This window comes from Netta rufina (assembly GCF_964035555.1).
Source record: "Netta rufina genome assembly, chromosome: 7".
Classification (NCBI taxonomy): Eukaryota; Metazoa; Chordata; class Aves; order Anseriformes; family Anatidae; genus Netta; species Netta rufina.
The window spans coordinates 22,340,811-22,899,718 of record NC_140130.1 but is presented as its reverse complement, the minus strand read 5'-3'; the positions used below and the strand labels follow the sequence as shown (position 1 = coordinate 22,899,718).

At 36.1% G+C, this 558,908-nt stretch overlaps 6 protein-coding genes across 6 annotated transcripts; 5 read left to right on the top strand and 1 right to left on the bottom strand.

Annotated features, from left to right (window-relative positions):
• Window positions 1–29,095: 29,095 nt before the first annotated feature.
• On the top strand, window positions 29,096–68,196 carry LOC311211658 (gamma-aminobutyric acid receptor subunit pi-like; the record flags this gene model as incomplete). The annotated part of the gene is made up of 9 exons (XM_084290553.1): window positions 29,096–29,151; window positions 35,104–35,207; window positions 44,053–44,120; window positions 45,558–45,775; window positions 46,426–46,508; window positions 51,165–51,302; window positions 60,936–61,088; window positions 61,952–62,145; window positions 67,680–68,196. 9 exons carry the CDS (start codon window positions 29,096–29,098, stop codon window positions 67,989–67,991), a joined length of 1,326 nt encoding a protein of 441 aa, XP_084146679.1. The 3' UTR covers window positions 67,992–68,196.
• A 63,602-nt stretch (window positions 68,197–131,798) lies between these two features.
• Window positions 131,799–404,613, top strand: LOC311211169 (adhesion G protein-coupled receptor A3-like; the record flags this gene model as incomplete). The annotated part of the gene is made up of 19 exons (XM_084289723.1): window positions 131,799–132,034; window positions 174,979–175,050; window positions 227,265–227,336; window positions 231,160–231,231; window positions 241,052–241,123; window positions 241,940–242,103; window positions 258,620–258,833; window positions 270,550–270,714; window positions 274,105–274,303; window positions 275,679–275,828; window positions 279,137–279,298; window positions 284,567–284,779; window positions 349,105–349,312; window positions 350,254–350,462; window positions 359,885–360,012; window positions 360,930–361,053; window positions 369,196–369,341; window positions 400,047–400,142; window positions 403,392–404,613. The coding sequence occupies 19 exons, from the start codon at window positions 131,799–131,801 to the stop codon at window positions 404,611–404,613; spliced, it is 3,924 nt and encodes a 1,307-aa protein (XP_084145849.1).
• A 52,360-nt stretch (window positions 404,614–456,973) lies between these two features.
• Window positions 456,974–517,108, top strand: KNDC1 (kinase non-catalytic C-lobe domain containing 1; the record flags this gene model as incomplete). The annotated part of the gene is made up of 30 exons (XM_084289933.1): window positions 456,974–457,072; window positions 461,486–461,684; window positions 464,303–464,361; window positions 477,803–477,949; window positions 479,655–479,772; window positions 480,147–481,159; window positions 489,106–489,220; window positions 491,173–491,244; window positions 491,347–491,408; window positions 493,609–493,767; window positions 494,127–494,204; window positions 494,413–494,506; window positions 494,682–494,844; window positions 494,932–495,773; window positions 495,887–496,031; window positions 497,658–497,749; window positions 499,962–500,365; window positions 508,301–508,394; window positions 508,513–508,610; window positions 508,883–509,094; window positions 510,363–510,476; window positions 510,882–511,029; window positions 511,293–511,469; window positions 512,041–512,256; window positions 512,584–512,666; window positions 514,145–514,295; window positions 515,587–515,709; window positions 515,809–515,868; window positions 516,481–516,638; window positions 516,877–517,108. The coding sequence occupies 30 exons, from the start codon at window positions 456,974–456,976 to the stop codon at window positions 517,106–517,108; spliced, it is 5,727 nt and encodes a 1,908-aa protein (XP_084146059.1).
• An 11,333-nt stretch (window positions 517,109–528,441) lies between these two features.
• Window positions 528,442–529,386, top strand: LOC311211468 (uncharacterized protein; the record flags this gene model as incomplete). The annotated part of the gene is made up of 3 exons (XM_084290201.1): window positions 528,442–528,655; window positions 528,753–528,967; window positions 529,075–529,386. The coding sequence occupies 3 exons, from the start codon at window positions 528,442–528,444 to the stop codon at window positions 529,384–529,386; spliced, it is 741 nt and encodes a 246-aa protein (XP_084146327.1).
• A 7,289-nt stretch (window positions 529,387–536,675) lies between these two features.
• Window positions 536,676–538,096, top strand: LOC311211467 (homeobox protein vent1-like; the record flags this gene model as incomplete). The annotated part of the gene is made up of 3 exons (XM_084290200.1): window positions 536,676–536,913; window positions 537,070–537,311; window positions 537,719–538,096. 3 exons carry the CDS (start codon window positions 536,676–536,678, stop codon window positions 538,094–538,096), a joined length of 858 nt encoding a protein of 285 aa, XP_084146326.1.
• A 3,099-nt stretch (window positions 538,097–541,195) lies between these two features.
• Window positions 541,196–542,191, bottom strand: LOC311211466 (homeobox protein vex1-like; the record flags this gene model as incomplete). Its single annotated transcript, XM_084290199.1, has 2 exons — window positions 541,196–541,564; window positions 541,697–542,191. The coding sequence occupies 2 exons, from the start codon at window positions 542,189–542,191 to the stop codon at window positions 541,196–541,198; spliced, it is 864 nt and encodes a 287-aa protein (XP_084146325.1).
• Between the last annotated feature and the right edge of the window lie 16,717 nt (window positions 542,192–558,908).

Here is a 558,908-nt window from a genome sequence, read left to right as displayed (position 1 = left end):
TATGTATTTAGATGTTGACATATCACTCTCTACACCTTTAACAGAGTGTAGTGGAAGCTTCAAGAAAAACTGTGTGTGTAAACACTGACCCTAACAGAGATAGGCTGAATACCCCTCAGGCTTTCCCAGGTTTCTAGCCCTGTGTGCCAGTTGGTCTCACCACCCACCAGCCAGAGCAGCAGCCCTGGGAAGGAGGGCAGCAGGTATGCAGCCCGCTACTCCCCACACCTCTGCACCAGGCAGATAAGCAGTTAAGGTTTCCAAGAACATGGTAAATTGCTGGCAGTACAGGGAGCAGAATTTCCTACAAAGGGAGGTTGCTTTGAGCAATTCAGACAGCTTCCTTTTGGAAAGGGAGGCTGAGAAGAGGGGGCAGGCATTAGAAAGACAAATTACCAAAAGCACTGCTGGTGCCAAGACACTTTTTTCCCCCTCCAGCTTCAGTCTCCTTGGCCTACACATCCCACATTGCAACCCCCCCAAACATGACAGTTTTCACAACACAGTAGGTCAAATTCTTCCCACATCTCTAGGTTTATCTGCAATAGATAATGTCCAAATGCTTAATTTGAATACCCCAAACGCTTTCTTCATGAAAACCAAACCTCTTGCATGACTTCTTAAGAAACAGAAGAAAGCAACAAGCTCTACAATGTTTGCCTATTTGTACACTGAAAATGATCAGATCACTGCATTCTTTATAAAGGAGAAATTACTATTGCAATTTAGGTAAAAAAAGATAATGACCTTCACCAACAAGCATCATTCCTTCCTCTACTCCTCAGCATTAAGCTTATGAAATGCATTATCTGTAAAGATGCCTTAAGTTCCTTTCTTACATGTTAGTTCCTTGTTTTGGTTTAAATATTTGTAATTGTCACAGGATATCACTATGTTGTCACCAATACTCTTATCTCATCACCCAAAATCTGCATATCATCTCTATGATAAACCTTTTTACTGCATTCTTGTTCACTTATTACTTTATTTTTAAATTACTTATTACTTTATTTTTTTTTTTAATCCATCAGTAAACATTACTATCACTTCTACCACCCAGTCTTAATATCTACAAGTCCCTTTCATTTATTTATTTATTTTTAATTTCTTCACTGTTTCTTGCACCATACCACATCTGTATTGCTGGCTTCTTTTCTACTTCCACATAATTTCCTCAGAAATCCTGACGCTATTTTGTTATCAAGTTCAACAGAAAAACATCGAACTTGTCTGCTACTCAACCACTACCCCGTCATCAACTTTATTGGATGCATTTTTCTCCATTCATGTTCAGATTTCATAGCCTTTGGTCAACTGAACTCTTTTAGTGACGCAGGGATCATAGTGCTCAGCAGACCCATTAGTTATCTACTGTTTGCATGTGATGTCTACAGGACTGATAACAGAGGAAATTACGTTCATTGAAACAGGTCAAAAAAGAGTTCCTGCATTTGTTTGTAGAGGTGAATCAGTTTTCTAGTTGATTTATTAGGTTTGTTCCTCTAAACATCACAGCCATTTAGCACAAATTGTTTAGTTTGTTTTGTACAAATACAAGTTAACACCCTTGTTGTTAAAGATACATAAAACTTCAGCAAATGAAACGTATGAAAAAGTTTTCATACAGCCTCTGGATGACAAGCAATATGAACAATGGATGGACACTGAAATATTTTAAAGCAGTACCAAAGGCCCATGCTTAAATATCTTGAGCTGCCAATCTATTTTATATGTTCATTAATTAGCAAAGTGCCCAACTCCATAACAGGCTTGCAATACCATATCGTATGGATTCAATATACTTTCAACGCTATTATCTCATTTCATTGAAAATCCTCTTGCCACTTTCATTTCACTTAAAAATATATTAACATACTAAAAGTAAAACCAATTCACCTTCATAAACTCTACATCTTAGTATAAAAAAATATACTCTAAAATGTTAATGTGTCACAGGGTTCATTAGTTAACCACCTAGTTAACAAAACACCAACAGCTCTTTCTGCTCAGGTTATTTCATATTCTTTCATATTCCATATCAGCTGTAAATATTTTAAACCAAACTCCAGAGCATCTTACTTTACTTGCCAATTTTAATAAAAACAGTCACAGTCCCAAACAAGGCAACACCCTGCCCTGTAAGTCTGCTTCTTGTATCATTACCCATCATGTTTATACAATGCATCATACTCCCCTGCTGGAGACAGAGCTCTTATACCTAGTTTCCTGAAAGGAAAAACAAGTAGTATTACTGCTTTTGAGCAAATATGCTAGCGTTGGTGGAATTTTTGAGTATTTTATTCTTATGCTCTGCATCTTTTAGTATCTTCTTGTCGTTTTATCCAGCAGAAGTGGCAGACACTCTTATATTAGCTTATCAAAGCAAAAGTTTCCATCTTTTCCATAAATTTCCATCATTCCCATAGAGCAGAAGCACTTCTTGACTACATAGGCCATAGCTCTCAACCACCTTAATCTCTCAGGTCTCACTGTTCATATTATTGGGCCACTAATACCTTGAAAAGAAAGGTGATCCGTAAGGCAAAATAGGTAAGACTTATGATGTACTATGCATTGTGTGTGTGTATAGCTAAATATCTATATATAGAGAGAGTGTACTAAGGCACAAGAAAAAATGAAGTAAGAAAAATACTGAAGAAAAATATCCTCAATGGCCTAAGAGGATTATATCAAGAACAAGATAGAGAAGAAAGAAATATGAGAAAAGTCTTTAGTACTCATCATATATTGAAATGGGACAGTGAGTACCAGTTGCCAGTCTAGTAAGCAGAACTTTACAATACCTCAAATTTAAATTGCAGAATGAAAAAAGAAAAATAAATTGTCAATATGCCTTTAGGTCTTGAATAATTACTATCTTACGACTGAAGGAAGGAGGAAAGTTTTGCTACCAGCTCTTCTCTATGGTTTATGACCAAAGTTAAATTAAGATTTAACAAGACAAAAATTATCATGCAATACATTGGTAGCTAAGACAAAGATAAATATAAAAATAACCCCCAAACCAGCTATTTTTGAAAAAGAACTGTACATATTTAGATCAGATTAAGTCACTATTTTATATGATTTTTTTCAGATAAGAGTACACAGAATGCAGGAAATATGCATAAAATGAAAAAAATAACTTTAAAATAAATGCTTTAAAAAAAAAAAAGAAAAAAGAAAAAAGGCTGAATTCAGCCTGACTACCCACTCACCCTCTGTTAAGTGATTTGTTCTTTATTAAGTGAGTGTCTGCAGAGGAAGACCAGTTGCAGCACACAGACACATTGACCATCAGCAAAAGAGAAGTTGACTGTATCCATCCAGAGGGACTATCTGAAGATAGTGTTGAAAACGGAGATAGCTTAAAATTCCTGAGTATTTTTAATTTGCATATATTTGTTAGCCATAAATACACACATGATAAATCATCCCTCCTACTTTGCTGTGTTCTTGAAACAAAATATTCTCCCTTCCAGCAGTTACAGAAAGTAGGCTTTGCCATGGGAGATCAGTAAGCATCAGTTTGTGTTGGACCATTTATTGCCTTTTACCAAAGAGGAATGCACTAGATCTTCACAGCTATAAAACCTGTTGCCTTCTTTACACCTCACCTAATTTCCATAGGTCTGTTCTGAGTTTGCTCATGTCCTATGCATGTTAGCGCTACAATGAACTGTCTCTAGAGATAAGAATTTAAGATACTTTCATTCAGACTTGCTTTCAGATTCACACTATGAGATATTTCTCCACATGAATTTATATGTGCCTTACATCACTTTAAATAAAAGCATTTCAGTGTGGTCATCTTATTTAGTCTCTGTGAAGTTTCATGTTCTCATTTTTAGTTTTGTACTTCAGACTGCTAAAAATGGAAAGAAAAAAGGACAGACTTCAAAGAAGCCCTGAATTTCAGAAAACACTGTATCTTAACTCACTGCTTCCACAGGTACTAGTACTTTTGGTTTACAGAAAGTCTTCACCACATTTTGATTCTCTTTAAGTTAACAAGTTAAGCACAACAGTTACTTCTTTCTGCTAAAACTTTTGTGTACTTGACTTAATTTAGAGCTTGTGGAGAAAAGGTTAAGCTTGATGATTTCCAGTTGTATCAAGCTTCACATGAAATCCAAAGTTGGAAGCCTAATTTGTAATTTTATGAGTTTGTGCATGTATTAACAGAGATTAATCACTTTGGGGTCTAAAGACTCATTTATATCCACTTCATGATATAAATAGCTCTCCAGTCCTTCTATTAGTTGTACTGGCTGGCTTCCCCTTTTTTCCTCCATCACCAACTTCAAGTGTCACATCTTCATTACACAATCTATATCTAATACATGTACAGATTTTTTCTCTTACTAAATACACCTGTATAATTTCAGATCATATTTAGCGTTTTCTCCTAAACATATGCTTTACTTGTTCAGCACGCAGGTAACATCATTCGTCTCACTTTTTCCATTAACACGCCTCCAGCTCCATATCTAGTTCAAATTGTCATTTGCATTGTTAGTGCTCTCCTGGACAAGCACAAGTATCTTCACCTACTTAAATGAGTAGGTACGTTTTTATCTGACAATCTTGCCTTCAGGAATAGCCTTTCTACATCTCAGCATTATCTGATAGCTGAGACTCTTCAATCTGATATTTTTTCCCCCTGAAGTTAAACATCTCAGCATCTGTCATTAAATCATTAACTCTTCAAACCTTCAACTTCCTTGACTATGAGTATACCGATAAATTCTATTAAACAGATTATTGTACAAATTAGTTTGTTAATTACTTATATTCCTTCCTGCCCCCCGCATCCTTTGAAAAAAGGAAGTTACAAGAGGAATGGAGTTCTGTGAATACATGAGTAAGGAGATATTTAAGTCTGAAAAAAATATTCTCAACTAAAAAGATTCATACAGTACTAAACAAATATACTCAACCATCTTTAAGGAATTCCTGCACGACAGTTTCTCTTTTAAGGGAACTATCAGTTTTTAAAGTCTCTTGTGCAACCCACTTTTAGGTAGAGAATCTCACAAATTAGATATGTTAACTAGCTTAGTTACAGATTACTAGGCTGTATGATCAGTCCTCAGTTGCAGACAAGACCCTGTTTATACAGTTCCACACTTCCCAAGCATGCTTTCTGTGCTTGGATAAAGAAATTAGTCACCTGTGCATTTTACAGCGGCACTTGAATTCAGCAGGTAAGAAGCTTATGCCATCACTGGCAGCCCTGGATGCCAGGACACTCAGGTAGGGAAGGTGGCATGGTTGGAGCAAGATCAGTGTAGCACTGGTCAGGAAGGGATGCGAAGCGAAAGGCAAGACATCAGCTGCCACCTCCTGGCTCAGCTCTCACCAGCACCACTGGATCCAGCAGCAGAGTCACTACTAACATTCAAAAGCAGTCAGCTGCAAATACAAGTTTATGGGTTTTAGTCCATTTCTTAAGAGACTTTAGAGTAAGAAACCAGTTTAAAAAGTAGAATCAACAAATAGTTCTGTTTTCAAGCCCATTAGGGAATGTCAAATTTGAAACTTCCCAACTCAGATTTCAAATTTCAGATTTCAACTTCCTTATTGAGCATTCTAAGCTTCTTTCAATAAATTGATAGCTGGTCTTTAAAGACCTGTGAGTCATTAATCAAAATTTCTGGACTAATGCTGGAAGCTGCAAAAGAGAACAACTGCCTACAGAAGTTGCTGTATTTCTCTTTTACTTTTCACTTTTACATGGAACAGACTTCCTCTGAACTCAGCTATGACTGCTGGAATAAAATTACATCACACTAAAAAACCAGCATGCTAAAAATATAACTTGTAGGTATAATCTTAATTATGCCTAGGTTAGAAAGATTTAGTAACCTTGGAGATAGAAAACAGTGTAGAAACGATTATTTTTAGCATCAAGGAACTTCTCCAAGCAACAATGCCACACAGTACAAAAATATACCAGGTCAGTATGTTCTGGAGATTTCAGATGTTTCATCCTCTTATGGCCTAAACCATAGTACTATTAAACTATATTACTCTGGAACAACTTTATGCTTTTTAGACTTCTGTTCCATGTGACTAAACAAGTTATCCAGACATGCTAAGATGTAAGAGAACTTTAAGTATAACATCTTTACAAGTCAAAGCTAACTCAACACAAATAGCTTTCCACTTGTTATCAAGGGAACTATCCACTGTCTTCAAATTTAATTTGCCTCATAACTTGAGGCTACCAGACTGTAGTGACAGGCAGAAGCAGTCTCACCTAAGAGTGCTGCCGGAAAAAAAGAAAAGCTATGTCATTTGGTGCTACAAAATCATATTTGTGTGCTGACAGTCCTCCCCATGCTCCTCTTGGTTTCTTCTATTATGAATATTTCTATTATGTACATGTCAAACTGGCCTGCTGGAGCAAGCACAGCAGCATGCCAGCCTTTTCTACCTCCTCACTGGGTAGCGAGAGCAAATGCATGCCTGTGTGTGTTTGCATGGGACTGTAGAAGGAAATGACTGAAAGCACCGTGTGAATAGTATCTGTTAATAACAGATTATATATCTATTATATTAATAACAGCTTCACTTCTATTAAATGAAGTAGAAATTCTTCAATAATTGCTTGAGATCTGTCTCTCTCCCTGACTTGATGCCCTACCAGTGAAATACACCTCATAGGCAAGTATCATTATCTTGTTAACTATGAAGAGAAGCTCATACGTACATAAATGTGCACAGCAAATTAAATTGAGTTTGAACACTTAGTGTCATAGGCAATATGAAAGCAAATATACTGAACACCCATTAATAAGATTTACCAGAAGGCCATATGCAGATATCTGTCATTAATATCCAATGTTTTCCAAAATGCCCAGATTTCTCATGGGTTTGTTTCCTCTCATGTAGTACCAACTCTTAGGTGCTAAACACACAGTAAGGTCTCACAATCCCAAAAGGCAGATTGCACTCTCCTCCACTGAAATCAGTGCAAGCAGGCTGTGAAAAAGTGAACAACCCTGAAAAATCCATATTTCAATTCTTCTCTGGAGTTGTGCCACTGCACACTGCCACATTAACCAGCACATGCTTTACCATAGTACGAAACCAGAGTTTAAAGACAGCTTGGCTTAAATGCAGGCAAAATTAAGTATTTAACATTGGAACAATAGGGTTCTTTGTGGCTGGGAAAAATGTTTTTTTCCCCTCCAAGTGTTGGCAGATTAGCCCCAGCTTATTCTGCTTCTTTTACTCTGAGCACTTTTTTTTTTCCTGTACTGTTTCAAAGAACAGTCTGGAATTCAGAGAACTGCATTACCTACCGCTGTGATACAGGCCTGCCTAGCATTATGAAATTGGAAAATGCATTTTCCCAAAGTAAACTCTCATTTAAACTTACAGAGATCCTGGAGTACCTGATGGGGGCTACAATAGCATGTACAAATGCAAATACTGCCAACCTCGATGTGTTAGTCTTTTCTTACATAGTTTCTTTGCTATTTTTAAGCCCCTCCCCTAGCATTCATTTTTTCCTTTTTCTTTTTAAGTTAAAGTTTCACTTCTTTTACTCCCTTCCTCCATCTGAAGCTTGCTCTTTCTCTTTTAAGAAGTCCTTCCTCTCACTTCCTAATATTATTCCTTTTCTTGGTATAATAATAAAAAATCTAATATTTTTACATTAAGCTATTTTATCTGAGTTTTTCATATGTTTCTTTTCTCTGGAGAAGACTTCTTACAATTGGTGTGCTTTTGTGTCTAAGAAATTCTAAACAAAATGCTGCTAAACTAAGTTTAAAGCATGAAGACTGGTTTTACTTTACAACAACCGTAATAACATCACTTGAAATTGTTCCCAGATGTAATCTGTAAGACTATGTTAAAGATGACAACATTTACTAATTAAAGTATGGCATGATTTATGTAGTAGTCTCTCATTGCTGCTCCTCAAAATGACTGCCTGTAACTAAAATTTGGCAATCCTTTTGCACATATTTAATATATTTTAAGACACAGTAGTGATAGCAGTGAAGGACAGCAGTGACAAGCTGAAGATCTACTGCAGAATGGGCTCATAAGTGCTCTTATCTCCATTTCTTATATAGCAAGATTTATATACAAAATACATTAAAAAGCTACTTTGAAATGATGGTAACAGCCACCTGCAGAAAACTAGCATTTACAGTCTTGATTTAGTTTTTGAAGTATTAGCATTCTAATAATTGCACTTGTTCAAACTACGGAACATAAGGTTTTGATCCTTATTGACAATTCTTTATTTGAAGAAGACATAAGCATGGTTTCTGATTTTATTTCCCCCCACTTCATCCTTTTCACCCCAGATTGACCCTATCTCAAATCGATTGCTCAGATGACTGTTCTTGACAAAGGAAAGTCAAAATACAAGAGTGCAGTATATATTTTGAAGATCTATTTTTTCTTTTATGTATATTTATACACACATCTGTACAAATTACTAATAAAAGAACTGTAATATGATTATTCCAGGTAAAGTTCATCACCTCTTTCTAATGGAAGTTAAATATTTGTCATCCATCCCTTAACTTTGATTTAATAAGGATAGCTTAGCCACCAGCATTAATTTATAGGAGGAGTAGACAAGCCCCCTCTCTGGTAATGACTGTTACCTCTTCAGACTCACCCAACTCTGTTCACAATCCCTTTATCTTCTTACTCCCATTTCAATGTATCTTTCCGTGTAGTTTTCTGTGTCTTTATTTTACTCATGAACTTGTCAGCCAAGTAAATCTCGATGAAACTATCTTCCTTGAGCCCTTCCTTCAATCATCTTTTTAATAAGGAAATCTATAAATCTACCTTACCCTCCAACAAGCTGTTAACATGACTATAAAAAGAATAACTGAGGAGAAGACAAGCAACAAAGGAAAACCTGCAACACAAAATCTCAAACACCCTCAGGCACTTCTCATTGAATCCTGGTCTTACTCCTTCAACGGCAATTCAAGAAGTCTGAGTTCAAGAGCAATTTGGGACTCCAGCCAAAATCCAGCACGAGTGAAAGAACACCCAGTCATTCAGGCAAGAGCTGAAAACTCAAAACAAATGGCAGCCAAGTCACCTCCTTTGAGTGCCACCACATAAGACATTAACTATATTAACTATGCTTCTGCACGGCCACTGAGGAGCAAGCAGACCAGCAGGCGCTGAATGCAGATAAACATTCAAACATTTAGAAGCTGAGGTTCACTAAGGTTCAGAGATATACAAGGAGTATTTCTCTGTAGACTACTTGAGATTCTTGGCAAAAGCCAAAAATCTGGGATCAAACCATGCTTTGATTGCCTGTTTCTTTAGTCTCCTAATTCAGGGTGTTTATAGACCTTAGTTTCTCCCACAGAAAAGAGAAAATAAAACAAGAAGCAAGAGAACATTGGGATTTGTTGTTACAAGACCACGAGTCTGTACCAAGCCTGTGGTTTCCTCAGAGGGAGGAAGAGGTGGGATTGTATTCAGGCACAGTGCACCCAAAGCACAGTGCCTTTCAGGGTTGCATGCACGTCCCTTGGTTGTCCTCACCATCACCAAAATGTTCTTTGTATTTTTTAATCAGAGCAGGATTTATGCAGTTTCTTGGAAACAAACATCCCTTTGGGACTGAAAGTACTCAGGGAAACTCAGACAGCACTTGCCCAAGGCTGTGCACATGAGCATCTGAGAGTTAGCAGGCAGCATGCCCTGTGGGCTGTCCCTTATGTGGCCAAGCAGCAATGAATGGGTTAGAAAGGCATGGGAGAGATCTATCCTGACATATACTCTGAGTTTGTACCATGGCCTGCTTCTAAAAGATGTCCTGTGCAAATGGAAATAAAGTTAAAGAAAAATCTACAGATGCAAAGAAGTTAGAAATATTTCAAGAATTTTACTGCAAATATGACCATTTCTTTAAGGAAAGTAAACAAAAATTCTGTCACAGGTAGAATGACTTTCTAGCCTATCCAAATTTAGGCAGCTGTGGTGGCTTAAGGCTTTGAAATATAATTAGCAGAAAACATTCAAACAAAGAATTTATAAGCAGAGTGAAACCCAAGGTTTTCAGTTATTTTGAAAACATGTTGGTCATTGAATGCTAATTTACCACTTCGTGCAAGGTTTGTTTAGTTCATGCATTCAAAGCTAGTCTTTGACGTGCACTACAGCAAAAATACTTGTTTTCTTTGAGAAAGTAGTATAACAATTATGCATGTTCACCTAGTGATCACACTGCAGAAACAGGAACCTAAAAGTTCACAATGAAGTTCACCTAACCCATTTAAGCACTTTTAACATTTTTTTTTCCCCATTGCCAAGACTGCAGTATTCTTGTTCTAGACTGAATGCAATGACAGCTCACTTAATCTCCAGAGATGTTTGTATAGCCTCATTACTAAGCCGCTGATTTAAAGTGTCAAGGTGACATTGCACATGTCAGTTAAAGTTTTAACTAATCCAACAAACTAATTTTTTAGACATAATTTTGAGATTAAAAAAATGTCTTCACTAACACATTAAAATAAATATTTAGAGCTTTATCAGAGCATTTGCTCCAACAGAACTTAAATCTCAACAACTTTATAGAGGCAACAGCCCTCCAGCAGCAGCTCTCCCAGCAGGGTGACGCCAGGTTCAGGCTGCCAGCACCACAGCAGGAAGAGCTTGAGCTGCAATTAGGAAGCAGGGCTGGCTGCCTGGGGCTACAGGTCTTGGGTATCTTAATTGCATGGGGTACATTAATAATTCCACTATTTAAATGCCTTGGCTAGCATAAACAGCACTGGCACTTACAATACTTTACTTAAATAGTGTTTAAATGTAGTAATATTGCTAAAGACCTGGTTTAAAGGTAACAATATAAATATTGATTATAAAGCTCTTAAAGCACTTGAGAGCTACCCAAACACTGATCAACATTCAAACAGCAGAACTGTTCACAATACAGAGAACTGATTAGATAAGGAGATAGGTAAACAACTACCAGGAAATCCTTGGTTATATAAAGCCACTAGCTGAAATAAGCTATTGTACGTGTAAATAAAACATTGATGATAAACAGAATTCATCAGCAGTCAATAACGTAGATACATTCTACATATTTTCAAAAATCAGTCCATAGTTAAACAAAGAGTCATCACTATCCTGTCTACCTGCCTCGCTCCTGCGGGTACATCAGCCATTTTCAACAGAGGTGTGTCAGTGCTTTATGCAAGCTTTTTAAGTTGTAGGAGCTGTTTACATGTACTGGCAGGCTGGCTTCAGACTCTCCACAGCTGCAAAGCCACAAACCCCTTATATCCACCTTGGGAAAAGCATTTCCCCTGCAAGCAAAACAGTTGCTCTTTCCCTGGGGGTGGAATTGCCATCCCTGACTGTGATAATCACCCCCCCCCCCACACACACACACACCTTGCTTTGGCCAGTCTCTCTCATGACTTCACTGTATTTACAGATGCTGTTGTATGCACCTCACCCGAGTTAGGCCTCATTATGTTAGCTGTAATTACTGTGAGCCAGCCTCCTAGGCTGCAGGATTTATGTGCACCTTCACCCCACAGTGGGGATTGCTGAAGCAGAGCAGGGTTTTCCTCGTTCTGAGGATGATACCACACTGCCACCCTCAGCAGGAACAGCAAATCATCATTAATGCGAGCATTTTCCTCCTTTCAAAAAAAGAGAGCCTCAAGTGATCTTGATTTCACTTTGAGACATAAACCTGTCTCCCATCCACTGTGTGTTGCTATTACAAGCAGCGTTGCATTTGCAGGAAATAAAAAGTTGAAGCACCTACACCAGTACAGTTTGCAGTGTTCTGCTGAGGCTCCTCTTTGGATACAGGGAGACAGTATGTAAAGACAGACTGACAAACAATTACAATGGTAAATATTCTTAATGAAGAAGTCTGATATGTCTTTTTCATAGATATATACTGGCTGAGAAATCAGAACCACGTAACTTTCATTTTCCCCACTGGATATAAGCATACCAAAACAGTCTACAAGAACCACTTTTGTATAACATATCTGATTTTAAAATGTTACAGTTCATGTTTTGCTGGCATACTTAATGGACACTTTAGCTATCATTACCCTCTATAATTTAAATACTTATATATTTTCTTACCTTTAAGGCAGCTCTTGAATCGGTTCAACATAGTACCTGTTTTAAAGTATCTACCTTGGAATCAATTGTGATTTCTCACTCACTCAAGTTTGTGTGATCGGCTTAAGAAATACAAAACCCATAATTTCAGAAACACTTGGGAATAGCTTTTACTTATATCAAGACCAGATCTTCTTCTCTGTATAATCTGTATTCCTTTAATCAATTGATCATGTTCAGGGTATAAAACAGTACAGTCCCCATCTCCTGTCCATGTTTATGTCTGCATTTGCTCAGTAACAAACATTATATACCCTTCAAGAAGACGATCATAGAGATGTAACAGCATCAAGGTGGTAATCCTTGAATAAAGGTGACAACATTTTTTTTTTTTTTTTTTTTTTTTTATCTGAACCCACATTTTCATTTTCTTTTCACATTTGTCTGAAAGTGACCAGGAAAATAACATCCTAGAAGAAAATTTCACAAATAGTACTAACTGACTACACAAAACTAATTAGACTAGAATTGCAACTTGAGCCCAAACCCTCACATTTTATATATGTTACACCGTAAGCCTAAAATATATTAATATATTGTAAATAAATTGTTTTCCTTAACATTTGCTATTTTATATGATTGGCAGTAGATGAATTCATTTAAGTAAATTTTACTCACAGAAAGCAAACAGTATTCTACATTATTTTACCTCCAGGAGGCAAATTCTCAAATTTTTAGGTCCGTAGCTACTCGAAGTAGTTGCAGATAATATATTTCAGTACACAAAGTACAGAAGAACATCACATGCAGAATTGACTTAGTACAACTTTAAAAGTTACCCTTATTTTAAATTTTAGCTTTTCCAAGTGCTAAAGGTGTACATTGTTTTCATTTTTAATAAAATTCCCAAAAAGCTTTAGTTTACTTCAGAGATAAAACTGATGCTTCTTCAAAAACGTCAGCACATTAGCTATTGAAATTATATTTTATTCTCTTGACAGTGTAGAATTGACATTATGTAATCACACTGTCATTACAGACCTGACAAAATCTTAAATGTTTTATTTCACTAATCCTGCAGTTTTGAGTTTTCAATCTAGTTGTTTAAGGAAATAAAATATATGTCATTGCCTACACACATTAGCCTCAAAGTTCCCAGTAATTAATTTTGAATACACTAATTTGACAGATGATTAGTTTCAAATTTATAGTGTTATTCAAAAATAAACACAGAAGGGAAAAACAGATCTTTCAGTATCCTGCCTTCTTCCCAGAAGAAAGTTGGAATCCTGAACTTAACCTTATCTGGCCTTTAAGGAGCACAAACTTCAAGAGTTGTTGCCGATACCCCAGTTGGGACAAAGCATCAGCACAGAACCCAGACCCCTTTTTAGACACCAGCTATGGGCCAAATACAGGAGCTGGGCTTTCATAATCTCGCTCCTCATAATTTAGGTACAAATAGTTTCCATTTTCCAGCTGTCTACTCTCATCCCAGAGCCAAGCATCAAGGCTTGTTTTTCCTCTGAGGTGAATACACCAGCTATGGGTATTTGGCCAATATATGCTGTTTTCTAGGCTCCCCCTTCAGTGCAGCACTGTAGTATTCCCATAGTCTGGAAATGGAATTGTAAAATTATCTGTATACAACTTTGTTACATCATAATGTAAATTAGATCAGGAGTTTAACAGTAATTCTTCAACTTGAGGTATTAAAATTTCAATGCAACTTTGCAAGCCTTTAATAAAATACACTTAAGAGCAGAAGATAAAGAAAATGCAGGACAAACAGTACTGTAGAATAATAAGAAAACACCAGGAGTGATTAGACTGGGAAAAAACACACCTTCTCCTCCCTGCCTCCCCCCCCCAAAGAAAAAACAAAAAACAACACCCAAAACTATATTTGGAATAAATAGTCTTAAGCTAAAAATACAAATACTTTCAAAAAAGTTGTGGCTGACAGCTACAGTTCAATTTTTAGATGATATTTTTAGTCTTTTACCAAATTTAAGAGTACATATACAGCTAAAGGTATGCTTTTTAAACATGTAAGTGATGTGTAATGTGAGCACTGCACATCCCAAGGAAGGTTCATTTAGTAGGCTTGAACTTCATTCTCTGCTGAGTTTTCTCCGCTGAGTTCAATAAAACAGACACTGAAGATAATTCACTCCATTTCCATCAATTACTGTATGATTTTAAATTCATGTGACACCTAAGACCACTGTAGACGTTGACTCACATTAATTTCTACTGAAAGATTTTAGTACACGTATATCTAACTCCTTTGAAACTGCCTTTGGCATTTTCTGTTCTCAGAATTATTTTTTTATTCTAGTTTAATAGATCGGACATATTATATATTTTTTTTTTTTGAATTAAAGTAACTCCACATGCATTCTTGAGGAAAATTGAAAGTGATTTGAACATAATTATACATTTCTCACATGGTCTTTTGGCAATTTAAAACACTTTTGCCTTGAGGATAATAGAGATAACAGTTTCTCCTGTGGAATTAAGGTCCATTGTTACCCAGATTAAAGTTTTGCTTCTGATTTAAATAGGAACATGCGGAAGATGTGGAAGTCCTCTTTATTGACCTGAAGTTCAGATACATTAAAACATGACAGAAATCTGTCAGATCCTTTTACGTTTTTTTAAAATATGGATATTTAGGTTTAGGATTGTAATCTAGCCTGATACTCTGTACTTATTTCATTCACTTGTGAGCTAGCAGCATAGCCTGTGATTTCAAAAATCACAGGAATTGAGGCATAATTTCCATCCATTGCACAAGAATCTGAGAAAGACAGAACATCATGATAGTGATTTCTTTATACAGATCTGAAACTATCAATCTGAATAGCTCCAGGAATGCAGAGACATAAGTATGCCCCAGTGGTTTAAAAAGAGACTCTTATGATGTTTTTCTAATGAAGACAGATCTCATCTGAGATTTTTCCACTGCTGTGTTGCTTTAACACTGCCTAGGCTATATCACCCTGCTTATTGCAAACTATAGCAGACATTTAATGCTGAATGGATTGTCTGTGTCCTCCCCAGAGGACTACGGAAGCATCTGGTGAAAAGCGTCAGCACCTTTGCCCAACACTTTTCCACAGGCAGGATTCAGCATGAGTACTACAAGTGCAGTTGTGTGGCACTGAAGTATACCTCTAGCAAATCATGTACTTGAGGAACCTGCTGCTCCAAACTTCCATAAAGCCAAGCTTATGTATTTATGGATTTATTTCTCTGTGGTCTATGAATTTTCCCCTAACAAAGCTTTTTAGAGAAATTAAGGAATTTTATTTTGAGGTTAAAACGAATTTTCTTTTCCTGGAAATCCTGCTATAAACTGACAGCCTTACAAAGAGTTATTCCGAATCAAAAAATAATGTTGTCATTGCCTACATTGGAAAAGTTTAACTTCACCAGCTATTGGCCTAAATACACAGTACGGCTTAGAATTTCTACATCATGGGGGGTCATACACAGCATATTCATAATGCAGACAAAAGCAAACATTGCATTTTAATTTGATAAACATCCTTTAAATTACAATCATATATTTAGTAGGCTATTGTCTTATTATTCTTCTTGTATGCTTTCATAAGTGGAAGTCTAACAAGCACCTGTTAGAAACAGTCTCCACATTCGTAAGTAAATTTTAAAGTAAACACTGTTAAACACCTTTTCTGTTTATAAATAGCCTAACTCTTAATAAATGGTACATTAAGAACACAAATAGGAGTTTGATTATGGGGTAGTGCACAGCCAGCTTTAGAAACAAAATTTGTGTGGTTCCTCAATTTGCTTTTCAAACTTGGGAGTACATTAGCAGTTGGAACTCATAGCTCATGCTGAAAATAAAGAAAGAAACAAAATAAGTTTTTTATTCCTTGTAAAAGAAACAAGCTTCTACGTGATCTTCTCAACATCATGTCATGTGTTGACAGATTACAGAGGTATAAACTAAATTGTAAACAGATGGACCCTTGGGGCATATAATCACAGCACAGTGCAACCCCATTTGAGCTGGAAAACAGTATTTTTTGTTAAAGCAGCATTTCAATATTATGTCATCAATCCTTTTCATCTTGCTCAGATCACACAGCAGGTAGGGCTTAAGAAGCGAGCCTTTGATGTATAGTTCTTAAGTTTTTAGCATGTCTCATACCTGCGTAGCTGATGATAGAAAGTGATCATGTACAGTCATGAACATTGGTGGCATCTTTAGGTAGACAGAGCATAAGCAGGAGAGCGCAGAAAGCGTCACTTCTGAGAACTACTTTCATAAAGAGTAGGAAAGGTTCAATAACCACTCCAGCTTTGGGGAAGAAAGGTCAACCATTTTCCAGTGATTTGGCCATTACCACTAGGACTGCATAACAGCAACTCAGTGAACTTGTTTGGCCAGACAGTTCCCACGTCTGGTGCCTCACACCTCTTCCTGGTTCTACTTACAGCTGAGGTTTCCTACCTATACTCAAGTGTATTTATCATGGCCCAGGCTAGAGACGTTATAATGATGATGTAGTGCATTAATATCTATACAGTTCCCTGCAGTAATGGGGATGGTGAAAACTGTGTCTTGATGTTTCAGCAATGCACTAGCTTGAGGCTTTTTAATCGATAGCTGAACAGGTACATTCTGCTCACAATTAAAAATGAGCATTTTGGGCTGGTAAAAAAAACCTGTCAAGCCAGCAAGACGCATCACAGCCAGAGGCTTACACATTTCCACTGCCCTAATAAACTGGAAAATTGTATATGATGCAAGGCTAGCACAAGCCTGTCTGTTCTTGACAGAATCAGTTAATCCACCTGGCCTTTCAAGCATTGACAGAATCATACAAAGAAAAATCAATTACCCGAGATAATCAAATCCAGTGTCTTCATTTCAGCTCTTTCACTCATTTCATCTAATTCTTAAGTATTGACATTATTCTGGGCATAATGGAAACATAAGTACTTCATTAAAGCCAGCACCTGGACATACTCAATAGTGTAGCAAGAGCTAACAAAGCTATGCCAAATACATCCTTACTGCTGTAAAGCAACTGACAAGTAATACAACCCAAAATATGTGCTTTTCAAAACAGCCTTTAGAGAAACAATGGTTTCAGGTGAAGTTGCCTTGCCCTTGGGGTGGTATCCCCTTGGAGTGCTTTGACACTACTTGTGAGGAGTAAAGGTTAACAAAAGTGCCAGAATGCTACAACCTGAGCTGAAGGTGTTCACATGTGAGATGCATCCTGGCTGCAAATAGTGGCATCCATTGAGGTAACAGAACCACAGTGCTCCAGGCTGAAAGGCAGGGTAGTAGAGCCCCAACTTCAGTAAGAACATTTCAGCATATGAGTAATCCTACAAGAGGTCAAGCGAACATTAAAGCAAGCCATTAAGCCCCAGTGACTTCAGTGAAACACAGAGGTGAGAAGTGAAATACAAAGTTTGCTTGACAAGTAAAAGCTTACTGAGAGCAGAGAAATTTCAGTCCTAGATAGGTCTAAAACAAAATGTTGAAAACATCCAATACTCAAACAATGATTGTGTTGTGTGTCTCTTCCTGCAGGTAACACTCAAAAATTCCTTTCTGTATGACTGGTCAGCAAGATACAAAAGGGAAGACTGAATTCTTACATTTTGAACTATTTTCTATTTCCTTTATTTTCACTCAAATAAAGTGGAACAGTTGCAGAGTACGTGGCCTTCAGGTCACTGAGAATTATAATAATCACTTCAATGCAACTATTCATGCAGTCTGTACTAGGTATAAGAATTTAGATTTTCAGGGTCTATACTCAGGTAGGAATGTTTGTCCATATATTTTAGGACACTAACTGACTCTCCCTCTATTTCCAATATATAATAACCAGAAAACTTTTTCCTAAAGAATTCTAAAGATGGAGGATGTTTTATTGTGTTATTTGCATCCATTCCATTACACTCACTGGGGCACTCTATAATGAAAGAGTAGTTCATACTAATATCAAATATTCTCCAATTAGCAGATTTTGTAAGTCCTCAACATCAGTATTACATATTGGCTCATTAAAGTTGAAAGATTTAAATCAGTTCTATGTGTCACTGGGCATTCTCAGACTTTTTTGTTTTGCATTTAGCTTAGGTACAGAATTATATTATTTGGTCTCACTTTCAGGTCCTCACAAATACTGCTTTTATTCAGGACTGGCTTAGTTAGAATTCCAAGCATTTACCATTGCATTAACATCTCAAGAATGATACTAATGAAATGTTAATGTAATTAAAAATGGGGATGTTCTGGTTTATGATACATCACTAAGTATTTCGTGTATCAATCTGATTAAATGATGATGATATTGGCTTATTTATAAGGGTAATCTATTCTTGAGCAAGCAGTTCAAGCAATTAAAAACCCATAGCCAGCCTGCTGATCACAATTTAATACATCTCCAGGATTCTCAGGGATATTAGGATTTCACTATATTTTCTATTATTCTTAGCATGACAGCTATTGAAAGTCATTACAGATTATAATGCTTTTTAATCAGCAATGCAGATTACAACAACCCCTGAGGTTGGTATTTATAATGAAAAACTACTAAAAAACAACTTACCCGATACGGATGCAGAGGGCTAAATGTGTAGAGTTAGATGATTTCTTACTGTGGATAGCCAGATTTTGTGTGTGCTCTGAAACAATTTCATTAGTCTTTACCAGCCTGAGGATGGAGTCAGCTGATTTTCCCAGCCTATGAATGGCTCTATTCAAAGACTTGAGCTTTGGGTTAATAATTGAGCCGTCCTGCTCTGGGACTAACTCAAGGGCAGGTGACAGGGGTTTGGCACCTCAGAGGTCCCACTGTTACAATGGGAAAGGGCACGGGCTTTGCAGAAGGAGGGAGCACAGCCCTTGCTGATGGTGCAACAACCACAGGCACTCTGAAGGACCTGACTAATCCGGGGTTAGACAAACCAACATGAACTTTAGTTTTATATTAACAGACTTCATTGACAGCCTAAAACCTTATGTTGGTTTGTCTTGGGAACTGAATTCATTTTTAAGACTGTCATTTACCTGCTTCTCTCCAGCAGACACCGTCACACTGCTCATGGCCTGGGTGCTATTTCAGGTGATCTCAAGTCCCAGTGGCAGCTACTGCTCCGTGTTCTTCTCTGGAGGGAACGCACACTGCACGGGGTTGTCAAATGCATCTCAACTGCCTTGATGTCTTTTAAAAAGCTTGAAAGTCAGACAGGTGTCTATTTTCACTTCCTTGAAAGTGGATTACTTTTCAGATTTTTCCATTTGAGTGTTGACAACTGAAACAGCATGCTTCAAATTTTCAGAGACTGTTTTCATCCTATTTAAATTATGACCTTTAGTTAGTGGGAACTCGAAATAGGTTTTAAGATTTAGATGGGAGAAGTTCCCTAGAATTTTCAAAATTTCTGATACTATCCATTAGATATAATCTGTTCTTGGAGTACTATTGGAAATAATAAACATCAGCATTGTTTCTATGCCAGTTGGTAATAGAATAGTCTTTAAGGCCATTTTCTCAGTTCTAATGCTATGAAATGCCACATGGGACCAAGTTTGCTGATTCTCCTACTTGCAGCTGCTCTGCAATAGAAACAATCAGGGATTTTTTTTTTCCCCCACTGGGTTTCAAGCTTTCTGCTTGACTGATTAAAGATAAACACTAAACATGTTACAGTTAGAGTGTGTTCAAACAAGAGATATGGGGGGGGGAGAGGGGATTACTCCAGAGCAGGCACACTCAGCACATATTCTTGACTTATAATTGGATCAGCGTTCAGTTTTTTGCAGAGAATGTGGGATTTTACATTTCTAATTTCTCCTGCCCACAGATGCAGTAATAAATAAGAGCTTTAGGCAATAACAGTAACAGAAAGGCACAAAGCAGCAAGGAAATACGCTCCACTTTGCCAGAGATGTGCTTTTCCTTTCTGCACGCCAGCCCTTTCCATGTCGTGTACCTTGGGGCGAGCTTCCAGCACAGCAACAGCAGGCACGTGGTGTCAAAGCAGCCTCCTATAATGAGGCATCACTTGCCATTTTATAGAGAAAGTAAAGAAAAAGCAAACAACACATGCCTACTGAACTGAGACCAGCACACACTAGAGAAAGTGAACTAAATCTGAAGGTACTTACTGCTGGAAGATGCAGGGCTGGGATCTCTCAGACTTTGCCTTTATCATCAACATCAAAAAAAAAAAAAACACAACACAATGCTAGTGATTGAAACTGCAGTTGTCAAAACCATCTCTCCTCCACAGCTTGGACCAGCAATACCATATTTTGGTACTGCTGATAGTGACCCTGTCAGGAAGGATTTCTTTTGCTCTTCCTTATATCTTAACTGCAGGCAGTGGTTTCTGACATATCAAACTCTGACAGAATTTACCTCCCCTAATACAGCCTGGTGTGGGAATTTCGTTCTCCAAGTATTTTCTCATCTTGTGCTGCATGGAACAGCATTACCTCAAAGTGATACTTCTGGGCACATGCAGGCTGCAGACAGCTCCAGAGGTAACAGGTCAGAAAGGAAAGCAATGGCAAAACTATTTTTTTTTCCATACAGTCACTGCTGGAAAGACTCAAACAGTGTTACCTGAAACCTCCAGAACATCTTTACATCAGATGGAAAAGAAGAATGGAAGTTTCATCCCGTGGTAGCTAGGGTGCAACTATTGCAAGAAGGAAAATGAGAAAATAAGTTTGAGGCAGTAAGTTTGATGCAAGCTTTGGTACAGGGCCACAACACAAGCAGCATGCTGGGAAGTGCTGCCCTGACTCTTTTGGCAGACATTCCTCACCAATTCTCCTTCTAGCACAGTTTACCCAAAGCCCACTAGAAACTGAACAAGGTGAGAGCAAGCAAAGGAGTGGCAGTAGGAGGACGAGGCTGCTTAGAGGAACCTACGAGTGCGTGTGTGTGCATGTGTGCGTGCGTTAAGCCAGTGCTAGCAGGGGGGCCCCCCTCTCCCAGCGCCCACCCACCCCCTCTGGCCGGGGGCGGGCTCGAACCGGCGGCGCGGCGGCCCCGCACTCCGGGCCGGCCGCCGGGCTGCACGGAGCCGGCCGCAGCGCTCCGTCCTCCGCCGCCCTGCCCACAGGTAAGGCGCGCCGGGAGCCTGCCCCAAGCGCTGCTCCTTCCCCGGGGTGCTCTGCCCTTCCTTCCCTTCGCATTCCTCCCCCCTTAGATTATTATGGTTATTTTTTTAAGTGTTATTCCCCCTCCCTTAGGTATTAAGATGCATTCTGCTGGATTAAAAACAACAGCCAGAATAACTCAAATTGCCATTAGGAAGATAAAAGTAAGAACTGAGGAGTGATTTATGCCCATTCTCCCTCCCTAGAAAAAAAAGCCTACAAAAACTTGTTTTAAAAATGGTGAGTGGCATATAGGGAAGCATCTCCAGGAAGGTTAATTCAGGAGCCAGCTTCCATCTTTCCTCCAACTCACCATGAAATCTGTGTGGCTCACCTCAAATCAATATGCAGATCGACAGTGTGCATGTGCTTTAAAACGTGTGCCATATCTAAAGGAAAACAATTTGTTGATTAAACCGGTTATTGAGTCATGATGGAAGGAAATATTTGAATTAAATGAAAGCATTTCTTTAGCACACTTTCTAATTATAAAAATCACCCACCTATACACAATTTCAGTGTCTATTCAAACTTTATAAATAGGGTTCTTAAAGGTTACTTTTTAGCATGACAACTCTAGGTAATTCTAATGACTTGTCATAGAATAAAGCTAATGCAGTATGTACTTAAAGAATAGGAAGACCTTGAAATAGTTACACACTTAGCCATGTGGGAAAAATCAGCCAAATCCATATTAGTGGGGAAAAAATCCAAAATACATGTTTTATTGAAAAATACCACATACTGACAAAGTCCCTTTCGTGATTTCCCCTTAGAGTTCTTGCTGACTTGGAGCTCAGATTTACATTTGTTAGAATAATGCCTCTGACTTTACTCTTGGCAGGTACAAGTGTCCAACTGAGCTTAGGGCACTGAATTTCAATATTGAATATTCTGTTTATGTATAATTAGGAGTATTTCTTCCTGTGAATATCATTCACTAATGCATATGTTTCTACTAATTTTAGTTACATTAATTTGTGCCAGCTTGTTTCGAATGCATCAACTTTATAGACAGCAAAAAACAAAGCTGTTCTAAAATTTGGTTCTCTCCTTCCCAGTCTTTCATCCTTTTGCACTGCTCAAAACAGCTATCTTAGAAATCTCCTGGTTATAGGACACTTACTAATTCAACAAGGAATTAAGAACTTCAGACTCAAACTGATGAGCAGGTGCAGAGTGGCTTAGCATCTTCAAGAAAGTCATTCTTCATGTAGAGGTTTTGACTACTCTTACATGAGTGAGAAGGAAAAAGATAATCTGTTGTTCAAAGTCATATTTTACATGGACAACAAGGCAATGTTAGGTTACATCCTCTCTCTCTCCCACCCCATCCTTTGGGACTACAAACAAAATTAATCGAAACCAAGGGGCTAATTTTGTTGTAAATCTCAGAGGAACATCTCTCCTCCTGTCTGAGAGACATCCATTACAACGATGGAGATAGCTTTAGACCTCATCTGCTACTGCAGGGCTCAAGCCTCAGGCATGTGTTTGGTGACATACAGAGAGATGTCCCTTATTCTCCTGTGCCACAGGCTGCATGGATGGAAGCTGAGGGCACACTGGTTGGGTCCTGAATAGTTTTTGCCACACCAGAATGCTCAAGTGAAGCCCACAGACATCAGTGTCTATGTGGGGGAGACTCTCTCCTCCAGGTCATAAGCCAGAAGATCCCAGCTTTTAACTTTCATGAGGAATAATAATTTAAGATGACATCAGAAAGACATCGTTTCATTTGTCTTTTCAAATCAAGTTACTACTTTCTTAACCTGAAGCAGCATATTCTGTCTAACTTTTATATAAATAGCTGAGAATCCATAATCATATCTATTTTGATAGTGCCCAAAACTGTGACTTCATTTTGCTACAGGCTACAGAAACAAGCTGATTTGTGTAACTACTGAGGTATGGTATCAATGCTGCAGTAGCACTGTATCTGCTTTCAAACCACACTTGTAGGTACCCCTTAGAAACCTGGTGACCCAAAGTGGTCACCCAGGCAGCTGCCAGGTCTCAGGAAGCCAGCAGCTGCCACTCAAGAGATTGGTGTTCATTAAGAGAAAGCTGCTTGCATCTTCCGTGCAAGTCCAAAGTGCCTCTGAAGGTTGCCTAGCTCTTAGATTTAAAGATTTATGCTTGAAACGGCACCAGAACTAAGAGCAGAGAGGCACTCAGCTGCTGTGGTGGCAGGAGGTGAGCCCTGACCATCTACAGGACTGAACTTCAGAGCACCTTGCATTGTTGGTGTGTACCTTTAAAACCAGCAGGGACTCATTTTAAAGATGCAATTTCATACAAGACAACCCTTAAACATCCACAGATGCAAGTAGAAGACCAACAGCATGGATAGGAGAACTGAGATGTACCAAGTGAAGTATTTAAATGAATAAAGCATATATGTACACATAGATAAACAACCCCACAAATGTTTGATTAATTTGGATAACTACAAATCAGTAATCATGACTCAAGCGCCACTGATGTACTGGACTTTCAGATGTCAGCTGTCTAAAAGCAGATTTAAGAACAAAGCGTAGATAAATTACTTAAATCAATTTTTTTTTTTTTAATACTAGAAATTGGCCTTCATGGCACGCATGCTATAGAATTTTTTATATATGAGCAGAGCCTGTAATAAATACCATGCTTAAGCTATCACAAGCTACACTTAACTGTATTTATTAAACTTACTCTGATTGTTCATTACTATCTCCATTTTAGTAGATTCTTGAAACACTGTTTACTGTGAATATTAATGTTTCAGTGTTAAAATGCTTGGAAGTAGGACACCTGATGTTAGGATGCTATAACATAGGACATTACTCCTTTGTTTCCTGAAGATGTTCCCAGAATCATAACATTCTAAACACCCAGTTGTTGTCCATCTAATATAACACTAAAATTTCCTACCAGTTATCTTCCAGATAACCCAAGATACACATGAAACTATTTAAAATGCACAAAAACAGATAAATATAAAAATTATGATCCTGTTCTGTTATATAAATAATACTGATGTTTATGAAATAGATAATGCAGAGAACCTGGTGAGAAATACAGACTTGAACCTAGAAAGGCAAGTGTCTCTAACAACTGGACAGTATTAATTATTATGAAAATACTGCTAGTTCTTACTCCTTTAGATTTCTTTGATACAGCTTATGGTCTTTCAATTAATTTTTTTTTTTTTTTTTTTTTTTTTTTTTTGAAGACAGCAACTTTACATCTCAACTTCCATTATCTGGGATCCTGAAATATGTAATTGAGTTGTTGATACTGTCCAAAATCTTGTCTAATTATTTTTAAACCAATGTACCTTTTAGACATAGATTTATTTAGGATCATTTTTTAAAAACTCATACAATGCCCTATACACATAAGCAACACTTCAGTATGAAGTTTCATTTACAGCTGCTTTTGCTACACCAGAGAAGCAAATTCAGATTTTCTTGTCTGGTGAGTCTTAAGTTTCTTCTGCTTAGTTTAATAAGACCTTCTGCTGTCAAGCAGTATCTTTGACAAAAAGATCTTTTTTGTGGGGTGTTGTACAGATTGGAGGAACATGCTGAGTGTTTCAGTGAGAAAGCAATAATTTTAGCCATTATTTGTATTACCTGGCACTTGTGGCAACTGTATTGATCAGAACAGAGCATAACTGGAATCTGGCATCTCACTTAGGAGCTATCGCTGGGAATATCAACAGTAGAAACTGAATACTCTCCCAGCTCTTAAGATAGCACTTGACAGCCCCCATACTGGCTATCTCTGAAAAGACAACAAGACAAGACAGCTACTTTCTGTGGACCATGTAAATCTAACTGTTTACTTGCCCAAGGAGACTCTGCATGGTTTGTGTCCCTGCGAGGTTAGAGTTTAGAAACAAGCTCGCTGGTATGCCAGCAGCCAGCTTGTCAGCTGAATGACTGGGGGCCTCTTCTCACAGGATGCAGACACATGCATTGGTCCACTTTCAGTCAATTCCCCAGTTAGACCTGCTGCTGCCAGGCTTTATTCCTTCTAATTTGACCCATTTAATAAAAATAAGAAAACAGATCTTATCTGCAACACTTATACTGATTTACCATTTTTCCACTCAAGTCTTGCTCTCTGCAGTGTTAATCGATCTTTACCTATTAAAAATAATCTTAGTGCGAAAATTTTGCATTTTTTTTTTCTCCTTTCACAACCTATGCATTTTAGGGAGATTTAAAAAACACCATAAAACTGGGGCTATTACAGACAGGCAGCCTGATTAACATGAATGCTTCACTGCATTCTGCATAACGCTGTCAAAGACCACAGCCCAGTTGTGTGCAGTTCACTTTTCCTAGTGATGTGCAAAAGTTAGCCACTGTCCATTTTTACTGTCTGCTTGTACACAGGCAAAGGAAGAGGGGTTAAGAAAAAAATTCTTATACAGCTTGGAAATTAGAATAAGGAAGACTGCCCACAAGAACTGGAGAAGCAGTAATGTCAGGTGGCAATGCATAAAAACAAGGTCAGGAGTGAAGAATGAATAAAGAGCTTGGAAACGACAGTGACATTCTGGGGCCATATCCCATGGAGTTTTCTCTACCTATCTGTCTCTGTACTTCCAAATCTTATGACTGCCTTCCATACACCAGCTCCAAGTGCATTTTTACTGTTTTCAGCTTTCCATCATTTTCCCCACAATTAATTCACGCTATTCTAACAGCCAGGGGATGGAATAAAAAGCACACAGATCTGTAGCTGTGACGCAGCTGTAGTGGACAGTGTGGGCAGGGCAGTGCAGGAGAGGTAGCTGGCTACCTTCTGCACTCCAGTTGAATCCCTCAGTCAAACACTTAAAGGAGGCAGTCATTCAGCAGTTTGGGTGCAGATGTCAAAAGCAACTGCGATGACAATTCAGCTTATGCTATCTATAAAACTGCTGCTAACATTTTTTTTTAGATAGTTCTATATACAGTTTTAGATGCCTGCAACAGCAGCCATGGGAATTCAGGCATATGGCCATTACCATATGACATAGACTAAAAATTACTAGATGCACTTTCTCCACCCTTCTGCTTGTGGATAAGATCCTGCAGTATGAAGCATTTCATCCTTTGATTCATCTGCACAAAATCCACTTCCAGTTAAATTTTGAGATACTGCTACTACCTCTGCCAGCTCACTGCCTCATCCCACTTCATTCCCAGAGGTTCATGAAATGCATATAGTTCTCTTTTCCTCTCACGCTGAGATAATAAACACCAAGTTCTCCAGAGAAATTCCAGAACTTTAGATACTATTTTAGTCTTAATCTGATCTGAGTCGAAGTAGAAATCATTGTTGCTTGATCATATGGGAAACGGGCAGATTTGTTACCTTCACCTCAATTAATTCATGGTATGCTTAAAACATGAAGGTGTGTCAGTATGTGCACAATAGTCTGTTAAATCCAAATGGCTCAATGTTCCATGCAGAGAATGGGTTATGGATATTTTTCCAGGCTGTGGGAAAGAGGAAAATACTGTGGTTCTTGCTGAATTAGCCTTAATACCAATAATTAATAAGGTCCACTTAAGCAGGAAGAAATCCTGCTGCAAGCATTTAGTATTTGATAATTGCATGACAGAAGTCCAGATGTGCAAACATGCCAAGAGGCAGGATTTTTAATGGAACAAAACAGTTCAATAAGCCCTTTTAAAAAAAATGGACAGCACAGAAAGCATGCACAGATGCATGTACGCACATGCAGAAGTGATTTACACATATATAAATATAACTTTATAGATGGCACTTAATTTATTTAAGAGTTCAGTAGCTACCCAAATCTATTTTTCAGCTGGCAGGAAATGTCCCTTTGCAGTGATGGGGTGCCAGTCAATATGGCAACTGGATCTCTTGGTCTTCTTACACAGAGAGATCTCCGCTTCCCATCATTTCTGTCTTTTCCCTTCCCTGGCATACAAAATGAATTTACCCAGCACAGAATGAGTTTGACCTTTTGTGTGTTAGGGACCAAATAAAATCCCCCAATAAAATTGCTAAGTTGCAAGACATCTGAAGGTGAACCAGTTGCTTTAGAAAGATTAGTGATTAATTCAGTCATTTTGATCTGCAGCACTGTAAAAAATAAAACAAGTACAGAGATATCCACAGTTTTCCTTAATCTGTTTTTAAAGGATCTTAAGAAACATTAGGGGCTCATAGTAGCAATTCAAAAGCTAAATATAAAAGAGGCTTTATGAAGTCAGTAAGAGCTTTCCTGGGAAACCAGAGAGGCAACACTTATTTTTGGTATATTTTCCTGTGAGATAAAGATAGCAAATCTAGAAAGTAACCACCCGGAACAAGATATGCAACAGAGATACCGCAATATGAAGCGGGGGTGTTAGAGAATCAGCATTTAGAGAGCAATGTTCTGACAACACCATCTGCTCATCTGTGCTGTGTCTTCTTATTAAAGGCTCTCTTACTGTCTCATGCATGATTTTCTGTGGAAGTTGGTGTAGGAGCGCATGATTTATTTTGACATTAATATTTACCAGGCTGGTGTATGCTTAAAGTATCTCAGATGCTGAATGTGAGTACTTAAAGTCATTTGAGTGGCTTTCATTTTTACTTGCAGATATTAGCACCTTATTTTGTCATTTCACCACTGTTACAGGTCAGATACCATTCAAATTGCATTAAATCAAGCAAATTCCAATAGTACTACTTTTACTAGGACTGTGGACTGAAACAAAGGTTACTTCAGTGCAAAAAAAAAAAAAAAGTTTGCTAGCATCGCGTGTTGGTCAGCTGAAGAAGAGTAAAACAAAAGCTTCAAATTCTTTATTGTTAGTAATTTACTGTGAATTTAAAGTGCAAGACACTTCCGTAAAATTTGTTCTGGACATTGAAAGTAGTATTGTTAAGTTTTATGAAGCAAATATCAAAGAGATTTCATTTGTATTTATTAACATTTAGTAATTCTCTCAGATTCTGAGTAGGTAGCATTCCTGTAATTTTTTTTTTTTTTTTTTTAGTGTTTTGAAGCAAATCTTACACACATCTCAGTCATTTGATGATATATAGTAAGAGTTGGCAGAGCACATCAATTTCAGATCTGTTGAATGACTGCATTAAATTATTTTGATTGATACTATTTTCATCCAGAAATAGATTACAGAGCTGACAGATTACTTACAAATAACCATTATGGTTGTGAATCACACTGACAAGAACAAAGAAATTCCATTCAGAAAACACCTTGCCTCAGTCCAACGTTCTGATGTAGATATTTATATGATTATTTATATACAGTTAAAAGATTTCCTCTGTGACAACTTTCCCTTGTTAACTAAAGGCTTACCAAAGATGTGCATCCTAGGTACTGATACTGCACATGTACACAAGATGTTGCTCTGGAACAGCCCTACATTTCAAAATGGTAGTTTTGTGTTTTACACTGAGCACACTGAACTGTACTCAGTGGATCTAGTACAGGCAGTGCTCGGTGTTTATGATATTAAGCTGCACATGTCTGCAGTTATTTTTCAAAACAATTACTTTCACAAATAATTAAAGGATACAAAAATGAAAGTGCTCTAGTATACTGGAATGTAATTTCTATTGACACATCACTGCTGATACCATGTCTTTTTAAATGTAGAGTTTTAACTATTGTAGATATTTCCTAATACGTTTAAGCAGCAGTTCCTAAAGGTACCAACCCTTCAGTTTGTTGAAAACCCTGAGAAACTTATGTATTTGTAATGCAAATGCAAATATGTACTGTAAAACATTACCACTGCATTCTTTTTTTTTTTTTTTTTTTAGAAGCTGCAAGACCTTCTGAAGCCAGACCTAAAAATGTGCATTCTTAGATGCTGCAGTTTAAGAGTGCTTTTTCTATTGGTGCTATGTAGGTAAGAAGCATTTGCTTAAAAAAAATATCCTCAATATATATAATACCATTAGCTTATAGCTAGAAATATATCTGATCAAGGTAAACCCAAATCCACCCGACAGCAGAATCTTACCTCTTACAAAGATTAACCAACCTTGATAATAGTAACAAAAACACAGGACCAAACCCCATGAATCTGCCTTGATTGAGCTGCAGATATTTTTCACTAAGACCGGTAGGGGAAAAAGAAAGGAATTCAACTTAAGCAAATGATCCTTCAGATGAAGGATTACTGTGTGAGTGTGAATATCATACTAAATGCTTAGCAGATTTAGAAGGGCACATGGTCCTTGACTGAACTATTATACTTCGCCCAAGGACAGCACAACTACATGTACTACAAGCTGCAGGTAGCAGAATCATCTTCATGCATTCATTGTTAAAGAAGTGTTTTAATTACCTGGTTAAAATGTATTCTTAATATGCTTTGCAGGTTAAATTGTAAAACCTTCAGGAAAGCTGAATTTTTAGGCTGGAAGGTGAAACTGATCCCTTTAATGTACAAATAATCCTGTTAACAGCACAGTTACCATAACAAAAAAAAAAAAGAAATAGAACACTTCAAAACAAAAAAGTTGTTGTTTTAGAAGGAACATTTTGCAAGCAATTCTAATAAGAAAATGCAAGCATGGACAGCTTAAACAGCCTTGTCACCACAATCTTTAGTTACCCAAAAGATATTTTAATTCTCTTTAGCCAATTCTCTTTATACCTAACCCATGTAGGCTCCCAGAGAATTCCTCAAGATAAGGTTCTGCCTGAACTTTACTTTCAAGTTGATGTGCAAACATAAGTTTTTAGATAAAACCCCACTTGTTTGTGAGGGCAGATGGCAACTTCCTGGAAGGAAGTTTAAGACCTCCCCCTCCCGTCTTCTGCAGTGCTATAAGGATGTTTTTGTCCAGAACACACAGTTGCTCTGATTTCACCTTTCTTCCTCATCAGTTGAGACATGCTGTACACTATAGTCACTGAGTAACACTCATGGCTTTGCACTAATAAAACTACAGAGAGACCAATAAGATCCCAGAAATACCTAAGTAACAAGGATGCATGTCATGTCCTCCTTCCTTCCCCCCTTCCCCAGAGTTTAGCCTTCCTTATCAGATGGACCTTGTGAACCTTCTCTTACAACTTAAAAAGGTTGAATGTCCAGAATCAGGAACAGTTAACTCCTGGATGGCATCCATGGAAGCTGTGAGCGCTCACAGCACCTGTTTAGCTAGGGCATGAGTCACAGCATCAATCTGACATGCCAATATTGCACCCAAAGCTGAGCAGGTGCTGAGTGGAAGCTCTACCCCTTGTCTAGCTCACTGCCCAGGTGATGCTGAGGTGCAATGATGTCTTTTTCCAGTGGATAGGATATGGTGAAAGTGCTGTTTAAATCAGAACTATACAACTTTACACGAGAACTGAGAAATAATATTTAACCCTACCACAGCAGAATCCACAGTGAAAGAGCAAGTATTTATGAACGCCTCTGCTTCCCTAGGGAGAGCTGTTGCATGGCTTTACTGCCTAAATTGTGGGAAACATCAGCAACTTTGAGGTTGTTCCTCAGTCACCCTGTTTCTGGCAGATCTCTTAACAGTATCAAAGGAGCACTGAAACATGAGCTGGAATTATTTGTTCCCCAAATGGTCTAGTAGCTAGCATGTTTGCATAAGCTCTGGCTAAAGTTTGAGCACAAGCAGGAGAAGGATGGGGTTAGAAAGTTTTCTCTACTGACTGAAATAGTTTAAACATTTAAAACATTTTGAAAAAGATTGAGACAGCCATAGCCTCATCTGTCTTGCCACATAGAGGACATGATCTGTCACAACCCACTTGTTAACAACATCACACCAGACTATCAGACTTTATATGTTACATTATAGACGCTAAATGAGGATTCTTAATGTTAAGTGCTGAAAGTGAGGTTAAGTTACTTTATAGACATGCATACTAGAAATCTGTATCTAGTGAGTTGCCTGAATGGTCACTTGCCCAGAAATATTTTCATTAAGAAATGGAGATGAAAAAATGTAAGGCAGATTTATCAAAGTAATCAACTTGTGATCAAATTCAAGCTTACAGTTTGAATCATTATCAGGAATTAGCTTATATATATGGTATTTGATCCCAAGAACAGCTATGATTCATTTCAGGAAAGATTTTTCAAATTAAAGGGTAATAGGCAAAATTTATAGGGTTGGATCCAGAAGATTGTGGGATGTTGATGTTTTCGCCAACTTAAAGAGTATTTGCATTATTTAAGTATTTTATCCAATATCTGGGAAGTGATAATGTAATGCCACTGTTTCAGCTGTGACAGTTAGCCAAAAGTACAGACTGTTTTCGAAGTGGAGAAATCAATAGTGATGTAGGTGATCCTGCAGCAGTTTGTCTATGAAGGCAACAGAAAAGCCTATCTCCTTAAACGTCAGGTGTGAAACAAAAAGCAACGCCTCTGTTTTCCTGTGCAAACCCCTCACTGCCTGAAAGAAGCTTTTGTCCCAGTTTTTCCTGAGGGGTGCATTTCAAAAGCTTTCTCAGACTGTGTTTGGCATTTTACTTCTCCCTCACTCAGCTCTGAGGTGTTTCTCTGTCTTTCACAATACAGAGTCTTGACAAACATAGCCAGGGAAAATATTCCCACACACGTGTCTAGAACGCACCTTTGTTTTAAGCAGTGATATGTACTGCTGTTTTAGAGCAGCATCTGTCCCCCTCACCCCAGTTACCCAATTCTGTTAGCTTCAAGCTAGTGTCTCTATCTTAAATAACAAGCTGCAGTCGTACATTCCAGGTTTATCCCATCCTGTAAAATATGAAATTTTCTGAGTCACAGGAATAAAAAAAGGAAATTTAATCATTAGAGTTCATATTTTACAGAAGCAAGTACAGGTCACTGAACCCAAAGAGTTTAACATGTTATACATTGTCAGCCCAGAACAGATATGTACTCCAGGCTGTCAATATTCTCCATTTTCTTCTGTAAAAGCATATTCCCTCCAGTGGCTGGAACAGCAGTTTCAAGGCAATTCCATATTGTGGTGTGTGCCAGGGTATATTTAAATACATAAAATAGAGGAAATAAAACATAGCTGTATTTATAAATATAAATACCAGGTAAAAGAAAAGCTCAAGTGATGTGATACATAGGCATAAGAAGAAACCACCCTAGCTTTTGCTTTTATCTTTTGTGATCCCTGCACAAGGCAATGGCACAGATTTTTTTCCTACAGGCAGCTATGAGTTCACTCTTGCTTAGTGACGAACATTGCATGAGCACTGAAGAGCACTTTAAAGGCATCAGACATCCTCTTTTAAAACATAGATAAGCAAAATCACTTAAGGCATGTAGCATCTAGAGGTTCTTCGCCTTTTAACAATGACAACTTGTTTCTGGGTATGCCCAAAGTTACCAGAATAGGATCTCACAATACAGTGTGCTCATATTTAAGATACAGTGAGTTCCTCTTGTGTAGGGACTTGCTATTATAGGAGTTCTCAAAGATTGTATGGCAAAATAGCATTTAATGGGTCAAGCCATGTTAATTCACTGCATCAAGTACTGCACAACAGCTTTCTCTTGGCAGAGTTTTTTTTTTTAAACAAAGTCTCTAAGAGAACAAAAATGTAAGGCTACACATCACATGTTGTTAAGGGGAAAACAAGAATTTTCTCAGAAGAATTGTCACAGGTGCTTTAAGCAAGTACTCATATACCTAAACAATACTAAAAATTCAAGTCTCATTTCAGCAGATAGCTGTTAACAAGGGCAACACAAGACCATTCTGCAACCACATGCTGATCCACAGAACAATATTATACCCTTGCAGTGGAAGAGTGGCAAGTTTTCTTTACTGTTTCACAGTACTTGAAAATTATGCAGGAGAAATCCAGTAAAGCTGAAATTAAACTCATACAGCTCATTGAACACTTCAATGAAATTAAATGTAAATCGCAGAAGCAGAAAAAAATCTGTTGAAAGTACAGTATTTAAGACATGAATAAAATTAAAATGCATTTCTAATTCCCACACTTCTGTGAAATATAAAGACTAACATTCTTACTCACACACACACACTTTAACTCAGTGTGACCACACTAGCTTTTTCAGGAAGAAACTGAACTTAAATGAAAAGCATTCCTTATTTCCATGCTGTCATTACCTAAGACCATATTTAATTGACCATTGAGCAATGACTTGTCTCTCTAAAAATAAAGAAATAAATGCCTAATATAATATAAGGGAAGTAAACAGGGTCATCCAAATATGCAAACTATATAAGATCAAGGCTATTAATGAAAGCCAGCTACTTACTGGACAATTAGCTCTAGTAAATAAAAGAATTAAGTATCAGTGAAACCGAAAGGCAGGGGACACCACATCTAAAACCACAGAGTATTTTGTTCGCAGGTATTCAGTAAGACTTTGTCAGTAATTAAGAGTATCTTAGTATAGTATCATACCACCTTGAGATACCCAATACACCACCCTAGCAGACAAAAATCCACACTATGGCAGAGCCACTAAAGCTCTCTCAGAAACAAAGCAATATCCCAATAAACAAGACATTTCTGAAAGGCTACCAAAGGCCCAGAAACATAGCTGGAAAGAGCAAGCAGGGATTTCAGGAGCAGCTCTGGGAAGGTTAGGAAGAGAAAACTCAGAGAGAAGCTCCCCCAACCATAGCTTTATACTTACAGCTCCTCCCCAGGGCCAGATTGCTACAGCTTTCATGCCTGCTGTAGGAGAACTATGAAATAAAGATGGGCTGGGGGAGGAAGAGAGACCCCTATCAGTTATAGCCTGGGGAAGAAAGGTGGAGGCCCTCTCTGCTAGATACACAGGTGGCTGCTCTCCATGAGAGACAATGCCTATGCCCACAGCCAGCTGAGCTTCCTTCATCATGCACACCAATTGCTTGTTTCTGACCTAAATAATTAAACAGAGGTCACACCTCCACTTTTCTCAGATCACCGGCAATGAGCAGTCAGTATCACTTGCGTTTTAATTCCTGAGGAGCACAGCCTGCTCCCACTCAGGGAGTGCTGCTGTAGGGGTGAAGCAAAAATTCAGGGCAAAACCATGTTCGTGCCAGAGCAATAAATCCCAAGGGCCTGGCTGTCCCTCCCACAGCTGCTAAGTATCAAGACTTGTGAAAGGGGGAAAAATAAGAGTCTTCACATGGCCTAAGTGAGGGATCATAACTTGAGTGTGTGGCTTCTTCAGTCCTTTCACTAGTCTGCAGCCTCCATGTGATGTTACTGCAAGGGCTGTAGCACAAAGATAGAGTTTGCATGTACTTATTTGTGTTTGACTGCTATATATTGTATTTGCAGTTGTTTCTGAGTACAGGGGTGGTGCGTATTCTTGTACTTCACTGGCTTGGCCCAACAAGGTTATTTCTGTAACCTGTTTAAAAACGTTGCTGTAAAAGCAGGGTATTAAAAGTGTTTTTACGTGCTAACCTCTAAGGCTGGTTTCTGTCTCCCTCCAGGAGCTAAATTGAATGTATTTCATTATGTAAAAAGAAGCTTAACTTTAAATGCTGAAATAAACAATTGACATCCCTCCCATGTTCCTAGATTATAACAATAGTGTCCTATTTACAGAGAAAGCATTAATGAAGATTGAACTACTTTCTCAGGTGAGGTATTAAGAAATACTAGACTTTGAGGTACAAAAGCAGCATTTTTTGTGAATAAGGGATTAACAGATTGATAAATTTGTTATCTTCTAGAATAGTATTTTTTCTGCAGTGTTGTGAACTATAAAATGCAAATATCTCATAAGTTACCCATTAAGCAATAATCATTAGCAGTCTTGACGCTAACACAATATTGGTCTGGAACGTTGCCTCTGCTACATTTTGTTTTGTTTTAAATCATTTCTTTCTTTTCTTTCATTTTCTTTTAGGTCGGTGCAAATTTCTGAAGCTGAAGGAAAGGGTCAAATTCTTCCCCCAACTATACAAAAAATAATAAAAGGATACAACAAGTATCTACGTCCATTTTTTGATAGTAAGTAGAAAAGCTGTGACTGTTGTGAGTCATGTTTGAAAACCAGCAATAAGAGCAAATGTTTTTTTCCTAATGCTTTTTTCCCCGTTGTTTGACAGTGACTCCTTTAAATCTACTTAATGTCCTAATATATAATAAGACATAACATAATGCTTTTTGTGGCCAAAAGTAAAATCCATATATTCTAGATATTCATAAGTGATAATTCCAGACTCTGTTAGAAACTTGTGTGTTGGTGTTTACATGTCCTCAGTGAAGCAAACTGCAAAACCTCACTTATTTAAAAGTATAATTTACCCTGATTTCCTAAATAGCAACTATGCAAAATTTTAGTTAAAGATAAGACAGCTCTACATACCAAATTGTTCATAAAGGCATTGGTAAGTCTTATTCTATATCAAGTATTATGTGCATCTACAAGAGAATTAAATAAATGCTTTTTGCCTTGGGTCTTAAAGGTCACTGAACTGGTTCATTGTAGTACTGTAAGGGAAAATGAACTGAAAATGTCAGATCCCTGTGTCACACAGTCACAGTCACCAGGTTGGACGACCCACATTGTCTCTGGCACCAAGGCTGATTTTAGTGCCCTGCAGCACAGTCAGCTATGCACACTTAAAACCTCAGTAATGAACATCTTCCTTGCCTGTTTATGGCTATTGTGTGTATCACAAACAGTAGGGAGTTGCAGAGTGGGGAGCGCAGATCTCTGCCTGGATTAACTGCAGAACTCTGACACAGAAGATATCCTGCATGTTGAAAAAAATGCTAAGCTTTGTGTATCTGTCAGAAAACAAACCTAGACAATAAATGTTAGGCAATTGTTCCTAAATTAGGAATTCAGAAACATTAGGGGGTTAAAAATGAAGGCTTTTATATCCCTTTATATCCCACTTAAAAGTGATTGACTAAAGAGATTATCAGACCATGTTGTTACCTCTTGCTATCTAAACACCTGGTGAGGGCATTTCATGCTATATGCAATTTCTGAATCAATTTCCTAAAACATTAAGAGAAATCTATATTTTAGGTTTAAGAGAGAGGGGAAAATAATTATTTCATCTGTTCATTTTTATTGGAATTGCCTCAACTGCTGATAGAGTATTTGCGTAGTCATTAAGAAGATTATCAGCAAAATAAAAGTAATGACAACAAATAAACTAACCCCTTCTGATTAGAGGTAATATGCAATGAAAAATATAGTAGTGATCACTGAACTTAGAGTTATTTCATTCATTGCTTTGTGCTGGTAATGGAAGCACATTGGCACTGCCATTATGAATGTGTATTGTTAGCAAATGGAATTGGAATTTCAGTATAACATCTTGTTACTGTAATTGTGACCAACACTAAAACACTCTTGAGCTATGAATGTCCTTTTTTTAAAAAAAAAAAAAAAAATAATATATATATATATTTAAATATAGACAGAATATTTTCTCAGTTATTGGACAGCAGTAAATCTATAGCTCTTTTTTTTTTTTTTTTTTTTTTTGGCCTGGAACTCCCAGAGGAGCTCAAGCCTATGTCGTATGCAGAGCCAGTCAAGCACTTCCAGACAGTGTCTGAATCACTGCATATGCTCACCACAGTTCAGGCATGAAAATACTTGTGTCCCAGAAATCTTTGATGGATGTGTAATAGCTCAACTGCTGAAGGAATGGGATGGGACTCTGAAAAATACATTTTACTGGTGCCAATTGTAAACACAGAGTTGTTGGTTTCACAAAAAAAAAAAAAAAAAGGCAGATATGGGGTGGCCATAGCTTTCCTGTTCTTGTTCTGTGTAATATTTTGCTTATTTCTATGGGTATGCAGAAGGTGTACATCATATCTGTCCTTCATCAGAAAGGGTTTTTTAGTGTAATTGCCTTCACTTACAATCATATCAGTGGCTACAAGACATTTGCTAAATACTTGATGAAACTGGAGTTTAGTCCCTTACACCTCATCTGTGACTTTTTTTTTTTTTTTTTTTTACCTCCTTTGTCCTCCCTCCACAGCGGATTGACAAAAAAATGAACCTGTTCTAACCTGTTGCTTAGGATTTAGTAGGCTAATGAATGAATGCATAATAAAAAAATAACCAGGGATGTTCCGGTAGTGGTGACGATTATCAGCCTCTGTAAAAGTCTGCTCACTTCTAGTTGCATCAGTGCTGATTTACTCTGAAGAGGAAACTTGTATTTCTAGAAATATGAACAGAACAGGATGCGTATGGACATTAACCCTAACATCAGTGTTTGCTGTCTGAAGTGCATGAAAAGTTTCGCATAAAATGGGAAGAAATATACTAAAGTAATAACCTGAAGTCAGCCTTTCCAAAACAATGGAATCCCTTTTGGGGGCTAAGATTACTTTTGCTTTCAGAAGAGTGCATGGTTTATTTATTTGTTTGTTCAGTTAGATGTGAGATGGCTACAGGTTAGCTTGATTTCTAGAATAATGTAATTCAAAGTAATTTCCAAGTTCTATGGCCTTGATTTTTTTTTTTCTTTAATCAGGAAATGGAGATTTTTTTTTGAAGTGATGTTTGCTGCCAAGACACAATCATACCCTTATAAAATCAGTGATGCTGAACTCCTTAATATTTAGCAAAATGGATTTTTAGTCCAGAAAAGAAAGCGTTAGATATAAACTGATGATCATAAAATGAAGGTTGCTTTTTCCTAACGCTGCAAAAACAAGAAATCTTTATTAGTCAAGGAAGTATTATGACAGTTTGTGTGTTCTTAGTTTGTGTTTGATCCTTTTGCTGGGGCTGGCAGGTGGCTGAAAATTATCTAAGTGGATATAACTCATTAAAGAGGATATGAAGATATTTTTCTTTTGAATTAGATGACTATGCATAACAACATTACATCGTCTTCTCTTGAATGATTAGATTTTCCAGATTTCAACCCTGGGTTAAATTTACCTTACTTTAGACTTACTTTTTGAGTTCTGTCCTCCTTTACAGACCCTTGCTACCAGAACACTGCCACTTATGCCCATCACAGACTGTCATTCCCATTTCTTTAGGTCTTTAGGGACCTAAATAGGGTGCGTACAGTTAGTTTAGATGAAGCCAGGCTTAGTACCTGAAGAGCAGACAAGTAAAATGGACCAAACATCTTATATTTGTCTGTACTGGGTGTCACACAACAGTTAGAAAATCACAGGGCTAATTTATGCAGTGTTTGATACACAGGAATCCCAGAAGGACTGGTTACTTGTCTCTTCTACCATCTGAATATCAATATTAAAATGTTCCCTTTTCTTACCTACAGCATTTTAATGTTCTTGTTTGAGCTGGTTCATCAAGCAAGTCTAAATAATTTGAGCAGATAGATCCTGGAAGTTCTATTAAGAGATTAGAAGACTACCTGATATAGAATGATCTTAGCTATTATTTGGACTGTAATATGAAACGTTTTTATATTAGTATTAGTAGATAGTGCCCCTTAGTGTAATAATGTCTATCATAACCTTCTAGATAGATGTGTAAGTCTTCTGTAGAAAAGTTGACATGGGATTTAAAAATACACAGTTATTTTTCTTAAATGTACGATGAAGTGTCAGGGTTATGTAGCACCAAGACAAGCGGATTTTAACATCAGGTTTTCTGCTGCAAGTGTGTAGACCAATTTTTTACCTTAGGTGCTGTGCCAAACCTCTCCGAATTAATGAGCAATTCCTGCTGACTTCAGTGAGGCTTGGATCAGGTTCACATGGTTGTTAAGGGATGCATAAAATCTTGTAAATAAGTTTATACAAATAGATTTTGTTCTGTGATTAAATGTGATAATTTAAGTGTTCTAATTAACAAGAGAGAGACTAGGAAAAGGTCACAGCTAAGTGTATTTGAATATGGAAGCTACTTTCAAGTGGTATAAAAAAGTACCATGCTTAAATCAGTTAGTCTAAACCACATTTAAAAGATCATTTTCCTTAGCTTTCTAATGAGAATACATTTCAGGGTCTATTTCAGGGTCTCAATGTTTATATTCAAGGAAAACAAATCTTCTAGTCCAACCTTCTCTATAAGACTGGTCACCATATTTTTCCCAAATGTTGTTTATATGAAGTTCACAGAGTTTAATTAGATAACGGTAGCTTAAATCTCAGGTTTACGGATTACCCTCAAAGATACATGTATCAGGCTGTTCAGCGTGTCTAAAACTTTTTGATTTAATAAGACAAGCTCACATGGTACGTAAGAAATACATACCAAATAATTGCCAAGTAGATATTTTATGCACAGCTAGCTTTCTGCTCTGGTGTCTGCCCACAAATACAACCAATATCTAATCTTTCGTCGAAAGGCAAAAAGCCAAGGATATGCGTGGCCACTTGTATATTAAGGATTCCATTTTTTTTTTTCCCTAAGATTTGTGATTTAGTAAATTGATGACTTGGTACTTGTAAACTTTAACACACAGGTGGTGATGTAGATTTTCCTTCTTTTATGGCAATCAGAGACACAATGAGACTACCACTGTCATCAGACCTAACTTGCTGCATTCACGACAGATTTTCTTCTTACTAAAATGCTGAGTTCTAGAGGTTCCAAATGATGAATTCAGTTAGAAAATGATTCAGTTAGGAAAAAATCAACTTATTTGATGTTTCATGTTGTCTTCATTTTGTATAAACTGGGGCTTTGCTTAGTTTTGTCAGCAAATGTGTAGTATTGTACAGCTGGGTATCTTTTCTGTGTTCCTCTGTCTCCTCTTGGAGGAGCTGAGTAAATACTGTTCATTAATTTTCATGTTGCAAACTTTCATATTACCGTTCCAGAGTTTTGCATCTTCTGGAATATTTCTCTCTCTCCATTGAACCCTTTCTGCTGTTTACATGATTTTTGAAATGTAGGAAACAAACCTTGTCATGGTAATCTAATGACAGTCTTGCCAGTACTTGTCTAGATTGTAAAATAATGTAATTCTGTGTATTGCTCTCCATCGCAATAGTGTTTTTGCCAAAGCATAATACTGAAAGCTCATGTTGAAATAACTATCTGAGATGATCTCTAAATCCTTCTCAAAGACACTGTTTGCCAAGATAGTGTCCTGTCCTGTATGTACTGTCTTGTGTTATTTGTCCTCATATTAGTTGCTTATGTTTGGTTGTATTGTGTTTTTTTGACAAACTATTTAACAAGCTGTTGTTAGTAATATCCCCGCTAATTTTTATCTCATCCATAAACTGTACTATCAAAGATACATCACTGTCTAAAGATCATTGATGCGAACAAATGGAATTGAACCCAATTCCTGCTAGAAATGGGTCTGTCTTCTGATGTCTTCATATTAACTATTACAGTTGAATTCTGTCAGAAGGCCTACATTAATCTGTCTAGTCATTTCATATAACATGTAATTGTAAAGAAAGATTTAGGAAGTTAAATACGCTGAAAAAATTCAGGTGCAATGTACCCCTATACATGTATCTAAAAGTCCCATAATATTCTCAAACAAAGCAAAGAAGAAAATCAGGAGGACAAAAACATTTTAATGAAAAATATAATAAGTTACTTTAGTTACACTTTTGCTTCTAATTCTCTACGTTTTTTTTTTTTTTTTTTTCTGTCAAAGTCCCTGCAAGAATGAGGTGTTCTTTCAAAAGACCATCCCTTTCAAGAAATTTCTGAATGCCAAATTTGTTTTAAGCTTTCTTAAACTGAATAAAGAAGAGCTAGCACTAGCTGTTCATTATATTGTTGATTGTAACTCACCATTTAAATCAAACCTACCATTTCAAGACCTACCATTTAAATCAAACACATACACGACTCAGTGGTAGTTGACTTTGTTGGTATGAAGTTTACCAGGCTGTGATCACTACAGTGGTCCAAAGTCAGTTAGCTATTTGACTCCTTATAGTATGCCTGTCACTATTCTGGCTACTTTCCCACATGGGATTACTGTTAATATCTGTAAAGTGCATAAAATAACCACCCTAGTACATAACATAGACTTTAACTTTTACTGAAATTTAATTAGACTGTGTACCCATTGCTATAACAAAATATACAATTTGGCATTTCTTTGGCAGTTTTTAAGATTCATTTATGGAGGACTTAGTCTTCCTCTGAAGATCAGTAGATTTCTTTGGAAGTTGTCATTATATACAAAATTCTGCCAAACATATGGAATGTAGGAACTGGCTGCCTCATCTGGCCTACTGCCCTGTTTTTGACATTGTCAACAGGAAACCTTTCAGAGGAAGGTCAGAAGAAACTCTGGTGGATAATTATGAAGATAGGATGGAAAGATTCATTCTAACTATTATTAATGCTTTGCTTATTTAACAAGTCACCATAAATTACATTTAGCCTTAACAGTTTTAGCTTTTTTTTTTTTTTTTTTTTTTTTTTTTAACTAAGAATATTGTTCTGATTTAACTAACTGTTAAAGCCCAGCTGTTCTTGAAAGCCTGTGATAGTACAGACTCCTTCCATAGTTTTCTTTCTGTACAACCCATCCTTGGCATGTTGTACCCTACTATCCTCACAGGCTGGAATATGTCTGAAGAACTGGAGAAGAGGCAATTATTTTGCTTAATGAAAGCTCTTCTGGGCAGTACCCAATGATGCCTTAGTTGCCTTGTTGGATTTGCTATTTTTGCAGTAGAAGCTCTACTCTTGAAACTGCAGCAAGTGCTTGTGATTTCACTCATGATCCTGTTCCTTCACCCTTGATGTTCTGCACAGAGAAACACCCGTGCCTTAGCATCTCAATCTGTTATAGAGGGTGAAGCTAGCTGGGATTGTTTTCACAGAGTATTGATTTATGTGCCTTACCTGTGACACATGTCAAAGCCACACCTTCATGGAAAAAATCTTTCTTCTTTGGCATATGCTCCCACCTCCTACTTAAATGAGTTTCCTGATAACCCCAAAGATCAGAATTGCAAATGTGGAATCCTACAGCCATTTCCAGCCAACAGCATTCCCACTGTCCCCTCATCTCAGCCACATCTGCCAGCCCAAGTGTGAAAGAAGGAGGCCCTGAAAGCTAGGACAGAGGATTATAATGATCATGGCCTTCTGGTATGCCCTTTGTGTCCCACTGACCCAGAAATGCAATCTTGTAAGGGAGATACTCTTTTGGACTCTTTTAGATCTTTTGATTGAAGGCAACTGACATAGGAACACAAGAAATTATTGTTAAAGTTTGTGAAACTATGCGGCTTTTTTGTTTGTTTTTACTTTGACTTGTGGTGTATATGTCTATTAAATATCTGAGGGAATGTCGTGAGTTCTCATGAGTTTTCATGAAAGCTTGACTCAAGACAGGCTGGATGCACAACAGAAGTGTTTGGGCTGTGGAGACAGGCAAGGATAGCAGAGCAGGACAGTATTGACCTAACTGCACCACCACTTGTTAGCACTTGAATTGCAAGGCACTTGTCTGCTAGGACAGTCAGTCTGAGCCTGAAGGACATCTTATACAAAGCTAGGTATGTGTCACTTGATAATTTCTTCTCATTCCTAGTTACAGTTTATAGTCTATAATAAACACACAGATTGCCATCAAGGGATGCTGCAAGCCTATGGTCCTGCTTTAAGCTGGAGCTTTATATTTTAACTTTCAACTGAGTCCAGAAGGAATAATTTATAGATTTTTTCAGGAGTGCCAGGTTTCTGGGACTCAACAGCTGTGCCAGACATTGATACTTTAACACTTGCATTGCAAAGGATAATTATTATGAAAAAAATAAAATCACAGATACCTTTTAGAGTGACACTTTATTTATTTATTTTTTTAATGTTGTTCGAATGGGATATCTATCTTATCTCCTCTTTCTGATCTCTACATGCTGCATAGGGTCATATAAGAGCTACCTACCTTGCAAGTGGCCTCAGTAGGTTTCAGCAGTGGGCTTGTGGTTTCTGGGCACCATCAGCTGTACAGATTGTATCTAAACTATTCCTTCCTTTTCTAAGTATTGCGTTCTCAGCTTCTTGTAAGTACATGGAAAGATGCACGTATTTAATAGGAATTTCTATGTGTATCTGCTTTGTTATATATTCTGCACATATTCAACCACGACTAGTGTTATGTTTCCATGAAAGCTCTGCACAAATCCTGTTTTTTAAGAAGCACAGCTGGTGATCTTCTGACACTGTGAAATACGCATTCACAAGGAAGTGAGAGCCTGTGCATGCTAACACTACAATGACATCATGACAACTACCTAGGTGAGGTATTTAATCACACTGAATAAATGTTCAGCTGATATTATTATTAAAAGGAGTACAAAGTGACTAGCTTTCTTCATAAATGTAGGTATCTAAGTCACAAGCTAACCGCCAGTGGACAATGTTAAAATCAGTGACACGGTATAGACAATGTATTCTTAAACAGGCAGTAAATAAAGTCACTCAGATATCCCATCTGCATATTAAGCATGTGACATTGCCAGGAGCAACTCCTTTGTTCACCAACATCTGATGGACCAGATGTTGCAACTGGAAGAATTCTTTCCACTGCTCTGCACCTCAGAGCAGAAGGGTGTGATGTACCACAGGGATTGTGCCTTCCTCACCTTGTTCTGCAGCATTTTCCACAGCACACTTTTTAGGGAGTGAAGAAAAATCATATAAAAAATCTTAGGAAATAAAACATGTTTGTTAAAACCAAGGTAATGTTATTCTAGTGGTATTAAACTTTGGTTATGAAATCATTAAAATTCTTTCATAATCAGAATTTTAGTGATACTTTCAGAAAAGCTGCTAATCATTTAGAAAAAGATGGAAAATGTCATGGAGGATTGTGTAGCCAGTTCTTGTGAACACCATGTATTAAGTCACTGTGTGCTAGGTGCTGGCTGACTTTTTTTTTCTTTATTATTATTTCAGATGGTCCTGTGTCAGTTGGAATGAGTCTGGATATTGCAAGCATTGATACAATATCAGAAATAAATATGGTATTGTAGATTTTGCATTTTTTTGCTTGTTGGTAAGATAATGTCTTGTGTTTACAGCTACTGGCAATATGAATTTGAGTTCTTTTTTTCCTTGTGCAGTCAGTATGAGGTAGGAGAAGGATTAATTTTTCACTACAGACAGTAATTATAGCACTATAATAAGTACTGAGTTTCTTATGACTAGATTTCTAGACGAATACTTGTATAGAAAAGCAGACAAATCATACCTCTTGTAGATACAAACATAAGTTTGCTACTGAGTATTAATCTTAATGAAAGGTATGTAAAGCAGTGTTTATTTTCCAAATGAAGTGTCTAAATCCCTATCCATGTCAGAAAATCAAAGATATATTCACGTGACTTTGAAGCTACTCCTTTCCCTTATATTTAGACAGCTGAAAACATTTTATTTTTCTGTTACTGTCATATATTTATTCCAGCTGTTTCATTACATTTTGTATCAGTTTTTTTTTGTACAAACAATGAAATGGAATATACTTTTCTAATGAAATATCCAACCTGCCTAAGTAGAACCAAAAGGCAAAAATCATTAGTCAGATATTCAGTACTGGAAAGTGTGTGTGTGTGTGTGTCTGTCTCTGTGTGTGTATAGAAATTTACCTCGCTCAGGTTTCCAGAGCAATTGAATCTTAAAATCCCTTTTGTACTCAGCAAGTATTCACAGGTATTTAAGAAAGAAAAAGTAAGGACAGAACTTAAGATGAACTTATACTGATAAAAAACACACCATAAAATCAAAAGTTGCTTAAAAAGGTGCGAAGAAATTGTGTGATTTTAATGTAAGACAAGGCATACGTGAATTGAAGGTAAATTGGGCTGAGAGCTATCTTCAAGGTCTCAATAAATTTGGCACTGCTGTTTCCCTTGTCATGTTGAAAAGATAGATTGAGCTAGAAGATGATGATGTATTTGTTATATTTCCGTAACTTCCTATTACACTCACTTCTTTTGCCACTATGCATCTGAATTTATGCAACTTTTCCTAAAGTTTTCTTAAAAATATATTATTTAGTGGTTTATGTGAACAAAATGCTGTTTGCAATCACTTATATAAATCATTCTAAGATTTAAAGATTTACAGAGCCAGATTATGTGCTGACAAAACTCTGATGACTTCAGCTGATTTATAGCTCCAGGCTGAAGCCCTCAGCATTTACTGTAAAATTTCAGTGACCGTAAGAACAAAATCTATTCAAGATAATATTTCTTAATGACATCAACATCACATCTAGTGCTGGAAAATTTGGCAGAATGAGAGCCAGTACAACTGTGATCTATTTGAGTGCCAGCACTTAGGATTGGGACACAGAGTCACAGGCTATCTGTGCTCAGTGGTTGGTTCCATGCACTTTTTAAAAACAGAATAATGGTGGCTAGTTCTGAATAATATATATATATATGTTTTTTGTATTTCAGGATTACACAGCTACCATATTTTTAAGGCAGAGATGGACTGATGAGAGGCTATGTTTCGATGGTAATAAGAGTTTAAGTTTAGATGGTCGGCTTGTGGAAATGCTTTGGGTACCAGATACCTTCATAGTTGATTCCAAAAAGTCTTTTCTTCATGATATTACTGTTGAGAATCGTCTTATAAGAATATACCCTAATGGAACAGTGTTGTATGCTATACGGTATGTATATACCACATACCAGCCTTTGTACTTGGTTTCTATGTACATTTTAAACTTTTCAGTTCAGCGTGATTTTATGCTTAAGAAACTGGTCTAATTCAGAAGTAGAATATTCATGGTCTTGTAATTTTACAAATACATAATATGACTGACTAATATGATTAAAATTTTAAATTTACTACTAGGTCTCAATTTCTTCACAAAATAGCTCCTTTTGCTTTCATGTACACAAAATACAGGAGCTGCATCTTGGTATTCTAGTTTTGTGTTGAAATCACAGAGGAAAGAAAGATACAGCGACTGATTTGTGTTTTTTATTGCAGATTATTCTTTACAATAGATTTTGCTAAATATAAGATTGTTACTGTTTTGCAATTTATTTTACAGCAAAGGGAAAAGGTATGCTATATGTGAGAAAAAAGAAAAAGTGCCCTTTTTGGCTGCTGCTAAACTCAGTTGTTTTGGAGTCCTTTCATGTTTTGAGTGCTGTTAACTTGTATCTAATGTGAACCAGTAAAATTTAGATTTATTTTCTCTGCAATAGATACTTGCCTACAAATATTAGTTACAGAAAGTTACATAGGTCATTTTTACTTTTACTGATGAACAATTTTATCCCATTAGTAATCAGCATTACTATGTTTTTCAAGGATCACCACAACTGTGGCATGCAGCATGGATCTAACCAAATACCCAATGGATAAACAGACATGTACCTTGCAACTGGAAAGCTGTAAGAGAAGTTACTCTTTCTATTTTTATACAACTAGAAAAATGTCTGATTTTATTTCCCTAGGCTACTGGATCTATCAAAGAGGCTGGAATATTCAAAAAAGCCATGTGACAGAACGTTACCACTCTCTGTTGAATTACAGTAGTATTTGTATACAAAGATAAATTCACAAGGCTTCACCGAAAATAGCATGGCAGTATTAAAAAGCTAACGATAAATGAAACTATGGAAACGGATGAAACTAATCAGCTGTTTTGCAGGATGTCCTGTAGTTATTCTGTCGGTCTGCAGGGGGAGTTCTTTGAGCAGGATTTTCCAGGAAAGGCAAGAAAATGTTTTTTGACAGATTTGCCTCTCTTCTCTCTTTCAGGATACTGTGATTTATTTTTTTCCCCCTAAGGCGTGATTCCTGTAGGAAAGAAAGAAATTAGAATAAGGCTTATTTGTAAGGCATAGAGTTCATATTTAATTAATTTACTGTCTTCATATTGAAAAAAAAGTAATTGCATAGACAGTTCTGTTCTGAGATGGGTATAAACAGATCCTTCTATGGCTTAGTTCTCTGTGCCAGTGCTGTGGGAAAAATGTCATAAATTGAAGGACTGAGACTAAATATTCTTTATAGGTTCTCATTTTATTAATCAATGTCCTCATATTTTTCATTAAAAATGTTCCCTAATACATTGTAAACATAGTTGCTTTACAAATACCCAAATGTGCATGTTTAAAATTAATGCTTTTCTGTTATTCATGTGAATAAGATACTAGCAAAATATTTTATAATATAATGTAGGAATGATGTGGAAGGACACCTAAGAGATGTCCTACAAGATGAAAAAATATTTTAAAATATTTGTCAATATATATTCAGAATGTTCTTTTGGAAGGTTTTTCAGTACTTGCTGAGTTTTATTCTTTAGCGTTTCAGAAGGGTGTGTGTGTTCTTCATTTCTTGTTGTTAACTAACAGAAGATGATTGCAAAATTTCATTTTAGACTGTAAAACAAAGGGAATCAACCCCCAAACCTTCCTCACACAGCAGTTCCTCTAGAAACAGCTGTTTTTTAAGGATAAGATCTGTTTAATGGTAATTTCAATAAGAATTTGGATTCATCTCTAATTTATTTTCCTTTGGAAGAGCATATTGGTAAGCCAAAATACATGGATTTACATTAAACACATTGCTTAATGAGTCACTTAATATTTACTCTAGTTTCAGAATGAAATATATGTCTCACAGGAACATGGGGATTTAAAGGAGTCAGGATTAAAAAAAAAAAAAGAATTCCCTGTGTAATTAAAAATAAGCTTTGCTCAGAATGATTCCATCTGCTTTTTCAACAACGCACAAGCGTCTGCTGTCCAAGGGGAAGACATGGTAATGTCATCACAAATGCTCCCATGTCATTTGGGTTTAGTGTTGAGGAAAACAGCTAGAAATGATGATTACACAAGGAAAGAGTATGCCTTTAGCCATGGCCCTGTATCTTCAGTGCACTTCATGCTTTCTTATGGGTATGCTGGAAATGGTGTTTGCTCCCTCATGAGATAAGCAATGTTAATTTATAGGCAAATAAAGACATCATCCTAGAATACTGCTTGCAAATACCATTATGTGGAATTAAGAGTTGTGAATGTGAGCATGCACACACGTCCACACAAATACACATCCATAAAAATACTCATAAATAAAATGTAAAACATGCAGCAAATATTTCAGCTGAATCGAAGTGCTAGGTGTTTTATTAAATGTTTACTAACGTAAAAACAAGTACGACATGACATTATCAAGTACTGGCTTTACGCAGTAAAACATCCCTCGTGGCCTTTACAACATGCTCTTCCATTACTAATAGTTAATAATGCTATTTGAATTCTACATTCTACACCAATACATCTGAGCCCCACATTTCTATTGTTTATTTCCCTGTTACTGCATCGCTTTAGGGGACAGTAGGGCACCAGTTAGTGCAGTGGGGGCATTGTCCTCTCTGACATGTGGGAGGAAATGCTGCCAATCATTCACACTGTGTTGAGGTCATTTCCCTCCCTTTTATACACACGCAGGCCAGTCCAGATACATATTTATTTTTGGGCCCATCTCTGAAATTTTATTTTCTTTTTGAACTCATCCCTTAGCATTTACTCAGTGAAGAGCCATGTGAAGGCACTTAACTTGTGCTTGACAATCAAGGGAAAATAAAATTAGCAACAGAATGGTAAAGAAACTCATTTGTATTAGGCATTATGAATGTTTAATCCCAAATTTACTATTCCTGCAGTTAACCCTGTTGATATTAGCTGTTTACGTTGTATCAACGTTGATATTGGCTGCTTGCGTCATATCAACAAAGCACAGGAAGGAAACATTTTGGGCTTGAGGAATTAGAGAGGGTGGTTGCACACTGGAACAGGCTCCCCAGGGAAGTGGTCACTGCACCGAGCCTGTCTGAATTTAAGAAGAGATTGGACTGTGCACTTAGTCACATGGTCTGAACTTTTGGGTAGACCTGTGCGGTGTCAAGAGTTGGACTTGATGATCCTTAAGGGTCCCTTCCAACTCAGGATATTCTATGATTCTATGATTCTATGAATTAGTGAGAATGAAAACTCAGTATCATGTAAAAATAAGAGATTATTTGTAAAAGCTTAATAGCTTAAGAATCTCATTGATATAATTTTTTTAAAAACATTTTATAATTAATGAAGTATTAATCCCCTGAATAACACTATGCAGAGGGAGCAATGTGCTATTTAATTTTACTCTCTGCAAGACTGCCCCCAAGGAATTTCTTCACAGAGTTTTGGAATTAGTATTTTGAAGGTATTTTCAAATGGAGGATGATCAAAACCTGCTAATTATTCAGCTAACAAAAATACTTTGGAAAACACAATAAAAATGGTTATGTTAAAGCAAAAGAACCTCCATTTGGAGATATATTTGTTATTGCCTAGCTGGGCATTGAAATTTCCTTGCATTTCATGCTACTTGAAACAATCAATATCTAATAATAATAAAAAAAAAATACTGTGGTACTCTGTAGTTCTAGACTTTATCTGCAGTTCATTTAAGAGGAGAATAAAATGAATTTGTCAATTGTGCATAAAAGCTGTTTTACAAACCTTTTTATTTTGACCAAGGACCATGTAACCATTTGTTTATAAGAACGTTATTTTATTTTTCATTTCCAAAGTCAGAGATATTTCCCAGAGTGTAGTCTTAGAGAATCAGAATTTTAGCTTGGACACCTATGCTTTTGGCTTAGTCTTTTAACACAGCAGTGTTTTGGCTTTAATTACTTTAAGTGTAAAAAGGAGAGCAGAGATCCCTGGCCATGATAAATTTTCATAAAACTTCCAGTGATAGAGAAAAAAAGACTTAAAGGATGGTCAGGGAAAGAATTTCCAGGTAAAATTGTCATTTTAATTGGTAAACAGCACATTGTTTCCTTGAAATGAAGTTTCTGAACTCCTGTTTTTCCTACATTAAATGGCTATAAGAAATCATTTTTTTGATATTGCAAGACCCAAAGCCATTATAATAGAAGTATTAAACTCCTTTACTCCTTTTTTATTTTAATACATCTCTATTTATATGATTCTAGAATTCTGTTCTTCTTGCAGCATATATCCTTGTGCAATGTATTGCATTATTGTCTCTCAATGTAATTTACTTACAATTGACTGGAGTCTAAAAATAATCATCTACTCGGGGTTCTGTTCCCTAAGCTTAGCTATTAACTTGCACAATAAAAGTCTGTCATATACAAGAATGATTGATCTAAGCAAGCTAAAGGAAAAGATGTTCAAATGCTCCCTGTTAACATGTAAATTACATTAACATAATCTTGAATTAATCATATACACTAGTCTGAAAATTGCCTGCCTTTTAATATAATGGGAAAAAGCTATGGAGGTATTTTAGTTATGATTGTGACGCATATTGACAAGCGTGTGCAAAATACAGTTACCTTTTGATAGATGATTCGTGTCCCATCTCAGCTTCTAATTAGCACTTGAAGGTTAAGAGCAAATCTCCTGCGGCCCCTGAAGCGTACCATGCTGTTGAGCCTGCAGAAACACCAGCTTCTAGGCTGATGCCTCTGGGAAGGGTCCAAGCTCCCAAGCCAAAATGCCATCTGAGGGATGTCCCAAACCTCACTCAGAGTGCAGCTCTGGCATACGTGTCCTCAGCCCTTCATGTCTGCTGATGGGAAGACCAAATACACTGTCCATCATCTGACTGACTAAGAAAGAGCATCCCAGCATGTAACAAAAGGCATGCTCAACATTTAGTCCAAATGCTGTCAGTGCTCTAGTTCCTAAAAAAAAAAAATGTAATTCTTTAAAGCTTAATAGCTTTTGCCTTTAAAATACCATATGGTACTAATCTCTTTTGTTTGTTCATATCATTTATGTGAGAAAAAAAGATATAAAAAAAGACCACCTCCAAACTTCTAAATGATAAGCCTTTGCACATTCAGTCTTTGGGAATTTTATTGTGAACGAGCATTTTGTTCTGCCGGAAAAGTCGGTGTTTATGTCTCATTGTACTTTCAGGCAGACAAATAAGAAACAGCTGAACCATAACTGTACTCTGCACAAATTAACTATTGTGTAAAATAAACACTTTTGTTGGCTTATGTATCACTACAGGGGGTTACAACATCAATGATGTCATGTTTTACTGGACGAGAGGAAATGATTCAGTTCGAGGCTTGGACACACTTCGGCTGGCACAGTATACAGTAGAAGACCACTTTACCTCGGTATCTGAAGCGGTATATGAGACAGGTAAAAACACCCTTATAACACTTCCTAGGTACACTTTGGAATATAGCTCTGGAAACTGAACAGCATTCAGAAGCTAGGCATGATGCTTTCTCTTTGGGTGACATTTTCATTTTCTGTTGGATTGCATTCTGGAAGCCTTACGTGAATCTCTCAGATGTTACCAGCAGAGACCCAGCTAATTTAAGGTTGGAAGTTTTTAAGTATTTTCTTGGACAGTATTATTTTGGAGGCTACATATTGTCTAAAGAACAATGAACAATAAATGCATTATTTAGCTGCGTAATGTCAGGAGGAATTCTTTTAAAGGAAGAAGGACCTGTAAGTTGAGCTTTTAAATTTGAGTGAGACCATGGAGTCTGGATGCTCGGTTCAGGACAGTTCCCAGCATGTCTGGGATTTCCATTCTGGTTTTATTTGACAAAGCGAAAGCCTTTATTTGACCATGGAAATTTCTGTGATTATGCTGGGTGCTCTTAGAACACCAAGAAGTTGTGCTTTATTGCTAGTGCTTGCAGGAATAGCTCTTTGTCTGCAGCAGCCTCTGTCCAACCTGGTGGGCAGCAGAGTGCAGGTTGCCTGTCCTGTGGTTCCTCTGCCCAGGAAAAGATCTGAAGCATTTCCACAGACCTGCTGTTCTGCTGATCTTAGAAAACAGCTGTAGAAAGTTTCCCCTCACTGCAGGACTTGACCTCATTAAAGAGTCTGCTCTTCTTGTTGTTGTTATTATTATTATTATTATTTTATTATTTTTTCCCTCTGAAATTTTGACAGTGCTTTTGGAGAGTTCAAGACGTGCCAAATGTGCTTTCTGCTCCTTGAATTGCTCTTAGATCCTTCATTGCTATTCTTCACTGCATATTCAGTTTCTCTTCTGCCCAAGCCAACATACCAAGGAGAATATGCAAGGGGAATCCTTAAATGAGGATGCAAACATCCTTCAAAGCTGTAGTTTCACCAGATTGTATGCTACTAAGTCTGAATCACGGATCTATCATTCTGATATTCCATTGTTGGGTATTTCTATTTTAACAATAGGACACAGGGAAACTTCATGGTCTGATTTCAGGCATTAATTTAGGCTGAAAGTCAAAGTTCTCTAAATGGATATAAAAGTAGAAAAGAAATATATAAGAGCAGGCTCAGGGATCACAAAGTACTTTGCTACTTATATAACTGACATCTGCTTGCCTTCCTCCTCTTTATAGCTTCAGGCTAAGCAACATCAGGTTCAATCAAAGGAGAATAAGCCTTTACTGCTGTTCTGCCCAGAAGGGTATTAGAACCTGTTCACCATACAGGAAAGAGGGAGAGGAAAACTGCCTAATTCTTACCACCTTCTGTCACAGAGTCCAGAGAGTGCCAGAAAGCCAAAAAAATTTCCATTATTTTTTAGCAGATGGAATAATTACAACTGAAGTGGCATGGTCAGATAAATTGTGCTCTTTTTTTTTCAGTTAATGATGCTGTCTTCTCCTTAGGTTGGCAATAATCATATATATAACTGCACTTTTTGTTTTAGTGTCTTAACATATGCAACTTGATTTGATTAAAATTTCCCACATCTGCTTGTTTCAGTTCTACTGCCTGCATAAGAAAGCCACATTATGAAGTGCTATGCAGTATTTTTACATGAAATCTCATAATCCTCTTAATTTTCTACCAAGTCTATGGTTTAGGTGCTATTTTCTACAGATTTTTTAGGAAAGCAGTGCCTACTGTAGCCCATAATAAATGCGAAAAAAGCAAATAAATTATGGAACTATGTAATCAATTTGGAAGGGAAAAAATATATTTTGGATTTCCTTAACGTGATTAATAGATGTCTGAAAGTATTTTATAAATAACGGTTATGATTCACAAGGGTAAAGCTAAAGATACTACAACACTGCTTTTCTTTAGTATTTCCTAACCCAGCAAAAAAAGCAATCAGGATTTGAACTTGAACAGACAGTACAGCTGTTGTGCAAGTGAAATATTGTACAGTGATACAAGCCCAAGTTCACATGTGACCACAGACAGAGCCAAGATTAGAATGTGGTCAGCAAAATTCCTGCATAAGCAACTTCAGTAAATTTAAGAAAAGAACATCGTGGATTAATCTTGTTTAAAGAACACCATGTATCACATAATAGTAATGATGTTATTATAATCACATAATAGTAAGTTACTTTGTATAACATTAACCATGTTGTTGGCTAGAATTTTGTGTTGATTTTTTTCTTGACACAGAATAATTTAATTTTGGACATAGGTGAATTCATTGCTAGAACTACTTTCTGGAGGTCTTTAACTGTAATCCTTATTCTGCAGACACTGAAGCATACTCTCTTGGACCCCAAAACCAAGTATGTACATCAGTGGATGCTGGGTTTTTATTTTAGCTGTCTAGCCAACACCACCTGCATTCTCAGAGTAATAAATGGTGATGTAAAAAGATTGCCTTTTTTACTGGAAAAACATGAAAGAATTAAGGACTGTTACAGTCTAGCATTTTGTGTAAATAATAATAGAAATAAGGTTCACTTAATCTATTCTAATGTCCCAAGATAAGATCATCTATACCAACAGCCAACTTCCTAACAGATGTTTTCAGGAGTAAATTAGACAAACCTCCAAAGTGTCTACTCCTTGGCCTCCCTAGATGATTTTTTCTGGTGATTATTAAAAGCATATTTTCCTTGTATCTCATCTTGATTTCCCTTGCTGCATTTCAAACCTGTTATGCTCTGCATTGTCTATTGTGGATAAGGAAGACAAATTTCCTGCTGTTTTTCAGCAGCTCTTTCACCATTTCAAAAGAGGTACATCTCTCAGACTAGCACTTTCCCTCTCTTTAATTCATACAAACAGTTTTCTAGATCTCCTGTCTTTGCTACTGTTCTTCTGTAGACTTTCTCTTGTCTTTGTTGTATGTGCACAAAAGCTGGTACCCTGGGTACCCTGTTCCTATCTGATGTCCTCTGTAAATAAATGCATCACTTCATGCATTAAATGGATTACTTCATGCATTTCCTCTTTATCCATTCCAGGTTGATATTTGCTTTTCTTGCAGAAAATTCCTGTGCATTGTTGACCTTGTTCAGCTTGCAATTTCAAGCTAGTAATTCCTGTCTGAGGGTAGTAGTTGCTTCTTGTTGAATTGCATCTTCTTCTACTCAGGCTTTTTCTGATACTTTTTGAGATAATTTTGAACTCCAGTTTTTCTCTCCAGTGCACTATCACTGCTTTCTGTTCAGTGTCTCTTAAAAGACACTCTGTATGCCATGGTATGCCATCGTATTTGGTAGCGAGAAGTTCTGGACACAGCGTGGACTCCTGTGTGTTCCCACTCAATAAATTCTTCTATTTTCACAGTAACTAATAGCTTATCAATCCCTATTTATATTTTTAATCAGAAAAAAAGCAGAAAAGGGATTTGATACTTGAGGGTAATTAGCTGCTGATAGCTTTTCCTCTTTTCTGCCTGGCATCTTCCTTACTCTCACTGCAGTCTTCCTGCCAAATTTTCAGCAGAATCAGGAGAACTGAGGCTCAGTTTGCTCAGCCTAACACAGAGTCCTCAACCCCTGCCCAGAAGCCAGGGAGAGCTTTGTCAGGCAGACCTCCCCTCTTAGAAATCATGAAGTCAGCAAGGTGGCACATCCAAATGGTATTATTCTGGCAGAACAGAGAGAAAGAAGAGACAAAGCCTTCCGTCCTTGATGCACAATGATAATAAGGCATTTGCCCTCCTGAAAAAGCCTGCAATGGGAGCTGGCTGCTGTTCCTTGTCTGAAGTCTGTATGCAGGATTTTTCACAGTTTTTCTCTCCAAATATAGAGGCATTACCTTGCTCAGTCCTCCAGGACCCTCTGCAGTCCCCCAAGGAGATTTCTTCTTAATCAGCAACCAAACTTTTCTAGGATTTTCAGGTCTTCTATTTCAAGGTGCAGTACACTGAATAACTTCTATCATTCACTTTATCAGTTTTTTTATAATTTGTAATTGCTCTCCAAGTGTTATTTCTGATAATATTGTCTTTGACATACAGGTCTCAAAAACAATCCTAGAACTGTATTTAGTATAATCTTATCTGGGGACCTCAGCTAAGATTCAAGCAGTTACATATGTATATGTATCTGTTACCATGTATGTTCAACTTACCTATCTGAGCTCTTCACTCAGATAATCGCTTTTTCTAAGTAAGCCTTTCCACTTGAGTTGAGGTACAGAAGTTTTCCATCATTAGTTCTTGTTGTGATGTTTCTGCAATGCTTCACACTCTTTACCAAAGCCAGAACTGTTCAGAATGAAAACAGTTATGAAAAATGCACTAAAAAAGTTACAGTAGCAGAAAAGCATGTGGAAAGGCTGTGGACTGGATGAATATTGAGGACACTGGTAAGAGGATTTTTTTTTTTATTAACTTCAGCAAAGTTCTTTGTTGTACAGACATATATACAAACATATAGAAAATTTCCTGCGGCATAATTGTCTTTAAGTTTTTTTTTGTTTGTTTTTGTTTTTGTTTTTGTTTTTGTTTTTGTTTTTTTTTAACAGGTAAGCTAAATAGAGATATACATGTATATCTGTACACAACTACGACATGAAGGAGTATGTTTCCTTCTTAGGAAATTTGAATTTCAAACTCAATTTTTGTAAAGCATTTTTGTGAAGATGAAACGCAAAGCCCATCCTGATCTTTCATTTCCTTTTGTTCACTTCTGAAGAACAAATAGGAAAGGAAGTAGATTATAAGATCCTGACTGTGAAGAACAGAAAACTATGATTATTTTCTGAAGGAGGGACAAAGGAGTTTTGATACTACCCATGTATACTGGTACCCTTAGCATCCTACGAGTCAGATAAATTGCTTTACAGCTGCACAACTTGTTTGTTGGGTAAAAACGTAAACAGTGCTATTTCTTAAGGCATATTTATGTTATAAACAAGTAAAATTGCATAGTGAAAACTACAAATTCAGCACGTAGGTAAGGCAGTTAGACTTTCTCCTGTACTGTCCCCTTAAAAGGTGAAAGCAGGGAAGGAAGTGATACATTGGTATCCTGCACAGGGGTGTGCAGTCAGGCACAAAGAGTACATTCTTCCCTATCATGAAATATGTATGCCAACCCCTTGGGTGCCAGATAAAATGTGTGATGTACATCTCACACAAGCACGTCAGTATAACTCTACCAAAGTGCTGCTTCTTACATAAAGAGTAACGTGGAGCTTTCTTTTACTGGAGTAGAGTTCTTCACGTCCATAAGAGGTAACTGTGGGAAGATGCTCCTAAGTTAAAATGGGGATGCTGTCTGTAGAGCATCAGTTCTTTCTTCAGGCTCCTCTGCTGTGACTGTCTGCTGTTTTGGGGGGAGCAGAAAGTGCAGCGAGGCAGCATTCTGCCATCAGCCAGGAGCAGACACCCTAAAAAATGGTCTTGAAATGATTTTGGCATATCTAAAAAATGGATGATCTAGGGTGATAAGGAAGCCTGTTCTTTTTTTTTTTTTTTTTTTTTTTTTTTTTTAAGGTTTATTTCTCACTGTCTGTTTCTCAGTCAGTGCAATAGTAGTGTTGTTAAAATCATCAGTATTATGTAAAGATCTAACAGTGTCAGGTGGGCTGTGCTGTAAATTAGAATATTGTTTTAGAAGTGAAAACCAAAAGCCAAGTTATAAGAGAAATAAGCTGTGTTTTCTTGCATTCAGAAAATTCTGCCTTAGACTTAGACCTATGCCTGTTTAGGTAATGGGAAAGAAACTGGTATAATTTTTAGGATGCTAAACCAGAAGTAGTCATCTAGAACCACCTGAAATTTGATTTTGTTCACTTCCTTCCATTTTTTCGGGTGCTCTTTTTTAAAGCAGTAGAGAGAATTGGGAGTATATATAGAGACTGTAGTCTGCTATCTGGATATGTACTTCATCTGTCAGCTAGAGCTACTATCTAGTTTTGTACTTCTGCCCTCTAGTAAATTCTATAAAGCCAAAGTAACTCAGCTTAATCTTCTTTCACTGTTGGGTAACCTGAGTAGGATTATCTCACCTTTTGGCAGGTTAAGAATAGGTATATTGACAGCCATTCAGGTTCAACTCGTATTTGACAATCTATTAAACACAGTGATTTGATGCTTTGGTAAGTGCTAAATCTGTGCCTTCACTGCAGAATTAACTATCTGCACAGAGATTATTTCCATTGCATAATCAAATTTAAATTGGGGCACTCACATACTGAGGTGACATCCATCATGGGCCAAAAACGTGAATAAAAAAATATCTTTAATGCAAAGATTTTGTTCTCAGTATCACTCAAGCAAGGGGCAGGCTTGACAGTTTTCAGGAGTTAACTTTAGTAAAGGCAGGATTAAAATTGCATGCACCTGTTTCACTTTTGATCTGATTTATAGCATCACAGTCTTGGATGTGCAAGTGAAAGCCAATGAGATAAGGTAGTTGTGCATCATTACTATCTCATATGCAATGCATATAACAGTAGTAGCAAATCTGTTTCTTTTTAAACATAACTTTTGATACACATGGAGTGTAGAGGTAAAAAGGGCTGTAGTAGTTCCTTATCTTTATTTTATCTCATTGGTCATTTGTTTAGGATGCTACACATGCATTACATACTATTTTTTGCCTCTTTTTCCTTTGGTTTATTACGGGAGGAGTTCATATGAACTCTATATATAGGTTTCTTCAAAATTTCCATTATAAAAGCTCTTTTGAGCTCTTTAGGGACACCATTATTATCATGTCCATGATGTGCCTTTGGATTTTGGCAAGCAGAAAGCCTTAAGGTTAGAGAAATGCCTTTTCTTTGTTCCCTGAAAACCACTCAGCTATAAGCTGTTACATCTCTATTTTTCTTTGTTGTTCACATTACTTGAGAAATTTCTGGCATCAGGAAAAATAACACAAAAGAACATGGGAACATTCAAAAGGCTTGTCCATGCTTGGAAATTACAGCAAGATGGAAAATTGTGAATTTCAAGTTGGATATTTTGAAATAACTTCCCATAGACACATTTAGCTTTTACACTAAGGCAAATGGAGACACAGATGTAGGGAGCTAACCAGGAGAAGATGGTGCTGTATGACTATTCTGTATTGACTATTTCAGAGTTTTCCCTCCTGGAGGAAATCTCTGTGGCTGAACCACAGTCACTCCAAGTGCCTGTGGAACTCTGCAAGGAGTGCTGTCCAATCCCTTCACCCCATTTCCTGGGTACATGGTACCGTGTCCTTCCCTGGGGTTTGCACAGAAAGACAAGACTTTTGTGGAGGACTTGGTTCCCTGCTGATGGGTCACATCCTTCGCATTCCCATGCCAACTCTGGACTGACACCCTTCCCTCCCTCGCAATGGCCATGCCATCATCCTTTGTGTACTAACTGCCACCATGCTGCAGTTAGGGCAGTGCGGGTTACAAACTCTGCAGAGAAAATCTTTTTATTTAGAAATATCTCTTTTGATTTCTAGTTAAATAGAAGCTTATTAATAATACTCTTAACTGTTTTTATGTAGGTTTCAAATGCTCGCTATTGGACAGTAGAAAGTCACAGATTTACAATTGCATGTACAAACTTAATTCTCTTTCCCTAAACATGCTTTATGCCATAGCCTTTTATTGTACAGACCCAGTGCTTTTCTGTAGCACCAGTGCTTGATTTAGCACAAGAACAAATGCAGACAAAAGTAGAAGTAATGTTGCACTGTCAGCAGTTGCACTTCCTAATTGTTGAGTGGTTTACTTTGGTCCACTAAACACTTAAAATCAATTTTGATGGGTGAAAACTTTAAGGAAACAGCTATATGTGTAAAAATTACAATATCAATAGGTTTACGTTAATTTAACATTCCTCTTTTCATACAAAAATGACAACAACGGTATAAATAGTCTTTGTTCCTCCTGCCTCATGGACAGAGAAAGTCTGTCTATCTTTGTATCCTTTTTTCTACCATTAGAAGCTTGTTGAATTTACAAAAGAGAACCGTAAATACAGTGTATTCGTACCTTCAGAAGGAGAAAGAATTGCCTACCAAAGGACTGTTTAATCCAGTAATGAAAAGGCAGAGACAACATGACAAAAAGCTGAAGTCAGGTTAAGATTAGAAATTAAACATACATTTTTAATAGATAGAATGATTTTAATCCACGTAACAGATTATTTGATGAATGCTGCTTGTCTTGATATACTGAGATAAAGTCTAGATGTCTGTGTAAAAGGTGAACTTTATTCCAGACAAAGTGAATGAGTTGAAAATAAGGGATAATTGGGAATACTTAAATGGCCTGTGATTAAGGTCAGACTACATAGTCTACTAATTTTCTCTGATTTTAGGAATTCTAGCAAATCTTATAGTTCTCTAGATTCAGTTTATACAACACTGAATTTTAACTATCCATTTTCTAGTCTGGCAGCAATAAGGCATTTCTTGACATCCATTACTTGTACTTCGAGCTTTTAAAAGTGCTTTTCTTTGACTCCATGTCTCAATGCACACCTGAGGGATACACAAATAGCCTGTCTGTGCACATGATGCTGTTGCTGAGGTGCATTCACTGTGCTGTAATTCTGCCCTGACTCACAGCATGCAGCACTGCAAACAGACATACCTCCTGAAGATCAACGTTTGTTGGAACAAAACAGATGAAGCCAAGGCTATCTAACCACAGTACATTCAAGCATTACATTCTCTCACTGATATTGTAGTACAATAATTTTTTTTAAAAGAATGTTGTTAAACATACTTAATCTTGAACTTCAGAATAAAAAGTCTGTTCTGCTCTTTAAATTAGTAAAAAGCAAGCTTTTGCCTTAATTTGATCTGTTGGACAGGTAGCAACTTGAGATCCTACACTTCTGTTGCCCCAGCATAGCTTAATTTTGCTCAGTTAGTGTGCTGGAATTCAAATTCAGACTTTGCTTACCAGTGTGCTATTCCATAATGAAACCTGATTCTGTCTTTGGCTCTGTGGGCCCAAACTTTCATCTTCTGGCAGTCAGTCTGTTAAAAGTGCCACAGCACTGTGATAACAGTGACACTGCTTAGAACAGTGCAAACACTGCACTGCTCTAATGTAAAGAAAAAATAGTGGAGATGCAAAACCACTGATTGTTTTCAAGTGGAATATGAGAGTTAGGTCAGTATTACTAGGGAAAGTACCTGTCATCTACATCTGGAACAATACTAAATGAAATGAAAATCAAAATAAGCCTGATCTGTGAGGCAGTTAAAGATAAGGACCCATGCTAACTTTATGATGCTATGAATGTTATGCTAGTTTATATAGTAGCTCATAGAGGTAACTCTTGTTAATAAACATAGCTAAATATATAGGTGATTTTAAATTTCCTTGCCTTTCCATGCATTGATGGATTAATTCTTTCCACACTAACCCCCTCTAAATTTCTAATTCGAGATGTCTTTAATGAAGCTATGGATATGAAGTGACTAGACGTCATATATATGGATTTTTCCCTTCAGTTCAATGTAGAATCTTCATGTTAGAATTTTTCAGCACAGTGTTTAATTTTTTCAAGCTTATTTGTTAATCTTTTATTGCATAGCAATATACAGGTTGATAATTTAAAAAAACTTTTTGTGAATTGTACTTTCAAAATATTTTTTCCTGCTTTTTTCACAGGACGTTACCCAAAACTAGTGTTTCACTTTGAACTCAAGAGAAACATCTTATATTTCATACTAGAAACATACGTACCATCAATCCTCCTGGTTGTGCTCTCCTGGGTATCATTTTGGATAAGCCAGTCATCAGTTCCAGCCAGAATCTGCATCGGTGAGAAGCCAATAAAACAAACCAAAACAAGGGTTGGAGCATTAAGATGCTTGTTTTATTACGCGTACGTGGCATCCGTTTCCAAAAGGTGCAAATGTTTCCAAGTTTTATGGAATTACTTTTCTAGTTTGCCATCTGCAGCACATCATGCAAATTCTCCTTGAAGCTCTGCTATTCTTCAACAAAACAAATGTCCTTGGTAGCAAAAGGAGACTTGGAAGCAGGAGAAGCTACTGGAAGGAGAGGAAAAAACAGTTGTTTTGAAAATCATTTCAAAATATTCAAACGCATGCTATATACAGACAGAATTATGAGGCTTTTGTGAGGGTGAATGATACATACTAATTAACACAGGAATAATAAGAGAATTATGAGATTAAATATAATTAATTTCAAATAAAGGAGATTCTGAAAGGGAAAAATGCAAATCAGCTCTGATCAGACTGCAGGTGGGGTAGGAAAAACACGTCTATAGAATAGCAAAGAAAAGATTGCACATCAAATGAGGCTGGTGGACAACTACACTGAGAAACATGACATCTGAAAGTTTTAAAGGAAGCATTTGCATTGCATTGCAATGATGATGAGTTAATAATATACATTCTAAAGAATGAAAATCTCTTCCATTTTAATTTCAATTTTTTTCCACTTTCCAAATATTGTTCTTGAGTATTTTCAAGCATTTAACTTCAGAATCATAAATGCATTTAGAAATCTCCTTTTCAAAACATGCCCTTTTAAATTCTGTGTCATACTAGGTGTTCATGAAGCTCAGGAAAAAAACTATCCTGGTTTCACAAATGCATTGGAGGGCCTCATTGCTATCCTTGTTTTATCAGAATTTATATTTTTGTGTTCCACAGGTGTTACCACAGTCCTAACTATGACAACGCTGATGATGGGAGCCAGGACTTCACTCCCAAATGCTAATTGCTTTATTAAGGCAATTGATGTGTACCTCGGTATCTGTTTCAGTTTCATCTTCGGAGCGTTGTTAGAGTATGCTGTGGCTCATTTCTGTACTCTGCATCGACCGAGCTCAAAGGAACTTCCAAAGGTATTTTAATTCTTCCCTTGTTGACCTACAAAGTAGACTTCTATTATATCTGCTAAAAAGAGTAAGTTATCTTATTTAGCATTAATGATAAAGGTATTTAAAGAATTTTGTATTTTAGAATAATGACAGTGATAACAAAATAACCTCAAGAAAAAAGGAAAAGGATTTGTACTCCTGGAACTTTTTGGAACAGATCAAACAAACCGAAACACCAATGTGCTAGATGTATCACAAAAATCAGGCACCCACCTTCTCACAAGCCATGGCATACGCTTTCTTACAGCTCAAAAATTAGACTGAGCAAGGCAGCTTGATCTTATTGCTGTACAGCAAAAGCAAACAAAGTTTTATCATCTACCATTTAGGAAACCTTTTGCATATTGCATGATACGTGAATCAGCTTACTAGCAGACAGCTTCATGTCTTAGGTATATCAGGTCCCTATAGCCTTCCACCTACACCTTCTTTCTGAACAGCTGCAGCTGAAGCTCTCACTGTGATTCACTTTCTGTTCTGGGTCATTATTATAGCAATGTTTTTTGCTGCTCTAATGAGCTTCCTAGAATGGTGAGATATTGTGAAATAGACTTAAAATAAAAAAGGATCAAGTCAACATAGGCATTTTTGAGTCTGGTGGTTGTCATCTTGCTAAAATAATCAGGACAGTTTCATGAAGAAGTTCTGTTATATCCTTCATCTTCAGTGTTTGGCAGTGAAAACAAAGTCATGAGAACGTTGGAAGCTGAGTGTCTTATAGCTTTTAATTATGGAACTGAGTCTAATATGCGTGACAAAAAGAAAATTTAAAGCAGCTTACAAATTTTCTAGACAAAGATCAAAAAATTCACTTTTTTTATAAAGCATGAAAAATGAGAATATGAGGAAAAACAATACAGGAAAATGATTGGTTGAGTGCTGTACAGTTAAATGGCTGGAAAAAAAGATTGTTAACAATTTAAGCAATACTAGAACAGAGCATTGCAAATGCTTAAACAAAGCTTCTCAGTAGGTTCAAGAAACAGGACACTGTCTTGAGTTCAAGTAACAAAGCTTAAAAACAATGTGAAGATCAGCTGAAATGTGTTTGTTTATGCCTAGATAGTTCAACAACTAATATGGATATGGGATTTTGGCTGTGTAAATGTGAGATGAGTTTTGTAAATGCACAGGACTATGTTCAAACAAAACTGCCATCAGATCTAGGTGTGTGAAGAAGGTTTGAAAAAGGGCCACAAAGGGCCCAGTAGGTTTTAAAAATCATACTCTAACTGGGGAATGTCTACAAATGGGCAAATACTGGTTCTGACTGAGGATTTGAGTGGGAAGCCTGAAGGTCGTTTTTCCTGGCAAGATAGCATCAGTGACAATTCCCTCTGAGCATATCCATCTTGTGAAGTAAATGGTTGTCATTTGCTCATAGAGTGGAAAAAAAGAAAAAAGAAAGCTTATTGGAGGTAAGAAAGCCAAGCGCTTGGATGATTAAGCATTTTCAGATCTGTGAAGGGCATTTATGACTGCCCTTGCCTTTGCCTACCTGTGTCAGCTTCCCTTTCATATGGGGCACAAGCACGAGTGCTTGCAGATGGAGCAAATGCGAGAACTCATGGAATTAGCTGGAGGTACAGCCCTAAACAAGGAAGGAAAACTTAATGTGCAGTTTTGTGATAGACTTAATGATCAAAAGGGGTGATCTGTTACTTTAGGCATGTTTCCTGCCTTCTTGTGCATCAGGGGTGAGTAAGTCCAGCTCACTGCTTGCCCACACAAACACAAGCACAGGGAAGAGACAGTTAGTGGGTCCTAGATCAAATCAAGACTTCTTAGAATAAGGAAAATGCCTGTCATGTCTTTCTTGTACTGCAGCCAAGGAGATAAGCACTGTTTACTGAGCAGGGTGCCATATAAAGCACACCTGGCTTCTGTTTGTCATTTCACAGTGAAAAACAAAATATCACAAAGACAGAAGTAGTAGCTAAAATGTCATGTCACTGTCTAGCAGGCACTTAACAAATTTCAGTGTGATTATCGTCACCACAAATGTGTTCTCCTCATTATCATGTGCTCATGTGGACATAGGGTAATTAGAAATCTCACCTCTCAGTTTGTTATTCTCATGCGAGCTGATATAATGTTTGCTCTCAGAATTATGTAAATAAGTTTAGGAGGTGAATTGAAAATGTAACCCTCTGCCTTGTATAGGAATTAGTTGCACAGCTTTCTGCTTTGTTCTTTAAAGCACTTGGGCACTGGCATATGAAGTTCTTTTGAGACCTTTGGGATCTCCAGTTTGTAGTAAAAACTGGTGAAACTGCTCATCACATCTATGCTCTTAGTGTTTCACATTATGTGAAGCAGTACCCACTGAAAGAGCTTCAAAACTAATGGCAAAAGCAGAGGAACCACCTGCTAAAAGGTTGGACAAAACCTGCCATTCATGTGAACTGCATGAGTTTCTCTTCTTTTATACACAGGTGTGAATTGTGCCCTTCTAAAAAGCAGAGAAATCATTCTTGGACTTCATCTGTCTTGCACCTAAACCTCTTCCTTTGGGGCAGAAATGGGAAAAGATTGAAAATTAGGTTACAAGGGCAGTGTTGTGCATTCTTGGCATTTCTGTGCCAACATTGTGTGGTCTGTATGAACACTTCAAGAAGTTCCAGGTGTGCAACACTCCTGTTTGAGATGTTTTTAATCTTGAGCATCTATTCAATGTATTCAATGGCAGTAACAACTTTTCTCAGTTCTGCTGGCTGTTAGATGTCAACAAGTACTTCAGTGAGCATAAACAGCAGCCACAGCAGCAGGTCCCCTGTAGTGTCAAAAGATGTACAGTACCTTTCCTATATTTTATCAATTTTGTGTCCAAACAGAGCCCTTCTTAGTGCCAGCTGCCATTTTCTCATTGACAGCTGGAATCCAGGGAAATCTAAGTAGTGTGACATTTAAAATTAGAGTCACAGTTGAACTCTTGTAATGCTTTTTTTTTTAATAATATGAAACATCTTAATCTGTCATTGTATTCATTTCTCCATAATGAGTTTGAAAAGTCCCTTCATAGTGCCAGTTTATAAGATTGTAGGTTTTTTTTCTTTTCTTTTTTTTTTTTTTTTTATAAACTAGTGTTCGTGTCTGTTCTTGAGATTAACTTTCCCCTTTTTAAGCCACTTTTCCTGCACTTTTGGTGTAAATACATCTCTGTTAAGCAAGAACCCTGCCTTGCAACACCACAAGCAGAACCGAATACATATGCACCACATACAGTATCTGCTGCTGAAGTTATAAATGTCTCTTAGGGAGTAGAAAGGAGTTAAGAACAGCCTAATAAAGCATCAGCCTCCTGCGAATTGTTCACATGTGGTTGTGTGAAAAGAAAAATGGTACGCACGCAATGCCCTTTCACGCTCTGCAGTACAACTAATTCTGTACCAACATTTAGCCAGCCCTACCTAAGAGACAAATAGACTCTTATCTAGAAAAATGCCCTAAATCCAGCCATTTTTGCCGTATAGATGTTCTTCTATTTTTCCCTTTCTGAAAAATGAGAGCACTGGAAAAAAAAGTCAGGATTCTTCTGACAGGTTCCTTTATTTTATTCACTTTTGAAGCGCCAAGTGCCTTCGTTAGGCGATAGCCTGGGCGCTTGCTGTGTTTGCAGCAGCGGGGGCTCCCCTGCCAGCCCTGGTGCTCTCCTCAGCCAGGGGAGCTTTCTAAAATAGGAGAACCAGGTATTTCTAACAGAGCTGGGCTCCACAGAAAACTCTGGGTTTTAATTTTAGTACTAGCCCGGGAATTGTTTAAGATTTGGACCGGAGTTTTGTGGATTGATCCTCTGAGTGCTTTACAGGCAGATTTTTGTCCTGGCCTTTGGTTTCAAAGTTCTCACAGAGCTGCGGGAGGCTAGGTGGGGGGTGAATAAGTTTTTGTAGTCACTGTATTTTTAATGTCACATTGTGATGAACTATGATTATCTCTGTCAAATAAAATATACTAGACTTTTTTTTTTTTTTTTCAAATTGAAAATGGAAAGCAATAATAATCCCTTTTTCTATCTCCATCTGTCTTGCTTCACTGACTCACAGCAGTCTGAGGACATAGTCCAGACTCCACTTTAATTTTCAAGGACATTACTAATTTTAGATGAAGAAAGGCCCAAGAACCAGGCTGTTTGCAAGTACCCTGGGCAGAAGAACCATTCTGCACCACCATGACGATCTGTCAGGTGGTTTAATGAGCGTTCATTGTCCTTATTAGCTGTATTATTTCTAAATGAGCTTTAGTGTGGCTATGCATAGGGTTGTACCTATTAACTTTTCTAAAATTTGTCCTTGATTAATCTAGTTATTTCCATGATGCAAATGGAACAAGTGAATTGGTCAGAGGAAAGAGATTCTGAATTCTGCATTTCACAAGCAAATTTTTAGCCTTTTCTTGTTTGTTTGCCACTCCCTGATGTGGAAAGTAATAAAAGCATCAGTAGACACTTAGTTAGGTATAGAACTACCTCAATTAAGACAACTCACCCTTCCAACTTTTCAAAATTAGGTTTAGGTTACATACAAATCTGGAGCCAAACTTTGTGGCTTGGATCTGCTGGTATCTGCAATATCCCAAACCAGAGTTAAGACCCCAGAACTTTCAAGAAAGTTCGCTTAGAGCTGATGTCTAATCCCATGTCCTCTGAGTCAGTGGCAGTAAACCTGCTGACTTCAAAGGGTGAAGATTTCATACACGAACTTCATGCCTCTGAGCCTTTTCTAATCAAAGAAACAAAACCCACCAGAAGGCTTATACAACATTATCCACAGGGCTGTCTTGATGCAGCAAAGCACATAAAAATGTGCTTAATCTTAGCATAGCTTTGAACTTAAAGCATGGGTTTCAGGACTTGAAACATAGTAGTATGTACTATTTAGTACTGAATTAGTTGTGCAGCTTATGCTTTTTATGATTGTCTTTTTTTTAATTGTATTTTATTTTGTTATCTTAACTAATTCTATTTTCATCATGAAGCACAAGGAATAGAGCAGCCAACTTTTCAGAAGGCATTTTGTATTCTGGGATGCTTGATTTAGGCTGCAACCAGCTTCACTAGCTGGTCTGCTAACTTCCTCTACCCCATCTGCCAGCTGGGGCTGTGCTTTACTCACTTTGTAGACATTATCTTTTGTGAGAGTTTCCCCTGAGCTGAAGACAGTTTATTTTTTTATTTTTATTTTTTGGTTTCATTTTGTGGATTTGCTGCTTTCTTAAATAAAGCTTAGCGCACCATATTTGAACACATTCAGCTTTGCTCTGCAGCCCTATGAAAGCTTCTGTGGTAAGCTATTGTTTAAATCAGTGTGTTTTACTTGTATATAGAGGCTATGAAAACTGAAAGGAGCTGTCTGGTGCCTGGGGATGCTTGCCCTTGGAATCATGGAGCTGAACCAGGGGAAGAGTTATAGGAAAAATCCTATTATTTGCTTCACTTCTAAAGTAAATAGGCAATGAAATGTGCACTTAAGTTCCTGCTGTGCTGTTTTGTTTCCAATCAGGTTGAGGATGAAGAGGCTGAAGAAGAAAGGAATGGAGTCCTGGCAGCAGTTGCTAACAGTTGCAGTGCCTCTGACAATGTGAACAAAACTGATTCAAACAAGAGCAGCAAAACCAGCATCAATGGCAAAAAGGAGAGAAGTAAACACAGTGGATGTAGTTCACCAATGTCAGTGATGAAAAGACTTTGTTGTATCTTTGATTGTTTCCACGTTAAAAATCCTTACCACATAGACAACTATGCCAGATTTTCTTTCCCGTTATCATTCATCATAATTAATATATTTTATTGGGTATATTATTTGTATTTCTAAATATTTTAAAGTTAAAAATAGCATAGTTTAAAGGTTAGAAACTGGATACAGTAGGGAAGTTGCAGTAGAATGGGAAAGCTGCCTTAGGATAAAGGGATATGAGGGGACATGCTATCTTTTCAAGCATTTATGCCAACTCTCTTGTTAACTCACTTTTCCACTATTAAATGGCTGTCATCTGAAATTGACTTTCCTTTTAGCATGCCTGTCCCATATTATACTACTTGTCAATGGACATTAAATCCTTTTTAATATTTTAATGGTCAACTTTGTAAAATAAAAGCTATATTATAGTTGTTTCTGAACTGTGTTGAATATGTTGAAAAATAAAGACATTGAAGTGTTGTTTTCTTGATATACTTTCAGTATTCAATTCCATCTAGCTTTATCAGTAATACATAAGTTTTCCAGTTTATATATGAAGATGGGTAATTGCAGGTTAAAGTATTTTTGCTTCATAGAAAGAAACAGTTTCGAAGGTGTGGGCTACCACCACCAACTAAACAATATGCGCAAATTTGTAAGACTGCAAATAACTATCAAGACTCTTCCTAAGTCTTCACACAGAACTCCCAAAGGCATCAGTAGCTTTTCTGAATATGTGCATGGCAGAATATAGAAGTGGAGTGGAGCCAAGAAAGTTTAGATCCAAAGAATTGTTGTCCCCAAGTGAGGAAAATTTTAGGGGCTGGCCAATCCTTAGTGGAATATGGCCATTGGTGCTGATGTTTGTACTCGGCACTCTGCTCAGTTACAACTGCCTGAGTAACTATTATGCAGAGGAAAATTTTGATATGCTTCATTTTCAGCTTAGCAAATTCTGCTTCAGTCACTTGCTATTAAAAATTTTGTGTAAAGATGAAAAGGCTTACTTCCAAAGCTGACAAGAAAACCCCTGGGTATGCAATAACTCTTGATGAGAAGAGGGAAGGTTTTACACAGATAAACTTACAACCCACATTACAGAATGATTACACCTGATGAAAAATGATCACAGTCTTTCTGATTGTTGACTTCACTGACAGATGTTACAGAAGTTACTGATCTGGCAACCTGTTTCCTGTATTGCAGTTTGGAAGTTTAGAAGCACTTGTTGCACTTTTCCCTTACAGTAATAAAAGCACCAGTTGCATGTATATGCAACCTTTGAGGTTCCTTCCAACCCAAACCATTCTATGTATATGTACAGATGCGTATATGTGCAACTTAAACTGCGTACCTTGATATTTATGATGATATGCAACACTGCACATGTAGAAATACATTAGAAATCCTCCATAACATTAACAGTCTTTGACTTAGCTTCTTGGCAGTATGATGCCTGTGAAGGTGAACAATATTATGAGAAGGAAGAAAGCATGAAATATTAGTGAGTTTGATTTGCCCTCCCTTGCAGCAAAATCCATAAGAGGTGTAAGAAACAAGATGTATTGTGTACTTGTCTTTAAATCGTTCTGCTGTTGCAGATTTAATCTTAAACTTTGTATTCAGAAACAGATTATGGGAGTTTTGTTTCTTTTTATTTTGGAAATGAGTTGTAAAACTGGATTTTGATAAGTTTTTCCAGTTCTTTCCACCATAAAATTCACAGGAAGCATAAGTAGAGCTCTGAATTTAGTTTCCTAAATCTGAAGTTTACATTGACCCTGAATATTTTTAAATAGCTCACGCATATGGTACAAATTATCTGTTGTGTTCACACTAAATTTAGGATTAACATTTACTACAGTTGTAAAGTAAGCATCGTAGTTTCCAATTAATTTAGAGATAATTCATCTTTCTGGTGGTTTGTTTCTTAACAGAACAGTAAATTATTGTGAAAATAAAATTATTTGTTGAGCTATGTCTTACAATACCACAATATATATATTTTTGGAGATTTTAGACATTTGAAGGTATTAGCAATTGCTGATTTTTCTCTTTGTCAATTATTTGTTGTCTTTCTCAGAGTCAACTATATTTTAGGTAAGTATCGTGCAGCCTGCTTAGTGAGATGCTGGTAGGGATGTTATGACTGTATCTGAAATATTCCACCTAAATCAAAAGGCACATACTAAAAAGATGACGTTTTGGAACAGGCATTCACTAACTCATAAACCAAGGTGGCACTTTAAATAAGTATAGAAAGTTTGTTTTAACATATAATTAGACAACTAAATGCCCTATCTGAATTCTCCAGTCAACACATATTGCAAGCACAAGACAAGGGCATCCCATCCATCTGTTGGTCTGAGTAGCCATATTCAGCACCGTGGCCACCTTTATGATCAATACAGCAGTAACCTACATAGCTCTGTTCCTTTCATTGCAAGTCTCTTCATTGTATGTGATAGTTATTTTAAAAGAACGGTTGTGTCTTTTGACATGTGATATGTATTAAAAGAAATAACATCCAACATTTTCACCCTGCAATTCAAAAATAAATTTAAAAAAGATTGGAGATTAAAGAAAGCATACTTCATAGTAAAGCCAGTGACAGAAGAAGAAACAAAAAGATGTAGATCTTCTGCTTTCCACTAACAGTTCTTGCAGTGGCATAGTGCAGCAGAGTGCAAAAAGCACCACTGGGGTTATAATGTGGAGAGGCTACTGAAGAACTGACACTACTGGTACAATTCACTTTATGCAGCAGTAGAGGGAGCTAATTAACTACTCTTCATTATTGAATGAGCAAACTTAAATGGCTAGTTAAGGCCTCTAGAGAAAAGCTATTAGAAACTGACTTTTGTGTTATGGTAACTAGGTCATGTTTTCAGTAACAGATTAATTAAAACCAGACAAAACAGTGTAGTCAGGTGGACTGTGTTTTTCGCACTGAAGTTCAGGCTTCTCAAACCCAGAGTGCCATCATTTTAGCCACCTAAATCAGTAGCATATTCTGCCAACCTGTGAAGTAACATCACAACCACAGTATCTTGTGTTCAATGCCTGACTTTTCTATCCTTAGGTTGAGGTTTTCTCCTGCAGGTTATAATGATTCAAATCAAAGTATTACAGTACCTCAGTGTTTCAAGACAGGCAGACTAGTGGCAGTACCTATGATTTTCTCATCAATATTTAAAAATCATAAATAAATATTCACAGGTAATTTGTGGGCACACTGCTAAGAGTTAACACAAGCATCAAATTAATCATAAAAGCCAGTTCAAATCTTTAGGAGAAGTTTCTCTTGAAGATGGGGTTTGCTGAAGTGGTGGGAAATGAATCAGGGGGAGTCTTCTGGGCTGATTAAAGATGTCACTGCAAGAACAAGCTCTCTCAACCTGAGTGCTGAAGACTGGGATGGACGCTGCTCACTGTAGTAGGGAACTGGGTGCTCAACAGTGTTTGTAGCTGATAGGCTTGACATGACTTTGAAGACTGTAATGGATTTGCCATTACTTCATATATTATTATATAACTTCATAATTAATACCAGCGTGTAGTTTAATCATATTGCCAGTTTCATCTTTTTATCAGTTTTCATCTGGAGACATTTTTCTTTCCTAGTCTCATCTAGCAGTCAAACTTTCCATCCTCAGAGAGAGAAAGATTTTAGGGGTATTTCAGTCTTCTGATGTGAACTTACTCATATAATTTGGGTTCTGTGTTTGCTTTCAAACTGGAATGGACCTTATTTTTCTATTCCAGATGAAATACAGCTAAAGCTTCAGAAGACAAAAAAAAAAATAATAAAAAAATAGCACCATAATACATACACACAAACCACAGCCCTGATTAATTTTCAAATTCTGCTCTGCATCTGAATTTAATCCAGATTTAACCACTAGATAACTTCGTATGTATTAATGCACAAACAGTTGATGATGCTTTCCTTGCTGTAGCAGGTTTTGGAACCTAGACAGTAGAAAGATTTGATAGTAACTTTATTTGATTTCTCAGAAAGGAGGGGAATCTCACTATGCTCGTTTAAAGGCAGATAAGGAATGGATCCAGGATCTCATAGCTCAAGGTCTAACTGAGGCCTAGCTGCTTTGCAAGGAAAACAAGCTGGCAAAGTTAGGGAAAAAAATAAAATAAAAACAAAAAAATAGAAGAATAAAATGGATTTCAAGCCTGAATTACATGGCATAATATTCTCAGCTTGCATGCCCCTGACCCTGATGCTATTGTTAATGATGCTACTATAAACATCCCATTTCAGAAATAGCAACAAACTGGTGAGAAGATTTGCCAGTGGGATTGAAAGGATTGTCTCCTCTATTTTTTTTCTTTTTTTTTTCTTTTTTTTTTCTTTTCTTTTTTCCCCAGTTTCTTTAAGAACCAGTTCACTCAATCCACTTCCAGTTTTGCTTTGTCAAGCAGCTGCTTTGGACGAATGCCACTACAAGACAGACTGCCTGCATCTTCTTTTACCTCCTCCAGAGGTCCACAGTCTCTGGAATCATATTTTCTCCCCAGAATCAACATCAAAATATTATTGGATATGCGCATTCAGGAATGGAAACTATCAATATTTTCCATTCATGCTCACAGTTGATTCATCCTTTATCTGTCTTTACCCACATAGCTTCTTTCACAAATGGTATTGATATAATTCTGGCCATCTCAGTGCTTCTCCATAGCAAAAGACCCACCTGTTTCCATCCCAGGTTCTTTCTGGCTTAATCCTTGTCCCATTGTTATACCGATGATCTCCCTACTGAGGATCATGGATAAGTTTCCAAGAATGGTCACATAACCATTACGTGACTGTGGACAAAAGTTTCAGCATTTTATCTGCCCATCTGTTCACCATCTCCTGCTATCTTTTGGCCATGAAAGAAGGAATGAAGGGGAATCATTTAACAGTGCATTAGTCTCTTCTAAGGAAACCTTCTGTACGTTTCTATGCATTTAAATACTAGTCCATTAGACTCATAAGCTGAACTAGCTATGCATGTAGCTAATTTAGTCCTAATCAAAGTGATCTCCATTCATAGCAATATGGTTTTGATTATATTTAATGGATACAACTGTCCTTTCCTGAGACAATTTTCTTCCTTGTGAAGAAAACTAGATCTACAAGAACAGCTTCCAACCTACATTATTGGTCTGTGAGTTGGCCATAGGGATCTAGTCCAATCTTCGTGATAGTTTTATAAGGCTTGCCTTGACAACCCTTAGTGCATTTCTGACAAGTAGTTACATTGTTGGCCTCTCAAAATTGCATAATCTTCAAAATAATAATATAGGAGATTAAGATCTGTGAGTAGCTAAATATAAGTTGAACAGAAAGATTATGTTCATCACAGAAAATGAATAAGATATTGAGCATAATTTCTTCATCTTTCCCCATTGTTCTTTATAATTGTGTAAGTGTTGTGTTCAGGTATGTGTACCCCAGTACTTCCTGAGGTTCTTTCATAATGAAAGATTCAGAGATCCTACTGATCCTACTGATCCTACTTTTCTTTTAAAAGAAAAATCTGAAATATGATGTGCAAATACTCTAAAGTCTTTGAAGTCTGAGGCTTCTTACATTTCAGGATAGTTTTAATTCTGCTGAATAACCTTTTTATACACTGCTGGTCAACTTTTGCTAATCTTGATAAGTGAGAACTGATAACTCTAGAGATTTCCATTCATTTCAAAAAAGATTCCCATGTGAATGCCAAATATATAGCAGACTCTGCATCATTTCAAACTTCATGTGCTCACAAATACTGGGATCTTATTTCAGGTGGAACAAATGGCCAGACTCAAAAATGCAGATTCCTTGTTCTGTCACTGTACTTCCCAGCACATTCCAGCTGCTGGGTAAAGCCTCACTAAGGGTTTTCAAAATTGAGGAAATATAACATCCATTATGCATTATGGTAGTTTTTTTTTTTTTTTTTCAATAAATCAGTCTCTCTATGCACCTCCAGCCAAAAACATTGTAAGAGACCACAAGGGAGAGACAATTCCTTTATTTCCAACCTAATATCCTATTTTGTAATGTGCCACTTCTGGTCCAATAGTTTCAAAGCTGTATTTGCTTTGGGTTGCCATGTATTACTTTGGAGTCTTTGAACAGTATTTTACCTTTGTTTCTATAACCCAGCTATTGGTTACCTTTTCCATAAGAAAGTGCACATAATGGAAAGAACTGGATTTCTCTTATTGTCAGATTACTTGAATTAACATGCAACTTTTTACCACTAGAACCAAAATGTGTTTTGGTTTCTTCCACGTATCTGCATAAGCCTCTATTTAGTTCTAGCATTTCCCTTCACTGTACATTGTTTTTGATAATGTCAGGTCTTCAGATGCACTGCTGTGCTGTATGAAAGTTAACAGGGGGACAAGCCAAAATCATCAATTTTAATGATATTTCAACATCATTCTTGTCTTGTGTCATTCCTGTGTGCACTGCAGCCATCAATCTGTATTTGTCTAAAATGGTCTGTGCCAGAGCCTTAAATGTAGAGAGAGCTGAAGAGGCTAATCTGTTACAATTTGACAAGGTCTAGCCTCATCTGGCAATCCAATGTGGCTGAGTGCATCTGGTGAATTGTGCATCCACTTTCTCAGATCCAAATTGCTCTGTTAGCTTTCATGACCCTCTTATCTCTCTGCTGTCTCTGTCTATCCTGGCTTCCTTATCATATAATAGGATTCTGTTTGTATCTTCCAATTTTATCTCTATTGGCTTTCAACATGCACGATGCTGAGAGTGTATGCTGGTGTGTAAATCTCCCTCTCTGCAGGTGGGTGCTGGTAGCAGCACGGTGACTTACCCTAAAATGTACCAACTCATCCACAGTGCAGGGCTCTCTTTAGTCATGGCTGCTGGCCACTCTTGTCTTGGTTCATTTCTCATGTGAACCACTACCCACACCAAAGGGAACCTTTACCCAAACTTCTGCCTACCTAGGGCCCCCTACAAGAGGCTTCAGAGACTTAAGTAGATGGGATGAAAAATACATAAGGCCAGATATATTGATATATCTGCCCACTAGTCCATGCTACCTAGTTTTTTGAACCCATTGTTATATTTTTTCACCAAATGTAATGGAAGAATAGAAATCCCTGAGACAGGACGTTCTTAGGAGCTTTATGAAAGGAGATGTCCAAGTCAGAGAGACATCTGATTGCTTCCCCACTGAGAAAAAGACAGCATGAGCTCAAACTCTTTTAGATCCCAGAGAATACACACTAAAGAGAGCACATCTAAATGCCTTAAATGTGGGGAAAGATTCAATGACAATTTACATCTTCTAGACTTGAGAGTCAGTCAACACAGAAACACAAATCTGGAGAAAATCAGGCTTCATTTGCTCTAACATTCATGAACAGTTTTTCCTCTCTGGTCCTCAGAGACTGAATGTGAGGAAAAAGGACAGAGGCACTGCTTCCTTTGCTTCTTTCCTAAATTACAGAGGGAGTTAGAATTTATGATTTTAGCCTGTCTTTTGTGAGAAAACTGTACAAATGATGCAATGACGCTGCTATTACTATAGGAAAATATTTATGTTACTATCCCCCCCCTCCAATTTCCTTATTCTTTCATCTTTTTAAATGCTCTCTTTCAGTATTAGACTTTTTTTTTTTTTTTTTTTTTTTTTTTTTTTTTTCAGCTGAATTTAAATCTCTCTTATTGACATGAATTGAGTAAAAACCCAGCCTTCCCCCTTCACTTCCAACCCTGGATGGCCTCACTGACTTTAAGCTGGAGTATACAAGGGGAAGAAGTTACTAGAAGAAATGTCTTTACTTTTGTAAGACAGACTAGTTAAAGCATTTTTTTTCTTTTCTTTTTTTTTCTTTTTTTTAACTGAAACAAATTTATTGTATTAACCTCTCTAACATTTTATGTATTTATAATCCTGATTAAAGTCCAGGTCATAGGAATTTTACAACATATGCAGAAGATATTTTATTTAGAACCTGAAAAATAAAATAATGATCAGAAGAGGGTGCTCTCAGCTCATGCTGTTTTGCTATTGTTCTGAGCATTTTTTGGAAGTCTGCAGAATTTTTGTCTCTCTCTGTTGAGATTAATAAACTTTTTTTTTTTTTATAATATTTTTATGTGTTTTTTTTACTAAAAATTTTGTCCTTTGTATTGTACCATGTGTAAAATATAGGTTCAAGTCTTCAATTCTAGAGTTTTTATATCTTTTGAATGTTTTCTGTAATATGAACTTGCTCCATTTGGGCCTAAGCTATTTTAAAGTTATGTTCATATTCTCATGCAGCCACTCTGGTGACCTTAATATTTACAGGAAATGAATTTCTAACACCCACAACAGTGCTGTGGAAAACTTAAAATTGCAAGAGGAACAACTAATTACAATAACACTTGCATTTTTCTCCAGGCATGAAAAAAGGAACAATAACATATAACCAAAGTGATCAATTTCCAATTATTAAAATATCCAGAATATTGATGTATTCACAAACATGTGATTACTTAATCTATAAAGAAGAATTTAATGAAAATTAAGTGCTGCCAATAACGAGTTTTTAAATCCTGATTCAGTAAAGCTTTTAAGCACAGAGTTCTCTTCAGGGAATATGTTACATCAGAAAATACTGGGTATTTGATAAATTTTATTAAAAGTGTTGATAAAAATCACAGATAAAAATAAGCTTTATAAAAGTTCATTGATAAAAAGACTGCAGCCAGTCTTTTGAGGTAATGAAACTTTACTATACGTTCAGCACTAGAACACAGGAGTAAGTCACAGCTCTAATACTCAACATTTGCAGACTCAGCTTGCTTGTAGCAGAGGGCCAGTTCAGGTAGGAGGAAGGCACCCTCTGTTAGCTGGTACAGTGGAGCACTTAGCCCTGGAGTAGTCTGCTTATAGAAGAGACCTCTCTCACTCTGATTCCTCACTATTTCTGTTTTTCTAACAATACTTCCACTTATAAAGTACTGTGTAGTCATTTTTTTTTACAGGCACATACAAAAACTGCCTGGAGGTGGAGGCTCACATTTCTTGTATTTAACAGCAGTGATTGAAGTGACTTGTAAAAGGACTCTTGCTCTGAGTCTGTGTGCATATGTATATCTATATATGTCTATACATATGTACAAATGTTTCCTGGAAAAGCATGTTTTTATGGGTTGGTTCCTTTTGCACTTACGAGACTGTATTTCAATAATGAGCATCATCAACTGTCAGATCAAAAACCAAAATAAGTAATAAGCAGGGCTCCTGCAGGTCCACGTGCAAAGAGGAGCTGCTCCCCAGAGCAGCCTTTTGGGAAAGAATTAAGAAAACAAGCAGAAGAGAAAATAGGCTCCCTGCTTCACTGAGTCTGTTTAAATTGGTGGGAAAATGGCTGATATTTGCCAGGACTCTGAATAAGGAAAACCTCTCTTCCACCATTTTAGATGTAGGTTTATGATGTTTGCTGTTTCTCAGAAAAAAAAAAGGGAAGAAATGAAAGTGACACAGCAGCAAGCATAAAAACGAGCAGTTTTCTTATGAAATGTTTATCTGAAAACACCATATGACAAAAGAGGTAACCTGTCACTTCTCTTCTAATGATTTCTATTGAAGTGCCTGCTGTTCATGCACTCTTCAACATGACAGGTTAAAAATGAAGGAACCACATAGCTGGGCAGCACTGTCCCTGCTGCTGGGAGAGAAGATTATTTCTGCGCTCACATGGATTACTGTAAAATGGGATTCAAAGGCATGTCAGAGAAAAAAACACATGAAATATCGGATATCCACCACATACTGAAGAAGGAAGACCAAAGACCATAGGTCACTCCTGTAGCTACTTAGGATGAGAGAGTGTCTGGAGGGCCAGAGAAGAGGGTGCATTAGAAAGTCATAGGAAAAAGCAGAAACTGAGCCATCAGGTCAGCAGTAACTAGTACAAGAAGAAAGGCAGTACATACCCTCTAATCACACTGATTGTGAAGGAGGCACTAGCATGAAGAGAGCAATTGCAGAGGGATGTTCACAAAATCATATCTGACCGCTCTGAGACTTGGACAGGGAGAACAGATATTAGCGATCTGCACTGCAGCTAAAACACTGCAATGCAGGCAGGAGAATTGTTTTACCCTTAAGATCCAGCAAGTATTACAAATACAAATGTGTGTATAGTGTGACCTGAGAGATGGTAACACACTGGTTCCATTGCTGCTTAAAAATTCAGATTTGTCTAGGGAACTATTCAGGTGTTAACATCAATCACTCAGTTTCTAAATGCCTGGAGGAAAACTATTAGAGGTGTGATGAGAGCCCCACAAGATGACACTTTGGAAAACATGAATCTATTTCACCAAATTCCAAGGCAACTTTCCACCCCAAATTGGATCACTGTAATAAAGAAGGAGAAGATCATCCCAGAACACTACCATTTCCCTCTCTGAATGCTTTTGCAGTTGATGAGATGTAAACTGAACAAAAGAAGAACCTGAAGTTTTGATTTTCATCAGATTTTACTTGACAAACCAGCATAAGGAGCCCTGTAGCCTAATAGATTGAGATTTTGGTTACTTCTGTGCTAGTCCTCCTGATAACTCTGTTAGTGTGCTTTAATTTTTAGCTGGAAGTTCTTCACCTTCCACGTGAAAGTCCTTTGTCTGATAATGCAAGCTGTTATCAGCAGCTATATGTTACTGTTTGAATAAGAGAATAGATTTGTATAGTAGGACTTCAGAGACTCTAGTCTTCTGCATTTGGGAAAAGGATCTGGCCCCATCTTCAGGCCCCATTTCTTTGACTCTGTGGTGGTCTTTGTTATCAGGGCAAGTGAAGGCACAAAGAAATGTGTTTGTAAAAAGTTATATAGTGATGATATGTTTGCTTTTTATTAACACCATTATCTATTCAGAAATATTTCAAATCCAGAGAGACTCCATGTATCATTACAAGCTCTGAATCACAGCTTTTTGGATGTGGAAGGCCAACAAATGTGAATATATTATGTAAAGCAATTAGCTGCAAACTGTTCTGTGTTAAAAAAACTTTCCTGTATTTAAAGCAAATTTAAATCAGCTGTCTCAGATAAATCCACATAGTTTTTATAGTTCAGTGGAAAAAGATAATTGCTTTTCACAGGGAGTCATCCTAATATTTTTTCTGTTTGATACCTCAGTCTGCAAAGAACCAGCTGACTTATTCTATTTCTGAAAATATCTAAGGACAATGGGCTGTTTTTTATAGGTCACAACAAAGAATTTATATTCAATATTTCTGCTTTGGTTTGTCTCTACCTCCACCAGCACTTTCAGAGCCAGCAAATGAACTGTAAACAGCTGCTCCTCTGGCCCCAATATCTGAAGGAGCAGCAAGCTGTAAATTGTCATGGCTGCACGTATTCTTAGACATTCACATTTGTTGCTTGCATTGTTATTTGGCCTGCCCCTGAAAACCTGACCTGATTATATGTACAAGAGTAGATCTCTGTTTATTGCCTATTGCTATTCAGCTAATGATTTAACCACACATAATTTTTGTTTAGCTTTATTGTTCACTAATAAATATTTTATTGTTCATAAAAATCCATGGTCTGAAAGCTGTTACTAAGCCTGACTTACCTGCATTGATTAGCAATGATTTTACATAAAAATAAAAAAATAAATAAATAAAAAAAAAAAAAAAAGGAAGAAGAAAAGAAAAGATCACCAGTGTATTTGTTGCATGGATATTTAAGGATATTCTGATTATAGATACACAATTAATTGTAATTGTTACACAGCTGCTTAAATTGGTTATTCTGTCAGGCTACTATAAAGGTCTACATTTACTTCTCAACTTTTAGATCAATCCTTAATCAGTCATTTTTGAGTGACCAGCCCTTTTCTGCAAGTGGGGTACCATAGAACAGCTAGAAAGTATCCTGCTCATTTGAATAGCCTGCATCAGTGCTTCTCAGGGGGAATCTGGAACTCTAATGAAAATATAAGCAAGAAAATTGGAGAAACCCTACAAAGACTTTGGAATATAATGCATTTAAAAAATCAGCATGGATTTCTGCAGCAAAACTAAACCCAAGAATATATGACTGATCCTGCACCTTTTACCCCCTGTTGCTGAAGTCGGGGGATTCATCTCAGATATTTTAAATAGAAAAAAAAGAAACTGTAAAAACAACAGCAATTTGGTTTTTGATTTAAAACAGGCATTTTTACATGCTGTTTTTCTTTTCTCCAACAACAACAACAACAAAATGAATATTTTATAGTTAAAATGCATTTATGTGTAAAGAACCACAAAGTTATTTCCTCATTGCAATGACTATAATTGTATTGCTTCAGATAACCCACAGACATCTCTATAGGACAGAGAACTATTCAGTACCATGTGAATTCAATCCTTTTCAGAATAATCACAGCTGGTGGATAGGGAATAAATGACTGAATGAAGGTTTGCAAAACCCTGCCCTATACTGACACAGTAATTTTAGCTATTCATGGGGTTAGTTCTGGGAGTCTCTTTATCAAGTAAGATATTTGATCTGGAAAGACTTTTCAACAATCTTGTTTTTAAGAGTGTAAGTGTACTTCTTGTTTCACTTTTGAGATATATTTAAAGTCTATGTCTTTAATGCTGACTTTATGAAGACCAAGTATCTGTATGTGATGAACTTCAGGATTGAAGTTTGATCCCTACAATTACACATTTTGCTCAAATAGGTGGATTTAAAATATACTTGCTGTTCACATGCAAGTAGTTCTCTAGAAATCTTCCCTGTGAGAGAACTGTATGCTTGAGTCTATTGCCATATGGGATAAGTAAAAAGCAAACTTGTTGTTTTAGTTTATTAGTAAAAGCAGTATCTAATACTGATAATGCCTGTGTAGACTGGAGAATTAAAAGGACTAAAGTCAAGAGTTTTAGCTGTTCCCATTCTTCAGGTTCTACATAATGAATATGTCCTTACTTCTGCCCTGATATGTTATTTTTACGTGAGTTGAATGCCTCTGAAAATGAGCCATCAAAATAAAACATAACATTTTGTATTTTATTTTATATTACCTTTAATTACTGGGAATGCTATACCTGGCTGTAATCAGGTGTGAAACAGGTCCTGAAACCTTATGGCTAATATCTAAGAAAAGGCCTATGGAAAAATACTGAAGGACAACTTGATTCCTCAGCAGCTATCATCTACAGGCATTGTATTTTGAACCCAACTCTGTGGGTGTGCCAAGAACAAATCAATTTCCAGAGCTCCAATGTGCTATCCTACCTATGGCTGAGCTGGATTTTCTGCTGTATCTCCCCCTCTGCTGCACTGGATGGGCTTTGGGAGGGAAATGGCGAAGGTGTGAACAACAGTGTTGTGCAACCGAGTGGTGGACCCAGCCATAAGTGTCTCCCAGAGGCTTTGTCTAGCTGCCTCTGTAGAAGAGGCAGAGGGAGAACATGGAAGGAGGGGAAAAAAAAAGTTAAGAAATGTTGAACCAAGGTATATGTGAACGATACTTTAGGAATAATGCTTAAAAAAGCAAAAATATACTGTAGATGCTATAAGTGTATTTCATTTATTTGTGTTGTAGCATTTTATGCTACTTCTCTGGCAGACATCCAGTAATTCTGTGAGTCTTAGAGAAAGGCTGACAAAAAAGTGATGCAGTGGGGATTTCAATCTTACTGATTTATAGTCTTGGTTATACTGCTTGGTTAGTGGATCATTATTTCTTACAAATGACAAGTTGCAGAAGCAGGTAATATTTTTGTCTGATTTTCAACCTTGATTTAGAATGCATGCTCACTTAGTATTTTGTGGCTGTTAATGTTTTAATTGTCAGTACTTTAAAAATAAACAATAACAACAATGGAGAAATAGAACAACAAAGCAAAAAAAAGAAAAGCAGGGGTCGTGTGTGATGGATCCCATTTAGTAGGTACTAGCCTGGGGAGACACCCAGACTGCAGCACTTGTCAGTCAGGGAAAGTGCTGCCCTTGCCACCTAGCCCAGACAGCAAGAACAAAGGCTCCCAACAATGTTGCCCCTCCTGGGCTAGAGTCCAGACTGCAAACAGCCCTAATAAGCAAAAAGTGGTGTACTGTCATTAGTTATGCATAGACAGATGTGAATTTAGTTTAGGGGTTTCTTGCACTCAAAAGAGGAACTTAGATTTTGCTTTTCTCAGGAAATAAAGTAGTATTGTTTTGCAAGTAGACCCATAAACTGCTTTCTTAGCTTCCTTCTCTGGATATTTCTTGCTTCTGCAGTTGGCATTGTAGGCTTAGCTGTCCCTTTCAGCTGAGGTCAGGTTGGTGCTTCAGTGTGGGTAAGGGATGTTTGGACCGACACTTCTCGGTGGCAGCAAAGGAGCAGTGTAGCAGAGCTTTGTCGGACTAAATCTCAGATTTGCTTTCCTCTTCCTCATGTGCAAAATCAGGCACAGGACATGCTTCTTGCAATGCTTCATGAATGCAGTTTCCAAATGCCAATTAGTTACTACAGAGAAGAATTTAATGCTCTTTTGTTCAGTCACTGGGTGGAGGAATCATCTCTTTTTCATATGGGGAGAAATGAGATGATATCCAGTAGGTTACACAGGGAGCCAAGGCTCTGAGGAGAAGGGGTGGATTTGCAGGAAGGCCTGCCTAAGGAAGGGTTTGGACCATTGATACATGTCATTGTTCTTATTCACTTGTATAAACATATTTGATGCACACTGACTTAAAGACTTGGATTTCTCTTTGCAGCCTATCTTAGTGTTAATGAGAAAATAATTCTTACAGGGTGTTTACTGTATCCTATTTAAATAATCTTCTAATGCACATAACTCAGTGCATTTACTGAGCCAATACATATCATCCTCTTTATTGAAAACCACTGAGTTTAATAACATCACAAAAAATGCCAAGAATTTTGCTTATTACATCCCAAACTTTTCAAATATTATTTCTCATACCAGTCATTCAAAAGTTAGCCTTAGTCACAGGAAATGTGGTAAATAGTAATATAAGGAAAAATATGACTGATTATGTCTCGCTCCGTGTTATTTGCAGGCTAAGTGCCTGATTGAATTTCTAACAGAGCTAACGGAAATCTTTGTTTGACTTCAATTAAAGTTTCATCAAGCTCTCAAGCCACCAAGCAAATTAAAATATGTGGAAGGAGTATGTTAATGTGAATGGGCAATCCCTTGCTTAAACTTCTGAAGTTTAAAGCCTGAAAACAGACAGAGGTTATTAAATCATTCTGATAGACAGAAGCCAAAATAAGCTGTCAGAATTTATTGTTTTTCCAGATAACTAATAATGATAAATATAAGATAAGTTTGAACTGGTCTTGGTAGAAAAAAAAAAATCTATAAAAATCTATCTCCTTATTTTTCAAATTACAAATTATGATAACCTGTTAGCATAAAAGCTCTATGTACATTATTGCAGTAATTCACAGAATATCTGCAGTCATAGAGTAAATTTCTTATCAAAACTGATATTAAGGATCTACTGTTTTTATAGCAAAATTGTCACTATGGGTCTTTTTGGTCTGAATATTCTGTGTATTTTTATATACATGTATATATTGCAATATATAAGCTATTATGAGATGGCTGGAAAAAAAAACACACATTATGAGCTTGAAACCATTTAGCCCTCAGAAAGTAAACACTATACTAACCTTTTCAATTAACATATTTCCTTTCTATCACAAACTGAATGTATCACTTCATTTTTAAGTAGAAGAGAATCTAAAGACTTTTCTCCAAATCTGAAACATAAAGGGGCAATACCAAAGACAAGACTCTTGATTGTGCACAACCTTATGGATTTATGAGAATACTTTTATGTATTTTTCAGTTAAAAACATGGGGAGGAAAAAGGCCTAGTCAGAATTTTTGTGCAAGTATTTGCAAAACTATATCTCCATCTGGCATTTTTGATCTGGATTTTTTTTTTTTATAACTTCTACATTTGGGAGAATAATTAATTTATTTTGACAGCAGAATATTCTCCCTAATCTACCAGATTTCCAAATTATACCAGACATATGGCTTCTGTGTCATCAGCTCTTGATGCTTGTTCTTGGTTACTTGAGCTGGAATGGGGTCTCAGCAAGCATCTTCTTCTAATCTTTCCAGAAGGTACAGCTTTGGGACTCATGCCAGTACCTGGCAGCACAGTGCTGATTAGATAAGATGAACTCTATACTGAAACTAACAAAACCAAGACACCAGTGAAGAGGATGAAGCAGTTAGTCACCTTCTGTAGTCCAGTTTCCACCTGCTCCTGCCTTGGCTTTTCTGTTCCAATTCCATAGAGATGAAGACTTACTGACAGCTGCAGAATGCTTACTTTCTATATTAGAAAAGATTTTGATAATAGCTATGTTTGTAAGACTGGACTAGGCAAGTGAGGAACACTAACTAATTCCCTCTGAAGACAAATGAGGAAGCTTTTGGTACAGTAAGATTTTTCTTCCATAGGTAGGCTTAGCACTCTTTTCACTTGTGCAGAGACAGAAATGAGGAGAGCCTTACTGTAAAGGATTCTGTGTGACCCAAAGACTTGCATGTATGGCTTAGTTTGAATTAATTTCCCAAATGCACTCTTCTTATCGCGAAGTGTTCTCAATGGAAACCTTCATAAGCCTTGTCTTAGCACTTCTTGATTCCTGTGTGCACAAATGCATTGACAACATGAGTCAGTGCCATGTGTCTCACTTGTTCTGAAACTCTTCTCTTTTATCTGTCTTATCCAATCATATTAAATCTTACCCAATCATATTAATAGTGGTGGAGATGCTACTTAATGTGTTTATGTACTCAAATGCTATGTAATTTTTTGCCTCTGTACTAAAGTGAATAATTGGCCTTTTTTTTTTTTTTTTTTTTTTTTTTTTTTAAATCCATGATGCCCAATAATATGTTCCATTGTTAAATGTCTGTGTTAGTCTCCAAAAGCTAATTAACCCACTAGTGAACTCTTTGAGGAAATTAAGGCTGCAAGGCATTTCTTCAACCTTGACAGAATGCTGAGAAGCAGCATTTGGGTAACCATTCATGTATAACTGATGCAAAAGTTATATACTTGAGTATCTAGAGGAGGCACATGTGCCTGCCTATTTCAGCTTGAAACACATGAAATGATTTCATTTCTTGGATCCGCTCAGGCTGGCAACATTTCACATTAACTCATTAAATTTAGTCTTTGGAATTTCCAAAGGATGAACAATAATGCAGTGACATTTACTGGAGGACTGGGAAATCCAGGTATCCTGCATCAAGAGGTGAAAAGATATTAAAGGAAAGTTAGACTTTCTTCAGAGTTCTACATGTTCATATGTTTAAGTCACCTTCTCTTTTGTAATTAGGTGTGAATGCCTAATTATAGCATGTTTCAGAGGTGTGTGACCTTCATGAAATAATTTAGAGACTCTCAATTTTTCAATAGTATCTTGTCATTTTCAGAAATAACAATTCATTAAAGTTCAATAGAATCATCTAATCTATCATTTTGCAAAATGATGACTATTTTGATAGTTTGGGCATTAATTGTGTTTGTGATGTCTTTTCATTTACCAGTAACAAGAAATTATCCCATTAGTCTGTGGGCTTTTCACATGGAGTCACCATGCAACTTCTACTAGAACAAGTGCACAATGGGTGCTCTGTGAACAATATGTGATTACTGTTTAGAGTGCTAGAAGGAATCTAGCTCAAAGATCAGTCTTCAAGCAATTAATTGTTGTGTGTATGCAAGAAGGACTTGAGGAGTTACGTCACTTTTTTCATCTGAAATAATCTAACAGGAAAACAAGCTGCAGATTGAAAATTTTATTGACAATAGAAATCTGTTTAAATATTAGTTATGCAGGTACGTACAGCATCCAAGGGCATGTGAGGCTAGTTCACTGTGAAATGTGTGACTTCAGTTCATAATGTTCATAACTACTTAATTTCAGAATAATTGCAAATGTGTTGTGTTTCCTCTCTGCCTCCTCCAATTAATCAATCCTTAGCACGTTTGTTGTGGAACTTTATTGGGAAAATATCAGAATCTCCTCTAGGTTTTCCCACATTCAGAGAAGTCAGTGGTAGCATATCACGGGATGTCTTTGGGCTTCAGTGATTAAATTTAGAATTCTTGAAGTAATTGTTTTCATTTCTGCTTTAAAGGCCAGAGTAAAAATAAGCAATGAAATCTCTCTTCTATTTACATAAACAAAAAGATGATCAGGCATAGGAGTACTCTTGACAGTACAGCCCTAATGAATTTACAAAACCAGTGTTTTGAAGTATTCCACTGAGTAATTTTAAAGATAAAGTAAACTTCAAGGATTTAGGTAAACTTGTTTTAATGCTGATCTGTGACCTTTTAAGATCTGGAACAAACTTACCCAGCACTTGGTAATCATAGTTTTCAACAAATAATCTTACATAGGAACCTAGCAAATGTAGGTGAAAATAAGACCTCTCACGGCATGAAACCTATTCAGGAAGGTTAAACTATCTTAAATTGTCCTGTTTTTATTATTTTCTAGGGACGTATACCTGGGCAGTCATAGCTGAAGTTTCTGTACCCTGAAGAACATGGAAAATGTACAATAAAGCTAAGAATAAAACAGTGTTTCTCTGTGTTCAGTCCACCCTCCTGTTGCGTTCACTGGATAGCTATTATTACAGACTGTTGTGGATAAACAGATGTTTTTCTTCTTGGATTCAGTTTCCTTAAGAGAAATAGAGAAATTAATAAACCTGATAAATCCCCTGCTTCCCTATCCCCACCCCCCCCCACCCCCCCCCCCCCAAAAAAAAAAAAAGGGGGGGGGGGGAGTGAGGTGGGGACAGGACCCAGCAAACCAACCCAAACTCGGATAACACACACCCCTGTCCCTGTGTGTTAATGCTATTTAAGGGTTGGCTGTCCATATACCTAAAGTTCAAACCACAGATACTCAGTTCAATTTCCGGAGAAACCACAGCAAACTTTGTACAGTGAATTTCTTGTATGGCATTAGGGCTTCATGCTATTTCTGTTATTTGGCAGGATTAGTTCTATGGGATTGCCGTTTCCTTCATATTGTATTTTCACATTCTTGCTGACTATACACATAGATGTCTGTTCTCTCTCTCTCATAAAAATAGAAAATGTCCTCCATGAGTTTTAAAATAAATAATACTTTAAAACAAGTTAGAGTTGTCAAAATATACGGAACTTGCTTCAGCTGACACAAACTGTGGTTTAACTTATAAACAGTGAGGCAACTGAGTTGCCATATCTTTATCTAATCTGAAATATGCTTATTAAGCATGGGAGAGGAGATAATTGTTGCTGTGGGGTCAGAAGGTCTTCAGGAGAGAAAGGGGCAGCAGAGTTGTCAGTGAAAAGAAGAATGGCTCCAGTCTTTTGTGTTTGGGTAAACTCTTTTCCATGATATATGTACTCTAGCAATGGAAACAAGGGTATCCAAATCTGCCCATTATGGTTAGCAAATGCATAGCTTGTTTGCGATTTTTTTAAAATCACTAGATGGAGGTATTATAAATGAAACAATTTGGTATAAATACTAGTTTCTTATTAAACTTACCCCCTCTTTCTGGTAGCAAAATATATTATAGTTACAATGAAAATGTAAGTTTCTACTATTTTTTAATTGATAAATTATATAGATTGTGTTACTGTATATGAAACCTTTACCTTCCATATGGATTTCATAGCCAATGACAATTAATACAATGGCACGTATATGAGAAGCTAATGTAATTCTGATGAAGTTTCTTAAAATTAAGAAAAATGTTAATTATATTTGTATTTAATTGTAACAGCCATGCAAATACCAAGTTCTGATATAACAGCAACCTAGCATTTTCGAGCAGTAGGAATTGTGTATAAAACATAATCAGAGGCATAAAGGTGACATATTATGTATTGGAACAGAATCTTTTTACTTGATACTGCTAGTTGGTATAATGGGTACACAAACCTCCAGGAAGGACACCACTGGTGATTCACTGCAGCAGTGGAGAATGGTGATCCCCTGCTGAGGGGTACCTGGCAGTTGAATTGCTTTAATAAGTGCAGTGTGTGTGTGGTGGTGGTGTCACTGCTGTTTGTTTTATAAATCACAGCAAATCTCATGGAATTTTCTGTTTGTCTTGTGAAAATGGTGAACCCAGGTATCAATGAACTTTTTGGTCCTTGGCATCCTGCAATCAGTGCATATCACAGAAGCAATCCCTGTTGAGAAAATGACTAATGCTACTTAGTTTTGCCTCACGCTTTAATATGTTTTAGTCACCCCTTCCAACTATTTTATTTATTTATATATATATATATATATATATTTTTTTTTTTTTCCTGAGAATTCTTTTTCACACTTTTATAGCCCAAAGGTGTGCTAGTTGCCTTGCTTTACATGGAGAGAGGCAAGCAGTAAAATCCTATGGAGCAAAACTACCTTTATACTCAGCATAACTAGGAGTTTCATGCAAATTTCTATCTGTAAAGAGCATACATGTTAATTTTGGGCAGAGTGCAGCAACAGAGAAAGTTTCTGTAGGCAAAAACAAAGTTAAAAGATATCAGAGTGGTTTAATTTAGACATTTTTCATGTGCTGATATCCTTTACAAAAAATCTTGCAAAACAAATCTTTAGCAAATCTTCTCCCCCCTGATGAAGAAACAGATCTTGAGGGGACAGAGTAAAAGGGCAGAGGCCTGGCCCAGTTCCAGTTGTACTGCATAGATTGAAGGCTAGAGAGAAAAATAAGGCCCTTGCTGGATTACATTTCCAATGGCTAACATTTTTACATCTGGAGCCAGATTATCAAGTCAGATCTCAGTCCTGGGAGAGTTTTTGCCCACAAAGCCCACCCACTCACAAGAACGGCTTCGAATGTAAAAGCCAACTGAAATCTCAAGCTGTCAGTGGTATACAAAGCAACCTGTAAGTCTTCCCTTCATCTGCGATTCTAATCTGCAATGTAAAATTGACCCTTCAGCTACACTCATGCACTTAGAATGTTGTTTTATCTGACACTCTGTGCTATAGCATGAACAGAAGTTAAATAAACCTACGGGTTATTTTACTATTTTATCCATATAGAAATCGCAAACCATTACTTTTTTTTTTTTTTTTTTTTTTAAGTACAGAAACAGTACCCTGGCTTTCTATTCATATTTGCAATAAAATCAGAAATACTTTTCTGTTAAACGTTTGAAAAGATATTAATTTTAAGAGATTATAGGACAGCTCTGGTATTCTTCAAAAGGAGACAGAACAGTAAACAGACATAACTCCCCTTTCACAAATGCACTCACTGACTATCATTTTTAAACTGTGTTGATGGAGCAATTCCTATTCTATTTCCAGCATCCCAAAGAGCAATGACATACAGCACTCACTACAGTGCTCCTCACATCAGGAATAAAAGGAATAAGAGCAAATAAAAGTGAGCATGGATAGACTTTCCATTACTCCCATTTTCTAAAGAAAATCATTTTTCTCTCTTATGATCTGCCCCTGCACACAGCTGATAGATGAATGCTTCCCCACACTTTAGCTGAACCATCTGTGTTAGCAAGGTTTGCAAGAGAGACCTGTTCAGCCTCTAAGTAATAGTGCTGGCCAAAAAAATACACTTGGCTTTCATGAACTATTTTTTATCTAACTTCTCTATTTCCATTACCTCTTGGAGTATCACATTTTGTACTCTGTAAGCTGTATAAACTGTTTCAGCTCTATCGGCTCTAGGAGTTATTGAAGATAAGTGGTCAAAGACCTGACTTTGAATAAGGAATTAGATTTTCAACATTTCTGAATTTTCTGTACTCTGCAGGATTTTAGAAGAATTACATAATTGTATTGTAAAACTCTAAACATTCCATTTTGGACAACACTTAAGTATTTTATGTTACGTGTTTTCAGTGTATCCAAATTATTTGCTATGCTTTTAATGCTATGTTGTTTTTTTCAAAAGAACTTAAAATTTGAACATTAAGCTGATAATTAGAATGTTCCTTTCAGAGCACTAAACACATTTTTGTCTGGCATGCTTTACAGTGAGCCCACTGTATATGACATTGTCTCAGTACAAGGCTCACCCTGTCTTGTCTTCCTGATTAATTAGAAACAGATTGTAGCCAGAGTTTTGACTGGTGGAAAGTGATTGTTACACAGCCAGGGACAAATGATTTTCCCACAGAGTCATTCCAGCATTCTAAAGCCAAGTTTAAAAATATCACAGCATTTTAATATTTACATTCATCATTGAAAAAAAAATGAACACATGGAAGAGTCTGTAAGATATGGTATAACAACAGCCATTGTTCACTTTATGGCACTGTACAGAAGCTGATCTAATTCTTCAGTTGTTACAGCTGGCAAACAACCAGTCTCAGGGCCAAACTCTTGCAGCATCTGTGTATAACCATCCAGTACAAAATTGGCAGTGCAATGCAGTTATACAGGCAGGAAACTGTTTATGCCCTGTTATTTTCTATATGGTTTCCTATATAATGTTTGCGATCATAATTTTAGAAGCTCCTCTCAGAACCACACTGAGGGGGGAAAAAAAAAACACAACAGCCTCCCCACATCTGTCTTTTTGTTGTTTATACATTCAGTCCCTCCCCATGAGAAGAAAAAGTTGTAAGAGTGTTTCATTTTGGTATTACTTCCTCTTGTTTTTATTTCTATGTTTGTGTTTATATTTATTTATACAGAGGCAGAAGAAATTTTCTTAGCTTTCTTCAGTGCTAGAAGAAATCTTTCCATCCTGAAAGCAGTTATCCTGCATCCAAGAGGAGCTTCACATCTACTTTTTCCTCCTAAAAGGAGACTGGCCTGATCTTCATGGTGAGTTGTGTGGAGACAGAGTAAAGGTTTTGATTAGAAAATTCTTTTCTTCCTAGATTTGCAAGGAAAACTTCTAGATTTTCTGGCTATAGATCCAGAAGCCCTAGAGATAAGGAAAAAACTTGTATTAAACACCCCAGGTTACTTATGTGACCATCATCAGGTCTGTAGGCTTCATCTAAACTCCAGAGCAGATGTGCCCCATGAGTCCTGGTGCATTGGTTCCTGGGCTGCCTGTTAATGAGGGTACAGAACTGCATCTTAATCCCTTTCCTTGCCGTTTCTGGGAAGCCAGGGCATGCAGAGAACAAAGCTTGTTCTGGGGGTATAGTTAAAACCAAGAGATAAACCAACATCTGGAGACAGGTACTCTGGGATCTCACAGGTTACACACATCCATAGGAGCCCTTGTTTATTTTTCCTTCATAAGAGAAAAATACAAATTTCCCAGAAGTGTCTCAAACTAAACTCAGATATATGTTCTGGCTGCTGGACACCAAGTGGACTAGGCCTGTAATATAAATGTTCAGCTGCAGGGAATATTTCTCCTTGGTTGCTTATACCAGATCAAATGACCTATATCACTAGATACGATAATTGCTAGGGTATGTTTATTAAAAATGTAATTGATATGCCTATTATGAGTGGAATTCAGGATGCGAATAATCTCATAATCTGTTCCATTTTCACTGCAGCTTCTTATGTTAATTTTTTTTGACCATTGCTACATTTTCAGGACAAAAACTCATCACCAGGATTATATGTTTCATAAGAAATAATATAAATCTGAACAGTTCTATGAGAGGACAATTTATTAGATGATTTTATAATTTCCTCCTTCTTAACCCCATTGCCTAACATTTATTTAAAAGATAGTTGATGTTATTTTTAAAAAGCTTTGAAAAGAGCAGACACTTTCTTAGTTTGTGGCATCTGAAATTCATGGACATTTGCGTCTCAGTATGATAGCTATATATTGTAGTGGATCAGTCACAAATGGGGGTATATAATAAAAACAGAATGCTCACATGTTGTAGAACATAAAATAAAGACCTTTACTTCTGAAATTCCTCACACGTATCTAAAATATCAAGTGCGGTATTTCTGGGACTGCGTATCTTTGGTGTTTATTTGAACTAAAATTTTCCAGTGGAACTGAGAAATCTTTTACTGCATATAAAAATAATTAAAAATATACGTATGTGGCACTTAACAGAGGTATATTTTGTTCTTTTTGTTTTAAAAACACTTTGTTTAAACATGTTACAGTACTTTGGAGTAGATGCTTGTCAGTTAAATTAAAAGCATTTTGTAGCTGGCACTTGTGTTATGCTGACAAGCATCTACAAAGAATAATACATTTGCACAGCAATAGCTGAAATTATTTGAGAAAGACTGCACCTTTCTCCATCAGGTAACAGAAATGTCAACTTCATTAAAAACAAAAACAAAAACAAAAACACATCAAGAAAGGAAGTTTATAAAGATATGTTTCTATGTCTGATACTTTCATCAGGTTATCAGGTTTTGGACCAAGTCCCTCAGCTGTACTCCTGGTGACAAAATTACATCCTGTTCTGTGACTTTCAAATCTCAAATGCAGATGTGCCATTCCTTAGAAACATCACAGGAGTTATTTGCTCAGAGAGAAGCAAATTTGTGTGAATTCATTAAGTCAAACAGGACCATAAGTATGCATGATGAACCATATGTTTGCCTAAAGAAGTGCTGAATCAAGTGAACGAATGTTTTCACAAGTAAATAAATGTGTACACAAATGACATATCATACACATCATTAACAGAGATATTACGAGTCCCTTCTAAAATCTAATCCCATTTTCTATCCATAAACTGGAGAACCAACTTAATTAAACTGTAGTAAGTTACTTTCCACTGAAAATCAGTTATGAATACAACCTCCTGCCACAGCCACAAGTTTCAAAAAAATGAGCCCTGAACTGTCACATAAGCCTTCGATTAGGAAAAGTAAATACACATACACACTAAAACTAAAACAGACTTAGCTTTTTTTATAAGCTTTTATAGTCTCATCAAAAATACAGAAGCAACAGCTGGGAGTTTTAACATATGTCCTACTTACAGTGCACAGCTTCCATTCAACTGTAGAACAGATATAATTATGTTCATTAGGTTTTGTGAGATTTAATTAATATTTGTATAACTCTTTGATATACCTAGTTATAAATCAGGATTAAGGTCAGAAGTTTTAATTACTTCATCTTCTCTCATGGGTATCTTTCCATCTTATTAAGATACTTTCCTTCTATTCCGATGAGTATTTGAAATCTAAAAGATTAGGGGCTCCAGCACCTGTCTGCAGGATACCCTCTCTAGTTTCAGCTGATATCACAAATATCACACTCATTAAGCTAAAAATGTGCCCAGTTTTACTTCAAAAGAGCAGATGTTTTAGAATTGGGACTTTCCAAGCTCCATGTGGCATTAGCCCAACAGTAAATTCTTTATCTACAACTGTGAAAGCATCATGTTCCTGGGAGAAGTTAGAGGACAAGGGAAGTCTGTGGAATGAAGTCTGAGATGGAAAGATGTAAAAAATGATCATACATCCGTAAGTAAGTATATTTGCAAACTGGAAGGAAACACATGTATAACCACCACTTAGTCCCACAACTCATTTGTGTGTTAGCTTTTATCTGCTTCTAGGATTTGCTGTTGTATTTTATACAAGTATATGCATTTTGGAGACTGGTTGTGTTCACATTCAGGTTGTTGTTAAGTATAGGAAAATGACAGCAGCTGCATTAGGTAAAGTCAAAGATCCGTAGCATTTCGCACTGTCTCACACTGCCTAGAGAAAGCAGATGTCCAGAAAATAATGCAAGACAGGGCAAGCATATTGCATACTTCTCTCTGAGAGCCTCTAGCCACTTGCAATGCTGAGCCAGACATAATTTCTGTGTGTTTAGTAATCCTTGATGGACATTTTCTTCTTCACCTTCAATGTGTCTGGTCAATTTCAAACAATGCAAAATTTCCCCGAACATTGGAGGCTGCAAAGATTGAACTACTGTTCCACTCTAACAAGTGAGAATCCTGTTTTACTTCAGTGGTAGAAGTAGAGTGGTTTAGGCTTTAAATTACTCTAAGAAAGCAATTATCTGCTTCTATATCAAAGGCCATAAAATAATTATTTCTATTCAAAATTTACTGCACACAGAGAATGTCCAAATAGATTAACAGTATTTTTTTTCATACTTGGAATAGATATTTTATTTTGATTAGGAAGCATCTGCTATCTATATGGTATAGTGGATGCACTGTAACTTGATAATGTATTGCTGTAATAGCAATAGGTATCATCAGTGATGTATACATACTATATGAAGGAAGAAAATTGGCATGGCTCTAAAGGTTGATGCGTCAATTATGCGTCATCCCTGTGGATGGAAATTCTATTCCTATGTAATAAAATATAATAACAGTGCAATGTGACCAGGGTGGGGATGGTGACCAGGAACAGAACCACAGAATCACAGAATTTCTAGGTTGGAAGAGACCTCAAGATCATCGAGTCCAACCTCTGACCTAACACTAACAGTCCTCCACTAAACCATATCCCTAAGCTCTACATCTAAACGTCTTTCAAAGACCTCCAGGGATGGTGACTCCACCACTTCCCTGGGCAGCCTGTTCCAATGCCTCACAACCCTTTCAGTGAAGAAGTTCTTCCTAACATCCAACCTAAAACTCCCCTGGCGCAACTTTAGCCCATTCCCCCTCGTCCTGTCACCAGGCACGTGGGAGAACAGACCAACCCCCACCTCGCTACAGCCTCCCTTGAGGTACCTAAAAAGAGCGATAAGGTCACCCCTGAGCCTCCTCTTCTCCAGGCTGAACAAGCCCAGCTACCTCAGCTGCTCCTCGTAGGACTTGTTCTCCAGGCCCCTCACCAGCTTCGTCGCCCTTCTCTGCACCCGCTCAAGCACCTCGATGTCCTTCTTGTAGCGAGGGGCCCAAAACTGAACACAGTACTTGAGGTGCGGCCTCACCAGAGCTGAGTACAGGGGGACAATCACTTCCCTAGCCCTGCTGGCCACACTGCTTCTTATACAAGCCAGGATGCTGTTGGCCTTCTTGGCCACCTGAGCACACTGCTGGCTCATATTCAGCCGACTATCAACCAATACTCCCAGGTCCTTCTCCGCCAGGCAGCTTTCCAACTGTTCCTCTCCCAGCCTGTAGCTCTGCTTGGGGTTATTGCGCCCCAGGTGCAGGACCCGGCACTTGGCCTTGTTGAACTTCATGCAGTTGACCTCAGCCCATTGGTTCAGCCTATCCAGATCCTCCTGCAGAGCATTCCTACCCTCAAGCAGATCGACACATGCACCTACCTTGGTGTCATCTGCAAACTTACTGAGGGTGCACTCAATGCGCTCGTCCAGATCATCGATGAAGATGTTAAAGAGGTCCAGCCCCAGCACCGAGCCCTGGGGAACACCACTAGTGACTGGCCGCCAACCGGATTTGACTCCATTCACCGCGACTCTTTGGGCCCGGCTATCCAGCCAGTTTCTAACCCAATGAAGCCTGAGCCAGTCCAAGCCAAGAGCAGCCAGTTTCTTGAGGAGAATGCTGTGGGAAACGGTGTCAAAAGCCTTGATGAAGTCAAGGTGTGGTGGTTTTACCGTGCTGGGCAGCTAAACCCCACAACCACTCTCTCACTCCCCCTCCTTTAGATGAGGAGGGGGAGAAGTAAAGCAAAGAACAACTCACGGGTTGAGATAAGGATAATTTAATTAAAGGGAAATAATTATAATAATTAAATAAAGACTACCATGAACTAAACAATTTAACTAAGGGGAAATAAAAAGGGAAAGGGGAAAAGGGAGGGGAAAAAGAAAAATAAAAAGAAGGGAGGAAAACAAACAAACAAAATAAATGAAGGCTATATGGAAGTGCAGAGGAAAGAAATTACTCTCTACTTCCCACAAATGAGCGATGATTGACCACGTCCTTGAAGCAAGGCCTCAACGCACGCAGCCGGTGTTTGAGAGGAGGACCGATGTTTCCCAACAAGAGCCCACCCATCCCCTCTTCTTCCTGTTTCCACCTTTTATTGCTGAGTGTGACATCACATGGTATGGAATATCCTTTTGATTGGTTTAGGTCAGCTGCCCTAGTGATGTTTCTCTCCTCACTTTTTGCCCACCCCCTAGGAGGGTTAGAGAAAGGCCCAATGCTGTGCCACTGCTGCTCAGCAGTAGACACAACACTGGTGTGATAACACTGCTGTTCCAGCTACAAGTACAGAGTACGGCACTGTATGGGCTGCTGCCGGGAAAGTTAACATTCCAGCCAGACCCAGTACACAAGGTAGACCACATCCACAGCCTTTCCCTCATCCACCCAGCGCGTCACTTTGTCATAGAAGGAGATCAGGTTCGTCAAGCAGGACCTGCCTTTCATAAACCCATGCTGACTGGGCCTGATCGCCTGGTTGCCCTGTAAGTGCTGCGTGATGACACTCAAAATAATCTGCTCCATGAGTTTCCCTGGCACTGAGGTCAAACTGACAGGCCTATAGTTCCCCGGGTCTGCCCTCCGGCCCTTCTTGTAGATGGGCGTCACGTTTGCTAGCCTCCAGTCAACTGGGACCTCCCCCAATAGCCAGGACTGCTGATAAATGATGGACAGTGGCTTGGCCAGCTCCTCTGCCAGTTCTCTCAGTACCCTCGGGTGGATCCCATCCGGCCCCATCAACTTGCGCACATCCAAGTGCCGTAGCAGGTCACCAACCATTTCTTAGTGGATAGTGAGGGCGACAGTCTGCTCCCCATCCCCTTCTGCCAGCTCAGGGTACTGGGTATCCAGAGAACAACCGGTATTGCCGCTAAAGACTGAGGCAAAGAAGGCATTAAGCACCTTAAACAAGGCATTTAGCAACCTTAGAGGACAAAGTAGCATACATGTTGAAGGCCTGAAAAGTCAGGCCAGGATTGCAAGATGTAAAGAACATCAAGAAGGAGAACAGAAAAAAACACATGTGAAAGCAAAAGAGCCAAATGAATTAAATTAATCTTTTGCACTGGTGTCTATGAAAAAAGGAAAAATGAGCTTGAGGAAGGGGACCAGAAGGGGATAAATTTGAGGAGTTTTCAGCTTACAGTGTCTATAGAACTTATTTAAGAACAAAATAGCAAAAGGAGTAGTAATATATTCTGACAATTAGGGAGGCCAAATAAAGTTGTCTGGCATGAGGCCCAAAATAGACAAAAGGAACACTGTTTCTCAGAATATATAACGTAACTTTGGAACTCACTGTTGCCCCACTTAGTAAATGCAAAGTTATTAATGGGTTTACAAGGTAATTATTACAGCGATAAAAGATACCCACTGAAGGCTATTAAGCAAAGTTGTACTGATGTAATCTCAAACTCAAGAAGTGTCTAAACCATAAATAGATGAACGTTGGCAGTATGTGCCACAAGAATCATCACTCTACACTTGCACCATTTCCTAATCATCTACTCATGACCATCACTGAAGACAAGATGGTGTGTGAGGTGTGTCACTGGTCTGATACAGTTCAGCTGCTCTTGTGTTCCAGGTACTCCAGCAAGAGGTAGATGGTGCCATCATTTTTGCAATTATATTCTTTGTAACAAGTTTGGCTTATTATAAAGAAAAGAGGCCTTTTATATTTTTATCTCTAAGATTAATCTGTGCAAGAAACTTCACATAATTAATAATAGAAGATACAGATTTCCACTCTGATGGGCTCTGAGTGTCATCATTTCTTTTAAAAATAAAGAATGTATTGTACATAGAGGAAGAAGAAGGCAATTAAGAGAGTGATTACTTCTGTTTGTACAGTAGTTATAAATTGCCATACAAATATTATTTGTGATCTTCATTCATACTGTGCTGGAAAGATACAGCTGTTACAACAAAGCAGATAAGTATGGAATGAAATAGGCAACAGATTTTCTGGGAAAAAAGTCAAAATCTATATTATGTAAACTGAATTCACTGATGAGACGAGCTTCTTCTTCCTCAGCCAGCCCTGTTTCATTTTATAGGTTTTTTTCAGTATCTGTAGTCAAACGATGACTTTTTGTTTTATGCAAACAGTATGTATTCTAGTATGCAAGATCCACAAATATTGGGCTGGTGTATATGAATATAGGAGACATTTGTGTGTTTTGTGTTAATGTGCAAAGTACTGAAATGTTTCTACTGAGACTTTGAAGACAGATTTCAATTGGCGGCAGAGGTTTTTCATCTGTAGTCTATTAAAGAAAACACTGAGTTGATTTCAACTCCTAAACAAACAAACAATTATGATTAAATTTTAAATTGACTTTTTGTTTGGCAACAGTAAACAAGTAATAGGACAGGAAGCTTGTGGTTTGCTAGATTCTCCTTCTTGCCCTTCTAGAGCATGAGAGTGGCATCTCTCTTTACCTCGTCACCAGGGATCTCCCTGACTGCCACAACCTGTCAAAGGTGATAGAAAGTCACTCTGTGATGGTGGCAGACAGTTCTCTCAGCATCCTTGGATGCAGACTTGTAGATTTGTGTTTTGTTCAGTTTGCCTAAGGGATCTACAACTCAATTTTCACTTACTGTGGGTAGTAATTCATCCTTTGGACTTTGCCTCAGGCTTCTTAGAGCTGGAAGGTCTGAGGGAAAGCCTTGTCAATAAGGACTGAGACAATGAAGGTAATGAGCAATTCAGCCTTTCTGTAACCTTTTCATTAGGTCCCCTGCTCTGTTCAGTAGCCTTATTTTCCTTCACCTTCCTCTTGCTGCAGTACCACTGTAGCAGTTTTCCTTGCTGTCCTTCAAATTCCTCACCAATTTCACCCTCCTCCCACAGAACTTTGGCACCTTCTGTGCCTCCCTATTTTAGTTCTAGCTTTGCATGCTCAGAGTACTCTTCTGTAGTCCTTCTGGGTATCTTGTCCCCAGCTTTTACCCTCTGCATGCTTCCTATTGCATTTAAATCCAGTCATGAGTCCCTTGTATCTCCTGTCAGCCTCCTGTGCATCAGGACAGTCTATTCTTCTGCTCTGACCAGGCTGTCTGTAAAGAATGACCAGATCTCCTGGGTCCCTCTGCTCTTCAGGGCAGCCTCCCCTGTTTGGTCAGTTCCCTGACCAAAGCAAAGTCCTCTTTCCTGAAGTCCAGGGCCGCTTTGGAGCTATTTGCCTCCCCCCTTTTCCTCTGGATTTTGAATTCTACCATCTCATGGTCACCGCAGCAAGTCTGCTGTCATCTAAGATGCTGATGACTGATTCTTCTTTACTTGTGGTGTCCAGCAGAGCACCTCATCTGCTTGCATTGGCTGACATCTGTGTCAAAAATCCTCCTCAAGGCACTCCAGAAATCTGGACTGCATCCCAAGTCATTGCTCTTTCAGGAGAAGCTTGGGGCATTTACAGGCTCCCAGAAGAACCAAAATTATGCATGCAGTTATGAAGATCCATGAAATCTTCTTGGTTTGGCAATGTAAATGAGACATCTACTGTATCCCCTTTAATGGCCTCCCCTCTGATCCTGATCTGGAAGCTCTGAACAGAACCATCACTTTTTTCACAGAAAGTTGCATGTACTTGAGCACAGTATTCATATAGCGAGTTATCACCCCACCTCCCCTGGTCTCACCAGACTGCCCTTCCTAAAGAGCTTGTGTCCTTTCATTACACAGCTGTATTCCTCTGATGCCAGTAGTAACAGTCCTTGAGACCGTGCACAGTCTTGTAACTCACATTTGTTTCCCATGCTGTGTATTGGCACTTGAAATTGGTCCCCAACCATGATTCCTTCTCAGTGGACGAATGACAGTTTCTCATATTAGGTTGTCCTCCAGGATACCTTTTCTTTTCCCCTGATTTTCTTTGGACTTGGGTCTCCATTCGCCCTCAGAAGTGGTTTAAGCCCTTCAGTTAGTTGGGAAAAAATGGTCTTGCACCTCTTGGTCAGATAGGTCACATCTAGCATATTTTCTAGCTTCAAGGTCAATAATTAAAACATGCAGAAAAACATCTGATCTTTACCTTCAACATCTCCTTTGAACTCTTGCCCTCTCTGTTTTATTCTTGATCCCATGCATCTAGGCTCTCTATTAAAAATACTTTAACAAAATGACATCTGTATGCAAATCTGTTCTATATGTTTGCTCTTTCTTTTTCTGTATCTCTGTAGTTTTATTGGTCAAAGAGCAAGCAATATATATTTTCTTTAACTTTTAGATCTGTCTCCTACCTACACAGTCTCCACCTTATATGGCCTGCTTCAACCCATTTAATTTTCTGCATCTTTTCTTCTGTTTTTATTTTCATTTTAAAATATTAAATATCTTGTCTTAAATATTATAGTTTGATGTTCAAATTGTACCTCATTATTGATGATGGAAACTGGTTTTTATATTTCCTGTTGAGGAGCATATAACTATATGGTATTAGTACCATTCTAGTGCAGGGTTTGTAGTTAAAAATGTCTTCCTATTGTTCCTGATAGAATTTATTTTCATGACAGGTTGTATATTTAAATATGGGTGAGGAAAAAAATCTCTCTCAAAATAACCATAACCTTTTTGTTTATTGTCAGAAACTGTCATTTACCATGAGGTTATCACTTTTTCCAAGCTCCTGGGCATACAGTATGGTACAAGTAAATTGCTGCAGCCCATTGATTCTAAACGGCTGAATTACTGGTGTCTAGCACAGTATTCAAATGGGTTTGCTTTCAGAGAAACTTTTTTTTTTTTTTTTTTTCCATTGCTGAGCCCTCCGAAGTAAATGTAGATTAATAATTTACGTTTCAAACACTCCCAGCGTATTCAGTGGAAAAGCTCTCATTGCTTTAGGGACAGCAGGATCCTGCATCCTACCCAGGGTTTGGGGAGATTGTGGTGTGGGTATGGCTGAGTGAATTAAAAGTTTCCTTCAATATACCAATCCATGTGTGACAGCATTGTGAAGAAAGCACTCTTTTATTCACTAACTGACAGTAACCAGACTTATTCAGTTGAGAACATTTAACGAGAATGCAATTGGACAGATCTTTCGTCATTCTGACCAAGGCTAAATTTAAGCAGAAGCTCCAGAAAATATAGGTCACTGATTAATGCACTGAGATACTGCATTCTTGCTCTGGAATAATCACTTAATGACAAGTTACAGCAAATGCTTCAATGTGATAATTAATTCCAGTTACACATTATTAAGGTCAGAGGAACTAACAGGTTCACTAATGATTTCTATTTTAGAACATGGGGCATTTCAATCAAGAATATATAAAATAGTAAATATAAGGGAATTTATCAATATTGGCTTAGTACATGATTAAACAGAGACTCTTGCTCACCATATAGAGGTATTAAGTGCTACCATTCTATCAGGTGGGAGATCATATTATTCCTGAAATAAGCACTTCCAAAACTTTTATTCAGTTTAGTTATAGTTTAACAAAACCCAAACCGTACATAGTTAATATAGTAACAGACAAAATACTGTTTCCTGACTTCACTGATATTGGAATAACCTACCTATGTAAAGACAAAACTGTTGCTTCTCCAGACAAGATGCTAAAGCAGGGGAAAAAGTCTAACCTTTATAGTTTTCTGCTATCTGGTGCCTGCTGGAGCCTGGCAACACGTGAAGGTTCACTCACTTAGAAAAGCCCTCTTCTCAACTTCTCATGCATCCCAGAGCTGTTTGGCAATCTAAGTGGAAGGGACTGTAATGGCAAGGTTACCTCAGGTAGCCACCATACAGGAAGGCGTCAGAGAAACCTGTATGCAGAGATCCAGACCACTGGGAACCAGCAAAGCTTCATGCATAAATAACTATTATTTCTTCCCAAGGATTTCTAGCAAACTTATTTTCTTCTTTCCTGCTCTTGCTCTTCTTCTTAAAACTTTGCAGATATCCTAGTGAAAGATTTTCATAGATTTAAGAGTAACAAGAGCATGCACTTGAACTTCTTGCACATTAACTGCTGGGATATCCCTTCCCCAAAGATTTAGGCACTCTCAATGAGTAGGAGAAAGGAAACTTACATTTCTTGGTAGTCTGTTTCTTACTTGAAATATCCACTGAAATTACTGGAAGTTTTTCTAAACCAAAATCTCAGATGGCAATCCTGAAAAATCACCATTTACTATGAATGTGTTATTAGCACTACTACTCCAGTAAGTTGTCTACCTAATTAATCATAACATGGACTGAAAACTAGCATCAGCCCCATCAATATTGGTCATATTTAGCTCTAAAAGGCAGTGTGAAATATTTATTAATCTCATTGAACTGCTTATTCTTCTCACTGACAACACTTCCAAATCACATGTGATTATTTATCCATCTGGTTCCAGTGAGCAGAGCTCTCTCAGTTTTAAGATGCAAGCTGGAGATGAGAGTACTCCCATCTTACTGTTCCCTAGTAAACAGCTGCAGCACAAATTGATACTTATGGAGACAGGAGTCAAGGAAAGTGCTGAGAGCTAGAATACTTGCAGAGAAATTGTGGATATTGCAGATAGTGATTCCATAGCAAAAATGGGAAGGCAAGCTGGAATTGTTGGGAAGGTCAGGAAGTGCAAGACTGTGGGACAGAAGACCCTAAGGAAGATGGGTTTCATTAAGTCCACTGTTTACACAACAGCTTGGTAAGCTCAAGATACTTGTGTAGATGCACACAATCCTTTACCTCTTTCTTATTTCTTATTCGTTATTTAAATTTCTGGACTGTTTCCTGGTATTTGCATGTTATAAAGACCAAACTATTTATGCTACTCTTAGCTAAATGTTCAAAAGGGCTTAAATCATTTAAGCAACATAATTCAGATAAATTAGGGTAGTTTGGACAATAGAAAACAGTCCAAATTTTTTGTTACTGTCTGGCAGGAAAGTTCATTAAAGTTCTTCATACATAAGGTCTGTCTGTGGCTTTCATGATTTTATATTAGCCAAAAGTTTTAGTATCCTATAGTGTTACCCTATTCTCCATTTGCAGCATGGGTGGATTTGAATTAATAAAAACCTAAACAAATTGGCTGGTGTATCATTTATTTTGATGCTTAATCAGAAATTTAGTTCAGGCTTGTGTCATCAATCAACTTTAAATGGCAATAGAGAAAATTATTATTTAAAGAAATATTTGGAAGTGTCAGATGTAATAGCATAGTGATCTAGCCTTTGCAGGTATTTTAGAAATATCTGTTTTTTATTGTCAAATTCCACACAATATAAAGTTGAAGTAGAAGATTAAACCTCATGTTTTTCTACATCCTCCCTTCTGACATTTAGTAACAAAATTATTTGTACAATGACCTATGCACGGCCTGCTTTTAAAACTCAGAAAATATGTTAATGGGATCCCTTTTTTTCATAGCATATTTTTATTGGCATATATTTTTATTGCTACAGAATCTCCTTCATTATCACACCTCATGCAAAAATCTACTTTTCTTTGCATCTATGGCTTTTTCTCCATTCACCTTGTACTCTTTGTTATTTCTCTGATTCAAATTACCCATCTGTTTAAAAGGGTTATCACAGGTTGTAAGAAAAGAATTTAAATCATCCCTTCTGACTACAGAATAACTACAACTAATTAACCAGTGAAGAAGACACACAATGGGCAACCATACTCATAAATGCCAGATTTTTTGTTTTGTTTCTAGTGATGTTGCAAAAACGAAATGAAATAAAATAAAATGTGCTCATAGTATTAAAATCATCTTGTTATACAGACGTGTACATTCTATAGCAATTTTGGCTATATTTGGCTGCTGAAAGTTTTCCTTTGCATCATCATACAAAACATACTATACTTTAAAAACATATTTACTAAATAGACCTGATCATAAAATTCAGTTTGACTGTACTTATGCTGCATTCACAGTGAGGGTTTTTTTCCTGAACAAGAGTTGATAGCCAAAATAATAAAGTTATCTCTAAATGAACATCTTAAATCTCTTAATGCAAACAAACATATATATTACACTTTAAAATGCATTCCGTACTCTTAATTTACAACATCTAGTCAAATGAGCATTTAGAAATGAAATGTTCATGCAATTCAACAGTGTCTGGAGAAAGTTGTAGGAGTGTGAAAGCTTTTCTCCTTAGCTCTGCTCTGCCTCTCCAAATCAATGTGTTTATAAAACAAAACCATGGCTTTGACATCATTCAATTACTCTTGTGACCTATGATTCTTCTAATGTACTTGTGTTAAAAGATTTGTTTCTCCATGCATGTGTTCATGGACACGCAGAATAAGCCTAAACTGGTATTCCACTTACAATAAATGGACAGAAGGTTATTTGAACCTGTTTTCCCTCAGTTTGTTGCAACTCAATCTAGTCATAAATATTTACCGTCGGAGGCATTTGCTGTCTCATATAATAAACTTCAATCTCTGCCATTCTCATTTAATGATTCATAAAATACTGTAATTTCTTTTGAGTGCATTACTCACACTGTCTTTTGCTGCTAAGACATTGAATTCAAAAGAAAAAAAAATCTGAGAAAAGGAGACATCAACTAAAGTCTCATTGGGGAAATGGTGGCATCTTGGATACACAGGCAGAAAACTGCATTTCTACCATAACCACAAAATTAACCTTGTAACTTATTGTTAGGTGAAAAAAGGAACTTCAAAGTTTCCCAGTGAGGGATAAGTGCGAGGGATAAGTGCTAGAGATAGCATCTTGCCTGACAATTTACTTTTTGTCAGTTCTTTCTTTCTCTGAGGAAGGGGCACTTTTGTATCACCATAGATGTCTTGTAGTTCCCATAAAAAATGAAAAGGGGGATGTTTAAGATGTAAAAGCAAGTTTCTTATATTACCCAGCAAGACCTTCAGAACAGAGTAGATATTCTCTGAGATTTATTACATCTTATTCCAGGGAAAAAAGTCAAATCTATGTTGATTCATGTAAAAACTGTGTGTGTGTATATATGTGTGTATATATATATATATATATGTATATATATATACATATTATTTTTTTTCCCCAATGAAATTGAAGATTATGATAGGCAGAAAACCATTTCTTACAGCTCTGTATCAGCTCTTCTGCCTTTGATTCATTCAATCTTTTTGGATCTAAAATAATTGTAATAAGTCAAACTCATGAGTTTAAGGTTACGATACTGTGACATGTGTTTCAACATTTTGTCCTATGATCTCAGTAACTAACTCAGTCTTGTCTCAGTACTTTCAGAGTCCACAATTTCAAACTCCACTCTGGTCAGACCAGGACAAGGCATTGCTGTTCAAATGAAGACTGAGACTCACGTATTCACAGGACACCAGAGACCAAGCTCTCAAACAAAATTACATACATTGACACCACAGTTAAACCACAACTTGCAACTATTGCAATAAAAATCTTCATTGTATGTCTACCTCAGCTTTCTCCTATGTATAGGCCACTTTTTAGATCTATTTTCATGTGCAGAAGGGACATCCACATCCTCTGTCACTTGGAAGCCAGTTTCCTTAGTCAGTACAAAATGACTCTTTTGCCCTTTGTGACACGTAGCCATTTATAATGGCACTATGTAAGTACGGGACTGAAAGAGTCTTGATATTTTGCAAATCAGTGATGATGGCATTGTTCAACTGCTTTTTCCTTAGAATTTTATCCATTGGTTTATTTAATTGTGTTGTTGATTTATGAAGATTGATCTACAGGCTTGCCATGAAATATGATAAAAGCCAGTCAGAAATGAAAACTAAGGAATTCTTCTGGCATAGTTTATTTGTCTGCAAGGTGGTGATATAATTTTTCTCTTAAAAAGTGAGACAGTCTTATCAATAATTCAAGCAAGTTCCTGCATGGAAAAATTGCATAAAGAAGGAAACTTTACAATGTCCAAACACTAAAGTTAGTTATCAAGGATCTGGGTAAATAAGGAAAACTCAGATGAATCCAATTGGATCTCCAAGTTATCAGGGAAAAGGTAAGGTTTAAGGAACACTTTGCTTCCATGCTCAGTGCTGTCCTTGGACTTCCTGACAGTAAATAACACCCACATTCATTTTCTAGCAGGCACTTTGTTAATGAAAAAATAAAAAAAAAAAAGTGGATCAATTATTTTAGAAAACTAGTCGGTGAATTCTTCACTCTGTTAAGTGCTCTACCTATTTCTTTCTTGAGAACTTTTTTTTTTCCCTTTCCCTTTCCCTTTCCCTTTCCCTTTCCCTTTCCCTTTCCCTTTCCCTTTCCCTTTCCCTTTCCCTTTCCCTTTCCCTTTTCCTTTCCCTTTCCCTTTCCCTTTCCCTTTCCCTTTCCCTTTCCCTTTCCCTTTCCCTTTCCCTTTCCCTTTCCCAGTAGACCAGTGTTAGCTCTCAAAATTTCTTCTCTCTGTTGTTACGTTTCACTGTAGACGTTATTGCAGACATTTTTGGAATGATTCCAGGAGCTGTTTGCAGGTTGTTTATTGGGGTGAAGCCCTGATGTGAAGGCCCTAAGTGGCCTAACCTAAAATTAAAAACCAAGGATTGCTTGCATCTCCCTCCCTCCCTCCCTCCCTCCCTCCCTCCCTCCCTCCCTCCCTCCCTCCCTCCCTCCCTCCCTCCCTCCCTCCCTCCCTCCCTCCCTCCCTCCCTCCCTCCCTCCCTCCCTCCCTCCCTCCCTCCCTCCCTTCCTTCCTTCCTTCCTTCCTTCCTTCCTTCCTTCCTTCCTTCCTTCCTTCCTTCCTTCCTTCCTTCCTTCCTTCCTTCCTTCCTTCCTTCCTTCCCATTCTTTGTAGTGTATTGCACATACATGTATATCATGCAAGAAGTCTATTAATCATATGCTGAAGCCTCTGTTTTGCGTTCAGCTCATACACAACCTATTGCTCAGTGTGGTGTGAGCCATGCACTCTCAAACAAAATTCCCTTTTCTGAACTTCAGTTTGAAAAGTACACATCTAAATGAAAAAGCGATTGACAAAAATCTTAGCTGAAATAAAATCTGTCAAGAAAAGGCATCTGTAAGAGAGCTATCCCAAAGATACATTTTTCAATGTCTAATTTAAAGGATAGCTTCTGGACTTAATGAATGTTTTCAGTCATAACTGACAACAGAATAGACCCAAAACATTTCAAAAATATCTAACAAGCTAAGGCTAAGAGGGGGAAAACAGTACTAAGTAAACATTTATAACGTTTTTGTGGACACCCCAGATACCTAAAACACAACCTTTTTATTAGTTGAATCAATCTGGTAGAGAAATGCATGGAGAAATTTCAGACGAATAAACAGTAAAATCAGGAAAAATAGGTAATCATAAGAGACAGCTAGGTTTATCAACTTGAAAATCCACTCAGAGAGCTCTTGTAACACATGAGACTGGGGGATAAGCTGTCAACTCTGATGCCGTTTGGGTCATTGTGATTATGTGGAGTTGAGAGTTCACCATCAAAACATGCCTTTTGAATGCTGTAGTATCATAAATGTCAAACTAATGAAACCATTTAAGTCTGTGACTGATGTAGATAGCCACCTCGATTGCAGAAATGAACATTAACCAGCAAACAACACCAATGAATCATCTGAACTTTTCTTCAAAATATTCACTTCCACTGCGTGTAGGTTTTTCCCCATATTCTTTTTCTTCTAGAGTCACAAGAAAAACTACTAGTTGCTTCAGTATAAATAAGCAATGGTTCTTGATTAGTGAAACATCTAAAGTAGACATTTACTGTCTGAGTTTCCTGTATTTGGGCATAAATACAGGATAGTCTTAAAACACACACACAAATCCAAACCATAAGAACCTCCTGAATGCAAATAATTTAGTTTGATTTCAATAATTTCTCATAGTTAAATAAATAAATAAATAAATCTAATTAATAAATATACTGATGGAATAATTATAGATTTTAGTGAAAACCAAGTTTCAAGTGATTAGAAGGTAATAGATTGTCTCTGCAGTGCTCTCCTGCTGGAAGCTTTTTTTTTTTTTGTTAGATGGTACTGTTTTTCATATAATCAGAAAGAAACATTAAGCAGATCAAAAAGCTCAAAAAGTCAATTTAAGTATCTGGATTTATTTTATTTTATTTTATTTATTTATTATTATTTTTAAGAATTTCTTATAAAATAACTTTCTCTTGGTTAAGGTATATAATGTGCTTCCTGAAATTCACTCTTATTCCTGGTGTATAGACTCCCAGAAATTTAGGAGCAAGTGCAAAACTTGGAAAGTTTTCTTCTATGGGAAAGACAGCATGCAAATAAACGGACTAAAAGATAAACATTACAGTTTGAAGGGCATGAGTAAATATTTATTCTTTAATTATTAAAGCATTCTACCAAGCTGAAAAGTTGACTCTCACTACTTCATAAATTTTTCAAGGTGGCTATAAAACTATTAGCTGTAATGAAGCATGAGTAAAATGATTGATTTTGCCAATCACTGGAAATGTACCAGACCTTGTGTTATGTAACATGCATCACAGGTCATCTGTAGATTTCATTAATCATATACAACCCATTCATTCACAGGGAAATATGATGAATTACTGTCTGTGGAAGCCTAACATTAACCTCACTAACCCCATGGAACTGCAGGATATGTTGTAAGCTTTATTTATTTATTTATTTATTTATTTATTTATTTCCTTTTAAACATGTCAGAAACTGTAATCTGTAATCCTGCATGACACTTTAATCCATGTAAGCAGATATTTACACCCCATGGAGCCCCACTGATTTGAGTGGCGGATGCCTAACCTTGTCCAATTACAGTATAGTTTTCCTGCTGTTGATATGATGATACAGATCTGTATATATAAATAACTGAGTAGGGAATTCATTTCACCCAATTTCAGCCTACTAAATTTTGGGCCAGTAATCAAACCACAGAAGGTGCAGAGAATGCACTTCTGCTTGGGTTATTAAATATAGGTAACCGTCCTGCTATAGCAGTCATGTTATATAAAATGGATCAAAAGCAATGCTAAAAATAGCTAGTTTGGGCTTCAACTAATCTTCTTTTGGCGAGCTGTTCAGAATTTCTCTTCAATCGTGGCTAGAGACTGCCCATTGACACTATTTATTCCTGTACTAATAGTGTCCGATACTGTAAAATCCTCCCCTCTTCTAGTGTTTACCCATGACTATTGTAGCATGATTATTGTTGTATTTATAGACAGCAATGTTATCTCTGCATTTTATTAGGCAAAACAGACAAAGAGCAAACCTTCTAATCCTTTCTCATGAAACAGGATCTTAGTTTCCTTGACTATCTTCAGGATAACCTTAAACACTGATTACAAGAACCTTTGACTTTTTCTAGAGGATGTCTCATGAGAGGCATATTGTGTCACTGTAGATGGCAAATCATTTACTGCTTGTCCTAAAAAAAAAAAAAAAAAAAAAAAAAGTTGTGCTGGTGATGTCCTTAAACCACTACTTTATAATGCTGTTTTGTCTTGTCATCCTTGCACTTTATGTCTTTCTGCTTTACTGCCTTTAACTTTTTTGTTTGTCTCTTTTCTTTTGTTTAAGACTTCTGCAATTTGGGTAAAGATTTTTTGTTTGTTTTTGCAAAGTGCTGAGTACAGTATAGGTATTCCCATTCAGCCCTAAGGTGATAGTTATGGTAATAATATCAGCAACCTGAACATATGCAATTTCATACTCTTAATATATCCCATAAAATTGTCAACTTTTTTTTTTTTTTTTTTTTTTTTTTTTCCCCCTCCATCTAATGGTTCTGTGTAGTTACCACAAGCAATAGTTGTGAGTCATTACAATTACATGCCGTCTGAACCTCTCTAGTACTTAACTCACACTTTAATGGACATTTCATTTTCCACAGACTTTAGATAACTAATCCATTCCAATTTCTGTCTGCAGTCAGAATGTACTACAAAAAAGAAAAAAAAAAGTCTACAGGTCTACAGTCTGAAAGATATGTACCTCCTTTTTTACTGTATTGATAAACAAAAGTGATTTCACTGGCATGTGTTGTAGGGCCATTTCTTAATGTGAACAAACCCAGTCTCATTGCAAGGACTGGAAAAGGACCTCCTTTGCACTCAGACTTGCTTTTCTGATATATCTGCATACTCTGAGACCATTTGTTTGCACATGTAAATAAAAGGAGGCTCCAGACCGACATGTGTAAGTATTAGTGTTATCTTATCACCACAACCATTTTTAGATTGTTGGTGAAAGACATTGCCTCCGGTAATCACTCATGCAGTAGAATGCACATTATATTGCCAACTGACATTTAACAGCATCTAATATGCATTCAGTCACTACTGGAAAAATTTTATGTAACACTTTTTAGATTTTGATTTAATGTACAGATTACAGAAGAGATATGCAGTGTACTGAACAGCAATCGCCACAGCAATTGCATTCACTTTAGGAAGAAAATGGTGATATTTGCTTACATTCTTGAGCAGAAGAAATGATTGCAACTAGGATAACAGCTGAACCTACAATGCTATCTTTTAACCTTGTCTATATGCAGATTTAGTAACCGTTGCAGAAAATCACAGTTCCTATTCAAACTCATTTCAGGTTTAATGTTATAGGAACTTTTGACTAATTCACTCACGCAAACCCATCCACCCACTAGTACCACAACTAAAGTGAGAAGGAATCCCAGGTCAAGAAATTTGAGAAAGTATTTATTTGTAATAAGCCAAATATGCCATTCTTAAACAAGCAGACCAATGTAATTAATGGATTCACCTGAGATTATCTGAATCCAATCCAGCTTGCTTGGATTTTGAGCTGAGACTATTCAAAGCACTCCTGGGGCTTTACATGGATATTGGTTATTGAAATTAAATCCCTTGGACTACTTTGAAAACTCTCAGCTTTGAATTCCTGCAGCCCACATGGGAAGCAGACTGCTTTCAATTACAAGCAGGCATATGTGTCAGGCAATGCAGGTGACAGGAAGACTGCAGACACCAAATAATTGTTTATGATACTAATGAGTTAGGAGCTACTGGGCCAATGGACCGTATGATAAAATTGGACAATTAGAAAGTGAAGATGTAACTGGAAATATGATGTCTGATCCTCTTTTCAATGAAAAATCTCTCATGGGACTTATTAGTTATGTATATTGTGCTGCCTCCTTAAGGGATTTTCTTAAGAAATATCTTGAAATTCTTAAGTTTTATCTATTTAAATGTAATACATACTCTTTCTACTATTTTTCCCCATTGTGCTTAACAGTATACAAGCCATAATTCTCTGTATTTACTTTATTTTTTTTTAATGGAATTATTGATTCAGAAATATTTCAGTATCAAAATGTACAAGGTCTAATGTGGTAATTTTAATTTTGTTTTCTTTTAAACTAACTAAAAATTAGTACCCCATTCAGTTAGATGCAGTTTGACTGTATAACTTTACAATTATTTTTTTTATAGCTTTGATAGGAAGTAGAGCCTTCTTATAGTTCTTTAAATGAAGGGCAGGTTTATCTTCAAAAAAAATGGAAACCTCTGCAGGTGGATAAGGAGCATACATGCATAAGGCTCCTATTAAAAAGTTCAAAACCACACGTGATCATAAGTTAACACACAACCATAATACTGCACCCTTGTAATAAAAATAAGTTTTTAAATAATTATCTCCCTATATTCTGCAAACCCAATATTTCTCTGCTGTTAACCATGATAGCTTGATTTAACCTCATTCATACATTATTGCATGAGCTTGCTACAGTTGTGTGCAGGACATGTCCTGTGCCATACAGGACAGCTTAAAGGAATTCATCATTTTAGGAAATTAATCTCAGGTGCATTAGGCTGAAGTCTGATTCGGGGGGCAGGGAAAGGAGCTTTTATTAGGAAAGCTAGAGGAAGCTCTTAGGACATTGATGTTATATTGTGTAATGGTGAGTTACACTACTGAAGTGGTGAGTTTGCTTCCTGTATTTCTGCTATTGTCAGTTTTATCCATTCCATTATCTGTGTTTATTTATTTATTTAATTTTATTAATTCCATTAGTAGCTGAAAAATGAATGACTCAAAAATCTTTCAATATACCTTTATGAGGGGTTGATGGAATAACATTTCTTAATAGTCTTTGAGGAAAACGGTTAAACAGCATACAGGAAATAGTGCCAAACTAAAATGTTTTCATGAGTAAAACACTTCCTCTGATGTTTTAGTATCATTTTGTTTCCTACTGTTTTAGCTAGGCATTATTAACTTTCTATTGTTCTTAATGCAGAATTTTATTCTAAACTTGAAAAAAATGCATAGAAGTAGAAATGTCATTTACTCCTGTACCTACAGTCTGAGAGTATAAACTCTGAGGCTTGAACGTCTGACACTTGTATTTTCTGGTGCAGGATATAAGTTGCATATAGATTTTAATATAATGGCAAATTAAACACTGTATTTGCTTCCTTGTTGATAGGAGAAAGTTTTAAAGAAATTTTGGGGGTAGGGGATGTCCTGTGTGAAGGAAATATTTTATAACTATCCATAAAATGGTAAATAAAATAATTCCTACTTTATTGGGTTTGGAAGTAGCTTATTTTGTTGTTGGTGGTGGTGGTGGTGGTGGTTTTTTTTTTTATTATTTTGTTTTTTGTTTTTTTCCTTCCATAATTAGGGAAATTTGGGCTCCTCTAGAAATCTTTTTCAGAAATATTTGAGTTAGAAATTTGGAGTAAAGGGGATGCAAAAACATCAAAGACAAAAACATAGGTTTGGAACTTAGATGATGAATGTGGTGATGCTCACTTAAACCCACTCCAAATTCAAACCTTGATGATTTTTTCCTCAATGAGGGAGCAGGGCCAGGAAAAGCAAACAAGAACTGACCCTTACATTAACTGTGGCATTTCTGAAGCATTTTAGAAATGCTGTCATTATTATAAAGGTTTCTGAGGAGAGGTCTACAAAAAAGATGGTGAGAAGGGCTGATACAGAAAACTCAGATGCAGAGTAGTTAGGACCAGCCTTTCCTCAGAACTACAGTTTCAATGATAAATTGGTATGGCTACCTTCCCTCTAGTGGCCTGTAGTTTAAGCAGTAGAAGAGGGTTGTATTGTTTTTCACTTACTAATTTACTTACTAGAATAAAACTCCAGTTCATATAACTAGTGACAATGACAATCAGATTATGGCTTTTCTTTGACATCCTGTCAAAAGGCTGGTTTATTGGAAGACCATGACCAGCTGAGAAACAGGGAGAGGTATGTCTATTGCAGAGCCAACTCGGCAACCTAAATGATCATCAGTGGTGTTCCTCACTTCAATAAGACCTTCTTTCCCTCAGGGAAAGTGGGTTGCTTTCCCATCTGACTTTATCTTCCATCTTTTCCTTCTTCAATTAATCTAACCAGATGTTTATATCGCAAGTCTGACCTATTCTGTCCTGTTTTAATTCCTACAATGAAATGTGCAAAATCTCCCAGTACAGTGATGTATGTTACTACTGTGTGAGGGCCCAGAACCAGCTGAACCAACACAGAGCCTTGTCAAAGAGTAACAATTTTATCTCTGAAGTATTTATAAAAATGACAGACCCCATTTCTTTGTCCCTATTGCTTCTTGCAGACCTTTCTAGTTCTTTCCCTGGGGATTTCTCTGATTCCACTACAGACCTGTTGGGGTCTTACAGCTGAGATCCTTCCAGGAACAGAGAACAGGCTGACTGGGATTCTCAGATGCAGTAGTAGAAAGAGAGAAGCATTAGGTTGCTATAATCTACAGATTTTCTAGAAACTAATTGACTATTTCTTGACTAAATACTGATAAGACTAAAATCTGTCTTCTTGACTTCTTCCCTTTCCTCTCCAAAGAAGAAGTAACATTAAATATAGCTCAGTTAGGCATCCTCACTTTTATGACACACCAAATGCAAAAATCACTGGAATAGTTTTACATTGGCAATAGCACAAACTTTTGGTCTCCATCTTCAAACTGACTAGTTTATTTCATAATTTCTCATTCTCATTACCTTTGGGAGTCTATGCTTGCTTAGCCTATAGTTAAGTGAATTCATCTATTAGTATCTCTTGAGATATTAATATTTCTTTATTCAGAATGAGTTAACTATCTTTGTGGCCTGCAGCTTGTCTGAATTTACTTCCTGTCTTTGGTATCTCATAAATGGTTTTAGAGTGATTGAGTAAAACCTTCAAAGTAAAAGAGTAAGTGGCTATTCACCATTTTTTTTCCTGAATAAAAGGTACTATGAACAAAAATAATATTGGTATTGCACACTGCAACTGCTCCAGTTCACATCAGCTGCTTCTCAGCTTAGTCTTGTTTTCAATACTAAATCTGATTTCCTTCCTCTCCCCCACCCACCCATTCACATTCCTTTCTACTTCAGTTCTGGAATGTGTGGTCTGTGGCCAGCTGACAACTTTTTTTTTTTTTTTTTTTAAATAAATTTGAGGATATTTAAACAAGGCATTTTAAAGATATATGGGTCATGAGCAGGGAGATCTGGAACAGTCAGTAGCAGAATGTTTGAATGGTTTCTCTTCCCCACCCTGTATTTCCCATCTATGTTTTAGTAATGAAACTGGCTGTTGTTGACATTTCAAAGTGCTTTAATAACTTCAGCTAATCAGTGGTGCTAGAGATAAATACCAGAAGATATATATATACATATATATATATATATATATACGGTGCATTGGAGCAGACAATTGGAGCTCTAATAATGTTTGCTTAATATTAGTCCAAGTATATTAGTTTTTCAGATATCTTACACCTGCATCTACAAGTTTTATTCTACTACTGCTTGACTTAATATCAGGTGAAATCATTTATAAATTTGCTTTATTTCTTGGAAAGCTGAAGTTTTTGTGACTGAGGGTCAAAAGGGACTAACTGCCATATGACAGAAGGAAACTGGTAGCTCCCAGGAAGACATCCTTTGCAAATGATCTAGAATATAATGTTGTGGTGGTTTTACTCAGGTGGGCAGTCGAGCTCCACCACAATCACTCTCTCATTCCCCCTCTCCTCAAAGAGAGCACACAACACAAATGCAAATACAGGATCAAAGTTATGTAATGACATTTTTTCCACTACAGGACAAGTAGTGGAAATGTGTCATGTCTTCCCCCCCCCCTTCCCCCAAATTATTAACCTCAATCTTACAACTTGTATAGGAAGACCTGAAGACCTATTGACAAATAATAATCTGGAAATGGATAGCTCAGTGTCAGAAAAATCCTAAACTTCCAAAAATTGCTACCAGAAATCTTAATCCTACTTCTGCTGAGATCAAGGAGAAATTTTACACACAAACAGGAGGGATTAGTCTTAAAATCACTAGGTATGTAGTATGAATAATGACTCATTCATATCTTTTTGTGAGTAAATTGCAAAGCACTTCATAAAAACAGACATCTGTAGGTGAACTAAATCATAGATATGGAAGGCTATGTGGCAAGATTTCCTATTAAGCCAGGAACAGAGTCCTGCAGTGGTTCTGAAGTCCTGCAGTGGTTCTCAATGCATTCAACTGTAAAATATGTGAATGTGTTCCCCTTGAATTTTTTTTTGCAAAGAATTAACAAAGTAAAGCAATTCTCTTTCATCCTACATTTCTTCAACAGGTATCTTAACCTATTTGAAGAAAGGTTAATGCGGAAGTTCACATATCTAAATTGGCCAATTATTTCTAAAAAAATTAAAGCAGAATATCACATGTTTGAAGCTATGGTGTTTACAGAGTATTATAGTTCCTATGCTTATTATATCTGATGTGTTAATGTGTTAGTGTTAATAGTCCAGTTTGGAACATTGACACTGGTCTGATACAACTTCATGTGCATTTTGTAGGTGATACAGAAACTAGGGGAAAAGTTGGAGAAGTCATCCTATCCAGAATATTTCAGGTTTCTCCATTATTCTGCGTGTTCATTAACTGCAGATGATCAGCAGTCCTAAACTTCTTTTGGAATAGAATTTATTTATCTTACGCTAAGAGTTAAACAACTTTTGGGTGGAACGACAAAGCTTTTCCTCATGACCTCCAGCACAAATTCAAGGAAGCATAATGCTAGTAGATATAATAGGGAAGAGTAATGTGAACTGAAATTACAATGGTGAGATTTTGATCTTGCAACTGTTTGGCGGAATCTTGATTTGTGTTTCTCTAACAGGTTACTCTACTAAATATATATACACGCACATACTTGTGTACAAGAAAAAAATTAGATCTTCTAAAATAACTGTTCTGAATGTAGTTTACTGCTAAGATGATCTGTGTGTGACTAGGGGACCTGTTGGTGTACCTTTAATAAGAAGGTACTTACCAGTACAGTAAAAACAGAGGAAAGACATCTAAACAAGTGAGGGACATCAGGAATCTGGTTTATCTGACCTGACATAGTACTGATGAAGTCACTGTGGATGTCACTATGGGAGAAAACATGTCAGAGTTCCATCACCTTTGTGATTTTGATATTTAAGTCTTTAGTGAGACTGTTTTATTATCAACAGCTTGTGTATTATAAATATCTTATTTCTTCAGACAAATTTAGGTGTTCAGAAATCATTCATTTTGGTGAGAACGAGCAAGTGAGCAAAAAGGACTTCTTGCTCACTTCTAGACTCATTCCTTGTTGTAAATGGAGTGTTTATTTTAATTCTCATTGTGGGCTATGTGAGCACTCACTTCCATTTGCTTCTCTGTATGTCATGGCATGGGCTTTTTTCCTCTATTCCATCAAAGAAATTTCTGGCAACCAGCGGAATGCCAGGCTGCCTTGGGACATCAGACAGATAGAATCTTAATGTTGATGAGTAGATTTTAGAAACTCTGAGGCTGAGAGTTAACTCCTTGGTAATCTTGTACAGAAATTCCTAAAAATGAGCATCAGATGTCTTCAGCTTCCACAGCATGCCTGTAGAATTTTCATACTCAAAACCAAAGCTTCTATTATATTGATGATTTTTTGCAAGTATTTGTTACACATTTTTAATGCAAGACCATTTTTTTGAAATAACACAAAACCAAATTTTATTCAAATCATGTGAGACAAGATAAAAATTCATCATGTTATGCAGAACAAGGGGAAAAACTTTCATTTTTGTTTTTCCATGGATGTTTTCTTCTTGATTTTGTATCTTCTGTGATCATTTAGAAGTAACCCTTATTCATCATCCTTGCTGTGTTGATTCTTGTTATTATAGTTGTACTTCAGGAGCACTCAAGAAATATGTGCAAGTTTTAAAATGTATACCTCTTATTTTATTTCACTGATGTCCAAGTTGAGTGCTGCAGTACTGTGCACTTTAATCCATTCCAAAGTGGCACAAGGAAACATACCCTTGACCTTCTATAAAACTGTGATAATTTTTGAGCTTCCTTTTGTAGACATAGAAAAAGTTCTTAGATGTGCTAGGTGTTTTGATTCATGATGGCAAACAGGCTGAAAAGGAGCCAAGAGGACAACTGTATGGTGTTGTTATACTGTCTGCATGCCAGTGCAACTCTGCTGAAGCACCAGGCATTCCACTATGGTTGAACTGCCTTTGCCAGCACAGACCTTTCCTTTCAACCTATCACTCCCTGAAGACATCTCCATGTTCTAGAATTCCATATCAGGCTCTTGGTATATCAGCAAAAGCACCGCTGTCTTGATGGTTAAATGAAAAAAAAGAAAAGTGGTTGGTTGAGAAAGGAAAGTAGCACTGTTGTGTTTTTTTTTTTTTTTTTTACTTTCAGAAAGGATTGATTGACTCATATGTCCCGCGGAAAGATGTGACAGACTTTTACGCACCTTTTGTAAAGATTTTAAGATTGTTCAATTGATGTTGTGTATTACCATGAAATGTCGGAGCATATTGCAGGAAGGATAGAGGGATGGATGAAACTGGTAATGATGGAACTATACAGACACAAGTTATAATCTGGAGGACAGAATTTTGATAAGACTTCCATTTCATTGCTAGAAATGCTCATTGTCCAAGAGGGAGAAATAATACTTCAAAGTTTTACCCTTCAAAAACAAGTCTACTTTTTTTCCAATATAAAAATAGTCAAGAAAACTGGCTTCAAAACACATTCCTAATGCTTAAACCATTCTCTATAATATGCAAGTACTTAGACTGATGGGGGAAAGTGGAGATTAGAGAAAGAGATAATTAATAAGCATTATTTTAAGTTCAGCTGTTATTTTAACACAGCTCAGCTGTACAGCAATCTAAAAGTTTTACAACCTATGACAATGTTTGAACATCTTCATGGTCAGTGTTCACAGCTGGCCATTAGTTCATCATAGGCATCCAATAGTTTTAAATGGCAAACAAATCTGTTCTTTATCTAGCATGGACCGATAAGAAAAGATTGTTTGTCTTTGTTCAAAGCAGCTTGGATCATTTGGCTTATTTTAGAGCACATTATTGCACCTTACTGAAAGCCAGGAGAAGCAACACTCTGAATGAACTAGTGATGGTAGCAGCATTCCTTCAAACACCTGTTTAAGATATGAAAGGTTGCACCTTCCCAGAGAAGGAGCTGAACACTGCAGCAAAGCTACAAGATTGCAGCTGACCCTCTCTACAGTGGCTCAAATTGAGATTGAGTTTATCTGATGCTTTTGCAGTGGCAGCGTCCTTGTCTTTAAAACTGAAAATACAAGAAAGCTGTCATGTGACTTTCATGCTTCTGTATAATGTCTTTTTCAAATCTTCTCTGAAGCATCAAGATTAGGTCTCAACTAAGCAGCTTTTTTTTTTTTTCTTTTCTTTTTTCTTTTTTTTTCTGGCACTTCCTACAGAAAAAGATATTTTTTTTTTTTTGGAAAGCCACTTACTACAGGTTCACACAACTCATCATAAGACATCATCAGGCCTTGTATTTCTACCTTGTATTTGTTAAATGTACTTGTGCTCAGAGTTATTTATACTGTGGACCTTTTGGAATGACATCATGAAATGGTTTCTGAAAACCTTACTTCCAGGGCCTGAAGAAATAGCAACTGGATGATGCTGCTAATGAGCCTTAATAGAACTGAGCATTTTTAACAAAAGATAGCTAGGAGGTTTCTTTTCTATAATGAAAGAAAACATTGAACACTACTATTTTATTTAAAGTGAAATACAGGATTAAATCAATTTGGCAGCCATGCTAAGAATTTACTGTGTTGTGGTAACAACTTACAAAAAAATAAATTCAGGCTGTGAAATATCATTAAAATTGGGATTAATCAGGATTAACACACTTTGGGGGGTGGGGAATGCATTATTAATACTCCCTGTTGCCTTTGCAGATTTCAGGTCTGAGTTTCACATGAAAATAAATACCTCCTGAATTCCTGTAAATTTCAATAAATATATATACTTTATTGATCTGATATAGATATCCTCTTTACAACAGCAGTATTTAAAACAAGTTTGTTTACCAAATTAGTACATCCTTGTGTTATTTTGGGTTTGTTTTTAATTTGCTTGTCCCCTGACCCTCTTCCTTGTTTCCTCTGTCAATAGCTATTCCTAGCCCACAAAGACGCTCTGAACACAGAGGAACTCTGCAGTTAGCCCTGATTTAAATCTATGTATCTATTATCTTAGATGTAAATCTAAGATAATAAGTCTCCTAAAGTTAAGAAAGACTAGATGTTAAGCTTTTTTTTTTTTTTTTTTTTTTTTTTTTTACTCTCCTGGTGGCCAGTAGTAATAGTGGTTTAGATATAATATATACAAATAAGAGGAATATTTTTCTGGTATATATACTTTTTTGCTTTTCCTGTTTCCTTGTTACACAGTTGGAAGCAGGAAGCTCTTTCTGAGTTTTGAGCTGTGGTAGGCCAAAGGATATCCTTGTCTCTCTCCACCTCTATAAATAAAATTAGACAAGTTTTACCCTGCCTCTAAAAATCAGTTTGTGTGACTTCTAGGTAGTTTACAAGAAGACAGTGATGCTTGTAAGTATTTGATACATTTGCAACAAAATGGAATTGAAATATTATCCAATCATATTTTGTGGGGTCTCAGACAAATATTAGACCCCCCCCCGAAACACATGTGCATGCCCACACACACTGAGTCTGGATGTCTGATTATTTACTTCAGTTACATAACTTAACCTGCAAGGGAAATATAATAAAGATTTTGGTTAAAAAGTGTAAACTTGCTTTTATTTCATAGATGGACAATTCTAAGTCCTCTTTCTTTTCTCTTCCACTTGGAAAAATTTCCATTGCATATATCTTAATATAATCCATTATGTGTATGGGTAGGATGATCTGAAATAACATTTACCTACCTCGTTCAGTAAAGCACAGTGAAGTTCCTTTACAGTAGTCTAATTTTGGTTTAAGCTTCCTTTTTTTTTTTTTTTTTTTTTTTTTTTTTTTTTTTTTTTTTTTTAAATGGAATTTCTTTCTAGAACATCTGCTTAATCACTCAGACCAGTTTGCTACAAGTCTGCACCAAAGTGAGCGGAAATGTGTGGTTTCAAGGAGGAGTGGTATCAGCTCGGGTGTAACTGCTTGAACACCAGGTTCCCAATTCCTACAGGAAAATGTTGGAGTGGTCAGATAGGAGTCACAAGAATGGGGAGAGGATGTCAGGCTTGAATATAAGACTCAAGAGGTTCAAACCATTTACTCGTTTATGCATAGGTTGAAGGTACTTTTTTCAATCCCAAAGAAATAGTCTTGACAATGGATACCTCTCAATTGATTAATTACAAGTAGAATAAAATTTCATGTGCTGATTCTCTAGAAATTAAAATTAACTTTTACAATGACTTACATAATATGCTAGTAGTTTTTTCCATTACTGGATATGCAAAAATCAAAGTTGAACATATTTTTTTTCCAAAGTCATTTGTATTTTACTGCTATTTAAAACATAATTCAGGAAACTCCTATTGTTTTTCTTATGCAGGAGATCAGGCTGTCAGAGCATTAGTGGAATCCCTGATTACTAATAAACTTTATGCTATTTGAGCAAGATTTAGTGGGTGAAAGCCTGGCTATGCTGAGTTCAGTGGAAATACTGTCACTAATTTAAATTATATCACAATTTAGCAATATTTTATTTGTCTGGGTGATCTAAGTACCCAGCTGTAATTCTGGATTATGAATTAGGATTATGAGTTGATTTGAAATATTAGTGGAGTCATGAGATGAAAGCAAGTTTTTACTCCTCTGCAAACAGGGAAGCTGGAGGCTGTGTTCATCCATGCTGCTGGCCATGGTTCACAAGCTGCACCGTGATCCAGAACATCCATTTGGGGCTTTTGACACAGGAAGCATGAAAGGCAGCATCAGCAGATGGAGGTATCTGATTTTTGCAGCGTCTCTGGAAATTCAAAGCTTGTGTATTACCTCAACAGAGTAGTAGTTCCCAAGCACAATGGTACTGAGGGTGCCGTGGGCTGGAAATTTCTGCAGTAAAATTTTCCAGCATTCTTCCTGTTAAAGAGTGATGTTACCTTTCCCGTCAGCATAGACAAGGCTGTGTGAATCAACACTGCAAAGTGTGGTCACCTGCTGGGATAAGATTGAAGAAGGGATCTCCAAATCAAAGATCACTAATTTAGGCCTTGGACTTTGACTTTCCTTCCTGCAGTAAAGGTTGATTTTGCTTATCTTCCCTGGTCAAGAAGTAGCTACAAAAGTAGAGATGAGTTCGGAAATTCCATTTGCAATCTCTTTTACAAAGTGGTAGACATGTTCATAGGGAAAAGGAGCAAGGAAAGGAAATGAATATATTCAGAAGAAATTTGTGTTCACAGGTGGGCTAGTAACCATTCAAACAAAACAGCTGTCCTTAACTCTTCACGCCCTCTATTTTCAACCTGCCACCCAGAAACGTCAGGAGGAATGCAAAAACTTCCATTGCCCCCTTATTTGGACAACCTCACTGTCCCAGGCAGATGCACTCACTCACTTGCTCTTAATTTTTATGAGAGTCTCAGAATATTCTCCCTTTTTGGGAAAAAAAGGGAGTAATAATTCCAGAGTGAAACAGCCTCAATTCTGTGATCATCCTTTTTCTATTAGATCTATACTGCTCCACCATCTGCAAGGCTCTCCCTAAATAGGGCATCAGTTTTTCCTTCACTTCCTTCACTTCCCTTTACCAGGGAGATTTTACCTTGCCATGCAGTTACAAGGGAGGAGAAGGAAGAGCTGGGAAACCTTACCAGGATGAAGAATACACATAACCTGCATCCTTTGTTGTGTTGTGTTGTTGTCATCTTTCCCCATTCCACCCCCCAATCCCTATCTCCCCTGCACCACCACCCCCACCCCACCCCCCAAAAAAAAAAGAAAAAAAAAAAGAGGGATTTGTGGACCTTCACTGTCAGCTTCAGAGCGTGTAAAGCGATTCTGCTCCAACATGGCTTTGGGGGGAAAAAGAATAAACTGCTACTGAAAGGCACCAGCTTTATTTGGTGTTCCTTGTGTCAGGCATCGTAAAAACACATTCTAAGAATGGTTTTCCCTAAAGAATTTTAAGGCAAACAGAAGAAAATTGGAAGAATGCAGAACTGAGACATGTGGTGCCATCCACCCCCATTCACATTGGGAAACTGATTTAGCTTAGTGGCTCTTCTACTTTTTGATTTTTTTTTCTATTTTTTATATATTTTTCTGATAGGTGCACCAAGAATTTTAATCAACAACAGGTTATCGGGAGATTTAAGAGTACCTTTAATGTATTTCTATCCTGTTCACCAGCATATTGTCTAAAAGGTTTAAGCTCTACAATGCTGTTAGGGTGGCTAACTTCACACAGTAAAATCTGTAACACCTGTGAGGCATCTTAGCTCCCTGAGCATGACTGTGTACCCCAGAATCAGTTTTTTTTGTTTGTTTTGTTTTTTTGAAAAAACTAATCTGCGTGATGAACCACAAAAGCCAGATGATCAGAAAAACTAGAAAAGAAGATGTTTTAGCTTTTCTTTGGTGTTTTGTACCCATTTTGTCTAGGTTTGGTATCAGAATCTTATAGAGGAAAAAAGGGGGTTGTATATCTACAAATAAAAAATACAAACTGATAAATAGAGATGGAAAGGGATACGACAGAGTTGTGACATTTTCAGCATTTATTCTAGTAGTTAAAGCAACTCATTTTGGATGCAGAAGGCTTTTTCTCTGCCTGAGGAAACAAAAACCCACCTTACGCTGAATGGTTTGTTTATATAGGAAATGAAGACTGCCTCTCCTGTTAAGGTTGTGCTGCTGGGGGGAAAAAAAAAAAAAAAAAAAAAAAAAAAAAAAAAAAAAAACCTCACTTTGGCTGGGCTTAAAGGCAGAGGAACAGTGTGTTTTTCTGCCCTCTCAGCTGCAGATAGATCCTGGGAATGGGGAGACCTATATTAAAGGGGGCTGGGAGCTGGTAGTTGCTTTGTTTCCAGACTGTTGGATATGAAACTATTCTGATAATACGCATACAACTTCCTTCTTATTCCTCTTTCTTCTTGCAGCAGAAGTAGCTATATCCCAAGCAAAAACAATGTTTCATCCTGTCAGGCTTGGGTGGAAAGGGGAGGAGAGGATAAAACATGAAAACAATTAAAAATGTTTATTTTTAATAGTGTCTGGCAGTAGTCAGAGTTTTTAAAACTATAAATAAACAAAGGTCATAGTCAACGATGAGAAACATATGCCATACACATGTTTTTGAAAATGCAGATACGGAAAACAGATAAAAAATAGTGTTATGTAGACAGCTCTTTCCACAAGACTCATCAAAACTTCCATTACAGTTTTCAGTAGCTCCAGAAAGCAGTTGTGTCCCTTGGCCCAGTGAAGAATGTAAAACTGAGGTGCCCGTGTCTTTTTCATTGCACTACCACTGTCCTGATGGCTTTCATCTCCTCTTCCTCTCTTTAACAGTCTGGGGACAGGGATCATTGTGTGTGGAGAAGGCATGCATGGCATGACGGGGCTCAGATATTTGTACCAGCCTGCAGCTGCTTCTGTGACAAGTGCAGCATCTATGAAGCCTACTCATGTGTGGAAAGCATAAAGTTACTAACCAGTGCTAAAGGTCTGGCAGAGAGGACAGTAATTAACCTTCTGATGTTTGAGAGGAGGGCAAGTTAAAGACTACCAGCAGCCTAGAAGAGAAAGTTAATGTAAAGCATGGTCAGCAACCCCTCTCTCCATTGCTGTGGATGGGTGCAGGGATACGGCTCCAATTATCTGACCTATTTATGTGCACTTGCTTTTGGCAATCTTGCTTTGGAATGCTGTTTGTAAAAGGTTTCATACTTTTCTATTAAGCTTCTTAAAGGGCCATTATGCATTCACAAAAATCCATATCCATCTGGTAAAGAATGTTTCCTGACTCAGTTAACACTCCATGCATACCAATTGCTACCATTCTGGAGTGTGATTCATTATTCCCAATGCACTTGCATATTAAAAGAGCACGTTAGGAAACAGAGTGGGGAAACAGTACATTTTACAAGAAAATAAAGAGTTTAGTGATTGTCGGGAGTTAGAAGTCTTCATTTAAAAACCAGCCACCAGCCCTCACCAGGTTGTTTTGTAATAGGTGTAGTGTCTGATAGTAGTTAATATCTGTATGACAGACTTTCACAAAAACTGAATTATTTCAGTGATCTTTTCCAGTTGTTATATTTTCCTGAATATTATTCCTATTCCGTAGTATACTTACGGGGTTTCTTTCTTTTTTTTTCTTTTTTTTTTTTTTTTTATTTTATTCACAGATGATTAAACAGTTTAAAATTGTTTTTGCAGTGGGCTTTTTGGATATTAGATTCTCAGAATTGCAATGCAACAACTACATTCTCAACATCTAGTCCTGATATCTTGTGATAATGAGATTCATGCATAGGCGGGATCCTTTAAAAGTGGTAATATTTTGCAAATCATCTGCGCTACGCTTAACAACAATTAAGATTTGTAAATACATGTGCTTTTTATTTTCCATGCCTGTAATTTTACTTAAGTGTTTTTTTCCCTTGCAGACATTTGCTGTTGTTTCTGTACATAGTACTGTAGTTACACAATACTTTGATTTAATGCCAAAGGTTTTCCTTTCTAAAAGTACCAAGATGAATGATATAAAAGAACATAATAGCCCTTAAACAGGGGAGTGAACTACTGTGGAGGTGATAGTTTATTCCCAGTGTTTTTGCAGGAGGAGAGCAAGGCAATACTCCAGTTCTCCAAGAATGAACAAAGTATAAAAACAAACTCAAGAATTACTGAGAAACCTAAAAGATATTACAAATAGAGGGAGGATGACATCCACCTGATAAAAGAGAAGGTAAGTTTCAAAACCACCTTTGCACTGAGGAAGAGAGCTGTTTTGAGGAAAATGTAAGCTCTCCAAAGGACTCAAATATGATGGTATGTAATAGCGACTGACGCAATTTCAAGTGGCATGAAGTGAGAAATAATATAAAAATGAGACTATGCAGACAGAAAATAATAGATATGGCTTTCTTCATGTAAAGCAACAGGGACATAAATTTATTTTGACAAAAGGAATTTAGAGAAAGATGGAAAAGTGTTAAACTTTAGTTAGACTGAGGGATTATTGATATTAGTACAATCTTCTGCAGCTGTTTGTGGTAATTGGATTTGTTGGCTTTTCATGTTAGGGCTTCATCAATGGACTTTCAATTTGGCCACAAAATATGAATCTATTTAAACTCTCTAAAAAATTAGTTCAAGACATGGTATAGCGTATTTCTTAAAACTGTTCATGTGTAAAAGAATTCTCATTTAATCTGTCATTTTTTCCCTATATCTTCAGATTTTTGGCCATTTAGAAACAAATAAGTTGTTAGCAACAGTGGAAAATCTCTACAAAACTACTGTTGGAGTTCAGATGGGATACCATATAACTGAGTGACAAGGCATGTAATAGGCAACAGAATATTTGACTATCTATTTTAAACATTTACTGCATAATGAAATTCTAATTTTAACCATTGCATCTCAGTTTATAAATTATTATTTTCCTATGCATGCCCCTTTTCCGTTATGAGCAAATAAAACACCACACAGTGAAATAAATAAAGGTTATGCTAATAATGCAATTTCACTTCACTGGATGCATGATGGCAAGTAACTCAGAAATGTTCTGAATAGCCTTGCCATTAAGTTGATTAGGAAGGGAAGTAAGAGAGTAATAACTGCTTTTATTTTGCACCATTGACACATTGTTACAAGATGGTACAATCATACAAGAAACACTTTAATTCATCCGAGGGTCAGTGAGATTGCTGGGGAGCTGTGGTTTACACAGGGAATGGAAGAGAGCAGGAGGCTCTTGTTGCTGTCTTCAATTGTCTGATGGGTAATTAAAGAGAGCATGGCAGAAACTTTTTTTTTTTTTTTTTCCTAGACATGCACAGCAAAAGAAAAAGAGGCAATTGATACAATCTGCAGCAAGGGGAATTATTTTAAGAGCTAAAGAAAAGAAAATATTTGTAGCATGGGTAGCCAGATACTGTGGTGGGGCCCAGAGGCTGTGAAATCCCCTTCCATGGAGCGATTCACAGTCTCACTGGACAAACCCTGAGCATCCAAACGTACTTTTGAAGCTGGCGCTCTTTTGCCTGGGGACTTGACCCAGATGATGTCCAGAGCTCCCTCTGATATAAATCACATCAAATACTATAAAGCATATTTAAAGTCCATTAATGAGGCTACACAGATAATCATTTCTTTAGTTATTTATGTATATGATTTTTGTTATCTTCCTGACCTCAGAATATTCATTTACCATTTTATGCCTCTTCTGTAGTGAAGGAACCACCTGAGTGGTTATCTCTAGAAGGACAAGGGAAAGGTATCAGGAGATCTTTGCAACTCAGGAAGGTGTAGAAAGAGCTCATTTTACTTTCTGTATGCAGGGAGATGACAGAGAAATCTCTGAAATTTCTCTGAGAAATCAGAGAATTTTTATTCTTCTGTTATACAGAAAAATAAAACTTGAGATAGATCTCTAGCTGGAAAAGACTGAATTTTCAGTCTTATCTGTGTTTTTATTTATTTATTTATTTATTTTCCCCCTGTGATTTTTCTCTCCCTTTTCTCCTGATACAAAGTCTGCTGGTAAGTCAGCCAGAATTCTCCTGTGTGTTTAGGAATGAACAACCCTGCAAAGCACTAGCATGTGTACATCAACATCCAAAAATACACCCTGACAGCGCATCTTAAAACTGTGTGTGAGAGAAGGAGGATGGCTCTCCCAAAACCTTGTGTTCTGCAGGACCAAATGTGTGGGCCTGTGGCAGCGCTGCTCTGTCTAACTGTGCTGCTGTGTGCCTAACCCCATGCAAAGCCTCTGAAGGTACGATGTTAAAATCCCTATTCTCCTCTGGCTGACTGTGCATGAGTTGTTATATATATTTTTCTTATATGTTATTTAGGTCAGAGGTTGGACTCAATGATCTTGAGGTCTCTTCCAACCTAGACAATTCTGTGATTTTGTGATTCTGTTATTCTGCTATTGTGCAAATAAATAAAGTGGCATTAAGAGATGAAGGGTAGAATGCTCAAAAACATGTACCTTTAGTGTCATTTTGGAACAATTTCAGTCTGTTCTCTGTGGTGGCTGAGGGATTTGGTAACAGTTGGAGTTGCATTGGGTGATCACTAGAAATTTACACTGATATAAATTCCCATTCCAGATATGATTTCTATTTTTACTTTATATACATGTATATATATTGTTTGGCAATAATTCTGGAGTATTCCTTGCAAAAATCTTGTCTCAGCTTTGAGAAACAGCCTACACTGTAGGGTGGTGGTTTAATTTTCTTCCAAATAGTTATTTATTTCACTGTTAGTTTTGTGATAATTATTCCACTCTCCACAGGTAGTTCATCATTATTTGTGCATAACTACACAGCTACGTTCTCAATTTCTAACAGAATTGTTCATTGGACTCTACTCTGCTTCATAAAAACCATATATATTTATTATTATTATTTTATTTTTTTTCCAGGAAGTCTCTACACTACTTATTTCAACGAAAATTTTAATACATTTTTTTTTCTGAAAGCTGCCACCCTGCAAAGACTGAAATTTTGGAAAACATTTTGCTTCCAGATATGATATAACTGGAATATTTATAACTAATATGATACAAAATATGAATGGAGGGAAAACAATGCAATTATACTTGAGGGTTTCTTATACTATCATTTCTTCATGTAAAATTAATAGAGAGGTGTTTCTGATTGTGTTAATGCAGAATAGCAGAGATGGAAATCCTGTTCTGTCAATTCTTTCTAATAGAGCATTGTTCCCTATGGAACATTATTCACTGCTCTGATTACTGCAGCTCTGAATGACTCAGTTTCTGCATTTCCTTAAAAGATTATTCAATCTGTTAAATAGGTTCAGGACCGAGAGTCGGTTTCCTCACTCAGTTTTATCCAATTAATTCTAACGATTGGCAACAATTCTGGACAAATTTGCTTGTATTGTTTTATTATCTTTGTTTTGAGACTGCCAATGTCCTACGAGAGAACCTCATGGAAAAAGACAATCCCACCTTTAACACTGACATTTTAATTCACCTTGTGTGAAGCAAAAAAAAAAAAAAAAATCATTGGGTTCTTCGATGTGAATGCTGTACTGTGTGCTTTTATTCGTTAGGATTTTTTCCTCTATCACCTTTAAAATAATGTCTTTTCACAGAATTCCAAGTGTCCCAGTGGAAACATGCTCTGGATAATTTTTATCCCAGTTACTTTACCTATCCTTTTTCTAGGCCAAATCTCTTCCAGTGTTTTTTTTTTTTAATAAATAATTTCATTGTAAAGGCTTACAGACTTAAAGGCTTACATGGTGCCATGTAGATGTGGTGTAGCATGAGATAGTTGTTCCTGGATTAATGGTGGTAGAATACTGGGGTGCAGGAGGAAATGGGGTGAGTGAGTCCTTGTTTCACTGCTGTCAATAAAGGGTTGATGTTCAAGGAATTAAAGGGTTGATAGAGTGCCAACTTCTGGATAAGAAATAAAACAAAAGCCCTGACGGTTTGTGGCTATTAAAGTTTCCATGGCTCTCTTCCAACACTAACATACTATTTTGAAATCCTGACAAAATTCAAATTGACTTATTTACATTCTGCTTCCCCATATTTCCTATTATTGTATAACACATTCTTGTTACTTAATTGCTGTGCAATGTCCTGTGATGCTAAGCAGGTGCTGCTGCTGCTTTGTGCTTGAGAACATGATCTAAATGTAATGTAAACCTGAAGTTCAATGCATCTCCCGTATCTCTAACCTCTGATTCCTTTTTATATCATTTATCTTAATTCAGGCTAATACCGTTTTAGGATTATCTTCCTAAATTTATTTACATTCCTTCCAACATTTACACATTCAGCCATGGGATAAAATTCCTCTCTCAAGTACTGCTGCGAGGATGTAGTGTATGCACACAATAACACACCTACTGAAACTCCTCAATACTTTTGATGTGCGTGCACACACACACACACAAAAAAGTAATTTTCTTTCTTTCCCGGTCCAAGAAAATTTATCCTTCAGTTCCATTATGGAATCAAACAACAAAAGCAAGAGTTTAACTGTAAAGAAATTATTAAAATTATGAAATGCCATGTTTCAAGAAAATGTCCAGCCATGTTTTTGTCTTCCAGGAAGTTATCTGAGCAGGACTTGGCCTTCTTCTACTCCAACCATTTCACAAATTTTCTTGGTTGTGTGAGCAGAAGGAGACCACATACCACATTCTGGTTGTACCCATGTGTGATAATCTTGGGATAGATCTAAAAATATTTCAGAGAAATTGAGAGGCACGAAGGCAATTGCAATCTGCAGTTCTTATTTAACTGCAGATATTTAACTCAGTTCTTATTTAACTGCACAGACATCTGACTTCTTCAAGTGTCTTTGACTTTAATATACGTTATAAACTCAGAATTCTGATTTTGCACATACCAAAATCCATCTAAAGAGCTCACACAGTATGCTATCTACTGTGTGAGCCACCACAGGCACCCAAGCTGTAGGCAAAATCTATTTGTCTAAAACTTGCAGTTTTGGAACCCAAAAATCGCAATGTTGGCTGCTTTTAAAACTGTGGTGCCACAGCCCTTTTTCTTCCCCTCTAACAAGGGAACTTGGGATTATCCTACTTTTCCAAGAAACTGAAAATTCAGTTGTTTGCATATCATGAGAAAGCTGAAATTTCATCTTCCAAAGTCTGACAGACTGGCTCAATGCTACCAACACTGAAAGTTCTGCTGTGCTGGCTGGTGCCAACTGAAGCAGTAGTGAGCTGTTTAGGTACCCAGGACTCTTTTTTTTCAACCAGACCTCTGTTTAAACTGTGAGGTCTCAGGGCAGGAACATAATCTGTGTTTGTAAATCATACAAAAGTTACTTTTTCATGTTTAAAAACAACAATGAAGGAAGGGGTCGATAGCTGTTTCTTTATTTGTAGTAAATCAAGAAAGAAAGGAAATGTGAGATGAATGGGGAAGTGAAGAGTAAATTCTCCCTTAATTTTCATTTCTAATGTTGGGAATAATAGCTCCTTTTCCATTTTTGCTGTACGATTTGATAGATGGCTTCCACAACTCTTCTTGTGCTTTAATAAAACAATATTCTTTAAGAACTTTCAGGATCAGTGATCTAGAAAAAATGTTAAAACTCTGCTAGTATGTGTTTAGGACTGAGTTTGACTGCAAATTTCCACTCCTTAGTAAGGTTAACACCAAATGAAATTCATGCTATGTTTCCATAAATAGGTATTCTCCACTTGTGCTTTCACAAGTGGAGAGAATAGGTGAGAGAATATTTGAAAGCTGAAAAAAGTATTTGCAAATTGAAATGCTATATAGGTTTTCTTTATCATAAGGAAGAACAGCATGTAACTGTTACAATGCTGAGTGGTCTCACATAACACCATCCATTTTGCAGTCTGTCAGTAAGCCTTACACAACTTTGCTTTTAAAAATAAAAGAGCAGAGGTTGTAATATTAATGATTTTTTAAATCAACAACTGTACAGAAAAGAAGATTGTTCCTGAGAATGTTCCTGGAATTTCACAAGAGCACTAATCCTTCTATCACTTATTAATAAACTTAGCGCCTAAAGGCTCCAATTAGGTATTAAAACACAGCAATAAGAGGCATTGTAAATGGGCAAGACAAATCTCCCCTTAGGGACTATAGTATAATATTGTTTTAAAAACTAGTAACTTCTTAAAACAGCTTTACAGCTGTAGTGGACTTTGGCCTAGATCCTGCAATGAAAATGTGCGTTTTGAGTCCCCCTTGAGCAAGACAAGGCAGGGAACATGCTCCTGCTGTAAAAGCCCATTAAAAATGGAAGTGCTTGCTACAAATTGGATTTTTTGTTCACTTTCAGAAACAAACAACCAAAAAACAGGGTAGCTACCAGTTGATAGTAAACATCCACACTAAGAATTACTGTCTGTATGATGTAAAATACCATCAGAATCTCCAAAGCCATGGAGTACCATAAACCCACAAATCCAAGCAGAAAATCAAGCTGCTCATTGACCTGGATGGCAGATCAACTCTTGACCACCGATCACACTGCTGCTGTAGGTGGTGCCCACAGCGTTATCCGAGATGTTTGACCTGGGATAACTGCGTGGAGCCACCTCGATGGAGGTGGCTGGAGCCCTGTGTTGCCTCTTGGTCTGTGCTGACCTTTGTCCACAGCCTGACATTCCTTTCCCACCAATATAGGTATGAGCCCCGCTTTGCGCACACGATGCTAAAGGGCCGTGCAGGCAAAACCGGGTATTTCCAACACCAGCATCCCAACCCCTCCCCGTAATTTCTTCACCTCCCGACGTCCCAACTGGTGCCTGCCCTGGGTGCAGCCCGCACCCGGAGCATCTGCCCCCTTCCTTGGGGTTCTTGCCGGTCACCCGCTGCGGGGCGCGGGGGCGGCTCCGGCCGCCGGGGGGGAGCCCGCGGGGTCCGCCCAGCGCCGCGGCTACACGGGCTGCGGCAGGAAAGGAACGGCGGCTCCTCGGAGGAGGAGGAAGGGGGGGTCCCTCGGAGCGGAGAGGCGCGGCGAGGCGGGGCGGGGTGGGCGCAGGAGGCGTGGAGGGGAGCGTGGCTGGAGCGCGGAGCGGCGCGGAGGGGAGCGTGCCATGCGCGGCGCGGCTGCTGGCGGCTCGCTCGCTGGCTCAGCATGCGGGGGCTCTGCCGCCGCCTCTGCCTCTGCCTCTGCCTGCTGGCCGCCGTGCTGGGGGGGCTCTGCGGGGGCAGCAGGAACTGCCCCGACCTCATCGTGGACCGCTGCCTCTGCGCTGCCGAGAGAGCCAAGGGGCCCGGCCGCCCGGCGCTCCGCATCAAAGTGGTCTGCAGCGGAGGCGACTTGGTGGAAACTTTGCAGCCCGCCGTGCTGCCCAACCGCACCGTGTCCCTGTGAGTACGGCCCCCAGTACCCCCCGCGGGAGCGCCCCGGAGGAAGGGGCGCGGGGCTCTGGGGAGCCGGCGCGCATCCTTGGGGATCGGGGGGGACCCCGTGGCGCGGCCGTGCCCAAGCGCTGCCGCAGGAGCCGGGAAAGCCGCTCCCAGCGGATTATAATATAACCCTGGGCCGGCTTTTAAAAAGTACGTGAGCTTTTTTTTTTTTTGCTTTTTTTTTTTTTTTTTTTTTCTTCCTCAGTTTGGAAACTCTTGCTGGCCTTTTGGTCGAGCTGGGAAAGCTGGGCTTACCCTGATGTAAATTGCATGCTGCTCTGTGTGGTGGTTTGGAAAAATTCAGTGCTAGCTGAACTGATGGAGCTCACTGGTGCACCTTTCTGCTGGCTACGGGATGGGCGCAAACTGTCCGGGCAATGAATGGTAGCGATAATGACAAACTGCCTGCTGGAGTTGTGTGTCAGTAACTGGTATTCCCCCTTCTCTCCTCTAAATAAAGTTTGGAATTTGACGTCTCCTTTTTTAATAAGAGTTTTTGTCCAACTATTTGAAACGACTAAATCTCCAATACTGTTCTGACTTTGCTAAAAATGACTAGTGCTTTGGAGTTTGAATTCTCTCTTTCCTTTTTTTTTTTTTTTTTTTTTTTTTTTTTTTTTCTCTCCATGTGTTTTGGAAATAGGTTAAGATGTTTTGTTGCCTGTTGCACATAGGTAAACTTGAATAAATGATATATATGTTTAGTCAACTAGTAGAATTTGTATCACCAGTCATAGGTGAAAGTAATGTCCCTATAATGGACCCAAGCAGTAATAGCTCTGTGACATTTACCCTTTAGATCATGCACATATTCAACAGATCTTTTACTGCTGAATTTAGTTCTGTTGACAATTCCTGCTGTGAACATCTCTACTGTTCACTGCATTTTCTTTAAGTCAACACTTTTAGGAGACAACTGGTAAAGATAGTAATTTATAACATCTGTGGAGCTCGTGCTTGTAAATGTACAGATGTGCTGCGTATGCTTCAGTTCAGTTTCAGCTATAACAGTTGAGTGACTTGATGCTGATTAGCTGTATGCTGATTATTCATCTGGGAAGGTCTTACTTGTTAATATACAAGATATAATAACTACACTTCCTGATAAATTTTAATAGACTGTTTAAAATGATTTTATTACATTAGTATAACTCTTAACCTAGGTGGTAAATTTGCTGGTACTTTTGTAATTTATATAACTGGCTATATAGTTTTTGCCTCCCAAAAGGGTATAAAATGTCAACTTCTTGGACAGACACAAACTATTTTTTTTTTTTCCCATTTGTTAAAGTTCTGTAGCAACTCTTAAACTCAGCATATCTTCAAAGGCTATTGTTCTTAAACATTGATTTACAGAGTTTTATTCAGATTTTTTTTTTTTTAAGAAACTTTTCCTTTGACTAGGTAAGTACCAATAGATAAATTCTGCTGACCGTAAGATCAACAGAAGTATATATTCACTATGTTGAAAGTAAATACAAATATAGTACCATGTATCACCTAAACTGATCCATTTTCTCTTACTTTTTTTTTTTTCTTTTTTTTTTTTTTTTCTTTCCTTCCCATAAGGTAAATTTATTGCTAAATCTTGAAGGTAAAAAGGAAAAATGTTAAAATCTGAGTTAGGGATGTAATAACTTTCAGTAGTTGGAACATACAGATGACAAGTTGATTGAATGTGTCAAAAATTTTCCAGGAGAAACTGTTTTTGATGAATTAAATTACACTTGTGAGATTTGGCCAGCTGCAGAAAATAATGATAAAAAGCTCAAACACTAGTGCTAGTACATTTGTTTTTGTAGCTGCATGAAGAATTAGACAAAAGTGAATATTGCAGTAGACGCTGCCTGTTTTCATTCAGTTTTATGGGCCCACAGAGAGAAAGAGAGTTTTAACATACCGAGCATAACCTTTTGGCTTGCTTTAAAAATTAAGAAATATAGAGGTGAATAAAGGAACGCATGTTCAGATGCAGTCACAATTTGATGAAACAATGTAACGAACAGTTTTGGGGATTTTTTTTGGCAGATTAAATCATCTTCATATTTCTCATTTAGGGATGCTGTTTCTCACGTGCAATTTCCTTTCAGAAGGAAAGGTTGAAGCCCAACTTAATTGCTCTGCAAAGATGACAGAGGGGGTACCTTTGCATCTCTTGAGCCATTAAGAGATGAAGTTCTAGGTCTGTAACTTTTCATTTACTTGCTAGGTAATGTTGCTTACCAGCAAATTTTAAGAAGTTACAATTTGTTAGTTTAATGATTTATTTTTTTTTCAACTAACTGACCATGGACCTTGGCTGAGTTTGACGATTCAGGCTCTATGGCACGTATGCACTAAAAGTATTGCTACTGAAAGTACTTCTGGAATTTGGTAGGCAATGATTTGACTTAACATAAGCTAGTGTGAAGTCACAGAAGAAATGCTTATTCTTGACAGGTTTGGACCAATTATTTCCAGTGTATGATGTGGGAAAGTCATGTTATAGTTTCTTTGAAATCAGATGAATACTGCAGCCATTCAGTACTGTCCAAATGCTCCCAATACTATGTATGACACTAGAAATAAAATCAAAATATAAGCTGATATATGAACTCTTCCATCCCCTTTATTTTATATTAAAAGAAAGAAAAACAAACAAACAAAACAACAAAAAACAACCACAACAATGTGAAGAACCTAGTTTTGGAGTTACTGTTTTACTGTCTTTATTCAGTATTTTACTTTGGAGATGGGATTCAAGTGTTCGATCTGGATCAAAAAAACAAACAAACAAAAAAGCAACAGTAGCTCCACAAAGTATTTGCATGTATTTTGTTGAAAGCAATTCTAGCCGTTATTGATTTGCAACATAAATTTCTGTGCCTTTTGTATCATGGTGGGGGAGAAGGAAGGGATTTTTTTTTTTTCCCATGGAGAGTACCGCTATTGAATCATGAAATTATGCAAGCAGCACTCCCCACATCACTCTCAGTAAGCATGGACATGTAGACATGACAAGGAAGAATCATACCCCTTCATGATAATACAGCTTTCTCAGTCTAAATTTTATGGCTGAATACATGGGAATTCTTATATTGAATCAATACTTTACAAATTATTATTTTAAATTGTGTGATTGGATTGTTGAAGTGTAACAACAGAGAAAAAAATAACTTGCAAGTTTTTTCTCTTCTGCATTAATGGAAATTTTAGTTGTTAAACTTTTGACTGACTTGCTGAAATTTGGGTTATACAGAATAAGACAGTAAAAATGGATTAGCCACTTTTTACAAAGAAGAAGTCCTACAATTTGAAATTTCAGGAATTAGTAATTAGGTTCTGTTCTGAATTATTCCACATAAACTGGACAGTATGTCTGTAGGTTGATTACTATCTGTACTTTTTTTAATATTTTTTTTTCTCTTAAGTGGTGTCAAGAAGTTTATCATTCCAGTTCTTAGAAATTCACAGATCATTACATCTCTGGACAGAATATACTTAGATATAAATGTTGTCAGATTATAATAGCAGCATTATTTTTTTGTCCTCCCTCTTAATTCTAAAGGAAGGTTGACATATGTGAAGGTGTTATTTTTACAAATTTTGCCTACACATGCACCTGGGTAAGTTGTTTTAAACATCATTGTAGAAACGAAGAACACGTAAAGCAGTGTATGGTCATAGCAACTCGTCATATATGAATCTTCCCATTTTTATATCAATGCACTTATTTTGATTGTGAATCAAAAGTGGTCTCAAAGTCCTCAGATTATCAATTTGAGACTGAGGCTACATGACTCCAGTGAAAATCCATAGTCATAAAATGTACGTAGAGGTTTTCATCTTGAAAGCCCTTCACAAATATTACCCAGTCTTCTGAAAGCAGCATTCTCCCTGCTTTCCTCTGCCCCCAAATTACTTTTATGTCACATTCATTTATGTCATATCTACTGGCATTTATTCTAATTTATTATATTACTGTATATTTTTCATGTCCAGTCTTGCCTTTTACAGTTCAATATTATTTCAGTTTAGCATATATCAATATGATTTATAAGCATATAATTTTATATTTTTTATATTTATATAAGCATGTAACTGTAAAAAATATGCCTTTTTTTTTTTTTTTTTTTTAATGTCCCAAAGAGTTTAGACAACGAGCTAGCCAAAACAAACAAAGCAAGAATTGAGGTAAGGATGAACAAAAAAATATTATTCAGTAGCTTTATCTCCACATCTTAAATCTCACTTTTTTTTTTTTTTCTTTATTAGTATGAGGTTTCATGTAGTGTTCCTGATTTCTAAGTATTTGGGTTCTTAAAAACTGTAGGATATTTCTCATTGTAAAGATTTTCACAGACATTTTCACCTTAGTTAGCTTCCTGTGTTCACTCAAAGTGGCAGGAAAAAAAAAAAAAAAAAAGGAATAAAAACCAGGTTTCCTGCTCCATTATTGATGTATGTATACATATTTATACATGCTTTCTCCAAAAGCTCTTAAAAAAAAATAAATAAAAAAAGCAGTTTGCAGTTTGTGAAAGACATCCCTGTCATAAAGCAAACTGACACAGAAGACTTGGAAGAGCTGAGAGAAATGGTAGGGGAAGGCAAAACAAAGAGAAGTGAAAAACAGTAGAGAAAAGTTTTTAGACAGAAGTCTGAATTCCCTTGATATTTCAAGGTATTTGGCTAGAGTGGCCAGAAAATACCATAACCGAAGATATTTTTCTTCATGTTATTTCTGATAAGAGGGTGGGTACACCTGAATTCTCTTGTTTGTGTGTCAATACTGTGCAGTACTCTGACCAAATTATGATTTCCTGTTGATGAAACTGATCCATTGGCATTAATGGAAATTTTAACATGAGAGGAGCATGAAAAGATTCTTTTAATAAAACTTTACAAATAATCTCCAAAATACCATAAAAACTTATTTAATGGTTATTACATTAACTTTTTAAAGTTATATTAATCATGCTAAAGTTTCTTTCCCTATTTATTAATCTGCAAATGTCATAAATTAAAAAAAAAAGCCATGTGTCCTTGTGTTTTTAAGTTCTCAAGGTAATTTTCTCTGATGAAAGCAGTTTGTGGAAGAGAGTGAGGTGAGAATTTTTGGAAACAGGTAAAGTTGTTTCACTGTATCAAATGTTTCATTAATTTCATAGAAACCAAGTCCTTCCTGCATACTAGGGAATTTGCAGTATCTTACACTGAGTTTAATTCCAGAGATAAAAGTAAACCAATGAGATAAACAGGAAGATAGTAATACACGTGGAAAGAAATTTTATCATATATGTATATCTGATACCTATTAAGAAGTCCTAAATGAAGTTGGGGTTTTATGATATCATATAATTTGTCAGTTGGTTATCTACTGAGCTTGTTGAGCTTGTTTGCCATAAGCAGGAAGAGCTTTAGTATAAGATACTGCCTTTTTTTTTTTTTTTTTTTTTTTTTTTTTTTTTTTTTTTTTTTAGGTAATCCTGATAGTCATTAAATAACTATTTAGTTTTAATGATTAGAAGATATACGTGCAACAGAAATTTGTTTCTGAACCATAGGTATTATCATCTTGCAGTGGCCAGGGAGAAGATGATATGAGTATGTGGAATTTCCCACTATACAAAGTTGTGCAAGTTGCTGCCCTTTGAGACCAAGGGTCGGCCCTTAAAATGGACTGTTCTTTAAATTTGAGAATGTAGCAATTTTTGTTATTTTTATTTTAAGGAAGACATACTGAAATATTTCCTCAAAATATATTTTTCTTTCCTTGTCCACTACCAAATACCCTGGCAGCATCATAAGAGGTTAGGTGAGGTGAAGCAAAGATGTGGGAGGGATGTGGTAGGGAGAGAGGTGAAGAAGGCGAAAAAGCTCTTAAAACAGCTCTTTATAGCCAGAAGGAAAGGGTCTGAAAAATGTTATTAAAATGAAGCTTACAGTGTTTCATATTTATATACATTCTCCTTTTTCTGCATCTTTCAGAGGTTTAAAATCACTTTTTTTTTTTTTTTTTTTTTTTTGACTGTTTGATGCTATACAACAAAAGGGTCTGGTTAACACACCTGTGACTCTAGAAGTCCATTTTTTTCTTTGCCTTCAATACAGACCCAGCAGCTTTCTGGGCAGAAGTAGCCAGAGTAACATAGGCCCCTTACTTGGAGCCTTCTGTCATAACAAATTTTGCAGCTGTTGTATTCATCCATACTCCACGTAATCCACTCCTGCTTTCCTTGCTACTGTCTTTTGTCCTGTTTTTATTATAGAGAGCTGATATCATCTGGAAGTTAAAGAGCAGAGTGTCTTCAATGAGATAGGAATTTGGCTGTAATATCCAGTAGGAAACATATACCTGTGTCTATGTGTGCATGCATGTATATACACACACACATGAAGCTTACACACTTCCTTCATGTACATGAAAGTCAGAAGTTTCTGTCAGCTTGAATTTCTCTACTTTAATAACATCTGTGCGTGTTTTCAGAAATCTCTATTTGTGCTTTTCTGATTTTGAGGAGAAACTGCCTATTGATTTCTAAGCTTCCTCCTTTTCCATCTTCCTGATAGGATGTAGAAAACCATCACAGCTTCAAATGTGTACAAAAGGAGGAAAAGGTTGGGTGTGTGTTTCTCTAATCAGCGGTGATTAATGCTGATCAATCACAAATTTATTGTCTGATTCTAGACTTCCCAAATCTCAATTGGCAAAAAATATTACATTTAAAATAATATATTTTCCAGTTACTTTGTAAATTGTGTAACACAGAAAAAGTTCAGGCTTGGTTTATTTTTGTGGCAACATGCCATTCTTCACCCTTCTTTTAAAATCATTTCCAACTGTGTTTTCATGTCTGGGACTGATTTGAGAGTACTCTGAAGGTATATTTAGTCATTACAAAAACTCTGCTTTTGCATTTTTTATTATAGTCTTACAGCCTTGTTGATAGTTTATTTTCTGTTTTTAGTTGGATATAATCTTATCTCAACAGCACTATGTCAAATGTATAAACTGTTCTGCCAATAAAGTAAATACACAGTGGTTTATGGCTATTTACATTCATAGACCTATAAATCTGTGCAAAAACCTGAGATTTATTCCTAGATCATATAGAATTCAAATTTGCTGATAGCTATGCATAAGTAAGCAAATTCTTCTACACTTGTATTTTAAGGTTTAGGTCCTTTTGTAAATGGCTGTCTTTTGAAACGACTATTCATCAAAACTTATGAAGGTATAAAGGCACTGGCATACGTTTTCAGTGTGTATACTGTAGACTTTGTAGAACACAAAATTAAGGTTAAACAATTTTCTGTGTTATTAAGGTATCATTATGGTTTTGAGTAACCTGATCAGTCAAGGCCTTCAAATTCCAAATTATGTACAATTTTGATTTTCCTAGTTTATTGAAGAATTACTGTGATTTCTTCCTTCTAATAACAATCAAGATGATGTCTCCTCATAAAGTCCTTCTTTTTATGTTATGGCATAGATTATCCCAGAGAGTGCATTAGTGCATGTTTTATAGATAAAAGTATAAACTGGGACAGTAAAGGTTTAAGTGTACTGTAATTTGAGAAAAGAAAGAACTAAATCTTAGAATGGAAAATAAAGTTAAAAGTAGTAGTAATCAGATCAGGCCTGGAAAATTTGAAGAAAAACATTGATTTAAGAAAAGAATTGAACACTTTACTTTGCAATATATTATTAGTTCCCTGGCAACTGTTACTTGGATATCTGCATTTCAAATTATCATGCGTGGTATCAATTTCTGTGAGAGTGGAGGGGTGGAAGAAAAGCATAATCTGTTTGTTCAGAACTTTCTCAGTACAGTGACTTTAATAGATATTTAAGAGGATGCATATTGAAATGTTAGGAAAGCTTCCTCTAAAGGAATGTGCTAACAACCTGGCACAACAGGAAACTTACTAACATTTAAACAAACAAACAAAAAAAACCACAACAGACATTACCAATTTTGAGGAATCAAATTTACCAGCACTCCTAAGTATCAGTGTATTTCCTTGTTAACATGTATTCTATCAGGGTAGTATGGCATGCTAAGGAAAATGCTTAATTCTCTTTGTCTTCCATGGGTCATCCTCTGTGTGTGGAGCCATCTGCTACTAGTTTCAGAGCCTTGTAATTCTGCACTTTACTTTTATTATTACTGTTCTTATGTTGATATTTCTCCCCATTTTCTTTCTTACCTGTATCTTATTTTTGTTCAAGCCTCACGTGTACCACAAACCTTCTCTTGCTACAAATGCATCTCAAAAATTAAATGATAATAAAAAAAAAAATCTGCCTCCTTCTTGGTCAGCTCTGGTCTTGGTCCTCTGACGTGCTTCGTTCTTACTTTCCCATGTGTATCCATTTCTCTGCCAGCTTCTGCACTTTCACTGGTGTGTGCTGCTGCTTCCAGCTCACAGTCTCAGACACTTCTCTAGTCTTTCATGACTTTCCAGTTTCTTCTAAACTCCTCCATTACATCTTCCCTCATCATCTTTGGCCCTCGACTCATTTTATTCTTTTCTTCTGAACTTGCTGAGTGAAACTGAAATGAGTGAGGATATTGGTCCTCAGAGGGATCTGACTTAAGTCCTGGAGTTCAGCAGTGCCTGGAATTGGTGCCAGGCAGATGGAGTTGATCCTATTACACAACTTTCAAAAAAGAAAAATGTTTAGTTCTGCCTCCTTAAAGAGTTTATCATCAGAACTGCAGCGAGCAGCATAGAGAAGTCTGAATGTTCTTGTGTCAAGCAGTGATTTTACACTGATCCACTACTGATGGTAGGAACGAAAAGTCATGATGGCCAGGTTTGTTTTACATCCCCAGGATTGTGTAATGTTCAGGAGGGAAGAGGAAAAGTGTAATTTCTAGTTTTCTCTACCCTTTCTGACAACATTCAAACAATATTGCAACCATCCTTCCAAAACTGTGAAATGTATATAACACAAGTAATTGCAGTGATAAAGATGAATTTTTGACGTGTGCTATTAGTCTTGTTGCAGTTCTTGAGCCAAAAAACTAAACTTTTCAATGTGTAGGCAAATCTAAGCTTAAGGGACAGCATTCCTTTCTCCTGTGATATGCCTAGTATTATTCACAATGTAAGTTTATCATATAGCTCCATCTTAAATTAGATCAAGTTAATGAACTGTTCTCAACAATAGCTGACAAATCTATACTAATTTTGCAAAAGCTGTGATTTCCCATCCACATTACAAATGGGATGTGGGAAAGGTAACATGGTCAAAAAGAACAAGCTTTCATTGCTCAGTAACATGTGGTTGTTCCTGCAAGTTACATTGCTGGTCCTGGTCTCTGACTAGCATTGCTCTGTTAAGTAAGTCATACAAAAGAAACATGCTTTCCATTGCAATAAAACAGTACATGCTATTCTATCAGCAATGAGTGTCATCATTATAAGACTTATTTTCATGTTATGCACACATTTTGTGAATTGTATGTACCAACCTCTCATCATTAGATTTATTTATTACAAGAGACACTGATGAGATATATTCCCTCATCTATAGCAAGGTAATTATATGTAGATGTGAAGGGGTAGAGTTTTGTCATATTATGCTTTGAGTAATTCTTCAAAATATGATACGGTGATTGCTAACAGAATTGGATTACATAGTGCTTAGAAAATAAAGTCAATCTGTGGGCATTACAACACCACATATTCAGGTACCTGTTAAACTACTGGTGCATGCAAGAATAATTTCTGCAGTTTTCCCCTCTGTATTCTACATTTCTATATATTTATATATATTTCTCTGTATTCTGTATAACAATAAGCTCTTGGAAAGTTAATCTGCACTTTCCATTGGTTATATCATACAGGAATCTTCCAGAGGGAAGTTCCGTACATTTATTAATTTATTGATTTAATGGTGCGTTTAACTTTGGGTAAGAACCTAAGTCTATCCAGTGCAGCTTGTAAGCCATGTGTAAGGGTTATTTATCTATTTATTTATTTATTTATTTATTCATTCATTCATTCATTCATGTGGTCATGATTTACTTTGTTTTCTTCTGATTTCTTTAGTTACAGACGTTAATAGTGTCACATTAAGTTTTTAGGATTTGAGGACCTGTTTTGGTATATCTGAGGAAGAGTGGAGGACTACAACATTTCAGGTTGGAAATTAGGAGAATTTTTTTCTCAGAAAAAGTAGATAACATTGAAACAGGTTGCCCAGGGAAGTGTTGGAGTCACTGTTCCTGGCAGTGTTTAAGGAAAGGTTGCATGTGGTACTTAGGGACATGGTTTAGTGGGTGATATTGGTGGCAGGGAGACAGTTGGACCAGATGATCTTGGAGGTCTTTTCCAACCTTAATGATTCTATGATTTGAGATATAAATATCAGGAAATGGTGTGACCTTAGTCACAGATGTTTGGTATTTATTTTATTTATTAGTATGATTTAAAGTATGTATTAAATGAATGCCAATTGCTGCTTGTGTAAAATAAACACTTACATGCCACATTTATCCTTGCCAATCCTCATGAAGCTATAGCAGATATTCTAGAGATAATGCCTTTAGTTTAATCAGAAAAATAAAAAATGAGATTTGCAGAAAAGAGAAAAGGATGAATATTGGAATTTCTCACATTAAATTGTGAGGGGAAAAAAACACACAATCGTTTATTGTACAATTCAAAATTCTCTTCACTTTCTGCAATATTACTTGCTTTTGCATTTTATTTAACAATGTTAAGAGTCAACAATGTAAATTCCCAAACCAAAAAAATCTATAAAAGCTAAATTAATGTAATAAATTTCAATCTTCTGAATTTACAGCAAATCAAGTTACTGCTTCATGTTTATTGATTATAAATCTGTCTAACTATTAACTATTCTTCCTAAAACAATTCTTATTAATTAATTTGTTTTTAAATTTAATAAATAGCCTATTAGTGAATTAGTCCATAAGGTGATTTTCATAACAATTTTACACATTTAAAGATTAAATTGAAAAAAAATTAAAGCATTTACTTTAGCTGAGGTAGAACAGTTATTTTAAACAAATAAAATCCCTCAAGTAATCATTTATTAAATAGCACTAGTTGTGTTTGTTTTTTCTTTTGTAAAACTGGCTGTCAGAATGGTGGTATTGAATTATATGTTGAGTATGTGGTTCCATATGAATAGGTAGTGTATAAGCCTTTTCAGCTGGTTGGTGTTTTGTTTTTGAAACTGGCATAGCTAATAAAGCTTCTTGTAGGCTGAAGAACTGGAGTAGTAGGGCTTTCCATCTTTTCTTACTAGCTGCTCTGCTGTTTTACCTAATTTTTCAGTTTTGGAATCTATAAAAATATCATATGTGAACATAAAAAATATTTATGATTCCAAGCTTTTAATTTACAGTCTGAATCTTTGATAAAAATAAGCAAGTGGCTGTCCTGGATGAGACCATACGGCCATGTAGACCAACAGCCTGTATCCAATAGCATTTAGAATCAGGAGTCTATGGTAGAGTAGCAGATATTTCTCACAAGGATCTTCCAGTCTCCAGCCCATCTAAGAGTTGTAGTTCCTGTGTATTTAATTTACCAAAGTGGATTGCTCTTCTACAGCCCTGTCCATCCCGACCCAAAACCCTTTCCAGCTCTGCATCCTGTGGCGAGAGGTACTGCAGCCTAACTGTGTGTCGATAAGGAATAGTCTCCTTCTGTTTATGTCTGAGTTTCAAGAGTTCAAAACTCTTTCTTAGTAATTTGTTTCAGCCAGAGCTGATTCAAATTTCAAATTCAGGAAATTTCAAATTCAGGAAGTTGGGCTGTGTTTTGTGCTTAAGAGGAGAGTTCGTCTTGGTGTTTTTCTAGTTGTCCTTTTACTTTTCTCTTATTATCATTAATCACTGTTAGGCAAGGAAGCTGAAAGGCAAGAAGTGATGGAATTTCAAAAACTAAATTTTATGCTATTAATATTATTCTTTCATGTATGTAAATAGAGTTTGTTTAACTTTGTGAAAAGAGAGCAATGATAAAACTTCTTAAAAATTATCTTATTTTATTTATTTATTTTCAAGCAAAGGCATTGCATTTAGTGCAATTCATGAGGAAGTACGTTGGTCTTCTAGAAAGAAAAAGGGAGCTCTCTCCCTACTTATTAATGAAAAATGAACAAAATCTTAAAGTTAGCTTTCTCATTGGCTGGCCTAGTTTTCTCTTGGCAGGTTGATAGATTTTCCTGCTTCCCTCTGTATTCCTGAATAATAAATGCATCTTCACTTTTACATGTACATTAAGGCCAATATTTTGTGGTTTGTTTAGTTATTGGTGCTATGGAAAGGAAAGGGGGTAGAAAGTATGATTGAGAGAATAACTATTGCCATAACAGCATGCCTGTGGGGGGAAAAAAAAAGGCTTTGGATCAGGTAGATGACTTTAAAAGTCACAGAGTACTGTTTGATTGGTCTCTCTCTCTCGCTCGCTCGCTTTTTTATTTTTTTAATTATTTTTCTCCTCTGCTAAAATCTTTTTTTAATGGTATTGATGTTAGCAATTTTCTTGTGCAAAAAGGTTGCAGCATATTGGTTCTTGCTGGTTGCTACTTCGCTTGTGTTAAATCTTCATTCTCTTTTTCTATGTATGATTCAGATCACAGCTCTAAGCCATGATGATAATGATTTAGTAGATTTTGTTACTTAGAGATTGAGTTATCAGTGTATGCATGGAAGGGAATAGTTAAAAGAAAACAGAAGTGGAAAAATTAAAAGTTTAGTGGCTCAGCTTTTGGACTAGGTGGGGTGGGGTAAGAAAACATGTAAAAATATTGATAATCTGATTTTAATCTGATTTTAATAATAATTATTAATTATTATTAATAATAATTCTTAGCAGATCTAGATGAAGTATTTTTGGATGCCTGCTTTCTTGAGATAGTTTTTCTATTTATCTTTCTGTCTGGGGACATGCCTGAAACTAATACTCTCAACGGGAGCTGAAGTCGATGATCCTTGTGGGTCCCTGGACTGAATGATTCTTGTGTAGGTCCCTTCCAACTCAGGATATTTTATGATTCTATAGTCTGTTGTTTTGTGTAGGTTAGCCACTAAACCTGTTTTTCATCCATGTTTCTGGACCTAAAGCTATGCTTTGTCCTTTTAGTTGTTACTTCATTCTGCACCATTTTCCTGATTTCCTGCCATACGGAGGACTACTTCATTTATGTTTTTGTTGTTTGTTTAAACTTGTAAATTATGGGAAACATCTTTCAGGAACTGGCTGTCAGGGAATTCCTGTTCCTGGGCCTTGCTAGGAGAGTCTTTGCCTCTGTTGATCATTCAGAGGGCCTAGTGTTTGCCAGACTCCCCACAAAAGGGGAGATAATTAGACTAAGATAATAATATACCTATAATTCTTCAGCTGGATTGACGCTTCTTGTGTAAGAGTGAAATACATAAAAACTCTAATCACTTCTTCCCTATATTGATCTGCGTGAATGGTTTGAAGATTTACAGGTCTCATGGAGAACATCCTGCCCAATCATCACAGATGGATCTGCTCCGCCCACCAATTTCTGCCTCTCTGGACAAAAGTGTGCATTGCTGACAGAGTTGAAGATGAGTCAGAGTTGAAGGCTATCCTGAAGTCACAGAGGATGCTATAGGACTTGCCCTCACTTCAAGGTTTCCCCAGCCCAAAGTGACTCACTTTGAGCCTGAAAATCTTCAATTATTATTATATTATTATTTTATTTTATTTTGGGGAGGCGAGGGGGTATTTTTGCACTGTAATAGAGATTTTTCTGCAGAAAAAGATGTATTGATCACTAAACAAATGATTTATTAAGGTTAGTTTGCCTGTACTTAACAGAGTAATAAATGAGGCTGGAGGGGAGGATGAGAATATGAATGGATGTCTGGAGCATGTGAATACTACATTAGCTATCTACTCTTTTTCTTCTATTCTTCAGTGAGTTTCTGTGATTGAGAAGATGCCTGATAAAATTGAGAAAAATGTCAGTATTAATAAATGCTAAGTAAAAAAGGGCACGTAGAACGTTTTAACTTTACTCATGCATTGGTTGACTTTAAACTAGATGCTTGTTTTCTGACAGCTCAGCAGTAGTCAACACAAGTAACAAAACAAAACATCTTGTTCCCACTGTGTCAGTGCACGGTGATGCATCTGCGTCTTGGATGCTGTGTACAGTTCTGGTTCTTCTATGTCAAAAAAGGTGTAGCATTACAAGACAAGGTACAGAAAAGGGGCCATAAATGTGCAGAACCATGGAACAGCTTGTGTATGAGGAATGATGAATAGCTACGGGAGTTTTAGAGTTTTTTCCTGAAACACACTTAAAAGTGAATAGGGAAGGTTATTTTTTTTAGGTTTTACATGGTATAGGATTGAGGAGGCAACAAATTATTAGTTTGGAGTTTCTAAGAGGTAAAAAGTAATTCTTCATGCCTCACACACATTAACTGCAGGGCTTTTTGCTGTAGCTTTTATATCTACAAATCTTTTCTTGATTGCTATCAAAGACAGGACAGTGATCTAAACAGACTTCTATCTGACCTGTTCCTGGTGACTTGATGCTGTTCAGTGTATTTATTCATGATCCAGATGGAAAATGTGAAGTTCTCAGAAGACAGGGTCTGGAGGAATGATTATAGCCTGGGGCAGTTCTGTGGAGTAATCAGGATCACTTGGCAAGCAGGACTTGATAGATCTACATTCATTTTAACATGGCCAAGAACATTGTCAGATATCCAGAACAAAGAAAGTATCTTGCACATGTACATTCCAGAAAGCAGTTCCAGCACTGTGTCACTGAAAAGCAGTTAATTATAATGGTGCATAATCGGTTAAACATCTGTTCTTGGTGTGATATTACTAAAAGTGCACTGATAATATCATCTTGTATCTAAAGCAGGGAATGAAAAGCAGAATCAAGGAGTTGGTATTACTTTTGTTTGCTGCTACTGGAAAAGGAGCCTACTAGAAAAATTTGGTATATTTTGACATTTCAAGGATGATTTAAAGACTAGAAAATGTATGCTGCATACTTAAGTCTTCTCATAAATCTCTTCTTTGAGATTAAAAGGTTATTTGATCATGTCCCATATTTGTTTACAAAGAAGATAGATGTTTGATATCAAAAATAATTTAATTTGGAAAAGAAATGATAGAGTCATTGAGAACTCAAACCAAATGCCTGTGGGTATAAGAATGAAAGCTGAAATTCAAGTGACAATAATAACCGTTTGGAAGACAAAAAAACTGTGGTGGATACTTCCTTCCTTAAATTAAGACTGGGTATTGTAAAAGCTCAACAAGAAATTGGGCTTGTACCGGGAGAGGTTCTTGATCTGATGTGCTCACATTGGTCTCTCCTGGGTGTTAATATAAATAAAATAGTGAAAATCTACTTCTAGATACCGACAGCTACTTACATGAATGCTACTAAAATGTGATGTTTTAGGGTAAGGGCATAGAGTTACCAAGACAATCTACTTTTTCTGCATGGGAGAAGCTCCCATTCTATTCGTATACTAGTAAATGTGTGACTCTTTTTGTTGTTTAATGCAGAAGTAGAATTGCTGTAGTATCAAAATAATTGTTTGTTGACTGTACAGTACTACACTGTGTATTTGGAAATACTCAGCACTGGAAATTTTCCAGGTGTCATTTGGCTTGACACTGGCAAACGTGTTCACCAGGTGGACTTCATCTGTGAATACTACTTCTGCTTTGAATTCTGCCAAATACTCTGACTCTAATTTAACTCTTGAGATGTCAAACAGTGACTTTAATGGTGTTTGTTATCGTTATCCAATTATTCTATTTCCCCATCAATTTTAACCCTTGCCACTTTACCTACAATGTATTGACAACAAAAAAGATGTTCAATAAATATATTAGCTTAAGAAGCTGAAATTTAAAAATAATCATACCATGTCTTCATATTTCTGTAATGAACGCTATTTCTGTTTTCCCTGTCACTGCCAGTGGGATTTTTATTGGGTAGTGGGTGTTGGTAAAAGGGATGCTGCTAAAAACAGTATCGCTCTAAGTCACTTCACAGCAGCTTTATTGCAGAGATGCAAGTCATGAAGAATTTTTTAATTTGAATATTATTATGCTTTGATCTTTAAGTTTCTCATTAAGTTTAATGATTCAGTAGTTCCCCAGTACCTTGCATTTTAAGTTTAAAGAAAAAAATTGAAAGAAAAAAGAAAATGTGATTTTGGTAATTTGGCACTGTTCCTTTTCCTGTGCTAGGAAATGTGTCATATTAAAGAATTTCCTCTGTTTTTCATAAGATTTTTTAGAATTTGTAAAACAACTACAGTAATATTTTTTATGCATATATATATATATAATTTTTTAAAAGAGTAAACAAATTTGATCTCTGCTCTTTTCATATCACTTTCAATCAAGTTTACAGCAAGTTGGAAAACCTACAGCTATGGCTTGTCTGTGTAAAATTCATATGATTTAGTTACTGAATGAAATTATAGCTATTCGAAAGAACATATTAATCACCCTGAAGATGCACTGGTAAAGTCGTATGTAATCTAGGATTATTTATGTAGTATTGATAGATAATCTCTTGTGTAACAGATATAAGCATATAGATTATATTACGCCAAAACTGTAACCCAAACAAGTAATCCAAGGTATTAGAGGAAAGGAGGAATATTCATGCTGACAATTCTTTAATCACAAATGCTTTCTAGACAGTTAAGTTACTATTTTGTCAATTTGTAAAGTAAAGATATTTGGAGGGGGGTTTATAACACGGCTTTCAGCATTCTGCTGTGTGGAACATCCCCACTCATTTGGGGATCATCCTCACTCCCCAGATCATTTGGAATTGAATGACAATACAATGCATAGCTTTTTGGGAGCAGGGTTTATTCTTTAAAAAACAACAGCAACAACAAAAGATACTTAAATCATATAAAACCAGCAAGCTTTTTTTCTCTTCTTAAAACTGACTGACTATAACCCTCTTTTCCTAGACAATGTGCAAACTATTATAAAAGTATTCAACACCAAACTCCTTTGCCAGAATTCAGTAGCAGGATCTTGAAGCATTTTTATGGCATTCATGCTGCAGGCATTAAGGGAAGTTGCTTGTTCAGGTCTCTTCACTTCATTTGAAGTGTCTCCTGAGTGAGATGGGATCTGGGAATGCTTGTTGCCCATTTCTGGACATAGGTAGTGTTTTCACAGAAAAAGCCTTTCTGGGTCACATTAGTTTAATGGCACTGTTAATGAAGTCTGTATGTGACAGTTTTATGATACCATGTGTATGATCAAAGATTGTTGGTCATACTTAATACAGTACATATTTATACAGGATTCTTATGAAGTATATAGCCAAATGCCACTGTCAATAAACCTTAACAGCAGCCAAACTGAGAAAATATAAACTGACCATAGCAGGCTTGTGTGCAAGTAGCAAAATTTTTACTTTGAGGATTTTCTTTTTTCCTGAATTGAATTATTTCCAGGACACAATGGTACAATATTTTATTTAGGTGTTTAAGTTATGGGCCTGGTGCGAGTGATAGCTTCAGATTATCATGGGACTTATGACAAGAACACAGTGCAGAACATGTTCTGTGTCCTTTCAAGGTGAATAAAATCTCATTTTACTTTTATGAATATGGAAAGGGGAAACTTTTTCACATTACTCTGATAGAAATACTTCAATAGATCCTTTTGTGCAAGATGATAGTCTGGTACTAGGTTTATTTTAATCATGCAAGTGAGAGAGATGAATTCCTATTTTATATAGTGAGAAATCAGCGCTGTGTAATTGGTTGAGTATTCAAAATCAAAATCCATATATTTTTAATAATGTCCATTGCTTTACTCTTTTTTGAAAGTACTCAAAATACAAATCTTAAGTTACCTAGAAGGACATTTTGTATAGTCTGACAAAAATGCAATACTACAGTATTTGTTTTCTGATTAAAGTACCTTGGCTGACTTAATTTTAGTATTTACCAGAATTTATATTATTGGTTTAGAGCTAAATTTATGTCAACGTTATCTGTGGTATTTGTTGTTCTGGGTGTGTAGTCCAAAACAAGTGAAAATTTTGTATTCATAATAAAATGATTTTTGGAATAAGAGTCCATGTTTTATTTTGACAGCTTAATTTATCATCCTCATGATAAGACGCATGTTGAAGTTTTTCAGAAGTGACATTTACTATTTAGGAATATTAAAACAAACAAAGAAAACCTCCAAACACTCTGAGTCAAATATTACCTCTCTAAATTCTTTCATTTTGAAAAGTATGAATTTAGGTTGCAGCACTATTATTTTTGAGAGGACAAAGGAAAAAAGAAAGAAAAATGAGAAGGAGCAATGGTGATGCAGAGCCTGCAGGAAAGCTATATACTGCTAAACATCATACAGATTCTGATGAATATTGTCATTGTAGTGGAATATCATTCTTCAAGTAAGTAACAGATAGTTCTTTAGCTGCAGAGGGAAGGCTTAATGATTCATCTTTCAGTCCTATTGCATGGTCACATCTATCTACTACATTATTACCTTTTTTCTTTTTTTTTTTCATTACAATAGTACAAAGAAGAACCATTAGGCTGGATTTCTTGAATGTGTTGTAAAGGACATGGCAAAGAATTTATTCTCTTTATGCCTAAGAAGTCATAGGTAACATGTTAAAATGGCAATGGTGCCTGATGTGCTTAATCTGTAGGGCTGGCGGCAGAGGTAGGAAAGAGAGGACTTTAAGGGTGGTCAGTTGCACAGTTTTTTGGTGTTTCCAAGAAGTTCTGTCAAGCACAGAAGCTGAGTAATATGCAAGTAGATTAACCGAGCATCTTCTGTGCGGATGCACAGCAAATGAAAGTCCCTGGACTTTCATTTGATATCCTCTGGAAGACAGAAGGATGGGGGTGTTGGCATCCAAAATGAAGTAATTCCTTGCCCTCACCACTATGTAAAATATATAAGCTACTGTGATGAAGCTTGAGGGCAAGAAGGTACAGTGCATCAGTCTGTCTGGAAATTTGGTATGAGGAAGAGAGAAAACTGTCTGCTTGGGATTACCAGATCCCAAACAGCCCAGCAGCAGGAGTGGCTGTGAGCAGGTGTGGGGCATTTTTGCAGGCCTCCTGTGCAGGCAGCACTGTGGCTGTGTGGAGTGAGATAGTTGGTGCTGAGGACTGGATATCTGTCCCATGGAGGTTTGGTTATCACTTTGGAGTAGTAAGTGCTGCTGTAGATCTCCTTTACATGTATTTTGGGTGCAAGTGGGAGTGTTTGTGTTTAATTTCAGACTAACGCTAGTCTGGTCATGCAGGCCAAATGCTCCTTGCCTTCTGAAAGGCATTAGGTGCATTCCTGGATCTGAGCCTGAACTTGATTTCATAAGCAAGAAATCCCATCAGTGTGCTCTCAGGCTGGTTTGTGCTGTAAACCAAAGCACAGAAGTGCTTTGAGCAGGAGGAAGAGGAGATTCCCTTCAAAGTGTGCTCATATCCTGAACTCAAACACCAGTGTGGGCAAACCAGGGGTGGAAAGAAAAGACTCCTGAAAGGCCAGAAGGGTTAGTGCAGATTTTGGTGCAAGTCAAACTCACTGAATTTCCAAAAACCCAATTCTCAAAAAGAAAACACGCACACAAAACAAAACAAAAACACACACACACAAAGCAAAAGAAAAACAAAACAAAACAAAAAAACACCACCAACAAAAGCGAACCTACACACCCAAATCCTCACTGACTGTGTGGAAAGAGTGACCAAATGGTCATTGACTTCTGGACCACCCAATGACCGTTAGATTTAACTCCCATTTATTTCTGTTCTGTCATAGTTAAAAGACTGAGCTTTTCTGTTGAAAGACTAAGGAGATCTTCACAGATCTGGACAACTCACAGAACTGTTGCACATACTTGAAAATTACTTGCTGTAGTTTTATCTAATACTTCAGAAATTCAGAGATTCCACTCTATTTCTGCACACAAAATTGCTCAGACTTCTTGACAGGCTGTGTAGTACTTTTGTGCATCTCTGGTCATGTCTCTGTTTTTTGACATGACTGAGCTTGTGAAGTAACCATATGCCTTGCAAGTGCCTGGGATAAACTGATTTTGGATATTTGCTAGGATCAGTTCTGAAATGTTTACTGAAACCTTTAGAAAGCATAATATGAAGTAATGGCAGTGAGTGTTTAAAATCAGCGGATTTGTTTTTGTTTTTCATACGGACAGAGCATTTTTAAATGATCAAGTTATTTGAAAAGGGAAGGAACTAGCTCTATTTTCAAAATGCTTTCTTTCTTGTAATATTACCGTTTCCTGTTACTCTTCAGCTGATAACCAAGACACTTAAGAAATTAAAATGTAAAGGCCAGAGTATGGAAGAGCAAGACAAGAAACTGGCTAAGCACAGCTTTTACGCAGGCCATCTGATTAATTCTGACTGAGAATTAGTGCATTCTCAGGACAGATTGATTTGTTTTACCTCAATTTAACACAGTGAGTTTTAATTGTAACATCATGTTATATCAGATACAAGATATGTGGAGTATTTGAACAGACACATATAGGTTAAACATCCTTCTGTTGAAGAAATTATTGTAACCAGCATTATACCATCAGATAATTCAAGACTTGTGCTGCTGCAGGTCATAATTCAGGATTTTAATATTGTCCTGGCACTTAGGGACATAGTTTAGTAGGGTGATATTGATAGTAGGGTGATGGTTGGACCAGATGATCTTGGAGGTCTCTTCCAAGCTTAATGACTCTATGTTTGAACCATTGGCAGTAACTCAGAGCTTTCAAAAGTCACTGCTGCCTCTCAGGTGTTGCCTGCAGGGCACCACTGAGGTAGGCCATTTTCCTTTAGGGCTGCATGTTCCAAATGGATAATCTTTAAATAAATACATTCATTCTCAAGTTGGTGTGAGATGCTTTTCTTGTGAAATTTCATTATCTGGGAAGGGGAGCTGATGTATTTCTGCTTCTAAAGGAATCTGAAATTCAGAGGAGATGGAAGGAAAGTACTTCCCCCCTCCTTCTCCTTTTCCACTGGAGTGCTTTCAGATGAAACTTTGTGCACTTCCAGATGGTCTTTAGCTATAGCTGGCACCAGCCCGTGTAAGCCTGGCTTACTTCCTATAACAGTCAGTCAAAGTGTTAAACTGCCAGCTACAGGTAACTAGACGTTACAATCTGTGTTGTTACCACTGTGCTGATTTTAATGTAAACTAGGCCTTTACAGATACATTAGAAACTAAACTGAGTTTCACATATGGAGAGTGGTTGTTATGTTCTGGTGGTGTTTGGATCGCAGGCCTTCCCTAAGTCTGTTTAAAAACTGTCCAGCACCGACAGCCCTGTTGCTGATAAACCTCCCAGCTGACGTGCCAAAGTTGCTCAGCTTAGTCAACAACCTGTTTTCCTTTCTCTTTTTTTCTGTTTCCTGAGGATTTTCTCAAGACCTAGCCTAAAAGTAGCAACTGTGGCAGTGTAATGGCTGCTGTGCCCTGAGAGTTTTTTCTCCCAGGAATATCATATGCATGCTAGACAATCATTCTTATCTTATGCTCAGTCACTGAAGGAAAAAGGAGCTTTGGTAGAGCTTTGGGTCCTCCTTGGTTGGTTTGAGAAGTCCATTACTGACTGGATCCAAACTGGAATCCAAACTGGAAACAGCAGCCTTCTTCAGGGTGACCACTCTCTGTATCCATGTTTTGATCTGGAGACAGAGGTTTTTGTGAGAAAATAAGAATGTGACAGCAATGTCTTTGGATGATCAGCTATGTATTAAAAATTACAGGTGTAGTCCTCAATGCGTTAAGACTAAGAATGTGATGGCTGTAAACAAATGCTGTACCAGTATGCTATGATGATTGGCCTGTTTCTGCATGAAAATCCCCTGCCATCATTTATTGGTAAAATACCCTGAAGATGTATTGGATTTCATAAATAATCTGAGAAGTAATAATCTGGGCTGGCTTTTGTGGGTAGGTGGGTTTATATTTGATGACTGCTGGATTGCCATATTGGCTCAACATGGTTCTGACATTGCCTGTTGGCCTGTCATTTTATCCCCTGAATGAGTTGCTTGGTACAGGGTATTTGGTAGACTTTGAAGGTAATGCAGGAGAATTAAGTCATCAAATACATGTGAATTGCTGTAATAACATTTTGCAAATCTGGAGACCAGAAAAAAATGATTCCCCAGAAGGAAGACGACAATTCCAATGTATTAACCCTCAAAGAAAAGTTTCAAGCTGAAGCGTAAAAATATAAGAAACCTCATGGATGCTGGCATAATCAAAATTATCTTGAAATTTATTCCTATGCAGTTGTAATAAGAGGGATTTGGACTGTTTATGTTAGGAGCGAGGAGAATGAAATGAAGGATATGTTTTAAAATACTTTAGTGACAGGGCTGTTTCTTAACACATATGAGACATTATCATAAATCATATTATTTTTGATACTTTTATTATATGTTTGTCCATTGAACCCAGAAAAAGTGCTTAATTGCTTTTTTTTTTTTCTTTTTTTCTTTTTTTCTTTTTTTTTTCCTCCTTAGGATAGGGTAGGGACAAATACCAGTAGCTTACTGGGAGGGGAATATTATCCTTGGCAGGCATCAGGATTGCAGGATTTGGTCTACACTTGGTATTCTTAAACTCTGCTCACATTTTGCACAAATGACTGCTAATGAGAAATCACTACTGGCTGTTAGGCACTCTTGAATTTTAAAACAAACTGAAACAACATTTTATTATATGCAAATTTTGAAATATGACAATATTTCTCTTTTTTTAAAAAATAACATGTCTCCATTAAAATATTTTTACTTAAGGAACTAGAAAATACAAGCTTCCATTTCTCTTTTTCTATGCTGCAGTAATGTTTTGGAGTTCTGAACAACAACAAAAAACATTGTAAAGGAAGTGAAATTAAGCAAGTAAAATTTAAGTATAGCACAAATATCACCTATGAAAGTAATATTATTTAGACAAAGTTTACCACTGCAATATATCTTAAAGAAAAACAACAACAACAACAACAGAACAATCTTAGACAAAGTTCTTTCATTAAAATAGAAATACCTAAATGAAGCAGAAGCAGTAAAGTTAGTTAATCTGAAAGACAAATTTAAAAATTGCTAAAACCAACTAATACTAATATAATCTGTATTTGAATGCAGGGACAGAAATTGTCAATGAAAGTAATATAATGCTTTAAAAGGAAATTTGGAAAAGGAACTGTAGATTGAGAAAATCTGTTTACAATAATTCCTACCTTTTTTTTTTTTTTTTTTTTTTTGGTGCTGTTTATTGCTGAAAGCAATCAGAAATGTGTTTTAAATGTGAGCAAAATGCAGGAAAACCTTCATGAATGCTGATAAAAATAGTTAGCTTAATCTGCTACAGTTGTTTTGATAATTTGATAAATGTTGACATATTAAACAAAGTTCATACCCTTTTCATTTATTGGTGCATGTCAGCTTCTGTTTTAATGTAGTGTAGGCTCAGGACAATATATGCAAGGTAATATTTATTTTTATTTTTGGCAGGTTCAGGTTGGCTGCATGTTTCGTTATTTTACTTTTTCCTTCCATCCACTTCCCTTAAGTCAAGAACCATAGCTTCCTGTAATGTGGTTTTCAGATATTCTCTAAGGAAATTGAATTTCTAGATTCAAAAGCTGCCCATCTCAAGTTCAAGAGCTCTTCTTTCTTCTTGAAAACATATTTATGAAACTATATAGCTTAAGAAAATTTTAATCAGTCTTATGAAAGTTCTTTCTCTTTAAACATAGTAGGAAAGCTAAAGGAGTTTAAAGATAAAGGCACATTGTTGAAGGTTAGAAAACTGTCTTGAAGGTTCATAATAACACCATAGGATTTAGGAATTGAAATTCCTTTTATTATAGAATCAAAACCACCCCTAAGCATATAAAATACTTTGCCTTGTTTGCAGACTTAACATTCCAAAGCAGTATGGCCAAGAGCTCTGCTTTTATTTTGAGCTTATGGAACTATTAGGAGCTCAGTAGCCTTCTCTGGGGAGTAGAGTGAATGTTGTAAAGTACCAAATCCAGTTGGAAACCAAGCTTAGTGTACTTTTTAAAGTTATGCCGCATGTTAGAAAGTAAGATATTGGAATTTTCAGTTGTTTAAGTGATAATTCATTTGGGAATGAATGAGGCTAGTGGTGGTTTGCAGTTGATTTTTTGCTGCTCATTCTCCTTGAAACTGTGCAGCTACAAAATAATGCAATATAAACTATTCAGCAAGAAATTGTACTAATCTTATGAGTGTTATATGCCTTGGGCTAATGCAGCTTATAAAATCTTGTAGCAAGCTTAAGGAAATATAAATGAAATAATAGTGCGTGCACTGGGCAAGCTTCTTGTTACAGACTCGGTCATTTAAGTCATATTGAAGCTAAATAAGAAATCTGTTAATCTTATTCTTGCATACCTCTCAAAGCCCACAATCATTTTGTACATATTTTTAAAAAATTATGTAATAAATTACTACCTAAAATGTGTAACTGCTGACTAGTCAGTGGTTAGCTGATGATTTACAGATGGGAGTGAGATGATCCAGATTGTAGGCCAAGGAGCTTTTTATAGTTCTGGTATATCATTTATATAAAATTACAACCATGATGCTTTATAAGAAGGGAGATCAAGTAGTTAAAGTGGGTTACCTCTTGTTAGGATACTTAGCCAAAATCTGTTCCTTATTCGAGTATGGTGAACACCGTGAAACTTGCTGGGGGATTCATTGCAACCTCTCTTTGTCAGACATTTCTGAAATCTAAAAAGCATGAGGGAGTGTAAAAAAATGAAATCACTTTTATAAACTCAATCTGATCCAGTTAAGTATTTGCCTCAGTCAGTTGCCTGTTGCACAAGGATGTTGTGCAGTTTGTTGCCTTTGTCTTGGATCTTCTCCTCGTTCCTTCTTCTGTCTCTCTCTGTAGACCAGGATCTCTTCCACACTGTACTTCAGGTGGTGATAGATTTTTTTCAGTTGCTGAAACAAGGGAAGGCAAGAGATTATTCTGATAACAGTTTCTAAGGCACATACATTGATACTTTGTGTTGGTAAAACAGGTACTCTCTGAGAGTGGTCTAGGTCTTTACAAAGAGTTAATTTTGGTGAACACCTGCTTAGAAATGTGAAAAAGCCTTCTAGATTTCAGTGCGACTTTCATTGCTTCTCAGCTTCTTAAAACAGGTAAGAGTGATGGACTCAAGTATTCAATCAGTGTAATTCAACATGAATGGAAGTGGCAGGAAGTATGGATTCCTTTCTCTTGTAGATGTTAAACATCTATTAAAATTACTGTTTTGATTCTCTGAAAGTACAAAAGCAGAAATAATACCTAAAATAAAAGAGATATCTTTAAAGTGACAAATAGCAAAGTATGGACTATCCCTACCATTGTTGATTTATATTCGCAAGCAAGGAAAAGTGCAACTTAAATTGTTTGCTATTTAATAATTTTACTAGCTTTATAAATATGCAATATAGAAATAACTTGAAGAAAAGAGTTCTTGCTCCAAGTTTGGCATTTTGAAAAGCACTAGTCCATTATAGAAGGGGAATAGGTGTTTGTGATGAAATCTATAAAGCCTTGAAGGTATGTGTATTGCTCTGTCAGGCAGTGTCAACAGCACTTTGAATGTTTTTTTTAATGTTTTGTTGACATTCTCCAAATGAGATTGATATTTGACTACTTTACTCATATCAACTCTAGAGTATTTCAGGAAATTGTTATGCATTAATTTTGTGCTTTGATTTTTGGGGGAGGGGGATTGGGGGAAGTCTTACTGAAAGTTGAACTAGAACAGATGCTATGGTTTTCAAGGTATCTGATTTCAGGCTGAAGTGCTAGCACTAGGTCCTTAAAATTCTGAAATCATCTTTAGAAAATAGTCTTTGAAAGGTTTACAAGAGTAACCATCTTATTTTGGAGTACAAGCCATAACTGCAAATGTAATTTCATCTACATTTAAGATAAATATGCGGTCACACAAACCATAGTAATGGTGATTTATCACAGCTGTAAAAGGTCGGTACAAGCTCAAAGCCTTATCCAATGCTGAATGTTTTCATAAGACTTATTGCCAAGGTAGCTATAGAGAGGCTTTTTGTTTATAGTATCACAAATGATTTAGTTGATCAGAGTGAGAGCAAGGTGGCAATTTATAATTGACAAATTGAGCAACAGTTTTTCAATCAGACAGTATTAGGTGTGGATGAAAGGTCAATGAATGCCACCACAGTTTTTCATAGCTTTTGGTAGCCAAGCATCTACATTAAAGTTACTGTTAGGATTTCACCGAGATAAAACTTTTTTAACCCTTCCTGGGCCAATTCCAGATGCAACTACTACAGTGAGCTGTTGTGAGTGGTGAATGAAAGTACTTATCATTAGCTGGGGTCACTTGTCATCTTAATCTTCGGAATGGCTGTGAATTTTCTACCTTGTGCCCTTCAAATATGTGGAGAGATTATCTGTGAAGAGATGTTGACAGTCAAAATCTTCCTTTCAAACTAAAGTGCTTGAAGAATTCTGCAAAAATGCCACTGAGTCCAGCAATATTTTTTATTTATTTCCTACAATGAAAAGGGAGCTGAAAGTACAGCAGGCATCTGACACCTTGATGGAGTTCTTTAGCTGCATTCTCAGGCAGGATTTGTTTTCTGCTGCCTTTAAGTTTATGATGAACTGTGTGGATCAGCAAGCAGATCTTCTTGTACTGATTTTTAGGTCTTTGTCAATACTTGGGTTGTGTTCCAATTCTTTTTAATTTTGTCTGCTCAAATTATGCTAAGCTATCTCAGAATTTCTGTCAAATCATACTGGTTACAATTAGAGAATGCTGCTTTAAAGCTCAGTTAGATATTCCTTAGTGTTTGGCAGGATAGAGCAGATACTGGTTTTCCAAAGAGGCCTGAAAAACACTTGTTCTCTGACTTTAACAGCAATATGATCTGGCATGATATCTATGAAGATAACTGCACTTAGTGTAACAGTTTTTAAGGCACTGATGTGGCCTGTATGTAACTTAATGCTGACAAAACTGGCAATGGCCATTACCCTTTCTAGGATTGCTGATGCTTGCTGAAATGATGTTCCCAGTTTTTATTGTGGCATATTCTCTGCAGTGTATTACCTGAGCATATCTCTAGGTTTATCTCTTACGAAGGTAGTTAATTTTTGTGTCAGATGGTGGAGTACTGACAGGATGAAATCAGTCTTCGCTCTGAGATTTTCTGTCTCCTAAGGATGCTGTTCAGAAGAGCCCTTTGCCATCCAGCACTGGGGCATCAGATCTCCCTGGAAGGAATCTCCACTCCCACTGCCTTTCTCTTTAGACATGGCATTGCTGACATAATGTTTCAGTTGCGTTTCACACTAAAAAAAGAAAAACATCATGAAAGCTTTCACAGAGAGATTAGCCGGGTCTTCACTGAAACAGAACTGGTTTAATTGGAATTTGTAAAATGAACATGTGAATACATTTTGGTTTCTGTATGCAGTGATTTAATAAGAAGCTCAGTCTTAGGGGTGAAATTAGCTTTGCCCTAAACAAGTGCAGCTGAACTTGTCTTAAGCTTTCCTGTGTTGGCTCATACATCTCAACCAATTCTTGCTCACAATTTTGCTCTTGTGGTAATTCTCAGCTATATAATTCTCATTCAACCTAATGCTCAGGTTGAAATCAGTGAAGTGGGAAGGAGAGTCACTTGCTCTGAGCTTCAGTCTGAAACACCGGAAATTTGATTTTGTTGCCAACTCAGCCACAAGTCCAAAACCACACAAATAATTCTCTTTCTAGTAGTTTAATTCACTGTCTGTGAAATAATAATACTTACAGAAATGGCTGTTATTTTAAGGGCAAAGCATACTCAGATGAGCTTTAAAAGACAATGCACAATATATCCAGTGCTAGGATCTTGATGAAGACCATCTCTTTTTTTTTTGCTTCTTTGACACCATTCTGGCTTTTGTCTTTGATCATAAAGACTGTGTGAATGTTTATATATTTTTGTTTCCATTATTCTTATAATTGCATTTTAACTGTGCTTGATGGCTGTTATTTTGCACTGGGAGCTTGAAATCTTGTGTTTATTCATGTCCTGTGTGCTTATCCAGATAGATTATTGCAAAATAAAAGCACTATCAGTTCCATTCTGCTAGTGAGAGAAGGCTTAGCAATGAATAATGACCTTTGACGTTCAACATCTTTTACTTTGCCATTTTAAATATCTTAAAATCTATTTCCTTAAAGAATGCTAAGGAAATACTATTGGACAAGTAAAATACCTTCCAGAGTAAGTAATGATATGTTTATATATCCTCTAGTTTGCATTATAAAAGAGAACACAAGAAAATACTGCCTTTCACTTTTCTGCAACTCCCCTTTGGCTCTGATGGTATGAAACCAGTTTAGTTTAGCACATACAAAGAACATTCTTCTACGTATAGTATGATAACTGTCTTCTCATGCACATATATATCACAACTGATAGCTGTTATGCTGTTCATTGCTGTAGATGCAAGAAACATCAAAAACAATTTTAAACTCCAGCAATCTTGGCTCTGCTGAATCCCCAGATAATGTCTGAACACCTCCACAGTAGTGTCTGAAATGTAAAACTTCCTCTCCCAGAGTGATTGGTCTGTCAAAGGAACGTTTCTGAGCTGAGTGTTTCCAGCATGTGTCAATGAAAAGAAGTAAATTTACAAATGGAGTCTTTGTAGTTAGAAGTTTCAACTGTAAAAATACCATCTAGGAAATCTATTTCCTATTTATGTAATATAGGCTTTTAAAGTTCTGGCTGTACAGAGTATCTGATCATACAGCCTTTAGTTAAGGTGTGCTTCAGAGTTAACACCCCAAATATTTTGCTGTGAGAATTGCCCTTTGGGCACTCAAAACTCAGTTGCTTGATGAGATCCTCAGATCCTTACTCTGATTCTGACTTCTGCTACCTTGAGAAAACTCCAAGTGAGTGTGAAAGTTCTGTTGGTGTGGACTCAGCCATCAGCAGCTCCTTGGTGCTTTTCCAATCCCGTATGCATGGGGGCTTTGTCCAGTTCACTTTCTGCTGCTTGCCTGCTCTCCCAGCCCTGACTTCCTTCCCTTTGCAAAGACTTTGCAAGATTTTTGGTGAGGTCCAGAGGAAATGAATGGAGGGGACTGCAGAGGTCACTGCCTGCTCCCTCCTGCAGCAGGGAGTTACGTACGTCCCTTGATATTTCAGGCAACTGTTTTTATTTCAAGGTTCCAAGCCCTTTTTTTTCGGTATGCATTTACAATGTTAGAGTTTGAAGGGCGAAGAAGACATTACTGCCAAATTTTTGTATTCCAGTCATGAATCAGGATTTAAAAAACAAAAATAACTACAAACCTTTTATTCTAAGGATTTTTCTATTTAACTAGCCAGTTTTGAACTATATGGTGCACTTAGGTCAGCTTTTTAAGCTTTTATTTTTGCATCTGCAATAGCTGGAAACTTTCTTATTTAAAGACTGCTAAAACAGACATTCAGAATTCTCAGATGGAGATGGAGATTAAAAAGTGCCAAGTTCCTCCAAAACTTCATTTCCAGAGTTGTCATCTTGAAACGTCATCTTGAAAGATGTAACTTCCATATCTTCTGCTACACCCTAAGTGTCTGTTACCCTAACAGTGTCTTGAACACAAAATGAATACCTGAGATATTTATTTGAGGAGTTATCTAAGGACCTTCTCATTTTTTGTCATTCTACTTGACTTCAAACAGGTCACACTGCTTTCCTAAAGTAGAAGAACTGCTTTTACTAAAGAAGTGTTCTTTATTAAAAAAAAAAAAAAAAAGAAGAAAAAAAAAAGAAGTGTTCTTTATTTAGAAGAACAGTTCTGGAGCAGTTTAATAAATAGTGGATTAATTGTATGTGTGTAATTGTATGGTGTGGACCAGCCTTTTCTTTAGACATTTTTCTTTTTTAGTACTCATATATCTATATCTGCCCTACCTCTTCTATTTTATTTTCTGCTTTTTATTTTTTTTGTTCTTCCTGTGGACATTCTCTGTTTTTATGGAAATGAATAAATGCTACTGGTCTCACTCTTATATAAATATATAAGAGAGAGCAATTTCTCTTCATGTCATTTCAGGCACCCCTAAAAGGTGTAATCACTTTCATTATTTATTCAAGGTTCTAAAGACACTTCAAAAACATGTTTTTTTTTTTTTTTTTTTTTTTTTTTTTAAGGGAAACTTAAAAAAAAATAAAATAAAATAAAAGAATAGGCAAACCATTAGCAATAATGGAGCTTCGTATAACAGCTGTGATAGCTTCAGGACACGATTCCCTACAAAGGCTTTGGAATTCCTTGTGGATATTGCTGCCAGACTTTATTATTGTAAAAGTGATGCAGTCAGCTACAGATACTGTAGACCTAAATGTATTGGGGCCATTTGTCAGAAATGTACTCTGGGAGGTAATGCTGAATACTTGCAATCAAGTATCAAAAAGAGGTGGTTGAATGAACTGAACTCTGACTAATATAAAGAAACAAAGCAAGGTAGGAAAAAGTTATTTTGTGATGGAAGTCAGATAAATTTTTAGGTTTTTGTTTGTTTGTTTGTTTGTTTGTATTATTTATACCAGTGTTTTGAACAGTTGTGTTGAAAGCTTTATTTCTAAGATTGCAGTTATAACTAAAATGGAAAGAACATCAAATATTGAATGACACAGCCTTGGGAAGAAAATTTTAAGTACCTGAGCTGATAGATAGCATTTGAGGCTAGGATTAAAAAAAAAAAAAAAAAGAGAGAGAGAGAGAGACAGATCATAAGCAAGACTATCACTGGCCATTTTAGCTTAGAAGCTGAGAGGTAGGGGCACTTGGAGATGATTGCTGTTGTGTTACATTTGTTACACTGGGTGAGAACTGCTTTCCAAAACTGCTTATGGGAATCTCAGGTTTTAGCCCATTTTCTTAAGATAACTACGTTGTTCTTCACCAGTGCAAAATCCACTTGCAGAGGTAAGAAACAAGAGCCTGGCACAGGCTCAAAATCAGTACTGCTAGTGAAGCAAACCGAGTCTTTTACCTGTAATAGTTCATTACTAATTCAGCGTACTTATTTGGCACACCTTAATAAGTTTTTCAATTTGGAAATTAAAAGCTGAAAGCCTAACGTGAAATATTTTTTTTTCTGAATATCTAGTCCATAATATATTAATATATTAATATGGAGACATTTTTAATCATTTTAAACATTTTTAACATTTTTAAAGTAATCTCTTAAAGTTAGTGCCAGAAACAATAGAAACTCTATAAAGATTAAGAGTAAGGAGGACTTAATAATTTAAATATACTTTCTTTTGGACTCATTACTGCTGAAATGGGCACTGAATATCATATTTTTTTCCCCTTTGTTAAGCCTAAAGCTGCAAGTGCTAGGTTCCCATCATAGGAAGACTGTGAACCTACTGGGCACATCTCTCTCTCTGTGGAGATGCTCAAAACCCAAGTGGACACATCCGTGAACAGCATTATCTAACTGGACCTGCTTTGGGCAAGAGGTGGTCCCTCATTGGAGGTCCATCATTGGATGTCCCTTCCAATCGAGGTGATTCAGAGACAGCGAATTAGCTGTAATTAGACATGTAGCCCTGCATTTACTACCTCAACCGGATGCTCTTCTGAACCTCAAATTTTAAAATTGTTTTCAAGCCATTTTCAGTACCATTAAAAGAACTGTAAGCTGATCTGATAGCATGTATGTGTTATGGAGGGATTGCTGGTTCTCTGAATTAAATATGAATAATCACCAACTATTTCACATCCCATTCTGCAAGTGCATATACCAGTAGCTGTCTGCAGTACTTTAGAAAAACTTCTTTGTCGCTCCCTTTTATACTTAAAATGTTGCTCCGATTTATACTTAAATCTCTGCTCCTGTCAGTCTTCTTTGAAACCAAATGAAGCACTAAGAAGAATGTTTTGATGTGCAGTCCTACTGGTTGAGGCAATATAGAGCAAACAACTTACATTTAATAATCTAGCTCTTTAAAATGTCTCCTTACAAGAAAAGAGTTTCTCTTAAAATTCATCTAGGAATAATTTTCTGTTGTCAGATGTGCCTTTTTTTTTCAGGCTTTCAATTTTCAGATATATTACCCAAAGGATGCAGAATGAGTTTTGTATTTTTATTGAATTACCTGTTGATATATATCATCATTTAAGAAAATACTACTGCAGATATTGCTTTTGCAAAACACAACTACAGTCCCAGAAGAACCTATGAGCTAAGATATAACCGTTATAAAAATAAACCAGTTTTGGAGGAAATCAAAATAAGTTACTACAGTGAGAAAATTTTACTGATCTTTTGGATTTATATTCCACAGGTTTACTGTTTATCTGTTGCAGTAACTGAGACATACATCTTTTTGAGACAATTCTCATCATGTTTTACATAAACTATATCATCTATTTCATCATAATGTCATGTCAGAAATAAAATGTAAAATCCAGAATGCAGTTTTAAAAAATACAAAAATAGCAAAACTAGGAAAAGCTGGTCAGGTGTTTCAGGCTTTAAAAGAAGGGAGCTGCCCTGAGTAAGAGTAACAATGTGGAAAGAAGCTAAAAGGATCTATGAGGGAAATAAGTAAAAGATAATAGAAAAAGTGTATTAAACAAGGAATGGTGACTCAGGAACTGTTAAACCTTTTTCAAAGTGACTTATAAAGGTGTAGTAAGATCCAAAACAGAAAAGGTGAAGTATTTCTAATAAAAAATTAGACTAAAGAAATTACTGAAATTTAATTAAAATTTTTTTGAACTTAAACAAAGATTCAGAACTTATTCTGAAAATAAAAAGCTACTCCAATTCATTGTAGCCAATGTGAAGCAACAGGTTTTGCTTACCTGAAAGAGCTGCAAGGAAGATTGGGATACTGATGGTTATTTGAATAAGCTGTATGTTTAATCAATTCTTACAATTAATCACCCTGGCTAATTACTTGTAGTAACCTTCACACCGTTTTGAAATGGGGATCCTAAATGATGTCCTTGGCCCACTGAAATGTGTAGAATTTCCTGTCCTAGAGGTAGGCTTCTTAGTCTCTTATTTATCTAGATGGTGCTGAGCATACTGAAATTCTCAAATCTGCACATTGTTCTTGTGTGTTGTTCACTCAGCTGTTCTGCTCCTCCTAATGTTGTTTTCACTCTAGTTATCAGTGAACTGTATAAAAATATGAATGACTAAAAAATAAGAATGTCTTTTCACCATAATGTAAACTGAGTTGAATGAAAAGCTAATTCTCCTATAAATAAAGACTACATAAAAATCATTTACATATTATACCAGCTTATTTAGTGAAGAACTTAGATTTATTTTCTATTAGTATTATTTTTGCCATTAAAAATGCATTTTAAGTATTTATATACGTGTATGTTTGCATACACGTGTATATATAAATATATATATTTATATATATTTATATCTATATGTGTATATAGATATAAATATATAGAAAGAGATATAAAAGTCTCTGTGAGGGGTCAAAGGCAAACCATGGCATGCAGACCCATGCTGTCATATCTACCTATGCTTTCAGAAATTGTGTTACTGAAAATTCAGATGTAATAATTCCCTTCTCACTGTAGAGGTAGTTTTGAATAATTCCTCTCTTTCTCCAAAGAAAATGTTGAGAGTAGAATCTTTGATCTTCAGAAACTAAGGCACGTAAATTTAATTCATATGAGCAATTCTGCTAGACTCAGTAGGACTCATCACTGAAAGTTAAACATACATAAGTATCTCTTGACTAAATATTGTGCATGTGATAGGTGTAACAGCATAGTCCAAAAGTTCACCATTTTTCAAAAGATATAATGGAAATGCTGTCTTATCAAAAGATCTTTTTTCTTTTTTGTTTTTTCAAATCACATTTGAAAGTTTTCTGCACTGAGATAAAAACTTAAAGCAAGATTTATATAGAGCATTTAATAATGTTATAATATGCTGTAGTAAAATAGTAATGATTCATCATGTTTTTTATATCCTCAGAAATTCAGTTTTTCCATGATTTCAGTGAAATAGGACTGCACACTTTTATTCTGTGTACTGTTTATTTTGTCAAACCTGTTTCTACAGTTACCCACTAAAGAAATAAATTTTTATGTGTTGAATTCCTTGAATACAGTTAATTGAACTTTAACTGTAGAATACTTTCAGTTTTCACTGACCTATAGATATGATCTTTTCATATGAGTTTTTATGGAAAAAATGCTTTACTTAAGAGGATCATTTAGTTCAGAAATTGCCAGTGCTTGACAAAAAACAAACAAACAAACAAAAACATAAAATAGACAATCATACTTCTTGTCTGAAGTACTTACTGTCCTACTAGTAATGCTTTGATTCCCGCCGCTTCTTTTCCCATTCAGTTAATGAATATCACCTTTTAGTGAAGGGAGCTTGTTTCAAAAGCTGAGAGCTCTTTAGCTCCCCCACTGTTACAAAATCATATTAAGATTTCTCGTCAAGGATGACCTTCCTGCTTTCTTTTCCTTAATACATTAATCCCACTGAACCAGGGAGAGCATAAATTGTGTATCCTGTTAGTGATGACGATAATTTGTTTTACTGTTTGGATTATGATGTTTTTTACACAAAAATGTTCTTGAATATGTTTTTAGTCAATTAAATCAGTTACTCTGATGATTTATGCAAGAACTTTGGCTTTGTTATTTTGAGTGTGATCTGGCAACCTCTTATCTCACCCAAGAGAAGTATTGATGAAAAGCCACCAGTAAGAACAGAAGAAACAAAAATAAGTATTTCACCTCTTATTTTGTTTTAGTAAATGTGAGGATATTGAACAGTGATTTTCTGCAAAAGCAATATTCTGTTTCCATAATATAAGTGGTCGTATTATGAGTGCTACAGTTTCTCTTACTGCATTCTATCAAATGTATGATGGACGATTAGTATTTCTTTGCACTTTGAACTTTCATTCACATAAATAATTACTGAGAAGTAAATTTCTCAGTTCTTATAGTTCTATCACTTCTTTTGATATCATCATATAGTGTCAGGATCTGGAAATATCTTTCAACTGACACTGTTCTAATTAGATGGATAATTAGTACATTGTTACTGCTTTGGCTATAGCTGTTCATTATTTATTTATTTATTTATTTTCACCACTGATAGCACATTTCTTATCTACACTTGAAGGTCATTTTGAAAATTTTCTTATTTCTCCAGTGGTTGGGACTGGTTATGCTGCAAGTAAATTAAAGCTGATTGCTTGACAGCTGGAATACGCTGGAATAAAACCAACTGGAATTAGTGTGTTAAATGACTACTTTGTATTATGTGCTATAACATTTTTGTACGACCCCTGTTAAAAATGTTGAAAACAGATTTAGTTGGTTTTTTTTTTTTTTTTTTTTTTGTTTGTTTTTGAAAATCAATATGATAGACCACAGTCACCTTAGGGATGAATACGTTTCTTGAGACTATTATACACATCTGTAGTATACTTATAACTTCTCTTGATGCTTCTTAAAATTTGGGTATTCTCAAATGCAGGTACTGTGGATTACTGTCTTAAGTTTTAAGTATACAGATAGTGACTGATAATGAATGGATAAATACCTTTCGCATTTTAGAAGTTTTTCCTCCTTTCTGTCATTAGAATGTGCAGGTGTCTGCCCAACCCCATTCATCTGGTAAGCAGTCAGCACTGTTCATCAGGCATTTTTCTCTCTTCAGATATTCAATCTGTTTTGTTATTATTCTACAACTTTCCTCCCAGTATATCTTTATTATTATGAACTTACTGAAGTCTTAGGTAGTAGCTTAGTTGTGGTCTTCAGTTTGGAGAAAAAAAAAAGTGCAATTACTAATGGTATTTTATGATAACTCTGTACGTCTCTACATATGCGGTATAAAAAGACAAAAAGCATTTATTTATTTTTTAATTCTTACCATTTTTCTCTTCCCAATTTGTTTTTATGGTGCAACTCTCAATGAATTATGCATGCTGTTGGAATAAACAATATTCTGGTTTACCGAGGAGGATTTCAAAACCTTAAAAATAATTTATCATTTTACACTGTGGTGTTTCAATATAAACAATTCCAGTCTTATTATGATACCATAAAGAAACGAAGTACATTCTCACATTTTTAGGGGATGTCTGCACACACTCCTTTTGTATCTGATCATATAATGACTGTAAAGAGAAGAAACAGCTTAGACTGTTACATTTCAACTGTTATCAGTTTCATCTAAAGGAGTTATTATTAGTGCTTGTATATATTTATATAAAAGTTGTTCTATTCTGCTTGAACTGAAGATAGTACGTAAGAGAGGCTGTAAAATTTAAAAAACAATTTCTTCACGCAACCCCAACACAGAGGTCCCAGATGTACAGTCTTAATGGACTGAACTTTCTATCTTTTGTCAAATTATCTTGGATATCCATCTAGCACACCTTTTTATCTAAGAAGTTGGGGGGAGAAAAAAACACAACAGAAATGAAAAGGAAATGCACAGCAGGGGCAGGGGTAGTTGCTCTTTCCTGTGTTACTTTGGTGTACCTTCAGCTGGTGTTGGAATGGACCTTAAAGAAAGGAGTTCAGAGCAGGTCATGAGCTGAATACTGGTTGTTCAGCTCATCCATCAGCTAGAAGCAGAACTGGGTCAAGTCTGGTCTTCCGGTCTGAACTTGTTCCTGGGCTGCCCAGCAGAAAATCCAATGTAATTTACTTTTTTTTTTTTTTTCCCCAAGTGAAATTTTTATTTATTTATTTTTTATTCTCTGGGAAAATTATCAGAGGAAATGCATATTTTAAGTAACTCTTCCTTCTCTGTTCAGTATGCATTTGGGAACTGCAGGCTCCATCTAAATATTTTGTCTTTCTTGGGTCTGGTTATCAGAGATGTGCTTTTTCTGTGTGGGATTCACTACTGCATGAGTTCATGCTCTTTGGGATGTGGCATTGTCTCACTGAAAAGGCTTCAGCTGTGGAATTTGTTTATTATATTGAGTGAACCCAAGTCCATTGACTTCGGGGGCATGATATAAAGATTATTTCTCTTTGCTTGAGGGGTTGCATTTGAAGTTTGTTTGCATTATGACTGAGAACTTTTTGTTTGACAAATCTTGATGTACTACAGTAGATTACCTAATTCTAGGTGTGTTTTATACCTGAATAAGACTTTGTTGCTGAGGACTACATCTTTGCACTTTTCATAGTTTCATGAAAGCAAAAGTCATGGAAACCATTTAAGGAAACTGTGATATGATTTTTGTTTGATTAACTCTAAAGGAAGGACTAGAAAGGAGTTCGGAGAAATGGGTTGTAGCCCATTAGAACAATTAATCCTTTTAGGTATGTTGGCACTAATAAAGAATAACATAAAGTGGAAGCAATGACTCTTTGATTGTCTTTGCTTCTCAGTTGTTAACATGCTTTTTGGCATGATTTTGGTCCTTGTTAGGGAGCACTATGCTGGAAAATGTTCATGCCAATGTTCTACCCAAAAAGGGAAAGTTTGAGACTCTGTCCCACACAATTCTCCAGTCCTGTTCCAGCAGGATTCCATTGGCAAATCATCTTCTGTTCTCAGGAAGCCACACACCTCCACACCAAAAATCATGCTTCAGAAACGTTGTTCTGATTCTCTGTGGCATTCCCTCCATGCTCTTTCAGATACTGTGAACAAACTGATACTTATTTTAGGATGATCTGAACACCAGAAGGGGCCAAGAAGAGATCTAAGGCCAGGAGCCACGTAGTTGGTGCCACTTAGCCTCAGGGAATGATATCTGGCCCTTTTTACGTAGTAATGCTCATGTAGTCATATAATGCACAAGCTGAAAATACCACAACTGTTCTGTGGCTGCTGCTGGAATAGTTTGGGGGTATTGGTCATGAGAGCAGGGCACCATTTGGTCTCTCTAGGCATTCAGAAAACATCGGACCAGCACCATTATCATAATAACCCTTATGATAACCCCACTTTTTTTTTTTTTTTTTTTTTTTTTTTTTTTTTCCTGAGGGAGTTCTACTTGCGCTCTGTTGGTTGCTCTGTGATGTTGCCTAGCAAATTCCTGAAGGTAGCAAGTATATGCAGTTAGATATGTGCTTGCAAATACATTCATATTTGCCTTGAATATCAAGAACTTATATATTTGTTTCACCATAGTCATCCCCTCCAAAGAAGAGGGGAAAGAAAAAAAGCTGCCATTTAAATATGAACCTGCCTTGCAACCTTTATATAGGTGAAAAGGACAAATGGAAAATTGCCTAATATTCACACTTCTTTGGGCTAGTTATCTCATAGCAGATACTTGAGGTTTTGGATCTCTATCTCCACTGGCCCTCATGTCTCCCTGATAAGCAGCACTGCTGTGTATGTGAGGCTGGTTGTTTTCCAGTGTGGTATGAATGAAATAGCCCACAGCCTGTGTTGCAGCCCACCAGAGAAGTGTGTTTGTGTGATGTATGGATTACATGCTCTAGGGTATAGCCTGAGCTATATGTCATGAGAGTGTTTGAAGGCTTCAGAGCCTGTGGGAACAGCTCCACAGGGTGGGAAAGGACAAACCTGGTGTAGAGTTACTGTCTTCTGGATGTGGTCCCTGGGACAAACAGTCCCCGAGAGCATCTTGGGAGAAGGAGACCTAAGTTGCAAAGGGATTAATGAAGTGAGATGGCAGTTCAGTAATGTGTCTGGTCAGGGGAGTGGTGCTCCCCAGTAGTATCTTAGATAGATGGATTTCGTGAGATCTAGGACTGAGTACCATCATCTGATTTATTTGGTTTGCATCTTAGGTCCGTTACTTGGGGTTTAGATCTTTATATATATTGCAAGGACAGTCTGAAAACTGAACTCTAAAATAAATACCTTCTCAAAAGGTTTCTCCAGGAAACAATTTATTTATTTATTTATTTATTAAAAAGAAAAGTAAAACATTGAATGGAATTTGGTTTAGGAAAATAACTTCACTGGAATAAAGAGTGTTCACTTTCTTAGTGTTTATTTCTTCATAATAAAACATTTAAAATGTGAGATTCTTAACACATGGCTGGAAACTGGTAATTATTTAAACCAGCTGCCTAGCTGCAATGTATAGCAATATTTATTTTATCACTATGATTCAATAGCACAGGAGAAAAAATAAGGCAATTGAAAATGCTGTGAATGAATAAAATGTGAGAAATACTTAATAATGTGTGCACAGCAGTGATTTGTTCTAAAAATCAAAATTATATTTAATCTTTTATTAAAATAAATGATTAATTTTCTGATGTGGTTAAAAGTACTTTTACATCTTGAAGTTGTAATTACAGTATAAGTTATCTAAAATCAAATGCATGACTAGCACCCTTTTCCACGTGTTTATCCAACAAACCTTTGTGCCTGTAAGTATGTGAAAAGGATGCTCTTCATGTCTTTTTTTTTTTTCCTTCAAGATTTCTGCAGGTCTCTAATTGCAAGCATCTTCCTGTATGCAGGTGACTAACTGTGTTTAAGGTAAAAGAGATGCCTAACTTGTTATGTTATAATTCATATTTTTCATTCAGTTTTTTTTCTAAAGAAGTAATATACAAAATTATTCAGTGTAATTTCAGCATCAAGAGTAAGAGCTACAATTTGACCAGGTACTGATTACTTGAAAGGGTTTCTTTTCATCATCTGTAGTTAAGCCTCATTTCTGTGTTTGTATACTGAACAGTGTAACAAACATTTTCCTTTACCTTCTAGCTCCTTCCCACAGCATGTTCTCAGAAGGGAAGAATGTTATGAATTGCATGAAAAGTTTGATTTAATTCATAACTGTAAAAAAGTAATGTTATTTAAGTTTTCCAGTGAAGTTGTTCATTGTATTCACAGAACTGGTTTTTAGTGCAAATCAAATCCATTCTGATAACAGCCCATTGCAAGGTTTTGGACTTCACTGCAGCTAATTAAAAGCAGGTGGATAATTCCCATGTAACAAACCATCTCAATGAAATGTAGATAACATATTAATTGTTAAAGAAGAATATATAATTTCTTCCCCACAGACCTTATAGGAATGCTAGGATTCTCTAAAGCCATGATCCTTTCATATTCTGAACAGAAAAACAATTGTATTTTAACTATGATGCTCATACTACTGTGTTTATTAAACCTGCATTTTAGTTGGCAGTGTAGAGAAGAGAAGGCCCTGAAGGAAACCTAAGTTTCGAAACCTGATCTCTGTGTGAAAGTCTCTGTGAAAGTATGGTATAAAGACCTGAAAGAATTAGTTCAGAAATGCAAATTTATGTAGTTAAATTCTATATTTTTTAATTTTGTGCTGTCTGTTATATTTTTCAAGAATTTCTTCTTCAGAGAAACAAAATTGTGACTAAATGAGATGGCAGTATTATAGAGCATGAGCTGTGTTTACTGACTGTTCTGTTTATAAACCAAGTGTTCTGCTTAATCTTGTAATTTATTTAGATAGTTCTCTGTAACTTCTAGGAGTTTGTTTTATGTGGATAAAAGATGCTGCTTTCAGTCTACTTACCGGGGCCACAGGGCAGGAGACCCAGAAGTGGAGTAGGAGACTAGTGTGCTGCTCAGTTGTGGGATTTTCATGGACTGTTCAGACTGCCCTCTTTTTCTAGGCATAATGAACAGAAGACCCGAAAAACAAATTGGCACCGTGAACATCTTTCAAAGACAGAAATAGTTGTATTTAAGCCAGATGAGAGTTCTGAAGTGCACGTATCTTTGTGAATCAGGCTTTGCAGAACAGTCCAAATATAATATTTATATCTAATGTCATTGTAATAGGCCTCAGAGATGGTCTCTCTGTAACACAGTATATAACTAAATGACCCAGTATGAAGTGGAATTTGAGACGTTAGTCTTTCCAAGCCTAGCCAATTTAAATGTGGGGACTTTATTTTTTCTTGACTGATCCAAGTTCTGTGCAGTCTCAGAAGATAAGATCAAGGAAATAACAGAATAAAATAATAGAAAATTTAATGTAGTTACATTTTCCAGTTTAGATATTTATAATTTTAAAACAATTACCAAATTTAGTCACAGTGTGGGTATCTAAAAAATTCAGAAAATCTGACAAATAAGACAAATTGAATCCATTTTTGATCTTTCATTATGTCGTTGTTAAAATACATTGCTAAGACTTTCCTAGGGAGTTGATTAGAGAAATACTTAATGTTGTACATATGATATTTTTTTTAATCTGAAAAGTAGGAGGCAGATCTTACGAGATGTGGAGTTTCTTAGATCACGACAGTATACTGCGTGTATATTGGAGCATAGCCATTTTTATGTTGTAAACACGGGAATCTGCATGCTTTCAGATACCTGGGTTTAATTGTTCATGATTGATCCCAAATTGCCACGTGTATGTTATAGTGCCTGGTTCTGGGTAAGGAGTAATGTTGCTGCATAAGCTCATTCAGTCACACCAGGGTGTAATAACACACACATTAGCTCCTAGCTCAGAGCTGAATTGCTCTGTTCTTCATATCCTTTGGCAGTGGGCCATCAAAATACCTCAAATTATATGCATATGTTTATTGGTAAATTTTACAAATAACTTGAAAAAATCTCCAAATCTTACTAACATTACAATATTTTTCTACATCAATTATACTTTGTTTCAGTATCAGTATTAATGTGTTTTCATTTGCATCTAGACATAAGAAAATATGTGATATGCATATGCTTGGAAAAGTGCTTACTGTTTATTTGTAATAAGAAATACTAAGAGCCAGACGAGATAAGATAGTCTTGTGTGACACATAATTTTAAAACTTTAGAAAAAAAGCAAAATGTTGGTTCACAAAGTCTCAAGCTCGCTAGTTATGAGCATATGATTTCTTCTGACATTTGGTTTCTATCCTTATGGTAAGCAATGTCTCTTATTTTGAAATGGACTTTGAGCTCTTCTATAACTTATTCTAAATGTTACATGAAAATATTCCTTTTTTTACAGCATACAACAAGTGGAATAAGATTTGTTAAGAGACAGAAATTTCTTCTGCACATTGAACAACCATTCTTTAAAAAAAAAGAAAAAAGATTTCTTGAGCTTCCAAAACAAATTGCACTTCTTTTGTATATTGTATATTTTAATAGGTAACATCTTCAGAATGACTGCATATTTGTATTGTATTGCTTCTGAAATAGACAGGAAAATATTGCAGTGCAAAATCACTAAATTAGGGCCTCTTGTGACACCAACAGAGGAAAAATAGACAACTTCTTCAATAACTTGTATGTAGGGTCAGTTTGCATGTATACTTGATGGTTGTGAATAGTACAAACTTTGCTGCATTACTGAATTTCTACTGTATAGAGGTTGAAAGAGGAAAACATTTTTGACTAAGCCTCTTTTTTTGTGGTAAAAGTCTTTTTTTTCTTTTTTTTTTTCTTCTTTTTTTCTTCTTATTTTTTTTTTTTTCTTTTCCCCTCTTTTCTCTCTTCTATAGAAGGTGAAAAGGAAATATTTTCTGTTTTCTGTCTCAGTTTTTAACATTCCCCTAGCTTCATCAGCCTTTTTGTTGACTGGGAAGTCCAGCAAATATCTTTGCCAGTAGTAATTTTGAATCTACTAGTGTTGTGGGGACACATCGATATTATACTTTCCAAGTTGTAGCCAAAGTTCATTTGTTGACATATTTCTTGAATGTGCTTTTATTTAATAAATAAGAAACTGAAGGAAATGGTAATCTTTATGTACTGCTATGATGGGAAAATGCAAATGAGGCACAGAATTTTGTGATTAGTATTTTACAGAGCAGTCATTTACTATAATTACATGTTTTTAATCAGTGGAATTATCATGTTCTATTAACCAAATTCTTTTCTGACTTCTTCTAGGATTCTGAGTAACAACAAGATCTTATGGTTGAAGAATGGCTCTTTCTTTGGACTGAGATCCCTGGAGAGACTGTGAGTAACTGATCAACCTCTTTCCACCTTCAATTAAAAAGTCTTCATATTTTAAGTGTAAAAACAAACCTCAAAAACAAAGTTAAAGTGTTCTGAACTGTGCTGCATAGTACAGTTTCTAAGCAGTTGTCAAGTTAAGAAACAGAATAGAAATGAGTGAATGGGGATGGACACTGAAAATACAGGAAGGCACTACCATCAATTTGGAACTAAAATAAACATCCAGTCAAAGACTTGTACTACGCTGTGTACACTATCATAGTGAAGACTGGTATATGTAATGGTAACACTAACGTACCTGACATATAGTTTGGATTGTTTAACTCACTGGTCTCCAATACTTCTATTTTTAATTATATTCTAGACAAAGAAATTGGACAGCATTTATCACTGGAGCAGACAGTGACATTGATGTAGCTCCATGTTTGTATGTTTGCAGTCAGCATTTAGAGGGGGTAGAGAATGAGGTTTCCATCTAATATGCTCAGAAACAACTGATGAAATAGGGAGGAAAACATTTGGAAACTTCAATGAAATAAATGCACTGTGCAACTCTGTTGTAGAAACACTGTTTTCTGTATATATAGGTCACTCGTTTGAAAATAATCACGTCAGCAAGTCTAAAAGTCTTTATAGTCTCTTTTTTTTTTTTTTTTTTTTTTAACTTCTCAACTTACTTTGCCAGTACATCTAAATGAGTAATTATATTATGCCTTATCTTAAAATATCTCCTGCAGCTTAAGCTAAATTATTTTTATGTTCATTCCTAAGAACACCTTCATTATATAGAGCTGTGGATATAAAGTAGTTGTTACATTTGTGTATTCATTAATATATTCATGTATTCTATGACAAGTGAAAGTTACCATATAGTAAAAAAAAAAAAAAAATAGGAAAAAATGTATTTAATTCAACACTAACTAATATTTTACTATGTATGTGTGTGATGTGCCTGCTGTTTATGGCTGTATATTAAGCCAGGTAATTAAGTATGTGATACTGAGATATATGACTAGTCTAAATGTAAGTTAAAAATAAACAATATATTTCAATGGAATAATCCCTTAAGCACCTTCAAGGATTAGGATAAAACTAACTGTCTATGTAAGTGAATATTATTTTTTTTCTGCATACAGTTATAGATGTAACAAATTCTTCATTTAATATTAGCATATATTAAGGAGTGGAATATTAATGGAATGGAGTAGTTCTGATGTGTGTTATTTATTGACTAGCTAATTCTCAGTTGTAACAATGATGATTTGTAAAGATGTTTGCAAACATTTTAGAGAAAATGTAGAATAAAATATAGAATTACAAATTTATTGAAAGAAAATAAATCAGAAAATAAAATCCTAATGTATTACAAATAAAGCATTGTTGTTTAGAAATAGAGGAAACCATTTCCTCTTTTTTTTTATTTCCTTTTTTTTTATGTTTAATTTGCATTTTTATACATCTGACAAGGAAACTTAAAACAAATATGCATATGGATTCATAATGAATTAGATTTGAATAAACTGGCAATTGCATTAAGGATGTACTTTTAAAAAACCTTGTTAGTTATCTAGTTAGAGAAATACTTTAACCTGAAGAGACATTGCAAATGGTATTGAAAACAGTCAGAAAACAACAACAACAAAATACCTTAGTTGTGTAGCCTCAACTGTCATCACCATCTAAACCTTATTAATTTTATAGTATTGATTTTCACAACATTACAGATGAAATGGGTGTCATCTCTGTGTATGGTAAGTGCTCTTTGGCCACACTGCTAATACAAAATCAATAAGTCATTCTTGCAGCAAAGGCTAGGAGTCAGGTGGTGACATTCTCATCAGATTCAAATGCCCTGCTGCTTGTTCTGTACCTGCACACTTCTCATCAGTATTTACAAAGATCCAGTTTCAGCAGGGAAGTTGGAAATGGCTTGGATAATCTATTTAAGAGGTGGAAGCAGTGGGTGTGGTCTGGATGAGTACTCCTAACCTTTAGACAAGGTTTCCCAACTATGCCTCACATTATACATAAACCACTTTAGAGTTACTACAGACACTTAAAATGGAGCACCAATCCAACTGAAGTAAGGTTCAGTTTACAAGATGATATGATTAGAATGTAAGCATGCTGAAGTTAAGGCTTACTCATTTAATTTAGCTTTGCACTCCTTGTGGTCTTAAAACGAACAAACAGTTAGTGAAGAGAATGCCACGGAGACAAGAATTGTGTGTCAGTAATTCTTTTGTGGTTATGGTGAACCACAAGAGCATTAGCTCATGTGGACTATAAAATCATTTAATGTCAAACTTGAAAAATTTAGAGGGGAAGTAAAATTTCAGGTGGAACAGAGTGACTTGTATATTCCGGCTTTTTCCCAGAGTGCTCAAAACCACTTTTTGAGCAGAGAGTTGTTTCAAGCCATAGTACAGTAAACTAGAGACAACTTTCACCTTATTATTTTGCTTTCTAAGACATGTCACAACAGGAATTGGATTACAGAAGTGTTAGTCCTCCCAAGTCCTGGTGATTTCTCAACAGTGTATTACACAAGTGAGAGGTCTCACTGAGTTTTAAACCAGAACTCCCCATTTTATGCAACTTTAATCAAGTAAACTGAGAAACTTCAGACTGCTCATCAACAGTCCGTTCTACTAGTAAGGGAGTACCTATTTATTTAAATCTTAAGACTATGGAAGACTGTCTCACATTGTGCATGAAATGCATTACTTTCCATTGTTTTGTTCTAATCTTAGTTGGATCTCACTTTGTATTGTTTCTGCAGGCTTCTCAGAATTTTTCTTTTTCTTTTTTTTTTTTTTTCAAACATAGAATGAGTATTTTAACTTTTTCTATTTTGAATTGTCTTAAACTGTTTTATTGCTGTAAAGGGAAATCTGATGTTAACTTTTCAGATGATGCAACCACCTGGAGGGGAAAAAAAAGAGGATACAGTTATTTCCTTTGTAGATAATAAAGAAAGAAAGACAATAAAGAAAGATAATAATCTTTACTAATAAGTATTAATATTGAATATACAATAAATGTTTGTATTAAAAACAAAACATTTAATAGTATCTGTATTAAAACATGTATAATTAATAATGATCAGAATATATTTAAGAAATGTTAACATTTTTACTCAACAGTTTATAAAAATGCTTTGAAAAAACACCATCCAACAAAAGGTGCCTTTTTTGTATTCTGTGTGTGTGAACTGTGAGTCACAAGAGTGCTCTGTAGAGGTGGCACACAGTCTCAGTACTTAGCTTGAGTTTTCTGAAACCCTTGTGGTGTTTTGGAAAGGTTGACTCACAAATGTGTTTTAGCATCTGGATCATGATGCACCTCTGTGCCTCTGGGCTTACTTTGTAGTCTAACTAAAAAGAGGTATTAAGAAGTGAATAGTATTACTTAAAAAACCATGTGGGAATAGAACTTTTCTGTAAATTTAGGATTTGGACTGTCCTTAGTTATATAGACCTTGACTACTCCCTTTGTTTTGGATGCAAATCAGAAGTATGGGTAGAAAAATAAACGTATTTGAAACAACTGTGGTAAACAAACTGTTACGACCTTGAACCCATTTTTGTGGTACCCCCTGTGGAGATGGCTTTGTATTCAGGAAGGCTGAGAGTTCAGTATGGCTTTGAATCTTGTGGCAAAGACTTGACAGCTTGTAATTATTTGGGGTCCGGTGCCTACCCTGTTGGTATTTGGTGTCTTACATTCTAGTGAGATACATTGATCTGCATGAAGTAATCATAAAGTAAGTTTTTCATATGCTCTAGGGACCATATAAGAAAGACAAAGTGGGTTTTCCAAGCCATGAGACAGTGAGGTGGTCCTGTTGAGTAAGTCTCAGCTATCCAGAAGCTCTCATTTAGTTAGTGATTTGGAGGATGTGAATAACTGATAGAGTATGAACCTATGTAGTTTGGTGGTAAAAAATATTGCATAAATTGAAACAATACATTAAATAGAAAATCTGTTCTATTGTAGTTTGATTTTATATATATATATATATATATATGTATAAACTTATGAGCAGTAGGGATAATCATTGTTATCACTTGAGGCTAGTGCAGACTGCCAAGTTACTAGCGGGTGCTCTATCATGGCAGTAGATGGCATGTAGTCTCTGAGCTACAGTCTCTGAGCAGTGTGCCACAAATATTAGTAGCAGTAGTGGAAAATATCTTTTTTCTTGACAATACTCTACCTCTAGAAGTATCTCTTCTGGAGAGTACCCTACTCCACGTAATGCTTCTGAGTACAAGAACTGAGGCTGTTGGACCAGGTGCTCCAGCTGCGCTGGACCCAAAGTCCAGATCTCAACTAGGAAATTAGATGTTTTTCCCTCATCCTGATGTCAGCTGGCAAAAAAACAGTATGCATCTGAGCTATTAACAACACAAAATTTTCTTATGCTCCACAACAGCCACTGCATCAAAATTGTGTGGATAGCTCCCCAAGCTCCTTCTACATGGGGCTATCTGTTGTGGCTTCTACTCCCCTGTGGGTTTCCTGGTACTCTAGTTGATCTAGTACTTGTGCATTTTCTGAAGTGGTTTTATGAAAGCTTTCTCTCTCTTTCATAACTGAATGTATGTTTTCATGAAGTGTATAGAAGCATAATTACCTTTGAGGCTGCTGCTACTTTTTCCCCTGTGGCTGAAACTCTTTAACAGGTTCAGAAGTTATTTAGAGGGAATCAACAAATAAAAATAAAGAAACATAATCAAACAGACCATCATTGCATAAGCAGTGTTTCCTTGGGAAATCAGGATGAAAGATCACTGTGCAATATTACACAGATTGTTTCACAGTTCACCAAGAACCAGGCATTAACAGTCACTTTAAAAGTGACTGTTTTACAGAAACTTGCTATTGCATTTCCTAGTGTTTCTAGACAATGAAAATACCACTGAAGTATCTTTAGGAATTTAGGGGTTAATTTACTTTTTGTTTTAGTTTTCTTCATTTTGTCTATTTATTTATTTGTTTTAACTATATGGACCGGACTTATTAGACTAGGTCTCACATTGTATATTACCTTTATTAAATGTTGTGTTATTGTAAGGTTACCAGCTATGCGGGCACATGTTGTCCTCATTAATTATTAGATAAGAATGCACAAAAACATGTTTTTGTTAGATTGCAGCATAATGACTTTCTGCAACAACATATTGTGCTGCGCAACTGAAATAATAACACATTAACTTGGAATGAAAGGGCAGGAAAGACAAGCACAACAAATAAGACTATAGAAAAAATTATGTTGTTAAACAGCTGGTATAAAAATATGGTATTTAGGTGGTCTTTGGCAAAGCTCAAGTGATGAAATGTTAAAATATAAAGGTTTTGCATTTTTATATACTGAAGTGTTTCTTATAACATACAATTTAAATTGTTTAAATTACTGGCCACTTAACTTTTCCTGCCTATATATTTGAAATGTATGTGTACGCAAGCAGAAACAGAAATATACTTATTTGGCAGTGTGAAGGATTGGGAATATGCTTAAAGAAATGCTGAAACAATTTAAATTTATATATATATATATATATATATATATATATATATATATAAACATATTTAAAGTTAGAAAATTCATAAGTTAAATTTCAAAATATTTGTTCTTGTACAGACTTGTTTAAAAATATATAAATACTAGTTGTTATAAGGTAAAGTTTTGTGATCCATCCAGGATTCAATTGCAGATTTTTTTTTTTTATTTTTGTTTTGTAGATGCTACATTTAAGGCATTGCATTTGATTAATAAAAGCAGATTTTTAGCCACTGTGCCTTTTACTTAAGGTTAATTACACCTTCTTAGTCATAAGTTGTATTCACAGAGAATTTTATGCATTCTATAGCAAATACATAATAGGACATAGTACTTGTATATTGATGTAAAAGAATTCTTTGAAAGAAGAGAATAAATAAAAAAGCATTTATTTGAGGCAAATGACTGAAAATCAAAGATGTATTTTTTGAGGGGGTTTTCCATAAATTGTCATTAAATCTTTGTCACATCTCTTTCTAACTTAATTTTTCATCCGCAAAATAATATTGTTTGGCTAGTATCTCCAAATTTAGTAATACTGGAGATCTCAGAGTGAAAAGATTATATGAAAAACTATGATGATAATTATGTAATGCCAATTATTTTATGTGGCAACCTTATATAGATTGAATAATCTTTTTTTTTATGATGCACTCCTTACAGCCTGGCTGGGAAGCAGTCTGAAGCAGCATGAATACACAGGTGCAGAAAGGGTATTGATGCTTAGTTGATATATTTTGTGCAGTTCCATGCATCACCAAAATTAAGTTCTTAGCTAAGTTTAGTAGTAGATTTAAACTTCAGTTTTTGGTAAGCAAAGCAAAGTCTGTTTTTGTAGCAGAAAATTGTCCCATACCAGAAAAATCTTTAGCTTGGAAGTAACTTTCTCTAAATCCCATGGAGACCATCTGAGTGTGGTCCTGGCTGAATTGCACAGTGCATGTACAGGTGTTGGACAGGGCTAGAGATGATCTTCAGTCTATAATCTCTTGTGACCCAGGATCTCTTAGTGACAAGCCTAAGGTTAGTGCCAGCACATCTCTGTACCTGAGAGAACTATGACAAATGCTAGCAGGGTTACAGTGAAGTGTTGCTGTGGTCATCCTCTTGCTGCCTTCTTGACATGCTTTTCAGTGTCAGCATTAGTCCAGACATACACGTATATTACTGGAAGAATTTAATCCGGTGTAATCAAATATCACAGGGAAAAATTCAAACAAGATGGATCATATATAAAGCATTCATACTGCTATTAAAAATAGCTAGAATCCTGTTAGCAAGTAGGTCTTCATGTAAAGATTTGGACATATTCTGTTGCTTTTTATTTTTTTAATGAATAAAAATCACCTGTAGCTTTCCTATTGAATGTATTTCCCCCCCCCTCCGTGGACAGTACATGAAATCAGAAATATGCCAAGTAAGAATAATGTAATGAACAAAAAAAAAAAAAAAAAAAAAAAGCCTACCAGAGCTTACCCCAAGCTAGGCTTTTGAGTTTGCAGAATTGATACTCCCATTCTCTGTTAGTATTTACTGGGTTAAGTGTTCTAACCGCAAAATGAGAGAGATCCATGGATGCCCTTACTACTGTAGCTTGATGAAAATGCCTGCTTGCTTACATAAGCAGCAAAACCTAAAGATTCCTTAAAAATATCATGGAACAGAAAACTGGACTTGGAAAAAGCTCTGTTGGTCCTCATGTAGAAGTCAGGGAGTACAGGTAAAACGTATTTCAAAGTAAATGTTGTTTTTGTTGTAGGTAGTATTTTAAGGAATTCCACAGAAGAAGGGTGTATTAATTTTCAATTGTTGCATAGAAATTTTGAGAAAACAGAGAAGGAGAAACAGAGGCAAGATTAATGTCACAAATGAAACTGGTGTTAACTTAATTCTGTGGTCCTTTATGGATCTTTTGGTTAAATCTTGTGAATAACAATGAATTACTCATTTAGTGTTTAGTAACACATAAGCTAAGTAGGAGCTTTTTTTTTTTTTTTTTTTTTTTTTTGGGGGGGGGGGGGGGAGAAGAAAAGCAACAACAAAACCCAACAACAACAATAAGTTACGACCTCCAAATTTTCCAAACTCCAGATATTACTGTGCCTTAGTATCAAAGAGAAACTTAGCATTTTATCAGGAATTATTAATCTATTGTTATCTTTCGTATGACTGTCAGAAACAGAAGAGTTAGAAATAAAAAGGAAAATTACATTACCCTCTTTCTAATAGGCATAGGTACTGTAAGTCTTGCAAGCATGAAGTGACTGTCAAGGCACTTGTAATGTAATCTGACAGAAAGATAATGTATTTTTTTTCTTCTAGGCAGTTGTTTTTATCCAGTACAAAATCACAATATTGGATATCACATACTTCACATTTTTGGGAATAAGGCAACAGGAAAATACCCTGTATATATACTCGTGCAGAGTTTCTATATCATGACACTTTAAAAAAGCAATAATTCTCTAAAGAAAATATATTTCCTTTGGGGTATTACAGTGCCATTTAAAAGCAGCAGCAATTAACTCTGAAAGAACAGATTAATGAAGTCAATCCCATAGTTTTAGTGCAAAGGATCCAGAACCAAGTGTGATTTTCAACTTTTCTTTCTACCTCAAGTCTGTTGTTTATCTTCTAAACATTCATTTCTCTGGGTCTCGTGTTATTTTTCCCTCTGATATTTTTACTCTCTGACAGAAGCAACATGGACTAAAAGACCATGTCTGTGCTCTTAATTCTGTTCTTCATAATGAGACATAAGACTTGCCAGGGATGCATTCACTTGCAGGCTACTGCTCATTGCCTGATGGGAATGTATGCTGAATATGCTGCTGGGATTACATTCCTCCAGTTCAGGCAAGAAGCTATGGTTTCAGCTTGGGCATGAAGTTGCCAGATGCTGGTACATATGTAGTAATAGTATTTAGAACATCAGTGGTTTGCCAGGCTCCATTTCTACACTTGTAGCCATTTGCCCCTCCCTCCCCCCCCCCCCCCCTTTTTTTTTTTTTACTTGACAAAACAGATTTCTGTTGGAAATGCTGCTGTGACAGAATAAAAATGTTTCCGGGAATGCAGCACTTTAAAGAACACCATTGTCAAAGATGTCAGTATTTCGTTTCAAGTCTATACTGTTTTGTATTCATATAGCAGAACCTTCTGTCAGTGATCAAGCTGAACCATACTACTAAGTAGTGAAGCAATCTGTACACCTTTCCTATAAAGAAATGGCTTACTGGTTGGTGAAGAAGGGAAAAAACAAGTTGTTTAAGGGCAGTTTGTATAAAGTCATACCAGCAACATGGTGGGAAGACAAGCTGATAAAAATTAGTGCTAGTTGATCAATAACTGAGCTAATCTAATGAATGAACTGCAAGATAAATTGCTAGCAGACTCCCTGTGTTCAGTATTCTGAGGTTGTGATTCCTCAGCTGTAAGCTATTTTTTATGCAGATGGAATAATATTTTCAAACTTCAAAAAGTATTATAATTATCCTTGAATTCATATGTGACGTGGTCTTTAGCATTTTTAATGTTAAAAAGGCCAAAGGTAGTTACCTCATCTTGTAGTACATGGGCAATAAAACGCGAGGGACCTCAAGTCTTGAACAGGAACATCTCTCCCGCATAAGGGTGTGCCCAGTCCAAAGTCCATCCTTCCTTCCCAGAGCTTTCTAGGCTTTACTGGTCCTTTTCAGTTTAGCTTTTTATTTCTCTCTCTCTCTCTCTCTCTCTCTCTCTCTCTCTCTCCCTCTCTCTCACTCTCTCTCTCTCTTTTCTCTTTCCTCTTCCCTCTCTCTTTCTCTGACTTGATTTCAATTGACAGACATTTCTCATTAGCTTATTTATAGAAAAAAAGTAGTATATAAATTTGTTCTATCCCCAAAAGCTTAGGTCTACAGACCTGTGAGGTCTCTGATGAACACCTATTACTCACTCATGTAAAGGTAGTGCAGAAATGTGCCAATGGCAACCAGTGACCCTTGGAGCTTGTTGCTGCCCTCAAAACTTATTGGAGTGCTTGCAGAAAGTATAGTTGATTTTCTGACTTTTGTACTTCACCAAAAATCTCTGAGAAGATTTAAAAAAAAAAAAAAAGAAAAAAGAAAAAGAAAAAAGAAAGAAAAATAAGAATGCACTTGAAATAGAAGTAAAGACTATGTTTTATGCCAATTTAATAAAAAAAAAAAAAATACAAACCCAAAATAAGTTGTCTGAAGTAGTTAGGAAAGCTGATGTAATATAACAGCTGTGGGCAGTTTTTCTCCCCACTTCTTAATATAGACAGAATTGATTAGTTGGGTGTAGTATAGTGCTGCGTGTGTCAAGTAGGTACAAAATGGTTGTTCTCACGAGAAAATTGCATGCAGACTTAGCACATGATAAGCTGTCTTGTGTTAACACAAATTGCCTCGTTCTTGAAATGGAAAGTGACTGGGAGAGCTATAGAGGATGTTTGTGTAGTCTGAGCTATGCACATATTCTGTGGAAAAAAAAAAAAAAAAAAGAATAAAAAAAAATCCTCTGTGGTCTACTCTAGAAAGTGTTTTGCTGAGGAGAATACAGAGAGAAATATTGTGCTGGAATAAAAATGTGTATTTTTATTAACTTGTGTACTTGAATGAATAAACTGAAATTATTATATGTAATGATAGTGAGCTTCATCTTATAGAAATAAGCAGTTTTAGTTAAAAATAAGCCACTTGAGTTAGCATAATGGGAAAAAAAAAAAACTTGTTGAAGCATAAATAAAATGTTTTTTCATGCTTTTATAAATCAAAAAACTGCCAAAAGGGCAGCTTGAAACTCTTCAAATCCATTCATTTCTTTCTATGAAAAAATCTGAAAGATGTTAAATCAGGAAAAATGATTGTAGTTATAGGTATCTGAAAAAATATATATATATTAAAAAGCATACCCTCTCAACCATAGCTGTAATACTTTTGCTATGATGTGGTAATTACTGGCCAATGAAAGAAACTTTTACAGTTAACGTACATTCCCCAGACACATGGTGCATATGTTATTTTCGGCAAGTGTTCTATTTTTCATTATATTTTATTTTTTGCGTTCAATATTCACATTTGTTTCAATGCAAAGTAAGTTAATACTTTTAAAAAAGACCTTAAAGACATGCCTTTCAGCTGAAACGGGAGTTTAAAGTACATTGTGATCAGAACAAAGCAGTGTTTTCTGTAATGTGTCAGCAGCTAAGTTGAGCATTTGATAGCTTTTTTCCCCTTTGTACCATTAATTGCTTTTAGGTTTTTCTGGGAAGTGCTTGTGCCTCACAAGGGACAATTCTCCCAGTTGAGTGAAGTTTAAGTACTGTATTAGGCTTTTCTACTGTATAGTTATGTGAACTTACAAAAATATTTAGGAATGTGTGACCAGAATGGATTGCAGCCAGACTATTTCCAGGGATAAAAAGAAAATTTGTTCAATGCTCCCCCTCATCATATACACCATAAACCAGCCACAGCATTAATTGCTTTCCAGCACTCCATTAAGAACACTGAAACTTCAGTTCAAAATAATGTCCCTTAAAAATATAATGTGTGAGAGGAGATGAAATTGTAATGTGACACTTTTATTTTTTTTTTTTAATTTAATTTTATTTTCATAATTTTCTTTTTATGTTTCTTTGACACTGGAACAAATAAATCCTTATCAGTTCAAATCTGATGGTTTCTTTAACCATGAGTGTGCTAGCAAGGTACACTAACACAGGCACCTGACATGTTTTCAGTGCCTAACCAGTTCAGGTTGTCAGCACATACTATGCTCCCTCTCTTGGTACTTTTTAGCATCTTAATTAAAAGGGAGGAGGAGCAGGGGTGGAACCTCCAGAAGCCACATCCTGCATCAAACAAAAAGTAATAAATAAATAAATAAATAAATGCTGGTCCTTGCATGACAGCCTTGAGAGGCTTCAGCTCTGGAGATGCAAAGATTCATGTCACAAACTGCAATTTTTAATTCTAGTAAATGCCATCCAGACATAAACCCCCCTTCCATAGCAGTTTCAAACAGCATTTTGACCAAACAAAATTGTGAAGGCTGCTCCAAATCCTTTTTTTTTTTTTTTTTCTTTTGCAATAGCTAAACATCTTTGTATTCTTTTTACTTTTTCTAATACGTGGTCTAAATGTACTAATAACCTATTATTTATCCAGTATACTACTGTTATCCTTTAATTTAAATTAAACTATTTCTCGTTAGTTCACCACTAATAAACAATGCTGTAATATTTACTTTTCTGGGCTCAGCAAGCCAAAAATAGGGTAATCTCAGTGACATCATGAAAATAACCTTTAAATGTTTATTTATGGGCACAAAATTTCAAATGTATCTAAAAGTAAGATCATTATCTGCAAAGATTTAGTCTGTATCCAATGACAATATATTCTTTTATTAATAGTCTAAAATATATTTGCATCCAGTTTATTGAATGTTCAGACAAGTAATTTTTCTGCCTAGATTAACATCCAAAAATTATGTTCATGCTGTAAACCTCTCATACAGGTCAATACATGGAAGACCCCTCTGGAGAACCTACATGCAGTAAATACCCTCTGGAAATTCACTAGGATGTTAGGGCTTAGGAGGTCTGCTTTATCTGGTCTTGGTCCAGTGCTGACCAAATTGTCATTTAAACACAGTGAAAATTGAAAGCTTCCTGCTGGTGACATTGAACTGATTCCTACTTTTCTCCTTATTTTTATTTCTATTCTCCCTATTTTCAGGCTGAATCATGATATTACTGAGTATGGGTGGGGAAAGTTTGTTTCTTTTTGCTGTCTCTAGAACTGAGAACTCAGTAAATTAATCATCTGGGGTTTTTATTTATTTGTTTGTATTTGAACTGTCATCTGCGAAGAGAAAGAGGATAAAACACAAACCTTTTGCTAAAGGCCTTCTCTCCTGAGTTCCTTGTGTTCAGGTGTGTGGGCAGAGGTCTGTGGGCAGAGGTCTGTGATAATCACTTTGCAGATTGTGTAAATCAAATGAAATGCTTTTTCTTCAGAAGCAAACTAGACATCTCACTTATTTTTCTTCTTTGTTATAACTTTGTTATTTGACAGCAGCTTCTCCCTGGTTTCATACAACTATCTGCTCGTGTATTTTATCTTACTGTCAGATGAAAAAATTCATCGTAGCTAATAGCTCTGACATAATTTCTCCTTCATTCTGCCATTTCCTACTTCTCTATTTGCCTTGTCTTGATTTACGTTAAGCAGTGGCAATGAAAGGAAAAACATCTAGCAAAAGTAGAAAAATAATATGATAAAATTATAAATATTATTAGAAGAGTGGAGGATGCACATGGAATGTCAGAAGGCACCTGTCTGTTTGGAAGGAGTTAGCAACAGCATATCATTTATGCATGATCTTTATGCATGTTTTCTTCTTTCATTCATATTGACATAATGAAATTACTGGTCTTTCCACCTTTGTGTTAGGTCACTGTGCTAACAGATGTATGTATGTTCTTGTGTTCTCATTTCAGGTTTCCCCCCTTTTGATTTTTTTTTTTTAAGTGAAATAGTCATTTCCTAGACATGTGATTCCTATAGGCTTATATATATATATATATTTATATATTTATATATGTATATATAAAAATATTTGTCACTGTATTTGTGTTCCCATATCATTTTGTCTACTTACATTGTGTGGAAATTACAAACCAAGACAGACACGTCCCTCTTGCATGAAGTATTAAATATCTGTATAATTAGTTAAACAGTTCAATAAGTGTGCATGAAGTCCTGTATTTTTCATACCATTGTCTTGTTTTTCCAGACATCCATTAAAACATTTTAGTATGAAAATTCCTCAATTAAAAGAATAAAATTCTAATTCTCATGTAAGTGAGTTAAGCCAAGTTTCTTATCTACAGCCTGCCTAATGCCTCTCAGTAGCCCTTGTCTTTCCACACCTCCGTGCTATGGAGATGCAGTTCCTTCATGCTCCACCTCTTTCACAGGAACAGCCCATGTTGCTTCAGAAAACATAACTGGCATGCTGCAGAGCAGACATTTCATTAGCAAACATTTTTAGGAAGAAAGGTAGTTTCAGACAGAGAACTGAAACAGAGTCTCTGATTGAGGTCCACAAAGAATATGATTAGTAATTTACCAAGTAAGTATACTGGTAACATGTGAAGTTAAACACACACCAGCAATCAGAGCATGAACTCTTCAGGACTCTGGCCAATGTATGCAAAAGCCTGTACAGGGATGTTATTGTTGTAGTTTTTACTTCAACTTGTGCAACTTGCTTGCACGTGGTCTGCCACGTTTTCTTTTGCCGAGCAAACCTAGCAAATACCTTTCTTCAAATATTTGGAGTGTCTTAGTAGGGCTAGGCTTCAACAGAATAAATCTCTAGTGTTTCTAATGAACTATAGAGAATTAGTTGTGTGTTTTAGCTATTTATTTATTTTAATTCTTGCATTCAGAGGCTGTAAATCTGTTGCTCTAGTGTATGCTAGTGAAGTTACTGGTGGTAGACTATGAAGTCCCAGTTTTTCTTTTAAGTTAATCTAAAAGCAGATGTGGATACTGTTTTCATTAACTGAATTTACAGGAAACTTAAAATGTATAAGATATCTGGGAAGGGTGAACAGAATGCATGCTTCCTTGTGGTCCACAGTCAGACTTTCATGAAGAAAATTTTCTGAAGCCAAAGCTTTTCTGATGACCTATTTAAGTCATTGTACAGTTACACAACATTTAAAAAATGATATATATGATATATGAAAAACAAAATCTAATGAGGTGTGGTGAGCCAGCCAAAAGCAGAAAGGATCAAGCAATGTATTTTCAGTGTTGCAGAATGAGTGAAAGAACCTTTTACACTGGCTTACAAATTTTGCTGTCATACTTTAGCAATGTGCTAATGTAAAAAGAGCAATCTATCTGCATGCTGAACTAAAACTTTAAATGGCCCCTTTTCTTGTTTCAATATTGAGGCAGTAGCATATCTGGCCACTTGTACTGATCTTAACTTTCAGAACAATCTTTTTAAATGCAATATTATTTTGGTAATATTACCTGTAACTTCATTGCTCGTAAGATGGTGTTCTGACATTAAGAATAGCACAAATTATCATGAATTTCTACCTTACAGCTACACGAGTGCACTGTTTGCATCACTTGCTCAGATAAATTCAGGTTAGCTAAGTAAGAGCTGATGGATCGCAATAATACTGCCAGTTTGGCAATATTTATTCTAGATACAATTACCTTTCATTTCCCATTGAAGTTTCAAGCTCCCTTGTGAGACAAAATGAATGTGGATTCAAAGAAAATAAAAAAGAGAATACATGTGCACATATGTATAATATCAGTGCCAATCTGCCAGCAGTGAGCCTGAAGGAAGTCAGCCGGCCTGCTCCACCACTCTCCCAGAAAGTTAGTAGAACAGTCACTCAGCCAATTACCCAGCAAGCTATCTACATCCCAGAATGCTAAAAGTCAAAGCATTTTTTTGTTGTTGTTCTTAACTGGCATTTCTCCATTTGCATGCCAGCTATTCTGGGAGTTTTCCATATGTTAGATTTGGGGATATGTCAGCTTTGTTTTCTGGCTTATTGACTTGAATTTTCCTAATCATATTTTATTTCATCTTACTTCATCATCATTGCTGAAATCAAGGGATTTCTAAGTGTTATTTTTACTAGCATATTTGCCTAGGCATTCCCATTTAATTTTATCCCACCTGACTCTGAAATTAAATCAAAGGTGGCTGCTTTACTGCTTGTTTGCATCATTCCTAGCAATGTCAAAGAAAAGACTTAAAGAAACAATTCAAGAAGGGGCTGATAGAAACACAAAGTGCAGCATTGCCAGAGGTTGCTCTCCTCTGCCCCCTTTGTTGCTTCCTCCTCCTCTTCTCTCAGAGACCGAGGCAATGGAAGTGGTTAGAGCATACCACACCTTGCAGGGGAAGGTAGTATTTCAGGCAATGAAGATACATGTATTAATATGTATTAAGCCTTGATGGCTTGTCCTTCCTGTTTCTGGTTTCTTTGCCAATTATTGGTGGGTAAACTTTGTTAGAAGATGTTTTTAAAGATAATCAGTAATCGTCGTCATAAATTAATTGACTGTTACCAGAGCCAAAAAAAAAAAAATAAATTTATCTTAACATAATCAAGTCTATGTCTGAAGTGGTGCTGGAGATGAATCTGTTCTTGAAATAACGGTTTCCATCAGCAACAAGTACATCAGCCATCATTTGATCTGACTGTGTTTTGCTTAAAATATACTCAACAGTTTATGTACATCTCACATACTTTTGGAATGTGTTGTGTTTGTTTTTTGTATACTAGGAACAGTCATAAGTTTGGATACCTATTCTTGGTTTGCTTGGTTGCATAATGAATATGGATTGTAAATTCCTTTTTCAGGGAAAACAAAACAAAACTAATTTACTCTTTCTAAATATGTTTTTTGCACTATTTTTATAGCTGTTTAATAGAATTGTATACTGTATTTTCCTGGAATATAATAGATACTCATTAAAACTAGTGTTGCCAACCTTTAGGCAAATGTAATTTTGAAATACATGTTTTTATTTTGTTCTAGAACTTAAATTACATAGCATAGTCGTATAATACTGTCTTTAAAAACCTTCCAAAATGCAGACTTAGTTTTCCAATTAAATATTTAAAAGGTTAAAACTTTAATTTTGAGATCTTTCTTTTTCCCTATAAAAAACTCTATTCCAAAAGCTTAGTACAGATTTGTTCTAATTCTGTATTTTTAATCTCTAGTGCTAATAATTTCATCAGATCTTTGGTTGCTGTTTGATTTACTTTGGGATAAGCCAGGGGTTAACTTCTTACAGAGATTCATTAAAAAGAAACTGAGTTCTTTCAGAGGACAAATGGAAAAGAAGTTTTGGACAGGATTTAAAGAAATTATGCAAAATTGTGATTTTTATCCACTTGTCTCTCTTCTCTCAACATTTTATGCTCAGACTTGAAATATTCAGACTACAAATCTGGCAGAGATTTGTCCCTGAATTTCAGATGTGGTCATCCACAGTTCAGTAATATAATCTGTTTTCATTTGGCTGAGTTGCAAAGTTTTAAACAATATCCCTCACATTTGTGAAAGATTTATATTAAACAATGAAATCAATGATCTAACAACATTCACTTTGTACATTATATGTGTATATATCATATATAAACACAGTGGAAATTCCCAGTAAAAGTCATTCTTGCAGTAACTTGCTGGATTTGAGTGCATAAAAAAATAAAATATGAGAAAAATGAGTTCAAAAATGCATACAGAGCTCTGGACAATAACTAACTATAGTGTATGTGATTGAAATGCATTGAATGGAAAAATTACAGCCTCATTAATTGGGGAATAGACTGAAAATTCTGATCGCCTAGTTGTGGTATATGATGGAATTATAATATCAGTGGTTTAGTATGCCTGTAAATGAATACCTACATGTTGTGCAATTAAACTAAATACAAAACATTCAATATGTATGTATATATATATAAATCACCTGAAAATTTAATGTAATTTGGTTACTTAAAATAAGAATTTTTGCAAATGCAGTATTCATTTTCTTTTTATTATTATTATTGTATTATAAGCAAGCTAGAATGGATGATGACAGGAGTGCCTGGATCTTAGAAGAATGAATTAAGAAATCATAAGCTTAGGAGTCTAGAAAATTAAAATTTTACCATCTATCTGTCTTTTTATCTTGATTTTACTTGTTAAAATATTTTTGACAAATAATGTTCTAAGGGTTGCTATGGTTCTAAGGCATGTCATCTTAAGGAACCTTGAAATTTTCCTCATATCTATCAAATATCTGATATTGAAAAGTATCAAATATCTTTTTTTTTTTTTTTTTCCTGTGAAATCTAGGTGTTGCAATGGGAATTGCTGTTTAGAGTATCCTTAGAGTATCCTTTGTTACAGTGGTCAACTTGATTGTCTTTGCCCATACTAGATGGGAGCATAAACATACAAATACATTTGTCATAATACTATGGAATCCCTGGTAGTACTATAATGACAAGAACACCTAGCAAACTAAGCTTATACTGCAATAACGTTTGAGAAGAAAAAACTTACACTGATCAAAATTACGTTTTGCCTGTCTTCATAGAAGTCTGTTGCTGCTACCAGCTAAGTTGTGTGCTTTTGTGACTAACATTTATTACAAGTATATAGTCTTAATCTAGCTGTGAGATAATCATGAGCATGGAAATTTGTAGGTAGAATGCTAGTACTCATTATTAATCACTAACTAAGCCTGACACAGTAGAGATGTGGTCATTCACTACAAAAATATTCTGACTTTGTGAAGCCAATAGTGAGACAATTATCTTGGGATATAAAGAATTTTATTGCTAAATAATTCTGGGGAATGAAAGTCAAACTGAAAGCACTGAACATTTTACTGATAGAGGGAAAACAGCATTGGACATATCATAATGAGAAGCTATATGGAATTAGAAATCAGTGTGTAGGAAGGCTGCCTATTTTATCAGGCATTTACATGTTCTGTACGCAGTGCAGAGCAATATGCTTTGAGCTTCTTGTCCATGCTGGAGTGTCACAGCACCGAGCCAAACAGCACATTGACCAATATCAGGAAACCACGTGTTCAACTGAACAGGAGATGAAGGTGATCACTGTAGATGGTAATATTGTTATTAAGGCATAAAGCACTATGACAAAGGCCTCTGCTGTTAAAAAGGATACTGGAAAGGTTAAAAAGAAGATAAAATATGAAATAAGAAGATAAGAAGATAAAATATAAAATGGAGTATTAGATTAAATAATAATCAAGATGGAAAGAACAAAGATGTAGAACTTAGGCTGGTAGGATAGTAGAGGTAGTTTGGGAAGACATAAATACAGGACACGTGACTGAGTGACAGGATGCTGACGTGGAGAAGGGAGGGTATCAAAGAGCTGCTGAAAAAGGAAAAAAAAAAATAAATAATAATAAAAAACATTTCTCTGAATCTGTTTAAACCACTTGCATAGTGTGTAGTGTGTCCACTTGAGTGGGTATTGCTTAAAAATAATATGCATCAGGTCTGCTTTGCAGGGCACTGAAGGGAGGATCTGGCAAAAAAAGTGGATGGTCTGCATTTGCACTGGAAAAAATGGTTTATGAGTGTCCAAAAAAAAAAAAGTTAAAAGCACGAATCCTTCTGGTGGGTAATCCTTACACAGTTATTTGTTCCACTGCAAAACTTCCTTTGTAAAACTATGCCAGAGGTCTGCTGACATGAAACTAAATCCTCCTGAAGTCCCTGATACCAGACTGGGTGTTTGTTGATGCCTACCTGATTTCTGTCTAGTTGGTGATTTTCACCAGGTGCTGATAGCTTTCTGGGAAAAAAAAAAAAAAAAAAAAAAAAAAAAAAAGGAAAAAAAAGAAAAGGGGGGGGGGGGGAAGGGAGGCAGGGAGAAAAATAAAGGAATCCCTGAAAAGTCAAACAAATAATTTGGACAACAGAAGAAAATGACAAGGATAAGAGGAGTAGAAGTATTTCACCTTTCCAGTAAAAATAACAGGATGTTTCACCTTTCCAGTAAAAATAACAGGATGTAAGATTGGCAACACTACCAGAGCCTGTGAGGCACAAGTACTATGACTACTCAACAGACTGTAGGAGAAATGGAGTATAACCTGCATCAGAAAAAAAAAATAATCTTAAAAAACCCTGCGTTCTTAAACAGCAGTAATTGTGGGCAGATTCTGCCCTAGGTTGACCTACAGAAATCCAGGGCTGACCTTTCTGTGCAAATTTTCAACTTGATGTGTGTGTGTATTCTTTCCCTTTTTCCTTCCGTAATCCTTTTCTGCTTGTGTACCTTATTATCTTTTGCTGCTTAGGAGCCATTCAAGGCACTCCTAACAGACAGGTAGGTGATTGTAGAAAAGAGTTGTGACTGCAGGTCATGGTTTCATTCTTTGTTGGGACAAGAAAATGCAGAAATTCAGAGGCAGGAAATGGACAGTAGTTGTGAATAGGCATTACTACAGACACTGATTTATTTTTCGTCTGTTCAGGTCTTTCTTAAAATGACAGGCTTTTGCAGCAGTTGTGCTTTGGTGTGTAAAAAAGCAGGTTTCTATCCCTTCTGAAAAGGCAGTCAATTAAAAAAACAGCAAAGTATCTCCTCTCATCTCTTTTCCTTTTCTTTTTAAGAGTGCTGGCTATTGAACTGTAACACTGGCCACATGTGCATTAAAACTATAAAGTCCTTATGAATGTTTAATGAGGAAATGTTCATGTGCGTACAAAGTAGATGGTTTTAACAGAGGCACCTCAGTTACTTTTAATTTTGTTTCCCTCACCATCCCCCAAATACCTCAAGGGCTCCGTTCTGCATTCCTTGCACATTTTGCTTGCTTGGGAAAGACTCTCACTCAAGTTGATTGAAAGACATCATTCCCTTCCTCCCCAAAAGAGTCCCCACACAACAAAACCAAAACACCATTTAAAACTCATTTTGACTCAGAAAAGCATATAAAGAGTTTGTTTCTCAATTTTTTCTCTGAGCTTTTGATATGGGTTAAGTAACAGCTCAAAGAATGACTGTAACTGCAAAAAAGGTAACCTTTTAGAAGTGGTCAGGCTCTGTGTTGTGATGGAGTTTGTTAATAATGTTGTAAGGTTTCATTATTGTTGCTGCTGTAATTAGGGAGGGGAAGAACACAGACTCAATGTCAGAGTGGGCAAAAGCAGGGAGTCCAGCCCCATCTCAAACAGGTCAGTGAAATGCTGGAAACAGGCTTGCTTCCTCTTGGCTCTGCATGGAGCCACAGGTCTTGTTTAGGTTCAGTATTGGAATTAATAAATGTCGATACCTTTAAAAATAGCATGGGAGGAGAAAGCTAATCCTGCAGAAAAATCTCAGAACTTCTCAGAAATCTCTTATGCAAGTAAATGTAGCATAAAAGTGAGCTAGTATAATATTAATGAAAGGATTATTTTTCTTGTTTTCAGAGCTGTGTGGTGAATGCAATCAATAACAATATGACTATATAAAATCCCATTATTTCATTAAGTTGCTTTGCTCAGGAAGGTTGTCCTTGCTTCATTGTCTGCATTTCAAAAAGTTATTCATCTTAAAATATAGAGCTTCTATTTTTAAGGAAAGGAAACTGGATAGTGAAGAGAAAAAAGTGTTACACTTGAAACTCCATGACATTTTTTGCATTTTATTTTTCTAAGTAAGGCTTTACAGTAATTAACACAATAGAGCTTGTGAAGATGTATATGCAATATAGTTAAATGCAAATTACAACAAACAAACAAACCACCCTAAACTCTTCTTTTGCCTTTGGAGAGTTGGTTTTGAGTTTATTTCTCAAATAACAAGTTGTTTGTCAAAATACCACTATGAAGTATTCTCAGTGTCTCAAAGCGAGCCATGACAATGGAATTGTTCTTTTACTGTTCTTAAAATCAGAGTCAGAAATCTGTTTGAAGTCATGGCTGTATGCAGTTTCAAACTCAGTTTGTTAGCAATAATATAGTATTCAGAGCTATACACTGTATGAGCACATTGTTTTAAAGTTCTCCCATTTCTGCCGGAGCAGATATCTGTTAAATGATTAACAAGAGAGAAACAGACAGTGCTTGTTAGTGTCATCTGATTTTGTGGGGCTCAGATTGCAGTAATAAAGTGCAACCTGTCTCACTGAACCTTCCACAAAAAATAGAAAAAACAGGCTTTCTCTCAGGCAAGTAAATCATGGATGTTTTTTGGTTTGGAAATTGGAACTGTTTGACAGTTGATAACCAAGGTGGTAAAGGACCTTCCCAGTAGGTATGGATAACAGCTGATCTGCTGGGAGAGCAGTGCAGTTACTGTGGCTGCAGAACAGTTAGTTTTTGTTAATGCCAAAGATGTCCATGTGCTTTAGCTCTTTCTCTGGCACCCTGCTGCTGTACATGCAGCCGTGTTTCAAGTGAGGTTGTCTGTCTCTGCATCTCCAGATGAGTGTTTTGAGCTGTGAGGCAGGCTGGTGATTTTCAGATATATTGGGCTTAGCATGCATATGAGCAGGTAACTCACTGTTTGTGACTGAGATGAGTACCTGCAGCCTGTGCCCTGTGCTGGTAACCACCTTCAGAAAACAGGACACCAGGTGTACCAGGTGCATATCACTTGTGCCTCTGGACAGTAAGTTGGGCACCTTTGTTTTAAAAGGGTGGATGTTAGCAAAATAACAACCTATGTTGCTTTACGAATAGATTTTTTTCTCATATTCTGCAAGTGCTTCTTTGAATCCCCTTTGGGATCGGATTATGCTTCTTTGTGGAATCAAGATTAGGTGCTGTCCAAAAATAGCTTGCAGGACTCTACCCTGAATTTGTACTAATCTTCCCCAGGCTGTTTCAGCCCTCACAGCAATCTGAAAGCCAGGCAATATAAAGATATGAAACTTTATTTGCCTCCAGACTGAATTTAGCTGTGTCTTCAGACTATCTTCTTCCCAGTCTTGTCATCTATAGTACCACAGTGTTCAGAGATGAATTTCATTTGTTTAGAAGTATATTTTGATTAAATTTATATAAAACTAGAACCAATAAGGCTTGGATTGGCTATGACTTAAAGAAATCAGTGCTTTGCATGTAGCTTCAGGATTTAAGCTTTATCTATGAAAAGAGGATAAACACATGGAGCTCAGCATGTCACAACACTGACCATAGCTAAACAGCATGACACCACATAGTAATGTATTATGCCAGCTGGAACTGCTGGCAGACAACTTAATTCAGCCATCAGATTGTAACGGAGGTTAATAGTGGCAACAACACCAGGCCACGCAGCTGCTGCTGTCCATGGAAATTTGTCATATGTCAGCAGGTTGCCTTTTAAATGTTTTGAAACGGTAAGGAGTTTGGAGTGTGATAAACCCTCTCGGGGGTGTGTTGTGCCAGGTTGTATGCAGAGTGTTTTACAAGGTATGGAAATATAACCCAGATTTTCAGGGAAGGCTTAATATTCTTAGTCAAACACAAAGGAATGAGGTCTCTCTCTCTCTCTCTCTCTCTCTCTCTCTCTCTTTTTTTTTTTTTCCCCCAAACTTCTTCATTTTCCTTTGCCTAGTGCATTTTTGGCCACCCAGGAGATAAAGCAGATACCAATAGCAGTAGCCTCACTTACAGGTTTGAGGCTTTTTCAATGAAATATTTATTTTTGTTGCTATGCTAGATGGAAGGTTTTCACACAGACAGTGTGTTCTGTTTTTCTCACATCATCAAATGTTTAATGAACGAGTTGTCTGCAATAAGGACGTAAAGCTTGTGAAATCCTTCATTATAGTGTGCTACATTTGTAATTCTAAATATTTTCAGCTCAGTGGGTGGCTTTAAACCTGATTTAAATTTTTGTTAGTTATGAACCATGCAGCTATGGTAGTATTAATTCATTTGATATTGAGCACTTTTATTGTTGTATTTGCAAAATGGTATTTGTACAGTTAGCTGACCTAAATAGTTTCCTATCTGTGTATATGCTTTTATTATAATGGATTTTTTTGAGGTGGAAATTTAAAATAAGATCCAGCCTTAAAAACTAGTTAGCTCTGGATTATTATTATTATTTATTTTTTTTTTGGTATGTTTGTTTTTAAAGTGTAGCTGTAGTGCTCTGAATCCAATGGAATAAAATCAGGACTTTTTGAATTAAAATGCACATGCGAGCAGAAACTTGCATGTTTTTCTGTTCAAACAGCTGTTTAACTGTTCAAAGCATCATAAGCAAATATGTTTTTAAAGTTTATTACATAAATTCTGATTATACGAATGTTAAGAGCATCTGGGTAAAACTTTCAGTTACCCATACTACAATAATATATGTTATATATGATTAATGTAATGGTATATATTTTATATATATATATATATATATATAAATATAATAATGTCTGTAAATAACCTATTAGACCATGTTTGTCTACCTGTATACCAATTCTATTTCTCTGGTTTCCCAATAGGAACAAGATTTACATTGACAAAGACTACTTCATTTTTTTTATTTGTACTTTTCAATTTGCAAATAAAGTTTCTGAAATGCATACAGTCAAAATTTTATAACTGTAGAGCTAACTTTTATTTTCTTGTAAAGCATTTTATCACAAGGAAACTCACCAGATATAGAAGTGCATAGAACTTCCTTTATTGCAAACATAAGCTAGTTTATAGTAGACACTAGGGAAGATGCTCACTTGTGAGCAAAACCAACCTCCTGTGAAATATTCTAAATGTCTGAAGCAGCTGTGCACCATTCGGGCAAGAATGCATTGTGTAAGTGAGGAATTTTAAATTAGTCGTAGCCAGCTCTATATGTAGACTTGCAAAAGAATGCAGTTGAGGAAGCACATGGGAACAGAGAGCATGGAGAAGCATGTGCGTATGTTCCTTGTGCTCCCAGCCACCCTCTTTGTTACCCCTTGCTATTGAACCCACCTTGTTATTGACGGCCCAGGAGAGAAGCACCCAATTATAGAAATGAAGGGTTTACTGCTGGAAAATGAGGAAAATCTTCTAGTATTACTTCACATGTTGTTAAAATTAGCTATTTGGATAGATTTTGCACTTCAGGATCTTTCACCCAGTATTCTGTTATTTTACTACTCAAGTTCAATCTGAAAGTAATGGGAAACAGAATCTTTCCTAAATCAGGAAAGGAAAAGAGGAAAAAAATCTCTAGACAGAGCTTCAGACCTGAACAAGTGTGTAGCTGTTTCTCTATAGTTACTTAACAGGCTGATTCGGTTTCAGTTAAAGTTACTGAAAGATTCTTCTATGCCAGCCATATTCAAACCACAGGAAAGCATTATTCACTGAAGCACTGCATATTGTCCGTTCTCCTCCTGATTATGTTCTCACTATAACCAATTTTTCTATAATCATGTATTCAAAACCAGCATTATAGTTGCCATATTGACAAAAGTAAATACATAAATTAAAATTAAAAAAAAAAAAAAAAAACACAAAACAAAACAAAACAACAAAAATCCCTCACCTTTCTTCTGCAAGACCTTTAAAGAAAAATGGAACAACTCTTACTATTAATAAGGACTGCTGACATGCCAGCTTTTTTTGTAACCATTTTCTTTTATATTGCTGCTAAATATAGGTATTGTTTAATAATTCCCTTGGGGGTTATTCTTCTGTTGATGCACTAAAGAACATTGTGGAATTCCTATTAATTTTCATTGGTATTAATGATGTCAATCTCAAAGAATACTTCAAACATGTAATTGGAAAGTTTATTGAGATAGTCTTGGTTATACAAGTTAATATATCATTAATGGCATTTTATATGGGAAAACAGATTGAATTCTATGCTCATTTCCTCACTTACAAAATCTGTCATGTTACCTTGGTACTGGGAGGGGAAAAACCAACAACTTTCTGTTCCCTAAAGAAATAATTCCTTTCCTATGTTGATGTACTTCCATCCCCTGAGAAAACTGTCTCTACTTGGAAAAAGAAATCAGTTTAGAGTATTTAGAAGCCTACATAAGGGAAAACAAAAAAGGCACCAAGTATTGCTCTAAGATATGTTCCCCACCACTATAATGAAAACATGTAATAATGTAGCCATCAACCTGCTTACTGGACTGGGGTCTTGGGTATAATGGAAAGTGTTGCTTTTAACGTGAAAGATATATTCTGCTTTCTGGATTTTTGGAAAGTACTACTACAAATTAATACTATGAACATTGAAGTAGATGAAAAGGAGTTGTTTCTGTTTTTTAGCCTTCACAACTGTTTTCATGGAATTTTTGTCAATAAATCTCTCTCCTCCCCCCTCCACCCCCCCCTTTTTTTTTATCCTTACTGGGGATGCCTGTAGAAAGTTTTGCTGATTTTTGAAAATGATCCCCTTAAATACGAACAGTTTTTGTTTACCCATGAGTAGATAATCTGAGTTCTAGTTTACTTCTGAAAGTTGTTTGTTCAGCCAGAGTCGTGTACATGTGTCTATTATATGTTTGATGACTCTGAGCTCAGTAGCAGTGTAACTTTTTTTTTTGTGGTGCAAAGCTTGAGCTCAAAATTTGTGCTGGATCTCTGCTGAAACTGGGAGCACTCAGAAGTGTGTTACAGAAGTAATAAATGTTCAGATGAGTGATAGCAAAGTAAATACACATAGGGATGAGTACAGTACTGTATGTAGGCTCTTCAGTCTTTATGAAAACCAGAGTCCAGGGAAGGACAATGCAAAGGCGTATGAGTAGATATGACTTATAACTCAATGGAATTGTGTTTCTCTATATTAGCATACGCTGTGTCTCACTTATTTTCCAGACTTTCATTTGACATAAATTCTGCAGCTCCCTTTTTCCTGGATTAGAGAGGCTATACCAAATTTGATGACATGTTTGTCAGATAGCTATTTACAGGACAGTAAATGAGATGCAGAAACCTGTTAAAACTAATCTTTTCTTAGAGATGGTGTTGCTTGATATCAAGTTTTTCATTTCTCATAAATGTTTGGCTAGGAAACCTCTGACTGAGACTAATCATCAAATTTTTATTTATTTATTTATATTTTACACATGGGATGGAATTTCTTATATTTTCAAAAAATTTCTATACAGTTTTGCAGATTTTCCTGCCTGTGAGCTAACACAGAGTTCAAGACTGAAAGTTTTTTAAAAAAAGCAGCTTCCTATATTTTTTCCTTAATTATTTCAGCTGATTAGTGCAAGGTCATTTTTAGTCTTGAATACTCATGTAGGTTTGACTATATTTTTTTCTCAGTTAACCGAAAGCTGAGAAGAGCAAGTAGGTTACTGATTAAGGAACAGGGTTGTGGGTGGTTTTCTATCCGTTGTGTTGCTAAACACAATGTGCTACTAAAAGAGTAGAGATGCGTAGTTAACTATCCCTTAAAAATCTTGGGCTGGCACATGCTATTGAGACTAGTTAGCAGAACTGGTTTAAAAAAAAAAAATTAATTACATTTATATAAAATTAGTCTTTTAAAACTGTAAAAGATGCAGTAGGAATGGTTCATTTATATATCCTATTTTATTGTCGTTATTGTTTTTACAAATTAAATCAATGTAAAAAAGAACCTCAGAAGTGATTGGTGCCTTTTTTTTTTTTTTTCAACATTTGAAATTCAGTCAGTATTTTATTTTGATTTATAGTATACTTTTACTATATTTGGCATGGTTATTTTCATTGCTGTGTCAAATACCATTACCACAGATGTCAGACTTGGGAGTTGGATAGCTGTATGGGAAGCTTTAGAACTGACAGAAGTCTCAGGGAGCATTGGAAAGATGCACTACTATAGCCATATTGCCTGGCTCTGTATTTTTTTCTGAAAAACCTCAGACAAAACTATGTTATGGATCCATGAACTGTAGCACATGCCCATCCAGGGAGCATGTGCTTTTGGTCTGGGTATATGAAATAAATCCAATGAGTCAAGTTTCTGGGCAGATGCTGACCTTGGCACAAGCCAAACACTGCTGGATTCAGTGTGTCCCTGAAGTGTCAGGTCTGCTATGCACAGTCTCAGACATCAAGTACTTTGAAAAAAAGAATATTCTATATAGTGCCACTTTCAGGCTAAAACAACTGATGATGTTTTTCCTTTGGCTTCTGTTCTCCTCTTCTCTATATTTTTTTATGCATATTTTAACAATGATTTCTGTATCCTGAGTCAGTGAGAAATGTATTTTATGGAAAAAGATCTCAGATGCTTGGAGGGCAGATATTGCACCTGTAACAGACTTCTATTATTTATTTATTTATTTCTCTGCAGCTCTACACTATTTACAATAACTTGAAGACTTTGAAGCACTTTTTGAGGTGTTGTTGATGCCACATACTCCATTATTGGGCAAAACTTTAGATTTTGGGGCAGAAAATTGTGTATACATAGAATGTTAAAGTAAAGAAGAAAAACTGTGTGGGAAATAATTCTTGGTGGTATGTAGTACAGAAAATATGACAAATGGGCTGCTAGATTGATTTGCGTTTCCTGATCTTTATCACCTGATGTCAACTTTGTATCCTAGTTCCCTGGTAGTGACAAATATAAATTCATGATGCTGTATGACAATATAGAACATTTCAGGCTATAGAATCATCATCTTCTGACTGTGGTTCAGACTTCTGTCATCTCACTGATTTAACTCATGAATAGCCGGCAACTGGATACCATCTGGGTAATGCTTATTTACCTTCTCCTTCAAAACCTTTTGCTACATTGAAAACTCATCCTTCACTTCCAGACAACTGCTGTTTTTGAAATTTGTCTCTCGTGCCTTTCAGTTTTCATAATGGTTTTACACCTACAAATTTTCAGATGAAATGAATGGCAGCGGCTCTTTTGCCTGTATGTAGCCTTCCAGATGAGATTGCTATGTTTGCTGCATCTTGACTTTGACTGTGAACATTCAGCACTTTTGGTTTCAGGTGATATGAAGATATATACTCTTAAGCACTTTATGCATCATACTTTGTATTTAGTGCCTTTTAAAACTAAAATACTGAAAAACTAGAAAATTAAAAACTAGTTTTTCCACCACCATAGATTTTCATCCACACCACACGTATTAGAGTTGTGATTTAAAACTTACCTGTAATTTTATAAACCAAATAATTAGTTGCATTTGAAATGTTTTCCTTCTGTTAATACAAAGGAGATAAAAAGGTCAAGATGAAGGGCCATGTTGTTTCCTGCACTGAATACCACAGATGTCTTAACTTTGTCTAAGTCATGTTCAGCTGCAGTTAAGAGGAGTTAATGCAGAAACCTTTACTAGTGTCTTATTTTGATTAATAGTTATAGTAGAATACGAAATATGTCAGTTAACTGTACACTGTGTCAGTATTAAGAGGACTGAGGAAATATTATTTTTCTAGTGTCTAAAAATGATACAGACAAAGAATTGCCTTATGTAATCATTCCACTGTTAGAATACACACGAATAGAGAAGATTTTTATGGCCATGTAAAAGCAAAGAAACAGCATGGAGTTATAAAGTAGTAACAATGTTTGTAAATTTCTGTAATAGGGTACAACAATTTTGTGTCACAATATCTGTAACAATACTAGACAATATATTAGATGTGTCACTATTGCCTATTGAAAGTTTTATACTGAACTTTGTGTTGATCTAAATGTATTCATAAAAATATTTAGCATCAGCACTTCATATTTTATTTCAGTAAAATATATATGATACATATGATTGGATTCTGAAAAAAAAAAAAAAAAAGAAAAACCAAGTAACTGATGTCTGAGAGTAAAAGTAGTGTCTATAGGTAACAATTCATTTGAATCTCAGATAATGTGATTAAGGCATGAAAATACATTCTCTTAAATTATCTTCTTTGATAAGGCAAAGAAAGAATGGCCTGATTAAATGGAAAGAAGTAAGAACATCTGTGAAAATTTCAGAGGTCTGCAGGGTGTAACTGTCTCTTTTATGCAAGACTACAAAAATGCCTGGAACCACAATACTTTTAATACTTTGGGTACTTTTTGGTAGTTTAACTGTGAAAACATCTGCTAAGTATTCAATAGGCATTATAGGCGTATGTCAAACTGGCTACGTAATTTTTGAGTTTTAAGTTGTAGAATAGCTTGGTAAGTTCTTTACAATTGAGAAAATTAGTTCTTTAAAAATGACAAGTAGTATGCCATGAATAGCTGTGTTTATACAAAGCTCTTCTATTAATTCCATAGTGTAGACTTTTGTTTCAGGCAGTTGGTTCTTGGAAGTTCAGCTCAGGGTGTTCAGCTCGGTTTGGCTGTTACTCATATAAGATGACTCAGATATATTGCACTATCATGTAATATTCTAGAAAATAAGTCCAAGCCTTAAATTGTGCTTCCCTAGGCAGAGCCACTAAAGGGAGCAGCTGAGTAAACCACATTCTAGTCCTGATACATTCCATTCTGTCGCTTGCTAAGATTTCAGGCACAGTAGATTTACTGTTTAAAACTGACTGACTTAAGATTGCTGAGCTCATACAGCTGAGAAGTTGTCAATAAAAACATTCTGATGAATCTCTTGTCAATCAATACGTAACGTTTAGTTCTCCTAACAAGCTGAAGCTGGAAATCTGTTGTGATGTTATTGGTGTATTTGATCACTCTCATTATTTAGACCAAAGTTTGAGGTATATGAACAATTTTACTTATCTGCAAAATGCTGATGGTGGTGAGGTCGGAGTGAATGGTGCAGAGGAAAGGTATACAGTTCAATATGGTACTCTTTTTTGGTCTCCAGGTGAGTAAAACTGCAGAATGGTTCTTCAGAGAGCAGTGTCAGTGAAGGACTACAGTGGATGCCATTTAAAGAGCTTATTGATTAAAAGAGAAATAGATTGAGTCTGCTTTCCTTTCCTGCATGGCTGATTGGAAAGAAACAACGAAAGTTGCCTTTTGTGCCAGTAGGTTTATTTTAATAGGATTAATTTAATCAATGTGAAATTGGATTCAGTTAATGATGATGGTCTTTCACTCTCAGAAGAGAGCCCATAATTGACTATGAAAGACAGCCATATACAATTTTGAATGTTTCTAGTAGCTCTATGATGATAAAGCATGTGCAATTGATCATCTTTTCTATATAGCTGTATATAGTAGGATTATTATTTTTTCTTAAGAAAAAAAAATCAGTAGCTGGAAAATAAAAGGTCATGTTGTCCCTTCATAGCTGTTTGATTTACTGGCCTCTAGCAGTTTGGTTCCTAGATGTTGCTGCTGCATGATGGAGGCACTGAAGTCTATTTCCAATAAAATATGTGAATTAAACAAAGTTCATTTACTGCCCTTTACTTCTCTTTCTAGGTCACAGCAGTAACCGTTACAGGGCTGCTATTTAAATATACCATATTTACACATTTTGAAATAGATACACAAGTCTCTGCAAAAATAATGAACAATGGGTTTGGGAAGAAACAGAAAAGTTATGTGTGAGTAAAATCCTGAAGAGAGTGTTGCTCTGGTCACCCCTGCTTGCTCATCATGCATTGTGTTAAGTAAGGATAAGTGGCCAGAGCATCAAAAAAAAAAAAAAAAAAAAAAAAAAAAAAAAAAAAAAAGACATTAATTCAAAGAGATTTCTATTCTAACTTTTAGTCTGTCTTTTGCAAGTGAGATACAATAGCTTTTTGATTTTGTGAGATTCGTTTGAACAGATGAATCTGAACACTTTGAGACAAAACAAATGGGATCAAAAACCATATTTTAAGAGTTATATAGTTATATAGTTATAGTTATATATTGCCAGTGATCATCATTGCCAGAGAGCATCACTATTCCTGTCTTTCCTTTGAGAAAAGCTGCATGTTACAGGCTGTGAATGGAGAAAGTACCTTCCCCACAGTCCAGCGTGGGGGAAGTTTATGCAATGGAATGAGTGGTATCATTTCTGTTTAACCAAAGTATTTGCACTGTGTGGGAGCAGAGTTGGGAAGAATGTCACACAGACTAGGAGAGCCAGCTGTGAATTCTAGGTTTTCCTTGCCTTTCGCTATGATTGTAATCCACAAGTCGTCACCCAAATAGCTGTCAACACAACACCCGCTGTTTGACTTGTTAGCCAGGTCCAAACTCATGTCATTGGTTTTGGTAGCCCATATCATCAGATTGCAAAAAATGCCTTCTTCAAAATTAGCACCACCCCTCTTTTGTAGGAACCTGGTGCTCAAGGGCTCAAGGGAAGTTTTTTCCAGAGATTTTCTTTTTTTTCTTTTTTTTTTAACATTAGGTCTGATGTGCTGGTGACCATTTCAGTGGGACAATGTTGCTCTCACCTACTGTGCTTGCTGTCATGCTTCAGACTCCCAGTAAGTGTGGGAAAAGTCATAGCAACCTCCCATTGCATCCACCTCTGCTTACTCTTCTTCATCACGTCAGCATGCTTTCTGTGTAATCTTGGTATCAGGGCATGCTGCTGTCACCTCTGGATGACTAACTGATGATGAAATAGATGTGGTGCATCCAGCTCAGAACTGGGAGAGTACACAAGCGAGGCATCCCTAGGTATCTGTTCCCTGTAAGCATGCACTATGTCCACTGCTGGCCACAATTGGATGCAGAACTAGGCTGGATGGACTTTTATTTTCATTCTGTCTAATAGTTCTTGTTGTACTCCAATTGCCCAGGAGCCCCAAGAGCTTCACTTGAGGCTCTGAGCGCAGCCAGGCATTTAAAGCCTCAGCATTTGCCTTCGTAGATAAAACCCACAGAGTCCTGAAAAAGCAGCAAGACGCTCACTGACAAATCTAATAATATCTTTCAGAAAACTGTGGCCAATGTGCCAAGTGCTATAAATGCGCTGTAAATATGAGGTTCCAACTACTCTGTCCTCTTCTTTTGGTTTTGTAAATGTCACTGTTGCTCATGAAGAGAATGAAAATGAATGAAAATACAATGAAACAAATTGCAGTTCTAGAGGAGCACATTCATCTGGGACCAGCAGGATTGAATTTTCAAAATAGAAATACAAACAAATGATCTCTAATGAAAAACTAAATAAAAATAATATCATCATTTTAAACATCTTCTGTTTTCTGTGTAGGGATTTTTATTTTTTATTTTTTATTTTTTAATTAACACTGAAATAAGCAATTATCAGGTTTGATTCAGTGTTTTAAATATAGTTGACAGTTTATTCCTGGCCCAGTTCATAGAAAACTCATGCATCATTAATATGGGATTTTCATGCACTTGGAAGAATGCATTATACACTTTTCCAGCAGAAAGCTGCCTCTTTAGCATGTACAATATGTTCATTAAATACCTTTCCTTGTTTATACAAGTGCACACATCTCCATTATTCATTCAAGCAGAAACTAATACAAAATGTGGTACATCTGCTGTAGCACATAAAAGTAACTAGATGAGGGGAGGAGGGGAACACCAAACCTTAAGAGGAGGTCATTCTGCTCACTTAAGAGAGGAATTATGATGCTTTTTTTTTTCCCCCCAATATTTGGATTGTCATCTAATTTTTGATTGATATCAGGTGACATTTGAGTCTATGTCTTTTCAAACCTCTGGGGGAAGGTATTTTCTCATTCAAAACTGACTTTTTAAAAAAAAATATATATTTATTTATTTTTATCATTCATTATTTATATTTTTATATAATTTAAATTTTATAATTTAAAATTAATTAATTAATTTATTTATTTATTTATTATAATACATTGATGGCACTTGCAGTGGGAGGGACAAAGGTTTGAAAGGGAAGGGGTGGCTGGAATGGCAGGGGATTGCTGGGACTCCCTGCTGTAAGTGAGGTAAGATGATGGTTTCTGTTGAACCAGAAAGCATTTAGTTATACATACAAAGAAGAACAATTCTGACAATCAAAACCAACAAGGTATTTGTCTAAAATCAAAGCAAGTGCCAAACTCAAGTGTTTGCCCTGCATTGGAAGCAGTGGCCCTTTTCTGTCATAAGGCATGTCCTGCATGCTGGCCTCTTAGCTCTTCCCCTCTCCTGTTTTCTTCAAAAAAAAAAAAAAAAAATAAAAAAAAAATAGAAAAAAATTGCAAGAGTGATTTTTCTAGTTTTGAATGAACTTAGCACTGCCCTGAAACCTTTCTCTTATACAGGATCTACCCAGGTATGCTTTTTGTTACAATAGCAACAACTGGTTTTGTGCTCCCAGAAACACTGAAACATATTTTTTCAGATGTTCTTTCGAGATTTGAGGATTAGGGCATTAGTCTTTCTGCATGGTTGAGGAAGAGACATCATTGAGAATGTTTTTCCATCCTATTTTCAGGAGGTAGCGTTCTGTTCTCTGTATGAAGACTGCGTGCTGGAGAGAACTGAAATGACATGAGTGATTTGGAAATTGGCCCTGATAGAGGCGAGTGTTGTTGCTCTTAGGGAGCCAGTCTGGGAGAGTCTTGCATACCAACGGATGCAGGGATCATGGGCAGCTAGGTGTGCAGACAGCCTCTCACCAGAAGGCTCCTACTCTCCCTGTTAAAGCATACATTCTGCAAGTAGAAGGCGATGTAAAATTCTTCTCAATCTCTGAGATACAGTTCTGTGCAGTAACTCAGGCTACAGCAATTGCTATAGGCATTTAGATAAACCATTAAAGTCTTGCAATATCTTTGAGCACTGATTTATTTTTTTTTTCTTTTTAGGGGATATAATCAGGTAAATTGAGAAACTCATTTTGTAAATGCAGCTTTAGAATAACACTCCATTTCACCATGCCATTATGTATATCTGCTGTCAACAGTTTATTTTTTTTAATTTGAGTTTCTTAAGTTTGGAAGTTTTCTAAATCCTGATGCTTTAATGGAGGCTGTAGATGAAATATAATCCTCATCTATTCATAACCAGTCAAAAATAAACAATTTTTTTAAGCCATTAGAGCATACAAAGGAAAAGTTCATGAACCAATCATTTGGGACTTTTGGCAGACCATACGGAACTTTTCTAACAACTATTTATAAGGTCTTAATGTGTTTATTTTCACAATAAATCTGACTTATTGCTGGATGTGTTGGTTTCATAGTAAAATAAACATGGAAGATTACAAACATAACCTTTTCTAAAGTCTTCTGAAAGCCTAAGACCTAATTTAATAAATGTGATTTTCTCTATATTGCCTGGGAAATGCATTCCAACTCTGAGAAAAAAAAAATAAAATAAACCCAGGCCCTTGGTTTAAATTACAAAATCAATTATCACCAACTTTACATTGTATCTGAGCCATTTGGCATGCTAACAAATATATTAAAAATTAATAGATCGATAATATAAACATTAATAAGGGATTAATGATAGAAGCGGTGTACCTTAGTGCTGGTAGTGAAGGGCTAGGTGGGAAGAAATGCTGTGTCTTAATAAATACACAAACAACTTCATGTAGAGATTACAGAAGTAGGCTAAGCAAATTTAAACAATTTACTAACAGAGTTACATATAGTTAAGCAGTTTTAAATTGCTCTGAATGCATTTACATTATGGCTTTTACTGGTTTAATTAGAAGAATTCAAGTCATCATGTCCTAAATCAGAATTTTAATGTAATTTTTCCAGTATTTTGTCCCTTGCCAATGCCAGGGATGAGCATCCTGTTTCACTAAAGTTGGTGGCTCCATTACCCATATTGTTGAGTCAGGATTTGGGCTCAGATGTATCCTAAAATTAATTCCCTTTCTGGAAGATTTGATAAAGAATAACTATTCCATAAAAGAAACTTCCTTGTTTTATACTGTGTCCTGAGAAAACCTGTCTGATGTGTATGTGAATGTCCTCATTAGGCATGTAATTCCTAATTCTTTTTTGTGAATCCTTCTAAGCTCTTGACCTCAATGATATGTTTCAGTAATGAGACTGTAGAGGTTAATTACATATTGTGTTAAAATACTTCATTTGACAGCTTTAAATGCATTGCTTTTGAACTTCATTAGATACTCCCTTATTCTTGTAGTATTAAAATGTATCACTACCAACTATCAAATAGACTTTTATGTTGGATTCATTATTTTATTTGTCAATTACTAAACAGGCTTCATTTTTTTCTTCTTCATAGCCAAGTCTCTTCATAATTCCATCAAATGCTTTAGCTTTCACATAATGAAAAAGTTACTTTATGTAAATTTTATTGCACGTCTTGTATGTCCAAACATATGGGTGGGAAATGAACTTGGATATGATTTGCTGTAATGCTGAACATCCAATGTCAGATAGACTGCTTTATATAACATAGCATTGTTTCAATATATAATTTATTTTCAAAAGGACTTGAATCATGGCCATAGAATGTGCTTTATGTGCACGCTTTGTTCTCAGATAGAAGCCTGCAGGATCTCAAACAATTAAAAAGAAGTTGTCATTCCAGTTGCTGAAACGCTGGTGCTTTGGGGATAGTTTGGGAATGGTTCCAAGGGACATGCCTGGGAGGGTGGACCTGGACAGCAGATTGTTTTTAAGAAAACATCCTTCTTCTGAGTGATTTTATGTAAAAGAAGAAAGAGACCATTGAAATCCATTAAAAATGCTTTGTATTTTTGGAAATGGGTTTTAGAGTTTAGAAAAAATGGACCAGCTGGACTAAGAATCTTAATACATTATACAGTAGATATCTGTTTTCTGGGTGACACTGCAGACATTTATAAATGCCAGAAATGTTGGTCTATGCCGGGGTGGTGTCGTCCCTGTTCCATCCCCCTTCCCCCTCCCCCCCCCCCCCCCCAAAAAAAAAAAAAAAAAAACGGGACAGGCTTCTGAAAATTTCTGATACTTCCTCCAATAATTACTGTCTTGTAGAGCTTTTATGAATATTTTGTCTTCCCAGTGAATCATTTAAGCCATGTTTGATTAGTTCAAAGGAAATAAGGTTATAACAATAAACATGATCATCACATTCCTCATTTTCTCTGAAAGTAATTAAGACTTTGCTGGCAAGAGTTCATGCTGTGATAGCCTATAAATCTTGTACAGATCCTTAAGTACTGGTGTCATAAATACATTACCTAAGAAAGTAGAAGCAGATTGGTTGGGAAGGAATTTTTTTTGTAGAGTCAGTATCTTCTTCAAGAGCAATCTGAGTAGTTTTTGATTATTTAAATCTTGTTCTATTTAAGTTTTCTTTCAGTTGCTACTTTGTATTTCTGGTGTATTTCAAGTAGTTATATGACAACAATTTCTTTGACTGCATTGTGGTCTCTCAGAGGTCAGTGAGCTGATCCTGCAAATGATTATATATGGGTGAGCTTATATCCAGTCACTTTTTATATATATCCTTATGTACATATACATATATGTTCAAAACAGAAAAAAAAAAAAAGGTGTTTGCAAAGCACAAAAAATCTCCTGCCCTGACTGGGACCTTCTGGAAACTTCTGTGAGATAAATATAAAATATTTTTGTTGTTCTTGTACCTGGAAACTAGTCCTTGAGCCAAAAGAACACAAAGTACAAGAATACTTCCAGTTTAAATCTTATCAATACAAATGCTGAAGTTGTTCTGGATATCATCTTCTGTATTTTATTTATATGTAAAGGGACAGATTTATCAATATAATAGAATGTTTTCATTACTCATGTCTAGCCCTGTGATTTTGGATGGTTAACTTGTAAAAGACTAGTACTACCCCAACTGGTTAGCAAATCAAGAGTAACAACTTAATCTAAATGTTGACGAAATGTTCCAGTTCTAGATGAATTGCAGTATTCTTCTGAAAAGAACTCACACATTGAAGATGCAATTGAATCACAAAAGTGGAAAATAAATCAAAGATCAAAATAAATTGTTTTTAATATCTTGCCAAGAGACAGAGTTTAAATCCTCTACTGAAATTCACGCCCTGTTCAGAATCTACTGGTTTATGGAAATTATCTTTCTTGAATTACATAACTTTGCATGCTACATGTGTAGGTAATGCTACATGTCAGGGAATTATTTTAAATGTATGGCTCCTATATGATGTTGTTTTGGATCAGTCACCCATACATTATACAGACTCAAAGTTAGTATGTTTATTTATATGTACTTTTACTCAAAATGAGAGTAAAACCTTCATTTAGAAAAACAGACAGAACAAACAATCCCACCTCACCTGTCAACATTTTTGACACTTTTTTTAATAGCAGCATTTTTTTTTATAAACAAGTGTGTTGTAATTATGAAAAAATACATATACAGTTGCAAGTAAAATATAAATTTGATGATGATGAGTGTTGCTGGATTTTAACTTTTAAATTTTGACAGGTATTTTTGAAGACTGTGTAAGAACATTGCCATTATAGCTTTTTTAAAAACAAAACAAAACTATTTTGCTTACTATGGTAGTTTCATTTCTCTTAAATTTAAAATGGTTGGAATAACGTCTGATGTTCATTTCAGTTTATATACTGCTTGTCAGGAAGGTCTTTCTTCACTTACTTTCATCAAATCAGGATCAACCTCTTAGTTTTCGGTCCTCATGGATATATGTGCTTAAAAAAAAAAAGAGGAAAAGAATTGAAAAAAGTCAGGCCTGAATGATTGCCTACATACAGTTCTATTCAAATGAAGTGTCTGTTGAACAAACTCCACTACAATTTTGTTTTCTTTTTAGGACAGTTCTCTAGTTAATGAGTCTAACTTGCAAGCAATAACAAACTTTTCTTATATTTAATTGTGTTTATAATTCATTTTTTTAGGTAAACGTGTAATTACTAAAGTGTTGTCTTTGATTTGGACATAGTTCTTCATAATTGCATTTTAGAAGGAAATGATCCTTGTTTTCTTTATGTGAAAAATATATATTGATGGATGAGCATGTAATCTCTGTGAAAAATGTTTTGTTAAATCATTAACACTAGGTTGTTTGTCTCTTGAATCAACGACCTTTTGATGGTAACAGAGATTTCACTGTGACAGTTTTTAATATTCTTCTTTTCCCATTAGGACAAGGAGCAACAGTTTTAAAGCAGCCTCTGTTTCACTTTGATATGAATAGATAAATTGTCAAAGCTGTCAACAAGAAAGCTTCCGTATTATGCAGTATGTTGTAAGCAACACTGCATACAGTGTTCTTGCTGGTAAACACAAACTGTGCACATTTAGTTGTGCAGCTCAGTTCTCATCCTTCAGCTGAATTTAATGAGCTACAACACTGTGATGAGATTTTGGAGAATTGGGTTAGTGTGTGCTGAGTGGGAGACAGATAGAGGATGACATATTTTCTGAGTTGCCCTTTCCCACCACTCATCTGCAGAAGGGAAGGGATAAGGATGGAATATATGCATAGTGCTTATTGTTCCACAGGAAGACACTGTTCTCCAGAATTAATTCTTTTTAAAATACTTTAACTGGGAAAGAAAATACAAAATCATATTTAGCTTTATGCCACGTCTTTTTTGAAAGTTAGAAGAATGATTTGTTTTCAAAGTCTTGCCTGCAGCATTTCTTAGGGATATTTCACTGTGCCATTATTTCCTAGACATTTGAGCTGCAGTCCCAAGCACATACCTTAGCTCTGTGAGCATGTGTCACATTAATTATGCTCTCAGCTCTGGTTTGCTACCACTGTCTTGTTTGGTTTTTGCTTACTGGTTTGAAGAGGAAGTTGGTTCTGGTCCTGGCCTATTTTGAAGCCATCTGAAAACAGTTAAAAACAAGCTAAATCACAGCCAAATGGGTAGTAAATAATACATACAACCCTTAAACAGGAAATTTAGCAGCTTGGTAGCTGAGGAAGTCACTAAGGCTCCCATCAGCAGCAAGATATAGTGGAGTTAACGGCTCTCAGCACTATCGTGCATAGAGCGCCAATATCTAGCTTTTGAAGTGTAATTCTCATCTATTCTTTGGAGACCTAAGCTCTTTGTGCAGCGAATGGGGAGAATTAGGTGTCTAAAAATGAGGATCCATCTTGCCATCATGCAAAGGGCCTAAAAAGGCACTCAGTAGCTTACAAAAATACTGAGGCCTGACATTATTTTTTTCCTGAGTAACCGTAATAACTCAGGCTTCTAGTGAAGCCTTTGTGGGACTGGGATTTGCAGCTGAATACTTCTGAAGTTGCTCCTTTTTATAAGCATAACTAACTCAATGTTTTCTTTTGAAACCTGGTCATAAGAGAAAGTAAAGGGCACTTGTGCTCTTTACCAGCCTGCTGGCTAGAGTAGCTGCTTGGGAAGAGAAAGCCTCATGTTCAGCTGAGAGCAGCATGCATTTGCTACCTCTGAGAGAAAGGCTTTAACTAGGATGTGGGTCTGTCTGCAGTGGAGTTGTGCCAATATGTAGTCGAGTGTTTAAAATTTATGGGACCAAGAAGAAGAGAACAGAAGCAGTCAAGTGCCAAGGGTATTTCATCAACAAGGAGAAAATGGGTTATGCTATAAACATTAATTTGATAATACACAGAAATACTGTTCTGGGGAACAGAGGCTTTTCTCTGCTTCTTCATCTCCTGTGCATCTTAAATGTAGCTATGCCTCCCTTTTGGGCAAGGACTGCACTGAAACAATGTCTTCCATTTCCCGAGCTCTAATCGCTAGGTTATTGTAGAAAAGATGGATAGCAACACCACCTCATCCTTTTGTAGTGCTCTGGGATGCTGTGCTGTGTTTTGTGTCTGTGGCCATGCTGACTACATCCCATTAACCTGGCTAGCCCTTAGGAGATCCTTAGTGTGGGCATGTCCCAACTGCAAATCCTAAAAAAGCTTTTCTATGAGACCAACTCCATCTCTGCACATGGAGAAGTTGAAAAGTGAAGTCTAAGGTATCTGTAACAGCCATGCAGACACGTGGGAAGTGAAAAGGGGGCTGTGAGCTGCTCTCTGGGACTTAGTACCTATATTCCACTGCAGTTTGGCTTCAGATGGCCTAAGTGCTTTTTTGGAGCTGGGCCAGTACTTTTACCATCATGCTTTTGGTGGCCAGTGTACATTACTCTTTCTGAGTTTGATATGCTTTGAGTATTTTAAAGTGTTCAGCATGATTTCAGCCGTTCAAGACAATTGATGGAAGATAGAATTATCAGGTTCTGCTTCTTATTTCAGTAATGTTTGCATTGCAGTTTGTGAGTGTTTTACATGATTTGACTGGCTGTGTCCCTGAATTCTTTACTAATACTTCTGGTAAAAATGTAACAGATTTATGTCTCAGTATTGGCTAAGTGAAAATAACCTACAAAAGGAAGAATCAAGCCTCCAAAGAGTGATATGTGCAATATTTATTGAGTTCTCTGGCAGCTGTTGCTAATCTGTTGAGGTGAGTTATTTTAGGCCTTTATAAAGTTAGAGTTCTTAGGAAAAAAAAAAGATGAATTGGAAATTTGGTATCAAACTTTGGGAACACAAATAATGATTTGTTAACAATTAATAGTTAATTATTACAAAAGTTATTATTACAATTATTATAAAAAGTTAAATATTAATAATAGTTAACAATTACATAAAATTACTTCATCATCATGAATGACAGAGTTATTGGTAAGGTTCCAGCTGAGAAGATATGAGGTAGCTTGGAAAAATGGCAAGTTAAGAAAGGAAATGGTATGTTGAAATGGCATTGTTTTTCCTTTAATAAATTTTTCCTAAAGCAAGAAATATTGTAATGTTTTTCAACGTGGAGAGAGACACAGCGGGGTCAGGTTTTGTTTTTTGATAAGAGAACTAGTCACTGAGGAGAGGTGCTTTTGCAGAAGTCCAGTACAGAAGTGCAAATTGTGTACTAAACTGTAAATATTTTTTCAATAAAGGATATAATTTTGTAATTAAAACAACATAAAATAATAATCATCACAGTGCTTTCTAAGTTATCCACAGATTAATATTTTTCTGTTGGTTACACTATTTGTGACTTTGTAGTCCAAATTAGGAAAGCCTCATCTGTGAAAGCTTCTCTTCATGAAGAGATGCAGGAGATACTTTGAATATATGGTTTAAAATCAGTACTTAAATAATCATTGAAAATTGTATGTAGTATGTAATTGAAATACTTGGCAGAGTTCACCATACCAATATAGTTTACTGGTGCAACTGTTATCTTCATGCTCCTTATGTCTCTCATATAAATGACTATATAAAGGCAAAAATGTCTTGTTTATATTACATTAATTATCCTTGTATCTAAACAGCTCATAGCAGGACTACAGAAAAGATCATGATTATTCTGTTTCTGTTTAATTAGAATGATATTTGCAAGTGATGTTCATAATCCACAATTCAATCATTTATTCTACTTCATAAAAATATTACGAAACTTTTTAAATTTTTGATTAAAAATCATTTAGGTCATAGTCTAGTCCTGTGATTTCTTTTGTGAATCAGTACTGGACTCAGTACTTTTTAAAAAGGCTAAACATATTTCCTAAAATAAATTTAAGAAAATCACCACTGATTAAAAGGGAGTGAATTGTTGAGGAAGAGTGAGCATTGTGTTAGACAACCGTAGATATGAGAAAAAGGTCATCATTTTCACATAACTTCTGATGTCAAGAATGAAAAGAATCCTTCCCAGGTGGTAAGTCTGTGCTAGGCACCTATACAATTAAATACCATTCTAGTTCAGCTGTAACTCTATTAGACAATAATATTACAATAATATTGCTACTATTCTAGGGTAGCAATAATTTAGATATGTTTCTTAGATGGAACAGTTATTATTATGAAAAACTCTTTTTATGTACCTCTGAAAATGTGGGAGTATACAAACACCAGATTTTTGGGGGAGTTTTGCCTGGGCAATTGCTCTTATGTCATCATTTCAATACTGTGTAAATAATAATTTTTGCTTGTAGAGTCGAATAAACTATATTTGTATACAATTTTGTATTGTCTACTAAGGTGATATGTGCTACAGCACAGTTGTGAATAGATTTATAAGGGCATTGGACAACAGAAAAATTACATGACATGATCTATATAAAATTCAGTGTTAGTAGTCAGAAATGACAGGAATATAAAGTAAACCAACTTACTAAGTTAGTTCATAGAGCAGTTTAAATTACGGATCATATGTTCGCTGTGGTGTTTTTTATTTTTTTTGGTTTTAGTTTATGTAACAACTAAAGTTTAGATGTATTTCAGGAGTTCACTTAATTGAATTTATGAGTATCTAGGCTCCTGTTTCCCATTAGGACCACAAATAGTCCAGTTAGCCTGATGTGCAGTCAGCCATCTCAGCTATATGATATACTCATCTGATGTTTTATATAGTGTTGTCATTAAGTTAACACATGATTTGTGTCAGATGCTGTCATCCTTAAAGAAGATGTCTCAAGCACAGATTTATAGATACATGTGTTAAAATAGCCACCATAAAGCTCCTTTGCTGCCACCGAAGTTTCTTCCTGAAAACTTACAGCACTAGCAGCACTGAAACACATTAATTGTGTTTGTTTCTTTGTAGGGAAATAGTTGTAGGATTTATCACATAAAGGCATGATTCTGGGCTTTAAAGTGAGATGTCTGCTGTTGATTAAGAAACACGTTTCTGTTCTCAGTATAGTACATGTGCTATATTTTGAAATGCAATCCTTAATCCACTCCCACAATTAACTGAAAACAAAATAACCTGTTAGGAAACCAGCATGGCACAGTTGGCTAGGGAGGGAGCAGAGAAAACTGACTGTGGCTTCCCAGAGCACCTGTCAGGTTTTCTGCCCCCTTCATGCCTGGACTAGGTTTAAACGAATAAAATTAACTATTTGTGGGACAGAATAGTAGGGCCCCTGACCCGGTGCAGGAAGACTGTGGAAACAAAGCATTGTCTCTGAGGGGCTGGGAAAGAGGTGATGAGAAGCATGTAGAAGAGATGCCACGGAGGATTATATAGAATAGCATGCTAGGAAAAGAAGTTTTATTATTGTATCCATTGAGAAGGATGGCAAAAAGGAATTGACATCTAGCTGAGCAAGCATATATCATTGTTCAACAGTAATTATCACCAACAATATTCTATTTATCCCTATTTATTTTTCTTGCTTCCTTTCCAGTGTCCTCCTTTTTTCTTCAGAGTAGTTGAACAGGATAATCATTAACCCTTATTTCTGTAGGAGAAGACATGCCTTCATGCCTTCTTAATGGAACACATGGTTGTTTTTTTACTTTAAATTTCTCTTAGTTTTTACCAAAGCCGAAGTTTATGGCTTTTATAACAACAGAGATTTCTGGAGAGGGATTCCTAGACTAGTCTTTCACCAAGATTTAATTCCTCAGAGCTAAACTGCTTGTAGAGAGTTCTCCTATGTTACATATATGCATTAAACTGTCTTATTTTACTATTGAACAGTTGTAAATTTTCAAGATTTCTGTGCAAGTCATGTTCCTTCTAACAATAGCTGAATTGGTCATTTTGTTTGAATGTTTTTCTTTGTTTGTCTGTTTGCTTGCCTTTTCTGGAAAAGGCTTCCTGACCTACGTGGGATATGTCTGGGCATTGCCCCAATAGGGATTTCCCCAGTAAATAGGAATAAGTGTTTTGAGCACACTCATTCCTGAAGGTGCCCATTGCAGAGTTCTCCCAGCTCCCCCAGGATTGTATACGTAAACAGTGATTATGTTCTCTGTGATACTTTCATTTAAATTCTTATTCTACTAATGCAATACAGTAATAGTAAACAGGCGGAAAGATGGCGTCTCTTCTTGACGTTTTATAATTGAATCACCTTATTTTCTGAAGTTTTCTATTTTTGTGTTATGAGGTCATTACAATAAAAAAGCATTGTAGGAAAGATGCTTTTTATTTTATTGATTTACATGAGTAGTGACCTACCTTATTTTTGGCTCAATACTACTCTAAGCTGATATACATGTCATCTGCAGGTACTTGTATTTCCTTTACTTATTTTAAGCCGTGGAAGAAAATATGTTTCTGAAGTTCAAATTGAAATTCAGTGAAGAACTGCTTATGTTCTTTCAAGTCTATATTGATTCAGGAACAGAAAGAGAGAATCAAACGTTTCCTTTAAAAACAAAACAAAAACAAAATTCCTCCATGATAAAATAGTTCGTATATTTTATTACTCCCTTAGCTTCCAAAACACATTTTCATTATACTAAATTATCAGAGTAAAAATGCACATCTTCCTATATATAACGAGTTCAGATGCACTTCTGAAAATACTGAATAATTTCCCAATATTTAATTTTAAAAATACAATTGTGCTGTTAAGCAGTGAGTCCACAGTTTGGGAGAAATTGAGAAATTCAACACTTCTCAATTCTACATTGAGAAATACACATTGCTGGAAATTTACAAATAAATGCAGCCTTAGAATGTGAAATAAAAATTCCTCCACTGGAGTTTAAACCTGTCCCAGCAGAAAGTACTTTTTACCTTTTCATTTGCTTTCTCAGTATCTGTTTTACATTGCATTTGGTCTATGCAGTTCATATAAAAAAAGAAAAAAAGGAAAAACTGTTGAGAATACTTTTCTTCCCCACTTACTCGCATTCTTAGCAAACACTTTTCTCTGCCAATAGTTACTTTTATTTTATTTATTTATTTATTTATTTATTGGTAAGGGAGTGGAGCACATGTCAAGAAACCTAGCCGACACTGAACTGCCTTCTAGGCATGAACATGCAGAGGAGTCCCAGTGGGTGTGGAAATTAAGGAAGCCTCTGTCTCTTTTCAGCCACCAAAGGTTTCTGTGCTCTTCACATCTCCACAGAGCTGGCTGAGCCATGCAGCCTCCTGGGCTTCTCCTGCACTGACTCTGGCAAGCAGATATGGGAGGGGACAGTGTGGTGGAGAGCTGGAGAAGCCTGCTAAAAGCAGTGCTACACCAGATGCTGACAAAGCTTTTAAAAATTGTACCAGGGATGTAGCTATGAACAGGCACAAGCTTTGCTATCGTAATCAATGTCATGCCAAATCTCTCATTGCATGACAGGGTATAATTGTCAGTACTCACACAGGGATTTTCTGCTGGCCCCACAGAGCTGCCTGCAGCACAGTGGAGACCAAACTCACTTTTTGTGCCTACTTCCCTTGGCATCTGTTGCCTCTGACCTTCCAGTCTGGCTTTAGTCCCATGGAACTGGTCCACAGTCCACATATCTCTGGTTCTTGTGGTGTTTTCCAGGAGAAGGAAAAATATATATGAACAGTTGTATGTGTTGGGAATTTGAATATTGAGCTGAATTTGCTCTGCTTGAAAACAGATGGGGGAAAAAAACTGGAAAAACTTAAATAATTTTTCTTTGTTAGAAACTGCATTTCATTTTGAATTATCAGTAACAAAATACTAAACTAAGAGTACTTGACAAAATTCTTTGCATCCTCATCCCATATTCTGATATATTTAGAATGAAACTAGGGATTTAAGAAGTAGTTTTCAAATATCTACGTATAGAAAAATATATAAACAAAATATTTACACTGACAATCTATCCTGCTTTACTATACCTTTTACTTACTTTTCCATCTTTGACATACTGCTCCCTTGGTTTGTATGCTCTCAGCTTTACATTCTTGCTCTATGGTTATTAAAATGAAATACATAATAACATTCTGTGGGCCACTTTGAGCGAGCAAACTGCTGTAGAGTTTATATCTCTGCTTTGTTTCAGCTGCCATTATTGACATTTTGTTTAACATTTTTAGGCTTGTTCCTAAATAAAGAGTAAATGCCAAATTACCACAGCACATTTGATGTGAATGAGTCATCATCCTTAAATTAAAAAAAAGAAAAGTGATGAATGTTCAGTTGCTTTATAGATCATTGTCACCATCCCAAGTGACTGGTTTGAAATTTCCAGTAATTCACTAGTACCTTGAGCAGCCAGCAGTGGCTTTTTGTTTGTTTGTTTGTTTTGTTTATTTGTTTGTGGTGTTTTTTTTTGTTTTGTTTTGTTTTTTTTTTTGTCCAGTCCTTAGGGAGTATTGTTTTAGGAAATCCAACCATTGTAGCCTCTGTGTCTGCAAAGGCACAACTATTCTTCATATTCCTGTGCATGTTTATTTTCATTATCTTGTAGAAATAATATTAAATATATATATATATATATCATTATATCTTGAAACTTAGCTGCAACACAGCCATATTTTTTTCAGATTCTGGAAAGTAGATTAAAATCCACTGTCTTCATAAAAAAAACTGTAAACAAAGCAAGAGCTCTGGACTTTTGTAGGAGCACCGTGTGCTTTAGTTTTTGATGGTGATACCTGCCTGTTTCTTGGTCTACAGTGTAATGCCAGCAATGCAGTTGCCAACAATGGAGATGAAAATACTTTTTGATGATATCCAGGCTGTCAGAGTGTCACTACTGTGACTGGAGGATATGTGCTAAATGCGGTCTTTCGTCATTGGCTGTGCCTCTTTCCCACCACCATGACGTTTTAAAAGAGAATCTCTTTTAACTGTCCCGAGTCTGCATTCACTTCTTGGGCAAAAGTATCATTTAGTTTAGCTGGAGTATTTAGCATGAGAAAGAAGTGGAAGATGTGACCTTATATTTTTTGCTGTTGTTGTTGTTTCATAGTAGTATGCAAAATGTGGAAAGTCAGTCATATTTCATTGGTATTTGGCATCTGCTCAACAACTGATTGCTCTTCTCAGAGCTTTTTTGGAAAGTTTGCAGCACCATAATGACAGCTTTCTAAACACAGATGTCCTCTTGGTACAACCTATAATTTTTTATGAAAGATGTATCGATGTCAGGAATTTGAACGAAGTACTGGAATTAGTCGAACATTCTTGTTATGAATATGTATTGAAAATATCTACAGTATATATATATTGTAAGTTGGGGGAAGAGCTTGCAGTGTCTGAAGGCATAGACTATGATACAAAATAGCTAAGCTTTCAGGATGTGATATACGAAAAAAAAAAATGTTTCTTTTGTAAATGCACTGAATATGTTTTAATATTTTTCCCACTACCTTTTACGTTGTACAAGTGCGTACAACTTGATGGATCAAGAATCTCAAAGACACATTTAATCAGGGATTTGGCTACAGAAGATGTCTAATAGCTGAGAGGCCAGGAGTAGCTATGAAATGTTCTTGTAAAGCCCCATCAGTAGCCTCTTCCTTGTTTCATCTACATCTCAGCTAAGCCATCAGGAACTGAGTATTCAAACACAGATTTCCCCTCCTTAACTCAGTTGCTTTTGTTGAGGTAACTCCTCTTAAATGTAATTAGTAATTACAAGTCCGTTCAAAGATTAATGTGTAAGATGATAAACTCACAGCAACTTGTGATAGTAGTAGTAAAAGACATGATATTTTTAGTAAAAGAATTCTCAGTACTTACCTGTGGGGGCATTATTTACATATACATACAAATTATCTACATACATGTAGACAAGGCCTAATGGTTAGTATAATACTTGTAAGTTCAGACTTGAAGAAAAAAGGAAACTCTCCTTTATTAACTTACTATAACCATTGAGATTTTTAATAATGATAACAAGGTCCATTCTGTGTTCTTTTTCTAGTCAAGCTTAGGTGATATCAGGGTACCATACAGCAAATACCTCTAGCAACTAAGAAAATTAGGGGGAATATACTTCAATATTGTAGTATTTTACTTTTTTTTTTTTTTTTTTTTTTTTTTTTCTGCAGCTGTGCAGCCTTGATATAAATATTGCAGTTGTTTTGACTATAGCTAACTTTATGTAGCTATCTGTAATTGTAAAAGGCTTTGATTTATTTTCAGGTCATGCCACTAGATTTTGGGTCATGCCACACCACTAATAACACGTCATTCAGATTCAGAATAGATACTTTTAAGTTAGAATGCTCCATCAGAAATGATGCAAAACCATAACTGTTAGTTATAAATGCTTTCTTTTTAGGCTTTAACTGGGTCATACTGTGATGATTCAATGTTATGGTACTTTTTTTTTTTTCTCTTTTCTTTTACTTTTGGTTGACAATAAAATCACTTGCATGGTATACATGCACGTGTGCCTGTGTGTGGCCCAAGCTGAGCTGCTGCTTGGCATGCCTTGGATCATGACCTTTTGCCAAACCTCAGCAGTAGCTCTTGGGGAAAAAATGTAAACATACAACCAAATTCACCCTGGTTGCTTTATTTAGCTTAGTGAAAGTTGATACTCATTGTTTCAATGCAACAAACTCTTTCCTAAATTAGAAAATAGGAGATGGTAATTATAATATTTCAATAAAATTAAATATGTAAAAAATACAAGTGGGAGGAAAGATAAAAGGTTCTTCTAATGTGGAAATAAATACAGCAAGTAACAGTTGTGATCATTTTATTTATATATTTTAGTCACATTTTAGTCCTCCAAGGATGACAAGGAAGGAAACACCTATTTTGTTAGGCCAGAAGTATATGGAAACATTATAGAATAATGCTAATTACTAAGAAAGTGCCAAGATTGTGGGTACTACAATTGTAATCATCTACAATTTTCTGAGAATATCCTTAGAGATATCTTAGAATATCCTCTTTTTAGAATGACCTAGGTAATTTAAGTGTAATTTCCAAAATATGAAGGCCAGATGTCTTTGTTTGGGACAGTGCAACTGATGAACACTTTTCCTTGAAATAGTCTTGCTTCTACTAACATTAAATGAGACATTTTTATTCCTGTAGAAGATAGTTTAAGATTAGGCTGTTTTTTCCTATGTGGTTACAAGTTATGGAGAAACAGAGCAGAGTTTCCATAAACTGGAACATAGAACATTTCAGTAAATGGGAGACCTTTTGTCTACGTGGTTGTTTTGACTGGCATTAAAATTTACCTGCCAACAGTCTGCCACTCATTGATTCCTTTATGTTTGTTGTGTGTTGTTGACAGTGTTGGTTATAAGAGATCTAATTCACTCCATCTAATTACAACTTGCAGAGCATTTAGATGAGCTGGTGGTTAACAGACAATGTGTGTAATTGGTGTAAAGATTAAAATTGTCAGTTTCCCCTGCCTGAAATGTGGATATTTGCTCTGAACTATGCCTCTAAGTAATTTTTCAGATGGATCCCTGTGTGAAGCATGAAATAAAGTAGCACAAATCCAAAAGGTCTATGTTATCAGGCTGTTTGTTATTGTCATTTTTTTGTTTTGTTTTATTTTGGTTTGTTTGTCTTTTAAGTTCCAATAATACAGAAGTTCAGATAATGAGAACAGTGTCCTTTCCTTCTTTTCTATGTGACTTTTCTACAAACCAAAGAAATATCTTTGACTTCTCTGACCTCCTTTAGCATACTGCATAAGGGAAAGGGTCTGCATTTCATTCTTGAGGATATTGTCGGTAGCACTGCCTAGAGAAGCAAAAAAAAAAAAAAAAAAAAAAAAAAAAAAAAAAGGTTTTGAGAGGTTTTGGCTCATGTAGTGAATAATTTCCTAAACTATCAAAGGAAAACACACTGACATATACTCACATACACTCATATCAATAAACTCTTGTCTTTGCAAGCTTATTGGACTCTGGAGAAGAGACTGCAAAAGCTTTGTACAAGTCGTTTGTTTAGGAAAAGGTATGGAAAATTCTGAGTTAGATGGTTGAAGGAATGATCACAATTTGTAGACCATATAAAAGCAGAAGAAAGATAACCTAGTAGCTGCTGCTGGTACCAGGGAGCCAAGATGAAAATGAGCACAACATTAAAACAACAACAACAAAACCCAACATTTCTTCAATGTCTATTGTTTTTGTGATATCATGAAATATCATCAACTGTATTTCACGTCTGATTAGATCAGCAACTGTCGCTTTCATCCAAATCCAGCAGGAGGAGACAAAGCAAGCAAGAAAACTGCTTTGCCTGGATTAGGGAGTAGGGCAGAGTACCCACAGGAGGATGGCTGTGGTCCCTCTTTCCTCGTTGTTGTCTGTGGAGTTGTTGTGTTCTTTGTCAGACTGTCCATAAGAACCAGTGCAAGCACTAGGTTTGTCATCTGTGCTGTTGCCTTTGTGGTACTTACTGATTTCCAGGAGAAAGAAAAGAGTTTGGACCTATGTGTAAAGTTGTCATAGAGTGTGCATCTCACCATCAAGGTCCTTCCCAAGCTTTTGCTCCTTTCTGGCACATTTATCTGGGCTCTGAACAGCTGCTTTCCTTTTACTTTCCCCTCTCAAGTGCCATCTTTTCTGTTGCTGCCTCTGGCTCATAGCGTTCTTTGCTTGCCACTCTGGGAAATTTTATGGGCTTTTTCCGAGACCCAGTAGTAACAGGGAAAAGGGAACACTTCTGGGTTTTATGCTTTCTACTGGCTTAGCATCCAGTGTTGTTATGGCTCATGTAAATAATGCTTACCTATGCAATGTAATGCATATATTTAAAATATGTATACATCTGTAGATATATATGTATATATGCACATGTTCATGCATCACTTTTTAAAAGTTACACCAGTACTTGAAAAGTGTGATATTGCATTTTTAATATTTTCTTACAACATCCATTGTACTTGTGTTGTACTCAGATTAGCATATTTTATTGGGATTGCATAATTAATGAATAATGATTTATTAATAAAAACAGCAACAGAAATAAAAGGAACTTTGGAATATCAAACAAGCTAAGATAGTCAAAACATCAAACAAGCTAAGGTAAAAACAGTAAGAAACAACCACTGTTTTTTTGGAGAGGCTATAAAGTTTTCTAAAGTGTTTCATAGCTTTATGAATCCTTTTTACTTCATTTTAAGTACTTAATCACAAACACTGTAAACAAGTAAACATGTATGGTCTGCAGTACTTACGTGTATGTTTTAGAAAGACTCAAAGCACAACTTATTGTTCCATTTAAGTTTTAAATATTTAGCTCCCTTCCTACCTTTCTCCTTTTTTTTTTTTTTTTTCCAGTAATGTCACAAGATCAGGTGCAGCATATACTCGGTTTCTGTCAGCTGTGCTTTTGATAGCACTGCATTTCTTATAGGCAAGACAGAACTTATACATAAGTAATCTGAATGTCTTTTCACCTTCTTAAGGGGTTTGAGTGTTACATGATTCAAGCTGAAAGCTGAACTTGACCTTTAATAGTCTGAGATCTCTGCTAGGGACATATCACTCATCAGCATCACCACTAAAACAAAATGGATCTGATGCAGAAGTTTTTGAACTGTATTCAAAATTGCAAAAATGATAAACAAACAAAAAAAAAATATATATATATATTATTAGGAACTATTTGGACTTTCACATTAAAATTTATCTTAATGTAAGCTAAATATTTGTGATAAAATCTTGCCCTATTGAGTGTAATCACACCTAGTGGAACTAAAATTTCACCAGTGTGCATTTTATTTGCAATAAAGTAAATAGTCATAAATAAGGTGACTCACACAGCTTCTGATACATCCATCCTTTGGCAGTCAAGCAGTTGCTGGTATGTGCTGTAATATGCTGGAAGTGGCCAGTCAGAGAAACAATACTGATATTATTGCACACCAGTCATTCCCTATGAATTGTAAATTGTCAGAAAATGAACACTGACTCTACAAGAATTTACAGCGTTCATCTCCTAGGCCTGCTTATCTAATTGCACTGAAGGCATTTCTTCAGAGTTCACATTATGAAGAGTCTTGAGACAATTCAGTAGTAAATCTCTGCGGGGACTGAATTGAGAGCAATGTCATGGCCCCAAGCACTGTGCCAAGAGCAGATGAGATTGCTAATGCCAGTGAAATATTCTTTATCTGCACAACAACTGATCCTCTGGATTGTCACCAAGTACAAAATGAAGCACCTATCTGCCAAATATGAAAATTTGCTTATATTTCAGGACAGAAACTTGACCTATCTGTTTATGTCTCATGTGCCAGCTGCTTTGCCTACATTAGGTGAAAATGAGAAATTTATTAAGTGTTAAGTGCATAGCACAATGAATAAGCAAACTAAAAGTCCCTTGTTTTGCCGACTATTTTATTCACTCATTGATTAAAACATTTTTTCCTTGGGCAAGAGTGGCTGGTAAGCTGGTTTTGAAAATTACAAATAGGAGAACAATTAAAAACATTTTATTTAGCACCTAATCTTCACTTTCTTACTTAGAAAAATATGTTTTCATAAACTGCAAATGATGTAATGCTTTTGGTATTATTATTTACAATTTATTTAAAAAAAAAAAAATTTTTAAATGACAGACAACGGTTAGAACTGCATTACATTTCTCACTCGGTATGTACAGCAGTAATATGGTAGGTAAAGTGATAATTAATTGCACCTCCTATTTTGTCTTTCTAGAGATCTGAAGAATAATTTGATTAGCACAATTGAGCCAGGGGCCTTCAATGGACTTTCAGAGCTGAAGCGCCTGTAAGTATTAATTCCATTTGAATTATTCTGAAAATTGCATTTGTATCAACATTTCTATCCTTGGGCAACTCAAATATGCCAACAAGCATATTAATAACATAAGGACACTGGCTGTAGAATAGAAAATTACACACTATACTTTTTACATTTACCATGATTTTTTTTCTTTCCCTTCTTCCCCCCCCCCCTTTTTCTCCATTTAAATGTTTGCTCTTCAATAAATATCCTAAAGAGTACATCTACAAACAAACCTAATTAGAAGAATTAAAACAAACCTTGATTTAGCAGACAAGATGTCACTTTAGACATTCATTGGAACTAAAACTAAGTGGTGTAAGTAAGCATAAACATTGCTCTTTTTTTTTTTTTTTTTTCCAAAATGTAAGATTTACATATTTTTATCACAGGCCAGTTCTGTAAAATCAGTTCCTAGAAAGGAAACTTTATATGTTTCAGAATCTGTCTATAATCTTCTTATCTCTCACATTGACTTTGCTTGATTTTTTTTTTATTAGTAGTATTTATTCATTTATTTATTCATTATTTTTTTAATTATTATTTTTAAGGAAAGAGACTAATGTAATTTATCTCCTGTCCATCATTCTTGCATTCCTCTCTCTGAAAATCTTATCAAAGTGCTTTCAGAAGTACTGCTTGATTACTAAGCAATATTTGTAAGAACTTATCAAAGTTACTACATGTCATTGAGGTGGGGCTTTTCCCTTTAAATTAACAAGGCCTAAAGACCCTCTGTAATTTTTCTCACCTTGAAGAAGAGGTGAGAAGAACCAAGAACCCTCTTCATAATTTTCCAAGTCACTGCATCCAAGTGGCCATGTACTTGCTAAGAAGGCTGACAGAGGTCTGCCTAGCCATCATGTATGCTGTCTCATGTGTGAAGAGACCTGTGAGAAAACATTATTTTAGAGAAATGCTAAGATTTAAATGAGGAGTAATGCAAATCTACAGAAAAACAAATTTACAGATCATTCTGCTTTTTTGCTCTGAGGTTAAATTCTCTAATTGCATGCTGTAAATAAAAGATTTCCAGCTCTGATCGCACACCTAGCAGTGAGTTTTAGTGTTTGATCACAAAGACATGATATGTATGAAGTCAGAGCAGAATATGCTTTTTTTTTTTTTTTTTTTAAATGCCATCAAAAAAATGAAGTTGAAACTTTCTTGCTCACTCTGTATATATGGATAACAACAAAATGAAGTGATCAAAATGAGCTCTAATTATTGCTTTGGCCGTATAGTCTAATAACACAACCCTGACCTCTGGTGGGAAAATCGTGAAACCTGTACAAGTCCTGGGTTGCACATTTGAAGACTGCACAGATGAAGCCTTAGGTCAGCTACCAAAGTCCAAGAAGGTGAAGTCATTAGCCTTTGGAAAAAGTGAGATTAAATTTCTCTTCTGCAAACAAGGAAAGGCTATGTTGCAATGTCTCATGCTAAATCTAAAAAGAAAAAGCAAAACAACAACAACAACAAAACATATTTTTTCTGGTATGAGCAAGTAACACTGGGAACAACTGAGAGACAATGAGTTGATTAATTACAAGATTTTCAAATTTCATACAAATCACTATATTTTCATGGTAAAAAAAAAAAAATAAAAAAAAATCTCTGCACTCCGTTGTGCAGAGTAACAGACAATTGAGCAAAAGCAATAAATAGTGTAAACTCTTGTTGAATGCTGAATACAATCATTACTTTATGACTGTACTTTACACTCATATCCTCTTATTTCACATATAAAATATAAATGATTCCGTGAAAAGTAGAATTTGGTGTAAATGGGCAATTGCAGGAGATACAACTATGGCAAGTCAGGCAGATAAACTGCAGGCTGTCAACATCAAAATGTTCTCTGTGAATAATTCGGAGAACTCTTATAATTTGTATTTGAATGAAAAACTGAATTATTTCAAGTGTTTACGCAAAAAGGTACACACAAAATTGATGAAAATAGAAAATTTATGAAGCACTAGAATTACTGCACTTGGTTATTCAACAGGGGAGAGTCTTGGTTTCTCTAGCATCAATTTTACAAGTCAACATTATTAAACTGAATGTCTTTCTCCTGAAAAGGAACACCAGTTTTGTACATTATGAATTGAATTATACCTAATATAATATGCATTATTCTGGAAGAACGCGCAAGAAGCAGTCTTTTCTTTTTGCTTTAAAAGGCAGGTTTTACAATATAGGGACTTCAGCCACGTACATGTTACTGTGAAAATAACACTGAAAAAGGCTTTGAGAAGAGGATATGTACATAGCCTTTTGCTTTGTTAAAAATACTATTTTGCTGTGTCATGTGTTGAGAAATATATACTTATTTTGATTAGTGTAGGTGAAATTTACTCTTCCTACCCAAATTATGCTCCACACTGTGATGCATTTCTTCTGTATGTGTTCAAACTTTGCTTAGGCCAAAAGAAAGTCACACAACTGAGAATGCTGGGTGGGTTCTTGTTTACTGTTTACCTGTTCTAAAATAAAGATAAATATATGTGTTTGCCTTAGTTTGCATGTTTAGGTCTTCTATGTAGCTTTTATTAGGAAAATTTAAAGAATAACTGCTAATATGCAATTAATGCACTATATTGTTATCCAGATTATTTTCTTCAGCTGTTGTCTACTTAATGTCCCTGATTAGCATTTAAGAAATATTTCCATTCTAATGCAATGTTTCATCGTTTAATTGCACAACAGTATATTCTTTGTCTGATGGTAGAAGCCTTAGTGAATTCTGAAGAAATTGCCTTTTCATTCTAGCTGATTGGATATGTCTCCATGAAAGCACCAACTAGATTTATCTTTATTCTCTGTTTTGATTTTTGTGTTCTCACATAGCAATAGAAAAATAGGGAATCCGCACAATGCAACAAATGACTTAGAAGACTACCTCTGGTTCTTTAAAAAAAATAAATTCATAATGTTCAGATAAATTTTAACATTTTTAGAGATATATAATAATTTAAAATCCTTACATAACTGAAATTATATATATATATATATATATATAACTTGATAAGAAGGAATACTATAGTCAAAGTTGAAAATCAAACATTTGAAAATTAAATGTTATTTCAGAATACTCCAAGGGCAGTATTTCCATTGTTATCATTGTTTATACCTATTTTTATCTCCTTTCTAGAAGGATTTTATGCATTTTGTTGTATGTATGAGTTGTACAGAAAACATTCACTCACCTTTCTGTAGACAGGAGGTACAGAACATAATGCTTTGTACCATTTGTAGTCTGAGACAGACACAGTATTTGTCTTAGAAAAGTTTGTCAAGTACTTAGCAAGACTGACCTTACTAGCTAAAACTTTAATTGCCCCCTGGCTTATGTGATTTCTTCAGCAAGAAATGATGTCTATGATTTGAGGCATTAGTAAACAGTAAAAGTGTCAATCTTGGTTAAATGTTGCATACAATAAAATGCAGAACATAACATTTTTCATTGGTAAACAAACAGGTGCAAGTAAATTTGATATGGAAAATTATTTTAAAGATAATTTATTTATTTATTTATTTGTTACATAAAATTTATTTATTTATTTATTTGTTACATTAAAACACATTTTAATGCAATTAGTTTAAATTGGAGTGCATTATGTTTAATTGTGGAATATTGCTTAATAACATTTATTTAAAATTGTGAAAGCTGTTTAATTCAATTTAAAAATTCTAATTCCTCTAATTTCTTAGGCATTAAAATTAGAGACTCTATTTAGTTATGTGGATGTGTACACAAATAACACAGAACTAATGTTTCACCATTATTATTATTTTTTAATTTCAGGGACCTCTCAAATAACAGAATTGGTTGCCTAACACCAGAAATGTTTGTTGGACTTAACAGTCTTCATAAATTGTGAGTATAATACCATTCTTGTTTTAAACAGGAGAAATCCATACTGTTACATGGCCTACCTGAATATAGTTGGCAATAAACTTACATTACATCAAAATTAATTTAATATAGTCTTCCTATAAAAACAAAGAGTCTCTGCTGAGCCCACGATTGTAATTACTTGACATTTTGAGGTTTCTATTTCTATTTGTAAATGTAAAATCTATCAGAACTCCAAAGAATTAAATCGAACATATTTCATTTTCACATTGTAAAGAGACTGAATGTGACATTTGTGTTTGCATGTTTTGGAAACAAATAAAGGTCAAGCAAAAAAATGATGATTCACAAAGTTGAGACTTACACTGGTTAGAAAATGGATTTATTGCTCTTTCTATCCATTAGAGATCAATTAGAATTTTATATATATTTTTTGTTCCTAAAAAGTATTACAGAAGAATGTAAGTAAACAGAAGAAAAAATATGTAAAGTATCAATTAATTCTGGAATATCAGGATAGTTCTGACTGCTTCAGAAATATCAAATTTAGACTGTCCATTTAAGGTATTGTATTGTGTGTATTTTTTGTCATGGTACTTTTCTAAGTCACATACAACTGCCCTAGAACATGCAATCAATTTGCATACCCATAAGCATGTCAGAGAGCATGTGTTATCAATAGATTTTCAGGTTATTATAGAAGGAGCCATCAGAAAAAAAATAAGATTATGATAGTATACCCAGGATGTTCAGTTTTAGAGAGAATCAGATGACTTGGAGGAAGGGATAAAATGTGCAATGGCCAAGTTTGCTAAGGATATAAAGATATAAGTTAATCAGAGCATTAGGTTGATTTTTGAATTAATCAGGGTAAAGGTTGATTTTGAGACAGGACAGAAGTAATGGACAGGACTCCATGACTTCACAGTAAAAAGGGAGATGAAGAAGTGAGATGAAATTTAGGTAAACATTAAGTGATATGAGGGAGGAAAAAAGACCAACAGTATGTTCTGGACTAACCATTAAAACTCATGAAAGATGTTTAGAGATTATAGTGGACAATGCCATGTAAACATCTGCTCAGTATCTCTTAAAATAATAATAATAATAATTAGGCCATATTATTAAAGGATGTGAGAACAAATAAGAGAACATGCATTCTACTACACAAAAGCCAAGAACCCACATTTTGAATAACATGGGCAATTCCAGTCTGCTCAGCTCAAAAAGATGAACAAAACTAGAAAAGGTTCATGGGAAAGAAAAAAAAAAAAAAAAAGGTGAATGCTGTGGCACAGTATAGGGAAGTACTAGGAATAAATAAGCTGGTTGCAAATTTCCTGGATGGGAAAGAGACAACTGAAAGGAAAGGAGGTATTATACAAGACTGTAAAATTATGAATAACATACAGAGACAAACAGCAACCAATTTTTTATCATCTCTCACAGTACAGAAAAAACTGTGAGGTAAATGCGGGGCAGCAGGGGGGATTTGTTTTGATTTTATTTTAACAAAAGACTAAGCTGTGGAACATGGAACATTTTGCCACAGGATGCTGTTAAAATTTTTACATGAAGTCAAGGGACTACGGATGTTATAAAATAAAAATCCCTGCAAGGTTACTGAATTTATAGAAGCCCTATCTTGTTCAGGAAAATAGTAGGTCTCAAATATTTGGAGGCTGAAAAAATAAATGGAGGAAACAATATTTTGCTATACACTTGTCTCAACAGGATACATTGACAGGATCCTGGTTTAAAAGGCCAGACCCAGGAGGGCTTTGTATTTTTATCCACATCTACCTTCATTCAGGAATGGGACATCAGTCTTGTTCTGTGTCATAGTATGGTACAAATGTCATACTTTATTCTTCCTCCCCAGTCAGTTATGGCATTTCTTCAGAAAAACAGGGAAATCTTCTCTTTCTAGAAAGATCTGCCACGAGGTCAAGATGACACTGTGTAAAAAGCCAAAATCTGGCACACCTTGCTGATCGCATTAATGAGAGTAACTATGCCAAATCTTCTCTGATGTAAACAAATGAGAACAGATTATAGGAAAAGCTTTGATAGCAAGTTGATGAATGGGTGGAGACCACCTCTCTTTTACTCAGACATGTTTCCAAAACTTGACAAGCCTGACTCACCCTTGTGGTTTGCTGGTTTTCCTTTTGTGGTGCACACTGAATGTGACTGTGACTATGAAATCAGACTATCATAGGAGATATGTTTAATTCAAACTGCTGAAGCCACCTTATTAAATGGAAGGTGCTTCTAGACACTAGGAGTAACCTCATTAGAAACTGTTCAAATCTCTACTGTCAAGAAAACATCTAAAAATTCTATTCAGTAATCTTCCAAACTGCATCTTAAAAAACAATTAGAAGTTAAATACAGACTTTCAATCTTGTGATGATAAGGAACAGAAAATGACTCACGGTGAGTGTACAGCATATGTTCTGTGACTGTGTTTGGCTGTATTATTACTTTCCTCTGAATATCAGGAATGAGTATGGCAGTCTATATCCATATCCTTTGCTTGTAGTGGAGATGTCAGAAAAGGGCATGTATGCCCACTAAAAGCCTGGTAGATTCCAGGCTGAACAAACTTCAGCACATTGCAGTTTCCTTTTGTAAAGATTTATGTATCCCTGCTCATTCTAGTATCCTAACTCAGTCCCTGTCCCAGTGTTTGCAGATTTTTTCTGAGTGTGCAGATCCAGAGTTTCATTAGTTCCCTATATGTTATCACTAACACTGTGTTTTCTTGCATCTAGTCTTTTTGTGTATCCTAGGTAAATATTTATGTTCTCCTCAATATGAGGCTAGTTTTCATTTCCTAGCAGGTATAGGCTCAGGGCATTCTTTATTGTTTTCCTCTGTGGCTCTGGTTTGTAGCTGAAATTTGAATTATACCCTTCTTAATTGTAATTCTCAGGTGGCATTCTTGTTACACATTTCACTTTGAATAATATTATTTAATGAAATTACTAGACTTCTCATCATCAAGAGCATTCACCTCTTGTACAAAATGACTTCTTGGACAGGAGGAAACAGTCAAGTTGTACCAGGGGAAGTTTATATAGGACATTAGGAAGAGTTTTTTCACAGAGGGTTTGGTCAAGCATTGGAAAATGCTTGGAACCCCAGGGAGAAGGGATGGAGTCCCCATCCCTGAAGGTATTTAAAAGGTGCAGATGTGGCACTAAGGGATATAGATAGTTTAAGGATGGGCCTTGGTGGGTCAGGTTGATGGTTGAACTTAATGATCTTGAAGGTCTTTGCCAACCGAGATGGTTCTAAGATTCTGTAGTTCTCTTAATATTGACCAGTTCTTGGTTTTGTCATTACCAGATTTTATTTTCATATGCTTACATTTCTGAGCCAGGAGCACTAGTGAAAGCACTGAATAGTCACAGGATGATTACTGCAGAACACCAGTAACATCTCACTCCCCTCCCTTCTATCCTTCCCATTATTCGCTTGCAGTGTCTTAGAATAAATGCAGTTAGCCTCAGGGTCTTCATTTCTTTCTGCATCCTTCTTTATGGATGTTATGTGCATATGTAAGTGGAAAAAATGATGATTCTGGTAGACCTGTTAGCCTTACCTCACTTGTTTTGACACAGTTACTAAGTGAGTTTTAAAAGAAAGAAAAATAGAAAAAATGTTGGGAAATTGAAAATGGAGGAAAAAATCAAAATTGAAATTGAAGATTTATCATGTAAGCCTATAAAAAGATCATGGATTTTCTAGTCAAGGAAAATTATTTATTGATTTTAGCATACATCTAACATGATACTACATAAACAGGAAAAAAATAAATATACTAATTATTTATTTATTTAATTATTTATTTTTTGACTGGGACTAGCCTAGAAGGTCTCTAACTGCCCAGCTATTTTATGGATTTTAACTAGTTCTGCAGTTTACGAGTCATCCTGTAGGTGGTTTTAGGAAGAAAGATCATTTCTGGAAGCTAATATATGCTTTTCCCATAAATGCATGTAATCCAAAAGACCACCAACAGATAGACATAGTAGTAATGAGATATATTTAGGATATGTATGATCTACTTTCTTCACTACTTATTTGTAAAAAGAATTGTTTAATATACTAAAAACCCTTGTTTTAGCAGAATTTGCAAAGAGTAAGTTAATTTTTGGTAATCATAATCCCTTTCTGGATTGTTGCTATCCTTTTCTGGTTATTATAGGATATCTTCTTTTCTCTTTATAAAAATTGAATTCTTATTCATGATTCAAGATTTGGCTATTTATTCACTTTACCTGTCTCTCAATTTTCTTATTTGGGTTTTAAATTGCCTTTATACAATTGATTATACTATTGAGGTTATCCCATATTCCAGTACATCTACTTTAATACTTCCTCTCCAGTTACTTTATTATTTTTTATTATTTTTTCAAAAGTCTGTCCTTTGGAAGTGAGAGGCCTAATCATAGATCAGTCTAAACTTCCCTTTCATCTCAGATAAATCAGTTTATGATTGCTGTATCAAAAGTTATGACTTTCTCTTTTATATGTACTGTCCTCCTTACCAAACCAGAGTCAAAAGTAGCATTACTCTTGTTGGGTCAGCGATTATATTGTGAAGAATTACAGCTATCATCTCAGTCAAGAGGAACTGATCCTTGCCATTCATAATGCTAGTTGCTCCTCACTCTCAGAAATCTGATTAATGACATAATGTTGATGATAATTATTTGAGTTGGTAATCTCAGTTTGTAATCTCTGATGTAAGAACTAGCGATTTTTTGGTGACTTCAGGTTGATGCCACCTTTCTAATGCTTTCTAGCTTTTTCCCCACCTTGGAATTTTGTACAAAAAACCATGAATCAAATTATTATAATGTGTAAAATAGAGTAAGTTACCTTTCTGTTGCTACTGATATCTCTGAATTATGTTTACTTACAATTTCAGGAGTATGCTCTCTGAAAATGGTATGGAGCAGCATTTACTTAATGCAACATCAGTGTATAGAATTATACTAAGGAAAAGAAGACAATTTCTTTAAGAAAAAGCTGGTTTCATAGCCACCAAGTATGGTTTAGATTACTAAAGGAGCACTATAAAGATATATACATATACACTAATTTATGCAGTTGTTGACTGTGGTAATTAGAGCTCTCCTGTGTTAATTTAGCAGAGATGAAGTACAGAAGGATCTTTGCAGGCTGTTATCAAAACCAGCAGGGAGAGCCGTGAGTCCACCGGAAAGAGCAAAGGATGTAAATCTTTATGCAACTTCTGTGAACTACAGAGATGAGGCTTTCTTGTACTCTTTACAAACACAAAATCAGGTGGAACAAAATGCAGTATGCTTGGCCTTGTGAAATCTAAGTCTGATTCAGCTGGAAAATAAAAAATAGTACAAGGTCAGCTCTAGGCCTGAACTGACACATTTTTAATCAAGTAATGTGATGAATATATTTAAACTCAGTAGGGTAAAGGTATGCTTAAATTCTTCACTAAAATGAAAAATGAAGCTTGCCTGAACATTGGGGAATAATGTAAGGAATTTTCAAAAGGCTTAGTGATTTTGTGCAGTGTATTTTGTTCAGGACAGCTGGCTTCTTAAATTTATGTTATATATAAAAAAATAAATAAATAAATAAAAACAAAAACAAAAACAGTATTGTTTTGAAAAGATGCACACATACAAAATCCAAAGAAAATCTAAGCTTCTTGATAATGTATGTAGAAAAAGTCTTTTAGTCAGATTGTATTCAGGATGTATATTTTAGTGAATAGGACTTGAATTTCAAGTTACTAATGAAATTTAAAATTTCACACAGCTCCGCTCCTGAAATTACTGCAGCCAGTGAGTTGTGATTATGTTCCTTGGGAGTGATCTAATTTTTACACCTTCTTGGATCTGATGATTTGTACTTGGAAAATGATTCCAAAATGCTTTCACATCATATGACAGTTGGATTTAACAGTGCATCAGACAGCATAAGGGAAGATTTGTTGTCTTCAAAGATATTAGCTTAACTTTTTTGGCTTATATATTACCATTTGGCTGTGTTTATGCTGTGATGAGGTGCACATACTCTAACTAGGAGTGACATAATTGAATGCAACAAATCTTCTAAATCTCCTTTGGCCCCTCAGTGGCCATGTTTCAGTGCTTTGTTCCAGAATGATGTATGCAAATATATTTCTGGTAGGTAACAGAACTGCCATCCTCATTAATTCTGTTTATACCTAATCTAAATATCAAGAGCTGCAGAGTACTGGGGTGGTGCCACTGTACCGATATACCAGATTTCATTTTATTAGTCAATCATGTTAGCCCTTCAGGTTCAGAAATGTTGCAGCCTGAAACCTATTTTGATAGCTACTACTGTATCTTTTGGAAGTTCAAAACAAGCCTTCCTCTTTACTTCCAATTGTTTGATTACAGCACATCTGATTTATTTGTCATCCTGTCTTTGAATCAGCAGCAGCAGCAAACTTTATGATATTATTACACCATAAATTCTCATGTGACTCTGTAGCAGTGATTAGAGCAAATAACCCCTTTGTATGGTGCCAGAGATAACGTACAAAACCAGTAACACGGTGAATTGTATGGACCCCATCTCAGTAACACAGTGAAAGCAAGCACGAGAACATTTCTATTTCTGCTGTAGATTTTTAGCCCTTGTATCCCAGTCTTTTTGCAAAGAAAATGAATCTATCACCCTTGCATTGAGCCTCTGCTTTTTAATACTGCTCATAAAAGCAAAGCATGCTTCGTATTCATATATGCCTGCTTCCACCTGTATTTTGCCTGAAAACAGTCCTTCGAGATACATTTGACTGTTTTATGGTTATGTGTTATTTATATTAAAGCTTCTGGCAAAAGTGTTTTATTAATTTCTGTAAAAACACTAGAGGTTTTGGTATATGAAAAAAAAACTGCAGGACCTTGTGCATAAAACTAAAATGGTTTACTTCTGATAGAGAGCACGTGTTTCTGTTAATGGAATAAGTTAATGGCATTGTAAGTGTTATCAGCTTTGGAGTGCATTAATTTGTTATGTTTGAAATGTTTGAAAACTAGGTGATAGAGATGTTTTTAGAAAAAATGTCCTTTTAAATCAAGCTAGAGTGGGGTTTTAATGTATCTGAAATAGTGGAATTTCACAGAACTGTGGATACGGAGATATTTTAATATAGAATATAAACAGCATGTGAACCAACAGAACTAAGAATCTGCAGCATGCTGCAGATATCTAGCTCAAAAGTGCTCAGTTATTGGGATGATTTAATACATCTGAAGATTTAGAGAAGAAGCTATTCCCACTGCTGGAGATCTAGTCTTCTGTATTGTAATTAGGTGTTTCTTGGGCATATTAGTGTATTTCTTTCTGACTTACACAGCACCGTAAAAGCACTGAAAATGCATCCTGGTTTGCGAATTAGCAATAGTAATATGGAAACTTCAAACCAAGTCATTGGCAGAAGAATATGAAAGAATCTGAAAACTCGTTTGCTGGCTCTGTGCCAACTTTAACTCAATTATTCCAGCACTTGGTAAAAGCACTGAAGAAAAGGGTTACATATTTCTCTGTCATGATAAAAAGAAACAACAAATCTGTTAGTAGAACATACATTTTTAGGTTAACAAAAGTCAGTTCTGGCTAGGTATCTCTGTGTGTTTGGTAGGTCCTATGGAAAGTACATAGATTCAGTAGATGTAGGATGGGCATCATTGGCAGGTGCATAGCTACATCTGCTATATATACATATACATATACATCTGCTCAACCCTGATGGAAATGATCCCCAGTTTTATCTTGTTTTCTGAAATATTGACCAGACATAAAACTTCGGTCCAACGAGAATTACCAAATTTTGGAGTTGATGTTCTTTTTATTTTTCTATATGAAGTCCGGTGAGCTATTTAAGGGAAAAAATGGGATTTGCATAAAATTGGAAGTGTTGTCATATTGTAGTGGGGTATGGGAGAAAAAAGAAACCCGTGTTTCTCCCACCTGACTGCCATCCATGCAAGGCTAGGCAGATTGCTTTCACTGTCCTTCAGTTCAACGTGATTGTCCTCTGCCAGTAACTGTATACTACTGTAACAGATTTCATATTAGTGGAGCTTCTTCTGATCTACTTCAACGTAAATGTTACCAGTTTCTGACTTAGCCGTTTTGAGGTCCTGGTTCACTGAGCTGCTTCAGCATATACCTAGTCAGGGCTTATGTCCAATAAGAATCAGTAGATCCATTTAATATGAAGTAAAGAGGCCACCCACACTTCAAGATATATTTGAAAGCCCTACCATTTCCAAGAGCTTTGCACCACAACTGTATTAAAGGTGCACGGTTAGATAAAATACTAGCAATGACCTCAATTATAGCAACAACTTATTGTCACTCAGTATAATGAGAAATAATTTAACTTAACTTATCTGAGCCAATTATTTTTTCTGCAATAGTAGAGTTTTGCTTTAGGCTACCATGACAATTTCAAGTGTTCAAAGTTCATTTTCATTTTCTTTCTTTCTTTCTTTTCTTTTTTTCCTTTTTCTTCTTTTCTGATTAAAAAAAAAATGCATTTCAAGAATTGTCTAGAATATGAAAATAGGATTAATTATTGTTTCAAGAAGGCTCCATAGCTTTATTGACATAATTTGCAACTTTGCAATGTATTCTCTTCTTTTGTTTATGAATTTATTTGTGTATCTGTAAATGTTTCTGTAGAGAGCATGCTTCATATTTCTGTTTTTCTCTGCTTTATGAAGTTGGTTCACATCTTTTACCTCTTGTTGGAATATTTGTCCTGATCTGAGTTTGAATATTCAATTTAATGTATGTTCTTTACCTTATAGTCATAAGTGTAGTAAAATCAGTGATTATAAAAACAAAATTTTCAATGAAAAAGTAATGAATCAATTCTCTTTGGCAGAATAAATTATTTTCTATATGTAACAACAAGTCTCCAGTGAAGAAATATGGAATTTCACCAACAGTTGAAATTTTGTAGCCATCCTTGGATTCAGATATGTAGCTTCAGGCATTGGATAGAAAGGAACATATTATCAGTATTTCAAAACTACGTAGTTCATGCTTTATGAAATGTTAAGCTTGTATTGCACTGATTTTTGGTTTACTGATATAGAAAAAGGCAGTATTACTTGATAAGCATTTATAGTTTTTGTTTGTTTGTTTGTTTGTTTTTATTATTAGGACACTGGCACAACATATATAAATATAAATACTACTAAACTAGGCAATATTAAATTACATTTGTATGCAAGTATTCAGCTTAAACTATTCAAACACCAAGACCAAAAATATAATGAAATAGTAGTTAAGACGCAAATGTCCATAAGAATTTAAGGATGGGAAAATCTGTTTATTTAAAATCCTTCACAATAAAACTGTTTAGTTACTTTGAAAACTCATTATTATTCCCATAAATTCCTTGAGGTCTTCTGTGTTATTAAATTAATATGTTTTTATTTCTTTACCTTGCAGTGGCATTCTACATGTACAGTAAAATTACAACATAGTTCTCCCTGACTAATCATTGTATGAATAATTCCATTTAAATTCTAGAATATATTACTTCTATTAAATATGTACTGGTATTCCTGTTTATTAGACAGAGTGAATTGTATGTACACCTGCTGTGAATATAAAAGGAGTAAAATTTCATGATTTGACTTGATTGTTGTTATTTATGAAAATAACAAATTTAAATATGCTTTTATTGTTGTCAAGAAAGCAGATTTTTAATTAGCATTTGGAAAATTATACTATATAACAATTTTGTTTTCTTGTACTTGTTGTAACTGACTGTAAATATCTTTTTTTCTAGGAATTTGTCAGGTAATATTTTTTCAAGCCTCATGAATGGACTTTTTTCTGAGCTGCTAGCTCTGAAAGCACTGTAAGTATGATTCTCTACATTCTGAAATAGTCAGGAAAAACATTGCAATAAATATATCAATGTTGAATATGAATTCAAAGAGGATTGTTGCCATGAATTATTTAGAAATTTATTATTAGAAATATAAAATATGTTTTGTTATCAGTGTCTATATTATTTTGTTATCAGTGTCATATATTGTCTATATGTCAGCACATATAGACAATATGTCTATTGTCTATGTCAGCACTATCAGTTAGTGCTGACAACTTGACCCTGTTCCTGACAAGCCCAGATTGGCCATCCTGACTGGCATTCCTGTTTGTTTCTCTTTTCTTTTTTCTTTATCATTCCTTTCCATGTTTGCCTTCACTACATTGTCTAATAATTCTGAATGCAAAAAAAAAAAAAAAAACACACTCATGTTAAATACTTTTCTAGAATTATAATGGTTCCCAGTTATTTATATTAAATGCACCTCTCTGAGATTTAAAATGTATATTGGGTGTTTCCATGGTTAAGTTTCTACTTAAAGGAGTTGTTTTTTTTAGTAAGGAAATGTATGTTAAAATATGACCTTCCACCATCTCCTCAAATTTAATTCAGTAATCAGTAATACTGATTACTGTTCTCTAACTAAAACCATTTTTTTCCATAATGTCTTGGAAGCCATTAAAATGGGGACAATGTCTATTAATTAATCTGGATATCTTTGTAATTACTTATATGTCTATGTATATCTGTCTTTAGAGTTAGATAATTTTAATCTAACAAGTGTTTAAGCATGTTTCTGAGAAGTGTACGTACACCAGTTGTGATGTTTCTTTGCCTTTCTAGGCATTTCAACACTGATTCACTCATTTGTGACTGTAATCTAAAATGGGTCTTACAATGGGCCAGAAATGCTTCAGTCCGAATCGCAGAGGAAACAGTTTGTGCTTACCCTAGTGCTTTACAAGGACTGTCATTTCGTAACCTGAAGGAAAACCAGCTGATATGTGGTGAGCTGTACTCTCACTTAGTATTACAAATTGAAATGGAATAGAGAAAAGTGTGTGGTTTTGTTGTTGTTGTTTTGTTTGTTTATTTGTTTGTTTTTTAGTGATGCAAAATGTTAGTAACTCTGGTTTTCTTGTAGGGACAATAAATTCAGATATACTGCACAGGAAATGCAACTAATATTTAAAGAGAATGGAAAAATTACAGTTTTCTTATTTCATCCAGAACAATACATATATTTAGAGAACACCTTTGTCCAGATTTAAATCCTAAATTCATGTTGCTTAATATATAAACATGAATATATAATGGTAGCTCTAAGCTCAGGTTTATTGCATGAACCTGAGGATTCCTACAGGGATTTAGAGAATGTTTCTTTCAGTTCCTTTCAGTTATATCTCTGACATAAGTGTCAGATATCATTTTTGTATCTTTCATTTTTATAAACCTGTAGTATACACTTTATTCATCCCCAGGACATGGTATGATTTTTACAGTGAGCTTTAGTTAGGCAAATTCTTTATGCGAATCACTTTCTAAGAAAGGTTTTCCACCATAGCAAACACGACGGATACAGTATGAGGTAACAAACAAACAAGAAAATGTATGAATGAGTAAAGAAAATTAATCTGCCAAACACTGTAGAGCAAAGGACAGACCAAAAAAAAAAAAAAAAAAAAACACCAAAAAAAAAAAAAAAAACAACAAAACAAAACAAAAAAAACACCAGAGATTTTAAAAGTAACATATAGTTCAGAGAAAATATCCTTGCCTAAGATTATGCCGGTGGATTCCATGATCAAAAATATGATTTGATGAATAAATATTAATCACAGAATCTTGACTTTCTTGAATGACAGAAAATTGCTGGGAAATATATGACTTTGCTAATGCCATACAGAAACTAAAGGGATGACACACTTTTATTCTGATAACCACAAGAGGAATTCTGTATGTTGCTAACACATTTCTAGCAGAAGGCAGATCAGGGTTGACTAGAGTCATAACAAAAAATTTGGTTTTAACAACAACCAATGCAGACCTTTACAAGTTGGGAGAGATGTTATAGGCTGTAGACCACAAATGGTCCAGCGGCTGAATTGTTAAGGAAGTGCAGATACCTGCCTGGATCTTAAGGAATGTGCTCTTGTGAGGGAAAGGGAGAAAAGTTTCCAGTAGTCTGCATTAATGAACATTTCAAAATCTGCAATCCCTCTCAAACTCTTTTGAGAGTTAAAGTGAGTGAGCTCTTACTTTACAGAGACCCAGCATGGGTATCTTAATAGAGATCCATTTCCCAGCAGGAAAAGTCCTCCTCCTGAAAATGGTGGAATGATCAGAAGAATCAATTAAGGACTGTTAATTGGTATTTCCAGGTTGCCAGTGAATGTGCCTTCAAATTTTACAGATGAAATGAAACTGAGAGCAGTTTCTCAGGATGTCATACCTGAAATCCAAATAGGACTCCCTTCCACACTTGATACAGAATTTGTAATACCCTTCTAGTTCTTACTGCTATTTATAATGTCCAGAACACTTGACAGGGTTTGTAATGACTGCCAATAACTTGACACTGCTTTTAATATCTGCAGAGAGCTTCCTGTTGATTATATACGCTGAGCATTCCACTTGCTCTCTAGGGCCTGCCACATACTTCATGGTGTTCATATCTGTTGGGCAAATCATGGTGCCTGCAACATTTAGCAATTTTATTTTCAGTAACTTAATTTGAACTTAGGTGTAATTGAAGGCTGTCTGGCACTGAAATAATAACAACTATTGAGAATGTTTTTAGAGTAGTATATGCTGAAATATTGTCGTGGTTCCGCTTGAGTGGGCAGCCGAGCTCCACCACAGCCGCTCTCTCACTCCCCCTCCTCAAAGAGGAACATGGAGAAAATATGTGAAAAGGGGCTCAAGGGTTGAGATAAGGACGAGAAAATCATGCAATAATTATTGTAACGGGCAAAACAGACTCGGCATAAGGAGATAGTAAGATTTACTGCCTATTACTAACAAGCGAGAGAAGTGAGAAAACAAAGGAAAAAGCAAATCAAAAGCACCTTCCCCCCCATCCACCCTCTTCCACCTCCTCCCCCCGAGCGGCGCAGGGGAACGGGGGAATGGGGGTTATGGTCAGTCTACAGCACTTCTTCTCTGCCACTCCTTCTCGGTCACTCTTGTCCCCTGTGCTGTGGGGTCCCACCCACGGGATGCAGTCCTTGATGAACTGATCCGGCGTGGGCTTCCCACAGGCAGCAGCTCTTCCAGAACTGCTCCAGATATGGGTCCGTACCACGGGGTCCATCCCTCAGGAGAAAACTGCTCCAACCTGGATCCCTTACGGGCAGCAGCTCCTGCCGGGTCACCTGCTCCTGCGTGGGCTCCTCTCCATGGGCTACAGGTCCGGCCCGGAATCTGCTCCGGCAGGGGTCTTCCACAGGCGGCAGCCTCCGTCGGTGCAGGGCCACCTGTTCCACCGTGGTCTCCTCCACAGGCTGCAGCATGGAACCCTGCTCCACCGTGGTACTCCATGGGCTGCAGGTGGACATCCTGCTTCACCATGGTCCTCACCACAGGCCGCAGGGGACTTCTGCTCCAGCGCCTGGAGCACCTCTCCCCCTCCCTCTACACTGACCTTGGCACCTGCAAGGCTGTTCTCTCACTGCCGGCTGCTGTGTGGCGCAGCGTTTTTTCCCTGTCTTAAATATGCTCTCACAGAGGCGCAAAACAACATCGCTTATTGGCTCAGATCTGGAAAACAATGGGGCCCTTCCCAAACATGGGGCAGCTTCTAGATCTTTCTCACAGAAACCACCCCTATGGCTCCCTGCTACCAAAACCTTGCCACGTAAACCCACTACAAATATGCATAGAGCTAATCAAATGAAGCATATCTTAAAGAAAATATTAAAAAGTAGTTTAAAAATTGAAGACTTCTGCCTGTGAACATCTTCCATACTGTCAGACATTTGTATTTAGAGTTACTGTTCTTCCTTCTACGTGCTAGTTGAGGTCATGAGGTATCATTGTCACAAGACGAGAAAAGAATAGGAGAATGGAAGAGAGAAAAAAATAGAAGGGAAATGGCAAAGATCTTCACAGGGTAGATAGGGAATGAACCAAAAAGTCGAAGTATGTGAAAGGGAATGGAGAGGAACCTAAACGGTAAAAGAAATCCTTTTACCTACAATATAGCATGCAGCTTGCCATGAGCTTTTTACATGTATTTCACATTTTGATGGGACATGAAATCATCTTTCAAATTCCTTCCTGGCAAATCTTTCTCATGCATCTGATAACTTAAGGTAGCCAAAGAAGTGACCCATTCAGCAGTTAGAAAAGTGCTTTGGGATTTTTATAAAAGTTAATCTAAATAATGGCATAGTTTGGAATTCATAAGACTCTGCTTCCATATTTCATTAACAGCTTATAAGAGCTATTTAAATCTTCTTTAACAAAAATCTCCAGCTCTTAGAAATGTGGTTATAAAGCAATTTTGACAGTGTTGGAAATAAGGCTGAAAAGCAGTTTGATGATAAAAGATAGTTTTGCATTCTTGTACTTAAATACGAGGGACTGCAGTGAATTCAAAACAGTATAGACAGAGTATCTTTCTAAAAAATGATCGTGAAATTGGCTTCATGCAGTGCCTTGTTACTGTTTCTCCATGACTCCAAATAAAACTTACTCAATTTACAGGAGGAAAATTACATTTTCCTGAATACCTGAACACAGTGCTGTAAATTCCACCTGAGGTCTGATATGTCTGCGATTTTCCCTTGTGGTCTTCATCACCAGAGGTTGATTCTGTAGGCTACATTCTTCACTGAGTGAAGACTTGTACGAGTTTTTGTCTTAATAGGATTACAAAAGATAGCTCTTAACAAGGGTTTTTAATTATTTACATCAATGAATGAAATACTAGAGTTTAGTTTCTCAGTCTCAGAGCTATATTGATGCTATTGAGCTTCAAGCAGTAAAAGTTCATTTGTTCTGCAAATTACAATTGGCAAGTAATTCTGATGCAGCCTTTTTCTGTTAGAAAACATTGACTCATCAGAACACAGATGTTTGGAAAAGTGCTGACTTCCTGTCTCCCCCAATTAGATTTTATGTAAAGTTTAAAATATTGGTAATCTTTAAATAAATGATTTGGCAGAAAATATTGTAAATATTTACTAAATTATACAAAAAAATGTTGTGAAGGTCAAAGTATAAAACTCAGTGTTTTTCTGACATTTTTGTTGTGCTTTAAAACATTGGTATTATTTACTTTCCACCAAAATTTATATATATATTTTAATTCTCCACAGAGAAATAAATATTTCTCATGTGGGTCTCCCATAAAAAACAAAAGTTCCTCCCCAGCTTTTCTGTAGGCCCTCTGTAAGTACTTTAAAAACTATACGGTCTCCCTAGAGCCTTCTCTTTTCCAGGCTGAACAACCCCAATTCCCTCAACCTGTCTTCACAGGAGAGGTGCTTCAGCACTCTGATCATCTTCATGGCCCTCCTCTAGACTTACTCTAACAGGTCCACATCTTTAGTCTGGGGTCACATCAGGCCCCAGAGCTGAATGCGGCACTCCGGGTATGGTCTCACGGAGCGGAGATGAGGGATAGAATCATCCCCCTCAATCAGTGCATGTTCTTCATGTATCCTCCTCAGTCAAGACATTTCCAGAGTAAAGAAACAAATATAATTTCAATTGTTAAATAAATTCATTTTGCAATACACTCTCAGGGAAAAATATGGTGGAGACAGAACTTGCAAAGCACAGAGTAATGGCTAACATATTGCAGCTAAGTCATTTTCCTTTCTTTTATTAACGTGAGTGGGACAGTGTATTGGTTTTATGTGGCAAAGGTGGAGGGGAGTACAGGGTTGGCCTCTCTGAGCAGAGACCAGCCCCATGTCAGATCAGAGCCAGCTCCAGCTGGCTCCAAAAGGGACCTGCTGCTGGCCCAAACTGAGCCAGTGTGTTGGGTCTATGAGGTTGGGCCACAGAGGTTGGGCCTCTGCGAGAGCAGATTTAAGAAAAGATAAAAAAAAAAAAACAACTCTGGTGCAACAGCAGCTGGGAGAGAAGAGTGAGAAACAGCCCTGCAGACACCAAAGTCAGTGAATAAGGACGGCTGGAGCTGCTCCAGGTGCGGGAGCAGCTCCTGTGGAGAGGCCTGTGGAGAGGCCGCTGGTGGAGCAGGCTGTCCCCCTGCAGCCCAGGGGTCCCACATGGAGCAGATCTCTACACTGCAGCTCATGGAGGAGCCTCTGGTGGAGCAGGTGGATGTGGCCTGGAGGAAGCTGCGGCCCATGGAGAGCCCCCACAAGGGGCAGGACCCGGGCCAGAGCTGCAGCCCATGGAGAGGAGCCCACGCAGGAGCAGGGGATCTGGGGGGAGCTGCTGCCCATGGGGGGACCCATGTTGGAGCAGTTTGCCTCTGATAGATGGACCCCAAGGTCCATCATGCATATTAAAGCAATTCTCGAAGAGCTGCTGCCTGTGGGAAGCCCATGCAGGATTAGTTTGGGAAGGATGGCATCCCGTGGGAAGGACCCCACATTGGAGCAGGGGCAAAGAGTGACTGTGAAAGAGTGGCAGAGACTCTCTTCCAGAGACTTCAGGGACTTTAGGGACTGACCCATTCCCCATTCCCCTGCAACACTCAAGTGGAAAAGGTAAAAGAAAGTGTATGGCAAGGGGGTGGGGGAAGATGTTTTAAGTTTACTTTTAGTTTTGCACTGTTCTAATCTGTTAGTGGTAGACAATAAATCTCCCTCTGGTGGGTCTGTATGCTGTTTTGCCCGTGATTATGATTGGTGAGTGATCTCCCTGTCCTTATCTCGACCCTTGAGCCCTTTCCACAGTATGTACATATTAAAAAAAAGAAAGACAGAGAGACAGCACATATATATTCTTTATGTACTTTTTCTACTTGTGTTCTTGCAGATTTATTGACTTTTTTAAGACTTTATTTCTTACAAAGAAATTTCAAGTATCTAATTTGTGTCTCTCACAATTAAATATCAGCAGATCATTAAGATATATTTGTCTCGGACCTTATGCAGCTCCCTAGTATATTTTCATAAGTATTTTTATTTGTTTGTTTTTGTTTGTAATCTTGTCTAAAATATCACACAAAAAATCAGATTTGGGATATTTTAAATCAGTTGCAGCAATGCAATTGGGTGAAAAGAAACCCTTTAGATACTTATGCAGTAGTTTATACAGTACTTCCATTTTTGAAGTCTTTTTTTGTTTGTTTTCTTGATGTATTTTCATAAAATACAGTGTGGCTTTAACTGCTTTCTCAGCAGCAGTGAGAAACAGTGAGAAACAGACCAATGTCTTGTATCCTATGAATGTGGAAATGTCCTTAGAATTTTTTATCTGATGTGCTTGCACATCATTTCCACTTCTCTAGCAAAGTGTGCTTCCACTGTTTAATAGGAAGAACTTTGAAAGAGATGCGTATACTTTTAAAATGCCAAAAATAGAAACTGGGAAATTTTATCTTTGAATGAGTACTTTTTCAGCATTTGAATTTGAGCCTGAAATCAAGAGAATGCATTTAGCTACATTCTGCATCAGCTTTTAAGAACAGCATCTAATATTTTGCACCAGGGATATTGAGTGAAAAATGAGATTCAAAGTTGCCTTTTTCAGATGGTGGCAAAAAATGAATTATCTGTATTGCCACTGGAGTCTTAAACTAACTGTATGCTTCTGCATGTAGATTATTTTTAAGTTTTCTTTCCTATGTGAAACATATTGCAATAATAAATAATGGCTCAGAGTTAACGTGGTACATTTTTCCTTCGTTTATTTCTCACAATGTTATCTGTTATTTACTTAAACTTAGGACTTTTAGGACTTTTAAACTTAGGATTTAGAACTTTTAAACTTAGGACTGTTATTTACTTAAACTTCAACCACTTTTCTTTGTTTACAAGTCATTCATAGTATATTAACATAACGTAAATATTGAACTGTGGTGTGTTTTTTTTTTTTTTTTTTTTTTTTTTTTTTTTTTCCCAATATGTAGTAACTGACTCAATTCAAAATCTCAAGTACAACGAATGATGGATTAATTATCCAGATTTAGATTCCAATCCTGCAGTTTCTTGGCAGCCTACAGATAGCCTACTGCATTCGTGCAGAGCATTGTTGTTTTCAAGAATATGCAGGATCAAGACTTCAGCTCCAATTCTGCAGGGAGTGCCTAATCATATGAACAGGTCTAATGATATTTAAATAGAAGTATGTGTATTAGTAATTAGTTTTGCAAGATATAGGTAGTGATACAGTTAGCTGTAGTTAAAGCCTCTTACAATTCTTTCTATTTTACAGGGTTAGCAATCCAGGATTTATTTAATAACAAAATATGGATAGTAACAGATTCTCTATATATCAAATAATATGACTGTAAGTTTTGGATCTTTCAAAGACTGATGTGGTAATTTTTCTGTCTGAACTAAGCAGACCATTTTAGATATCAGTTTTCAATGTATACCGTTTGGTAGCATGAAACCAATAATACTCTAACCTTTTGGATCCAAATTGTAGATTTTTCATCTAAATGTGATCATTCTCAAATTGGAAAAAAAAAAAAAAAAGAAGAAAAGAAAAAAAAAAAAGGAGCATAGTACTCTACATTTAATATCAAACATTATCTATTTTCTTTAGTGATAATTTATTACACTGCTGCAAGGTTGGGTGCACAAAATTAATAATATATTATTATTTAAAAATACTAAATGTGAAATAATAGGAGTATTGAAATAGTCATTTACATACATTTAAAGGATGAGATTTTACTACTACATGTTTTCTTGCATCTGTACTCACACATGAAGATGTAGTTGCATAGGATTCTCCACCCCTGAAATCTTACTGATTTAAATGCTGGAAGTGTACCAAATTTGTTTTTCTTCCCATAGCTTACTCTTAAAGTATTTCAGTGTTTTTTATTGTACAGTAGTGTCAGGTTTTCTACCTTTTCTTTGTCTGCTTTTTCCCAGACGCTTGCAAAAAGCTTTTTACTGAAAGGAAAAATTAGCTAACAGGTATTAAGTAAAATATTTGTGAAACAAAGCTTCACTAATCTTCAAAACTTATAGACGTAGAGACTTGACTGGCTATCTCCAAAACCTAGTTTCTCCTGAGCAAAAACAGACAGCTAGCCTTGGAGTACCCTAGAAGATATATTTATAATCTTAATGTTGCCACATTATAAATATCTTTGCCACAGATTATAAATATCTTAATGTGGCAACATTAAGATTATAAATATCTTTATAATTAATCCATCATTCGTTGTACTTGAGATTTTGAATTGAGTCATATTATAAATATCTTATTAATACATCTGTATTAAAAATATAGGTTTAAACTTTACACTAGTAATTGATAGATAAAAATATGTAAGCTTCTTTGCCAAACCTATGTTAATATTGTCAGCACTTATTACATTTTGTTGTAATTAATCTTATTTGTTCTCATGAGAAAGTTCTGTTAAAGCCTCTGTCCTTGTATCCTATTATATAATGATTTTTCACATTTTTATAGCACTTTTCAATAATCACTTTCTCTAATATATGTATAAAAATGCCTATAGAGAGCTGCAGTTACTGGCACTGTCAGCTGAGATGAGAGGGATTTGGAAAGGAAAACCTCTGTAGAGTGACTGGGGCAAATTCTTACTTCAAAAGAACTGTCACCTGTTCTGCATCTTTTATGTTTCTTATATTTCCATGTTTGACATTCTTGTAACACAGAGGGTTACTCATGCAGTCTGATGGACTCTGGGCAATTAGGGGCAAGCACTGCCAGTCTTGGGACTTCGTGTGTACTAATGATGAGAAAATAAAGAGAAAGTGGCTAGTGGTGCTTAAGGTTTGAAAAGATGAGTGCTACCCCTGCACTTCCCAGATAGATAATCAATATATTATGTAGAGCTAGGTGCTTTAGTGTTGCCACCACTCAGCCATTTTTTACTAACTGCAAGCTGTAACAAGTGTTCATAGCCATGAGCCTGCCAACTTGCCTGCCATAAGGACAATTTGAGTAATCAAAGTTAGCTTTCTAGTAATGGCTTCTGACTCTTGCCAGTGAAGGAATTTGTCTTGATGAATCTTCTAATACCATAGCTGTCAATATGTCATGGTCTTCAAGTTTTGGGATGTGTCAAACACTCAAATATTTCTGCTACTTAAGTAGTCTTCTGGGACAAATTGAACAGAAGAAATTTAAAAGTGACAGCAGATGCATTTGATAAGGAAGACACTAGTGATGAAAATACTCTTTGCCCATTCTTTTAAAGCCTACTAGGTAGGACAATAGAAGATTTGGATTTCATTTTGCATGCATGCAGATATTTTTGATTAATTAGACTGTAAAATTGAATTTCCTATTGTGGAAAGTTTTCAAGTAGCTGTTGCCATTTTACAAATTAATGTTATATTAGGCATTTTTATTAAATGCTAATGGAACCTGCTACCAGACAAAAGACATGGACCTGTTGGAGTAAGTCCAGAGGAGGGCCGTGAAGATGATCAGAGTGCTGAAGTACATCTCCTGTGAAGACAAGCTGAGGGAGTTGGTGTTGTTCAGCCTGGAGAAGAGAAGGCTGTAGTGGTCTTCCAGTACTTACAGGAAAGCTGGGGAGGAGGGACTTTTTACAAGGGCATGTAGTGATAGGACAAGGGGTAATGGCTTTAAAATGAAATATAAAGATTTAGAATTGTAGATTTAAAGATTGTAGAATTGTAGATTTAGAATAAATATAAGGAAGAAATTCTTCACTATCTGGGTGGCAAGGTTACAGGTTTCCCAGAGAAGCTCTGGATGCCCCATCCCTGGTTGGGAGGCCAAGTTGGATGGGGCTTTGGGCAGCCTGGTCTAGTGGAAGTTTGTCCCTGCCTATGGCAGAGGGGCTTGGTACTGGATGATTTTAAAGGCCCCTTCCAACCCAAACTATTCTATGATAACTGCACTGATTTTTAATCTTCTGTTCTGCGGGTATGAAGTATATTTATGAGGTGAACCGACACAGATAATTGAAAGACCTGTACCAGTGGACTGTGACAGTCTGGAATCATTGTACATAACTGAGGATGAATCCAGGGACTGCTACTTCTGTTCAGCTCCATGCAGCAGCATCTACGTTCATATCAGCGCCCCAATCCACTGCCTCTGCTATGTGTGCTCAAGAGATATGCACCCTTTCTCTCTCTTTTTTTTTTTTTTTTTTTTTTCCAGTTGACAGGTCTTCACAGGAGTCAGAAATCTATAACTGAAAGTAAAGCAGTATAATGTGCCTGAAGTTTTTCTCTTATATTACTATCTACCTTTTTTTTCTTAATTATATTGTAACATTTCAGTGTAGCACTTAGCATTACAAATTAAACTTAAAGCTATGGTTTAATTATGAGATACTGAAAAAAAAACAAACACGTCTATTTATGCTCCTGCCTGAAAAACATGTGATGGTGGAAGGGACTGATAAAATGGTGTGAAACACAAATAGAAGATTATTTTTTTTTTCTGCAGTAAATGAATATGGTCCAAAACCTTCTTGTCCCAAGTCCAAAAGACTATCTCATATAGATGTGTTTAATACATCTTGGCATCTGTATTTTCTTAATATTATGTTAAAACTGGAGCCAGGCAAAGCTTTTATTAAAACTGAAGCTTGGCTCCAGTTTTCTATTTGTTCTTGACTTAGCGCATAGGATGGTCTATGACCTTCCACACCAAACCTTTTGTTATTCTCAGAAAATTCTGCAATACGGAAATTGGCATTGATGTATTGGCACCTCCCCTTCTTGGCAGAACTGTCCCTCACAGCAATTCAGATCACTCTGTTTTCTTCAGGTCTGTTCAATAAGTATCAACAGATGTAATTTGCTTCATCAGCAATTCAATTTTTTAACTAATATTTTTCAATTTATTTTTCCTCATTTTCATCTGTCCTTTTATTGGACCTGTTCCTTTACTTTGTCCTCACTTCTAGCTTCTCCCCACTGTGCTTTCCATGCACATTTCTTTCCCACTGAGATTGTATACAAATATTAGAGCTCTAACTCACACTTTTGTCAGCAGGATGTGCCGCACTCTGTAGGCACGCTCAATTCAAATACAAAGCACATTGGCAATACAATAAATCAAGTGATTAACAAGAAGCAAAATGCCAACTTCTGTTATTTTTTGTTGTTATTACCGTTGTTTGTTTGTTTTTCTGTCTAAAGCTTGTGGTGCACTGTAGCAAACTGATTTTTTTACTGAGATGCACAGGAGTCAATGGTATATCCTTAGATGTTCACACTGTAATACTGCACAGATGCAGGGGCAACCTGGAGAGACCTGTGGATTTTCCTGTTTCTGAATGTATAAAAGCTGCCAGTATGGACAAAACTAGTTAATGAGGGTTAGAAGCTACTTAGCTATATGGAGCTGCCCATGCTACTGTAAAAGCAGGAGAAAATGCAACAAACTAGGTAGGATGTGGCTTCATTTTCTGTGCTCATGTCTCCAGCATCTTGTATTGGTCATGCTGGACAATGACTAGCCAACTTTCTGCAGTGCTGATGGAAATTTGTTGCATAAGTCAGCTTTTCTGCATATTCATCCAGGAAACAGTAATGTCCATTCCTTATAAGTGCATACACTTTAAATGTAATCATATAGTATTTAAAATGTAACTAAAATATGGATTAGAGATGCATTGTACATCTTTAATGTATTTGTACAACATAGGTACAAACATTTATCTTCCATGTATCTTCAGATAGCAGTATTTCTTTCACATTCTTCTCTTTTCCATTTTTTAAAACAATGAACAGAAAAGGTCAACATTAGAATGAAAATCAAACCATTTTTTAAAATATCAAGAAATTAAATGAATGGAAAAAAAGCAGAAAATCTGAAATACGCATCATAAATTGTTTTGTAAAGTTACTTAAGGCACAAACAGCAGAACATGTCCTCAAAGCTTCAGTGCACCTTGCTGTTAATCTGTTTTAGCTAATGGTTATTAAAAAAAAATCTATTTTATTTTTCAGCTTCATATACATATTGGGACACTGCATGCATTAAAATGTGCACAGATACACTCTCTGTGAGAAATGATACTCTGATTCAGTGGTATTTGTGCAACCTGATTCCTCCTCCATATGCCCTCAGTATTCTAGTCTAGAACTAATCTGAAATGCAAGATTCAATAGCAAAAAAAACAGGACCTTCAGTCAATAAAACCCTTTTCTGCTGAGAAATGAGAGATAAAGAAAAAGATGTAATTACTGTAATGACAAGTTAGACCTTTAGATTCATGTTGCAATCAGTGATTCCTGTGGTGCTCTGCTGCAATCATGGTTCAGAGCTGACTAGAGAGAAGACAGGTAAGGACTGTAAAACACTTCAGCAGCCCTTGATCTAAGTGCCCATAGGAGATTCACACCCCTTATTTGCAGATGGTGTTTTTTACTCCAGACCTGAGGGCAGCGATGTGGATTGTCTTGGAAGGAGAATCTTGGAAGGAAGGAAGAAAGGAAGACCCTTTAAGTTAGTCCCTTCCCTCCCAATAAAACCACAGTAATCTGTAAATTATTTTTAATTTTATGAGACAGTTGTATTTGCCTTCATTATATATATATATATATATATATATATATATATATATATATATATATATATATATGAGCCTCAGAGTTTATATGTATTTATTTGGTCTTCAGTAATCACCTAATCAAAGAGAAAATTTCTCTTGCATAGGGATATGCTTGCCAGAGCTGTTATATTTCACATGCTGTCAAATCAATGCCAAAATCATTCCAAATACTCTTAGAATCTCTGCCTTTCGTACTTCTTTACCCTCAAAGTCAAGCTTGAAAATTTATCTGCAGCATTGTTAAATACTTTGCATTGGTAAATACTTTTATTTTTATTATGAATCTGAAGGATTGTTGAATTATGGACTAAAATATATATTTTCAGTACCGATGCTGATGGAACTATACAACCTTTTCATTTGGGATAAAGGGTATTGGCCCTAATCCTGAAGCTCTTATTTATGCAATTAATCCTTGTCTCTGTGAACTGTCACGGAAGTTAACTGGAACTTTTGCATGAGTAATAGTTGCAGAATCAGCCCCAGTCATTTTTTTTATAGACGTCACAGATTAAATGCAGATGTTTTGTAGATGTACTTAAATGCACCTTCCATGCTCTGCAAATTTCATAATCCATAGAAATTTTGGTAGTTTTATTTTAAAAATTAGTTTGCAGCATTATTTGTCAATTTAGCCAAACCAAATATGTGCATTCTGAAAGGATTCAGCTGGACAGAAGTATATTCAATCCAATTGGTAAGCCAAAAGTATGTTTCATTCACTTTGCATTTTTGTTGCCACTTGGACTTGCAAAGAAAAAGAAAATGAATAGGTTGTTAATATGATTGATGTCAATAAAAGGATAATTTTCTTCTTTCTGATATACTATATTAAAAAAAAAAAAAGTTTCATTTATTTCTGTTCATTAAGTGTGAAAGTCTGCTCAGAACACTTCATTCATACTCCATTTTTGAGTTTGGTCTGATTCCCAAGGCCAAGCAATAGAAGCAAAAGCAGGAGAGCCTTGAAGATCAACTATAAAGGCAGAGATAAAGTCAAAGAGTTAGTGTTATACCTATAGCACCCACATGTCAGGCAAGTTATTTAGTTTGACTTAAAAAATATTGATACTATAGTTTGTGCTTTTACTACTACTTCATAACTACATGGTACACCGTGTCATTCACTGCCTGAGCAAAAACTTACATTTATCCTCAGTTAAAAATGAGAAATGTTTTCATGAGAAGTATTTTATTTCTGCAAGTTTTGTATATTGCTGTTGTAGCTGTGACAGTGTGTTTAATTTTTTGGACTCTGTTTTCATTATCTTTGGTTGGGGGATTTGAATGTAGCCAGAAAAACAGAACATTCAGTCAATTTACAGCTAAATTTCACAACATAACTTTTGCTTATACTCCATAATTGACTTCATGATGCAATATAAAGATTGCAGCCTTTTGGAGAAAGAGATTGACATCTCAGTCTTCAGGTAAAAACCTTTAATACAAATGACCAAGCCTGTAGCTATTATGAATGTGGTAGTAATCTGGTCTACCTTCTCTTTCCCTTAGAAGTCAAAGAAGGTATAAAAATACTTGGTATATTTCACAAAATTTTTATTAATGCATCCATGTCCACCAACAGGCACAATCAGAGGATAAACCACAGGATGTATATGCAAATAAGGAGTGATATCTGAAGCCTGACCTTTTTAGTAACAGCAGACTTGCAACATTTCAGTAGATAGCAGTTAGTCCCTTAATCCTCTGTATGCTAATGCCAGGTAGCAATATCACATATTCACTCATGCACAAATCCTGTGTATTATGCTGGCCAGCATTCTTACTCTATAAAAAAGTAGAAGTGATCCCTCTCACTGTTTATTCAAAGTAGGTGATGAACATACTATTTAACATTTAAATTCCCCAATAGTATTGAGAGCCAAAAGCTAGATTTAGAAATGCAGTTTCTCACAGTTTAACTGATCCAAAGACAACATCTGAACAGTGTAAAGAGTGGTAGAGTGGGATACTGAGTAAGGGGAGCAACAAACACTATCAGTTATACACAAACATTAGCAGTTCTAAAACAGGTGATTATGGCTTGCAATCTGGTTAGGCATGGGTAAGGTCCTCTGTGCATATGTTATGGGAAATAGAGGATTTTGAAGAAAAAGTTTAAGATAAGATAAGATTGTAGGCAGTGAAATGGAAAAAAAAAAAAAAAAGTTCAAGTACTTGTCAGGAAAATAGGTGGTTGAGATAGTCACTATTGGTGCAAATGTGGAAGAATGACCTTTCAACTGACAGCTCTGTTGGCTGGATAGATAATAATTATGACCAGTCTTTAAATTGAAGCAGAAGGAAAATAAGGGAGAAGACACAGCTTTATAAGTTCTTTTTTCTCACCAAGTTAGAAGGATTTCTAAGGTGCAGGGCAGTAGGTATTGTGTCTAAGATGAGATTGCAGTAATAAAGTTTAAAAGTGACCCAGGCTCAGTCAATTATTTTGGCATTGTATGCTGAAGTGAAAAGGTTGTATTTTAGGAATTATCATGCAGGATCACCATGGTAGTGTCTTCCTCAATCACATATGTGAGTCCTTAGTATTTTTATTGCCATTAGAATTTTTATGTGATGATAACAGTGTCAAAGGTAGTAATTTTCTTCTCCTACTTAAGGAGACTGTATCAGAAGAAAGAAAATAAGGTATTCCTTTATTCCTTATTATCCCATAAAAGACGACCTTCTATTCTTCTTTTAGATGCAGATCATCTGTTTCAATACCTTCCCTAGAATGCTTATTTTCAATCTTCTGCTATCGATTTAAAGAAATCACATTAATCTCACAATGTATAGAAAATATTTTACAGGAATTGCATTTAGGTTGTTTCAGGGTCTAGAAATAATAAAAAAGGAAGGAAAGAAATACCATGTAGAGATTCAGTCTTAAGGGATGCAAAATTCAATTACTGCCAAATCTGTGAAATTAATAGACTTTCAGCAGTCCCAAAAAGGCATATGCCTTCCAAAAGTACAATGCTATTTATTTTTTAATTGTCCTTACAAATTTGGGTATGTGCTGATAGCAGCTGTTTTTTTTGTAAGACTCTGCTTAGAACAAGAATATTCAATATTCTTCTTATTAGGGTATTTCTTGGGGAAAGACAAGAGAGAGAAAATTCATGAAGATAATGATATGTGCTGTGCTAGAAAAAGTAGGAAGACATTCTTAGATAAATATTTAATCTTGAGTAAACATCTAGAGAGTGAAGATGACTTGTAGAAGATGCAAAAGGAAGCAGGGACAGTTAAATAAGAAATCATAATGGCAGTTGAACTTGAGGGGAAAGTTTAACTTTCATTATTAGTCATATCAGTATCTAAATCCCAGGCATGAGAGATAGTTTAGGATCTCTACAGTGATTAATTTTTTTCAGTGGGAATTTCAGCCTCTGACACTGATATGATCTTGTAAATGTTAATCGTATTTATACTAATATGTTGTGGTTTTTTTGTTTGTTTGTTTGTTTTTTCCCTTTAATTGGAAGAATGATTTTTGTCTGTATTAAAGCATCCTGCTTTTGATCAGAAAGCAGCATCAGGCGCTCTCAAGAGATCCTTTTTAACCCCAGCCATGCTGTGAACTATTCTGTGAAATCCATCTTCTGTAGATATTCTAGTAATCTGATCTCACACTAATGAAAGAAATATGATCTCTATAACATCATCAGACTCAAGTGGGTAGTTTGTGGGTATATATTTTATATTAGTGCTTTCCTATTAAGATCTATGAAGCTAGAATTGTATACTTTACAATATTCATATTGTACATCTTACAATATTCATTGGAGAGGAAATCATTGTGAGAATTTTTTTCTATTTATTTTTGTTTGCTTTCCTTGCAGCTGGGCCTCTGGAACTTCCTCTTTTTGAGCTGATCCCATCACAAAGACAAGTTGTTTTTCATGGAGATCGCTTGCCATTTCAGTGTACTGCAACTTACGTTGACAATACTACCCAAGTACATTGGTACCATGCTGGTCGTCTTATTGAAACAGATGAAGAGAGTGGCATATTTGTGGAAGACAGCATCATTCATGACTGCTGCTTAATTACACGGTAAAGTATACACATCCCTTGTACTATTCAGACTTGTAGACAAGGTGAACAGATGCTGATGTGAAAAATGCAGAACAGGCTTCCGTAAAAAGAAGTAACAATTAATATAAATGATATTTGGTAATGAAAGTATTGTTCTAGTTTTGCATCAGTTTTCCCTTTAAAATCTGATTTAATACATTATTATAAATTCATTTATTTATCTTTATTTTTGGTTTTCATGATAGTCTAGGTTTGTATCTAAAAGCTGCTAAACTGTTGCACACATCCTTTTGTCCTCTGCCAATTTTCATCACTGATCAAAAAAAGTCTTATTCTGTGTAGAAGATGGAGTGAAAATAGCTATGCTAATTAGCTCTGGTTCATCATTAACTTCTTTTCACTCAATCACTTTCTATTAATATAATTGACCTGAAATGCTTCTTGAACCATCAAATGAAAATTATGAAGGGAGTCAAATTAATTCATCTCCACTGGGGTCTTTCAGTATTATTGATTTTAACTTAATCTGCTCACTGGTTATTTTGACCCCTTTTGGAGTCCTGTAGATCTAGAGGTGTGGATCTGGCCTAACAGCTGCTGGCTTTTTTATAATACCAATGTGTAGGGCTGTGGTGGATAATGAAAAAGACTAATTAGTATGGTAATGTCAAGTGCATAAGCTATTACATAACTGCCAGGTCACTTAAATTAAAGCATGTTCTTCTCATTTCCACAATATCAAAATTAAAAATCATGCTGTTAATCACCTGTTGTTTTTCTACTGAATTATATGTTGTAGTAGGTAAGCAGTTCATAGCATAGTAATATACTGAAATAAATTCTCAAATTAAAATTATTTTTTTAATTGCTGTCCTCTTTAAAATGCTATAGTACAGAAGTATGTAGAAGTATAGAAGCTTGCCTGAATTTTCCTTTATACTGCTATATTTTTGTCAGACCTTGAAATAAAAAACCTTGTCCACCATAAGATTTTAATAAGAATTAAAGATCTGCTACCTACCTCATTTAGTGTGCTATTAAACAAGCAAAGTCGATGCTTACATTGTAGTACGCAACAGGACCAGGCATTCAGAAACAGTGTTCTCTAAATACCTTGCAGCATTTGCTATTATATAATGGAAAAAAAATTACTTTACCTGTCCAAACTGTGATACGCACTGACAAAATAAGAAAAAAAACCCTTCAGATTAAACTCAGAATCTCTAAACAATTACTTAAAAGCTTAAACCATTTTCACTGCCCTTTTATTTGAGCTGTATGTTTTACTTCACAATACAGGAGGGGCATCAATGCTTCATTTATTGTACAACATGGTTCTTGTCCAGAAAAAACTGACAGTACTTAAGCAAACATGGCTCTGCCTTTATCGAGGGGCTGATCAGAATTAACTCAATGAAGGCATGGGGGCCCTGTGCTTTTGAAAGTAGCAAAAAACATAATATTTTGAACTCAATGATTTTATTTATATACATTATAGATATGCATTGTATCTTCATATTGAAAATGAGAAAACATTGGTCAAGTTATGATTGTAAAAACTCCTGAGTATTTCTTAATTTTAATCTCATCTTCAAGACCATGCTACAACTCTGTTAATATCACATTTTTACACTTTAAAATAATAGTTTGCTTATCACATGTTAGAATAGTATACATTAATATGCTTGTTACATGCTATTATACACTGTTTAGTGGAACACTGTGAAACATCAGAAAGACTATGCCCTCCCGAGGTTATCATATGCTGTACATAAGATTTGGATTTAAAAAAAAGGTTATTTAAAATCAGTTCGTACAGTGTCATATTTTCCCTTCCTATACCTACTCTTTACAGCAATTGTCTGCTCTCTGGCTTTATGTGATTGCACTAAAAGATAGGTTTTGGTTTGTGCTGGTAAGCAATTTAAAGATTTCTGAAGCTAGTTTCAAACAAAGAGGTGTAGTGCAGTTCCAAAAGCTGCTTATTCAAACATTTTTAAGTGGTTATTTTATTGGGTAGTTCCAGATATTTCTGGACATGTATTTACAACACAAACGTCATACTAAACCCTTCTGTTTTATAAACTCTCACAGGAGAAGGATGAAATAACCGTGTGTATTATTTTTCTCCTATGATAAAGGAGAATAAACTAAAATAAATGTTTTTGTTACAATAATTAAGCTAAAGTTTTGAACTGTATTCTGGCCTGTGACATTTTTCTTGGCAAAGAATATTCACTTGCAGGAGATCTTGAGTAGGTGTTTTCAATTCTGCTGTTAGCTCACATTTACCATTTCTTGCCAATGATAATAATATTTGATTCTGTTCATGTTGAACTTCTGTCATTATTCCTGTGTATAAATGTCATAGACATACATGAAAATGTGAAAGTGATATGGAACTAATTTCCTATCATCTGAGAATGGGTCAAGCTGAAATTGTGACTTTTGTTTATATGAAGATGGCTTAATTTCTTAAGTCTGTAATATTAGATTAAGAACTTGATGAAATGAAGAACTAAGAAATTAAGAACTAAGAAATTAAGAACTAAGCTGAAATGAAACAGTCCATATCCCTGAAACCACATAGATAGAGGGATTATGTAAGGTTCCAAGCAGCACAGCATCTTTCCCTACTTGCCACTGTTCCCTTTCTGCATCTGGAGCAGCTGGCAGGACAGTTATTAATATATTAAACTAAAGAAAAATATATTATATTTTAATTTTATGAACCAAGCAACTCCATAGTAGTGTGAGATTTTAATTTTCAGGAGTTGCTTATTTACCCCATACACCATAATGACTATTTTAGTGTCTTTTTAGTTCTATTCTATAAATACTTGTGCTGAGTGTTTAATAGCAGTTATGTCTGACAGCTGTAATGGCTGCTCTGGGAACATTACAGTTCACACTGGCTGTTTCTAAAAACATTAAACTGTACAGAAAGTTAAGAACCCATAGAAAATTATGTTACAACTGGAGAAACTAACATGCTCTTAACTAAACCTAGGACAGCAGGTATTAGTGTAAAATAAGTTCTTCACAAGTCATTTTTCATAGTGGTATGTAGATTTGGAAATTGAGACTTAGGTCTCAGCTGTGACACTCACCCTCCCTCCCCCCCCCCAAAAAAAAAAAAACACAACACATCCACCAACAACAAACACACACACACACACACACACACACATATATATATATTAATCAATAACTCTGTGCAAACTATTTCAGTCTTCTAAATATGGTTGCCAACTGCAGTCTTTTTAAAAATGATAATAATTAATAATAATGATGATGAAAAAGAACTAAGCTTGAATGTATTTACTTATTTATTAAAGCATATAGTACTTCCTTACATTTTGACAGCAGTCAGCTGCCACTATGGGATGTTAAAAAGTATATAATGAAAGAAATAGAAATGTTTGGGAGGCAACAGTATGGAACTACAACCAATTACTTTAGGTGTAATATTGATAAGGACATCAATAATGTAATATTGATAAGGACATCGAAGTAGCTTTCTGAAATGTGTATACACATTTTATGAATAAATATTTATATGTGTATACACATTTCAGAAAGCTACTTTGAGAAGTATATGGTTATTTGAAAATAGCCAAAACCTTCCCCTGCAAAAGAAATGTCTGATAGCAAAGAAGAGCACCAGATTACGATCCACTTGTAATAATGAAGAATCAGGGAGACAAATTAAAAGCAATACAATATTGTGGTTCAAAAACTATGGTAATATTTTTTGTAATCTAAATGTTCTTCTAAATCAGAGTAAGGATTTGGAATTTGACTGAAACAGTTTCACTAAAAGAATAAGGGTAATTCAAGATGTGGTTAGTGAAAGAAATTGAATATGAACATGTCGGTGCCAAAGTATACAGGTAGTATCATGACAAGTTGGTGATGCACACAAGCAAACTGTATAAGAAAGAAGAAAACAGAGAAATTCAGGGAGAAAGGAAGAAATTCTTTGTCTATTTTTTGTGGAAAGAATCCAAATGACCCCTGGACTCTCTTAACAGTTTATGGCAAGAATACATCTGGAAGAGCTGCAAAGCAAGCAGAAGTGGCTCAGACAAATATTAGGTTAACGAGCAGTCTGAAAATGGTATGTCAGTGATGAACACATTGGTTGCACAACTGAAAGTTCAGACATATTCCAAATCATGGCAAAATATTGCAGGTTCACTCCATGTGAGATTAAAAAAATAAGTGAGAGAACAGATCCAAGGAATCTGATTGTGGTCTGTGTTCTGTGTTCTGCTGTCATAGGCATTTGGAGATTGATGAGCAGCTGCAGGTCATACTGAGAGGCTAGGGGAGTGCAGCAGAAATTGTTTAGTACTGATATTTTGTTAGTGCACCTAATTGACTCTATTTGACCCTTAGCTGTCAAGCAGTTAGGAAAGAAATGAAGCAAAATAACCATTTAAATTGTAAATCAATGTTTCTATGTTGTTTTGTGATTACTTCAAATGCTGCAGTCAACAGTCTGTGGCTTACTTCAGGCACTGCTGGAAGTAAAGGACCAGTGACAGATGTACCTTTACCAGAAAAGTTCTTGTGCTTCAGACAGGAAGATAATATTGAAAATTATTATGAAAAGCATATGCTAAGGATTTGATTATCAGGGATTAAGAGAATCTTCATGCTAATTAATTAAGCTTAGGCTTTTTCTTTCCCATGCTTTTAATTATCTGAATAAAACCGAATGAAAGCTTTACTACAAGTCAGTTTGGGGAATAATATAAAATATAACCTGTGGAAAAATTGGCCAATAACATGAAAAGCAAAACCAGCAACTCTCTGTGATTAAAGGAATGGACATCTGAGTATTATGCTGTGCCATAAAAAACATAGGCTTCTTTTGGGGAACTGTTTAGCAAAATATGGTTGAAAAACAGAATATTTTAACAGAAAAAAATATGAGTTAGAATTTCTGCCAGATACAATGAAATAAATAGAAAAGCAGTAAGTCAAAACTATAAAGTAAATAAATAACTAAAAACATCATAGAGTCTGTCTAGAATGCTTTAAATTTTTTTTTTTTTTTTGAGACCATGCTAAGTTGCCTTGCACACTCTGTACAATAAATGCAGTGTTGATTTTGTCCTCTTATTTCCATTCCTGCCTATTTCCTAAAATTATGGGCCCCTCCATCCGTATCACTGAAATGAACTTTTAAGGTCAGCTTAAAATGCAACTGTGTAACTGAGGAGATACTGCAGTACAGCAGTGCTTTGGACTGAACATTCCAGGACAGTATTTTTTGAAATTATTTTTCATGTGAGCTCTGACATAAGGTGTAATTATACACTTTATCTCAGTCCAGGCAGTAGTTTGTAAGCCTCTGAACCAGCTGTGATTATCAGAGCAATCCACCATACAAATAAAATAATCTAATTTTTAATTGTTTATGATATTTTGATTGGCTGACTCTTGGCCATCACAAAATAACATTTATGCTTCTGGAGTAAGAATAGAGATAGTTCCTGAAGTTCTTCTATAGGAATCTGCTCTGTCTTGCCTCTTTTATTTGTTCTTCCCAAATTTCTTACAGCTCAGCCAATAAAATAATCAGTATTATAGCCCCACTACTCAAGGGTTTAATCCATTAAGTAAGTATTCATTAAAAAAAAAAATCTGTATTTGTAACATCACCATTAACAGGTAATTGACAATGGAGGGTGGGAAGTTCTGGCAAAGTCGTGGTATTTTTTTTATTATTTTTTATTTTTTGGGGGGCGGGAGGAGGAAATGGGGAGGGAGGAAAGGAAGGGGCACCTGCTCCCAGTGGCATGTAATCAAATAATCAAGACTTGTCATAAGTAGGTTAACACTTACAAATCATCTGCCAAATATTTTCCCTAAAAGGCTTTTTATGCAATTTTGACTATTGGACTGATTGTCATAGTGTTATTTTTGTCTAAGAACCTCTGCTACTGTACAGATCATAAGAGTTATGCTAATGAAATAAAGCTTTCTCTGGATATAATATTGCAGACTACTTAAGGGCAAATGAAAGGCATACAGCAGGTGTAGCTGTATTTCCTGAGAAGGCTGCAGTTGTATGCATCCTGTAGTCAAGCAGTTTGCTGTTAGAATAAAATTAATAGCAATAAACATAAATTTTAGCATCCCAAACCTTTCACTGAGTGACGAGGCAGTTCAGTGATAGACATGTGATTCATGAAGTATTTAAATAAGCCCTGGTTCAGGAATACACTCTTCATGTAGCTGTATAGCACTGTGCCATAACAGACCTGCCAGTTGCCTGAAGGTTTCTTCAGCAAGAGAAAGCTTTGGGTGCTCTACAGCTTTTGATAACTTTTTTTTCCTTCTCTACTTTAAGTTCTCTGCTAGCTGGACTGGCATATATTGACTCTAGAGTTGTGGGAGTATGAAGATAAATGCACCTTCATGCACACTGAGCAATGCAGCAGACAGGTTGTCTCTACCTGGCAAGATAGAAAAGAATCATAAAACATACCAAGTCAATTGTATCTGTTAGAGCGATTTAGAACATAGCAGACTGTTTCTGAAAATGGTATGGTATAGTTACTGTAGTATTAGCATTATTTGTTTTCAGAATTTTAAGAGACAAATTGATGGCACATAAATGGGGGTCACAGGTTCATTGACATCCACTTACAGAAAATGCATCTTACCACTGGGCAAATGTTTATATAAAAAATCGATAATATTTTGAACATTTACATTTCAGTCGATGTAATTTGAGCAACACAAAGGAAAATACAGTAATTTGGTTTACTAACTAACACAAAGGTCTTTTCTTCCATTTTGAAAGTAGATATTTCTTTGTTTTTCCTGTCAATATTTTGTCAAGAAAATCAGCTCTTTTCCATTGGCACTTCTGAAGTGAAATCCAAGTAAAATACTAACATGAACATTTAAATTATGTTTAAAGTAAGTTATAGCATGCTAAGCTTATTGCATAGCTTCTGATGGCATTAAATGATAAGTTTTGCTTTGGTTTTGTATTAAATCAGAAGAAACAGAAAATTGTGTATTTCCTGTGTGTATGACAAATTGATTTGTTAAAGAGTACCAGTTTTAATCTTTAATCTATCTTTTTTACTGCTGTTGGCCAGATAGAAAGTTTTGTTAAAGGCCGTCAGCTTTCTGAAGCTGTTTTTTCAGGGGTAAATAAGTAATTTTGTCAGAGAGATCAAACTAGCAATTGAGGTTCAGTTAAAGTGCCTAGATTTACACATTCTCCCTTAATTTTCTGTGTTTTAACCTTATATCCCTTGTGAAAGGCTGTATTCCAAGCAGCAGTGTACTCTGGAGACTCATTTTTAAAGTTTTGTGTTAGTATTAATAATTAAAGGTGGTATGTGTTGGATGCAGGTTATGCAGGCCTTCTGCCAGAACTATAGAAAAGCATTCTCTTACCTATCTGAAGAAGAGTGTTAACTGTGTTTTTGTATTTAATTTTTATTTTTTTCTCAAGAAGAGTGGTTGGTTAAGACTCATCCAGTCTTAAAGGAAATCAAGCCAGACTTTAAAACCTTTACCATGGAAAGCCAATCAAAATGTGGTGTTGAAGTCTCATCTTTATTTGTTACTGTTTCCTAGCATGCAAATGAGTGCTGGGACCTACAGTAAATGTCACTAAGGTATTACTTTAGGACATGGTTGAGTAATTTTGCATAATGAGACCTACTTCTGATTGTCTAATTAGTTATGCATAGCTGTAGCAATGCAAAACTATGCCTCAAATAGAAATCTTTTGTCTTAGGTTACTTTATTACGTGTGTATTGCTTCTGTCTGTATTAAGGTTCCTCTCTTTGTCCAATGCCACAGGCTTCTATTGAATATTATAACTTTTTCATGCAGTTGTATCAGCTCTACGTATTAATTAATTTGTCAATATGTCAGTTATTACAATTGACAAAGGAACCCTAATATGCATGAAATTTCACAGTGCAAAGAAGAAATATGTATCTTCTCTTTCTTATTTTCAGTGTTCTTTGGTTTACTGAGAAGGCCACTATGATTTCCAAAGAAAACATAAGAAAGGCTTGCTAGCCATCCTTTTGTTCCCATCAGGCAGCAGTCTTCATGTTCAGTTTGCCTTGACTCCACCTCATGAATGTCTGACTTTGTTTGCCGGTTGCTACGTCATAAATTTCCACAAAAGTAGCAGCTATCACTCCTCTGAGAAGTACTCATGATTGCTAGCGTGGAGTACTCATGATTGCTAGCGTGGAGTGAGCAGAAACTCTTTCTGATGCATAATCCATCTGTAGGAAAGCTGCATAGTAAATGCAAAATCATTTCGTTTGTGGCCTGACAGTTATTAGTTTTTGTGAGATAGGATAATCAAGTAAACTACAGTCAATGGTGCTCTTCTTTCCTAATGCTAATATGCTCTTATCAAGCTCCTAAAACACAGAGTTTTAGGAGAGTCCTCCAATGTTCTCAAGTAACAGGAGGGTTCCTGCCTTTTGTCAAGACTTGTTGACCAAGAAAGATCAAGAATGCCTTTCTACTGGCAGTACGAAAAACACTGGAAATTCTGGGGATGCTAATGTAATAGTGTCAAAACTTAAAATATGTATCCAACCTAACAAGGATTTAATGAAGAGGTTTAAAATTCTATGCAGGCCCACCTTTTGGTCTGCCAGGACTGTGGAATTGCCAAAATTATAGGCAAAGAAAGTGTTAAATAGATTAAGTTGACCTCTTTTTAAGAATTAAAACACTTTTTTTTTTTTTTTTTATGTAGTCCCTTAAATTCTCCAGGGTAATAATCATTTGTTTCAATAACAATATTATAAAACAATTTGTTTCAATAACAGTTTCAATATTAGTCTTACTATCCAAATTGTTCTAGAGGAATATAAGTGCTTCATTTATAGTGGCCAGGTGGCTATTCAGGAAGTGATTCCATGTTTTGGTCATTACACAGCTTCTTCTATATTGTGTAAACTTATTTTGGTTTAACAAACATTCTAGTTCTGAAGAGCCACAGAAAATTAATTGTGACTTTGAGGATTTCCTTATCATTTTAGAGAGCTTGGACCAGAGTTCAAGTATTGTGTTTCTAGAAGAAGCAAAAATGATGTATCAGTAAATATTTGTCTGTGAAACTGGGAAACATCATCTAATTAATTGACAGGAAATCTGTCTAGTGACAGATAAATTTGCATCAGAACACACTTCAACAATTTAAATGAATAGAAAATGTACTCATTTTCTTCATATTTATTTATCTTCATATTGTTTACCTGTAAAACTGATATCTTCAAGTTTTCCTTTACTTTCTGTCTCCATCATTTACCTAAAATCACCATGGTTTTATCAAATTTGCAGTACGATTACAGTTATTATAATATTATATTTTTATAATTATAATATTTGTATTTTTTTAATAATTTATATATAATATTATATTATAATGATTACAGCTATTTTATGTGGAAATCAAAAGATGAGCACGTTTCTCATACATTCTATGGACTTGGGATGTCTCTGGGACTTGCTGCCAGAGGTGAATTTTTATGCTGCTTATTGTTCCAGTGAAAAAGGTGCTTTCATAGATAATTGTTTTTGTAAGCTCTAGGAACATATTCTTTCTCAGCTGTCTATAAAGATGATGCAAGATGGTTGGAACATATGAAACAGAAAACTTAATTTGAAAATTTTTATCAACTGGTTAATTTCACTGAACTTTTACAGCCTGAATGTGGAAAGATAGAGATAAGCTAGGAAGAGGTAGCTAGGAGGTTGCTGTTATTGGTCTTCCTCATCTGGTACTTCTTAAGAGATTAGTTGCTGCTGTTGATATGAAAGAAATCAGTTACTTTGAGCAGAGTTGGATAGTGAAGTTTTTTCTATTTTCTCTGCAATAAAAAACGTTAGAATTCATTGTAACAATGAAACTGGGGGATCCAGGCTACTTGGAGCTCAAATCCATGCTAAATAGGTGTTAGATTTTTAAAGGTAGTTTAATCATAAATTGGACAGAACTACCAGAGAATTACAGAAGAAATCTGGAGCAATTTAACTTAAAAGAAAAGCTATTTACCACAGGTTGGTTGTTTTCTGGAGAGCAAGATAACGGTCCTCTAGTAAGTATTTGAGAAAATCATCCTTCATTATATGCATCTTTCAAAGGGAAAATTACGTAAACAGCTGTCTAATTACTTCCTACCTTGATTGTGGTGTACTTATTTATATATAAGAAGTAGTTTATATACAAGAATATTTGGTCCTTTCTTGTAGTAACGTTGATAAAAGTGGATATATAATATACAAAGATTTGAACTGAAAAAAATGGCATTTTAGAGAAGTTTAAATGAGAAAAAAAATAAACTATATATAATTTTTCTGTGTATATATTTCAAAATATCAGGCTCCTTATGAAAGTACCAAAGGCCACAAGAACAGTTTTTTAAGATTTTGTTTTATATACAGATTTGAAATCAACTTAATAACTTTTGAATTCCATGCTTCTGCTTTTTAAATGTATCTTCCTCTTTTGGACTGTACTCCATTTCTTCCCACAGAATTTCTAATTGTCTAAACCACAAAGAACATTCAGAAACCAGTCATTTGTGCAAAGCAAAATAAATACTTCAGATAACTACTACCTTTTCCTTCTTGCAGCTACTTTCAGAAGCTGTACTTTCTTTAAAACTACAGTAAAATTTATTTCTAAGCCAATGACAGATTTAAGATCTAATATATTACTTTCTTAAAATGTAGTAGTTAGCATTATTTTTGTCTGTGAGATCTATAGAATTACAGTAATTGGATAACATTCTTTCCCTGCTGAAGTTATTTGAAGAACTAAACTTTAACTGACTTCATTTGGGCCTGGGTTTCATCCATTAAAAGAATAAAATCTTCTAATTTATTTCAAAATATGCAGAAAATCCTAACAAAAATAGTTATAGGCAATTTTAAATGTTATTGAAATTATTTCCTCTGATTATGCATAGAATATTTAGCTTAGACAGCTAAACATTGGCACGGTGCAGTAATGTGCAATGTGCACATATTGTGCATATTTTAAGTGAAGCCACAAAGTGTCTCTATATTTAACATGTCTATCACTTTGATTATAAAGGGTTTATTCAAACTTAATTTATTGATATTAATAACTACATTTCACATTTGATGGGGGACAGTATGAAAGAAGTTCATGAGTAGCACACTGCTAAAAGAAATATCAGCATCTGCCTCATCTCATTTTGCATTCATCAGGAAAATTATATATGGCTTCCAATGTCAGCGGCTATTCTAGAAAACTTGTCACGTGATGCCACAGGACAGCAGATTCTGGTTTTGAAATTCCATAGGAGCTCCAATCACAGCTGAAGGGAAACAGTCTCTGAGGACTGGTTGTGTTATCAACTCGAAATGTATTTCTGACTAGTGCTTGGTTATGCAACAAAAGCAGTATTTTATAATAATAGGGAAAGGGAGAATGGGGACTGATGCATAACTGTTCTTTTGTGATGACTTACAATCTCTGTTATAGCCTCTCATGACCTGAGATGGCAGTCCAAACTGGTGTTAAAATTTTAATACAAAACAATCACATACTGTCTGTCTATATAATAATAATATAAAGCAAAACCCATTTTTATGTTTTCACAGAAAACTTCTGAAGAGAAGTTAATGTCAGGAAACTACCAACAATCTTTATAAAACTAAGTATATTCAGTAATTAATCTTTTCTTTTTATAGTGAACTTATCCTATCTAGCATTGATATTGATGCAAGTGGAGATTGGGAGTGTCTAGTCAATAATTCCTATGGAAATAGCACTAAACAAGTAGAAATTGTGGTACTGGAAACGGCTGCACCTTACTGCCCTGCAGAAAGAGTTATTAACAACAAGGGAGATTTCAGGTATGAATTCCTGGTTTGGGAGTGATTTTCACATATGGACAATATCCATGTTTGCTGATACTACAGTGTCGAGTATGAATGTGTCACTTATTTTACTTGTCATTGTCAGGTAATAGAGTAAGAAGAAGGAGTACTGTGTGATTATTATGGGAAATAGCAGCTAGTGTTTCAAGAAAAGCAATGGTTTGTCTGAGGATCCTTCAAATTCCTCAGTGTGAGATTATGGAAAATTTAAAAATTGGCACTTCATAGCTAAATGCAAGAAGGTTAATAATTGTTCTTGGTCTTTTTGAAATTATGTAATATAATGACACTACAATAAAGCATTAGACGATTAAATCTTCAGTACTTTCCTAATCTATTCCAGTTCTGACTAGTTTTATTCAGCTGAGATTAAAAGTAACAAATACAAAACTGTTACTAAAATACTTTGCTGAAAAGAATCAAACTAGTGAGTAAAAGTATTTAGTAAAAGATCGTTTGAGGTATTATATAACATGATTAGAAAACACATCCATCTTTCTGTCTGAATCTTATAGTCTCTGCACAATATTGTTGATACGTAATTTTTGTTTCATCTTTACTTTTATTGCTATATGTCATTTTTTTGTTTGTTTGTTTTTAATTTTAAAACCCCTAAACTGAAAAAAAAAATAATAATCAAGGATTCTTTAAATTTGGCATTGTTTTAGATTGGCTCTAAAAACACTTCAATGATATGCATAAAGCTCTTAAAAATAAAATATCATTACCTGCTTGACAATAACACTGATGTATGATGGCATTCCCATTGAGAAATCAGGAAGGTAATTTGTTACCAGGCGAATTAGAATAAGAATTCAGCTTGAATAGTTAATTAAAAGGAAAGTAGCTGAGAGAGGAAGCTTTTCTTAAACACCAGAACTTTCTGTACATACTTTTGACTTTAAAACTTCTAATTGGGTCTTTTTAAAGATATATACACCTTCATAGGATATATATCCTATGAAAGGTGTATATATCCTATATATATCCTTCATAGGATATATATCCTATGAAATAACAAATAATGTCATAAAAAAATCTTTTTGATAACACCTTAATGCACATGTGTGTTTTGTTTTGTTTTCCATAAAATTACATCTTTTTATTAATAAATATATATATATAAATTCTACAGACCGTGCTAACACCAGGGGCATTTTTGTCATTTTATATAAACCAAAAGAACGGGAGTGTGCTTTTCTCTCCCTATTGATCACCTTTCCAGAAGTCTATATAAATTTATTTTTAAAATGTATATTAAAAGGATGCTGAGTCCATAGATTCCTTTAGCATTTCAAGGGAATGAATTTAGAATTATAGGGAATTTATCAGGGTCAAACTTAGCATTAACACTTGAAACTATTTCAAAGGTTTACCCTCAGAGATACAGATATCTCACCAGTAATTTTTCTTAGAAAGGTCTTTGAAGTTTTGATAATGCAGCAAGTAGAAAGGGTTCCAACACAAAAGCAAAGCTAGAAAGAACAGTTCTTTTATTGGGAAAAAAAAAAAAAAAAAGGAAAAAGAGAAAGGCATCGGCTGTTAGGTTCCTTTAGTTCATCAGCCTAGGTGGTATTTATAATTGTATAACTGCAGTAAGAATTAGGCACTCTGAGTCACAATGACCTGGCCTTATGTACCAAGAGTTTTTCTCTATGATGGCCATCTTTTGCTCATATTTTGTTTTTCAGCTCACTAGAAGAACATTCTGAAATGCAAACAGTAATGTTGCATTGCCCTATTATTCCTAGTCAAAAAGGCCAGATTCTGCAATCTGTGCTACGACTTGATGTGCCTTACTTTTAGAATAGCCTCTTTTAGTTTTACTTTTGAGGTATGGTGTTACTCAGTGTGGCCCAATTGAATTAATACTATTTTTTTTACTGAAATAATATTTCATCTCAATTGAGTCAGAGTCAAAAGGAGAATATAATAATATTGTACATATTTCATTTTTTGTGACAATCCTTTCATGTTTCATTTTGCATCAACTTTTCACATCACATGAATTATTCTAGTGACAGTTAGCTATGACATAAAAATACTTTTCTTCTTACCTTTCCTTTTTTGAAACTAGGAAAACATGTAAACTTAGCCCCAAACCTGTCTGTATATTATGTAACAATGTCCAAATGGATTTGCCTCTTATAACTAACAGGGATTTATATGTATGTTTGAGCAAACCTTGACTGTCAAGGTGTGTGCCAGTGTGAGGCTGAATTTTATTTTATTTTTTCTGATTGGTTGCTTTCAGTCATTACATCAGTGCAATTAAAAACAAAACCACATCCTTTCCAGACATGCTGACTGGAAGATGATATTCTTCTGTTTTTGTTTGATTTCTTTTAATTACCTAATCCTGCTATGTCCATACTAGCCTGAAAATGGCAATGGATAATGGATTTTCTTTTTCTTTAGACAAACGATCCCAGATGTGCAGTTCAAGAGAATGCAGCAGATATAAAAATAGTAGTATTGCACAGTAGACACAAGAAATAAATAGAACAATTCTGGCTCCTCTTGAATTATTGTTTCTTTTCAAAGACTGTCTGTTTTGGCACCACAGTAGATAAATCATGTATACCTAATACTTAATTTTTGAGGGCTAACTCCTTCATAAGACATAATCTATACTCAAATTATGTTTATTGGTTTCTGATACATTCAGAATTTTTTGCTTCTCAGGGCTTTGCAGCAAAAAGGGCCTTGTGATATTGGGTCAAAATGCAAAGTAAGATTGTTGTCTACATTTTGAGCCTTTACCTTTTTCAACATTTAGCAATAGTTGTTCTATGCTTAGTGGACTTTCTGCTCTGCTTTGTGCAATCTGCAAAGGTGAATGTAAGGAAAACACATCCTTTTCTTTTTCCTTTCCTTTCCTTTCCTTTCCTTTCCTTTCCTTTCCTTTCCTTTCCTTTCCTTTCCTTTCCTTTCCTTTCCTTTTCCTTTTCCTTTTCCTTTTCCTTTTCCTTTTCCTTTTCCTTTTCCTTTTCCTTTTCCTTTTCCTTTTCCTTTTCCTTTTCCTTTTCCTTTTCCTTTTCCTTTTCCTTTTCCTTTTCCTTTTTTCCTGAACACCAAATACTTTCTTACAATTAATTCAGAATTAATGTGTGACCAGCCAGACTTCAGCCTGTATAAGTTTGACATTTTCCAAGGAAACAAAGGAATTCATTGTAGAACATAAGGAGGTGAAATTTAAAATAGCCTTTTTTTTTTTTTTTCTTTTTTCCCTTAAATATCATGCATATTATTGCTCTATTGTAAAATGCCTTTGAAAAGAAGATTTACACTGTGGGTTTTTTGTTGTTGTTGTTGTTGTTGCTGTTGTTGTTTTTTAAATTATTATTATTATTTTTATTATCATAGATGGCCCAAAACTTTGGCTGGGATAACTGCTTACCATCCCTGTCTTCAGTATTCATTTAACTCCATTGCCTTTCACAATGGTGCAGAAGAGTCTAAGGCATGGCGTAAATGTAATCGAACTGGACACTGGGATGAAGAAAACTATTCTGAATGTCCTTATTCACAAGAAGTAACTCAAGTTCTTCATGCTTTCAGTCAGGTAATGTTATGAAATGCACAGCTTCCTTTCTGTAGTACTGGTTTTACTGAATAGCTCGCAATAGCTTGCAAGGAAATGTCTGTTCAGCCACAAGCTTGTGGTAGCTGGTAGCTGGCCTTTTTTTTTTTTTTTTGAAACACGATGCTTTTTGGTAACTGATGTTGCAGTAGGAACAAGTGCACAGCACACAGCATTTATTGCTTTTATTTTGATGTCTTTTTTTTTTTTTTCTCTGTGTGCCTGGAGACTAGATGACCATTAGTAATGTTGGCAGGGTCATCAGTGTTTCATTTCAGTTCTTTATTTGTCTACCCTTCCTGCTTTTTTACTAGAAATACATTAATTTCTCTTAAGTCCTATATCAGAGTTCTGTTGACTGGAATTTTGTTTTCCCACTGCTGTTGTCCCATAATATATTTAAACGAGCTGTGGAAATGAAGGCTACTTCAGAATGCCATTTTGATATCGTCCAAGGGAAGAAAAAAAAAAAAAAAAACAAGAAAAATAAGAGCAGTAGTGTGTGATGGTTAAGAGAGGATGAGGTAAAAATGCAAATTGATGAAAATGCATGAGGATAAAAGAGCACAACAGTGAATAGCATGGAGGATGGCATAGACCTATAACTTTTACCACTTCCAATTTCCTTTGTAGTTTTTTCCTAACTAGTAGTGCTAGATACCACAGGAAGTTTGTTTTCAAGTGTATTCCTATTTAAACAGGAATAATTACTGTATTAAGAGATCCCATAGAATTATAGGATAAGAAAACAATTCTATTTGGTTTCTGCACTCCAGTAAATCCTCCTGGTCAAAGCAAGGTAAGCTATACGGTTAGGTCAGGTTTCTCAGGGCTTTAACTGCTTATATTTTCAAAACCTCTGACGATGGAGGCTGCACAACCTCCAGGGGAAACCTATTCTAATGCCTGACTATATCCTTACTGTAGAAAACATTTTCCTCATATCCAGTCTGAACTTATCTTCTTTTGGCGTAGTAAAAACTATGCACCACTATGCACCACTGAACCCTCACTGATACCACTGTTGTTGTCATTAATGATCTAATTATATAGGCAAGGCAAGATTGTAGGCTGGTATAATACTTTGAGGCCAGTTTGTTCCAGTCCAGAGAAAGCAGACATGCAAAAATTTTCAATATTTGTTGACATGTGGTGGTGTCTGGAGATGACAACAATGAAATCTGAGATGAAATGCTGAAAATACAGTATTTCACTGAAATTTATGTTTATGGTACTAGTGATGCATATAATTCCATGTGAATTTATAGAAAGCATTATACAAATGGATGGGATCTCCAGTTTTTAGAGAACAAAGGTAGCTGATTTATTACACCTAGCAATTCTCATGTATTTTCAGATGCACATCAATTTGACGACTGTGCTTGAATTTTCCCGCCAGCTGACAGCCTACACGAGAGGTGCTTCCCACTTTGCGGATAAAATGGATGTAATATATTTGGCTTATATAATGGAAAAGTTAATTGTCTTCGTGGATGAAGTTGAAGATGTAAGATATCTTCTGTACGCTGAAAAAAAATAAGTGAAGTCTTCACAGATGGTCCTAATCTTAATGTATGCAGGCACACACTGAAGCTTCTAAAATTGCTTGCTGGTATTCTGGTTGCAAACATTCTGCATATACTGCTGTGTCTTTCTTTATGTGAGACAACTGAGCCATCTCATCTGATTGACAGAGGTGTTACTGCTAAGGAATAGAATTCAGTTTTCAATAAGCCATGGCTTTAGTTTTCTTTTTCGTTTTAATTTCCACCATGACTAACATATTAGAATGAACTCAAGGTGCTTTTCAAGCTGGCCACTTCTTTACCTTTATCTAGGAGTTACTCATGCTTCTCTTGTTTTCTTAACTGAGTTTTGAAAGCATGTAGAACTTCATGTAAAGAGAAGAAAATGTGTCTTGAAGTACAGATTTCCACAGACAATTTTAGCAAAATTTATGGCATTTTTACAGGGAAGTCTAATCAGAGTATGCAAACCCCTATGGGAAAAATAAGTTTTTATAGAGAACAGTAATATTCATCATAGTTTTTACTGTTAATTGTCAGAGTAACTGCTTGCATTAGATTTCATAACCTGTATTTTTTGTACATATGATAGCTATAGTTAAAGCATTTATTTTCTTTTGATTTGGCAATGTTCATTCCATTCTGGCTTTGGGGATTGTAATAGTTAACATTTTAGTGACAATTTGAAAAAGCCTCCAACTTAAATTTCATCATTAAAGAGACCTAAAATGTTTTACTAAGTGCTCTCCAAGAATTGTTTCAAAGCTACAACTCTATTTCAACCTCCTAGTTCAAAATCCTGATAAGATCTTACTGCTTTCTGAATAAAAATAAAAATAATTTCCCACCCAAAAAGAAATATTTGGATTTATCCATAGAGTCTCTTTATTTTTCACATACTAGCAGCTGGTGCATTCCATTATGCATTAAAACTGAGCATCATCTCTAATTTCTTAGTTGATTTTCAAATAGGATTCATTTTCTGGTTTTCTGTACTAAAACAGCTCTATCACCACCACTTACCTCTACATTTCTAATTTCATAATCCCGTATTGTTTTTGTAATTTAGAACATTCTCCTCATTTGTCTCTGTTGTCCTCTTCTATTTTGAACTTTATACCTGTCTCTCAAGTTCACTAAACAGGTTCTTTGTTCACTGAGCACTTTACTAACACTCATTTCTTAACTCTCAATCATAGGGTACAAACATACATGTAAAGTTCAAGTGTCAGTAACTTCACCCATGACATTTGAGTTATGGGATCAAAATTAATTTAATGTAGGGGAACATATGGACAAAGATAGGTTAATTTGGAACCAACAGCTCAATAAATGGGATCAAAATAGGATGAAAATGGGATCAAAATTAATTTAAAGTAGGGGAACATATGAACAAAGGTAGGTTAATTTGGAATGAACTAACAGCTCAAACAACAATTACCTAAAATCATTAGAAATTAATGTAAATACATACAGGGAGGTTTTCTGTGATTTATCAAAATAGTTTTAAAACAAATTTAGATAAACTAGTACAGCTTTCTTAGTGTTTTCTGGGAAGTGCCATTCCTAGCCAGACCTGGATTACACATTTTTAGAAGACCTAGCTGTACTTTGTCCCATCTGGTGGTTAACTTCTAAAGCAAGAAAGCTTCAACTGCTTTGGGGACATATTTGCAGTATACTGCAATTACCAGGAAGATATACATGTATTAGTCAAAAATTTTGTATTTTTTTCATACCTTATACTCCAATAACACATTTAATTATAGTATAAATTACTTTCTCTTTATTTCTCATCTTTTGTATATTTATAGTCTATTGTTCTGCCCTCAGTTAATTATTGCTTAGCTGATTAGTCTATGCTTTAATCTTTTCTTATAAATCATTTCAGCCTCTTAATGTGTTTTATAATTATTCATTGTATCAATAACTCTATTTGTCACATTGTCAAATCCATCTAGAATTACCTGGTAATTACATTCTCAAAAATACATTAAATATTTCAGGAATAGTCACATAAAATTTCACACAGTCTCATTACTTCTCTTTTCTTTGAAATGCATGTGAAATGTATGTATTTTTTATTGCAAATGCAGAACTGACTTCATAAACTGTCATTCCTTAAACCTTTTTCATTATTGCTGAGTTTCTTTTTTTTTTTTTTTTCCTCACTGAATTATCTGTGCATTTGTCTTATTTTTATGTTTCTATTAGTTTGACTTTTTAACCTCTTGAGCTTTTTTTAAGCTGTATTTCTCTTGGTCGTTTTTTTTCTGTTATATAACTTTGTATTCAGGTTTGTGTATCTTTGTGTATCTTTGGCATATCTTTGTTTCTTAAGTAACCATAAACCTTCAAAAATAATGGCAATGTTAATTTTGAAATCTTTCTCAAAATAACTTTTAAAACTTCAGTGTGAAAACATCACCAAAAATATTCACAGTGGTATTTATTCTTTCTAAATGTGATATACTAACATTTTGAAACACAGGCATACTTATTGAAAACTGCAAGGTATCACCAGGCACAGACAAGGATTTATCCCTGCCTAAAAATAGTTAGTCACTTCTAAGAGGAGTTATTGCAAGAGTGACTCAAAACTCACAAAGCTACAATCCCATACTTTCTGTTTAGCCAATTTCACACAGGTTCCTCGTTACCAGGAAGACATACATGTATTAGCCCAAAATTTTGTATTTTTTCATGTCATGCATTTATTCTCCTATAATACATTTAATTATAATATAAACTTCCTCTTCTTATTTTTCACCTTTTGTTTATTTATGTTATTCTGCTGTCAGTTAATTACAGATGTATCAGCACCTGAATTAAATCTCAAATATATCTACAAACTATATCTATATGTCTATAACATTTTTTTTTCCCAAATATATTCCCTTTCCCACCCCCAAAGGTTCTTTTATTAATCATGAAACAATTCTTTAGAGAGGTTTGGCCAGTTTTGCTTAGTTTAAGAAAGAGGTTAATAATTCTGGGATTGCATTTTTCACCCAATGAGAGACATTGGTTTTTGTGGTGCATCTTGACGTTAAGCTTTAAAATTGTGAACCAAAAAGCTTTTCTTTGAAGGCAGTAACATTTTTCTTTCATTGCCATCAATTTTGCAGTCCATTTACTTTTCTTAACAGAATCAAAAGTATCTTTGAATGATGGCTACTAAGAATACTATGCCTACTTTTAGTTGTACTCCTGTGCACTTATATTCTATTTTTATGTCTTGCAGAAAATACTGTGTTTTGTTTTTTTCTTTGTTTGTTTTATCATTCAGATTGGGGATGCTCTCATTGAAATTGCTAGCAATATAATGTTGGTTGACGATCATGTGTTGTGGATGGCTCAAAAAGAAGACAAAGCCTGCACCAGAATTGTACGATGTGTGGAACATATTGCAAATCAAGTACTGACCAGCAACATTCAAGTTATATCAAAGGTATTTCATAAAATTACAAAGATTTTTTGTAAAAATATATTTTTAGATGTTATTTTTCTTCACAATTTTTACTACTGACTTGTATGCAGAGAAGGGGGGCAAGACTGTATATAAACTAGGTACACAGAATAGCCCATTTATGTAGATACACTTGGATTGTTTTTTTTTGTTTGTTTGTTTGTTGTTTGTTTGTTTTTTTTTTCTGAATATCACTAATTGTATTAAAAATTGTTTTTCCTGAATTTGATTTAATGCATCCATACAATGTTCACAACTTCATATTTCTAGTGTTCTTAGTATTCACTCAGTTTCTATTTTTCTTGTCACTGTAGTATCTGGGTTTATTTTGAAAGGGATAAATTGAGTGAAATTTTTTTAATAAGAGCAAAGATGACATGCTCCCTTGTCACCTAAAGTTTTTAATATGCCTTTCAGAGAGGAGTTTAGAGAACACATGCTTAAAGAATTGACAAAATGTTCAAAAAAAGGTGTACCTTGTCATAAAGATAATTAATTTGCAGATATTTTTAGTTATTTAGAAGCAACCTGTAGCAGAATGAAGTAACTGTTTTTTTTTTCCTTGGTCTTGACTTACATGATGAATTTGACATTTGGATACTGAGGGGTTCTCATTTGATACTGAGAAACTGTCTGTTTCAATGTCTAAAGCTTAGAAATGCATCTAAATCAAAAGCTTGAAAGTTATCTTTATCAGAGTTTTAGTTAAATATTTCGAAGTGTTATTGCTCCATGGGTTCATTTGCCTGCTTCCTTGATTTTAAACAACCTTTATTATTTTCTCACTGTCCAACGCAGTTGAGAAATGCAGGTGAAGCTACTAGAGGTGAATTCAGTTTTAGTTTCAGATATGCAATAAAGTATATAAAAAAAAAAAAAAAAAAGCTGAACTTAACAGCATAATGGCCTTAGTCCCCTCTCTGTATAATTTTAGAAAATCAATCGTTCCACTTGCAGAATAAAGTCATAAAACACATTGGATAGTTTTTTGTTTGGTTGGTTGGTTTGGTTTGGTTTGTTTGTTTTTTTTTGTTTGTTTGGTTTTTTGTTTGTTTTGTTTTGTTTTAAGAAGAATAAAATAATATGATTATTAAAATAATTTAAAAAGAAAATATCTACATAAAATAATCAAGTTTGCTACAAATATTTATATCAATGAATGATGCCTTTATGATTTGCCTTTTAGAAGTCTTTTGCAATGTTTTCTGCAATGTCTTTTGCAAATTTCCTAGGGGTTCTCTATTGCTTCATACAGAACCGTTGAGTGCAATTTGTAAATAAACAAGGCTATGAAGGTTTTTTTGGTGTTATCTCCTCAAATATCAAACACTTCTGTTCCTCCTGGAGATTAGCCAGCAAACTGCATGCAGACATTGCATCTGCTTTCTTTATTTTAGAAATCGTCATATAAAACCCCCAAATCTTAAGCAGCTACTACTTCATAATAAGGTTCCTGAAAAAATGGACCTCAATAAGCAATTATGATATACAATTGTATATCATATGGACGACTGTGTTCCCTGTATGTTGAAAAGCCACCTGGGAGTAACTTCTGCTGTAACTCCTTTATCATTTGTGAAAGACAAAAATGGTTTTCGAGTTCCATAAAGTTTTGGAATGACTAATTTCAAGGTCAGAAAAATGCCATGATTGACACCCTCATTTAGATCTTCTTAAATCTCATTTGATAGATACATTCTAGAGGTATATATTGTACATATATACTTAAAGCTACTAAAATTATACTTTATTATTACTAAATTATACTTTATTCTATTAAAATTATACTTTAATAATCATGTAACAGTTAAAAATAAAACAAAACAAAATATTATTTTTCAGTATGGTATTTAAAATTTTAGAGAAGTCCTGTGGAAAAGAAGTTTATGTCAGGGTGGCCTGAGGGCCTGGGTCTCCCCTGCGGGTGGCAGGGCTAGGCTTTGCCAGCCGGGGCCTTTTCCACTGCCCCCAGACAGGGAGCAGGGCAGGGCAGGGTTGCCCCAGCCCAGGCACATGTGTTTAGTGGTGGTGATGAGCCCAAGCAGGGAGCATAACGCTGCTAGTCCCTGTGAGGCCTGGTGATGGCAACTGGGTCAGGTCGCAGCCCTGCGATTGCCAGGCTGGGCTGTGGCAAGGCCCTGGTCAGTGGCAGGCCTGGGGCAACATGGCTGGCTGGTGGCCAGGCTGTGACACAGTCACCACACTGCTCAGGCAGGCATCAGTATTGTTCTGAGGTGCTTCTTCACTCCAGCATATATTTCTGTGTGTACCTGTCAGATGTGCAATATGAGAAGGAAGCCTTCCCATGGATGACAAAACTTAACTCTGTAGTCCTGTCAGGAGTGTGTAGCTGCCTTCAAACCAGCCTCTGAAGGGTTTTAATTTTACTCTCTGCCTGATGAAACTTTCAGAATATTTTAGGCTAATTGCAAAGTTTTTGACTGTTTGGTTGGTTGTTTTTGTGCTTTTACTTTGCTCTCTTCAGTGCTGTTCTCAGCTTACCCCTGTAAGGAAACCCTTTGGCCATTCTGCAGTGTGATGCTCTTATGTGAAACTTAGGAAATGGGCTCCACATTAGCATTTTTTATATCTGCAACACTTATATAAAATTAACTTGTGTTGTTTCCTAACACGTACCTTTCTGACTGTTGCTTGTTTCCATGGATAATTTTTCTCTGTGTTCATCTGTATCAATTTAAAGCTCGTTTTAGAGTGCTATGTAAGGAACACTGTTTTGCATTCTGTTTTATGCATTTCTGTATGCTGAGAATGGTGTGTTCATAATATTTGAATGTTGTCGGGCCTTTATAAGATTATTTGTGGAGTGAAAAGATTTATGTTTAAAGAATTTCCTACTCTTTAAAAAAACAAAAACAAAAACATGGATTTTATATGTGAAATCACCTGAATCCTCTATACACCATTATCTAGCTAACATTTGCTTATTAACCTTCATCTCACAAATGTGTAGTAGGAAACCAGTGCTATTTCCATTCTACAGCAGAAATTTGAATTTCTGAATACTTAAATGGCTATTGCCAGGGTTCAAGAACATGTGTTTCCACACAGAAGTTTTAACTGAGGCAAGTGGCTTGATTCTGGTGATGTGTATCACCAAGCTGAGTGGTGCAGTTGATACAACGGAAGGAAAGGATGCCATCCAAAGGGGCCTGGACAAGCTTGAGAAGTGGGCCCATGTGAACCTAGTGAGGTTCAACAAATCTAAGAGCAAGGTGCTGCACCTCCATCAGGGCAGTCCTGGCAATGAGTAGAGACTGTGAGAAGAACTCATTGAGAGCAGCCCTGCAGAGGAGGACTTTGGGGTTCTGGTGGATGAAAAGCTCAACATGAGTCAGCAGTGCATGCTTGCCAGCCCATAATGCCAACTGCATCCTGGGCAGCATCTACAGAGGGGTGGCCAGCAGGAGAGGAAGGTGATTTTCCCCCTCTGCTCTGCCCATGTGAGTTCCCAGTTGGACTACTGTGTCCAGGTCTGGGGCCCCAAGTACAAGAAGGTTGTTGATCTGTTAGAACGGGTACAGGGGAGGGCCACAAAGATGACCAGAAGGCTGGAGCACCACTCCTATGAAGAAAGGATGAGAGACCTGGGGCTGTTTGGCCTACAGGGTAGACTCCGGGGTGACCTTATTGCAGCCTATGAATACTTAAAGGGGGCTTATAAAAAAAGATAGGAAGTGACTTTTTGTTCAATCAGATGTGGTGGTTTTACCGTGCTGGGCAGCTAAACCCCACAACCGCTCTCTCACTCCCCCTCCTTTAGATGAGGAGGGGGAGAAGTAAAGCAAAGAACAACTCACGGGTTGAGATAAGGATAATTTAATTAAAGGGAAATAATTATAATAATTAAATAAAGACTACCATGAACTAAACAATTTAACTAAGGGGAAATAAAAGGGAAAGGGGAAAAAGGGAGGGGAAAAAGGGAAAAATAAAAAGAAGGGAGGAAAACAAACAAACAAAATAAATGAAAGCTATATGGAAGTGCAGAGGAAAGAAATTACTCTCTACTTCCCACAAATGAGCGATGATTGACCACGTCCTTGAAGCAAGGCCTCAACGCACGCAGCCGGTGTTTGAGAGGAGGACCGACGTCTTCTCAATGAGAGCCCACCCCTCCCCTCTTCTTCCTGTTTCCACCTTTTATTGCTGAGTGTGACACCACATGGTATGGAATATCCCTTTGATTGGTTTAGGTCAGCTGCCCTGGTGATGTTTCTCTCCTCACTTTTTGCCCACCCCCTAGGAGGGTTAGAGAAAGGCCCAATGCTGTGCCGCTGCTGCTCAGCAGTAGACACAACACTGGTGTGATAACACTGCTGTTCCAGCTACAAGTACAGAGTATGGCACTGTATGGGCTGCTGCCGGGAAAGTTAACATTCCAGCCAGACCCAGTACATCAGATAATGACAGGACAAGGGGGAATGGTTTTAAACTAAAAGAAGGGAGATTTAGATTAGAGGTTAGGAAGAAATTCTTCACATAAAGGGTGGTGAGGCACTGAAACAGGTTGTCCAGAGAGCTTGTGGATGGGGTGTTCAAGACCAGATTGGATGAGTCCCTGACCAACCTGATCTAGTGGGTGGCATCCCTGCCCATGGTGGTGTGTGTGTGTGAAACTAGATGATCTTCCATGTCCCTTCCAACTCTAGCCATTCTATGATTCTATGTTAACAGTATTCTGCAAACATGATAATGGAACATGATCTGCAAAAATAAAAAAAAATATATAAAAAAATCAGAAATCAATCAGTCCACACAACAAATAGCTAAGCATGTTTCTGTTTCACTTCTGAGGCAGACAGCACATCCTTGCCCATTTTTTAAATAATTCCTACTACTGCAGTTACTAATTCACTTCATATGTATATGCTTTAAATTGGGATTCAGTCTGTTGAAGCTGATAATGATACAGTCGCAAAACTGATACAAATTGAGAGACAAATTAAGTCCTTTTGTATATTTACTTGCTATCCTGTCATCTGTTTTTACTTATCCCTAAGGAATTTTCAAGCAAACCCTCTGTACTGTTGTAGAATTCTAGATCTTTTTTTTTATTTTTTAAATAAATTCAGTTTTCTTTCTTTCACATATGCTTGTGTATGGAAAGCAAATTGTACGTGTACATGTACGTGCACAATCCTTTATAACATACGTATAGTAAATACAAAGTGCATGTATAATGTAATTACGCTTAATGAGTTAGCAACATACCTGCATCTTTCTTGACAGGTATCTCATAATATTGCTCTGGAGGCCTTTATGATCAAGCCATCAAGTTTCATAGGAATGACCTGCACTGCTTTCCAGAAAATATCTGCAAATTCTGACAAGTTGGTGCATGATTTGGGAAGCTGGGAAGCAGATTCCCATTCTGATCAACATTTAAATTTCAAGTGCAACACTGGCAATCTGAATAGTTCCTTGGTGAATTCTTCTACCAGGGTAAGTCAGTACAGTTGTGAATATAACTTAAGTATTTTAATGTGTTTTGAGTAGAACCTTTAAGCAGCGTACTGATTTGGCAAATGTATTTTATGGGTTGTTGGTGTTGTAAACTGGTTTATAATTTCAACATTTAAGTATCCATAAACTAGTGTATTGGGTGCATAATATTTTGTTGTGCTAACAGATATCCACAAATATAATCAGGAAGAATGAAGGAATGCAGGATGTGAATAGAAGTGAGTAAATGTCTTGTGCATTCTGTGTCTGGGTCAGTTCTGCAAACAGTTCTGACCCAGAACAGTTCTGCAAACTTTTCAATGTATAAGCAACATATTTGAAGTAATTCAGGAATATTTGTTTTAGTGAGGTGCTCTCTGGATTTCAGATTTCAGAAATTTGTTAGTCTAGGGAAATTATCTTTACTTCCGCTAAATAATATTATATTCTCTGTTTTCTGAACTATATACAGAGGGAGAGTGTTACATAGCAGTTTTTGAGTAGTAGCCCAAGAAATAAAATAACAAATAAGCCTTTTAATAGAATGTACTGTTATTATCAAATAATGAAGTGGAACAATTAAATTCTGATCTAGCAGGAAATGGAATTTTACATTTGACTGAGCATGTTATTAAATTTAAGTATTGCAGAGTTTAATTTTTGTTATCCATCAGCTGAATCTCAGTTTAATAGGCTTATTTCTTTAAATACTTAGTATGACAAAATGATACTTTTCTGGATAATACTACCAGTGTATTGAACTTTGAAAGTATTTTGATTAAAGTTATTTTCTCTCTGTTGCATTTTAATCTTCTATAAAGATTAGGCAGTGATGTAGTAGTTTGTGCTTTCAGGGTCTTCTAGTAAAAAAGAGCCATTCTTAATAATGGAAGAATTTGTTAAAATTTGTTACCTGCAATGTAATTCATTTCCTCTGTGGACAGTGTTAACATCTCTGTCTATAAGATAACATAGACAGTTGTCTCTTAAAAGAGACATACAGAAGATGAAAACCAAGTATCAGAGATCTAAAAGAAGATTTCTGCAAGAAGCAACCCTGAAATGCTCTGCAATGTATGGGATATGTTTTGTCAGTACAGAAATATACGTGGAATTACGTAATTTGGAAAGTTTTCTTTATCATCTGTACCAATATTGTTCTTTCAGAAACTGAGTAACAGCATTTCTAGTAAATGCATTTCTTGAAAGTTTGATGTTCAAGCACTGGTGTCTCTCTCCTCTTAAAACGAATTGTATCATAAATACAAGTTTCCCATCTCTCATATCAGCATTCATATACCAAATACACAGAGCAAGGCAGAACACATGTTTGAAACCCTTTCTAAAGTGTTAGCAGAATGTTACCCTATAAACAGCTCAGTAAAATCTTTCCTAATGTATTTTGAACCTACCTGAGTTTATACAACGTACAGAAGGAAGACTACTATGTACCCAGAGGAAGAAGTTAGAATGTAGAAAGTAAACTTACTTCCATGCAAAGAAATTTTAAACTAATTTATATTTATTCTGGCAGAAGTCACGTTATTAGATAGATCACTAGTTATCACATGTGTGTATTTGTAAATTTTGTAACAGCGCATTACAGGAGATTCAACTAAATGTTAGTTTCATGGCTTTAGGTTTTAGCACTAAATGTGCTCAGGTTTTAAATGAGATATGTGAATAAATAAAATATATTCCTTTAACCAAATCCTGAAAAACAAGGGGTTTCTATTCATTTTTGTTCTCTGAAACTTTTTGGCTAAGAATTCCTTTAATTTATTCTCAAATGAGTTGCATTCCTTATGTTATTTTCTTCACTGTTTAATAGAACAATCTGTAGAAATGTAAATGCTAACAGAAAATAGGATTCTTTATCATCATCCACAAGCAAAATTATTTCTGTATATTCTCACAGACAAACAGTAAACCTACCTGATTGTGCTATGCAAAATTCAGGAAAATAGAGAATTTGTGACGGAGGTGGGAGTTCCTAGTTTCCAATGTTTGGTCACTGTATTTTAAAGTACTCATTACTCTGACTATTTAGAATGTCATTTTAGATGATGAACTTATTCTTAGAATCTTCCTCTATTTAGCACAGGATTAATCATAAAGAAGAAAAAAAATCTAGTGAAAATCACCGAGTACAAATGGTGATTACAACTTTAATTTACTTCTAATAAAAGCATAAAAAGTTGTCCTTAAAAAAGCTTATTAAATGAGAATGTTTACATTGTTTTGTGGTAAAATTCATAGCCCTCTTCAAATGTACAATATTGTAAATCATCTGCTTACTAAGCATAAACAATTTTTTATGCCGTCTGTCTTTTGATAGCCAATTGTACTAATAAATTTTTAAAAGTTCATAAAGCAATTAGTGGACAGGTGATGGGAGAGAACTGAAACAGATGATCACAAACTCTCCTAATAACACAATCAATGCTTTTATAGTTTGCCCATAGTGATATTTTCAGGCACTTGTACAAATGGATATAAATTTAGTCAGTAGCTGTCTGTTCATTTTTTAGAGTTTAGACGCAGATCTAAAATCCCATTTCTGCCATCAGTAGTTGCAGCTTTCACTGCCCAACTGGACTCCTGGATGAAAAAAAGAAAAAAAAAAAAAAGGCTCAGTATCACAGAATCACAGAATTTCTAGGTTGGAAGAGACCTCAAGATAATATAGCTTCCTGTTTTATGATACAGTGGCTTGTATTTTGATACTGTCGTCATTTCCATCTCTGATTAAATTGGCTTAATGGCATCTTCCCAGCCCAAGACTCCAGTTTAAGATCATGTTACAAAGTGCTTCCAAAACACTGTCCCATGACCTGACTGTGCTGTATGGATATCACAACAATGGCACACAAATAGGTCTGCTGTAACATTTGAACTCAGACAATGTGAGAACAGTTTATGAAATTTTATTACCACTGAATATGATTCCATCGTCTGGTTTCCATCAGACCAGTAGTCTGGACCTAATCCCTGTTCTAGTCTGATCCTGGAAATTATCTCCATTGTGTAAAGAGATCACTTATACAGTTAATCCTTCCTCTACCTCACTAAAATGTCAACATAAAGTGAATTTTTAAGCCTCCTGTCTATCACAGACAAACATGTAGTTTATAGGGGACTGTAGACTCAGTATTCACACTTGGACTTTGAGGAAATAATTTTATTAATGTAATTTACAGTTTCAGCTTCATTGCTTGTTTAAAAAAAACTGTTAAATAAAAAGTTTACTTGTTCATCTGACACAGGACTGAATTCAAAGGAGCAAACATAGCCTGTATGTATATAATCCCTAATTTCTGAAATTCAAGTTCCACATAATATGTTCCATGCATTCCGTTTAACTTTTCAATTCTGTTTACTTCTTTTATTTTTTCTGAGCCAGAGTGGCCTTTTGATTTGTCAGATTGCATTACAGGTGATGTCCATATGCTAAAATGTTAAAGGTTAAATTGGTACTATGTTTGGTAGTAGATATGCTAATCGTGAAGAAAAATTCTGAAGTTCTTTGGGAAAATCCTATGATCACTTGCTTATACCACTTTCAGACATTATACAATTTTAGAAATATTTTCGTTACTGAAAAATATACGATCAGTATGTAAATATATATATATTATTGCATAAAATCAATATGAATGTCAGATCATACAGAAAATCTATAAAATTATAGTAAGTTCATATGTAAAAGTTAATAGGATTGCCAAAAATAACTTAATGCAAGGATTTCCACTGCCAGCCACTACTTCGGGCTAGCACAGAAAGTCCCAAAGAGGAACTGTGAAGGGAAAAGTCTTAAGCTGTATAGGACCTATTTCCTAATAGGTTTTATAATGAAAGTGCCTTTCACTGCAATTCAGTGTATGTAAAATTCTCAGAATCTTTATAGATAATTAATTGTATCCATTTAGAAGCTGCCTAGTAGACTGTGCAATAATTAACTTTCTCATTAATGCAGAAACTAAGTCTTATATAAATAATAATTATGATTTATACTAGAAAAGTCAAAACCAGACTGTTAGATGTGCAGTTAGGTCACTGGGCCTGTTCAGCCTGGAGAAGAGGAGGCTGAGGGGAGACCTCATCACAGTCTACAACTTCCTCGTAAGGGGGTGTCGAGAGGCAGGAGACCTTTTCTCCATTAACACCAGTGACAGGACCCGCGGGAACGGGGTTAAGCTGAGGCAGGGGAAATTTAGGCTTGACATCAGGAGGGGGTTCTTCACAGAGAGGGTGGTTGCACACTGGAACAGGCTCCCCAGGGAAGTGGTCACTGCACCGAGCCTGTCTGAATTTAAGAAGAGATTGGACTGTGCACTTAGTCACATGGTCTGAACTTTTGGGTAGACCTGTGCGGTGTCAAGAGTTGGACTTGATGATCCTTAAGGGTCCCTTCCGACTCAGGATATTCTACGATTCTATGATTCTATGATAATTTTGGTGATTACCAGTGGATTCCAAAATGATTTGAGGTCTCTTCCAACCTAGAAATTCTGTGATTCTGTGATTTCCTATGGTATTTCTACAAAAACAAGTAGTTTTGACTCTAAGATTTGAACAGTACCTGCAGTGACAGCATTTAAAAACTTATCTTCCAGATTGTTAGATTATATATTTTCATGAACAGACATGTATATATATTTTAATTACCTGTGAACCTGTTTAAGGAAAGTATTTTCATTCAAGCGTATTCTTAGTGTTACTAACTTCATTGAGTTGCTTATACATTAAAGATACTTTTTTTTTTTCCATGCTGAGAATGCATGCGTACAGAATTTTTCAGGGCAATAAGATCAGCTAAGGAAATCTAACACTTTAAGTAATGTGTAGAATTTGTGAACTCAATTAAAATGTAAATGAAAATACTTTCAACAACTTTCACAGGAATTATCTGCTTTTAACTAGTTTTTCTGGTCCAGTCTGGACATGTTCTCCCAGTCTGGATATCTCTTCATTCACTTCTACACTAAAAAGATTACAAGAGACTGAAACACATTTGTGCAGAGAAGATTCACATAGCAATTTTGCATAACCACATACATCTTTTTTACAAAATACAACCTGAAATACCCAACAAAATACTGCTATACTACCTACAATATATCAGTTGGATCATGCTACACTATATCATTAGGATCATTCTGTACTTCTTCTTCTAGGGTGTCATACATGTAGCATGAATTATGTTATCAACATTTCCAACATGATTTTCTCTCATTTCCCAGCATACATCACTTTTTAGAGAGTATCATGGCACTTCTGTCATCAAATATGATGAACTTTGAGTATGTCTGTGTAAATCTTGTAACAGATTACTACAAGATTATCCTTTTTTTTTTTTTTTTTTCTTTCTTAATCTCTACCTTTTATGACTGCAGAAATAAATAAAAAACTGCCTAGTGGAGCAGGACACCATGAAAAAAAAAAAAAGCTATTTTCTCAGTTTACATGTATGGCATATTACCATGGCTTTGGCTCAATTCTGATGGACATCAGAATTTCATCATAGTTTATTTGGGTTTCAAAGTATCATTTCTCCAAGTATTGCAAAAAAAAACATGATTGTATATCCATACCAAGACACTTCATTTTACACACTAGAGTTTGTCCCGTTCATTTTGCTTTGGGAATTGTCTACTTTTGCCCATTTTCCTTTTTACCTGCCCTTTTCTTTGTGTGCTATGGCACACAAAGCATTTTGCTTTTCTTATATTGGATATTGATATTGGTTTGGGAATTTGCTCTGGGAACTTATTCCCATAAGTTTGCTTGGATGTAAATTCTTTATATTGATTTTAGAGATTCTAGGTCTGTTTCTTCTTACTCTGTGGATAGTTTGTTTGTAACGTCACAAAGGTATATCTTTATGTAATAACGAGATTTTAAAGTTTATTCTATTTAACCTGCTTCCATTCCTGAACATTTATTCTATATACTTTTTGTTTTTAAAAATTAGTTTTAAGTATTATCCTATAGTGACTTTTATTGTGACTTAGAATCTACCTTGACATATAGTATCTATTTATTCAATATTCTGAATGACCATATTCATTATAATTACTTTTTAAAATACTGTTTTTAGATTATTCTTCAGTCTTATACATGAAATCTGGGAGATACAGAAAAGTCCAGAAAAGTCACTGCTGGTAGCTCTCTTATTAAAGCCATTGTTTCGTTGTTTTAAAATAAAATCTGTATCAACTGGAAACACTTAGTACTAAGAAAAGATCAGGGAAGAATTTCCACTTATTTTGAATTACAGCCATGTAACATAGGAACTAGTATTTTCTGTGCAGGTATGAATTTGCTTGAAGGTGAGCAGTGATTGTACACTGAGTACTAGCTATAGAAAAAAGTAAAGCGTCTGTCATTCAATTGGTTGGGTGGGTTTAACTTCAAAATCAAACCCAAACAAGACAAACTGTCCCTATCTTTCTTCTTACAAAATCCTCAAATCAGACATTTGCATATCTGTACTTTTTACTACTGTTCCTTCTCAAAAAATGTCTTTATTTATGTCTCTCATGACATCTTCAGTATACATATAGTTTGATGTTCTGCATTCAGTATGCTTTCTTTACTCTGCACATACTGCCAATGTGTTTTATGATGTGAAAGGCTATGCTGCTATTTCTAAACATGCAGAAAATGAAATAGCTTCAAAATACTATCTATGCATGTGCAACAATGTCAAATATAGTACGCACACAGAAGGGTTTCTACAATTCTTACATTTGTTTAACATATACTAATGCAATGAATACACATTAGGTTCTTTTAAAGTAGGAAAAATGTATCATTTTTTTTCCTGTTTTATATGTGGTTTCTGCATAAAACAAACTTTAAAATGTTTCATTACAAGTTCATGTCCATCTTCACTTATCATGCCCTGTCTTCAGCAGATGAAGACTTACTCTGCAAATCACATCAGTCACCTGGATGTGTTTTCTGTATTTCACTGTTTATGGTATTGATGTTTCTGATACATATATTATGTTTAAAACTTATATATTTTAACTGATATTAAGTTCTCCATTAATGCTATGTACAGTTTAGATTTTTAATTTGTGTACCTATGAAGAAGAACAAAAGGACTTGGAAAGTTACCAATTTGTGATATAAAAAACTGTTATTTCAACTCACATTTGCTTTCCTGTGAAACAATCTTCTGTTTCTGGACAGGCACTAGTCGTATTGATTTTATGTATGCATTCAATATATATCTAAGAAAGATGCTCTCACTTTCTCATCCACCAGTTTTTCTTCTGATTTTCTGCACCATCCTTGTTATGGAAAAGTTCTCTTTGGGACTTCTCAAAGGGCATTATAAGATTAGTTCCTTTGTTAGAAACAAAGGAAGCAAAATTACCAGACTTCCTCATATGCATTACACTGTTTAATAATAGTTTGTATACTAATTAAGATAAATCTTGTAACAGAAACACATTGACACTGTAACAAATAATGCAGTACATTAATTGTTAGATTATATTTTAAGTTGATTTAGTGGCTTGAAGATAATAATAAGTATAATACTGAGAGTCCTAGCAAAATTCCTGGTTGTGCATTCACTTTTGAGAAATTATACTTGAACTCTAATTTTGCTATTATACTAATAAACTGTTCTATTTTTATAGCTCTGTAAAATACAAAGTCCAATACTTTCAGCTACTGTTTTCTAAAATCTTTTTTTAAATGCTTACTTAACTTTCACTGAGAAATTCTGAAACCTTCGGAGAGAACATACCTCAGCATCCAATAAATAGTTATAATTCATTACTCAAAACATTTTTCACCACATGTTTAACTGAGCATTACCTGTTTTTGCTGTTAGAGAAGACATTTTCAGTTTCTAAACAGATAATTTTAGTAACTATAGAAATATATATAACTTTTTTTTTTTTTCTGGGTTGGTTTAATTCCTCTTGGCTTATTTTGTTGGTTATAGATTGATTATAGTTGATTATTTGTTGGTTATAGTTTGATTTAATAAAAAAAAAAATTGATTACAATAAAGAGTTCACTAAAATAGATTACTTTGAAAATTAGCAGGTGATATGGCAAGAAATGTTTTCTGAGTGTGGGTTTTCCTTCTAGAAATGTAATTGTTTCGTGACTTTCCAATGTCCAGCTGTATGTGATAACTGGGGGAAGGAGCCAATGGCACAAGTGTGAGAGATGTTTGTGTTGGAGGATTCAAACCCTGCATGTGATATTAAGGTGCTCACTGAGAAATAATTCAAAATTTCACTTTTTAATAGTGAAAGCAGTGGCTTGAACTTCAATTAACAATCTGGTGATTCATTAAAGGCAAGTAAAACAGTTTCTGAGGTCACATATCAAATATTTTCAGTTTGTTTCTTTTTTCCCTAATTTTGTGGTAGAGTCTATGAGTTGTTTTATATATATATTCTACATAGAAAAACAATCTTCTTTATGTTGTGGGAGATTTTCCAAAGATTTTATCACAGAATCACAGAATTGTAGGGGTTGGAACGGACCTCAAGAGATCGCTGGGTCCAACCCCCCTGCCAAAGTCTGTTTCCTAGAGCAGGTTGCCTAAGTAGGCATCCAGATGGGCCTTGGATATCTCCAGAGAAGGAGCTTCCACAACCTCCCTGGGCAGCCTGTTCTGGTGCTCCATCTCTCTCACCATGAAGAATATATATATATATATATATATATATAGAGAGAGAGAGAGAGAGAGAGAGAGAGAATATATATATATACACACACATTATATCTATATCTCTATAGGTATTTATATACATGTATATCTATATATAGATAGAATGTATAGCAGAAGTCAGCAATGGAATGCATATTTCCAGTTTGGGTAGTGAGTATGTTATCTCTGCTTTTTAAGCAGAATGTAGACCAAGGGTTATGATTTATGTAGAATACCTCTTTTGAAGTAACTTATGAAGAGACTATATAAATGAGTTGATTCATGAAATTACTGGTATGCTGTTGAGCTATCTTTAGCTTCAGAAGTGTATCCATGATATATAAAGTGAAATTTGATTTAAAATATTACTGAAAATGTGACCTTATTATTTGTTGTCTATGAAGAAATTATTTAATTGGCAGAGTGTTGGTTGTGAGTGTTTTGGTCATCTTCAGTTTTGCTGGCTGAATGAATTTACCAAAAATATACTAGTGGAAATTTGTCAAGATTTTCTCTTTGGGGGGTGGGGGGTAGGGAGGTGGGTAAGGGTTTCAATATTTCCTTATTCCATTGACTGTTATTATTCTGTGGAACTTGAGAAATGTTTTGTTTTGTGGTGAATCCAGAAACACATAGCATGTTCTTATTCTTTTTGTTAGTTGATTTCAGTCTTAATATAAAAATAAAAAAAGAAAAAAAGAAAAAAAAGAAAAAGATACAAAATTCTGTGAAGTAAAACATTGTCTTGCAATAGTTGTTGATGCAATACAGTGGTAGTCACTAAAAACACCTATACAAAATAATGACGTGAGAATGTATTTTTCTCTTATTTTTTAAAATTGAAGTAAACTTCCACAGTTCTCTCCTGCACGAAATTTTTTCTATGTCCTGGAGCACACGTGCATGTACACCTACATGAAATTATATAGAAAAAATAAATTATGGATTTTTTTTCTAAGGAAGTCTCATGATTTTGGAGACTGGAGTTTTGGTCTCTCTGTGAATGGAGTTAGCAATGATTATTCTGGAAGGAATAGTGTAAACATTAGTGAACACACAAATGAGATATTATGTATTTATGGTGACTGTAAGCACTCCTATAGCTAGTTAACTCATCCATTATCTGAACTTTTGAAATCTTTTTTTTTTAATTGGGGAATGAAGTAGGAAAGAGTGAGAGAAGGAGAGTGGAAAACTAGCTAAACTGACAATCAGTTTGTTGAGATTACAGTTCTCACAAGATCATTCTCTGCTCTATTAAAATGTATGTTGTCAGAGGGTGTGGGAAGAGCAAGACATTTGGTGATGGGAGAGAAGGAGTTGTCTTTTCTGTTGTTTTCTTTAAAAAAAAAAAAACAACACTTTATGACAAGAAGACTTGTGATATCAGAAGTCTATTTTTTATTCTTGTCTGCCATTTTAGACTGTCATGTGTTACTTACTGGGACAGTAGTCATGCACTCTTACATCATATTTTAAAAGTGTATCTCAAAGACATGTTGTCTCTTGAGTCCATCTCAGTCAGAAATGGATTTTTAAGTAAACGAATGTTGATTCTTGTTCATACTGGGAAATCTTCCTCTGTATAGTTGGCCGATATTAAGAAGAGGTTGTACAGTAGTCAAACTGTTGTTCAACATATCTGTACTTTTCAGGTCTGCATTTATTATGATCATGGAATAACTACCTGACTGTAAGTTATAAAAATCACATCTTTAAAATTCTGTATTCCTACATAGAATTAACTCATTAGTCTAAATTATTTTTTTCTCCCAAACTGTCAATGAAAGAACTTGCAGGTGTTAATTGAGTTTCCAAATCATCATTGAAGGAATTTACTGGTTTTAATGCTGTATTAGTTTTTTTGTTTGTTTGTTTGTTTTTTGAAGCACTTATACTCTGTTTTAGAGAGAAAGGAATTCTAAATAGATATTCATTATATGCCTAGACACAGACAGTCATTCTAAGTAAAGTTAATTTGCTTCACTATCTCTTCTAAGGAATGAAACTCATCCTCAGCTTTGCTTTGATTCTGAGGGAACTTCATGACAGAATACAGACAATTAGATTTCTTTAATCAACTTGAAGTTAAATTCCTCCTCGAAGAGTTATATCAATTAATTAGATACGTATTTAGCACATTTTTGTTCTGTGCTGGTTCAAAATTTATTCCTTTGACATCTCAGAGTTAGTTAATTTGTAATCATTTGCAGCTTACAGATGGGATAACTCTGGTAGCTGATTTTGTAATTCGGTCATCTTGGTTTATCTTTAGCCAGCTTGGTCGAATGCGTGCCTGACAAGTGTACTAAATACAATTTAGAACATGGAATAAACTGATGATACTTAAGTTTTAGGCCATTGAAATGATACAGCTTTTAGTGGCATTTTCATTTCTCCATTCTGAATATTGAAATTAAAATGTCTTTGAGTACATGTGTTACCAGATCCACTGAAGCTCAACAATTTGTGTGTTTAAAGAAATTTTTCTTCTTTACTTTTGGAAAGTGAGTTAAATGTTTGGGCTTGAAGTATTCAATATTGATAAGACTAAAATATAACTATTTATTGAATACATCTGCTGCTGCATTGGTTTCATAATACATTATTTGGAAAGAGAGAATGTGTTGATCTGATTGGTTGTGCTGACATAAAGCAAAATAGTAACCATATTTCTCAGCATTTTACTATCCCACTGAAAATTAATTCCCTCTTTTAAATACATATTCCAAATATTAAGGTAACCTAAAAATGTTCCTTTATAAAAGTATGCACATAGAGTTCAAATCTAGTTCTGACTAACACTGTTAGTATCTTGCCTTAGGTATCTATTTGCCATTGCTTTTTCTTTGGTTTACAGCCAAGGGAGCCACCATACAGCAATCATTTATTTCCCCCATGATCCTCTATTCAGCAGACTTCGTTCAACAGGATTCCCATTCTTTCTTCTCTCTTGCTACAGCCTGCTTGAAGAGAAAAGGAAAGAAAAGAATTCCTAGAAGAATGGGATTTCTTGTTCCTGTTGAGATTCAAAATAATGACTTGGGTTCAATTCCAAATTAAGAAGAACATAGTTTTAAATAACTCTTAGTCCAGATTTTATATTAATTACTTCCATTGGTGTCACAAAGAGTTATTCAAAAGCAATTAAAAGAATAATAATCACAAGTTACTTGTGATAACCAAAACAATACAGTATTCCAGAAAGAAACTTGAAGGTAATGTTCTTTCAAACGTTAGCGTAAAGTGTTGAATTAAGGGTATAAGAGCCATAAAGGGTCAGGCAAAAGCCCAGTCTGGCCTGGTTTCCTGCCTCTAGTAGGAGTCTAGTGGCGTTGATGCTTAGGGGAAAAGACATAAAGCAGGGGAATCATATGGTTGTAGTTCTCTTTGTATATTTGCGATTGTATGGCTTATGGGCTTCCTAAAGAGACTGTATCCAGAAGATCATCAATAGAGGAAGCTGGTTCCTTCTTTGCAGAAAAAATGCTCTGAAGTTTTGAGACATCTTAATGGATTTGGTCTTACTGTACCACACGGTTTTGATGTATTCACTAAATTGTATTATTTGTGTTCTAAGATGTTGATACGGTAATCTTTCTTAGTGTAGAATAAAAGCTTTAGCACAGGAATGATGATGGTTTTTTAAAAAGCCAGCATCTGTTAACATTATCTTTTTGTGTGTGAAAATATATATTCATAGAGTGTCAAACTGCACTCCTAGAGGTTTTCTGTTATTAATCCTTGTATTGGATTTTTCATATATTCTGTGGTTTGTTTTTGTTTTTTAAGGAACAATTGTTTTAGATCAAAACAGGCTGGAGGCTATGAATTATGGATAGACAAGATAACACTGAATTGTATTCCTTTGCTAAATTTAGATTAAAGCCCCTCAGACCACAAGTCTGATGAACCAGAATTGAAAAGCACAATGGCTAATTCAGTATTTACAGGTCATACAGTAGATGTAACAGCTGTGTAGTTTATGCTTCACTGACCAGCATATGCTCTAAAAGAAAAAGTGATCTTAGGACTTGACACTTTAAAAAACAAAACAAAACAAAATTTCTGTGACATTATATTACAGAAAACCTCCTGTATGTCATAAGCTCACTTTGATCAGTACTGTGTAAAGTGTCTTACCAGATTTGAAACTCTTGCTAAATATAGTCTATCAAAGTTGCATATGCAAAGTTGCATATAATTATCAGAATCATTGAAATGAAATTATTTACAGCTACATTGTATTTCTTCAGCCTTTATCATTGCACTTGATAGTCATCTACAGAAATGTCGTAGAACATCAATATTCTATTTGAGTGGTATTGATCACTTAAATGTGTATATTATTAATTTCCACATAAAATAGGGTTCCACATGCATTTCAGACTATTTTATTAACAGCTCCTGTTCCCTGGAACAATGGTTTTCAGTCTCTGTGGACTTTCAATGTACTTGATTGATTTGGCATCTATATCTTACGCCTTCCTGTTCAGAAATTTCATGTCTTTTTTAAGTCTTCATATCTGTAGTAAGTAAATGTGTAATGGGAGTATATGTCAGCATGTATGTACTTAATCTGAAATAAAGTGCATCTTACCCTTAGAGTTTAGCTTAATTCTATCAAATAACGAATCAAATCAAATGTCAGAGTCGATCTGCAGCATTAAGTTTTTCTCTACATTGCAATTCTTAGAGTTTCTGTAAGGGAGAAACTTTCAAACAGGATCAGAATCACTTAGTACCTTTTGCTATGGTGACTCTTGTGGTTTTTTTTGTTTTGCTGCTTGTGGTTTTTAGTTTGTTTATTTGTTTGTTTTGTTTTTAATATCTAGAATATTAGTGTGGACAGAAAATGAAATGGGAATTTTAAAAGCTTTTGGTATCTCCAGTAAATACTTAGAAAACCTACAACTTGGGCCTGATTTACCATTGTATAATCCTAATGGAATCACCACACCAAAAAAAAAAAAAAAAAAAAAAGAGTATGTATTAAGCTTGGTTAATGAGCTATGAATTTCTCGAAATACCTTATCCAGTGAGTTAGTATTAGAAATAAACTGATACTATTTTATTTCTTCATCTTTAAGTCTGAAAGATGATTTTCTTAGTATTAGGCTCAAGTTTCCTGTAGTTTATGTCAAACCCAAATCAACATTTTAAAATGAATGTAAGATACGCAGTAAGTATTGGGATGCTATAAGAATGAGCTGGCAACTGGTTGCTACTGATGATTATCTGGACATCCTTCATAGATGGTACTGTTTTTATTCAGGTTTATTTTTGGATTGCTCTGTGGTAGACATCCCCAACAATCCTCCTTCTCATAATACACCATTACCACTAGGAAAAAGTAAGTTATCAATATGTGACGATTTGTTTTCCAATGTCTTCCAGTTTCAGGAATATGTATTCACTTGGTATACACTACCATATATTTGCTGACTTGTCAGTATCCCTGAACGTGGTAAAATAGGCTGCCCTCATAGTTCAGTCCAAATACTTAAATATTTTAGTCATTAATAGCAACTGAGAATAAACCTCCTCTGAAATGAAAGGCATCTTCTGCAAGAGGGCTATGAAAATCAAAAATGAAATATACCTTGTGTAGGCAAAATGTGCAAATGTGTCGTGTGTTGTTATATAACCTGAAGAGTCAGGGAGAAGATGTTTATTCAGCTCACTGAACAACTATTGGAGTGAGGTTCACAACTTTAGGACAGTACATTAAACATCAGTGCAAGGAGGGAACAGACTACAGATTTCACATACAGCCATGATGATGAAAATGAAGAACAAGAAAACATTTCTAGCAGTGTAAGGTATCATTCTAAGAACTCTTTTTCTCATGTTGTTTAGTTAATTTTGCTACTATGTTCTCCCATGAAAGCATAACGCACTGATTTGCAAAGAACTACTAGAGTTGAATTAGTGGGAGAAAACCTATGCCTATTTCTTCCTCCCTGAGTTTCAGTGCATGCATGTGTGTGTTTATATACACACATTTTAAATGCATTGAAAACGATGAAGTTCTGTGTTGCTGAATAGGATATTTCAGAAATAAGTTTGTAGAGGCACTTCACGCATCATTTCTGCATTTCCCATTGTGCTCAGTTTAAGGGTTTTGTCTCCATGCAGACACTGGGAAAAATTAATCTAAATGAATTTTGAAAGTGTTTAAGTGAAACTCTATGCAGGCACCCTTATCCAGAATCAAAGTGGCTTTAATTCAGTTAAGTATAACTGAATTAATTTCAAAATTAATTCATCTAAATTGAACTAAGGCCACTTCATCTGAAAATGAAAGTAACAAATGGGTAAATAGAGTTTATTAATTCACTTGAAATTGAGACTTTTGCTCAAATTGTTCTAACTTTTCATGATATTCCCTTGCACACATTCTTAAAAAATGCACTCTCTCCATATTTTGCCACAGTTTTTCCTGTGTGGCATAAAAGGCACATCCTATACTAATTTTGCCACGGAGAATGACCTTGTCTTTGTTTAATCTTGAAACAGATATTTTTGTTCTATCTTTTTCTCTGTTTCATCTTTCTATTGCACTCTGGCTGGGTATTTATTTTTTCTTACACAATGCAGCAAGACTGACTGACTGACCTCTCATCCCAATAAGAAATAAAGTACATAATTTTATCTGTGGAACTGCATACTGAAAAATGCTGTACTCTTTTAATTACTTGTCATTAGTAAAGCTCCAAAAGCTATACTATAGCTGAAATGGATTTTTGCAAAATACAATATTCAGAAATCACTGGGAAGGTTTCAGGTCTAAAAACATGCTCAAGCTGATTTGCTTGATAACATCTTTGAGATTTCTTTATCAAGTTTCATACTGTTATATAACAGTACATTTTTAATAATTATTTTACAATAATTAAACAAAAAAATAAAATGAACAAATAGAATTATTACTTTTTGTTTACAGTCTTTTTTTTTAAGGTTTTAAAGTAAATAAGCAGCTAATGAAGGAAAAATGCAGAGCTGAATGAAGGAAAACTTATCTGTGAGTAGTTTTGGGTAATCAAATTTTCATAAAACTGTTAACAGCGTATATTAAGATACACAACTGCTTTACTCATATCTGTTTATATTTTCTGATAGCATTGGGTCATAAGTATTTCTTTAGTAGAACAAACACGTTATAAACCTTTAGCAACAAGATAGATGTTTAGAGCTGATATAGTTAGACTCCTGTTGGTTGGGATAAATCCTGCTCCCTCCTACTTATTCACAGAAGGCTTTGCTGGCCATGTTTTATAAAGAGGCATAAATCTCATACAGTTTAAGAAGTGTATACATTTTCAGGTTTATTATATCTAACTATATTCAGACAAATTTGTTTGGAATTTGTTACATTCCCACAGGTTTTGAGACTTGTAGAGTAGGAAGAGAGAGCAGTGAATCCACCAGACAGTCCTGGTAAGAGCTGAATTCTACACTATGAAAGTGGAAATGAATATTAAAAAAAAAAAAAAAAAAAAAAAGTTGATTTACAACCATAAAAAGACTGTGATCTGTTCAGATACTCTGGCATTATGTAGTTCTGCCTTATGCAGAGAAGTAATTGAAAAGTCTGTGTTTTTTCCTAATTTTATTTTTTCTTTTTTTGAAATACAAAAATGGAGTCTGGAAGGAGCTATATTTTTCGTAATAACAGCAAAAGATTATTTTAACTGCCCAAGGTTGAAATTATTATGAATGTGGCATTTTTACTTAAAATGTGAAATATTCTAGTGAGAATTTTAGGCATTGAAAAATGTAAAAATTTTTGTTGATTTGTTTCAATAAATTTTGTTGATTTGAATATTATTATTTTTAGTCTGAGCAAAATAAAATGCAAATGTAATACTATACAAAATCGTAGGCAGACTGTATATCATCATGATACTTGGCAAATTAAAATGATGTCTGGACGGAAGAAAAAAAGCAGTTTGGCTTTTTTCTTTGTATTAGGTACTTGCTTAGCTTCAAAGAAAATAAAACACCATGCTGTCTGGTGCTTCTGATCTTGATTTTCAAAAAACAAACACAACCAAATAAACAAAAGGAAAAAAAAGGAATTCAGGAAGCCTACATAATACTTAGTATCAATACTGTTTTTTTCTTTGTTTTAATACAATATAAAACATAATTTATATTGTTATGAACAAAAAAATCTTGTCATAAGTTCCATTTCACAGGTTACCCAACTGACAAAGGTCAATATAAGATTACTGACAAAACTTTTAAAATGTTGACAATATATAAATTGGGTATTACAAGGAGTGAAGTGTGAGAGGAAGAATCAAATTAGTTCTGAACGCAGCAATATCTTTATTAGCATTCTACTAAGCAATGTATGTCTGCTTTTAAAATTGTACACGCACTTGCTAATGCATGTAAGATATATGAAGGTGTAAGTTTTAACTGGTTTTGTCAAGAGCTTTGAAAGCAGATTGCTGAGATAAAAACTACTGCTACTTAGAGGACACAAGGGAAATTTCCTGCTTCAAGAGGATGAGTCCATTTTACCTCTGGTAAATATATGGTAAACTTGGAGTAATGGAGATACTACCTAATTTTTCTTGACAAGTAACATACATCATTTTTGGGGTGGGAGGAGGAGGATTTTATTAGTTGTCTATGTTATAAGATAATGCTTTGTCAAAAAATTAAGCATTGTTTTACAAGACTTCTGAAAATAGTTTCAGGTTAAAACCTGGCTTTTAATGAATAGCAAAGATTCCCGGTATTTTCAGGGGAATAGGATGTTTTTTCATCCTGTTTTTTCAAGCCCAGAGGATTAAATAATTCTTTGAGAAAAGCGTATTATAATCTCCATCTAACAAAATAGTTGGAGGTTTTTACTGATACTGCTGCAGCAAATTTACATAAAGGGTGACCTGTGGTATTGAGTGACCTCAGTATTGAGACCACAGGTAGTATTATGAGTTAAAATATGAATTCATGGTTTTGTATACAATACAGCTAACCTGAATTTCACAGGAAGGACTCTACTAGGTAGAAAGCAAGCATCATGAATTTTGACAGACCTCAAAATTCTAACGATCAAAGAAAACTATTGTGAACTTTATCCTTAATATCTTTCGTCAGTTCTCATTTCGGGAAGCTCTATTCCTTCTTTCCATGATCTTTCAACAGCACTACCAAGAAAGTAATAACATAAGATTTTGACATGGCACAGCTATAGTAAATTCTTCAAATTTTATTGAAATCTTTGCAGCAAATTTGGAAAGACAGTCAAAATATTACCCTTATATATTAAAGGGTATATATATTTAAATATTAAAAAGCAGCCATCAATTCCCCAAACCTAGAATGATTTGGGTTGGAGAGGACCTCAAAGACCAGTTCCAACCTGTTCCAACACCTTCCACTAGACCAGCCTGCACAAAGCCCTGTCCAACCTGGCCCTATCACTTCTATGCACCCACAACTTCTCAAATTATTGGATTTGCTCTAGAATCTTTTTACTTAGTAAATTTTTATTTTTTTTTTTTTAGAATTTAATCAAGTGCAATATAAAGCATGCAAAAATAGCTCAGCAAATATTCTATTAACTTTTCATAAATGCCCAAGTTACAAAAACTATTACTACTATTACTACTAAAATAATAGAAGATGGATGAAACTTTACTCATTATATATGTTTTTTAATAGCAACATACTTCAGTCTTAAATATTTAAATCAATCAAAATGAATGCATAATTTTAGTAAAGTGGGACAAAAATGCATTCATAGTGCATTTACTCTGCAATGAATTTACTAGAAAATTATTGTAGAAGCCCTCCAAACTTGCTAACAAGAATTGACCAATGTGTACAAGGATTCACAGTGTAGTTGTGGTAAATAATTTTAATCAGTATTTGCTTATCTTTCTGCTTTTCTGTGACAAAGGTTAGTTCATATCAGACTAATAACTTTCAATTGCCAGATGTTCATGTGAGTCAGACAAAGATAAATATTAAACCTTTTATTTTCCTGATTAGTGCTAATGTGCGGGGGAAAATGACTCACTACCAACACTATAAATCACAAATCCTTTTCCTGGAAGGACTGAGATTAAGGAAGGTGTGCCCACTACTGCTTGCTATTGGTTTGTTTACATTGTTGACATTAGCATAGGGAGCAAACAATAACTCTATGCTGGTGCTTTCTGCTTCACTTATCACTGCAGGATGTAGAAAATAGAGCTCTGTTGCATCATTCATCTTTTTAGAACTACTGGCCTGACTTTTTCTTCTTTTTCTGAAACATTCAATAGACAAAATTTAGGTGAAGAAGCTAGAATGATTATTTACTTGGTGTGCTGGTGCATTTTGTGCTGACATTATCAGGATCAAAGAGATTTAATATCAGTAAGGCCAAGTGATGGGCAAAATCATGTTACATAGTAAGATATAACCTCTCAAAGTCTTAATATTCTTAATTATTATCAGAAAAAAAAAAAATCTAAGCCTTAGATATCCAGTTTTATAAGCAGTGTGAGATTTATCACTGCCTTTTGTTTCTAGAAGTATCTGCTTTCCAGTACTGAAAATCCATCGGACTCAGGTGTGAGCAGGCATTATTATGAAATCATATACATCTAAGATGGTTTCATCTTGACTAATGTCAGATAGCTGCTTTCAAGACTTACAAGAAAATTAGCCTGTACTAACAGAAAATAGGAGCAGAAAGTGTTAAAATATGCTTGTAGTTGTTAGCCTATAAATAATACATTAGAAGTGCTAGTTTCAAAAGTGGTGAATAATGGCTGTGCAAGTGAAATTGAAGTCTGTTCCCAGGGGGAGAAAAGAAAAGAAAAAAAAACCTATATTGATATAAATATCTCCCTTTCTGTTGCAGTTAGCATAGTTTTGATGAGAAATGTTTGCCCCAAAAAAATTATAGTAAGCCCTACCTACTTTGAGAGTGAGCAGCTTGCAGTCTCAGAGAACAGGAACTTTTACTGCTGTGCTTTCTTCCACAATTTAAGATTACTTCCTTGTCTTTTGGAAAGCTCAAAACACACTTTACCTTTTTTAATGCTTCATGGTTTATCATACTAAATCAAAAAGTCATTAGAAACATACCTGGACAAGGAAAGGATGAACCAGCAATTACTTGCCTTATCTGCTTGAAGATATACAATTTTCAACTTCTGCCTTAAGAATCATTGGGAAAAAAATAAATAAGTAGTCTCTTTTATCAAGATACATTGGATGGACTGAAAGTACCATAAAGTGACATAACTTTGGGGGACTTTTTTTTTTTTTTAATGTTTAAGTTCAGATGCAATTTTTTTCTTAGCATCTCATGGCAGAATCTATGTGCTTGTCAAAATGAGAGGTTTAGTCTCCGTCCACAAGAAACAGATTTGTAGATGTTACTAGTGAAAATGAGGGATGCATGGACTGAAAATGGCGTAAAGTCTGCCTACGGGTATATTGCAGGGGAAAGCAGTGAAAACAATCTACATTTGTAGTATGATTTAGATTTTTTATTACAGAACATATGTACATATATATGTGTGCAAAAGAGAGATTCTTGGAGAAAAGCCTATTCCTAAACCTTATTAGTTTTGTGCCCTGTGGTTCTAATACTGAACTCCAGTGACCTCACTAGTCACATTGCATTCCTTTTCAGTATAGAAGACCTTATTTTAGGAAGGAGCAAGAAGTGCTGAAGTACTCTAGATCTTCTGGATCATCTGCTTTTGGTCAATGGAATAAATTGTAGAATAAAAGTTTACCCTAATTTCATTTATCCGAACTTCATCAAAGCTTCATTCTAGTCTTTTAAAATATAATCAGCCTTTTTGACCGGGCCTAGGTTGTGGATGGTGGTTTGGTGTATTTTTTGTTGTTTGGTTAGTTTGTTTTGTCATGGACACTCTATCATCAGTTTCAGTCTGTTCTCTTCCTTTCATGGTTGAATTTCAGTATTATCTATCCTACTTGTTAACAGGTCAGATTTTTCACCAGTTTTGAAATAAACAATTGGATACTTTCATTTTGATGTTTAATGTCTTCCAGAACGGTGTAGATAATCTTTCTTGATGGTGAACCCATTTGGGCTCGTGTGCCACCTTTGTAACACTTCTAAGGCCATCACTGGGGTGAGTCTTCCAATGCTTTAATTTTGTTTTCTGACTGATTCTTCTTGCTGCTCTCAAAGCCACATTACAGAATAGCTTCCTTCAAAAGGCAACTTCTTTCCACACTTCTTTAGCTCTATAGAAGTAGCAGAGATTCTTACTCTTCCACTGTTTCTTGGTTTGTTTGTGGTGTTAGCCCAAAGTTTTATGGAGGGACTGATGAATCTCCTCTGACTCCCTCTTTCTTACCCTGCATTCCACTGACCAGAAGTCATCTTCCTCGCTTATGAAATTTTGTGAATTTCAAGGTGTTGCACAGCATTTTGGGGAGGAGAGGGGAGGAGTAGAAGAGTCCAGACAATATGATTGTATATATAGCAGGTAGCAGAATTTGTTATCCTAATCTCTTCCTGGTAAAACTGAGTGACAGTCTTTAATAGTAACTGACTTTTCTTCCACCATTCTATTTCACAAACCAAAGTTTTAATATGCAGGTTGTTTGCTTGCCTTTCAGTAGAGAAATTTAAAGATAATTTATTATTAGAAATTTAAAGAGAATTTATTTCAGTCTCTATCATTTAGAAGCAAAACTGGGTAAATGTTGTTGATTTTTATTAATGAAAATGATGTCATCAGAGTATTGCGATGAGTCTATATTTTCTAAAAAGGGCTGATTTTTGATGAGTCACTCATGCATTTTCTGTCATTAGTGACCTGTCAGAAACCTCTGAACTGAATTGCTCTCTACTTTTAATCATCAAACTGTAGTTGAATTTTTCCAGTCTCCCATAATTTCCTCAGGTTAGAATGATTTGAAAGGAATTCTGTTTGCCTGTAATTGTAGCCTGTGCTACTATTTGAAAGAAATTGAAGTTTTATGTTGTTACATTTCAACTGCAGAAATGTTTGTCACAAAGTAATAGAAATTGAAATCATTTGTATATGTAAAGAACAACTGACAGAGCCTATGGGCAAGCTCCTCGATATTATTCATTTCCCACCATTGTCACTAAAATTCTTGAATTCTGACCTAAAGACTGAAATGGTGTTTTATTTTTTTTTCAAATCCTTTTAATCCTTGTTTTTTGTTTTTGTTTTCTGACAAGAATGGTGGTATGGTTGCCAGATCTAATTTGGGTAATGTTTTAGTTCTGTGTGGACAAATAAACAGTAAGAATTATATAAATACATGCAAGGAAAACATGTAAGTGATTTTATGTGGAACATAGGTTGAACAGGCTAGGTGATTAAGATGCTTGGTTTCTGCTACTATCTAGATTCAGTCTGATATTAAAAATATGAAAATTACTGAATTTTCTTGATGGTGCATTCTGGCAGACATTTCTGGCAGACAGAAAGAGACAAATTCTTTCCTGAACTTCTGCTCCCCTGTTAAGGCAGTGATTTGCAAGAATAGCTGCTTACACTCTGAAAGCCCCATTTTTAATTGTAGTTATGGTCTCTAGAAATAGTGTTTTAAAGGTCAAAGTGCACTGGTTTACAAAACTTAAATTAATGCCAAATTTATATATTTTCAGATTACCAGCTTTGATATTTTTATTTAATATCTGAAATTACTGTCAGCTACATTGAATTTTTTTTTCATATAACATAGCAGTGACTGTCTTTTTTTCCAAACAACTTATATTTTTGTTACATTAAGCTTGTTTCCATAATATTATACAACTTGAAGAATTTCAGTAGAATATAGCTCACTTTTGTGGTGAGAACATAACCACTAAGAAATAATCCTTCACACAGGCTTGCTTTTTATTAAAAATCTAACTGGCAGGTAAAACAGGAAGGTAATGTACAAATTCCTCTTATAAGGCTAAGCAGGCTAAGTATTAAGGCTAAATATTCCTGTGGTTGTCCTCCACTGTAGCTACTGAACTTAATGAAATAATATACTGCAATTAATTTAAGTCTTTAATGTTTGTCGTCTTACTTGATGCTCTGGTCATTAATTGTTTTGAATTATTTATCAAGAAAATCTGGCCAAAGAGGGAGAATATTTTCTTCTTTCTTTGGCACTTGTAAATCTTGATGCCTCTTATGAAAATAACTATCTTCGGGGATCTGATCTTGGTTACAGAGATATAAATCTAAACCTTTTTAATGTATGTGATGAAAAAGCTCTTAGAAAAATACTATTCAGGAATGCTGTTTTTTGTTTGTATTTTTCTCTAGAGAAATGATCTTCTCAAGACTTTAATCAGAAATCAGACCTCTCAAAACACCAGAATTTCTTTTGTTTCTGACTTTTGACTCCTGTTTACCAATTTATTTGTCTGTAGTTAATTCCCTAGAGGTTGAGACCATCTGGTCTTTCAGTTTATTTAACTTTTTCTCAGTTTTTGTGAGCCTTCAATTAAAACTGTCAGGCTCAAAGTTTATAACCGTGATGATTTCTCAGACATCATTAATTTTAATGTTTCAAGAATCTGTCCCATTTTTGCTTTTACTCTTATCTCCCACAGGAGTAAGAGCTTGCTTTCTTGTAGAATGTGCTTTAAAAGTGAATTAAAATTAAATCAGATAATTGAGGGGAAAAGTCATTGAGTCGCAATCTAAATCTTTATAATTTATTTTAAATTCTCATATATCAAATAGCTGTTTATGCATTTTTCTTGCTTTCATTTAACCTTCCATTAAACATAGGAATCATTGAATTTTGCCAATGGGCAAACTGCCTGTAATGTTCATGGTGATTATACATAGTGAGTGAACATGCAATGGTACGTAAATTATTAAAACACTATGCAAGGGTTAACCAGATAGCCTCCCAAAGTTATTTAGAGACAAATGTGTTATTTATCACTCAATACCCCCCCCCCTTTTTTTTTAATTTATTTCTTTAAATTGAGAAGATGAAGTCTGTTTGATCTGAAGAGCATGGATTTAAGAATTCAAGCGGTTCAAGTGTTTTGCAGTCAAGATTAAAGGAGATGATCAAGCAGAGAGAACATTATTCTTCCCTCCACCCCTCTGGTACTAAAGCTAAGACAAGGCTGTGTCAAGGCTGTGTTTTTTTGTTGTTTTTGTTTGTTTGTTTGTTTGTTTGTTGTTGTTTTGTTCGTTTGTTTTGTGGTTTGTTTTGTTTTTTGTTTGTTTGTTTGGTTTTTTGTTTGTTTGTTTGTTGTTTGTTTTTTTTTTTTTCCAGAACTCCTACTTCAGAAATTTGAAAGAATGATGAGAATGATCATATGTTTCCAAAAGACAGGAGATGTAATGTATAAGCATCTTAAAAGTAATTTATATAGTCATTATAGTCCTTACAAATCCCTTTCTCTGTGTACAGACACTGACTTAAGAACACTGATGTTATCTTTCACCTCTTTCTATAGGATTTGAATTTTCAGTGTACATTCAATTAAACTTGCACATCTTTTGCTCTGCTGGCAGGACTAGTAAACGTTTACTTTTCTGGTGAGAGAGTGGAATCTTGAATATGGTTTTATGGATCATTTATGACATATACATAACTGCTGTTATTGGTTTAAAAAATAATAGTACTTTACTAAAAATAATACTTTGGAGATCATGGTCAGTGCATAAAAACTGAAGTTTGAAATATACATTAATCTTTCATTACCATATCTGTATGGATCATGACTTCATAGTGATTATTTTAAATGCCCAGAACCAAGAACTAACATAGATGAAAATGAAGTGTGTAGGTATCTGTGGTGGTTTGCTTGTATTTTTGTTTTAGGATTGTATTTTTGTTTAAAGGAAGCTTTAAACAATATCCGTTTAGAACATGGTATTGTACCACATGCTAAGTTATTGAGACTACCACATAATGTGAACCTTGGCTCACGTCATCTATTCCTCAAGTCCTTTTGCTGTCATCCCCGCTCCTTTGATTTCCATTGCTGTGGCCTGTGTCACAAGTTATCCACAAAATGAACAAGATTCCAAATGAATAAGGGATCTTTATTAAAGATCTCTGTACTTTTTCATATGGTAGACTTGCAGTTCTGTCTGTAGGCTTTTCACTTCTGGGTGTCCCAGGAACCTTGAAGAAAGGTATATTGCTTTATTATTCTTATTTTAAAACTCAAAAACTCATCTGAAGTAGGAAAAGTATATTTTACTTTTAGAAATGGAACTATGTGCTGAAATATCAACTCAAAAGTATTTCACATTACTATTAATGATTTTAGAAATGGAGGAGGGTATCAGACTCACAATTTCATGTTAATCTGTATATAGCATTATAAAAAGGAGTAGAATTGTAAAGAATATTCAGTTCTTTTAAAACACTCTTTTTATGAGAAGTAGAAGTTGTGTCAGAAACTTAGTAATCCACATTATGGACCTATTGGTGCTGTTGTAATAGCCAGTCTTATTCCTTAAGAAATAAATCAAGGAGGTACTCCCCTTCTTTAGCTAAGATAAAGGTGATCTGCTCATTCAGAGGGTAGAAATGTATACCCATGGTGTCAGAGTTGGAGGGGACAGGGCTTGTCTTTTGCAAGAAAAGCAAATTCTTTGCCCTTTCTCTCTGTTTTTAGTTCTTGCTAAACAGGGAGAACTAATAAAGTAGAACCACAAAAAGCAGCTTTGTTTCTATTCCAAGTACTGCTCAGCTTTTATTACAAAGATGTAGTTATTTGTTCAGTATCAATGCTTAGATACCAAGATACATTTTTTATTTTAATTTTTTTTTTAACCTTACATCATTACCAATATGCGAATGCTATTAATAGGATGTAAATTAGAAGTTGCTTTTTGGTTTTACAACAGTCTGGCTATTTTACTGTCCATGAAAATGACCAGAACAGGAAGGAGCTTAAAAGTAAGAAGAAGCCTGTCTTCAAACTGTGTTTGTATGACAGGTGGATAGTTACTGCATTTCTGTTGCTCAGACCAGAAGACTCTCTTGTCCTGCAGATTCTTATTTTTGCTTTATTTTTATGCTCAGTACAGTCAATTTCTATTACAGTTGGACTAGAAAAAGGAAACCTTCTAAAAGGGGACCAAGTCATTTAAGTCTGCTACCCTGTCTTTAGGAAAAGAAAATCAAAATTCTCTGCAACGGCCATGAGACTTAGAGCAAGAGTAATCTGTTACCATAAAGTGAAGCAAGTGAAAATAGGAAGGATTATCAAGTAATTCCAGTTGCATAATGTAGCCATGTTAATATCTCTGGTGTCTCTTCTGCCTTATGATGAGGAGAGTCAATCCAAGCTATACAAAAACAGCAATATTCGTCAAGCCTGTTTTACGTTTTCTTAAAACCCATGGTCAGATAAGTTAATTCATCATTTTATCTTTGGCAGGAGATTTAGTAGCAAAGTAGGCCTCTTCTATTTCTGTCTGATGTATGCTGCTCATTGCTTTTGTATGTAGTATATTCAGATTGGAATAATTATAAACTGCTATTTATACATAGCATAAAGCTTTCTTCTGTGCATAAAATAAAATTGTAGTTAAAGCCACTTAAAGAAGACCAAGTTGCATCTTCTTTAATGAAATATTTTACTTCCTCAAGCTGACTCAGTTTGGCACATCTGTGCTTATATTTTTGTTTTTATTACTTCTTTTAATCTAAAAGCCCAAGATATTCTTGATGCTACTAGCTGAGTGTTTCTTGTTTAGCAACATTAACAGTTTTCAAGAAATCTATTTTTCTTCTGTCTGTATTGTTGGTTTGCTCTGTCGTAACAATCACTTTTTAGTTCCTTATAAAGCCCTCTGTATGACCTTTCTACAAGCACCTGTTGACTTTGTTGTGCTGTCTAAGCATAATTAATGACACTGCTAGTGGCAAGGGCTGAGTGTTAATTTGTCATGGAAAGCCTGATAGAAGAGCTTTGCAATCCTTGTACTGTAACTTGAGTGCCACTGCAGCAGTACTTTTATGTTTAAAAAATTATTTCATGTTAAACGTCAGCTAAATAACATCCCTAATAAGTAAGACAGCATGGAATCCTGCCTTGTCAATTAGAAGTTACTGAAGTAATAATATTTAACATTAATACTATTGCAGACACATAAAAAAAAATAAAATATGAAAACCAAGTTCACTTGCCCTAGGGATTTTAAATTAAAACATTTTCTGTAATGAGATCGATAGAGTATGTAGAATTCCCTGTATAAGATCTTGTTTCATTGTAGATTTTGAGAATCTTTAACTAAAATTTTAGATCTTTATCTGATGTATATTTTCAGTGATGTTTATCAGTTTACACCTGTGGAAGTTCCATTTTTAAAGGCTGAAATGACAATCACTACGTTTATGCTGTATATTAAATTGTGTTTTATTCTGGGTTTGATTCCTAATTTAAACTGTTCACATTTCAATTTCAAAGAACTTTAGCCATAACCTACAACACAGTCTATGCCAACTTTGAAACTTTGGGCAGGCATATATGTCAGAGACTAGTACTGTGGTCCAGCTCACCTCTAGTATGTATTTTAATCACATTTCAGTCTGCATCTAACTCTGTTAGTTGGCTCAGCTGTTTCTTGAGCTTTGGGGTAGGGAGAAAAAATAAATAAATGCAGGAATTCTCCCAGGCCTTCCCAGAAAGGAAGAAATTGTGTTCTGTACAATTCCAACTTCCAGATTCTGTGCTCCAGCCAGAGACCAGGAAGATGGAGGAGGACTACATAACCACATGCATGGGCAGGTGTATGATGAACGACCCTCAAAACAGGGTCACTGTTGTGATGTTCCTTTAGTTAGGATTTTTCCTTACTTTTCTACCATGAACGTTTACCCTTGGGCAAAACTTAGATCTCAGGGTTTACTAGTATTCCTTTGCCACTTCATGCATTGTTGAATGATTGTTCAGGTGCTAAAATCAAAATTTCAGTAGAGTTTTAAATTAAGGATTAGAACATAGCTGTAAATTAACAGGAATGTAATTATCTACAGCTATACAAAGACAGAGAAAATTAACCCTGACTGCTAGGAATGACTGGATAGATAGTTCCCTGTTTACTTACAGTTAGTAACTAGATGTTGCTTGGAGAGTATTTCGCTGGCTTTCTGTTTTACAGGTGATAAATTATTTGTAGAATTTTAAATAAGCATTAGCTTTTTCAGTACTAAAATATATTTATTGCAATGCCATTGAATGTAATTTAAGGATATTTTACCACAAAAAGAATGCAGTTTCTGGTCCCAGGAATTTGCCTTGTTATGATTAGAAAAAGGCAACTGAATGTGCATATACAAATCCTGGGCTGTTGGAGTATTTAGATGACAAAATGCATTACTACAAAAAAAGATTGACAGAGTTGACTTGATTCTCCCATGTAGCGCCTTATTAAGCACTGTATCTCAATATTACAGACTTAATTAGCTGGAATTGTAGTTACATCACCTTCAATGGTGGGGATAATTGATGTGAGCTGAAGTGAGCCTAATAGGCTTGACCTTCAGTCAGTTACGTGAACAGTTTAGAACTTAAATGCATACTATATTTACCATCTTACTGAAGGTTCAAACTGATCAAGCCTCCCAAAGAAAGAGCTGCAGAAGTCAGACAGAGAAAGTTAAGTACAGGCATATGCATGCTTGACATGTAGCTACTACAAATCGAACTTTCTCCTGAACTTTAAAAACCTATGTCAAATATTATTGACTGGGGCATGTTTCCCTATATCTTTAGAAGAAAAAAGTAGTAACAGGTTGTCAGTAAAGAGCTAAGTAAGACACATTTATCTTTACTGTCATATTTTGAATATACCACCATTAATTATCTTCACAAAATTAAAGCTACCTGTTAGTTACTTTGTGGTTTCTGCATATAGCTTCCCTATCTGCATTTCCCTTGGAAATGACTTGATAGGTATAGTGCTTATATCTACATTCTTTCCTGAATACAGTCCACAACACTGTAAACTACAGACATGCCTGAGTGCAACAGCTGTGGTCTGGGCATGTTTTTCTGCACTGGAACTTGATGTGGATCTCTTTCACAACAGAGTATTTTCTCCTGTTCCACTGCAGGTTTTTAGAAGTCATGAGCTATACACATACTATGGGAGGAGGTAGGTCTTCTATGTGGCCTTTGCTCATTTCCTCATGTAGGATACAACCCCTGAATTTCAAAGGCCCCTCTGTAAAGGTATGATATTTGGTTTGTATAAATATCATCCTTAACTAAACCAATTCTGAACGTAGGATACTTTGGTAAAGAATAAAGAACACGCAAATAGCCCGTACTAAAGATTAATCAATTCTTTATTTAGTCTTTGGCAGTAGCTACCAGTAAATGCTTAGGGAAGAGTGTCAGAAGAGGACTAGACTGAAGAAATTGTGTCCCAGAACACTTTTCCAGATTCCGTCATTTTGCAACTCTGGGATTTCCTGTGCGATCTTGAGTAGGGGAATATCTTATAATGAATTATTATTAGGGACTCTCTTATTGGAGAATGAGACAGAATTGTGACTTAGGATAAACTGTTTTAAACATCAGGTTAATCATGGGTTTGGTGTTTAACTGTCAGAAATGTTTTTATACTTTTTCGTACTGGTGACAACTCAGCTAGAAGACTGTAGAGCGCTGTACTTTGAGGGCATTCAAAGGCTAAATCTGTCTTCATGTTTGTGTTGTGGTAAATTACATATGAGGAACTTTTTCAGAATAGAAAATGAAGAGATTTCTGAAAGTCTTACTGTTACTAATGAAAATTACAGCACTTTCAGTATTGCATAGTGCATATTCTGCCAAAACGGTGTAGTTAAGATCCCAGCAGGTGTTCAGCATCTTGTGTGATCTGATGCACTTCGCTGAAAGACCTGTCTGTAAATAGTCATGACAGAACTGTGTCAAAGAAGCTTCCTCTTATGGTGTTACTTTTTCTTCTTTTAGGACTTAAAGAAAGCTTATCATGTTTCTGTATTGAGAAATTAATTTAATAATTAATAATATAAATGAAATATTAATTGGAAATAATTGTGCAATTCTAGTAGGCCACTGGAAATGATGACTTAATATGAGTAGCTAAAAATAGTGTTTAAAATACTGCAAAATAGCTGCAGTGGCTTTGAAGTTACTAAGCTTACGCTACACTTATAAAGGCAAGGTAAAATTTCAGTCATACTGTTTCCTGAGTCCTGCAAAAGTTGTCATGCTTTTGTGTAACTCTCACAGATAATTTTATCTTAAGGCTTAAATATATATATACATATTTATAAAAGTATGATATCAGCAAAAGTGTTAATGCTTAATTTTAACCATTCACAAATAGGTGCTTTAGTAGCTTTTCACTGTAAGAAATACAGCTTTCATGATCTGTCATAGGTGAAAACTGTCATTTGCTCCATTGATATTTCATTTTGAGTTGCTGACAGCTATGATGACTTACTCATTCTGATTATATGACTGTTTTTTTGGGGGTATCTTTTCAGAGAAACTATAAGATCATGCTAGAGCTCACTCTCAGTAGAACAGGAAATGGAAAATATAGGCCCAGATATCAACATGATTATCTGATCTCATGAGAAATTAATTCAGATGCTGTGTGGAAGCATCACATACACAATTCTATGTGATCCTTCAGGTTCAAGTACCTAACCAGTGATTTTCAATCCTTTTGGTTCCTGGAACATTAGTATATTTTCACTGATGCTATAGGCCATCTTAAAACTATGTGGTATTCAGTATCAATTAATTTATTTTTCTTAGCACTTTCTTTATAAAGCTCTTAGAATTACTCCACAAATTCACAGATACCCATGTTTTGTGTTTTGAAATCTGTTGACTAAATAGTCATAATATAATTCATCAGCTAACTATGTAATGAAACTTAGATTATTGGCTTTTTGTCTGTGAAGAAGGCTCAGAAAAGAGGCAAAATTAGCTCTCTGTATTTTATTTCATTTGGACTAGCAGGTCCAATATCTTTTCTTTTTTAACATGTCAGCAATTATATGCTCGCCATACTTTTAGGTAGAGTGCTTTTATTTCTCTAGCTTGCCTCTTATAAAAGTGAAATATTTTGTATCTAATAGATGGTTGCTTCAACATATCATAAAACATGATTGCTTTTCTATAAAAATGGGAGAAACTCTTCTTTATATCTTTTGACAAATTCATTTTACAAGCAACTACAGACTACAGTGTTTCACTCTGGTAGGCCATAAGTTGTGTATATTAAGTCACAATGCCCTGACAGTGGTCTTCCATATCCAGGAAGAGAAAGTGTCCTAGCGACCAATATATAAAACTCTTCCCCACAGATTTTTACTAGAAATTGTACTTCTTGTAACAGTAGAGCCTCTTCTCTATAGCAGTAGAGTCTTCTCTGTCATCTTCTGAATCTTCTAAAGAGTATTTAAAAGGGAAACAAAAACAAGAAAATACAAATAGTTCTCTAGAATATAAAGACTGCAAATCTTTACTGCAAATCCCTGGAAGTATTCGGGGACAGGTTAGATGAGGCTTTGAGGAATCTGATTTAGTGGGAGGTATCCCTGTTCATGGCAGGGGAGTTGGAACTAGATGATTTTTAAGGTCCCTTCCAACCCAAATAATTTTATGATTTATCAAAAAAATATAATTATTTACGTAATTTATTATGTAAATTGCATTTATACATTAAAAAAGAGAAATGTTTCTCAGTGTTAGCCACCCCCCAAAATAAATAAATAAATAAATAAATAAATAAATAAATAAATAAATAAATAAATACTTCCCCCCTCTTGTGGCCTCCCATATTATTAGTGTTTATGCAACAACTTTGTTCCATTCAGTTTTTCCCACAGAATCAAATATTTCTTCTGGCACTGATACAATTATGCTATCACTGTTCTGTGATGACTTTTTTTTTTCCTGTATTGTTAAATCCACATTGTTGTTGTGTTGTTGTTGTTGTGTTTGTTTGTTTGTTTTCAATTCCAAGAGCTCTTATTGAGAGAGAATTTCATTTGTCCCACTGCGTCTTTGATTTGCTGCCTGGGGATGCAATGGTAAATACTGGAGTTTCATTCTTCCTGTGTGCCTCATATTTTCAGGGTAAGAACAGAGAGGAGAGAAGGCTGATGAACTCTGAGAAATTTTGGCATGTTTATAAATTGATTTAAGTTAATATGTATAATCTTTTCTAAGGCAGTTGCTTTGAAAGTTCTTTGACATCTGTTCGCACTGCTGATGAATTTCCAGCTATGAGATCCTTATGGTATGATGAGAATGTATTTTGAGTTGAAGAGTTGTTAAAATGTATCCTAACTGCCAAATCCTGTTGCTGTTGTAGTGTCTTCTCAATTATCGTTTGCTTGTGTGTTATCTCAAGTTAAGTAACTTACTTCTGTAATCCATTGCCTTTTTTGGTAGTATGTGAATTGCCATCTCTACAGTGGAACTCTTCTTAATCACAGACTTGCTTGTTAACTAACACAGAGTGATTATGTCTTAGTAATATCTAGGTTTTCTGCTGCATTATTCATTGTATCATTGTAGATACTTATCTACACCTTCAGAAGAATTTTGTGCTTCTCAATACATTTTTTCTTAAGTTTACATATACATACACACGTGCACACAAACATGCAGTTTGGATTTACTGCCTCTCCATAAAGAAACATGGAATGAAATTTGCACTAAAGCTAATTATTATCTTACAAGAACCCAGAGGAAAAATACTGTTTTGTTTTGTTTTATTTTGTTTTGTTTTTGGTTTTTATTATTATTATTATTATTATTTGTTTGTTTTTCAGCTGAACTAAACAAACAAAATTCTGTAATTCCAGATAAGTATAGCATGGAGATACCTTAGGACAACTCAGAAGGCTTAAAAGATGACCCCTGTCTGGAACATTATCAAACCCACCCTTCTAATCAAAGAACCAGGCAACAGTTTTTAGAGGTTAAGGACTGAAAATGTAGATAGTGTACAGCTAATCCTGCCAAGATATTTCCAGGAATAAACAAAGATCTTTTCTCAGAGCACAGCATGTTAAAAATGCTCCTTACATAGCTAATAATAATAATAAACTAATGGAATAAAAAGCCATCCTATAAAAAGCTAGTATTTTAGCTTTTAGTAAATGTGCTTTGCAATGAAGGAACTGTAAAGTTTCTAAAATAAAATGTATTTACTTGATGTGCAGAAGAAGCTGATTAGAGCATTTATAACATTGTAACAATAATAATATGGTTTAATTCCCTGTTATCTCTTCCTTGAGTAACATGTAGTCAGAAAGAGAGGTCTAAACTAATTTGTGTTAAGTGAGACACAGCTGCAAGACTGTAAAATGTAGCTAGGATATTTTACAGGTAAGACACAAAGCTGATATTAATAAAAGTGTCTTAATTAGAAATGTCTGAAGTTCTATTGAAAATGCTCAAGTTTTTGCAAAGAAGTAACTAAATGCAATAAATTATTTTCCCATGACCAGGCAAGAAAATGATATGGAACATGTCTCTTAAAAGATTAAGATACCCTAAAGAGCCATAAAAGATGTATTGAAGTATCAAAACAAAATCCATAAGATATAATCTTTTGCTTCTCATTGTTAGTTTTTCTGTCCTGGTACACAGACATAGACATAATTGCAGGTGAGATGGATTCCATTTGTTTTTGGACAGGATGGAGACTTTATGGAGAGAGTACCAGTAGTTTCACTGGTAAAGGAGACTGGTAAACCTTATCATGGCACAGAGTTTATTCGAGCAGTAGAGGGATAGCTATAGAATGAAAAGCCTGATTTTGTTCCAAGTTGTAGTTTCTACTGTGTTTTATCATTTGGCTAACTTTCAGAAAGTAACTTAATGCTTTTCATGTAAATCTGAGTGCTTCAGATGAAAATGGGGAGAGCTCTTGAAATAATCATCATATTACCTAATACACCTAAATACAATCAAAGGTTTTTTAATGTCTGAACTTGACAGATTCCCTTTCACATTCTCTTAAAGGATATCTTCAACAAATTTTAACAAAATCTGACAAATGAGTTGCATTTAAATTCCAGGCATATGGTTTATTTAGGCTTTAAAGATGAAAAGCATTGGGTTTTCTTTTTTTATTTTTATTTTTTATGAATCTTTGTCTTGACATATTTGTCAATATAAATTCTCTAATCTCCACATTTCTACCGTTAAATACACAATCAATTAAGTCTCTTGTTTTTATTTGTTAATTTTTAATAAGTATGTTTAATTTGAATACATACTTATTAAATACAACACAAGGTGGGCTATTTTAATAGAGTTTTGTACTCCATCACCTAAGAATGCTTTAGATAGACAGCTGTAGACTGATCTGGCCAGTAGGTAAGTGGCAAGGTACTGTGTATCTCTCTGAAGTGGATTGTACCTTTTTATACTTCCAATTTGCAACAATACTCCAGTTTGGGGAGTTTCATGGCAATACAAAAGAGTGACTTGCTCAACCAGGCCTTTTTGAATGCAGGGGGAAATGTTTTCTGTTATAATCTCATGTCAAAACCTGCTTTTTGCAGTCCTTATTTCCAATCTGTGCATGCTTCTTTCAGCACTGGACAGTAGAGTATAGACTATATACTATATACTATATACTAGACATTGCTGAGTTAAGATACATCATGAATATTTATTTGTTTCTTATCCACTAGATTCATTACTCTGACCAAAAAAAAAAAAAGTTTGGTTTAATATGATTTGTTCTTGACTGTTTATTATCTTAGTATTCTCCTATTCTCACGTGCTTATAAATAGATTTTTGAATTATTTGTTCTAGAAAATTTTCAGATAGCCCAATTTAATCAACTAGTCTGTAAATTCCCAGATACTTTCTCCTGTTCCTTTATACGTAAGTATTGGTTTTGCTGCCCCTCTTCCATATGTTGTCAGTTTTAACAACTGAAGGTTCTTTTTCAATTGGTAATTTAAGAGAAGTGTCATCAGATTCCCGCTGAATTAGAAATCTACATATTTTACTCTTTCCTTTTTTTCTTGTCTTCTGTGCAGTCCCTTTTCTTAAAATTATGTCAACTGCTTGGTTACAACTAGTTGTTTACACAAGACAAAAATAAGTGTACAAACTGCTTTAGCTTTCTCTTTTATCAGGGAATTTATCTTTCTCTATTGATTGACAACTTCAATAATGAACAAAAAAAATGAGGAACTTTTTGCTTCCTTTACTTGTTATTTTAATAGTATCTTCTTGGTTTGTTTGTGTTTCATTTGGTTTTTCAATGCACCTTACATGTTTTTAGTTACCACCATAATCTACCACAGGCCACCAAGATAATTTTGCTATGCCTTTATATATACTATTATAGACACTGTTGGCATTATTTATTTATTTATTTTGCTTTTGAATATCAGTCATTCAAGAAATATTGATTTAGACTCTTAAGTCTCTTCTTGTACTTCCTTTTTATCTTCCTGTTTGGGATACAATGTTTTTCTGCTTCCAACACTAGTTCTATCAATAGCTTCCTGTTCTGAACATAACAACCCACCACCACTACTACTGCCCACCCACCCCTACCCCAAAAAGACAATAATTCATAATTAAAAAAAAAAAAAAAAAAAAAAAACACTTTGAATGTCTGCCCAAGAGATTCTATCTTTTGTTTCCTTAGTTTGTTAAAGTGCAGTTTTGGAATGCCATTGTTCTTACTTTGCTGTGGCAATTCCTTCCTTCCTGAGTATTTGAGAATTCTTATTGTTTTCTGGTAACTTTCACTAGAATGGTTTCCTTATACTCTTTGCCAGATTCCCTATATAAATAAGAATTGAAACAGTAGTCTCTAGCTGCTTACTTGTCCGGCTCTCTGAATCTATTTACAGCAAATACTGAGAACTCGTTAGACAACTTGTATTTTCTAGCATTGCTTATGTATCAGAGTTAGGGTACTCAGCTCACTACTTCCTATCCTGTTAATTGCTTTGGAGAAAGTCATTTGCCCTCCATCTAGATTTGATACATCTCTGACCCATATCATGAGACTGGTTGTCTTCCTTCCCTTTCATTCTCATCCAGTGGTCTTAGGCTTTTGAACAGCAGAGAAAGCATATTCATTACAGATATATGGTGCCTCACTGCTTTCTTTTTTTTTTTTTCTTCTGCATGTCCTTTTTAATGATTTATAGCTTTTGGAGACACTGTATCAGTACAGTAGTGATAGAATGCTAGTAAGTTTTATTTTTAAAAAAAATCTGAGTTCATAAACTGAAATCTGGTGAGTTCAGTGAACTGTACTAAATGACTGGGAAGTGTGTCATGATCAATGTATTGAGTACAGCATGTGTGACGGTGAATTAAAGAGAGACCTCTTTTAAAGAGAGAAGAGAACATCATTAGTCTTCTAAGGGCATGTCCAATATTGAGAAAAAGGTGGAAACTGGAAACACACCAAGATACTGCCTGCAAATTGCAAGATCAACTAGAGAGCTTCTGACAACTAGAGAGATTCTGAACGTGGGGCATTAAATTATTGGAGACTATTGTAATGAATAATTAAAAAACAGAATTGAAATCTGAATGAGAATTGCTTTGTTGACAGAAATGTTAAGTAGAATTGGGAATTAAATGCATGTGCAGATTAGCAATAAGTATTGGCTAATTATTCAATTTATTCAGCAGATTAGAGGGCACATTTCAAATAATATCCAGAATATAGTGAAAAATGTGTGTACACTTCAGAAACCAATTATGCATACAGAGAAAAATAAAGGGAAAATGAAGATGATGTAAAAGAAATACACTGTTTAGAAGACAAATTTCCACTGTGGCACATAACACAGATGGCACTATGTACGTAAAGTTTTGGTAAGGGGGAAAGCCATTCAAAGCATACAAGGACTTCTGCGTTCCTTGTTCACACCAGGAAAATCTGTCCCCCTGTCCTCGCCCTCCATCCCCCCCCATAACAGTGAGGAGGAGTTAATGAGTTGGGTGGGGGCTGGGGGGAAGAGAAGGAAAGATGACCATTAAGGCTGTGATTACACAAATCTACTGCCCCAAATGCTTGTTTAGGGTAATGTATAACAGCTGTGGCTGCTGCTGCCTATGGACTACAGTAACGACTACAGAACAGCTGCTTTAGTGCTGTGAACCCTATGGGAGGAATTTGCTCTCCTTAACTCTGCAGTATGTAGAGCTAATTTACTTGGATTGCAAGGCTATCTAGAGTTTGCTTCTACATACTAGCTTGAAAATAAAATTTCTCTTATGAACAGAAAATTATGTATATACTGTGCTGGATCCAGCATATTATATATGTTACTATTAGACATCCAAAATTAATTACTTGATTATATCATCTTTTTTTCCACAAATATTCTTTGAAGTGTAAACATCTATTTTATAAGGTCATAAAAGGACTCTTTTATAATTTATATATGGTTTTATTTAAGCTCCCAAAAACTGATACAAATGTTATAACTATGGTGAAGAGACTGATTTTTTTATTACCTTCATTAACTTTTTTCTGAAGTGTTTTCTAGGAATTGTGGATCTCTTAACAATAAGAGTTAGGGGCTTAACATATACTGATATGTATACTAATTCATATTGTTACTCAGTCCATGAAAATCTCAGTACAGAAAACAGATACTTAAAGAAAATCATATATGCTGCATCACATAATAAATATGTAGTGTACCTCATCAGATGAGAAGCCATCTAGATTTTTGTGTTACTGTTCTTTTTTGGATAGTAAAAAATAAGGGACATGCTTAGATACTTTTTTTTTTTTTTTTTAAGACACTTTGAGAATCCTCACTGCTACCATTCTCCATTTCTTTGCCTTTTTTAAAAAATACATATTTACAGGAGTTTATTAAAAATATTTTTCAATTCTGGAGAATTCTACGTTATATCCTTTGCACTAAAGGCCATCTAGATTTGCATTATAAATTCAAACCACCCAGCGTCTTCAATTGGACTGTTCCTAGCTATTTCTGTATTTGCATAGATAATTTTTCAGTCAGAGCATAGAAACATAAAAATAGAAACATTACATAGAAACATTCAAGACTGGAGTCTCAGGTATATGTTGCTTTTATAAGTCACTTTTTGCTTTTTTACGTCACTAACGATACTGCAGCCTGTCTGTGTCCTATGAGCCACTCAGCGCTAGTAAGACTAGTTGGAGTGTGTGAGCCAATACGTCTTGGTTCTCCAATAAAAGGATGTTCAGGGTTCAGCAAGGGCCCCAGAAGCAAATAGGAGACTGGAAAAGAAAAAGGTAGGAAGCAGTACTGAAGATACCTATAAAATCTTTCTGAGTAGGTTTTTACTACAGTATCTGTTCAATTTAACACAAGGCCAAAGATAAATACAATTGTGGCCTTTTGTGTATGGTTCCAGACTACAGTGCTGAATATCTGGGTTGGATTTTTGCCTGCACCCCAACCCCATTTTCTGGATGATCATGCTTAAATCACCTGTACTTTCGGAGACCCAATTATACAACCTGAGCAATTAAGGGATAATTACTATCTTGTAGAATTATGTAAAGTGTTAATGAATCACTTTCAAATGTTTGAATAGATTACGATAAAGGAACGAAAAGTGGTTCTCATTAGCAATAGATTTTTGTTTTGAGGAAGTTTACCCCAATGTTCAGTTCTCTTTGCATTTGAATGTAAATTAATTTATCAAGAAGCTGGATAAATCAGTTCATGGTAGTTATTAAGTGTTTAAATAATGTGATTTACAAGGTCAGGCTTGCCAATCATGCAACTTTTTGTAACACTACTTAAATAGTTTTACTTCAGAATTTGGAATACAGTGTAAACTTTCTTATTTTTACTCTATGAATGTCTATGGTTATTCAAATAATGAGATAAAATTGTTTTAACTGGCAAGTGTAAGTTTTCAACAGAAATGATTAGTTATGTAAAAGTTCTATAATAGAAATTTTTCATTTCTATTCAAATGAATTCTTGTAAGTTGAGGAAAGCTTTTCTATCTATATTTGAACTATGCTTGTTTAAATTAAGTTAGTACTGGGCTGAATTTCACTCTTTTTTAATATGTGTGTTTGTTTGTTAGTTTTTCTGTTTCTTTTTTATAAACACTGTTTTTTGCAGTGAGGGTTATTTTCAGATAGCAAGATATAGGGGTGTGAATTACTTTAGTTAATTATGAGACCATGAGTTGTAAATTCTTTCCAATATGAAGTGTGAATTGAAGGAGAAAACAAACAAACAAACAAACAAACAAACAAAAAACATTCAGCAGGATGCTATTATGGGTTTTAGTCTGAATCCTGGAATCCTGTGCAGAGCTTGTGGACTTCTTTAGGGTCATTTTCTTATTATTCTAAATCCGTGGTTTTGTGTCTTAAATAACAAGACATCATATTTGGGAGACATTACTTCTGCTTTGAAGGGTCAACGGATTTTCGGTATTAAGTGCAGATTTCTTTATATTGTGTTTTGTAAAAACGAGGTTATTCTAGCTATGTCTAGTATTGCACAATGTAGTATCTAGTATTGCACAATGCCAGAAACATTGTCTTTGTGACATCAGTCTCATGATATCAGCAAATAACAGATGAAATATGTTGAGGCTGGTAGACCAGACAAATGTAGCTTCATGGCTATGAAATCCAGCCAAAGGTGCCTTTTAAATTGCCTACCCAAATGCCCAGGAGTATGACTGAGTCTTCCTATAATGCTTGCTCCAAGCATTCTCTAATGAAAAAATGGTATAGAAAAAGTATGAATCCATTTTCAAAACTAGCCTTGTGGCTACTTTTGTGCAGCAGTGTAGGTCTGAAATCTTGAAGGCAAATTTAGGTTACCTTTACCATATTTCTTGTAAATGGCTCTGAAATTGCATTAAATTCTCCTAGAAAATAAAAGAATAAAATCTCATTCTTATATTAAAATGTGTTAATATATATGATACTAGTCGTTGTCCCCGCCCCCCCCAAAAAAAAAACACTAAACCACTGTCATCTTTAGAACCAAATGTGTGTCTTTAATTGGCATTCTTTATAAATACAGTTTATTTTTCTTATTAAATATGGTTATGCTCTGAATTTTATGTGAATTCAGTGTGATTTGTCAACATTCTAATTTGTGCTAGCAAGTTCTACCTTGCAGCTGGATTTTGTTTTGCTATGTTTATTTTATTTTCATTGTTAGTAAGAGATTAGTCCTTTTGCTCTGATTTTCCTGCCTCTGGAGAAGGTTGGTCACTTTGTTCTATTAGAGTCATGAAAACATTAGATACAGTAACCTGATGATGTAAACTCTAAAGTTTGGGTTCTGTCTTCTGTTTTCAGAATTGTTTGGGAGACTTCGTCATGAAGTACTCCACATATTTCCTAAAGAGCTGCTCAGTGAGAACACAACAAATTTGGTGTATGATCAAAATTACTGTTATAAAGATCTATATCATGATTGGTTTTCTGGGTCTTCACAAATATATCATCTTTCATTTTGTATTTGAAATGTACATTTGTTCTCACCTGAGTGACAATTTCATCAGTGCTTTTTCTTCACCTTCTCTTGAATTTTTACCTTCTTCATGCCATTCTTGGTTTTTTTTTAGGCCAGGGTTGTTTCATTGATCCTTAAGGAAGGAAGAAAATATGACCCTCACAACAGAGAATTAAAAGAATTATAAAATACCCAAACTTTCCAGAAGTAACCTTCCAAGATTTAACTAACTTCCTGTTAGTGAAGGAAGCACAGCAAAATTCCCAGCTTAAAATTTATGCTCTGATCTGTGATGTTCACTTTGTTAAAAGACAAAGTTAAGAATTTCTGGCTAAGCAAATCACTTAGTTTCACTTGTCATGCCTGTTCTCTATTCACATTTTTTTAAAGAGCATATTCCAACGATCGTAACATCTGTAGTATATGAATATAGCTGCTTCTAATAAGATGGATTTCTGTGCTTGTTCTTATTGCTACTCTGGGAGTAATTGGGTGTACCAGCCTAACCATTCAAAAATTCACCATTAAATGCAAACATGTTAGCAAAACCATATTCTTTGCTGGAGATCAAGTGCGTACAGAACATACTGGTTTAACATATTCCTAAAGTGTGCTGTTGTCCTTGCATCTTCAGGACTCCTTTTCCAAAAGTAGTCTGTGATTCTTGAAAGAGTCAAGAAGGAATTCCTCTTTCCATATCCCTGTATTTTTAGAATTCTTTTTACCTTTTACTGAGTTTTAGTGGATTACTAGGTTTCACTGCATTGCTGGGTAAAATCTGTTACAACTAATTTTAAATTGAGGTCATTTTCTTTCATATATGTCATGTATTGTTCAAAATTATATCATTCGTAAGTCTAAGTTGATAAATCTAAAGCCTTTTTCTCAATTCAAAGTATTGTTCAAGTCTAGAATACGTCCAAAAACACATCTAACGTGTTCTCAGTACATCTTACCTATATATATATATATATATGTACCTATAGATATATATTTTTACCTTGGCTACACATAGTGGTTCAAACTGGTTATATAGTTGATTTGTATTTTATTCTTGGTAGCATGCTTCAGTCAAATCTTTGGTGGTTGTGTTTTGTCTTGTTTTTCTTGTATGTCTTATGGCATCCCATACCAATGATATGGGATCCATTGGGAGCCATTATTCACAATGACGCTCAACAAAGTAATGCTTTCACCAAACAAAATCTGATAGAATACTTCTCACGTCATGAACAAATTCTGTAAAAATAATCATTAAAGTAAAGAAAAAAAAGTAAGGCTTATTTTTAAGTAGCAGAAGAACATTTAGAATGTACATCATTTAGATTTTCTCATAAATAATGTATACAACTGCAGCTTTATCTAAAATTTTCCAGCTAAAATGTGAGAAATTGAGCATTTCCAAATACCCATTCTAAATGTACTTCAAGATAATTTAGAATTTTATATACCAAGTACTGGTTGGGTATGTGTAGTACAAAATATCTCTTTTCCGTAGCTTTCTACTTTTAACTTCATGCCATCCATTCTGATTTTTCTTAAGAAATGCCATATTTATTTTATGGGATAATCATCAGGATTAATGGAACATTTGAATACAATTTTTCATCCTGCACTGTTTTCATGATTTTGGATGTTGTGTTTATCACTAGTTTTATAACTGTTTTTTATTCTTTTTGAATTGGTAGAAAAAGAACACTGTAAACTGTTAATTTAGAAACATAATTTTCAGTTAGACAAGCATGATAATTTTCCCCAGGGCACAGTCAACATACCTAAAACCCATAGTTATTCTGTATAAAGTAGTGCAAGAGATTCAAACAGTGTTGTGGTGGAGATACCTGAGACTCTGAAGACAGGTAAATTTGAGCTAAGACAGAGAAATTCAGATATCTGTAGGGAAATTTGTTTAGTTTCACATACAAATGAATAATCTATCAATACCTTCATTGAACCCATGTTGGAAGAAAACAAGCTATGTAATTATCAAACCTTGAAAAACAAATGAAAAACGAGCAAAATACTGGTCTCACTGAAGCCGAAATAAAAGTTGTGTGCTTCAGCATAGCCAAGATTTCTCCTCCTCTGCTTTTTTTAGTAAAAACTATTATAGAAAGTTGTTAGACCCTATACACACAAATACAATACAAGGAAGAGAAACAGTTGTAATGTTCTTTTTGCCACAATAGTATTACCCCTAAGCTACAGAATATACATAATAATAATAATAATAATAATAATAATAATAATGTAGTTAAATTTTACAGTAAAGTTTATTCCTCCTACATCTTGGATTTGAGATTTAAGATATTTATGCACACCGTAATCACGATCTTTGCTGTCAGGTATAAAATAAGTGTGTGGTGTATTAGTTATAGAACGTATTATTGGGTGCAGGAGACAGATGGAGGAGATAGGGGCACAAAAGAAAAAATAATTCAGTGAAGGAATCTAATTGAATATACTTTGTCTGTTTCTAGCTCTCATTTTGTTGTTTAACTTGCTTAGTCCAGCTTCTGTCTTGTATGTGTCTTTTTTCATGTTCTGTTGTTTTCACTCATCCCTATTTTCAGATATGCTAGCTATTCTTTATAAAAGTGAGGATCAGTTAATGTGCTCTTGCAGCATTTTGAAGCTGTACCAAACTTTCTCTTCCCTCTAAACTAAGCCAGTTGTGAAGTAGCTTAAAGAATGAGTTTGTGTTTTTAAATCAGAAACTGTAATTTCTTAATAGAACAGTTTAGGCCATTATTGCTAATGCTGACTTAAATTATTTTTTTGTAGTTGCTACTGTACCAGTCTGGTGATGCACAAGGAAAAGCAGAAGCCAGTTTGCTCTGTCTCTTGCTGTGTTATATCTGGACTGATGACAATACAAAATCAGAAATAATGTCTTGGCACTGAAGTAAGAAATTACATCCTAAATAAACATCATTAGAGTCAAGCCGTTGATTAAAACAATGCCATTTTAGAATAGTCTTCTTTTTTATTATTATTTTTTTATTTTTTTTAGTGGAATTTCATTTAAAATACTTGTTATTGTGATGTAAAGCTGAAGTTAGCTGGTCATTACTAAAACTGTACTAAATTCATAAAGTTTTCATCTGACAAAAATTATGCTATGACAGCTTACATCTTATTTTTGAAACATAGCATATAATGAAAGTGACATCAGGGAATTTATGTGCCATACAGCCAAAGAACAATTAAAAGTTTAATCACCTCTGTGGTGGTTATGGCTGGTAAAATTTCCTATGCAATTTGTGTGAGACATTTTATAGTTCCATTTTGGTTCTGTAGGCGCTAGTTTCAAATCATTATGTTACTGAACTGCCTCGTAACATTTGGATAGCTCATTTTTGAGCTATCCATTAATGCTGAAGTAGACCATAGTGTTTCCATAGAGATGCTCTCTCTTTTATCTCATTGTAGAATCCTCCATGCAATTCATTAAATACTGTGCCAGAGCAGTGGGCAAATTCTTCTGACCTCCATCCCATGATTTTGAGCTCTGATATTGTGTATCTATATGTGAACGGTGATCCTTTGATCTATGTCTTCAGAAAATCAGAATATTGTGAAACAATATATGAACATGGTAGCAGTTTTCCCTTTTAACTGGCCCATTTTTAAATAGCTAGAAAACTGGTACTGGTTTGTTGTCACAAATTCTAGGAAAGGACTTTAAAATAGTGTGTTAGAACTTTTCATTTAAGTTAAGAATTTATTTTTTTTGTTTGTTTTAGCATGTGGGAGCTGACGGATGGGGACAGCTTAGGAAAGGGGCTGAACGTCTGTAACACTGGAGATATGTTGGTGTGATCTGCAATGAATTAATGGCATTAGTATTGAATAGTATAAAGGCTAGCAGAGCAAATATGTATAACAAATGTGATAGAAAATATCTACATAAAACCGGCAACCTTTTGATATTTGTGGAAAAACAATTGCAAATGCAAATTTATTTCAGTTCAGAGACATTTTGTTCAGAGACCCTGTTGCAGTATGAGACAAAGCCTGCAGTCCTGACATGTTTCAACTGCTCACGGTGTGACTCTGACACATGGTTACTATGAGGAGTAAGCAAACATCTGCAAAAAAAAAAACGTGACTTTCTGGATGTCTGCCTCACCTTGCAGTGTATGTGAGGTTATTTACTTCAGAATAGAGACAAGAAAATCAATTGGTCATTTACCATATGAGCAAAGAGGAGATTCTTTTGGATTGAAACATACAATAAATCTGTTCTCGAGCCTGTTATAACCCATGCATCCATCCTCTTCATCACTGTTTTGCCAAAGTAAAGAGATTTGGTTTTCAGCAATAAGTGATTTTATGTTACAAAAACTTTGGCCTTCGTTCAGTGCTTCTGCCTGTCTTGATGCCAGTGAAGTTACTCATTGATTAAGCAGGAAAAGATCTTCACTGCTTGGATAAGCAGTCCTACTGGCTGCTGAAAATTACAGCGTGTGAAAATAGTCTTATTTTGAATCATGCTATATTTTTGCAATCTTCTATGTGTTTGTTGAGAACAGAAAGGTGACTACAGCAAATGCTTAACTGCTGTAAATTAGCATAGCTGTGTAGATAACAGTGGCTGATGATCTGTCTCACTTCTGAACTGTCAATATATATTAGCTGCCATTTATCAGTATTTCCTAAATGAACAGTATGTGTTCTCTATTTAAAACAATAGATAGATATTAATTTACATGTATTCTGTTCATTCTGTTAGATAATTTTGTTTCCATATGGTATATACAGGCAAGTGCACAGTGTGAAATTGCTAACACTCCTTTACATCCAGCAGAAAGGACGTGTGCTGTACAGCAAACTGCAAAATGAAAGTTCTTTGTGAATCAGACACTGCCAGAGTAACATCTAGCTGAAGCTTTTGCTTGGTGCAAAGCCAGCTATATTATTTGACTAGAGCTTATGCTACATTTTCTGCAGAGTATCTAGTTTCTGGAAAATGTGTATTGCACTTGCCTTGTATATACAGGATTTTCCCCTGTATTTCTTCTTTAAAGTAAGCATATGTATGCTGTTTAGCTCTTCTAAGAAATTATTTTATGATAACAGATAGGATTCTTTTCACCTTTTCTGTTAACTTTCAATTTTATATTTAGTATGCCATTTTATACAAATGTTTGCTTGTATACATTCTAAAGAAATGAATTAGAGCTATATCTGTAACATTTTATTCAAATTTCAGGTGAAAAAGCCTATTGTTAAATAAAGCTGTGTTAGCTTCATAACCAATTGTTTAATTCATTAAATTATTTCCAAGGAAGCAATACTGTCTGAAAGGAAATAGTAGTTATTATATTATTATATTAATATAGTATATTTAAATTATACCTATACACTTATCAAGTAGGATTATGGAAATTGATCTAAGTAAAAATATAATCATATTACTCACATATATTTAAGTGGAAAGATGAATATTTTTTCAAGAAAAATAAATAACAAGATATAATAATTACATTAATGAAAAACATTCTGATTTGTCAGTTCTTTAGGCCTGTATACAATGATACAGTCCTAAAAGTTTAGAATGTTAATTTGTCAGGTAGAAAGAAATTTGACATGAAAAGAGTCATTGCAAAAGTGCAGGGGTGGGTGTTTGCCAAATTGGTTAATCAGACCATAGAAGTTTTCACTGGTTTGAGTCTCTCTCTCTCTCTTTCTTTCATAAAAAGTAAAGGACTCCATTAAAATTAAAACCTGAGTACACAGATAGTATTGCAGCTGTGGCTAACATTATTTCAGGAGAAAATATATTTGAAAAACATGAGTCTCAGTTTGCATATAAATAATTTTATACATATCCCAGGAAACTGTTATTTTGCCTACTTATTTGGGGAGAATGTAATCAAATTTATGCCTCTTGCTTTGAAGCTTTTTTTGACTTTTTTTTTTTTTCTTAATCCATGAGTACATTTAATTCCAGCTCAGAGAGTTGTCCTTGAATGAGACAATAGATGAGGTTGCCAGTTATTAGTCATAATGATGAGTCTACAGAAGTTCTAGTTGAACCTAAAGACTGAAATGATTGTAAGGATTGCAGAGCTATTCACAGTTTTAGAAAGAGGAAGAGGACGGGTTATGTTGTAGGGAAGAGCAGCAAGGACTCCATTTTAGCTGGCTTTAAGGCTTAGGAGAGGAGAGACTTCATTTACTTCTAAAGGTCAGGGAAGAGAACCAGGAGAGACCAGAGACACAGAGGGGAAAAAGAAATTTGTTTAAAAAAAAAAGAAAAAAAAAGGCATGATTTTAAAAATACCTTAGAAAGTAGTGCAGTGCAATATGTGCGAATCTGTGGAGCAAAACAGATGGTATTGAGAGTCTGTCATTAACCTCAAATGTATTTGAGGAATTTGCTCCAGTTTAGCTCTGCTCTGGTCCTGTGTAACTCACCAGTTATATTTTGTGATTGTTTTATCCAAATGGAATCCACATTGAGCATCATGAGACTACCGTGTCAAAGCATGGCAACAGACAGAGGAAAATTGTCTGAAAATTGGTGTTCAGATTTGAAAGCAATATGATGAAATTAATATCTGAAATCAGGCCAGTGTTCCTAATCTAAACTAAAATACTAATACATACAAACCCAGAAGTCTACAGAACTAAAGGAAAGTGGATTTGGCAAGCTTGTTCAAATATATTCTTTTAGAAAAATGCAGTGGTGAAATGCTCTATTTTTTTCCTTTGTTTAAATAGCTATGTGTTCAAAAATAATAAATGGTGCTCTATCTTTTTGAAATGTAACAAGAAAACATCCATTAATTATTAGCAATGCTACTTTAGCCCTACTAAGGCATCCTTGACACAAGGGTATAGACTCAGCCTCAGGGTAAAATGATACACATCTGCATAGATTGTCATCTTGATTTACTTTTAATTTTTATTTTATTTTATTTTATGGTATTGCATTGCAGCTCAATCTAGGAGTTAATGGATTGTTACAGATCTGTTAAATTCCAGTAACAATCATATTTGTTTTCCCACTGACACTTATTTTTGACTGTGTACAGTCTTTTTGCTGACAAAAAAAAAAAAAAAAAAAAAAAATGTTCCTGTCTGGGTTTGTGGATTTGATGCCTCAGGTTATATTTTACTCTGTTTCTTGTTTTTGGTCTCTTTTCTGCCTTGAATTCCTCTGTTTTTACATTTAAGCATTATGCACTCCCATTGTTGAAGATTGAAGTGCTATATAGAAATCCATTTCTTTTTCTTTCTTGTGTGTAGTGTTCCTGTCAGTTCAGTTTAGTGTAACCTTAAAGATGGGTTTGATTTCAATTTGTGCCTGATTTCACATTGCCTGTCACTGATAACAAATGTGTCCATGGTGATACAGGACTAAATGCATTTCTGTGCTACTTCCTTCCTCAATCTTTTAGATCACACTTATTTTTCTATCTGACCAGCACTCCCACATAAATTAAATCATTTAAAACTGAAAGCATTATTTTCAAACTCAAAATTTTCATTATTATGTATTGTCCTGAGAGCTAGGATTCAATGACTCTTAATCACAGATTAAAATTCTACTCATAAGAGGCCTCACATTCCTAATAGCCTCTGAATTTCTTAACTCTAAACACTTTGCACTGATTTGTCCTGTTTTCTTTTCTGACATGTTTTTAAGTTCTGTGATGCAACAAGTGTTATACCATGTACCAAATGGTAATCTACAGTAACACTTCATTTTGACACTTGCTTCCAGAAAAATGAGTGAGTTGAGGATGTATCATTAATACATATGAACTTCAGTATGTAACATTAGCAGTTTTTTTAGTAATTATGGACTCTGTTTAAGTTCTCTTTGATTTTTTTAATAGTTTCTTCCATGAAGGATAGCCTTATTACTTGTAGTTTGACCATACATTGCATTTTTAATAATTTAACTACCCTTATTTCAGTGTTTACTTTTTCTTCTCTCCCCACACTTAACATACACATGCACAATTGTAATTGTATGTTTTCTGTGTTGTTCTGCAGGTTTGTATTTTCCTTCTCCTTGTAATACATCCTATTGTTCTGCCAGCAAAACTGGCCATCATTGCCATTACGTACTTGCAATGACTGTCAGACAGAAATCATGCTTGGAAGTCAAAAGAACCCAAAAAATGTTGCTTTGAACTTGTGAAGCAGCAGGTGGCTGTTTCATACAGATGACCAGACATGCAAATGTATGATATTTCATCGTTGTAAATATCGTTGTAAATACGATATACAAGTTTGATATACCCTCTCTTCTTTACAGCTTAGCTGTTTCAAGACTGACTGAGCCTTCTCTTTGCATGTAAACTGGTCTGGAAAACATACAAACAAAAAAAAGAAAGCCATTAAGTTTACGGGAAAGGGAACTTATTTTGGAATTCCCCAGCTCAGAAATTATATTTCATGTTTTAGATTATTTTTCCAAATGATAATGGAGAATTGTTGGCTGATACTTTTGGAGGAACAAGAATTACACCATATTTTCTAGTAAGAATCTCTACAGTGAGCATACGCTAATGATCTTAGTGATACTACACAAGGTAATCAACACCATCATTCAAATGTAAATTTAGAGAATGATTAAATAAATATTCTAATACATTTTCCACACAAGCTTTCCTACAAATGTTATGCCTCCACTTCTCCATCTGCAATGGGCAACACCTTACCAGCATAGTATAGAGAAGGCCTTAAAATCAAAATGAAAAACTAAAATCTGTCTAAATGAGTACAGGGCTTTTATTCCATCATATGCTACATTGAGTCAGTTTTACAAAGGTGATGGACTAGAAATTTTTTAATATTGCTTAATAAAACATGGTATTGAATATTACAGCTTGCATGTGTATTGGGTTAAGAATTTCAGTTGTTCCCAACTATATATTGACAAGAAGATTACCATTCACCATTAATTTCTGACAAAAGTCAGCTCTCTGAAGAACTCCTAAGTCATACTTGGTATTAATGTATCAAGCTAAGTAATATTATGAAACTGAAAGTATTTGTTTGTTCTTAAACCATATTTTTACCTTAGGGTAATACTGAATTTGTTGACTTAAATCATTGTTAGAAATGGTCTGCACAAATTCAAACTGATGCTGTATGTGGGAGACAGCTGGTTGTCATGGTAACTGTAGTGCAGTTTTTAATTCCACTTGGTGAATAATGCTAACACAATGATGCTGAATAGACCATGTCTTAGCAAGTACAAGTATCTGGCTTTCTCCATGTCAAGGTTACAATGCAAGAAAACGCTGCCGTTCAGACATGCAGACTGTATCATTTTTGATTTATTGCTTCTGAGTAGAGACATTAAAAGAAATCTAAAAAGCTAGAGGATATCAAAACTATCCAGAAAATATTTTTGGTAAGTTCCTTAGAGAGCCCCTACAAGGTGATAAAATGAAGAGATGGACTGCAAGATATTTATAACTAGTGAATACAGTTTTGTTTTCATATAAATGTATTGTTCACTGTATTTTTTTATGTAGATCTGCTGGAGAAATATGGGAATATGAGAACTTAGAATGGCAGATGAAAAGAAACTGGCCAATCAGTTTTTATTTTTTTGTTTGTCCGGAAGAAAGTAGGACATCAATTGAAGTTATTTCGTTTGTTAATGTTCAGACATTTACTTAATGGTGTTTTCAGAAGATTACGAAAGAAAGAAAACACAGTAAGTGTAGTTGGGGAAATAGGACCAAAATCTATTGTTTTATTTTCTAAGTTAGCCTTTTCTAGTTTTATCTATACCCAGTTTGTTAGTCAAATATTTCTTCCTTATGTTAGCCAATAGAGAAGAATGGGAATCTAGTTGCTAGTGGAGTCTGTGCCCTTGGCAGCAGTGTTTTCATGTTATTGTCAATGTGCAGAGCTGCCAGGACCCAGAATTCCTGATAAGAAAACTTAAGACTTTCCTGTTACTGAGATAGACAATCTGGGACTCTGCCAGATTTTCTCAGATACACTGTCTTTCAGCTAATAATGTTAGTTATTAATTTTGTACATGGTGTTAGACCTTCAGTTGGCATGAGAGACTCAATTTTTTTTCTGTATTGATTTTTCTCTCACTTTCTCTTCTTGAGCATGTTTCTTTCTGATCCTCGCTCTTAAATAATTAATTTATATGCTCAGGTACTCATATCAGCATCTACTGTTAGCAGTAGTAAGAGTTCAGAAATGCATGTGCAGGATTCAACAAAGTACTCCCATCCTATTTAATGCAGAATGTAAAACTGCGGAGTTAGAAGAAAAAGATAGTGAAATGGTGAAAATATTAAGTTTTTATGTTAAAAAAATGAATATTGCTGATGTGTAAAGTAAAGGCATATCAGTTTAACAGGAGACTGGAAGTGATTCAGTGAGAATGATAACACACTTGGGGGGGGGAGAGGGAGGGGAGAATCAGTCAAATTTGGCAGTGGAAGCCCTTGAGAAAGTTTGAATTATACACACCATTGATGTGTCTGACTGATAAAATGAAGCCCTTAAGAATACAGGTCCTTGGTACAAATCTGTGAACACATTAAATATACTGATACCAGAAGAATTGACCTTTACTGAAAGAGATCAGAAAATTCATATAGCAAGAAAGGAAGACCAAAATATTCAAACTATTGAAAATGATTACATATAACAATGTAAAACAATTCATTTTCTACTGATTAAATTGCAAATTTGCGACTTATATAACCAATTTACAGGATTTAAAAATGAACACTTCACGGCATAGAGGCTGCTGTTTTTAATGAACATGTTGCTGTTGCTTTTTCAGGATACAGGCCCTGAAGCACTAATACTTGGAAACTTATATTAATTCATAAGCCACAAGCAAGACACTGTGCTTTCCCATCCACTCCAGTCATATATTGCATGCTAAAAACAGTTTTTCATTTGGATCTAGGAAGGTTATTTTCATTCCCTTTTGTTTGATCTAAGAAATGAGGAGAGAAGACTGGTGCAGTTCTTAGTTCTCAGTCTTCGTTTATTACTATTCTATTCATCCTGTTTAACTTTAGCTAGGTTAGCATTAGCACCTAGCTGAGCATTTAAGGGAATCTATTACATTAGGAATCAATTATATTATGGTAGGTATCTTGATTCTCAGCTGTCAATGAAAGGGATTGAGGGGTGCTCCTCCAGTGGTTAGTTCATGTATCAGTTGGGTCCATGCAGGATACAAGAAGCCTCAAGTAACCTTCATTGGGACCTCAACTCAAAGGCACACCCTTGAGTAAGAGGAATACAGTGCATACTGCCTCAGAAATATAAAAGCATCTTCACCCAATATAAATTATGAGTTTTCATGTAGTGATTACTGATGACAAAAAAAATGATAATGTATGTTAATATTTTCAACTCTGAATCTGGAGAACATCATCACTGCTTTGTCATCAATTGCTACAAAACTTGATTTGAGTACAGGATTAAGATTTTAGTTCAGTCAGCTTTTAGAAATGAAGCATCTAACACTGACTATATCAAGTGACTATTTTTGCAGTAATAAAGCAAAATTCACATATGCCAAGGTGCTTTCTCAGCATCTATGAAATTTTAATATATAAGAGTTAGGTTTCTTCCAGCCTTCTTCAAGTCATACCACCATATGAAATGATGGTTGGCGGAGATGTGATTTGAAAGAAGGACCAGACAGCCCTCACTTCCATCATGGTTATTATTGGATTTTGCTGTAGATAATGCAAGAAAATATTTTTGGTGTTTTCATAATTCTGTAACAAATCCCTTAGAAAAACTTACTAGGAAAAAAAAAAAAAAAAAAAGAAAAGACTGTCCATAAGTGCTTGCTACAGCTGAGTTTTGGGCTAAGGAATCTGTCCTGGTCAACATTTACATTAAAGACAGTGAGTGTGTATGTGATTCAGATGAGGGTAAAAGTGTTCTGGTTGGCTCTGAATGCTTTCTGACAGAACCAAAGGAATGACACAACAGATTTTCACATGAAGTATACACACAATGTGCTTATGTATCCATCTCAAAAGTTTTATTTTCAAAGCTGCCTCATGACATCTGCCTCTAGTTTACATTGTTGGTGAAAATCTATCTTGAAATATATTACTTGCAAGAACAACTTACATTGTTTCTTTCTCTAAAAAGGGAGTGGGGGAATATATCATTCCTTAGATGGCATCAGTTTGCTCTATATAACCGCAAAATACAATGGCTTGGAAAAAGCTATTCCTCTTATGAATTGACACCTTTCTTGCCGGATGGACTCTACTCCTCCATTGCTTTTCTGTCCAGTTTTAAAGAAAAGCAGAAATAAGTCTCACATCATGCCTGTGGCATTGGAATCATTAGTGATGATAACTGGATTGTGTAAATGTTGCCTTGGATAAATTCCTTTAATATCTACGGTATTTCATTTTATGCTCAAACATATGCAGTGAATCTCTTTGGTTTTGCTCTCTCTAGGTTTTCAGCAGGGCATTTGGCCAGAACTGATCTTTAAAGGTGAAATTCTGACATGACTATGCCATTGTCATACTGAGCTCACTATCTTATCTTTTGTGTTCACACAGTGCATCTGAATCCCAAAGATCCATGTGAGACTTAAGACACAGGGTTTGTGATTTTGTATGAGAGTTTTGGAGAGCAGCGACTACTAACAAGTACTGGCATTAGCACGTGTGGAGTATCTGCCCTTCATATTTAACAACTATAATTGTCTAAAATGTCATTGATGTTCATCCACTTTACCACCATGCAACTCAATGGTCTGGAGGCCTTGGGTACTTTCATCCAAATGTGAAGTCACTTTTGTGACTCAGAACCTTTCTCTTAGCAGTGTGACTACACTCACCGTTTTGCACTTCTGTATTGTGGAAGGTAGTAAATCATCTCAGTGGCTGAAATCAAGGAGACAGATTACTGTTGTGGCAAACTGGAGACTATAATATATAGATTTTTTAAAGTGGAAAACTGAGTAGGGGTAGGGAAGAAATTATATTTGCTCCTCTTGAGGAGGCATATTTTCTTGACAGTTGTGAGGATAGCAAAATTGTATTTTGTAATAGACTGAAGGAAAGTGTGAGTGTGCATAGGCTAAAGCAAAGACAACTTTACCTCTTTTTCATTGCTTAGTGGTCTCTATACAGCAAAGCAAGGGAGTGTAGGGGACCGACATTATTCTCTAGAAACATGTCTTACCTATATTATAGTTTGCAGGAGCTTTGCTAGGTCTTCGCTGTTTAATGGCTATAGCCAATAGAGATAATTCCTGAGGATAATACCTAAACCATTCAAAAATCTGCAGAATACTGAATTGTTGCATGGTTATGGAACTTTTAAATTCACTTATTCCTTGAAGTCTCTAATTGCTAAAACTGCTAAAATTTTCAGCAGTTTCAGATTTCCTCTGTTATCAGAGTCAATGTTTCAGTAGTCATCAAGCTACAGTGTCAGCATCTTATTGCAGTCACCTTTATAAAAAGTCAGCACCAGAAGAACACTTAATACTTGGACTTCTGCAAATTACATGCAATATAGCAACTCACTTTGCCTCAGGAAAATTAAATCAAAATAGTGTTTTGAAAAATTCAGAATTAATGTTTTTTATTACATTCCAAGTTATTTTACCTTATATTTATCTGGCTTAACTAAGTGTGAATACCATATCAGTGAAATTAGAAATCCTATCATGTAGTATACTTAAGTAGTTGCAATATCCGGTCATTTTGAACTACCCTATTACCTACTAGCTGCATCTGTGTGTACTCATATTCAATGAATGGATATATCCAAATTATCTAAGACTTTGGAAAAATCATAAAATCCATAATTGTATGCATTGCACTGTACTAAAATGTATATGAATTTTGTTTACTACAGTGTCTTTTGATGCATATAATATTCACCTAATATCTCTTCTTATTTTAATCTAATCATGTTTCTCAAACTTCAGAAAAATCTTTATGAATACTTTGGGTGCTGGGAAATATTAAGTTATCTATTCCCATTTCTAATAGTTTCTTTAGTATGCTAATCACTAAGCTATGGACCACACAGAAAGTAAAACTGTTACAAGGCCTACATTAACATAATTCACCTAGTTCAAAAGAGAAATTAAAAATGGGCATGTGGGAAAAAAAAAAAAAAAAAAAAAAAAAAAACATGCTGGTATACTGAAGCTAGAATTCATTTTTATTCAAAAACAGTAATATCTACTGGCTTTTAAACTCAGTAGTCAGTAAACTGCAAAAGGTATTTGGTTAGTTAGGTATTCTGTATGATTATGATGTACTTTCTAAGATCCAAGGTCATTATGCAGCTGAATGTTCCATTTAGCTCACCAGATTTATTTTGACTTCATATTTTAAAATTTTAACAATTTACATATGCCCATCCCCTCTGAAGGCACCTGTAACAATCAGAGTCACTCATTAGTATAATTTAAAAAACAAAACAAAACAAACAAAACAACAACCTAATATGCTAATCTAATCTCTCTAGAAAGATCTCACATATTTTATGCCTGAAGATGAACTGAGCCCCTAAATAAAAAGGAAAAATACTCATTCATCTCAGGCAGCTTGGAGGAAAATGTAGTATTTCTAGGAGCACATACATGCCTGAAGGGCCCAGTGAGCCAAATTCCTAAGAGGGCAAATCTTCCTGTAGAATGCACTGCCAGAAGCCATCCTTTATAAAAATGTAGCTGCAGCAAGCCTCTGTAGGTTCATAGGAAAACAATGAGAAGATACAGCGTGAATTCTGGGATATGCCTGAAATCAACACTTCAAGGATCTGCATCTCCACCTTCCTCACCTCTCATCTCCTCCCAAAAAACTTTACATTCCAGCTGAAAACTCATAAACCACCCTTAAGAATTCATATTCCCAAGAAGACCAATTTTATGCATCCCCTAGCATAGCTTTCTGCATTATGGCAAACCTAACGCAGATTCGGCTTGACTTGAAATAAGGAACCCTGAACTGAAGCAATCCTATAACACTGTTTGAAAATCTAAATAGTTTCTTAAAATTGCCTTTAAATAATAATAATGATAATGATAATGATAATAATAATAATAATAATAATAGAAATTATAACAAAATTGTGATGTATTTGTTATATAAAATCCAATTTATATAATGTTGACAAATTTTGTGCTTTACAGTGTTTTGTATTTTCTGTTTGTTTTTTTGGTTTTTTTTTATTGTCACATATGGAGAAAAGTATATTTCTAGAAAAGGTGAAAATAAGTAAAACTTGGAAATTTTAAAATAAAATTGTTGACATGGAATTTTGGAATACACAAAAATATACTAAATTATCAGTAGTAAATAACTGAAAAATGTGGATTTTAATACTGATTCTTACATTGTATCTACTGGAGCAATATGTTTGGGGCTTTCTGCAGATTTGTTGTGGTTTTGCGCCTCTTGTAGAATCATCTGTTTTAATTTACACTCAGGTTGCTTTGAAGGCTTTCTTTGCAGTCACCACAATATTATAGTCAAAGATGTTTCTATCTATGGATGGGAGATTGTATGGGAGATTGCTAGCAGATCCAACAATGTAAACAAAGGATTTTGTCTTTTATTCAAAGCCACAAGGTTAACCGATAATGGTACCACTACAGCTAGCAGAAATTAGGGATATATTCAACATCTCAGGTAGACTAAATCTGGAATTTTTATTAAAGAATAATAGTGCAGTGATTAGGGTGATACCATTTTTAGGTAATTGTATACTAGGAATGTTCATCTGAGCATGTGTCAGTAGTTAGCTGTCATCTGTGTCAGATATTGCTGCTGGACCATCAAACAGTATAGGACACTGAGCTCTTGTTACTTAAATGCTAAAGATCTCATCAATTTTAAGGACAATTTGTAGGAAGATAAGTAATAGAAAAATGTATAGGCCTTCATTTCTTTAATGTTCCAAGTCAGATCTGTATTTAATTTTCTATTTTTACATGTTTATATTAAGATTTCTAAAATAGCTGTCTGCATTAAATGTGGCTTAATTTTCAAGTTTGCCAACTGTCTGCAGCTGTTGTGTGTGCAGAATTTTTCCTTTTTTTTTTTTTTTTTTTTCAATGATATCACTTCCATGTTCAATGTTCTTTTATTGCAGATGTATGTCACTTGACACTGCCATGACTGAATAGTTTTACAAAATCTTTCTTTTTCCTGAGAACTGTATTGTGTAATTCTATCATAAAATATTCAAACGCTCTGTCAAAAGTAGGTGAATTTTTGTGTGTGCATGTCCATTCTCCTTGGAGACCATCATGTCCTTTCTGTAATAAAGGCTAGGAAGTATTTTCATACTTCACATCAGAATTTTTGCTCTTGACCAACGTCCTGCTTGTCCTTGTGTTCATGCTCACATGACTCTTCTTCCTCTCTAGATGCTATTCCTCTGGTGTTTATAAAGGCAGCAGACACAGCCTTTTCTCCTTTCATTCTGCTAGGCTGACAATGCAGAACTCTCTTCCTCTGCATTTGTAAAACAAATTATTCTTGAAAATCACAGTATTTGCCTGTCTAATGGAAATGCTTCGTTTGAAATGTTCCAGACTATATTTGTATTTTTTTTATTGTTAAATTGCAGTGGCTCAGATTCATCCATGTGATAAAACAGTGCATTCAAGTCCTTGTCTGTTTTTCAAAGTGGTTTGTTTCACCAGTTTATAACAGAAATTCTCATTATAAATATGTAAAGCATATGATTTTGAGCCTTGTCTTAGGTGATGTTCCTCTTCTTTGTTTAAAGGTCATCAGATGAAAACTGTAAGTCCCCAAACTAATTTTCATAAAAACTTCTGGTACATTCACTCCAGCCTGTTTCCTTTCAAATTCATTTTATTATGAATTTTAGCTAGATTCTTATTCACCTGACCCTATTTCTAGTGACTTAGACACTAATTCTCAGTGTCTCAATTCAGCTTTCCATATAGTATCCAGTATTTTATTGAGGGCAAAAGAAATTAGGTGACCTGTGTGTCCTTGTCTAGAAAAGTTATCAAGGACTATTACATGAGTCTGGCGTTATTTATCTGTGGTAAACCTATCCTGTCTCCCTTAGTGTTAGTTTTTCCTTTGATTTTTTTTTTTTACCCTTTCTCTTTTCCCCTCATAATATCAGATTACAAAGTCAGCTTTTGCTTGAATTCTACACATCTTACCTTCCTCAGGAGAAAAAAAAAAAAAAAAAGTATTATGTATTCTGAGTGTATTTTTACAGATGCATTAATAATGAAGTCTTAGATGCAATGAGCTGACCTATGTTTTGGAGGAATTATGCATGAATGCATAAGCAACTTCAGTGCATCACACTGGAAGTTACAAACAATGACACAGCCGTCCATATAGGCATACCTTAAGGACACCACATTTTTATGCAATTTACCAAACAACTCTTTCAGACTTGTAAAAGCAGCCTGTCTCTTGACATGGAAGCGGACAAATATGGGGATGTGGCAGCAGCAGCTGTAAATGATGCAAACTGTGCAATAAAGTCAATCATGCATAGGTCTATACTGTTTTAATTACATGCCACACTTTATTCACATTAACTGTAGATCGTTTTACAGAGAAGTCATCAGTGCTCTATGACTGACTTGGTATAATCCTTAAAAACAAACAAACAAAAAAAAAACATAGTTGTCCTCTGATTTCATGTGTCAGTTGCATCATAGATTTGCATGACATTATTCAGCCCATGTTGAATTTTACTTTAACATTTGTGGTAATTCTTATATTATTTTTCTTATAACGTTTTTCTTATTGATCCTAACTGTCTCCATGCAAACATCAACACCTTCAATGATTTTTTTCTAGTTTGTTTTATCTCTACCTGTTTCTCTCTACATAGCAACTCTATTTCTTTCCTTGTCCATTTTTTAAATATAGATCTGAAGAACTTAGTACTGTATGTAAATGTTTTGGCAGTTATCCCTGTATTTATCCATTTCTTGACACTTAAAACTACTTTTTTGTTGATCGATGGGTTTGGGTTTTTTATTTTTCTTTTCATAGTCTTTCTGATTATATTCAATATCTCTTTTGAGTTGCTTTTCCATGCTGGATCTTGTTAATCCAGGTAACTTTTATTAACAAATTTTCAGAGTTTGCCAAGTTTTAAAATTTGAAATACAAAATCCTAAATTGGAGACTGCTTTTATTTTTTACATATATTAGAAGAGGGATTAGTGATTATCAGGCTTTCAAAGATTATTTTATATTACCTGCTTTTCTAAAATGTCCATGTTGCTTGCTGAAACTAACATTTATGTAGCATGAATTCTAGAAAGCCATTCTTATTAGATATACCTTTAAATACACTTTAAGATGGTTTTGTACCTTTTCGTATAATTGCCTATATTTATTGTTACGTTTTCACTATGCATTAAAACGACATTTATGTCTGGCTACAACAAAGGTATTTTGGTGTATATACTTTGGTTTCCAGCCATTAAGATGGATGTGGGCTTCAGCATTACAATATAATGACTTTATTACATAATAATCCTAACATGAATAGCAATTTCATCCCTATAGCCAGGTGATTTAATGTCGTGTTTTTGGAGATATCTTTTCATTTCTGTCTGGGAATCTGTATCAGTTTTTCTTTTTTCTTGCTAGTCATTCCTGAGCCTTTCCAGACTTTTGTTATTCAGCAGCCTCATGGACTACAAGTAAACTAATAAATCTGGAACAATGTATACAAACTAATATTTCTGGGAATCTCCTTACACTCTCCTTGTTTTGTGGCCTCCTATTTAAAAAACAAACATCAATCCTATCTTTTTTTGTCAGGACCTGTCAAATTGCTTTGCCATTGAGTCTTATATAACCATATTTCTTCAAAGTGCCACTGTTTCCCTTCCTTTTACAGAACACTTATTTGACGTTCTCCCAGACATTCTAAATTTTTGTTTTGTTTTCTTGATGCTTTCCATGCAAGAGAGAAGTACATACATACAGCTTGACAGTGCTGGGACAAATGCCTCTCTGTATCTCTTATCTCACGTGCTGAAATAATTCCAAAGGAGTATGATTTAAATAGCAGGAGAGACAGATGAAAAAGCATTTTCACACTATTTTATTATGTTAGCCACTAAACCTTTAACATAAATTCTAAATCGATCTCTTCATTTGCTTCTGAGGAGCTACTGTCTTGTTTGAGGGCCTAACTAGCATCTATTGTATTTATATACACAATGTATTCACTTGATTTTATGATGACGACCACACTGTTAACTCAGTCAATACTTATTTAGTAATATAGGTTATTACCCGTAGAGCTTAGTTGCTACATTTTTACTGCTAATGTAATTTTATATAGGTTGTGCACACTTTAGCAACACCCTTGGATCATTAATAATCTATGACATCTTGTATTTGAATCTGTAAAACACATAATCAGTTTCTTTAAAATCTGGAGACAGTGAAGTTGCTTTTTCTAGTTGTCTGCTTGGTGTTCAGGTGATTTCATTTACTCTTTGTCCCCTTCCCCACATTTTTTTCTGATTTCTTGTAAAAGTACAGTTTTTAAAGTCGAGGATAGTGACAACTAGAAAAAAATACACCTTTCAGCTGTTCTGAGCAATCAAAATTAAATGCTTTCCTATGAAATATATTTTATCTCAAACATAAATACCATGCTCGAACTCAAAATCATTCTAGTATCAAGGCAGGAAGAACTGAAAATAATTTGATTTATACCATTCCACAGTGTTACCAAGTATCCCCCTTGTTAAGAACTGTCTGATTACAGGTATGTTCTCTCAAATCATGCTAAATTTTAGCCAAGTTGAACAAGATAATCAGGAAGCAATATAGCAAATGGGAGCAGCTCTTTTTAAAGGATCATGAAACTAGCAGGGCATACTTGGCAGGTATTGCAAAGGTACCTAAGGTGAGATGGGCTGTCTTTCCTAAATGCTTAAAAACTCCTTGTAAATGCTAGCATTGATTATAAGGAATGAACTGCAGACCAGAATAAAATTGCCTGGGGAAAATCTTCACTTTAAATCTTTAATTTTTCCTTTAAAATGTTTTTAATAAGGGTCACGCATGCATGGGCTGCAAGAAATGTCAGAAGTCTGTAGCTCTCAATATTCTGGGAACCATTTTCTCTTTGGAATGAGGTTTTCCATTCAAATTTTAAACTTTCGGGATCTGTGTTTCTGTTCTTCTGCTAGTTTGAAAAAATCTACAAATAAACAAACTTAGCATGGAAATGGAAACAAGAAATGAAACTTCAGAAATTTTTACTAATTTACTTTCCAATTATGAATTGTAGTGTTCAAAAGAACCTTTTCTTTAGCTTTTAGGAAATTTTCCCAGGTTACAAGTTTTCAGAGCTGGCAGCCTCCTGGAAAACACATTTTACTGCTTTACTGGTTTACTGCTTTGCCCTTGTTCCCTGGTGCAGATCACACAGCAGATTTGGGAATATCTGGACAGATATTACATGGGAGGTTTTGAAATTTGAATAATTTCTAACATATTTTTGTAGAAATGGATGGATCTCCGTGGCTAGCTTTCATTTTAAAACACTGTCATTTTCCAGCAGAAGAATGTTCCTTAGAAAAATCTATAGTGCTCAGAATTTGCTTTTTAATGATTGCCAGTCCAATCCAGTTAATAGGACTAAAAGTGAAATGGAGTCATGAGGGGATTATTGACATTCGGTTTTGAAAACGATCACAGAATGTCTAAATCCTAACTGGTAAATTGCTGACACATACTGTAAGCTTTTCCAGGGAAAATATAAGTTGCCAGTGCTGACCTGTGTCATTGCAAAGCTGCAGATCCCATGCAGTACATTTGGTGGTGGTTCTTTCTCTAGATCTGTTTCTCCCTTAGAGGTAGAGTGGCTTCTCAAGACACTGCCTCTAGTGCACCATTGAATGTCAATTCTTGTGTGATGTGGCAATATGGTGTCCAAATAAAATTTTAAAACAGGAGATTATTTATATGGAGTTTGAAACATCTAAAGCACAGTCATTCACTCAAAATGTAATGTTACTGTTGGTATTAGTAATAATATGTTCACATATTGTGTTTCATCTCTAGGCTTTGGAGGAAAAGAAATAGTATTATTTTTATTTCACCACATGAGGGGGAAATTGAGGCAAGAGTGGTGAACTGATTTTTCATCACAACACATAGAATTGAAGACTGAGCCTCCAGTCAAGCGCCATCCATTCTCATCTGCAATAATAGGGTTTGCTTGAGTGCTCATATTCTTTTCCTGTGAATATGACTAATGCTATTAAAATAAAGATTCTCAAATATCTTACATGTAAAAATTGTTCACAAATATTCATATTTTTAAACAGCGTTGCAAATGTGTGGGCATTCTCAGTGTGTGCATTTTTCATGAATATCCTAGCACAGGAGTTTGTTGGCAGGCATGTTGCTGTAGGAAACAGTTTGATTTTAATGTTTAATTTTAAGGAACTTCTACATAAATTAAATATTTGGTATGCACTGAGTTTTGACTTTACCTATACATTGTCACAATTTGTTCCTTTGCTCTGCCTGCACTCAAAATAAATTGGTTGAAATATCAGGTATACACAGGGGTATACACAGGGTAGTATACACAGGGTAGTGTTCAAAATTACACCATATCCCAGAAATTGCCTGTAGGCATTATTTTCCAAAGATTATTAAATAGTTAATGTTACAGATATTCATGTTTTTTGTACCTTCTGTTTGGAGAAATAGGGAAAAACCCTCTTCTGAATCTTGAAGAGGAAATAATTTTCTGTAAATGTGTCTTTTTTGCCACATGGTTAGTTAAATATTACATTGCTGCACGTGTGACATTTGCTCCATCAGTCCAAGGACTGCATACAGTCTGTGCTGAATCCATGTGTTGGCTGTGCACAGCTCTTCTTCACTGCATTAGTCTTTGCCCCTTGGATTTAAAGCTAGTCTATGGGTCTCTGTGATCAGGTTCCTTTACACTGTGTAGTTAAGGGACTCTGTATGGGCAGAGACTGGGAAGTAAAGGAGGTGAGGAGGTAGCCATCACCTTGATCATTCGCAACTGTGCAACTGTCCAGTTGCTGCAAACAAGCCAGCTCTCTGCTTTGGATGTGTGCATCCGCTGCTCTCCCCTCCCCGGTCTCAAAGTCAAGCTCTGTTTACCACACTGTATCACTGCTTTTCTCATCGGTATCAGTAAGTCAAAATAGAGAAGAAATTTGAGAGCCTCAATGAATTACACAATTTTGCCTCAGCAAAAGTGCTATAAACCAGTTGTGTTCCTCTGCCTTCTGTAGGACAGCTTTTGTCAAGTCATGGCACATTGTTGCTTATCCCAATGCCTTTAGCTGTTGGTTTCATTATCATAAGCTTATTCAGATGCTTCTAGCTTTCTCTTTTTGTGCATAATAAGTAATTAGTGTAATTTAATATGTCATTGTTGTTGCTTTTTCCAGCATAGAATAATAATGAAAATCCTATATAAATTTAATCACACTACAATTTCTCTTACGCTTTTGTAGATCTCCAGGTAAGTCAGGAGAGATTTGGATTTTGACAAATGACACTACTAAAAATTTCTGTACGTACTTATTAATAACAAATTTATGGCTAAAATGGAATCATCAGAGATTCAGCTTACAGTGATACTTTGGGATATCATAGAGTGAAATATGTCTTTTTCAGAAGCATGAGACAAAGCCAATTATGACAGCTTTAGAATCAGTGAATTAGGCAGTGGAAACAATCTAAGGATAAGTACTTGATGTTTAGCTCAGTTAATTCCAATTAAAGTCTTCACAGTTATTTTAAAATCTAATGTAAAAATGTGCTGTTGCTATTTTCTGTATTTTTCCTGAATATTTTTAACATAATTAATTTTATGAATATATTTAAGTGACATCATCTAAATTAAATATTTTTTAAAAAAAGCATTTTTTTGAGTTTCTGTTGTTAGAATCACAAAACTTTTCTGAAATATGCTTGGTGATTAAAAAAAAAATAAAAATGATACAAGCCTTTTATCTGTTTACATAAGCATCTCAGTGACATCACAGACTACTCATGATTTTCCCCCCTATTTACTGTGAGGTCACTATGTGCTTCTAATGTTTTAGTTTGCTGATCTCTGTTGTGCCTTTTATCTCTCATGTGTATTTCTCCTAGCATATGGACATATATTAACATCGTTTGTTTACATGGTTGTGAAGATTATTGTTTTTACTTCTGAAAGAGGTAGCGCACATGTACTATGAGTAAACTGTGTGATAATCTATGTAAATTATGTGCACAGAAGCTATACTTTGCCCTTGGGGGAAATGCAAATTAGAACATTTTGTAGTTTGTTTGTTTTTAAATACATACACTTTTCACTTCAAGGCTCAGGACAGACTCCCTGTTTATTTTCCCATTGCTCATCATTTGTTTTTTCTTGTAAATATCTCAGCCTTTAATGATTAGCTTTCTATTTGGTCAGAGGAAAAAAAATGCTTGATGGGTGAAGTCCTCTGAACATAATGTTTGGTGTGCTTTATAAATATGCTGTAAGCGAATTATCTGCTTGTAAAAGGGTGTATAACACAATCACAACGCAAAGCCATTGTAGTGATCTGACAGTCTTCATTCATTTTCTCTTAGTGCTATCTTGTTTTCTGTTATGTTAGTGCTTGTAATATTTTTATCCTGGATTGCTAAAAACGTGGAGTTAACTGATTTTCCATATATGAAGCAAGAAAAATATATTTATAAAAAGTGTTATATAGCACATTTGCAGTTCTTTACTGTCTTATTTAATAATATTTTTATTTATAAAATTATTTTAATACTCTTCAAATACCCCTTCAGAGAAATGTTTCAATGTTAGTTGTCTGATTCTGTTTTAAGTGAAGGAGAAAACCTGGTAGAGGTTGTCTCTTTAAATCAGATCTGCAGTGTTGATGGACCCTCTAGCAGGCACGGTAAGAACCATTCTCACCTCTGCAGCAGGGAGCTTGACCATATAGACTCACACATTCAATCAAAACGTTTTCCCTTTTAATATGCACTGTACCAATCCTATTCCCATGGTTACAGCTCGTGCTTCTTTGGTTGCTTCCAGTCTGTTGGAAAAGGAAAGCAGCATACATTTCTTGTACAGGAGTTTAAAACATCATGAAAGCAACCCTGTTGTGATTTGCATTTTAAATGTTTCTTTTTTTTTCTCGTTGTACAGAATGCTGTAGCAGTAGCTTCAGTTCATTTGCCACAGTCTGTCTTCTCTCAGTCTTCAGCCTGGCAATCTGTTGATAACTCCACTTGCAAGCTACAGTTTATTGTCTTTCGGAATGGAAAACTCTTTCCCAGCACAGGAAACTCATCAAATCTTGCAGATGATGGGAAACGTAGGACGGTTGCCACACCAGCTGTTTTTGCTAAAATAGGTGAGGAGTTGTTATGCATTATTTCCTTTAATCTGAAAGCTAAGGTATACTTGATTATGTAGAGAATAGAGTATACCGTATGCTGGGAGGCTGGGAATGGTCTGTTTCTTTAGCAGCAATGTTTGAATTTATTCCTATTTGCATCATTTTATTCTAACTCTTCTGCAAATAAAGAAATGCAACTGCTGTATGACTAGAATGCAGATTTGTGGTTACTATGTTTTTTGACTGTGTTGTTACGGAGGTTTGTTTCTTAAAACAAAGAGCTATAGGAAAAAACCTTGTTTTACTCTTTTCTTTACAATGAAAATTGCAATGCTAACACCGTAGACATTGAGAAAAATAAGACTGTCAGGGAGGGAGCAGTGCCCTGTTGCATGTATCACTACTCTCCAGTATACTTTCTGATATAATGGACATAAAACAGGTGTTAAATGTTTTTGTCTAAATGTGACATATCTTATATGCTACTGAATCATTATTTTGATTAATTATTCACCCAGGCAATTTTAATAATTTTATTTGATTCTGAGCAGTGCTCTCGTTTTATTAACATTTTTGAAATGCTTAAATGTGACTTTCAAAGTGCAGAATTTTCTCAGCTATTAATCATATGATGAAACTGCCATTTTTGCAGTTACATGGGCAATAGTGTAACACTGGCTGTAACTGAAGAATCTTAGACCAAAAAAAAACAGCTTTGTGAAGGTTGATTAGAACATTTGGACACATTATGAGACAGAAATGTTCATTCAGATTTATTTAAACTATTGCAAACTTTTCTGAATGTGAACATTACCCTTGATTTTGACTATTAAGAGTATATGTCTATTGCATTTATTTTATTTTTTTCCATAGTTTAGTGTATCTCTCTTTACACAACATTCATCAATAAAGGGTTTTCCACTCCATCTCTCTGATTCAGTTTGTTGCTTTTGCAGATGGGTGCAGTTTTGGAAACCTCACCAGCCCTCTTACTATAGGGTTGAGGCACTTTGCACGGGGTATAGACCCCATTGCAGCCTTCTGGGATTTTGACCTTCTAGATGGACATGGAGGCTGGTGGGGAGAAGGGTGCCACATAATTAGTTCTGCAGGCAATATTACCACCATTCAGAGTACACACTTCAATAACTTTGCAGTGCTAATGGTAAGTATATGACTTAGCAAATATACTTATTGCTCTCTCTTTCACCGTACTTATATGTTCTTTTTACATGCGCTTGTATCATTCTTACTTGTCAGTAACTGACCTTCTGTTTTCTATAATGTTTAGTATAAGACAGCCTTAAAGAAAGTAAGTTACTGCTAGTAAGTGAATAAACCTGCTGGTCAATTTTAATATCCAGAGACAGGCCTAATCAGAAATGACATTTAATTCAGTCTTACAAATGAAAGTTCCATCAAGGAATGATTAGTATGTTATGGTTATAAATTATGAGACAGGGTTTAAAAATGTATACTCCTGTGTGCTTTTACATCAGCACATCTCAGAGGCTGGACTGCTTTTGTTCCTGCCCTGCACTGTGTTGATCATACTAATTAGTTGCAGGCATACCGCAATGTTGAATCATTTAATAAATGGAAAGGAATAACATCTTCTGCTCTTTTAAGTAAGGGGACTGGTGTCTGTGTTGATCTTGGAGGAGTTTTAGTTTGTATACTGATTCTGATAGCCTTCTTGGTAAATTGCTGCTCGTGAAGAAAAATATTTCTGTGCAGTGCTAAGACATCAGCCTGCTTGAGTCTGTTCTCAGTCACACTCACAGTTCCCATTGCAGTTATTTAACTATCCTGTTTAACAGAAAGTTACCATAATGAAAGCAAAAAAAAATTATGCATGTAATAATGGCTTGTGGGAATAAAGGGAAATAAGGAAAGCAAATACAAAAATGATAAGGTTTCTAACATATAGAGGTGAAAAAATATTTGCACCATGAAATATTTTATTATAAATCAGTTGTAAGAAAAGATTAAACAGATATGTATTATTAATACCAAATTGATCCTAAATGCTGGTGCATAACTGTGCTGTGGATGCTGCTTGTGTACATTACAGAAATGTTTATAGTTGAGTAAATACTGTATTGTGTATATGTGTAAGGGACAGCAAACAGGCGACAGGAATTGCGAGGACGTGTGCAGAGAATACCAATCTGCTGCTGTCAGATGGAGCCCAGATGGCAGCCAATCATAGCACAAGGCTGTGGCACCCACAAGTTAAATGCAGATATTATCGTCCACTTCATAAGAACTGATTACTCTCAGAGTTACTTGAACATTTTTTCACCCATTCCAGAATTGTTCAGAATTTAAGAGCTATTCCTAAGATTTCATGACATTAAATATCCCTCATTTTCTACAGCTCTTGTGAGTTCCCTTTTTTCCCCAAGCCACTTGTTACCCTGAAAGTGAAACATAATTCTTCTTTCAGGATGCTTTTATAAATTTATTAAAGAAAGCACCTGTTGACTTTGCAGGTGCCACACCCAAAATGGCTTCCTCCTCCTTCAATGGTTGGGTTTAGCCTCTTCTTCTTAAACTTTGAGTAGTTATTAAATGCCTACTAATTGCCTGCAACCAATTCCATGTTTTTGCTGTGTTTGTGTAACTATACGGACATAAGGGTCACAATTTTCAGTTTATAAAGCCGAATGCAAATTTATATCAGATAAAAAGTAGCAGTTTGGGTTTTCCGCAACCGCAAAGACAGCTGAGGTACCTTTTAATGCTGATTTTGTACCTGGTATGTAATTCTGTTTTAGGTCTTCTGACTTTTGTTATTTTGTTACGGTAATTCAAGTTTGCTTTTCTTCCTGTGTGCATCTTTCATTTTTATCTGTGCAAGACAAGTAAATAGAATGTGAGGCTCAGTCTTTCTTTGCAATTGATAACGGTAGCGAATAATTTGTTCCCTACCTTGTATTTCACAGTCACTTTTAAGAAAAAAGATGTCTGATTTTAAATCATTTATATATTTGTATATATAATATATATATATATATACACAAGTATGTGTTCCATCAGCTTTCTGAACAGCTATTAGAACACTTCTGTAACTTCATTTTGTTCAACCATTTTCATTCAAGTATTTTAATCTATATTTTGTGGCATAAAGTCAAAGTTTGTTCTCTTTGATATAGATTACACTTTTCTGGGCAGTTGAGTTCTCATACCAGAAAATGTATTTCATTGTTCTGCTTAGCTATGATTTTATAGCATGAACAATATAAAGTGTCTATATGTTTCTTCTGAATTCACACCCACCTGTCTAATACATTTTAAAATACTAACAAATGGACAGCAAGTTCAAAATAGGTAGTATACAGTATGTAGCTGACGAAGTTTGCTAGAATAACATGATACTTTTTTTTAATCTTAATTCTCAGATCTATTAAGCTATAAAAATTCATAATTGATTATTATGTTTTGGGGTAATATCAGCAAACTAAAGAGCAGCAATATGTGTAAATTGAAGAGCGGCAATAAAGTAACAGTGAACTTGAAGGTTTACAGTGCTATCAGAATAATGTATCCTTCTGTGGAACAAGATGAAATAGAAGACTCATTTAATCTAGCTGTCCATTTTATGGCTAGTACAGCACATATTCTGATTCATCATTTTTGGTCGTCATCATTTTAAATAGAAAGACAAAGTTCACTGAACTGTTATAAAAGTTGCTTCTGCTTAGATACCATAAAAGGGTTAAAATAAAGGTTTTGTAGAGTCCTTTTTTAGAAAGATGGTAATCAAGGATTTATCAACTATGATTGATAATTAATAAGCATGAGCATGCTTCAAGTGAGAGGATTCATGTAGAGCTATTTCATTTCTCTGTATGACAGTTGTTCAAGTGATGTCAATGAGAGAGAGTACAGTTTGGCATTTGAGTTGGAAAGAAGGATATATGAGCTCCTTCCTCACATTGCTTTCACACTTTCACAGTGCTCTGAGTTGGGCCAGTGGATGGAAATGAAACACTAGTTCCAGACGTAATACAGCATTATCTTTTTTTGTGATCAGCTTTTGAATGGTATGACCTAGTGGTGAGAGTAAATACTGTGAAATAAAACTCCTGGGTTTATTCCTGCCTTTCCCTTCATATACTGTGTGTTTAGGCTAGTCCCCTACTTTGTCTTTTCTTCTGGTATCTGCAGGTTGGAAGAGAGACCGTCTCACTCTAGTTTCTTTTGGGAGGTGGCCAAAACATTCTGAGGTATCAAACTATAAACCTCTGCAATTTGATTTTCTGATTTAGAGTAACATTATGAATTGATATGTTCTGAAGCTTAGAAATATAATTTACTAAATATTGAAGATTTAAAATATCTAATTATAAATATTTGTTGCATAAATACTATGTATTTGTGCTCTTTTGTGATCAGAGCTGTATATCAATATTTTAATTTTTCAAGATAATTTATGTATGTTATAATCAATCTAGTGCCCTGTAGCCGAAGTACATGTGAGTAAAAACTCTTCAGAAGATAACAAAAATGTCCAACAGTAACATTGAACTTCAAAATTTGCTAAATATGTTTTGACATACTTTGTCCTTTGTTCTTCCCTTCATTTTTCTTAGAACAGAATGGCAATTCAATAGTGATGGATATTACTGTAATTGTGTACAGCATATCCTTTTCCCCTGACAAGACTGCTTTGTCAATAGTAATTTTCTCAAATCTGACAAATAAGCACTAGCAAAATTCTTAAGTCTATGTATGTTTCTTCTCAATTAAGATAAAATGGATTAATAAATATTGTTAGCATTTTTTATTTTAATCTTGGAGATAGGTTGAACAAACATAAAATTGAAAACAACTCCTTTCCTTTATTGTCATCATATATCTACTACGTCCAAATAACATAGGTGTGTTTCTTTTTTGTTTGTTCTTTTGTTGTTTGTTGAGTTGTTTTTTATTGCAACTGAAAGGAGTCATTCACTGGAAAAGTGGATGGCTATTGGCGATAATTACGGCTGAGGAGACGAAGCTGACAAAAATGGAGCAAATTTTCACAGAATCACAGAATCACAGAATTTTCTAGGTTGGAAGAGACCTCAAGATCATCGAGTCCAACCTCTGACCTAACGCTAACAGTCCCCACTAAACCATTTCCCTAAGCTCTACATCTAAACGTCTTTTGAAGACTTCCAGGGATGGTGACTCCACCACTTCCCTGGGCAGCCTGTTCCAGTGCCTCACAACCCTTTCAGTGAAGAAGTTCTTCCTAACATCTAACCTAAAACTCCCCTGGCTCAACTTAAGCCCATTCCCCCTCGTCCTGTCACCAGGCACGTGGGAGAACAGGCCAACCCCCACCTCGCTACAGCCTCCCTTGAGGTACCCATAGAGAGCGAAAAACCACTTTTGAAACCACTCTGGAAGCAAACCTTGTGTGAAGGTTTTCCGTGTGGAAAAATTGTGTGAAGGAGAAATTGTGGAGAGGCAACGTACTAGTAAGGGATCATGCCAAAGGAGTTAAAGGATTTTTCCCTTGTTTTATGAGCATTTCCTGAAAGACTGAAGCCTTTCCAAGCTGGGAGGATCACAGCACCACAAATACTACCTTTTCAGTATTTTCAATGTGACTGGAGAAAATTGCAGGATTTCTTTTACCTATTCATGAAGTCCACTCCTGAAAATAGTCTTCTAAATGTCCATGTTTCAGGGTTTCTCCAAGTTAAACAGCCTGTTAAACCGTTCAAGAAATTAATTCATGAGTCAGGGAAGTATTACAGAGATGTTATTTAGAAGCTTGATATAATTATGGTATTTGACATTTTCCCTATAGGAAACACGGGGTTTTCCCATAACAGACTGTTGAAAAGCCATTCAATCCTTTGATAAATCAGGCTGCTTTTAAAGAGGGAGTTTTAAGAATAAGCTTTTTGTAATTTTTGTTGATAAGCAACTATAGATGCTTCCTGTAGTGTAGAGCTAAGTTTCCAAGCTCTGTTGTCAGTCAGTGGCCTAGCAAAGATCTGCACACTCTTCACCTGAGTTTTGAGCTGGGATGTACTGTTCACACAGCAAACAGTGCTTAGGCCTAGTGCACTGTATTGAAATCAACTTCCCAGAAGGTTTCTGTTTTTTTCCAGAATATTTTGAACGTTCTAATCTTTTGTACAAAGCCTTAGAGTGAGTATAATCATAAGAGCAAGATCTCTTTAATTCTTTTCTCCTTGGATTATATCTACTTTTCATTAAATTATACTGCATAGTATGTATTTTTTTGTGTGCTGTAAAATGCATAAGGTAGCTTGGCACTGGGAACAAAAATACAGGTTCATGTCCTTCAAAATGCCCTAACTTTATAACAAAGCAGGCCTCTGGCTCAAGCTCTTTATATCTATTTGCTCTTGCTTTCTGTTGCTTTAAGGGATCTTCCATTCTCAGTGGTACAGCTTCCACAACGGTGTAAAGGGATCCAGACTGTAAAGGAGCTCAGTAAAATGGCCCAACTCTTGGGTGATAGAGATGTAAGTTTAAGCCCTAGGATCTAGGTCTTCAGCCACCTTATTGTTTTGATTGCTTCTAATGGACTTCCATTTTTTCAACATCTTCATTGTGCTGAAGCATTCCAAAGCAGACACGCTACTTGAGATTTGGTCTCGAAATGCTGAATAGAAGAGAATAATCACTTCCTTCAACCTGCTGTCTGTGGTTTTCTAATACAGCCCAATGGGTGGCTAATGGTACATGACACAGGGGCTCACCACAGATTTGCTTATTGTCTTATTGTCCAGCAATACCCCTTGATCCTTTTCTGTAAAGCTGGCTTCCAGTCACTTGTCTTGCAAACTGTACGGCTGTCAGGGTTCCTCTATCCTGAGATGGAAAACTTTTATTTCTCCTTAATGAACTTCATGAGGTTCCCGTCAGCCCATGCCTCCAGCCTCTTGAGATTCCACCAAATGGCTACTCTGCCTTCTAGCATATCAGCTGCTCCACTCAGTGTGCATTGCAGTGTTTTCAGCTCCTTGTAATGACCCAGTTCTTCACTTAATTTCCTTATTGTGGTGCTGCTAAGCATCTTAACAGACTTTGGCACCTAACTGATTTTTGGTTTGCTTAAGTATGAGGAATCTAACTCTCACTGTAACTGATTGTTCAAATGCACTTCTCTTTTTAAGTCTCTGGGGCATGTGGATATGAATTCCTTGGGGAAAACAATTTCAAGTATCGTGCTTTAAACACAAAAAACAATTAGATTATACTTTCTTAGTTATATTGTTATAAGAAATATATCAAAAATAAACATATAATCTAATATCAGTATATGAATTTTTAAAAAGTTACAACACAAACTAGATTTCTAGTTTTTTAACATATATGATTTCGTGGAAGTACCAGGTATTTAATACTAGCTCACCATATCTTCCCTTCACCTTTCTCAGCATCTGTTGTTAGATATCTCAGGGATGCCCGTGGCATGTAATTCGTCTGTACCTTTTTATGCTTCCATATTTAATTTTAAGTGATCAGGAGAGATGTGTCTATTTTAGTTGATTTTTGCATTTGAAGACTCAAGTGAAACAGTCCCACTTGCACTCTGATATTTTTGTAATTCCCATCGATGGACAAAATAGCTGATAAAATATCTTTTGTCATTAATTTCCATCACTAATTTCTATCATGCCTTGTGAGCTACCGTGGTATTTACACCACATAATGTTATGAGGGTGAATGAATGATGATGTCTCATTAGACAGTATTTTACTGGTCTTGGAGTTGTACACAGCATTTCCTTTGTAAAGGTAACAGTTTTGTGTGTATTCATTTTCCTGTAGATAATTCCCATTTTTTTTCAGTACTGTCATCATTTCGGTCACTTCCAGAAAATAAACTAAACCTGCCTTATTTAAATCTAACATGCAATAATGCTGCTTTGCATACAGCATCAAAACAAAACAAAACAAAACTGTGTTTTCTGCATGCTCTCTTCCTCGGAGGATTACTCAGGGGAAGTTGACAAATCAATAAGATTTAATTGTCATTAAAAAGCAGACAAGATGAATCTATTGCATATCTGTAATGAAATCAGTACAAAAATCTTTAAAAATATATTCTACATTGGTAATACATGTAACACATTATAATACTCAAAAGTTTTACCACTTAATTGCTGTACAAGATTAGAAAAGAGATAAAAATGAAGATTTAAAAATTGAATTAGATTTAAGTTGCCAGTTGTTCTTGGTTCTTCTGCATGCAAAACGTCTGTATTCCTGTAAAACATATGGCATTTTCTTTTATATAAGTATTAAAACATAGTGATTGGCTGATACTTGCATTTAAACTATATAAAAGATAATTCTTTAGTACACTGACTGATGCCACATGATGCAAAGTAATTTTCATTTGTTGCTAGATAAATGTGTACCTTCAGTGTGTTTCATTCTTCATGATTTTCGTAATTTTTCAGACTCTTCCAGAAGTGTCCAAGATATATATTGACTTAAATAACTTCACTATTGCAACGGTGTTATAGTGTGGTTTCTTAATACAGAGTGAAGCAAGTATATATCTAAAATTTCAACAAACTATGCTATTAGTATACCAAAACACGATTATATTAGTATACCAAAACATGATTATATTAGTAAGAGTAAACACTTTCAGCAGAGTATTTCTTGTTAAATTGTCCGGTATAACAATTGTTAATTGTTAATTAATGGTTAATTAATTGTCAAAAAAAAATGTGGTGAAGAGTTGCAAAAATATTAGGAGACAGTATAAGATTACCTCTGTGACAAGTGACTCCATCACTGACTTTGAGTCCTGGCATACTCAGCAGGGCTCGGAGAGTACTTGTGTATGGGACAAATGACTGAACAAATTTAACTGAGTTCAAACTGAGGGACACACACTAGCTGAGGAAATACTTGAAGAGTACTCTGGTACTCTGTGATAGAAGGCTGTGATGATGATTTGCTATCTAGTTCATGCTATTTGTTCATTTTGATATTCTTGTTTATATATGTTGTAAGCTGCTCTGGTTATGTCTGAAATTAATACACATCTGGTGAAACTGCTACAATCACTCTTTGGAAGTTTAAAGCTGCTACAAAGAAAAATAATGACTACTACAGCATATATTACTTGGGAGGTAAACCAAACTGTGCCTTGTTCCCTAATTTAATAATTGCATGTACTCATGAATGTTAGCTGCTTGTACATGGACAAATTCATATACACAAACGGTGCTGGAAAGCAGCTCTCTGCATGCAAATGTAATTGAAGAGAAAAAAAAAAAAAAAGAAAAGTACTAGCATTAACGTCCCAGTATCCAAGAAGAAATTTCACCTCAAGAAAATTATATTTTCTTCCAAGTGTGATGGTTTTGCCCTACTGGGCAGCTAAACTCCACCACAACCTAAAATTGAAATTTCAATTTTGAATTTTTTTTTTCAAAAAAATTAAAATAAAAAAAAAAATCAAATTCAATAAGATTAAAAAAACAAACAAATAAATAAAACAGTTTGTCATTATTTTCAGTGTTAGTATTTCCTGGATTGTATTTTAGTAGCTTTTTTTAATATTGCATTTTTCTGTGCTAGGATGTGTGTGTGTTCCTGTGTGCACAGTTCACAGTTAATGGCGTTGCCCATGGAAATTGGCATACAGATAATACTTTGTTTGCACTCGTGTGATAAGTTATGTATATATATTTTTTTTTTTCCAGAAATGTAGTGCCACAAACAGATGTGGCTTAGTGTATTACAGTGGAAATCTAATGTTTTGTTTAATTCAGACAGTGTGAAGACACTGTTTTCTGTAACAGTCTCCTGCTTTCCATCCATTTCACCTGCAGACTTAGCTCTCTTATTATTTCTTCATTGTGAGATCCAGTACTTTAGAATGGGAAATTAATATGGTTAATTTTACAAAGATATTAATGTTTTTCTTGATTTTTTTTATGAAGAATTTTGTTAGTAGACACTAGCAGGTCCAAAAGAAATACGCAGATCTTTACTTTTCTGTTAATATAGCTGTCAAACTACTTTTGAATTTGTATAGGTAGTAGAGTATTTGCTTCTAAGCATGAAGGTCACTGGGTCAGAAGGGGTGCATCAACTGGGGATGGTATTTGAATATAGGAGCTGCTAAGTCAATATTTTGGATGTAATCTTAGGGCTTTCATTCCTTTGAGTGGTTCTTCTGAAGTTGTCTGTATGCCGTTTAGAGACCTTTATGGTAATTTGATATTTTGTATTTAATATCCTGGTAAAATACATGCATAAAGTTCATGTTATCTGAAGGAACAGATATTACTAAAGCCTGCAAGATATAATATTCTGTATACTTTTTCAGTTTTTTGTTTTTTTTTTTTTTAATTAGGATATGTCTGCTTATACAAAAAGGCTAATTTCTCTTGCAAAGTGTATGCAGATGAGGAAGGAGCAGTCTGATGTCAATGTAAATTCATGAACTGTATCTACATAAAAAGTTCATCATCTTATTTTCCTGCTCTAGAGAGGAAACAGCTAGAAATGACAGGTCATATTGAAATGAAGTCTGAGTTTCACACATGCCTAACAGTGTTAAATCATTTTGCTTTCTCCATAGGATTTTAAGACAGTGCTGTCTTTCCCCCAGTACCCAGGGGAGTTTCTGCACCCTGTGGTATATGCATGTACTGCAGTTATGTTGTTGTGCCTGTTTGCTTCCATTATCACCTACATTGTCCATCACAGGTAAGAATCCAGTTTTAAAGGACTTATGTTAGAGTGATCGGAGTTACATTGAGATACTGCAATTTTTCTAACCCTTACTGAGAAGATAAATGTTGTGAATTGCTGCTGGATGGCAACATTGTCAACATGATTTAGACCAGAGAAGACACCCCCCCATCCCTACCTCCCTTCCCCCCCCCCCAAAAAAAAAAAAGTTATATTAACCTTTACCAAACTTTATCTTTCCTGAGATGTATTTCTAAATGGTCTGTGTATAGTTCTTAAGACTTCTAACTTGACAATTTAATATAAAACCACAGGCACTATCAAAGTTTTGTCTGGCAAATTCTGTTGAAATAGCAAAACAGCAGCACCTAGGACAGCTACACAGGTATTGGTTTGGTTGAAAGATTTGGCTACTGTCATTGGGTAAAAGAAACTTTCTTCAACTTTTAAGTCTTCTTGGTTTTAGAAAACTTGTGTTTTCTTTTATATAAAAGATTTATATAAATGTCATTTTAACTGCACACTTCTGTTAAAGACCATTAGCAATTTAAAAGAGTATTGTACTGTAGAAGCTGCTAAATATTAATTAAGTGAACTTAATGCAATGACTTCTGATCTTCAGCTTCCATTTAATTCTTTAGAGATGTCTTGTTAAACCTGCATATCTGAAGTTATGCAATAAGCCTTTTGCTTTTCTCACTCTTCTTTAGATGCTTGATTTGATGGAGGAACCTTTAAATTAGTAGACCCTTTTTATGTCCCCTATTTTTGACTTCAGTGCTGTATAAATTAGACTGTGTTCTATAAGCATATTGCTGTGTAGGTATTCAGGAATCAGTGAATTTAATTATATCATGTTAAGCATTTTTCCAAAGTATAATTTGCATAGTGGGTATGCTTTTTTTCATTTTTAAATGTTTTTTTTTCAACAGTACAATCCGAATAAGCAGAAAAGGATGGCACATGCTTCTCAACTTTTGTTTCCATACTGCTCTTACCTTTGCTGTTTTTGCTGGTGGAATCAATCGCATTAAATACCCAATTATATGTCAAGCTGTAAGTATGTGCCTTAATATACTTAATATAATAAGTAATTCTTATTAGATAATTAAAACTTGAAATTGTATCTTTTAACATAATATTGTTAGTTCTTTTTCTTTTCATACTTTGTCTGTGGATTTTAAGTTCTTTAGAATAAGTCTTTTCTAACCTTAATGATAAGTCATTATTATGCCATTTATCTGAGGATGGTGCTGGCATCCATAAGTGTCTGCTTGGGTAGACTAATATTTATAGCATGATTATGTCTTTTAATTACAGCTCACAGTAAGGAGACGAAGCACAGTACACTTAAGATTTATGGACTATTTCATATCTTTCATAGTTCCATTCTTTCCAGGGGTATAGCATAAAGAGATGCACAGAGCAGGTATGGCTTGTGCTACTGTAAGCATAGGGGCCATTTGGTTTGTTAAACTAAAGCAAGTTATTTCTTGGCTCACAACAACGTCCACACTTTGAATTTAAAAAAAAAAAAAAAAATCTTTGTAAAATTTCTATTATTAGAAAAAATCATAGCACTACTCATCTAAGCACTCCTGCTAATTCTCAGCAAGCATACTGAAAACAGTAGCACATAATTAACTGACTTTCTGTATTTGTGTGTAAAAAATCATCTTACAATTTTTACCTGAACACTTTCTGAGATATAAAGTTCAAACTGAATAGTTACAAGGAATAATAAACAGCAAGCTACATATCTTACTCAGAATAATTCCTGTCTAAGAAAAACAAGAAAATAACATAACTAGGAAACTTTTCAGTATAAATTGTTGTGTTATATATTTATGAAATTATAAAGCAATGAATGGTTGTTTCACTATTATTGCTTGATGCAAATATAGACAATACACCTATACTTGTTGCAGTGTAATCTTCAGGCTTTTGTGAAATCATAAATATGATTTATTTTAAAAGTTGATAGAATATTTTGAATCTTCATAACAAGTGAATGAAGAATTTTAAGGCTATTTGTGAAATAATATTTTGTACTTGTGTTATCCTGTCATTTTAAAATTTTAGAAGGTTTTAGATAAATTTGCTTCAGAATGCTGGTCTGAGTTATTACTACAATACTTACTGCATAAGAAGGTAACCTATTTATATGGGGAAGTTAGAGGAAAATGAGATACAAAAGACTAAAGGAAGGAAGTATATTGACTCCAACTTCTGTGCACTATGAAACATAAAATTAATTTTTAAAAATAGATTATATGTTCCCGTGAGTTCCCGTGATAGGCAGCATACAACTTTCAGTTTAAGAGTTATTACTCTAGTTTTCAGTGAGATGCTCTAGAAAGTTTTTGTGTATACTTGTGCATGACCATCAGTAAACAGCACCAGTAGATCTGTAAGCAGTTATAATGTCCTGTTTATAAAGTCTACATATGTACATTACATCATTTTTCATTTAACTGACACAGCTGTCCATGAAATTATTCTGAGATATTTATATCACAATATCTAGTGAATTGCGTTGTAATTAATCTGGGAGTTCTATCAAATTGAAATATCATTTACCATTGTCTTTATCTGCAGTTTGCAAGTGAGGGTAGAAGATGAGTTTGTAGGGCAGCCATGGCCATGTAATTACACGATCACAAATGACCATCTGTTGTTAGAATCATTGTCTGGTTATTTACTTTGCAGATTGCATGGTAACAATGCAGTGTTAGCAGTAATAATGAAAAATTGATTAAGATAAATGAGTTATTAATAATGTGTTGAGTAATACATAAACTACAGGAGTATCTTCATAAAATGCATTATCAGTGACAACTGTATAGTGCTATGGTACAGGGGCAGCCCTGAGATGCTGAGAAACGTGCATACTTAGGGAAACTGAATGGATCCACATATGCTTTCTAATCAGTTTCATTAAGTTATTTATTGACGTGACATCATGTCACTTAGACATTGTCAGAAGATAAGGTACAGCAAAGATACAGGACACACAAGACACACACCATTCTCTGGTTCCTGGTAGAAATTGATGGAATACAGTAGGGCTGACTGATGCAACAGTCCAAGTAATCTAAGACAAGACTCCTGTAGCTGGCAACACAGGCTGAACAAATGTTTACTACCAGAACATTGTACCCCACCATGGACCTTTTCTTGCCTAATGACATTGACTGTCTTCAAACTTCTGTGAGTACCGGTGCCTGTTTCATCCTGTGGTAACCCTGAGAGGATTACCCTGTGGTTTATCCTTCAGGGTGCCAAAGCTAAGAGAGATCAGATTTCCTAATGGTTTCCTGAGAAACTCACATATTTGAATGCTTCCCATAGTTTGCCTAAGCAGGGGTGGGATGCAAAGTGCTCCTTTTCTTCTGCCCATTGAATATAGAATTTTTTTGAATCACTCAGACCAATGAAAGGTACATCTGTGCAGCTGCTATGAGGTCATGTGTCAGGTCTGAGTTTGTGGAAAAAAGCTGGTATTAGAGTTTAAGAATATATTTATAAAAATATTATTGTTTCAAGCAGCACTAAAATGTTAGTTATACCATGCATGTGACCTCATCAGTGTTGCTCTAGTACAGGTATCTTTCCACCTGTTCAAATTCAAAACACAGCTTCTCCTTGCAGTAATATAATTTGCACTTTAGGTTTCCTGAGTGCATAAGGGAATCTTCCAAGTGCAAGCATTTTCTGACATAACAGCTGACATGTGGTGCCAAAGCCACTGAACCTTTCTACCTTTCTAATTGTAATTATTCCTAAAATTTTCACAAAAATTTCACTGCAACATTTTTACCCAAGTGAAGTAGTAGACTGGGTTATTTTTTTTTCTTCATAATTAACCAAAAAGGATGGTTTTAAAATTACTTCATTTGGATCACCTTCTCACTCTATATGATGTGGCCCAGGCTAATTTTAAGTGGCAGGAATTAATACTATAGAAATGAACCAATTTTCTCTGATAGATAGCTGGAAGAATCTTCATATCTCCTTGAAGGCAAAGTAATTGAATTAAAAAATGTATTTTTAGAGATAGTAAGATATTTATCTTTATCTGGAATCTAAAAATCTAAAAACTTACTTTTAAATCTGCATACCAATTTCAGAGAGGATTTTGTATAGACAGTCTCACTCACATATTTGCTATGCAGTCTTTACTTGCGATTTATAAAGAAAACTGATGTTAGAATGCTGGTCTGGAAGAGCTAATTGCTTCTTCACAGATTTCCTGTGTGAATTAGATTATATCTACAGACTGAGATTACCCACAAATCTGACTCTGAGTGTCACTGAATGCTGGCTGTTCACGTAGAATCCAGAGCTTTGAGTTTATGCCAAAATCATTCATTTGCAAGGCAAAGATTGTGTTAGGAACAGCATAATGAGATGATTCAGAGACACTACACTAGACAGAAAGGTGCTTGAGCCAACTGGTGGAGAATGCAGCAAATCCCTTCTATCTCCCTTGCTTAGGCCCTCAGATTACTATCCTTCAAAGGGCAAGGAAGAAGGCTTATTCCTTTCCTGTAAGGAATGAGATGGAGGCAGACACAACTGTAGCTGGATCACTCTCCACAGTGTGGGAGGCATTGGTTCTGTACCCTCAGTCTGAAAGAGTGAGGGCACCCCCTATTTTCCTGTAAAGCATCATAGCCCTGAGGCTATGGCCATGAGGGGATGAAATGGTTAGTCCCACTACACATGTTGAAGCATGAAGAATAAGTAGGCATAGGGGCACAAGACTCAGGAGACAGAAAGGTTATTTTAAGGGACAGAATTTTTGATTTTTTTTAATCCTAGTAGACTAGGTAGCATGATCACTTCGTGACCTACTGATTTAAGAAGTTAAGAGCCACAACTTCGGTGGGAGCTCTGGATACATGGATAAAAAAAATATTATAGAAAGAGGAGAAAAGAGTATTTCTGAGTATGCCATTTAGGGCATCTCAAGAGATATAGAAGTATACTCTATATACAGGATTTTGAGAGGTCTTTAATGCTGCACTGCTTAGCTCTCCCAAAAGAGGAACAGAGCTAATCATATGTTCTAGCAAGAGTATCAGTGGCTAGAAACTTTGCTTGCAGCGACCAGTGACACTGAAAGAGTTTTCATGTTGTGGAGTTAGATGTGCATGATGAAGATTGTACTTCCTGGTCCCTTCCTGGTGAGACCCATCTCATTTTTGGGTCTCAACTTCTTGCTATGAATTTTCTAACCGTGAAGTGAGAACGGGTTTGTTCTAAGGCTAAATGCTTTAAGATCACGACATATTTCCACTGGTGTTAGAAACCACAAGGAAATTTTGAAATCCTTCCATTTCACTGAAAAGATTTTATTTTCTTTCTGTGAAGGATTAATTGTTTAATCAGAATGTTAGTGAATATCCATACCTTCCCTTAAATAGAACTGGCTGAGACAGCCTTATTTATCTGAAATATTAAAAAAAAAAAAAAAAAAAAAAATAAGGGGAAAAAATTATGTGTAGGTTAGAGCTGCGTAAGGCAGTGTTTTTGTTTGTTTTTGTTTTGTGCCAGGATGTTTTGCATAAATTTGTATTCTGGTCATTCCCATGGCAATTGCATCGTGTGGAACTTCTAACCTCTGGGGTACTGAAATTTTCTGAAGGAGCACATAAAGACAGCATCTTCTTACTGCAGAAAACTGCAAACTTATTCAGTAGGCTGGTGCTTATCCCCAGTTCTAGGAATACGGTCCAGGGAAATGAGAAAATTTTCCTCATAATAACTGCTGTTATTAAGCAGATTTAGGTGCAATGCTGGCTTCAATGCATATGTCTTGATAGTTCTTTCTGTATCATTTGGCTTGTGAGTGGAAAGCCTTCTTACAAATAAGCATCATACCTTTAACATATTCAGTCATAACCCCTGTTCTGTAAGCAAAACATAGCCCTTCCCACACAATTTTAGTGAAACTTACATTGCAGTGAAGGTAAGCCCCGCTTATAGCAAAGGTAGGATCATAGAATCATGAGATGGAATGGACCCACACGTCCAGCTCCTGGTTCCATGCAGCACCACCCAAAAAATGAAACCACGTCTAAGAAGCGTTGTCTAAACGCTTCTCAAACTCCTCCAGGTTCAGTGCTGTGACCACTTCCCTGGGGAACCTGTGCCAGTGCCTGACCAACCTCTCAGTGAAGAACCTTTCCCTAACACCCAGCCTGTACCAGCTCCATATTGTTCCCTCAGGTCCTGTCGCTGTCCCCAGAGAGCAGAGCTCAGCACTTGCCCCTCCACTCCCCTCGTGAGGAAGCTGCAGCCGTCGTGAGGCCTCCCCTAGGCCTCCTCTGCTCTGGGCTGAAAAAACAAGTGCCCTCAGCCGCTCCTCATATGTCTCACCCTCTAGACCATTCACCATATTTGTTGCCCTCTTTGGATGCAAACAGTTTTATGTCCTTATATTGTGGCACCCAAAACCAAACACAGTGCTCAAGGTGATGCCACACCAGAGCAGAGCAGGACAATCACTTTCCTCAGCTGGCTAGCAATGCTGTGCCTGATCCACCTGATCCATAATATGGCTGGCCCATTTAGCTGCCAGGGCACACTCCTGACTCTCATTCAATTTTCATTGACCAGAACCTCCACTTCCCTTTTACAGTTTTAAGTTTATCGTTAGATAGTTTTAAGTGAACATTTTGATATTTCATTTGTATCAATTTGTTGGCCTCCTAAGCTTTACAGAGGCACAAATCCAGTAACAAGTTATACACGGATAAACTCATACCCTGGATCTTTAGTGCAATAAACCTAAGTTTTATGTTTGCTAATGGATCTAAGTGAGAATTTACTGAACAGAAATAACTTTGTCCTGTTCCTTTTCTGTTAACCTTGTTTTGGATGTCATGAACTGTTACCTCGTATTCATAGCATAGGGCTCAGATGTCTACCTAGCTTAAGACAGCTAGAAAGAGGTGGTCCCACTGAGGGGGGCAAGAGAGCATAAAGCCACAACCTGTAAGTGCAACAGTGCGGGAAATACATCTCCATGTTATGAGTGCTGTCAATGTGGAAATAGGGGGAAAGAAGAGTCAGAGGGCTGAGCCCACCACTTTGAAACTGAATTACTGAATTTTCAAGATGATGTGAGACAAGCATTCCTTTTCTAATGATTATTAGTTAATGAGTAAGAACAAAAATTCTAGTCCAGAAAAAATTATTTCCACAAGGAGAAAAGAGTACCCTTTCCTTTGGATTTTAGTATAAAAGCTTGGTGCACACTTCCAAATTCCACGTTTTGTTAAGTGTCCTGTATGTTTTATCTCCATATTGTCACTATTGTCCTTCATATTCATCAGTCATCAGGAGGTCCTGTAACATCAGGATATATCCTCTTTTGCCTTAAGCAAAAAAATGCAAGTGGAGAACTTTATTTTGAAAGAAAAAGAGACATACTGCTGAAAAGATATTACAGAAGCTGAACACATTTCTGTCTATTTTTTTGTGTTTGCTTGAGTTGTCTATCAGAAGCAACTAAGTTGCTGAAATATAGGCATAGTGTGGAGAAAGGTAGTGTGACTAAGGTGTGGCATAGCAATATTGTCCATTCAGTTCAGTTGTCTCCTGCAAAGTTCAATAAAATTATTTGATTATGCTATTTTAGGAATTTAATTCTCTCAAGAGGCTCACGTTTTCTGAATATATGGCTATATACACTGAATTTCACATGTTGGTGTCTGCTCACACAGAATTCATCCTTGCTGTTCATCTTATCAAGCCTTTGGCATACTTGTATGGAATAATTACAGAATTTATAATAACAGTGCTGTGCTGAAATGAGGAAGAGGTGATGAACCAATTATCTTTTTTTTTTTTTTTTCTAGTTTCTTTCTTCTGGTTTCTGCCACCTTCTTTTCACTTTCTCCTCCCCCTTTTCTCCTTCCTGTCTTACTCCTTTGCTCCCCTCAGTTCATAGGGAATATATATTCACTGTGTCCCTACAGAAATGCTGCAAGCTGCACATAAACTAAGTCCAGACAGCACTAGCCACTGAACTGGCAATGTCTGCCAGCTGATGGTACAAAGTTGTCTCGTTCTCTTATTTCCGCTTCTTTTACCTCAAGCGAAAACAGCTATGAAGGCTTTATGCTTTCTTGTCTAATGTGTCAGACAAGTCCCAGAGAAAATTACAAAGGGTATTCTGTTGATGATATTTGCTGCAGTGTTCAAGTTTTGTGATATGTTACTAAATATAAACAAAAGTCATGGATTTCTTTTTTCCTTTATCCGTCAGTTATTCTAAGTTGAGCAAAAATGAACACTGGTTCAAATAAATCATTATAATAGATTTGTGTTAGCTTTATTTAGCCAATTCTCTGTATTCCTTAACATTTATGTGGTCTCCAATTATACCAATATTTTACTTGTCACTGCAAAATGTCAGGTTATTGCTTCAAAGGTAACCTCATTTTATATAATCAGATGGAGACTTAGCTGATGTAATAAAGCACTGTAGATTGGATAAAATTCCAATTACTGTTTCCATAGTAATGAATAACAATTACTAACATAACAAAGATGGTAGTATTTTAAAGGTGTCTGTATTTTATTTTACTTTCAATGATAAACACACCAGTTTCTTGGAGACATCATGATAATAACAGTATTGAGAGTTTGCATTTCCTTTTGAGGGATGACACCAAGATCTCTGATTTAGTTTTAAAAATTGTCTGGCCAAGTTTATAAGTTCCTCAAAATATGCCTGCAAGTAATCTGCTTTTTAGGCAACTATCACTGATCCCAGACAAATAATTAGTCAATACAAGAAGTCAACCTTGGCTGTGACACACATAGCTGAGACAGAACTACAACAAGATATCACAATGTATATTGATGAAAAAATTAAAGAAAATATTATAATAGCAAGCAAAAATGCTGTCATTATTTTTTAAATTGCATTGTCACAATAAGCTAACAAAGTTTGCAAAACAAACCACATTTTGCATCACTTTAAATCCAGGTATAAAAAATTGTAATTAATCATGTTCTTTATAAATGTCTTTACAGTCTTGATTTCATAACATACCATTTGGTTTTACAGATATCTATCTATGATAGATTAATTAACAGTTTCTGCCTGCTTTTTTTTAAAGTGTTTTCCTTCTCTGGTTAGAAATACTTATTAACTTGCTTAACTATCTGCTCTTGTTTTAGGTTGGCATAGTACTGCATTATTCTACTCTATCTACTATGCTATGGATTGGAGTAACTGCAAGGAATATTTATAAGCAAGTCACAAAGAAACCTCAGTCATGCCAAAACAGTGACCAACCTTCTTATCCAAAGCAACCACTACTCAGGTATAGAATATTACATATAATATTTTTCTAAGTAGTCCTTAAGCATGTAAATTTTTAACACTTTTATTTCTGTATACTCTATTTTTATAGACTATAAATATAATCCATAAAGAACTGAGTCATTTAGAGTACATAAAAATCTGAATATTTATCGTGTGCTAATAGTTAACTATACTCAGGAGATATGCAGAACTGGTATTGGCTATGTTTAGATACCTCTGTCTCAACAGGAACAATTCAAGTGTTCTTGTTTAGTTTCCTATGGATAGGGGAAAAAATAATAATAAAAGGCTTGCTTCTGGGTTAAGGCATTATTTAATCATCAAAACTACTCTATAACAATGTTCTCTTTACCCTTATCCTTTGTTATAAATCTTGCCCACACTTGTATTGATTGCCTAGTAACCTGATAGCAACCTTCCTCATTCCACACCAGAGATCTAATGCTATTACTGGAGAGACTGGAAGTCTGGACTCCTTGTCAGCCTTCTAGATAGAACACACTAAGATGTCTCTGACAGTGTAGCAATTGTAACGCAGCATCTTGAATGTAAGACTAACTGCTCCCATCATGCAGCAAGAATGTTAACTGGGTGCCTAGCTTCAAGCCAAAATTGTACGGGGGGGGGGCGCGGCGGAACACTAAGATTTTCTACCACAGGTGTGAGAAGAGGGATTTGCCTTTTTTGACTTCAGCTATCAAAAAGTCAGGTGTTGTGTTGGCAAAAGTTATATATAGTGTCCCTGTATAGATTTTAGAGGGAGACTAAGAGGAACTTCCAGAGAGCAATTCCTTGCAACTGTCTTGTATGTTTGTGTGAAGACAGGATGAGTTATCATACAGAAGTATCTCTCTTTCCCCTTAGGTCATGGAAAAAACAGACAATTTAGTCTAAAGACATCATTTTTATATACTGACAAACAAGAAGTATTCATTCTACTCTTTATGGCTTTGCTGAAAAATCCAGATTAGTGTATTCTTTTAAACATAGTCTAGCTATTTTATTTTGAACACAAAATTTTTATTAAGCAGTCCTTATAATGGCTGTGTGAAGTTGTCACAACTTGTTAAAAGGCTATGGGAATATGAATGAGCTTTTCTGTTCAGACTCTACTGAGTGAAATCTGTATTAATACGATTAGTTCCCTGATTTTTAAATATATTCTTTCAGGGAGAAGAAATTACATAAAGTTCACATTTTTTTTTTATAGTCAAGAGAAGAGCTATATTGAATATTAGATATGTTAGGTACAAGCTAAAGGAAATACTTTCACAGAGAGTGCCCGACTTTGCTAATCCATGATTTACTATGCCATTCTTCACAGATGAGAACTTCACTCTTCCAGCCCATGGTAAAATGAATAATTGCCAATTTTCAAATGCTGCCATGTGGCTATTAAGGTAGAAAATTGTTTCAGGTTACATATATACAACATAGTGTATGTTCTTCAAATTCAAATCTTGTTCAAGCTGGAAAACAACAGGCATTCAAGTTCCAGAAAATATTATTCTAATTAGAATCCTTATATCAGTCATGTTGAGGTTCTCAGCCAGTGAAAATAAATAATAGATATTTTTAGTTTAGTAACAGAAGTGATAAACCTACTTTTAGCTGTAGAAGAACATGAATATAATTGTTTAATAACTAAGTAAAATGATTCCAGAGTTATTTTCACACTCTGGGCACCATATGTCCTAGAGACACAGCCACTGGAATGTATAATATGATTTTTTAATGGTTAGTACTAGCTTCAAAGTAGTGAGGATCAATTTTATTTCATGTAGAAAATGGGCATTGTATATGGAAAATTATAAATTGCTTTAAGCAAGAAAATGCCAAACTAAATAATTAGTAATTATTGTTCTTTTAGACCTATAATGATTATTTTTTATGGCCATTTCAGCTTTACTGGTTTTAAAAAAATTTAAATCAGAATTATTCTGTATCATAATATTTCCATAAAATCCATTTAAGATACTTACATTTCAGTGTAGTCATTTATAGGAAATATTTTAACCAGACTGTTCTTGTATCTATAAGCTGATGCCAGCTTTCTACCTATTGTGTCTTGGGTACATAAGAGATAACATCACAGTTTGTCTGGGTATGGGGTGTGTGTGGTAATTTCTGTCTCCGTCATCACCAGTAGATAGCTAAGCAATATTAAGTTTATTCAAATGAAGAATGAGTTAGGCTCTTTTGCGTATCAGGACCAACACTGCTAGAAAGAATATAATGCAGTCTGCAAGTAACTTTAAAGGAAGAGGTGGTTTGTCAGTAATCTGTGTCTACAGAACTAGTTTGGCTTGTATTCAGTTTTTGTTGAACATTTAAAAAAAAGTGTTCAGCAGGTTTTGCTGAACACATATGAATGTGTTTGGCAAGAACTGCGCACTTTGCTGTTCTCCTTCAGTCCCTTCTGGTAATGAATATATATGATAGACAGGGTTTCCAGTTCATGTATGATTATTTTTTTTTATTCTTTGTGTATGCACTTGCTATATGAAACATAAGGATATTTTTTGTGAGTCAGTAAATTGAAACTACTGCCAAAAATCAACACATAAATCTATGATATGGAATTTACCAAGAAATCGTAAAAATGCTCACACCACATTTTTTTCAAGGAGCTTGATCCACTCTAAAATGTAGCTGAAATACTGAAAATAAATACCAAAATATCTAAAGCGGATATTTGTACCTTTTAGTAGAAAACAATTTGCTTGTAGCAATTGATTCTGTTTCCCTGCCATGTTATTATTATATTATATATGTTGTTATATATATGTTATATATTATATTAATTTACTGAAGTATGATAAATGATGTAGACTTGATCTTTTCCAGCTAGTTTTTCTTGAAAAGAAAATATGTATCCTGTTATGTAAAATACTGGTTCCCTATTATTTTTCTCTGTTTTGAGATCCAGTAATTAAACTGGAAGTCCTTTTACAGCATAGTTTTACTGAAACTTGTTATCCATGACAATATAATTTTGAATATTGCCTCTTTTTATACATTAATCGTATAATATATGATATATCATATATGTTACACATCATACATTATATATCATGTCATGTATAATATATAAAAATATATATTATATATTAATTATAGAGATAAAACTGTCAGGACATACCACTTTGACTGAAAACAACTGTAACAATTCTGACATTTTTCACTAAATGTGTCTGGACGCTAATGAGATGGATCAAATTAATGCATCATTGAATTTTGTGTATTTAAATACTGAACCCTGGCACTTCAGCAGATAATGAAATCACTTCTTGTAAAATATACTCTTCAGTATTCTTAATAGAAATAAGTAATTCTGTCTGTTCATCCTCTGTGGACGTTTGTGAAACCTGGCGTTGTTTCGGCTTCTGACTAATCTGAAGTCATATTTTGCTAGCAAAGGGGCATGCAAGATTCAGCTTTTTGTATACCTGTGGTGTACAAAACTACTTGTCAACCCAAGCTGAGGTACAGGTAGCATTATTTTTTATACCTGATATTCATTCATTTTTCATGTGATAACTTAAGTGCATACAGCTTAGAATTACAGACCAGGTAGAAAATGTTTCTTTAAGGTATTCTATTAAAATCATTCCTTTCCAGAAAGAGAACAAAATTAGACTACTATCATTGTAAATACTGAGCACAATTGCACTATAAACATTTAAGAAGCTGCAGATGGGCCAGATATTGGTGTTAAGGAGACAGATAATTAAGTTACCTTTAATTTCGTATTTGTGTACAAATATATCTCCTAATTTCCTCCATCTTCTTTTATTCAGTGAACATCCTGCAAGGTTACTAATAGAGCAAACCTCAGATTATAGAGAATCCTATATCTGTCATGAAAAGAAAACCATCCAATATACATAAATAAGTCTACTGAATCGTAAAATGGATAACAAGTTATGTTACTGTCTCTGCTGAACTTCATCTTGTTTATTGTGTAATGTATCTTGATACACTTTTTGAAAGGTTTTTACTATCGCTGTGGGGCTTAGGGGGAAAATATCTTTTTCAGGGCCTTAGAAAAATTGTATATATACCATTAGTAACAATTTATGAATGGATTGTGTGTTCTTCCTTTTGTATTTAGATTTGCTAGTCCTAGTACTATGGCTCTTAAAAAATAACATGAAGAATTTTTAGGATATCATAACTCAAGCAATTTACATCAGTTTTCACAAGCACACTCAGAGCACCTACAGTCAGTATCACTGGCTTCAATTTGATTTTCTTCATTGCTTTTAACTATATTTTTTTTAAGTTAAGAATAATTTTTTAGAATAATAATTAAAAAAGCTGTTTGCGTATTTCATATCTTTTGAAATGTCTTAATGGTATTATAGAAACTGTCTTTTAACTTGCACAAACAGTAGACCTAGTCTACAATGTCACCTAGAAGGTAACAGCTGAAATGGTCAGCTGAACTCATATCTGCTAACGGATGCATATGTACATACATGTGTATGTTTCTGGTGTTCTTTATGAGCTTGTGTATGTACAATTACTGAGTGATGTCTTGGAAGAAGCAACAGGGGTCTTCCTTGTGGGTTATGTGTAGCAATGACAAACAGCCTACGACCTGATCACTTGCATGTGCAAGCGTGATAATGCTCTATTTACATCCTCCTCCTCTCTCCTACAAATGTAGCAAAAGCTCTTCAGAGTCATTCCCTGGTTCGTTATCTCAGCTACCCAAGCATTTATCAGTAGTATCCAGCTAAACAGTAGCTAAGTATATTTGTCTGTGACATTGACTTCTGTTAAATTCTTTCACAGCAAAAAGCGGAAAACATTCTGAACTTTCACATCCAGAAAAAATTATCTCCTTTGATTTCTGTTAACAAATCCAGTGATGAGCCTCTTGTCTCTGGCAGTGGGAAGGTTTTACAGACTTTTGCATGGCACCACAATGGTTATGGCATCTGCTGAGTGTTTTTCTTATAACAACCCTGCTTGTCTTAGGATGAACACTTAGGTGCTTGGTCTGGATTCTGACAAGGTAGAAACCAACTCATGGGCCTACTAAATGGATCTACTAGAGCTTGGCTGGAAGTGGTGTGACTTTCATCACAATTTGATGATATGGCAATTTTTACTGAATAAGTTACCAATAGAGTAGGCTTTTTCCTGAACTTGAGTTGCATACTACAATACTAATTACGTCACTGAAAATTGGTGTGTGATGTTTTGGCACTGTAACAGAGGTACTAACAGTACTCCAGTAATGAAGACCAAAGACATATTCACTCTTTTAAGAGTGATTATATCCTTTACCAAATAAAACCCCTATGATAAAAATAACTGATGATTTCTAATATTCCCAAGGTTACAAGTGTCTTCAACAGGTAATACTCTCTGAGGGTCTAGGAAATTTCCCTTATCAGTTATAACCAGTTGGCTATAATTTATTGCAGCATAATCACATCAGTGTAACAGGGAATCAAAATTTGACCATGATAACAAATTCTCTGTTGAATGTCAAGTTTTCCAAATATATCATGTCATCTTCTTGGCCATGTTCTTTTCTAGATCTTGAGTGTGAATCATAAGTGACTAAATTTACATTCTGACAGACACAGACATTACTTGTACCCTTGACACCAATAGCTCTGAAATGCAGTTAAGTTCTAGTGCATTTTTCATTAGCACTGGCTCTCGTGAATTCATGTCTTCTGGTGTCAAATAATGATTGAGGATGAGAGAGAGGGGTCAGATGAAAAGCATCCACTACAATCTATTGTGTTCTTCTATATGTTGTGCCCTTAAATATTAGTTCCTCTACTCTTCATCCATGGATGTTGATTCTTCCTTCCTACAGTGAACATACCAAGCCTCCTCCATAAAGTTTAAACTTAAGCTTGATTATCCCAATGATTATGAGCCTTTTTCTTAACAACTCTTTGTAGTTTGTAAATGCTGAAACAAATGGAAGATGACAGAGGACAGAATTCTCAGAGCCCCTGAGATCTCTGTACTATTTGCTGTTAAAATAGCCACAGTTCTGTCATTGAAGGGTATGTGAAAGTGATGCCCCTCACTCACACACACACACCGTGAATAGAGTTTTCACTGTTTGGGTGAATCATTGTACAGCAAGCTAGCAGTCACTAAAATATCTGCTGTGCCATGCTCATGGAAATTGGCTGTACTTTAAATACTTTATTGAATCCCTTGCTTAGAGGAAAGAATATTTTGTGGGCTGAGTCAGTCATTAGGAAGTGTAACATCTCTGATGTTATCATCAATGCCTTTTATTTTAATTATTGGAAGTTAATACTAGAAAGTTGGTTTTTTTTCCAGTGTATATTTTTAGGTCACTCTCAAATTGTGCTGTAATTAGTTTGATTCATTCCTGAACAATGGAAGTTTTTTCTATCCTCATGAGTTTGGAAGGCTGCTTATAGCCTCAACACCACAAGCTCTTAAAAATAACAAATCTGTGGTCCTTTCTTTCTTGTTTCAGTATTTATCATATTTTGCAGGACAGAGAAAGGTCATACTGCTGAAATACTTTATTTTTATTTTTTTTTTCACTTGATGAAAATGGCCACTTGCCGAGGTGATCAGCTCCGGGGCAGAAGCGTTCTGCAGCAGAGCAGGGGAAAGGACAGACAGGGCTAATTTTTCCAGCACTGAGCCCACTTGAGGGAGCCGCCAGGACCCAGCAGCCCTCGCGAGGGAGGTGAACGAGGCGAGAACGAGGTGTAGGTGGAGGCAGCAGCTCGGCAGAACGGCCTCCTCGGCCGTTCAAAAGCTGCCCCTAGGGAGCGCGAGTGACCAGGATGGGCAAACAGGGCATGGCACGTCAGAAGGGAGTGGTGCGGCAGTTAGCGCAGGCAGGGCAGAGCATTCCCCCCTGACCATATGAACACCTCCTCTAATGGAGGTCTACCACTATCTCAGCTGCAGTGGTGTACACCAGGCACAGCACACTCTCCAGGAAGTCTGTACACACCCAGACCAACTGCCTGCTCAAAACTGCAGCAGTTCAGGTCTCCAGATGCAGGGAGTGCCTGAGCCTGTTACTACCACCTGCGGGGGACAAAGAGACTGTGTGCATGATGTGCAAGCAGGTGGATGACCTGGTCCACCTCGTGGCAGAACTCAAGGAGGAGGTCGAGAGGTTGAGGGATGTCAGGGAGTGTGAGCGGGAGATAGACTTGTGGAACAACTCCCTGCACGGCCTGAAGGGCAGGTATGGGGATGAGACACCCCAAATGGGGGTGGACCCCCTGCGCTGTTGCTGTTGGGCAGAGGCAGGGGACCTAGGAGTTGAGGAGGAATGGAAACAGGTCCCTGCTCGACATCACAGGTGATGCCCCCCCCACAGGCCCCACCTTCCCAGGTGACCTTACGCAACAGGTTTGAGGCCCTGGAGCTTGAGAGACTGGTAGCTGAGGAAGAGGTAGGAAGTCTACCCAGGAGGATGCCTAGGGCAAGGAAGTCGACTCCACGCCTCAGGACTGCTTCCACCAGGACAGAAGGAAGGGTGATTGTTGAGGGTGACTCCCTTCTCAGGGGAACAGAGGGACCTATTTGTCGGCGTGACCCTACCCGTAGGGAAGTCTGCTGCCTCCCTGGGGCCAGGGTCAGGGACATTGCCAGAAAGCTTCCCAACCTGGTTCGCCCCTCTGACTATTATCCTCTTTTAATAGTCCAGGCTGGCAGTGATGACACTGAAGAGAGAAGCCTGAAGACCATCAAACGAGACTTTAGGGGACTGGGACAGTTAGTGGATGGAGCGGTAGTAGAGGTGGTGTTTTCTTCCATCCCTATGGTGGCAGGGAGGGGTACAGAGAGGACACGGAGAGCCCACCTGATAAACACGTGGCTCAGAGGCTGGTGCCAACATAGAAATTTTGTTTTTTTTGACCATGGGGCACTTTACTTGGCACCCAGCCTGATGGCCGCAGACGGGTCCCTATCTCTAAGGGGAAAATGGATCTTGGGCCAGGAGCTAGTGGGGCTTATTGAGAGGGCTTTAAACTAGAGAGGGCTTTAAACTAGGTGAGAAGGGGGACAGGGCTGAAACAAGGCTTGTTAGAGCTGTGCCAGGGGTAACAATGGCAAGGCTGGGAGAGAAGGCAATGGCCCAACTGAAGTGCATCTACACTAATGCACGCAGCATGGGTAACAAACAGGAGGAGCTGGAAGCCATCGTGCGGCAGGCAGGCTATGACTTGGTTGCCATCATGGAAGCGTGGTGGGACCACTCTCATGACTGGAATGCTGCAATGTCTGTCTGTAGGCTCTTCAGAAGGGACAGGCAGCATGGAAGGGGTGGTGGTGTGGCTCTCTGTATCAAAGAGAGTTTTGATGTCGTGGAACTTGAGGCTGGGAATGATAAGGTTGAGTTCCTATGGGTTAGGATCAGCGGGAAGGCCAACAAGGCAAGCATCCTGGTGGGGGTCTGTTATAGACCACTGAACCAGGATGAGGAGACTGATGAGGAGTTCTACAGGCAGCTGACAAAAGTTGTGAAATCGTCAGCGCTTGTTCTCATGGGGGACTTCAACTTCCCAGATATATCCTGGAGGCACAACATAGCCCAGAGAAAGCAGTCTAGGAAGTTTCTGGATAGCGTGGAAGACAGCTTCCTGACGCAGCTGGTTAGTGAGCCTACCAGGGGAGGTGCCCTGCTAGACCTTCTCTTCACACACAGAGAAGGACTGGTGGAAGATGTGGTGGTTGGAAACTGTCTTGGGCAGAATGAGTCTGCCCAAGTGGTAGAGTTCTCCATTCTCGGAGAAGCCAGAATGGGGACCAGTAAAACCACTGTATTGGACTTCCAGAGGGCCGACTTTGAACTGTTCAGGACAGAAGAAGACCGGCCTGGCTGAACAGAGAATTGTGGCTTGAGCTTAGGAGGATAAAGAGGGTTTCCAATCTTTGGAAAAGAGGGCGGGCCACTCGGCATGATTATAAGGATGTTGTGAGGCAGTGCAGGGACAAAATTAGAAAGGCCAAAGCTCATCTGGAGCTCAATCTGTCAACTGCCGTCAAAGACAACAAAAAGTGTTTTTACAAATACATTAATGCAAAACGGAGGACTACGGAGAATCTCCAGCCTTTACTGGATGCAGGGGGGAACTTAGTTACAAAAGATGAGGAAAAGGCAGAGGTGCTTAATGCCTTCTTTGCCTCAGTCTTTAGCGGCAAAACCAGTTGCTTTCTGGATACCCAGTACACTGAGCTGGTGGAAGGGGATGGGGAGCAGAATGTGGCTGTCACTATCCATGAGGAAATGGTTGGTGGTCTGCTATGGCACTTGGATATATGCAAGTCGATGGGGACAGATGGGATCCACCCAAGGATACTGAGAGAACTGGCGGAGGAGCTGGCCAAGCTGCTTTCCATCATTTATCAACAGTCCTGGCTACTGGGGGAGGTCCCAGTTGACTGGCGGCTAGCAAACATGATTCCCATCTACAAGAAGGGCTGGAGGGCAGACCCAGGAAACTATAGGCCTGTCAGTTTGACCTCAGTGCCAGGGAAGCTCATGGAGCAGATTATTTTGAGTGTCATCACGCAGCACTTGCAGGGCAACCAGGTGATCAGGCCCAGTCAGCATGGGTTTATGAAAGGCGGGTCCTGCTTGACGAACCTGATTTCCTTCTATGACAAAGTGATGCGCTTGGTGGATGAGGGAAAGGCTGTGGATGTGGTCTACCTTGACTTCAGCAAGGTTTTTGACACCGTTTCCCACAGCATTCTCCTCAATAAACTGTCTACTCGTGGCTTGGACTGGCGTACGCTTTGTTGGGATAAAAACTGGCTAGATAGCCAGGCCCAAAGAGTCGTGGTGAATGGAGCCAAATCCCGTTGGAGGCCAGTCACTAGTGGCGTCCCCCAGGGCTCGGTACTGGGGCCGGTCCTCTTTAATGTCTTTATTGATGATCTGGATGAGGGGATCGAGTGCACCCTCAGTAAGTTCACAGATGACACCAAGTTAGGTGCATGCATCGATCTGCTCGAAGGTAGGAATGCTCTGCAGGAGGATCTGGATAGGCTGAACCAATGGTCTGAGGTCAACTGCATGAAGTTCAACAAGGCCAAGTGCCGGGTCCTGCACCTGGGGCACAATAACCCCAAGCATAGCTACAGGCTGGGAGAGGAGTGGTTGGAAAGCTGCCAGGTAGAGAAAGACCTGGGAGTATTGGTGGATAGTTGGCTGAATATGAGCCAGCAGTGTTCTCAAGTGGCCAAGAAGGCCAACGGCATCCTGGCTTGCATAAGAAGCAGTGTGGCCAGCAGGTCTAGGGAAATGATTGTTCCCCTGTACTCAGCTCTGGTGAGGCCGCACCTTGAGTACCATGTCCAGTTTTGGGCCCCTCACTACAAGAAGGACATCGAGGTACTCGAAAGAGTCCAGAGAAGGGCAACGAAGCTAGTGAAGGGTCTGGAGAACAAGTCCTACGAGGAGCGGCTGAGGGAGCTGGGTTTGTTCATCCTGGAGAAAAGGAGGCTAAGGGGTGACCTTATCGCTCTTTATAAGTACATTGAAGGAGGCTGTAGAAAGGTGGGGGTTGGTCTATTCTCCCGCGTGCCTAGTGACAGGATGAGGGGGAACAGGCTAAAGTTGTGCCAGGGGTGTTTTAGGTTGGATATTAGGGAGAACTTTACTGAGAGTGTTGTGAGGCATTGGAATGGGCTGCCCAGGATAGTGGTGGAGTCACCATCCCTGGAGGTCTTTAAAAGATGTTTAGATGTTGAACTTAGCGATATGGTTTAGTGGAGGACTTGTTGGTGTTAGGTCAGAGGTTGGACTCAATGATCTTGAGGTCTCTTCCAACCTAGACAATTCTGTGATTTTGTGAAATCGAATGTAAGAGAAGCCATATTTTCCTTCAAGCTATTGGTTTAATTTTATTCATCAAAATATTCCTTATATTCAAAGTCAAAATAATTTAGTGTATTAGTATATTGGATATTGAAATAATCTAAGGAGCCATTTCAGTTTTGATTAGGTTTAATTATAAAGCTAATCTTTTGAACAATGTTATTTTTCTGAAGACAATTTTAGTGACTGACATTAAAATATGATACAGCTAGTGATAGAATGGTACAACCAAAAATGCTGTTCTGTAAAACTGTAGTGTGAGGAGAAAAAAAAAAAAACAATGCTGGTACCCTAGCCAGAATGAACAGAAAGATTCTGCCACCTGAGGAATAAAACCTAGAAAGAGCAAAAAAGCAAAACCTAAGAATACAAAACAGACTTTGGAAGTCTGTTCATCATGAACGAGGTGGAGAGTATTCTAGAACCTAAAGGTGCTTTGAAGCTGGTTTGATACATTAGGGACATGTTGGTATTACATGTTCACTCTTGAAAGGCTGATACATAGTCAAATGGAGTCATGGATTATAGCCAGAGCCATTTTATTGCTAAGCAGCAATGAAAATGAAATATCTGTATTGGAAAAGAGTATAAAATGGTGACAAGGGAAACATTTTCCTGAATTCTTCATGTTCAATTTCAGCTTGAAGCTAAATGCATTTCCGTCGAATGGAGAAAAATTATCTTAGGTCAGAGAAAATATTTAATTCAGCTTTGAACTAATTGTTTCATGCTAGCCCACTTTCATTAGAAGCAAAGTACTAAAATATGAAGCAGTTTCACAGTAGCAATATATTGTTAGTGGTACCCTAAGAAAGATGTTGCGCTTTGCATAGGACATGTAAATACTTGTTTAGACAGCATTGAATTGCCAGTAGAGGAGGCATTTTCCTGCCTGAGTCAAATGAGAAGTGATTAGAACTTTTCTTCACCTTCAAGTTGACTGAACACATCTTAAGTGAATGATGCTTGGAAAAGAGTTTCCTCATTGATTGATAACCTTATTTCAAGAGTTTGTTACAGTCCAAGTAGAAAAAGGATTTTGTTACTGCCATAAGTAAGATGCAGGTGGCATACACATGATGTTGATGCATTCCAGAGTATAAATTTAATAAAAACAAATCTTTATGAGATGTTGATGTAGAGGGCAAAATTTTTCCTCTTTGTTTAAAGAACAGTGTCTGAATTATTCCCCATAGATAAAAAGGAATAGTGTTTATTGCAAACGAAAAATATATTAACTTATTACTTATTGAACTTGCAAGTCATATATCAAGATCAAGACCCCTTGACCTGGAAGTGTCCCTGGTTCTAGTTATTCACAAATGTATCCCGCCGCCCCCCAAAAAAGGCATCTTAACAACATAATCGATGGTGTTTTAATGGTGTTTTAATGACCTGGCCATTTAATGAGGGAATGATGACTTAAAAATTAACAATATGAGTTATGGCATTTGTAAACTTACGAAGAAATGAGCTTCAGAAAGAATCGTAATGATATATGTGATATTTTCAGGTTTGAAATGCTGTAATTACAAAATACTGATCTTCAGAACTGTATTAGGTTGAATTTTCAGCTGCTTTTATCATGAGTTCACATCTAGGTGTTCTCTGTAAATTCAGAATTCTTGTCACACTACTCCTTGTCTCAACACTTTCTAGAATTCAAGCTAGTCATATACATAATTGTACAGGACAAGTTAGAGGGTAGGGTAAGCTTGATAAAATGTTCCATGCTTTGATATGCTGCTCCAGGCAAAATGTAAAACCCTGATTGGAAATTTTGCAAATTCTAAAAATCCTTGAAGATAATATATTCAAACTCCAACGGGGGCTTTGTAGAAAACTTTATCAGATTTGGAAGAGCTAAATATTTTCTGATATAATTCTCTAATGTCCTGTAGATTAAACTTGATTATGCAAAAAATCTGTAAAGAGAAATGCATAAGATAATTTCAACTCTGTCTATTGCCGTGGTATGGACAAAGAACTAAGTATTTCCATCTAGATAAAATAATATTCACAACAGTTACAGAAAACACTTTCTAGCTTTTAATTGTGGATTATTTAAGTTACTGAAAAATTTAAAAGTGAATCATTTTTTTCATTTAAATAAAGTTGGACTCCTGTAAGACACAAGTCCTTCTTATGAAAATTACATTAGAAAGATGCAACTAAAAGTTTGGCACAGTTCACCTTTGCTTTAAGTAACTATACATACACATCCAGCTTAACTGTAATGAGAACAGTGATGGTGCAAGAAAAAAATAAGATGTGAAGAATTGTGATGTTCTACAGACTTATGAACTGCAATGTCACAGAAACCTAGAACACTGCAGGCAACCAACTAGTATATTTTAGAATTGTTCAATATTCTGTAGTAACTGCAGTACAGTACGAGCACTATGCATTTAAATATTAGCGTGGCATAGATCTTTTATGTTATTGAATTTGCCAATACATTGACACTATTCCATTAACTAATTTTGGCTTAAAGATATTATAAGATACCAAGAGCAACTGTTAAACAATAAATAGTATATGGATTTTCTTAAAATAAATTAGGAACAGAAAACAAATATTTAAACAATGTTTTTATGCAATTATGGTTTTAAATGTATGATTTTAACATTTCAGATTTTTTTGTTTATTAAGGGTTGGAAAAGTTCATGGGAAGAAAAATATATTCCTTGGACAAATATGACTGGTGAAATCTACAGATACACAAATTAAATTTAGTATACTGAAGCATATTTTACTCTAAGTACCATAAATGCAGCTTCAGACCTGACTCATTCTATGCATATGTCCTGCCAAATGCATTTGATAATCTCTGTTTGGTTTATGCATGTTTGGAAGGAGGGTTTAGAAGTCTCAGGAGGAAAAGTTGCATTAGAATAATTCACTTGTTTTTGAGTTTGGCTACCACAGTAAAATACGCATATACACAGCTGATCACCTTGAGCTTTTGTATCCTAAATAATTGAAACCCATTAGTGGAAACACAGATGTTTCTCTTCTTTTCATCTTGGTCTTAAAAACTCCAAATGAGAAGAAATTAATGAGAAAATCAGTTTTAAAGCAAAAATGTTTAGTTAGCATCCTCCTGCGAAATGGAGTATTTCTTTTTCAAAATACTTTAAAGGTAGAGTATTTTAGAACTTTGTGCAGGCTTCAGATCAATTTTAGTTGTCCTTCAACTGCTAGGGCTGTAAGGACTGAAATAATCTTCAAGAGCAAGGTGTAGGTAGAAGGGCAGCTCACTGTTCAAAGCTACATTTCATACATCAATGCCTCAGAGTTTTGCCATTTACTTTTATCAGCACTTTTCCTTTTAGCATAAACAGGAAAATGAATCAGAGATGTTGAGGTTACTGCAGAGTGGGAAATGAAAGTTCTTCTATGTAACATAATTTTAGTATTCTGAATAAAGTGTGTACTAAAAAGTACACAGAGCGAATGAAGCCCTCATGGTAGGTTATATTCACTAATGATGAATAGGTTATGTTGACTGTAGGTGTTAAAGAGGAACATTTTTTGGATTAATTCAAAATTGCCTGCTGGGAGCTTCCTTACAGTAGTTCATATGTCTTAGGGGAAAGGCAGGTCTTATCTGTAGGTCTTGTAGGTCTGCAGTTCTTGTATATATGTAATATTTTCTCTGCTGTTTTAACTGAACATTTTAAACTACATATTTTTACATTTAACATTTTTACATTTTACATTAAAAAAAATAAATTTCAAGTACAGCTGCAACATATTCAAAATGGGCATTCTGTTTCCTGTGTATTGATCTGATTTTTCAACGTCTGTCTTGCATTAGTTCAGTATGCTATTATAAATTGCTGTGAGTATATGTTGTGTTTACAGAGGCAGTTGGACAATTGCCTGTGCAGAACAGCATGCATTGTAAATGAAACTCAGTGAAATAGTTGAAAGTACAGAAAATGGGAGATAAAGGCATTGAAGAGAGGCATCAGAAAAGGAAATTTTGACCTACCTGTTAGTGAGACACATCTCTTGAGAGGTTCTACATTTGAAAGGGCAGGAAAGGAAAAAGAGAATATCTGTGAGTACGATTAGAAAACTCACAATATTTCATGTTGTGCTTAGAGTTTGATTTCTGGAGTCATGTGATTTTGTTTGAACCCCTCAGCCTGGATTTGTAAAGCAAGTTTCTAAGTCCTTATTTGCAATGACAGCTGTAAAATTGAAAGAAGGAATACGTGAACTGAAATTACTTAAAAATTGTGAACTCTCATGGCTATTTATGTGTTAATAACAATGTTAGGACGATGTCTAGAATATATTAATGACAAAATTCTCTGAAAGTACTGAAGACTAAATAATAAGCTTAATTTGCAGTAGGGGGTAAATAGTTTGATATTAGGAAAATACTTTAAACTACAAGAATAGTTGTAAATTAAAACACTTCACTTGGGAAGCTGTGGAAATACTGTCATTAGCAATTTGTTAACATAGATTAGATAAACCTAAGCCGTTCTTGATCAGTGTTTAATGTGACCCTGCCTCAGAATTTTTAAGTGGTCTAGATGACCTCTTGAGGTTCATTCCTGTCCTACAATTTGATTATTCTTAAAACAAGCATTTTTCTTAAGTGTTCTAATTTTTCAGACCTTTATTTACTGCTGAATTCCTACAGTCTTGTGGAGCTCTAGAAGAATCTCTAGTGTTTTATTATGCAAGCAAATTTTGACAGAAGAGACTTTGAAACTAATGTGTTCCAAATATGCCTTTAGTGCTTGGAAATGTTATGAGTCTACTAGAAACTGGCTGCAGATCCTCCAGGTATTTTTGTTCAGGTACCACATTACTGTATAAAACATAACAAAAAATTAGGCCAACTTCTGCTCTGAGACATCCACACCCACAAAGTGTTTTCAGTGAATCAGAGGGATTTAAACACACATAACCACAGAAAAAAAAAAATAAAAAATGTTCTTAGATGAAAATTATTGCTTATTGCTAGTTAAAATTATGTAAATTTCCTGCAATTTTAAAGATAGGGATTAAAATAGTTTAAATGTATAATAGTTTAAATGTATAATATTTAACATACCTTAGCAGAACAGAATGTCCAGATGAAACTTTATGCCTATATTAATTGAGTACTCAATAAATAATAAAGGGCTAGTGCCATTATTATTGGACCACACTTGGTCCGTAGGGAATCATTCAAGATTTTATCAGTTTATCTGAAAGTGAAAGCTAGCCTAAATTATTTGTGAAAGAAAATCTGACCTTCAGAGAAAACTATTATTTATCTATTGATTATGAGAAATACCTCATTACTACTTTAGCTATTAATTAAGAGATAATAGAACTATGGTTACTGAAGATAATTAGCATTTGGCTTTCAATATTTATGAGCAGTGGATATGTTAGTAATGTTGTGGAGATTTATCTTCAAATATTCTATATGATTTTTGTGGAAAATACATGAAATGTAAGATGTTTCCTATTCTAAAATGCTTTGACTGGTAGCTATGCTTATTACAAATAATCACTTCAGTAGAAATAGATAATTCACTAAGAACGTAATCCACAAACTTATGCCTGTAAATATCTAAGTAGATGACAGTTTCTTCAGATATATCTATTACTTTTTTTCTTTTTACTTTTGCAATCCTTGATTTTATAACTTCAATGTGGAGTGTCTTAATCTGTGGTATTTGTTATCTATATGAATGGTCAGTCATAGGATCCTGCTTTTCAAATAAATAAACAAAAACCTATATATACATACAAATATAGTCAGGGTTCATTTCACATAAATATTTATGTATACCACTTTGGAATTTGATTTCTGGGGTTATTGATGTCAGTCTCATGAGTCAAAGAGATAAGGAGCAGGAATCATGGGCAAAGAACTACTACCACTGTTATTTTCAGAATAGCCACCCCCCTGATGTCTATAATTCATACATAAGGCATTTTGGACTATTTAACATCGTGTCATACTCTTGTTATTTTCTCATATAACAAGGATATTAAAATTTTGTGCTTATGCAGAATCTTAGTCTTCCATTAGTAATATCGAAGAAGCAACCAGTAAGCTATACTCCCTCCTCATGCATTTGAGTGTTTTCCAACTAGAGAGAACATTTTACTTCTTTCTGATGTTCTGACATTGCCAAATCCTATAGCAATTATTATAACTAGCAAAACTAGGCAGACTTTGACCTGGAAAGTTGAGCAATGAGATGCTCGTTGCTAATGAAATTTAGAGTTTTGTGATGCTAGCAGTGACTGCTGTTCACTGATTTTCAGATCTCTATTCTCTGCATTGTTAATGCAGTAACATAACATTCTGGAAATGGTTTGTCATTTCTAGCTTTTAATTACTATTTCTCTATTATTATTTATTTATAAAGATAAATCTCTTCCTCTGCTTGCCCTTTTCTTTCGAAGTTTCATGATCTTTTCTGGCTGAGTGTCCCAAGAAACCCTGTAAATTTTTTAAATCTTACCCTTTGACCTTTTAACATGATGGAAAAGCTTTGTTTTTGCTCCTGGTTAAAATCTGGGATAGGAATTGCCAAAATTTGATTACTGTGTATGTCAGTTTTTAAACAGAAAAAAGCAAACATTTGTACAATCATCATATATATAGTATTTACTATAGCTCAACTTAGACTAAAACCGACAACAGAAAAAAAATTCAATGTTAAAACTAAAAATTGGGGTTGACACTCATGAACTCATGCCAATTTACCTTTGTTTCTTACTTTTCAATAGGGTGAATTAAGGACTAGATGTCAACCTAAATTTTTACCATTAACTTTAAATCTCCGTGCTTTTGTGGATTCAAGTTATTACTAGAACACAGCTTGTCTGTGATTTAATACTGGTTAATTCATAATCATTCATTCATGTATGGTACTAAAACAGAATGCTTTTTGCTGCTTCTAGTTTAACTGGTTAAATTATGTAATATGAAATAGGAAGGAGAAAGTGTTCCAGTAAGAAGCCAGAAGTCCAAAATCATGAGGGGAAGTTATTGCCGTTATGTTTTAACTCTCTTCACTGGTATTTGTTATAACCAGTAACACCTGCTTGGTAACATTTTAAGTTAGCTACTTGGATATCTGTCAAGGTAAATTGTGAGTTTTAGAAGTAGATCACGCTGTAAAAATCCTAGTATAATTTTTCGCCATGGGAGAAAAAGAAAAACTAAGCTTCTTCTTTTGCAAACTGTAGGAATGAAACTTTGCTAAGATTCTTTAATGGCAGATTAGTTTCTGTAAAAGAATGCAGTTGTGTAGTACAAAATCATGCAAGTTTGTATCTCACTCATATGGGACTTTACCAAAGTTAATAGGAACACTTACCTAAGCAATGAATGCACAACTGATCTGATACAATAATAGAGAGGTTTTATATATATCATATATGTTTTTCTTTTGATGCAACTGTTCTACATTCCAGTCTCAGCTGTAGACATTGTTGGTGGAATGTTAAGTGGGGTCTCTTTCTGACCTCAGTCCTCTCCTCAGTTACATCTTAATAATGCACTGTGCTCTGCTAATGATTTCTCTCTGGCTAATACATAGTCTTCTAACTGTATGAATTTTCAAGCTATGCTCACTCACCTCTGAGTCAGTCTTCTGTAGGTAGTACATATATTTCAATTAACAGAGTGATTTAAACTAGAAGTAAGTCTAAAGAGCCCTTCTCTCAGCATTGACAACTGAAGATATGGGTGGACCCTCACAAGATTTAAAAGATAATCAATAATAAGTTAATCATTGAAACATAAAAATAATGTTTGGAAGGAATATCTCTAAGTCATCTAGTTTAACTCTTCAATTTTGAAAATCTCCAAGGACCTAATTTCTTCCTCTCATCTTCATCTTGTTTCCTTTTACCTTTCATCTTAAATGGACCACAAACATGAAATGAACAGGCTGTAAACTAGTAAGAATTAAAGCACACAAAAATTCACTCTCAATCCCATAAACTAACTCCAATGAATTTAACAGAACATCATTAAAATTCATAGTTTATATTATATAAAGATAAAATTCATAGCTGCATAATGTAAAATATATATTATGTCTATGAACACAAGAAATTACCATAAAATTACACATAGTATATCTAAGCTATTGCTGAGAGAATATAAGGTAGCAAAAGAAACTCATCATGTGGTATCCACCTCATTCTGCTTCAGCCTTTGAGGACTCTGCTTGTTATCTCCCTGGTCTTTCAGCCTTTCCAGAAGTTTAACAAACTTCTAAAAAACTGCAGGAAAAAATAAATAGGAGGAATGATTTTTCGCCCTCACAAATTGAAAATATCCCTACCTTGTAAGGAAATTAGCACCACTTGTGAATTCAAAACATCTTTTGAAAAAAGAAAAGGGGTGAAAATTTCAATATCTACTGTTGTCAGCATTCATACGTGATATGACTGACCATTATTTTTTTTTATTTTAAGCTGAGACTGGGTCTTCCCCATCACAGAAGAGTCCAGGCATCTGACTATTGCACAAGTGGTTATCAGTGAGAGGAGCAGGTTCACTTTGTATAATAATTCACTATACCAAATAAACATTCATAGCAATCTTCCTCTATTATTTACTCCCCAGCTATGAGATCTTCCTAAAAAAAAAATTAATCAAAGACTGCATTTCTCTAAATTCTTCCCAAACAAACAGAAATGGAGAAAACATTTTCTGAAAATAATACATTTGTACATCAAGAAGTTGGGTGTTGTCAAAAATGTTTTTCAAATAAGTTAACTGACAAATAGCAGTATGCTTTAAATTGTTTCCTGCCTCAGGACATGTTATGCATAATAGCTCTTTGCTCACCTTGGTCAGTGTACTCTGACCAGCCTGTCTGTGTAAGAACGAGGGGAACTTGGTTATGCCATAACAAAAATGTGATGTATTCATTTATGTGAAGGAATGATATGTGGTTCAGGCTATTGTTATTATTTTAGAAAAATATTAAATACATTAATCATTGTTACATAGGTTGAAAATGACTTGGTCCAGCTAATAAATAAGTCCTGAAAAGAAGGAAATTTAACTTAATATACTTAGTATACCACAATATTGAAATACATGGAAGTGAAGCTGTCATTACTAAGCATTCCTAAGTGACAAATGAGAGGAAGTAATAAAATGTGTCTTCAAAAATTTGGAATACCATCCAATTAACAAGACAAGGGGAGCAGTTATACACAGTTAATCAGATTAATAGGTTTCGGATTTCTAATGCTTTCTGTCTATGTAAGTCCTTTGAGGTTATAAGTAGTAGTATATATATATGCGCTCCAAATGTGGGCAGTTGTAAAACTGATCTGTTATTCATAAGAAATGTCAACATTTTTATATGTTTTCTTATTCTGAAAAGAACATTAAAGTAAATACTTAGAAGTGATTGTGTAATAGATATTCAGAAGAATTTCTAGTTGAAAAAAATTGAGATGTTTCACCTTGATTGTTTTTTCTGAGCTACATTTGCAGGTTCCTATTTAAAATTTCTAGTGCATAAATTTTCAATAACTCCAGTCTTTGTGGACTGCAAGTTAATTCTTAAGGCAGGTACATTATTCTGTTCAATTGCTCCATATAAGTACTCAGATTTATTTATTTATTTCACCAAGAGAGCAAGGAAAAGCTAAGGGTAAAAATACAAAGAAAGAAAAAGCCCTATGTTTAACTCATACAGACACATTGCACACAATAGTTTTTTATTATTGTTAATTTTTTTTTATTATTATTATTTTCCATTGTACAATCTTGGTAAACAAATTAAAAAATACTGCACTGCCTTAAGAATTGATATGCAAAATCATCTTGGATGACATATCTTAGGATGTTAACATCTGTCTGTATGGTTTTCTGTGTGATTGAAAGCAGTATTTTGTATCATTGAAAATCAAGTCTTTGATGATTTGATGATTTAAGTACTGTTTTGTTGTGGTTTGTTTGGTTGGTTTTGGTTTTAGCTTTTAGGAATTTTTCCTCTGTTTAACTCATGACCTTTGGCAAACCCTAAAAATATTAGAATAATTTGAAGAAATTAAGAGGGGTTTTGTTTTGTTTTTAATGGGAACCAAAACAAAGTACAGAGTCTCTTCCTTTACTGAATATGGACATTAGAGGAATTCAAGACCAGGTTGTATGCTTTTCACATCAGAAAAAAATCTTTTCAGGAAAACATTTCATGTGTTCTCTAAAAATGTGTTTCTGATATATTGGTGACAAAAGCTTGGTAGCTTAAAAGAATCAGCAGAAATAGTTCTGTGGTTTCCATGGATCTTCTGTGTAAATGCATCGCTATTTAAATAGCCCTCTGGGTTTGTGAGTGAATACTTCTTGTAGACCAAGAAGATTTAATAATCAAAATGATATTATTTTTATTTAGTGTGTGGTTGCTTCATGTCTTAAACAAGACTGTTTGTTCTCTCACTTTGCCTGAGGATACATCTTGCTCTAGCTGTGTGATTAGATTTTAGATACATGCAGTTGAAAATAAACCCAATTACCTAAATAGATGGAAGGTAGAAGTAAATTGTGATTAGCACATAATTGTAAACCCAGAGATGCAGAAGCCTGAAACACGAACTCTGTTTAATTTTGATGATGCAGCACCTAATACTTAACAGTATTTTAAAGATGTGGCTTTTATTACCTTATCAGTAATAACCTCAGACACAGTAAGAATTCTGTAATAATTTGGAGTTTTAATATTTAAAAGCCAGTAAAGCTACCTCCATATATATCTATACATAGACAGTAAAAATATCTTGAACATTGTGGGTGGATATTTTAAAATATGCATAGGATACACTGAAGAAATCTAGATAAAGAGATGTAATTTACCATTTTTCTGAACACTTCACAAGAAAGCAATTTATATGGAGATACTGATATATGGTACTAAATATTAAAACTATGCATGTTACACAGTGGGCAGGACATCTATAATTTTAAAGTATTTCTGAGAGTACACTGTATAATAGTAACCACCCAATCACTTTTATGCTACAAAAACCAGCTGATGCATTCAGCAGTTTTACATGCACTTATCTGTGAAGCTGTAATTTTCATTTTCATTAAAGAAAGCCCATTTTTTATGGCAGAAATAGCAGATTTCATGGGACAACGTTAAATTTCCTAAACACATTATTTTAATGACCTGTATCAATCAAATGGGCTTTATAAGATGCTTGAAATGTTTCAGGGCCAGCAGAGAAGATAAAAATGCTTTTCAGCTTGTGGTAGCTGTGCTTTCTTGCTACCATTTCCTCTCTGTAAGTACTACAGCCAACATTCACTGTTCAAGAGTAAAGAAGACCAGAGTAAAAATGGTATTAGTGTAAAAAAGACAAAATCTTTTGAAAACAGTGAATTTAAAGATTCCTATTTCTATGCTAGTTTTTGAGCCTTTGAAGTTCACATTTTTCACATGTTGTTTATAATTGTAATGGAAATTTGCTTTCACTTATATCATGGTCTCTTTAAAGACTTCCTTAAAGGTTTATTAGATCATGCAATTTGTTTATATACGTGACTGTCTTTGAGACCTTCCCACTCTATTAACTGGCTAGGTAATCTAAGATGGATAGAAGTCATTAAGTTCCTGTAAGTTTCACATGGCTAGAGGGGCAGGTGAGTGTCAAAGATAAATATCTCAGAATAAGGGAAGACTGAAATGACAGAGAGAGACTAAGTGTCGTAACTATGGGAAAGATCTCAAGAGGATCTTGCACATTTTTAGACATCAAAGGAAATCATAAGACAAAATTTGTTGGAAATCACAGTTCAGTTGTTTCCATGCCCACCTAAAAGTTCAGTAGAGAAAGCTGAAATTCTTTATCACCTGCCCTCTGGAACAGGATTTAATATTGCACAATATGATAGAAGACTTGCAAGAAATTGTGCAAATAACTATGTACTTTTTGTGGATATTCATATTTCTGAAGCATTTCTTGTATTTTTTCCTTTCTGATGAACAATTTTAATCACTCTGGAACTGTGGATAAAGGTCTTGCCCTTCATATAATATCATTTATTTATATATGAAAAAAAAAAGGAGAAGTCTATGTGAATTTAGGAGCAGAGAACTAACATGTCCTCCTTGGAGATATTTCCAAGGAGTTCTTGTGTTCTCTTTTCATAGTCTGTTTCCACACATCTGTCTTGAATGTTCAGCTGTTATTAGCAAAGCTAATAACAAGCCACCTGGGTCTACCAATAAAGTCCCTATCTTCATGACATCGATTGCTGGGTCGTGGATATCTTCTGAATCATTCTGTGCATGTACAGCAAAAAAAGTTAACAGAAAATATAACTAAGACCATTGTTCTCTAGAAAATGGACAGTTTCACATATTACTTGTGAAACTCATGCAGGCAAAACGATTCAACTCTAATGATGTAATTTAGCTTGTAATAAAAAATAAGATCTCAGAGTATCTCTTTTAATGCAACAAATAGATTTTGTTGCTGTTTTCTGATTCCTAAGACCAAATTTATGCCAAGCAGTGAATAAAGAACCCATAAATGTTCTCACCAAAGTTTTTGCTCCTCTGAAAGTAGAGAACAGTAGATTTTCAGATAATATATAAATTAGAAATCAAGGAGTTGACTACAGAACAAGTAAGTGTCAAACTCTACATCACATGAAACTCAGGAAGTTGTATTAATGAATGCCATAATTAAATATCAGATTGATATAAATCCCTTTTAAAAAATGTGATTTCAAAATTGAGTCATAGGGGATCAAAGATCAGAAACCCTTTAAGTGGCTTTCATAGCTGATCCAAATTTAAATATATTTCCTCTTGCTAGTGGTGTCATTTGGTCCCTTTTGCAGGCTTAATGAAATATGGCATCAAGTAAAAGCAAAGAAATCCATATTATCTATTTAAAATTCAAGGTGATTCTACTGACATGCAGAAAATAGTGTTAATATAAAACAAATCAGATATTAAATAGGTAGCAATATAAGGGTATAGCACTTACTGTCTTTGCATGTTTTACTTTTCATTTCACTTTCATATTACATAAAATGTCATTGTCATATATAGGCTGTTATCAGAATTTCTTGCCTTGATGAGGGTTGATAGGTTAATGGTTCTTTTATCCCCTTTGAAAAGCAGAAGGACATCTTGATGGTAATTGACTTTCTAAAGGTGTACGGCAATGCTCAGTGAAGCAGTTGCATTTGATTCAGTAGGCTGGAACTGCAAAATAATTTCAGCTAACAGCTCTACACCAGAGTAGTCAAATGCCTGGAAAAATAAGGTAGCAATGTATTGCTCAGAACGAGAGTATCAGCCATTTCTCTTCTATAAATTAACTGTGGAAACAATTGAAAAACCTGTTGTGCTTCCTAGGGATAAAGTGATTGTGCAAACAGAAAATACTCAAAGCATGAATTATTGGAAGGGTGAGGCTTTCTGCTATTATTTTTATCCAAGTATTGCCATAGAGTTTTCTCTGTGATCCCTATTCTCTTTTTAAACTTTTTAAAAAATATACATAGATAGATACATATTCTTCAAGAAATAGTGATACATTTATATTCTTTCTCATCAACACATTATATAATATTTTACTTACTACTTCAGAATTAAATTCAGCATGAGTACCTCCATATCTTGACTGAAGTTATTTATTCGTTAAGCCTGAGCAGTAGAAATCAACAGAGCTAAATTGCTGTAGGAGTCAGTTCTTTCTGATTTCCAACAATCTCCAAAGCATTCTCCAGAAAGATAAAGAAATAGATAAGAAAATAGCAAGATCTCCCTTGCTTGTTAAATGAAATACCTTTTCAGGTTGGTGTAGCTACACAAGAGACAATAGTTATCTTTTCTTCTGAATTTTCTCTTTCTTTTTTCCAAGTTTTTGGTGGTATTTTTTCTTTTGTTTGTTTTGCTGGTTGTTTTTGGTATATGCATTTTTGTTTTTCTTTTCTCTCTTCTGACTCAGGCTGGCCTACAGGGTAACCCTTTACCCTTTCTGCCAGGCAGAAAAAGAAGCTCACTCTATCTACTGCAGTGGGCTAACATGAAAGAGGCAAGTGTTTCTGAAGATGTTTGATAGGTGAGGCTTCATGTTTTCTATGACTAACATTCTCCCTCTTTATTACCTAGATTTCCATATTAAGGCCAGATCCAACAAAGTATTTAAATTCCAGTGTCACAGCCAATTTTACTTGAAAATTAGAGCCCAGTTTTGTTGAATGAGGGTCTAGACGTCTTAAGTTGAGCAACAAATCTGCAGAGAATTTTCTTAATGGCTTTGTCATTCATCTCTCTGCACTTTAGTTTCTGCCTCTAAACGGAAAAGATTATACATATTCTCACAGGGACATTCTGAAGATTAATTAATGTTTGTGAAGCTCTTAATTTGCAATTAGATCTAGAAAGAAGGGATACATATATATTTATTTATATATATGCAAATAAAATAATATCTACCTATACAGCGAGCTTTGCCCCATCAGTGCTGAATGAGTGAAAGTTCTTGTGGAAAATAAAAAGGAATGTAAACAGGTAGTTAAAATGAATAATAATATTTACACATTTAGGTGCTAGATGCAGTTTCCACACAATTCTTTGTTCTTGTATTATCTACCTTCAAGAGTTTGACTTTGCTAATAAAACTAAAATAAACTTTAATATTGCATACTGTGATCTGTTCTCTCTCCCCCCTCCCCTTTTTTTTGGTGTCACCTCCGTGTTTATATTACACTTGCAGACAGGGAGGCAACACAAGCAATAAATATGAACCTCTGGGGGGCAGGGGAATAAGAAATAAGGTTTTGTGGGTTACACCCAAAAAGCCAAGGTGTCATCCTTTTTGGAGCACAGGAAGAATTCATTCCAGTCAAGGGTCTTAATCTGGAATCAAGTTAGGGCTAGAGAAAAGCCAGACACTCAAGCAAGAAATTCATCACTGGGTAGAACTCTCCTTTCACTCAGTGACTTACTGAGTAATATTTATGGAAATAAACTTAGAAGAATATACTGTATGTTAAGTTAGCAGAATTGATGCTGCCTGCAGGCTATTGCAGTCATTCTTGCTGACATTATCCTGTTTCTATCAGATTGGCTATGTAGCTCCCAGTATTTTGTTGTAGAATTCGCTTTACAAGAGGAGTTTTTGCTGAAAGGAAGCTGGAATATAGTAAGATGTGATGTCAACACAGGGACATCACCTCAAGCAGTGTCTGCTTCTGTGCTGGGGATTTTTTGTGTTTATGTTGCTGCTTGTAATAAAATATATGGTACTCACTGGTCTCAGGCAGCTGCAGCAGGAACTTAGGGGTGCCCTCTCATGTTCAATGAGTATGATTCCTCTCCTCACAAATTACTGCACATCATTTGAGTGCATCTGCATAGTCTGACTTTCAGGCCTCAGGTGGTGCCTGCACTGCAGCTAGAAGGTGCAAATGCAGTGTGCAGAAGCCTACCATGCTAGCTTTAATCTAATTAGATTGGGTAACAACATTATTGAAGATGTGATAGAATGAGCTTCACTAAATAAATGTATGCTGATGTGAGAGCCTGCTAGGAATCCTCAGGATATCCCTGCGTGGCCTAAAACAACAATATACAAATCTTAAACTCTTCGCAAAGGCTATTGAAGCAACAGGTTGGCAGTTGCTTCAAAGTCCAAAATCACCCCACAGGTTTTATGCTCTTCCCTGTAAAACAATTTAAAAATATTATATAAATTAACTATTTGTCAAGATCAATTTTTAGATGAAAAAAGCTTTAATTTTCTCCCTGTGGTTTCCCAGTCTTTAAAGATCCGTGTGCATGGCTGTGTCAACTACAAGTCCTCTGTGTTAGCTGGCTCCTTCAAAACAGTCAGATCTGTCAAAGCAGGGATCTCCAAATAGCCCATCTTCTTTCTGCTTCCTACAGCATTTCATTACTGGTAACCTGAGTATCACCCTTCACTTCCTTGAATGGTAGAAGTGTAACACAAGTTGATGAAATTGGCTCTGAGACCTGAGTTACTGCTTGTTTTTTTCGTAGAGAAGAGGAGACAACCCACTGGTATAGTGAGAAAACGATCTCCTAAATCCCACAGTTCCAGTCTCACTAAGTCATTGGTGTAGAGCCAGGGCTTGTATACATTTCATACGAAATATCTTTTATCATGTTTACAAAAATCAGAGAAAGTAATTGAAAGATGAAAGCTGGTTACTAAGCCAAAGGCTGTAGACCTTTCAGGCTTTAAAACCAAGACCGTCATGAGAGGAAGTAGTAAATGTAAGCTAGGCAAACAGTGTCGGAGAAATATATATACATATATATATATATATAATTTTTTTTTAATTTTTTTTTTTTGAGGGGAAAAAGAGAAGGTGGAGAAGTATCTCTCCAGTTACAGCCCTTAACTCAGACCACTTGAACAGATCTGGAAGCTCCATGTATGTGCTCAGCAACCCTGTATGAAATACCAGTAGATGTTAGTGCTAGTGTTGCACAGGGAATAATCATAGAATCATAAAATATCCCGAGTTGGAAGGTACTCATAAGGATCATCAGGTCCAACTCCTGGCACTACACAGGTCTACCCAAAAGTTTAGACCATGTGATTAAGTCCAATCACTTCATAAATTCAGACAGGCTTGTTGCAGTGACTATTTCACTGGGGAGCCTGTTCCAGTGTGCGACCACCCTCTCGGTGAAGAACGTCTTCCTGATGTCCAGCCTAAACTTCCCCTGCCTCAGCTTAACACTGTTCCTATGGATCCTATCATTGGTGTAATAATAAAATAATGCACAAAAGGCTCGTCTTCCACGAGCCAAGCTTTGTAGGGAGTAACAGGGAAGCACCCTACCCAGGGAATCCATCAGCAAGGAGCTTTCTTCTTGCTCCTGCTTGAACCCCTGGAGAGGCAAACCCTGTTTCTTGGGCTTGGAGACATATACCTAGATAGTATGATATGCCCAGGCTCTTCATTTAGAGTACTAGGTGCTGTGTGTTTAAACATATGATAGGATTTAAGGAGTCTCATTCTGAAACAGGTTTTCTGCATAACCTTGAACACCTAATCTCTTCTTGTTTGTTTTCTCATCTATACAGCAGGGAAAATAGTGTTTGTTGGTCACACAGGGGGTTGCAAGGCTAAATTAATTCTTGTTATAAAGCACTTTAATTCTCTTAGATAAAAGGTTCTCTACAAGTACAAATCCTAGCTATTTAGTATCAATGTTTTCTTCACATTTTCATTCATTCATTTCATCCATTTAATTTAATTATTTTTTTTTTACACTAATCATCTCATCTGAGTGTTAAAGAAGAAATTGATAAAAACTTTTTTTTTTTCCATTTAGATTGTATTTATACTGGTCTAAATTATTTATTTATTAAGTGTAAAATTAACTTCCTCACAACTAACATCTATGTGGATTTTCATGAACAATACTTCTCCTTTTGGTGATGTATCCAGGAGCTCACACAAATGATACAGGACAGGAATTTGGCTAGATTTTGCCATGCTTCTGAAGCACCGAGTAGCTAAGTGCTTGCAGAACATCTGATGCTACCGTTGTCTTGTACAGCAGCTTGCTGAAAGTGTGAGATATGAAGTAGGTTATCTAACACCCAAATACAGGCTTGTATGAGACTTTAAATAATGATATGATTTAAATGTATGTATCTGATTTGTAAAAAGTGGCTGCTCTGCAAAAAATGAAATTATAGATTGCATTGTAGGTAAATTCTATGGTGTAATCACTTCAGATGAATTTGAAGTGCAGTTTCCTATACTTCCTTCTATACTGTTTTTCTGCTCTTTACTATTTCTTAGACAAATTGGGATTAAATTTTCTATGCCTCATTGCTTACCCTAGTCATTTCCTGAAGTTTCAAAAAATGTCATTGAACATCTTTGTTAAAAATAATAATAAGCTATTAAGCTAGCTTATTCAATATGCTCAAGTCAAAAGATACTCACAATCATTAAAATGCAGTGAATGGGTGGATTTTGTAAGGATGCAGCTTGTTCATTGGAATTTGTTGAGCTTTACAGAATAAGCCAAGTTTGAAGAAAATGTATATATTCAATGACTTTGAAGTTATAAAAGCTGAAAGGGCTTTTGATGAATGTCGAGGATGATTTTCTCTGCTCTGTTTACAGCTTAGATCATTAGGACAAAGACTGACTGTAAATGTTAACGTGAAATTTTCTGAGGCCTGGCTTCTAATTCTGCTTCCCAAGGACATGGGGGAAACAAGTGAAGAAATTTTTAACACTAATTCAGGGTTGGACTTAAATGGTCAAAGTTACTATGTCTCTGTTTCTGTAAAAATCCTGCCTTGCAGTGGCTGAAAAAAAAAATCTAATTTATGTATCACGTTTTAGAAAACTAGTGGCCAGATTCTGGACAGAATGTGTTCTTTATATTATCAGGCTCTTCTTAGTCCTTTTGGACGATGTAATATCAATGATTGGAAAGTGTTTGCATCCCTGCCTAATGTTTCCCACAGCAAAGGAATGTGTTGTAAATAAACTTTTTTTTTTTCTACTGAGAGAAGAGCACAGGTTGAAATAGAAAATCAGTTGGGATGTTCAGAGAACTAGCTGAGCTTCTAAGTTCAGTGAAACATTTTGGAGGTTGGACTCGATGACCTTGAGGTCTCTTCCAACCTAGAAATTCTGTGATTCTGTGATTCTGTGATTTGCTCTGTTGTCGCTAAGCAGCGTTCCTGCCAGCTGTAGCCTTACATGTGCCAGGCACTGGTGCTCTCCACCTCAGAGGCCACAGCAGTTGAAGTGCTGTGCTCCACGTGTAATTTCGTGCTTTGCTTATGTAAATGGAAATGTGAGGACAATATATTTTGCTGCATTTGGACATAGGAATGCAGGATGCCAACTTCAGTGAGGCATCCCCTAGGACTTTAATTTAAGCCTAATGATGATACATTGGGATGACTGCTGTTTCCAAGTAGCTCAGTGGCATTTAACCAGTTAAAGGGGTAAGAAACTTTGTGCTTTCTGTCTTCAAATACAAGTCTCTAAAGAAAGATTAACATGGAGATTAACACTCTTCTTAGATATTTATGAGATCTTGCTGAAGTTTTAGAGGCCCTCACATTTTAATGCATTTGCAAGGCTGGATATTTAAAGGTATTTAATGAACAAAAGTATGGTACATGCAAAGTGATATTTAATCCTCCTGATTGCTCCAGATTACTCCTCTGTTCAGAAAAAAAAAAATATATATATATATTTATTTTGAAAAGTTGGTTGCTTCTTCCTTCTTTGCCTAACTCAACTCCATTTCATCTGTCATCCAGGAACTAGGAAACAGTTTCTGTGAATTTACTGAATTTCACTGAGAAAATTTTCAGGTTAAAATGAAAACAGTTGTCTGTTGTCTGTATTATATAGTTTTAATAGATATTTTTAATATATAATACACATTTAATAATTACTAAATACAAATACATAGGTAAGTGAAACAAGTATTTTTATTTGAAATGTAGGTTCTTTCATTAGACAAGGTTTTGTTCTCCATATGACTGCAATAGTAACTACATTTACTAAGATTACTGATAGTAACTATTACTAAGGATTTAGTAGTAACTCTAGAGTAACTCTTCAAGACACTGAAAAGAGGATCCATTTAAGTATCAAATATTAAGCTCTGTTTGCTTTATAAACTGCAGTGTTTATTGTGATAATACTTTGGTTTTGCTTTCTGATTTTTAAGGACATTTTTAATGTTTTGGGCAATATTGTATAGTCAAGAAACTTCATGAAATAACAACAGTTTACAAAGAATTATTCAGCTACAAGTCAGGCAAATTAAAATATCAGTTGTTATCTCTCAACAGATTTTATCTGATTAGTGGTGGAGTTCCTTTTATTATATGTGGGATTACAGCAGCAACCAATATCAATAATTATGGGATTGAAGGCAATGCACCATAGTAAGTATTACAATAAATACTGTTACAATAGAAATTTTAAGAAAATCATTTTTATTATTATGCTTATAAATATAAATGACTTTGTAAAGGGTACAGACATGCTATTTGGGATGCCATTTAATATGAAATTTTCTGAATTGATAGGTATGAAAGAGTGATTTGTTAATCTGAGGCCTGCTGCTTCACATCTGCCAGTTTGACTCCATTATGGTCAATAGAGCCACTTCTCATTTATAAAATCACCTCTCATTTACACCTGAGTAACTGAAAGAATATTATGGAAGGCATGTTTAATGGGACCTTTAAGTAAATACTTTTAATTCATTAAGTTATCTGCCTTGAATTGATATTCTCCAGGATAACTTATTTAAAGTAAGTTACAAATCATTAAGTGAAGAAAAGGACAAGAAAAAATCCCCATTCCTCCTACCCCCCAAAAAAGATAAAATTTTGGATTTTCACCATATGGAAATTTTTCAGTCAACATGTCTTGCAGTCATGACATAGCTCTCCTGTGTACTAGCATATTAGTCTTCAGTGTATCTCTGCAAGGTGTCCAGGCATCATAATGTTGTTAATTCTTGGCTCGAAACATGAGAGATCAACAAAGAACAGTAAGCCTCTCCATAAAAGCATGGCAGAAAGTGAATTAGACTGTAAAGTTAAATAGATTCTATGTAAATGACCAATATGGTAATGACTGACACACTAATGGATAAATGAATCTATTAGTGCTCTGCCAGCACCTTGTTGCTTGTACTTTGGAGGATGTTACTCTTAGTTACTGCTTTGAGCATCTATTATAATGCATTTGAAGCTAGCTATGTTCTGTGTAAGAAGAGTGGAAATTGAAGCAGAATGGTTTGTAAGTGAACATTTGGCTCCTTAAAAGCATTTTTATAGGTAATTGAAATTTAAATTCTGGTAATAAATTAGTGCATACAGTGGCTAACTGTTTGCTTTGCCTAGGGCCCAACTCATATTCATATATTTATTCAAACTTATCCAATTAGACAATCACTTATAATCAACAGTATATTAAAAGGCTCAATTATTTATGTTCATAAATGTGTGAGACATTTTAGGTTTTGGCACAGTTACAGAGGTTATACTTCTTTAATGATGTTAATCATAGCCAATCAGTACATGGTACCACAATCTTTATTGAAAACAAGGCACAGGTGAGGGATGGTTTTAAAAATGAATAAAAATCATCTAATTCAACAACAGCATAGTGGGTTATATGCCTTATTCATTTTTAATAGTATTAGCACAGAAAAATGTAGATGCACAAACTTGAACTTTTTTTTACGGAACTGATTTTTGAAGTGATCCACAATGAGATTCCACTTGAAATAAGAGCATCCCAAGAGACTGTTCCACTGGGGAACATTCCATTTTCCACTTTGCATCAAATATGCAGCATTCAAATTCAAATGTACTTCAAGTATTTATGTAGCTTAGTGCTGCATGTTTATCCAATTAAATATAGGTAGTAACTCACCTATCTTTTCACAGATATTTTTCATGGAATCTTTTCATGTGCATGTCTGACAGCAAAATATATACCCCTTGGATGATTTCTAAGTTCATTAATAAATGGAATGGGTGTATGTTTTTGTTTAAGGTTCAGATTTTTTAAAAAAAAAAAAAAGGTATTTATGCTGCAGTTTGTCATGTTGAATACCCAGTGGGACCTCATCGTTTTCAGCTGAGACGTTCTCAGCTTGGAAGATAAATTCGTTCTGTCCTTTTTATAGTAAGTGGTGGATGATTCCTGGCTTGACAAGAATGGGATATCAGAAGGTTCCTCACTGTAATGGAGGGACTGCGACCAATCACGTATGCCTAAATGGGTACAAAGTGTCACACAGGGTTGCTTTTAGAGCTGGAACAGATCATGACAGATCGCCTCGTCTGTCCTTCTGACCCAGTGGGAAATTAGCTATATTCAAACTATTGCTGACAGTTATTTATCTGAGGTGTTTTAAATGCTCAAATAATGGATACACCACGCTTTATTCCAATGACTTATTACCATAATTAACCTAACAGCTAGAAAACTTTTTGAAAATTTAATTTAAACCTTTTTTTCTTTTTTTTTCTGAAGTTTGAGATACTTACTTTTTGTTACAGTCCAACAAACAAGGAAATTAACTTCTCTTTCCAGTAATCCATGCAACATTTAGAAATAAAGAACCTAATAACAGCTGTGCTAGCTTAGACCACCAGCTCAGTAGCCTGTCTGTAACAATGGGTAAAAGTAGATTGTAAAGAAGAGTAAAAACTGGGCAAATATTAATTCTTGCCCCACCCCCAACCCAAATTCTCCTAAAGTCCATCTAGGATTTCAATAGCCTGAAGTGTTTTCTTCTCTGATGTTTATCGGCTCATTCATCCTCAGGACAGTCCTGTTAGACTGCTGCTAAATTATGCAGCTGACTGAGGTTTATTCATCTCATACTGGCCAAGAACTATTTTAAGCTTCTTTGAAATAGTCATAGTTACAGTATTTAAAGCTCAGCAAATAATAATGCTACAGTAATATTATGCTACCAGTGTATTACAAAGAGGCTGTCAATTACCTTAGTTTTTCTGATAGCATTCAATAACTATATAAATAATTCATATAAATTAACTGCCAGGACTTTCAGAAAGTGTTGAGAACCCAGAAATGCCATGTAACTTTTGGGTCTGCTCACTGTGGAAATTGGTGACACTGTTCAACTGAAACACTTTTTTCAGTCTCCTCTTATTACTCAGCCAGTTCTCCCCTTTGGCAACAAGAATATTGCCTGAGAACAATCTTCAAACTTAAGAAGATGTCCCATTGAAATCTGTACATTTCTATTGCTCACGCATATTGTATAAGCTATGCCTCATTTGCTTTTTTATCAATGTATTAGAGCTGACATTTTTAATACTGGAGGTTGACATAAATAGACTTCAGTGGAATTCTAGATTATAAACTGACCTAGATTTCTTTGAAATTTTCATCCCTAATATGCTCTAAATTATACTAGACATTCTATTCTGATTAAAAAAAAAAAAAAAAAAAGGAAAGCAGTATTGCAGCTTCGTTGATGTTAAAGACACAGTCCTGTTCTCACAATAAACCTATCCAAGCTTCTGAGAAACTGTTGGGACATACAAATTAGTAAGAAAGCCCAGTTTCACTTCAGTCTGTCATGCATCACATCTAAAGTGACCTATAATATGTTCCTGACTCTCTCTTTTTGTTGTTTCCAGTTGCTGGATGGCATGGGAGCCTAGTCTTGGTGCTTTTTATGGGCCAGTAGCTTTCATCGTGCTAGTTACCTGTGTTTACTTTCTCTGCACATACATTCAACTGAAGCGCCATCCTGAACGCAAGTATGAGTTAAAGGAAAGGACAGAAGATCCGCAGAGAATACCAAGTACTGAGGTGGGCCATGGTCATATTACAGACTCTGTGTCTGTTCCCCAGGCAGCCTGCTCCATGCTTTCTTCTTCCTTATTGGAAAATGAGCATTCATTTAAGGCTCAGCTTCGAGCTGCAGCATTCACTTTGTTCCTGTTTACTGCCACGTGGACCTTTGGAGCACTTGCAGTATCTCAAGGTCATTTCTTGGATATGATATTTAGCTGTCTTTATGGAGCCTTCTGTGTGACCTTGGGGCTTTTCATCCTGATCCATCACTGTGCAAAGCGAGATGATGTGTGGCATTGTTGGTGGTCCTGTTGCCCATCTAGAAGAAATACCTATTCCGTCCAAGTTAACGTGCGCCCAAAGGTTAACATCAATGGGGACACTCAAATTCATGCACCTTGTCTTCAGGAATCACCATGTCCCAGCAAGTCAGCTGTGTTTAATCATCCAGCTGCTAGCCACTGCAAACTCACTAACCTACAAGCAGTTCAAAATCACGTTAACTGCCTTTCTCCTGTGACACCATGTTGTGCAAAAATGCATTGTGATCAGCTGCTTGATGATGAAGCTCATATTCATGTCCATAATGAGGGAAGCTTCAGACCTAATATGCACATTCATAGATGTCTGAAAAGCAGAACTAAGCCACGTTATTTCAGCCGGCATAGATCTGCAGGTGAGAGAGAATATGCCTATCACATTCCTTCAAGTATTGATGGCAGCATCCACAGTTCACATACAGACAGTCCCCACAGTACACATGATAGCCAGTCAGGTCACAGACGGGCCTGCTGCTCAAAAAGTGATCCATATCCCACTGTCAACCAGCCCGAAAGTAGCGACGCAAGTACTGTAATATATAGTTGTGCTAAAATGCCAGAAAGTGACTCTGTGCACCATCCAGCTCATTTTGAAATGCACCCACGGACACAGTCACTGCCGTTTAATACGACAAATCACAATGGAATTCTCAAGGGAAATGTGCATGAAGCCATGATATACAGCTCAGATAGTACAGGAAATATCAAAACTGGCCCTTGGAAAAATGAAACTACTGTGTAGTTCATGGGCCATCATAATGTCCTTTTTCCACCTAAACCATCGTTATCTTTGCTTTTATTCTAAACTAAATAAGATGGCTTATTTGTGTCGTTCATCAGCAAATTGTACAGCTTTTCCATCTTTATTTCCATTTTCTTAATAAGAGTCTAAAAGAAAGAGATAGTGAGTTTTAAAAGTAATTTTTAAAAGTTATAAAATTATTCTGAAAGGTAATTAGAAAATGAAGTCTAGACAACTGAATACGAGAGGCAATATCCTTTTGTTACACAGCACATTTATTTAGAAATACATCACTTGCATTCATTATTTTCATTTCTGTTCTGTAGTAACTTCAGACACTTTTTATAAGCATATCAGCATCTTAAACTTTTACTTATTTATTTTTGTAGCAAAATATTATTACTGTGCCATGGATTTTAATCAGAAGTGACTACAGTAGAAATGATAAACAGGATTTTATAAAATTACAGCTTTTTAGATCTACAAAAGTGATACTGCCTCTAAAGAACTTCTGTAGCATATGGCCTGTAAAGTCGTGTAATGTACAGTCTCTGCTATGTCCTCTTTCTTGTTGGAAAAAAGTGCTAGGTAATGTCTCTGTTACATCTATGGTGCTGTATTGGTTGTATTTTGCATGACATATGTCAGGATATACCATTTGCTGTTTTATAGTGTTACATGTGTTTAAAAAAAAATAGAAGAAAAAAAAAAGGTGTTGTACAAGGCTGTGAAAAACCCTATTGATATTAATCTAGAGCATTATAAATCTACAGAAAAAAAAAACACTCTGCACTAGTTTAAGTGGCACAATCCTTTGTATAAGGTTATATGATAGCTTTGATAAGGGTCCACTCTAATGTCTTTACAGAGCATGCACTACTCATTGTATGTGACACTGTACAGTGTAATAACAATCGTCTCAACAAGTTTTACACTTCTTTGTAAAGTATGCCTTTTGAACAAATCTTTAAGCTATTTCACAATAACCTTTCCACATCTGTTAAAGTAGAGCGGTTTTATCATTAACTCTTTGAGGACTACAGTTATTTTCTTAAAAATAGCTTACTCTAGTTCAGAGATGCTGTATATACGATTCTGTCTATTTAGTTACATGATCAATGTAGTCCAGAGTTGTCAGGAAAGAGAAAGCTCAGTCATTTTCCAAAAACATACCTTCTTAGAGCCTATTTCTTAATTTCACCTCTTGCTTTCTGAAAATCCATTTCCTCTCCCAGCAAATTTCACAGTCTTCATTCTTTAATGCAAATTTGACCTTCAGAGAAATTCTTTATGTTCATGATTTCTGCTGAATTGTAGGGCATCCCAGGGTCAGTAACATTCTCTATTAACAAGGCTTAACAAGACTTGCTATGGCAAGAAATTTTTTCATGTTTCCATGAACATCTGGACACAAAGCATCAACTCACAGTACAGAACTGCATCACAATTATCCTTACATGAAATAAAACCCCTTTTTTTTCAGACAGCAATGGTGCAGAATAATAATGGATTGCATTCAAGCAAATAGGAGCATAGAGCTGAGAGAGAAATGTCTACAGTGAAAAGTGAACAGAGCATCCATAAATAAGAGAAAAAGCACAATTCTGTATGGCCACATGAGAAAGTTTGCTGTCATGTCCTAACATGGACTTACATAATTGTTACTTTGCTGCAGAAAGGAAATAGAAAAACCCCTAGAGAAATCATCAGTCTGTGATTCTGTGTATATTTTGCAGAAATCTTCACATACTTCAACCCATTATTTTTATATTAGTACTTTATTAGTCTCTACCTTTTTTTTTTTTAATATGTAGGAATGCATTTCCTAATAGTGTACATAAAGATGACAATTATAATTGTTAGAATGTTATAAAAACATGCAAGTCAGATGAATGTGTTCTGCAGTGTTGCAGGTGGGAATTAGTACTCAAAGGGTTAATGCTCAGTATCTGAGTGCAAGAAATCTTGTTTTTCTGTATTTTTGTAAATTTGAAATATATATTGTAAACTCCAGCAGTGCAATGTATCCATCTCAGATTGTGTATTTTTAAAAGGTTAGCAAGAAGAATGCACTAGGTGGTTGTCGAGTTTTAAGCCAACATACAAGTTTCATGACTGCTTCTTTAGCAAAGAAAGAAAGAAAGAAAGACAAATGTCTGAGCTTTATTATGTATATGCTGTATATGCTTGAACTCTCTAAACTAAAATACAGTATTTTTCTTTGTTTGCATAATGGAATATTTTCTGTTTAATAATTATTTTCTTTTCATATTATTTTTACTCATTCCATGTAGACAGTGAGCCCTAAATAAGCATAGACATAATGTGAAATACCACTTCTCTGTGTCTCAGCACTATGTATATGTATTTTCTGTACTAGCAAAATCCTAGGAGGTCTGTAGACCATTATGCAAAATGTTCCACATACACAGCCAAGTGAAATACTCACTCTGTAAGAACCCACTCAGCGAGCTTCTTTATTCAGCTTGTGTTTTAATCACCGCTGTTATTTCGTCTAAAAGGCTTGTTCGATCTTCATAATGGCTTACAAAGAAGTAAATAGGTGCTGCTTTCCACAGAATATCTTACGTGATAAAACTCTCTGGAATTTAAACGTAAAATATTAGAACACTTTTCTTATGTGTTAAAATAATAATTTAGTGAATATTTCTGGGCTAATTTGGAAGAAATGTGTTATGCAATAATCTGTTTGCATATTATTTTTTCAGAAAATAAGTATAACTACAGAGTAGAAGAACATGATATTAAATAAATATAAAAATGTTTTGTAACATCAAATTTGACCAAAATGCTTTTTGTGCTTTTGACTTTTTTTTTTTTTCCTTATGATAAATGAAATAATTTCAATGGTTTGGAAGTCTGGCTTTGTTTTATTGTGGGTTTTTGGTCAATTATAGTCAGTGAACTATTACTACTCTTTCTTTCTTTGAAAATAAAGTCAATGAAATAACTGGAGTTTAAGAGATACATTGTCCTAGTAAATTCCTTATGGATAAATACATTTAACGTGATTCAATGTCAGTACTAGTTTTGGTGATTCATTGATGATATAAAAATGATTGAACAAATTTTTACTGTTCCTTTCTGTTTGAGATCAAGCAAGAGAAATTTCATCCAAAAAAACCCGTAATTTTTGGAGAGCAATGCAATCAACAGAAATCTGAAGGGTCGTTATTACTGTACTGCCAGGATAAAAATATGCTCTGATGCTTTATGCAGTGTTCTTCTCTGCATATAGGAATTCCAGCTCTCATGACCAAATTTCAGATCATCCAGGTGACTCCATTTTAAGTCTGTTTACAGGAAGAATTTGTACCCAGCCCCATATAGAGAATTTTGGTGTAAAAATAAAGCATACATTTTTTCACATTATGCTGATCATATGTGTCATTCCCAAGAAGTCTGTTGGTTGTCTGCAATAATAGGTCTGAGCGGTCTCTGACAGTGATCACAAATACAATAAAATCCAGAAAAAAATTAGTCAGCGTACCTAAAAAGCTCAGTTAATTGAAATAAGAGTAAAACAACACAATAGATTTTATGATCAGAAAAGCCTGAGTTGAAGGAAACATTTTTGGATGCTTTGTATACTTTAGGTTCATCGTGTGTGGGGACATGAGGCAAACCATCCTGGATGCCCCAGAGATCTGAATTTGCTCTTGGACAGACATTATTAAGGCTTACAAAGCTGACTAGATTCTGGAAAAGATTTTATTTATTTATTTATTTACTTAATTTAATACAATGAAGAGACCGCCTAACATGGGAGGCTTGTCCACTTGACTAATTTGAAAGCTAAACTGTCATCAGGAGGATCAGGCCAGTAACCTTTTTAACATAGAATCTTCTTTACATGGAAATACAAGGAAGGAAGGTGGACATGGTCCTCCCTGCAAAGGATACCACCTGTAATCTTCCTGAGCCTTTGCTGTGTGTAACTAGAAAGGTCAGGCCTATGAAGGCATGAGCAGCTCAGCAGCTTCCTTCCCAGACAATAACCTCAAGTTTCTGTACAAGTGTCCTCCAGTTCACAGAGAAGCTGTAGAAGGCAGCTGGATCAATCAGGATTCATCAGTTGAGTTTAAAGGCTGACTGGCTTCAGCCAAGCAATTTCAGTGGTAATCTGGTGCTCTAGATAAGCTCTTGGTTAAATCTACAGAGAAGGGAGCTTTTGGTCTGGTTTTACTTTAGCTTTGCTGAAAGTTTGAAGCCCAGCTGGCTATTTTTCAATTAGCATTTGAATTGCTAAGAAGAAAACCTATTCTACAGATCACCATGACTATATAAATTGTGCCTTTTTATTCCCTGTTACTAAGTTTGCCAAGGTGCAAATGAATCCCTATTTACTCATCCTACCAGTATATTATCTGGGTTTTCAGGAGCCAAACAAGCATTAGTGAAGTCAGGATAGTATTACAGGGTTCACTTCTCAGCAAGGAGTGTTGAAATGTGGTTTGCAACCTCTAGAGCTGTTCAACCTCAGACAAATATCTTGCCTTAGGGTTGTGCAGCTGGTCAAGCCTGAGAGGTATGGTTTATTTGTAAACATGGTGTCTATATACCCCATAGGTACTTCTGTCTCTTTGCATTTTGATCTGTTTAAGCTCTGTGATGCCTTGCAGTCTGAACCACAAAATGACTGACTGTTCCCATCAGCCTGTCACTTGGCTCCAGCTGTTCCCTTAAGCTGCAATGCACTGTTAAGTGAAATTGTCCGGCATGGTCAGTGTTTTCATTTATTCCTTTATTCATTTCCCAGGTACTCAGCAATACCTGAGGAAGGCAACAAGGGAAGTTTATTTTGGGGTTAGAGGGAAACTTTGGGAGAGGAAGTGGTAGGATGTTATTGGGTTTACCCGTTACTCATATTCTTGTCATAGGAATCCCTTTTGTTAGCCCATTTGTTACTGAGTTCTATGCAGTTACAATCATTTATTCCCTGATTCTTTCCATTGTAAAACTTTGTTCTCTACTAATTAGAACATAACTGGAAGTTAACCATGTAGGTTGATATATACTCTCAGCAGTTATACTGCCCTCAGAGTATTTGAAGGAGTTCAGCCAAAATAGCTGCAGTGTTTTCAACAAAGAACTTTGAGGAAAATACCTTTGTCCACAGTAACACCTTTGGGTGACTTTTGAATAGTTTTGTCTGCAGGGCCCAGTATTTCAAAACTTCATGAAGGACTACTATCATAAGGAGTGATAAGGGCTCTTTTTTGCTCTTTCTAGAAAGTAAGCACTTCAGTGTAGATAATTTTAGCTGCTAAAAATATCTAAATATACTACTGTGAATAGTATCCCCTCTTCTTAGGATGCACATGCCTTTACTGTGACTACACTCACTGATCACATACTGCTACAAGCTAAAGGAACTCTGAAGGACACACCCTATGAAATGATAGACTTCAGGTGCACTCAGACAGGCTTAGGATGAAAAGCAGGAGCTTTGATTCTTTTTCTCTGCCAAATTCTCCAACTTGCCTCCCCCTCATAGACACCAAGATAGAAGTCTTGGAGGAGGGAAGGCTAGAGGGAACTGAAAAGAAGAGATTGAGTTTCTAGGTTTCTAGCAGTGGATAAAGTTGGATGGAACAAGCTTACCAGGACAAGAAGGAGGAAGGCTAGCATGAGCAGGAAGCTGCAGCAAGATGGCTTGGGACCTGTTTCAAAGCTGGAAGGGAAAAAAGGCTCACAACATTGAAAAGAGAAACTGAGAGGTAAGGAAGAAACTGTGATGAAATTGGTAATGGGAAAGGGGGAATGGGATGTAAAAATGATGTCCCTCAGTGTTTCAACTGGGTATGTAAATCAAGCTTTGTTATTCCTCTGCTGGCAGCAAACATCTGAAAACCCACTAGCAAATTACCTATTCCCTTACAACGTTAGTCCTCGTAGAAAATGACAGCATATTAGTGCTGTCAGCTATTCCATTAACATAAGTGTCAGAAATCTGTGTAATGGATCACAGATGCTCAAAGCTGTTGACTAACCAGATAGCTGTTTGCGTGCCACATGATAGAATTTCTGTATTTTAATGTGCTCTTTCAAAATCCAGGAACTATCATCAAAAAAAAAAAAAAAGACAACTGATTTCAAATAGTACTAGTGAAGCTCAAAGTCAAACACACTAAATCAAGGAAATGTTAGAATTAAGGCTGTCTTTATAACAACCATTCGTAGCTTTGTTCTGTCTTTTGATGTTGTTTTAACTATTTGAGTGCATGCTATGCATGCACACCTTGGCTTTGATGCTGCACATTTGGTATTCTTTAAATGTGTTTTGTGTACATCTAGAATTAAGACAGTCGTTTTACTATAAGCCTTTTTTGTCTTTTTTTTTCACACTTTTTTTTTTCCACCTTTCCTGGAACATCTGAAGAAATCCCTCTCAGAAGTTTTGAGGCTAAAACCCTAAAAGCTTCTAATAACACAGACCCTACTTTTCCACCATTCCCTGGGCTGAATGCTAGAAAACAAGTAGTTTATATGACTTTTCTTTGAGTTCATCCTGTTTTGGGGCTCTTTTCAAAAGCATTTGAGTAGTTGTAGGTCTGCAATACATGTAATACTGCTGTAAATCCCATCTTCCCCTGCAGTTGAAACTTTTCTGGAAAACCTCTTACAGGGGAAGGTACCGGGGGCTGCTGAGAAGGGCACCACATACCCAGTCCTTCCATACTGCAAGTTGTGTCAGCTTTGGCTCATGAGGGATGGACATGCTTTGCACAGTGGTCTCCTGAAGCCAGCAGCTGGCTAATTTCACCCGCAAGGAAGGAGTTTAGGTACAAAAAGTGGGCTTTATTCCCTGTTTATTAAACAAAGGTCATTCTGCAATCAGCTCCAGGAAGGTCCCCTCCCTTCAAACACTGTGACTTCATTGCTAACCCTGAGGCCACTGCCCAAGCCAGAGGCTGGTAGGCCCAAGGTGCCTTGACAGGATAGCATGAGGATGCCTTGTCAGCATGAAGGACTTGTTCCTCTGTATATCTTAAGCGAAACCTATTGAAGCTTTCCCTACGCTTATATGTGGGGAAGAAAAAAAGCAGGAAGGATAGAGTTAAATGACCAGATATCTCTTCTGGGATAGAAAGGGGAATGTTTTAAGTGCTGCAAGAACTAAACAAACCCCCAGCCATTCTCAGTACAGAAGCCTTAATTCTAGCATTATAACAATGTTGTATTCCACCTGACAGCACAGTGCAAGCAACGTGACATATAGTCAAGGACTATAGTACATTGAGAGTAACTATGCTTCCCCCACAATGCTTTTTCCCTCGGTAAAAATAAGCTTGTACTTTGGAAAGTTGTACTGTGGAAACAGTACAATGTTCTGCATCCTCTGGTACACTAGCAAACTGTTTTAGACTACTGATCCATTTAGTGTGGAAATGCAATTAAAAGATTTTTGTAGTATTCAAGAGAAACTTTTTTTTTTCCCTGTGGCATGAAAAGCTGATCAGCAGTATTACACTGAGATGTTATTTCTCTTCAGCATGTGGTTAATACAGAGCCAGATAACTGTGTAAGAGAGCACTGCAACAACAGCAAAAAGTAACCATGGAAAATGGAAAAAATCCTCTTGCTGTCTGTGGTTCAGAGCTTTACCTGCAAGGGAGCAATTCCAGATCGTGCAATCTGCTTCATTAGCCCATTCAGCTTCTCAGTGTGTTATTAAGGTTCAACTTGCTTAATAAAACTGGGGAGATCAGAATATTCCATTCTAATGGAGAATGGCTTGAACAGTCTCTGGTATAAGTGGCTTACGTAGTTCATTGTAGATTGATGCAGGGAAACTGCTGATAGAGACAAAACATACAGGATATTATTTCAAAGGCCCTGGAGCTGTAGGATGAGAATTCTTTAGCAAAGTCCTTTCACTTAGACAAAGTAAAAATAAAATATCTTATGTATAATATAAGGAGGCTTGAATTTAAATCAGTGAAATGATGAAAGAGACCAGCAAAGCAGCATTTTGAACAGCTCAGCACAGGCTTTCGTTCCTTGTGCAACCACTAGATCCTAGGGAATGTTTAATTTATGCAGTCTTTAGTCAAACTGTTTTCACTTTAGAGTAGTTATCTGTAGACTTGAAATCACAGGCAGGAACCTTTCCATCAGTTTCCATGGTCCCTACATTGAATGCACAGTGAACAGAAAGGCACACCACGTTGTTCAAAACCTAATTTGAAAACTGACAATCTGTAAAGCTCATTAAATGCAGGCTCTCTGTTGTAGCATGGGGTCACATGTCCTGGCACAAATCCACGCTGGCAAGAACATGGAGGAAAAGTGGGTGGGAGTGAAGGAGAAATGGGGCACAAAAGGGAGGAGGGTGTTGTGTTGAAATAAGCACAAGTGCCAGCTGAAATGATGTGACCACAAGCCCTGGATGTGTACAGCAGTGCCTTGAGCTGGATTAAGAGGGCTAGGAATCATAGAATCATTTAGGTTGGAAAAGATCTCTAAGATTATCTAGTCCAGCCTGGAAAGGTAAGCCTGTTCTTATTACAATGATCATCCAGAAAGGATGCCAAAGATTGAACTAGGTTTGGATGGTAGCTTTGAGGGTGAGCTGAAAACTAGAAACGTGTCAAACTAAAGGCATGTAATATGTTCAAGTTATGGTAAGAAAAAGTTAAGTGATTTGATCGTTGTCCATGGGTACCTATATGGGCAGAAACTACCAGATAGAAGATTATTTAATGGAGCAGCAAAACAGTAATAAAAAGATCCAGTGATAAGAAGCTACAGACTGAAAGTAGGACTTGCATTTAATCTGTAAAAGTAATTAACTCTTCAAGGTACCGTGTAAATAGGGAATTGTTACAATTTTTAATGTGAGAGGGTATCTTTCAGAAATATGCTTCAGTTCAACCACAAGTTTTTGACCTTTTTGCTGTAAGAACTGCAGAGTAAAGTTTTCTGGGTAGTATACTTTATATTTAATGTTCAGAAGACTTAGTCTCAGAAAAATCCTACTTTCAGATAGGTATTGTAGAGATGATGTAGAATAGTAAGAACAATGCCTATGTAGACCCTAGGAATCTGTGTCTCACTCAAACTCCCTTGACTTTGGCTTTCATAGTACTGTTCAGTCTAACTGCCATTCTAATGTTTATGATCCCGGATTGTTTGTAAACTACATATTATAGAATATAAAGTTTCTCCTTCAAATATAAGAAAGTTCTTCATTGCTGCTTTAAATGAAAAACTCAAATAACCTCTGTCCAGAAACACAATGGTGCTTGCTTAATGAAGATTTTATCAGTATGCCCTGTAAGTCCATGTTAAATCAAATTCCTTCTCATTTCCTCCTTATGAGTACCTAATGGCCAAACTTTGAACTGCATTAAGAATTTCATGTTTCTAATTGAATCTCTTCCTTGCTAACTTCCCAGGGTATCGTCTATACTGGAGCTATCCCCTATTTTTCTGTCTTTCTGGCAAAATACAAAATAATTCCTTAATTCACATTTCCAATAGTAGAAAAATTGAGGCTCTAAAGTTCCCCAAAACTGAATTCCAGCTTCTGAGTCTAGATTTTCATCTTCCTTGCTTGGTATGTTTACTTCATCTTGATGTAAAATGACTGGACCGTTAGTCTTTTAGGAATAAAGGTAACACAAGGATATGTTAGGACACTAACATACTGCACAGACATAAAGTACTATTTTCTGGGTAGAGGTAGCCCTGATTTTGCACCTACTGTTTGTATATTGCCCCAGCACTAGTAACCATGTACCTGTATACACCTCAAACAGCAATAAATAGGACGAAACTGTTCCTGGGATGTGTTGGGAGGTCTTTCTGTTTTTCTCTCCAACCTCATGCCCAGTGTTTCTCATATCCTCCTATTTTTCACTATCTGACTTTGGTTTGTGCACTCAGTCACATTGCTGTTATTCTACTTTTTTGTGTCCTTCTGGAAAAGCAGCACAGGTTCAGTACTGACCTTAGCTTACCTGACAGCCCCAGGTCTTTTGCTCTCAGCGTGGTGTCACAGCTGTGATCTGAAATGTTCTTTGTTGTCTTTTTCTCTTTTCTCCTAGATGTGGATTTATCTAAGGAGATAATTAAGCTGAAGGCCCCACACCTTCTGCATTTCTCCTGCCTGATGTAGCATGCTGGGTGCTGTGATATGATTACCACTGTCCTTCCCCAGGCATGTTGTGTAACTTCAGTTCTAGGCACCCATCCACAGCATCCTCTTTGTTATTCTTCCTTTCTGACAGTGCTTCTGCTGCACAGCATGTAGCTCTCCTTGGTTTTATACACAATTTGCTGTGAAACATCCATATATGGGAAGGGTTGTTCTGAACACAGACCTGTGGCAAAGTGATTGGAATGATTTCTGCTCTTTCTCACAATAATTATCTTATTTTTCTAGTAACTGATTGTTTATGAGTACTGAAACATGAGCACCACAACTGACTTAAGAATGTCCTCTGCTGACATTCCCCAAAACACCAGTGGTGTGCAAATCAACCAGAAAGTGTTATATTTTATATATGTTTGTTTTTTTTTTTTTTTATTATTATTTTTTACTGGCCTGAATTTTCCTTTTCCACGTCTGTGTTGCCCCTAAAGCTTCTTGCTATTTCTTGGTTTTTATTTTCTCTCTCACGCTTTCTTCTGTGCAGCTCTGAGACAGCATCCAGATGGTCTGCTCCTGAAGTGAGTCCTTTCTGGAAAGAGCCTCGCTCTTGTCACTCACAGGAGGGTGAAGCTGGCCTGAAAAACGGCTGCAAAGCAGAGAGGTTTTTCCTTTCACTGGCACTTAAGGCTTGTATAGATCTAAACTCTCTCTCTCTGTGCACATATAAGTATATAGATACATAATTTGTGTTTGTGTAGAGATACATACAAACATACAAATGAACTGTGGAGAGTATTAGAGATCAACTTAGTGTTTATAGCTTCCCCTCTGTTTTGAGCAAGTAGCCTATGTTTTCAGAATACATCTTTTAATCTGAAGCATTACTGGTCTTTGCAGTATTTCCTATTGGTTTTAAATGGAACCTACAACTTTCTGATTGTGACAGATATTCAAACTCTGCATCAAAAGGAACAAGCCAAGTATAACTGCCTCAGAAACTTTTTCAGTGGCTAGGCAGGTGGCTCTAATTGTTCTTTCACTTACACCATAAGTACCTTCCCAGAGGTGTGGGAAGTTGCCACTCATAAAGTTTGTCTGAGAGAAGCACAAGATTCCTAATGGTCATATTTCAACCCCAATTTTGCACAGGCTGGACAAGATTAGACCTCGTTTTTAATATACTGCTGATATGCATTAGGGATTTTAAATTCCTTTTAGCAAATTTATTTTCCATGGAGATTTCTCGGTTTATAAGCAAAAGCTATTACTATGCAATATTTCTGAGAATTGAAACCATATGGTTCAAATTTAAATTATTTCAGATGCATGTAGTCTACAAATGGAAATTTCCTCGTACAACATAAGATGCTGATGAGTTTCTCTAGTGAAGAGTTAAATAAGTCAGACCACAGTCTATCTAGTCATAACAATTAGAGGCAGAAATCATTAATACTTTAATTTAATTATAACCTCTCTTTTGACTGTGACTGGTGTAGAAAATTGCAAATATGAAATGCTCACATAATTATTATTCTGAAGATCATTCAGGACAAATAAGACTAAAAAAGATGTTAAATCTCTTAAAGGACTTAATTATTTTAAAGTCATACATTAATTAAGGTGTTTATTTATTAATCCTTGGAAATTGAATTCTGTACTCAGAATAAGTGCTGTAATTTTCTTGAGTAAGTGCAGTGTTTCTCATACATGAGAGAGGTTGAATTGCTCAAACTTAACTTTAGAATCGTCTATAATAACTTGAGGGATGCTGACAATTAACTCACTCGACAACTTCTCTGTGCCTCCAGCAAGTATTGTGGCTCTAACATCTCCCTGTTTAAAAATCTTGTTGTTGGCCTAGTTTATTTGGGTCATTTACCAGTCATTGTCTGCTGCTTCATTTCTTGCTGACCCTGATTTATCCATCTGGAATTAAAGCAGGATGAAGACAGAATTGTTTCTGTGGCTGTGGGTACGTGCCAGCTATCACAACAATTTGAAGTTGAAGCACTTTGGTATGTGTCATGTGGCTCCTCTGCAAGATCCCCTGCTCACATAAATAAGGGGTTGGAGGGCCTGCTACTCCTACAGCTTTCTGTCCCTCCTCATACTGGCCCTCTGAGTGTGGGAGGTAAACTTCACAGATGTTCTTATACAATCATAGCTCTCCCTGATATATCTTTGTGAGTCAGGGTTTTGGCTACCATCCTAGTTATATGCTTATTATTAAATACATATATAAAGCATAAAAATCAGGCTGAAGGTTTGTGATTTTGTTATTTTCCTCCTGTGTACATCATACTCCCTTTCTTCATATTCTGCTTTCTTGAGACACCCATACAAAACAGTGTGAACACTTCATCCTCAAGCAGAGAATAAGCCCTAGTGGTTATTTAAAAAGAAGTGATTTGGGTCAAAGGTGTGTGTGTTTGTGTGTGTGTGTGTGTGTGTAAAACAGAGTTAACTGCACTGTAAGGTTTTGATGTATATGGAGCACTATAAACAGATTAGAAAAGAAGTGAAATAAATTGTCTTTCAGATTAAGACAGCGTATAGTGCAGGAGAAACCCCAGGCTTTTCAATCCTTGCAGATCCCTTCCAGCCAAAAACTGTACCTTACCTTCTGTGCTGCAGTGCCCAGGTAAAAATGAGAATCCTGCCTCTTCAGCAAAAATGCTGCAAATCTTACTGCAGATGACAAAATACAAAGCCACAGTACTGCAACAGCAAGCTACAGAGCTTCCTGGAAGGGCACAATCTCAGGAAATCAAGAGGTGCCTTCCACATTTATTTATAAGTTTGTTTTGCTTTGCTTTCCTGCCTCCCCCCACCCCCCTTCTCAGTGGCCACACAGACTGTGAGAACTGTTACTGCACCAGATGGAGCAGATTTAAATTTCATATGAGAAGTAAAATATTGGGTAAGAGAATGTGAATCATCTTAATGTTGTATAAGGGTTATCATTTGCGCTCTGTCACCCTGTTCTGTGTTACAGATGAGACCCTCCACTGTAGTTGTAACCAATGAACACAGTATCAGCAAATGAAGCCATTCTAAATGATGGCCCCTAAATGGCTGGTACCTTCTCCCACACCATGCTATCTATGGGTTATCTGAAGGTTCTCCACAGAGTGCTTTAACAGTTCAGTAGGGTGTCTCTGGCCCCAATATGTTGCCTGTTTTCTGAAGGCAGATGTCCTTGTGGTTACAAATGCAACAGCAGAGACTGATGGGTGTTCCCCAGCTGCTGCAAAAACTGGTGGATGGGCCCAATGTAGCCACCAATGTGCTGGTGGCACATAAGGTCTGGGTAGAAGTTAGCTGTGAAAAATAGTTGCCTCCATTTAATTGACTTTCCCTTAAGGGAGGGGGGAAAAAAAAAAAAGACATAAGCACAGAAGTCTGTTCAAGCCATTGGAAATTTCCTAAACATATAGGTGTCATTGATTTAAAGTTAGCAGATCCATTGTCTATAGCACCTTCTCAGACTGCTTCTCAGAAGGAGAAATCCTGTATTTGTGAAATTCAGGTGCCAAACAAAAGATCGAAGTTTCAGTCTTGATTGGGGCTGTTAGAGCCCCTCCCAAATGCAGTAAGTCATTGGCCTAAAGTAATTTACCTTTTCTGATGGCTGGAAGTAAGGTACATAAAATTCTTATGAATGCCCGTCTGAAATAGCTCTTTTTAGCTACCAAGTGCGTTTGTTGCACCTGCAATTATTGGAGTAATTGACAAGGTCTATTTTTCCCACATTAGACTAAAAATGAAACATTTATTTTGACACATTGGGCTACTGCCATCTGTGCCCTAGCATCAAAACATTTTTTTAATGTTCTATTTCAGCTGCTCCAGTTGGCCTCCAAAGAGCTTAAAATCTGGCGAAAATAGCACCAATGTTTAACTGTGCACAGAAGGTATTATTTATATGTCAGTAGCACATTGTTGGCTTTCTAGGTCTTTAACAGCTGTATATAATGACATGATCCCTTACACATGTTAGTTTTCATGGAACATGTCACATGGCTATTAAGTACAAAGCTGAGGGTCAGCAAATCATTTTGTATTTTTCTCATGTATAAAGATGATACACAGTCATTGCATGGAATCTCACTGTAAGACAGATGCTATATTATTTCATCAAATGTAATGATGCACTTTGCTTGCATTTGCAGGAAAAAAATATTTCTGTTAATCTGAGTCTATTCTTCAAATATCAGGTTAAGAGTTCCATTTAAATCTTCTTGTATATAAATATATGGTATGTAATACCAACAAAAACATCCCCACAGGCAAGAACTAGGGCTTGGCTCTCAGATGACCCAATTTTGAGAGAGACAATAAGATTACTAGATTGAGGTGCAGCTGATATCGGTGCCCAAGGCCACCTCTAAACTTCATCACAGTCTGTGATGCAAGGTCACCTTACTTCATTGACTGTAAGCTGTAAAACAAACAGAAGATTCAGCTGTGTAAATTCATAGAATTTACAGAAACCTGTATTTTCAGTAGAGGCCTGTTCTGTAGTTCCAAGTTCTTCTGGCTACCTTAAGTCTAATCTTTAATATAAAAGAATACTGGCAACAAGACTTTAAAAATTCTAAAGTTAATTATAACAGTAAGTAAATATAAACATGATTATTTTGGTTAACCATTAGAGGAATCACCTGAGAAGTAATAACAAAATGAAAATAACCTTTTTTTTTTTTTTTTTTTCCTCAAACACTGCTAAACTCTTCCAGTTCCTAAGCAGTACTTTCCAGATGCTGCTTGATATGACTTTTGTCATAAAACTAAGGATGCACATCAATCTGTAGACACGTGGCCTGGGAGTTACAGGAGAAAAAAATGTCTTCAGGCAGATTTTTAGGCAAAATGCATGCATCATTCTCTCAGACAAATTGTGAAACTTTACCCTCTGTTGTTGATGCTGAAATGGAAAACATTACAAAAATAAATGTCTTTTGATTCAACCACGTCTTGTTCACTTGGGACAGGAGCTTGGGGGAGGGAGGGAGGGGAGAGGGGCTGGTTCAGCAGTTTGGATTGCCGAGGTGTTGTATTATTCCATAAACTACTACTCTACATAAGTTAGTAACTGCTCAGTATCCCTTTCTTCTCACTGTTCAATGCTCCAGCATCTAATTTCAGTTAAAAGAAAATTGTAGGTTTCATAAAATAAATTTAACAAAAAGGAAAATATTCTCCATTTTTGAATGTATGTGAAGCAGTCTATGTGAGAAATGTTACATGAGAAAATGTTACAAAATTGAATTCATGTGATTCAGTGGTGAGTTTGGGGTTAAAATAACAGCACTTATAATTAAGCAAGGGTGTACAGTTTAGCCAGAAGCTGAAAGCCATAACTGGGTTTGTCAAAAACAGACTTAGAAGCCCCTGGCTTGTCAATACAGGCTGAAGTTAAACCTTATTCCCCTCTCTATTCTTCTGTTTTGTAACAGTTGCAACACACATGTACATCCCCGTAGTTGCATAGCACGTATTATGACACTTTTTTTTTTCCCCACATCTCAGTATCATTCAGGCATCTTGGGGTTAACAGGAGTAAAGAAGTCTATTTTTGAGATTGTCTGAGAGTTCACTTTGATTATTCATAGATGAATCAGCATGTCGTCATCTCTGTAGGTCTAGACGTAAGAAAGGTATAATATCCAACCCCATACAAGTCACGACTGCAATGAAAGCCCTTTATCTGAGCAGCACGAAAGCACATCCACTCAGGAATCAGATACAGGCTCAGAAGCAGTCAAGCAAGAGCAGCTCAGCTAAAGCTCTGGGGAAGAAAAGAAAATGCTGGCCTGAAATACTGTGAAATATAAATAACAAGACCAATTTGGGTTGCATAAGCATATGCTGAATGACATGTGGAAAAAATAATAACCTATAAAACCAGGAGTCACTGTTTCCCCAAAAGTAAAGCCATTCATGGCAGTTTAAGCCCTTTCTTGTTCAACTCTGCTATACCTGCAAAAGCCATCTTTGCTGACAAAATATTCATCGCATCAGTGTCATCACAAGAAAGGTTCATGGGCATCTGGCTGTATTTATTTAGTCAGCAGCTTCAATATTTCCCTTTTTCAGTAAACCTCACATGACATTACAAATGCAAAAGCTGAAAGCTCACTAGGGATTATATGGCAATGTGAATTTTACAGATGAGGTTAAATGTTATCTAAAACTTCATAGAATGGTTTGGGTTGGAATGACCTTAAAGGTCATTTAATTCCAAACCCCCTTACTTGTTAACATTTTTTTTTTAATTCCTGCAGGACAGTTGCTGCACAATAAAAGAGATTTTCACATAAATCTGTAGACTTTACAAGCCCATCCCTCACTATTTTTCAGTGGAAAACTGTGTTTTAGCTGCTCCAACTCTAATGGGATTCCCTGCAGTGCTACATAACCTGCTACCTTTGGTCAGATTAATATCTCAAGGGCAGAATTTTCTTCAGTGAAAACAAGTTTCAACAGCATGGATAAAATACAAGATACTGGGATAATACTTGGAGGAAAAGCTTATGTTATTTTAAAATAAAATCAGTTTCACAAGTAAGAGACTCAAGTATTGCTCCTAACTTGATAAGATAGTTATGGTAAGTGTTAGAAAATGTGGAAATCTGGGGAAGATTGTAACAGACTATAGAGAGTAAATCCAACAATCTGATTTGCTCATCAAAGACTTATATTGCAGTATAGTCCCCATTCTTACCCTGTGAAAACTCCTCAAGTGCCTTATATGAGGTCTCTCTCAAATCATTTACATTTAGTATATTAAGCCATATATCCAAGTAATGATTTTTTTTTATATATTTTTTTTTGTATTTAAACTAACAGTTCATTGCATCTATGAGTACTACCAAGTCTGTGATCATAATATGTTAATACAGTTGGTGACCCAACAAAGCAATGTTGGCAGATGCAACTTGCCCATCTAGAGAAGATACTACTCTGGACCACATCAGTATAGGATACCTGATATATAGGACACAAGAGAGAGAGAGACTGGCAAGTAAATGATAGTTAGCATGGGTATTTTTTATGTTTCCATTAAATATACAGAGATGAGAGCATATCTGGAGAGGGACCAATTACAAGTAACCCCGCACAAACAAGCATAATTAACCAGATTTAAGAAGCAGTAATGATCATTCTTTTAACACAGCGTAAGTCTGCCTAAAGAGGTGAACACATCAAAAAAATGCAGCATGAAATTTTAAAAAATCTTTGACTAGTTTGGCTTTGGGGAGCTTGTCAGATTATTAACTTTACTTTAACCTAATTTTAATTTTGTTTAATGTGATTTCTTTTTCCATGAAGCTCTTTGAAGGAATGTTGTTTATGCAAATAAACTACATGGAAAATTGGTTTTATAACTAAATGACAGTTGACAGACTAGACTGTAATAGCCAACTGGGAACTTCTAAAGCATGATTTGTTTACTCAGTAGTACAAATTGCATAGCTCTGATTATTAAGGACAGTAAATATCTTAATAGTGGCTATTTTAATTAACAGAGTCCTACGGCTGGATTTCAGTCCCTGCTAAGACAGTTTTGTACTGCTCCAGTGGCAGCAAAAATAGCCTCAATCCTTATTTCAGTACTTGCCCTATTTAATAGTTCAGAGGAGCTGGAATAATGAAGGTCAGATTTATCCCATTCATTTCCTACCAAAACAATGCTTCTTGCTTGACTGTTTGTTCAAATAATAAATCCTTCCATTTTTATCCTGTCAGCTATAACTTCTTTTTTGCCTTCATCTGACTCCATAGTTCTTTTGTTCCGGTAGGGATGCAAGTCCTTTAAGAAATCCCTCTTCTCCCAAATCTTAAATTATACCTCGCTGTCAGACCTTTGAAATTGTTTTAGAATTTCTTGCATCATTTGAATTTCAAGGTATGTTTTGTCATAGACTTCTACAGAATTAAAACCAAAATGAAACTGTACAGCTGCTACATCTGTAAGTAATATGACAACCTTCTCACATCTTCACATGTAGAAATATGGATTCTAGGTAGAGAGAAAGCTATTGCATGTTGCCATTTTCCTTCCAGTGCAAGATTTTGCCTTCTGACAACAATTTAAAATAACACATTAAGAAATTTTGCAGCATGGACCCTGCAGTAGTTCTTGGCATTACTGCTTAGCTCCACTTCTATCCTGCACCATGATCCTATAATTCTTTGAACTGATTAAACTGGGATGCAGGTAGCTAAAGACAAATATACCACATATTGTAGGTGGCTTGCTCTAACCCTCTTAAATGAATATTCCAGTTATTTTCCAAGAGGATCTACTGTGAGAATTGTAGTGTTCTCCCTAAGCTGAGGAAAAACTGTAATTAATACATGTATAAACATCAGTTTAATTTTTGGAAGCTCAGTATTCCCCAAATATACCTTTATTAAGTCATCTGTGATTGATTGCTGCTTTAAGGAAATTTGTAGAAACACACAGCTCTTTGGTCCTTCCTGACATCAAAGCCAGTGCTCTAACTTACAATAACACAAAAACACAGCCCCTATGCAGCAGGAGATGGAGAGACTGATTCCAGAGACCTCGGAAAGCCTTAGCAGTCAAATTAATGGGGACAGAGAGCAGGTGGCCACAAGCTTCCTAACAAGTTATTTTATGAGCAAGTGAAGCCCTTTAGAAATGACCAACCTTGGATTTCAAAATATATTCTTCTTGTCCTCTTTCCCATCTGTAGGCATCTCAAAACTCTTTGGGAAAGGATATTTGTTGGATGTTTACATTATGGTCTGTTTTATTCCATCTCTGCCCACTCTATATGCCATGGTGACACAGGTCAGTGAAAACACTGCAAGGAAAGAGCCATCTGAGAAATCTGGAGCAGACAGAAAGCTGGCGACAACTGTCAAACTGTCAGGTGAGCAATGCCATGAATAAAATATCCCTAACCTAGCTATGAAATCATATGGGGCTGCTGTGAAGCAATCGCAATGTTAGTGTAGGAATGAAAATCATCTGGACAATAAAAGAGGAAGCTGAGTTATGGTGCAGGATGTCAAGTCAGCTATAATTAGGGTAATCCAGTTGAGGTAGAATAATAATGATAGGGTGCAACATAAATAGGAAGAGTACACATTGTTCAGGAAAGCTACAGGCAAAAGGCGGGGTAGTGAAAGAGTATTATAAATTCATAATGTGCTAAGCTAAAAAAAAAAAAAAAAAAAGAAGATAACATGATAAAATGGGTAAGTTTGATTCAAAAACAATTTAAGAAAGGATCATAAAAAGGTTTGGATAATGCTGGATGTCTGCTTTAGCCCCCTAGAGTTTAATTTGTGCTGGATAAAGATCTCCATAACATTATTAGAAAGAGAAATATTAGCACTAGGAGAGATTTACTGTCTTTATGGGAGATTTTGACCTTCTAGAAACAGGCTTTAAAATAAATATTGCTAATAATGGCAGAAAGTAAGAATATCTGGCTATGGTAAGTAAAAGATTTTTTCACTGAACAAAGGAGTTATAACAAAGCCATACATCTGGGAAGGGAAACAATAGTTATGTATTTGGAGTTAAACATTTGAAAACTTGACATCCTTGGGATGTCTGTGAGTCACTAGTGTAATAGGGAAGAAACAAAAAGTGTTCAGACATGTCAGGCAGCTAAAAAAATATCAGGCAGTAGTTCAAATGTATCTACAACACAATACACTGTTCTTCTTAACTTTTTTAAGAAAAAGATATTTTGATAACCAGTTTGAGGATAGAGCTTTTTTCTTATTTGACCTGAAGAGTACAGATGGACAATATGTAAAACCACTTGAAGGCAGAAGAAAGTGTGATTAAAAAAATTATCTTGGCTTGTTTAGACAAAATAAATCAAGGCTGGAAGGAGTAGTAACACACGGAAAAGAAAAGAATTATTGTACCATAAATGATAACGCTGGCATAAAACCAACTGGACTTAGACCAGTACAAGTAAAGGATAAAAGATCCTTAATCACTAGAAGATTTAATTTCTGAGCAACATTCTGTATACAGACACACCAGAGCAAAGACAAAGAACATAGTGAATACGTAAAACTGTTATTTGATAATTAAGATGATCACTTCAGGTGACCTTTGCATCCAAGAGAAATGAGGTGATTTGGAGTTATGGCACTGACTAACAATGATATTTTTCATTCTTTACAGAAAAAGGTGATTTCCACTTTCTCTGTGAAGTATCCATTTTTGTATTCCTTGATCATGCATACCTTGTCAGTAATTTGGTTTCTGACTGCACTGTGCCACAATGTATGCACTTAGAATACGTAAGTCTCGGTACAATGTTTTTTGAAATATTTTTGAATGCATTTAGAAGAAAAATGTAAAATGATGAAGAATTATTTGATTAAAAATAGAGTTTCCCAGATGAAATGGTCATTTATGTATAGAATGTTACTATGGAGACACAATATGTTATTGAGACAAAAAAAAAATGTAGTTAGATGGATGCATACTCCTGCAGTCATATAATAAAAGGGACTTAAAATGGTTATGCTTATTGCTGTAATGTTAATTGCTTTTATTTCCCTCTGAAGTTTGATAAATGGGAGATGAACAGAAGAGATTCTCACTGTTTTTAAAGCTAGTGCTTCAGTCTGCATATTCAAGTGGACATCTCTGAATCGCTTAGTGTTACTGAGATATTTTTTGCCCTCAGAAGTAGATGTCAGTATTTTTCAGTGAAAGCTGAGTTACTCTGGCATCTAGCAATCTGCAAAAGCTGAAAACAAAATGACCAAGTGCATGACTGTATAACGGTATTTCAAACATCAAGAGTATGAGTTATCAGACCTTGAAGTTTCATGAAGCATGCTGGCACTTCTTACATAAGCAATGCTATACAAAAAGTAACTTCCACTATGATAAGATCTATAAACCCATTGTCTTTCTTAGATTACACTAAACCTTAATGACCTGTCTGTTGGAGACCTACTTGCAGAACTTTTTATTTTGCAAATATATATTGTGATGGAATGAAATATCTCTGCTATTCAAGATGCTTAAGCTGATGCTAGAGATAGGAAAAGACAACCTGAGTGATAGAAAAAACAGCCAGGTCTTCACAGCACTCATCTGGCTGTGTTTAATCCAAATGTAAGTTTTTGGTTATAAAGGGCAATCTAACTTACTCTGTCTTCACTAAAAACAATCCCATGCTGCTAGTGCTAGGTGTCCCCCATGCAGTGCTCAGGATTGATGACTGCAGCATGCTGTGGCCGAGCACTACAGAAATTCCTCAATACTTTTATTCCAGCCATCACCTTACTGCTGAAACTCAAGGCTAAATGCATCAGCTATAGCTGTCTGGGCTCTCTCGGCATCACCTTGCAGAAGGGAAGCACTTAACCACATTAGGAAAGCTTCTAAAATAAGTTAGTGAGTTGATGGCCAGATAGAAGCTATGCCCCATTGAGAGCAACCTGCAAATTGTCAATTAAAACTGCCAACTCACAGCTGAAACTATTTTACTGCATACTTCTGTTAATGCACTAAGTGGAGTCAGAATGGGTGACCTTAAGGTTGTACCTTGACAGCTTATAAGAGCCTGGCTATGCATTGCATTGACTGGCTATAGTGCAGAAGAAATAATTTTGCAACTTGGGGAAATGAAGTTCTTACTCTGTCATTCACTAAGAATTTATTTGCTGAAAAGAAATTCAATCCAGGCTTTTCTGATAGCAAACAAAAAGATGTGTCTCAGTTAAGTTGCCCCCAGATGAATCATAAAATATAACTTAATATGCACATGCATCTGTTTCATGGAAACTACAGACAGGAGGAAAATTATGTGAGTGTTTTAAAGGTTCTTTAGTAACGATGAGCTCAATTGTATTTTGTTAATGCAAACTTGAAGTTATAAAGAGGAAGAACAATAATGGATGGAATGACTTTCTCTCTTTCTGTCCTTTCCATTCCCCTTCCTTTCTTATTTTATATCTAGTTTAATAAGCTGATATTATGAGAGATACTTTTTTTTTTTTTTTTCCTTTGTTGGCCCTGAGATGCAGATTCGTTTGTGTTTATTTGTCTCCTGGAGCTGAATTCAGAATTACGGAAGCAGTTCTGGTAGAATCTCTTCTTAAGGTTGCTTTAAAACTACTGTGACTGCTATAATAATTCTGCAGTTTACAGGAATGATACAAAGAGACAATTGACCTTTATTTTCATTGTCCTGTTCCAGGATTACAAAAGACCATGGTCCCATTGCATGACAGAGGTCAGAATTTACTGACGCTGGCTGTACTTGCTACGGATAACAAAGTACTAAGGTATGCAATGTGATGAGTGGAAAATAGAAAAATATCATATATATCTGTTTTCTGGTAGTGGAGGCTGAATATTGGCTTGTTTTGTGCCTCATGTTACCCAGCCAAGATTCCTTCAGTCTGTCACCAACACAGCATCTTGTCGACTGTGCTGTCTGTCTTGCAGGCATGGAAATGCCACTTCTGCTTTCACCTGTTTTTCCTGGCAAAACTTCTGCTTTCACCCGTTTCTCCCCTCACCATAATGGTGAGGGGAAAAAGGTTGTTAATATTAAAGAGAAAAGTGCTGTAACACTTAATGAGGATGAAACTGGGGATGTTGACCATATAAAGGCTAATGCAGCTGCACAGTAATGTACAGGCATAGTTAAACCTACAGATTTTGGCACATTAGTCCGCTGAAGGCCAACTAGTCTGTTGTGAGACAGTGAGAGGTCACACTGATGGCAATGAATGGAAGCATGAAGTCTGAGCAAGAGGTTCCAGCACACTGGCTTTTTGGAGTTTGCTGACAGAGACAGGTGTACTAACCAGGAGGCTGTGTTATTTAAGTTACTTGAATTTCATAAATGGCAAACTGCAAGAAACTACTTAGCATACAGGAAAAATCTCATTTCTAAATGTTATCGTTGTTTTTCTTTTGTTTGTTTGTTTGTTTGTTTTTTTCACTTAATCTTCATAAATTCCAGCACAAAGGTGGACTGAACAAATTTGATTTGGATGATAGAATGGCTGCAGTTGTGAAAATTGCGCTTCTTGCCCACTAGATTTTGTTTAAGAAAATTTCTAACAATAGCAAAGAGCTCTTTGTATCTTTCCCGTTGACTTTCTCCAGCACACATTTATAGTCCTGAGAGTTGTCAGCATACCTGTTGTCAGTGCTGAGAGGCTAGAGGGAGAACAGAGAAATGTGTTTATTTCACCAAAAATAAAAGCTTGCGATGATCATAACTTCAATCCCTCTGAACTGTAAGTCATTCCCCTTAGAACATCAGACAATATAAACTGAACAGGGAGACAAACAACTTGGTCATTATTCAGGACAAACAAAGGATATTTCTCCTTTAAAAGAAAAAAAAAATGACAAAAATAAGCTTCAAACATTATTATAAACAGATCTCAAACTACTTCCCAGTATAAAATTTCCTTCTCAATATAAAATTTTGAAGAAAATATACATTTTTCCAATAAATAACATGGGCAATTGAAATCTGAAAAACATTCCATTTTAATTGTTAGAAATCGATGGGGAAAAATCACCTTAAAGTGAGAAGCAGATTTTCATTTTAAGTTTTTCAAGGACAAAAAAATAACATCTTACAGCTGTAGGTCGAAAGCCATAACAATAAAATTAGCTTTTGGGAATATAAAGGTTCTGTTGCATTATGAGGAAGTTAATACATAATTAAGCCTCAGGTATACTGATGGCTTCACATTTTCAAAGGTCTTAGGAGACCAAATTTGACATGATATATGGCTATATATAATGTTTACAGTTGTATATCAAAAACAATTTTAATAAGAGCTGTTGTACCAAATACCTCTGAAAATCCAGCCCTGGCTACCTTGTAAGAAAAGAGCCTGTCCTACTGGCTCATGTTTATCTGAAGAGGGAATTATTTCCTTCAGGATGTCAGGTATTGTGGGAAATTCTAATTATATTTTATAGACAAAGCATTATTTTTCTTCTTATCCATAAATTATGCATAATCTGCACATTGCTTTGAGAAAGCAAAGAAAACATAAATTAAGGATAGAGGTTATCTGCACAAATATGGCAAAGAGAAAGCACAGCCATTTATTCTCCTTGCTGTTCATGGAGCCTCAGAGACCTGGTTGTTTTTAGCAGCAAGTGTAACATTGGTATTACTAAATTATCCATTCCTAAGAACAGGTGCTTATATAACTCATGTTTACATCGAGTTTGAATGCACAAGTGACTACCTACACTGACTGATATGTCAGAGCCCAACAATTGTTTTTGTTTAAAGTAAATCATTCAAAAAGCAATTCACCACTTCTTGTTTCACTGTTTCAGTCATTAATGTTAAATCTATACTGTCTTTGCAATGTGAATTTTTTGTTTTCAGTTTCCAGTGAGTATTTTGATCCCTACTGAGATCATTCTTAGCGTGTAGGAGATTCCCTTTCTAGAGATAAATATATTTAATATCAATCCAACTTTTCATTTACTTTTGGGTAAGCTAAGCAAATTTATTTTGCTATGTTGTTTGCTCTTTCCCCCAGCTCTATCATCATTATTGTGATTCTGGTTTTGCCAGTTTCTTAGCTTTTCTTTTATTTATTTATTTATTTATTTATTTATTTTTATTCCAGGTTCTGAGACTGTAGAAGTAATTTATATGACTTTCATATAGTTGATTCTGGATCAAAAACACACTTGTACTTCTACTCACTAATTAACATGTATTTCTAGTGTCAGTGTTGGTTTTCAAGGCAATACTCAGGTGAACAGCACAGACCTTTTTTTTTTTTTTTTTTTTTTTTTTTTTTTTTTTTTTTATGAAAGCTGTTTAAGTTGAGTAACAATTCTGAAATGAGAAATTACATGGTCATGCATGTGTCCAGTCTGGTAGTGCATTGCACAGTCTGTTACCTCAGGCAAAGTAAATTGCCGGCTTGTCTAGAGAGATTTCATCTGCCTCCCACTGGTTTGGCAGAGCAACCTAACGTCTGCCTGTAGCTGAGCATGTAGATGTGTGTTAAATGTGTCCTGGGACCCCTGCAGAATTATGATCCCTCGTTTGTGATATTAATATAGCTATTAGAAGCCAGAAGAACACTGTCAGTATCGTGTCCAAACAGAAATATGAGACTCTGTGCCTGTTTCACACATGCAAGTGTAAAACATGTTACAAGTGAATGTACGCAAATCTCAGCAGTCACTTGCTGGTAAACTTGGCATTGTATGTGCAAACATGTGCCAGAGCCTGTATTGTTTTAAAATCTGCTTAGATTATAGGTTAGTAATCATTGCTTTTGAATTGAAATATTACCTGAATGGTATTTGGTGGGATTATATTTTTATTACTAATTTTATAATATTCACACAGGCAGGCACACACACACACTTTTCTTCCCAAATTATAATCCCAAATTTGGGATTTGACTTGGTCTTTGTTATATCCTATCAATGCAATCCCTTCAACATTTTTTTTTTTTTTCTCACAGAAGAAAACAGGCATGGATAGATCACATCATAATCTATCTTTAATGTCCTCGAGAAAATGCTATGATCTATCATTTGGTCTTGTATCTGAGACATTATATTTTGAGTTCAGGAACTTTTCTATAAAAAATTCAGTGTTTCAGTCCATTAGTTACTCACTTTAGTTTGACCCAGCTTTAACTAGATAGAGCATTGTGCAAATGAAATAGATGGGAAATGGCCTTCAGTAGAATGAATGATTTGATGACCTCCACTAATTTGCTATAGGACAATGACCACATTAAGGAGATTTTTTTATTTTTTTTTTTCTGGTTTAGAGAAGACTTCAGGCTATGTACTAACAACAAAAAATGTGGAACTGACTACTATGCCTATTTGATACCCCTTGCCCAAATACATTTCTAACATATATAAAGGGAGCTTTTACACATGCAAAATTACTTAATGTACTGACTTACATTACATATGTCTTGCATCTTTCTCTTATTTCTCCAATCTGTTGTTCTCATTATAGCAGAACCCGCAGTTTAAACTTCAATTCAAAGTACTGCTTGTTGAAATCAGCTTCAAATCTACCCTCTAATCATCTGAAGAGTCTTATATCTCTGGCTTCACAGTATTCAATAGGAAGAGAACTGCCATGATAGAAGGACAGATTGTTTTTATTATAAGTTTTTAGATTAGATTGAAATGTCCCTGATTAAACAGTAGTTCCCCATCAGAAATTAAGTTGTACCACTAACAAAAGTATCTAGCTAGCAATAAGAGAAAAAATCGGTGTGGACAGTGTTCATCTATAACAAAAGAATTGCTGACAGGTTTCAAAGACAGCTTTCTCAAAGCAGATGTACAGCAGTGCTCCCCCATGCAGTGAAGGCTTTCAGCAAATGCCTTTCCAGGAGTTTTCACCAGCAAGTGAAGCACAGGACACCTCCAGAGAGAAGACTTTGTTGGTCAGGAGGGAAGAATAAGAAAGGGTGTGACATGTTGATCTTGAATTTATGTCCAGTACATTTAAAGATGTCACTTAAGAGTGCTGAAAGACTATCCAGTGTGGTAACATACAAGATTGCTGGTGGGACTCATTAACAGCCCAGGACATTATATTTGATGAAAGCTGGCTTGGTGTTGGAAGGAGCAGAAGATGCTGTGAAGAGGGTATTTTAAAATGTCTACTGTTAACTAGTCTGTATTTGATCATAAATTTAATCATTTTAAATTAAAATTTTCTATGTATGAATCATAAATGGCTTTTAGGTCAAGCTAATCAGAACAGTTAAAATCACCTTCTTGCTGTCCTACAGGGTCTCATTAACCCACAAAGAAGAGGAAACCTTCCACTTCTTAGCATTCCATTTAATTTCTGCTCAAGTAACCAGCCTATTTCCATTTGTCTAGGTTGTCACTAGGGGAAAGAAAAAAAAAATCCATTTATAAATATTCAAAAGCTGATTTATTTATTTATTTATTTAAATATGTAAGTTGGGACTTCCTTGTGACTCAGCTTTACCTCCAGGAGTGACCAATATAGGAGGAGTCAGAATATCATTATTTTCCAACATTCTGAACCTCAACATCCCTTCATACATAAGCTGGGACTTCCAATGGGCAGACAGCATGCAATGTTGACCTTCACTTCAGCATGAGCTTCATCCCTGTAGTATGTACTTTCACTGAAAAAAGGGCCTTTGGAAGAGATGCGTGCTTTTTTTTATGTGAAACTTAGTAGAGATTAATCCTTTAAATGCTCTAATTATAGCCATTTAAGTATAAGGTATCCAAACTAAGCTTATCACCTTCAGAGAGACAACAGCTGACCTTATGGGCAAAAGATGAGCATTTGCAATTAGCAAGTGATCACTTCCTGAGATGGGCAGGTCTAATTACCTTTTCTGGGAACCTTGTTCTCTCCACTCATTATAAAAAGATAGCCTAAACAGTTTGGTCATATCACATCCTTAACTTTCAGAAGGCTAAAGTAGATGAGTTAAATCCTACCTTTATCCAAGGAGTGTCTAACTTGGGGTTAATGCCTGCTAGCAATTGCTGCTCATCACCAGGATGCTTAGCCTGTACAGGCTTAGCCTCTGCAGAAGACCAGTGAAGAAGACCAGAAGATTTAAAGACTGCATAACCCAGGAAACCAAAAACATCAAAGAAAGCAAAAGGTAGTTTCAGCTTAAGTAGTTGTTACTGTCAGCTAAGAAAGAGAAAAATGTTTCCTATCCCCCCTTAGGTAGTTTGTACATATGAGATTAATTAGGGTATTAAATGATAATAGTAACAGTAAAACAATTGTTAAAACAGGAGCCTTTTCAAGGATATAAAAAGTCTTGATTAGATACTCAAAGTATTGTCTTTTCAAACGACATTTTCCCATCTCTTCACTGTTTTACAGGCTACTGAATTTCAGAGTCATAACTGGACCCATCAAAAATGGGTATCTGGGACCTCATTTTCTCTTCTTGTCTCCTCTCATTTCAATATTAAATAAGATGTTCTTTCTCAGCCTGTGTTCAGACGCCGAAAGCTCATCTGCGAATTTGACTAGGGCTGAATGGATTATTCAAAGCATGCATGTTTGCTGCTTTGAAGGGGACTGTTTTGATTCCATTCATTAGAACAATAGTGCGAATAGTGTCCAAATGTACTCACTGTGACTGCCTGTAATGCTCTTATGTATATGCATGGCTACAGTCTTGTATTGTCATATGGACCCTTTGTGTAGGGTCTGAGTCATTTTGCTCTTGCTACAGAAGTTACTGTAGGAGCGCTTTCTCATCTATTTTTTCTGTTATCAATTTAAATCTTTAAAGGCAAGCAAATAAATTCTCTGCTGTCATCTAAATATATACTAATATTTAAGCAGCAGCATGTTTGAAGTCTGTAAACATCCATATTCATTCAGTATTTTTGCCAAAGTAAATGAAGCTACTGACCATTTGGAACCAAATGAGCTGTCTCTGGTGGCTACTTTCAGTTTTACAGTTTCTCATTAGTTTTGCTCAAGTCATGTTTTATTTTAAAAAAAAACTAGAAGTCCTGCCACCCCCCATCATAGATTAGTATATTCCTGTAGGTAAAACTAATTATTTTTAAAAATATAGTGCCCCCAAATTAAAATTCTCCTCCCTAATGGTCCTATATAAGTTTCCACAACTGTGATACGAAAGACAGGTATGATGGAAATACTGGAAGCATGTGATTCTTCTCCACAGTCTTGTGCCAGTTTCTAATTAGCACAGAAAGGTAAATGGTGCAAGGCAGTTTGCAGAGGTCTCCAGAGCCCCCTCTTTGTCTTCAAGACAGCTTTGCTGTTTGTCTTTGATTTATGGTTAGGGGGTCCCTGGATTAGGAACATCCAAAGGCAGTTGTGCCACCACAAGTATAGTTGTAAGCTTTCTTCTCTTCTGAAAGCTGTGAGAAATTTAGAGGTAGCCAGGGCGAGTGCTGGCACTCTCAGCAGCATCTTTAGTAAAAAAAAAAAAAAAAAAAAAAAAATACTGTGGGCTGATGTGCATGCTTGGACCAAGGCCCAGCCTCAGATGGCAGTTCAGTATAAATTATTTTAACCTTGATAACGCAGCAGCAGTTAGATCAATGAAAGACTTGTGAGGTCGTCTAGTTCCTTCTACCCGCTGAAGTACAGCTGTTCTCCATGAGGTGTCATTCAGACACACATTCAGTGTCTGGCTGAACAGAAAACCCCAGGGAATTCTTACACAGACTCTGAATGTTGAACTTTGTCAGAGGAGTCTCTTTCAAAGTAGGTGAAAATTAATGGAGATTAAAATGCCATAACGGATTGGGAATGCTCCCTGGCTTTGTCACAGGGAGGCCAGAACAGGTTTGTCCATTCCTGTGTGCTTAAGAAGATGGGTAACAGTTTAAGAGGCAAGGGTGACCTCTAGTACAGATGGAAAAAGGTGTGTATTAAATATTCCCATAGCCTGTCCAGTAAAATATCTTGTACTTGAGACCACTTTAAAGTGAACTGAAAACAAGCTGGTTAATAAAAAATAATTTTATTTTTATGAAGTACATTTCTGCAATGAATACGATCCCTTTTATTGGTTTGTTTGTGTCTTCTAGTTAAAAAAAAAAAAACAAAAAAAAAAAAACAAAAAAAAAAAAACTTAACTGGGCAAGAGAGAAGGTGGCTGTCTCTTTGCTTCATCCTGACTTCTGCCCTCTGGGTTTGGGGAACCTCCTGGAGCCTGGAGCCAGAGGTACTGTGACCCTTATAGAAGTCACTGGGCTCACAGATTTCCATATTTTGTTATGATAGGATTTGGATAATTGTAAATATTGTTGTTTGAAAAAAAAAAAAAAATGTTTTTTACAAGTATGCTTTACATGGCTATATGATAGAAAAAGATCTGGGCCTCTGGAAAGAGAGTAGGTTGAAAATGACAGGTGTCTTCATGTGTCAGACCTTCATGCTCCTTTAACTGAAAACAGGTAAAGTCTAATACTTCAGAGTTAAAGAAACTGAGTTTGCCCTTCTGCAAAGGCTAGCTAAAGGTTCATGCATAATTTAAGTCATACTTACACTCTATTTTAAGGTTTTAGGTGAGACTTAAATGACTTATCCGTCTTAAGCTGAATTTTCCCCCTAGAGAAGCAATCTATATGCAAAGAGTAAATCAGAGATACATTAATTTCTTCACTACATAACTTCAGTAAGAAACAAGGTGTTTTTTTGTGTGTGTTTTATGACTCGAACCACCTAGAAGGCAATGAAAAAAAAATCCCTGTGCATCACTGAGGTGCCATCTTTCCTACTAAGAATGAAGGTAATGCTCTGTGACACTAATGTAGCCTTGCACCATCTGCTTTTTCAGTCAATAACACTCAAAGCTGTTCCTTTCAGAATTCATTCATTTTAAATGTTTAATTTTTTGGGTGGAAATTATATAGATTGTATCATTCTTTTCATATGTGGTTTTGTTTATAATGGATTTATATATTTTAAAGTCAAAGAGACTAAAACTGAAAATTAACAAGATAGAACTTAGTTGTGCAAAGTTCTCAAAGTAGACATTTCTACATTATAAGCTATTACTGATATAGATATACAAGTCCTTTGGAGGGGAGGGGATTTACATTATTCGTTAAGGTGTTGTGTTTTTTTTTTTTTTTGTAACTTTTTAAAAGAGATCAGAAAAAGGAAAATCAAGTGTTTGATGTTTCTTTTCCAGTAAATTTCGTAGTGAAATAAAAACTCAGGATGGGCTGACAAACATAATCAAGTGTTTCATGCTTTTTAGGTATGGGAAGTTGACATGTAAACTGTAACCTCGCACTGAATAGAGCTATTCAAACACACAACTGTGGGTGTCAGCTCCAATCACATCCAATGGTGTCAGGGGAAAGAGGAGGGGCGCTAAAGAGTTATTCAAGGCAATGTTAACTTCTCATTGCAAAACTTGAACTCTGATACCAAACATTACCTGCCAATAATCCTTTGAAACCAAAACATGTGCCAAGTCCTTATCCATATAGTACTATCCATCTACATGTATGCCCCGTAGTACTAGGGACCATGTGCAGTAGTGGTTTCTTCCTCTGCCTAACCTGAGAAGAGGTACGGTCCTTTCTCACAAATTTGGGTCTAATTCCTTATTAAAGGCTTTGTCACTATCAGTTTGTGTTAGTGTAAATTCCTCCATTTGCCAATGCAAACACTGAAACCAGTGAAGCTACAGAATTTGGAAGTTCTGCACAAAGGAAATTTTATGTTGGCAGTCTATTAAGATGTACATTGTGAAAATTAATTTTTATAGATGATCGTACTATTTGGGGATGGCATTGTATTTTTTAACCTATAATATTAAATTATTTATGCATAAAGGTAAGTGTGCCAAAGCAACAGTGAGCCTGAGGAAGTCTCCTGTGCACAAATTTGAATGTATCACAGGGAATGCGTTTGTATGGAAAAAATTGAAAGAGACACCAGAGGAGCTACTGTGTAATATGAACAGACAAAGCAAAAGGGCTACATGACAATCCAGGGAAAGAAAGAGAACTGTCAGATGGAATATAAAGGTGGAGCAATCACAGCTCCTTGGGCTGTGTTTAACTCCATTGGTGCCATGCCAGGGGGAGTGCCAAGATTAATTATTCATCAGTCTGTATATAGCAAACTTCTATGGTCTAGATACTTGTTACTAAAAATAGACCTCCCCACGAGACTTTCCTATCAACATATGCAATATACTCATATACAAGCAAAGGATTAGAGCAAAGAAAGGGCAGGAAAAATTTGAAGATACGTACTTTGCCTTTATATCAGCCAGTTTTTCCAGGAGACACATTAAGTGTTCATTGGAATGTTGTAATTTGGTGTTGCTCTGTTTCTGCACTGGCCAGTACTCACAAGCTATATTCAAAGGTCTTACTAAGATACACCCATGCAGAGAACAAATTAATATATATAGATGCCAGGTTTCTTGTTCTCATGAGTAGCTGATATCCTGGCAGATCTTTCTCAAGCTGTGATGTGAACTGGCAAGTGGGCTGCCAAGAATGAGATAAAAGAGCATGACAGAGACTCCAGAGTATGGTAATAGTATTCTCATCCCAGCCACACTTACACTGTTATTTTATTTATTATTTGTTACATGCCTGGGGTATGGCTGACACATTGCAAGAGAAAAGAAAAGATACTACTCTTGTGTCCTTAATGTATTTTGCTGTGAAACACATAGCTGTGCCTTCTGCGAAAGAAGACAGGCAAGCTTCCTTATTTCTGTGAGGCATAAGCTTTTCAGAAGCAAAAAATAACATCACAAATTCTAGTAATTCAAAAATAGTACCTGCAAGTTTTGTTACTTAAAAAACTGAACAAATTATTTCCACGGTTGTGAGGGTTGTTTTTTTTTTTGTTTGATTGATTTTTGTGTGTGTGTGCGTGCATGTGTGTTTTGTTTGTTTTGTTTCTCCCCATGGCAAGTTGTTTCTTACTTAGATATTTTGTTTTTCAAAGAGACAACTTCAGATTTTCACATAAGGACCGTTAATGAGTGCTCCTCTCATGCCTCTGGAAGCCTGTATCTCATTTCTGGTCTACAGAGCTATAATTAATGTCTCAGTATACTCAGTGTATAACACATTTCCCTCTGACATGCCCTAACCATAACAGAACCTGTGAAATCCTGATTTTCAGGTCTTATCAAGACCTTCCTTGAAGTAAATTGGGAGTTTTTTTAAGTACGATTTTGATTAGTTATCAAAGATGGCCAAGATAGCTCAGATTCTAAAAGGCAGCCATTTTATGACTCTAATGCTACTAATGGAGCATTAGTAGCATTAGAGTCATAAAACGTCCTAGACGTTTATTAGAGTCACGTCCTAGGAAGGGACGTGACTCTAGGAACAACATGCCTTATATATGGGCACTTTCTAGTCCTCTGCTTTATCTCTTCTCTGGAAAAGATACCATTATGCCTCGAAAGCTGTAATATTCCATGTATCTGCTGACAGACCTTTGAGCTAATGTAAAAACAGGCCTCTGGTAAAAACATACCTATCCCAAGGGATTATGGCACTTGAATCTTCCCTAAGGGCTGCAAGAGCCATGCTTGTGACACATACTTTCTATTAGATCAGAAATTGATAAACCAGGTTGTCTAAATTTTTTTAATTGAACTGAACTGAGGGGTGGCATGCACGACCTAGTCCATTTTAATCCTTTTATTATCAATATACATATTAATAACTTTGTGCTTGTGTATGAATGGATGACTTATATCTTTTTATTCCTAGCAGTTGGGTAGTTGTACACATGTAGGTGGACAACCACCGCATGCATAATATGAAACATTTGAACTTAAGGTAAATGGTGTTGAGGGATGTATTCTAATAGAACCATTTTGTTCTTTTCACTCTCTTTGAGTTGAACAAAGAAAAAATGTTTATCATGTGGGGAAGTAATTTAATCATGTTGTAATTACACTGGAATCTATGCAACTAGACAACCTTCTTGTCAAGAAGGTGCATTTTTACTGTTACTTGAACAACAGAACATTGATTTATACTTGTGGTTTCTACATAAAACAGGAGTACAAGCAATACCATGGTATTTTAGGGCATGTTTTGCTGAGTGATACCCATGAATGTGAGGCCTGTTTACTGTTTTGTCTGAGCAGTCTTTGTGAATAGACACTGCCAAATATGAAAAGAAGCAAAGAGGAAGCACGGAAGAGTCCAAGATAGACCAGAAAATACCCATAGAGTGTTACTTTAAAGAAGGTTGAGGAGAGAGAACAGAAAGCAACTTGTAATGGGAAGGGAGAAGGATAGAATCCAAAATTTTGGCTTTTACTCACTGTCTTGTTCCAGAAAACAGGAGTTTCCAGCTGTTCTTAATAAATAAGCATGACAGAACTAAAGATATAAAATGATCAAATATATCAGTTTGATTAATCAAACTGGTATGAAGGCTTCACATAATGACTGACTGGTTGAAAAGTGCGTCATGAGTAAAACTTGTTAAAAATCTTAATATCTAGTTCTCTCAGAACTTTTATACCTTTCTGATTTTTTGCAATGGCAATTATAAACTTACTCCTGAACTTCTTACTTGGAGGCAGGCAGAGCAACACTATGTGGTTATATTAAAGCCTCATCTGAGAATATAGTTATATTTCCCAATCCTGTTATATCATGCTAATAGTTGGGATCTTTCAAAATAAACTTAATTAAATAGTTCCCTTGATGTGCTAAGTTAAGCATTGAAACAATTAGCATGGCATAAATCATCTAACAACTTTATAAATGCATTTTTCCTTAGATTTCATGCATCAGTGTCTCCTTGTACTCAGAATCATCTGATTCAGTTTCAGGAAATTCAGAGCACAACATTTTATGTTCAGAACATAGAGATGGCTGAACTTAGAGATTTGATGAGCAGTGACTGGCAGTTCATTTTTTATCCCAGGTTTCAACTGAAGTGGGGAGGTAAATGCTGGCAGGAAGAACAGGAAAGAAGTTTTAGAATGCTCATGCACAGTGCAGATCTTATCAAGCAACCTGCTCACCATTAACACACAAATTCTGTTCAATCCTTTTACTATTGCATTGGCTGATGTTACTTAATTATTTATTGATAATATTTTGTCTTTGTCATGCATGGCCTTTCACCCATATTTTAATGTAACCTTTATTCTGTAATAGGAGAACAGGCAGGGCTTCATGAAAGAAGGGGCTGTGTTACCGCAACACGTTGGCCGGGAAGGTGATGCTGTGTAAAATAGTGTCCTCTACTGCATGAATCGAGCTAATACACTTGCAATATGCTACCCCAGGAGGAAGGCAGAGTGAAGTGGAAAAGCTCCTTCCCTTGAAATTAAGATATTAAGCTGCAGCTTTTCTGCTCGGGTATGATTACTGGATGCTATCCAGGATTTCTACTTAATCTGAACTGAAATGTTAATTTTCTTTCTTTTGGAGGGGATTTTACCATGAAAGGGTTTTCTTGCAAATCCTGTTGCTTACCTGCAGTTCCTTACTTGTGATATTCTCAACAACAGTGAAGACTTACCTATAGGTTACATTTTCCCTGTTAATGGGAATATGATTTATCTTGAGAAGTAAACCAGCTGACAAAAACTTGTCTTGAAGGGAGGTTTGGTTCATTGCAAAAGCCCATTACTATTATTGATACTGTTGCTGGGTTTTGTCTCTTTCATATGGATGAAGAAGACAGGTAATACGTGGTACACCGTATTCTTTGATGAAAATGCTACTACGTTCATTTCACACTTAAAAAACCTGAACAGTACGAAGAAGTTCAATCCTGACTTCCAGTACTCCATCAGGTGTCTAAGGAGGCTGGCAGTCCAGATTTCAGGGTGAATAACTCAGCTTTCACTGTTCTCAGTATAGTTACACAACCCATGACAGCAGAAGATATGAACCAGTTCAATGAACATAGATGTTAGTGAAAGCAATATTTTAAATACTGTTAGCTATTGCCGTGGTATGGAGAAGCTTAATACGTTGTATAGTACTTCATAACATAACTCAGCCATGAGGCATTTCTCCTGTCCCATATTGTTGTTCCCTTCCACAGATACACAGACCTGTGCAGATTAACAGTGACATGATGGTTCAGGGATGCACAATAAAACATGAGTTACTTTTCAAACTTTATTCAAAATAGTTGTAATATTTATTTGGCCTCTCGGAGTGCTATAGGAATGATGAGCGGCCATTCTCAATCCTTTTCCACAAACTGGAAAAAAGAGGGATAGGTGTCATAAATTAGAAAAGTGTCCTCTTCGTCAAACTCTCTCCACATTGACTAGGTCTATCCCTACTCTTCCTATTCTGGATAAATTCATAGGTTTGGGAAGATAGGTTTTAGAATTAATAGAGGCTTTTGTGTGTTTTTTTTTTTTGTTTGTTTGTTTTTTAGTTTTTGTTTTGTTGTTTGTTTCTTTGTTTTAAAGAATATTACTGAGATATTTAAAGAATATTACTGAGAGTCCATTATTATTATTGACTTCACCATGAAACAGATGACAACCAATCAGAGCTTATATACTTAGCAGAGAATGTCATGTCTTCTTGTTATGTCTTTCTAGATTCTTATCCAGTTCTATGTTAGAGCATTCTCCTGCTTTGTCTTCATTCTTTTGTTTTTTGGTTGGTTTTTGGTTTTGTTTGTTTATTTTTTACTTTCAGAGTTTGAGAATATGAAAATAATTTGGCTGCTATGATAGAATTTCTTTTCTGAATTTGATTATTCATGGTCTGGACCACTTTCTTGACAGCAGTAAGAATGGCACATCCTTCTCTTTAATTTGTCTGCTGTTATTTCTCTCTCATAAAGCAAATTATAATTAAATTATGCTTACAGGAATGGATTTGTAGCTGGAATTCCCTAGTGCCTAATAAATAGCAGAAGTAATGAGTCCATTGATCTGGGAAAGAATATTCCAGGAAGTATATGTTATGAATAAGTTTGCAGTGCAATATGACAACCCAGTGATTTACTGTGGATGGAGGCAGATCACGTAATACAAATGATTGTGGTCACAGTCACAGTCGCACAGACAGCTATTTAATAGCTGTCATGCTGCCCTTAAAAGACTGGGGCAAAGAGCGAATGTCTTCTCCAGTTCTTTTCAGAGATTTTGATACAACAAAATTAAGTGGAATGCATCATTCCTGCACTCAAAAAGTAAACTTGTTATTTTAGAAAACAGCAATTTTAGAAAAATATTTTTGGGGAAATAATAATAATAAAATAATAATAATAATAACAAACTGTTCTAGTTAGCTTTTCTACACACACAAGCCCATCTGATGAGAATATTGCCTTGTACATTAACGCTCAGGTTTTAATAAGAAGCAATTTTGTTGATGCTGACAAAGTAGTATTTTGAAAAATGTGGCAAGAGAATTTTAAAAATCAAATTTTGACCACTGATTTTTACATATTCTGAGCAAAAGTGAATGTAATGAATGATATATATATTGACCATAACACTCTAAAGAACATGTCCCATATATGAAGGGTTATGTGACAATTTTTCACTAATAAATTATAGTTCTGTAAAGAGGAAAATACTATATTTTTTGCAACCTGGAAGATGCTTGGAGGTTTTTAGAGAAAAACTTATGTTAACTAACAACTAATGCAGAAGAGGACAGCCTATCAAATGAAGCAAGAAAGAATTCCGTTATGTCAGACATCTAAAATCTCTACTATATCTGACATAGTGAAGAATGTGATTGGGTTTTTTGATATTTTCTGATTGACCTTTTTATTCGATAAAGTTGTAAGACTTCTTTTAATATGAAAGGAATATTTGATGAAATTCACGGAAAGCAGCCAACCTATTAGTTAATATTCCACATGACTGAACAATGTTATTGATGGATAATGTGCAATTTGGTGGAATATAGCAAGAAAACTCATGCATGTTTTTCCGCTTATATGTACAATCTACTAAATAAATATATTCTTTATTTTTCTTATTATCCTATTAGAAGAATAAATAGAAATTAAGTGACAGAAGATTAAATATAGTTTTTCTGCTGAATTAATTTCTATTTTATAGTTTTTGAAAACTGGTGATTGATGTAAAACTGGTGTAAAAGTATGATGTCAGACTGCTTTAGACAAGACAGCATACTGATGGATTCAGAATTATACCTTCAACATAAGAACATGATAAATGTCTCCAAAACATAGCCATAGAATACCATAGAGAATTCTGAATCTATTTGCAAATAAAGAAAAGCTCGTCCATCTTATCACTTCATTAAGAAGAAAGAATATGTAGTATACTCCCATTAGATGCTGTAGAGAATTTTGTGTGTAACAGATTTTAGAAAAATCTTTGTTTCAAATCAATATAAAACTACCTTTCTTGTCTCTGTTTTGTGGCTACAAGATTATGTTAATATTAATTTTCATTGAACATTTGTTTGATAGGTGTTCATGCTGTTGTCCTCTGCAACTATTTTGCTCTTTAGCACTTTTGCTATTTTTATGAAAACAGAAACAAAAGTGATGTTAATACAACCACGTAATTGTAACTTTTCCTTGCTGTTTCTATTCTGTCCAATGTTTCCTGGATCATACATTTTCAACCTCATTTGTCTATTTGGTTTTCAAGATGTGAAAGCATCTCTAAGGTATGTCACATTTTTCCCATATTGGTGGTAGCTGTTTTTATGGCTATTGTGTCATAAGCTATGCTGTACCGATGCAGAGCTATATCCTTACAGACTTGCAAAGACTGATGAATATTTTCATACCAGCTTGGTAATTGAGCCACAATCTTTGTCAGTTGCCTGAGGGCACAAAGCAATTCAAAGAAGTCATTTGGAGAACTCATCTTTTCAGACTCTTGTTCTCCATTTGCTAGACAACAAGGGTCTTTTTGTTTTCACAGTAAACCTCTGATTTTGTCAAGTGGAGAAGGATCATTCTTTACATGCTGTGTTCTTATATTCTTACTTAAACATGTTATTGGCCAGAAGCAGTTTGAGGATACTAAACTTAACTGGATCTCTGGTTTGACCCAGTACATCGATTCTGGTATTTATGCAAGAAAGTCTATATTCTTTCTCAGGTAGCTAGAGGTAAAAATAGTATTTGATTGATATGCACTCATTGGATATATGGAGGTCCTGTTCTTCACCCAGTTCTGAAGAGGACTGGCAAGACCTTGTTGAGCTTGCTTGAACAACCTTGTTGAACAACCACCTCAGACATACATAGCAAATATGTTTGTGAAAAGTAGAGCAAGAAAGTAAGAGGTAAAAGAAGGTCAGTTTGAAACTTCCAAGAGCAAGTTCTGAGAGCTCTCTCAATTTCAGTCCTTTATCACTTCCATCATCCTTTGGAGTTACACAAGTTTAATTTAGATTAAACTGGAAATGTGGAAACAATTCAGTCAGTGATGCATGAGGAACAGAAAACAGTTCTTCCCCTTCTGATCTTCTTTCAAGACAGAGGATAAAAAGCATATGATCTGTTCTTCCATTATTAAGATATATTTCCTAATACTTGAAGTAATCCTTGGAATAAGAAGATGCTGTTAAGACATACATACTTGGCAGGGTGGCACAAAGTCTTCTGTAAGCCTAATAGAAATGTAACATGACAAAGGTTTTGTTGAAAACCAGGGAAGTTTTAATGCAGGCTTTTTTTCATCTGTTCTTTTCAAACAGTGCCTGTTGCAACTGTATGCTGCAATAGCAAAAAATTGCTGTCATTAATAGTATAGATCTATTTTACATGCAGAAATAGACTCAGCAGGATGGATCATTATGAAATTGTAGAAAACACTAACATAAACTCTGGGGATTCAGGTGGCTAATCTGGATAAAGGGTTTTTAAACCATGAGGCAAGGTTAAAGATTGACATTGGAGAGTAGAGTGGATAAAATTAGATTAGACTTGGGAGAAGAAAGTGAATTCTGTCCTTTAGTTATCTAAAAAAAAAAAAAAAAAAAGGAAAAACAAACAAACAAAAACATATAACAGCTGAGACCAGAAAGTATCAAAATGTTATGCCAATTATTAAGGCTGCTTTCCCTGTTTCTTCATATTGTGTGAGGCACAAATGAATATTTTTGTCATATCCCAGCCCAGTTTTACTATTACTCTCAGGGTTAGATCTGACTTTCCCAATCCAAACTTAAAGGGAATTCCTCTCTTTCAGTATGACTGCCCATTTTTATTTTATGGTTACACAAAAAGCGAGATCAAGGCCAAGGCAGAAGGAGTGTAAGGAAAAAAGAGACTAAAGACCGGTCCCATTAGGAAAGGCATGTTTGTTGAGTGAACTTTTGTTTCGCACCAGTCTTGTAGAGGCTGACCAGGAACAGCAGTGCACCCTCTTTCCCAGGGCAGTGGGTACCCATTGCCCTAACTGCAGTGTGAGGATTGATTCCCAAGGAGCTTTGCCTAGGATGACAACAAGGGCAAGTATTACAAATTCTGCCAGTTTACTTCTACTGCTTTTTCAGATAATAAAAAAAGGGGGGGGAGGGGGAATCTTCACAGATATCTCTTGTCCATATCCTCACCTTCTCCCCTCCTTCAAGTACAGAAGCAAGGTTCATTTTTCCTTAATGCATTTTATAGTGGGTTTTGAAATCTGCAGGTAGAAGGCACAGTGCTGTTATTATTACTTGTAAGAGACAACATGGGGAATGCCATCAGTGAATCTGTCTCTGAGTTAGGTTTGAAATTTGCAGTCCTCAGCTATCTGGCTAGATTTACAGAATAACTTCTGTTGTTTGTAATATATGAAGCAATAAATGGCTACTGAAAATGATTAATAGCCAAAGTGAAGCTCAGACATTTCTTTGATCTCAAAAGCCATTTATTGCAAGTATATGAAAGCAACAGATATTATTGCTATTATACAACAAATCATAAAATCAGAAAGGAGAAAAATGCATCTTTTTCTTCTTGTGGATGCTGAGAATGTGTTCCGCACTTTTCCTCTGAGCTGGATTTTCCATTGAAACACATGCTAGAGGCACAAGTGGGATCAATAACATCACAGACACAGCTTTAAATACTGATTAAATGATCAAGGACAGATACTGTTTGAGGATAAGCTGAAAAATTGTTCACAAAAGCAGCTGGTGCAGAAGAGAAGTGACCTGACTGGACAATGAGGGTTTTGTGTGCAGATCCGTTTGATTTGTTCTTGCTGAAATTCTGTGCTTCTTATATAACCTTTCTTGATTAATTGAGCCTCAGTGCCAGGTTGTCAGCTGCAGCACAACCTGGCTTGGCCAACCGAAACTGGCACACCAGACTGCTGCTAGGCTTTACTTTGTTCTGCCCTAAACCTAGGACAGATTCTGTGCTTGTCTGGTTCTCCAGAATGAGATTTCAGACTGGCCTGACTATTTTAGGTGCTTCTAAATCCAAGGAGTAACTACTACAGCCAGTGTAACTGGGACACAGTATTGCCTCTGTCATAGTCTGTTTGCCATATGAATATTTGATGAGTTAGATGTTCCTGTTGTGGTTCTGTACCTACCACGTGAAGTTTCTTCTTCACATTGGGGAAAAAAAAAAAAAAGTCTAGTAATTTCCTTCCAACTTCACACTGGTCATAGTAGTCTGAAGGAGACTCTGGCTTTGGGAGGATATTTCTGGAAGCCAAGTCCTCTGGTCAGGCCCAAACAGCCTTTTGCACAAGGTAGGAAAAGAAGAAGCCATTCCACTGGTCCTGTGTCACCCAGGGAAGTCTGGTGAACCCAGAAGGCACCAAGTGCAATGGAACCACTAGAGGCATTCAGTGTAAATTTAATGAGAGTGAATCTGATATTGTATTTTTAGGCCCTAAGTGGAAGAGGCTTTAAAGGGGTATTCAGAGAGAAGTTATGAAGTTTCACCCTTATTCCATACAGTAGTAAAGAATGCTAGGGAAGGGCCAGGATTAGGAAAATCAAATTAGGGGAGAAGCTTGCATGTAGGTACTTTTTATTTTAACCTTTTTTTTTTTTTTTTTTTTTTCTGGCTATGATTGTATGAAGTAATATTGTTTCATTTCAAGAAGATTAATTGAAATAATTTACCTATCCTTGTGAGACAGAATAAAATTGGGATGTGCTGTCTCTAAGATGTGAGTAGCTGATTCTTCCCTGACTCTTTAAAGGGTGCCCATGGAGAAACCAAGACAGAGACCAAAACTTCCGTATCAGGGGAATCCTACAACACACTGGATGGAGGCATTAGCACAACCTTGTAGTTTCTTCTGCTTCTCCGTGTATGCTATGAGAGTTTCTTTATAGGACATTCAGGTACTGCACACTTTTTTCTTAATATAAATAATTTGTCTTTACTAAGAATGAAAGTTTGATAACATTACAGATCCAGATGAACCAGTATTTCTAACAGCTTGAAAGAGAGTATTGCCCAGTTTATTTGTTTGGATTTTCAAATTCTGGTGACATGTACTGCAGTTTATGGATTTTATGATGTCCAGGATAGCATTGGCTTCATCCAGGAGGTAAGTGACGATGTCTAATTAATGATAAATGTTTCAAACACATACTCACTGTAGTTACTATAGACTTCAAGTTGAACTCAGCAATTTATCTTTCTTCCTGGCTCATTAAACACTGTTTTGAGCTCCACTATCATACAGCTAATGATCATGTCTTTAGTAGTCTTTGCAAATCAGTCACCTCTGTCTTCAAATTAGTTCTGAAAAAGACAGGGAAGTCTAAAATAATCTGCAGTCCTGCAGTCAGACTGCAGCTGTTTTTCAGACTCTATTTAATTGAAATGCTGAGGTTTTCTCCCAGGGGTTGATGAGCTTTCTCAATAAAAGTTTCTCTCCTCTTGCTGGTCTGCATGTGCCAGGGTCCAAGATTTAGTCTCAACTATGTTGTCTGCTTTTATTTATAATTTTTATGGCTGGATTATCGGTATTGACTGCTCAAAGGAGGATTTCCCATCATAGTGGAGTCCCTGGTGGCACTGTATATAGATATTACTAATTCATCCATCAGCAAATTATCTAGGCACCAATTACAAAATGGAGTCTCAGGTAGTGTGAATAATTGATTTTTTTCAGTGTAATAGCTGAATTAAGAAGTTGGAGAAGAGTCTTGTTATATATGGAGTGGTAATTCGTGTCGAAAAAATGGTTGATATTAATAAAGAAGGGGGAGATTTGGGAGTGTGGCCATGGGGGTTGGAAAGCCCCGTGGTTGATGATAAGATTAGACTCTTAACGATGAGGCCATCAGGAATGTAAAAGAGTTTAGAGGGAACAAAGAAGAGTGATTCAGGAGACTCTATGCAGTCTCGGGTCGCTTGTTCTCCAGCCATTAAGGCATGGAAGTTTCTGGGTGTTTGCCGTTGCTGTTATTTGCAAAGTTGTTTGACCAATAAAAAGTTTTTTTGAAAAGAACTGCTGTGAGGAGAAGGGTGTAAGAGGGGAGTCTGTCCTCAAGATAAAATAAAAAAAAAAAAAAAAAAAAAAAAAAAGGCAACATGATATAATGAAGTTATGTCATCAATAAAGAAACAAAAAGAAGGAATGAAAAGGAACAGGCTAGCAGAACAGAGACCAGGACGGGAACATGCACATTGATTGCCTCATGAAGATAGGTTCAGCCAGACTCAGCAGACTGCTCAAAGAAGCTTGTAGAGAAAGTCGCTGGAAATAGGTGCACGGGAGCTGGGAAGAAGCTCAAGCTGAGAGAAGCGGACCTGCGCACACAACTGCCCCTCGCTGGTAAGCAGTTGCGCATTATGGGGAATCATACGTCCTTAGGAACAAAGACTGCCCCGGTAGGCTTACAGCTTATTCTCCTTATTAACAATTGGACAGTTTATGATCCTGAAATATAGGACCAAATTGAGGTCAAGGTGTGGGACTCTGCAACTAAAAGCGACAAGGTTGCGGCGGGATTGCTCAGCACCTGGCGAGCAATCTCTGAGGCCTTAAAGAGCCATGTGGGGCCACAATCAGAAATGTGGTTTGCCAGACAGCGAGGGAACTGCGGGCTCCTTTACTGATCCGACTGCTACGCCATGGGCCCCTCTGCTACTGCCATCGAATGCTTTTGCTGTTACGCCCCCTGGTGACTTGGATGTGCCTTTTGACCCAGGCCTTATTGGCCTTGAAATGGAGATGGGTATGTTTTTCTTCGATCTGGGAAGAACGGGATACATAAAGCCCGAAGGCTGAGTTGCTTGACAACTTAAAGCAAGATGTATTGTTCAAAAGGAATGGAAAATGGAGACTTGTATGTAATCAAGAAAAGGAATGGAAAATGGAGACTGTTAAGTCATGGAACTTAAAGGATTGTTTGTTACCTTTTCTGATTGTATGTATGTATAGGCATACTCGGGTTTAGCATGTAAAAGCAATGTTCTATATATATTTAGAAAGTTTAATGTTCGTGTGTGCGTGTTGGTGTAGCGTAGACTCCCCTCACACCCAGCGCTGTTTATTTGCCTTTTGTTCCTTTTATAAATATTACTAAATTCAGATTGAGTTGAGACTTCATTTATAAGTCTTAATTTAAGGTCATTAGAAGTAACAGTGTGTTTTGTTCTCAGACAGAATGCAAAAAGAACACTCACCTATGTGTGGCACTGTAGTTCAAACTCAAAGCCTGCTTGAGTAGTAGGAATGCTTCTTCCATCTGCCAGGAGAGAACTCTATTTACAGCATTTTCAAGCTATCATAGCAGAGGTCAACCTTACCAATTGCAATTTTCTGTATGGTTGTGACTCTCATGTGAAAAATAAAAATCTCTCTGGAACTATTTTAGAAATTAGATCTACATTTTTAATAGCTTTAGTATGGCTCCTGCTGTGTCTTTCAGCAAACATTTGCTGAGACTCTGTATGAGATTTGCCTTTCTTTGCATTTAAAAAACACTTCTCTTCACTTCTTGGGAGGTCAAGTGTCTGTATTGGATGATCTATACCTTTGAAAGTTCTTTCAGTTTTCTTTATTACTGATTGAATGGCTTGACAAAAAGTTCGAGTTCAGCATTGTGATCTGAAATTGATTGTGAACAGACGCATTCTAATCAAACTTGGGCACAAAGTAAGACAATATAGGGCTCTCTGCCAAGAACAGTCTGATCTCAGCTCCTGAGATCTTCATACTGGAGCACAGCAGCAAGCAGCCCTTAGCTGTCCACAGAGAACAGTTGTTTTGCTAAGGTAAGAATGGAGAAAAGTTTGTTGTTGGTGGTTTGTTTGTGGTGGACCTGTATGGGGTAGGCTTCCAGGAGGTTTGGGTTGCCTTGTCCTGCACAGGTGGAATTAGTGAATGCCTTCCCACTTCACTATCATTAAGAAAGAAAGGCAATAACACAAACACAGAACACAGGAGCTAAATCATCATTGGAAATAAATAGTCACAGTAAATCAAGCGGATTAATTTTGAAATGTGTATATTTGTATATGTTGTTTATACTGTTGCAAGTAATTGTGTCACTTATGTTCCAGTCTGTCTTTATGTTTTATTGAGAAAGATTCCCAGAATAACGGACATGTCTCTGGGGAAAGGAATAGAACACTCATGGATTTCATATCAGGTGTCGAGGACACCAGATGATTGTTTGGGAAGCATTAAGTCTTTGGGGTGGACTCTTCCTGATGATTCATTAACTTCAAGAAGTATTTAAACAATGCAGTTTGATTCACCGTCCCATGGATGGGAGACTTTATCTCATCAGTGTTCATTATGAGCAGGTCATAATGATCTCATAAATCTGTAGAGGAAAGCTTAAGGATATAGTCAAATGTCAAAATAATAAGCAATCCCAGGTTTAGAATTCTGCCTACACATTGTTAATTATTATGAGGTGTTTCTCATAAGGATGGCTAGTACAACCTTGCCGTTTATTTTCCAGTGTGAAGTTGCCACAGGCATTATATTAGATTTTATTATGCACATTATCTTTTTAAATGATCTTGTGCATAACTTTTACTATTGTTTTCAAATGAGCACTACCAAAATGAATTAAAAGAGCAAGGGACCAATAGGTACTATAAAGACAGTGTTGGTTTATGAAAACAATGTTATAATGTCAAAACTAAAGCAATGCAGAATCAATTGCAGGGTGTGTTGCAATTATAGGGCAAATTTGGCTCTCCTGGTTAATGGCTGAAGTTTCCAGTTGACATAAGTCTCCTGAGTAATGTTGGAAGTGATTTATTTTCATGATAACTCACTTTACCTTATAAAACAAGCAAAGCAGACTACACCTTGCCATTCAAATGTACTGTGGGAATACCTGGGATGTACTAAGACCCAGAGACAAAGGAAGTCACTTAACACTCCAGACCGATAACAAAAGAAAGAATCACAGTTTCAGTCTCTCCATATGAATACATGTGTGAATACACACACACACACATTTCTGGATAGATATTGCAAATGACGAATCTAGTAATCTAATTTAATTACTGAGACAAGGAGACAAATTCCCAAATACCGGACTTAGCACTGCATAGATTTTGGACTCAACAGGCCCTCTAGTTCTAGTTTTCCAGTGAAAAAAACCTGTGTTTGCTCAGTGGACCACTACTGGGTTATATTCTCATCTGCATACAAGTAAAAACAATTTCAGTGTTTGACCCTGCATCTCAATGCTATCTTTTCAAATAAAATTATGCCATGACAATTTTGCTACTGACTTCAGCGGGGGCCAAATTACATCTTTGCTTCTGCTGTCTTTCCCTCTGTTCCAGCTGGTATGGGAAATTAATATCTAACTGCAACATCAAAGGGTATTTAAAGTGTGACATAGAAAGTGTTAATACTAGATGGTTAAATGCAAAGTGCATTAACTATGCCAGCCATCTATGCCTGGTAGTGCCATCTAGTAGAGTTCATAGGAAGAAGAATGCAGGAATAAGACATGCAGTTGCAGTTTGTATTAGGTGAACATACTAGGTGACTGAAAGATGTCCTGTGGAGAAGAGAGGAGAATCCTTTGATAGTCTTCCAAATGAGGGCAAATGAAACTGCTATTCAGAGAAGACATAATTAAATCAAAGTCTTTAGGCAGTGAACATGTTAGAAAATTATGAAGATGAAAAAATTGCACAAGTCTCCTTAAGGAAATACACTAACATACAACATATACTAAATACCCCCTTGTTTATGTTAGTGTATATGGAAGATGATTCCGCTGAAAAGATCAGATATCCTGACCTGAGGAAATAATGAAATTAAGTTTATTGGTATTATAAGGACTACAAAAGTATAGTGCAGTAGGAAAGCAATCATGACTAGAACACAGGTTTACAAAAATGCACTATTAGAAAAAAAGGAAAACAAAGTCAAAGGCAATAGAATAGATGTATATGTAATGTAATCTGGAAAGAAATAGGAACTGAGATTAAAAGCTAAAAGGTGGTTTTGGAGTAAAGACAAATTAGTATTAATGGAGGCTGGAAATCAGGAGATTCTTAACAAGTAAGAGCAATGTAGTTTGAAGTATTTGAAAATAATAATGTGACAGATGCTTATAATGACCAAAGACTACACTTAATTCTTTTGAAGCTTACATTTCCATTCAACCCCATGAAAAGGGAATGCCTCCATAGGGTTTTTCCCATACAGTATGCAGCCTATGCGTATAATTTTCCAATCCTCTTCAGATATATTGGAAGATTTGTATTCAGAAATGCAAAATAACACATCCCTATTGCCCTTCTAAGATTCTGAACTACTTGGAATACAAACTAACTTGCCACTTCAAGAAGCAGATTTACACCCAGATTAGTAGCAGCAATGGGGCTGATTTAAAAATTGCAATGTCTTCACCTCTGAATTCTTTCAGGTTTTTCAGTAGCAGCAACACATAATTTCCTTTTTATTATAATGCTTTCTCACTGCTGTGATAAAGACAGGGGCAGCTGGCAACTGGCAGAAAACTTTTCCCTGCATTGAAATATATATAACTGCTAAAGAAAGAACAGTAGTTTCATAGACTAAAAATATGAAAGCCCATGGCAATAAAGCAATCTCTGATTAACAAAAACCAAACAAATGAAAAGAATATGTCATACACACAGAAGAACCAATTCTTTATACTGCAATCCTTCAGTTCCCACAGTTTCACCCAAACTAAATTAAAATGAGAGCCTTCAGGCAAACTGCCATTAAACAAAAACTCTTAAAAGGAGAATGCACAATCTAATTATAGTGTAACAAATGTGTACCTTTCATCTACAAGGCTGGTACTCCAAAATTTTAATAGTCAATTATGATTATATAATCCAGAAAGAAGAATAACCAAAGTGCTATAATGAAAAGGAAAAGCCTAAAAAGGAACATGAAAGACATCAACAGTAGCACAAAGTGGCATAACAGTAGTACCCTATACAATTTCTTTCCTCCTGTAACTTGTATTTAGATTAAGTTACAGAGACGGATGAGAGATGTTGGTAGTCACCCTCTGAGTTTCCATGACTATATTCTCAGTGACTAGTGTCCACGTAATTATTTTTGGTCAATATCATGAATCCAGATACGTGGAAATAAAAGACAGAGGATTAAACATTAATTCATGTTTAAGAGATATATTTCCTTTAGGTTCGCAAGTTGTTAATTAATTATTTAAAAACAAACAAACAAAAACCAACTATCAAGTCATTCTTTCTTTCATTTAGTTACCAATTCTTTCTTTGATTCATTCATTCACTCATTCATTTGTTCGTTCATTTATTCATTCAGGTTTCAACCTTCTCTTCCAAAATTTTTTATTACATAAGGACACAATTATAAAAAGTACTGTGAAGTGCATGATCAAAGTCATGGAATAATTTCTATTCTGTCAACGAGCAACAAGAACAGGACCTTTCAACCTGAAAAGATATAACATGGGAGATAAGACAGCTGTGTCGCATCATGAATGATAAAGAGATGATAAATAGGGAACCTATCCACCATGGCCTTTTCCAACACAAGTAATGGGGGGCCTCAAATGAAACAAAGACTTTACTTCATGCATTGTGCAGAGGAATTTTGCAGTAGGACATGGTGAATAGTAAAACTATTCAAACTCGAAAAGTGAATGAACAAATTCATTAAAGAAAAATATTCTAGGCTTCTTAAACCAATAGACATTACCACTGGCTTAGGGGATATCTAAAATGTGACTCTTTGGAGGCTGACTTTGCTGGAAGAGCGTAAGTATACGGCTACTTGTTCATACACTTTTTTCTAGACATCTGCTATTGAATGCTGCCAGAGACGGAAATCAAGTCAGCCATTCTGCTGCAAACCTTGCTTATGTGGAAAGTACAAACTGCCATAACTCTAACGCATTTACTACAAATTAGATACAGGGAGCATGTGAGAAGACTGAAATCAGACACGTTTTATTCAGTCCCTCTGTATTGTCTTTTATTATACGTCAAATCTAAGACACAAAACTTCATGTTGATTCAATGACTTTTTCATCAAGTGGTTTCTCATGTATAATAGCACAGCTTAACCTTCATTTAATAGTTTTTCATCTCTAATCTATTATTAAGAAGTCAAAATCTCTAATAATTGTGATCCCTGATCCCTATTATTAAAGAGATCCCAGTTCATATACAAAATCTGATCAAAGGGCAATAAAACCTCTCTGGTTCCTTTAATCTATGCTGACATTCTTATTTCTTTTCAGACTATATTATTACTGAAAATAACGTTTTTATTTCTGCCTTTTGAGAACCCTCACCTTTGAGAACCTGACTGATATGCTATAGATTTCTCTTTTTAATGTGATATTCAATTGCACATTCAGCTAACCTTAAACTCAGAAGATTATTTCCACAGATACTATTCATCAGAAGTATCCATCAAAACATCATTCAAAAAATGCCTACTGCTAATGTATAAAAGACTCTTGAGAACTTTAAGTTCTTAAGTAATACTGTGGGAAGAAAAGAAATAAAAATATAACTGCAGACAAACCAACAGCTTCATCTACGTGTTTGTTTGTTTGTTTGTTTTCTCATGTTGAACTGTGTAGTGTTGCATGTCCTCCAACAATTCCCATGGGTCATGATTAATTGCAGATGTTAATAAGAAAAAATATCCTAGTATGAGAACATGGTTAGATGAATGTATCAAACAAGTTACACTGACTTTTCTGACTGCTACCTCAACCATGAGACCAAGGAGGAAAACAAAACAATAGAACTACTGATGAGAGTTGAAAATTATCGTAGCAACTTTTCTAGAAAAATCTACCACACTGTATTAGTTCCAGTAACTGTCCTGAACTGCCTGTCAAGGCGCTTGTGATAAGGCTGAGTTCTCTACAGCTTTTGTTTCACAGAGGAATAGTGTATATTTTATCACCTGGAGTACAGTGTCTTTCGCTCCCTCTATGCTTATTTTATTTTGCTTTCCACTTTGTACATATTCCACTTGGTATAAATAGTCTTCGTTAAGGCAAGAAAGTTAACCAGGGCAACCAGAAGAGAAGACAAGTCATGAGCATCTCAAATCACTTGGATACAGTTGGTCACTTATGCTGGCAAGAACTACCCAAGCCTGTATTAAAGCCCCAAGTCCAAACAACACGGGACAGGTGTCTGAACATGAGTCTGGTAACCTTACAGGGCAATGCCCTACCACTCAATTAATGATTGCTTTTAGCAGGTGATTTTCTCTTTCTTTACTAAAACAAAAACTGATCCTAAAAAAAAACAAAACAAACAAACAAACAAACAAACAAACAAAAAAAACAGTATGTGAATTTTGCCCATTTGACTTAAAGTATCATTTTACAGAAATGTTTATGAATGCTCAAGTGGTGATTGCAATGGAGTGCTGATGTAAGAGGTATTTATGGCTGAGTGTGGATCATAGACCCAATTTACACAATGAAGAGAGTTCTTTAATCTTGTGGTTTTCTTTACAGTGCAGTTAAGACCCCAGCCCACAAGGGTCCGGAATCTGGGATTCTTCTCGGGTAGATCACACTGCCCAAAGAAAACATATGAACAAATACGCTGCTGAAATGTGTTTTAAGAAACATTTTTTTAAGTAAAATAATGCTGTTCCTGGGATCAGATTGGGATTTATTTTCAGAAGCAACAGGCACTTCCTATTTCCCATGCTCTAATATTTGTTCACAATTAAAAGCCCAAGTTATTAAATTATAAATATATATATAGATTACAGACTTCTGTAATCATAAGGAACGTTTTGTCCACATCAATTTATTTCAACATGTTAGAAGAAGACAGTATACATATAGAAGATTCCAATCTACTTGGGTTTGTTGTGTTTTTTGGTTTTGTTGTTTTGTGGGTTTTTTTTGTTTGTTTGTTTTTTTTCTAAGTAGCATGCTGTAACCATGGAATGTATCCAATTAATATTTAATTGGGTGAAATCTTACAACTGCTGCAGGATGACTTTTATGGCGCAGTTAACCAAAGTATTTTTGTGTTTGTTACACTAACAAAATTAACAAAATTAACAAACAGTGTTTGTTAACGTATAGTTTAATAGGGTATTAATCTTTTCAAGAGTATTACATACAAGATTGAATACAAAACCCTTGCTTTGTTTGATACACTGTGCACAGATTAATCCATTAACATGCTCTATTTTGACATAAAATTATAGGAATACAGGAAACAAGAATAATGAAAATGGTACTGTTATTTTCCACGTACCCGTAATTGTGAAATTTAATTACAGAAGAAAACAGCCCCTTCTGTCTGCCTTGCTGGTCACAATGGAGAAACGAGATTGCGATGTGGCCAAGGCTAAATCAGGGTTCTGCTGCTCACAGGTTGATGGAGTGTATGCAGACCTGTTTTACAGACTGCTGGATTCCTCTTCCCACACAGAAACGGGACCAGCTGTGTGCTGTTTACGTGATACCATTTGTGGTTTATAATAGGGGTTACTTGAAACAAAAACATGCACTTTGTGGTACTTTGGAGGGAAATCTTGATCATGAAGCTTCAATTTCAAAGGGAGCATTCATAAAGTTATTTTAGATGCTCTAAGTCCTGTGGATAGCAAATAAATGTCAGGTCTAATGAAAATAAAGTCGATAATCGGTTTGAAAAATCCCATTTATTTAGCCTCCGGTGAGGGGGGGACGCGAGGCACGGGGGGCACGCAGGGCCTTCAGCACGCCCGTGAGGCGAGGAACCCGCTCGGCCGAGGCAGCTCCAGGGCCACACCGGCTGTAAACACCCCGGCCGCCAGGCAACGCGGTCGCCCCGGCCCCTCGCCCTCCGCCCGGGGACCGGTCCCGGCACCCGCTCGCCCCGGGCGGCCGCAGCGGGCACTGCGGCGGGCGCGCCCCTCAGGGCCCACCGCAACGCCGCCGCTCTGTCTCCGAGAGCTCGCCGCAACCGCGGAGCACGGTGCTCCGGAGGATTCGCCGGCATCGGCGGCCGGTGCCCGGTGTCGTCCCGGGTCGCGGCGGGGCGGAGGGCGAGGCGGGCGCCGCCGCAGGAGGGGCGGGAGCCGCCGCAGTGAGGCGGCGGCGGGCCGCGTTGCCATGGCAGCACTGCCCCAGCCGAGGGCTTAGGCGGGCGGCGGCAGCGGGCCGAAGGGAGAGGCAGGGGGCGCCCCGCGGCCGGGCCCCGCCGGGACGAGAAGGGGTTAAAGCGGGCGGGCGAGCGCGGCGCCGCGGGGGTCGCCGCCGGGGGCAGCCCGCAGGCGGGCGTGGGGATGTGCCACGGCGGGGGCCGTGCTCTGGGTGCGCGGCGGGGCTGAGGAGGCGAAGCCTCTGCTCCCTCCCCGGGCGGAATGGAGGCCGTGGGCGCTGCGGAGGATGGGTTTTATGAGGAGGAGGAGGAGGTGACCTGCTACGACTTCGAGCCTCTGCCGACGCTGCTGGAGGACGAGGTGAGTGTGGCAGGGTGGGGGCAGCCCCACGGCAGGGCCGGGGGCACCGCAGACACGGCTGTAGGTGCTGCTGTGCCCATCGCGGCTCCCTCCTGCCCGGTGAGCCCAGCTGGGCTTGGTCCATCCCCATCCACCTTCTGCACACAACGGCAAAGTCATGGTCCTCCAGGATGGGGTGTCTCGTAATCCCTGTTGCGGCTGCGGGGTAGCTCTGCAGTTGTGAAGTGTTTCCTTATAGTACCTAATAAATAGCAATTTATTAAATGGGCAAAAGTATTTCCAGTGGCCACCAGCTTGATATTCATACAGTCATTTCTTATTGCCCTTTGTAAAAAGGCCTTTGTCAGGAGAAAAAAAAAAAATCTTTTAAATCTTTATTGTGCCAAATAACCTGTAGCTAAGTCTGGTTCTGTAATCAAATTTATCTGGACGTGTTTTGTTTTGCGCTTGCTTTTTTTTTTTTTTTTTTTGCGCTCCTGCTTGCTTCCACAATGACATGTTCCTTACCCCTCAGTGAATGTTTGGATGAAATGGTAAGTTGTGTAAACTCTGAAGTCAAAGTTTGGAGAACCGTATGTGAGTTGCTTCCTCCCCAGACCAGCCCTTGTAGTCTTGCTTATTTGGTGTTTCAAGAACCCCAGGAATGTGTGTTTGAAAATGAGAAGTCCCTTCCAACCTCCATAAGCCATCTAATGGCTCAGTAGTTTCACCCTTCTGGTATTAACTGACTTTTCTAGTCTTAATCCAGAGTTCACTCTTATAAGTCGAATGTGTACTCTTCCTTCATCATCTGTAGTACTCAGTGTAGTAGGCCCTTTCAGACTGGCACATGCAAAATACAGAAGGCAGGTGGCAGTGGCCTCCCCTTTACACATAAGCTTAAATACTTCAATACAAATACTGAGTATTTACTCAGGATGGGAGAAGGCTGAGGGTCAAATCTTCCTTCTGTAGGAGGAAGACGTGAGCCCATTTCTCTCAGCTGCTTAACATATACTTTGATTGTAGATTCCCACCAGCCCCTTCTGTTTAATTACTCCAGGTACAGGAATATTTTCAATATTCTTGTTGAGAAAACAAACATGACCTTCTTTAAATCTGATGAATGTACTGAATGACATTTGCTGTATTATCCGAGACTCTAGAATACATTGTTTTGAAATTTGTATAAACTATGTTGACAAAAAGGTGCCAGAAAGCTGTGAATGCTGAGGTGCCTACTTAGATGCTTAGTCACTGAGTGGAGCCTGTGCTTCTCGTTGCTTTACGTGGTGAGGCCGGTGTCTGATGTATGTGGTTTATAGAAGCCAACATGTGAAGCTGGATGCTGCCTGAGCAAATGAATAGGAAATAGGGGGAATGATGTATTTAAAATATATTTATTTACCAAGGCTCTCTTGGTCTAAAACTCCTTGATTTATTTTTTTTAAGAAGCTGTCTGTGGCCAATTATTTTTTCTCTTCCACTTTTCTCTGCTTTATTACATATACTACTAAACTGTGTTTTATATTTTTTGAAGAAAATACAAGGGAAAACTGAAATCTAAAGGGAGTAATTAAAATATTATATTAAAATATGTCTGAACAGCTAACTTATCCTAGTTATCATACGGTAAATAGCTTTTTCAGGTATCTTCTGCTGATCATGAGGCAAGTGAGGAAGGCTTCTGTCTCTATGTAACAAAGACTCTAGTTTTCCTGTAAATCTTCAGTGGACCAAAATGTTGCAGTCATGGCTTTCCAGAAGCTCCAGCTTGCCAAAAAGTGCTTTGTTATGGTCTTAAAGCAAATACACGTCTCAGTATTTTCAATCCCTCATTCTCTAACAAGGTGCTGCTTTGCTGCAGTAGATCAAGATAGTGTGGCCATTTGAGAAATACAGTTTCCATAAAATAAATAACTTCATGTCCTGAAACCTTCCTTCTTGGAAGGACAAAGGTTTCTTGAACGGTTGTTTGCCTTTTAATTGTTGTTGTTTTGCTTTGTTTTTGGTTTGTTTTTGTTTTCTAATCTTCACCCATACATCCATTGCTGATGAAAGCCACTGAACGTGAGCTCAGCTTTCTTTATTGCTTTGTTTTGTTTTACCTAACTTTCTCTTTACCTGGAAGGAAGATAAATTTGTTTGACATGAGATCATCATCCTTCATTTAGTCCCCAAAACAAAGATGGTTTTGTATGTTTAAACTACATGTATCATTGCTGATGATTAGTATCATCTCTAGAGCTCAACCTGAAAGCTTGACTCAAAAGGAAGTCAAGTCCTGATCATGACTGCACCTTGACATTGAGGCTGTCTTAAAGTTTGCAGTTGTTAGGTGTTTATTATAGTATCTCTAAAATAAGCCATTCTTGTCCATATGCACAGCTGAGACTCCTGTTTTTGCATCTTGATTAATGAAACATTCATTGCAGTTTTGGCAAATGTAGTCATGTCACCTAGGTATCCAGCTTGGATGATCCTAGAAACATTAAAAATTAAAAATAATTACTGGTTCATTGCTTTGATCACAGATTTTTTTTTTTCCATGAAGTTATGATAACCAGTTTGTCATCCTGTCCCAAGCCTGTCCGCATCCTTTCAGCTTAATCAGCTTCAAAGCCTTATGACTTGTGGTCCAGCTCCTTGTCATGTGCTTATGTTTTCACATATAAGAACCTCTGTGCTGCCTTCATGCTTGACAGAAGTTTCTCATAAAGATGTGCAAAGTTTCCTCATCCATCCTCAAAATCTGATGGCAGCGTTGCATGTAAGGTTCTGAGCACAGCGCAGAGAAAAAGAGATCTGTTTTTTCACGTACCTGAGTTGTGTGGGTTTTTGGCTCTTCCTTGTTATATAGGACTGAACTCTGAGGGTTGAGGGTCTGTGATTAGTGCTTGAAAGCATTATGATAATAACAGCCATTAGAGAACCAATCCCCCTGTAAAATTTGGCAAAAATTACAGTATTTAATCTAGAAGTTAAGGTTCACAAAGCATGATTTATTTCATGTTTTTTTTTTTGTTTGTTTGTTTTGTTTTTTCTTATAAATATTAAGTATTGTACTTTAGACTGAAAACCAAAATTTTGGACTAAGGATTGGCTTTTTTTTCTTTTTTTTAAAGAATGTGGTGAATGTAGTACTTTATTCTCCAAAAGACATGCTAACAAACTGTTACCCCATCTGTAAATGCTAATCCAGATCTTATTGATATTGTCCAGTAATGAGGTACATAAATTAAGTTATAACTGTATTTTTCAAGTTTGTCTCCAGGATTAAAACTTTAAACCACTGCAACTCAGTTTCCATTTCAGAACTCTAGAATATCTCATGCTATTTTGCTGACCAAGGGAGAGTTTATTTTCTGTGTTCTAAGTAATGAGCGTTTGTCTTCAATTCAAGGTATACTTATCATTCAGAAGTATAGTCTTTAATCTTAATTACTATTTATAATTTAATGACAAATAACATAGTTAATAATGGTATAGCTTTGCTACTAAGTAGCTTCTGTAGATATTTCCATTTTTCTGTTTGCTTATTTTTTTTTACTGATGGAATTGGCGTTTTGATTGTTTTTATGCTTTTGTCATGCCTTTAAATTCATGGAAACTTTACTTCTGTAGCTACAGGTAACGTATTAGTATTCTAAAAACGGACAAAAAATGCTCAGCTGCTTGCATTATTTCTGAATGTCTTGACCAGAAGAGCTACATTTGAGCTGCATTTTTATTTATTTTTTTTTTAAAACAAACTTTTTATAGCCTTGCTGTAATGAAATGGTCAAACGAAGCTGAGGTACAGTTTCAGGTAGTAATTTAGAAACAAGTCTGTATGCTGTTTTGATCACAAGAGCATTGGGAATAATGGAGAAGTCTATGACAACTAAAATGTTTCTATTTTAAGTCAAAGAACACTTTTCCTGCAGGAATTTTTACTTTTGAGGCTTTATTAAATGGTCTAGACCACTAAACTTCACAACAGCATCATTTTTAAGACATGCCAGTTTAGAGGATACTTGTTCACTGTTAGGGAAAACTGCTGTGAAGAGAATTTAAAAGTAGTTTATCCAGGGGCACCTGGGAGAATTTAAGAGAGACATGGATTAAACAAAATATTTTGATTTAGTCTCACTGCTTTTACCTCTGAATGGTGTGTTTCCCTAACTTTGATGCGGTGTTTACGTAACTCCCTAGTAAGTCTCTTTTTGGTGTTAACATACTGTGATACCTTTGTTCAGGTTAAGTATGCCTCTTTGAGACAAACTGTAAGAGCAACATCATTCTCTTTGTGTTCTCAGGGTGTTAATTGCTGTCCTAGAAAGTCTGAGAAGTTGCTGGAAACATTAGTTGTAGCCAATTGTGTCAAATGTAATCTATGATACTCAAAGTAATGTCATGAAATGCGAAGTAATTTATGAATTCGTGTCTTGGCAGGAGAATGTGTCCCTTGCTGATATTTTGTCACTGCGGGATAGCTGTCTTACTGAGCAAGATATTTGGGCAATCTGCCTGGAGTGTTGCCATTCTCTGAAGAGCATTGCCCATTCTGCAATCTTCCAGACACTCTGCATCACTCCTGACACACTGGCTTTTAACACCAATGGCAATGTATGCTTCATGGAACAACTCAGTGGTAAGTATTTGTGTTTCCAGGCAATTTGTTTTAAAACTGTGGAAACTCATTCTGAGAGGCTGTAGGAAAGCATTATATTTTATTCTTCAGACTTGTAATTAAAGAAAAAAAAACTTTAAATGGGTTAATATAGTATGAAATTATATGCTTAGTTTTGTGATTGATAGGTTTTTATGAGCTTGATTAGAAGACTCTTCCCAGTTATTTTAAAATATTTATCCAGTATTTCCATATTGAACACTGGTTATGTGTTGCTGTATCTAGGTACCTATGTCTTTACTTTTACAAAGCACATTCTTGGTTTTGCCTCTTCTAGTTCTTTTCATTTTATGGTTGTGTTGTATTTCTGGAAAAATCTGACACTGTGTATCTTGATGGTTGTGGCCATAGAGGATGGGGAATTTTAGTGATGTTTGCTGCTAGAAAGGAAAATTCTCTTGAATATTTTTGAGTTGTGATTTTAAATTCAACAAGGTTAGTGAATGACTGGAGAATGATTTTAAAGTGTTAAATACCATTATGCAGTAGCATGTAAGATCTTCAGGTATGGTAAGAGATTAATTAAGGGGGGGGAGAAAGGCTTAACTTCAAATATGGCTTCTGATATCAGTGTAGACAAAAAAAAAAAGCCCATATTGTTTTTCACATTTCACATGACGCATCTCAAACATCTTTGTCTTGAGCCTGCTAGGAATGTTGTGAAACAAACAAACAAAAAAGCTCTTATTTTGTAGTCTTTTTTAAATTATGCCATCTTGCATGTAGAAGAACTGTTTTTAGACCATACATACTCCATTCAGGTATTTATTATGTTTTCTTTAATCTAACTTATTTTTAAATCTAAGTGTTTATTCGTTTAGTAAAAAAAAAAAAAAAAAAAAAAAAAAAAAAACCTAGATCACATTAGAAAAAAGATAACTTTGCAACATGAATATTAGTTACGTTCTGTAGAGTTAAATATTGTATTTCAAGTAAGCATGTAACAAAATACTGTTCATAAATATAACATTTTTTCTCATTATTATTGTGGTATTTGTGTTGCAGTTAGATTACTCAAATATATTTGAACTTTTAGTTCTACATTAAAAGGGTAGCATGGAATTAATTTCCTTTGGTTTAAAGAGCTCATAACTTGAAATTTGGTGGAAGGGTAGGCTTTGTATTCATAAGGACATTAAAAAAAAAAAAAAAACTTGTTGAAGGGGGTAAATCTAATGGGTGAAAAACACCCTAATCTAAGATTTTTTTGTTTGCAGCTTAGAAAGGAGGAAAAAAATTACTTCCTTCATAATGTTTTAGTTCAATTTAATAGCTGGCAAACAATTGATCCAGGAATTCGCCCTATTCAAGTATTTAAAGTATGTGAGAATATAATAATGAGAATAATGAGAATTCCTATGCAAAGCAAATGACATACAAAAATTTTGTTCTCTGAAGTCATGTTAGTCTCTAATGACTTTTCGTTAGTTCTGTTTAAATAAAGTTGTGTTTTTCCTAGAAATGCAAAAACTTGTGTATATTCTATTTTCATCCTCCCCTGTGCCCTTGGGTTTTTCTCTTCCCCTTTCCCTCAAATATTGTTACGATTACAGTTTGCTAGATAGGCCCCTTCTGGAAGTTGTCTTTTTTTGCTTCCTCATGGTTGCTGCTTATGCATTTCATTTTCCAGAAGAAAATGATAACCTCTGGACTTGCTTGCCAGCACAAAAAAATGAGCAGCCTGTCACCTCTGCTTTTGCAGAGTTCTGCTTCCTGCAGGTTCTGTGGCGCTAAGGAAAGTGACAAACATCCAGTAGCTCTGATATCTTCTTGTCTATTCAAATCAAGCAAATCTCTGTTTTAAACTTTATAATAAAAGAATATGGTGAGATTTACTGGTGATTAAAAACTATACAGTTGTACAGCCTTTAAACTGTTCTCTGGAAAGAAGGGGTAGAAGGTAGCTGTAATATATAAATATGTAGAACAAGTCTTCTACCATATTTCTGAGCTTACTGTCTTCACAACATGAGTTTTGCATTTTACTTCTAAAATACAGACACAAAGTTGTTTTCAGTCAGACACTTTTTTAATCCCTTAGTGTTTTTGACTGGGTTCATGTGATGTCCACATAGTGTGTGGACATTGCTGCTGCATCCAAGCATGCATGTAACATCAGTTTCTCTTAGGAAGTTTCTTCCATCTGTCTCTTCAGTCAGTAGTGACTGCTGCAGTAGCTCAGTTCTCTGCTAGGCAGCACACAAATGGGGGATGTATTTCCTCCAACTGTTAATGTAATTAACACACACACGCCACAGCTGAGCCACACAAGCTGGTAACTTGGTCCAAGCATAAAGGTTTGAAGACATGTAAGAAGTGGTTAGGTTTGGTAAATGTATTCCTTTGGGAAATAGTGTCTTCTGACGGACAGTTTGAAAATGGCATTTTAGTTTACTTATGGTACTAGAAACATGAATGACAAGTTCTTTGTAGATCAGATATGAGTGAACCAAAATACTGCTAAATACAGTTTTTCATATCAGATAAGAATGTGCCTTATACACTAATAATGCAAGTTTTTTTTTTTTTTAATACAACTACTAATTTCTAATCTAATACAATTCCTTTTCCTTTCAAAGATGATCCAGAGGGTGCCTTTGTTCCACCAGAATTTGATATCACCGGTAACACTTTTGAGGCAAGTTCATAAATTTCTGTAAATAGTGGGGTTCAATCATCTTTAATATTTCCATAGTACCAAATGCTCAGCATTCTCAATGTACAATCCTAACACATTTAAAGATTATGAATTTTGCTGTTTTAGGAACATGGTGTGTGTTTTATAGAAATAAAAAATAAACTTAAGTGTTTTTACAGAAAATTAATATTTTGTTCACTGACTGTTAAAGTCTGAGAAGCTATTTTGACTGTATAACATGTCTTAAACCACAGCTGGTTTATATTACGTTCACTGGTATCCTTCACTGGTTATATTTGCTTGTTTGGGGACTAGCCATGAACTTTTATGATTAAATATAAAATTTATTTCCTATCCTCTTCAGTAAAATAATTCATGGAAGGGTAATCAGCAGTATTATCTTTGATTTAATGAAGAAACAAATGACTATCTGTTGCTTCGCAATGCACAAATGCTCTACATTGTTAAATTAAATTAGATTTAAATTGTTTATACTAATTCATTAGCCTCCCAAGTCAACCATCTCATTGCATACTGCAAGAGTGCTTACTTGCTTAGTATCTATGCTTTTTTAATACATTATTTTTTGTGGCATGTATTTTTAGATAGAATATGTTGCTAATTAAAGCATTTGAATTATTGTCCTTCACAGTATAGAAGAATTTAGTCTGCGTCTTCATTGTTCAACACAAAAACCTTCTACTTTTCATAATTTTCTTCTTCATAGTCACTTTTATAATCCTCTGTGTTGCCTAAGGGGAAAAAGGGTAAGTGAACCTTGGAATTGTGTAGTACTGCAAGTATGATGAGAATGATAAGGCGGAGGAGAGGAGAAATAAAATCAGAATATGAAGTAGCAAAGTCTTTGAAGTTCAGGGGTGTGACATTTTTCCTGTTGCTGTTAATGTAGTTATATAGGTCATCTATCAAATTTTGAATTTGATTTTTTTTTCACTCAATTTCCTGTCCCATTCCCAAGCTGGTGTGTTTTGTTTTGTTTTGTTTTGTTTTTTCTTGGGGCTAGGGAGTTGGTCAGGGAGGGTTTTTAGGAGGGAACTGGCATTTTATGTAAACATAAAAAACGCAGTAGTCTTTACATGCAGATGTGATTGAGAAAAGCAAGTTCTAAAGTGACCCAAAGGTGACTATTTCTTTGTTTCTTTGCTTTTGTTATACGTCTGAAGCTGCAGTTAAAAACTTCTGGGGAAAATATGTTCTCCCTGCTTTGTCCCTCAACAAGTCTCTAAGACTCAAGACAAAGACACTTAAAAGATTTGTGGAGTTATTTACTCCTCTGGAAAACTTGCATTTTTTCCCCCCTTTCTCTGCATCTAGGAGTTGCTGAACCCCTGATATTGTATGTAGCAAATAGATGTACTGAAATAGATTTTAAGACTAAGGACAAAGTGAAATGGGAATTTGGGAAGACTGTAGGAATACAAAATCACATGAAACTTTAGTTCTGTCTGATATACAAGGCCATTGTATTCCTCTTGGGCAAAACTCATCTGCATACAGGTTCATTTTTTATTTTTAAAATTTTCTCTTATGGCAGTTCGTACAAGCCTGTTAAGCCTCGTTGAATCCTAATACTAAGCACAGTACAAACAACAATTACACAGTCAAGGAAGGCAGTTTTGAGTCAGGAGTGGCTCTGAACATTGACTCTTGCTTTCTTTGCAAAGGTTGATGAAAGTACCCGAAGGTATATATTTAAATGGAAGAGGAGCAGTGACAACCTGTTCTTGTCTGTTGTGAAATGAGATAAGGGCTGGGTATGCTGATTTCTGTCCACTTCCCGTATTTCTTCAGCAAGTTGAGGGGCCTTGCAAAGCAGAAGACCAGTGCTACAGGACTGTCCTGTTGCCTCAGCTGTTTTCCATTGACCAAGCTAGTGCAATGCGCAAGACTGAAAAGCCAGTGCTTTTCCCTTTGAGGCAGGAGGTGTATTGTTTTGCTCTGGAATTTGTGTGCCTCTTGTCAGACAGCTGGGGGATTCTGGGCATTCATGGAAGTTTCAAAGCTTTACTTCCTGCTGCTTGTAGATTTTGGTTCGCTTATATAAGTGCTTGATCAGATTTTGCCAGGGATCCACACTGACCTCAACTTGCTTTTGCAGCTTCTAAGACCTGCAGTAGGTTAATCCTTATGTCACTAGTTCTACAATATTGTAAAATATCGTAGTCTTTCCAAGTTATTTTTTTCTTGCTGCTAAAACTTCAAGTTCTTCTGTTTTTCAAAGGTATTTATACTTTTGCCTGTCCCCTCACCTTCTATTATGCAGTAGTGGAATACGTCTGTCTAAATGCACCTCTGTGAGGAAACTCTAGGCACTTGTGCTTTCATGGTATTATAAGATTCTTTGTACTATAACAATAAGCTGGACTTCTTATAGAGGCACGATATCTTGTGTTACTGCTTGCTCCTTCCTTGGTAATGACCTTGCTTAGTTGTACTTTGTTGGAGGATCGTTTCTGCAGCTTTGCATGTATGCTTTGTTGAGATCATTGGAAAGTAGTGTTTATATTGAAACTATTCAATTTCAATATAAAGAGAAGAAATGAGTATTGGAACTACTAATTATTTTCATTGTGGTCTGTGACAGCTGTTACTCTGGTGTCAAAAGCTCAGCAGATTTAAAATACTTGTCAGCCAGAGGTTTTACTTGATTTGAGCATGACCTATTTTGTGGGTTAAAAAATGGAAGTGTACAGTGAGGTTTGTATAGCTACTGGATGACTTCTTCCTCTTCAAACTCTTAAAATCTTTTAAATAAAGCTACAGTTTTTTCAACAAGAGATGTTTTGTTTCCTCCTTTGTGAATTACTGATCCAGACCTCTAATGGAATTGTGACTCCAGTCTAATTAGTTACTAAACTTAGCTGGTACTCATAAGCACACACAGGAAACGAAATGCATTGCTGTCCTAGTGCCTGAAACAACACAATTAAAAATTTCAGTTTCTTGTGAGAATTTTGAATAACAAGAGATCTAAAGCTTGGTCCACAGGCCAATGCACAGGACTGAAAAGTGATTAATTTCACATGGTTTGTTTTAGACTTGCACTTTTTTTCTTGACCTGCTTTGTGTTTGTCAAGGGGGGATAATAACACCAACTTCAGTTACCATTAATAGTAGGAAAGTAAAAAAAAAAACCTAGCTTTTCAAGGACTTGTCTATTCTATACCTGACACCAAAAATGACTGTTTAGAGAGAATGATGTTAAGTTCATTTTAATTATTTTCCTCTAACTGTGCTATAACCTTACATACTGTTGCTATTACAGTTGTGCCCCAGTAACTGTGCTGTTAAGGGTTGGTGATGCAAAGAGGGAGGGAAGTAGGAGGACAAATGAGATAAATGTTTCTTCATTTCCTAGGAGATAAACTTTAGAGTTACAGTTCATACTGTAACTCCAAGAGGTAGATTTCTCTACAGTACATTTTAGTATATTTTTCATTTTTATTACTAATGCATATGCAGGTATGCGATGTGGTTGGGTTTGGTAAAAATCTTCTGGTGACTGAAGCTATTATCTGACTGCACAGATGGAAAGATCTGTTTTCTGCTTCTCCTCTAATTTGCTATAGCAAATACTGACTGCTTTTTTTGTTTTCACTGAACCTTGAGCTAAGGCAGCTAGAAATAAACATCTGAGTATAAAGGGCTAGCCTCACATTACGTAATGCTCTACTAGTGTGTTGTTGTAGAGAGCAGTATAAAGTGAGCTTTTTTTTTTCTTTTAGAAAAGCACAGACTGAGATGCAAAAATACATATTTGAGGTTTCTTTTGAAATTGGCAATATTCTTTGCTTAGCAAATGATTCAGCTTCAGTATAAACTAATACCGAGTCTTGATTCCTAAATAGAAAAGCCTTTTCTTTAATCAAACTTTTTGTAATGAAAATGGTTTGGTTTTCTTTTTTTTTTTTTTTTTTTTTTTGCCCTGGTCAGTACAGTGTTAGACTTGTGAAGTTTGACCAATGGGAGGCACAACAGGAATAGTTAAATATTGGTGAGTTCATTAATAGCCTTAGTTCCATCACTATCACTACAATAGAAGTTTGCCTCAGGTTAAAAACATTGGCTGTCTCAAACCAGTTTCAAATAGCTATTTGTCTGTATCACAAAACTGCCATTGAGTCTGACACAGAGGTTCATTGATGCAGAACCCCACATTTCTAAGACATGAGTTTTCAGTGAGATGAAGGACTAATGTCTGCCATGTGTGAACTTGCATTTATAATCTTTTTAATAATATGGCTATTCAATTTTGCTTGTTCTAGGGAACGTCTATCAGAAGTCAGTGAATTTTCAGTCATCTGTCTTTTTTATATCTAAAGCAGACTGGATAATGCTCCTGTTTAATGACTTCTTCCATTATTTAGAGGTGATAAAATACAGTAGTTCTGAAAACTCAGTGTGCAGCAGGATTAAAGTTTTTCAGGGATGAAGGAACTGACAAAATGATATGGAGTTGAATACTGCCTTGAAGGGGGAATGGGGAAATATGGGATAGAGAATGGGAAGAAAGTGAAGTTCACAGTTGTTTTCTCATCTAGAACTTCTTGCTTTCTGCTATCATAGCAGAAGTGGGGCATGCTGATCTCTCAGCTGGGAGAGAATCAGAACTAGAAAAGGCTGAACACTGCCAGGCTCTGCTAGAATCTGACAGCTGTTGACTTGCAGTTCTCAGTGGATTATAGGTGATTTAGTCAAAAAAAAGAAAAGCCTTTGAGTATTTCAACAACCTTAAAACTAAACAAAAGCCAATTCTATGCAAACTGGTACAACTAATTCAAATAAGAAAAATAAACTAAGTATTTTGATTTGGTTTTGAAAAGTAAATAGTTAAGATTAATGTGTCTTATTCCTATGAAATGTGGAAAGGCAGTTGGATTGTTATATACTGTATAAATATTTTTATAAGCATATAAACACATGGTTCAAATGCCTAATGAAACCTACTGGTCTAGGGACTAGATAAAATAAGGTTCAGGGTATATATGTCAGTCCTACTAAAGAAAACTGAGCTGACAGTTTGGTACTGTAGTATTTCTCAATAGCTGATCATTACTGCTCAGGTCTCAGCTGTTGGTCCTTCTCTAAATTATAAAGCATTCTTTCCAACAAATCAGAACAGCAGAAGGTATAAAGGAAGTCTTGCTTTTGCCACTTCCCTGGCCTTTTAAAGCAGTGGCTTTGAATGCTATGAGATTATCACTATGTTCTGTTCTTTCTTTAGCTCTGGGAGGGGAGGGAAAAAAAAAAAAGACTTTTTACCTATTCTTCTGGAGGGTTTTTTGGTTTTGTTTTTATCTGATGGGGAAATAAGTCTTTTGAAACAGCTTGTGCACTTTTTATTGCGTTCTACTTCTTTTAATCTCATGTAGTCTCCTTTAGAGACTAATTCTTCGTAACAGCAGAAAGGCTTCTCATCAGCAAATGGTAACTTTTCTCTTCCTGTAGTCTAAACCATTCTCTTTTCTGAATGTTATTTAAAACTGTCTTTTCCTTCAGTGACAAAAATAAATTACTTTTATTTGGTTATCTGGGCTTCTGCTGTGCTATAGAAGAGGAAATGAAATCTTCCTGCTCTTGCTTTTGCATCATTGGCCCAATTGAGGAAAAGTCAGGAACTTTATGATGAACAAATATTACCCTTTAGTTGCTTTCCACAAAGAGCTAACCAAAAGAAGGAATATGAGACCAACAGGATTTATTTTTTTTACAGCTGTCTTTTTTTTTTGTTAGTGTTATATATAGAATCCCTTAAAATGTATAACTTGATTACCCTCAAAAAACATACAGCTAGTTGGTTAGTTTTGAAGTTGAGCTTGCAAAATTGTCATATCGGTCTTCTCTAACAGGTTTTTTGAGCCTATTGTCTCTAAATCTGAAATGCAACTTTTTAGACTTCTATTTTCATCAGTAGAAGTCTGTCTCATAGGCAGAAAAATGCCCTCAGAAGAAAAATAATGGAGTGTATAGATGCCCTGCTCAATGAAAATGAGCAGTACTTTGTTTCTTCTTTATTAGGTTCTTATAAGTGGGCATTATTAAAGCTAATCTATCTGTAAGAGAAGACTCAGGGGAGACCTCATTATAATGTTCTTACTATCAGCAATAACTTAACTTTCTATTGCAGTTACCACTTATTTCCATAATTTACTCTTTAACACACTTTTATAATCATTTTGAAGTATAAGCCTGAGTCCTTAAAGACAACAAGACCTACGAAAATATTCCCCGTCATTACTTGATGTCAAAATATGTCTCACATGAATTCTATGTCAGTTTTACATGGTTATTTGGGTCATAAACAAAGATCCATGATAATTGCTAGTGTCTGGAGACTAAATATTTGTTATTGTTCCAGGGAATATAATTTTTTTTTTAACCATTTGTATATGTGTCACTTCACCAGGGTATGAGAACATTTGTAAATACCTTCTTCCTGAAAAGTTCAGAAACTGGTTGATCTAGAATTAGATGGCAGAAGAGAGAGTCTCAAAATTTCATCTGGAGATTATGAAACAATTTCAGTCTTCACTATGAGTTGAATGGTCATAGTTATCTCATTAGGCTGCTTTAGATTTAGTTAACAGAGCCTTCAGGATTATGACAAAAGGTTTCCACCTACGCATCATTTTCCTTAATTACAGCATTTCAAAGAGCAACTGAGAATGAACGTACATTTAAAGTTAAGGATCTTGTTTCTTGGGAAGACCATTATGAGTGGCTTAGACTTTCTCAGGTGACCACTGGAGCAGGTTTTGTTTAAACCTGTTAGTATATATTTGCTTCAGGATTCTTGAACATCCGAGCCCTTTCACCAAGTTAGTAAAGTCAGGTGCTCCTTTCTCTCAATATGTTGTCATTAGGCAACAGGTGTTGCCACTTCATTTAGGGATGCTGATTTAATCAGTTTGTCATTTTGGAAGAAGCCTGTGAGTGTAGTATATGTGTTACACTTCCAGTGTAAATTTCTTTGTGTGCAGGCTGTACAGTTCAAGTCATATCACATTATACATCAGTTCTATACATCTTGTCTAATAGACAAGAAAGAGCAAGGTTAATTCTGCAGAAAACATTCCCTTATGAAACTTCAACAAAAAAAAAGCCTCCCTGTTTATCATCCTCTGTTTACTTTCCTGACATACTATGAGTGCTACCTACTCATTGGCCATTTCTGTCACCTACAACTGTTGTGTGAAAATCCATGTTTTAAGGGAATAAACAAGGTCTGAGATCAGAGGCAGTGATGCTCTTTGAATGTTGTCTCCCAAGATATTATGTGGTATGGTAAGTTCAGAAGTGTTTGGCCAGTTCTTTGTATCTGCAGTTCATTAAAGATCTTTATTCCTCCTAGAAAATTAGAAAGAATCTATTCAGATTATTACTTAAAAGAGCAACAAACTGGTTACTGTACAGTGACAACTACTTTGTGCCAGAATCCTGGTGTCGGTTCATGGCGTGATAGGGGAACTGGGGGATTGTTCAAGTTTATTGGCTTATAGTGAGGTATCCTCCTTCAGTTATTTAGTTCCAAAATGTGAAATAAGCATACCATGATAGGGCGTTATGTGAATGGATCACTCATCTTGCTGACAGATTTTACCAGTAAGCGTTTTCTCTTAAGTTTAAGAAAAAAATAATATTGTTTAAACAAAACTTCAATAACTACAAATGACATTGCCATACAATGAAAATAAATCTTGTATTTTTGCAGTTGAGAGAAGATGGAAGTAGTCTGCTCAGCATGCATATAACAATTTCCCAGGTTTTCTTGTTTCTGTGCCTACAGGGAATAAATTATGTTAGTTTAGTAAAATGACAAATGAATTACCTATGGCAGGTAACTTAAAAGTAAAGAGGTTAATGGCTGATAAATCATAAGGAAAACTGTGATATGTGAAACTCAGAATTTCAAAAGGAGTTTCTTAAACAATGAGATTTCTTAAGCTTTAAAGATAAATGTTTATAGCTTTTGCTTTTGTTATATAACCTCTCGGGTCTCCAAAGCTTTACTGTAATGCTTTCTCTTGCCTGTTATTATTACACTTCCACAGTCCTGCAGGAAAGTAGCCAATTGAAGTGCTATTCATCAGGGTTAGGGTGCTGGTCTTTGTGATTAAAGGAGGCTGAAGCTGGGATGGAAGCATAAGAAACATGTTCTTAATTTGCATCATCACCCTGCAAATGCAAGAGAAATTTCATGAATGTAGCCTGGTTTAAGATTTGTCAGCTACTGTCTTTGTTCATCTATCTTAAAGTGAAATGGATGTTTATAACAGTCACTGACAGTAGCTCAAGATATATCTCAGTCTTCACTACAGTAGGTAGAGTAGCAGCCTCTTGAAACTTTGAGGTCCAGTTGAAAAGTTTATATTTTCTCTGAGTGTAGTTCTGGACTGACAGTATTATTTTTCAAACCCATCACTGCTATAGATACTGGAAGCTTGGTCTGTGAACAACAGTCACCTGTTTTAGATAGTCATATAGAAAACCAAAACAGCTGATAAAATAACATGCTTGCAGATAACATGGAGACTACTGTAAGCTTATAGTATTATGCTTTTAAAAAATAAAAAATAAAAATACCTCCTATCAAAGAAGACCTCAAGAGACCTGAAAAGTGACTTGTATACGGCAACCTAAGGAGATGATTAGAAGCAAGTCAAAAGCTATGCTTTAAAAATCCTTAATCAAAGTCCTAAAAAAATAAATTAGCAAGAACTGTAAACTCTGGTAAGTTAAAGGAGAAGAAAATGGAACGAGATGGGCCAAAAAATAAAATTGAACAGAAGTCTTAAAAAAAAAAAAAAAAAAAAAAAAAAAAAAAAAACTATTAAACACAAGAATGCTGCATAGAGTCTGTAAGTCAGCAGATGGACAAAGGTGTAAAAGAATGATTCAAAGAAAGGTTCCAACTGCAATTTTTCTTCATAGTGAACTATCAAAACTTTTGCTTAAATCAGAGTTTCAGTTGAATAGACTACTGACCATATTGATGAAACTAGCAGTAAAATAAATTTCCAAGACCAGATGGTAAAACAGCATTCATAAAAGAAGTAATTACTTATGGTAATATTCTTAAGCCTGGAAGAGAATTCCCTGAGGGAGAGTTTTATGCTAGAAATCTGTGAAATCTTCCACCGCAGCAGACATGGATTATTTGCCAGCCCTCATTGTTGCCTCTTACTTCTTCATTTATGAGATGAACATAGGTAGATTTAAAAATAAACATGAGGAATTACTTCTTTGTATTTTCAAAAATTTTCACAGTTAAACCAGATTGCAAAATTATTGTGTGTGGATAAAGCTTAGACAAATTTATGGAGGAAATGTCTTTTCCTGAACTGTAACAGAAAAGAAGCCCTCAACTACAAAACAGTGAGATTAGGGTGATGTACTAAATAAGGTTTCCTCAATTCAAAATGAATGGCATAACTAGAGGTAACAAGAAGTAAAAGCATAGTAAAATGTAATAAAAAAAAAAAAAAAAAAAAAAACAACCAAACTAATAAATTCAGTCATAGTATGTGATAAGTGCATTTAGATTTTGATTGGATCATTTCTCCTCAAGCTGTAGCATTGCTTTTTAGATGATTGCATCAGCAAAGTCTTGTGTTTTTGCAGCATAAACTGATTACCTGACATTTGCTTAATAACATATTAAAACATGAAAGTGTTTAGTTAGTTGTTAGGTCAATAAAAAGGCAATTTGAGACGTGGAATAAATGCTAATCTCAGTTTTGTTTATTTGAGAAGAATCTGGCCTGTAATTGCATTTTGTTGTCCAGTTTTCTGAAATCTTTCGGAGAATAACTTTTTCAGGTAAGACTAGGTAGGAACTAAGTTAAAAGGGATAAATTGCAAGTATAGCATCGGTTTAAAATATTATTTTTCCAGTATTTGCTGCCAATTCAAGATTAAGTATATGTTTTGTGAGTAGTATACCGGTCTAGCACTTCTAGGACATTCTGCAGACTAATTATCTGCACATCCAAAGTGCTAAATGAACAAAATGCTAATATTAAATACTGCACTTTCCAGTAATTACAGTTTATGCAGAAAAGAGTTTTGTAATGAAGAGAAGTATTAAAAAGATAATAGGCCCATTTCCCTTTCATTTTGTTGCTGAGGAATATTACAGTGTGACTTGCTTTTGCATAAAAGATGTTTTAGAGTGAGTTGGCATATTGAAAAAGACATAAGTAAATATGAGATGCTTTCTCCTAGTAGTAATTTTGTTAAGCATTAGCTTGAATTTGTTTGTAAGACTTTGAGATTTATAACAACACTGAAGCTTTCACTTATGGAACCCTTAAATGATTTGAACTGTGACAGCAATCTCAATAAAATGGAAAAAATAAAAAATAAAAATGGTGCAAGGTAAAGTAAGGGTCATATATCAATGTCAAAACCAAGAATTGTTTTATTATTTTCCCATAGCTTATCATTTAGTCAAAAATATTTTACAGCAAACATCAATTCTGTTATGGTCTTTCCTTCTCTGTTGATGACCTAAATTTTTGAATTCAGTGAAATTTCAATACAAAATGTGAATGGACATTATTCATAATTACAATATCCTAAATGCTCATGTAGTTGCTATTCAAAAGCTCTTTTGTCAGCTTTTTTTCTGCATTGTTTGTCTGCAAGTCTGAGTTCCTATAGAAGCTTAGCTCTTGAGTTCTGCCAAGCAGTAATACAACAGGCTTCTGTCACACTCTGTGTGTAGGCTTGGAGCTTTTGCTTCCTCTCGTGATCTTTTGATTTGCAGATTTTTAAAATGAGAATGGATCATTATTATTCTGAGTTCACTTCCTGTAGTGGTCATAAAATAGCATGTAGCAAGCTAAATATCTTTTGATTGGAATTGACAGAAGTCTTTTTGAATGTAGTTCACTCATAATATAAAATTTTAACATGGTGCCAGATGTCCTCACCTTTAGCCTAAAGATTTTATTTACATATGTAACATCTTTACCTTTTTGATTTTTTTTATTGTTTTTGGTTTTTTTTGTTTGTTTGTTGTTGTTGTTTTATTACTTTTGAGTCTTGCTGCACCTTTGTCTCAGAAAACACTCTGGTATTAGAATACACCTACTACTCAAACTATATGAAGCCACATGTATGATTATCACCGTCAAATCTTTTCTAACATGAGCTCCCTTAGCCTGTTTCTGAGAAGATTTTCAGGACCTCAAATCATATCTGTGACTCTTCTTTCTGTTGCCATTTTGCTTTACATGTAAATTATTTCCACAGTGACTTTCCCATTAAAGTGTACGGTGATGACTTTATATATGATTTTTGTTACTTGGAGCTAAGTGTACACCCTACAACCAGATCTGGAGAACTGATTTTCTAATATAACTTCTTCCCTTTCTTCACACTCTTTTTTTCAAGTTGATAGAGTAGTGCAGTCTTGCCAGTATGGCCCAGGTATTTTCTGATACAAGTCAGATACAGTTTTTAGCTTGAAAGTCTCTTTAGGAATTGTGAAGAGAGGTGTGTGTTTGGTGTTTTGTTATTGTTTGTCTGTCTTCCTTTTGGATTCTTCTTGAAATGCATTTTAGTTATCAGCTTCTGGAAACGTAGTGTTCTTACCCCATAATGTAAGTTTCTATAATTCATAAACAATTCCCCTTAGCAGAGCTGAAGACTTCTCCTCTGCTCCCCCACCCCCTCAATGAAGGAAGAAACCTTCACTTGGCACGCACCACGCACTTGGCAGTGTTAAGTGGCATGAAACCACTCTTGAATAATTAAAATTCATCACTTCTAATATAGTGCTTACTTTTGTTGTCTTCCAGGAGAAGGGAAGTTGTTTGCTGCCCATTCGTATTCATTTTCAATGTTTCTTAACACTAAAAATATTTAGACTGTGAGATTATTTTTTTCGCTGAGAAAAGTCACTCCTGTTGATCATTATATATTTTTTACTTGTATTTGCTTTATTTATTGCATTTATCATCTTGCACTCCTTTCTCAGAAAGCAAAATTTTCTTAAGCAGTGTGGTAAGTGGAAGCAGCAGATTTGATGCATAAACTTGTGGAACACCCCACCTAGTGGATGATCACAAACTCGTTTTCTCATTGTTTCACTTTAGATACCAGGCTTAACTTTTAAGTTGGAAAACTTCTTTAGCTCATGAATTACTTAATAAAAGTAAAACGGGATTCTGTTTTTATGTGAATAATGCCATATGTTGAAACAACATATCTGTTCCTCTTTGTTCTTTTTATAACACGTCTGATATATGAATTTCTGGACACAGGTCTGGAAGACAAGGTGGTAGAGAACAGCTCAGCAGAAAGGGATCTGGGGGTGCTGGTTAACAGCAGGCTCAACATGAGTCAGCAGTGTGCCCTGGCAGCCAAGAAGACAAATGGCATTTTAGGATGCATTAAACACAACATAGCTAGCTGGTCAAACAAGGTGATTCTGCTGCTATATTTAGTGTTGGTACAACCTCACCTAGATTATTGTGTGCACTATTGTACGCAATATAAAAAAAGTATGTTCAGGTACTTGAAGGTATCCAGAGGAAGGCAACAAATCTGGAAGAAGGGCTGGAAGGCATGTCCTACAAGGACAGGCTAAGGACAGCTGGGTTGTCTAGTCTGGAGAAAAGAAGGCTCTGAGGCGACTTCACTGCTTCCTGAGGAGGGGAAGCGCAGAGGGAGGTGCTGGTCTCTGCTATCTGGGAACTGATGATAGAAGACATGGGAATGGCACAAAGCTGCACCAGGGAAGATTCAGATTGGACATCAAGATCTTATTTATTATTTTTTTTTACTGTGAGGATGATCAAATGCTGGAACAGGCTTCCTCGTGAGGTAGTTGATCTCCCATGCCTGTCTGCTCATGAGAGATTTGGACAACTCCCTAATTAATCTGCTTTAACTTTTGGCTAACCCTGAAAATGTCAGTGTATTTCTTAAAATTTGTTAAATAACATGCTGTGTTATTTCTGCTTGCTTTCTTTGTGCTTCATGGCGCTTTTAAAATAGTTATATATGAAGTTTTTTGTCAAACATTTTTCCTGTTAACAGAAATGCCACTTCGGTCTCCCAGAATGATTCAAACTTAAATACTACTTACAGACACAGGCACACACAGAGGTCAATTTTATATTTAAATGTAGCTGCTGAACAATTTTAATACTGGTTCCTAGTGAGGAAGAATAAAGGTTCTAGCTGGACCACAATACTATTTCTTTATGTTGGTAATGAGCATATTCTCCAAAGTAGTACTGAAACCCTGTTTTGTTCCTCTTGATCCTTTAAACTAAACTACCTTATCAGTAAGCTGTTACCCGGTAAGCTAAAAATGAAAGCAGCGTAAGCTGTACCCCTTGTGTTCTCAGAGCTCTTTTGGAGAGATAATTGGTAACATATTCGATGTCTTTTTTTAAACTTAATACAGGCACACATCTATTCTCTGGGTACAACACTGAAAGCAGCAATTGAATATATAGTAGAACCTGAGACGGAATCTGAATTTGGGCAAGATCTGCATACTCTACTGGAACAAATGCAAGAAGAGAATCCTGAAAATAGGCCAGATATTGAGGTAAAACAGCCTTCCAGAGCTTTCAATCTTAAAAAAAAAAAAAAAAAAAAAAAAAAAAAAAAAAAAAAAAAAAGCTTGTACATATGTAGTTGTTGATAGACACATTATTTGTATATAATATGTTCTGATTTTACAGCAAAGCTGAAATTTTCCCATACTCAGCAGAATCTTTTTTCTCTTGCTAATCTAGTGGAAATACAACTTCCATATCAGATGTAAATGGATTATGGTGATTTCATTTTTAAGAAAACTATGTGCAGCACTTGTGGATCTAAATTTTTTCATTATCTGTTTCTTCCCACTTAATTTTTAATTAACAGAGTATAACTATTGTTCAAGTGTCACTTTTCTTGGCTTCAGTTTTTCTACCTCAGAATAGTATTATATACACTACCATCTCAGAAGGAAAAGAATATTTTAAATGGTGTAGCATCCCTAATGAATACTTCGCAAGAAGGAATGCTGCAATAGGACAAAAAAGTTCATTTCTGTAAAGCAAATAATACCTCACTCCCTGGTTGAGGGCTGCCCAGACAGAAGACCATTCCTAACATGTAGCCTGCTGTATTTCTGTTTGTGTACTTTTTTTTTTTTTTTTTTTTTTTTTTTTTATCATAGTCAGGAAAGCTATGATTGTGTAGCAATTGGTCTGTAATCCCTGAAAGCTATTGCTGACTACTCACACTAACCAAAAATGGAGTGGATCAAGGCCGGCCTAGGGTACATATAAAGATTGCTTTGCAGTTATCTGTACTTTTTACCTTCCTTTTCCACTGGACTCTTTCTTGGGCAGATGGAGTGGTGGGAGCTATTTTAAGGGCTGACCCATAGAGTTTTCTAGGCATGTCACTAGGCTTGAGCATGGCTGGATACCTGTCTCACTTTTTCCTGTCCTTCCTCAGTCAAACAACCAGCAGTTGTTTTTCTCCTTCCATTTCATTCCAGCAGAAGAGCAGTGAAGCAGGTTAAGGGGCCTTATAACTGTGTAAGGTCTCATCATTAGATCTCTTTAGAGCTGTATAAGGTCTCATCATTGGTTATAGCTGATGAGGAAGAAGTATGATGCATTTAGAAAGAGTTCTCTTCTTCTTCCTGCCCATAGTGACAAGCTGTTAAATGTACGTGAATGTCTGTAGACTGTGACTGATACCAGTGTTTGTTATTAAATGATGCCAAGGTACAGATTAGAGATACTAATGTAATGCCGTTTCTTCTTGTGATCTGATAATGACTGCTTTTGCTAACAGAGTAATGCTTTCTAGATATTTGTTTCTCAGTAATTTTTAACAAATTCAGAACTTACTTTTAATGTATTTTTGGTGATTAGAAATATTTATCATACTGCTCGACTCAAGTGAACCGTTAGCTGCTTAAAAAATAATCCATACTAGTTTATGTTTGCAATATATTATTCGTGAAATGTGACATTTAAGATGATTAATTTTTATCAGTTGTTCTCAGTGTGTTCTAACTGTAGGCTAGAACTTGAACTGTATTAAATAATTTCATGATAGCCCATGGTTAAAATGATAAATGAATTCAACTGCATAATAGAAATGTGCAGTATAATGAACTGTGCAAGAAAGACTTCCAGTGTAGCATCTTATAATTTCAGATGTACTGTGCGAGTTAACATGATTCATTTTACTCAAAATTCACATATCTATTCATTATTAAATAAGTATTTAACACTAATTTTCTCTAGAGTATTTTGTCATTATGTGAAGAAAAACTGAAGATTGCTTCATCAAGTAATATTTGTCGAAGCCTGTCTGCTGTTGGAAGAAGGGTTCTTTCAATTGAATCATTTAGTGCTTCTCAAGGTAAACTTAAAATGTAGTTAGTCTAGAATTTTAGACTGTGATATCTGAAAATACTATGTATACCTTTCCTGTTACAGGTTCCTTTCTGGATATTAAAAAGTTGTTAAATATTTATGGATTGGGGCCGGGGGCAGGAAATGCACAACTCTTAATGAACATAATGTGTTTTGAATAAATATATTTTACTTCATTTTGACTCTCTGTATAGAATGTTCTTTAGTAATGTGTCCAGAAATAATGATTTTTTTTAGAATAAATGTAATTTTTGTAACTGAATATACTTAACAGTAGTAGCTGAAAAAACAATACATGTACTAGGAAAGATTAGAAGGTTTAAATACACATTTAATATAAGCATCTGTTTTTGCATCTAGATGCCTGTGATAACATGTGGAAGGGAAGAGTGTGTCAGAGAAGTTTGGGATCTAAATTATACTCAAATGAGAAAAACAATATAGGTGATTCCTCTGCAGTCGAAGATGTGACAGCTACCTGTCTTAAGGACTCTTCTGTAGTTACTATGGTGACTGGCAGAGACAGTGGTTTAAAGGAAGTGCAAATTGATCTGGATAATGAGAAAACTCAACATTCTCAACTTGCAACTCAAGTTAAAAAGAGCAAAGAAGAGGACAAACATGCAGTATATACTGACAGCTTTGCTAGTGTTGCTTTGGATATAAAATCATGTGTTATTGACCTGGAGAGAGATGGCATTTTTAAGAAAGGTTCTTTGAGAAAAATTAAAACCTTTCCAAAGCTACCACTTGAACCTACAGAAACAAATCATTTTTTTACATCTGTAGCCAACAATGGAACTCTAGCTAGGAAAAATCACTTGCTTACACGTGAGTCACTACCTCTAGACAATAACAATGAAATTGCTTTTTCAAAGGGAAATCTTAATTCACTTAGTAGTCCGCACATAATAGAACCAAAGAATCACCAGGTTACTGATCTTCATTTAGAAGCTCCTTGTGTGTGTACACAGGTGTCTGGCATGAATCTTGAAGAACACGTGTCGCTTATTAAAGGTAAAAAGATAGGTTTTATTTCATCTGATCACAAAGAAGACTGTTCTGATACTACCTCTGAAATGCCCATTACATCTGGCATGCTAAAAAGTCCAAATCAATCAATTGCTGGAGCAAAAACGCTAGACAATTACGTGGCATTGGAAGACTGTACTGAAACTTTTCAAGGGTCAAATGAGAATTCGTTATCACACTTCAACAAGATGACTTCAGTGTTGACAACAAAACCCAGTGGGAACAGATATGGATCAAACCTAATTAGGTCTCCAGAATTAAGCAGCGGTACAATGAGCGCAAACAATAATGAAGATAATCTTTATCAAGGCAGAGGGTCAGAAATCAAAAGTAATGAGCAGGTAGTAAAAATAAAGTCTTCATTGTATAGTTGCTGTAGTCATTTATGTGGAGATGAAATGACTTAAATACTGTGTGTTCACTTTCTGCTCCCCCTTCCCTCTTCAGCATCCTGGAAAATCAAATTTTGCTGGTCTACACACTTTAAAAGTTAACGTTGTGAACATGATGATGCTTTTTTTCCTCTTTAGAAGTAAAGTGCTACAGTGAAATTTATGCTATTGAAAAATCAAACTGCAGTTTAATTTTTTTTATGCAAATGGTACTGGAACATGCTCGCTAGTGTGTCAGAGTAGCATAATTAATACCTAATTACGTATGTCAGAAAACATTACCAAAGCATATGTAGATTTTTAATCCTTTTATGTTACTGTCAATGCATAAAGTTCACTATCGTGCAGTAGGCATCCCAGGTGCTTACAAAAATTGCAGAGTTCCTGGCTGTAAACCTGACCTCACTGTAATCAATGGCAATATCTCATCTGCTTCAGGAGGGGAAGATTCCACTTTTTTAATCTACGTGTGCATTTAGGCTTTTGAAAAATGTACATAGATTGTATCTATTCTGTGTTCTTAAATGACTGCCTTTGTGTGTTATGTATATTTCATGACAGAATTCAAATATGTGCACAATATGATGGATATGTTGTCTCAAGTATTTCATCCCTATTTATGTAGCCAAATAAGAAGAGGGAAAGCTGATACTTGCTGACTAGACTTTGGTGATAGTGTAGCATGGTCTCTTTGTTCAAATTACAGATTCTCAGGGTGGACAAGTTTGATCTCTGACTTGATGGTTTTCTCTTGTGCCACACTTAAAGAGATGTAAACGACCCCTGTGACAGAGTTGTTGAAATGGCAAGGATGGCTGATGCTTCTCCAGCCATGCTGTGACTTGGAAGAAATAAGCAGCACAAATTTCACCCATTTAATTTCCAGAAATTATACTTAAGAATATTTTTTTCTTCTGTTTTCTACTGACAACTCAGCCCTGTTCTTCATGCCTAATAGGCAGCCTTCCAGCCATCCCATGCATCCGGCATCTAGGGTTGATTTCAATCCATATCAATCCCTCTTTTCATTGGAACACCTCAACTGAATCAGTAACATAGGACTGAACATCCACCTGTGTAAACAGCCCTTAGTTCATCATAGCCTTAAAACGCAGCAGACAAAAAAAAAAAAAGTAACACTGAAGACTGTTCTGCCTTTTTTCTTTCATCTGTTTATCACTTCAGTAACTGTATACTTATTAAATTATCAGTGCAGGAAGATAGTGAATATAGATAAGTACCACATGGCATGGTTTTGCTCTATGAGGGACTTACTCATTGTATACATGTGAGTCGTTTATTAGTTATTAAATCCTGCAGGTTTTTCTTCAGACTCTAGGAAAAAGTCCATTTATTACAGATGCATCTTTCTTTTTTTTTCCCTTCCAGGTCTGGACTCTGTCCCTTCATCCATTCAGAAGGGATAATCAGATCTATAATCAGATAATAATCAGATATATAATCACTCCAAATTCTTCTGCTTTTGCTATGTCATTTGTTTCTCTGGCTTTACATGAACCTGCTTTATTTTGCAGATGTTCTTGTATTTCTAACAAGGGTCATAGCATTTTCAGTCAGTGGCTTCTTGTGAGGAAACCTATTAGTATATAGAAATGTAGTTGTCTTGGTATTCAAGTAACAGAAACAACTATGTTTGCATTCTTTCATCTTATGTGCAAGTCTCCTTTTCTGAAAGGGTTTTTTTATATTTTTATGGTGAACTGTGTTACAAATTAGTGTGTTATTTGTCATGGAGAGGATTGTTCAGATAATTCTGGTTATCAGACCAATGCTCCAGGCTCTTGCCATGAGGTGGTAGTAGTCTTACTTCAGCCTTTGTTAGATAGAAAGATATGATGCATAAGCTGCAGTCTCTTAAGAACATAAAGTGACTGCACTGATAAAGGTCTTTTTTTTTTTTTTTTTTTTTTTGGGGGGGGGGGGGGGGGTAGGGAGAGGGAGGAATCTGTTGAAAAAAGGTGCATATTCTGTCCTGAGTGGATTACCAAAACAATTTAAGTCTAGGTACATGAAGATTCTTTCAAGAAAATAGTCTTCCTCAAAATTAAAGTTTCCCAACAAACTTCTTGCAGAATTTAAAAGCTGTAACAAATGTCCTATTTGCTTTTCCTGCAGAAGGAGTTCAGATTGGTACACAGCAAAATTAGCCAAAACATGTTTTCAGGATAGTCTGCCCGTTCTCTGAAATTCAAACATTTTGTCTTTAGTTTAAAATAATATTTTCTTTCAGCCTTAACAGAGCTTCATTCTTCCAAATATGTAGGCCCTTAGTAGAAGTGAGGTTATCCAGCTCCCACCAAACTCATGGGACAATCACAATAAATTAGAAAAGGTAATCGTTATTCATTTACCAAATAAGCAGCGTATTAACATACAATCAAAAATGAAGACAGAGAGGCAGTTGTCAAAGAAACTAGAGATTTATTAGCTGTGTTTTCAGTAGAAGAAAGGGTTTATAGACTTGTGCTTTTTTTTTTTTTTTTTTTTTTTTTTTGTAATCAATTCTAGCAGATGTTCAGGTTCTACCACTCATTATCATTTGCTGAAGCCCTGTGCTGGTCTTAAGTAATCAAAGAGGTTTATCTTTAATTGCTGTAGGAAGAAAAACACTGTTTAGATGGCATCAACATTTGTGAGCAATACCTAGATTTCTTACCAAACAAAATGATCACGAAATTGCTGTCTGTTCCCTGAAAATCTGAGCTTCTAGCCCAGCAATCTTTGTTTTCTGAAGGAGATGTGGAGGGAGGGTCATTTATTTTCAGTAGCTATTGAACTTTATGGAGGATTCTATTATAAGTTCTCATAGGCTCTGGGTTATTTTGCTTTGGTTAGTTCTGTGTTTTTTGGTTTGCTTGTTTGTTTTTAATGTTTTTGGTTTTTTGTCTTTTGGAAGACAGATTTTTTTCCTCGGGCTTCTGAAACTTCAGCCTCTATATTTCCTCCTAACAACTGCAAAAATAAAACATGCTGTGCTATTCCTTATATGAAGCAGTTGCACCTGATTTTTCTTTATACTTTGAAGTTCTCTTTCATTTCTGATTGCCAGAATGTACTGAATACCTTAAAAATTTTTTTTGAACTTTCTAAAAAACTAAAACTTGAATCTGAGGATTTGTCCACTTACTGCAAAGGCACAAAAAATGTGAAAACTTGATAATGTAATTTTGATCTCCTCTGGCCTAAATGGATAAGATACTATTGAAAAGATCTACAGAGCTGCTCTTTCACTAGTTTCCTGTAACAGATAAGTATGATTATGGTAAACAGAAATTTTAGAACAGTATTTCTAGCATCTCTTTAAATATTTCTTGTTCTTGAAAATGCAACATCAGTCCCATCCGGTTGAAGATCAACCTTGTCTACTCTGGAGAACAGACAGTTTTTTTTCTTATCTGTCAATAACACTTCTCCGGAGGACAATATTTTTCTAATATCCCAACACTGCTTCTTAATGTTGTGTGCTTTACTGCTAGTAGGCATTACTAAAAATACTTGCTTGCTTTTGTCTGGCTTCTGCAATGTATCTTGTGAGGGTTTTCTCAGAGGTTTTTATAGTTTTGCATGCCATAAATAAATATTTTTCACTTCAAGTATGAGTGGGGATCTCTTTTTTCTCTAACCAATTTCATTCCAATCAGGTGTGTATCATCTCTAATGCTTCTAAATGTTTCTCTGCAATTCAAATGCTATGGCCTTCATATGGGAAGGGTTAACAGGAACCTGGCATATATACATTTGTTTTCTGTTGGTCATTCATGCCCTGTCAAGCATGAGAGAAGTCAAAATCCATGTAGGTAGAGAATGACACTTGAACACTGGGGAAATAACACTTGAAAGAAAGAAAACCTGTCTATTTCTACATAGTACTTATTAAGTAAAGAATAAAACTTAATTTGCTTTAACTGCTTAAAATATGTTGGCATTATGTTCATGAAACATAGTATGTTGGAATAGTTTGAATACTTTACTAAGAATTTGTTTGTGCAGTTTTGGTGCCAACAATGACAGTAGACCTAAAAAACAATCCTTACAAAACAGGAAAAAAAATCATCACTTTCACAATAAGTGATGTTTAAATTTCAGTCTTTTTGGCATAAATGTCATCAATATGTAATTATAGGCAATAATAAATCATGTAACTTTTTCATACCTACTATCAAAAATTCTGTGCCGTGAAAAACTTTTCCTTACTTTAAAAATGGGTATATAGTTTTTGTTATGAAAAGGTACATTATAATTCATTGCCTCATCCTGAATTTTTTCACATTTTATAATGTTAGTGGGAAGTGTCCCTGCCCGTGCCGGGGGGGTTGAAACTTGATGATCTTTAAGGTCTCTTCCAATCCAAACCAGTCTATGATTCTATTGTTCCTTGTTTGCTCTTTGGTTCAATATTAACAGTGATAATATAGAACAGAGCTTTAATCAGCATTAAAGCAGTGTTAATGCTTTAAGTAAAGTGTACTTGAGGTCTTACAGATGCTGAACAATTGTCTTGAGCTTGCTTTGCTATAAAGTCTGGCTAGATAATTGAGAAACAAAGTATGCTGCATGCTCTCTAACTAAAAAATAATAATTACAAAAAGACATATATTTTCTAGCACTTCAAATTTTTTCTTGGGGCTTTTTTGAGTTGTAGGAAACGGTAATAGCCATGAACTAATCACTTGCATTAAAAACAAAACCAAGACATGCCTAAGTAAGGGAGATTTCCAATTAAATGTTTACCAAAGCATAGATGTGCTCAGCAGAACTTGAACGTGCATTAAGTTACATAACATGCTTAAATAAAATTGTCTCAACTGTAGGCTGAGGTTCATGCTGTTTTTCATTAGGAAAATATTTTAATAACTGCGTGTGTTTTTCATCACAAACGTGTGTGATGAAACGTGTGTGATGAAACATTATCATGTGCGTTGACTATATATGGATGACTTCCACAAGACGGTAGAAGGAAAAGTCCTCAGCAGGTCCCTTCAGATGAAGTCCTCCAAGGTTCTTTCTTTCCAATATAAAAATGAGCATTTGGAATAATTAGGGACACAAGAAGAATGACCTTTTTAAGTATCTTTTTCAGGAATAAAACTAACCTTTCAATGTTGTCACAGGTGTGAGAAGGACATGAATTACAGTAAGAGGCTGTAGCAATGCAGTCAGTCAGAATCTCTCTAAAAGTATAGGATAACAATTAGCACATTACTAGCTAGCAGTATTAATACTTGAAGTTTATTTCTCTCTGACAAGCACCCTAAAGTAAGATTAACGAGGGGGGTGTACATTTAAATTACATTTACTAATCTGTAATCAGACTACAACTTTTTTTTCCCTCTGACTCGAGTTAATTCAGCTGTCTTGTGAATGGCAGCAATTCTCACTTCTGCTAAGATTTGCTTTTCCTGCATCATTTTTTCTTCAGAAATAGAGTTTCAGTTTCTGGTGCCTTTTCATCCCCTGTGTTACCTATCTTTGATACTTTCCTCTTTCTTATCCTAAACTTCTGCTGCTGCTCTACGAGTTTATTACTTCTTTCCTGCTGTGCTTAAAGCTCTTTCTGTCATTTATTTCTTCCTCTAGAGAGCTTGAATATCCCAAAGCTGATGAGAAATACCTTTCAGCTTCCTGCTGTACGACTAACTTCAATCTTCAGTTTAGTGAGAGTTACTTCTTCCTCTTGCTAGCCATTCATCACCTCCTTCTGAAGTGAGAGGTGATTTGTATGTAGAATGGAGGGAGTCCATCTCTCAGCTGTAGCTTTTAGAGCCTCTAGGGACATAAATTTAAAAAGAAGTTATTCTCTTAGAGGGGAAAAAAAAAAAACAATGGTGGTGTATACTTACCACAAAAATAACCCCGAATCCCAAAATGTTCTTCTTAATATTATAGTCAGTGTGTGGAATTTCTCTTCTTTTCCCTCTGCTTCTGTCCAGGGTCAATTTGAAGATTTGGCTCCTTTTTTCATTGTAAATTATCTGCGAGAAACTACATTTCTGAGGCATTTGAGAGCCAGTATGCTTGAGAGGAACACAGCACTGCTTGAGGACAGTAATCAGTTAACAACAAGAAGATCTATTTCAAGGTGTTTCTAGACTAATTTATTCTTTTCACTATCTAACTTCCCTGCTGCTTCACAACTGATGTCTCTTTATTAGACAGTTATTTCTAGATAAAATGAAGTGAAAGAATTTTTCATTCTGGGATGCTGGTTTACAGTCAAAATTTGAGTGTAAAGCTTAATATGATTACCTGGCTTCAAATCTGTCTATACCAAAGTTAGTAATCTTTGTGACATGTCCCAATGGAGTATGGGCTAATAAAAGCACCAAAATCATTTTTGTTTGTTAAAGGTAGACAGAAAATAAAACATCTTGAGTAAATAAAAAGGTGTGTTTGATGGCACATCTTGTTAAAAATTAATAGCTAATATGGCTCACCTTTAAGGAATATTTAAAGAGTATAAGGCCAAAGTATTGCATCTTCTGGTTAATATTGGATTATCAACAAAGCTTAAGCTACAGAAATTAACATGGTTCTTTTTTCTCTTCCCCATAAATTGCAGGGGAATTATTTGTGTTTGTTGATTAAAGGTGATTTAGTAGTCTGTTCATTACGTGTTTTATGATAAAATTTGAATAGTGTCTAATGAAAGGTGTTTCATGTCCATGAAAAAATGACAAGCAAATTACGATGCAGAGGATGATTTCATCAAAAATAATGATGTACTACTATTGCGTGTGACATTTCCTTAGTCTATTTGGATTTTGTGAACACAAAATGTGTTAGCTTTTTGTGATGGGGGATATATGTGTTCATAAAACAACAGCAGAACAGATCAGAGGTTTTAATTTGTGTTTGTCTCCTATGCTCCATTTATTTGTGTGTGTGTGTGTGTGTGTCTCCTATGCTCCATTTGTGTGTGTGTCCCGAGTCAATCCCGAATTGATGTCAGTAGTTGTTTTCTGCCACATGGCCTGAAGTTGATATTTAGAGATAGTTTCCTATCTTTGAGTGCTGTGCTTTTTTTTAAATAGTGTGTGGATCTGCCCTAATCCAGAGTTTTTTGCCTTTAGAGTTATTCATTACTGTTCCTTTGATAGAAAAAAAAAAAATCATAACGTCTGTCTTGTGTTAAATAAAGAGAGACTGACAGTAAGAATATCTTCTATTAGCACAGCTTGATCTGGAAGGTGTCTGTGTAGTACTATCATGTCAAGTTCTTCTATTAAAAATTCATAAAAATAAGAAAATAATAAAATGTAAAATATGGATTCTCTGAAGAACAGCCAGTTTCTATGAAGCAGTATCTTTGTCACATTTGTCAGGTATCTTTGTACTTTGTCAGCAATCAAAAGCTAAAGTGATAAGGAGGAAAAAAATACTGTTATTGCTCACAGAAGAACAAGAAATGTTGATGAAATGTTTAAGGTAAGGCTTCTAATGTAACCATTAGGGTAAATCAGGATTTGAATGTGGCTGTGTCTTGTCAGTGGCTATCATTCGGATTTTTATGTTTTTAAGCATGGGTGACATCCCTGTAATTGTGTCATCGTTGATGTTCTAATTGAATCTTTCTTTAGTATGAGAAAGAGCTTCCAAACAGCTCAATCTTCTTGAAACACTTCTATTCTTGCTGAAATCTCACTTGAATTAAACTTTGTTATGCAATTATGAAACTTTGGATTCATCTATACAGTTAACTGTGTAATGCTATTTCATTAAAAAGTATTATTAGTTTACTACCATCACATAAAATAAATACATTTTCTTAATGCTTTTTAGGTGTGTACATTGTATTTTAAGACTTTTTTTCACTGCATCATGAATTGTTTTTGTTTTGCAATAATTTTGAATAACTCTCTACATCTTGTTTTCAGTGGATCTCCCTAAAACTCCTGTTGTCCTCACATGGTAAACCTCTGAAAGACTATGAACTCTGGGCATTGTGTCATGAATGTTTATGTACTCTGCACGCTTGCACAGATTATCCAGGTAGAGTCAAATATTATTTGAAAATATTTGCTTAGTTGATTATGTTCACTGTAGTAATGTTTTGTTTATTCTGTTGATGCAAAATATCTCATGATTATTTCATTTTGTATATTGAAAAAAATAACAGCCAATGTTTCTAACTTTTCCATTTTAAGTTTTGACTTTGAACTTTACTCCATTTAATGGAAATTATCCTTAAAGAGAGACTTCTGTACACTTTAAGCACTATTTCCTTTAAAAATAAATATTTGATATACTTTGCAGCAGAAAGATTATCTCAGCCTCATAATATATTTCCAATGTTTGTGAAAGCTTCAAATAACTGCACAGTGGCTTAGATTCTAATTGAATATGTGTAGTCAGCCTCTGCAACCATATTTACATGCACCCAGAATGCATAAGTGTTTAAAACACTAAAAACTGAATTGTTATCAGAGCCTTACATACCCTGTAAAAGTAAACATAATGATACAAGATAATAATTGTGAGGCACCTTACATAAAATTCCATATTTTATGAATAAAACTGCCCTGAAGTTGAATATTGTTTTCAGATTTAGAATATTTTTGCCAGAGGAATTTCTGTTTGTTCTGAGTGTAATTGTGATGATGCTGTATAAACTGCATGTTAAAATATCTTTTGTCTTAATGCTGGTAGAGTCATGCTTAAGTATACAAAATGTGGAATGAAATGGATTTATTATTATTTACTTAGACAGCCCTTTCCTTTAAATCATTCCTTGAGTTCACTTTTTTCCCATTATCCTAAACAGGAATTATATGGGTAGGGAAATATACTCCAAAGTTAGCTTCTTCGTGTATTTTGAATTCAGTCCTTCTACAAAAGTCTCCATTGAGACTTTATCTCCTCTCCTCTTACCAGAGGATATTCCTTACATGTTGCTTACAAGTGTTTTAGAGGAACCAGGTGTGAATTGTTGTACTGAATTTGGCTGAGATCTAGTTTGCATGAACTGTATTGCAGATTCAGGCCAGAGGCTTTAACTGTTGAGAAGTAATGACAGTGAGCAAGAATAATTCTCTAGGGAGCTGCGTCTGCAGAAATAACTACTAAAAGTTCCAGCTCAGGAAAGTTTTGTTTTTCAAGACAAATAGGTCCAGCTTAAAAAAAGGTCCAGCTTAAATACTGTAGAAGGTAGTAGGCAAGCTTTTATTTACATTAAGCATAATGAACGTTTTAATGGCTTTAGATGTGTTTTCGTACTATAAAAGCAAAGGGATGATGTTTTACTTTTCTCTCTTACACCTCTTCAACTTGTTCAATAATTTGTTCAATAACAAATTAATATTCATTTTATTAATAATAATTATTAATTAATAACAATTAATATGAATGAATTTTAATAATATAAAGTAATAATATACTGTCCTAGTACTCTTTTTAAAAAAAAAAAAAAAAAAAGCTTATTTGACGATATCCTTAAGGTTGCTTACAGTGGTGGTGGTGGTCTTGTTAGTTAAGTGTACCAAAACTAAAATCTTAGTTGAGCATTTTTTACATTTCAACTTCATTGTTTCAGTATTTGTTGTTTTTTGTTGTGGAGAAAGGGGTGAATGAAGAAGGAAGAGAGGAGAGTTCAAATGCTTATTATAAATTTCTTTTATTGGTACCTTGTGAGAAGCCCAGAGTACGTCTAGCTGTAGTATTACTTTTTTATTATTATTATTTTACTTTTGTTCTACTTGTGTACTTCATTTTCAATGCTAGATACAAACAGAATAAATTGCCACTATACAAAATGCATCTGCTCTCTGTTGGTTGGTTTCTGCAAGCAAATGTTTAGCAGCATTACTGCTAACGCATGTTTTGTCATAGCTTAGGGTAATCACTGACATTGCAAATTATTTTAAAAATTATTTGTTTTATTAGTGTTAAATAACAACAAGAACAAATATGTATTATGTCCTGTACTTTGGTGGCTTTTTTTGCAGTGGTCTTATGTTTGGACTCTGTACTGATTGACTGCCATGGAAATATCCTCTTTGCTGCTCCAAAAGCTGAAGGTAAACTAATATGTTGAGTGCTCTGCTTTTATTCTATTTGAGGGGGAGAGTAGAATAAAGCAAATATCTTACCTTTTGTTTCTGGTTTCTTTTCTCTTTTAGAATCTTGTGGTATGTTTTATTTAGCTCCTGAAATTGAAGAAGAAGATGTAGATACTGAGAAGGTAATGTGGCAGGTTATGTAGGTTGCTGTTCATTTTATCAAAGGATAGTAGTATCCCTCTGCCCCTTAAAAAAGAAGGCAAAACTCTGAAAAGCAAGAGATCAAGATTCAGCAAGAAAGCAAGATTCTGATATTTTTCTCAGTATTTCTCAGATTTTTGTGGCTTGTTATATATTGGTCTACCATAAAACTTAGTTGCTTCTAAAAACTCATTTTGCCTTCCAAAATTACTTAAGTACCTGCCAAAATCTGTTCTTCAATAGTTTTCCATAAGGCTTACTTAATTTCAATTTGTTAATACTAAGACTTTGAATTCATGTTTTCATGTTCTGGAGGTCATGCTAAGATCAATATTTTAGACTGTCTAGGCTAAAGCCCAAATTAATCTGCTTTGAAATATTGGAAAATATTGCTAGCAGCATATTTTTATTTTGGGAACATGAATTATGGCAATGTCTCTTACCCGTATAGTTCTCCTAGAGCTTTTTGCTAGAGATATAAGCCCTAAGTTGCTCTCAGACTAGAGATGATTAAAATGTTAATAAATAACAAGGTGAGCTTTTGAGAGTTATGGAAACAGATTTTACTGTATCTTTCTATTATATGAGAATAAAAGAGCTAGCTAATATGTACCTTGTGTCCTATAAGTCGTTTAACATTAGAAATAGTAATCATGAAAAAAATGCATTAAAAATCTACTAAAGACTTTCTGTAAATTTATCTGTAACTAGAAAATGCTCATATATCTTCTTTAAAGTTTCTCTTTCTTCTTAAACTGCTTTGATCCAGCATGCAGTTTTTTTAATAGCTTCAGAAGCTTAAACTAACCCTCAAATACAATATAGCAGTTTCACCAGAGAGTACAAATTAATACTCTGAGTCCTTATGCTTTATTCTTTTTCTTAAGAAAATCTAAAGTAATATTTTGTTCTTGTTTTCTCTGCAACATTATATATAGAATAAGCTGAGTTCATAATTTGTTTTTTTCCTGTTATTTGTATAACATTTTCAATTTTATGAAAATTTAGTTAGGATTATACATAGGAATAAACACTGTGTAGTGCCAGTCACAGTAACTACGTCAGTAAAGGAAACTTTTTTAAGGATGTGCTGGATTGGATGGCAAGTTTTTCCTAAATAAATAAATTTAGGTTGAAATTGTGATCTTGGAATTCTGAACCTACAGGGAAGAAAATCATTTGGTTATGACAGAGCTGCTTTCTCATATTTCAAACATTCTATACCTATTAGTAGCTTTTATTCAACAGCTCAAAAGATTCATAGGCTGCTTTCTTTCTTGTGAACTTCCTTGTTACATTGTTGGTGTCATTCACTTGGCTCTAAAGGGTGTTAGAAAACATTTTGTTGGACCACAGTATCACACTTAGGTTTCTGTCTGCTGAGCCTTTTTAATGCCTTTCATAAGGTACATGAAGAAGTACGGTGCTTTCACTTTGTCAAAATTATATTTTTGAAGTGTGCTTCATGTAAATCAAGCATTAAATAGTCTGACTCTGTCTCTGTCTGAAGACTGTAATTCTTCAAATAAAATAAGAAATCTTGTGAAGACCAGGTACTTTTCAAGGTCCCCCATCAAGGCAGTTTCAATTGGTCTAGATGCAGGTAGCACAATAATTCCTAAAATAAATATACAGTACCCAGTTTTTCTGATAGGTATAATCATCTCTGTAAAATATGACTTGTACTGGCAATCTTGTAATTACTTTGTGCCATTTTCTTTCTGAATTATCATGACCTTTTTAAGTAAATTACTGCTGGCCAGGCTTTATTGTAGAACTCTAAGGCTTGCAGCAATAGGTCTTTATATAAGAAAGGAGCTCTTCAAAATGTTTCTAAACCCCCTTTTTTCCTGAATAATTTTCATAGATAAAGAATAAGGCAAATTTTGTCTGTTGCTCCAATAGTAGAAAATTAGCTACTATTATTGGCCCTGCATGCATAACAACTGTTTTTTGAAATATGCTGGGATTTTCATCAGCATCTTCAAAAGCCAAATGTAATCTGTACTTTGGAAGTGCTAGTTTCTCAGCGGGTGCCTTTTGGATAATTTGCTGGATTTGGTTTTGAGGAACGGCTATTTTTTGCTTTTTTGTTTTGTTTTGTTTTCTGTTGTTGTTTGGTTTTGGGTTTTGTTTGTTTGTTTGTTTACATCTTACCTCTCTCCTGTGTTACATGATTAGGTCTGCATTTATGGTGTTGCTGCAGTTCTGTGGATGGCAGCAAAATACGGCTTTCCACCTAATCACAAGCTAGCGTTGCCAAGAAAATTAAAAAACCTTCTTCTGGATATGGCAAAAAAAAATCCTGAAGAAAGACCTTCTGTAGCTGATGCAATTAAGGTTACTGGATTTAAGCAATTTTATTTGAAATTTAGTTCTGTTTGAAGTCTAATTTTAGTGATTTTAATATCAAAATAGTAATATCTTTTTTCTGTAGTAGCTTGATACCTAACTGATAACCAGTCACTTTTGATATGAACATCAAATCACTTGGATGATGTTTTTAAAGTTACATCCCTAAGTATGTGTTCTTAATGTATATTGACATTATTAATAAAGTACTTGTAATAAGTTTCTAAAACATTCTAACCTTGGATTGCTTTTAACTATTTACCTTGACTTTATCCTTGTCCAAGAATATCTCACATGATAAAAAACTTATTTATTGTCTGAAAACTATGATTTTATTTTTTTTTTAGACATGCAGTTATTATTTACTTGAACAAGGAGTAAACAGCAAAAATATTTTGGCATTGTTGAATAAATCTGTCTTTAAGGTACGAGTGCCGCCTTTTTTAATTCTGTACATTTTTTCAATTAGTTCTGTTAAATGTGTTCCAGTCATATTTTTCTCCACTGCAAATATAGTTAGATTTGTTCAGACTGAGGGGGAGGGGGAAGCATTTTCTTGTAGTAATGCGCTGAGTAGAATTTTAAAAAGAAAACGCTAATAAATTCAGTTTGGACTTCAATTTTTATTGTTAGGCTGTTGAGGAAGACGTAATCTCTTCTCAGAATCATGGTGCTTTTGAAATTAAAAATGAAAGACTTGAAATGAGTCCTTCAGAGTCAAGCCTAGGTAAGCAGACTCTTATGTATTTCAGGTGTTTTAATTTTCTCTAGAACAGTTCACTGTATGAGATTTTCTCTGTCAAGTGCATAGGTCTTTTTTTGTCTAAATTGATTATTATTTACATTGCATTTATATTTTACATGTTTTTCATCTTTCATCTAATTGTGTTTTTTGCTTTCAGGATTTGTGCCTATTACCAGTGAAAGTAAACTTATAGCAGTTAAAGGACCAGTACCATGCCAGATTTCCCTAAACAATGAGAAACCTACATTACCTGCAGCATTCACCTCTCCTGCAACTCACTTTAAGCCTATCATTCTGCAACAAGATGCAAACGTAACAAAGTTAGTATATCCTGAAGCAAAATAAGTTAAAGCTGCACTCTTATACCTACTGGATGTGTCCTGTAAAAATTCTTTTTTCCTTTTCAGAGAGGTTCACATGCCAGCTACTGAGAAATTCAAGAAAGAGATGAGAAAAGAAAGACACATGGACCACAACAAATCAGGATATGTAGAAGACTCTGAAAGCTATGGTATCAAGGACAGAGTTGTTGAAACTGCACCTGAAATACCTGAGTGTCATTTACAAGTTCCAGGCCACTCATTCAAAATATCTTCAGAAGAGCAAAAGTCAGGCAGTGTGCTTACTTCTGCAGTTACATTACCACCACCATCTGATTCCTCACATGTTCTACAAGGAAAAAGCATTTTATCTGATGTTCCTTCAAACTCCTTAGCTTGTCCTACATCTCCTAATTCTCTTCATATAAATAACATCATTCTCAAAAATGACTCAGAGAAAAGAGTTTTAACATTTGTACCAGTACACTTAGCTGTGTCTGAGCAACTACCAAATAAGCCTCTTCGTTCAAGAATTGCTTCTGATTGCTATCATAGTTTGCCAGTGTTACTTTCGAGTACTATTGCAAGTTATCAACTGAGCATGCAAACAGAAAATGAGTCCTCCCTGTGCAAAGTGCAAAACTGTGAGACTACTAATACACAGAATGCATTTGACAAAAGTAACAAAGTTGTTCAAACCAACTGCCAAGAAATTGAGTGTGCTATAACTGTAGACAGTATTTTCACGGACCAGGGACAAACACCATGTACCTCACTGGATGAAAGTACTTCTTGTGTCTTTGATGTGGAAGTCCTGTCTCATCAAAACAGAACAAATGACACTTTGCTACAGAAAGTGGTTTATCTTATACAAGAAGAGTTTGCATTTGATGGCTATCTAGAGAATGGAGTTGAAGTTTTTGATATGGGTATGTATAATTTCTTCTGTATGTTATATCACTGATATGTAAGAATGCTATTAGTAATATCTTTTTTTCTCTATTTTTCTTATGTTTTATTTTTTATTTAAAAAAAAAAAAAGGTAACTTCATTTTAACATTAAAGGAAATTAAGTTTGGTGTGTTCTCTGATACAATCTGTGAGAAGTTTTGTGACCTCTACTGGGATGAAAAATTACTGGAGAATCTCTATCAAGTAGTAAATGGAGAAAGAGCTTCACATTTATGGTAACTATTTTTCAGTGTTTTCCTTCTTACAGTTCAATTTAATGCTCTCTACTTCGCAGAAACGGGAAAGGATATGCAGCTCCTCTTCGGGTATCTTTATTTCTTTTCTGTCAACTGATAATTTCCCAGTCTATCAGATACTTCAAGGCCTTCTCCATAGCAAATAGTGCTTAATGACTTAAAAGAAGATATTACCTATTAAGTTTGTCTGTAACTCCATCCTAGGATAGCTGAATAATGGAGCTGAAATATTGTTTTCAACCATTGTTGGAGAACTTCGAAGTTGTGATAAAGGCTGTTTAAAGTGAAATAAATTGTCCCTACTGTTCAGTTTAATTATTCTATTTGAGTTCAGTTATTTATGCATTATTCCAAGCTCTCATTAAGTTAACAATAAATTACCTTGGTACATCTTTTTGTTCTAATCACACTTAAGAACAAATAAATTAATTTAGCTTTACTATAAATATTTTACTTAAACTTAGTTTGATTCAGTATGCCTTCTGGCAATCTTTTGTAGGTAGTCCATTAAGTGAGAAAACACCAGCTTAATTAATTTCTTATTTTTACTACTTCATCTTCAGTGACTTATCTGCCAGAAAAATAATAAAAATAATTCCCATTTTATTGCAGCATCCAAATGTAGTCTACTTCATCAAAAAAAACAAAAACAAACAAACAAAAAAAACTGAAGGTTATCATAAACAGTAATGTTTATATGTGGAAGTTATGTATGTTTTCTTTGTTATGATCTGGAATTACAAACTGGAAGTTTTGACTGGAAGCTTGGTGAATATGGTATAAAAAAGAAATCAACGTTAAAAGATACATTTTTTTTATAGCAAGTTTCAGGGATAATAGACTACATCCAAATATCAGGTACCAATTTGCTGGCTCCCTTTCCGTTTGGTTGAGATTTCTAAAAAGCCATAAAAACTGGTGGGAGGTTAGGTTCTTAATTCCCAGAGTTGAATGTTATGGCATAAGAAACTTGAGCTGTTGTAAACGAGATATATGAAGAAGTCATCCTCAATAAGAACTGCTATTGAAAAGCAAAGTCTTTGAGAGCAGGAGTGGAAAGGAAATAATGTATTATTCACTATAAGAATAGAGGTCTAGCTTTTAGCTCACACTCAAGAACGACCTTTTGAAACTGATATCAGATGTCTTGGAGACACTGCTTACTTAGTATTCTTCAGACACTGCTAAAGAATATAACTGTTTTTAATAATTACCTTCTTTGACTTAAAATTATCATTATTCTTATTAGGGATGACTTACAGTCACAGTGTTATCTAGAGGGTTAATCGTGAGTGATAAACCTTTTACAGTAATTTGTGGTATGTTATGTGTAGAGTTATGCCTTTTGTCTGTATGTATTCTGATATTTCTGTTGTAATTTTGCCAATTGCTGTAAAGGAAAATCTCTGCAACTTACTTGGTATGCTTTAATGTCCATTTGAAATTTTTATCTTGTCAAATAATGCCTGAAGCTGAACATGCAAACTTCAGGAGGTAGTTAAATGCAGTAAAGTTCTTCACATATGTGGTGACAAAGGACATTTGTAAAATGTAAATATATAAGGATATTAAATGTTATTTTTCCCAATCCTCATGTATTTTCAGCATAGCTGAAGCAGATGACTCGAAGCGTGGCAGTGTATTCCAAGATCTGAAGAAATCTGACAGCTTTTTGGCAAGCAGTGATCAGACAGAGGGTGAGAAGGGAATTTGTGTTTCTAGATCTTTGTGTGTGCTGGGAATCTATCAGTGACTCAGCTTTGGAGAGATTGCCACTTTCAGTGGGTTTTCAGGAAAATATTCAGCTTAGCACTTACAAAATTTATCAGTGAATCTGAGCATTATCAGTGCCTTGGAACTGTTGTATTTTATATGAAACTTATGTATGACCAACTGTCATTGGGTATGGGGATGCCTTTTTAGTTTACTAAAGCAAGATGTCACTGTTGAAAAAATCCTGAATCCTAACTGCTATGTGTTGTTTTCATGTGTTCATCCAGTAGATGTTTTTACCTCCTTCCTGGTAATTCCTCAATGACTTATTTCACTATTCCTCTATTCACTGAAGTAATTTTTTTTAAAGATAGCAAAAGGAACTATGGGTCAATTGATTTGTTTATCAATATATCATGTGATGCAAAATTTTTGCTTTCTGAACACAAACTTGTTTACAAGACACCATTCCATGGCAGTTGTTGAGCTTATATTAGTGGATTGTTTATTTGAACTACTTCAGAGTGGGCTTTGCATTTTTTCCAGCATACTTTGTAATTGAATGTTTACAAAATGTTTCATCTTTCAGTTACTGAATTAGAGTCTGGCCTGGGACTGGTAAATCCCATTTTTATGACAAACATTGTCCTCGCTAGGCTTAGTATATTCAAGGACAGGTTATATTTGATTGTGATTGTGTGAGTTGTTGTGTGTTTTTTTTTTTAATAACATTTCACAGAGATGGAAGAAAACCGGTTGAGAAATTCTTAGGACAAAAACAACAGCATATTTAAAGATCTGCTCTTAGTCTTTGTTTTGCGAAACTGGAATGTCACTACTTTTTATGACAATATCAGAATGGATTTTCATTTTCCTTGTTAACCCTAGCAGCACTTCTGTGTGCTTCTTTTTAAGAAAGATTAGCTCAAACTGAGAGAGGGGGCTGTATGCAGTACTCCATGTGAGGTTCTCAGTGGTTTACAACATTATTGATCTTTGCTGGACATCTTTAGTTTTATACAAAATATTGTATTAAATAGCAATACAGCTCAGTTACATATTTAAAGTACAGAGAGAAGTGAAGGTATTATGTGTATATATGCAACTACACATAGTAGTAAACTGCAGTGTTAGGAACAATAAGAAGCTAATGTCTGTTGCTGGCAAGAGAATACCATTGAAAAGCTATGCTTCTGGAACCTTAATAGAAACTACTACACCTTTCTGGGTATCTCAACAGCTGCCACAAACTCAGTTGTGCAATTTGTTTCTGTAAATTTACATTATGAAACCTCGCCTATTTCAGGAGTCCCAAATCTCCTTTCCAGCATGTTTCCATTAATTCTTACATAAAGTGCATATTATTCCGTCTATTTTTAAACTGGATTACTTCTCTGTTTTGAGCAAAGTTAGATAATTTACGGAACAGCTTATCCCCCTACTGTCGCTTAACTTTTATGGCGTAACTTCAATTTGTAAGTTTGCACTTGGCTGCTGTTACACTCTGTTACAATTTTCCATTTTGGCTCAGAATGAGTGCAAATGTAGAGCCAGACTTTCCCATGGGATATGTGACTTCTTTGCACCAGTAATTCAGGTCCATTTGAGCTCCAAGTCTGGCATATCCAAGCCCTGGAGGATTTCTCAAGTGAAAAGAGTGACTTGTGGCAGGCATAAAAGCACCTGTCAGAATCATACCAACTTTTCTTTGACTGTCACCTCAATCCTTTTCATTTGGTAGTAGCTATTATAACTGCATAGAAGTCCCATCATAACCCAAATGAATGAGTAGGAAGTTTAACATGTCCCCTTTGGCTGTGTCAAATGCCATCTATGTATAGAATAAAAGCTTCAAGACCTATAGATGAAAAGGGCTTCAAGAGCCAAGCTTTTGCTGATGCGTACACAGGTCTGATATTTTTGTTTAGAAGTTTCTGTACTATGCTTTTATTAAATGCTCGTTCTACGTATGCAGAATGTATTTTCTAATTTTCAGAAACTTACTGACCAAAACTTAATCATTCTGAAATGTCTTTAACACTTTACAACATGCAGTTGAGAAGAAAACACGGAGCCAAAATAAATATGTAACACTGTTAGAGGGCATAGGTAGTCTCATGACTGTAGTGTTTAAATTTAAAAAGCATGCATTACAGAGTGACCATTATTTCTCCCCCCACCTCTATACTCCTCTAGGAGAAGGGGAAGCAACCTTTGACATGAAGGATGAGCTTATGATAAATACATCATTAGCTGAGATGAGTTTTGATGGGATGCCTTCAGATAATTTCAAAAAAGAATCAAGGCTGCAGAATACTACCCCTACAGAAAAAGAAGGGCAATGTTTACAAAGCAATGGCTGTCATATTGGTCTAGACTTTGCAGAGGACAATGTAGAGCCGCAGGAAGAAACCATAATAAAGACAGCTGGAAACAACTACCTTGTGCCTCCAAATCTACCTGACTTTCATGGCTGTAGTCCGGGTTGGAGCAGTGCATTTTATGGAGCTGAATGTTTTGATTCAGAAGTTCATAGTTACATGAAAAATCTTGGAAAGCAGAAATCAAGTGAGTCACAAAATATAGATGCTAAAAAAGTGGTGAGTATATTGATTTAAAATCACTAAGATCCCTCTTTACTTGCTGGTTAAAAGTATGATTAAATTTGTTGCATTATACTGATTTCAACCCCACTTTCTTCTTTTAAATATTGACTCTGTTGTACTGTTTATATAAAAAAGTCTTGGTACAGTAGAATATCTTTAAGATTATATAGCTGAATAATTTTATAATATTGTATTAAATGTTCTTTTGCATAATATTTTATTAAAATGCTTTTTAAAGGTCTTGTTACTACAAATTCAAGAGGATAATTTAAGTTGTCAGCTACTTCTTGTTCTCAACAAATATTTTTTTCTTTTACTACCACAGTATCAATAATAAATTTATTGATCTTTCTGCTGGCATTACTACAACACTGACTTTCTGTGAAACACAGTGTATTTAAAATAAAAACACGGAATCATAATGCTCCAATTGCACAAAGTGTTAAATCCTGAGCATTTAACCTGAGCAAAGAAAAGCTTCATAAAATTCGGCTATTTTTTAAAACTCTATCAGACATGGATGTTACAAGTTTTGACTAGTCTATATATAAAATAGTGAAAGAAATATGAAACTGAGATTAATGGGTTTTCTTTTCTGCTATTGCAGCAGACAGGAGACCATGATTCTTAGCTGTAAGCCAATCAGTTATGAATATGTGAGTGAAGTGCAGCTTTACCCAGGTTCTTTCTGCTATCTTTTTGCTGCCTGATTGATCAAACCAACCACTACAAATCAACTGTGAAAATATATGGCATGACTTTAATTTCCATACCAATAGCTGACAAAGGCGTCAGTTCATACTTCATTTTGAACAATATAGATGTTGCTGGTGTGGTTGATAGGGGTAGTATTTAGCATTTATGAGTCTTTGTGTATTGTACTTCCAATGTAGCTAACAGCTGTATTTGTACAGCTAAGTGTTTTCAGCTAGTTTTATTTGATAATATGAGTATTTATACATATTATACTTGGAGCACAAGTTATTTAGAAAATAAATGTGGTCATTAATACTTAATAAATGTTAACGGTTAACTCTGTGTGTAAACATCGAATAAGTGCTGTGCAAATGTCAAGCAGAATGATGTAATATCTAAATCAAAATTCTGAGAATTAGACTCAATGTGAAAATTAACATGGGGAGCTCAAAAAAAACAATTATTTTAATATTTAGTAGATGATTCTCTACTGTAAAATCTAACAGACATGTCTAGCAACAGAAGGACTACAAAGGTGAAAGGAAGGCTGGTAAGTGATTCATTTGAGCAGGAAGGTGGTTTGAGGTGCTGGAGAAAGTTTCTGCCTGCCTTGTAAGGTAGAGCTTTTTGTCTCTTTTTGACTGCTTCCACCAGGACAGAAGGAAGGGTGATTGTTATGGGTGACTCCCTTCTCAGGGGAACAGAGGGACCTATTTGTCGGCGTGACCCTACCCGTAGGGAAGTCTGCTGCCTACCTGGGGCCAGGGTCAGGAACATTGCCAGAAAGCTTCCCAACCTGGTTTGCCCCTCTATTATCCACTTTTAATAGTCCAGGCTAGCAGTGATGACACTGAAGAGAGAAGCCTGAAGACCATCAAACGAGACTTTAGGGGACTGGGATGGTTAGTGGATGGAGCGGGAGTACAGGTGGTGTTTTCTTCCATCCCTACGGTGGCAGGGAGGGGTACAGAGAGGACACGGAAAGCCCACCTGATAAACACGTGGCTCAGAGACTGGTGCCAACATAGAAATTTATTTTTTTTTTGACCATGGGGCACTTTACTCGGCACCCAGCCTGATGGCCGCAGACGGGTCCCTATCTTTAAGGGGAAAATGGAACTTGGGCCAGGAGCTAGTGGGGCTTATTGAGAGGGCTTTAAACTAGAGAGGGCTTTAAACTAGGTGAGAAGGGGGACAGGGCTGAAACAAGGCTTGTTAGAGCTGTGCCAGGGGTAACAATGGCAAGGCTGGGAGAGAAGGCAATGGCCCAGCTGAAGTGCATCTACACTAATGCACGCAGCATGGGTAACAAACAGGAGGAGCTGGAAGCCATCGTGCGGCAGGCAGGCTATGACTTGGTTGCCATCATGGAAGCGTGGTGGGACCACTCTCATGACTGGAATGCTGCAATGTCTGTCTGTAGGCTCTTCAGAAGGGACAGGCAGCATGGAAGGGGTGGTGGTGTGGCTCTCTGTGTCAAAGAGAGTTTTGATGTCGTGGAACTTGAGGCTGGGAATGATAAGGTTGAGTTCCTATGGGTTAGGATCAGCGGGAAGGCCAACAAGGCAAGCATCCTGGTGGGGGTCTGTTATAGACCGCTGAACCAGGATGAGGAGACTGATGAGGAGTTCTACAGGCAGCTGACAAAAGTTGTGAAATCATCAGCGCTTGTTCTCGTGGGGGACTTCAACTTCCCAGATATATCCTGGAGGCACAACATAGCCCAGAGAAAGCAGTCTAGGAAGACTCTGGAGAGCGTGGAAGACAGCTTCCTGACGCAGCTGGTTAGTGAGCCTACCAGGGGAGGTGCCTTGCTAGACCTTCTCTTCACACACAGAGAAGGACTGGTGGGAGATGTGGTGGTTGGAAACTGTCTTGGGCAGAGTGACCATTAAATGGTAGAATTCTCCATTCTCGGAGAAGCCAGGATGGGGACAAGTAAAACTGCTGTATTGGACTTTCAGAGGGCCGACTTTGAACTGTTCAGGACACTGGTTGGTAGAGTCCCTTGGGAGGTGGTTCTGAAAGGCAGAGGAGTCCAGGGAGGCTGGGCGCTCTTCAAAATGGAAATCTTAATGGCACAGGAGCGGTCTGTCCCCACGTGCCCAAAGATGAGCCGGCAGGGAAGAAGACCGGCCTGGCTGAACAGAGAATTGTGGCTTGAGCTTAGGAGGATAAAGAGGGTTTACAATCTTTGGAAAAGAGGGCGGGCCACTCAGGAGGACTATAAGGATGTTGCGAGGCAGTGTAGGGACAAAATTAGAAAGGCCGAAGCTCATCTGGAGCTCAATCTGGCAACTGCCATCAAAGACAACAAAAAGTGTTTTTACAAATACATTAATGCAAAACGGAGGACTACGGAGAATCTCTAGCCTTTACTGGATGCAGGGGGGAACTTAGTTACAAATGATGAGGAAAGGCGGAGGTGCTTAATGCCTTCTTTGCTTCAGTCTTTAGTGGCAAAACCAGTTGCTTTCTGGATACCCAGTACCCTGAGCTGGTGGAAGTCACTATCCATGAGGAAATGGTTGGTGGCCTGCTATGGCACTTGGATGTATGCAAGTCGATTGGGCCAGATGGGATCCAACCGAGGATACTGAGAGAACTGGCGGAGGAGCTGGCCAAGCCGCTTTCCATCATTTATCAACAGTCCTGGCTATCAGGGGAGGTCCCAGTCAACTGGCGGCTAGCAAACGTGACGCCCATCTACAAGAAGGGCTGGAGGGCAGACCCAGGAAACTGTAGGCCTGTCAGTTTGACCTCAGTGCCAGGGAAGCTCATGGAGCAGATTATCTTGAGTGTCATCACGCAGCACTTGCAGGGCAACCAGGTGATCAGGCCCAGTCAGCATGGGTTTATGAAAGGCGGGTCCTGCTTGACGAACCTGATCTCCTTCTATGACAAAGTGATGCGCTTGGTGGATGAGGGAAAGGCTGTGGATGTGGTCTACCTTGACTTCAGCAAGGCTTTTGACACCGTTTCCCACAGCATTCTCCTCAAGAAACTGGCTGCTCGTGGCTTGGACTGGCGTACGCTTTGTTGGGATAAAAACTGGACGGATAGATAAAAACTGCCCAAAGAGTCGTGGTGAATGGAGCCAAATCCCATTGGAGGCAGGTCACTAGTGGCGTCCCCCAGGGCTCGGTACTGGGGCCGGTCCTCTTTAATATCTTTATTGATGATCTGGATGAGGGGATTGAGTGCACCCTCAGTAAGTTTGCAGGTGACACCAAGTTAGGTGCGTGTGTCCATGTGCTCAAGGGTAGGAATGCTCTGCAGGAGGATCTGGATAGGCTGGACCGATGGTCTGAGGTCAACTGCATGAAGTTCAACAAGGCCAAGTGCCGGGTCCTGCACCTGGGGCACAATAACCCCAAGCAGAGCTACAGGCTGGGAAAGGAGTGGTTGGAAAGCTGCCAGGCAGAGAAAGAGTCGGCTGAATATGAGCCAGCAGTGTTCTCAAGTGGCCAAGAAGGCCAACGGCATCCTGGCTTGCATAAGAAGCAGTGTGGCCAGCAGGTCTAGGGAAGTGATTGTCCCCCTGTACTCAGCTCTGGTGAGGCCGCACCTCGAGTATCGTGTCCAGTTTTGTGCCCCTTGCTACAAGAAGGACATCGAGGTGCTTGAAGGAGTCCAGAGAAGGATGACGAAGCTGGTGAGGGGTCTGGAGAACAAGTCCTACGAGGAGTGGCTGAGGGAGCTGGGTTTGTTCAGCCTGGAGAAGAGGAGGCTCAGGGGCAACCTTATCGCTCTTTATAAGTACATTAAAGGAGGCTATAGAGAGATGGGGGTTGGTCTATTTTCCCACGTGCCTAGTGACAGGACGAGGGGGAACGGGCTAAAGTTGTGCCAGGGGTGTTTTAGGCTGGATGTTAGGAAGAACTTTACTGAGAGTGTTGTGAGGCATTGGAATGGGCTGCCCAGGATAGTGTTGGAGTCACCATCCCTGGAGGTCTTTAAAAGATGTTTAGATGTTGAACTTAGCGATATGGTTTAGTGGAGGACTTGTTGGTGTTCGGTCAGAGGTTGGACTCAATGATCTTGAGGTCTCTTCCAACCTAGACAATTCTGTGATTCTGTGATATCAAACTGTTTTTTGTCCCAGGTTGCTGACAGTCTTCCTCCCTTGCTGTGTTTTTAAAAGGTCAACAATAAAGTTGATCTGATTCTACAACTCTGTGGCAAAGTGTGCTAAATCAGTGTTTAGGGGTTTCTATTTCAAAGAGTGAATTTATTATTAGTCATTTGGGCATAACTACAGTTGTCCTGACTTAGTGGCACTATCCTGTGATAAGGATAGGTTTATTTATTCAGTTCATTTATTCTTGTCTGCAACAGTAATTGAATACTTAATGAGAGTTTAACCATACAAGAAAATTCAGTTTTGGAAACATATATATCTCATTAATGGTCTTATCTCTCTAATAGATATTGAATCATTTGAATGTGTTTTTTTTTGTTTGTTTGTTTGTTTGTTTTATTCACCCTTTAAAACTAAATGCAGTTAAATTTATTTATTTATTTAAATTTGGATACCTGTAAGTAGGTTTGATAAAATTGGGTTGAGAGAAACGCTAATTGCCAGAACATATTATTTGGTATAATTTAATTTATGACAGAATCAAATGCCATAAAAATAATTAACATTTCTATTATTCTGCTCAAACCTGTTAAATACTGCCTGCACCTTAGATAGGTTATGATTTAATTAAATATAAAAAGTAGAACACATTTGTTATATTAACAATGGGATTCATCAGCTAATATGATTCCAAAAAGTGGTAATACATACCCTTCTGTTTAGAACAAATGTGAAGTAACTAGCACAAAAAGTAAAATATCTATGGATCAAAGGTGACACTTTTACTGTCATAATGATTATTAATGTTTTACTGTGTAGGCGTTTATCAGATAGTATCTTGCAGTTCTAAGGTTCAGCAAAGGTTCACCTTAATTTAGAAAAGTTAGTTTAATTTTTATTCAAATTCAATTAAAAAGCTTTGGGCTTACTTAGTTCTCTTAGAAGTTTACAAACTGTTGTCACTCTCCTTATGCATCCTCCCCCGCATCTGTATTGCTCCTTACACAAGCTTGTCCCCTACCTCTGGTCCAGGAGCTGCTGATTTTGCTCCTTGGCACAGGACACATCCAGGCAAACCAGTTCAAGTCCTTGCACTAGAGCAAGAACGGGAGGTGACTGCGAGGGCTGCCATTTCTCTAGAGGGAAGTCCAACTCAGCCCTCACAATAAGAAGTGTTGTGTTTTTTTCTGTACTCTGATAAGCTTGCTTGCAGTTCTCTTGCAGCCCCAAGCCTTCACCCTTATCCTCTTTGCCCACACTGAGTTTCAGTTCTCTCTCTAGATCTCATAAGCTACTTCTCAGTCTCTGCCAGACTTCTGTGCATCCAGCCAATGACTACAAGATTTCTAGCAAAAGCTTTACATATTCTGTCCACAGTTTTCCCTTTACCATTCTTTTTCCTATTTTCCTTTCTGTTCTGCCAATATTCTGTATCCTTTGGTGAAGCCACTCCTCAGCATATAAAAAGTCCTGTTTTGTCATGGATAGTTTGAATCTGCAAATTTCCCAGTGGAAAAAAATAAATCATTACTTCGTTCCTTAGACTTAGCGATGTTCTGTAGAAAAGCGTCCTGACAAGTTAAATGCTCTTCAGAGGATGTAGAATTTCATCAAATAACAACTGAATATGTGAGTTCATCAAAAATGTTTATATGCTAGACCTAAAATGGAAGACATTCTAGAATGGACTGGGAATTAATGTGCCTTGCTTCTGACTTCATTGCTAGTCATCTAAAGTTATTTAAGGGACAAGCCACTTCCTAAAATACCTATTAGATTCCAAACATCAGAAAATAGCCACTCTTTCTGAGTCTCTTTCTGTGATTATATTCTTTTAATCAACTTGTTTTCACTTTAACTGATGAAATGAAAACAAACCTTTAAGTAAATCAAGCTGTCTTTGATTCAGAATCTAGATAATAGTTTTTCTGTGCTTTCACTGTTCTCTACATGGTGACTGTGTAATGGTAATTCTTTTAAAAATCCACAGGGATTTTGTGACTTGCTACTAATGAACTATGTTGTTAAGCCTTTTGAGCTTTTGTGAAAAACAGTGACAGATTTTTCTCAAACTCAAATTAATTTCCAGTAAGTCCATCCCATTAAAGCTAACCTATTTACCAATCTGTTGTTTGATATGTTAGCTCTGAGCTATGTGTTTTTGATCACTCTGCTTGTGGGAGTTCTGTCTGCTGCATTTAGTCAACTTTTCCATTTGAAATGCTGTTTCATGTAATTGGGTCATTGGTAGTTAACTTAGGACACAAGTGCAAAAGCCACCACTTTCAAAAATGACAACACATACTGTTACTTGTTTCATAACAGATCTGAAGCTTTCAATATGGATGCCCATTTTCATTGGCTAGAAAAAAAAATAAACTTTTGATATGCAAACAAATATAAATGTTTACACTAACTGGATAAATTGTGATGAGTAGGATCTACTTTCATTTCTTTTCCTTGCTTAAGTTATATAATTTAAGAGAAAAATCATTCTTATTTATTATATAAAACACATAACTATAAAATATTTATATATTGATATATTTATCAATTTTTTTATTTATCAATTTTATATTGAATTGAACTTCAAAATTGAGGTGTCCTTTGTAAAGCAGCTCTCCTGGCTGCCTTCTGACTCAGATGCATAATATAACGTAACCATACTGATTTGGAAACTGTTGCTTCAATAAAACATTCAGTTCTTGCTACAAATATAGGCCAGCTGCTTAACAGAGCATTTCTGGGGTGTAACTGAAAAAAAAAAAAAAAAAAAGAGTTCTGGATGCCTGCTTAGTGTCAATAAAAAAAAAAAAAAAAGTTCTTGAAAACAAACAGATAAGTGCAATTGTAACTCAAGGCATATTGATATAAATGGATTCAGACAAACTTCAATGTTGTGTCATCATACATACACTAGCTCCAGTTCATAACATGTAGAACTGTCGTATAACTATTACTTTCCTGGGGAAGGTGATGTTTTCTGTAATTTGTCTCTAAGTGCAGGTGTGAAAGGGAATTCTGCTTGGCTAATAGCATATTCTTGTCTGTTTGGATGTTCACTTTTTTGTACAAAAATAACTACACTAAAACTTTCCTATCAGAACTTTGTATTTACCATTATGATCAGAATCATTTTTCTCTTTAAATAGGAACTAGAACAATTGCTAATGATGGAGACAAAAAATTACAGAAAGACCATACAGTTTTACCAGAAACTATTGCAGAAAGAAAGAAGAAGCAAAAGTAAGATTACAACAAATTGTCAGTAATGAAACGGGTGCATATTTATATCATTCAAGAATTTTTCCCTGTATATCAGAATAATTGATGTTTGTATGCTTTGTGTGTTTTCAATCTAAAGGTCCTGAAACTAGATCTATGTTGACCAAATTGAGAGGACAGCTACAGGAGATGAAATCAAAGGTGCAGTTTCTTGAACTGGTGAGGAAATACATGCAGGCAAGTCAGACTTTATTTTGCTTTGGTTTTATTGGTAATTTCTATACTGTATTAGTGTCATTGTCCACTTAAGTCAATGTATGAGCTGTGAAGTGGTTGTTGTCAAAGTGCCAAATTAAGGAAGGTTTGAAAGAATGATTAAAGGCAGTGTTTAAAAAGAAAAATTGTATAAAATGTGGTTTGGCTTTAGATTGAGTAAAGCACACCTTGCACGGATTTTCCTGATCATTTTCCTACATTTTAATTTTGCATGGGTTTGCCTCTCTGAGCAGATCATGTATGCAGAACAGTGGGGTGTGGAATCCTGTGTGCTTCCTACAGTCATTCACAACAGGAGAACTGAGACCATGGATGTGGCACCTACGGATGAGTCATCATTGCTTATTTACTATAATACAGAGAAACATAAATGCAATAATCAAAATGGAATAAGAGTTCTGCAGGCTGGGACACCACTTGGTTTAATGGCTTATTTATATTCTAGGTATAGTGCATTCTGTACATCATTAATTGGGAGTGCGATGAGTCATATTTATTAATTTTTAAAAAGATATAGTGTCTGGGATAAATCTTGGTTACACAGCATTGCATAAATTTTCCTTTCTGCTTTCAAGTTTAATGTTATTTCTGTGCACACTTATTTGCAGAAATGGGCATGAAAATGGTAAAAAAAAAAAAAAAAAAAAAAAAAGACTGATAAGAAATAAGCCAAATTACTAAGTTTGGATTTGATTAAAACTCAAGCAATTGATAATAAATCAAAAACTAATAACTTTACAGTTCTTTTATCCTTTACTTATTTGAAGTTTGTTTCTGATAGTTGCCATGGAATTGTGGCTTTGTTATTGCCACTAGTTTAATAATTCTTCGGAACATACAATTCAGTCGTTCTTACTAATAGAGTTTGGATATGAATATCTATAGATTTTGCTTTATAGATTTCTGACCCAGACTTTGGGAATTATCAAGATACAAGCTTATCTAAGGGCTTAGGTGAGAACAAAATTGTCCTTTAACCCTCAGCTGGGTTAAATTATTGTTTTATGGTACCTCAGGTAAGGAGGACAGAAACTGCTTGAGAGACTCCATCAGTCTTGTGCTACTGTAAGATTCTAAAAGCAAAAGACACCAGGTAACCTGTAATTCGTATTTTCACCCATTTTGAGCAGTCAGAAAGAAGCAAGATTGCAGCATTATTTCTGAAAGCTGGAAATAAAATACAGCATTTTAAATTGTAGAGGAAGTTTAGAGGCAAGTAAGAGTAAGCAAAGTGCACTACTCCCAGCTTGTCCTGACTCTTAGAGCCAGTTACTGCTGTTTCTGGTAGTTAATATTTTGCACAAAGTGAACAAATTGTTTTGGAATCAAAGTTTCCACGTTCAGCAAACTCAAACTCTCATAGTTTGCAGTAGGCCATCAGGTAGACATAGAAATTGACTTGTCTTAAGGTATCTATGAATATGTATGTACATATATGTATTTATACATATATATATATATGTATATATACACACGCATATATAATACTATCATTTCTAATGGGTATATAATAAGCATGTTCAATTTGTACTTCTACTGTTGACAAACACAATATTCATGTGTAAAAATAAAAAGAAATCAAAATTTTCCATAGAGCTTCAGTTTGAAATCCTTGCTAGTTCTTGATGTTTTGACAATTTTTGCTGTTGCTGTACTCTGATGCGAGAAGAAATTGCATTCTTGCTTGTCTGAAGCTTTTCTTGTGCTTCACAGAAATGCATTTTTAGAAGGCTATGTACAGCAGTTTCTCTACACATTTCGCTATTTCTGCACACAAGAAGAATTTTTGCAGTTTCTTATTGATAGAATCAGCAGCACTTTATCCAGGTACGGTAACTTCCCATGAAAAATATTATCAAAACACAACTATTTTTCCCCCCAAGTAACAAGCAGATGTTTCTGGAAAGACCTACTTAATTAAATTCATTTTTCGGTGTTTGTTTTTATAAGATTGGCGTGTGAGAGTGAAATTAGAGCAAGTGCTATATTTGGCAATATGCTGTCATCTTTTATTTTCTGAATTCTGAGTCTTGTTTTTCCCAGTTGTTCAGTTGGTTAGTAAGCACAATGACAGCTTTGTTTGCACAGAGTCATGGATTCTAGAAATATGAAACAAGAATTTAAGATAGTACACTCAATACCAAATAATATTTTCAGTTTTTCCAGCATTTATTTTTAAATTGGAATTGGATATAAATTCTGGTGCAATAAGTGTCTTTTTCTTCTCACCAGTGCAAGCCTGGATCCTTCCACATCACTTACCAAAATATGTAACCGCAGTTTCTACATCCTGCAGGCTTGGATTGAAGACTGTTACAGTGTAGACTTTGCAACAAATGCAGACCTTTTATGTACCCTAAAAGAATTTATTTCTTCCAAGGTAAACAAGAATTTTAGTGCAATCTTTAAGGAGTAAATAAATAAATAAATAATAAAATAAAATAAAATAAAACTAAAAAAAAAAGTCCTAATTACAACTATAGTAAAGTACAAAAAAGACCAGTGCTATTTTTGATAACCATAGTCAATACATCTGGTTTTGGACAAACCAGACAAACCAAAAAAATACTTGTATTGTCTTTCTTGCTTATAATTTACAAGAAATTGAGTTCAATTTTCTGTTAACCTGTTTTGTGTTTACAGGTAGCTCCATTAAATGGCTATGGTGAACGCTTGTTGTCATTGCTTGAGGATGCTTCTGCCAGGAAAAATGACAGTGCTCAGCTGTGCTCCAGCATGGACAAATGCGAAGAAGGGGAGGAGGACAGAAGAACATTGCACTCCATGTATAAAAAACTCTCAGAAGATGTTTCCAGAAAGGTGTGTCCTATGGACTGTACTATGTGGAGCACATTTCCACATACTGTTTTTTGACAGTAAAAATCCAGCTTAAGGTCTAGATCCCGATTTAGTAATGTTTATATACCTGTATTTTAAATCTTTTGAAATTATTGAAAGCCTATAAAGTTGTATAAATTAGGATTCTGTCTTAATTGTGCCCTGTCAATTCTTTCAGTAATAATAGCTTTAGATAATCCAAATTCTGAGAGGAATTTTTACTCTTCATTGTTGATATTAGCGTGTGACTCACGTATAAAATTTCAGAATATATATCATTGTATGGCAGTAAGTTTGAAAACACAGAAATTTGGCTTAAATACCAATTGTTGATTGAGATCTGGTAGCTCAGATTCATTACCCATGTGTATTATATTTGCTTAAAATAGCAATGTGTATAAACCAAAGTGTCCATTGTAACCCTGAAGATTAACTGAAGAGTTTTGCAGCCAAAAAGATCTTTCTCTAACAAAATGTTCCAGAAACTTACATCAAGGAACTTACACAATGTTAGCTTTAGAGAAGTTGTAGCTTTACATATTTTTTTCTACAGAACTTTAACTGGAAACTTTCCAAAGGTATGGGACCAATAGCACAGTATCAGAGGGAGCGACTTTACACTATTTCATCGGTTTTGCCAAAGCCATGCTATAGCAGTTTTACAGAAGAATTTCCAGTCTCCTTTGCTAAAGCTGATGAACTCGGACCGTATATTTTAACAGAATACAGTGCACAACAGCTTTGTTGCCAGCTGACATTACTGCAACAGGTACAAAGGATTAGGTTTACTTGGAAATACAAATGACATCTGTCTTCCTGTTATATACTCTATCTCCTTTCTCTACCATTTTCCACCCCATTTCAAGCTTAGTAGGCTTCCAATATTTCACTACACTTTGAAATAAAATACTCCATTTTTGTCTTGAAATCTCTGTGGTAAAACATAGAATGGCTAATTCCATTCTTAGACAGTGATCCATCTGATCAATTTGCTGAAGAAAGAACAACGAATAAAAAAGAAATCAGACATTTTTATCCCCTAGCATTTTAAAAGAACTGCTAGATCTAACAGATACATCTTGTTCTTTTTGTTTAGGAATTATTTCATAAATGTCATCCAGTACATTTTCTAAATTCAAGAGCACTTGGTGTTAAAGACAAATGTGTTCCTGTCCAAAAGTAAGTTTCTTATTTTAACTGTCCCTCTATTACAGTCATGCATAATAAGTTATTATCACTTAGATATATATAATGCATAATAACTTATTATAACTTATATATGTAATATATCTGGTATATTATAACATATATATAATATATCTGGGAAGAGAGAAACATTTTTAAATACTTTTTTGGGGTGGGGGGCTAGGTAGATATGTAGATATTCTGATTACATATATTTTTGAATTTCAGGAGACATTACGTATGTGCGTGTGTACATATATATATATGTACACACGCACATACGTAATATATGTATATATATATAAATATATATATATATTTATATATAAATATATATATATATAAGTACATATATATATTTTTTATATATATATATAAATATATATATGTACCTATGCATGCATATGTATGTGATTTGTCACGTATGCAAGGTGATTTCTTTGAAATCTATAGTGGGCCAGGCCTAAATATTGTGGAAGATTTGTGTTGTTGGTGTTGCTTCAGAGATCTTTATTTTTGGAGAGAAAAAGAAGTACAATGGCTTCTGAAACAGGTTACTTGATAATGTGCATGCACGTGTGGCGCATGCATGCATAGAAATGACAACTATAGAACCACGGGGTGGGAAAAGACTTCCCAGGATCACATACTGCAGTATGTCCAGCCCTGCCTTAAGCAAGGCCAGCTGGTGCAGGTTACCTGGGATTTGTGTGCTCTTTTGTGGGTTCTGAATGTGGATTGGGACCCCACAACCTCCCAGTGCAATGTTCATTTTGCACTGCTAGGTAAATAAAGTATCAGTCTTCATAGATACAAAAGTAGTTTCCTAGAGTTGTTAGAATGTAGAATGGTTACCAACCTATTTAAATTTATTTGCTAAATGATAATTAATGTTTTCATCTGGCCACATGGACTCAATTATATTTTATTTATGCTCTAGTACTTATATACTCAGTGGATTCAGCTAGCTTCTAATTAGTACTTATTAATTACATTACTTGTAGTAGACTTTTCTAAGGATCATCTGTTACAGATTGTTGAAAGGCAGAGGTTAAATCACCTGATTTATACTGATTTGAGGTTCAGACATGGAAAAAAAATTGGCACCACTAAATAACTGGCTCAATTTCTTTAATAACAGCAGTTTTTAATGAGCTTACTGGCTGTGATTTTATTAGGGTGTTTTTTACTGCTTTAACAATTTTATTTGGTAATAAGCGGGTGAAGGTGCCTTTATATACAGAAGTATCTACTGTATATGTTTATTGTGTAATCACATATACATGTGATTACACGTATGATTATCTTTCTTCTATAAAAAGTAACATAGCTCCCTAAGTACATTGTAAAAAGTTACAAAGTCAGAACTGCAAGCACTGCAAAATTATTTTAAATGGTTAGAAATTGGCACCTTACCTTCAAAAAAAAAAGTCAACATGACTTATTTTTCTTTTCTTCCACCCTTTCCGTAGAGCTGTTTCTGCTGAGGAAGTTTCATTTAAAGTCTGTAATCTGTTTCTATCGAAGTGCATACAGGACCAGTACCTTCTACAATTACTGAGAAATGCAGACAGTACCAGTACCTGGGTTGCTGCTGAAATTGTAACATGTCACACATCTAAGGTTAATCATTGTTTTATTGTATTATTAATTATGAAGCATTTATTTGTTAATGTATATGCGTATGTTAATATATAATGCTATGTATAAAACCTGAAAAAGTGTTCTAAAATACACCTGTGAAGTTAACAGCTTAGTTTATTGTAATTAAGAGGGTCTGTTTGATGTTTTAGATGTTTTTTAGTAGCAGGTGTTAATAGAACATAAGAAATGGGTTGCTGAGGAAAAAGAGTTGTCTGACTTTCGTAAGAGACCTTTGAGACAGAAAAAAGAAAAACTTGTGATGAAGGGATGTTAATACAGTCAATAATTCTGATAAAATATGAAAGAAGATATCTCTCTCTTTTCTTCTTTTCATTTAATTTAATTTTCAGTCACTTTGTAGATTTATGTAATAGTACATTTCAGAGGTAACTTGATTCTATTAAATTTTCATGTCTATGCAGATCTCACTTTTTTCAAAACCAACAGCTGTTGAATCTTGTGATTAACTGAAATTTCAGAACTGTGCATGTTGCTTATATACCTCTTTAAAGAGTGACTTTCTGTCAAACTATCAACTTGATTAGTACTTTGAATTCTGAACTGAATCCTGGAAAAATATCTTAGCAAATATGTGTCTATTAGTATCGGGGAGCTACCAGTTGATTCCTTTCTAACCACTGAAAAACATGAGTCTGCATCTGCTCACAATTATTTTATTTTTAGCTCTGGGAGTTTGGAGGCCAAACATCTCAGTTCCCTTATCACTCTTTCTGTTTCATTATTTATTAGGTTTTAATCGAGCTTCCCTGTTTATCACATTTCTCAAAATATATGTGAGGTGGACAATTTAAACAAATGTCCTAAACAAATCCTGGCGGAATATATTCACAATATATTTTTCTAACAGGCAGTATAGTTTGGTTGGTCATATAGTTTTGGTTAAAGTCTGCATGTTTTGACAACTTTTAAACATAAGTGACCAGTTAGCAGACAGTATGTAAATGTATTTCAATGAGCAGTGTTGCTAGTCCTTTACTTTTCCTCTGCTGTTTTCTTCTAGTGCCTCTTTTCAGCCTTGTAAGAGCAATAAAATCAAGAAATTAACAACAGTAAACCCTGGGCATGGCTTAGCATCATCCAATACTTGCAAGGGTACTTCATTTCTATGAAATCATTAAGCCTAATTTCTCATTCCAAACTGAGGCAATATACTGATGAAGCATTTTGCTAGCAATTGACTTAATTTGATAGTTTCCAAATTCACATGAACTAAAAAAAAAAGTTTATTTTTTTCTTATTTTTTTTCCAGCTGCAGGTGAGCTTGTTATCAAAATTTCTTCTTATAGCAAAATCCTGCTATGAACAAAGAAATTTTGCTACTGCGATGCAAATCCTAGCAGGCTTGGAAAATCTTATTGTACGACAGTTACCAGTAAGTTTGGGGCTCTCTATTGTAACTATTTTGCTTAACATAATCTCATTCCAATATAGACATTAATGCAAAAAACAATGTATTTTGTTTTATTGTAAGGCCTGGAAAATCCTACCTGCAAAAGTAGCTGAAATAATGGAAGAACTCAAAGCTGTTGAGGTATAGTATAAAGTCTTTAACATACAATATTTCTTTGGCGTTGAAGAATATTCAATATCTGACTAAATGGGTGCTTCTGGAGGATGAAATACAAAATTATTTTTTTGCATTATGAAGGAGATTTTAACTTGTTCTGGGACTGTTGGCTCTTGGTCTAAGTTTACATTTTCACTTCATTTTTTCTCAGAAAAGATTCTTAATCACACGGGATACAAGAAAGTTGTTTCAAAGCAAACTAAGGAATTACATTTTCTGAGGATTTGAGCAGGATTTTTATAATCTGTTTTGAAAAATATTAAGTGTTTATTTTATCACAGGCATTATATTATTGATTTATCTGATTCAAAATCAGGTAGAAATTCTAAAACACAATTTTGGCTGTGAATCAAAACACTTAAACATTGTATACGTAATGGTTTGTGATTAAAGTTCCTTCTTTGTTTCTGTATTTCAAAATGTTTGCCAACAGATTAGTTCAAAGTGTTGTCTTCAATACCAATAGTTAAAAATTTATTAAAAATGAAATGTTGTGGTAAGCAGATGAAGTAGAGATCTTATAAAGCCTACCCTGATACTTATCAAAACATTTATCTGTGTACGCTTTTACACCAGGTGTTTTTAAAAAGTGACAGCTTGTGTTTGATGGAAGGAGAAAGATACAAAACACTTCCAACAATTCCATCAGCCCATGTTTTGGCTATGCATGTCCAACAACTTGAAACTGGAGGATTCACAATGACAAACGGAGCTCACAAGTGGACTAAACTTAGGTAATTGTTTTAACTATATATTTACGTCACCTAACTTTGTAAAATAGAATGGTGTCTAATGAGATAATGAGAGCTAACACAAGATTTTCCATCTAGCAATTTAAATGTCAGTCATTTTGACATCTAAGTGGACAGATACTGTATAAGTAAATGCTCAATGCTTTTGAATTTCCTTCAAACTTTTTTCTTCTGTCAGAAGCAAAACAAACTAATATTTTTTACCATATTTTCTTTCAAGAAATATCGCAAAAGTTGTGAGCCAAGTTCGTGCGTTTCAAGAGAATCCATATACTTTTACACCAGATTTCAAGCTCCAGTCTTACCTCAGACATAGAATAACTCATTTTAAAGATGCAGACATTTCTGCCTTGGCAGCTGACAACTGTGCCAACTTCCATCAGATACCAGCAGAAAAACATTCTCGAAAAATTCAGGACACACTACGCAGAATGAAGGCAACGTTTCAGTAATTATTTACATTTTAGCTGTTCTATTCCTAGTCTGTAAAACAGGATTAAGTTGACTTTATCTCTTGAACCAATTCTCAAGCATAAACTTAAAAGTGATTTAAAATATTAGCTCAATTTGAAATGGATATATTTCTTAATGTGGAATACTAAAATGCTGACTAATGAGATTTGATTCCCTGGCAACTGGATGAAAGATCAAAGCCTGAAAGTAAAGAGACAAATTTTGTCACTGTTCTTTAGCATAAAAAATAATTACCCCACAGACAAATATCTGAAAAGTACTGTGGAAAAAAGTTATACTTCCATCTCCTGTTGGCCTAGGAGAGTTTAGAGTATGCTTCATTGAATGTTGAATATATTTTTATATAAGCATAATACATTTGTATCCTGACACAGTGTGCATATAATTCAGGGACACAGATCCTCTATTATCTGTTGACTGTTGGTGGGACTTGCTTTTATGTTGTGTATTATAAAACTATACTTAGCTTAAATAACTGGCTATCTTTTCCTTCAGGCATTTTAAGGAAGGAGAGGAATGCCGTGCTGTAACGTTTTTTGTTTGTTTGTTTAATTTTACTGTCATTAAACTAACCTGTTTCCATATGAAAGTAAGATCTGAATCTACATCTTACCACTTTGTTGCTTTGCCTCTTCCTTCATGGTCTTGTGAAAAGAGCAAATGTGAAATTGCTTTTTTTTCTGTATTTGATACAAGAATCACTTTGCTAATCGTGTGTGTATGTATGTGGGCATATTGATTATGGCTTTTTCTCCTGAGGTTGCTCTTGTAGATTGCAGTGCTCCAGCAGCATTACATACAAGATAACTGTAAGAAAATTGGATCTGCATCTTGTAAAATTTTGGTGCTAACCTGTTTATAGAGCTTGTGCTTACAAGACCTTCTAAATGGCAATGAAAGGTGATGCTATAGCTAGAAAGTTTGTTGAGCTACCCAGATTTATGCAAGGTCAAGACTTTAAGCCTACAAATTAATTAAAAGTACAAGTATTTCTACCAGAGGAAACAATGGTAGTATTGAATGAGAAGTAGGAAAGGGTGAGAAACAGAAAATAAGCTCTGTCCTGAAAGTGATTTGCTAGAACTGTATTTAAAAAAATAAGGAAAAATATATTTTGGGAAGAGCAGATAAGATCTAACTGTCTTGTCATGTTTTGGTGATGGAGAAAGAAATACGTAGAAAATGGAAATGTGCGCATCTGTAGTATTTTACAAAATGTACTATTGTATTTGAAAGAAATGCATGTGCACATGTGAAATTGTAGCTTTTTCAATGTTTAAGAGAGAAGCTTCCCCTTTTCTCTTATCAATAATGGCAATATATACCATCACAGGCCTTCTGCTTCTCATCTTTCTCAGTCAAACACAAGGTATGCCTGTACTTTCCATTAAATACCTCAGTTATTTTTTCCTACTAATACGTTAACACCAAACTAACTTTTTTGCTCTTTTTGGTTTAAACACAGGATAACTCAGTCTTCAACAGGATTTTCTTGCATTTGTTATACTTTTAAGATGATTTATTTTGTTATTTGCCATATGTAGGTTTAGCATGTCTTTAATTGTAGTTTTTCTACTTACCCTTAAGGAAGTAAAATGTGTTGCCATTTCAATAAACTTAAATAATATTTCTCTAAAAATTTCCAAATGTGAAAACATTTAATCATTACCTCCTATCTTTATATGATGCAGTGATTTAATAATGTAATGGGTTATCTTCAAAAATAAGTTCACATATTTGATCTATATGCCTTTATTTTAATGATTTGGATTTTTAGTTATTTGCTTTTTCTCGATCAAAAATGCATCATTTACTTAAAGCCACGCCTTGCCTTTGAAAGACAGTAAAATCTGAAGTAGCATAAGCTTTACTAATGCAAAGAACTCCACAAAACTTGATAACATGATCTTAATAAATGCATTTTATATAGTTACCAATCAAGCTGTTGAAATTGCTTTTATGGATTTACTTAACATTTATATTTTGCACACATGTTAATTCATATATTTCTAATAGTTTTATCAGGATTTGAAGCATCTACTACACCTAGAAAATATTATTTTTATTCTATGATGATTACTGGTGCTATACAAGAATTTAAAAGTAATTTCATATCTCCTGCATAATGCTTCAGTATATAAGACTGTCATTATGAATGCATAGTATTGAGTTATGGTACTACTTTGGGGTGTTTTCATCAAACAAATATTTAAGATTTTGTATTGAGACACCACCCCTCAGCAACATCAAATGTAAATAGCTATTGGGGGGAAAAAAAAAAAAACACTTTTACTAGGAAACTGGTCTGCTTTTGTCCATGAACACTAATGTATGCACATCTTATGTGAAACAGATTTCTCAATAAAGTTATGTCTAGCATCTAAATGTACTGCTTATTTATGACTAGCATGCAGTAAGGGTTGGGCTAAACTTTTCTGTCTTTGTGGGGAATGTCCTTCTAAAACAAAACACAGAACAAACCATGTGAAAACAGCACGTTCAGTCGTATCTATATGGCCCCATGTTCCTGTTCCAATGCCAAATTAGAATGTTTGGAAAAATGAAGTTTGTTCTATCAGCCAGAATTGCCACCAGCTGTCCTAGTTCTTATTTTTTTTCTTTCTTTTTTTTTTTTTTTATTTCTACACATCCCTCACTAGTCTTGATTTTGTCATTTATTTTTCAGACAATGACCTGTGGAGTTTCTGAAATGAAGTATGCTCCTCGGGAGCCTTTCCAACTCCTCTGTGCGTAGTGTTCTTTTTGTGTCCCTTTGCAGGTGTCTGTCCCCAGAATCTCTGGGGTTTTCAGTACTCCTGTGAGAGTATTGGGAACTGTGTCCTAGTTACTTGCTGCATTGGAAAGCATGTTTTAAGGATCACAACTTCAACACCCCCAGAAGTTTGCCAGGAAATGTGGATGAATTCTGATGATTCCTATGAATAATTGCATAGAAGCCCAGACCAAGAAACTAGAAAATATTTCATGAATCAACATTGGCTCATGATTCTGACAAATTTATCTCCTTGTGAACTTTTCAACCAGTTCTAAATTTTGCTTTTAAGGTTTTCTGCATTATTTCTTTTATATATCAGATTGCTTTCACAAGCATTTTTGAGACTCATATCTTTGTGAATACTGTATATGATTTGCAAAGGATTCAAATTTTAGGAAATCTGTTTCTAAACAACAAATGTAAACGACAGTTCAAAAGGAGGTAACTTAACAATTTTTCAGTGAAAAATATATGGTTGTTTCAATCCTTGATATTACAGTGAGAGAAAATGTGTAGATAAATTATTTTTGTCTCTCATACTTGCTTAAATGCAATCCGACACATACACATGTTGCATCCTGTTTAGAGTTTTTCTTTTTTTTTTTTTTTAATATTCTTTCTCAAAACAAAGCAAAGAAAAGTTCAGGTGAGTTGGAAGTTTATAAAAAAGTTTCTAAAACAGTCCATCCTCATGCAAAGAAAAGAATTCTCAGAGAGCAGTGTGTGGCTGCATGTACTCATCAATGACACCAACCCCCACCCCCCACCCCAAATCAATAAAGATTACTGAAAAAAAAAAAAAAAAAAATGTGTAGGAACAAGAAGGGTGCATTAGCAAGAACAAATACAAAGGGATAGCACAGCAGGTAGAGAATAAAACCTGACAGACAATATGCTATTGCCAGCAATAGAAAAACAAAGCAGTAAAATTGAGTTCTTAAATAATTTTCTATTACACACAGTTCTTTGCTTACCAGAGGATGTGAATAGCAATCAAGATGGTGCAAAAGCCTGAAGTGTTTGCTGTTTCACTCCTTAACCTCTAAACAATACATACCATGATCAAAGTTAATCAGAAGCTGCAGATCAGAATGTAATATTATCACGCTGACTAGATGTATTAGTTGTAACCTGGGTAAATCTAGTCTACAGCAAACAAGGAAAAAAAATGAAATCTTGGAATTATTATAGTTTTGATTTAGGAAGAATGAGGGGGCTCCTGGAGAGCCGGGAAGGGAAGGGAAGGGAAGGGAAAGGAAAGGAAAGGAAAGGAAGGGAAAGGAAAGGAAAGGAGAGGAAAGGAAAGGAGAGGAAAGGAAAGGAGAGGAAAGGAAAGGAGAGGAAAGGAAAGGAAAGACTATTTATCAAAAGTGGGAAAAGGGGCAAGAATAAGTGGAGAAGCAATTTAAAGAGAACGACTTGCGGAATTGCAACATCAGCCAGATGAACTCAGGTACCAGAAGAGATACTGAAAAAGCTATCTAAAAAACCTGCAAACATAAAGAGCAATTTAAAAGGCTAACGTGTTTGTCTGTAATGTAATTTTAAGTAACCTAATGGTCTCATTTGTCAGGATAACTGTCCCAATTGATTGACATACAGCATACTGTTTAGTTTTTAATTCAATAAACCTCCTGACAACAGATCTATACGACCTGATTATATATCAGGTTGTTAAGATCCAGATGATTGTGCTATTATTTGGGTGCACAGCTGCTTAATCATCAAAGAGTAATTACTACTGTGATAAATTGTGCAGAGTGGGATGTAGTAGTGGTAGGACTACCCATAATAGTGCACAGTGTGGATCCAGTTGTATCCAAGGTTTTTACTAATGATATGAGGATGGAACAGGAAGCATGCTTACACAATATTAGAACTCAGAATAATCATGATAATAGTTTAAAATTAAGCTTTTAAGTCCTGTATTTCTGAAGGAAAAATACAAAATGAAGAACAATTGCAGAATTTAAGAAAAAAAAAAACTCTGGGGAACACAATGGATCATTAACTGATTATGAATCCATGTGTACAGCTTTCAAAAAAAGGAAGAAAAGAAAAAGGGGGGAGAAATGGGGGGGGGGGGGGGGAGACCTGAGATGTACTGTAAGAGAGCCGTATATGACAGAAGGTAATTATTTTGCTCTATTTGGCACTAGATCATCATCAGGAATAGTTTACCATTTAGACACTGTACTTAAGACATACAGGCAAAATGAAAGAGTCTAGAAGACAGTACTAAAAATACATTTAGAAAATATAATCAGAGAGACCAAAAAAAATGGCTTGAGCCATTGAGGATTGTGTGTGTGAAATGCTGCTGTAAAAAGTTTTTGCAGCTACAAACAATTAGTTTTCTCCATGTTCTGTGGAGGTTATGGCAAGAGGTATTCATTTTGAAGCAATAGTGATTCTGTTTCTGGTTTTGCATTGCAGAGATTCTTGTAGAGCACTGGAATAGGTTATTCACCCATAACAGACCTGTAGGATCACCTTCTCCATAGATTTGTGAGAACGGATGAGATCAAATTGTCATAAGAGCCCGGATACTCTAGGCTTCTGTCCCTGAGAAGGCAGGGGGATTCAGCAGTGATATTGAGTCCCTTCTGTGTTCTTTATAAAGTGGATTGGACCCAAATTCAAATACTTATTTGCAATATGAAAATGCTATTCATTCATTTATTAATCATATGTCAGTAATTTTCAAGGTTTTATTTATGCTTTTCCACTGATACATACTAATAGAATAGGTGTGGCCAAGATGTACATTACTTGAATTTATGTAGATGTTATAGGGTAATATCAGATTTCTGTTATATGCATATGCTCATGCAGTGGGAAAGTGACTTAATTCTAAAAGCAGAAGAGAGGTAAAAACCCAATGCACATCTTCTAGTGGGGGGAAGGTGGAAAGCAAGTTTTGCCAGTCATCTTCCACTGCCAGGAAAATCACTGCTCAACTTCTGCAACTTTTTCCCTTTGTGTAGCAGACTCCTGGATGTGAAGACTTAGTAAAACCAGGAGATGGCACAAGAGACCCTTGCAACCTCTTTTTTTTTTTTTTCTTTTCTTTTCTTTTTTTTTTTTTTTGTGTGTGTGTGTATGTGCTGCACTATGAGCAAGGGTACTGTGAAAAATGATTGGCCTTCCAGATGTCTGTGTAAAAACTGCCCATTAGAAACATGCAAATATGAAACAGTAGAAGTGCATATGTGCAATATATATGTGCAATATATTTCAGCTGTTCCCTTTAATCTTATAGAAAAATACATACACACCCAATTTCATAATTTTAAATCTTAAAAGTTACATTCCTTTGATTTCCAATGCACTCATTTGTGTGAAACCTATCAAAGAAAGTACACTGCTTTGCTTGGAGGAAACACAGACACTGAATCACATATTACAGGTGTAGTGCTGAGCATCCTTTCTAACTACATTCCTGCTATCACTCAGCATATCCTAGCTTATCTGATTAATAAATTGAGAGAGAAGGTCAGGACATGTCTGTGCTCATCTGTTTTGGGGTGCAGTGAAGGCAGATGGATGGGGTCAATTGTTCTGCTGCTACAGTTAATTCCTGTCTACTCTGGGAAACAAATTTCTAAGGCCCTTTTTCATGCTGTTTCCTTTAAAATAATAGTTTAAAAATTCTAATTGCTAGTCTAGACAGAATTAAACCAACTCCATACTTAGGAGTAATTTTATTTGACAAGTGCCCATAAAGATGTCTCTCAATTACGGTATGACAGCAGTGACTACTGAAGACGGATTTGCATGCCTGCAACTTGACTGTTTTTCCACTGTAATAGTTCGTATAATAAGAATTAAAAAATAAAATACAATCTGCTGCTTGTAACCCTGCCATCTCTAACAACAGGAGTATGAGTTTTAAATATAGTCCCAATTCATATCTACTTTGAATTCTTTTTTTTAATATGGTTAATTTGGGGTAAGAAATTGTTAAGAATAACCCGTATAAGCGTGTTCTTTCTGCAGAATATATGTGTGTTGAAACATTTCACTGACTCTTAGCTGCTGGTAAGAGCCTTATGTAAGGGTCCTTGGGAGCTCCTGGCATTCTGAGTGCTGTGTTGATTTAGATCAGTTTCAAGCATGATCAGTCATTTGATTTTCATCTAGCATTGTCACTCTGTTTATTCCAGGCCCTCCTGGTTTTTCTGCACATATGGTCTTTTCCTTCATCATGGAAAAATAGCTCTTATTCTGTCAGGGAGAAAAGTTTATAATAATCAATGATAAAGAGGTTGGTTAGACACCATTTGTAATGCTTTTAAGTCCTAAAGACTGATTTCTCAGAAATTGCAATGGTTGGATAACCATGCCAGGACAAAGACCGCATAAATGGTACAGCAGATGCCAGCAGCCCTTGCTTCATTGGGCATCTCTTTGTAGGAATTCTGCTTGTCCACAGACAAACACACAGCTGAATCTCACATGTCCTTAGCTGCCTTTAAAAAAAAAAAAAAAAAAAAAAAGTTAATTGCATCACCACCCAGCTACTCCCAAGGGCTCACTCTACTTAAGTGCCACCGGACTCTGCTTTGTTACAAGAAAGGGTCACCTGCTGTTACGAAACTGTCCCTTTGGTCTTCTGTACCTTCCCTGCAGCAAGGCAAACTACTGGCAGTTTTCCCTTTACCTGTGACGAACCAAAGGAACTTGGAAGCCCTCAGTTATTTTCTCTTCAGTTCCTTCAGAGCTCCAATGGAAACGGATGTCTCAGAGCACAATCCTGCAGGTTTCTGAGCTGGCTCACTCTAGGGCAGGGTTGGCCTTTGGACTGGAAGATATGGAGCAGTAATTAGTTCTTGAAGGCTGGGCTGCTGTCCCAAAATATCTGTTATCAACTCCCTAGTAGGCATCCAGGCAGGACTAGCAGAACCTGCAGAACCTCCTCAGCCTGTGACCAATGTTGTGCGAACACAGTTCTGCAGAGCTGGCTTTCATAAATACTGTTATCTTGATCCCAGCCAAAAAACTATAAAGTCACTTTTGGGTTCTTTTACTGCAGCTTCTACTCACAAGTATAGGGACTTGTGTCAAGTGACAAATTTCTACTCCTTTTAATTCCCCTGAATGCTAAAATGCTCCCTTCTACATCATCAGGTTACAGATTATCCTTAGACTTTTTATTGCCTTGAGGAGGCTGCTGGTCCTTATTTTCATGGTGAAGGTGCTGACTCCCCAAAGAGAGCAACTGTGTAGTGTACAAACATCTGTATAACTTATTGTTTTTGGCAAAAGGATCTTAAGAGTTCTGCTAGTGGGAGCCATGTTGGTGTGTCTGAACTCTTTGTCTCTAACTTCTTGTAGCAGCAGAGCAGAATAGGAAGGTCCTATCCCTTCCTGCTTCACTCCCTGCAAAAGCCCAGGGACTTTAGTATGAGCAGGTTTTTGTCCCATTGGCAACGTCACTTTATTTTAAAGATGGTATTTCTGTATCAAAGTTTAGCAGGTGGTTTTTCAAACAACCACCAAATGAATAATACATAGAAATAGAAAGAGGCATCTTAAGAAATGTAGATAAAATTAAGCTAGTAGCTGATAAATATTGCAGCAGTCATTACATCCAGAAGTCATCTGCCATCTATCCAGGATACTTATATATTCTATCTGTAATGGAAATGACATTTGATTTAACCTTGCCATAACATGATGAGTTTGTGTCTCAGCAAGCTCAGCATTTGACACCATCTTTTGGCTGTGACATTTGCCTCAATAAAATGCAATTAATGAACCAGCAGTGTGTAAAGATGTAATTTGTAGCTCAGATGGTGAAAATGTCTTAAAATCTGTAACGAAACTGTGTAACAGATGTATCAGTGGATGCTAAAACCTGAGATCTATTTTCTAGAACACTGTCATATGTCGTGTATTCTTTTTTCCCATCTAACAGCTTGCTGGTGCATTCATTCATTGATAGAATACAAAGCTGGTAAAAATAAAGCCATACAGGTAGACTATTTTATACTTATATATTTTTATACTTGTATATAAACATAAATATGTTTGTACTATATATATAAAGTATATAAGTATGATGCTTATATTTATACTTATGTATATATAATATTATGTAGGGACTAGGGATGGAAATATCCTGGGCACAAGGGATATATTTATCTCCTTGGGATGGGATTTCATCCCATCTGTGACACAGAAAGCTGTTAAAGTAGTCAGAGTTAAAATAAGAAAGCTTGTAGAAAAATAGCACTTTCTTTTTCTAACATCCTGAAGAAAGGCATTTTACCTTTGGTTGCAAGGGAGGCTTGGCAGGTTTCTTTGGGCAGGCAATGGCACTATTATTGCCAGATGTGACTGGAGAGGCTGCTTCCAGGTTACATGTTAAATGCGGCTAACTCAAGGGACTTGTCACTTGATTAACGGAGCAGATTCCTGTATGATTCCTCTCCATCTATCTCCTTCCTGCCTGGTCAGATCTATGAAATATGTTGGCATCACAATTGGACAATAAGAAAAATCCCAGCCATTTTGATTTTAAAATATTTCCTCAAGTTTATGGTGGGGGATAGTCTTCATGTTTATCTACTACAAAGGATAGTTAAGAACCTCTACTTAGAATATTGGAGAGAGGGAGAGGAGGTTGTATAAAATAGTGGAAAGTTATAATCAATCTTGTACAGTTTGGTCAAGTAAATTTCTAATTTTTCCAGTGTTAATGGGAAAATACTTGGGAAGCATCATTGGATGAGTTTTCTAGTCAGATATCTATCAAAGTCTTTCATGCAATTGGGGAAAAAAGAAAAAGAAAAAAAAAAAACACTTCTGCAGGGCCTTGTCCATGCTAGAGACTTTTGTGTGTGTGTGTGTTTTGTTTTGTTTTTTTTTTTAGGTATGTAACAGATGTACAGGAGGTGTTAATGCTTGAACTTTTGTTAGACATTCTAACACCAGTTCCCTTAGTTTCCTCCAGGAAGCTTGTTCAGTGGGCTCAGACTAACACTGCAGTGTAAGCTGTAATGTTCCTATCTACATAGAGCCCTATCTACATAGGCCAGACACAGGGGCTCCACAGGGACTGTGATATGTCTGGTTGTGGTAGCACCCACAAGTTCTAGATTGGTTATTAGCCACTTTTAAATAAAAATGACTATTAGCATTTTTGTTGGTCAGAGAGAGAGTTAAATTCTTGAACAGTGGCATCACTGGTGGACTAGAGGAGGACTCAGAATATTCCATGAGAACGAACAAGCAAGAGGAGAGAGAGAGCTTAGAAAAGGCTCACAGGTCAGACTTGAAAATTGTTCAAGAAAGCAATTTGCTAGTAAGCAGAAAATGGTAGGATTTTCTGATGCTTGATTATACCAACTATATTTTGAGTGAACAGGAGGTTGAAATGTAGGTTTTAGGAAACAAAACCTACATCCATTTTCAGATGGAGGGGGTTTACGTAAAATTTGTATTGTATTGATACAAAGATCAGACATACAGTCATGACTTCTGGAGGTGGAATGATGTCAGGCAAGGGTGCAATAGAAGTTATCAATGGTGCAGTTGTGCTGACTTAAGTTGTGCATGCACTCGGTACTTGCCCAGGAGGGGAGGATGGAAAGGGAAGGCAATTTGCTGTCAGTAAAGCACCACAACCCTTTTGTCAGTATACCACAGAAGCACTCCTGCAGCAGCCAAGTATTCCCGATATAAATCCAAAGATAGATGGGAACACTTTTGAGAGGCGTACATAAGGTGATAAGAGGAAAGACATGGAGAATAAGATAGCAGAGAAACCTGTGTGGCCTGTACAGCTGCAAAGATCTGGGAAGGAAGATATTGATGTGAATTCTGTAACCTCAGCAGAAAGTTAATTCTAATATAGTAATTGTCTTTTCCTGACTCTTTAGTCCAGCAAACACACTTTTGGTACAACCCAACGGCCTTGACGTTTACTTTTTTTTTTTTTTTTCTGGTTCACTACTTTCTCCTCCTGCCCCCTGTCTCTCCCTGTGCCTGGTGCTTATAAGAGAGAATTCCCAGGAGAATGCAGCGCCTGCCTCAGGCTGTCCCGGGAGTGCAGGGCTCAGTCCAGAGAGGAGCAGGCTCACTTTAGCCCGTGGATGCTGCTTGAAAAGGAATTAAAAGAGTCAGCTCTCGAGGAAGGGGGTCGGGAGAAGCAGCACTCCCCTCTGCCCTCAGCGGCCGGGGGGGCCGGTCCCTGCGCGCTCCCCCGGGGGTGCATTCCCCAGCGCCGTTTAAGGCCGCTCAGCGCCATAAATGCCATTTGCATCGGGATAGGATGTAACAAGAGCTGTAAATCACTGACGGCGGAGGGAGCTCCTCCGGGGGCAGACACAGCGGAGCCGAGCCTCCTCGAGCCGTGGCAACGTGTGAACGGTATCTTCTGTCGGGGGGCAGGACCGATGGCAATTAGATGATACTTATCTGGCTCTTTGATGTGTATTTACACAAACAACGTTTTCCTGGGGGGCTTGCGGTATAAAGCAGTCGTGCTCTCCGGCAGCCTCCTTCCCGGCAGCCCCGAAACAAGGCAGGATGACCAAGGCCCCGTTCTCCGTGGAGTGGCTGTCCCAGAGCAGCCAGGCCCCCAAGAGCCCCACACAGGGCACCCCACGGCGAGCACCCTCCTTGGCCGCGGGCCGCCAGTCCTCCTCGGGCTCCAGCCCCGGCCTGAGCGAGGGGAGCAAGGAGAAAAGCTCCGGGAAAGGCGGCAGGAGCAGGGAGCGCTTGGCAGCACCCCCGGCTGCAGGTAACCGCTGCCGTCGGGGCTTCTGGGTGGGGAGGAACGGCCCCCCCCTCGGGTCCGGGGCCTGGCTGACCCCTTTCTCCCTCTCCCCCGTCTCCAGGAGCAGGCGAGCGGCCGCGGACAGAGGGGCGGCCCCAGCTGGAGGGGGGCCCCGAGAGTCCCGAAGGGGCGGCGGGCAGGGGGGGCCGGCGGCTGCGGACGGCGTTCAGCGCCGAGCAGATCGGCACCCTGGAGAGCTCCTTCCAGCGGCACCGCTACCTGGGCGCCGCCGAGCGCCGCAAGCTGGCAGGCAGGATGCGGCTCTCCGAGGTGCAGGTAAGCACGGCAGGGGCGATGCCGCGGGCTGAGGGCAGCGGCTCTCGGGGTGGGTGGGTGCCGCCGAGACCTCACCTCTCTACTTCACCCTTTCCCCTTGCCCTCAGATCAAGACCTGGTTTCAGAACCGCCGGATGAAGCTCAAGAGGCAGCTGCAGGAGCTGAGGCCGGAGGCTTTCTGCGGCGCCCCCCTGCCCTACGGACCCCAGAGCGGCGTGGTGTCCTTGCCGCTCACCTGCACGGCCCCGCCGCCAGCTCTGCCCCGGCAAGAGGCTGCCTCAGGGGGCTTCGCTTTAGCAGCGCTGCCGGCACCCACCCTGGACCTCAGCAGCGCCTGCAGAGCACAGCCCGTCTGCTTCTGGGCAGCGCCCTGCTTTGTAGATTATAGGGATCCCAGAGCTTTCTTGCTGGGTGTCTGACCCGCCGGTACGGACTGTGACTAAGGAGGATTTGCACTAACGATAGCTCTCTGGGCTGCCGCTGCCTGTAACTGCCTGCTGGACTTACGATGCAGCTCTGAGCCAGGTATAGAGACATGCTGGACAATCTGGATCATCGACTTCAGACCCACCGAATACAAACATAGTGGGCAAATACTAGTATAAATGTAATCTCTTCACAAACATAAACACTTTGCAGCTTTCTTCTGAATCCATCACATGGATTGCAGAACTCTTTTATCCTGCCCTAAAAGAGAGCTCCTCCCCATTAAGGAAGTACAGACTCCTTATTCTCTAGATCTGTTTCAGCCCTGGTAGGGAATCAGAATTATCTTGCATGGGCTCAAGCTTACAATTAACTGAGGGTAAATGCAAAAAGTGCAAATTTCCCTCTGTCCCCTAAAGCAGGTATCCAGTCTCTCTGCTGCTTCCCATGTGGCACTTTCTGTGATGGGGCTGTGATTTTAACCAGATATGTGGATGCATCTGGAACTAGCTACTAGTAGTTAATACTGGGCCTTTTATGAAATTGTGTTGGAGTTCTTTAAATAACAAAAAATATGATTATTAAGATGTAAAAAGTTACTTTTAAGTAAATGTGAAAATATTTTATCACTCTTACATGGATGGCCTCAGTAGATTAAGTAGATTGAGAGCCTCTTGCCTAAATAGATCTTGGAAAGGATCCGGACTTGCAACTTCTTATCTGTTGTAGGGTCCTAGCAAAAGAGTAATTTCAGCATCTCTTGTGCTCCTAATGGGGTTTGAGGATGGTTATCAAAAGAAATGCAATATTCCAAAGCTATTTTTCCCTAAGTGGCAGTGAAGTTTGTTACTCTAGTGCTATGCACTTTTTATTTGAGTAATGCTCTAGAAAACATGATCAAAATGGCTGGATTTCAGGCTGGAGAAAGGGCTCTGTTGAATGATCTTTGGCTGATGTAAGTTGTCATAAATCTTTCAAAGTCAATTGTGAACTAACATGAAAAGAGCAATAAAAATTTCCATCACTTTAGAGTTGATCTCTGGGGTTATTAGAAGATTTCCGGGGTACTTGTAATTGGGGCTCGTATAATGAATGGTCTGAAGGTTCTATCAGTCATCCTTAAACACACCTGTTTTCTTTTTTTTTATACAGGGGCCACTCAATCACTTGAGTACACTTGCCTGGTAAAAAGCAACATTATGTGCCTCTGAAGGCTGTTGCCTTTGATTTTTCTGAATAGCTCCCACATTTGGAAAACTTCTTAATTATTATTTAATCCATGCTGCAATTGTCTACACTTTTGAGATTACTATTTGCTTACAATTGCACTATTAATGTGGCTTTAATGCAAGACTTCCAGAAAACTAAAAAGTTTTCAGAAACTAGTAAGTTTCAAGTGCCATAAATCTTCCTGAGACTCTTTTTCAGGAAGATATTGGAGTTAGGGATTAAGGAAATTATTACTAAACAGTTATACTAATTCAAAGAAGGAAAGAAAAAAAAAAAAAAAGATCCGAAATTCTCTTTCTATCTCTCATGTCATTAAGTAATTGGAATGCCTCCAAAAAGCTGTGCACTGTTGAACATTTTCTCTGCTCTAAAGCGGTGACGTTTTAAGGAGAGCAAAACAATAAATACACAAGTTACCTTGAAAAAAATACCTCAGACTTTTGAAGTGGGCAGTGGTATAGGGGTTAAGAGAGATGCTCCTCTAATTTTGTACAGCACAGCAGGACCGCACCCCTCCTCCAGATGCCCACCCCTTTCAAAGCAGTTTTAACAGCTCTGCGAGGCCAGACCGGGGGAGGGGCACAACGAGCCGAGAGCCCGGCCGGACCCCGGACCGAAATGGGGGGAGGAGACGGGGGGGACACAACCGCAGCTGTGCCTGGGGAAGCGAGCGGGATATGAAAGGTCTCGGGGCGAGCAACGCCGAGCGGCTGGGCCGGGCTGGGAGATGGGATGGGATCACAGACCCAGCTCTGCACCTGCCTGCAGCCGAGAATGGCTCTCGCGGTCACTTTCACCTCCGTGCAAAAGCTAGGGGCTGTCTCCTTGCTAGGGGCTCGGACTGGTCAGCGGGGCTGGCTTGGGTGTATGAGCTGCTCAGCCACCGGCGAGGGAAACGCCGGGCTCTGTTTGAAAAGGTGCTAATGATCACTTAACGTAATGACTCCTTCGCCATATGTACACTTAGCAAGCACGCGAAATGTCTTGCCACTGATTTTGGCAGCCCCAGCTTACAAATATTGACCCCGTTCCCCGACAGCTGCTCGAGTAAACGCGAGACGTGATGCTCATTTGAGTCCCTAAAGTTAGCAGATTCATCCGTGATAATACCTCTATTATCCGCAAAAATAGGCTTTCTCTAGAAGTTACCAACTACATTCCAGTGGTCTAAAATACTATGTTATGAAATAATTTCATTTTGACTAAAGCGGCACAATTCTACTAAAACACGGTTTCAAGGTTTTCCTTTGATCTGGCAGAAAAAAAAAATAAATGAAAAGAAGGTATCCTTTCAGGTTTTATTCGGGCACGTCTGAATTTCCCAATCGCTGTGTGCAGCGAAACCCCCGGCAGCAAGGGACGTGTGCCAGAGCCAGAGCAGGACCCCCGCACAGGCTGCGCCCCCCGGGGCTGGCTTCGGTTCCCGGGTCCCGCACATAAACTGGGCTTCTCCTTCATCATTTCTAACATCCCCATTCTTGTCGTTAATCGCATCGCAGCCACCATCAGAGGAGGAATGCTCCCCGGCAGGACAAAGTGCTGTCTGCAAGACAAACGGACCAGCCGAGCCGATTAGCTAGGGAGGAGCAGCCTAATGCTTGCCACCGGCCTAATGCTTGCCACCGGCTCTCGAGGAAGGGGCTGTAAAACCTGGAAACTGGGCTCCCTGGGGAGGAAAAGGGGGCGGGAGGGGAAAACGTCCGGAGCACCGACTTCAAAGCCGCCCTCCCCTGCAGCGTGTGCGCACAGGGGGTGAGCCGTGATTGAATTAGCACCGCGGTAATGTCAGGGAGCCGTCTGCAGCCCGTGCTCGTTAACGCCTGCCCCGCTTTGGGGGGAGCACCCAACAGGGGACTGGGAACAGGGCCGGGGGGTTCTGCCTGAAGCTCCCAGACACGGTGGAGCCACTCCAGGCACCTGTTTGCAAACCAGGTGAAGTTATTCGGCGTTGGGTGCTAATCGGGAGAGATCTCGCACTGCCAGGCCATTACATCTAATTGCGGCCCATTATCTCTTTCTTTGATACGCAATTAGATGCCAATTAACTTGATAAATCCCACTGAAGCGGATGGGGAAGAGAGAAAGAGAAGGATTGTTTTGGTCCCAGTTTATCCCTTGTGCAGACTTCACTTCTTTTCCTTGATAGGTATCCCTTAAATTCCTAACCTCGACTTAATGTTATCTTGTAATGGTATTTATTGGGAACTAACCCTGGTAGCGCTTTGGTATTCAGGTAGGTGAAGTGCTTTAATTCTTGTTTCAACTCTTAGTTACTATTCATGGGCAATTCTGAATAACTGCGGAGGTGTCACAAGTCCTCAGGCAATGCGAAGATGGTGTGCATGGGAATTCAAGCACTACTCCGGTTTCATCTAACTTGCATTTACCTTATCTAGGCGCTTTGTCCATTAGTTGCGCAAAGAACTGAATGAGATTTCCTTGATAAATCGCTTTTATTGCAAAGCGTGTGTTTGCTCCCCCAGTGGCTGAATAAGAATATCTGGGCGTGCAGCGTGTGAGCCAGGCGCAGCACGGCCGGGTGAGTCAGTAGCGTTTGCCATTTTGCTATTTATTGGGTGTCAGCCCGCATTGTTCCCGTGGGCAAAGGAGCGACTGGGTGATGGCCCTGTTAGTGTTCACGGGTACTTCAAACAGAACGCATCCATTCCGAAACAATCGATCTCGCTGAGGCCTAATTGACTATCTAATAGCACCTATCAGAACATCAAAAGACGCGCTGAATAACCTAGTTAGCATTTCCAAAGGGGAGCAGTGAAGGCTACAAACACCGATCAATTGTCTCACCGGGCAGGGCAGAACCCCCCGCACCGCCAGGGTTGTCCTGTGGCCCCAGCTGAAGCACAGTATCTGGTCTTCCCGTGTTTCCAGCCGTATCACCCTCCTTCCTTTCAGTAAACGGCCTTACTTGCCTCTAAAGAGCGAACACGCTGCCCCTGACTCTCCTAGAAAATTGCTGCCTATTTATGCAGCTAAATGCTAGTAGAAGGAAAGCTTGGAAGCCGAAAACTTGACCGATTATGCTACAAAACATCTTGTTTGAAAGGGATTGCTTTTATATCTTCCAGTTTCTGGCCATTTTTTTCTTATACTCTTACACAAAATCAGGTAGGACAGTATGTTGATGGACTTAGTATGCCAGCACCTTTCTTAGAGAATACAAATAAATACTTCTGCTTCTAATAAGGTGTGAGCTTCTAGTGACTGGTGCAGGAAAAGTGCCAGTGATATATTTTTGATCATGGATATAACTTCAGCATATCAAGTGACACAAAAGGATTGGGTGAAAGAAAATGTCGCCTATAAGCACCATATTTTGGGGAGGGGATGGTGGTGGTGTTAACTGGTTGCAGAGGCTCTACCCTCCTAGGACCATCAAAGTTTTTGAGTTTCTCAAGTTGCCACCTCTTCTGATGGGAGCTGCAACACCTCCACCACTTTCCCATCTGTTCAGAGGTTTGTGCTCCGCAGATGTATCTGTGGGAGAAAGGAAGGGGGATGCTGGAGATTTAAACATCTCATTTAATAGGAAATTCAGTTTAAAAACAAAAGTTGCAATTCTCACTGACTTTCAGCAAACAGTGGAAAAAGTCAGCTACTTCCCTGCATTCACAGTCAAATGACAAGAGAAACTGCAGCAGCCACAGTTTCTGTAAGATGCATAATGTGTAAACGCGAAGGCCAGCACTGGTCTCTGGGTATAGCATTGAATAGCTGTCTCATTCGTGGTTTAGTTTTGGCATCAGGGATGAAGCGTTCCTCCCTAGATAATATGTCCTTGGACATTACTGTGTGCCCTAGTGGGGGTGATGTTGGGCACAGGGGTCCCAGGACTGCCCAGCCTGGCAGAGACCTCATCCTGCTGGTGGGGAGCACCCCTTGAGGGGAGCACACTGCTGGCTGGGCAGGGGTGTGCTCAGCTCAGGAGCTGCTGCATCCCCATGGCTTCCAGGTACTGCTTCCAGACTTGGCTTGCATGAGGCAGTCAAGCTCTGCAGCTACACATGATGTGTTACTAGCAACAACGTTTAGTGGGTGGATATGTATATAGTGGAGCCTGAGCTTCTCTGCTGTGGTTTGTCCATGTGCAGGCCAATTCAGAAATGGCTGCTCTGAAAAAAGACTGAGATAATGAGGTCAATGTTTCATTTGTTTGTAAAAGAAACATGCATATGGACTTGTTCAGGAATAGTTTCTAAACCTGGAAATTATTAAAATTAAGGTACAGATGCTGAACTCTTTTGGGGAGCTTTGGACCAGTGAAGCAGAGACTCACCTGTCTAACTGATGTGTCTAGGAGGTGCAGTGGGGTTTAAACACCCCCTAGAACAGCAATGTTGGATCAGTGGCACTTGGAGGTATGTGTTTCTGTGCCAGGGACAGAGCCTGATCTACGACTCAGTGTTCAACTGCTTGGGCTTTTGCACTGGCTTAAGCAAGTCAGTCAAAATGTGTCTCTGTGCCAAAGGTAACTCAACATTCATGGGTGGCTGACCCCAGAGGAAAAAAAAGCAATCTTGCTGCCAGGGCTGTGCTGCAACAAGTAGAGCCTCCCCCAGCCCTGCCCTTAGGGGCTGATGTTGTAAGGGAAGCACGGGCAATCCAGCTCCTGGGCCCTGTGGGCTTGGTAAGGTTCCTGAATTGCTCCAGTGCCTGGGGTTTATCGCTCCCCTGGGGCCAGAGCCAAGTGAGGTGGCAGGGGCTAGAGGAGTCAATAATGTGCTGCTCATTCTGATGGCCATCCAGTTACGAGAATGCCTGAAAGGATGAAAAGGGGCAGCACAAACATGATTTTCTCCTTTCCACTGTAAAATGGGGAGTTCTGGGGGGAGCTGGTTTGGTTAGGGTGTGTGATTTATTTATGAACTTATTTTTATATAGAGAACTGACATCTGCTCTTACGTCTGGGAGCTGAGTGTTGCTCTGGTTGTAGAAAGACCCAGGATCCTGCTCCATTCTACCCCTGGTGCTCACTGCTTTCAGCTGTGCATCCCACTGGGAACTCCAAAGACCTCAGAGGAAACTGAGGTCCTGCCAGTGCTTTTGCCCAGGTACACAGGTGGTGACCACTTCCCCTGGTCTGATCCCAGTATCTCTGCTGCCAGTCAGGTCATGGTCAGTGTGGTCTTTTTGAGCAGCATGGGTGAAAACTGGACATGGGACAGGACTGGCTGAGCTCTGGGGACACTGCTTTCCCCAGCTGGACCTTTCATTTCACCGAGGGGAAAGCTTGGATGGGGATGGGGGGACTTTGCGGTGTCCCTGTGTTACAAAGGCATTACCCTCCTTGGCTAGCAACGTGTGGATTGGGGACAGCTCGAGGCTGATGAGGTGTAAGCTTCACTGTTCACTGGGTGCTTTGATCGAGAAAGCCCATGGGAGATCTGGGACATTTTCTGGCTAGACGGGTGGCGCCAAGTTCAAGCTGAGAAGGCCCGCGGCCCTGCTGATCCTATAGCCCAGGTGAGGATTCAGCCCTGGGGATAGGGACTTCTGGTCAGCGGCTCCCCACAGCTTTTCACAGGGTGCCCGGCCTCCACGGCTCCCCCAGGGTGACTTTCCTGACGGTGGGGCTGCTGGCCCATGGGGAGTTGCGGTAGCCCCCGGCTCACCAGCGCTGGGCTCGCCCCGGGCCCCGACGGTGCGGGCCGGGCTATCTCGTGACTGGCTTCGGGTACCTCCGCGCCATGCAGGACCCCGCGGCTGGAAAAGGGCTAAAACTCGCTGTTACCGACACCTTCAGTATCTTTAAACGCCCCTTCGCGGGGCTGGGCCTGCCCGTGCCCTGCCCTCCGGGGGAGAGGGGCAGGTTTGCACTTCAAGGGGGTCTCCCCGGCCCCCCCAGACACGCTGGAGCCAGGGGTTTGCAGACATTTGCCAGACGTGTGAACTTTCCTCCTCGCTGGCAGGCAGCTGTTATCTCTACTCGATTCCCACTTTGATGTGGGTTCACACTTGCAAACGAGCCCGCCCGGGACCGGAACGCCCATATAAGAGCAGGCCGAGCCCGGCGGCCCCCCAGCCCCTCTCCACCATGAGCCAGACCGAGCTTCCTTTGGCAGAGACCAAGCCCCACGGGGTCAGGCCCCACATTTGCTGCGCGCCCCCTCCCTGCGCCCCGACCTCTCTGGGCAGCAGCCCCCTCCTGGCCCGAGCCGAGCCCCGACGGGAGGGACCGCGGCCGAGCCAGGCCGCAGACAGCGAGCCCTGCGCAGCGGAGCGGGGCGCAGCCAGCCCCCGGGAGCCCAACGACCCCTGCCCGTCGGAGGCAGGTGGGTGAGGGAGGTCAGAAACCGGGAGCAGGGGGGGCATGGGTGGATTGTGGGGACGGGACCTCAGCTCCCATCGCTGCCACGGCTCGGCAAGGCGGGGGACTGCGGTGTGGGGACAGAAGCCTCACCGCCGCCTTCTTTCTCCCTCCCCGGCAGCCCCCGACGGCGGCTGGCTGAGCGCCGACGAGTCCTCGGGCTACGAGAGTGAGAGCGCAGGTGCGGAGCGCAGCAGCGGGGCAGCGGCACCGGGCGCGACCCGCGGACGGCAGCGGCGGGCGAGGACGGCCTTCACCGCGGATCAGGTCTGCCGGCTGGAGAAGACCTTCCAGCGCCAGAAGTACCTGGGGGCCTCGGAGCGGAGAAAGCTGGCGGCTGCCCTGCAGCTCTCAGAGATCCAGGTGGGTACCGGGTCCTCCCCCGCCCCATCGGGCAGCGCTCGCAGCAGATCCACCTAGGGATCTTCAGCTGGGTGTGGCCGTGTGGGGCTTCTCGGCAAGGTAAACAGCCCGGTCTCAGAGCACAGCCATCGGGGTGTTATGTACGTTCTTAAAGCCCCGAAGTGATTCACCTGAAACTGCTCGACACGGTCGTGCCCCCATCCAGTGCTGTGCCCTCAGTTAACAAGGACATGAGTCCAACCCCATCAATTAACGCAAAGCAAATATTGCAAAGGCCCACAAGCTACAGTTGTTTGTAGTTTTCTTTTTTTTTTTTTTTTGTTTTTTTTTGTTTTTTGTTTTTTGTTTTTAAGCAAGGTTACTGATCTGTCTCTTGTACCCCGTGCCTCTTTCCTTATGTTACTTAGATCAAGACCTGGTTTCAGAACCGGAGGATGAAACTGAAGAGGCAAATCCAGGACCAGCAGCACTGCCTTGTGTCTCCTGCTCCACTCTACAGCTACCCACTGGGAAGCCCACCAGCCCTTCTTCATGATGAGGGCTTTCCACTGTCTTTCCACTACCCCTTTGCTTCACAGCACCAGAGACTCCTGCCCCTTACCCCGGTGCCTGCTGTGCAGTTCAGCTTATCCTTTCCCAGATACGATGCATTGCAAAGCACCTACCGCTTTATAGCAAATGAGCTGCCGTACTACCATCAGCACTGGCTTCCTCCTCATCCTTCTTTCCACCCAGTTATTCAGAATAAAATGGACAAGAAATGCCATCCTGTATATGCATTATAGTGAGAACAAAATGGGGCAGGCAAAGGGGAAAATTAATGTATGCTGTAATTATGTTCTGCTCAGAATTTCTTGTCTAACTTGGAATCGTATGTTTATTATTTTCTAAGTTAAATGTGAAGAGTAATAATTTTATATTTGTACTGAATTGTATTAAAATTTATTGGATTTGGTCCCACTCGGTCATTTTTGATTGGATATCCCACCTTTGCAAAAGACCTATTTTTAAAATGCAGGTAGTCTACCATCTTTTTATTTCTAGATGTGCTGAAGGGTTAAGCACTGTTGAAATGAATAATTATGCTACAGCCATGATGCACTTGCAGTTCCTGTACCTACAGCTTTTTTTTTTTTTTTTTTTTTCCTGCAGCTGCTGAAAGGGAACAGGAGGGAGAAAAAACAAAAAACATGGCAAAAAACTCAAAACCTCGCAATTGTCAAATTTCTCACAGTGTAGGATAAACTTAATAAGTTTAGTCTGCAATTGAATGTTAAGAAACTGGTTATGATTGAACATCCCCAGTTCTCATATATATAAAACCTAGTGTTACATGTGCGAACTGTTTAAAGGTTGCATTTGTACACTGCACTTTCATGTAATGGGGAAAAATTCAGATATTTTATGTATATCACCTGACTTTCCTACACTGATGCTGAGAGGTATATTCTGAGTATTGTGTATTTGGGAGCTTGGACCTTGCCAGTTGTATTGTACTGTGCATTTGGTTAAGTGCACCCTTTGAAGCACACCACAGGAGGAAGATGTAGGTGAGTTTCTCTTCTGAATATTAATTTATTGCTTTGCACTTCGACTCCAATTTCCACATGAGAACTTCAATTGTGTTAATCACAAATGGTAATTAAGCCTATGTGTCTTTAAACAGTGATTAAATAGTTCAAATCTTCACTCCAGAGTTTTAAAGTGTTAGAATTACCAAACCCAGTATCTTGTAAAAGATTTAAGAGCAAATTAGTGCTCTGTTAAAAGCCATATTATCTCAATGAGATTTTAATCTGCAAATTTGGCCTTTGATTCACCACTAAATGTTCATTGTAATTGCATATTGAACTTAAAAAAAATAATAATTTTTACTTAACAACAACAACAACAACAAAAAGTAAATTGATTCTTTTAGGACAAGCAGCATTTAAAGGAAACATCTTTGTTTTTTACTCTTAACAATCCTTAAACTTTTTTTTCCTCTCACGAGGAAAAAGAGGGTAGTTCTCAGGATCGCAGTTTTCACTTCTCTTCCCAAAGGGGTTAGCACTCGATCTTTAGACTTTAATTACGTTTCTTTAATTCATTAAACGTTCTTTTAAATGCATTAACTAAGTTGATTGTTGCACTGTAGTCTAAATTTTCCCTTTTCAATTTCTAATCCAGTGAGCCTTGAGAGTTTCGATTTAATAGCCTAGGGGCTTCTCACCTGTGAAAGGATGATTTAGAAGGAGAAAAGTTTTCTCAAATTAAACTGCTTTAAACCATATACTGGTTTAGAGTAGTTAAGTCTAAACTTATACTGGTTAGACCAGTATAAGACCTGCAAATTTAACTCCAACGGGAACCAGGTTGGAGGCAAACTTCTTGGACATCGGGGAAGTGGTGTCTGGAATTACAAGGTGACAGTGCAGGAATTGTCAGGCTATTTTCTCTGGTATATACAGTATGCATGCAAAGAGACTGAGAAGTTAACACTTTGTCCCTTCAGCAACCTGTATCTCAGAGCAGAGTTTTGGTGTGGCAGGGAGAAGTGTGGGTGTGTTGGGAGGGGGAATTCCTTTGAGTGTCCTCTGCCACCCCCTTGCCTCATGGTTAAGGTGTGGTTTCTTGACAGCAGGTAGAGAGATAACCCAGCTATGGAATGCTTGGAGATTAGTTTTTACATCAGAGGTTATAAGCAGAACAGGAGCTGTAAAACAAAAGGTAGGAATATAGATGTAATTCCTTGTGGTCTCTTATACCACACTAAACCTTGTTGCTACCAAAAATTTGGAATTCAACTTCACTTCCCTCACTCCCAAAACTGAAAAGGGGGGGAGGGGGAGGATTATCAAGATATTGCACAAGGTGTTTGTAGGCCATGTTTGTCAACTTTGCACAATCTCTACCTGAAGTTTTTTGTTTGTTTGTTTGTTTGTTTGTTTTTAATAAGTGCAAAGTAATTTATTTTTCTCCTGACAAGCAGCTAAGGATGGTCAGGGCAAGGAAGGAGATGTAATCACACCTGCTACACTCTAGCTTTAGGTTGATGCAAGGTCTGATTCTCATTATTCTCTATATGCATGTTTTGCATGTTTTTCACTCTCTATAAAGCTTGCCATAGGATTTTTAGGAACAGTCCTGACAGCAAGCCTAACAGAAACCTGCAGCTTAAACTTAGTGAGGCTGCCACATTACAGCTGAAGCTGTAGAAGCAACAACTGAAACGGTTTTCTTTGAGCATTCTCAGAGACCTGAATTTGTGTACAAGCGTTTTTGTCAGACTGAAGTTAAGTTGTTTGGCACTGATATGAAAAAAAAATAAATTGCCAATTATTACCTTTACATATCCTTTAAATGCATAAATGGAATATTCACAGCCACATAAAGGGTAGACCATTTTAAGGAAGGTGCAAAATATACACATAAAAGACAGTATTGGACAACTTGTTCAGCTTTGTTTATAGGGCCAACACTTTTTGTATCATTTTCATTTTAATGCATTTGCTGCAGTTTACAAGTCTTTCCTTAAAAAACTCACAGTTCATTAGAACAGTCACTTTCTCAAATTATTATTACATTATTTAATTACTGTGTAAACTTCAGTGTAATCAATGCTTCCAATTTTTCCTTGGAGAGCCCCAGCTGATTACAGGTTGTTTTCTGAAACAAACTTTTGGATAGGAAAAGTTTCAATACAGTAGAGCAAAGACTGTAGGAATAAGGAAAGTTCCAATTCCTTCACTTCCACTCTCAGTATTACTCCTCTAACATAGATTGTTTTCTCCTTGCAACATTAGAAAAAAAAAAATCTGTCATCCATATATTTAGTATAACTAACTAAATAAGTATTCTTTAGATATTTGGCAGTTGTTAATGCAGATAGTCTTTGATATTTTTTAAAAGGAAGGAAGATATGGCTGGAACCTCGGTCTTTTATGGTCGTTGGTTAAAGTCATTGCTGGCACTGTGGTAGAATAAGAAGAGAGTCCTGGGCTGGGAGGCAACAGTAAGGCTGGGCTTGGCCGAACTGGTTGAGCAGACTGAGCCGAAACCGTGGGTACCAGCAAGGCAGGGCTCGGCACCGCCGGGTGAAGGGAGACACCACGGGCAGCAGAGACACTGGCGTCCATCCCATGAGAAGGGCTGGGTGTGACATCTGGGTAACAGTAACAGGGCAGAAACAAACCCGAGACCAGAGCTTCCACCCTGGCATCTTGCGTCTCGCGTTTAAACTTCATCCGGCGATTCTGAAACCAGGTTTTTATCTAGGGATAAGAAAGAAAGAGTCAAGAACAAATTCGGTCGTCTCGTTTTCCGTTGGGTGATGCGCTCCGAGGCCGTCCCCAGCGGCCGCTTAACGGGACGCCCGGTCCCGGTCCCCGCGGTGCGGCGCTCACCTGGCTCTGGGAGAGGTTGAGCAGGGCGGCCAGGCGCCGCTTCTCGCTGGCGCCGATGTAGCGCTGCTCGCGGAAACTCCGCTCCAGCTCCTGCAGCTGCGCCGCCGAGAACTTAGTGCGGGGCCTCCCAGGCACGGCAGCACCGCCTCCTCCCTCCTCCGCTTCGAGGCTGCTCCGCTCCGAGCCTCCGGGGCCTGCGGGACGGGAGCGGGAGCGGCCCGTCAGGGGGGCGGGCACGCAGGCAGCGGCCGCACGTGCAGCTGCGCTTCCCCGACGGCCTCGCGCGCGGCGGCCGTTACCCCAGCGGCCGTTAGCCCCAACGGTCGTTACCTCAGCGGCCGCTACCCCGGCAGTCCCAGCCCGTCGGGGCGGCCGGCACTCACCGAGGTCCCTTGAGCGGCTGTCCTGGGCGTCGCGGAGGTGGCGGTGAACGGTCCGGGCCCCGCCGCAGCTGCTCTGTGCCAGCCACTCCACCGAGAAGCGGCCCTTGTCCATGGGCGCCTCTGCCACCGCCCGCTCGCAGCCCGTGTTGGGGGGGGGGGGTTCGACTCTGGGGGCAAATATTTAAAGCACCTTCCGCGGCGCGGTTTGAAAAGGCCGCGAAGCATCAAATGAGGCCGAGAACAAAGGAACCCCCGGAGAGGCGCTTTAATCTGCCCTTTCAGGTGATTGTTACATCCGCCTAATCTCGGAGCGCGGCGGTTAGCGGAGCTCAAGGCTGCCTGACCTGGCGCCAAGTTCAGCGCTGAGTCACCCGCCGGCCACGTAGCCGCGGGTAATCGCATCACGGCCTGCGCTCTTTATTCTGCCCCGGCCGGCCTCTCCTCTCTCGGCCAGCCGTGATTTTCTATCTTTATCTCCCGGGTATGAAGGACAAGGATGCAGAAGGGGCTGGTAACAAAAGAGGACATAGAGAGGCCTCTTTTGGGAGAGCAAAACCCAGGTTTGGAGTTCTGGAGTGCTTGGTCCAAGATCTGAAAGAATCCAATTGCCTTTCTACCAGCAAAGGAAAGTGACTTGAGGAAGGAATAAGTATTCCTCGAGCTTAGAAATAAGTGAAAATTACGGACAACCACCGGTACCAATACCTTCCTATAAACACCATACTGTCCTTTGTGAGGACATGGTGCATAGATGTTGTTTGAACTAAGAGTATTTCACTACTGTCCGTGAGGCTGAGTGCTGCGATTAGGACATTCTTCTGCCTCTGAAGTGTGTGGTACAACTACTGGTGATATCCCTTGATGTAGTATTGACTTCTTAAAGAACTTTCCGTGGAGAGAGGGTTGGAAACTAGATTACAAGGGCATTAGCACGGCAATTTGTTAGGTCATTTGTTAGAAAGCAGGGTAGGAAGTTCGGAATTACCTAATAGGCAGTAGTACGAGTCAATTCTTATTAGTTCATTTAGGACTGAGCAACGAAGTTATGCTTCATTGCTTCATTCAGGATGTTGGACAGGATGAGAAACACTGAGAAAATGACCAGTTGGCTTGAAATAGATCTGTTCTTGTCATAAAACATCTTCTCGTTTCCCCACACCCCAAGAAAGAAATGTGTGCATTTCAAAGTAAACAATTCTGATGTTTTTATAAAGTAGATCAAAGAAGAGGAGTGTAAACTCTGCTCAGAGGCAGCCTGTTCAAGGATGATTCAGATAAGAGTGAGAAAAGAACCACGTTTAGGGTCTGAAGTGGGCCTGGGATGGCACAGTCCTTATCCTCTACAAACACAGGCTAACACATTTACAGGTAGTTTCAGTAAACAGTCGCCACTGCTTGAGTTTATACAGCCAGAGATAATGAACTAGCTTTCACGCAGAGCTGAACATGTTTGAGATATCATGTTAATTCTTAGACTTCAAAGAAAACCATGTCGTGGTGGTGTATTTGCAGTGAGACGGCAAAAGTCAAATAATGCTGTCCTTCCAGTTGTTTTCCTCAGAGGTTGTCTATATTTTCTGAGCCAATAATGTTTTTTCTTTGTTTTTTCCTCTCATAAAATGTAACAGGATTTACCTGCTCTTTTGTTCAGAGTGCTGAAGCCTGACATGCCATGTTAGATGCTGCCTTGAGTATGCTTTATACATAGTCTGCGGTTATGAAATCTTTTCTCCTTGTAACAAATTATCCTGAATGTCCAACTGAGCGGATTGTTTTTCTTTTTCTAAATCAACATTAAACTTTTGAGAGGTTCCTATGTATTCTGAAGAAATCACTTTTCATAGATGACACATTTTACTGAAAATCCTACCTGAATAGAGTAACAGGGATGGTATATGCATTGTATTCATAGATTTCAATTCCACCAACAGCAATGTACAACTTTTAAAAACTACTAAGATGCAACTTACAAGTCACATCTGTCCTTAATGAAGAAAAAAAAACACGCAAAGCAAAAAACTGATAAACAGTTGAACAATAAACATCTGAACACCCCTTTTTTACATTTACTAGCTAAAATCAATCTTAAGAAAATAAAGGAAAATAAAGAGCGAAACAGGGGAGAGACTGTTGCTTTGATGACAATTAGAGTTGTAATTCAATATTCAGAGTGATTTTTCTGTAATGAACCATTACATGTATTTTCATTTAGCTTGGTTCCTAGTCCTACAAACAATTCCATAATTGTAAGCATGGAATAACTCAATTCCCTGAATTAATCATAAGTAAACTTACGTGGTTGAATCAGTTGATCAGAGAGCTTACTGTCCTGCTTAGAATTCTACACATTAACCCAGAAAAAAATAAACTTTGGAAAAAGGATAAAAATATAGGCAACTTCTTAAGTGAATGGTTACAACGTACTTAGTGTTACAGATAACATCTAATCAGAAGGACCAGTAAAGCATCATTCCTTTATTATGTTATTGTTTCTACACGTTAATTATTATTGAGCTTATTTTAGTAGAAGAACAGCAAAGGGAGTGCCACTATGATGAGAGTTTTTAAATTTGCATTTTAGTGTCAATATGGGGTTTAGTGTTTTCTTTTTCCTGTTGTTGTTTTGATCCTTCAGTCATTGATCTTCTTATCACCTAACTAGATTGGAACAATTGGTTTTATAGCTTTCAGGAGAAAAGCTTTAGTTTCAAAACTCACAGTAAATCAATACAATATTTTTTGTAGTAGAGTGATGTTTTAGATTCATGCGATGGTAAGGCTTCTGCTGATTCCTCACATCTCTTTTCCGTGGCACTGAACCACTTAAGAAAACCTTTCTATAATTTCTCTTTAGGTCCTCTGATGTTGTTTATGTAGTTTGCCTTAGTACTTAAGAGGTTAGGAATAGGTATTTTGATATTGCCCAGCTCTTAATGAACATATTTTTGGAAGGGGTGGGGGAAATCTCATGTGTTTAATCTGCTGGTAATAAAGACTTTCATTTAAGTCAGAATTACTCCTGTATTTTTTTCCTGCTGATAATATTTTTGCATTTAATGCAATTTCTTTTAAAACAATACTAATATTTTTATTTTATGATTGTAAACAGGACAGCATAGACATACCATGTTGCTTCTTGGATGCAATAAAATGAATTGGCAACAATATTTTTGTGTTGATATAACTGTTAGCAGAAAGCCATGTGCTGACATAAAATTAAAGTGGCTGTTGTGGCTTGCCTATGTTTTAAATGCTGACATATTTATTGTAAACAGAAGTAGATGTCATAATGAGCCACCTTTCCTGTATTGTCATCTAACTGCACTATAAAAATTGCATAGTGTTCTCCTATTTATAATTTAATGTTTAAAAAAATATTTTCTGTGACATGATTGTCTGTAAGACATTTCTGCTGTATTTCCTTCAGCTGTTATTATAGCTTTATTTATTTATTTATTTATTTATTTTTGTAACTTTTGTTGTTGTTGTTGTTTTGTTTTGGCAGACCACTCACCTCTGCAGTATTAGAACAAAACACTGAACAGGGACTTCAACAAATGTAGAAGACAGCATATCTGTGGTAAACCCAAGAAAACGTATGTCTAAAATAATTACATTTTTAAAGGTTAATGTTCATGTATTGAGTGTTGTTATGATGGTTTAACTTAGCTACAGAACCTAACTTGAGGCAAACAAAGGATTTATTCCTTCTATGCTTTTTCCCACGTGTTTCCCCTATCCATCGAGGAGACCATTTAGGTTTCCAAACTAGAAGGAAACAAAGAGAAGAGAAAAATAAAAATCAAATGGCTTTTTAACAACCATGAGAGCTAGAGCCACTCACTAAAAATCTGGATGAGCTCCATGACTTGAACAGAGAAAGAAATGGGATAATTCCCATTAATTCCCGTTCTTTTAGTAGTGAGTACTGTTGTTACTTTTTATAGATAAATGCTAGTGTCTTTAGAGTCGGACCTATTATTATCATTTTTTTTTTCCAGATGGAGACAGTTAGGTAAGAAGCATAGATACTTTAGGTCATTAATGGTGATACTCAGAGTTGGATTACAGTAGAAATTCAAGTAAGTAGTTGTTTTAAAAAGTTGATACCTGTTAAATATCTATGTTCATGTTTCTGTAGAAGGATTTTATGATACTATGTGATAAAACTGTAGATGTAATTCAATATTAATGACTATAAAGCGCTTCTTAGATAGAGGAAAACAAAAACAACTATTTAGACACCCACCCAATGATTAGCTGTTAGCATTCAGTTTTTCAATCAAGTTAAATGTATCTAGTTGCCACTGATCAGTGAAAGATGATCATTTCCATCTCAATCCAGCTGCCTCCTATGCTCTGAATTTTGTTCATTTTGCACTGTTTTGCTATTTCAGGAAATAAAGCTGGCAAAAAATGATACTTTAGGGAATACAAATATATTTGTATTTGGGAAAGGGAAGGGAATTTTTCCCCTTTTGCCAGTGGATAACCATCATATCAACTAATGTCTGTCACAACACCTGTTAAATATTTTGTGAATCAACAGGAAAGCTCTCTGAAACATCAGCTCCATATTTCGGTATGTTCAAAAAAGCAAATAAAAATATTACAGATTATTTATGAGAAGAGAACTTGTATATATGGTATTTTTGTGTATTGCAGAAACGTGTTTTCAATCTGTGCTTGTTAAAAGAATGTTTTAAAAGCAATGTTTATACTTCTCAACTATTTCAAAGTAAAAGCCTGTCTGTTGCAATGGTATAAATATAGAATATTTTTCTTTAGCAAAGCTCTAGGAAGAGGAAATAACAATACTTTTTGGCTTGATATCATAATTTCCAGAGTTACTATTTTGTAGGAGTGATGTGGAGATGCATGTGTAACTCACTGGTAAATAAGTCACAATTTTTGAAGGTTATTTTCACTTTTATGGCTTCCTCTTTGCCAGCTCTTTTGGATATGTTCTGATTAGGTTATTTTGGCCCTGCAATATATCACCTACTCTTTGCTCTTGTACTTTATCTAAATGAAGGTCACTTGTTTGCACTGTGCAAGACCTTTTATGATGGTGCTGAATTATGTCACTTTGTTGCATTTCACAGTACTCAAAGTAGAATATGCTAACAGATTAAAAGCATGCACTTCCATTTGTTATGTACTCTCTATATATCTGTGATTTAGCAATAGTTAAGTAACAGTTAAGTTACAGCTTAGTTTTAATAGTGTATTTTGCTCCTGAAAGGGGATAGTTGATTATCATTATCAAGATCCCTGTCATAGTGGGTAATGGTTTTCTTGTGTAAATGGATAACGGGAAAAGGACTTCTAATGGAAAAACACTACTTATTTAGAATTAAAATTCAAATAGTGCATAATCTGAATAATCCCCCCCCTCTCCAAATTACTGGGGAAACACACACACAAAAGGACAAAAGTGCAAGGATATTTGTTTTAAAACTGACCCATCAGAAAATCTGAGCCTGACAGAATAAATAAATTGTTTGACATGTAATTAAAATTTCTTCTTCTCTTTCTGCTTTCCCTTCACTTGGTGTATAGTTCTTCATATCCACTCTGGTAAAGCTTGATCCTACAGAAAGGAGGAGGAATCCTATGGGGGATTTCTCCCCAAATAATTCATAGTACTATGAAGGTTAAATTCAGACTGTATTGTAGCGTATGTGTCTTATGAGATGGAATTAAGATTTAACGTTTTTAAAACAAACAAACAAAAAAACACACGACGATGCATATGTGTATCAAAGTTCACTACATTTTGGTAGTAGGAGTAATTATTGTCATTCCAAGTTCTGAGGAGGGTTACATTACAGAAACAGGAGAAGATAGAAACGACTAAATGGCCTAACAGTTTTCCCTCCCAGCAGCAGCTCTTGTCTTTCCATATGCTTCATAAAAACCCAGCTTTTTTTTTTTTTTTTTTTTTTTTACTCCACTTCTGCTTTTGCAAGCCAAGTCGCTTCTGGTTCGCCATGCTGTTTCTGATGGTATTCTCTGTCTGCATTTCTTAATATTTCTTAATACATCTATTTCATCTGTCAGCAGGGGGAGCGCTAAGAACGCGGGAGAAACTTGTACTGGTCTGGGGAGCAGTGGTGGGAAAAATACTGCCCAGCCCGTGCAGTTTCCAGCTGTAGCATACCGTAGCAAGGGAAAGTCTTTGGAGAAAGCTGAATTCTCAACAGGTTGTCTCTGGACACTGTGTGAAGTCTGATTATTTTGACCTGGCTTTCTATGGGAGTTCACTTGGGACTTTTGAAAGTGTAAACAATTTTCAAGAGGAACAGGGCAGATATAAACCTAATATTTCTATGCAGCCACATGCTTTTATGCTGCATGTCAACACCAGCCGTTGAAAGCTGTAAGAGCTCATTAATTAAATTATTACAGCATTTGTTTGATACAGTAAAAAAACAGATTAGTCCAAAAATTGAGATTTTTTTTTTTTAGGTAGCGTGTAGGGGTAATCTTGTTTCCGTGTGCGAACACATACACACACACACACACACACAATATTCTTATTTAACCGCGTTTTGGTGAAAAAGATAAATTAACAGAGAAAAAATGTTTGAAGATTTTTTTATTTTTTTTAAACCAAGAATTTTCATCTTTCTGTTTGATTTTGGTAAGAGTTCACTAAGTGTCAGAAAACTGTCCTGAATTGGTGCAAGGTAAGCAGGAAGAGGGAGAGGAAAGAGGGGGAAGGGCTATGGGACTTCATTTTCACCAGTGATCTGCTCAGTTCTTCATACAGAACCTTTCTTGTTTACAGGTAGTAATGATTTCTTGGTACCTTGAACCAACAAAGGAAAAAAGTTTTATGTGGATGCTAGAATGTGAATTTGAGGACTTAGCTTTGGTTTCAGTTAAAAATGAAACTAAAAGTTCATGGCACAGTATGTTGTTAGTGTTTTTTTTTTTTCTTAATAGCAAATTACAATATTCAGAAATACAGAGCATGATTCCTTATTGCTTTCCCACTGTCATGCCAGAACTGACAGCTAGTCTGTCTCACAACCTGTAATCACTACCTTTATCACTGTAGGTAAATCTATACATGCCAGTGAGTTTTTGAAAACAGCTAAGATAAACATATTTCCCTCTTGCTAAGTCTTGGCACTTTTCTCTAGGGCAAATCTTTCATGGGCAATAGTGTGTTAGAGAAATTGAGTACAGAGAAAATGCAAGTACTTTTTTTCCTCCCTCAAATTACAATGTTTCCAATGGTAGTGGCTTCTGCTTCTCTTCCTCAATTATATTGATGCAGCTGGTTTAGCAGGTACGAAACAAATCAGATCAGTTAATTGATTTGCTTGAAAAAAAAAAAAATTGGTCTCTTTTTTTTTTTTCTGTGCAGGTTGGTTCTCTGATCTAGTTTAAAGGACAGATAAGGTAAAGCAAAGGCAGGAATAGGGAATCATGGGAATTGCAGAACAATGGTCACATAATGCTCATTTTTACCAAATATGACAGAATGATTTCTGAAAAAGACATTGATTCCTGTATCTTGTAAGACTGTTGCATACAGTGATAATGAAAAATTTTGTAATAAGTTTAATTTAGACTGACCTCTGAAAGGGCTTTTGTTAGATTGTTTTTTATATTAAAATACTTCAAATATAAATAAGCCACAAAATATTAATCAGTGTCTCTCAATCCAGTTATACATAAGGTAAAGAAAGGATGATTTAAAAAAAAAAGTTAATTGTAAGTGGCAAAATGTACTAAAGAGCTAAAGATTAGCTTTTTTTCTACTACCTGAAAACTGAACAGGATTAATTGAGAAGTCATACGCTGTCAGATCCCAGAGACTTGTTTTGAAGTGGTATTATCACCACCATTGTATTTCTCTAGCAACATTCCTTCTTCAGAAAATCTAGTTTCTGCTTCCAGTTGATTTGTCTGAAGTATTTGTGCTCCTTGCTTACAGAACAGTTCCACAACAGTAAACAACCTTACCTAATTACTTATAGTGCTTCTGCACTTCACTTTTCATCTTCTGGTTGCACATTCCTGCTCTTCAACTTTTGCTAGGACTGGACTCCTCTGTTGGAGGAGGTCTGAATCATGCTTAACCCACCAAAATAAGGGAAAGCAGTCCAGGAAAAACAAAACAAAACAAAACAAACAAACAAAAACCTTCTGCATTGCTAGGCTAAAGTCACCCATGGAAGTGTTTCAAAACTGCTATAGGCAGTGCAAATTCAGGAAGAGGCTATAGGGGCAGGAAAAGGGGGACTGAGAAGTTCCCCTTTTATCCTTTTCACAGCTTTTAAGCTGTGAGTGGTTGAAGAGTGTAACATCATAACAAATAGAAAATTTTAGTTGGCCATGAATTATTAAAAATATAGACATTGTAACTTAGATTAAATTCTTTATTTGGAGACAGTGGAATAGTTTCATAATACTTATACTTACTGTACTAATATACAATAGGTTTAAAAAATATTTTTAAGCACTTTTTTAAGTGAGAGTATTTGTTCCTGGGGGTGTCAGCATTTAGAAAACAGTCTGAAATACTCAGAAACTACTAAAGGTTGCTGTTATTTTATTCTTAAAGATGTGGTTTTTACCAGGTGTTCCTACAGGTACTGTGCTATATAGTTACTTTAACTACAATATTAGTTTTATTACTATTAAAGACTTAATACTGCTGAAACATTCTGTTTGTGAAAACAAAAATAAAGCTGTTTGGTATAATGAATTATTATTATTATTATTTTTTTTTTTCCAAATTGAAAATTTATTCTAAAGAAGCTTGGAATGAAGTTATTATTCTAAGTGTTCATGATTTGACTTTTGTTTGTGCGTGTGTGCACACTGTATTTGGTGCCATGCAATCTATGTCATGTATTTATTGTCAGAAATGATGACTAGCACATACTCTTGCACATAGAGCAGTACATCTGTCCTTACTGTAATTTCTCTTGATATCAAGGGTGTGTATACATTGACATTGTTTATTGAACTGATAATTTTGGTAATTTATTTTTATAATTTTATTGCTATTTATAAATAATTTCCATATTCAAACTCTTTGCTTCTGTAAAGTCCTTTGCTTGTACATCTGATTTTAGAGTTGGGATCTCCAGTATTTTAAATTAGCTTCAAGTATCAAATGTACGTACAAACTGATGCTATCAATTTGTATATACAGTATATATTATTTATCTAGTTCAAAATCACAACACAGAATCTTGAAAGAAATCTTGGTTCAGATGAGTTAAAATGAAAAAAAAAAAAATCCATTGCCTGTTACAGAATACAGAGGAGCATTTGTACATCATGTTAACGTGAAGCCCGGCATGGTTACACTCTAGTCATTGTATGAAAAATGTTGTCTTTATTGTAATGCAACCGAAGCCTTTTATTTTTAGTGATTTCTTTAATATAGAATTATAATATTCTTATGTTTCTGCTGATAACCCATCTCTGGGGAAAAAATTGAATACAAAGTTACTTCAAAACCATAAGCTGGTGAATTTTATTAGTTTGCTTTTTTATTGGAGGTACATTTGAAATTATCTGGAATAATAAATAATCAAAAGGCTGGGAGTCTTTGGGGATTTAGTGCTTCACTCTTCATATAACTGGTATAGTGTCAGTGCTTATCAGTGTCTTGATTCATACCTGACTTTATTTTAGTAGTATAGGTCTTTTATTCTTATCTGCAGGTGGAAGTAGTGTGTACCTTCCCCCTTTCCCCCCCTCCCCACCCCCCCTTTCCCATGTCGTCCCCGCTTCCCCAATGTCCTGTTCTCCCCATTTCCCAAAACTTACGTGAGAAAAGAAAAACAGAATAAAGTATATTTGTTCAAAGGAGTTTTGTTAAAGCAAAAATCCCTTTACCCCAACCCCCTTTACCACAAACCTTGATATGGAGTCATTGAATAAAAATACAGTTGTGTATGCTCTTTTTATTGTCTTTTAGTTTAAGCAAGAAAAAGTGACATGTAAATAGAATTGTACTCTGATAGTAGTGTTAGACAAAGTAAATGGTAGCTTGTTAAAATGGCAATTTAAGCTGGAATAGTAAGTAATAATAATAACAACAGAGAAAAACGGCTTGTAATGTATTGTTTTTTCTAAGCATTTAATTTTATAAACTTTGTTAGAATTTGGGATGTAGTATAACACAAACTTTTGATCTGTGTCTGAAATATTAGATTTTTATTTGATAAGTGGTACGTACAGTTACATTGTTTCATAACAATACTTTTCTCAGAGCTGATATGATTAATTTCTATTTATGCTAAACAAAAGTAGTTGGACAGAAATATTAAGAAATGTTTAATGTTAATGGGGGGGCATGGGGAGTAAATAACTTCTACAGTTCCTCTTCAAAGACACCTGTGGATAAAAGAAAGAGAAGAAAAAAATTAGCATGTTTATTATTTGATTTACTGTTAACTAAATGTCTGCTTTTACAAGATAAGAATTTGTAATTCAACACAAGCTAACAATCATGAAGAGGTACTTAGAATCTTATAAGATCAGGTCCTAAGAATAACTAGTACATTGCAGACACCTCCTTGGGGTAACATTTGCATGACTGGGCCTTGCATGTCTGAGTCGGCACTGAGTTCAGTGAAGACTGGCTCCCAGCAACTGAGATATAGGTTCAGAGCTGCACTTTTGTAATCTCTGTGACTACTTTCCCTGCACTTTCAATTGGAGGTTTATAGGGATAAGGATTACAGAAGTAGCTTCCCAGCAATGCATATACTTTAGATGGAACTTTTCACCAGGCAGTACATTAAATATTATAGTTGAATAGATGATTAAAATAATTTTCCCATAAAAAATTAAATCAAAATGAAGTAAGAAAAATTCAAACATTACTGTACAAACAGAGTAAATAACACCAGTATCTTTTGTTCAGTTTTTGATGGTTAAGTGAGAGTTTCATAAATTAACCTTTCAGTTCTTCGTATGTCTGTTCTCTGTAGTCGTCTTGACAATGCTGTTTGGAATGAATGGTGAAGTACCTCAGTCGCCCCATTTTCCCATGCCTTATGCTTCTTTAGATCCAATTCTCAAAGAAGTATATGCATAGGAAAAAGGAACAACGAGCTGAATCAAGATCAATTCTGCTTGTGTCAAGAGTATAAAGAGTAAACCTGCAATATAAATGTATAGATTAAAAAGTAATATATATATACATAGCACAATGCTTTTTCTTGCAACTCAATATTATAAGCCTGTTAAAAACTAGTTCAGTCTAGAACAGAAGTTAAAGCATGAAACAACCAACATGAATGCATATGATTAAGCAGGGACTTAAACTATTTAGCATGGTAAAAATTCATCAGTGTAATTTCCTATTTTGAAATATATATAAAAATCATAGAGCTCTCAGAAAGAAAAAATCAAGTCATCTCTGTATAAGTGATGTGAAGATGAATTACAAGTCAGTAACAATACAGTGTATTTGCTTTAAGAAATCAGAATTACAGCACAATCCTTAAGTGTCTGTGATTTAAAAGTTGCAGAAATACCTATTAGAATTGCTCAAAAATGCAAGACAGAAAAAATGTTAATAAATTGCAAAATATTTTAAAATCATTTCTGTAAGCAAGAGCAAGACTTACCTGGTTAGCTGTCTGATGCTTGAACTGCAATAACTTCATTTTCATGCGAATTTATTCTTTGCTCAAGACCTTGAAGTATGAACAATACGGTGTAACTGTTTTCACAAGTGATAATCAGTTTGCCCCTTGCCAAGGTCTTTGCTGCACCTGCAGACTGGGTGCACAAAAAGCACTGTTTTGTAAAACTGCTGAAAACTTGGAAAGTATCATTCATAAGTTGGGGGAGGTAAAAATGGGAGTGCAGTGAACTACAGGACTGATAGTAATAATTGAAGTGTTGGCTTTAAATGTACGCTGAGAATGAAAATTTATCATCTGTTTTCTTTCACATACGTCAATGGTTTGGAAAATGTAAATCTGGGAGAGGACTTCTTGTCCTGAAAGGCTGTGCTGTGTTTTCTGTCTACCTCCCCTAACCTCCCCCCCTAGTCTTCCCCAGCACACTTTTTTGAGAATCTCTATCAATGTCCTTCACTACAAATATGACTTTACTGGAGAGATATCAAGGTCTGTGTACAAGGCTTTTCTCTGCTTATCCAGGCACCAGTGAGGCTCCCTGCTGGATGCCAAGGCTGGGAAATAACTTTTACCATATTTAATCCTATTTTCTAACAAATTCTTGAACCATTTGCTTTCAAGTTACAGTCTTTCTATTAGGATCTCTATTATGATACAACACTTGATCACCTATGTAAAAAGTTGTAGTTTTGAATGAATGAAGTTTTCACCTTCCATTTTACATATCAGAAGTCTGGAGAGGTCGATTTAAATTGATCAGTGTCACTAGTGTCACAGTGTCACTAGTACCCACCATGTTAATTTTTACATGCTGGTGATTATACATAACTTTGGGTACGCCTGAGGTTCATTAAGAATACTCCTTCAGAGTTAGAAGATTGGTCAAATTTTCCTTAGATTCTTATTTTTCATCTTCTAATCTCAGGTTCATTTTGTTTCTTTTAATCACAACAAATAGTCAATCCATTCTAATTCATGTACAGTGCCTTGAAATAGATATTATTTTTAGTTTGGGGTGAACCTTTCTTTGGATTTTTACGAAAGGTACAACTGATTCTTTCAGTTTTTCTTCAAAGAGGTTCTGTGCTTCTGTACAGAAACCATCCTAGTTGTGTCCCAAAGCTAGTGTCGTGTGCTTTGTGATTTTTAATACACAATGCTTACTTCAGCTTTGCTAGGCTTTCTATTTTCAGTCAGTCACTTACATCACCAGTAAAGAAAACCTATTCTGCACAAAAAAGAAAAAAAAAAAAAAAAAAAAGGAAAAAAAAGAGAGAGACTGTTCAGAGCAATGCTGAACAGCTTCTCTTAGAACAGACATGCTAGAGGAATTCTCAGTTTTGGTATCTGTACTTCTGGTAATTATGTATCTGTAAAGAAAGGGATTTAATTTTCTCAGGAGACTGGCGGTTAAATTGATGGTTAGCAGTTGGGATATAGAAAGTATTTATGCTTTAGTCATGAGTCCTAGGCCATCTAATACACAGCGAAAACATCACAAAACTTGGAAATGTTACATTTTGATATAAGCTGATGTATGAAATTTTGTTTAAGGGCTGTATCCACAGAAGACCATAACAACATCTGGAGTGAGGTCTGACAGTTCCTACTTTATGAATAGGAGAGGTTGTTCACATGTGTTCTCTCTGAGTGTAGTAAGTTTCCTTACTTACTGTAAGGAGACTTCACACACTTACTGTGTGTGAAGGAGCATTCTCATGACTTTTCTAATTTCTAATTAGTATTATTTATTTGTTGATTACCCGATTTAGCTAGCTGATATGTATTTTATCTTTCTCTCAAAACCAGACTTGGATTGCAGAATTAAACCTCTATTAAGTGATATATTTTGTTCAGACAGATAAATAGAGCAGGCAACTTTGAATTTTAGAAAAAAATTATTACATGAACACACTTGTCAATCTTTTGCCTTTGATGTTGAATACAAAAGGTGATCTGATCCCTTTTAGCCTTGAGGTATGATTTCTGAAATGTAATCCATTAAGGCTTTCCTCTGAAAGCCACATGAAGTCTGTAGTTATTGTAAGATAGACTAGTCTGAAATGTTAATGTGTACAAGGATTGTTTTTTGCAATATTTTATCAACTTTATGCATAATTTGGTATAATAAATATATATATTTAAAAACTGTTCCAATAAAAAACCCATGCAAGTTTCACTTCAGTAGAACTGTGGATCATGTCTGTAAGATTTTATTTATTTATTTATTTTAATTTTATATTAATGGCAGGCAAATAGATTAATGAATTATGTAGCACTGCTGTATCTCAGAGGATATTTATTGTTTCAACTCAATCTGAGTTGACTCAATATACCAACAATCTTTTAATATATTTTCAAAACAGCAGATTATAATGCTTGTGAAGCTCTGGGACACTTTATTTCCACCAGCTTACACCAGAGTTTTCTCTTAGCTGGTGTCTTAAACAGCATGAAAGGAACTTTCTATTTCATTTAGAGGTATCGATCGTTTTGCAAAGGTGCCTCAATATGCTTTTGTTGTTGTTTGTTTTGTTTTGGAAATGTTTTATTTGTATTGTGACACACAGAGCTTTTTATAGAACCTTTATTTTTAATGTTTTGGACTTTGTGGGAGTGAGGATAAAGTATGTTGGAAAAAAAGCCTCATTTAGGGAAAGGGAGTTTTGGTTACAAACTTTTGTATTGCTGAATCAACCTTTTTTCAATCACATACATGTATTATGCTGATTAAGACTGCCTGCAGGGGTGTAGGGCTATTTGGCTTTGAGTTGCTGCTTATAGACCCCTAAAAATATGGAAGTATTGTATTATTATAATTGCCATTTTAAACTTCTAATGTGAATATCTGGATGTACAATGGCTTGCTGAAGCTGAAAGTTGGCACAAGTTTCAGTTTGCAACATAAGATTCCAGTGGAATATGCAAGTGAAGGCTGAAAAAAGTTTCTGTGCTGAGTGTCTTTCATGTTAATTTTAAATAAAAGGTTAAGATACATGATACCTCAAGTAGGCAGGCAACATCATGCAGAATTTTGTCTTTACACTGAGTGACTAGTAGAGCAAGAACATATCCAGGACAGTGGATTACAAGAACATATGACTTGTATGTTCTCTGTATGTGAATTCTGACCTTCCAATATCCAGCTTCCCTACAAGCCGCATATATTTGACTGGGAAGGATAAATCAAGGTCACATCAATTTAAGTGCTTCTCTTCAAAAATAAAAATAAAATAAAGATGAATCAGGTCTCCACTTACTCAATAAATAAGAGGTGATTCCATAACTCACTCTCCCGAAAGAAACAGTTAAAAAATACATTTTTATTGATTTACATATTATTATTATTTATTATTTATATTATATAAAATTATTATATTATTTACTATTATTTATTATATACAATTTTATTATTTATTATTAAAAATAATGATAGCATTGCTTTTGAATAGTCTAATGCCATAATTTGTGAATATATGGCAGTTATACCTTGGTACGTAAACCCTCCCTTTTCATGTTTGTATGGCAACGGACTGTTGCATTTATAATGAATCTGGATGGCATTACATATGGCAAAATAGTGCCTATTTTAAATGCCTGAGAACTTCATTTGTGTATTCTTATGCAACTCAAAAGATGGGTGATCACAGGATTGGGAGTACTGTTATTAAAGTCAATGATCACATTCCCCTTAACTTTAGCATGAGCATGTTCAGCAAACATGTCCAAATTGATAACCACACTGACAGGACAACAATCTTGATAAATCTGTGCATCTTTTCCATCCAAACCTCAGCAATGCTATAAGGTGCATTTTTTTATTTTTAAGAGGAATTAGCAATTATTTTTTGTCACTAAAAGTGGTGTTTGAAAAGAATATTTGGAGTTCTCTTGGTGATGTAATAGAAAGATGGGATAATATGCTGGAGCTGGAATGGATTCGTCAAGGCTAATGAATCTGACAGAAGCCATTTTAGTGTTTTCGGTGTTATTAATTGCCTTGGGGAAGAGGGAGAGTTTGACATTTTTAAACTGATGAAAACCTAATGGCCTATGTAAAGAATATTCTTAATTTTACATGGCTGCCAGTCTTTGAGCACTCTGTCTGAACAGGCCCTTTCTAATGCTAAAAACTATTCTAGATTGCTCATCTAAAAAAACACTTGGAACCTGTTCCTCCATGGATGATTGTTAAACAGTAGTTGCAGCCAGAAGAGAAAGCTAACTGGGCTGGAACAGAGAGATGTGAGAGAAAGCGCTAGATTTATATTCTGTCAGCCACAAATAAAGCTTGAATTGTAGCTTTGGAACAAAGCAGATCAGAGTGAAATTCAATGGGACTGTAGAGAAAGTTGGAAAAGTATGATTGGGCTGGGAGCATAGAAGTTGAAGATATATTGAAAGTTTGAGTGGTTAGCTCAAGATATTAAGGGTAATATATTAAAAAAAAAAAAAAAAAAAACCACAAACTTTGGATATGACAGGGATGGTTCTTTTCTAATAAATATTTTAGAGATTTTAAAAATAGAAATATTTAATAGACCTTTTGTCACAGAACCTGAATTAAAATGGATTTGATTTAAGAGATGGAATGTTCATAATTGCACATTCTGTGTAACGTCCAAGAAAAAAAGGATCAGAAATAAACCCCTGGGTTTTATGTGAGTCACTCATTATATTCCAAACATGTACTGAAGATAAATGTTAGCTGGAATGGGATCTGCCCACCTGTGGTGCTGGCTTTCACGGTTACACACACACGTATGTATAGATTCTTCTTCCTTTTATCTTTACTTCCATATTTTTATATTTTTTTAAGTTAATTTTATTGGACTATTTTGACCTTAATTGTACTAGTTCTGATCATACCTATGATGATTTTGTTACTAATTTCAGACAGATGACATGTAAGGATGTTGAGTATCTACAATAAATTTGACTTTCTTGATGAACATGTGGTTGGTGTGTGCATATTTGTATACATATGCATGTGTGGTTACAGTTACTTTGTTTCCTCTGTTCAGCAGCTATGAATGAGTATAATAAAAATGCACATTTTGAAGACACTTTAAAAATCATTCTGAAGGAAGTATTGTTGCTATATTCTAAAAATACTTTGGACTGAAGTGGCCTAAACTGGGAGTTTTTTTAGGACTAATGTTTTAAGACTAACGCACTTTGTGATGTTAGCATGTGATG